The sequence below is a fragment of the Thermobia domestica genome, chromosome 4 (genome assembly GCF_964235325.1).
Source record: "Thermobia domestica chromosome 4, izTheDome1.hap1.1, whole genome shotgun sequence".
In the NCBI taxonomy this organism is placed as follows: domain Eukaryota; kingdom Metazoa; phylum Arthropoda; class Insecta; order Zygentoma; family Lepismatidae; genus Thermobia; species Thermobia domestica.
The window spans coordinates 320,976,918-321,444,606 of NC_137457.1; the positions used below are offsets into that span (position 1 = coordinate 320,976,918).

At 36.4% G+C, this 467,689-nt stretch overlaps 2 protein-coding genes across 4 annotated transcripts; one reads left to right on the top strand and one right to left on the bottom strand.

Annotated features, from left to right (window-relative positions):
• Positions 1-17,922: 17,922 nt before the first annotated feature.
• On the bottom strand, positions 17,923-393,571 carry LOC145684377 (transcriptional coactivator YAP1-like). Of its 3 annotated transcripts, none has more exons than XM_081756622.1 (9): positions 392,661-393,571; positions 134,552-134,724; positions 113,488-113,631; positions 72,669-72,782; positions 45,447-45,673; positions 34,566-34,613; positions 30,202-30,418; positions 25,676-25,779; positions 17,923-20,685 (listed from the first exon to the last, which is right to left on the bottom strand). In XM_081756622.1, exons 1-9 carry the CDS (start codon positions 393,164-393,166, stop codon positions 20,596-20,598), a joined length of 1,623 nt encoding a protein of 540 aa, XP_081612748.1. In that variant the 5' UTR covers positions 393,167-393,571; the 3' UTR covers positions 17,923-20,595. The 3 variants fall into 3 exon arrangements, with proteins under 3 accessions (XP_081612748.1, XP_081612749.1, XP_081612750.1); XM_081756623.1 differs by having other exon boundaries at positions 34,566-34,609; positions 45,446-45,673; positions 392,661-393,570; XM_081756624.1 differs by lacking the exon at positions 72,669-72,782 and having other exon boundaries at positions 392,661-393,569.
• Positions 393,572-426,086: 32,515 nt separating this feature from the next.
• On the top strand, positions 426,087-444,243 carry LOC145684378 (uncharacterized). Its single transcript, XM_081756625.1, has 3 exons — positions 426,087-426,287; positions 440,907-441,436; positions 442,662-444,243. Exons 2-3 carry the CDS (start codon positions 441,051-441,053, stop codon positions 443,980-443,982), a joined length of 1,707 nt encoding a protein of 568 aa, XP_081612751.1. The 5' UTR covers positions 426,087-426,287; positions 440,907-441,050; the 3' UTR covers positions 443,983-444,243.
• The last annotated feature ends 23,446 nt before the right edge of the window (positions 444,244-467,689 follow it).

Consider the following 467,689-nt stretch of genomic DNA (forward strand, 5'->3'; position numbering starts at 1 on the left):
ATTTATTGAGATAATTTACTTCTTTATTACATTTGTATTTTTTATGATACCTTGCTTTAGTTTTGATTTTTTTGATAATTTCATTTGTAAACCAGCATGGATAAGCTGTTCTTGAGTTGTTTTTAAGTGGCACGCACTTGTCAAATACACTATAAATAATATAATAGAGATTATCAACTAGGTCACTGGCGTTTTCATATTTCTTTAGGCAGTTCCAGTCAATAGATGAGAATTCAAGATACAACTCTAAGAAATTAGCTTTCCTAAAATTATATCCTGATATATTAGTTTTCTTTTTAATCTTCGCGATCCCCTGCTGCATCACGTTTATTACTAAGGATGGATGGTGTACATCTTCTGGAATTAGTGGACAATATTCCCTACTGACTTCTATATTCGTTATATTAGACAGAACCAGATCTAATGTACGATTATTTTCGTTCGTCACATTATTTAATGATTCCAAATTATAATAAGACATAAATTCATATAAATTCTTACATTTAGAAGAGCTTGTTTCAAAATTAAATTCCGTACCGTTTATTTCCGATAAATTGAAATCACCAATCAGGAGAACAGGACAACCTTGAGGACTATTAATTTCAAGGCGAGTAAATAAATCATTATACAATTCAATATTAGATCCCGGTGAGAAATACACAACACAAATATATATGGTTTTCCCCTCACTGTTTATTTTGGCAATCAAGCAGTCATAATTATCATCACACCTGTCCAATAAGAACATGCAATGTTTACTTAGGGCTGCAATAAGAACACCCCCACCCCTTGTTTTACAGGTTTTGACAGAGTTTCTGTCTTGTCTCAACACAGTATATCTGTTATCAAATAACTCAGCATCATAATGAGATTCGTTAATCCATGTCTCAGTGATTGCAATTAGATCGTAATTGTTAGTTAATACACTACAAAAGAAATCACATGTTCGACCACGTAAGCTACGAGCATTTTGATAGAATATTTTTAGAGAGTCTTTATTATTTGTAAGACCAGTTGCTATTTTTGAACTACACAAACACATTTCTTCGAGATCAGATGTAGATAACTTACCACATGTTTCATTGCATTCCTTTGTTAGTCACACTCTGCTTCTGTGAGGGGGTGGCAAGGTCGCCCGGGTGATCTTCCTTCCTCTTTTGTTATCGGACGATGGCATTTCTGCACAGGTGGATGCACTCACTGAAATCGGGGTTTGGTTAACCACTGGTAGTGTTGCAAATTCTGTATTTACGTTCTTCGGAATTTCCTCCTGCTTTGATGGCGTCGCACTATTTTGTTGCAGTTCTTCAAGAGTAAATGCCTTATTATTTATAATTAACCTATTATATTGAAGCTTTGCATGGTCACCTTTGGAACGGGCAAGAGATACTAAAATTTTACACACACACACACACACATATATATATATATATATATATATATATATATATATATATATATATATATATATGGTGGACCAAAAGTAGGTATACATCCCTGCATTGATCAAATATGACATTCTAGCTTTAGGTTTATTTGCTTCGGCTGTTCCGATAAAATATAAGTAAAAAGACCTTAAGAACAAATAATAAAGAAACTAAGTCTACGTGATGAATAACAATAAGAAATGATATAAAAAGCAATGAGTTGATCAGTACGGGATTGTATACCTACTTTTGGAACATATATATATATAGGGAGAGAGAGAGACAGGGAGAGGCAGCCGAACCGCTCGGACTACAGCCCGATCAATATTTAGGGAAGTGTCACTTAAAAGTTCACGAAGTATTAAAAATTAGAATAAAAATCATGTAATGAATAACCATTGTTAGTTTTCCGTGGAATCAATTATTGACAAAGATGTAATAATAAAAATAACGTTCTACTTCCAAAGATTATGTATGCTGCTTTCGTTTTTCATCCATTATCCCTACCTCTGTAGTTTTCCTTTTCCTTCTTTTTTCTAGTTTCAACTACAACAGAAACGATATATAGATAACATTCTGTTTACTACAGTAGAATAACAGAAGATTGACTATGTTGTTTCGCATTCGCTTTTTTGCTTCTCTGTTCCTTCCCCATCCCTCAGATCTCAATGCCCATAGGATGAGTGACCATCGAACAGATACATAAATAAACAAGAAAAAATCTTGATTGTTCGACACCAGGATGTTATAAAATAGAGAATCTGCCTATACGTATCTTCATCATATGAATTCAATGAAGCCAAAAAAACAACCGAGCATCGTCCGAGCCGGCACGTCTGATTGGCTACTCTCGTTTCCGCCATGATAAACATTGCGATATTAGTGGCGCAGTGTGGGCAGAATAGGTGTGGCTAAACTGTGACGTATGGCTTCATGATTTTGTTGCATGGGCAGATCCTCTATTTTATAACATCCTTGGTTCGACATCCGCGAATCAAGTATAGTTCAACAGGAGTTCCTGCTTATCCTACAACATTCTGCTCTTCTCTCCTGCACTTTTTTCTAGTTTGATTAGAGAACCTCCTGCTTTGGATTAAAAAAGGAAACTGGGAAACACTAACAACAATAGATCCCCCTTGCTGGTGAAATACTCTAACGTCACTCATGTTGCATATCCAACGAATGAATAACAAGCACGAGAAAAATTAATGAATGAATGTAATAACAAGTACGCGTATAATAGTATATATTTTCATATTTTCCTTAATAGAACATTATTGCAGAGAATTACAGACAAGTAATATCAGCACTGAAGTGATGAATAGACCAGCAGAAGTAACGAAGCATTCTTTTCAGTCGAAACTTAACGACTTCGCTGAGGTTTGCGATAAAGTCTTGGAGAAGGGAGAAAATTTAACTTTAAGCCCTACATTACTACGGCAGAAAAGAATCCCTTAAAAAAAAAAAACTTGATACGGCAAAACTTGATAGTCCGACACTAGTTATGTGTTCAAGCACCGAAAGAATATTACCATGAAAAATACTTTGAAGCTTATGATTTGGTTTTAAGCACCATGATAAGAAAATTTGAGGGTTATACTTTCTCTGTGCTGAAGGATTTGAACAGTTAATGATCAATAGTGCTATTGGAAAATCTGTTGACATATTTCCAGTTTTAAAAGAAATGTATTCAAAGAACATACATTTTGAGAATTTGATAGTACAGTTAAAGATGATTTTCTGGCTTCACCCAAGCAAAAATGATTCTTTAAATATCATTGAAAGTGTTCAACATCTGGTTGTCTTATTGAAATCTGAACCAAAAGAGATAACTCATGATTTGTTCTCGGAATAAGCTAACAATGTTTACCTTACTGCTCCTATGATATCAGTAACAGCAGAAAGATTATTTTCTTCTCTATGAACAATGAAATCTTATCTTCGGAGTATCATGATCTATCATAGACTAAAGTACTTGATGATTCTTCATTACCACAGATCATTGTTAATATTTTTGTGTTGAGTATTTTATTATTTCAACATAGCAATGTCACTTAGTGCTGAGCAGTGATAATTCCAGGGGTGGCCTGTAGGGAAAGAGTTCTTTCCAGAGGATTGGCGTAACTAACGGGTCCATGCTGGGAGGTCCATGCCAGAAAAGGGCCCATTTCAGTTTCGAAGATTAACATTATAATGTTAGGATGTTAAAATATATTTTTCAGGTTTTATATTATTTCAGATTCTTTCCTTATTATTGTTCTGTAATTTTTAAATATTTTCAGATTAGTGCTTAAAATCTATTTAATTTACCGCGAACACTATCTATTGAGACTGGAATAATAAGCAGAAAGGATTTGTCAATATTCAATAATTTGCAACTGAGAGTATAACAAATTTGACTTTCTTGTTTGGTAGCAAAGAGAAAAATATAAACTAGGATTTTACCGGCCTTAACACAGAAGGTTCCTTTTATGCGCCACTGTTCATTAGTGTAATATAGTCGTTTCTATTTCATTATTGCGTGTAACAGTTGAATAAAGTGTTTTAAATAATTCGCTCGTCAAATGCAACTTCGTTCGAGAAGAGGAACAAGCAACTCAGAAATTGTAAAACATTTAAGCATTTTTCAAAAGAAGTGAGCATGTTACAAGTTTAAGTAAAACATATACTGCGACGAAACTGCCCTGCATTCAAATAATAATAATAATAATAATAATAATAATAATAATAATAATAATAATAATAATAATAATAATAATAATAAATGGGTAAATGTGTATAATTTGAGCACGTAGTGACTGTCTAGATGGAACTCCCAAAATTCAAAGAATGATTTCCATGTTAAATAAGTTTTAAATGCCTTTATGAACATGGAAAGAAGGGGATGCTTTTTGACATTTTCAGGAGGAAGGGGGCACAAGTAGAGATGAGTCATCCAAATATTTGGGAAAAAAGACAGAGAGAATAATTTATTTCAGCAAGCATTGGTCTCCCTTGTTAAACCAGAGAACGCGATGTCTCTCCCGTAAGCATTTTCGCGCTGTAGTTCGTCTGCTTAACCAAGCCATAGCCTACACCTCTTTACCACTTGGCAACGTCACGTCAGAGTTTGCGTTTTACTCGTTTAGCTGAAATGCCAAGATGTTTGTCATAGGCTTTAGTTTCTGCTTAATATAATACCTTAACAATTGCCGACTTCCCTACGTAAGTGCCTCATTACGAAGATGCGTGAGTGTCTCTATTAAAAATAAGTGTTCTCTGTAATTACTAACACAGATACATCATCTACACCTCATGTAATTTTGCAAGTTCAGCTTTTGACAATATTATCCATTTCAATTTGAGCTGATTCAGCACTCGAAAAAGCTCCATGTAGACACACTCAAGACAGATACCATTTCAGACAATCTGTAGCATGACAAGTTAGTATTTTAGTATATATGTTGTAACGATAATCTGTATAAATATTTAAATGTTGTTACGGACAATAGTTTGGTACCGAAGATATCATTTTCTTTTATGGCCTGACCTGTGCGTTACGTTTTTAAGTTATGTGGCCAGTAAGATTTTTCTATGCAGTTAACATATAATACGTAAGGAGGGCATTATGAATGGATGTAAATTCAATTTATAGGGAAGAAATTTTGTGAAAATTTAAGGTAAATGTTGAAAAGTATTCGAAAATACATAAGTTTAAATTTATTTTATTCTGATCTGAAAAATATCATTGAACATTCACGGAGTAAACTACATCTTAAGCAGTTCAATAATCCTATTTTGACGAACTTGGGGCAAATATGTAACTGACTGTCCAGAGTAGTTGAAGTTAGTGGTATTCAAATTCAGTCTCCTCCTCCTCCACAAAAAATTCAGTCTCACAAGCTTGCGTAGCGGTAGTAGCATAAATCAGTTCCTTTGCTCTATTGTTTAGAAGGGAACATAACGAACTGCAAACCTAGAATCTAAGAGTGGAAAAACAGACTGAACTTGAAACAACTGATACGAAGTATACCAAAACTAATTAATATGGCTGCATTCCAGTGGTGTAATGCTAGAATTTTTGGTAGGCATATGTTTGATCGTTTTCAAAAGTATAGCATATATGCAAGATTACTTGGCGTATACGCACTCCAATATACGCACTCCATTCTTTCGTAAATTTAAGGTGAGTATACGCTGAACTATAAAAATTTTAGGTGGGTATACGCCGTATAATCCCGTATATGCCCCATTACATCTCTGCTGCATTCTATAGACTTTGTTTTAATGGTTAATGTTCAGATGATGGAGGCAATGCTACTTGAAAATACCAAACTTAACCTAACCTAAAATTATAGTTATTAACAAAAATTGGTTACTTATTAATATATCCTCTCGTAGGAAAATACTCTCCAAACGTATCAGAACTACAAACTAATTCCGTCTTCACTGGTAAGGTAACAAGAATAAAACTAGATGAGATAAATATGCTATAGAAAAAGGAATACATAGCACCAAATAAATATAACATGAAGATGGGTACTAAAACCACGAGCAGAGCGCAGTTTACAAAGGAAAGAGTTAAGTTAAGGAAGCGCGGTGTCTATCGTACGTCACTATTGGCAGATCTAAAATATATATCAAAGGTAAGTAACCACATTTTATCAATGTTGCCAAATCCAGGTTTAAAGTCGGTTTATATTTATGAATAAAGAATAATTCTTTAATCTCCCGTTGTTGTTTTTTTCTAAACCTATTACATTAATCTGTTTTATATTGTGCGTATAACTATGTTGTTTTAGTTGAAGTAACAATCTAACCTAACCTAATCTAATATTAGCTAAATTGTAACACGAAAAAAAAGCTGCCCCCTCAACTAAATATTAACCGTTTTAAGTAATATTCCTTCATTATGTATCAACTTTTAAGAATAGCGGTTTGCTACATCTTACGTATTTCTCGTAAGTTTCATGTTTTTCTGGCATGAGTTATGTTATACGTTTTATTTTCCTTGTAAAATGATTTTTTCAGTGTTTTTAATATATCAAATAAACTATAATCCTGAACACATTTTTTTTTTCTCTCTATCAACAAATCCATCCAACAATGCAATTTAGTATTCACTGAGAAAATACAACAGGTTACGTTCCTATCTCCTATCTAACCAGCATCCATTCTTGTCTATGATTAATTTGGTTTCAGTATCTTAGCCCTCGTTTATCATCATCGTACAGTGTAGCATTTCTGGTAAAATCCTGACCAAAAGTATGTTTGAGTGTTTTAAAGAAAGTACCATTGTCGTTCACTTTTTACTTAATTTATTTTACTGTATGTGCTAAATCAGGGATGGAAAACGGGGATAGGTCCTGGGGGTCCGGAACCCCCAAAATCGAAACTTTTCTCATTTGAATTTGATTCTCTCCAAAACTTTGGTCTCCCGAAATAAATTTGTGTGTTCGTGCCTGCAATTGAATTACTTTTACATGCACATAAACTTACATATGTATTTAAAAATAAATAAATGATACAAAGTTGACAACTGTTTACCGTTGGTAAAAGGAAAATAGGGTGTGTGTGAATAGGTTCGTTTTATGTGCAAGAAATGTCTAGTTAAATATACTCAATTGTACTAGATATAAAATTTTAATTATTTATATAAATCTATATATATATATTTGTTACATTTATAATTTACCAAACTTTAGTCACTGTAGTATAGAGATGTTGATTTTTCAGTGTCTTTAGTAGATAAATGGTTTCAGTCTGATTATTCAGGACTGATGTTTGTCGTCTTCATCACTCTTTTCTTGTTTTTTTATCAGAACAGGTCTGGAAGAAGTATTAGGGTCTTGCTACTATATGGCTTAGTGTTTCAATTCGCCTTCCGTTTGCTTCTTTCACTTGACTCATTGAATTCTTCTCAGAGCGGCCTCGGTAGTTAATGAAAAGACAAGTTTCTTAGTGCTTAGTAAAAATCGCCATCTTCATCAGAAACCTCTCCTTTGTTGTTTGCTGAACCTTTGTTGCAAACCACTTTTTTGAAAAAGCAAATCTAAAATTCCAGAATGTTACTTAAGATTTTAATGAACTGATCTGTCGGGAAATTCCTTAACCGATTCGTACAACGCCAGTCTAGTTAAATTCCTTTTGAATCTTCCGAAATTGATAAGCAAAAATACGCCACAAAAACACAGATTTTTATCTGTGCACTTTCGTGGCTCCAAAACACAACTGTTATTGAAAGTATTGCTAAAACCAACCTCAGCATTAAAGGAGTCCAATTTTCTGTTATGACGTAGAATATTTTAGTATATTGTGGGAATGTACTTTACTCAACAGTTGTTGTAAGGCAAAAACTTTTTATCCGTGAAAGTAATATTAATGAATGTATTAAATGAAAAAGTTTACCATGTACCTTATAGTCCAAAAAAGGAAACAACAAAGTTTTATATGTGAAGATGAATATACAGGTAAGGTCTTTATTAATAAATTTGCTTTCCAGTCAAAAACCTATCATAAAATTATCGAGGAAATAATAAAAAAGCAGTATTTTATTTTTAAAATCATATTTAAAAATGTCAAGTATATATATGTGCTATATATGTATTAGAACTGGTCCTCAATACTGTAACCATTATAATATAAAAATGTCAGACAAATCCCGACACATGTTTAAAAATCTTTCACAATACTTAAATTAAGAGCTAAAAGGCTTTTAAAATATAACCGTGATTACGTTTCTAATGTTGTTATTGTTATACATAAAACTATTTAAATTAATACACGATTTAAAACGAGATATAAACCTGACTAAAATGGATCAATCAATTCATGAAGCCATATTCATTTAGAATAATATCAAAGCTGTAATGTAATTTTTTAAAAAAAAAAATCCCCAACTAACAAAGAAACCTATTTTTCAAGCGAGGCTATGAGCCAATGGATGTGACTCATGCTCTTGAAATAAGACATCGATCGACGCCTAGTTAGTTAATCAGCTATTATAAAATACAACTTTTACAGTTTTTGAACAAATTTTAATTTTGGACTTTTGGCCAGGGTTTTGCCCAAAGTACTCCGTTGTGTGTAGTCTTAATGATTTTGCAGTTTCGATCACTTATGACATCCTGCTCTCTCGATAATAACATAACATATCGGAAGAATACGGATGATAGTGAGAATGTACTTCTTTCTTTCTTGTGAATTGTGGATAACGCTGAGTAGTTTTATTGTATCATATAATTAAGCATCTTCCCTTTTTAAAAACTGACTAAAAACTCCCGAAGTGTGCAACTCAGCAGATAACGTACATTAGTTCTGACAGTTTCCGAAAGTTTTTTAATGAGATTTTGTAAAGGGTTTAAATTCCTAAGTCAGACACCTGTTCCTTTTCCGACTCGAATAAGGTTAATTTGGATCATGCTAAATCTGTGCATAACGAAAACGAAGTCAAACAGTTAGAGGCAAATAAAACGCTATAACTTGCTAGAGCAGAAGCTACTAAGGAAAGGAAAAAAAAAAAAAAACTTACTTATCTCTCACGACTTGCTTCTTCAAATGCTACTAAATATGTCATCCGCGTGGATTTACGAAAGACCCTCCCAACTCCAAAATTAACGGTTGGATCATCCCGCTTTCTTCAAAAGAAAACTCTGGATTTATAATTTCGCAGTTCATTATTGCGGCTCAGATTTTGGTTTTATGTTTCTGTGCAATGAGAATACAGCAAAGCTCGGTTTCTCTGAAATTTTACGTACTGAAATACGTTATGGAAAATAATGTGGGCAGTGAATAACTTAATATTATTAGTGACAATTGCAATTCCAAAGGGCAAAATAAAAATTGAACCTTAATTGCATTAAACAGTGATCTAGTTCGGTAGTGGATGATTTAAAAAAAAAAAAAAAAAAAGTTTTCCACCATTTCCAAGTCACAGACCATACACAATTGCCATGCGATCCTGATAGAGCTGTACGCACGTAAGTATCCCATCGTATATACAACAGATGAATAGCCAGATGTAAGCAAAAGTGCAAAAACAGAAAGAAGAAATTTCATGTGACTTGCATGCAGCAAAGCGACTTCAAGGATCTCAAACCATTTATATCATCAATTACCATGAAAATTACCACAGAAAGCAAGAAATCTCTCAAATTTTCAGAGGCAGACATGTTTAAGATGGAATCAGCTACTCCCCATGTTTCGCACGTGAGCTATTCATACCAGAAGCACCACCTATACCAACTACGGACAATCTAAAGAAACGAGGCCGCCTATTGCCAGAAATAAACCTAAGTGATTTGCCATGCAATCACTAGGAAGAAATTCCCATCAATGTCAGGAAATGCTCTGATCTAATGCCCCTATTAGAATGGATCCTCCCAACATACCGTAACTTTTATCACGGCCTTGTTTCGACGGAAGTAGCTGGAGAGGAGAATGCATAAATGTTGGATACACTTGATGAGTGATGCATAAGATAATTTCGTTTAACTTAAGATAATTTGTGAACTGCACTATATGATGTCAGTGCTGAGAACATTGTGACTGAGACTATATATGCATTAAACTTGTAAACTATTTTGTATTCCTTACATACTTGTTTGATTTTATCATTGTTATGTGTTTTTGTTCACAATATAATGGTCATGCATTTCTGTTAGTTCTTATTCCACAGAACTGACACCATACATTCTGATACAATAAAGAGCTAACAAACAATGCAGAATAATTGCAATATGGAACTGTGAAAGGACAAATTTAACCCACTTTGCATTTTAATTACATACAATGTGTGTGTATATATAAACTAGAAACTTCAATGTTGCTTTTCTAATGAATTACACGACATTACAAAAAGAATTCAGAAACTTCAATGTTGCTTTTCTAATGAATTACACGACATTACAAAAAGAATTCAGAAACTTCAATGTTGCTTTTCTAATGAATTACACGACATTACAAAAAGAATTCAGAAACTTCAATGTTGCTTTTCTAATGAATTACACGACATTACAAAAAGAATTCAGAAACTTCAATGTTGCTTTTCTAATGAATTACACGACATTACAAAAAGAATTCCGATTTATAGATTTTTTTTCAAACTTTCAAATGCTAATATTACGGAAAAAACTTTCTGAGAGTTAGCTCCTTATTGCACCAAGCCCTTCATATCTTAATACGATAAATGTTTATATTTGCATAATATCTTGATCAAAGAGGGAGGGTTAAAACCCCGTTGTGTACGCCACTGTTGCGGATTCTTTAAGCACAACAGGAATTCTGATACAGCTCACGTGGCCTCAATGGCTCCGCACCACCCTGAAGAGTGAAAATGAGCGACTTGTCAGGATATGAAGTGGATAACGTAGTGGTTAGAACACCCACATTGTAACATGGCCACTCGGATTGGATTCAAGATTCAGTCGCTTATTTTTCACTCTTAGTATTTCATTGAATGAGGACTTATACAAGATATGGAGTGTAAGATAAAATCTTTTCCTTCCTCTGTTAGATGCTATATGGTACTACTTGAAATACGAATAGTCTTACGTTGTATATCGAATTTTTGTGCTTCAATCAGATGATTTCAATGTTCCCACGCTTTTGTCAATGATATGTAAAAGTTACTATTCTTAGTAACTTTATGACCTATAAAATCCGAAAACTAGCATTCGTAAAAGCTATCCATTAACTTCTGTCCTAACCTAAACTGTATTCAGTTTCTACTTTTTGCGAGATCAGTCTCTCCTCCTCTCTGCGTCTGGTCTTCCTTATGGTGTTTTTCCAATTAAAATTTTGAAAGCGTTAATACCTACTTCTGAAAGCGTTCTGGCTACCTGAGTTTCCTATACTTAATGGCCTTAACAGTGTTAGGTGAACGATATAAAGTTCCTCATTATGAAGTTTCCAACTTTTCTTATTTGCATCCCTTTTCAGTCCAAATATTCGCCTCAGGATTTCACTTTCAAGTACATTCAGTCTGCGTTATTTTCTCAAAGTAAGCGACTAATTGGAAACATATTAAAGTTCCTCTTTTGTGACAACTTTTACTTGTCATCGATAAAACTCATATTAAAGTTCCTCTTCCTGACAACTTCCACTTTGTCATCGATAAAAGTCATATTAAGATTCCGCTTGTGACAACTTACACGTGTCATCGGTAAAAGTCATGTTAACGTTCCTCTCTTGTGACACCTTTAACGTGTCATCGGTAAAAGTCATGTTAACGTTCCTCTCTTATAACACCTTTAACATGTCACCGATAAAAGCCATATGAAGGTTCCTCTCTTTCAGCGGAACTTTCTCTTGTCAGCGGAAAAATCATATTAAGATCTCTCTCTTGTGACAACTTTCACTTTTCATCGATAAGAGTATCAGTAAAAACTGAAACCATCTGAAAAAATAAAATCTTTTGAGATTTACGTCCCACGGTTATGCCGGTCAGGCTAAAGGAAACGATGGTAAGTAATGAATGAAATGGTGGAATGAAGAAAGTGGGAGGAAACGGGAGAACCCCAAGTAAACCTACGCACACGGTTTGTCTGCCACAAAGTTCACTTGGTGGGGGCTGGGATCGAACCCGGAACCCCAAACACCAAAGGTGAACGCTCTACCACTGTGCCACCGCGGCCCCTGAAACCATCTGAATGGAGCACAAAATTTCACGATACAAAGTAAAGATGTTTCGTATAGCATCAATCAGTATTAATGTTTTAGGAGGTATTATCATAAAACACGAAAGGAAGCAACCGATTTTTGTAACTCGAACAAGCAATTGTTAAATCAAAACAAAGTTATTCTTTTATAAGTATTTGTATTTACATATGAAAAAAAAAAAATCACCTATCATCGATAATACATTACTTTGTGATACTCCAGTACTATACCACTAGAATCAAAAAAAAAATAACATGTTCCCAAGTTAATCCATTTTGTTGGTTTCTGTTCTTTTACACACAGAAGAACCTATTTTATAGTAACTGTAGAATATTTACACATTATTGAAAAGGTTATTGCTTACATGGCTTTGCAAATTTTACATACGTATATATATATATAAAAAAAGAAGTGAAAATTTAACCTGGGTATATATATGTATATAGAAGTCAACATAAAAAAATTACTCGCATGTTAAAAGTATTTTTGTGTATAATATTTATTATTGTATTATTATTAATAGTAATAATGCTGCGTTGCATCAATACATACTGAACATTAGTGTCAAGACATAGGCACATAAAGGTTTTTCGTTCTTTTTTCTCTTTTTCTTTTTTTAAAAAGAAAAGAACTAACATTTGTTAAATCGTCAAGTTGTGATACGAAAAAAAGAACATTACAATTACAATGAACAGACTTTTTTTTATACTTTTAAAATATGTATATAAAATCTCAACGACAATAAACCCAACACCCTACATTAAAAAAAAAATCTATTCTGTAAACTTAACATAGAAGCATAATTACAACTACCATTAAAAAAAGTTATTAGTTTAAAAAAAGACAGCATAATACCAATCATACTCGTGCAAATATGTAATACTTTCTTTTTTTTTTTACAAAAAAATTACCATAACTAAATTATCACAATTATTTCTATTGTGATAAATCTCACACACAAGAACATGTCATATCTTTTGTTTTCTGCTTCATTTTTAACGTGAAGTTTATCCGCTCTTTTTAATTCAGTACATGTTTGTTTTTTCTTCTTTCTTTTGGTCGTGTCAAGTCGTCGTGTTCACAATACTTTTGACTGCAGACAGCAGTCCATTTAATAAAACTTTGTTAATTCAACACTATTCCACAGTTTATTTAATTCTTGCTGCTTCATTTGTGTCAAGTGGCTTCATTAATTCTTGAGTATTTAATGCACTAACTATTAAAATTGATAACATAATGTACTTTAATATATATATAACATATACATATGTATATATGTATGTATATACACAATGCAACTGTGGCATATAATCACTCTTTTAACATTATTATTACTCAACAGTTAATTTGTATTCTCATTTTTTTAAAAATCTAGTATTAAGGAACAGTTACTGTATATAAAAACTCGTTAAATATAAATATATTTGTATTTATATATAAGGAACATAGTGTACAAAACAGAATAAAAAGGCACTATATATAATAATAATAATAATGATATAGTATTGCTCTTCTCTTGCTAGTGGATGGAACAATGATATTTATTTTACATTACTAAAACTTCGGCTTTAGATCTACATAATTTCTACTCTCAGGTATCAGAATTGGCATTTACTTATTCTACTACTACGAAAGATGTTCTACCCGGATTCCTGAGAATCTGCGACAGGTTTTATTGCTGTACACTTTTCTTTAAGTCTTCGTACTTACATAAATGCAAGGATTGAGCTTCGATATGTAGCATCCTAAAAACAAAGTACGTGTTTCCAGCCATTCTGCTTGTGTAGTATAACGTAGAAACTAATTGCTGAAATCTCATATGCTGTTAAAATATATACATATGTGAAAATATTGAGGGACAGAAATCCTCAACAGAAAATGAAAGAAAAAGCTCAGCAGCCAATATCTAAATTTACATTAGATCAAATGTTATTTTTCTCAAAAATTAACCGGATCATAACAGCTTTGCTACTTTAAATAACTTGACCTACAAAAAGAAATCACTGAATAAAACAACGTTTATTTAAAACATAATAACCGTGTGACAGTTTGATCAACTAACTGAACATATTGGGCTTCATCAGACACTGTCTCAATTGTCTCACTGAAGACTGAGCATATTGGTTTCATCAGACACTGTCTCAGTTGTCTCAATGAAGACTGAACATATTGACTTCATCAGAAACTGTCTCAGTTGTCTCAATGAAGACTGAACATATTGGCTTCATCAGACACTGTCTCAGTTGTCTCCATGAAGACTGAACATATTGGCTTCATCTGATGATGCCTGATAAAGCCAATACGTGCAATTAATTGGCGAAACTGTTACAAAGTTATTATTTTTAAAACAAACATTTCTTTGTTCAGTGGTTTACTTTTCCAGTTCAAGTTATTTTTCTCGTTTCTCAAAAGAAGTAATTAACTTCGAAAGTAAAGTGCAATTTAGTGATGTTTCCCAAGTCTTTAATATTGGTACATTAAAGGCTGCTAGTTAAATGTTTAAGCATTAGTTGATGGTGTCTACAAGTTACTTCAACTAAGTAATATTTACTATTAAATGTAACTGTAGTAATGAAGATAAAGTTAGGTAACCTGATTGTAGCAATGTTTACTCAAAGTTTAACTTTAGGTAAACACTTGTAAGTGGAGGAAACCTTTCACATAACTCCTAATAAATTTGGTATTTGTACTTTGACTGAATTATATTTCACAAATATTCTTGCAAAAGCTACAAATACGTGTTCCCTTACGTTTGTGATTCTCACCCCTACTCATTAAATACATAAAATGACTCATTAAAATTTCAACGACTTGTGGTAAACATGATGATGTTGAAAAGTTATTAGTATTGAAAGTTTGGATGGGATTCATTAAATATAAATTAACAATTGAATTGTTCAGTTCCAAAACAGGTCTTGTCCATTTATATCAAATCCCAGAAAACCGAGAAAAACTATAAGATCGATGCGTTTTGTGGAAATGGAAACATTTCAAGTTTATCACATGAACACACTAAAGTATTTCCAGTTTTACGAAACATCCAGATCCTACATATTTTTTACGTTTTTTCAGGATTTGCTGTAAATGAACAAGAGCCGTTTTGGAACTAGACGACTCAATGTTGGTGAATTAAATCTGGAATCAATCCTATTAGCATAATTTTTACAATCTCAAAAAAAAAAAAAACTCATACTTTACACATGAATTAATTGTTAAATACTATGCAGAAAAATTTACCGTACGAACTAAATAAAATAGGAAAATATTACTTAATTTAAGAGTTAAGTAAGGTAGGAAAATATCACTTAATTTGTTTCTAACAGATTTACTAATACTAAAATACCAGCGACTGGTTAGAAACTACGCAGCTCTAAAGCCGAAATCTATTTTCTATTATTGATCTAATCTACAAAATGAAAAGTAAAGGCACAATATTGGATGGATTAAGTTTATGAATATCATTGTTACTAAAGATTTTTATAATCTTTTCGGCAATAATATCTAAAAGTGGACGTCGTAATAGTGTTTACAATAATATTTATAATTTTCCTTTATTATTTCACAAATATCAACAATAATAATTAATAACACCTCTATCGATAGCCATATTTATTACCTTCAACCAGATATTTCTATTATTTAAAAATACACATACAACTATTAATAGCGTCTTATTTTCGCATATTTTCAACACTTTCCATGCCGCTGCCTTACTATTGAGGCATCTACCTCAAATTTTTTCGTTCTTTTTGTTGTGGCTCTGATCCGTACTACTAGCATTTTTTTACAGCTCTTAATAGTGTTCACTGTAACTATGCTAATGCTATTTTAGAAATTGCAATTGCTTAATACGCTTGTTTTCTGTATGAAAAAATATTGACTATCATTTATTGATACAACATTCATATTTTAATGGATAATGCATCTTTTAATTACTCATTTAATGCTATAGGATTTTAATTATTGAATAACAGAAATAAAGAAAATCTTTCTTTGCACTAGTGGATTAAATACTAATTCGTACTGTTTCGGTATGTACTTAATGATTTCTGTATGGCGATAGATCGATCACAAGTGTCAGTAACGGTGTGAACCACATACAAGTCATTCTGAAACGTATCGACGAACAGCGCAACAGTATGAATTCATTCTGAAATGTATCGGGGAATACGAAAACAGTATGAATTCATTCTGAAAGGTATGGGATAATACGAAACAGAATGAGTTCATTCTGAAAGGTATCGGCGGATATGAAACAGTATGAATTCATTCTGACAAGTATCGGCGAATACGAAACAGTATGAATTAATTCTGAAAAGTGTCGGCAAAGACGAAACAGTGTGAATTCATTCTGAAAAGTAACGGCAGAGACGAAACAGTATGAATTCATTCTGAAAGGTATTGGCGAATACGAAACAGTATGAATTCATTCTGAAAAGTATCAGCGAATACGCAACAGTATGAATTCAGTCTGAAAGATATCGGCGAATAGCGAAACACTATGAATTAATCTCCAATTTAACAGCTGCAAGGTAAGAGTTTCTTTATTTTAGTTCACGCATCTATTAGCTTGTTTTGCAAAAGTTTGATCTATTACATTTTGAAGAGAAGTTATATCTAAAAATACTAAAGTTGCTTTCAGCCACTACTATTATTATTTAACAGAAATTGAGGTAAAACTATAATATTGTTACATACGGAACAGTTAACAAAACAATAAAAAGATCTTTAATTTCAAATACAGAAAAATTTTATTTCTATATTACGATAAGTTTGCCTTAGTGAATTTACCGCATTTTCCCTATTGTAAGCCGACCTGTTTCCGTTTTTCTCTTAGTACAGAAAACAGCTCTTGGCTTGGAATCAGTAACGTTAACACAAGCGGTAAAATAGACTACACTCTTTATCGACAAAATAGGAAACAATTTCGAAATCTATCGCCAGAAGCCGCCGCAAAAGTTTTTTTTTTTTTTTTTCATCGTGTAGCCTCAGGATTGCCAAGTCACTAGATTTTCTTCTAATTGTAGTGGTTTTTCGCTTTTATCAGTAAAAAAGTGCATATTTTATATTGTTCATGTTTGGATTTAGCAGATATTTTACATATTTGTCAGCAAGAAAAGTATATTTCTTTACATATAAAGCATATTAATTTAGCAAAATTCATAAGCCATTTCGCAAGAAAAAAATCCTTATGATTTCTGTGCTTTATTAATAAATTTTAATTTTTTTGTGATTTTCATTTGTGGTTTCCGAGGGATCGGCTTACAATCAGTGTCGGCTTATAATCAAATAAATACGGTAAGTAGAGATATCTTTTCACGATAATAAAATATTATACTTCTGTTCAAGAAAAGAATTGTTCTAAATTCGGCACGAAAAGTGTTAATTATACGAAGAGGTTAAAAAATATATTCTAGTACCAAAAATCAGGGGTCTTTCCATTAGGCTCTCATTTATCGATTAAAATAGGCTGCACAACAACAAAATATAGCTGCCATAGCAATATATGCTATTTTTTTCTTTCTAAACAAGTTATTGCACAGTCTTCTAAAAAGGCTTTCTTCATATAATAAAACTATATAAATATACTACACAAGACATATGTGCAATTTTCTGTATTAGGACGGATGCAACAGTTTCAAGATATGCTTATTCTTATATTTTGAACCCTTCAGTAAAATGTTTCATTTAAAATAATAATAATAATCTATTGGAAGGGCTCTAGATTTACCGGGAACAAAGCGCGTTAGACCGCTGCTCTTAATAGGCGAAGATATTGTGTATGATACACACTGAGAACATGAAGCGTTAACTTGAACGTTACTTCCCACAACAAGAACGTACATCATTAACAGGATTTTTTTAAAAAAAAGTAAGGTTTATTGCAACATGAATTAACCCGTATTGCACACACATGTGGTACTGTACAAGCTGAATACTGAATAACCGAGTAAAGAATAGTTAACCAACTAGGGACAAAATTTCGTTATTGCGTCTGGAAAAAACAAAATATTCAGATAAGCTCGTAATTTAGTAAATTATTTCATTGAGCAAATATATTGAATTATTCCCGTTCGTTTACCCTCGCGTAGCTACGCTATGGCTTTCCAGCAAGGAATCCTACCAGTAATTGGCCAACATGTACAGCCATGTTACTTTTCTAAGACGAGTGTTATTATAACTCCTCTGATTTTCCCTAATATGTTTTCTTTTCCTTCTAATTTTACTTCATTAATAAATAAATACATAGAAATACTATAAAAGGAGATTTGCCAAGGAATAAACGTTCATTTTTCTGAAAAAGTTGGCAGGGCAGGGTACACGTTAGCATTAACAGCTCACAGGAAGTTTTCTCTTCTTTTAGTAGCGTAGCAGAATAAATATTGGTGAATTATATCTATAATTTGCTAAATAACATAGCAATAACTGATACCCGGGAAGTAAAATTTGTGCTTTTATGCTGTAGATTAAGAAGAAATCATGATGCTCTTGTAGCAAATTATACAAATAATTAATTGTGACGTCACATCATCATGACAATAACTGAAAATCAAAATTAAAAAGTACATTCTGTTATTCCACAAGCACCATTAGATATTTCCGAAGCCTTATTTGTGCACACATTTTCACTCAAATTTAAAAGACAACTTTATAAAAACAATTGCAGGTATAGTTTTAAAAATTCTTAAAATTTTAACTTCAATCTCAAATGCAAATAACACATAAATTTAATATCTGCTGCCTCTTACAGTAATATATGCTTACAAGTTAGACCGAACAAGTATACTTATACAATCTATCAATTTTAAAATACATTTCACGATGCCAAAATATACTGAGGAAATATCAGTAATACCTTAAAGCTACAAGGCACAGATTTACCTTTAAAAATATATATCTATGTTAAAGAACAAACATGAGCGTGAATGCACAACTACAGAACTAATACTCCTCACTAAAATCAAGGAGTACAGTGTGCATCTAACAAATAGTGTACACTGCACAAGAAGACAAGACATTCATGAATCAAATGGCTTACTTCTTAATGTGCATAAAAAGTCAAGATCACTTGTGCAGTACTATAAAATACGGATGGAGAGTAGTGAATTTTCTACTTTGAAGTTATTAGTATTCACCTTCCTGCGGTCACCTCCCACTCACTACTTAACCCTTACTCAAGTATTCACTTCAGGAGTGCGTTGAGCAAATCTCAGTAATGTGTACGTGAATAAATATACGACTCTAGATACCGTCTTCCGTGTGACTATCTTGCCGTGTGAAACCGTAAGTCAAAATCATTCCCTACTGTTAACAATCTCAGTTTTTGTTTTTAGTAATACCATACAATTTAATATATACATTCACGATTGTATCGTGGTGAAACAGCTTCCCAAATCGTTACTTTTGGACATATATGAAATGTGTTCAAAAAGTTATATGGGTGGAAAAAACTGTCAATGGATGTTGGGTATAACTCGTCTGAAGCATGTAGGATTTAGGATTTACATTTCTGGGCTTTCGGCATCTAAGACCATTTAGCCTTTCACGTTTTTGAGGAATGACGTCCCTCGGCGAGCACACAATGGATGTTGGGTATAGTCGTGACACATATGATGTGAATATATCAAAATGCAGATCATGTTAGTTACTCTTACAACATCAAGAATAACTTTTCACCTGTATTATTCAATAAATCCGCATATAGGTCACTACTAAACGCTTTTTCAAGACCTGGTCTACGTCAACTCTCAAGTGTTATAGTTTCCAAGTGCATCAAATATTACTGGTGCACAACACAGTGAAATAAACCGAAATACTACATCATACTGACTAGAACTTACTTTAAAAAAGACTGTCTTTAATTGTTGGGAATTTCACGAGATTGTCTCAATTGCAAAAAGTATTAGAAGTTAAAAACTTTATGGTACTTTTATCACTGCCCTATGATGCTATACAAATCAAACCAAATCTACACTCGATTTAAAAAATATATTGGCATCACAGGAACTTGGTTGAAGGCGAAATATAATTGAATCGGACGGTTAAATGTTAAGGAAAATGACAAGCACACGGCAAGATTTGGAGACGCATATTCCCTTAGTTTGTGGACGAACTTTCATATTAATCTAGCTTTCCTAAGTTTCCGCCTTACACAAGCCCCGTTTCACTAAACTCTTCCTACATTTAAAACACTCTTATGTGCAGAAATGGCAAACAGTCAGAAACATACTAGCAGAATAACACATCTGTTTATACCATAGGAAATTTGTACCTGCTTCTCTTTCCCTGCTGAAAATCATTACTTAAATTCTTGTACACTACATATCTTTAAAACCTTACAAAAAAAAAAAAAAAAAGTTTACAACCTTTGTAAGAAGCCACAGAATGGCTTCTATCACAATCATCTTTTAAAATATTGTTTCGCACCGTGTTATCTACTATTAATGTTGATATTTGTGACGTATGTAAAGTCGAGGAACAATGTGAAAGGAACAAAACGTAATCTTCCTTGAGACGAATACAGAGTGAACTAAAGCCATGTTAAAACATTGTCTGGCTTATTTTGGCTGATCAAAGACTGCACGTCGTCCAGAATCTCACTCGAAAAGTCTTCATTCAACTGAAAAGAAATAAATAAAATTATCAACTCGCTGCTTAAACAGATACACAGACAACATATTTATACATTGTAAAGTTCTGATTATGCAAGGATAGGTAGAGCATAGGTACAGCAAATTATAAATAGGAACGTTTTTGTTTTATTATCATCATTGAATTTTATCATTTTTTTAATAAATGTTGTAATATAAAATTATTTTAATATAGTTCGTTAATATTAGGTAAAGAGGAGTATTTTAAGGCCTGACCTGCCTAGGAAAGGATTTTCACAGAGCTCCGAGGAAGCCAAGTGGAGTAGATTTAAGATTTTTAATATTTTATGCAAGCAGAAGGGAGTTAAAAGTCACAAGTTAGATGATTAAGCTTAGGAGTTTTAACAGAGCTCTGAGCAAGCTAAGTGAGTAGGAAAGGAGTCTTAGAGCTCCGAGCAAGCTAAAGGCTTTGGGTTAGGTTCCTCTCAATGTTCCAGGTAAACAGAGAATGGAGCTGACCAGCCAAAGACTGACAGAGGTTATTGAGGGTTTTTGTTTTATAGGTGCTTTAGTGTGGTAGCAGCGCTAGTGGTATTTCGTTGTCACATGACCAGTCGTGTTGTTGTTGTTTGCCACTGTAGTAATAATAAAATGCACATGACTGATGATTATAAATATAAGAAGGTATTGGTTGTTAAGCCATGATTAAAATACAGGGCTAGCATAAATGATTCACTCATTTTGAAAAGGCTGTATTTCGGAAAATATTACACGCACACACATGGAAGATATATGAAAAGACCCACAAACTCACCAAGTTGATACACCCTCTACAAATGTTAAATATGTGTCCCTTTCGTGACACGACACACGTCCAAATGATACTCGAGCTCATTCCATACACTGTGTAGCACAGTCCGATTTTGTAGCATAATCTCAATTGTCTCCACAGCAGCACTGACGCGTTGCGTTCGACTAAGGATTACGGTAGTGGGGGTACATAAACAAGGTACTTAACGTACCCCGACAGGAAAAAGTCGCAGGGCGTTAAATCAGGAGATCTTGAAGGCCAGGTGCTTTTCCTTTACACAAGGAACCAGTGTCCTTGAATTGCCGATATCATAAAATGTTTTGTTTACATGGAGGTTCTTTTCCATACTCTTTTCTGGAAGCGCGTTGCACATCTATAACAGACGAACATCTGGCATATTCAAGCACACAAAAATGTTTCTCTTGTTTTCCTTCCATTTTCGACACGTACTAACCTCGTACTGCCACACGCGATCGGAAAGATAATAGACTCGTGCTACCATACAGTACAAACTTGGTGTGTTTGTGGTTCATTTCATATACCTTTCATGTGTGTACATATAATACTTTTGAAAATATAGCCTTTTCAGAACGAATGATTCATTTATGCAATCCCTGTATTACAAAATACATATATATATATATATATAGATAGATAGATAGATAGATAGATAGATAGGGGAGAGGGGAAGAATAGAAAATGACTTAATATTTAAGAGAAAAATGTGAAAGGATAATTACACATATGAACTAGACTAAGTACATTGTAAGCACTTTCGCTAAATTGCCTTATCAGATAGGAAAAAAGAACAAAGAAAAAGTTTAAAAGTAATGGCTCTTATATGGATGCTTAAAAGTAATGGCTCTTTATGGATGCTTGTTAACTTTCCCTATGCGTGATTATATTTTCATTATTTTGTGGTTAAGTAATTCATATTTCACAAGCACCATAATAAAAGGTGATTATTCTCTTAATTTATGCGTGTTCTGATTAAAAGGAAAATCGAATGAGTTATACTTACGAAGAAGCATTACTTCAGATATATAATTTTAGTCGGAAAGTTCATTTTAATATGCAGCTATCATTATTAATATCGTAATTGGAAATTTACTTTACTGTTTATTACAAAATAAACTCAAATATTATTTAAAAAGTAGTTAACAAAGAACCAAGGCAACATGATAAGTCATCAATTACCATTGAGTTCATTTTTCTAGTCGCTGCCTGAACCTACATTTTTAGGTAATTCATATTCTGACCACACTGTAATTTCTATGGATGGCAACACTGAAAATTCTGATTCATATTTTTTTTATTGTAGAATAACATTATCTATTATTATGGTAAGTTAACATTTCATTATCTTTCTTTTCATTTTTAGCAGTCTGTCCCCTTAAGAAAGGGGGAGGGGAATAGAAATTGTAAGGACATGTGATACACGGTGTCTTAAAAGTATTGTATATATATAAATAAATTTCCGCCTTTACTTTGGACATCCTAGTCTGTTGTTATAAAATACACTGTAAATACCGAAGGTTTAATTACATCTCGCGTATCTTCGAAATGAAATGACATACACAAACCCAACACTTCTGGACTAAGTACGGCAAATCCCACCTATTATCTGCAAATGGCATCAGATATCTATAGGCAGGGCCCGTGCTGGATCAATATAGTGGTGACTGCCCAAGAATTGAATGTGTTACGGTAACCTTCATCTGAAGATTTTAAAATCATATTTCTTTTATATAAATATTATATATCTTAAGATATATATATATATCTTTCAATTTAAATTGATCTGCATAAACTGAAACAAGAGTATATTATATGCATTTAAAAGGTAATTGGATCACCAGATGGCAACATTTCCTAAACTTTCTCAACTTTAGATTTTGTCCCTAGCCTCGGCAACTAATGAAAACGCGTAAAATAATTTCTTCATGCTGAGTACCGATACTTATTTTAAAGAAGAAAAGCACTGGGGTCCGCAATACGATATAGATTAAACTAAGTAAGTAGGGCATATGGTATACGAAATTGATGGAAGATTTTCTAAGAAAAGAACACAGTGGCATTCATTTTTCTTATTCTTGATATTTCTCTTTTTTCTTTCTTTCTTGTTAATCCAATTTGGATAAAGACCGTAAATAAATATGAACTATACCCAAGAACAATCCGCCAATATCAAAAGTAACATTATTTCTACAGAAAGGAACAAACATCAGTAAAATATTAAGAACAACCAAAGCAAAACATAACTATTGTTTTGTGATGAAATTCTTCACCATTTTGACACTTTTTATAATACTTTGTGCATTAGCTGCATATTTTGGTTTAGTACCACAACGAACATTACAAGAACATTAATTCGGAGAACATTTAGAACTATTAAAAAATATTTAAAAGCTTGACTTAATGTACTAAACAAAAATGGGAACATCAATCAAACTTGCAATTCAGAACTTTTCTAAAAGTATACAAAGTTTCTAAAAGTATACAAAGTATACAAAAGTATACAAAGTAACTGTCAAAAATATATATGTATTGACTTGCATTCAAGTCAGTGACTAATTCTGCGAAAGAAATATTCTGTGTTACCTTATCTACAAAATAAATGCATGTTTCAGTCAGATTGCGTAGTCGAATTAATAAACATATTTAAAATTGTGTGTCAGCAAAACTAATTAATTTGTACTTTTCGCCAGAAGCAAACTTGTCACATACAAAATCGTTACGTATTAGGAATATTTGATTGACATTTGCCTGTTAAGAAGGGTCGATTTAGTTAAAATGACCTATTTTTGTCCATATGGCAGATAAAAATTTTAAATCTGTTGACTAACGAAATTGATGATTTTAATGTAAATGAAGCGGGTCGCATTTGTGTCCCCATAGATATACGGAAGATATGGAGTTGTCAGTACAATGTACACTTAGGCGAACACCAGCATCAAGCAAATACAAATTAGAAGTAGTACCGTAATAAAATTGGATACTATGAGAAGAATGGCAATTTATAAACCATGTGTCATTAATTCGAAATTGTCGTTTTGAATTCAACTAAATGTACTGCACTGATTTATGAGTACACAACATACTAAAATAGTGCGGTGAAACCTAAATCCAATGAAGATGATACAAAAAATAGGTGGAAAGGTTATTATATAGGTGGAAAGCCTATCATACAGGTGGAAGGCCATCACAGGTAAAATCTAAATCTAATAAAGATGATGATAATACAAAAATAGGTGGAAAGGATATTATATAGGTGGAAAGCTAATCACACAGGAGAAACCTGACTCAATGAGGAAAATGATCATAAAAACTAGGTGGAAAGCCTATCATACATGTGAAACCTAGACGTATGAAGATAATGATAAACATACGAGAAAGGCTAAGTTTGATAAAAGGAACGAGGATGAAACAATTGAAGACTAGAGTAAGCTAAACTTGAGTCGAGAATAGAATAGAATAGGAAAATTAGAAGATAAACAAATATTAGGTAGTTAGGAGTTTATATTAAAAAAAAAAAAAAAAAAATCTTTTTTTTCTTTTTTGTTGATTTTGTCTAAATTTATCTTTTGTTGTTTCTTAGTGTTGTAGTTTGGTCCATTTTTCCTATCCCTCGTCCCTGTCCACCCTTGTCCAAATAGAAAAACAAATGAATGATGAAAAAATAATAAAGCAAAGAAGATTGCAATGATGATAGCCCTGTTTCGGTTAAACTTTCAGGTGCCGAAACTGAAAGGCGCGATCTGAGCAAAAAAAGAAAGAAAAGAAAAAAAACTAAAATAGTACGAGAATTTCACCAGGGAACAATGTTTAATATATGCTTTGCCCATTTGTAACTTTTAACTGAGAAACTGGACATTAGGGACACTGGACCCTAATCTCTCAGTGACACAAAATGAATCACATTTTTTCCTAATCTTTTTAATTATCTAGCAAAATGAACAATAATGTGGAGATTTTCAAACATGGGTAACAAGGATATTAATAAAATGTAATTTCAGAAGTTCAATGCGTCCTGGGTTCAAGGTTGTTCTAAATATCTATCATTAACTATCGTTCAAACCAGAATTTCAACAATAAATAGCACACGAATAATGTAGCTTAATTCTACAGAACTTGATTGTGTGTATGTCTACTGTTTTACTGAAATTTAAAACAACAAGTTGTTAGTAGATTATATACTCATTACATACTTGTAAAGACGGGACCAAATCATCCGTCGAATCAATGTTATCGCTGCCAAGTGAAGAAATGTCAGGTGCATCTAAACCTCCCATGTCAGCAGGAGTGCCACCTTCTGAAATAACAAAAGACAAAACAGTTTTACAACTATGACTACTACTTATTTCAACGAAAGTAGATGAATGTGTTAAAAGAACAAGAAAGGTTAAATGTTTGATACATTTATACTATCTACTAATAAGCATTCTTAGGAGTTCTCACTAGGCTTACCCCACACTTCTTTGAATTCTAGTGAATAATTTGAATGAATGAAGAGTATCAAAACTGTAAAAAGTAAGCGTGACAGATATATCGATCAGTACTTTTCAATATCGATATTTGAAAATATCAATTGATTATTCGATATGTCGAATACCGCAACCCAATTTTTATTCATAATTTTCTGCCTGACAATAATTTGTGTATTTTCTTATTTCAAACAATAGTATTCTATTTCCTTTCTACCCTGCAATGAAGAAATTGTTGCTAACTATAGACTTCATACAATAATGAAACCTACTTGTTATTCGTACATGGAACGTCTGAATTTTTCCATATTGCGTTAACAACTCAAGAAAAATTCAACTGCTTTTCTGTTGTCTTAGTTTATTTGTAATATGTAAGTAATTCATTAAGTGAAGTGGACCTCACAGTTGTCTTATTTTGTCTGTAATATGTGAGTAATTCATTAAGTGAAGTGGACCTCACAGTTGTCTTATTTTGTCTGTAATATGTGAGTAATTCATTAAGTGAAGTGGACCTCACAGATGTCTTATTTTATTTGTAATATGTGAGTAATTCATTAAGTGAAGTGGACCTCACAGATGTCTTATTTTATTTGTAATATGTGAGTAATTCATTAAGTGAAGTGGACCTCACAGATGTCTTATTTTATTTGTAATATGTGAGTAATTCATTAAGTGAAGTGGACCTCACAGATGTCTTATTTTATTTGTAATATGTGAGTAATTCATTAAGTGAAGTGGACCTCACAGTTGTCTTACTTTATTCGATATATATGAGTAACTCATTCAGTAAAGTGGACCTCACAGAAAGATTAATAAAAATCTTACGATGTCGAAATGGCTTTATTGAACAGACGCAGTTTAATGTAAGTGCGACTTATGAGGAATTTCTAAGAACTTAGCAGAGATTTCCGATAAGTTTGTCTATTTAAAAGAAGTGGACTGAAGAGAAGTTTAGGGATCCTTATTCTGAATTCCATCCAAGTCGCAGAACACGAGAAAAGTTATCCAAAAAGCTCTTGAATACAAAATAGTATCTCAAGAGCATTGCTTGTCTGTCAAACGAAAGCCAGATTCATAATTTAAAAAGCGTCTTGAACTATTCTTCTATAATCACCTATTCTATGGCATAGAGGGATACCTTCAATGAAATATTTTTGAATAGGATCAAGATTAAAATTTACTTCTGTCAAGAAAATATATATTGTAAGCAGAAAGTACCAGTAATACTTATAAAATACGTTACTATTTTTATATTATTATATCTATTATATCTTTATTTGAACGTATAGTATGATATTTAAAATGATTTAAGATGATATTTTTAAACATGTGTATCTCCTGAAGAACCCAGAGTTTCTAAGGAGAAAGTGAAATAAACAAATAAATCGATGACCAAATTAACACCATTCCATATATAACAGTAAAAACAATAGATAGTGTTGTTTCGAGTAAGTCTTTTCAGTATCAACAACGAAGAATGTCGTGAAAGGTTTGTAAAGGTCATATGTTTAAAGAATGTAAATACTATCCCTAAAACAACTTTGGAACACAAGCAGTTATCAGTAAAATACATGCATTGCAGGAAATGTGAACACATAACTAAAAATGAGTCTTTTTCCCTATACAGCATTCACTACAATATAGAAATTTGATGATGTAAAGTATAAAATACTGACAACATGTACTTTATCAACCTAGAACCAGGTGATTACTCTCTCTTCCCAAATTAAAAGGAGTACGTAATTGCAAGATTTTTACTACTTCTAAAGAAAGGATAATGACTGCAGGAACGGTGTGCTACACCCATACAATTTTGAAAGGAATATACGTATGTTGAACAGCTGCTGAATTTATGACTTTATTATTTTAGCTTCTTAGAGAACTACCAATGAGAAAACTACAAAGATGGAACTTCGCCAGGATCGTAATACTGCAAATTATGGATGTGTTAAAATATCAAGTAATACTTTCGATAAAGTGTGTAATATATAATCCATGGATTTTATGTCACTGGTTATCAGATATCAATAGAAGTGTGTTTCAAGGAATAATTTATATTATTATATTATTTTGTATAGTCCGCAGCAAAAAACCTGCAACATGAACATGTAAGTTTATTGTGAAACTACGCCTAACAGCGCAGGGAATCAATATAACGTCTAAGTGGCATAAATCACGCCAGGAGAAACCTCGGCGTCCTTCCCTGCACATTTATTTTGGAACAACAGACTTCGTCGTTTCACAATAAACTTACATGCTCATGTTGCAGATTTTATGCTGCGGACTGTACCGAAAAAACTTTTTCGTTTTTGGCTATTCTTGTGTTTTTGTTGCTTATGCTCTCTGCTGGGACGTACTACCACGACGGATGTGCTTTATCTATAGGCGGCCAAAGTTGTGCTGGAACGTCAGAGGAAGGAAGTACAATGGTTGTGCTTTGCTATTACTATCTTATACAGCAGTAATTATAGTTTGTGATCGAATTATTATATCGAAGAATGGTTGTTCCATATACATAATCTGCGAGTGATATTCAAAGTTTAATTCTGTTGAAGTTTAAAATTTGAATATATTTACGAAATATAAAGTGGAGTGATGTAACCTCATTACTACTTGTTCTATTTGATACCACGAATTGGCTTAATAAGACAGTGAGGTACGTAAGTAACTTGCTTTCTTCTTCCTTTATCAAACCATTCTTACATTTAAAGTCCCGTTTTTCATTTTCTTAGCTTTGGGCACTTTGCCTATAACTTTTTCACGTTTGTTTTTTCAACAGAATTAGATTCCTGCATTATCATCAATCTGCGTGACTAATTAGAACAAGTTAGCTGCTACTGAGGCAGAATAGTTTATACTGTTAATTGGGTTATAGTTTAAGATTGAATCTGTTCAAATTCTCTTCCGGCTATTACTAATACTATAAAGTAATACCAGTTGTTGAATTTAAATATATAATTTTTGATTATTGCGTTTTTGAAAGTTTAAATATACTGCTTGGATTTTTAAAGGGGATCGGTTGTACGAATATTATTTTATAAGCTTACATCCTACTACCAGTATTCAGATATATGCTTATAGCATTGCTTGTTAGTGGTGATAATAGATTACGTATCCTTTCAATATTTCAGTGTGGTATTACGAAACCACTAAAATTAATATCGCGGGAGCCGATCGATGTGTTCTTTTCTCCCACCCATATGTATACGCTAGTTTTCAAATTTGAAATTTATAGAATAAAACTGAAATTTAAAAGATACCGAAAGTAGAGTAATATAAGTATGGTTACAAGTGGATATTTTCAAGTATCTAGGATGAATGTTAACAGACCTAAACCATATTCACAAAAGAAATTAAATGTCGAGTAAAAGCAGAGAATTCTTGTTATTATTCAGTTTAAAATCTTTTGTTGTTGCGAATTCTGTAGAGCAATTTGAAGCTTGAAATACATAAAATGATAATCATGCGTATTGTTCTTATTGTTGCGAAACATGGTCGCTTACTTTGTTGGAAGAACCCAGACTGAAAGTGTTTGAGAATAAAATCCTGAGACGAACATTTGTACGCAAGAGAAACGGGAATGGGGAATGGCGGAAACTTCATAACGAAAAACTACATAATTTATATAGTTTACCAAACATAGTTCACCAGTCTTGAAGGCTCAGGTGGTTACGTCATGTAGCCAGAATGGAAAAAATTAAAAATGCTTTCTAAATTTTAGCTGGAAATCCAATGAAAAACAACCATTAGCAAGATCTAGATGACTCTCTCAGAAATAGGAGTACAAAGTGGAAACTGGATTCAGTTGGCTAAGGAGAGCTTTTGTGAACCCAGAATTGAGCCCCCGGGTTCCATAAGCTATAAAGTTTTTCGAGACTATCAATTGCTTTGTGTCAAATGAGTTTTTATATTGTGGCTACTGGTAAAAATGTATACACGATTGGATAAATTTCTAACTGCGCTTCTACACTAACTTGAGGATGCTGAGTCCAAAGAACCTTCTTTTTAAACCATATCTATGCATGAAAATCACGAGAAAAATGACCTCAAATTTGGGATATTTATATTTCTGTACATCCCAAATTTGACACTTTTCTCGTTACTCCATGCACTTTGGATTCAGCACCTCCAAATTAGTGTAGTAGCGCAATTACAAACTTATCCAAGCGTGTACACTTTTTACCAGTGGTATTACCGTTAATTTTCTTTCGGGCTGTTAGGTGAAAATGCAATTAATTGTAGCTATTTACCATTTACTCCATCCATGTTGTCATCCATATTGGAGAGGAAGTCCTCTGGTGTGTGGGGGAGACTGTAGCTGTTACCCATTCCTAAGCCACTGTCTGCTGATTCCTGACGAGTGTGGAAATCGGTTGTACCACTTAAGAACGGATCCATTCCTGGTGACGGGATTTCGGTAGTGGGAGAGGAATGGTCCTCACCAATTGACTGCCTCAGTAACAATTCCTACAAAAAGAGAATGAATTTTCTTTCTAAAAAATAAGGTTTATTTATATTTGCATCATTGTTAGGGACATCTATCATCGTTAGATGTAGACAAACAACAACACACAAAACACTTACTTAACAGCGCTTTTTTTCATATACACTGCGTACATAAATAATATATTCCACCTGGATGAAAACTATTAATTACTATTGGAAACTTACGACATTATTTTTACCGCCATAAAATTGTTTTTTCTTTCTTCTTGATTTCTGGAAAATTACCCACGAGTACATTTATCCTCAAGTCTTTCATTCTGTTCAATTCAGTGTCATCTTTCGATTGACATATGATGCGTTAGGTGAACAAATACAGTCAAGTCCACTTTTAGTCATTTGGGACTTATTTAAATCTTTTAGATCTCTATCTTAAATGGACTTATTTCAATCTTTTAGATCTCTATCTCAAATGGATTTATTTAATCTTTTACATCTTTATCTCAAATGGACTTATTTAAGCATTTAGATCTCTATCCTAAATGGATTTATTTCATCTTTTAGATGTCTATCTCAAATAGATATATTTCAGCTTTTAGATCTCTATCTCAATTGGACTTATTTCATCTTTTAGATCTCTATCTCAAATGAACTTATTTCATCATTTAGATCTCTATCCTAAATGGATTTATTTAAGCTTTTAGATCTCTATCTCAAATGGACTTATTTCAATCTTTTAGATATCTATCTCAAGTGGACTTATTTCATCTTTTAGATCTCTATCTCAAATTGACTTATTTCAATCTTTTAGATATCTATGTCAAATTGATTTATTTCATCTATTAGATCTCTATATAAATGGAATAGATTTATTTCATCTTTAAAAAATCCATGTATTCACGGATGTCGTACAAACTTTGCCTTTTTTCTGACAATCCTGATTAATTGGACTTCATTTCATCGTGTTCTGGATACCCCTATCCCCCACCTTGGTATAGCATTATAGTTTAACAAAATTTAAAGTTTAAAAGTTAATCATAACTGTGGGTAATGTCTCCTTAACAATATTGTCGTTTTGCTCGTGTCGTAATGAAAAGGTCAATGAAAGTATTTTACAGTAACCGTTTCATTTTAACAGGTGACATGGTAGCCGTACTTCAACTTCTAGGTTTACGAAAGTAATTCCTTTTTCTCGCCCATATTATTCTGTTGGGATCTATCACAGCAAATCGGTGAGTAGAAAAAGAAGAACATTCCAAAAATAAAGGATAACATTCCACGATAACAATTTCTCCATAACTAAATATCCAATCCCATTACGTTTTTAGAATTTTGGGAAATGAAAGGTCTTAACATACGCTACAAATCTCCCATACAGATATGTTTACGTAAGCAATGGTTATTTCCGGTAAGCAGTTTTAGTTTTCGTTTTTCAAAAGTAACGTGTTGGGGAATGTTCTCCTTTTTCTACTCACTGATTCAATTGGTGTATTATCTCGCTTTGGATATGTTAGTTTTCACCACTGTATGCTAACAGTGCTATAGAATTAGTAGCAATTTATTTAGTCTAATTCCCTCAATCTCTCCTCTATGCACGGCATTTCCGTATGAAAACTGATGTCGGTAAAGGAGTTCAATCCTGTGATACTAAACTGATTAAAATTCGTTGCAGGTGAACATTATATTCAGAAAGATGTAAGAGGATTCAAGATTAAATACTCTGTATCTATTTTTGGATTGACAATGATAGCTTATCCACAGTCTCCCGTTCAAATAATAACTCAACGGAATGGGAAGTATCAGCTTTTAACTATAACGTTACGTAGAAACATTATTAATGATAAATTATTTTTACAAAAAGAGAAAGAAAATGTAGCAAGATGCGGTGCACATTACGAAACTAACCCTTTATCAATTATTTTTAATGTGAACATTCTGTTATATATGCGACTCTTTTAATGTGGGATATTCCTGACGTCTGTACTCAGTTTTGGAAACTAAACACAGTCTGCTGGTCACATCTGACCCTATGGAAGATTTTTTTTTTTTTTTTTTTTTTAATTTTCTGAAAACAAATGCCTAACAATGTTTCAATTCTTCGCATGGGACACATGTATCCCGTTGGTAGTCAAAGGATGGAAGCTATCCGAAACATTTCTTTTTTCACCTAACAATGATATTCATGGTTATCATCGATCCCGTTTCAAGTTTTTCATTTTTATCAAGATATTTCCAGAAATCAAAGTGAGTATATATGATCTCAAAGATATATGGTAACTCATTTTACATCTAGCCTTCCTTCAAAACGATACACTGGAAAGAGTATTTTCGATCGTCTATAACTCATCATCAGGCACAACTATTTTCGGACTTTATCGTCCCTCTTCAGCATCGAGGCCGCATAAGACGTGAACTGTTTTTTTATGGTAATAGTAAGTATATCGTTTGTTGACAATAATAATTTTTATATTCTTATCGAGGAATTCAATCTACAAGAACTCTCACTGCAAATGTAATCTGAATCACCGGCGCCAAAGACACGCATACTAACAATAAATGCACTTCATACACATAAATAACAGGATAAATTATTTTTTTTAAAAAAAGGATATTACAGCACATTAAGCCGTTCGTAATTTCTTCTCGTGATTATTATCTAAATACTATCAGCACAATCCTATGATTTTTTTTTTTTTTTTTTAAATACATTGACTTGTAAAACATTGGACATCCAAGAACATAAGAGTAATTAACTCATGCGTTATACTCATAACATGTATCAACTTGCACATGTTTCCTGTTTGCCTTATACCAATCTACAGATCTGACTGACTTGGAAATAAATGTGTGTCTGAGTGTAAATTTTCATGTATAGTTTCTTAGAAAATCGAGGAATTAAAAAAAAGAAGAAGAAGAAAGAAAGAAAAACACTAAAAACTGATGTACGATAACCATACCACATATTTAAGATAAAACTAGTAATGAAATATATTCTCATCAAGTTTTTCCATTACGACACTAGCAAGGTGACAATGAACTATCTTTTTGTTTACTTACAATAGTGTCTAATGATCAGACTCATCACTCGACAGATGACAGCGAGTTGAGGCTAAATTCTAATTAATAATTTTTTGAGAGAAAATCAAGAAAAAACTAATTTTATGGCGACAATAACTATATCATTTGTTAAGAATAACAACTTTTATTTTCTTATTCTTCTGAAACAGAAAAAATGAACTGTTAGGTAGCGCATTATATTCACTGCCACTTGCTTTTTCTAGCGTTAACACACATACACAGTTCTAAAAGTAATACCTATATACACAACACTGATGCATATACTGCCTGTAAATGCTGTACAAGCCCAAATACTGTTACCTGTTTTGGTGCGCCATGGAGTTATATTTTGCTGATATATTTTAAACTCGATTACACTGAGAAAATATACATGCAAAATGAAACACCACTACGCTGTGAAATATAGCTGCTAAATATACCTCAACTACGCTCTGAAATATAGTACAAAATATAACCCTACAATGCACGAAAAGTAACAATATTTGCTGTTCTATGTCTATAGTGTACAGTCACTACACGATAAGATATAGTGTACGGTCATTTTTATCGTTACAGTATGTGGTAACCACAACTTTAACAGAAGAAGTATTCACTAAACAGATGGAAACACTAAAACCTGTAACTACTTTTATTATTACAAAAGACTTATCACTGAACTTTTCTCGCGAAATTCTTATTTATATTATTTTACTTCTTTCTTTTTTCCGTCGTTTATGAATACCAAACCGATTAAAACGGCATACTACGAAACAATAAAGAATAATAAATTAATTCTTAAAAATCTCAACAGGTCGGGCAAGTCAATGGTAACCCAAATCACTTCCTAGAATCTCCTCCTGCACTAGAGCACTACATTAACATATTAACAAAATAGTGCACGAGGGAATTCTGAGAAATGAGATTGCCAGTAAGTTGCCCGATATGCTGAAGAAGGTGTCTGGGAACATCGAAACAGTACATGTAATACTACATTAACTATTAAGTAGTAAAGAAAAAGAGTACGTTCACAAATTATTACAAGCATGCATTAATTCACGTCCTTAAATAATTAACCTCAAAAATCTCATTTGAAGATCTGAACTTCGATACCCACCTGTCCGATTGGTCCTTGCTGCCTTATTCGTGCTTGTTCCTGTTCCATCTGAAAGAATAACGAAGGCGAGTAACAGTTTCATGTGTTCATACGAATTGGTAAATATACATGCATAAAATACAAATAAGTCACAAGGATGACACGTAACACAGCTATAATTCAGAAAACTACGAGATTTGTAGTTTCACTATCTTTGAGACTAAGTGAAATTATGAATACCATTATTGTTGTTCTTAATCTTTGTTCAAGTTCAGTGTCCCATTTTAGCACCGAGGCTATATGAAAGGTGGACCTGCACTTTAACATAGAATCCGAAGTCCGGGTTGCTCCCAGAATCCCGCGCACTAGCTATGAGACCAGGCAATAGGACAGAATAAAATTATTAGCAGAATGGAGTAGTTTTTGGATCAAAAGATTCAATATATTTATGGCAAAAGTTTTCTTGTAGGTCTTATATCTGGAGAACTATATATACTCACTGTAGCCAAACCCAAACTATCACATAACTCAGTATGATGTGCTTATTCTATAAAAAATACGAAAACTTGATTGAGGAACAGTTCAAAAATTTTGTGGTCCCTGAAGAAAAAATTTCCTTGTACGCCTTATACCTGGAGAACTACATATAGTAAAACGCAAAAAAAGAAAAAATGAAATAAAATAAAATAAATAAATAAAATATAAAAACAACTCCGTATGATGTGCTTATTCCGTAAAAAAAAATTGAGAACTCGATTTAGGGGCCGTTCAAAAGTTTTGTGGCTCCTGATCCAAGATCCAATATATTTCATTCAATCAAAAATTTTTCTGTATATCTGGAGAACTGCATATAGTGTAGCCAGGGGTGAAAGTGGATCTGAAAAGGTAGGGGGACAGTAGGTAGCGATATGACGTCACGCCGTCCCCCTGCCTATTTTTGCCCATTGTAACTTTTTAGGAAGTGGGGGACGGCGTCCTCCCGCGTTCCCCCACTTTTACAACTGAGTGTAGCCAAATCCAAACTATCATTTAACTCAATATATGCTTATTACGTAAAAAATAACGAAAACTCGATTTAGGGGCCGTTCAAAAATTTTGTGGCCTCTGATCCAAAAACTAATAATTCGCCAAGATCGCAATCTTTTGATGCATCCTTTTTGGATCATTCCTAAAATTCTTGTTTAAATTATTTCAAGAAGTTTTTTGAATTTCTCTTATTTCTTTTTTCTTTCTTAAATATTGCAGTAATCACTGGACAATACTTAGTACTTAGACCACATTGTTTAGTGAAACAGTCAGGTATTGAGATTTCTATCCTATCTCACGCTTTTAGGATAAAATGCTCAAGAATATAGTTTATTAATTTCATTTTTCTACTGTTCAACAAACTTTCAGATAGAAACTAAAATTCTATTTTAGTTTGGAATACTTTACAATAAATAACAATAGTAAAAAAGAAGTAGGCATGAGCTTTATGTGTGCCCCTGAGGATGATAGTCTGACAGTTACACCTGAACAATTGGAGGAAGGTTGACAAGGAATATTATTAGTAGGGGCCGAATGTTAGGCAAAATGCTTATTCCTTAATATTAAAGGTATGATCAAAAATAACTTTTTAAAGTTTATATGGAGGGCTATGGTTTCAATTTAAGCCAATTTTACTTTGTCTATTTTGCCTATTTTGCCCATTCCTGCCTAAATAACTGCTTTAGTGCCTAATGTTGCCTATTCTATGCATCTTCTTCAAAATAATTTAGTATTTCAAGAAAGATTCTGCCTCTTCCGAGAAATGTAAGTGTTGGTTGTGGTGACAAAATGTCGTAAAACTATGGACTATTATGTGCACTTACAAAGCACTCTAAACTTTGAATTGTTGTGTGTACTGATAAGTGTATAAAATTTGGACTGTTATGTGTAATGATAAAGTGCTCTAGAGAATGTATTACCAAATATACACGAAATACATGTCAAGCTATGTATAGTACAAGAAAATATTAACAAACAGTTGTGTTTCTATATTCTTTGAACATTATCTGTGACTTGAATTTATTTTTCTAATCGTATTGAGTATTTATATTCATTATTCCGAGTTCATTTTAGTGTCTACTTAACTGTCCATTTTTCATTTTAAATTTTAAGTGCCTACTTGCTGCCTGCCTATCTTTCAGGTTTTTAATGCCTAAGCATCCGGTCTCTACTTATTAGGCAAGTAATTTGAGGTATTACAATATGTTCTATACGCTCGAAAAGTAACAGTAATATGTGGCTAAACACAGAAGCAGCCATGTGTAAATTTGAGCATACAAGAGCTAAGATGAAAGTGACAACAGTGGACATCTCATTTTAAAAATTCAAAAAACATACCGAGGTTTATTGCCTACAAAGTTGCAGTAAAACTGGTAAAATTTACGTAATATTTGCGAATTCCTACTGCTGAATTACAAAAATATAATGTGAAGATCGTGTTGCGCAAAAGCAATTAAGCAATCGTGTGTCCCTGAAGATAGGTGTCCGACTGTAAACACTCGAAATACTTGACGGAAGATTAACGAGGAGCATCACCACGCGAGTAAATTGAGGCACATCATCTTAGACTTTGCCTGATATATTGTATGAGTCAAGCTCGAGGTATTTTCACCAATACTTCCTGTATCTTTTGTTTCCGGTGGATTGCAAAGACATGATCTAAACATAGACCTCAGAATGGCAATATTTTGTATTGACCGATAAATATTATAATGAAAGAGAATTGTAATTAGTGTAAATTTTGGAAAGAAGTAACTTAAGAAGTAACTAACTAACTCTGTGGCCTGTAGAACCCAAAGGTTTAATGCTGCGTTCACAAAACCTCTTCACTAACTTCTATTCTTAGTCAACTGGATCCAGTTTCTACTTTGTATTCCTATTTCTGCGAGATCCATCTTAATATTGTCCTTACATCTGCGCCTAGGTCTTCCTAATGGTCGTTTTCCGATTGGTCTTCCAGTTAAGACTTTGAAAGTGTTTCCACTTGCTTCCATTCTGGCTACATAGCCTGGCCACCTGAGCTTACTAGATTTGATGACCCTAACAACGTTTGGTAAACCGTATAAATTATATAGTTCCTCATTATGAAGTTTCCGCCATTCCCCATTCCCGTTCCTCTTGGGTCCGAATATTCGTCTCAGGATCTTGTTCTCAAATACTTTTAGTCTATGTTCTTCCCTCAGAGTAAGCGACCATGTTTCGCAACCACACAGAAGAACAGGCATGATTATCGTTTTATATATTTGAACCTTCAAATTTCTGGACAGAGTTTGCGACAACAACAAATTTTGAACTGGATAATAACACGAATTCCCTGCTTTCAGTCGACACTTAATTTCTTCGTGAATACAATTTTGTTCTGTTAATATTGATCCTAAACATTTGAATGTATCCACTTTATCAAAAGTATTATTTGATATTTTAACGCATCCATAATTTGCAGTATTACGATTCCGACGAACTTCCGTAATATTCTTTGAGTTAATAAACTTACTGAAGAGATAAAAAGAAGTACATTCACAAATTTATGAATTAAGTTGCGAATGGAAACTCACGTACATCGGGATCACACCGAGAAATATTGAAACAAGGCTAAAAGAGAACATTGGAGGACAATTATATGTATCAGGATTATCAAACTATTTCAGAGAAATAAAGCAGACGATAAAGAAGACAAAACTCCTACGTAACAATTCTACGTACATGATTCTATGGCTCTTATTTCTCTAAAACTACGGAACCAAAATTAAATCAGGATAGAACGGCTTTGAACAAGCAACGGGATTACATTATTAAGCACAGGACAAAGGGTTAACAAGATTTATCATAATCAAATATCCAGACAGTCTTAAGAGTTGGCAGAATTGGAGGATCAGAAAAAAAAAATATATATATATATACATTTTTGTGAATATCGGCAGTTCTCTTGACCTGTTCTCTCATCAAAGAACAATTATTGCACCCATGCGAAGTTCAATGTATATATTATGGAACCCATCTCATGAATGTTACCAAACCATATATAAGTAATTTTGTAATTTTTGTAATTTTCCATAAATGATCAAAACTTATGTTTACAACAGAAAATTCGGGAGTAATAAAGAATCGAATTGTAATTTCATAACGTGTTACTGTAGACTTCCCTTATTATATGTATTTAGAATAAAACTATATATTACAAGTAGAAACGCATGCAGGATTTTTTGTATGTGGAGATGAGACCGAGACACAAGCGCAGTCATTAACATATACCCCTTTATGCATATACTTCATAAAAAAAAAAAAACTATTATTACTGACGCTCATTGCAACTACGGTATATATATATTAAATACTGTGGTAGGCGAGTAATCAAATCTATATGTTTTGACATGTATTTCGAAAAAGCCAACTCTTTAAAAAAATTGAGGAGAGGGCAATTGCCACCTCTTGCTCCCCCTGCGGGCGACCATGGTTACAAGAATAAACTGCGAAGATCTGTTTATGAAATTAGTAATAATGTTATCCCAGTCTTTTCCTAAATTCCCTTTATCGCTGTTTAAATTTTTCGTCCTAATGAAATATGCCCCAAGAACGTTCCATTCAGTTAGTGATGTAGCAGTACAGCATAAACACTTGCTACCCTGCATAACATGTTTAGCTTTTTGTAAACATTTCAACAACCCAGATCAGAAATACCTTCTTTATCATCTTGAGACTCCTTAAAGCAGTGGTTCTCGAAGTTGTTGTTACTGCGACCCACATTAAATAATAAAAAGTATTTTGTGGCCCATCTACTTTTATTCAAATACACATTAGCATTCTACGTAATGGTGGTGTAGCTACTTCAAAGCAATTAAATATTGTGAATCATATCTCTAATTCCAGTTCGTTCAGTCCGTATGAGTAACATGGCATTTATTTGGGGATGTTATGAACACCCTGATCAACCACGAATGATACAAAGTAAAGATCGATGTTTAAATTTTAATAAGTCAAAATTTAGTGTGTTGCTTTTATATCTACCGCAAATATCTCACTTTCAAACTAAATTGTAATGTAAATTTATGAATATAGTGGTCCTGTCTGTACGAGAATATCAGTCGGTGAATATCGAGCAAGTGTAATGTAAATTTATTTCTCAATAACTGTATCATATGAATTACTGCGAATGCGTAAAAATCGTTACGCCATTTCCGTAGAAACGTAACACAGAGCTAACACTACTTCCGACGCAGTGCCCCACCCCGTGAGAGATTTTGCCTCACCTACTCTCTTTCCAACCTAACTCAGCATCTCGAGTGATTGTACTACAGGCCAGGGCTCTGAGTAACCACTTACTCTTCACCATTACGTATTCATTAATAAACGCTTCCAATTTTCATTTTCTGAATAGTACTTCGCAACATATGTTTCTGTACCAAAATAAATTTTTCATAATTAAAAGAAAAAACTTCTCGCAACTAAAAACAGCCCGCGACCCACCAATGGGTCGCGACCTACACTTTGAGAAACACTACCCTAAAGTACTCTTTCGATCTAGTAGTGATATCTCTTCTGGTCATACTAATATAAGTGTCTTAGGAGGAATATGAAATCTCATGAATGTTGCTTGAAGAACTTTTATCATTGAGATAGTTTTCGTATTGGTTCAAAGATCTTTCCTAATTCCCAAATGGTTTTAGGTTAACCTTGAAGTTAGGTTTCATTGCAATTTTTCGTAGTCTCAACACCAAGCTAGAAACTAACGGAAAATAAACTTTTGTAATATTTTCAGTAAATTGTGTTGCCATCCCTTTCTGAACAACTATCCCAGAAAATGAACAGTAAATAAAGAAATAAAGAAATAAAAATTACAGACGTTAAAATACCCAAGACACAAAATTTGCGATGTGAATGATTTTGAGACATTCCTCACAGAGATTCATCAGCGCATGTCTTTTATCATCTTTTAACTACAGGGTGACGCACGAAATGTCATACCATTTCTTTTGTTCATTACGCATGTAATATTATAGATAGAATGTTGCAAACTCGAATTTGTATTCTTTGGTTCATGGAAAATCCGGTAGATGTCACGAGAAGTTAGTATCGAATATTTTCTTGGTACCAAACAGCAGTTTTCAAAATGGCAAATAAGGGCAGATTGAGTGTTGAACAGGTGAAAGTTGTACTTTTTTTTTTTTTTTAACCGTGACGAGGAGTTTTGTAGCAACACAAAGATGTTTTTGTGCACACTTTCGTACAAAATAGGCTCCACGTAAACAGACTATTCAGAGATTGTATCGTCAATTTGAAACAACTAGCTCTGTGGTGAAGAAGAATCGGCGGCGCGAACCAAGTGTCCGAACCCTTGAAAACATTGAAGCAGTTCGCGTTGCTTTGACATGAAGTCCTAGCAAATCAATAAGGAGGACGGCTGTGGAGTTAGGAATATCTCGTCAGTCCATACAAAGGATAATGTCTTCGCAAGAAAGCCCGCAAGTGCAGCTCAACTCAGAGCTCTCATCACGCAGTTGTGCCATGTGGAAGAAGGTTGTGTCAAATGTAAAAGTTCGCTTGCAAAAGGTTGTGAAACAAAATGAAGTTCGTTTGCAAAAGGTTGTGAAACAAAACGGCGATCACATTGAACACATACTACATTGAAGTAAATTTCCATGCTCATAGAGCTAGTTTTGTAATATTTTGATGATAAATACATATGTAATAAACAAAACAAATGACACGACATTTCGTGTGCCATCCTGTTGCTACAAATTTTCGTCAGGTGCAATGAGGATGAAGTGAGGAATACCTCGAAACCGTTGGTGAAATTTGTTCCTTTTCACCTTTTAATGCATGAGAATTTGTGTATTTACGTTAATATGGATAGGCATTCCTTCGAATCAATTAGTAACAACCCTGAAAGAATGTTTAATATAAATGGCAACCCTGTAAATAGTACTTAATACAAGTACCTATCTTTTCGTCAACATACACATTATTTTTGTGCTCTCGTTCATAGTAAGCCAATTCTAGAGAACATGACCACAGACGACTTACAATTCCGAACACAGAGTAAATACTTTTATTTGAATAATGAGTCTCGTAAATTGAAAAGAAAAAAAAAAGAAAAGAAAGAAAAAAAACAAAAGAATAAAAGAAATGTAATTCATTTAAGATGACAACATTACATTAGCAAAATAACTACAGGGCAAAACGAGAGGAGCCAACAGCAATTATATATATATACAAAAAGTCAATGCAATAAAGCTAGCCAACAGGTAATTACCTGTATATTTTTAAACAGTAATCAGAGTCACACACGAAGAACAGAATGAAGCAATTCACCAAATGCTTCAGTACACGAAAGGAAAAATAAAATATACGAGGACCACACATTGCGACAGTTTAAACATACAGTTGCTATGTTAAGGTTATTTGGGTTGTTCATTAAATGATTTAACACTCACATTATATTAGCGATATACAATAGTACTACGGCTGGAAATTGTAATAATAATAATAATAATAATAATAATAATAATAATAATAATAATAATCTCTTTTGAGTGCCGCGATCAGCTTGTTGGCAAAAATACAGTACATTGTATGGTATCATAGCACTACATTACGATGGAATAATACTACTAATGATGATAATGGTAATAATAATAAATAAGGAAACAGTAAAAAGAGGAGCATTAATATAAAACACACTGTAGATAAAAGTTAATTAAGCAGAAAGACTCATTCTTAACGCTGTAAAAATTGTCAAGCTTTCTATCTAAAAAACGAAAAGACAAGAACAGCAGTCTTAAACTTACATTTTAGCTTAACGTTTCTAAACGTCATTGCTTAAAAACTATCAGTCAGATCTCATAATTTTTTCACTTGCTAAATTTATGTACTTAAAGAATTCGTCAATATTTTTAAATTTTCATACTTCCAGTTGAGAGGAACTAAAATCTTGCTGCTCCTTACGCTATGATTTGATACTTTAAAATCTATGATTTGGTATTCACTGATATAAATATTACCTAGTGCTTTTGCACGCATACTCGGTCGAAATTGTTTCTTCTATTCGTAAGACTCTCCAAACTCCAATAATAATTTCAATATTCACAGCTACGTAAATAGCAGCTCATTTGCATCCTAAACTATAACAGTTGAACAAATCATTTGCACATATCTTATCTTGTTTGTCAATGCTCTAGAAACTTATTAATATTATTACCTAAAAAGTTTATTTATAATGCTACGAATAGCTATCCGCCAAATACAGCACTTTGTTTACTACTTTCAGAAATTATATTCACAAACATAAATGTTTAAAATAAAGAAATGAATAAATACAATGATCGCTTATTTACTACACCTTAGAGGCTATCTTAACTTTAGAGCTTGATCTAAATCTTTGAACCAATCTTAAATTTAGAGCTTGGTCTAAATCTTTGAACCAATCTTAAATTTAGAGCTTGATCTAAATCTTGCATCAATGTTAAATTTAGAGCTTGATCTAAATCTTTGAATCAATGTTACATTTAGAGCTTGATCTAAATCTTTGAATCAATCTTAAATTTAAACCTTGATCTAAATCTTTGAACCAATCTTAAATTTAGAGCTTGATCTAAATCTTTGAATCAATCTTAAATTTAGAGCTTGATCTAAATCTTTGAAACAATCTTAAATTTAGAGGTTGATCTAAATCTTTAAATCAATGTTTAATTAACAGTTTTAGCACTCACATTAAATCACATGTACTGTTATTTTATTTAAATATCTCATAATACAATTATTGTACTTTTTTCTTGTTGATTTTTGTAATATTAATAATACGGAAAAGAAGAATAAGAATCTAATACCCCCTTACTCTTCAACCAACGAAGAGCTTGGGCCAGCCAAACGCAAACATTCAACTTGATGTGTGGTTGCACGTATTAGTTCTGACTTTCTAGACCATAGCTTACTATTTCTTATTATTCAATTAGCTGCAATTGGCTAGATTTTGTGTCAACAGAAATATTATCCTTACTGCAATCCAACCCGTAACCATTCAATCATGCACTAGTGCACATGAGATTAGCTAAACTGAATTCTTACTTAAATCTAGTAACAGTACAGGGTGGTTAATTTAGGATATCACTCTTTTTATTCAATTAAAAATTTCAATTCAATTTGGACAAGGACTAACTGAACGAAAATTCTGTATTGCAGAAGCTGGACCAAACACTTGGGAATATGACAGTACTACATAACAGCGTTTTCAAAATATTTTCAACTCGAGTCCACATTAATTGCAATGCTATACGGACCACCTATCCTTGTCCACTTTGAAAGCAAATATATCATTTTTTTTATTGTTTTACGCATATTATAATTGTACATAGTATTAATTAAAGGTATCTTAATTGTATATTAGTATTATAAGAAAATACATATTACTTTCTTAATAATCGAGTGTTATGAAGAATTATAATACATTTATATGAGCTATTAGAATTTGTATATCTTATTAAATAAATATAGTCTTTTTTTATGTGTGTAGATTATACCTGTTCAACTATAGTCTGTGATATCCAATTCACTTCAATTTTAGTTCTTCTGGCTCTTTTGGACTAATATTCAATCTAAGAGAGAGTAAATGTCCGACCTCTAGGACCAGATTCCAGAAACATCTACTTTAGTGAAATTACCTACGTGAGACGGATGCTTTTAATTACGATTTAATTTCTGTTAATCTTTCGCCATTATTCCTTAAAAATCATGGCAGATTCGGAACGTTTCTGATCGAACCTAGTACAGAATTATGAAGCACAAAGATAAAAGAGCCTAACCGGTTTGCCATAAGGACCAGACTATGTCACGTGATCAGGTCAAAAGTCACGTTGTGTGCTAAATCGAGTCTGGAGATTCCAAATTAAGATGTGAGATATTTCAATCACATAATCTCCCTGTCTAATTTGAAGAAGATGCATATACTTTATCATTATTATTGGTTTTACTCAAACAACTTGACTTTTCAAAGTGTTTTATCCATATTTACCGTACGTGCTATACATTGTTTTTAAGCTCTTCATTATATCTCTGCAATAAGCTTCCAACTAGCCATCTCCTTATTATAGTTTTTGCGATTTGTGGACGACTTTATTTTTCTCATTTATTTTCCATTGACTTTAGTGTTCATGTTTCGTGATGTTTTACTATGTTCCATTCACTTTAGGACCATTTGCTTTTGAAGTATATAATTTAAATAGTTTTTTCTATATTTAAGCTGAATTTCTGCCAACTCCTTTTGATTTTTGAGATAAGTGAAGGAATTATTTCGACGGTACAATGCAGTTACCTCGTATCCAAAAAAATAAATAAATAAATAAAAAATAAATAAATAAAAAATAAAACGTTTGAAAAAGTTGGAGATTAATTAAAAGACAGCGACTGCTTTTGATGGAGAGGTCAGTTTGTTATCATAATTGGCTTCTCCATCAGAAAAGTCGCTGACTTTCAACTAATCCCCAACTTTTTCAAACTTTTCTTTCTTCTGTAAAATAGTATTTTGTTTTTGAGATACGAGGTAGCTGCATTGTACCGTCGATTTGTTTTTCGTTGATTTTCCATTGATTTGAATGTTCATGTTTCGTGTTTTTCTGACTATGTTCCATCCATTTTAGAATAATTTCCTTTTGGAACATAGAAGCTACATAGTATCTTCTACATTTGAGCTGAATTTCAGCCATCTTCCTCAAACTCTGTTCACATCATTGCAACCGGATAGACTCTTTGAATATCATCGTACTTCTTGTGTATCGTAACCAAAATTTGGATCGCAGTCCGCAAAAACAATCAAAACAACTGCAGGAATGGAATGTAGTTATTTCTCATGGAAGCTCTATCTGTGGAAAAAGACCCTCTTCTTACCTGTCGCATAATTTCTTGCTGCCTCATTTTCAAGCGTTCTCGCTCCATCTGCAAACGCTGCAAACGAAGCTTCTGCTGCCGTGCTTGGTGGGACTGAAGGCTTGTGATTGAGGTGATGGGTTGAATACGGTTGGCCAGGGAGGTCACATTTTGGCTTTGGGCGATCGACGTCTGGCCCTGTTGCTGGGCTTGTTGCTGCAACACGGCCGGTCTTTGAAGATGAGTAGCTGTAACAAAAGAAACAGGCACAATAAATTTATAATTATTTTAATATTAGCACTCTTCATTTTTACTTTATTGTAATTACTATTATATTAATTTACAACTTTCTCTGACAGGGAAAAATGTAAATGCTTGGCACACACAATTTTTAAGAAAAAATATTTATTTCTATAATTTTTGAAATATCAATTACATGTTAGTTATAGAACACGACAGCAATTCTTTGATTGTATGTCCATCAACAAGTTACTATATATTTAAATGTGTTGCACTTTGCACAAACAAGTTACAAAACCGCTACTCAAAAGACTAGGAGTTCTAAAGAAACTAATTCTACAGGGTGGTAGGTAACTCTACTGACAAACTTTGGGAGGCGATTCCTTATACGAAATGAAAGAAAAAAGTTCTAATTAACATGGGCCGAAAAATGCTTCCTTTCAGAGCTTATTAACCATCCTCCGTTATCAGTGAAAGGAACTGTGAAAAGGAAGTTGAAGTATAGGTATACTCCGTCCTAGTATCCCTATAGAAAGTACTAGTGGTGCGTTCGTTTCGCTGGTACCAGTGAATTCTGAAACATGGATATTTAGATAGAGCGTATACCAGTTTCTGTGTAATTCCTTAAACCGCTTGGGATAGGCTCTATAGTTTCTAAGTTAGGGAGTTTTGAAAAAGGATTTTTCGAATTTTCAATGGATCATAACTCTGAAAGGAGGCATTTTTCGACCCATGTTTATTAGAACTTTTTTCTTTTATTTCGTATAAGGAATCGCCTCCCAAAGTTTGTCGGTGAAGTTACTTACCACCCTGTATAATATGGGCTAGTTGATTATGCGATTTCACATGGGTTGTAAAAGTTTCGTTTGGGAATTTGAACAAATAAATGAGTAGGTTAACTTGCTGACAAAAATTTATATATAACTGTTTGAATTACTTCTTTCTTATGTTATTATTCTGAATTTTTCCAACAAGTTTCCCTACCCACTTCAGAGAATTCCCAAGCAAAAAAGTATTCGATTAATGTGAAACGTTATGACTAAATTAACACATGTCCAGTCATTAATCAATTAGGTGTGGGTTAGAAATGTGAGAATGCCTGTGAAAAGACCAAAATTATTATTGGATCATTCTTTATCATTCTTCAATTTGTAAATTATTTTATCCCTGCGCAACCAAAAGAGGGATAAAATATTTATAATTTACAAATTGATTTGATTCCTGACCGAGGCACAAAATTTCGAGTGTTGAGAACACAGTAAGGCAGCTGGTGAGGTACTTGAACTTGAGCTAGTTACTAGATCAGCGGGAAGAGCTATTTAGAAGATGTGTATGTATGAGAGTAAATATTCATCCACAAAGGCAAGGTGTAGATGGATTACTTATCCAAGAAGACGAATGCATTTCTGTCGAAATTTAAAGACAACCGAATATCATTTTCAGCGATTTGAGTGTTCATCTAACCGTACGAACGAAATCGAATCTTGAAGAAAGTACATAAACGACTGCTCGAAGCAGCAGATCATTTACGTATGTGGAAACTCGAGTGAGATTCCCGATTGTAATACATTAAAAAGGCTCTTCCAGAGGGAGATTTTATATCGCACATTGCACTGCACAACTGATACACTCCAGTGAAATGAACGAATAACGGAGAAACGAAATACTCGGATCTTGTATTTGGACTCTTGAGTATGAAGAGGGTACGACATGGTTTATGTCGAGACACAGAGAATTCAGAAAAAGAAACATGTATTCTACGAAAGAGAATAGGGAGATTATTATTATTATACTTGCGACATACATCATCACTATCACTAGCCCGTTATTTATCGAATATTTCTGGCTAGCTTATGGTATTATTCACAAGGATCCTAAAGTAAAATGACATGTTTATTTTTAGTTTAACGTCCCACGGTTATTTCCTTTAGGCTACAGGAGACGGTTATTTGATGAATGTGAATGATTACTGGTTCTGACTATATATACAATCAATGAAAGAAGTAACCGTAATCACCAATTGAATATACAATCAATTGAAGAGGAATTACAAACTTTAATTTAATATATAACCAATAGAGGAGGAATTGTACTCCTTAAAATAATACAAAATCAATAACGGAGGAATTGTAATCAATGATTAAATATACAATAGAAGAGGAATTATTGTTTCTAAATTAAATATACAAACATGGAGGAAGTAACTGCCATTTCTATCCACCGGCATTCCGTCTATTATTTCATTAATTGTTGGAATGTGAATATGGAGGAAACGGAAGAGCCTCGAGAAAACTCATCCATCACAAAACTCACTTGACCTGGAGTCGAACCAGGAAAAGATTGTGAAATTCCTGAAGAAACAGTTAACATTACTTGTACCACAACTTTGTACGCGATAGTGATAAAAGATCAAGTGTGAATACTGCTCCATTATAGCAGCCGGCTACCTATATTTGTATGAGTGTGAAACAGATTTGGAAAGTACATAAATAGAACAGTCTGCTGGCGTCGCCCTTTAATTCTTTCCTGGCTGCTTTTCACATAAAAAAAGAAAAAATGAAATAAAAAGAATAAAGCGCGGGAAGCTTACTGCTGTAATGTCTGTCGTTGAACAAGTGTGGCTCTAGGGAAAACAAAAAGTAGCTACTGCTGACATCTACCGGGCGTTTTTAGTGTAATTTTTAAATTCGCCGTGATTCATCTGTCCTTCAACCTTGGAAGTACACAACAGGCAGCATGATGACCTCGACTCAAAAGTTCAGAAGTGCCTAAAAGATTACGATACAACAGACACACATTACGGGGAATTATGCTTGATCGATGTGGAACTCCCACAATTTGTCTTATTAAAATACATTGCTGATAAATACGTTATTGTTCTTATATGCAAAATAACGCACTTTGAGTGCCTATGATTTTAGTATATATTGCACTACTTCCTACATTATTCATTCTATGTTCGATTGACTCTAACAACGATATTGACTACTGAAACTGAATGTACGTTACGATGGAAGTTGCAATTCGCCTTCTGTTAATTGTACATTCAATTAGTAAGTACAACTCGTCTTGTATTCGTCGTATATTTATTTCGGGACAATTGATCGTCTATTGATTGTATATAGGATTGTAATTAGCCTTGTATTCATTGAATATTCAAAAACGGATTGCAATTCCTCCTCTATTGATTGTGCATTCAATTGGGGACCGCAATAATTCTTCCTTGATGTATATTGAATTACGGATTACAATTCGTATTTTATTGATTCAATTAATGATTGTAATTGATTTTCTATCGATTGTTTATTAAATTAGGATTGCAATTTATTCTTTCACCCATTAGAGACTGTAATTTCTTTTCTATTTATTATATATTCACGTATGGACAGGGGTGGCTTTAGAATTTTAATTTTGGGTAGGCCCGTTCCCTTGCTTACGGATACATATACACATTTGATTAATTAATGACAGTAGAAAATTATTTTTACAGTAGTGGTTGATGCTATTTGTTAAAATAATTATTTACCATTTTAATATAATTAGTGGAAAATATATTTAATCTTTATTGTATCTTTTAGCGTTTATAATTTTTTCAAAATTTTTGGGTAGGCCCGCTAAAACCGCACTGCTTATAGATTACAATTACTTGTATTGATTGAATATTTAATTAAGTTATATTTTGTCTCCTATCGATCATATATTTAATAAGGGATTGTAATTTATCTTTTACTAATATTATATACAATTAGGGATTGTAATTCCTCTTCTATTGATTACATATTCGATTAAGGATTGTAATTCGTTTTCTATTAATTGCACATTTAATGAGGAATTCTAATTACTATTCCATTGTTTGTGGGTATATTCAAACAATCGACGATGACTATTCTCTTTAATGACGATGACTATTATACATGTCTGTTACTAGAAATTGTAATTTCTTTTTCATTGATTGTATGTTCACTTTTCTTATGAAAATTACTTTGAATCATTATGGCCACTTGAATAGATTACTATCATGCTCAATGATAAACGTGATCATCTTAGGTTATAAATAGTTTTAATTGGTTAGAGGAGCAGATTAGGTTGGGCACTGCCTGTAGCATATTGAGTCACGACAATACCGTTTCTTCTAACAGCCCTACTAACGAATAATCAGCTACTTTTTCATTCAAGTAGTCCCGGAAATGACTCACAATGCTAAGTTAACATTAGAAATTCCATGCCCTGATGAAAAATCAAACCTCCAGAATCATTTGCACTAAATATCCAAATACACACAAACATTCGCAAGTTAAGGACCATTATAGTTACGTTAACTTTAACTTAAGCCACTGGAATTTTTATCCCCATTTCAATGATCTGGAAATTTGGGAAACCCGACAAACTAGGATTACCTGCATTAAACGAAGACCAGTTCACAATCTCTCTTTCGAATTCACGAGTACTCGCGTACTTCTCGAAGTAACATCGGCCTCTCTTGATCTTTCCATTCTACAGTATCTTTCTAAGTGGCTCACAAATATCAATGTTACGATATTTTTTTCTTAAAATGGATTTTAAAAGACAACTCACAAAATGGGAAATAATTCATATTGTTTAAAACTTTGTATTTAAGGTACTAGAGGTACAGGTTGTGGAAATTACGAGAGCATTAACAAAAAACATGCTTGATATACGTCAAATTTAGCAAATTTCACAAAGTTTAGGCGTTCATGGTTTCTTGAAGAAAAGAATTTGACCAAAAATTATAACTCTATCCATCACAACTCTGGAACTTACTAAAGGAATAATTAACACTTCTGACCAGAGTGTATACACATCTATTTATTAAAACTAAAATACAGTGTAACGGTTTTGACAACGTTCCTTCATCAGGTAACACATGAGTTAGTGTCAGATGAATATAACATTGAGTTGTTGATACCGTTACACTGTATTTTAGTTCTAATAAATAAGTGTATATACTCTGGTCAAAAGTGTTAATTATACCAAACATTGTGTTTTAGCCATTACTGCTAGTGCGTCCTACCGTATTAGCGGATATTTGAACGCCAAAATAATAGCTTCCATTTTTAAGATGAACGAGATTATATGGCAAATCCACAATGTTGCAAATGCGTTTTAAATTTGGAAACGTCACCATAAACTTCTCAGTTTTTCATATATTGGTAAACTAATTTCTTAAGTATTGTATTGTTACACACAGATATACACTTTCAGGTAAATAGAGCTATCTCTACTATTTTTATCTTTTTTTTATTTATTTTTTAAACTTCGAGTGTAACTATTATGCCCTTAAACTGTTAGCTTCAAGCAGGAAATCTATGATCTTAAAATTACAACAATACTTTCTCAAGAATCTTTCAATCAATCTAGTAGCCAATCATATCCGAATAACAAATAATTGTACTCTCGTAATGATAATTAGGATATTAATTGTTACATGTACTTCATTATACATATTAAAACTTTAAATCTGAGCACACTTTCCTTAACTTTGCAAATGAAAGACAGTGAGTGTGTCCATACAACATTGTTTAATGGATTTCTTTTCTTTTTCTTTTTCTTTAAATAAGAACATTGTTCACATAAGGATACGAAAATTCATGGTCTTGTTGACATCGAAATAAATGTATCGAAGAAAGTGCTTAACAGTAAACAGATAACTATGCAGTGGTCCCCCCCTCATGTCCATGATGCAGCCCCCCTCAATTGTATATCCGTAGGTGTTCTTCCATAAAAAAAAATCTTTTCGATTATTTTTTACACTCCTTCAAACATATTTATATAGATTTTTAATCACCCCCAAATATTTCAATGACGGAGTTTGCGTCATAGCCCCCCTTTGTGGGCACCCCTGACTACTGAACAGACAAGTAACGACACGCTTTGTTTGATTATGAATCGTTTCAACGACACCTAGTGGTATATGTATGAACCTTGGTCAGTAGTTGTCCTTTTACTTCATGAGCTTTACAATCATGATGTAATATGGGCAAAAATGAATACAAATCTCTGACATGTGATTTTATGTTTTCATTTCCACGAACCAGTCGAATAGTGTGAAGAAAATGCAAATACTACAAAATATGGAAGGAAACTGTTAACTAAGAATCGAACCACGTACTCACGTGGATATTTTGAAAGAACAAAATCATTCTCTGCGAAAAAAATCGCTCAGTGATCGGACGAAGCAGTGCGTCGTACTCATGAAAGAGTTACGAAGTGGTGTAAATATTACAAAAAACGCACTGATTGTCCAAAAATAAGAACTTCTCTAAAAAAGAACAAGTTCTCTGGAAAAAAGAAGCAAACATAACAGACGTTAATCACTCCGGAAGAACCAACACAACTACGGAGGGGCTATTTCCATTCAGTATTAAATAGGACGGTGGCCCAGCGCCTTCAGATCTACGGTTTTGCGGAGGTAGAATTGCGGTAAAGAACCTATTCCTTCAAGCGAGAAATATTACAAAAAGATACTTCTGGGCGGACCAAAAAATTAAAACAAAATAAACGACTGTGACGATGAACGATAGAAGAGAGTACTTTGAACTGACGAATCTAAATTTCAACTTTTCGCCTTCCAATGCTAGGAGTTTGTGCATCGTTATGCCGAAGAGCGCTTTCATCAAATGTAATATCTATAATAAGGCACAGAGAAGGTAACGTCACTGTTTGGGGATCCTTTACAGACTACCTAGTTGATAATTTAGTTCGGTATTTCACAAAGTTGATGTGAGGCATGGAGTTCCATCAGGAACGCGGGTTTGGGGCAATGCCTTCGTATTACAACAGGATTATCATCCCAAATATTCTTCCAAACTATGTATTAATTATCTGCTATACAAATACGGCGCTTCTATCACCAACAAATAGAATAGTCGCCGCATTTGTTACCCTCCGAGCTCTTATAACCTCCGAGACTTGACAGGGTAGTCCTTAAATAGATGCCAAACGAATATTGAGTCTTCGAAAGGCCCTTCAAAACTATTGCAGTCGAATAGCTTCGCAAAAGTTGGATAAATTAATCAAACGCCTAAAGCTTGTAAAGCTCTTATCAAGACTAAGGGTTGGCATTTCATTGAACGTAAACATAGTCAACCAATTCGTCTCAGTGGAAATAAGGCCATATGTTTTAATTTGTTTTATATGAGTAATGATGTTTATTTAAAGAACACGTCCAACAAAGTATGTTTTCTATCGATACATATCTTTTTTTTTTCTTATCTTTTGAAAATTCTGTAGTGTGCTCAAACTTTATTGAGTCTGGAACTATCACTTAAATAATTGATACATTTCTGAACAGAGTACGTAATTATTTATTAAAATTAAAGTAAGGCATAATAGTTTGATTAACTTAACGTTATCTTCATCAGATGTTCACAGGCAGAAATATCTTCATAACATTAAATTTTTCAAAATTATAATTGCTTCATTTTATATTTTAAATTTTTAGTATGTAACAATGAGGTATTGTTATAATTTACAGTTTCACTTTACATTTTTAGTATAACTTTTTTATAATCATTATTATTTTCACTTTTATTATTATTTTAATAAATTATTCCAAATATCAATTGATTTTGAAGTTTCTTTTCAATACTATGTTCTATCATATATTATTATTTTTATTGCTTCTCTGAATTTTTACGAATTGTAGTATATCCGTGATTTCTATCCTCCCATTCGTTCCAACAATCTATCCCATAATTCATTTATCCAGTTCATTAATCTTTCTTCTTTCAATCTTAATCCTTCGCGCTTCTTTTCATTTTCTTATTCTTCTTCTGTTCCCTTTTTCTAGACCTTGTATCCCTTCCTAATCAAAATCATGTCCTGTTTCTTTTACATGTTTGTGTATATAGCGTTATTCTCTTTTTTTAAATCTCACATCGTTCCAAGTTGTTTTACTCTTCCCTGTTTCTGCAATGTGTTTCATATTACAATTTTTATACTTCATACATTGCTCCTTCATCTTCATCATTTATGTCTTTCTTACTATTTATCATTTTCTTAAGCACTTCCAGAATTATCCGTCCTGATTTTCTGTGTGTTTATACCTTGTTTTCTTAACAAGGTCTTCAGCATCTCTTCTGATGAAGAAAACGTTAGGATATTGAAACTGTTACGATTAATTCTAATTTTAATAAATGAGTATATTCTCTGATCAGAAAAGTATTAATTATTTAACGGGTATTCTTTAAAAAAATGGCGCCCACAGACTATGGAGCACTATTCTACAAGTCAAAATAAAGCGAAAAATATATATAATTGTATAGCTCTCGGGTCGTCGTCAGAAGACGCGAACTGCACTACGTGGCCACGTCGCAGATAAAGAACCATAGAGAAGATATACCAATCTATCAAACAGTGACATCGATTCTTTTCAGATAGCACTTAAAATCGATACACATTGGCACAAGCATCACCCATTAGCGTAACAATCGATGTAACTGGTTCATGGATTTGTAGAGCAATGTTAATGATTTCACGTTAATCTGCGACATTGCCACGTAGTGAAATTTTGATATTGATGAAATTTTGAAGAAGGCCCTGGAAGGTATGCCCTCATGTAAGATTTTCGCTTTATTTTGACCTGAAGAATAGCACTCTGTTGTTCATGGGCGCCATTTTCAGAACACCCGATATATATATATATATATATATATATATATATATATATATATATATATAAGGGAGGTTCAATAATTATTGTCCCCGGCATATTTAAAATACTTTAGCTGGGATGGCTGATGGGGGATATTGTAGCCTAATGTTTTAGATGCCTATATGCTAAATTTCAGAACCATAGCTGCTATATAAATATTCTTTTTTGTCGTTTCAGGTGTGAGAGGTGGCACCTAGCTTGAAAAATGGAGAAAACCGAACAACGAGCTGTCATCAAGTACCTCCAGAAAAAAGGGGTTAAGCCCAAAGGAGATTCATGAGAACATGATCAGTGTGTTGGGTGATGGGGCTCCTTCGTACCAGGTGGTAAAGAACGGAAGTCGCGGCAGGGAAAGCTGTCAACAGGCCCCTGGTGCTGGTCCTCAAACAACAGCATGCACCCCCAGAAAACATTGATGCTGTGCATGATACGATTATAGCAGACAGGTTAATCACGGTGCCACAGTTAGCAGACGTCATGCACATCTCTGTAAGCTCAGTGCGAACCATTGTGCATGAACACTTGGGATGCAGAAAGGTGTCCGCGCGATGGGTACCCAAAATGTTATCTCGTGAACATCAGAAAGACAGAGTTCGATGTTCAAGGGCTGGTTTGGAGGTTATGGGGGCACGCCTGAAACAGTTCTGTGATGGATTTGTGACAGTGGATAAGACGTGGCTCCAACACTATGATCCCGAGTCCAAACGACAGAGCATGGAGTGGCGGCACAGTAGTTCGAAGGGTGTGCTCCTTATTGACTACCTGGAGGTTGGACACACTATCACGGGGGCCTATTATGCAGCCCTAATTCCCAAGTTACGCGAAGCAATCAAGGAAAAACGGCGCGGGATGTTGTAGCGAACAGTGCTGTTCCACCGAGATAATGCTCCGGCCCACAAAAGCCATCCTACTGATGCCGCAATCCATGCAGCTGGTTAGACAGTTATAGATATGCGACAATCATTTTGGACATGAGTGTACAGGATGTCATGTTGAAATATTGTGACGAACATTTGGCATCTCTTAATTTCTACGCTAGGAATGCCATCTGGATATTCGAAAAAGTGAAAGAAACTATTACTGGCTTCGATTAACATTTACACGCCGTCTCATATAGCCTTGCTGTTGAAAGGGAGTTAAACTCAAAATTGACTCAACATAACATTTACACGCTACAACCCCGCGTTGTCCCAAACTTCCAACACAAAGTACAGCAGACCTACAAATATTGCCGATTATTCTTATTTGTTGGTCGTTTGGACTAGTGATTAACATGTTTTTTCGACGTTTAGCTGTACAACCCTACACACTATTCAAATGAAACTGAAGCGGAGACAATGTTAATCACAAAATAGTAAACAACATAGGCTTATTTCGCTTCTAAATGAAGCCATTCGGCTGACACAGCTCTGCGTGCGACATGACAACCATTCACAACTGCCTATAGTAACAGCAAGAGTAATGGATAGGGTTGGGCACTGCGGGAAACTATATATTACCCACAATACGCCTACTAACTTATTTGACAGTTAATAACAAATCAATATTCTTTTATTAGGAGCTACCTAAGAATAACAAAGAGGGTTTACACAAGGTGACGTTTCGACAAACTAGCAAACGGAGTTCATTGGAAGAAGAACTGTATGGCCCCTCCGGATGTACAAATTTATTACCAAATAATAAGTTTTAAAACGTAAGAAAACAGTTGAAATGACTGAAATTACGCAAAAGAAAGGGAACTTCAAGATTCCTCCATCTTTCTGCTTTCCCGCACTCTTTCCCGAAATGAAATCTTTCAGTTTTACGTCTCACGCGTATGCCGGCTAGGCTAAAGAAGAACATAATGATAAGAAATGAATAGAATGGTGGAATGAATGAAGAACGAAACGGAAGAACCCCGAAAAACCCCAGGCACACGGTGTCTGTCCACCACAAAGTTCACTCGGTACGAGCTGGTATCGAACCAAGGATCCCACACACACCAGAGGTGAACGCTCTACCACTGAGCCACCACGGCCCATTCCTTGCCGAAAATTCTTCAACGTGAAAAGTGATATTAAATGGGATGCTACAATGCTGAGAAAATCATGATGTTCGAATGGAAATACTTTAGACAATAAAAAAAAAAAAACGCAATTCCAATTATAATGCACAAGACAGAATGATAAAGCAATGGGGCTGCAATCAATCGGCGAAATCATGAGTGGATTATGAGAATTTCCCCCACTAAATATTTCTGAAATAAAATTCGTTCATTAATAAATTACTGGAGGGTATAAAGGCCGGAAGTTTGCAATTAGCATATAATTTACAGGTAATTAACAGTACTTCGTTCCGTAGTTCAATAATTAGGCCTATAGATGTTCAAATATGTGAATTCTCTATGTCTAGGTATTCCACTGTTTTTTTGTTAACTCTTATCTCCTCCTTCCCCTACTCCAACTGTAATGATTCCGCTCGTACCCTGTATCTAACACCATCTTTGAGATCTTAATTCACTAACATACATTATATATTTTTTATCTTTTGTGTCATTCGAATGAATCATCATAATTTTTATAGATTCCTTCTACTGTATTATTTAACAGCTCTTAGCTTGTCGGAAATGCTTATCCAAACTAAATAACAGTGATACAATAGAGTATGGCTGGAAAGATCCACGATCAGTGAGATGTTTCGTCAACAACATTATTTATACTCGTAGCTTTCCGAGCCAGAGTTCATTATGACTTTACGTAGTGTTGTAAATAGAAAAAAAACGTTCGTATTTTTTCAGAAATGTACGTTTTTTTTAGAAAAAAAACATTGCCTCTCGTTTTTTTTCTAAATTTCGTTTTTTTTTCAAATAGTCATTTGTAATGCATCTTACGTCTATTTCAGTACTAAATATTTTTATGTAGGTATAATCACCATAAAATGCAACATAAATTAAACGCTAGATACTGATACGCTACAAATATTTTACAATTTACATGAATACCATACCTATTAACAATTCGGGTTTCAGCAGTTTTCATCAATATCAACTAAGAAATAAAAGTAGAAATGAAATTTTGTGTTTTCGTGAAAGCAGGCCTTTAATAACTACGAAAATAATGTCACGAACAGTATAAAATTCAAATAACTTGTCTAGTGGTAAAAACTAATACTAATTTGCCATAGTATTTTTCTAAATGTCATATGTAAATAATTTGTCGACTAGATATATATGATATGCAGAGCCGGCTCTAGCATACTTGCAACACGTGCATTTGCGTGGAGCGGCAAGTTTGGATGGTCCGGCAAAAATCTGTCATAAATATATTATTTAAATTAAATATTTCTTGTTGGAAACAGACTGATGATGGTAGTTACATTTACTAAGCTGACCTTCTATTTGAATACTACATTCATAAATTATGTTTAGGTTGCATTAGTTTAAGGCCACATGGACAATGCTAAAGCAAATGGTCGAATAAATCCGAGCACAAATTGCTTGATTGTTGCCAAATGCAAGAATTCAATTCTCGAACAGTAGTGACTATCTGTTCCATTTAGTAAGTTATCACAGTTTTGATATGACAACTAGTCTTGTTTTTGTCAGAAACAAGTTCCTTATCATTGAAGATAGAAACAACTTTTTTTTTAAAAAAAAATGATAACAAATATAGAAGAGAAATCAAGAAATAAAGATAAAAGAGCTAGTTGCACTGGAATTGCAAACTGATACATTGAGATTGAAGCTCGATAGTGAATTCTGTAAAAAGGATTACCATCTTTCCTCTGCAGGTGTGTTTGCTTTATCTTTCACTAACATAATACCGGTAGATTAATATTTAAAAAAAAAAAACAGACACAACGGGATTGCATTTTTAGTAAGTATTTAAGCATTTCTGAGTGCAACTGCACTTAACCTCATCTTTGTTGTTCAAGCTGGAGTAGCATAATTAAAATCATGACTTTTAAGATTTGTTCTTTCTGGAGAAAGAGGGAGGCGGCAAATTATGCTATTGCACGAGGCGACAAATTGACTAGGACCGGCCCTGATGATATGTATATAAAAGACATGAATATAGGATTACACAATTTGAAGTAATGCAGGGTGTTTCAAAATTAATATTAGGGTTTTGAAACTTTGTAGTATCTATTACAATTAACTTACAATTATAAATATTATATCAAATGAAAGAGCAACTCAAACAGTTTTGTACGCACGCATGTACATGCATTGTTTCTTCTGTCTGCCGTTAGAAAGAGCAAGCAGCAAAGATGTAGACTAGAGTGCAGAATGTTTTTTGTGTTTTAATAAAAACTGAATCTGTATAGTGCAACGGTCTGTGTGAAGAATATTAAGGAGACACTTGCAACTACGTCCTTATCGTTTGCAGTTGCTACAGGTCTAAAGCCTACAGACTACGGTTTACGTGCCAATTTCGCAAGTGAAATATTGCTGCATAACAATGAAGATTTTCTGGATCGTGTCGTCTTCAGTGATAAATCGACATTTCACCTAAGAGCTAATGTGTACTCATAATGTTTGTATCTGGCCGTCAGCAAATCCTCAGGAGATGGTACACTTGAAACGAGACTCCCCTAAATTGAATGTGTTTTGTACCATATGGCGGAAAGTTTATGGGCCTTTCTCGCCTATCGACTAGATGTGTGCCGTGTGACGAATGAATATCGCATTGAACATTTGTAGCAAAGAGGTGCTCTTTTACTTGATGCATTGCTTATAATTGTACGTAAAATGTAATAAGTACTACGAAGACTTAAAACCCCAAAATTCATTTTGAAACACCCTGCATTTCTCACCAACAGTGTTGGAACTCAGATGTAAAAAGGAGTGAAAATTTTCCTTATAAAGCTATTGTTTACAACAACGATATTATTATTAGTCGAGACTAACAACGATATTATTATTAGTCGAGACTATAACTACAACAACAACACGAGTTAGTAGTCAAAAAAAATGTAATCTAATGTATACTCGATGGCCCAGGTGGCCAAAGTGGCACACACGGGTGCGTCATTTGTTTAATCCGCTCCTGTGTGGACATTAATTAAGATATCGGGATATTATTCTTGCAAAATATGGTTGCAGTATAGTTTATCATATTAATTTTTTTCTTCTGGTGTCGAATTTCCTTCTCAAATTTCACCCCAGTCAAAAATTCAAGAATTTTCTAATTTCGAATTTCCTTTATTTCTTTTTTCCCTGTAGCTTCCTTCAGGCCCGTAGCCAGCCCAATAATTTAGAGGGGGCCCGGTAGAAGTTAGGGGGGGCCGACACAATAATATTATACTTCATCACCATATTATAGTTCATTTGCAAGCCTACCGTGAAATTTTATGGGGGCCAGCCAAAATTTAGGGGAGGCCCGGCCCACTCTTGCCCCCCCGTGGATACGGGCCAGGCTTCCTTCCTTGTAGAAAGACCTCCTTAAGACTTGCCAGGTAGATCGGATGGATACCTAACTGTTGACATTAATTGGACGGGCCTGCGCGCAGTGTTGCCAATTAGGGAAATTAAAATTTTCCTAAGTTTGGGCAAAAAATTAGAAATTTTTGTTTATAAATCCGTACCTATACGTCCGAGTGCAAGTCAACTTACGCCAATCGAACATTTGTTCTTACTTAACAAATGCAAATACAGATTGTTACAATGGGTTAATTAGGGAACGCACGAAAAATTCGTATTTAGGTTTTAACACTTAATTTTTCTAGTTTTTCCTTACTTTTCTGTTTACCGTAATATATTTTTGGTAATTAGAAGTTTTGTTCCTTAAATATCGTCATAATACTTGTAGGATATATTAGTGGTGCACCAATGTTTAATTTAAGATAGTTTGCATCTGTCTGGTCGCAGTGTTACCAGCTACAGAAAATTTTAATTCCAGATTTTAGGGGGAAATTTTGGAAAAATTATCTGTTTTTGTCTATTATTTCCCTCTTGTTGGCTATATCGGACCAAACGTACCAGTATCTGGAAGTCTCGTCTTTGCTCTACACAACGCACTTTGGAAAGTTTCAATAGGATAATTAGAGGAAGTACAGTTGAGGTTTACAGTACACCTTGTTCTCTAATTGGGAAGATGACTGTGATTTTTTAAAGGTAGAATGATATATTTTTTATTGACATGCTTACTTTATTAGATATCGTCACAATACTTTTAGGAGGGATATATTAGAGGGATACCAAAGCTTATTTTAAGATAGTTTGTGTGTGTCTGATAGTAAGTAGTGTTGCGAGCTACAGAAAATTTTAATTCCAGATTTTAGGGGCAAATTTTGGAAAAAAAAATCCCTTTTTTATTTCTATTATTTCCTTCTTGTTGGCTACATTCGAACAAATGTACCAGTATCTAACACAGCCCCATCCATAGCCTACATAGCGCACCATAAAAAGTTTCACTAGAATAAATAGAGAAAGTACAGTTGAGGTTTATAATAAACCATGTTCTGTAAATGGTAAGAAACTGGTGAATTTCTGAGGTAGAATGATATTTTTTTAAAATTTTCTTGCTTACTTTGTTAGATATCGCCATGATACTTGTAGGATATATTCTTGGAGTACTGAGGTTTATTTTTAGATAGTTTTCGTCTGTCTGATGGCAGGTTTCCAGGCAAAACAATTAATTCCCGCTTTTAGGTGAAAAATTTGGAAAATTTCCCTTTTCCCCTCTATTATTACCTTCTTACTGGCTACATTGAAACAAACGTACCACTACCTGAAAGCTTCCTCTTTGCCCTACAGAACGCACCATAAAAAGTTTCAATAGGATAATTAGAGAAGCTGTAACCCCGGCATATTTGATTTTTGCTTGTGAGGCGTAAAAAGTGTCAAAATTTTATGTGATGACAGAATTTTTTCTTTCCCTCTTTGGATGCAAGCAAGCGACTCCAGGGTTTCACTGTACCTTGTCAACACACCAAAGATTTTTTTAGGTGACTTAAACCCATATAGCAGCAGTGGTACTAGATACAAAAAATTTTGAAATTCGGTTAGGGAATTTTTTGTAAATTTTCACCCCTACATTTCCCTCAATAATTTCCCACCCATTGGCAACACTGCAATGCAACTTATACCAAAAAATAACCACATCCATTTTCTAAAAACCAAGGACTTAACCATATCAATCGAATGAATGGTTTTTGAGCAATAAGTCACTAACTGGAAATGTAGGAAAACGCCAAAAATGACCTGGGGCCGAAAGGAATAATCACACAATTTTGCTAGTATATATGTACAAAGAAACAAAAAAAAATCTAAGCTACGAGGGCTTCGACTCAAGTTCTGTTGATTATTTCAATAATCTGCAACGTAAATCAATAAATAATAGTTGCCAGAAAAAAAACAGAGATTTGAAAAAAAACATGAAAAAGAACGATGTTTTTTATTGAAAAAAAACTTCACAGAAAAAAAAACGTTTTTTTACAACACTAACTTTACGTCATTTCCTTTTAGATTGGCTCTCATGCTCTGTCAATGCCGTAGATTCTATGCAGCCCAACTGACGAAGTAGTAGAGACCTGCACGGGCCCGGCTTGGGCGGGCCGACTCTTATTATTTCTTTGGGCCGGGCCGACACTGATTTCTCTTCAGGTCGGGCCGGGCTGTGGCCGATTAATTGCAATTATTTAATAATTATTGACTTTCGTTAAACGACAATTAGAATAAAGGCAAACGTTGAAGAAGTGTGCCCGTGAAAAATGTTACAAAATGAAATTTCGAAAATTTATCGGGCCCGGGCCAAGAAATTTAAAAAACTTATCGGGCCGGGCCGGGCCGGGCTCGGGCCGAAAATCTCCAAAACTTTTCGGGCCCGGGCTGGGTCGGGCCGAAAATCCCCAAAACTTTTCGGGCCCGGGCTGGGTCGGGCCTACGTACATCCGGGCTGGATTGGGCTCGGGCCGAAAAATTCGGCCCGTGCAGGTCTCTACGAAGTAGTAGCAATGATGAGGCCTTGAAAACTCCAAAATGTGCATTCCAAAATTAGATCTATACGAGGATTGACCCAAAAACGCGAGGAATTTTAGAATTTTGTGGGCTGTATATGTTCATTAAACGTATCTTTGTTTTGGTAGCCATGTTGGATACTCATTTTGAGCGTACGGTGATTTTTTTTTATTAGAGGAAAATTGGAATAACGAATTTGCATTCAGTTTTGCTTCAAATATGGAACAACGTACAGAACTGTATGTTGCCTTGGATATCGTCCTCTATGAACAAAACAACCGTTTATAAGTGGCAAAACGTTTCCAAGATGACTGTGAAATACTGAATGTGACGAGCAACACCATATCGACAACTAAGGGCAACGTCGGAAAAGTAAACCAACTGATTATGATCATGGGCGGAGTTAGGAATTGTCTCCTGGGGGGCAGACCTTTTGTCTGCCGGGGGAGCACTGTAAATACATAAGAGAATTGAATGATCTTATAGGTGCCATTTTTATTTTTTGTCAAAAGGTTGGGGAAATGCACCCTATGCCCCCCCCCTTAGCTCCACTTATGATTATGATCGATCGCCGAATCACTATCAAAGAGGCTGATGATTTTCTTCACGCCGACCATTTTTCTTCGGATGTTTTGCAAAAGATATGTGCCTGCAAAATTTGTTCCGAAATTCTTCAATTTCGACCGCACTACTCCTCGTTCGTGATGTTTTCGCGAAAAGTAACACAGTTATGATGACTCGGCCTCCTTATTCGCTGGACACAGCCTCCTGAGACTTCTTCCTATACCCCAAAGTCAGTGGCGTATTTAGGGGGGGCTTCCGGGCTTAAGCACCCCCGAAAGTTAGCAAAGCCCCTCCCGAAACAAAATCGTAAATACGCTACTGCCCAAAGTAAAGAAAGCCATGAAAGGACAATGTTTTGCCAACATTCAAGAGATAAAGGTAAAATCATTGACGGAGCTAAACACAATGCCGAAAATTGCGTTTCAGAAGTGTTTCGTAGACTAGGATATTACACACTAGCTGGAAACCGATCTTTGATTTTACAGAAGAGCCAAGTAAAGCTACCTATTGGCGCAATTAAATTGAATCCGGGACAACGCAAAATATAAGCAAACATGTTATTCGTTCTGCTACTCAAAGGCACGAAGAAATCTACGATGATATGGATTCAAAATTTAGACAGGCCACAATAATACATTTATTCTTCATTTATTATCTCATCTGCTTCGTTAATTCCATTAAATTTATGGCATAATTTTGGGTTTGGAGGCCAGATTTTTTTTTTTTTTTTTGTTAAAATTTCTTACTTTATTGATATATTTTCTATATTTTTTGTTGGTTCAAGTTAGGTTAGCTTAGCTTGCGTTCGGTTGGTTAACTTAGTTCTGGTTCTCCAAATCCAAAACTATACCTTATGTACTTACTAACGTAAATAATAATAATAATAATAATAATAATAATAATAATAATAATAATAATAATAATAATAATAATAATATACCACTGCAATGAAACACAATTTATAAGTAGTATAAATAAAAAATAGTTTGAAAAATAAAATTATAAAAACTGACTTACTGAAATAAAACTGTGCACATACTGAAACTTTTAAGTAATTTGCATTAAGATTTATCTTATATACTAAGTAATGAAAATGTAAGGCAAAAGCAACAGAACAATCGTCTACTAAAAAAGCCACATTGCATGAAATAAAACCTTTTAACCCAAAATTACACCTTCTACTAAGCAAAACAACATTACCAGTGAACAAGCATACAGTAGTTAAAAAGTACCACATAGACATTCTAAAATAAAACATCTATAAAATATATATCAACACGGATAATAATAATAATAATAATAATAATAATAATAATAATAATAATAATAATAATAATAATAATAATAATAATAATCAAAACAGTGCATCGCTATTATTGCTAAAAATAAAACCAAGAGGCTTAATGTTGATTTGGGCACTGAAGTCAAAGAATTAGCCATTGTCCAAGTACTTGAACCAATCAACAACAGAATCGTTAAGGTGTTACATGCCGTGATATGTATCATACTAACGGCATCTATTGTTGCATTTGTTGAAGTTCCTAATTGACAGGTATTAATTTACGAGGCACATCAAGAAAGTAAGTTTCCCACGCGTCCCATAGCTAGGAAACCGTATGTTGCGCGAAGCGACTGCATGCACATGAGATAGTAAGGTCCTAGCAAGGCGCATGCGCAAGCGGAACTTTCCTAGTGCTCTCAATAGCGTCGTGGCAATGGTTACAGATGAATGTCCTCATTTCAGCTCTCACCGCGTGTGAAGTGCGAGCAGTGATAAAGTTTTTGAATGCACAGGGCACAGCGCCGATTGAAATCCATCGTCAGCTCTGTCAGGTCTATGAGCCTAACGTCATGAGCAAGCAGATGGTGCGTTGCTGGTGTAGACTATTTGCAGCAGGACACCAAAATATGCATGATGAGGGGCGCAGTGGGAGGCCAACCGTCAACACAGACGATTTTGTTTAACTTGTTCGGGAAAGGATCATGCAGAATAGTCGCTTCAAAATAAAGGAACTCAGCAGTCAGTTCCCGCAGATTTTCCACTCCTTATTGCACACCACTATCACGGAGCGCCTGTTCAAGAAGTTGTGTGCCGGGTGGGTGCCTAAGCAACTGACTCCAGTACACAAAGCAAGACGCATGGAGTCAGCATTGACATTTTTGCAACGATACAGCTGACGATGGATTTCAATCGGCGCTATGCCCTGTACATTAAAAAAAAAAAAAAAAAAAAAAACTTCGCACTTCACACGTGGCGGGAGCTGGAATACGAACGTCCATCTTCAATCACTGCCACGACGTTCCTGACAGTACTAGGGAAGTTACGCTGGTGCATGCAACATACTAGGACATTACTCTCTCACCTATACGAAGGCACATCGATCAACTTATGGTTTCCTAGCTAGGGAACAAGTGGAAAATTTACTTTCTGGATGCCTCTCATATTTACTTCAATACGGAATGTACTTGTCCCTTCGAGTTCTCTTTGTGCCGTTGTATGGTATCAACAAAAAGCAAAGAATATTTATAAAATGAACAAGAATTCTTGTAAGTATTTTTCGCTTACTTCACTGAACATTTTCTCAATTTCAAAGAGGCTTTAAATTAGCTTACCTTAAATGAAATACTTCTAACTCTGAACATGTTCTTAATCTAGTACATAATTATATATTGTTTTGCTTAATTTACTGCGCTTTCTCAAATGCAAACTAATTTCTTTCAACAAGTGCTAGTGCAGCTCGAAAAGCCCATCCAAGTTGGGCGAAACATTGCACATTACTCAAAATAAGTAAAAACTATTCCAAACTTTATTATAACCTAAACCACTTGAAGAGCAATCTTATCAATAAACTAAGAAAGCATCCACTGTGATCTTCTATATCATGTTATTGAGTTTAAGCAAGTATGTTAAGCGTCAAACTTTCACTGACATCTGTCAGAACTCATCAAGAAATAGATAACAAGAAGTTTTTTTTTTTTTTTTTTGTGGGAATACGACATACAGTAGTTGCATTTTTTACGCGCTACCCTAGCCAAGTGACTTTAAGTTGGTGACAAGGAAGTGAGTGAGGTTAGATTTACATCTAAGTTGCACCACCCGAGTGTGACGTAATGTCACGTGGTATTATTATGGGGGCAAGCGTGAAATGAAATGAACCCTGAGGGCCCTTTAACCACCTTCACTCGCTGACGCACGCTCAGCTATGCTTCCTAAGTAAATCACTTTTTCTTTACAAATAAAGACGGCATCTTCCCCTCTCTAACTCCCCCACTTCTTACAGACCTCGCTTCGCGAGGGTCCCACTTCTTACTCTCCTGTTGCTTTATAATATCATTTTGTTTATAAGGGCTATTAGAAATCTTTAGGTAAATGGTGGAAAAAGCACAATTTATGCATTATATATTACGTACAAGGCAAAATGAGTATTATTTTCATCTTATTTTTAATGATAAAGGTATTATGAATATTAAAAAAATCCCTCGGCCGAGTTTGAACCCACGTCAAAACCGATTTCCATTACTAACTTGCTCGCTAGGATGCTCGGTTACGAGGACTGACATCATCTGACGTTCGATTTGTGCTATATGTATGCTACGTGGCGAGAAACGAATAACTCCAACCAATCAGAACCGTGTATTTAGCTCCTATGGCTAGGGTTGAGCATGATCAAAATATATACATAGGAATTATGTAGTTATATATAACATTTTGGAAAAAATATATATATGAAAGTATTTTTTCGTAACCTTAACTCAAGCTTTAAATATTCAGATGCAGACCTAGGTCCCAGTGGCCTGTATCACTAAATAATATTAATATTTATTTTATATCATAGTTTATTCATGTAGAAGTCGGTGAAAATGATCGAATGTGATGAGAGATGGGCAAAGCTAGTTTTATGAAAGAATTTACCGTACAGATTTACTTTTGGCGGACCACTAGAAAGAATTGTTGAAAAAATATAATTCTTTTACTGATTTCGTTCTTATTGTGTCCTATAATGTTTCCACTATGCAACATGAAAATAACTCACTTGGCATAGATGTAATTTTTCAACAATTCTTATGACCCGTTGAATTATAATTGTTTTACGATTAGTGTATAAATACGGCTTCCAGATGTACAACACACAAACTACAAAGAAAAACACAAATCAGCCTGTTCTAGGTGGCCACTAAATAGCACAATACTATCTAAACGTGCCAGGGCAAAGCGAAGATGGTAGGCCCAATGAAGCAGGCGCGTCAGCAATGGTGGGTTTACGCCAAGCGAGGGTAGTGGAAAGAATTGGGTTTTGGCAATGATACGAGTTACTTGTTATGGTAACCGATTTTCATATATCGTATCTCCGAAAATCTTCTAGCTGTATTTTTTACGATACTGACAGCTATCAGCGAAGAGTTGACCTTTAATGCTCTTTGCTAAGCTTAAACCTACATTTAAAAATAGTGGAAGTTAAAGGCAGTGAAAAGTATTTTTTTAAAAATGTAGACAATAAGCCAGGTTAGTATCTACAAACCGCTATTAAATAAAGTATAACCTGTTTTTAACTTTCACTAAAATTCAAAAAAGTAGGGGTGGTAGCCCAGCGAGAAGTCTTAACATGTTTGCTTAAACTTAGCTAAGTGACACGGAAGAAAAAGCTGAGACCTTCCCAAAGTTTCTTTATATCTGAGAATGCTCAAAGAATGTAGGGAAAACTGTACATTTACAAATAATAATACGCAAAGGAGCTTCAGAAAAGCTTTGCTAATTTATCTTACATTTACATTTTTTAACAAATGTAATTCAATTTAGGCTATTTTAAAATTCAATTTTATTCGAGAAATCCCAGTGTAGTGGGCGAAATGGTCTGTCATTAAATAAGTCATTCTTACTTCTTCCAAAATATAAAACCACCAATATTTAACTTTTAATCCGATTAACTTCAGTAATCGTCTTGTTCGAAACTGGAGCCGAACTGGCTGAAAAAAAAATCTCTGGGAAAGTAGGACAAAACACCATTAATTGAGGAAAGTAAAGGAGTTTAATTTTGCACTTCTATAATCCTATCAACTGTTGAGCTTACATGCCTAGCTCGAGTGAAATCGAATTTTCATTTCAATGCATTAAATATGGTTATAGTACACAATAATTATTTCTAAATTCAATACTCCGAGTTTTGTTGACATAGGCTATATATATATATATATATATATATATATATATATATATATATATATATATCTTCCCGTTTACATTTTACTATATAAATATACTAAGAAGAGTATTTATAGTAAAAACTACGGTAAATTTCTCTTTCCGGTAAATTTTGTAAGTTTAATGTAACATTTTTTAAGAGTTAACATTAGTCCCCTCCATTTCCATGACACTTTTCACAGAAATGCAAAAGAAATATAAACAAATATAAGCACGATTGTTAAATGAAGTTATCGAGATTTCAAAATGTCTTTCTTTTTTTGTTAAAAAAAAATAGTTTTTTTCTATGATGATATCAGAGGCAAAATCAATTCTTCAACATTGCGGATGCCTTGCTGTACAATTAAAGCTAAGATACTGATTTTATTTCTATTTTGTTTTAAAAAATAAATAATAAAAAAAATTCTAGTATCTCCTCTTAGGTTTGTAGCAGTAAAGAAACCGCGTAGTCATTATATTATGTTGTTAAGAGGCCTTTACGAACTTGAAGCTTATTGAATTATCTCCAAATATGAACTATGAGAGCTCATTTTATTTGAAAATACCGGAATAATAAGAAATTACAGTAGTTTATCCTATAAAATTCACCGATTTTTTTTAAAAAAAAATACACTTATATAACGGTAAAATTGCAATTTTGAGGGAAACCCTTCAGTGAATCGAAGTCACACACACTACACACTAAATTGTTCTTATTTGGCTCTTACGAAGCAAATTCAATGGTGAATATTTTGTTACTGACAATTCACGGTTAACGAGCAATAATTTATTAATTATTTTTGCTTGTTTTGGAGTTTAATACGCGATCCGAATTGCAGCTACTTTTATTAGGAACTGAGCAACTCATTACTGACGTTTCCTATATAGGAATACGGTATATCGTTCGAAAATTCTTAGGAGTTATGGAAATTCATGGATACCATATCTGGATACTAGCATTCAGTTCTTTGATGTTCAAAAATAGTTAACGAACTAGAGGATAACGGTAAATCAAAGTTCATAGACGTATTTTACCTATTGAGACGTATATCAAAGTTCATAGACGTATTTGAAAGTTGTAATCTTTCAAATTTTCGAGGTCATATCTATGAGCATTATGAGAGGTTTAACTGTTTTGTATATTTACTAAATAAATAAAGGAAAACACACTCGTATCAGTTAGAAAAACAAAAAAGAAAAAACTAAATTGCTCTGATTGTGCATGAAAATGATAGATTAATTCACCATCTTCGTCAAGTTTACTATATTACACAACAATTACTTATATGAAAACTAACATAGGTGACTAGGGCCTAGGTCTCCCTGAAAATATAAAACCTCAACTGAGGATAAGAAAGAAAGAAAATGGTGAGAAACAAGTGTTAAGCCATAGCTCTCGTCTTATTTTTTATTTATTTTTTTTTTTCCATCTTCATCAGTTACTAGAGGGAGATCAAGATTGCGTCGGGTTTGTTCACAATTGGAGCGTCTTTCATTTTTTCAATTGTAGTTTTTAGAAAACAATTTTACTTTTAGATATAATTTAGTTCATCAGAATCTTTATATATAATTATACATTTTTTACATGTCCGACGCCTCTACCCCCCATTTATTATTACAAAATAGTGTTAGAACAAATAAGAACAGACAAATTCGTCCATGTTGGAACGCGCCGTTTTTTAATTTTTTAAACGAAACATTTAAAACAAACCTAGTGGAGCAGTCAACAGGGCTTTGAAGCCGTGGCTTCCTTTATAAATCACCCGTAAGGGAGGAACTTGGATCAATTACTATGATTAGACCAATTTCAAACAAACAAATAATAGCCGAGTACAAATAGAAGATCATTAGTCTTATGCTATAATTCTTATTGACATCTGGTCTTACATTATAATCAAATTTTTGTTATTTCTCACTGATATTAAAAGAAAAAATTCTGTATGATAATAGTAATATAATCGAAGAAATAATATTTTAAAAAAGTGCAAATTCTCCAACATAAATGTGGAAAAGAAATATTTTGATTAAAAATGAAATCATCGTCTGGTTTTAGTAAGTCCAAGTGATGAAGATTGGCTTCAAAATATTTCGCCACCCACTACTCTGATTGATTAAAATTATCATATTTCATATTAATAATGTCAATTTGTTTTCTTTTTCTCCACACATTTTTTAACTCTCAGAGACGATTTGTCAGGTGCTGTCAATTTAACAGTATTGATACTGAAAAGGAAGAAAGGAAGGAAGCTATCGTCTTCTTGTTTAACTTGAATTGTGGATTTATATTTTCAAGTGCAGATCAAGGGCCCAGTCATTTATATTACTAAGTTATTATTAACAATTATCCTATATCATAGTGTATTCAATGTAAAGACATGACAATAATGGTGGAAGAAGAAAGCTGGCGGATAAATCTCGAGCCCCATCTTGCTGTAAAATCTATTTAACTTCTTTGTATCTTTTAGAGATTTTGTACAGGCGCAAACTAGTCCACGTCACGTATATCTTTATAACAATGCAGTATGGATTTTAATGTTTGAATATATTTGTCATTATGCCGGAGAAAGTATTTCTTTGTATCTGTAGATCGGTCACTTTAGCTTTGGAACTAACTTAAGTAAAAAAAATCAACACCTGACCAAACCAAAAACTTATATCAATAACTTTGTAATAGTTTCGACAAGTACTGTTCTCTTCATCACACATTTTCTCTTTTTGATGAATGCAATGATAATTTGCTTGATAAAGGCAACTACACATTGACGAAACTGTAACACGTCATTAATGTTTTTTCTTCTTTTTTTATTTTTTCTAAAGTTTCTTGTGCCTAGATATTTTCTTCCATTTATTAATGTCTTAGGATTGTAGCTTAATTCAGCCTACATAGTTTCTATATTCACTCACTACCATACTGAAAGTAATATAGCTACCAGACGGCTTTTCGTTGATACAAAATGGAAAATTACTAATGTATATTTTTAAGTATCTGGCAACTGCTGTGATACATCACTTGATTTCCATCATTTTCATTTACAGTGTGTACGGAAGTTCAGTATTTCCATCTTTTATTAGCGTATATTCCTTTATGTCTAACTTCTTCACAGAAAAAGAAAAAAACTTAAATCTACTCTTAGAATTATGATGATGGATGTAGAAGAAATTCGAAAATTTGAAAGATCACAACTTCGACGGCACTCAATAGGCATGTTTATAAATATTGTATATGATATTCATTTTCGTTTTCTGAAGATGTAAAATTAACGTTACAAGTTGAGTTAAAGCATTATAAATGAATAATAATTTACTGGGATAAACATTAAAAATTTTTAGAGGTACTTACATCTGACATAGTTGAATTTGTGGCATACTAACACACAGTTCATTACACTATACATGCGGCTATATATGAGTTCAAAGTATACCAAAGTATCTAAAATGGGAACTTCCCACACAATTTATGCGAAATGCTTAGAACGTTATTGTGAGTTTTCTTAAATCCAACAAATGACAAAACGCTGCAATACCAATAAAATGTTGAAAAAATGGGATCTAAACGTAAGTTTCAAACATATATATGGGTTCCTTTCCAAGGAGTGCAATTCAACTGTGAATCTCAAAGTGCCATCGCAGATTTTTAGGTGCAAAAAACTGAATAACCATGGTTTCTATAACAATCTCATCATATTTGACTGCCACCTTTGCTACTTATACGGACCAGAAGTTCATATATTCGCCGCTATTGTTAGTATCCGAATTTTAATATAAAACGCAGTCACAGATTTGGATGAATAATTATTAGAAATGACATGCCTAAATCCTTGGAGATCTTATGTTCTGCTAGTTTCACCAAGCAATATACAGACAAGAAACGCCGTATTTTATAAGTGTGAGTTGCTTATTGTAGCATTGGAAACGCTATATTTTGTATGTGTAAGTCGCTCATTATAATTTTGGAAACGCCGTATTTTATATGTGTAAATTGCTATTGGAGCTTTGGAACTACGCATAACTTAAAATCCCGATAACAGCAATTATTACTACTGATTTGAGTTACAGGTTCGGCAAGTATCATTACCAGATAATGTTTAATGATATCTTGCCGAAATTGACACAAACTAGAAATAAGCGTTTGCTTTGCTCAGGTTGTATGTTTATTTGTTTCATGTGTGTATGAGTAGGCTACATTAAGGAACTAGTATGCTTATTCTTTCTACTAAATCATAGCCATAATGACCTACCGGAATTTCAGTTCATTTGTTCAAAAACATCGTTTATGTCCATTTTTGTTGGCAGGCTGCACGAACAACATTTAACTTCCGTTTATTTCACTCGAGCAAACATTTTGAGTTCTGTTTTAATAATATTAAACTATTTTCATTTCTCTAAACGTTATTACTATTACCTTACCTTTCATAAGCACATACAGTTTCCGTGAAAATGAAGGAAAAAAGTTGCAGAAGGCATCCATAATGCATAACATTGAATTTGCCTCATTGTGTCAAATCAACAACAGAAAAAAAAAAAAAAACTGTGCGTATGTGTGACATCATAATCATTGTACGTCCACAAAACTGCAATCGTACCGAAAACTAATTACAGTATTAATACTGCTTCTTTAATTTAACAGGAAAATATTTTAATTCTTACTTTGTCCTGTAGCAAACGAACCAGACTGGTTAGACGCATCGCGAGAAGAAAGTCTCATGAGATGAATGCGTTGGACGATTGATGGGAGGGCTGTCCTCGACCAGAGTGTTGTTGCTGAAAGAAAGGAAATAACACTTTTCTTTACGAAACTACATCTGCCGCGACATCTCCGCCATTTTTAGTATGTCCACTATATACAACGGACCATTCACTGTCCCCCAAAACACGTCAGTTTTAGCAGGTTAATTAACTAAGATCATCTGTACATTAATATACACGGTATACCACTATGAAGAGACCCAAGGTTTTGTTACTTGATTCAATAGGATGCATATTTAAATTTACTAAAACTGTACTTACCCCAAAACATCTTTCCATTTATTTAACTGTGTACGTTTCAGCGAAAGATTATTGTCATCCTCAGTACATGTTCTTTCAGAAAGCTACTATTGCTTGAACTACACCAATGATTGTGTTTCCTTGTATCCGTGACTCACGTATTTCCAGCAGCCTTTCATTTAAATTCTCCTTGCACCTTTATAACGTTTCTTTCTTTGCACTAATCTGTATCTTATAACGCTGGCGATTTGTAATTAAAAAAATAATGCTTTAAATTCTCACCGTGTTTTTATTTATTTCATGTCATTTCAGTGATAAGTATAAGAGATCGAAAAAAACCTGACGAAATTTAAATCTTATCTAGAGAACTTTGATATTTTTTGACCTGCACATAAGAAACTTGTCCTTATTTTACTGGACAGAACACTTAGGTTGGGAAAAAGAAAAATACATTAAAACTTGGTCCTGAGTTCGACTAGCAACAGTAGTCTTCTGAAAGGACCTGTGATGAAGATTCCAATAACAATTTACCGAATCGTACACACTTAAATAATTAAAAGGGTGTTCTTCTAAGAACAATATTAATAAATTTTGTTTGTTTTGTAATTCGACAACTAGTTAACACACACTTGAACAAATGAATACTCGCTGAGATAGGAATGCGTAATGGCTTAAATATATGCGTCTCCATGTATAGTGACTGCCTAAAAAGCCTTAGAAACATATTTGACTCCACTTAATTTTACTATATAAAATTTCTCAAACCATGAGAGTACGGACCACTGAATACCTACACTTTTCCCCTTCAGACTCTTTGACAGTTACCGAACTTTGGTATAAGTACTACTTTATGGAATAATAAAGAAAAGGGTTTCGTAGCAGATTTCTGAACATTTACACATCTGAAAAATTTTGAATGAGTTTGTGGATCAACCCATTGATACCAAGGTTCCAGCAAAACAAATAAAAATACCGCTTGTTTCACGCTATCATAAAGAAATTAGTTGTTTTGCTGATGACCTGAAATTTGGCAACAGATGGTCACAAGTTTACCGAATTTGATCTTTATATTTTACACGGATTAGCTGAAAGATATCTTATTAACTAAACAATTTTTGAAAAGAATAACCGAAGTTTTAGTTTTTTTTTGGGGGGGGGGGGGGGTCAGCATTTCGACATCCTATTGGCCATTCTGGCAGCATGCAACATGACGCTGACTGAATGCTGGCGGGATTACAACACATTTTTGAACTGCGCATTCCTCTCTCAAGAAGTCAGGTATGCCACATTTCTTTCTTAATTGTTAGGATATAAGAAAAATAACCTGGGTTCTTTAGTGAATGTAGTGGAACACCCTGTATATTCAAAGTAAATTTTCCGCATATTTTCCTATACATATATATATCTAGTTGTATATATACATGCAGTATTAGTTTTTAATTACGTTCGCCTTTCCAGATAAATTTTGGCTACAATGGCAGTGAATTAATTAGGAACCCGTAATGTAGGAACAGATTGTGCCAGGCTACGAATCGTTCGTAGGTGCTTAGATCTCCGTCTAGCTGACAAGGGAGAGCGCCAGTTGGCTCCAGTTCTAGAACAAACGACGAACAAAAAGGGTCGATACGGAGTCACGACGCGCTTGGCACTACTACACGTGGTCTGTATTCGCAGTACTCTTATCAATGTGATTCTGTAAAACGAAACATAACATATAATATGTATGGCATAGACACCACCTAATGGTTTATGTACAGAATAAAAATAACTATTAGCCTTAATATCTGTAACACAAACGATGATTTAAAACAATAACTAGCCTATTCCTTAAATGCTATGATTTCTTTTAGGTAGTAAGAATACCAGACACTAACAATTCCTTAAAGCATTTGTATCAGGTTTTGCCTACACTTGTTGAGTAATGTTTAACAACTCTTATGAGATGTTAGAGGTCAGTTAAACTTCTTTGCTAAGCGTCCTCCCCTTTTCGGAATTTTACTAAGTATCTTGACACTGAAGATACTGAAGAACATCAAAAATGTAAGAAGTGAGCCAGGTAGTATTTGCAAAATGGTATTAAATAACCTGATAATCGTTTTGAATATCTTTCGTATACTGTAAAAATTTGAGTATGCAACAATAACCCCATAAATTACGAACCCAAATTCCTGTCTATATGAGGTGCATTCAAATTACACCGCCTCTATTTTTTCGTCAGTACTGAACCGGTAGCAGATAGAGACGTGCGAGCACTTGTTGTCAATGCGTGAGGGACGAGAACACCGTACGGCACACAGAACTCTAGCGGCAGCGGTGAAAATGATTTTGATACGCTATTCGTAAAATGGCGACGTTTTCAGTGCAAGAACAGTGTGTAATCATTCGTTTTCTCCATTTGCGTGGTGTGACACCGCTTGAACCTCATTGCCAGTTGAGTGAGACATGTGATGATGATGTCATAGATGTATTTAATATGCGTTCGTGGGTACGGCAGTTCAAAGAAGGCAGAAGGTCGTGTGACGACAAACCAAGACAATCTCGGCTTCGCACAAGTCGGTCTGACGACATAATCGAACGAGAGGAGAAAGTCGTTTTGGAGGACCGCCGAATATGTGTGAAAAACATCGTCCCCGAGGGGAAAGTTGGCATTTCCGTGGTATCTGTGCACACTGTCCCCAAATCGGCTTGTGCAAGACCGAGATTATTTTGCTTTGTTGTCACACGATAATTCTGCCTTCTTTGAACTGTCGTACCCACGTACGCACATTAGACACATCCATGACACCATCATCACATGTCTCACTCAACTGGCGATGAATTTCAAGCGGCGTCACACCACGCAAATGAAGAAAACGAACGATTATTATACGCTGTTCTTGTAATGAAAACGTAACCGTTCGTATCAAAAACAGTCATCATTCTCACCGCTGCCGCTAGAGTCCTGCGTGCCGTGCGATGTTACCATCCCTGTCACGCATTGACGAGTGCTCGTGTGTTTTAAACGTTTCTATCTTTTTAAGAAACGACACGTTTCTACTTTTTACCAGTCCTGAGGGAAAAATGGAGGAGTTGTAACTTCAATGCACCTCGTATGAAAACGGTCGAACTATCTGGCTGATTTTCTACATTTTTAACTATATTTCGTTGTCAATAGAACTTTAAAAGGACTTAACACATAACCTACTAAATGAATAAACCCATAAAGATGTCCGTGAGTTTTCATTATTCCTATTTCTGTTGAATATTGGTGAATAACTACAAAAATAAAATGAAGAACAAGTGCACTAAAGATTTAGAAAATGAAGCAGACACTATCTACAATAATTCTATTTAAACTATTATTTCTTTGAAGGCTTTTCATAAGAATGCAGAAATTTGGAATTATTATGAAGCTATAAATTGTGCATTTCAAATTGCTAGCCTATAAGAAAAGGTCCTTAGTAACATTTACTAGTTTATTTAAGATTAAGTATAACGAGACTTGACTATTGGCAACAGATGACAGCACATATTACCTATACGAGGTGTGATTGGAAAGTTTTAAGATACTTGGCAACACTGCTCAGGAGGAATAGATATAATCGTCTGTTAGCATGGATGTGTCCTTGAGACATGCTGAAACCGAGATATCTTTATTCAGTACAGTGTAGGAACCAATTGAGTGCGGGCGTGTGTGTGTGTGTGTGTGTTGACGGATTTTTAAGTGCGCAAAATGAATGAAAACTTGGAACAACGTGTTTGTGTGAAATTTTGTTATAAAACTGGGAATCTATGCTTCAGAGACTTACAAACTCGTAAAAACAGCTTTTGGAGACAAATGTCTGAGCCGGTCAAACGTGTTTTATCTGGTTTCACATATTCAAAGATGGCCGCGAGTCAATAGAGGATGACTCCCGGTCTGGCCGGCCTTCAACATCAAAAACTAACGAAAACATTGCGAAAGTTGGCGATTTAATGTGCTCGAACCGTAGACTTACAACTAGGGAGATGGCTGAAGACCTGAATTTAAGTTTTTATGCGGTTCAGTCAATTTTAACTGATGATTTGAACATGCATCGAGTGTTAGCGAAATTCACTCCAAAAGTGTTGTCACACGAGCAGAAACAACACAGAGTTGAAGTATCCCAAGAACTGTTTAATCGAGCCGAAATGGACTGATTTCTTGAATAGGGTAATACCAGGTGATGAATCATGGGTTTATGGGTATGACCCAGAAACAAAGGCCCAATCTCAGTGGAAGAGCTCAGATTCACCAAGAACAAAGAAACCGAGACAAGCGCGAAAAAAAACGTGAAGACAATGGTTTTTTTTTTCGATTTTAAGGGTACCGGTATTGTGCATCATGAATTTGCCCCTAGGGGGCAGACAGTCAACCAGGAATACTACAAAAGTGTCCTTCAGCAAAAATGTCCGGCGGAAAAGGCTTATCCTCTAGAAAGAAAAGGATTGGATTCTCCACCACGACAATGCACCAGCGCATTGTGCGTTCTCGATCCAGGAATTTTTGGCCAAATTCAACATTCCTGTGCTTCTGCAACTCCCGTATTCCCCAGATTTGGCCCCGGTCGACTTCTACCTCTTTCCTAAATTAAAATTGTCATTGAAAGGGAAGAGATTTAACTCAATTGAGGACATTCAAGTAAATACGGAGAGAGTTTCACACCATCACGGAAAATAATTTTCAGGAATTCTTCCAGAAGTGGAAACACCGTTGGAATCAGTGTGTTCATTCAGCAGGGGACTACTTTGAAGGAGATCCATCACAATAGCCTGTAAGTACTGCCATTTTCAAATTACAAGTCCAGTCTTAAAACTTTCCGATCACACCTCATATTTCCAGTGTATTTTCTACGGAGTGATAATATTTGGACACTAATGAAATTAACTTTATTCAAACTTTGTGCAAATACAACCTGAAATCAATAATTAGATCATATTCCGTGCACTTTTTAATTATTTTGTTTTGCTCAAAGCACAGAGAATTTAATTTTTTAACTTAAACGAAATTGCGGTTTTAAAAAGAATGACGGAGCCTTGTTAGCCATGTCGACTATTGCACTAGAAACTGTTATAAGATAATGAAATTGTATTACACTCTTCAAAAATATGATTCCAACAACGAAAATCTCTAACCAATTAAAGAAACAACAATTACAGAAGTCCGCGTATTATTCTATAATTATTAATTCAACTTATCTCTGGACAAAGTTTGAACGAATATTTCTCTCTCGAAGTTGATTCAATTATTGTGAATATTATCATTCCCTACAAAATACATTACAAAGATAAGAGGATACATGCTGCCATCTGTTGTTCCTCTAAATTCGCCTTATATCATCTTGCACATACTAACTTACTCTCTCTCTCAATATTTTGATTTTTTATTATCTTTAAGTTACTACCTAAATAGAGTCCGCCAGAAAAATGTATACACTCTTTGTCATATCCTGTTCTGACATGATGTTCTGACAATGACAATTGTTCTGAAATTGAAGTGTGTTGTAGTATGGTTTTCGCCCAACAGATGTCGGCATTGTCAATTGTTTTCAATTTAAATTATGTTGTAGTACGGCCTTTCACTCAACGGATGTCAGTACTGTCAGCAGGTGCACGCTTGACGATCGAGCAGCGTAAATACGTTTTGAACTGTTTTATCAGGTTTGGGAATGCCATCGAAGTGCAGTGTGAGTGGAGAGGGGAGTTTGGTACTAAACCACCAACCCGCCTAACAATCTAAGGCATTGTTAACAAGTTTGAGGCGCATGGAACGACGGGCGGTCGCTGCATCAATGGAGACCGATGCATATGCCTCTGGAATCTTCTGGAGAAGGTTCTCCAGCGTTCCAAGCAACGGCCAACACTTTGAACATGTAATGTAAACATGCTTACTCGACAATAATTAAATGAAATTACGAAATATGATGTATAGCTTTTTTTCCTCTTAAACAGTATATACATTTTTCTGACAGACTCTGTATTAAAAAAAAAAACTGTGGGAAGCATACTGAAGTCCCTTGAGATCTATAAATAGTAGTTAATGATATGTTATTTTTGCAATACTGTTGATGTAACCGGTTAGTTCTAACGTACTATTGAGCATCAGCGCACACAGAACGCATTCTTTTACGTGACTGTTCGCATGAAGTTCGACTACACTGAAGAAGAGAAATTGTGACATCAGGCAACTTAAGTATACTATTTTCCAATAATAATAATAGTCTGACCGACTATAACAGACATATTCAACATGTTCACAATCTGTTACTGTTGGGCACAAAATTCATGCGTTTTAGAACCGTAAAAAATTGTTCTCTCTCGTCTTTGGTGCAAGTGGTTCCGGGTTCAATTCCCGGTGGGGACACTTGGTCGAAAAAAAGTGTAGCAGGTTTTTTCAGGACAGTCACCTTGAGTGAGGTTTTCCTGGGTTTCCCTCATTCACACCAGGCAAATGCCGGGATGGTGCCGAACATAAAGTCCCAGGCCCCTTCCTTCCCTTTCATCGGATAGTGTGATCGCCAGGGAACGTCACCCCTCATATACGTGACGGGCTAAATCGTCATAGATGCCGACAGCCCAAATATCTAATTCCTAAAACTTTGTTTTGTCGAGTTTTTGAAAATCTACGCATGAAAATTTGCCCTAATGTATGTCATTTTGTTCAGCACAACGAGATTTATCGATTAACATGTTCTATTTTTGGGCAGAGATACTGTTGTAGAATTTCTTAGAATATAAACATAACAAGGTCTTTTTCTTCTCACACTGATCAATAGACAAGAGATTGCAAAAGATTAGATATTGATTGTACAGCGTGGGATATAAGTAGCTCCAACTAGCAGCTATTGAGTTCTCAACTCAATAGAGTAACAGTAGCTGATTGATGGAAATACGTTAAGGCGTGGGTCGTAAATAATAAACAAAATACAGTCCCGAAAACTCGGCCTTATGTTGACCGAAGGGTGGCGGAGTTTGTAAAAAATGCCAGGTTATCGGGAATGGGGTTTAAGAATAATGAGTACAAGTGAGTGTTTCCTTAGAAAATACAGTACTGTACTTGTATGCATCGTTTGCTAAAGAAAACAACAGAGACTAAACTGTCCAAATACCTTTAAACAAAGGAAGAGTACGTATTTTATGAAGGCAAGATCCTTTACTATACATGAAAATTAATGAATACAGGCTGTACAGTACAGTAATTTACCTAATAAGACAGACCTCAGTAAAATACTTTATGAAGGTATAAACTGGTCTGTGCGTGGTTTTCTCTTCTTCCTGACACGGTGGGACCGAGTTATCCGGACTGCTCGGTTATTGAAAATGAAATGAAGTCTTTCGGTTTTACGTCCCACGGTTGTGCCAGTTAGGCTAAAGGAGACGGTGATGATGAGAAATGAATAAAAACGGTGGAATGAAGAAAGTGGGAGGAAACGGGAGGAGAACGAGAAAACCCACGAGCACGTGCTGGGTTATCGAGTGCCATGTTTTAGGAACTCTCCTGTAGATGGCTCTTAAATAATACATTGTGAGAAGTGATCTTGTAGACGATTTTAAGATTGTTATATCTGTAATTAAGAAAGTTTACAATGAATTCAAAGTTATCAAAGGATGAACAAGTCATACCTCAAAGGTGATGGTTACATGACTACAATCACCAAAGATGTGATTTAGTTGGTTTGAAAGAAAGAAAGAAAGCAGTGTAGCGCCCAGGGCTACACTAAGGAAGGAGTTATATTCGTATGACGTGACATTTTCTAAATTAATACGGAATCCGTGAGTGGTGGTAGATATCTACTACTTCCTAATTTAGCACAAAGATTAGAATGGAGATGGATTACACTCTTGAGACGCTTAATTGATAGCAGGAAACCACTTGTTGTTACCTATTACCCATCTTACTCTACAGCGATCAACGTTAAAACCGGAAATGGTTGATTTCTACTAGTGGTAAACACAAAAACCGGTTATCTGGTTTTTGATTTAGAAAAAAACGGTTCGTTTTTCACCGAAACCGATTTCGGTCTTCTCCAAAAACCGGTTCGGTTTTTACCGGATCCGGTTTTCTTCAAAAACCGGTTCCGTTTTGTTTGCAAAATTTGTTCTATTTCTGACCAGAATAGTATTTTGTTGTTCTCCGGAAACCGAATCCGTTTCCACAGAAACAGTTTTGTGTGTTTTTCAAAGGTTTTCACCGAAACCAGTTTCGGTGAAACCAAACCGTTTTTTTAAAAAATCGACACCGGTTTCGGCGAAAAACGAACCAGTTTTTGGAGAAAACTGCAACCGGTTTCGGTGGAAAAAACGAACTGGTTTTGGAGAGAACCGGTTTTGGGAAAACCGAAATCTCGGTTTTTTGGGTTTCGGATTTTCTAGAAACCGCTTTCCGGTTTTTATAAAAACCGGTTTTGCCCATCCCTAATTTCTACCACTTACAAAAGAAATTTTTCAATTTCACGTCTCACCATTATACCATTTACGCTAATGAAGACGATGATTAAAGCAAGTTAATGATAATGGAAGAATTGGTAAAATTAAGAAGTGGGAGGTAGCAAGAGTACTCCAAGAAAATCCATGAACGCGACATTGTCCACACACTTACTTGATCGGGAATCGAACCAGGGACCCCACGCACCAGAGGTAAGCGCTGTATCTACTTCTTCCACTTTGGATACCACTTCTAATAATGAACTCGACTTTTAACTGTTGATCCTGAATATCCTGGCCGAAATTGATAATGATCCATCAAGTTCTTGAGGGTTTTTTTTGTCACCGAACAGACAGAGAGAGACAAAAATTGGATCAACACATAAAGAAGTTTTGGGAAATCGAAAATCCAAAAAAAATACAGACGTAAAGCATTTAAAACGAGTGTATTATTACTTAGTTTTATAAATTATCATGTTATCAGCATTAGCGGTGAAGAGTGTTCTTCTATTGTTAAAATATGCAGTCTGAGAAGGAGGGCATTCCGAATATTTGATTTAGGTAACGTGACTTAAGACCCTGACTTACTAAAAATAATACAAAATTGACCGTATCTTTTGTTTGTTTTTCATAAGTGAAAGGAGGTAATGAAGTTACCACAATCATAGATAATGTTATTCTACAACAGAAAATATGAACCTGAAGAATTGTCAGTGTTACCATCCATAGAAATTACAATATTGCCAGAAAAAAACCTTTTCCTCAAACCCTTTTAAGTTAAAGCAGGGATTAGAGGAGCGAACTCAACTGCATTTGATTACGTATCACATTGTTTTGGTATCCTGTGAACTACTTTTTTAAATAATAGTTGTATTTTGTTTGTAATAAACAAAATAGTTTTAACATACAGTGATTAAAATTAAATAATAATGTTATTTAAAAAGTAGTTCATAGGGTATCAAGACAACATGATAGTAATCAAATGCAGTTGACTTCGTTCCTTTTGTCTCGGCCTTAACTTAGATTTTTCGGGAATTAGTATTATTGTCAACACTGTAATATCTATGGATACCAACATTGAAAATTCTTCAGATCCACATATTCTGTTGTAGAATAACATTATCTATGATTGTGGTAAGTTGCATTTCATTATCTCCTTTCATTTATGAAAAACAACCGAGAGAAAAATGGCAAATTTTGTTTTAGTTTTAGTAAGCCAAGGTCTTAATGTTGTCTTACAACTTGTAATAATTTCACAGCTGATAAATAAGTTATATTCATTTCGAATCCACTGTTATCATATGACTTTTGGCCCACCCTATATTAGTAAATGGCGAAATTGGGCATGAAGAACAAAGCCTGATCAACTTTTTATTTTCTTTGTTGTATGACATGTCAAGAGGATATTTAGCTCAACACTCACACTGGACCTGGAGAGATCTACACCTGCGAGAGCTAGTTTCTCAAATGATTAATGAATAGTCATAATCTTGTCTTAGGTTAATTTGGAAAGCGGAATAAATAAACCAGACTTAAAGTAGTACAATCAAAAGTCGCAACGCGATGCTCAGGCTCTTTTCATCAGGTACAAGAGTGTGGACAAGATATCTCTCTCTCTCTCGTCCCCAATTTACATTCATGTTGTCGGGGCCGGTGGCAGGAGGCGATCAGAACTTTTGCGGCCACTGGTGAGGGAGTCCCACCACAGGTCACGAACATAAAAAGAGATTATTAGCGACAATATCTCTACCAAAGGTAGCCGAAATCAAGCTAACAGAATAGTTAATAAAGGACCACGAAAGGTCTCAAGAATGTCTGACTTAGAGGGTTGCCTGACATTAAAATGTAATGGAGCTGAGCAGTCTATGGGGCTCGGCAATTTACTAGTACGGTAGGGAGGAGGTCCGTCCTGTTCAAACAATGTCCGACTAACCAGGCTGTCGGCAAGGTGAGTTGATAGAGAGAGAGAGAACAGGATGAGTGCCTATGTATGACAATAATTAATTACAAAGTTCAAGCACGAGTTTACGAGATTATAAGGGAGCCTTGATCCATGAATGTCCCGCAGGTAATTGCCAGCACTTTAGGGCAGTGGCGGCTCCAAAGGGGGGTCACTAGTTAACGTGAAGCCCACACAACAACGAGATTAATTAGCACTCCAAAATAATAGACAACTAGGACTCGTGCAAAGAAATAAATATTTGTAGCGGGACGACAACTTAATAATTAGGCACGTATTATACAACAATGAATTTGAAAATAAAGCTAATGCAATGGAGACAGGATTATTAACACACTTAATGGACCTCAAATACATAAAACTTCACAAGACAAGGTCAGGCTTGGCTATACTTAAATAATTCAGCCTAATAACAATTTAATCGATAAAACAATAAAATGGAAGAGATAGTTATCGCTAACAACCTTAGTTGTAGAATCACTTTACACAAACACTGAAATCGGATATTGGGTGCAAAGAAGTAGACGTGATTCTGAGTCGATGCGAGGAATCAAGATGCACAATTAAAATCACTAAAACAATTTAAATCACTCACCTCGCAATTCAACACCTACACAGATGAAAAAAGAGTTCCAAGTGGCCTCTGGAGATATCGTCGAGTCCTGTATAAGTCCAGTTGAGCTTAGCGTGGTAACAAGATGTTCGTTGCAACCAAGAATTCCCAGAAGATGTCTGTATTGGTTCGAGCGGTAAAACCAACAAGATGCTTCCACTTCCTACGGAGAGTGAAGTTCTTTCTCCAATCGGAATTCTCACGGCGAATGCAGGAATAGTACTGGAGTCGCAGAACACACACAGAAGGGTGATGGTTCACTCAACTACAGAAGATAAAGAGTTCGGTCCTCAACAGGCGTGACTGGTGTAGTGGTTCACGTAGGAACCAGAGAACGAAAGAGATGTGATAATAATGACTTCGACGAACGGCTTCTTCGGAGGTACTTTCTGAGAGAATATGAGTAGGTGAGGTCGTACTTTGAAAACTTTAGATAGGCGTTTTAAATAACTGGAACGCCGAGTTAGAATAGTATGAGTTTTATTGTAAGTTGCTTTTGTACAGCGCAGAAGAGTTGTTAAGCAATAAGTTGTTATACATCAGAGATAATTTTAGATGACGCACAAGTCTAGTGGCGTATGCGTGAAACTTGAGAGGGGTCAGAATATGACCAATGATAAAAGAGAAACAAGGGCAGTTCAATGAAGAGATTGAATTACGACTGCCTGCAAGTAGTAGTAGTAAACTTACTAGAAGCAACGTTCAGCACAGTAACAAAGTTCTTGCTGTATTGCACACACGAAATGAAAACAGAGATGGTCCTTGGTAGGAGAACGGAGATGACGGAGTTCTCCACTAACACAGTGTAATAACACACTCTGGTAATGCACTAAGTTCTTCTCTCTATGACTCTAACAAAGTCAGAGAAGAAACGCAAGTCCGGCGGGCGAAGGACAGAAGCCTGAGCCCGAAGAATGGGCCGGAGCCCCCGGCGACGAGCACGAAGCTCGTGCCTCGTAGACACACAATGATTTCCCCCTGAGAACAGCTTGTACAGCTATTTTGTATTCAGGGAGTTTATTCACACGTTACGTACGTGGGAGTATAGTAGGGTGGTATCTTCCCAAAAAGGGCGGATACTCGTGTGCAATGAAATTAGTCTTTACGTTTAGATTGGGTATTGATAATCTAAACGACTATTTAGGGTGTTAACTAGAATAGTCACGCATGCGCGTTATTACAAACAGTATAAGGCTTTAGCGTCATCTGGTACATAATATCCAAATTAAAAGTCAAAGGTTAATTTGATATTACAAAGAAAATCAAGCTTTATCCAGATTTTACAGGTTTCTTAATCGTTTCACAATGATACCAAAAATACAAGTGTTCCCAAGACACTTATTTTATACGGTGTCAAAATAGACATATTTAGTATTTTCGAAGTGTCAACTTCGGCGCCAAAATGTTAATTATACGTCTACCATGTTTTTGAGAGCATCTGGGCTTAAACAGAGGACAATGAGAGTATTCAGAAAATAACATCAGACTCTCAGATAAGACACAAGGGTTAGATATTCCCTTGCACGTGCAGCGAATCGAAGGTTATAGGTTACCAATTCAGATCTGTTTCTCAAGATGCAAAGAGGGGAGAAAAAGATATGAGTTTCCTCTTACGAGAAAACAGCTAACTTTAAGTATTCGTCTGGCTTAGTTATTCCACAGAAAGAACAAAATATAAAGAGAGAAATTTAACATTGACTAATACCTGCAATAATTACATGGCAATAAAGCAATTAAAAGGTTTTTAAATAGTAATTATGAATTTAATAACAGTAAGAAAAGCAAAAATTAGGTCGGCCCGAAGGCGCCTCAGGTCGGCCGCTACAGTCCTCCCGCGTAAAATAAAAAAAAATAGACGAGGGAACTGAGGAATATTTTTTTTTTTGACTACTTGGGCTTAATTTTTTTTTTTGAAAAAAAAAATATTAAGTGGCAATATTGTTTTTAAACTTTAGAGTTGGCAACACTTTTTAATCTTTAGGATTGGCAACACTGCTTAATACTCATACATAGATATATTCAATTAAAATTTCTTAGTCCTAGTTGGCAACACTTACTAATTCTTTAAGTAAAGTTCATAAAGGTAAAACATTTTTGTTGCTTATACCAGCGAATATTATTTTATACACAATTATAGCTAAATAATCGAAGTACTTAAATCCATAAAGTAAAAACCCATTGAAATAATTATATAGTATTAGGTAACACCATAATTAAATAATATGACACAAAAGTAATTATATCAGTAGTACCGAAGTATTCACTAGAATCCCAAAATAGCTTAAGTATATATATATATATATTTTTTTTTGTATATAAGAAGATATACAATTATCTAAAGGTCTAATACCTATGTCATACTCAAACAATTAAAAAGTTAAAGAAATGTTTATATATATACATCTATAACTAGAATTAAATATGAGAACCCCAAAATTATTATTAAACTACGTTAATAAACAAAGTTATCATTAGACTACCAATTATTTAGATATAAAATCTCGATTGTGAGTGAATCACAAATTTAAGAAATTACTACATGGCTCTACCAATGGTTATATACGTATAATACAAAGAGTTCCCTAGTTGGTACGATTTGTTCCTACATATTTACAAAACTAAGCTTTGTCTATAAAAATATACAAAGACTAACAAGGCCAATACAACATGATTTCATATAACTACTTTATACCTCAATTATGTACAGTACACATTTGAAATATTTTTTTTTTTTACTCAGTTTTTATAGTTATTATTATTATAATACGAGTTCCTATATATACAAAGGATATACCTATATGTAAAGGAGATGGATGACCCATACTAAATTAATATAGTTAGATATTAAACCCAAGTAACATGCAATTATGCTTTACAAATCAATTATAACTACAAAGGAAATATATATAGATAATAAATATTTACACGCATTTTTTTTTTTACTAATTTACAATCATTTACGGTAGTTGGATTCTTCATCTCTCTAGACATTCAAGGAACTGCACATGTCCTAAACGAAAGTTCCACTAGGTATATATATAGAATTACTAAATTTAACAAAGGATTTGAATGACTTCTATATTATTAAAAAGTACAAGAATCAACTACTTAAAATTCTAGGGATTATACACACTACATAGAATCGCAAGACTACCGTATACAGAGTATAACTACATTAGTTAATGAAGTATTTAATTCATGATTTTTTTTTTATTATTATTATTATTATTATTATTACTATATGTAAATTTTTCTTTTTCTCTACGTTTTGTTTTTGGATACATTAATTAAAAATTTACACTTTATCACTTACTCCAAAATTGTCAAAACAAACCATTAGTTACACGATAAGAAAGGGAGCCAGTTTGTTTTTTTTTTTTTTATTATTATTTTCTTTTAGTCTTTACCAAAATTGGGTTACTGGGACTCCCTGAGGTCGAAGGTTATCCACTACCGGAGGGTAGTTGGGAATTGACACTCAGATGTTTTCTCTTCTCTTTTTTTTTTTTACTACACTCCACGCTGAGGTCAGGGTGGTGTGAAGAAAAGAAATTATACTACAGCCCTGTCTGGTAAGGGTCTGGTTTTTCTTTTAAACAGAGAACGGCCAAAAGAAGAATTTCTATGTTTTCATACAAGCTTTCGAATGAAATGAAGGCTGATTTCTTTTAGCGCGAAAGGGATAACTAGAACATATATATATTCTTTAAACACTTTATAACATTCATCCCTTAAACAATTAGAATTCAGTACGGGACAGCGTATGAAGGTTTCAAAATGAACCCTTTTTAAATAGCATTTATATGGAACACGACTCAATACAAGGTGTTCATAAACTAGATGGCAATTTTATAGTTACGTCTAAAAATACCTGAATTATAATATGACGCAAACGACCAATATACAAATCAAGTATTGTCTAAACTTTCAACATTTTCATTTAACAATATGCCAATTAACGCGTGGTTCAATATTATTGTTTAGTGACTATTGTCACGCAGTTGAACAGACGCTTAACAAAATCAATCAAATAAATCATCTCAATTTATAGAATGATCTACCACAATTAATCAACGCAGTTGAACAGACGCTTAATAAACTTAATCAAATAAATCGTCTCAATTTATAAAATGAACTGCTACAAATAGTTAATCGATAAGAGAGGTAGAGTTACAATATAGAATTTTAAATCAACATATATTTAATTGTACTATTCGCACAAAGGTACTTCGATTTTACGTCATTTTATTAACAAAGGAACCAATATAACTGAAGTACTGACGTTTAGAAATTAACAATGAATTTAAATTATAACTTCAGGCAATTATCTTGTTGCCTTACTATAATAACAACTACCTTTTACAGTAAAATATTAATATCATTCAATTGGTAGATCTTAATTTTTGAACCTGGATATTCACCAAAATTCATATTAATTATAACATATAGAAGATATCAGAATACAATTATCATATGCATTATAACGCATAATATATCAAATACCATTATCATATTTATTATAATGTATATTCACGTTAGAATATTATTAGAATTACAGCTTAAAATGTCTATTCCTGGTAAATACAATAATCAATATATCCAAATGATAAAAATAGAATGTGCCGCAACCTTATAGAAATACAATCAAACGGGAATAGACTATAATTACTTAAATACATTTAAGAACAATTAATACAATTCAACGAGAATTCCTTACAGGAGACATGATGTCGACTCTTAGATACAAATTAAGTTGGCACTCGGACGGCAGGAGGCAAGAGAGGTATAATAAAGATTACTTTTAGCCTATTATCTAATATTAACTCATATGACCCTGGGACTTACATTTACTTCGCATTTATTAATAACTTTAACTTTGAGGAATTTAACCGCGTATTTACATTTTAGAGACCTTTTCGAATATCTATACGCACAAAAGAACGATTTATCATTTCAAATAGGAGACAAGAAAGAGTTTATATGCAATTACAAAGTGATCAATAATGCACTTATTTACTAAACAGGGCGGCTGTATTTGACATTTAGGCCCGATAAGAATTTTATTCTAGAAAATAACTCGATTCCTGGACTTGCAAAAGCATTTCTTTTACTCATGATATTATAACATCACTAATTTACGCGGAAGCTAGAAAACATAACAATACTTGATACATTGGACAAGCGAATTTAATTATCTCTTCGGACAACCTTAGATTTTCTTAAGGACTCGTGCTTGGACTCATTAGGGAGCAAGAGTGCTCAAAAGGATTAGGTCTACACAAACGCACCTTTGATTAGATTAGGCACTCGCGAGCAAGAATATTTATGACCATTTAAATACAACATTAGCTTCCATACATATCATTACCATCTCGAAAAGCACATAGTTAAAACTTTAACACCATAGGGTGTCTTTCGAACGAAACACTGGGCTTCCTTCCGAAAGAACCAAACATTCTCTGGTCGTTCGTTAGTAAACAGAACGATAATAAACAGCTGCGGGACCTAGGGGTCCATAGCGACCTGGGATGTAATAGGAGGGTCCCGTACCTTTAAGGGGGTAAGCCTTCTCAAAGATCCGGCTTAACTTCCTTACAATTACGCGGACACACCATTATACAATAAGGTCGATATAACAGAGGATCAACATTAGAGATTGCGCGATTCTCAGCTAATACAAGCGATAGAAACAAGCGGCAATTCTCTGAAACGACCAATTTACGCTTTGGGGCTGATAATTGTAGTTAATTATCACGTTTGATGGAATTGGTACAATAAGATCGATTCAACGGAGTATAAACATCAGAGATTGCACGATTCTCAGCTAATACAAGCGATAGAAACAGGTGGCAATTCTCTGAACGACCAATGTACGCTTTGGGGCTGATAATTATAGTTAATTATCACGTTTGATGGAATTGGTACTCTTTTTAGGAAAGGGAATTGACACATCCTAACCTAATCTAGACTCCATGAATTACTGCTGGAACAAGGGAGAGGTATGTTCACTGTCTCAATATTTTCCGACAGGGTGTCTCCCAACGATACGTTCCAAAATTAGATAGCTCGTTAAAATTTACAAGATAATTATACAACTCGAGGCATTAGCGCTCGACAAGGAATAGCAAAATTAACAACAATACTACAGAGCACGGTTTTACGTCCTGAACAAATGAAATTATTAACACAATGACTACGGTCGAATTTATCGTGACCGGAAAGTGATAAATTTATCGATAATTCAACTTCTAACATAATGAATAAGAAAAGATTCATTGATTAATAATGTCTACTAATAAATTATTTAAACGTCTCCTTAATTAATAACAATAGTAAGCACAAACGGAATTGTTAGGATTAGTCTTTCTACTACATTAAGTTCACGTATTTCTTCCTTAATAAAACAGCCTTACACTGGCAATTAAAATTTACAAGAGCTTTATTCAAATTACAAAACTTTGATGCCATGGACTTCAAAAGCAATAACGCATATCCTAATAATTTACGCTCTTATCATTCAATCAAAATACAAGGGACTTCGCGGTCTTAGAATACAGGGTACTATACTTCAGGGGTGTCCCACATTAGTGTTGTCTTTATTCAAACACGACTTAAAATAATAAAATAACGAGTTAGGCTTAATATTACAACAACTTATTAAGAATGGTCTCTACTTAAAACAAATTACTAAACTGAATTTATTGCCCTTTTAAACTTTCAATCTTGGTATACTTAATTCTCTCATAATTAACAAAAAGCACGTCCATTCATAAACAATAAAATTAAACTGGCCTCCAAGAAACTTTAAAATAATTTGAAAACTTCAAAATCACAGTAATGAATCTCATTATGAACTTTTACTGAGAAACGAAACATATTAAGGCTTTAGTTCGCATAGTTCGTGTAAGGAATCTCTTTAGCACCTAACATAATATTTAATTTACCACTAACGCTGAGAAGCCAGTCGGGGAAAGATCAAGAATTTACCCACAATCAAAGAACTAACAACGCGTGAGTATAAGGACTCACAGAATGAAAATTTCAAAATAAATTTCAAAATTTCAATGATGTTTGTTTTGACTGACTTGTTCATTAATCACACAAGCAGAATTTGAATACTTGGAGTTCCTACACCAGCCTTGCGACTGATGATTCTTGAAATGAATCTCGCGAAAATCCATTGCAAGAATCGAACTCAGAATACGTTGAGAAGCTTTGAATACAGAACGGAATAGCTTTCATCTCGATAGGTGAAGAAGAAAGTATCCGTCCCGCATTTGGCGCCATAAACCTTCTCAAGGTATTGTGTTGATATTTTTCCCTACAGTTTCTTTTTTTTTTTTTTTTATACTAACGCATTACACAACCGAGGAACACTAACCAACACACTTCCTTTTTCTCGCTTTCTTTTTCTTTTTCTTTTTGTTTTGTTTTGCCCAGCTGGGGAAACTAACAGAGAACAGATGTTTTCTCTCTGTGTTGAAGAAAAAGGAACGAACTATTCTTTTGATATATGGACTGTTTCTTTTTCCTTCCCTCATTGACTTCTCTTGAACAAGCAAAATGATAGTTAAGCTTTTCAGGGTAGAAGGGGGCATTTGCCCAACGCAACATATCAACACAAAATGTTTACTTTCAAGCAAATTAATAGGAAACCTGTCCTTTCAATTAACACAATTTAAACATTAAATTATACGAAACTCATTTAGAATATAAATGTGACCCTAAGAAAACTACTTAACACAAATGAAAGTAATAATATAAATAACTCCTGCTTTGTCATTTACAAAAGCAACATAGGATTCTATAATCAATATCAATTAACACATTATTAGATGACGAGCTAATGATCGAATTCCACTGCTGAACACCAAATTTATGTCGGGGCCGGTGGCAGGAGGCGATCAGAACTTTTGCGGCCACTGGTGAGGGAGTCCCACCACAGGTCACGAACATAAAAAGAGATTATTAGCGACAATATCTCTACCAAAGGTAGCCGAAATCAAGCTAACAGAATAGTTAATAAAGGACCACGAAAGGTCTCAAGAATGTCTGACTTAGAGGGTTGCCTGACATTAAAATGTAATGGAGCTGAGCAGTCTATGGGGCTCGGCAATTTACTAGTACGGTAGGGAGGAGGTCCGTCCTGTTCAAACAATGTCCGACTAACCAGGCTGTCGGCAAGGTGAGTTGATAGAGAGAGAGAGAACAGGATGAGTGCCTATGTATGACAATAATTAATTACAAAGTTCAAGCACGAGTTTACGAGATTATAAGGGAGCCTTGATCCATGAATGTCCCGCAGGTAATTGCCAGCACTTTAGGGCAGTGGCGGCTCCAAAGGGGGGTCACTAGTTAACGTGAAGCCCACACAACAACGAGATTAATTAGCACTCCAAAATAATAGACAACTAGGACTCGTGCAAAGAAATAAATATTTGTAGCGGGACGACAACTTAATAATTAGGCACGTATTATACAACAATGAATTTGAAAATAAAGCTAATGCAATGGAGACAGGATTATTAACACACTTAATGGACCTCAAATACATAAAACTTCACAAGACAAGGTCAGGCTTGGCTATACTTAAATAATTCAGCCTAATAACAATTTAATCGATAAAACAATAAAATGGAAGAGATAGTTATCGCTAACAACCTTAGTTGTAGAATCACTTTACACAAACACTGAAATCGGATATTGGGTGCAAAGAAGTAGACGTGATTCTGAGTCGATGCGAGGAATCAAGATGCACAATTAAAATCACTAAAACAATTTAAATCACTCACCTCGCAATTCAACACCTACACAGATGAAAGAGTTCCAAGTGGCCTCTGGAGATATCGTCGAGTCCTGTATAAGTCCAGTTGAGCTTAGCGTGGTAACAAGATGTTCGTTGCAACCAAGAATTCCCAGAAGATGTCTGTATTGGTTCGAGCGGTAAAACCAACAAGATGCTTCCACTTCCTACGGAGAGTGAAGTTCTTTCTCCAATCGGAATTCTCACGGCGAATGCAGGAATAGTACTGGAGTCGCAGAACACACACAGAAGGGTGATGGTTCACTCAACTACAGAAGATAAAGAGTTCGGTCCTCAACAGGCGTGACTGGTGTAGTGGTTCACGTAGGAACCAGAGAACGAAAGAGATGTGATAATAATGACTTCGACGAACGGCTTCTTCGGAGGTACTTTCTGAGAGAATATGAGTAGGTGAGGTCGTACTTTGAAAACTTTAGATAGGCGTTTTAAATAACTGGAACGCCGAGTTAGAATAGTATGAGTTTTATTGTAAGTTGCTTTTGTACAGCGCAGAAGAGTTGTTAAGCAATAAGTTGTTATACATCAGAGATAATTTTAGATGACGCACAAGTCTAGTGGCGTATGCGTGAAACTTGAGAGGGGTCAGAATATGACCAATGATAAAAGAGAAACAAGGGCAGTTCAATGAAGAGATTGAATTACGACTGCCTGCAAGTAGTAGTAGTAAACTTACTAGAAGCAACGTTCAGCACAGTAACAAAGTTCTTGCTGTATTGCACACACGAAATGAAAACAGAGATGGTCCTTGGTAGGAGAACGGAGATGACGGAGTTCTCCACTAACACAGTGTAATAACACACTCTGGTAATGCACTAAGTTCTTCTCTCTATGACTCTAACAAAGTCAGAGAAGAAACGCAAGTCCGGCGGGCGAAGGACAGAAGCCTGAGCCCGAAGAATGGGCCGGAGCCCCCGGCGACGAGCACGAAGCTCGTGCCTCGTAGACACACAATGATTTCCCCCTGAGAACAGCTTGTACAGCTATTTTGTATTCAGGGAGTTTATTCACACGTTACGTACGTGGGAGTATAGTAGGGTGGTATCTTCCCAAAAAGGGCGGATACTCGTGTGCAATGAAATTAGTCTTTACGTTTAGATTGGGTATTGATAATCTAAACGACTATTTAGGGTGTTAACTAGAATAGTCACGCATGCGCGTTATTACAAACAGTATAAGGCTTTAGCGTCATCTGGTACATAATATCCAAATTAAAAGTCAAAGGTTAATTTGATATTACAAAGAAAATCAAGCTTTATCCAGATTTTACAGGTTTCTTAATCGTTTCACAATGATACCAAAAATACAAGTGTTCCCAAGACACTTATTTTATACGGTGTCAAAATAGACATATTTAGTATTTTCGAAGTGTCAACTTCGGCGCCAAAATGTTAATTATACGTCTACCATGTTTTTGAGAGCATCTGGGCTTAAACAGAGGACAATGAGAGTATTCAGAAAATAACATCAGACTCTCAGATAAGACACAAGGGTTAGATATTCCCTTGCACGTGCAGCGAATCGAAGGTTATAGGTTACCAATTCAGATCTGTTTCTCAAGATGCAAAGAGGGGAGAAAAAGATATGAGTTTCCTCTTACGAGAAAACAGCTAACTTTAAGTATTCGTCTGGCTTAGTTATTCCACAGAAAGAACAAAATATAAAGAGAGAAATTTAACATTGACTAATACCTGCAATAATTACATGGCAATAAAGCAATTAAAAGGTTTTTAAATAGTAATTATGAATTTAATAACAGTAAGAAAAGCAAAAATTAGGTCGGCCCGAAGGCGCCTCAGGTCGGCCGCTACAATGTTAACTGATATTAAAATAATTTTTAAGTATTCTTCTTTGATTTCTTTTTTTCTTCAAATTTTCTGGTTGAGTTTCATACTTCTAAACTATGCTATGCCTAAGTATTGGAAATATAATAGAGAGTGTACCTCCGTTCGTTTTGTATATCTGTAGAAATCATGAATCTCCTTTGTTAACCTTCTATTCAAACCAGTAACGGCAAAAACTATTGAAACTGGAAATCGCAGAATTTCAACGTTTCCACTTCCGATGTTCAACTCCGTCGAAATAAAAGATAAACGGGTGTTGAAACTTGATTGAAAGTTCCTAAAATAGGTATTAAAGCTATGGACCTTTAAGATAAAGGGGTGTTGAAACTTGATTGAAGGTTCCTACAATAGCTATTAAAGCTATGGACCTTTAAAATTCATTTTTTCATGTTTTCGGCAGCCTATAACTCCGAAATGATGGGTTTCTGTACCCAGATCCGTCTATATTTTTGGTCTTATCTTGGTGTCAGCAACCTCCTAAACGTCTGTGTTGTTTCGAAATGGAATATATATACAGAGTGTCTCAAAAGTCCCCTGAAATAGAGTAACTTTGTTGTTATCATAATTACAACAAAATGTAAAAGGGGAAACCCGTCCCCAAATATAGTGTTTTCAATCTGAAGTGAAGGAATTATTTTTAAATCAGACGAACCGTTTGAGCAGTACACTGTTAAATGAACCCCGAATATTAAATGAAAATAGAACGTTGTCATTTACCTGGACCCACAACATAAGTAAATAAAGTTACTGTCTTTTAAGCTAACGTGTCGATGGCCAGCCCCATTTCACTTTAGGTTGTGGGTCCAGGTAAATGCCAATGTTGAATTTTCATTTTACATTGGGAGCATAAAGAGTGTACTACCCAAATGTCTCGTCCATTTTTTTTTTTTTAAATCCTTCACTTTAGTTTGAAAACATTATATTTGGAGAAGACTTCCGCTCTAACATTTTGTTGTAACTCTGGTAATAACAGTTACACCCTATGCCAGGGGACTTTTGAGACACCCTATATATGACCCTGTTTTATTTTAGGGGAAAAACAGCACACATGAGGATTCTACAGTCAACCACATCATTTGTTGACCTCAGTGATATTACCGATTGATGCATTTTTACTGTTCTGTTAAATGATAATAATATTGGAGAATTCAATTAAAGTAATTCCAATTCTTTGCCGGTAACGATAAGTATCAACCAAATGATCTACTGCAACAGAGTAAATGGCAACGTCTCGTTCCTTGCTCCGATGATTTAGGGAGATCTGTCACTCAAACGACGACGCTGGTCTTCGGCGTTTTCATCAGTTGAACCACCCGAAGAAGGCACATCTTCATTTGGCACACGCAAACGACTGCTGTCGCCAAGTTTTTGGCAAAGTATCCCACAGTAATAAAGTACTTGTTTTAACTTCACATCCTCGCCAGAAGCACAACATACTAGATCCCCAAACATATATACACACTCCTTTTCGATATCGTTTCCACCTCTTAGTCTTTAGGCAGTGCCATATAAGGATTCTCTATGCCGTGTCAGCGTCTGTTCGTATTTTAGATGGATAGCAAAATCGAAAACGTCGAATGTTTTCTTGTTTTTCAAGCCTTTCATCCTGAAGGGAAACACATTTTAATTCTTCATATACAGCATAGATGGCCATTTTCCACTGGGCTCGCTCGGGCTCGCACTCACCTGTCTCAACTGGGCTCGCGCTCATTTCTCTCAACTGAGCTTGCACTCACTTGGGCTCGCGATCACTTCCCTCAACTGGGCTCGCGCTCACTTGAGCTCGCGATCAGTTCTCCCAACTGGGCTCGCGATCACTTCTCTGAACTGGGCTCGCGCTCATTTCTCTTAACTGGGCTCGCGATCACTTCTGTTAACTGGGCTCGCGCTCACTCGGGCTCGCACTCATTTCTCTCGATTCGGTTCGCGCTCACTAATCTCAAGTGGGCTCGCGCTTACTCGGGCAAGCGCTCACTTATTTCATTGGAGCTCGGGCTCACTCGGGCTCGCGCTCAATTATTTTATTGGGGCTCGGGCTCACTCGGGCTCGCGCTCAATTATTTTATTGGGGCTCGGGCTCACTCGGGCTCGCGCTCAATTATTTTATTGGGGCTCGGGCTCACTCGGGCTCGCGCTCAATTATTGAGCCCGAGCCCGGTTGAGCGTGAGTGCCGAGCTCACGAGCGTGGGGCTCGCGAGTTTGAACACCTATGATATACAGTACGTGTGGTGTGTGGCTGTGCGCGTGCTTTGGTTCGGGAGGTTCTCACTGACCTTCTGACGAAAAGAATGACTGTTTATACAGTTTCACTCACAAAGCAACTATACATTAGCACCATTAATAATACGTAGTTATTAATGATATCCATGAGACGAAACCTGGAAATTCTCGTCTTCTTTTCGAGACGAGACTAACCAGTTGAGAATGCTCCAAAAGCATTGAAAGAACTAACTTAAAAAGAATTAATTTTTCTTAACTTCTACAGGCTTTATACCAATTGTTCTATGTACTTTATTATTATACTTATTAAACAATTCTTGTAATATATTTATCTATTTATAATTTCCTTTAGTACTAAATTTTTCCCATATGTTTTGTTTAAGAGCTCTGTTAAAACGTTCTTCTATATTTTGTTTTAGGAAGACACATACTCAAAATGAATGGCTCAAAATTGAAAAATTCACAAAATAGCATCTCTCTATGACTTACAGTTCATGAGATATGGCTCCTTAAATATCCCGAAATCGAAACTCTTTTGGCCAATATCTCGGGAACGGGAAGTTCACAGAGACATGATATTGGTATTGATCAATACTAAAAAGGATGGTAAAAATTTTGGCACCAAATAGTAACGAGTGGCCACTGATCAAATCAGTGACCTATTCGACAGCGGTCACCGGTTAGATACTATTTAGTACCAAAATGTTCAGCATCCTCTTACGTATTGATCAACACCAACATCATTTCTCTATGACTTACGGTTTCCGATATATATGGCTCCTTCAATCTCTCGAAGTCCTAACTTTTTTTGGCCAGTATCTCAGGAACGGTAAGACTGACGCGAAAAATTTCATAACTCATTTCAGATAGTTTTTGATGCGCTATCAAATTAGGGGCTCAAAATTGAAAAATTAGCACACACACACTCCTCTCTCTCTCTCTCTCTCTCTCTCTCTGTGTGTGTCTCTAATGAGAAAGAGAGGGAGAGAGAGAGAATTCAGTAACAAACTTTCTAAGTTCCTTGAAAATTTCTAGTCTTGTGGACAACACTAGCACACCCAAGTCCCGAATCTCTGACACTGTTTTACAGTTTTATGATCCATAATATAAAAACTATAACTTGATGAAAGTGATTGTAGGAACACAATGAGGAGCATTTAGCCTATCAACGTTTAAATATACACAAATCATTACAGAACACACTCCAATAATGAATACGGTTTAAATGTTATCTATTACGCTTCGTGGAAATCTTACGAAATTAAGAAGAAAATGAGGGCATATATTCCGTACAAAAATTTACAAAACGAGAAAAGAAAAGTTTCGAGCCGAGATGAGAAAGTGATTTCGAGAATCGAGACGAGACGAGAAAATCTTATATCTCATACCTCCCTCCCCCCCCCCAAGAAAAAAAAACAGTAATTGACATATACTCGTACACTTTCTCAATAAAACTATTTTTTTTTTTTTTAGCAGGAAAATTATCGATGTACCATAATGACTTGATCTTACACTTCACCCGCATTATTTCTCTTATAAAAACCATCTTGTTCTACACTTTTATCTGAGACTATTATAGGTGGCAGTGCCTATCAATTACTTATCGTCTTTTCGGGTGTAAAATAACACCGGTTCAATGTTACATAGATGTAGTGTATTGTAGTTTTGGATTTCCCAACTTTGGACCAGTCTTTCTTTCTGAAATAGAATAATATTCCGGGCGGGCACACTCAGTATTCCGGGGGGCACTGCTGATACTATTCTATTTATTATTATATTATAAACGTATTATTTTGGTCTGCTCCGGGGGACAGTGTCCCCTCAAAAACAGGTCTGGAAGAAACACTGCTTTCGACACCTCCAAATAAAAGATTCTGCGTGCGCTGCATGCTCCCCACTTCTTCAAAAGAAACAGTCTTATATATTATAGAAGAATTATAAAATCTTCTGGTCTTTGTATTTCCAATTATGTGGTAGTTTTATAATTACAAGTACCATAATTGACAGCTGTTACCATCATAAAAATGACTGCGACAGCAATACATTTTGTTGATCCAGGTATATTTTTAACCATATAATATTGTCCTCCCAGCTATAGACCTAAGTATTCTCCCAGGCATATTGTTGCATTCAATCATATTTCTGGTTGTTGCAACTACACTTTTTTTTTTTTTTTTTAAAGAGTATTCGTAGGAAGTCCAATTGGATTGGACACGTCTTGCGAAGAAATTGTCTTCTTCATACCGCCATAGAAGGAAAGATGGAAAGAAAGCGAGGAATAGGAAGAAGAACACTTGATTGATGATTTGAAGCGTAAATAAAGTATTGTAAGTTAAAAGAAGAACACCTGATTGATGATTTGAAGTATAAATAAAGTATTGTAAGTTAAAAGAAGAACACCTGATTGATGATTTGAAGTATAAATAAAGTATTGTAAGTTAAAAGAAGAACACCTGATTGATAATTTGAAGCATAAATAAAGTATTGTAAGTTAAAAGAAGAACACCTGATTGATGATTTGAAGCATAAATAAAGTATTGTAAGTTAAAAGAAGAACACCTGATTGATAATTTGAAGCATAAATAAAGTATTGTAAGTTAAAAGAAGAACACCTGATTGATGATTTGAAGCATAAATAAAGTATTGTAAGTTAAAAGAAGAACACCTGATTGATGATTTGAAGCATAAATAAAGTATTGTAAGTTAAAAGAAGAACACCTGATTGATGATTTGAAGCATAAATAAAGTATTGTAAGTTAAAAGAAGAACACCTGATTGATGATTTGAAGCATAAATAAAGTATTGTAAGTTAAAAGAAGAACACCTGATTGATAATTTGAAGCATAAATAAAGTATTGTAAGTTAAAAGAAGAACACCTGATTGATGATTTGAAGCATAAATAAAGTATTGTAAGTTAAAAGAAGAACACCTGATTGATGATTTGAAGCAAAAATAAAGTATTGGGAGTTAAAAGAGGAAGTTCTAGATCGAGAAACGTGAAAAACATTTCCAGGTATATATAACTCATAAGTCCCAGGACCTGCCAAAAGGCAGAGTACTTAATAATAATAATAATAATAATAATAATAATAATAATAATAATAATAATAATAATAATAACGGGTGAAGGGGATTGACATCCTCCCATCAAGGGCTTTGGCAAGATTATTGATGTGTAAGCTACATAAAATATTGTGCAACTGGAAATTACTCTACCAAATGCAACCCACGTATGAAGCGAATTATAATTATTAAAAGTGCAGGAAACTGGAGAAACTTTATTTTTTTCTCTCTCTCTTACTGAGAATCTTCCTTTGCGGAAACTAGCTGTATACATTGTGGTATATCATTAATGAACTGCAAGGTTAAGCGATTTCTCTTTATCATACGACCCATTATCAATGCTCCAATAAATCTTGTTCATTAATTTCTCTTCGCATTTTAGAAGCACACAATTTGAGCAGATATAGGTAATATATATATATATATATATATATATATATATATATATATATATATATATATATATATATATATATATATATATATATATATATATTCACCGTCTTGAAGTTTTGAGTTTCCTCTTCAGGCCAGGTCGATAATTGACTTTACGGGACTAACCAGTAATTTATGTGAAGATAATACGTCTACGAATAGTTATTATTATGAACAAATCCTTCGATATAATTTGAATTAAACCCAAATATGATATTTTCAACTCTGTACCTTCTCTATGGACGAAAAAGTTAAATTTCCTTAAGCATTAGACTCCGGGAGTTTTCGATTATTAATACATATATATCACGGGTTTAATCCGGGAACACGCAGAAAGATGCTGCAGCAGCCTAGGAGGTATTGGACAAGGCTTGCAAGAGCGAACTGTCCCAGGGGGGAGGGGGAGGGTAACCGTGAAGGAGATCCAGCGGGTTCGGATCACCTCAAATAAACAAATTCCATTAACATTCGTAGGCTTTTTTTTTTTTTTTTTAACAAACTAGGCTTTCGTAACAGAACAGACCTTAACAGAATAGAGAAATGTAAAATAAAATCTTGGGCAGAATATACTGATGTCAAGAACAGGAACTATTGTGAACTAAAAAAAAAGTAGAATATGCTGATATCAGGAACATAAGCCACTGGACACTAATAAAAGCAGAATATACTGATGTAAGCAATAAAAACTACTTTGAACTAATAAAAGCACAACTCCAAGATGTTTTGAATTTCGATATTCTTAGCTCTGAGTTACTTGAACGAACAAATATACAATTAAGAGGCCTCATCCCGGCGAAATTAAAATACCGCTAATGTTACAGTAATTATGTAATATCTTCAAACAGATAAAAGATAATTGAAATATGGAACAAGAGCGCCCTAGACAATATTATTTTGCGTAAGGTACCGTTATCACAAATCACCTAGTGGCTTTTCGTTTAAAGCCGTTTAGAAACGTGAAAATAAATGCCGATTTTCAAAATGGCTCGTCGTGATAACGGTATCTCATGTAAAGTGATATTATTTAGGGCAATCTTGTTCCACATTTCAATTATCTTTTATCTATTTGAAGATACTACATAATTACTGTTAAATTAGCGGTGTTTTAATTTCGCCGGGATGAGGCCTCTTAAAATATACAAGGCCTTATGCAAAGTCGTTCTGAAGCATTATTAGTGCTATACTAAAGAGTTCGACTAACTAATTTCCTGCAGTAGTCAGGTGTTTAGTATGACGCTAACCATACGTCAAAAGAACTCTGCATAACGCCCACAAAGATTTGTTTAATATACTTAGTTGCTCAGATTTGATTTTTAGCTTTAGCATTCCCTTCAGCAACAAAACGATATGAGACAAAGACCTACACCTTAAGTTAGAATCCGAACTACATGAGCTCCCACCGGGAATTGTAATATACTTTTTTTATATATATGTGTTACAATTATTTTTAGTGAAACTGTCCTAGTTTAACATTAAAATTGCCCTACGTTAGTATGTGAAACCACGTGTGTGTTTATTTGTAAACTTGAAATACGACATAAGTTCTTTCCCTAAAAATCGTAAAATCTTTTTTTTTTTCTTTGAAAAATATGGCAACTTTAATCTATGCTCATATTAAATTGAAGCATTTAGTCCACACTAACTGCCTGCTCCTCCCTCTCTTAAACGCGGTAAACTCTTGGTTAGAAAAGTAATTCCAAAAACTAATGTAAACAAATTGTCAATGTCCTGGCTACGTTGGAATACCGCTTTTTGTGAGATTAGCGAAGTCAAGCAGTACAGGGTGTGGCCAGAGGAAATATACGTCACCGCTCATATTCACTAGAGAGCATTGTGGCGTTCACCTAGTGTCGTGAGGACAATTGCGGAGCTAGCTAACTGTATGGTCTAGGAATCCGAAAGTTTAATGTTGCATTCACAAAAACTATTACATTCCTGTCCTTAGACAAAACTACGTCCAATTTTTACTTTCTATTCCTATTTCTACAATTCTGTTGGGAGAAGTAATAGTGAACTGTGTAGAAAGATAGCAATAACGGTCAGTGGGCATGATGTGCTGATCAACAACCATCCGAAAGGCATTACTGCCACAAGTTGATTGGTATATATATGAAAAATGAAACTACTGTGTGTATCCTCTATCACTTGACCATGGGCACTCGAAGAAAATTTTCTAGGGCGGCTCAAAAGAAAATCTTAATAAATTTAATACATTTTCGTGAGCCGGGGAGCTAGAGCCCCACCCTACCCTCCCCTTCGGGCGCCCATGCACTTGACAATACTATATCAGTTAATTATACGTAAATTTCTATCTTTTACGTTTATCAAATGCTAATGAAAACATGTCTACATTTCCTTCTGAAAACTTCGTATTTGCATTACACTTTTGAGACATCAACTTCTAATGAACTTAAAGAAACTATGTGAACTTTATTCTCTGCTCATTTCATGGGGAGAGCTCCTCCGTGGCTAAGCGGTTAGCGTACGCGCCTTTGTCGTGGGAGACCCGGGTTCGATTCCCGGCGGGAGCTCATGTGGTTCGGATTCCACGTAAATCAGTAGGTCCACGTCTCATATAGCCTCGCTGCTGAAAGGGACGCTAAACTAAAATCAACAACAACAACAACAACATTTCATGTGGAACGTTTTCCAAGTTAGTTGTTCCTCATTTCGTATTTTACACTTTTTCCCGTTAATTTATTCTTTTTTTTTTAAAAAAAAAAGTACTATTTCCATTTGTTGATTTTTTTTAAAAAAATCAGAAGTAACTTCTGCACTAGCATCCATGTATTTTCCAGTAATAAAATTTGACATTGATTTGAAGATTATTCGGGACTCGTTAGTCCATTTTCCCTCCATAAAGAATTTTGTTGCTGCTAATAAAGTATACATACGGATGAAAAATCTCATATATGGCGCTAATGGAAAAAACAAAAAAACTAAATTTTCCCATGTCTTAGCATCACTGATAGAACACACTGCCTCCTTACTAGCATTTTTCTTTCACGCGCTACCCTAGCGAACTGTTTCTAAGTTTTTACAAGGATGTGAGTGATGTTAGATTTACATCGAAGCTGCAGCACCCGAATGTGACGTCATGTCACATGGTATTATCATGGGGGCAAAGGTAAAATAAATCGAGCCGTGCGGGGCTTCTAACCCCCTTCGCTCGCTCAGCTATTTTTCGTGACGTAATAAATATTTTTTTTAATCAATAAAGTTGTGTGTGCAAAATGGTACTTTTCCCCTGCTGGGGCCTCCCGCACCTCCCCCTATCTAATTTCCCACTACTCCCTACAAACCCATCCTTCGTGAGGGTCCCACTTCTTACTCTTTTGTTGGTTTATAACGTCACTGTTCATAAGGGTTACCAGAAATCTCTAGGTAAATTGTGGAAAAACCACAATTTATGCATTAAATAAAGGGCAAATGAATATTATTTTCATCTTACTTTAATGAGAGAAGTGTTATTAAAATTTAAGAAAAGAAATTAAAAAGAATTTCCTTTAGGCCGGATTTGAACCCTGCCAAAAGAGATTTTTATTATTAACTTGCTCGCTAGCACGCTCGGCTACGAGGACCGACAGGAACTTGCGTTTGATTTGTGCTATATGTATGCTACGTGGCGAGAAACAGATAACTCCAACCAATGAGAACCGTGTATTTAGCTCCTATGGCTAGGGTCGATTAAAATATTTGCTGGCTCCCTAAGTGCTCCTATTTAATTCTTAGCTTCAATGTAAAGAAAGTAGGATAAGGATCACAAGTTATTCAGATAAAATAGTTTACTCAGAATTTTAGCCAATGCCTGTAATTCATTCGTAACTGTTCATGAAACTAATGTAGATGAATACATATATGCTGCCACACTTATGCACGCATGATATTTCACACATCTTTGATTTCTGTCTGCTTATTATTATTCAACAAAAATAACAATTTTATATTCCAATTAGCACGATGCGACAGACAACAAGTACATGAACATTATTCTAATGAAAATCCAGACAACAGTTTAAGAAAGAAAAAAAAAAGAATTTAAAAAGACTGTGTATTCAGATAACAACATTCAGACTATCAGTAAGTCATTTGCCATGGATGCACATTTCAATTAATGCACAAAAAAAGAATATAATGGAAAGGAAGACAGTTTATGCTTTTCCTTTAAAGTTGTTATAAAATATGACAGTAAGCTACGGTGGCTAATAATAATAACACTTAATAGCCTATAACATTGTACGTTCTACCCCGATGATTTCTTAAGAGCCGGCGGGAGTCAAGTGACCTTGACAAATCGAGGATAGAGTTTCTCCTTGCAGTTCAAAGTGTTTCCTTATTTTGGCAACAGATGGGGTTGTCGCTGAAATGCCGTCAAAGCAAATGCACCCGTCCTTTTCCTTCGTTTTCCCCTGCATGTGGTCAAAGTTGGACAGCGTAGGAGGGGGATGGTTACGGCTGTAAATGGGACAGAAGAGTGAAATTCTTTTCTTTTGGCTAAAAGAGAAACAGAACTGAAGAAACAAATAAATAAGAGGGACCAACATGATATCAGCCGTCAGCTCCCTGTCAGAGAGCCACTCAAATATCTACAACGGTCACAAACATACCATAGAGAACTAAAGCACTTGTCGCATGTCTCTTTCTCAAAGGATTCTACCTATGGTAAATAACAGAATAGTGCGGGAAGAATCTGATATAAAATGAAGAACCATGCCAATATTAAAAAAAAAAACACACACACACACGGGAGAGTCGATATTCTAATTTATTTAGGGCCTTCGTGGTTAAAAAAAAAAAAAACTTGGAATTGAAAGGCAGAAAACCCAGACAAAGATTTGAAATGTATTGACAATGTGAATCATTTTTTTAGTGGAATCCATTTCCTTATTTTCTTTTCAAAATATGACCACCAGATTTACCCTCTCTCTCGCCTTCACATTCGAATGGTCCTGGGTTCGATACCAGTTGCTGACCATCCTGAGTTTTTCCTATTATAACAGGAAAAAGCCGCAATGTTACATTCAGCCTTGGGGGCTGGCTTAGAAGGACAGGAGGGAGCACATGCCCTGCTTGATGTTGGTTTTTATTGGGGGAAATAGACCACTTCATTAACAATAGAATTAAAAAATGTGTCACTCATGTCCAAAATTATTGTCGCATGTCTATAAATATGTTGTTGTAGGAATATAATTTGATAACGAATTCACCCGGTATTTCTTATAATGTTAGTATGCGTACAATCGGCAAAGACATGTATGTGGCAAATTTCATGTCAAAAGAGCAGTAAATAAGAACAATAAAACGAAAACAAAACTTTCGTGTCCATTTAGCAACATTTTATTTTACTCATTCTAATCTTCGTATTTATAATTACTGTATTTTCCTATGAAATTTACCACATATATTTCCCGATTGTACACATAGTATCAGTATTAAAAGTCTCCTGCAAAATCATTATTACATGATATTTTTACAAGAAGACAGTTATAGAAATGCGACAATCATTTTGGACATGAGTGTACAAGGATGTAACAGGTGTTTGTTTCAAACATTAAATAAGTGTTCGTATAAATTGAACTTATTTCCTGACGTCATAGAACTAAGAACTGTTGCAGAGCGATGTAAGTCCGGTGACATTGCAATATATCTATTTATTTTAAAAGCAAATTTTAATATGTTTTTATTTTCAACTTCCTTATCCTAAAATAAATACTAGCCTTTAACCAGCCCTGGTATCCCTGGTTGCATATCACTTTAGGATTTGGAAAAGGTGTCCAACGAATTAAAAAAAATGATAAGACACCTTTTAAAGACATTCTTTTGTTAATAAATTCCCACTAAAAAGTTAAAAATAATTTTGTTTATGCAAGACTAAATAATAAGAATGGAGTGCGTTATTTTAAGAATTTATAAAGTAACTGTAAGCCTATATGAGAGCGCATCCCTTTTTTTAGTCACGCATAAACATTTTTTTTAAACTTTTAAGTGCGACTTGATTAATGAAAGAATATCTTTAAAATGTTTATTATTATCTTTTCTTATTATTGTTAATGTTTGCGTCCTTGGCATAGGGTGTTTATTTTGGTAAGGTACCGTATGGTACGTTTCTATACTACTAGGGTATATTAAAATTTAGTTTCCTATGTGTTACTACATACATTAAAAAACATTTTTTTTTAAGAATTACTACCGAATATTACTACCGCTCCGCTAATAAGAGGGAGACAGATTGAGGATACCAAACACCCCTACCGTTGATTGAGAAATATATAGGTGTCGACACTATGAGCAACATCTACATATGAATTTGAATGTTTTATGGGCTTTAGACAATTGATTCAGACCGGGAAACATGGGGGACAGAATGTTGGAAGCAAGTAGTCCAATCCCTAGTTTGAATGCCTGGAATGGGTAAGGACTCTTCCCCCCTTGGTAAAACCTGCCGAAATTGGAAGCAATATCAAAGAAGCACTGCTTCGAAAAAAGAGGGAGCAAACATGCATAAATAGTCAGAGTCGGATTTAGGTTTAGTGGGGCCCCAAGCTGTTGAAGGTAATGGGGTCCTTTATGTGTCCAGATGAACATACGCACCCTACATACAGATATGAAGAAACTAGAGATAATTTAGGAAGCAGACTGGTAGAAGGAGCCCTATTAATTACACGAACGTAGGCTACACAGCAGGAAGCACTGTTGCTACGTATATATAAATTTTACTTTATTTTTTAAAATTTTCTTATATTTTAGAAATCCAATTTTTCTTTAGATTTTGGGTCCCCCAAGAGAGCGGGGCCCTAAGCTATAGCTTGTTTCGCTTACACGTAACTCCGGCACTGTAAATAGTTTACATATACAGGCGCGGATCCAAGGGTGGCTATAGAGGCTATAGCCCCCCCCCCTTGACGCTCAGGTATACACTGGATAAAATGGGCTTCAATCCTGTTTACTCTGGATAAAGAGGCAAACTATGGTTTACCTCCTCCCTTGATCATATCCTGGATCCGCCACTATATATATATATATATATATATATATATATATATATATATATATATATATATATATATATATGTATGTATGTATGTATGTATGTATGTATATAAATGTGTGTGTCTAGTATGTTGTACGATGGAAGCTGATGAAAGAGCTTTATACCATATTATTCTTGATTTTTTGACAGGTAAACAAAGAATATTTCGGGAATTAATCTATCCTAAAGATTATAATAATGTATCTTATTTTTTTTCTTGCATGTATATTCTTAGTCCTGCAGGAAGTTTTCATTTCTTTCTTGGAATAGATAAACGAAGACTTTGGTTCGGCTTCTCCTTCACAAATTTTTGTCGAAAGGTTGACTTTATCGCTACAAACACAAATTACTTCTTCTCACAGAAACCATCTACAAACACACTGTACTGCTGAAACAGAAACCATCAACCAAAGAGGTCATAAATTTTGCCATTCCTCGTGTTTGAAGTTCCCGTCCTTCACAATGATTTCCTTCCTCCCGCCCCTGTTAAGAAGTTCAAAGTAGATTTTCAAAAGGACTGGCTCCCGCTGAGAAGAAAAGGGGGATGAGGAATGACTATAGTGCCATCTAGCAGTTATACGGCCAAGTACGTGAACACGAAAAAATCTGATTTCTGATTTCTGTAGATTCAATTATGAAGGATATAATTTCTCATCGATTGTGAAATGGATGTCTTTGGAAACAGCGAAAAAATAGTACAGTAGCGCACAAATACAAAGATTCTACTCCATTCTCAAAAAAGTCCGGAGTTTTTAGCTCTTTTCCTTACTGTAAAAAAACAGAAGACTTTTCCGTCTGATTTTGATCATTTTCTTATGGGAATTTGGATTATAATTATCTGTATTTATAAGAAGAAAATATCACGCACAGCGTTCAAATTGCACCTTTAAAATGAGGTGCATCATATTTAGTGCGCTACTGAGACATTTTTGCGAAAGAACGAAATGAAACCGTGATTTGCCTAAAAAATGGTTGAGATCCCATGTTAAATTGAACACCAATATTCCGGCCGCTGTGGCGCACTCCTTCTCCCTCTTAAGCTAGCAAAACGAGGAGGTAGGTTCGCTAATTGTTGGCTGAGAGGTAAACCTATTAAAGCAAGACACATTAGAACCAAAGGCGTCACCAACAATTCATTTTGAGGGCAATGAAGATTGACTAGAAGCGATTTCCTCAAAGTTTACCTATACTGAAGTGTAATTTAAACTAATGATATAAAGTTCAAATAATTCAACATTCAAGTAGTAAATTCTTTAAACTTAACCCACATAGCACAAGTACGTCCACGGGATGTCCGATACTGAGCCCGCAACGGACGACGGGACATCCCGGGATTATCCGAATGTGCTCCCGGGATATCCACAGGATTTCCGCGGGAGATCCAGATGTCCGCTAATATCCCGGGATACGGGATATTCAACGGGACCACGAAGGGATGTATATTGGTTTTCCCTCGGACCTCCTGTCCTATCTGGGACGTCCCGTGGACATCATACATGGGAATCCTTCAGGACGTCCCATGCAGGGCGTCCATGGTATGTCTTCTCATTGTCCCGATAATCCCGGGAACCGAATGGGATGATTGGGATCAAAATGGGACATCCCAGGGACGTAGTGTGCTATGTGGGAATGATTCCAACATTTGAATATTATGAGGATTATTTGCACTGAGCTCCCTCGTGCTTTATGTAGTTGACCAGGATCTAGGATTTAGATTTTTGGGCTTTCGGCATCTAAGGCCATTTAGCCCTTCACGTTTTTGAGGGATGACGTCCCTTGGCGAGCACACAATACGGGTAAAGGGAAGGAAGGAAGCGGCCTGGGACCTATAAGTTAGGTACCACCCCGGCATTTGCCTGGTGTGAATGAGGAAAACCTCATTTAGGGTGACTGACCTGAAAAAGCGTGTTACACTTTTTCGACTGACTGCCCCCACCTGGAATCGAACCCAGGACAGCTCGCACCGATGGCGAGAGCGTTAGCGACTACGCTACACGGGGTCACTATATGGTTGACGTAGGCATCTTCTGCGCGGGAGACCCGGGTTCGATTCCTGGCGGCAGCTAGTGTGGTTTCGATCCAATTGAAACGGCCTGTAGATCCGCGTCTCATATGACCTCGCTGCTGGAATAGATTTTAACACAAACCCGACTGCAACGCATTATTTAAACAGTTATTCGGACAATTAATAATTATTCGGGGAATTATTATAATAAAAATAATTACTCCAACAGTTATTCATTCTGATAACGATTATTTATTCCAACAATTGAATCGATGAAAACAAAACCGCTTTCCGGAAATATCCTTGCTTATACAAAATATATATTTATAGGATATTTGTAGCCTTCAGGTCTTTTATCTTCCAAAATGCTAAAAAATGTAATGAAATTAAGTTCTTCCTTATAAAAACATTGCTATCACAGAATGGTCTTTGTTTCTGAAGTATTCTCCTTTCTCCACTTACCCGTTCAATTATTCGGGTAACGTTTAATTACATCTAACGGTGTAATAACAATGACACCCAGTGGTGCTATTCAGCCGGTTCGCCAGCTGTGATACGGTTCTCCTGATCGTCTAGAGTTATTGGTAGATGTGGGACGTAAACAGCTTCCTTAACATAATCGAATTTTGTACGAAATGCTCGCTGCACCACAATTTGTGACTCACTTCTTGCGAACTCAAGAACGCAGAAAACCTTGTACTCCACGGTAGCCATCTCACTCATAACTGAGAGGGAAACGAATGGTGGCCTATTGCCGCGCGAACTCTACCGGCCGCTTCGGGAACCATCATTGCCCACCGAAACTTTCCTCTTTCCATTGATATAATTGTACTTTAATTACTACGAATTCTTAAAAATGGGCCCAACTCGTATGGTTTGTTTCCTAAAAGAGTTATATGCATCTATCTACCTATCTATCTAATATGTCTCATATATATATATATATATATATATATATATATATATATATATATATATATATATATATACAGGACGTTATCCAAGATTTTCTGACAGGGTGTGCACCAGTACATTTATAAATTAAATTTGAATTTTTCAATACCTTCAGACATCTGTGGTGTGAATGAGGAAATGCCCTCGAAATGGTAAGTGTTTAGTCTCAGTGAATCCTTTTCTCTTAAACCTTCAGAAAATTGGCTTAAACAATTGCTTTTGCAAAACTCCGCTTTCTTTTAAGTCCCAAACGGAAACGTGGCAGGAGTAATTTTCGGAAAGTATTGCTTTTTTTTTTCTCACTTTTTAGATAGTGCATATTTATCACGAAATTAGGGGGGAAATTTAGAATAGTACCACTGGTGAGACGTAACGCTTTCTGAGCAGTTTGGTTTACTAAAGTTGCTTTACATATTTATCGTAGGCCTATCTGTCCGTTCGGAAGACCAAAAAAAAAAAAAAAATCTCAAAAACTACTTAATGGATCATCATCAAATTTGGCCAGAATGTACAAGGATCAATCTTAGGAATTGAGTTTGTTGATGGAGGTGATTTATTCACCGGAAGTGATAGGAATTAGGTATTTTCCACTTTAACGTAGACAGTAATAGGGTGAAAACGGTAGTAGGTAGCGACAAACGGTTTTCTGTTATCAATTAAACGTAAGGATCTGGTGTTATCATTCCTGTTGCGTAGCCTAGATTCCAACATGACCCATTACATTAATAAACAACGAAGCATCACCTATAAATAAGTGAATTATTATGTTATGAATAATAATAAAATAAACTAAGTTTCTACGTTTGAACATGATTCATAAGTTGGTTTCAAAGTGATTGATAACTAGAATACTATTACGTTCTTTACAAAAATGGAAGGCTCAGAATTTTTTTTTTAAAAAGCATTCATTTACCACTGCCTCCTACCATTTTCCCACATCTACGAAGCTAATCCGTTTATATAAATTGCTCCTACATGCATTAGTAGTACATATATGTATACTGTACATATGTAGTGACATTACAACACCAACTGCATAAGCAACAAAGGTTCTCAAATTTCGACTTATTTTCAGCAAGGTGTTTCGTGACTAGTGACACTCATGAAACGCGAAATATCTCGTGTCGCCTTGAAAGCAGTATAAGAAGTACGGTTTGAAATTCCAGACGAGAAATTTTAGGAAATCTCGTGCGCAACACTGGTTTCGATTTTGAAACATACGCCAAGTCATTACATGATATACCCCAACAATAAATAAAATTATGTTTTGAATGTTGGTATATCATATACCCTTTTTGGACCTCTCCTGACGTGGAAGAATGCTTATAACTTATACGAGGGTAAATCAGAAATTAACCGCAATTTAGCTACAATTTTTGTTACATTGTTCATACTGAATTCTGTCCTCGCTTACTTAATTGTTATGGTGTTGTGGTTATGCTATGGAACTTTGATGTTAAGGTTGGTGTAAAGGGACAAGTTTTACCGATAGATGTCACTACAGTCTTCGTATCTTTCTCATGTATTTTTTACGTTTCACCAAAAATTTACAATTTCTCTTACAAATTTCAACCTAGAGATTTCAAATTTTTGGAGAAGGAAGTTCATAAAATATCGAAGGCAACAATCCGTGCCGATTTCCTTCATTGTTGAAAGAAGGAAAAGGTTATATTGTTAAAGGTTTGGATATCCCTTCAAACAATTAAGCCATTTCAACAACGAAGAAAATTCTAAATAAAAAAAATCGGCACGGTTTGTTGTCTTCGATAGGTTATCAAGTTCCTTTTCTAAGAATTTGAAATTTCTAGGTTGAAATTTGTAAGAGAAATCGTGAATTTTCGTAAAAGGTAAAAAATACATGAGATAGGCAGACTGTAGTGACATCTATCGGTAAAACTTGTCTCTTTAAACTAACCTTAATTCCTCAATTTGTCTTTTGCTTTGTTGCAGATAGATCCTGGCCGCTCCATTAGAAGTTTGCACCAAAAGAGGAACAAGACTTTCGGCACAACACGGGGGCGAACAGTGTCTACGAATGGACTGAAAAATTCAAAAATGGTCGCACAAGTGTTAACATACGAGGAAGGAGCCAGTCGACCATCTACGGCCACAAGTGATGAGAAGATTGAGCATGAATACATGGTTCTATTAGACAGACAAATGACTATTGATGAATTAGCACATCGTCTGGAAGTGGAATACACCTTCCGACCACAAAAATTCGGATTACTGCTTGTTGTTCCTCTTTGGTGCAAACTTCTAATGGAGCGGCCATGATCTATCTGCAACAAAAGGAAGACAAATGGAGAAATTATGATCAAACTTCCATAGCATGACTACAACAGCATAACTACACAATAAACGAGGACAGGGCTCAGTATGAACAATGTAATAAGATTTATACCTACATTGCGGACAAATTTTGACTCACCCTCGTACATAAAACTAAGAAAAATCAAAGCATCAACTTTGTACAAAAAAAAAATACACCTTATTTCTTTTATTCCATGATGTTACTGCCCGGTGTAAAATTTACTTCAACCGCAATATTTTTGGCTAATTTATTGCTTCCCCTCAAAATAAATGCATCTGCCTCACTGTTAATAGTGATACGTATCGTTTTACTGTTTGTACTGAAATAATTGAACAAAATAAAATTTGGTTAATTGTAAACACGATTTCGTGTATATGTAATGCAGGCCCGTAGTCAGGCCAAAAATGTGAGGGGGGAACAGTAAAAATTAGAAGGGCCCGATTCAAACCATATTATAATTCATTTCCAAGTCTACCATGAAAATTTAAGGGGAAGCAGCAAAAATTTATGGGGGTCAGGTCCCTAGATCCCCCTTGGATACGGGCCTGATCTAATTTGCTCTAAAAAAATTCCTAAGAAATTTGAAAACCTTGGTGCTATTACACAAATATCGTAACAATGCATAACACGTTATACAAACCCAACCAGACATTATGAGAATAACCCCCACATGCATTAAATACATTAAGAACAATTTTGCATTGAGCCCCAGCACAAAATACATACGCAACCAAAAAGCAAAAAATAAGAATTTAATGGTATACATGATTTTGATTGCAGATTAAGTTGAAAACTTACGTATTCGGGGGTCGAACCAACTGGTTGTTCGTGTTTGATGATTGATGAAATAAACCTCTCCCTCGGGCGTCACCGCTTGCTCCCATCCTTCAGGTAAAGGTCCCAGGGAATCTGGGTTGAGCTGAGCATTTCCGCTGCCTGTCCCTGATAAAAATAAACAAAATCAGTAAGTACACTGTATCGAGCAATATCGGGCGGCACACAGTGAATCAATTTCAAATAAATCAGTTCCACCCGAGCCTTCGGTCCTGTGCATTATAGCTTAAAACTGTGCTCAGTTAAAAGTTCTAATTTCTTACATTTAACAGTATTATTATTATTATTATTATTATTATTATTTTGTATTCCAAGCACATAAAGTTTCATACCATATTTATACAATTATTCAAGGGCCCCCCTAAGTGGTAGTGCATCTAGCAACATCTATCAGCGCGACAGAGATGACATGATTGGTGCTTGTGATTAGAATATTGCGGATTTATGCTGAAGCAATACAGTCACTCTTTAGCTCTTAATTTATTCTACAATGTTGAGTACCAAGGGTCGCGAGCATAAGCTAATCATAAAAATACAATCGTGTTATAAAATACTACGAGGAAGGATCAAATGAAAACCTTAAAAACGCAATTAAATGCTGTAAAAGTTGGACAATGCCTCGATACGTGGCAGTAATACGCCTTGAACTGCACTTAATGACCGACAGGTGGTAGAGTGTTATTGGAAGAACGACAACGCGGCAGCATCAGTATCAAGATGGCGTCCCCACTGTACACATGCACCGCGTTAGAACAGTTTTCGGTGATCCGTTTTTTGAGTAGTGAAGGTGTGAAACCAAATGAAATTCATCGCAGGATGGCAGCAAAGTATGGTGATTCGTGTTTGTAGTTATGCATTTCTGGACAGGATTGTTACTGGGTTTAAGATTTGGGTTCACTATCATCAACCAGAAACCAAAAAAAGCAAGCAAGGAATGGCGGCATAGCTCTTCGCCGAGACCAAAAAATTCGGACTCAACTATCAGCAGGAAAGGTCATGCTCACTCCCTTCTGGGATGCAAAGAGAGTAATTTTGGAAGAGTACATGGAGAAAGGCGTGACAGCCAGTGTTTCGTATTCAAACCTGCTGAAAAATTGACTTCGCGCTTCAATCAGGCGTAAACGACGAGGACTTGTCCTAAAGTGTACTCATACTGCATGACAACGTTCGACCGCATATTACCCATTTCACCGATTATCGATGACATCAAATTTGTCTCATTCATTCACCCTATTCACCAGACCTATCCCCCAGTGACCTTCATGTGTTTGGACTACTCAAAAGAAGCGATGGGAGGCAAGCATTTCAATAGTGATGACGAGGTGAAAAACGTAGTGCAAAGGAGGCTACAATCTCGACCAAAAGAATTCTTCCAACGTGTTATCCATGCACTTCCGAAGCGGTGAAATACTTTCGTTCAACGTCAAAGGGGCTACGTTGAAAAATAAGAGATAAGATTTCCTTTTCGTTTTTACATTCTAAAATGTATTGTACTTTTACGGTTTTCATTTGATTTTCCCTCGTAATTAATACCAACAACGCCATCCCATGGTTATGCCGGCTAGGATAAAGGAGACGGTGATGAGAAATTAATGAAGTGGTGGAATGAAGAAAGTGGGAGGAAACGGAAAAACACCGACGAAACCCACGGACACGGTGTTTGTCCACCACAAAGTTCACTTGGTGGGAGCAGGATTTGAACCCGGGATCCTATGCACCAGAGGTGAACGCTCTACCACTGAGCCACCGCGGCCCCTATGATATAAAGTGTTCAGTAGTATAATATAATATTGATTTCACTATTAAATAATCATCCTAGCACAGTTTGTTTTCATCTCTGTTTATAATTTCACTTATTATTTTTTCGAGTTTAGTTATATGTCCCTTGCTTAACTTTAATATTACTTGAAGTAAATTAAATTGTTCCATAATACATTACATGTAACAATTTTCCGACACCAAGAAACATTTAAATAGGTTCATAAAGAAACCAGTAAAATGAAACAAAATTTTACTTCATTTCAAAAACAGATCCATACTTTTCTATATAAATTAATGAGCTAAAAAATCAAAAGACCGCACAGGAATTCAATACCTTTAGGACATTTGATCATATTTAAAATACACAGTAAGACATACGAAAGTAACAGCGACGCAACTAGGCTAGTTCTCGCCCAGGTCAAGAACTCGTCTTACTCCCTCCCTCTGACCGAACAAACCAAAACGCTCCACAACTACATATTTTTAATGACGCTCAACGCTAGCCATAGGACCTAAATTAGGGATGGCCAGAACCGGTTCCTGGTGGAACCGGTTTTCGGGTCTGAACGGATCCTGTTCTAGAAGATCCGGTTCCGGAATCGGTTTTTCGGTTCCAGGTCTGGAACCGGTTCCCAAGATCAGGTTCTGGAACCGGTTCTTCAGATCCAGGTCTGGAACCGAAAATTTGTGACCATCCCTACGCTAAACCCGATCTGCTGGTAGGCTGTGAACAGTGTGCTAGATGAAATGGTGGAATCGACAGGCAGGCGACTTTGTGGTGGACAAACACCGTATGCGTGGTTTCCTTGGGGTTCTCCCGTTTCCTCCTACTTTCTTCATTCCACCATTTCATTCATTACTCATCATCACCGTCTCCTTTAGCCTAACCGCCATAACCGTGGGACGTAAAACACAAAGATTTCATTTCATTTTTTTCGACAGGCAGGCGCCCAGTTGGCGGCCGCTTGTTTTATTTAGCTAAATAAGCTGGGAAACTGGCAAACTCATTGGCTAAACAGGCAAACTGGCCAACTCATTTGGCTAAACACCCACTGATGGAACAACATTTTTTGTGGGGGCACAAGCGGGTCTGGGCGGGGAGGGCACAAGCGCATAGTCCTCTTTGCAGTGTTTTGAAGGCGAACTCTGTGCCTCCTTTACGAGTCTTTGGGGGCTTTCGGATCAAGGTCTGGAACCGGTTCTTAAGATCCGGTTCTGGAACTGGGTTTTCAGATCCAGGTCTGGAACCAGTTCTGAAAACCGGATCTTCGAGAACCGGTTCTGCCGGAACCGGAACTTTGTGGCCATCCCTAACCTAAATACGCGGTTCTGATTGGTTGAAGTTATCCGTTTCTCGCCACATAGCATACATATAGCAGAAATCAAATGATTGTTGCTGTCGGTCCTCGTGGCTGAGCATGGTAGCGCAACGGGCTAGTGATCAATATCGCTTTTGGCGTGGGTTCAAACCCGGCACAAGGAAAATTTTATAACACCTTTATCATTAAAATAAGATGAAGATAATACTCATTTATCCTTGTACGTAATATGTAATGCATAAAAAGTTATTTATTTAGCCTACGTTACGAAGCATAGTTCAGTGAGCGTCAGTAAGCGAAGGGGGTTAGAAGCCCAGCAGGACTCGTTTAGTTCCACCTTTACCCCATGATAATACCACGTGACATTACGTCACACACGAGTGGTCTAACTTTGAACCTCATCCGCTTACGTGTAACCAAAATGTATTTTTTTTTTTTTAAGGGTAGCGCTTGAAAAAAAATTCCTCATGTTCTTACAAAATATAACTCAAACATAATTATTTTTTTTATTTTTAACAACACACGAAGTGACAATTTTCTTCTATTAACATAATACATGCACTAGGTTTAGACATCGCAAACTGAAACCAATCAGAAACGTGTATTTAGTTCCTATGCCTAGAGTCGAGCGTGAAAAAAATATGAACCCCAACTACATATGATATACATTTTCTCTTCAAGTGGTAAAGCTTCATTTCAAAATTGCAGTATATAATTTATTTTTTAGTATAAGATAAAACACTAAACTACTTAAGTTAATATTTGATTGCCAAATCATCTTAGAGTAGCTTGTCATATTCTTATAGTCTTATCGTAATAACTGCACATCACAATGTTTTTTGAAATTATATCGGCATGTGCATATGTGTAGAATGAATCAACAGTCTGTTGCTTTAGAATAGAATACTTAATTATGACATTCAAGCTGTTTTATACTCGGACATTTTATAAATCTCTTAAATCGATGTAAGTTAAATGAAAACAAAAAGCTGGAACTCAAATTTAACTTTGCGACCTCTTTTGGCTGCAAAGCTTTTTACAATGTCCTCAAAAGATAGCTTTTAAGGTAACTTATGAGTTGAGTTGATTTTAGTTTAGCGTCCCGTTCAACAGCGAGGCTATATGAGACGTGGACCTACTGATTAACGTGGAATCCGAACCACATGAGCTCCCGCCGGGAATCGAACCCGGGTCTCCCACGCCAAAGGCGCGTACGCTAACCGCTTAGCCACGAAGGAGCTCTAAGGTAACTTATGATCTATGGATATGATCCTAAGGTTAGTGAGTCGTTGCTGTCCTGATTTTTTTTTTAAACCGTATGATCTTTAGTTTGCTATAACTTCTTTCTTTGCCTTATACTGAAAAATATTTGTCCAGTTTTGGGCCCCCAAGCCAGCGCCCGGGGCACAAGTCCCGTTTGCCTCCCCCTTTAGTTACGTCAGCACCACAGAAAATAAAATTACTTTTAGTACAAACCAAGTTTAAAAATAAGATGGTAACGGTACGTTAACACTTAGTCTACGCGCCTCCAAACCTGATATTTGCTCCTTACATTTTTCTTCCTTTTCTAATCAAGTTTACCTGTATAGTATGTAAACGCCTTACGATTTCCTGACATTTCTTCAGCTAATACACTTCGAAAATAATGTAGCAAATATTCACACAGGCTTATTTCACATCTGAACAAAATTCACTGCGCTCTTATCAGAATACTGACGCATAACTCGATCTCAGAGCCCTCTGGTGAGTCAACTTCGCACGTCATGACTCACTCATACTGCTAACGTAATAGGTCGACAACAATACCTCACCTCAGCCACAACATCGTACACGTTATTCCAAACACGCTAACGTATTTTTCATAATACAATAAAGTATGCCAATGAACGAAATCAAGGTTTTAAATACTACTGCTGCACAGCGATGTGTCGGGATGATACCTCTTTTAACTCAAATTTATTTATTTATTTATTTTTTTTATCAATTTTCCACCTTGATAATGCATAATGCAGGGTGTTTCAAAATGAACCTCAAGGTTTTAAGGCTTTGTAGTGTTTATTACAATTATACATAATACATCAAATGAAAAAGCAATTCAACAGTTTTGCGCATGCGCATCCACTCTTTCCTGTGTCTGCCGTTAGAAAGCGCTAGTAGCAAAGATGGCGACTAGTGAGAACAAAGCTTTTTGTGTATTACAGTATGCGGCAAAACAAACAGTACTGAAATCACATCCTTGGCAGTTATTTATTTAGTTGTGGTGTAACATAATGTAACATAGGAAATGTTGTCAAATTGGTGCGAACTGAATGGTATTCAACACATATTGTAAATTTAAAAGGAATCGCGTCTGTACATCATATGTTCAAAATATTGACGATCATGTCGCACACATTATTCATCGCGGTCCTGTGGATCGATGAACATATTAGTGAACAGGGGTTGCTGAAACGACAAAACAAATGACCGAATCTTGTCTCTTAAATCCGGTATGTAGTAAGGAGTTCTCTCTTCGGAAAATTGCTTCCTTCAGTTACCCCATATGTAGGCATCTGGAGGCGTGGGAAGGATATGGAAGATACATTCCACGGAAAATCAACTCATGTTTAATCTCGTGGGAGAAGAACAAGTGACTCATTTGCAATTTGGGCAGTAGCTCCATCTTGCTGCATCCATTCTTGTAGTAAAGACATATATTTGGTGCGAGAAAAACCGATCAAATCATGCAAGAATGGGTTAATAATCAACTGTCGATTGATTAGCGATCAATGTCCACATGGTTCTCATCACTGAACCATATATTGCTGATCGAATCTTCATCTTCATATGCCATAGGTCCAGAGCAATTCAGTAGATGTGCGCACTCATTTCCTGCAGTGAGATGCTGCCCCACACCGTATGAGCGGAAATAATGTTCCACAATAAACACCTTCTCCCCTGTTGTGGGTAACATTATCTTTGTCCCAACTGCATACTAAGCTAGTCCACACACAACTAAATACACAAATGGCGATCACAGCTCATACCACATTGCACCTCTGCGCCATCCGTACGCGAATTTCAGTACTATTTGTTTTGCCGCATACTGTACATTTTGTAAAGATTGAATCTGTAGTTACAGTGCAACATGCTTTCCGTATTAAATTCATTTGCAATCCACCAAGTGATACTAACATCAGTAGATGGTATCATCAGTTTGAAAACATCGGCTGCCTGTGCGAAGGAAAGACTGACGTGGAGTGGATTTTGAGTTTAACGTCTCTTTCAGCAGCGAGGCTATATCAGACGGGACTCACTGATTAACGTGGATTCCGAATCACGTGAGCTCCCTCCGAAAATCGAACCCGGGTCTCCCACGCCAAAAGCGCGTACGCTAACCGCGAAGGAAAGAGTATGGGACGACCAAGAGTGACTGAAGAACGTGTTGAAATAGTGTCTTTCATCACGCGAAGCCCCAAGAAATCAGTTCAGAAGGCTAGTCGTGAATTAGCAATTCCAGTGACGTATGTGTGGAGAATTTTAACGAGATTGAAGAATTTAAGAAAAAGGATTGAAGCAGTTGTTGCAACAGTGACTCCAAACACACTGATCAAGGTTTGGGAAGAACTCGTTTATCGACTCGATGTGTGCCATGTAACGAATAGTGCTCACATTGAACTCTTGTAGCAAAAACTGTTTGAGTTGCCCTTTCATTTGATGATTAGTTATACAAAGGTAATCAAAAAAGTTTTGTCGCTTTTTCACCCACAATCTTCGAACATCGATATGATACCTAAGACGTACCTGGAAGATCAAACATGGTCCCCATCAGCATCGACAATATTCGGCCAGCGTTCTGGAAAACCATGGATTCCATCGCGGTAGAACTTGGTGAGCCGGAAGGCGAAGAAAGTATCAAGTGCATTTTGCACCTCTACTACGAATTTGAACTGGTGTCCTCTAAGGTGATTGTCCAAGGAATGGAACAGGTGATAGATAATTGGACAAAACAATGTCTGGGGAGTATGGCGGATGCAATAGTGTTTCCTATCCAAGGCATAGAATGATGTCCCGGGTCATCCTAGCCACGTGCGGCTTAGAGCTGTCCTGTAACAGGAGACCCCTTTGCGATTCAGAAGTGCTGGCTCCAAAGTTTTGAGCTTTTTTTCTTGAACACGGCTCAACTGCTGACAGCACACAGTTGTACTGATGCTCTGACCAGCTGGTAGCGTTCCCGATGCACGATGCCACGAGCAGTTTACCAAGCACACAGGAGGGCCTTCTTTTGATGCAGTGCTGGTTTCGGCTGTTTTGGAACCGGTTCATGGGATGTTAAGAAATGCTGACGTGCAGCTTCGTACAGGAGCCACTAATCATATGTCAACACCCTCTCCAGAAATTGCTCCTTCCGCAGATTAGACAGTAAAAAAACATAGGTGTCTGCTCGCGTTGTCTTCTGGCCCGGAGTTAAATCATGTCCGACCCATCGATCCAACTTGTAGTGCTTCCCAAGTTGATAGAGATGAAGCCGAATGGTTTCTCCACTCACATTGAATTGTAGTTCTAGTTCCTCTTATGTTTGGCGGTGTAACTGAACTGCCACAACCACGTAGTATGTTGCACATATCCATACCAACAATTTATCTTCGCCTTAACTCCATTCGCCCTCAACTCATGGTGTGATGAGGGCCAATTGGACATCAAGACCTCCACAAAAAGCGACAGAACTTTCTTGGTTATTTTACGGTATTCCTCAATAATACTGTGTGTTTCAATATGAAGCCTTAAAACCCCGATATTCATTTTGGAACACTCAGAATTGTTCTTTTGCAGCAAACAGGCTCTCATTGTCACTAAAATAAGGAGTTAATGTGGATAAGAGTTCATGTAATAAATTTGAAATTTTACAAGGAAGTTTCTTGTTTTTCGTTCCATCTTCCACAAATTTTGTTCTCTTACTGTTTGTATCTTTAAGCTGATGACATCAATCTAACAGGAAATGATATGAGACAATAGAAAGACATGCATAGGTTTTATTAAATGCCTGCAAGAACATGGGTTTAAAAATATATGAACATAAAATAAAGATGTAGGTCTGTATCACTTCCGGTGATGCATCTTCTTAGAACAAAAACTATAATATATATAGCGATAAGCAGCTCTTTGATACGGATTCAGCGACTAAAAAATAAGCTCCATCTCGACCTTTATCCCTCTACGGAAAGCAAAAATAAGTTCCATCTCAACCTTTATCCCTCTACGGTAACAAGCAAAAATAAGCTCCATCTCAAACTTTATCCCTCTACGGAAAGCAAAAATAAGTTCCATCTCGACCTTTATCCCTCTACGGTAAAAAGCAAAAATAAGTTCCATCTCGACCTTTTTTCCCTCTACGGTAACAAGCAAAAATAAGTTCCATCTCGACTTTTATCCCTCTACGGTAACAAGCAAAAATAAGTTTCATCTCGACCTTTTTTCATCTCTACGGTAACAAGCAAAAATAAGTTCCATCTCGACCTTTTTTCCCTCTACGGTAACAAGCAAAAATAAGTTCCATCTCGACCTTTTTTCCCCTCTGCGGTAACAAGCAAAAATAAGTTCCATCTCGACTTTTATCCCTCTACGGTAGTAAGCAAAAATAAGTTCCATCTCGACTTTTATCCCTCTACGGTAACAAGCAAAAATAAGTTCCATCTCGACCTTTTTTCATCTCTACGGTAAAAAGCAAAAATAAGTTCCATCTCGACCTTTATCCCTCTATGGTAACAAGCAAGAATAAGTTCCATCTCGACTTTTATCCCTCTACGGTAACAAGCAAAAATAAGTTCCATCTCGACCTTTTTTCCCTCTACGGTAATAAGCAAAAATAAGTTCCATCTCGACCGTTTTCCCCTCTGCGGTAACAAGCAAAAATAAGTTCCATCTCGACTTTTATCCCTCTACGGTAATAAGCAAAAATAAGTTCCATCTCGATCTTTTTCCCCTCTACGGTAACAAGCAAAAATAAGTTCCATCTTGACTTTTATCCCTCTACGGTAACAAGCAAAAATAAGTTCCATCTCGACCTTTTTTCCCCTCTACGGTAACAAGCAAAAATAAGTTCCATCTCGACTTTTATCCCTCTACGGTAATAAGCAAATATAAGTTCTATCCGACCTTTATCTCTACGGTAACAAGCAAAAATATATTTCCCTCTACGATAACAAGCAAAAATAGGTTCGATCTCGACTTTTATCTCTACGGTAACAACCAAAAATATATTTCCCTCTAGGATAACAAGCAAAACTAAATTCAATCTCTACCTTTATGACAATGTGAAACTATATTAATTTGTTTCTTTATTATAGTGTACTCTGATTCCTCATTATTTGGCTGAACAACTCATCACTCTAATCTATTGACACGCACAGTCGATATTCAATAAACAAACTTTGATAATTTGTCCATCCTGGGTCAACGAACAAAATTTAATAATATAATGCTTACGTATTCGTTTAATTCAGCGGAAAATTGTTTTTCTTTTTTCTCCTTCCTTCTTCCTCCGTATTATTTTGGTTGAACTGCAGAAGATATTTAAGAAAACTCTGCGAACCAATATTCGTGTTCAATCAGTGAACTGGAACTTCAAACGAATGCGTTGGTATTTGCGTAAGACCACAGAAGCAATAAAATAAAAAAAAATAATACGAATAAACAAATTTAATCCATAGGCCTCGCATAAAACTCATTAAATTCTTCACATGTTTTTCTTCTAAGGCTTTTTTTTTTAAGTTACGCAGCGTCGGCTTTTTAGATTCCTGTGCTTTATATGCTCCTATCTTGTTTAATATCCGCTGTGACCACACTGCACCATATCCTTCTCTACACAATGTCTCCGTTTCTTCTTTGGCCAGTCTCAGGCTCATTTCTCACTCACTTCTATACCATCTACTCTGTGAGCTATGCATTTCAAAAATCTTCTTACATGCCCAAATCATTTCAGTCTACTTTCTTGTAGTTTTTCTACTAGTGGTCTCACCTTTACTGCTGTCCGGATCACTTCTTTCCTAACTTTGTCCTTCTGCGTCACTCCACACATTCACCGCAGCATCTTCCGTCTCCGCAACATGCAACTCCTGTTCCTCTCCAGAGTGTCTACTGAGTTTCATTTTCAAAATTCCAGTATATTTCCAGTACATTCAGTATAACTATCAGCAAAATTCCAGTACCTAATATGTTTTTTAAAAAAGTTCTTTACGAATAATCACACTCTTGATGATTTTAGGCTTGTAATTGTTTCACCATTAAAAGAATATTTTATTTTTAATAAATTCAGTTAGCCTTGATTTTTTTTAATACAATGATTTTTTTTACATTTTTTAAGGGCCTCCGAACTCCCCTCAAAGCTCTCCACTCCACCCACTGTTTTAAATGACTAAGTACAGTATGTATACAACTCTAGTTCTAGTTATCTCCCTTTCGAAAGATTTATAAAGAAAGTCCCAGCCTTATAGCCCAGTGGACTGCTTCACTAAATTTGTTTTAATTGTTTTTGGAAACGTAGGTTTGTATAAAATGGCGCGTTCCAACATGGACGAATTCGCCTGTTCTAAGTAAATTTGTTTTTACACTATTTGTAAAATTACTTGGGGGTTAGAGGCTCAGGACATATAAAAAAGATGTAATAATATATAAAAATTGTAAAGAAATTAAATTTTGTCCAAATTTAAAATTATGAACAAATTCACAATTGCATAATTGTAGGAGCATGACACTCCAGGTGTAAAGATGTCCGTCGCCATCTTGCTTCCCCCTATACAACTCTTGTAATGGAAAAATTTACAACCTCAATGTATACAAAATTGTTTCTAACACTATTAAAACAATTACAAAACAGTATTGTTGACAAATTACCAGTTCCATGATTTTTCCAGTATGTGGATCAAAATTCCAGTATTTCCACTATCAGTAGACACCCTGCTCTCTCTTTTTCGTCCTCTGCTCACATAACACTCCTGCCGCTCCATTCCATTTTATCCAACTGCTACTACTTCTATTTCTGCATCTTCCAGCAGTATTGATCTCAAGTATTTGAATTTTATTGTCATTATCACCTCTTCTTCGTCCAGACGTATTCTTGTATTCTCGATTACATTTTTTCTTAAAGGACAATGAATATATATTCTGTCTTAGTTCAACTAATTCTAAATCCTTTGCTCTCTAATGCTCCTCTACAGACATCTAATTTCTCTTGCGGTGCTGCCTTGGTCTCGCTCACTAAACAGCATGATGTCCGCAAATAATATATTCCGAAGTGCTAACTCTTGAATATCCTTTGTAAATTTGTCTATCACAATTGCGAAAAGCTAGGGGCTACAAGTAGATCCCTGATGAAGTCCCACGTTAACTGTGAACTCTTCTGTTATTCTACACACGCTTTATGAAACGATCCTTTTCTATTTAATAAAGTAAACTTAACTAGTGTAGGTACATCAATGTTAGGTGATGGTGTGGTGTCACTGTTAAGAGAAGTCGAACAAAAACAACCATGGGCGTCATTAGAGGCGGGACCGACGGAACATGTTCCACTCAATCATTTCCTGTTATGTCTAAAATTACCAAGTGCTCGATATTTTAACCGGCAGAGTCAGTGTTTTACCGTTCTTGATTGTACGTACTTACAAAGGAGAACCTAGGATTTTGAATGTCTTCGAATTCGGGAAAGTGGATACATTTCCTATTCGCTCCTCGTCCCTATTCGCTCTGTGTACTTATTTGCTTGTGAATTAGTTCCTTCGTTTTCGTACTATATAAGTTACGGTAAATCATTAAATATATTGTATCAAACTAAACCAAATCAAACCATTCAGTGCAGTTTAAAAAAATAAGGTGTCCACATGAAATTTAACAGGTCCGCCCCCCTACCCAGGTACCTGGGCGCAATTCTATAAAATCCATATTGCCCCTCCCCACAAAAAAAAAAAAAGTAGCAGAGCAGACCGAAGTTCGTTCTGACAAAGCCAAAGTAATTTACTTAGTCGACTGGTTCTTATTCAGTTTAAATGTTATCTATAGCAAGTTCTTCTTCACAGTTAGCTCCAATCAAAAGTTGTTCTTCTCCAAAACGTGGGCGCAACCTGTGCTCTTAACCGCCTGTCGGTACTAGTGCATATCGAAGGAAAATAAGCCTGGCTGTGACATTTCGAGGACTATAGCCTATCTACAGTTTATTATTATTATTATACTAACTATAGAGGAATCAGTGCCGTGCCGTGGAAAATCAGCGCCCGGGGAGAGAGTATACAACGGCGCCCCGTACATATCAGTCAGGCTGACAGACAGATCAACTACGAAATGCCACTATGATTCCGAAGCGGTAGAAAATTTTCAAATAAGCCTGCTTTTTTTCTTGATTTCGAGCATCTTTTATTACTTTTTTCCCTTCCATTATATGTATTATTTTTCCTTTTAGCGCTCCCTTACTTCGGCGCTCGGGGCCATTGTCCCGCTCGCCCTCCCCTCTTCTGACGGGATGGCACTGAGGGGAACTTTACATTGCGTAAATTGTGCGATAGATTTCTACTTATCTACTTGATACTGATCTTGGCAAATAAGGTGAAGAAAAAGGCGACAGTTGATTAGAAAAAAAAAAGAAAGAAAAACAGCGGAAAAACAATAATTACTACTGCTGGGACATCTTGGAAGATAAAGAAAACTATGGCTGTAGAACATGACAATTGTTGGTTTCTGACAAAGCGACGTGATTTATTGCTTACAGAGAGTTGATGTCTTCTTTTGCCCGCGCGTGTATCACCGGTAAGCAAAGAGGTAAAACTATATATTATATATATGTATATATAATTTGTCGAGCGCTTTTTTTTTATTTTCCTGTCTTTATCATGTGAAGAAGTCAATACTTGATACAAGTTTAAAGTTGATTGCCTGACCTGGCCAAGGCAAACCAGTTGCCCTAGAAACGTGAGCGTAATAAGCGAAGGTTACTCACCGCAGCCGGACACCGTGGACTCTTACCTTGCAGATGCTAATACATAAACTGTGGGATTCAAGGTTTTTCACTTGTGACAACAGTGCAAAGCATATAATTATGCTCTTTTAAACGGTGCCATCCTTGTGAATCTCTGATAAGATTACCTATTTAGCAACAATTAATTCTTTAAAAAAAAGAAAGAAAGAAAAGATAGGAGTGATTCACAGAACGGTAGTTGTTTTTTTTTTCTTGTATATACAAATAAATGCAGAATATAATACAGGGCTAGCATAAATGATTCATACATTTTGAAAAGACTATATTTTCAAAAAAAATATTAGAAGTACATGAAAGATATATGAAAAGAACCATAAACTCATCAAGTTTATACACTCTCTATAAATGTTCAATATGTGCCCCTTTGATGACACGACCACGTCCAGATGATACTCGAGCTCATTCCTGCATTTTCTAGCATAGTCCTGTCAGGGGCGGATCCAGGACCGACTTCTGGGAGGGGGGTTGTCATAATGCTACTTTTAAGGGCTCCAAACTTTGGGATGGATTTTATTTATATATAAAAAACAATAAAGTTTCTTCTTCTGGGGGGGGGCAATCGCCCCGATCGCCCCCCCCCCCGGATCCGCCCCTGAGTCCTGTCAATTGTCTGCACTGTAGCACTGATGCTTTCTTTGAGTTCGACTAAGGACTGTTGTATTTAGGGTACGTAAACAAGATTCTTAGCGTTCCCCCACAGCAAGAAGTCGCAGGGCGTTAAATCAGGAGATCTAGGAGACCAGGTGCTTTTTTTTTTCATTCCACAAGCAACCAGTGTCCTTAAATTCTCGATACCACCGCAAAATGCTTTGTTTACTTGACGGTTCTTTTCCATACTCTCTTCTGGAAGCGCGTTGCACAGCTATAACAGACGAACATCTCGCAAATCCATGCACACGAAAACGTTTTTCTTCCTTTCCCTAAATTTTCGACAGGTACTAACTTCGTACTGCCACACCCGATCAGAAAGACAATGGACTCGTGCTGACACACAGTACGAAGTTGGTGAGTTTGTGATTCTTTTCATGTATATTTCATGTGTACGTGTAACATTTTTGAAAATATATTGTTATCAAAACGAATGGATCATTTATGGTAATCTTGTATAATATTTCATGCATACAAGGTTTGTCAATGAAGTCCCAGTACTAATGAGAGAAAATTGTTTATCATGTGAGCAGGAATGTATTTAGGAACTCAGTATTTCTAAGCAGTTTTGTCGTCGGCGCCCCCAACAGTTCCACCCAGTGGCGTATTTTAGAGGGGTGGCTTCCGGGCTTAAGCCCCCCCCCGAAATCTTACTTACTATAGTAAAGTGTATGAAATATCTTGCAGAATTTTCACATTTTCAGGCAAAGCCCCCCCCCCGAAAGTTAGCAAAGCCCTTCCCGAAACAAAATCGTAAATACGCCACTGGTTCCACCCTATCCTCTTCCCTCCTTCTCGATCCCTTTGTCCCGAATATAGTGCACGATATTGGTTCATAGTTTCGAAGTGCACTGCTCCTCTATTAAACGTAAAGGATGCTTTATTTTCCTCTTTGTTTCTTTTTTAAGGTTTTTTTTTTTTAAAAAAAAAAAGCGCCTGTAAAAGATTTTGCGCACGATTCTAATACTGTAATAAAAACCGCGTTGATCTAAAACTCATACTAAATCGTTCCTGTCGTGTGGTTCGGATTCCACGTTAATCAGTAGATCCCGTCTCATATAGCCTCGATGCTGAAAGGAACGTTAAACTCAAAATCAACTCAACTCAACTAAATCATTCCTGTAATAAATGGCTCCACACAGCCACCATTTGCGATAATAATTTCACTGTAAGCTATTCATGCATGCCAAACATTGAACAAGTAACACCAAAGGTTCGTCCCATTCCATATTCCGTGTGTATTACATATTCGTTTCAATGCTTCATATGTCGATTTGATACAGAAAAAGGAATCGGTGTCGTTTTATATTCGTGTCTCATTGGACGCTACACTACTACGCCTTAAGTCACGAAAGCACCTATATAAAAATCGATGCCATTGATTTGTGGTGTATGCACAAAGACTTATTCACCAATTGTTAACGGTTTTCTCCCAATTTATTATTCCCACGAGACAAGATTAGACGAGGAATAAAGTTTTCTTGTTTCGTCTCCAATTTTTTTGTAAAATTTCCGATTCTCGAAGAATTCTTTCTTAGTTTCTTCCCATTCTGCAAAAGCTTTTCTCATCTAATTTTCTAAAATTATGTACAAAATTTATGCTTTGATTACTCCTTAATTTCATGTAAACGTTATCAGGATCATTCTATGTCACGAGAGTCCACGAAGGGTGTGATATAACAACACTTAAACCACGTAACGACTTTGATATTTTTAAACGTTGATAAATGGTTTTGCTGTGCTCATACAATCACTATACCAATTTAAAGCTTTTATTGGATGGAGTTCAGGAAAAGATGCATAAAATGCTTCGTGTGGAGTATTGTGCAAACAACATGGACACTACGTATAAATGATGAAAAACGATTGGAAGCCTTCGAAATGTGGGTGTGGAGAAGAATGGAAAGAATTAGTTGGATAGAGCGGAAAACGAATAAGGGGGTCTTAGAAATGGTGGGGAAGAAAAGAACAATTTTAGATATTATTACGAAGAGGAAGAGAAACTGGTTGGGACATTGGCTAAGAAGGAACCAATGATCTTATAAAATAGAGGATCTGACCTTACAACAAAATCTTGAGGCCATACGTCACAGTTTCGCCACCCCTATTCTGCCCACTCCGCCCTATAGGATCACAATGTTTTGAGCCAACAATCATGGCGGAAACGAAAGTAGCCAATCAGACGATTGCAGAAACGAGAGTAGCCAATGAGACGTGCTGATGCTTTTTTTTGGGGGGGGGGGCTTCATCGATTTAATAGGATGAAGATACACATGAGGAGATCCTCTATTTTATAACATCCTTGGAAGGAACTGTATAATGAATGCTGTTTTAGAGGGTATGGCGACAGGAAAGGGAGCGAGGTGGCGAAAGAGACTACAAATAATAGACGATAACAAAATAGAGAAATCGTACGTGAAGAAGAGGTTGGAGGAAGACCATGGAGCATGGAATCTTTCCAGTTGGGGCAAGTAACCTGCCAATGATAGCATAAGCCTATGATGATACTATGGATCATGCAACACTAAAGCAGTGTTAGAAATCTTCCCACGAAACTTGAGAAATTTTTTCGTCCCGTCTCGAATTTAAAAATATTCTCGTCTCGAGCACCATTGCTTCCAAGTCTGTTGTGATAGAGCGTTCCTTTTTGGTGCAAATAGTCCTTAGTTCGATATCAGACGAAGTAACTTTGGGTTGGTGTAATTACATCTTTCACATGTTCCCGTTTCTCCCATCTTCTCTGTTTACTAATTGAAAGTAGCGTGTGTATTACTGTTAGGTTTAAATATGCCTCTGTTACGACTGCGTGTGTCACTTGTAGGAGTCTGTATGAAATAAAACATTCAAGACACAAGATCTGCTACTTTGCAACGTATTTTTCATATATACAGAAATAATGTAACCTATTCCGCCAGAATAAAAATGCCAACTCACCAGATTAACAATGAATGTAGAGCGCTCACCATTGATGAGAGTGGTACCTAGTTTGATCCTAGCGCATGAGAGTTTACAGCGTTCGTGATTTTTCTTAGTGTTCTCTTGTTTTTTACCATACAGTTAAAAAAGAAAAGGCTCTGTCAATTCAACACAATGGTTCTGTGTTACCGAATTGTGTTAAACTTTGATACAAGTCCATATTGTTATTTTAATTTCCTCGTGCTCTGCAGTGAAGTACTACAATCATATTGAAATAAGCACCTGAATGGTGTGGGAACTGTTTTATATACACATCATAGGGCACTGTTTTATATACAGTTACAGAACACTATTTTCACAAATATATATTCCTCATTAAACGGCCATTACTTTCATTAGGGGTAATAAAAACATAAATTATTTACGTTACGAGAAACGAAATATAGTCCGCAGTGAAAAGAAACATAATGCACACAGGAACAACAAATGGCAGCACTTTTACTCACATGAATGCCCGAAAATTCATACGCTTCAAAACTATTTTCGTCAACGATTATATGAAATATAATACTTTACTTCTTACTTGGTATAAATGTCACACATACTGCGTTATTTTCCTCATAGCAAAAACTTAAACCAATACAAACTCTGTCAATTACTATATTTCTGATATGAATAGAAGACTGAAATTATAGTATCACTGTGCCTATCTGATGTCCAGGTTTTTGAAGCAGTTGTGATACCTTTGAAGAAACATTATTAGCAAATGAAATATATATATTTACTAATACCGTGTAATATAGTTATTAATGGCTCCTCTTTGTCATACTAACTGGAGTATTACTAACAAGGTGTGTATGTATAGATCACTGTCGTGCTGATCCTATGTTCGCTGTTACTGTTTCCGAGTCCCTTCGTTCATTTAACCTGGTTCTGTAATACCGCTCATCTGTGTGAAATCGGTATTACTAGGCCTGTGTTAACCGCAACAGCAGTACTGGCCTGTGTTAAACGAAACACCGGATCCTTGAAGTTGAAATAACACGCTAAAGTGGTAGTCATGTTAGGAACACTGGTCTGTGTTAAAACCAGGGTTGGCAAAAACCATGTTTTTTACTGAAAAAACAACAAAAATAAACATTTTTTGTTTAAACACCCTTTTTTGTTTAAACTAGTTTTTTTTAAATAATTTGCTCTATGTATTTATATTACATATGGATAAAAATAAGTTTCTTTCGCCTTGGTGTTATTATGCAACAACCAGGTTATGCTAGAAGGGAGTCACATAAGCTTAAAGCGGAATCCAAACCGCTTCTTGGCTTACACCCGAAATAAATCGTTCTCCATTTGGACTCGAAACCGGGACTAATTGGCCACAAATGCGATGAGTCTGCCGACTCACTCATGAAGGATTCTTGATAAAAATACGTTGTACTGATGTTTACACACTTGTTAATACAGCTAATTGTCAAGAGTCATTTCAGGACAAAAAGATAAACAGTTGCACAAGTGAGACCATTATACAGAATTACATATGGACAGTTTCAGAGTACTGCAGAGTACAGAAGAACTAATTTAGTCCAAGTTAGTTCACTACGACTTACATTAGTCCAAGTTAACGAAATACAACGACTTAATTTGCATATCAGTAAGAAAAGTGAATAAAGATACGAATTATTTGAGTCCACTTTGGCTCTGATCCATTTATACATAAATATATACCAAAGATAGTTCTGATTTCAATAAATGCCTCTTGTGGGGTTTGTACGATCCACCTCCCAAAAAAGTACAGCATTTCAATGTATTTATCAATAGTAAACATTATTAAAACGAAACAATATTTAGATTTTTTGATTGCAATTAAATAACAACAAACTATTTTTTAAAACAATCACAAAAGAAACATTCATAATCTTATAAAAAGAACAAAAGTTGCTTTTGTAGCATAATCTCTCTGAGTAGTGAATAGGAAATTTAGGTCTGAATATAATACGAATAATATACGGGAGTGAAACGTGATATGCCATAAATGTGTGTTCATCAAGATTTTACGAACAGTTACACTTTTACGAAAATTTTTCGTTTTTTGGTTTAAACCATTAAAAAAAAAAACTGGCTTAAACCAAGGTTCAGTCAACCCAGGTTAAAACTGAGTTAAATTAAGACTATAATCTTGTACTGTAGAGACTGCCAATCCATCCTTCTGAAATAATCATTCAGTTTTGTTAGCTATCAGTCTCCTTTAGCTTGCAGACCATAATCGTTGGATGTAAAACGGTGAATAATTTCATTCCATGTCAATTTCAGCGGAAGGAAATGAAATGAAATGAAATCTTCTATGTCCCATGCTTATGCCGGTTAGGCTAAAGAAGACGGTGATGATGAGGAATGAATGAAATGGTGGAATGAAGAAAGTGGGAGGAAACTGGAGAACCCCGAGGAAACCCATGCACACGGTGTTTGTCCACCACAAAGTTCACTTGGTGGGGGCTGGGATCGAACCCGGGACCCCAATCACCAAAGGTGAACGCTCTACCACTGGGCCACCGCGGCCCCAATTTCAGCGGAGAGCTCAACGTTGTGGCTAATGAGTCTTGGTACGGCTTAAGTTGGGAATGCATTTTCAGAAATACGACTTAGGTTAATACTTTTTCTGCACAACCTAATAATAATAATAATAATAATAATAATAATAATAATAATAATAATAAACTCTTTTCTGATGATTAATTTCTGACATAATATAAGAATTTTCTTTATACTTCCGATTCGGTCTCGCGAAATTTAATATCACTCGAGATGAGTCCAAGATTGAGAAAGGTTTAGAAACACTGTTCTAGCCAATTAACTTCCTTCAGAAGATGAGTGCAAGGGGTTCTTAACAATAAAGATAAAATTGGTAACAATTTCAATATTAAGACAAATATTTTTTTACGGTTTTGTTTTTCTCATTGGAAGAATTCTATGACTTGGTACATCACATACGAGCAGCTTTATATTTTCTGTTTTGTTTTTTTCGCTTTTTCAGTGGAAGCCGGATGTTTATATGTCACACTCTCTCATTATTTGTACAAAAGTTATTGTCGCTTTCAGGAGATGTTTATCATTTCTCGTACAATTGGCTACCATTGCACGCTTTGTACGACGCAATAAACATAACTCATACATATAGCTTATGAAGTCACACACTTACACGCGAAGTTAAGATGTTTCACAACTTAGCTGCGTTTTTACAACCTGCAACTGTCTCTCATCTAACGTTGAAGAAAAGGAGTTTCATACGAACAAGTGGGTTGGTGAAAATTCTTCAAATAAATAATACACTTGAATTTCTACAAGGCGAATGTATATAAAACAATTTTTTAAATATCTCGATACAACCTCGAATCCCCGATGGAAAAAATAGGCTTAATATTAAAATTACTCAATTTTTGAAGTTATCTCCCACTCCCAATTGGAAGGATAGGCTTAAATATTCATACTCAATTTTTAAATGGCGAAAATAATAGCTGATTTTAGGCATCGGAAATGGCAGAAATGAACTAGAAATTATGGTTCTAGTATTGCTTCCCATACAGCAAAGAACTTCGGTGACAATCGCTGTAGGACACTTACTTTTCACCTACCTTCCCCCATAACAGAAGTACTTCCGTAGAAAAGAACTCTCAAATCATTACTGTGCACCAGAGGAAAGAACTCTCAAATCATTATTGTGCACCAGAGGAAAGAACTCTCAAATCATTATTGTGCACCAGAGGAAAGAACTCTCAAATCATTACTGTGCACCAGAGGAAAGAACTCTCAAATCTTACTGTGCACCAGTAAAGTAAAGCTGAACAGATAGATATTTTTACCCTTTTTTAACATAGTGAAAAGTTTGGATGGTGGAAATGCATGCTGAATTACACCAGGTATACAGGTACATACGAGTGACCATCAAGGTTGCCAAATAACAGTTGTCAAAATAACGAATGGGTTGACGAGTTTTATTAAGTATTACGGGAATGGTTTGATAAACATGATCCAGTATTGAAAAATAAGCCAAATTCATAGGTGAGAATACTCTTTCCAGAAATGAATCTGACGATAGAATGCTTAGGAAATAAATTTGGCAACTCAAGAGTTTTTCTGAAGTAGCATTTTCCATTTACTGCCCACACTCATGACGACTCATTAAAAATATTAGGGTTTAAAGTCGTTGTCTGAGATAAATTTGTCATTGGTCAAAATAGGAGACTTCTGCCGTCCCGTATCGACGCTCTTCGGGACGCACGAGAAAATCATAAAAATTAGGGACTGTCCCTTGAAATCCTGGCCATTTGGGAACCTTGGTGACTATCATATGAATATTGTTGATATAATTTGTTGTTGTTGTACTTACCCTGCGGTTGTGGCGATGTGGACGGATGCGGAGGACTGGCAACATTTGTGATTAACGACGGAGCCTGTTGTTGTTGTTGTTGTTGCTGTTGCTGCTGCTGTTGTTGTTGGGATTGCACTTGAGCTGCCAAAGTTTTTCGGGGGTCTTCCCATGTTGTGGTCCTCGTTATATGACTAAAAATGAAAGAAAGGAACAAGATTACTACATGATTCAACTCATAAACCTGTATCAAGTGACAATTCAAGACTTACGTTATAAATATACTACTACTCAGGTATACAGGGTGGTAGGTAATTCCACCGACAAACTTTGGGAGGTGATTCCTTATATGAAATGAAAGAAAAACAGTTCTTATAAACATAGGTCGAAAAACATCTCATTTCAGAGAGATGAACTGCCGAAAATTCGAAAAATTATGCTTCGAAACGCCCTGCCTTAGAAACTATAGGACCTATAACAAGCCGTTTAAGGAATTACACAGGAACTAGTATGCGAACTATCTAAATATCCATGTTTTACCATCCTCCGTTATCGGCGAAACGAACGCGTTATTAGTACTCAAAGGAGTATCCCTATACCTGAATTTCCTTTTTACAGTTCGTTTCGCCGATAATGGAGGATGGTAAAACATGGATATTTAGATAGTTCTCATACTAGTTCCTGTGTAATTCCTTAAACCGCTTGGGATCGGTTCTGTAGTTTCTAAGGCAGAGCGTTTCGAAACGTGAATTTTCGGCGGTTCATAACTTTGAAAGGAGACTTTTTCGTCCAATGTTTATCAGAACTTTTTTCTTTCATTTCATATAAGGAATCACATCCCAAAGTTTGTCGGTGGAGTTACCTACCACCCTGTATAGGCACCGATAGTGCTAGACGAACCAAAAAAAAAAACAATCAGGGGATTGTCGAAGACGATAGTATTCAATCAATGCTATTATCAAGTGTATACAGGAACCGTACGTCACTATGGTGGGTTAGAAACATGAAGCTTAAGGAACGGACAACACGCTGCCGTGTCGCGACAAAACGCTGTAACTTGAGTTACATTGTTTTGTCGCTATAAACATTTTTGAATTTGCCGCCACCGATATTTATGTTCACCAGGCCCAGCATTGAGCTGAGTCAAATACTTTTGAAAATATACCAAAGAGAATTTCAATGTAAGTAGGAAATTAGCCGGTCTGTAGCGACTTTACGGCTCTTTTTCTCAAAATTGCTCCGCCAAAGTTACAGCGTTTTGTCGCGACAGGGCAGCACGGTCAACTGGCCTCAATCTTGTGAATACTCTGAACAGCCGGGTGCTTCGAAAGAGGATAACCTGTGCTGTAGTTCCAATGGACCTTCACATGTTAAAGACAATTCAAAGAAGTTTTATGAAGCCCGAGAATTAAATCTTTGAGTGTAACATGCCACGATTACGCTCTTTAGGCTAAGGAAGACGATGAAGAAAACATGTGAATGATGATGGAATGAGAAAGTGGGAGGAAACGGGAGTACCACCCAAAAAACCCACGTGCATAATGTGCTCCACCACAAACTTACTTGGCCACGGATACAACCAAGGACCCCACGCACCAGAGGTAGGCGCTCTTCCACAGCCACTGTACCCTCTATATTTTATTTAAAGACAAGCTCAATATATATCCAGGAAATAATTCGTGTAATTTTTATTTATTTATTCATTGTTGAGAACATTTAATTTTACTCTCCAGAACCATGTTCTCAATAATGAAACACTCTCTCTCAACAAATAGAAAAACCAACTGAACGGATGAATCTCTGCTTATTGATTCAATTTGTTCTGGGGCAAAATCTGGAAATTAATTTCATCCTTTCGACTGAATTGTGACAAATGTTATCGCTCCCTACCAAAATACATTTAAACGATAGGGGAAAGACGGTGACATCTATTACTGATTAGCGCTCCCTTAAAGCCAGGGGCGGATCCAGGGGGAGGCGATCGGGGCGATCACTACATCCAGATGAGGAAACTTTCTTGTTTTATATATAAATAGAATCCATCCCAGACATTGGAGCTTAAGAGTAGCTTTAAGTAGCAGTATTACAACCTCCCCCCCAGAAGTCCGTCCTGGATCCGCCCCTGCTTAAAGCTCACCTTAAGGAAGTTTGTTCAGAATTATGGTGGACACTGATTGACTGACGTGTACTTAAGTCACTGAGTTAACACAATATGGCCTCTTTTCTGGACTTATTCATGCAATTCCACAAGAGTTATGGCACAATTCATGTGGTCTAATTGTTGGATACCAAACTTTAAAGTAAGAATATACGGCTGGTCTGGGGAAGACTGGGTATCGTCGAAGATAACACACCAGGATGGTAAGACGAACACCTTGATGCTGTCGCCGTGATCCACCTATTAGATCGGTTCCTATGCCACACATTTTTGCTGGTTTTACTACAGTATACACAACAGACATGTACCACATAGTGATCATGATCGAGCAGTATATCGCGGGACAATTTTTTGTCGATTCTTAAACTCAGAAAAGGGCGTGAAAACGTGATAGGTATGTAAATTCATTCGTAATATAAAATGACTACTTTCAGGTTCTGAAGAGGAAATACTAATCTTTTTTTTTTTTTTTTTTTAACATTATCTAGCTTACATGAAAATTGTTTTAAAAGTTAAGTATGGGGGAAATTTCTACTCCATCCCTATATAAGTCAGCGCATCAGTCCCAACACCGTTATTAGCTCGCGGCGTACACCAGACCATTACTTTTTGTGTTCTGTATACCCACAGGTGCATCTGACATGCCTGGGACTAGGCATCAGCACATGCACATTGCCGTCCAGGTAGTACCTCCTGTGTTGTGCCAGTTCACACCTTGTGGTGTGGCCTGGTAACCTTCAGGGGGTAATAGGTGACAGGAGCTGTGTGGGAACACGCATGACTCTCGCATATCCTGTGCCAAGAGCTGGCAACGTTAATTAATTGTCAGTGCATATCAATAACAACCTACCAGCGGAGGTGAGACTTCGGCTATCTTTCAAAATGGGCAACTAGGCCGTGCCCTTAGGTCCGGGAGAAAAGGCTACGTGATACCTCAATACGTATGAAAGAGCAGGTAGTTAGTGTGTCCGGGCGGCCAATGCAACGCTCTACCAGGAGGATGATGTAGGTACTTCCCTCAAAGAGCGTGTCGTGCGTGCTCTTGGGTCCAGGATGGAATACCTAGTATCCTAACGCACACTCGTACCTCAGGAGCGCTGAGGTAGTGTTGCTGCAAACTGATTGTCACCAACTAGATGCAGTATTCACAGCCGCCGCTCTCAAATGCCCATCGTCTTTCAAGGGAGACAAGTCTACATCAGCAATTGGGTCTGGTATTGTACGACGTACCTCTACCGTAATTAGAGGAAGTCCCGTATTGTTTGGACGGGCTTACTAGGGGAGACACGGCACCCAAATGATAATGTCTGCCTTGAGTAGACGGTCTACATCAGTCATTGGCTCTGGTCATGTACGGTGTACCTATACTGTAATTAGGGGAAGTCGCGTATTGCTTGGACGATCCTACCGGAAGGGGAGTGTCGGATTCCTGCCTGCGGGGAGACTGGACGGAGGTGGGGAGATGCCTATCCCAGGAATCTGGGCAACGGTTCTGAACCCGCGGAAGTGAAGAAACTCTGTAGGATATGGGCCGGCACCAAACTCAAATGGTGACGGTGACTTAACACGTACCATTCGATCCGGGATGAGATACGAGAATATTTCGACGTGTGTGTGATACTCCTACACGCGAAGACGGTTGCCAGTTTAGATGTAGGCAGGGTCAGGATTGAACAAGCCCCCTCGGGCATGCCTGGGGCTTCCGGATTGGGTTGGATTCTGTTGGGCTTGGTCACACCGTGGGATTCGGTGCCTCATAGGAGAATACCCTAGGAATCTGGGTAACAGTAAGCATGGGGGGAGGTGAGCTTGGCTTTGAAACGCTCAGGCACCATACCTGCAGAGTGTGGGAGGACTGGCTTCCGTTCTGCCGCGCAGTGGGCGTATCCCACTCCCTTAGAGAATAGGGGTTACACACTAAAGCGTCAAGGTTAGGGAAATCTTGACGGTGAACTCCGTGCACGAGGACAAATGTCCAGATTGAGGAAATACGGGCCGAGTGCTTCAGTTAGCGGAACCAGTCCATCAAAGAGGCCGAGCGGCCGCAGCACGTCCTCCCAGCATGCGATTAAGCGTGGAGGTAGATTACTAGCTCTAAATCGTGTCGTCCAGGTGGTAAGAGATTGTTGACTAAGCATCTGCTCATTCATTCTTACTCCGGACGCAACATGGTTACTCAACAATGAAGGTGCCGCTACAGAAAAACAGACTGTGAGACGCTATCTTTACTTCGTCTTGATCAAAATTGTCTGCAACACTGGCTGCCACATCACGAATGCGATCTGTCGATTATCCTATCTGCTAATTGTCCTTCCACAAAAACGCGAACACCTGCTTTGTCCGATAGATATTTGTCACCTGCATTCTCCTTTAAATATCTGATGGATGGGTACCTTCGGCGTACCGTGGTCACACCCAATAACGGGGGCTCCATTATTGTCAGACAATATTATGATGCGTCCAAGAGAAGAAAGTCAAAGCGCTTAGTCAACAATCTCTCGCCACATGCACGATGATGCGCATGGGCTGATGCCCACGCCACAGGAATGTCACATATACATCTGAGTATACATAACTCACAAAGCAACTGTTTTATGTAACACTGGGATACTTTCAAATGTGCTTTTTCATTTCAACGCCCTTATATTTATATTAATTTCAATTAGATAATTTCTGTTCACGAAAAGCGTTACAGAAAGGATTAAGTTCGTTATCAGTGGGTCTGTATGTGGCGTTCATGCTTAAATAAGAGCGTGGTCTCATCAGGGGCGTCATTTGGGGGCAGGAGGAGGCAATTGCCCCCCCAATAGATTGAGGAATACATATACTTTAATCGATTCTCTACTAATATACTAGTGCAAAACGTGAAAGCCTTATGTCGGTAGTGCTCTTTCCCCTCCCCCCCCCCCTCAAGCGAAGTCTGAAATGACGCTCCTGGGTCTCAGGTTGGAAACTGGTGGATTAGACGTGTGGTTAATTGTGGTTCAAATGCCATTTTAAGAAGTATGTTCCCTCCTCTTCTTCGTATAGCCTCGAATAACAATTGTACTCTGATGCCAAGAAATAAAGAAAAAAACCTCTGGCGAAACTTTACACTCAGCTACCAACAATACTACTTCAAAGCAAGTAAAACGCTCTTCGAATGAGCAGATGGGTGTCTATCCTGCATCCGTCTGTTGAGAAGGATGAATGACGTATTCACTAATAGCACCACTAAATATGAAGCAGGTCATACATATAGAGATAGTTGTGTGAGTGAGAGTATCTCCCCCCTCCCCCCAAAAAAAAACTTCTCCACGTGATTTGGAACACGTGTCGTTGATTCTCGGATGAACAGAGGCGCGTGGAGCAAAGTGATGGCAGCACCCACGTTCATTACGAGAATCAAAACATGTCCTCAGAAAAAAGTTCCCCCATTCCCCATCTCCCCTTACTCTAGTAGTCATATAGTCGCAAACATTCTGATACATATGTATGCTGAAGTTTTTTTTTTTTTTCCTCCCTAAATTCAAGCATGGAACATTCAGAAATACTCGCCGAAAACGAGAAAATTTCTTTCATATTATAAATAACCTAACTAAACTAAGCTATTATTGTTAACAAGGGGCATGAGTGAATACAGCTACAAGGAAAAAATCGTCAATACTTCAATGTCAACGACATATTATTTTATGCAGCTCTGCAGATGAAAGCTTCATGGGGAGGGCCGGCCTTAGAAAATGCGGGGCTCAATTAAAAAAAAAATAGTCAGTCCTAGGTTCCCAGTCAACTTTCCCCACAGGCTGTAGAATCATGTACCTTAGGGGACCCCCCCCCAAAAAAAAACTGACTTTTGTTCTTTAAAAAGAAATAAGTTTTACAAAAGACTTGCAGTCTCCATGAGATACAACTCTCCAGTCTTGTTTCTCACTGTTTGAAGCATCTCTGGAACTCTTCAACTTTGATATCGTGCAGTGCCCTCTGCTAAGTTCTTTTTACACCCTCCCCATCATCAAACGCTCCCTTTTAGATTCTTTTTCATTCTTATGAATAGAAAAAGTCTCTCACGGGGCTAGGCCTGGCAAATACGGAGGGTAAGGAACAATAGCCTACTCGTGAGAGCCCAAATATCCAGATCCTATGAGAGAACGCAAGGAACAAATTTAGCGGTAACGTATATCTTTTGCAAATTCTCATTGAAAACCCGCTGGCACGGGCTCCAACTCACTCCTGTCTGTTCTGAAATTTCGTCGATCGTGAAACAATGATCGTCGTTGATTTTTTCAATGTTTTCGACGTTTTTAGATGATGAAGAGCGCCTAGAACAAGCATGATCTACAACATTGATTTAATCATGTTTAAACCGCTCAAACCACTCGAACACTTGTGTGCGGTCATAGCATCCTTCTTGAAAGCCTGTTAAGGCATTTAGTAAGCTTCCGTTACAAGCAAGAAGCAAAGTTTCTAACATAGTTTTTGTTCCTTTAAATATCTCACACCGATTTCGCAAACGTCAAACGAGAGCAGTTGAGGAAAACAACACTATAATCAAACATCAACCTCCTACGCAGACGCCGCTTGCGCAACGGATTTGAGAAGGTCTCTGCTAGACCTACCTAGCGGAAGAACTATCTACAACGCCAAGGAACGACCGTGCGCTTTCATTCCGGTTTTTTTGGTCCGCCCGCGTATATACACTGCATGGCACTATACTCTATAATTTCATTATAGACTGTATTAATACTGATATACATAAGCCTACAGCTAGTGAAATGTCCGTCATTTTCCTGATAGCAGGTGCGAATCCTTCGCACCAGATTGTTTCGTGGCATTCTTCATAGAACATCAGAGTTAATGGAATTCGTTTCTGCAGTAAATGCTCTCTGTAGGTCTTGTAAAGTACGAGGGTTTTCTAGATGTGCACGTCCTTTCAAAAAGTTCCCAGATAAAGAAATATGGCGAAGACAGGGAAACGAGGGGACCACAGACTTTTTGAGATCAAACAGGTCTTCCAAAAATGGCATGGTGTTGTTGGTACGTTGCTCCGTCTTGTTGTAGATAAGAGCTACGTTCATTAAACTGGAGAAGAGCTACTAATTGCATAATCCCTTTGATATCTTTTGTACACTGTTGTACGAAATTCGTGTCTCCGAAGATAACCTACGTAAACTTTTCCTAGTAGACTGTTCAAGTGATGCACGAACCCCGTCCTTTCTTTCTGATGTCAGCAACACTCTCGGAAGCGACTCATGATTCGTGTTATTGTTTTAGTTCTTTGGCACAGGTACACTCATGTCCAAAATTATTGTCGCATGTCTATAAATATGTTGTTCTAGGAACATAATTTGATAACGAATTTGCCCGGTGTTTCTTATAATGTTAGTATGTGTATAATCAGCAAAGACATGTATGTGGCAAATTTCATATGAAAAGAGCAGTAAATAAGAACAATAAAAAGAAAAGAAAATTTTCTTGTCCATTTGGCAACATTTTATTTTACTCATTATAATTTTCGTATTTATAATTCTTTTCCTATGAAATTTACCACAAATATACATTTCCTGATTATACACATAGTATCAGTATTAAAAGTACCCTGCAAAATCATTATCAAATTATATTCTTACAAGAAGACAGTTACAGATATGCGACAATACTTTTGGACATGACTGTACACCTGGAAATCTAACACGAAATTGTTCTTTAATCTAACCATATGGCTTGCTTCCGAGGTACACTTCGACAAAATAGAATCAAGCACGGAAAGAGGTGGTAGTCGATCGGCGCCAAATCGCGGCTGTATGGTGGGTGATCGAACACCTCCCATCCAAAACCATCCAAGAGCTCTCGGGTGTGGGCGTGCCTCACTCAGCCTTCATTCATTATTCCATGTCCGTCCATTTTACACAGTTGGCGATGGAGTTCAATTAGCATTTTTTTGTTTTTTGCCAACAAAAACCTAAGCACAGAACGCACCTCACAAGAGGCGGGATTTTCTATTGCAGCGCACGTTGTAACACGTCACAGAAAACAGAGTAAGAGCGTCACAGTCTTCTTGCTACCACAGCTGGATACGTACTGAGTGTGGCAACGTTCTGACATCAAGATAGCGACTCTAGCCGCAATAGGCCAAAATGTCGGATACATTCTGGACAGCCCTCGTATGTGCCTTTGTATGTATACCTCTAGTCATCGGTTTCTACGATATTATTTATGTGCCTGCGGGAAACTTCTGAGATTGAAACAATAGTGTTGTTAAAAATCGAATAAAGAATAATTCCTCGAATATCGAAAATGAACATTCGGGTATTCCAATGATTATAACAGCACTAATTCAGACTCCTTTATTACAATATTATTATAAAGTTGAAGTTCAGATTGCGTGAGGTCTATACAATATGGCCACCTCAATCCCAGAGTGATGTCTCAGCATTTATAATGAAATGACAGGAAGATGAAATTTGGAACAATGCCTCCTCACATGTGGCTATGTTTGTATATCCTGTATTCCACAGCATCTTGGGCCGTCTACTTTCTAGTGGCTACATACTTTGTGAACCACGAGCCAACTTTCTGTAGTCTTTCTATACTTTTTTTCTTCACTTCTCCCGCGTTACAATTTTAGCTCCACACATATTGCCTCCCCTCTAACCCATCTTATTTCTCTCTCGCACACACACACACACACACACACACACACTAACAAATACAAACAGTTCTCATTTCTTTCAATGTTAAGAACTCCCTCTCTCCAGCCCACTTTGCTTAACCCCTTAACATGTGGCGTCTGAGTTCCCAAAATATTGACACAACACTCATGCCAAACAAGAACGCGACAACAGTCTTGACTTGACTGGCTGCTTTCTTCACATCCAAAACCTTCTGCTTCTGGCTTCACGTTTATCTACTTTTATAGGATTATTCAGTCTCTTCATGGTACAGGGTGCTCAAAAAGTGACACCCTTCCTCATCTTTTAAGTTCGCGAAAAGGAGGTACAGTGAAACCTCTACTAACGGACACCTCTATAAAGCGGACACCTCCCTTAACGGACATATTTTGTATTCCCCAAACACTGGAATAGGAAAAAGCATACTGACAAACCTCTCTAAAGCGGACACTCTGTAGTACGGACACGGACAGTCTTTTCTGTCTTTTATAGGTATCATTTACCTCCATATTACGGACACTTTCTCTAGAAATAAGTTGAAAAGTAGTAAAAATACATTTTTAGTAATTCATACATGTATCACCAAGGAAGCATTGTGACAACATTTTCGCCCTCAACTGTCTGCTCAGCAACCTAGATGAGGCGTCTCTGTTTAACAACACTCTTATGTCCTTTGCTTGCATCCCACTCCCACCCAAGCTGTTTTAGACACAAAAGTGATTGACAGTTGCCCGCCGTTAGGGATGACACATTATGCTACTGTCCCGTTGGAGTCTCTAACCTACCAGAAGACAAGTTTAGTACTTTTTGCCCTCAGGTATGTATATTGTGTTAAAAAGAACACTTCAGGACTCCAATTACCCCACAAATTAAAGCGCCATACTGAAAAAGAAGGAAGTACTGATAAGTGTAAAGTGCAGAGAACTATAATATGTTATTTCCATGTTGTGCCTCGAACATAGAGTATTGGATGACAGAGAATAATGCATGTAATATTCGTAAATACGTGATTCATGCAAAAATATTTTTTTTAATTGTATATTATCTTGCTCACTAATTTACATAAAAAATACTGAAACCTCTTGAAGGCGGACACCTCTCTATAGCGGACAATTTTTGATTCCCCGCGGCTGTCCGCTTTAGAGAGGTTTCACTGTACATGAAACAGGGCTTTGTAATCTGAAGGTTCAACACTCGAAACATACCATCCTGAGTTTTCTGTCCACATAGAATGCTGAGTCATATCAATAAAAATAGATCCTGTCCAATTTGCTTCGAAATGGCCTATTCTACTTCCTTTCTTTCTTAAACACGACTAGTACCAGGGGGGTAAGAGGGGTCAGTTGCCCCCACTTTTTTGAAGCGACCCCTTAATGTATATTGTTTCATTTGGATTTTTTTTTTGTATGTATTACTGATTCATAGAAAAAACTGTGCCATATAATATTTGCCGTTGCTTGAGTACGTATTGGTTATTTGTCTTTCCGTAGTTAAGAAAGCTACAGGAATTGCTACATTTTAATTGCAATTCAATGCAATTGCGTATTTCTTTAAATGCCGCAGCATAAGCTTGTAGTATTTATAGTATTTATTGTCTTTCATTTTCTAAGAGTAATATGATACATTTAATAGCAGGTGTGGAATTAAAAACATAAGTTGTTCATTAATTCCCAGTTTCAATATAACTTCTACAAAACAAGTCTCATTATTCATTATTATGATTAATATTATCTTTTCTATTTATTTATTTTGCAAATATGTTATTAAATAATTTGATCACAATTTTCCTGACAAAATTTTAAGATGTTCATGAGTAAGGAATCAAATCTCTCCTTACACTTTCGTCGCTTAAGAGCACAAAGGGCTAGTACCTACTTGCGTTCCTCTTGTCAATTTACTTAATAAAATATCAAAAACCATATACGGTGTTTTAACTGAAAAAAAGTATCCTATTAATTATACAACCTTTCGCCAAACAAAATGTTAGAAACAACCAGGAAAATTAACACTGATATATAAATATTCAGAACATGTCTTGATCCCCTCCTCCACTTTTAACGTCCAATCGCCGCCACTGATTAGTACCATAGAAACTTTGGTCCTTTAGAAGCCCAGTTATTAGCTCAAATGTCGTGGCTAAAATTTCGACCAAACTTTTTGCGGTGTTTTTGCAAACACCCTGTACTCCACGACAAAGTTCTCCCTTGTATAACCTACGAGAATTTGTTTAAATCAATTGTTATGTGCATATCACCCAGATTTATTCTCAAACTTCTTCACTTACGAATCCAGTGGAACAACTTTATTTCTTAAAACTCTAGAGAAGACGATAGGTTTCAGAAATAGATGTCTGTCGCATTCTGCTCCAGACACCCTTCCCAACCAACTACGAGACGATAAGATTATTCTTTTTTTTCTCTCTCTCTTTTCCCCTTTAAAACAACTTCTCTGTTTCCCGGTGAACCATCAGTCTGATATTAATGTTACCAAACCCTCTTAGAGTCTTAGTTCTGATATGACTCCTTATTCTATATTTAGCGCTGACTTCATACTTTCGCAGCTGCTAGATTGACCCTTGAACCGATTATTAGTAAGGGACTTGTGTCACCCTTTCCTTGTATAATGTTGTGTAATTTTAACTGGTTTTAGTTGGAACCCATATCTGTATTTTTTTTTTCTTTTTTGTGAAGGTGTGTGCGTTCTGGAAACTCTATACGATATCAGAAATGTCGCGCGCCTATCATAAGTAGTATGATATCACCTCTAGCCAATCAGAATTCACCAAGTGTTCCGAACCATTACATCATTTACATCCAACCAGATTCTAAAGAATTTTTTCTAAACGATTGCACAATCTGTAGTAACATTGAGTCATCCTAGATTGACACATAAAACCTCGAGGATGATCTTTCGGTTGTTCAATTACCGCCGAACATCCGAAGAGCACATAGTCCGTGCTTCTCTCTCTCCCCTCATGGGGGGGGGCCGTCCTCTGCACTCTTTGTAGAGAGAAAGAGAGAGCCTCTCATTACTTTAGTGGTAACTTAATATATGTTACCTAGTGCCGTATAGTGAAGTTCATATCTAGGAAGTTATAAAAAGCCAAACTGTGCTGCGTCTATTATCAGGCGTGCTGACCGTTTCCACGCCAACCTCTTGGCATTGATATTGTGTATTGTGAGTAAGTACTGTTTCTTTCTTAGCTCTCCAGAGAGCCATTTACCCTTACTCAAGACTTAAATTCTTCCATAGACTAAATTAATTACTTCGCCCTAATTTCGTTGAACTGTTTCCTGGACGTCGTCACACCTGTGTGTACAAATTGTGGATATGTAGAAACCTGTAACTGAATCTTGCTTAGTAAATTATAGTGATCCCATTTAATGTTTGATATTATGGTCTGTAAATAAACTGAACTCTTTCATAATAAATAACTCGCAACATAATCATACTGCTTCCATATTATTATTACTATAACAGACCATATAAAATCCTCTATCTCTCTTATCTATTGAGAGACGCCTCCGCTAAGATCACGCACTGCGATTAAGTGGTAAGACACCTTACAGTGGATCGTCGTGAGAATAAATCTACTGATATTCTAGATCCTAGTTCTGTCTGTTCCTGGGGACCTCCGTACCCCTTTTAAGGGACTACCAATGAGCCTGGTAAGTCAAGATCCTGTCCCGATAGAGATGCCAGATGCCGACCTCCTCTCTGAACCATCCACAGGTAAGAGTAACACCTTTTCAGCCAATCCGCTCGGGCTATCAACTACCGCTACTAGTTTGCCAACTCCAAGAGATTAATGTGGTGAAGGAGTTAATTGCGTCATCTGTGATTAAAATGTGTAATTTGATTTGCAGTAGTGTTGTGTGTCGCCAGTGCATAGTGTAAGAGGGCTTTGGTAGGAAAGTGCCTCTTAGTGTAAATCATGTGTTCCTTACTCGTTTGTTCATCTCAACGAACCGACTTCCTATCCTTGCGGCTTTTCAATATGTTCTTTGTAATGTAGTAATTCATTTAACCAAGGGGAGTCGCTTCCTCAATCGGCTTAATATTTAGTATATAAATGGATATTCTTAAGCCCCAGTAAATCACTTGATAGAATTAAAACGATCCTTGGTTCTAATCGTTTGGTCGTTCAACTAACCTAACTGCTGTAACTGCCCATTTGCTTGAACCCTGTCAATACTAACGAGGCGCACTTTTACTTTGTTGTTTAGTCCGCCCCTCGTGATGTCATCATTTATAGCGGGATGTGTTTGACCTCCCTCTCTCTTTTGATTTATAGATTTAGAAGTGTTTCTATTAGTCACTTGCGTGGCCATACCTAAATTATAGATATTATTATGTATTTCTTTAACTAATAATGTATCTGAGTAGCCATCACGGCGGACAGTTTAACACTAAATATCTTTCTGTAAAATTGCAATATAACCCCTGCCGGGTTAAGGAGTTATTGCGCCTCCCTCTCTCTGTTTGATGTACTAATCTGTAAGTGATTCTTTTAGCCACTTGTGTGGCCAGACGATAATTATAGATATTCTTCTATGTATTTCATCAACTATTAAGATGTCTAAGTGAACATCCCGACGGACAGTTAAGTACTAAGTATCTCTCGGTGATATTGTAATATAACCTCTGTCGGGTTATTGAATTATTGTGCCACTCTTGGCTTGAACGACCCTTCTCGTACTGAGACCGTCGTCTCAGACTTAATATCATAAATCACACCACTCCCTGTCCAGACCACTGCTATCGGTGTGATCAGAGAATTATTATTTATTCGTATCAATTGAGTTTATTACTTTGATACTGTCTCAAGAACCTCGTAATATTTTGTAATATTGAGGAAGCGACTGTTTGACGAGCCTTTTGCCTTTCACGCAAGGACGGGTGTAACCTTATCAAGATCAGATTGTTATTAGAAAAATCCTACCGGTGGTTCCGCTTGAGCTCGAACCCCTGACGGGTTCTTGCGGCGCTACATAAATGGTTTAGCAGCAGTGAGATTCGATTATTAGCTCGTCATCTAAAAATGTGTTAATTGGTATTGTTTTATATCATCTTATGTTGCGTTTGTAAATGACAAAGCAGGAGTTATTTATATTATTAGTTTCATTGTGTTATATTGTTTGCTTAGGGTCACATCTATATTCTAGATGAGTAACGTATAATTTAATGTTTAAATTGTGTTAATTGAAATGTCAGGTTTCCTATTAAGTTGCTTGAAATTTAAAGCTAAAAGTAAACATTTTGTGTTAATGTGTTGCGTTGGGCAAGTGCCCCCTTCTACCCTGAAAGTTTAGCTATCATTTTGCTTGTTCTAGAGAAGTCAATGAGGGAAGGAAAAAGAAACAGTCCATATATCAAAAGAATAGTTCGTTCCTTTTTCTTCAACACAGAGAGAAAACATCTGTTCTCTGTTAGTTTCCCCAGCTGGGCAAAACAAAAATATATATATATTTTGTGAAAAGAAAAAGTGAGAAAAAGGAAATGTGTTGGTTAGCATTCCTCGGTTGTGTACTGCCTTAGTATTCAAAAAAAAACTGTAGGGAAAAATATCAACACAATACCTTGAGAAGGTTTATGGCGCCAAAATACGGAACAGATCCTTTCTTCTCCACCTATCGAGATGAAAGCTATTCCGTTCCGTATTCAAAGCTTCTCAACGTATTCTGAGTTCGATTCTTGCAATGGATTTTCGCGAGATTCATTTCAAGAATCATCAGTCGTAAGGCTGGTGTAGGAACTCCAAGTATTCAAATTCTGCTTGTGTAATTAATGAACAAGTCAGTAAAAACAAACATCATTGAAATTTTGAAATTTATTTTGAAATTTTCATTCTGTGAGTCCTTATACTCACGCGTTGTAGTTCTTTGATTGTGGGTAAATTCTTGATCTTTCCCCGGCTGGCTTCTCAGCGTTAATGGTAAATTAAATATTATGTTAGTTGCTAAAGAGATTCCTTACACGAACTATATGAACTAACGCCTTAATATGTTTCGTTACTCAGTAAAAAGTTCATTATTGTGATTTTGAAGTTTTCAAATTATCTTAAATTTTCTTGGAGGCCAATTTAATTTTATTGTTTATGAATGGACGTGCTTTTGTTAATTATGAGAGGATTAAGTATACCAAGATTGAAAGTTTAAAAGGGCAATAAATTCAGTCTAGTAATTTGTTTTAAGTAGAGACCATTCTTAATAAGTTGTTGTAATATTAAGCCTAACTCGTTATTTTATTATTTTAAGTCGTGTTTGAATAAAGACAACACTAATGTGGGACACCCCTGAAGTATAGTACCCTGTATTCTAAGACCGCGAAGTCCCTTGTATTTTGATTGAATGATAAGAGCGTAAAGTATTAGGATATGCGTTATTGCTTTTGAAGTCCATGGCATCAAAGTTTTGTAATTTTAATAAAGCTCTTGTAAATTTTAATTGCCAGTGTAAGGCTGTTTTATTAAGGAAGAAATACGTGAATTTAATGTAGTAGAAAGGCTAATCCTAACAATTCCGTTTGTGCTTAGCTATTGTTATTAATTAAGGAGACGTTTAAATAATTTATTAGTAGACATTTTTAGTCAATGAATCTTTTCTTATTCATTATGTCAGAAGTTGCATTATCTATAAATTTATTACTTTCCGGTCACGACAAATTCGACCGTAGTCATTGTGTTAATAATTTCATTTGTTCAGGACGTAAAACCGTGCTCTGTAGTATTGTTATTAATTTTGCTATTCCTTGCCGAGTGCTAATGCCTCGAGTTGTGTAATTATTTTGTAAATTTTAGCGAGCTATCTAATTTTGGAACGTGTCGTTGGGAGACACCCTGTCGGAAAATATTGAGACGGTGACCATACCTCTCCCTTGTTCCAGTAATAATTCATGGAGTATAGATTAGGTTAGGATGTGTCAATTCCCTTTCCTAAAAGGAGTACCAATTCCATCAAACGTGATAATTAACTATAATTATCAGCCCCAAAGCGTACATTGGTCGTCCAGAGAATTGCCGCCTGTTTCTATCGCTTGTATTAGCTGAGAACCGCGCAATCTCTGATGATTATACTCCGTTGAATCGATCTTATTGTACCAATTCCATCAAACGTGATAATTAACTATAATTATCAGCCCCAAAGCGTAAATTGGTCGTTTCAGAGAATTGCCGCTTGTTTCTATCGCTTGTATTAGCTGAGAATCGCGCAATCTCTGATGTGGATCCTCTGTTATATCGACCTTATTGTATAATGGTGCGTCCGCGTAATTGTAAGGATGTTAAGCCGGATCTTTGAGAAGGCTTACCCCCTTAAAGGTACGGGACCCTCCTATTACATCCCAGGTCGACATGGACCCCCTAGGTCCCGAAGCTGTTTATTATCGTTCTGTTTACTAACGAACGACCAGAGAATGTTTGGTTCTTTCGGAAGGAAGCCCAGTGTTTCGTTCGAAAGACACCCTATGGTGTTAAAGTTTTAACTATGTGCTTTTCGAGATGGTAATGATATGTTTGGAAGCTAATGTTGTATTTTAATGGTCATAAATGTTCTTGCTCGCGAGTGCCTAATCTAATCAAAGGTGCGTTTGTGTAAGACCTAATCCTTTTGAGCATTCTTGCTCCCTAATGAGTCCAGACACGAGTCCTTAAAAATCTAAGGTTGTCCGAAGAGATAATTAAATTCGCTTGTTCAATGTGTCAAGTATTGTTATGTTTTCTAGCTTCCGAGTAAATTAGTGATGTTATAATATCATGAGTAAAAGAAATGTTTTTGCAAGTCCAGGAATCGAGTTATTTTCTAGAATGAAATCCTTATCGGGCCTAAATGTCAGATACAGCCGCCCTGTTTAGAAAATAAGTGCATTGTTGATCATTTTGTAATTGTGTAATTGCATATAAACTCTTTCTTGTCTCCTATTTGAAATGATAAATCGTTCTTTTGTGCATCTAGATATCCCAAAAGGTCTCTAAAATGTAAATACGCGGTTAAATTCCTCAAAGTTAAAGTTATGAATAAATGCGAAGTAAATGTAAGTCCCAGGGTCATATGAGTTAATATTAGAAGATAGACTAAAAGTAATCCTTATTATACCTCTCTTGCCTCCTGCCGTCCGAGTGCCAACTTAATTTGTATCTAAGAGTCGACATCATGTCTCCTGTAAGGAATTCTCGTTGAATTGTATTAATTGTTCTTAAATGTATTTAAGTAATTATAGTCTATTCCCGTTCGATTGTAATTTCTATAAGGTTGTGGCACATTCTATTTTTATCATTTGGATATATTGACTATTGTATTTACTAGGAATAGACTTGTTAAGCTGTAATTGTAATAATATTCTAACGTGAATATACATTCTAATAATTATGATAATGGCATTTGATATATTATGCGTTATAATGTATATGATAATTGTATTTTGATATCTTCTATATGATATAATTAATATGAATTTTTGGTGAATATCCAGGTTGAAATTAAGATCTACCAATTGAATGGTATCAATATTTTACTGTAAAAGGTAGTTGTTATCATAGTAAGGCAACAAGATAGTTGCCTGAAGTTATATTTAAATTTATTCACTTCTAAACGTCAGTACTTCAGTTATATTGGTTCCTTTGTTAATAGAATGACGTAAAAGCGAAGTACCTCCGTGCGAATAGTACAATTAAATATATGTTGATTTAAAGTTCTATATTGTAACTCTACCTCTCTTATCGATTAATTATTTGTAGCAGTTCATTCTATAAATTGAGATGATTTACTTGATTGATTTAATTAAGCGTTCGTTCAACTGCGTGACAATAGTCACTAAACAATAATATTGAACCACGCATTAATTGGCATATTGCTAAATGAAAATGTTGAAAGTTTAGAGAATAATTGATCTTGTATATTGGTCGTTTGCGTCATATTGTAATTTAGGTATTTTTTAGACGTAACTGTAGAATTGCCATCTAGTTTATGAACACCCTGTATTGAGTCGTGTTCCATATAAATGTTATTTAAAAAGGGTTCATTTTGAAATATTCATACGCTGTCCCGTACTGAATCCTAATTGTTTAAGGGATGAATGTTATAAAGTATATATATGTTTTAGCTTATCCCTTTCGCGCTAAAAGAAATCCGCCTTTGTTTCATTCGAAAGCTTGCAGGAAAACATAGAAATTCTTCTTTTGGCCGTTCTCTGTTTAAAGAAAAAAACTAGACCCTTACCAGACAGGGCTGTAGTATACTTTCTTGTTCTTCACACCACCCTGACCTCAGCGTGGAGTGTAGTAGTAAAAAAAAAAGAAAACATCTGAGTGTCAATTCTCAACTACCCTTCGGTAGTGGATAACCTTCGACCTCAGGGAGTCCCAGTGACCTAATTTTGAGTAAAGACTAGAGGGACATAAAAAAAAAAAAACAAAACAAACTGGCTCCCTTTCTTATCGTATAATTAATGGTTTGTTTTGACAATCTTGGAGTCTGTGATAATGTGTAAATTTTAATTAAAGTATCCAAAAACAAAACGTAGAGAAAAGGAAAATTCACATATAATAATAATAATAACAAAAAAAAAATAATGAATTAAATCTTGAGATTCTGTGTAGTGTTTATAATCTCTAGACTTTTTAGGTAGTTGATTCTTGTACTTTTAATAATATAGAAGTCATTCAGATCTTTTGTTAAATTTAGTAATTCTATATATATATACGTAGTGTAATTTCGTTTAGGAAATGTTCAGTTCCTTGAATGTCTAGAGAGGTCAAGAATACAACTATCGTTAATGATTGTAAATTAGTAAAAAAAAAAAAAAAAAAGAAAATGCGTGTAAATATTTATTATCTATATATATAGTCCATATGTAGTTATAATTGATTTGTATAGCATAATTGCATGTTCCTTGGGTTTAATATCTTATTATATTAATTTAGTATGGGTCATCCATTTTCGTTACATACATGTATACCATTTGTATGTATAGGAACTCGTATCATAATAATAACAACTATAAAAACTGTGTAAAAAAAAAAACTATTTTTATATGTGTACTGTACATAATTGAGGTCATTTGTGTCATCCCTCGCCATAGTGTTTTAATAGGTATAATGTAGTTATATGAAATCGTGTTGTATTGGCCTTGTTATTCTTTGCATATCTTTATAGACAAAGGTTAGTTTGTAAATATGTAGGAAAAAAAAAATCGTACCAACTAGGGAATTCTTTGTATTATACGTATATAACCATTTGTAGAGTCATGTAGTAATTTCTCAAATTTGTGATTCACTCACAATCGAGATTTTATATCTAAATAATTGTTGTAGATAGTGAGTGTATATAATAATCGTACCCGATATTAATCTTGTAAAATTGCTATATTGATACTATATTATTGTAGCCATTTTAATATATATATATAATTGTCATTTGAGGTAGTTACTAATGATAAATTTTACTGTGTATGTGTTTTGTAATTAACTTCTTCACTTACGAATCCAGTGGAACAACTTTATTTCTTAAAACTCTAGAGAAGACGATAGGTTTCAGAAATAGATGTCTGTCGCATTCTGCTCCAGACACCCTTCCCAACCAACTACGAGACGATAAGATTATTCTTTTTTTTCTCTCTCTCTTTTCCCCTTTAAAACAACTTCTCTGTTTCCCGGTGAACCATCAGTCTGATATTAATGTTACCAAACCCTCTTAGAGTCTTAGTTCTGATATGACTCCTTATTCTATATTTAGCGCTGACTTCATACTTTCGCAGCTGCTAGATTGACCCTTGAACCGATTATTAGTAAGGGACTTGTGTCACCCTTTCCTTGTATAATGTTGTGTAATTTTAACTGGTTTTAGTTGGAACCCATATCTGTATTTTTTTTTTCTTTTTTGTGAAGGTGTGTGCGTTCTGGAAACTCTATACGATATCAGAAATGTCGCGCGCCTATCATAAGTAGTATGATATCACCTCTAGCCAATCAGAATTCACCAAGTGTTCCGAACCATTACATCATTTACATCCAACCAGATTCTAAAGAATTTTTTCTAAACGATTGCACAATCTGTAGTAACATTGAGTCATCCTAGATTGACACATAAAACCTCGAGGATGATCTTTCGGTTGTTCAATTACCGCCGAACATCCGAAGAGCACATAGTCCGTGCTTCTCTCTCTCCCCTCATGGGGGGGGGGGCCGTCCTCTGCACTCTTTGTAGAGAGAAAGAGAGAGCCTCTCATTACTTTAGTGGTAACTTAATATATGTTACCTAGTGCCGTATAGTGAAGTTCATATCTAGGAAGTTATAAAAAGCCAAACTGTGCTGCGTCTATTATCAGGCGTGCTGACCGTTTCCACGCCAACCTCTTGGCATTGATATTGTGTATTGTGAGTAAGTACTGTTTCTTTCTTAGCTCTCCAGAGAGCCATTTACCCTTACTCAAGACTTAAATTCTTCCATAGACTAAATTAATTACTTCGCCCTAATTTCGTTGAACTGTTTCCTGGACGTCGTCACACCTGTGTGTACAAATTGTGGATATGTAGAAACCTGTAACTGAATCTTGCTTAGTAAATTATAGTGATCCCATTTAATGTTTGATATTATGGTCTGTAAATAAACTGAACTCTTTCATAATAAATAACTCGCAACATAATCATACTGCTTCCATATTATTATTACTATAACAGACCATATAAAATCCTCTATCTCTCTTATCTATTGAGAGACGCCTCCGCTAAGATCACGCACTGCGATTAAGTGGTAAGACACCTTACAGTGGATCGTCGTGAGAATAAATCTACTGATATTCTAGATCCTAGTTCTGTCTGTTCCTGGGGACCTCCGTACCCCTTTTAAGGGACTACCAATGAGCCTGGTAAGTCAAGATCCTGTCCCGATAGAGATGCCAGATGCCGACCTCCTCTCTGAACCATCCACAGGTAAGAGTAACACCTTTTCAGCCAATCCGCTCGGGCTATCAACTACCGCTACTAGTTTGCCAACTCCAAGAGATTAATGTGGTGAAGGAGTTAATTGCGTCATCTGTGATTAAAATGTGTAATTTGATTTGCAGTAGTGTTGTGTGTCGCCAGTGCATAGTGTAAGAGGGCTTTGGTAGGAAAGTGCCTCTTAGTGTAAATCATGTGTTCCTTACTCGTTTGTTCATCTCAACGAACCGACTTCCTATCCTTGCGGCTTTTCAATATGTTCTTTGTAATGTAGTAATTCATTTAACCAAGGGGAGTCGCTTCCTCAATCGGCTTAATATTTAGTATATAAATGGATATTCTTAAGCCCCAGTAAATCACTTGATAGAATTAAAACGATCCTTGGTTCTAATCGTTTGGTCGTTCAACTAACCTAACTGCTGTAACTGCCCATTTGCTTGAACCCTGTCAATACTAACGAGGCGCACTTTTACTTTGTTGTTTAGTCCGCCCCTCGTGATGTCATCATTTATAGCGGGATGTGTTTGACCTCCCTCTCTCTTTTGATTTATAGATTTAGAAGTGTTTCTATTAGTCACTTGCGTGGCCATACCTAAATTATAGATATTATTATGTATTTCTTTAACTAATAATGTATCTGAGTAGCCATCACGGCGGACAGTTTAACACTAAATATCTTTCTGTAAAATTGCAATATAACCCCTGCCGGGTTAAGGAGTTATTGCGCCTCCCTCTCTCTGTTTGATGTACTAATCTGTAAGTGATTCTTTTAGCCACTTGTGTGGCCAGACGATAATTATAGATATTCTTCTATGTATTTCATCAACTATTAAGATGTCTAAGTGAACATCCCGACGGACAGTTAAGTACTAAGTATCTCTCGGTGATATTGTAATATAACCTCTGTCGGGTTATTGAATTATTGTGCCACTCTTGGCTTGAACGACCCTTCTCGTACTGAGACCGTCGTCTCAGACTTAATATCATAAATCACACCACTCCCTGTCCAGACCACTGCTATCGGTGTGATCAGAGAATTATTATTTATTCGTATCAATTGAGTTTATTACTTTGATACTGTCTCAAGAACCTCGTAATATTTTGTAATATTGAGGAAGCGACTGTTTGACGAGCCTTTTGCCTTTCACGCAAGGACGGGTGTAACCTTATCAAGATCAGATTGTTATTAGAAAAATCCTACCGGTGGTTCCGCTTGAGCTCGAACCCCTGACGGGTTCTTGCGGCGCTACACAAAATTATCATATTTGTTTCAATATTTAGTTCAGTAGGTGATATATTGCATGGCTGGCGAGCTGAAAATTTGTTGGGAGCAGCCTTCACATGTGTTTCTGCAGCTGTCTTCGTTCCTTCCGAACTTCTTTGCAGTTCTGCCTGACCAAGGTTAACCTCTAATCGTCGAGTTTAATTACTACTACAGCGTGCCCCACAAAAAAGCAGGAAATTAGGATTTTCTACAATAAGAGCAATTGTATGTGCAATAATGTGTGTTATGTGCAGTTGTATAGTTTTGTGCTGTCCCATTGTGTATATTACGTATGTGCACCCAGATGTTCCAAGACACAGTTATGGGTGATCACGAATGTACATGGTAACAAGACGGTGCGAAGACTCATACAGCAATCGATACTGTGACATGGATAAGTATTAATACTCCTGACTTCATCGAACCTAACGATTGGCCGTCTAAAAGTCCAGATCTCAACGTGATGGATTATTGCATTTGGGGTACACTGCTACAAAAGGTTCAATAACACAGGAGAGATATCACAAACATTGATGGCCTGAAAGCTGTACTGACAGATGCCTGGAACAACATTATACTTCAAACTATCCAGAATGCCAGCGGAAATTGGTTACAACGTCTACGTCACTGTGTGGAAGCAAAAGGGAATCATTTTGAGCACTTGCATTGATTATGTACAGTCAAGTGACAATGTCAGTAAAATATAAATGAAAATGTGTGTGTCCATCTCATATTACAGAATCTACAATAAATTTCCTGCTTTTTGTGGGGCACCCTGTATATATATATATATATATATATATATATATATATATATATATATATATATAAAAAGATAAACCATTTTGAAAACCTTTAAACTCAATTTTCTAGAGTTTGTTCCAAAGGTTATTTTCTATCTTTTAGACCTCTCTTGCTGGCCTCATTCGTAAAATACTGATTCTATGGTAGTAAGTAGAGAGCATTTTAGAAAGTGGTCTTTTTTTTTCTTTTTTAATGCATTGGCAAACAAACGATTATCTATATCAGTGATCGACAAACGTAAAGAGAGGCCTCATGTAAGTAGTTAGTAATTCTGTAAGTTTTTAAACTGCAAAATTAAACCTCTAATTGTTGTAAATAAAAATATAAATTTGCGTTAGTTATTTATTAAGTTTCTGTAACTCGGGCTTATTTGATTATCACACGGGCTCGGGCCGGAAGGCTAAAACATATTTTGGACTCGGATCAAATTTAACATTATAAATTCATGGGCCGGGCCGTGCAGACCTCTAAGCTATGTATTACAAGATGATTGCTTAGCCTGAACCAATCTGCACAATCGCAAATAGACGAAAATTATGTCTATTCTTAATCGGAACGTGCATGATACAGAAAATCATAATTATGCACTTTAATGAACACTATCTGGTTGAATACGGATACTACGCAATTTGATAAATCCCACCACAACTACAGATTTTCTAAGATTGCAGTTCTCCTATCGTGGCAAGAGCAGCGTCAGGAAATCCTTAACCCTTTTGGATTGATGGTAACGTTTGTTACCATAGCATAGTGTAGTCTTTGACCGCTTGTTTAGTTTATGTTTATTATTATTATTATTATTATTATTATTATTATTATTATTATTATTATTATTATTATTGGTCAAGTCAAGCATGTATCAGAGAACACGCTAGATGCATTTTGGTACAGGATGGTCAGTTTGGCGGCGCCAAATAGGAACGGAGGGGCGTGACAGGTTTTTCTTAAGGATAATTTCAAATACTTTTTTCGCCCTTAGTTTTCAAGACATCAGATACAGATTGTGTGCACCTTTGAGTATTTTCCAATTTTATGAGATCCCTACGTGAACCCGGGCCCGACGGGAACAAAATGTTACGAGAGGGTGATTTTTTTATTTAAAAAATTCGATTTATCCCGAATTTCCCGGTTCACGTTTATGATACGGACATGAGAGTGGTGCTGTTGGAAAGGGCGCATTATACTGAAGAAAGGTGTTTGAACCATGAATGTAAGCCAAATAGTAATGACGCTGGCCCTACGTGAACCCAGGCCAGGGTCAGAAAAGCACAATTTAAAAAAAAATAGAAAAAACTCCCGGCTCTATTCTGAAAAAAGAAAATCGGGGTATGAACAATGATCCTACGATAAATAGTAGGGAAGCATAGTAGCTGTTTGACTAAAAGTCTAAAATTTACCTTAAAAAGAGGAAATCCTAAAAAGGTTGAATGCGCTCGATTTTTCTCTCCGTGTAGGCTTATAAACCTGAAATGTTTCTCGATCACTGTTCATAAAACTTCTCATGGAAAAAGAAAAATAAGCCTATATTTATCATACTGTGAAGTTACCGTTTGTTCGAGGTAAACTCTATTATGGCTATGACAGTAAAATGTTAACACAATTGGCACTTTCTACAACATTAGTACTCATTTACAACTAAAAATGCATCTCACATTATCTTCAATGTCATTTGAAATACATTTCTTGGCTTTATACTCACTCACACACACTTTTTTTTTTTTTTTTTTTTTACATGATGTTAAGAAAATTAAATTCCTTTAACGAAATAGTATTGATGAAAGATAAGGGTCGTCAATCGCAATGAAATTTCTGATCGGACCTCACAATCAGAGGAAGATTTGGTTCGTTTTGGTGCTAAGTTACAGAGCTAAATTAAATATCTCCATGTCTTAAAATCACTCCAATATTTCCGCCTCCATTCGATAACATGTATTGGCACCCATAACGTACCTGAACAGTGAAAATGTCGGGAAAATTCCTTCCATCAACTTTGGAGCCCTGAAAGTGGCCCCGGGCAGGGTTGGCATTGAAAAAGAAACTTTTTTTTTTGTTTAAACCCGGTTTTTTGGGCTTAAACCAGGGTTTTTTTGGTTTAAATAAGTTGCACTATGTATTTATATTACATATGGACAGAAACAAGTTTGTTTTGCCTTGGTGTTATTATGCAACAACCGGGTTATGCTGAAAGGGGTCACATAAGCTTAAATCGGAATCCAAACCGCTTCTCGGCTTACATCCGAGAGAAATTGTCCTCCATTTGAACTCGAAACCGGGACTAATTGGCTACTAATGCGATACGTCTGCCGATTCACTCACGAAGGATTCCTGGTAAAAATACGTTGTACTAATCTTTACATAATTGTTAATATAATTGTCAAGAGTCATTTCACAAGAACAACAAGATAAACAGTTGCACAAATCAAACCATTACACAGAATTAAATATCGACAATTTCAAAATACTGCAGAGTACATAACTAATTAAGTCCAAGTTAGTTCACTATGACTTTTATTAGTCCAAATTAAAGAAATACAACGACTTTATTTTGCATATCAGTAAGAAAAGTGAATAAAGATAAGAATTATTTGAATCCATTTTGACTATGTCCCTTTTATACATAAATAGGTACAAAAGATTCTTCTGATTTCAATAAATACCTCTCGTGGGGTTTGTATGACCCCCTCCCCCAAAAAGTATGACATTTCGATGAATTTTATCAACAATAAACATTAAACGAAACAAAAAAAAATATTTAAAATTTTCCTTTGATTGCAATTGCATAACAATCTTACCTAACCATAAATAAATCACAAAAGAAACAATCATAAACTTATATAAAAAAAAACATACTATATTATTCGTATTATATTCAAGTTGCTTTTGTAGTATAATCTCTTTGAGTAATGAGTTGGGACCTCAGGTCTGAATATAATACGAATAATATACGGGAGTGAAACTGAAAACCCACAAATAAGTGTGTAACAAGATTTTACGAACATTTACACTTTTACCAACATTTTTCGTTTTTTGGTTTAAACCAGTTGGGTTTTTTGAAAAAAAAACAGCTGGTTTAAACCATGGTTTAAACCAGCCAACCCTGACCCCGGGTAAAAGCACACAGTCCAAATATATCTGGTATATTTATTTATACATCTGGTAAGTAGCACTTCTTTCAGAAGTCTCAATTATTTTGGTAACCATCTGTATATGAATATGATATACTGTTAGTCAAAGGCTTAAGACCTGGGAACTCATTTCATATTATTAATTGCAAAATTTTTTATCGTATTGGTAATCCAATGCAAGATGATTGTTGGTGATGAATCTGAGAAAAAGTAAATGCAGACCTACTGATCGAATACATAATATGCAATATGATCGCAAAACAAAAACAAACAAGGTGCGTTATTGATGTGATGACTTAAATTCATAAAATCTATACGTGATACCAATTATGCTGCAGTGACGCAAGTCGACATCGAATTAGGGGCCTTAATTTTTAGTACATTCCTTCCCAGACGTCACTGAATAATTTACTGTCTTGGAGTCACGAAGAATCAGTGGTAGAGCGCCTCTTATACTAGTTCGATCCCAGTTCGCGTCAAGTGCGCTTCATGGCGGACAAATACCGTGTCAGTGAGCTCTCCCGTTTCCTCCCAGTGTCTTCATTCCACCATTCCGTTTATGACCATCATCATCGTCTCTCTTAGCCCTGCAGCACAATCTAGAGAGACGAAACTGAGACACTGAAACACTATTTTGAAAATATGTAAGAAAACCTGGTATAAAGAAATATTGTCAATCCCAGATATATCCTTAGAAAGCGATAAGAGAAGGCTCCGTAGGACGGGATATCCCTTTATCCTTGAACGCAACGATCGTGTTGGAAGATGATATTTTATGTTTTTATTTACTGTTGATGATCTGAAGAAGATGAGGACACGGCGATGACCTTCGCTGGAAAACGCATCATCCTTTCCCAAGCCCAGAGCGAAACAAGGCTTGAGAGAGAGAGTTCCTTATCCTCATCTTACGTTTCCTGCAGCTATCATCACGTTATTTCTCAAAATGGCGTCACGCACAGTTTGACATTTTGCGACAAGGACATTGTGGCAACAAAGCGGATATAAGATCTATAGCAGAAGATTAAAAAAAGAAAATCTGCATATATTTCCGTATTTTCTCAAGGATGAACATAATTTTTGTCATACGAAAACCAACATAAATTATGTTTTTGTGCCAATTAACAGAAAATTATCAACTAAGTATTCATCCCCTTCAAACTAACGTTGACTTGTTATATAAGGGACATCTTACAATTTGTTTCGTCTCATTAGCAACATTAAATGGTTGGTTGGGTTTGTTAAAAAATTATTTTTTTTTTTTTTTAGTTTACGTCGCATGGTTATGCTAGAGATGGATGGTTGATAAAAATAAATGATTGTGAGCTTTTCTCGTTCTCCCACCGAGAATCAAACCTGGAACCACATGCACCAAAGGCACACGAGGGTTAGTTGAATTAGAATTTAGCATTCCTTTCAACACCGACGCTGCATAAAACGCGGACCTGCAGCCAGTGATGTACTGCTAGAATTTTCAGTAGATGTAGGGCGCCTACGTGATGCTGTGCGGCGCAAGAGACCGGACTTTGTGTTCAACAGGTGTTTGTCGCCTCCATCACGACAATGTTCGAGCACATTCCTCGCACCTGAGTCAGACTCTTTTGGCGAAACACCAGACACCTGTGCTTCGACAGGCTCCTTACTCTCCTGATACGGCCCCCTGTGACTTCTGATTGTTCCCCAAACTCAAGAGGCCATTGAAAGGAATGTGATTTCTGACCAGACAACTCCATTCCGAAAGGTGCCTATTCCGAATGCTTTCAACAGTAGCAGAACCGTTGGGAGAAGTGTATGGAAACCCAAGGGTTTACTTCGAGAGTGATTATTGTAAACTTATGTAAAAGATTTATTATCTTATTTGAATAAATAATCTAGGACTTGTCAGAATCATTTCGCGTTACAAGAGATTCATCACGGATGCGATACTAATTACTAACAGAATACCCGTTCTTCGACAGGACACGCGAGCTTTCTTATGTCGTCGGATACACTATATCCGATTTTAAATACACTACACTATATCCGAAAAAATAATATATCAGATTTTATGAGAATACAGATGGTAGTAATTAACAATTACTTCTTGTATTTTCGGGTGCAAAATAACCATATTTAATACTACATATACATTGAATTAAGTTCATTTTGAGTTTAACGTCCCTTTTCAGCAGCGAGGCTATATGAGATGGAACCTACTGATTAACGTGGCATCCGAACCATATGAGCTCCCACCGGGAATCGAACCCGGGTCTTCCACGCCAAAGTACTACATAGACGTACTGGACACCTCCCATAGAAAAAAAACTGTGGATCCCTCCCAAGGATAGTTCGAAAATTTAAAAACTGAGTAAGACTAGAAAGGAAAAAAATGTCTACTGAACTCCTGAATATACCAACAACAAGCAATATTATGTTTGTGACAGCACACAAAGAAGGGGGACGGAGCGTGCTTCGTGAAATGCTGAACAAACTCCCTTTCTTCTTCTTCTTCTTCATTGATTGCAATGACATTTTCCAATATTTTCAGTTGACGACTGCACAAATATCAACACACTTCCTCTTTCAAACAAGTCATTGACAAGGAGAGCCAGCAAGAAAATCAAGGACACAGATTTGTCGGCTCATTTCCTAAGGCACATGTCAAAACACAAGACTCAAATGAATACAAGGGCGTTTATTTCAAGTCCTTGTATTACTCTTTCCATTTCCGCAACTCATCCTTTAATTTTATGTAATTTTATAATACGTTTCCAAAAATTCAAAAATACAACCACTGTTTCTATGTGATAATGAATTCACAGACTTCTTGTTGGCCTTCTGAGTTCAAAAAAAAAAAAAAAAAAAAGTATATAAAAAGTGTTTAAAACTAAGTCTTTACACGTTGTGGTTCTTTTTTCATTTCTTTCTTGCCTTGGACAAATCGCGAAAATTGTGTAAGTTGTCTCGAATGTATGGCAGCTAACCCTTACCTCCTAGCCAACTCCGCATTACTTAACAGTAAAACTGGTTTCATACGATAAAAAAAAAAAAGCCCCTTTCTGCTCACCGCCCGTGCTGCTTTCTGTTTGCGCGGTCCTCGATTAGATTCTGGATGGGAGTAAATGCTTAGGACACACATTCGCGTCATCGTTCCAACTTGGGATGGCCAAAATTTTCCGAAATCGGAAATTTCACTTTCTGGACGAAATTTTCCAAAAAACATGCTATATTGCTCTAGGCCTATTTGTATTTCATATATTGTATAAATGTTTTACTAATAACTGGAGTCTAACGTAATTTAATTTCAGAAACTGAAGGGAGAAAATTTAGTGCGGTGACCCGTACTACTACTACTACTACTACTACTACTACTACTACTACTTATTATTATTATTATTATTATTATTATTATTATTATTATTATTATTATTATTATTATTATTATTATTATTATTATTATTATTATTATCTGATATCGATCTGGGTGAATATAGTTCGAATGATGGGCAAGACATGATCACTGTACAGCTTTTAGTCCTAAGAGTTGTAGCGAAATCAGCACACTTGGTGGAAAAAGCTCTCTCTTGGGATTGGCAAAGTTGTTCCGTCTTCTCAACGAGACAGAAGAGGGGAGCAAGGAACATACAGAACAGTGTTGCCAGTTGGCGGGAAATTCCATATAAACCGACAAATTCGGAACATTGGTGGGAAATGTGTTTTTTTTTTCTTTAAAATAGAATGAAGGCGAGAAATTCTGACATTCTTAACTTCTAAGCGCTTTCTAAAAAGTTTTCCTTTTCTTGTTTATCTAACTGCCTCTTTCACATTACACAACACTTAACTCGATAGTGACAGGGGGGCGCGGTGGCTCAGTGGTAGAGCGTTCACCTCCGGTGCTTGGGGTCCCTGGTTCGATCCTAGCTCGCGCCGTGTGGACTTTGTGGTGGACAAACACCGTGCTCCTGGGTTTTCTCGGGGTTCTCCCGTTTCCTCCCACTTTCTTCATTTCACCATTTCACTCATCTCTCATCATCACCGTCTCCTTTAGCCTAACCGGCATAACCGTGGGACGTAAAACTTAAGGATTTCATTTTTCGATAGTGGCAATATGGTTGAAGTGTTTCGGTGCGGGGAACTTGGATTACATTTCCAGTGGGAAACTCGTGTGCTCCGAATTTCACAGGTCCAAGTCTCATGTAGCCAATGTGCTCATATAGCTCTGAACTCTATATCAACCAATGAAAATATTCAAATTTGACACTTTGCATCCATCTAACCAGGCACAGCTAACAACTTCAGGGCTAGATTTAAGTGCGGAAATACGAAAAGAAGCAAGAATAACTATTACTATTAGCCTGCCTTCACACTAGGATCTTGTGAGCCGGTCATATAAGCCTGTAGTGTGAAGGCATCGAATACTTCTGAGGCGCTGTAAAAGATCGTAATATCAAAATGGTAGCCATGCTAGAGCCATACGAAGCTGCAGCTTTAATCTTCGCAATAAATTACAAAAAAAAAAAAAAAAAAAAAAAAATACAGAACATTGTGGATTCATTCCCTAAATCGATCAAGACTGTAAGAATGCTCTTTCTACAATCTGTTTTCTAGAATGGCAGAAAATGATAGAAAGTTTTTTTTAATTACTTCAAGATGCCTATATCTCCGTTTGATGAACTGCACAATAGTACAAAATGTGCATTTCATCAGAGTAACACCAAAATAAGAAACATTTCATCAAATATTTGTACACTTTTTCTATTCCAACTGAGTTCACGCTCACGTGTAAAGGGCTCTCATAAGACTGTGTGTTATTTTCTTACCCGCTGCAGCCAGCTAGTGGCGGGATGATCTTTATAGCAGCTAAGAGCCGCGGCTCACTTCCACCGAAGCGCATGTGTGAAGGCGTACATTTAAAACAAAATAAAGCTAGCAACTGCAGCTCATGTGAGCGGCTCACGGGATCCTAGTGTGAAGGCTACCTTAATGTTTTTGAAACAAGTAAAACAGTAGTCGTCTGGAGATTTTGCGTTTTGGAATGAACATTAGGCCTCGAAGAAATATATATTTTATAAAGATGAATCTTAAGTCTTGCAAAATTTTCACAACCCGGACAGTTGGCGCATGTATACGCCGTGATCGACCGTACGCAGAAGGAAAAATTGGCTGTGGTCAAGGGCGCTACCATAACACTGGCGCTACCATATTGTTGGTCGGCTTTGCGGCAGTAACGATGCATACTCAAAAACGTATGATACGTGTACGTGAATTCGGACTCCAGCATGACGCTACGGCTGCAACCCACAGCATTTGTCATTTCAAAAAAGGGAATGAGCACAGCACTCATTGGTTCCAGAAATTCCATACAAGTTGCAAATACATTGCAGATCATTGCTCCACGGTAACAGATTCTCAAGTCATATGACACGCCATCGAGGGAAATCCATCCACCACCATACAATTTTTGTCAAACTAACACGGTATGTTCCAGTTCACTGTAGCGCACCACTTTCACGAACTCAACAAAACCATCAAAAGCTGCCGCATTGTGTCACAAATGTTAATGCTAGTTCAAGCCCAGATGAGTTGAGTTTAACGTTCCTTTCAGTAGCGAAGCTATATGAGACGTGGACCTACTGATTAACGCGGAATCCGAACTATATGAGCTCCAGCCGGGAATCGAACCTGGGTTTCTACGCCAAAGGCGCGTGTGCTAACTGCTTAGCCATGAAGGAGCTCTCAGGCCCAGATGAAAATGAATGTGTGCCGACAACTGCTCCAAAATCCGCATGATGTAAGTTTCTTAAAACGGATTGCACATCCGACGGAAAGTGCTTTTCCGATATCAGAAGATTTAAGGACAGTGGTTCAGAAAGGGTCAGTCGTCAAACAGGACGGCTTCGAGCGTAAAGCCGTGTTCTGTGTGTGGTGGAAATACAGACGCGGAAGGGGAATTAATTCATTTCGAGTTCGTTCCTAACGGCCGTACCATCAATGCTGCACTACGAAAAAAAAAAAAAAAAAACTGCATTGGTGAACCCCAAGCGCGCCCTGCTGAAACAGGAAAGCGGGAAACCACACACAGCTCGAGAAACGCAACAAAATTCATGGACTTCATGACATCTAACTGATGGCATATCCGGCATATAGTCCTGACGTAGCCCCTTTGGGTTACTATCTGTTTCAGTCCATGGTGCACTTCCTGAAATAACGATGCTTTACTCCTTTAGTACCCAGTAGGAGAGGAAAACTTTAAGACGGTGTGGTATTGACTGGAATGAGGCTGCAGTCAAACACAAGGGTCTATACCTTGATTGTTAACCTGTTTTCATTGTAATATAACAAATATACCAGAATATTGCAAGACTTTAATTAGCGGGAAATTCTCCCTCAAATAGGGAAATTTCATAGCTTTGGGGTGGGAAATTCGCTGTTCCGAAACTGCCAACACTGCATACGAGATAAAAGGGAACACGAAAACCAGGCTACTTCTCTCCACTTTATCTTGTTGCTTCCATCCACGAGGGCCACAGAAGATCAGATCCGTCCTTGTACTCTCAAAAGAAATAGAAAAAAAAACTTGCAAGCGGAGAGAGAGAAGACGAAAAACCAGGTGAAATGAGTCAAATGAGTGAAGCCCCGCCCACTTCCGCTCTTATGGGCGAAGAGCCAAAAGTCCGCCGCATCGCGCCATTACTCCACGATAGACGATCCAGTCAAAATCCTAACAAGATACAGTATTACGAGCGAGCAATTGTTGCTTTCTGCTCATAAGAACCCTGGGGGCAAACAAAGCTCACCCTGCCTTCCATATTACAAAAGCACAGTTTCTCTGAATAATGATGTGCATTAAAAAAAAAAAAAAAAATAAAGCCTCAGAGCTTGATGTTCTTTCATAACGAATCAAAACACGTTTTCTTGGAAACACGTTAAGTAGCACAATTGCAACTCGACTACGTAACCAATGAATGGTCTCTCTCCTACGCAGTTGTATGATGATAAACGCATAGTGCTTCTCAAGTGATTCATTCTTATCAATACGAACACTGGGCATTCTTTCGGTGGTACTGCCTTCATTGGGCGTTTAATTTGCTCCAAATAAATCTCAAAATGAACTGAAATATTTTATACCCTACAAAGAATGAAGGATAGATGAAAGTAAAGTTCCCAGATCGAAGCAGGCATGTTTTTGGGGGTGCAGTGCCTCTCCAGAGCTCTGAGGGTGTCCCTCCCAATCCGAAGATAAGGTTAATACGTACTAGAATAGTACCTGCAGTGGGAGATATTTCACAACACAATAAATAAATAAACAGTTTAATATTGCTACTTTACAAGTGTTCTAAAACTCGTGCTGAATCTTTTTCTTTCTTTTTTTCATATTTAGAGATTGGGTGATACTTTGCAACTGCCAACCTTGAACAGATCGGTAACAATTGAACGTCTTGTTGTGCGCACTTCAGAAAAATATAAGACAAGCAGCTGTACGCTTTATTAATACGCCTACATGGTTTTTGATTGTACTCCGACACTAAAAGTACTCCCCCTCCGCCGGCACATGTTTTTTGAAACGCTGGATTGAAGTGAGGGCAAGTTCAGACACTCATGACACTTGTGTAATAGTGGGTACTACTAAATACTTCTCACGCAGCTACTACTAATACTACAAACGAAATGCATGTTTCTATTACAGATAAGGGAAATTTCAAAATTTGGGGTACTTGTACAATCCGCGGCAAAAAACCTGCAACATAAGCATATAAGTTTATTGTGAAATGACGAAGTCTTTTGCTTCAAAATAAGTGTTCACGGGAGGAGGCCGAGATTTATCCTGGCGTGATTCGTTCCACTTAGACGTTATGTTCATTCCCTGTGCTGTTAGGCGTAGTTTCACAATAAACTTACATCCTCATGTTGCAGGTTTTTTGCCGCGGATTGTACCTTACCTAATAGCAAAATCGGCTGACCCAACGTTGGGAAAATGGTGGCGTTGCGACAAGCCAACGGTGGCCCAACGTCAGGTTTGGCTACTGTGGCAACCATTTCCCACACCCAATTTCCAACCAAAACAGTGGTTACCCGACATTTAGCCAATGCTGAAGTAACGTATTTCTTGGCTGGGAAAACACGTCAATTCTAGTATGATTGCCTGAAGGTTGGGAAATAGTTTGTTGGCCAACCATAGATTCAACCAACGTTGGGCCAACGTAAGTTTTTTCCGCTATAGATTCGCACCGACCATCGCCCACCGTTTTGATAAAATCTCACTCAATCCCTAACGGTGGGCCAACCAACCTTCTTGCTAGAATTATCCTTGCTCCACTTCAACACCAACTAACACGGATAAACGGGATGTCGTAAATAAAAAGTACACTACATTTAATCAAAATCAAGTTATCTTTACGTGATTTATAACGGAAAATTCTTTAAAGGCATGTTCAAACTTGCATCATGAGGTGGATTTTACGTCTTTTTATCCTCTTTCATTCGTAATGAATTGCAATCGAGATAATAGCAAACTTTCGAAACAACAGAAGGAAGGCATATACCAAGTCGGGTTAATTTTTACTAACAAAACCATATTCACGAAGAAATTAAATGTCGATTAAAATACGAAAATTCGTGTTATTATTCAGTTCAAAATCTGTTGTCGCGAATTCTGTCGACGAATTTGAAGCTTAAAATATATAAAACGATAATCATGCCTGTGGTTCTATATGGTTGCGAAACGTGGTCAGTCTGAGGGAAGAACATAGAATGAAAGTATTTGAGAACAAGATCCTGAGACGAATATTCGGACCCAAAAGGATCAGGAATGGGAAATGGCGGAAACTTTATAACGAGGAACTACATAATTTATATCGTTCGCCAAATATTGTTAAGAGTCTTCATCTCGGCGAAATTAAAATACCGCTAATTTTACAGTAATTATGTGATATCTTCAAATAGATAAAAGATAATCGAAATGTGGAACAAGAGCGCCCTAGACAATATTATTTTACATGAAAAACCGTTATCACGACTCACATATCTGTTTTCGATTTCGAGCCATTTTGAAAATCGGCATTTATTTTCGCGTTTCTAAACAGCTGAAAGCGGAAAGCCACTAGGTGACTTGTGATAACGGTACCTCGCGCAAAATAATATTGTCTAGGGCGCTCTTGTTCCACATTTTGATTATATTTTATCTATTTGAAGATATCACATAATTACTGTAAAATTAGAGGTATTTTAATTTCGCCGGGATGAAAACTCTTAAGGTCATCAAGTCTAGGAGGCTCAGATGGGCAGGTCATGTATCCAGAATGGAAGAAAGTAGGAACGCATTAAAAATTTTAACCGGTAATCCAATCGGAAAACGACCATTAGGAAGACTAAGGCGCAGATGGGAGGACGATATTGAGATGAATCTCGCAGAAATAGGAATACAAATTAGACACTGGATCCAGTTGGCTAAAGATAGAAGTCAGCGGAGAGTTTTGGGAACTCGGCATTCAACCTCTGGGTTTCATGTATCATAGAGTAAGTTTGGTTAGTTAAGTTTTACGAAATTTATTGTGGAGCAGACATTATATGCCGATGCAGGGAAGGGGGCGATCGGGGCGATTGCCCTCCCCCCAGAAGAGCAAACTTTCTTATTTTATATATAAATAAAATCCATACCAGAGTTTGGAGCTCTTAAAAGTAGCAGTACTACAATCCATCGCCCCTTCCCCCAGAAGTCCGTCCTGGGTCTGCCCCTGCGTCGATCAAGTTGGGTGGATAAGCTCGGTAAACTCGCTTGAGTAACAGATAAAATTTGCATGTAATTGAGAAAAATAACATGTGGAAGGTAAGTAGTTTAAACGTCGATTATTAACACCTCTATTCATTTTTCATTTCAAGACAAAAAATATTAATCCTGCTACAGTCTTACTAGTCAATCAGTATACTAAAATGGATAAATTGGCAATACTGACTTTGCACTCATTTCGCACTCGAAGATGATTCATCTTGGAGCCGTCACTGCTTGGCTAACCCCTGGATTAATCACTGTTGTGACTCGGGAGGCGCCAGAGTGATTCTGAGGATGAGAAATCAGAAGGTACCGGACGCTGAGGATGAGGATGTTGATACTAGTCACTGGAGACAGAATCACGCTACGTGCTCGCTAAATCCGATTTAACGTTAGACGTGATTCTGATTAGGATTTTATACGCAAAAGGGAATGTTTTGTAAACAGACAGTAAACAAACCATTTCACTAGATACATTATACCACATCATTACACCTATAAGTTGTCTGGAGGTCAGGTTAGAGACCTCGAAGGTCATATTAAAACACCTTGGAAGAATAAAAACGTTTTATTTTCTTTATACCAAGGTCATACAGCTTCCTTCTCGCCGGCCGGTGACTACTATTGAAACGGGACGGAACGGAACGACAGTAAAATTAAGAAAAGAAAAGAAAAAAAAAAACATTCATTCAGTGACGCCTTGCAGACAATTTCCATCTGGTTATAACACAGTTGCTGCTCTTGAAATCGCCGCACGTGATTTCCGCTTTCGTGACGTCATCAAGCTATTTCAGAGTACAACAGAAACAACTTATTTCCCGTTGCATGCCCAACATGGAAGTTGTAGGTGTCCACCGATTCACAAGAGTTGATATATTGAATATATGCAGCGTGGGAACGTTAAGTGATTTGACAAAACAGCACTTAAAAGTAGTTTATTTATCAACTGCAGAACTATGGAATTCATTCATCATAGGTATTCTGCCATTATTCGCAGGTCACTTGCCGCAACTAAGAAGCTTCCATGCTCCACGGACTTCCGCTAACCTCTTCGTTATCACGTACAGTTTCTCTGTTTTGATATCGTCCATTAATTGTAGTATCCGTTGCCTCCACCCTCTCTTTCCTGCCACCACACTCTCTACCACGTTCCTCATGATACAGCTTCCTTTTAACCAATGCCCCAACCAGTTTCTCTTAATATCATCTAAAATTGTTCTTTTCTGCCCCACTATTTCTAAGATCCTCTTATTCGATTCCCACTCGACCCAGCTAATTTTTTCCATTCTTCTCCACATGCACATTTAGAGTGTTTCAAGTTTAGAAGCATTTTGAGTCTTTTTCTTCCCTCTAAAGACTTTTTTTTTGCCATTCCTATCCTCGCTTTTATTTCTCGTTCACACTTCATATAATCAGTAATAATACCAGCCAGGTATCGAAAACTAGTCCCCTGTTCTATTTTCTACCCACTTACTTCTATATTTGGCACCGATCTCTTCGTTCCAATCACCATGGTTTTTGTCTTTCTAACATTTATTTTTATCGCATGGTCTTCTCAGCCCTTATTTAACATCTTATTGATATTCTACTCAGTAGCGTACGCAGGAATTTATTTCGGGGGGTCCAAACTTAATATGAGGGTATTTTCTATTAAAATTCCTAAAATTGCCCCTGAAATTAGGATAAATTTACACAAAAGTCGAAATTTCGGGGGGGGGAGGTTCGGACCCCCAGGACCCACCCCCTGCGTACGTCCCTGATTCTACTGCAACTTATAGGCTATCATAACATTATGTTAGGTTTCCTAAATCAAGTATTTAGAGTTTTCTCACATTATTTTCAATGCACAAACTACGTGTTTTAAGCACAGAACATGTTACATCACTATTGATAATTTATTAAATTCAATTCGAAGTAATAAGTTGTTTTAATTGCTTTAAACACTTTTTTTTTTATAAATATAACGTAATCATATCTTGTTAATTGTGGTCATGTAATCATCTATTTCGAAATACGGGTACACGTTCTTTCTTTGATAACTTTCTATTTACAAACTTACTTCTATTTGTAAACTTAATTAACTATAGAAGTAGTCCTGTATAGGAATATATGAACTGCTAATATGATTTTATATATTGCTTTTCTTTTTGTGAGGGGTTTATCCATCTTTCTGGAGGATCTTTGTATGTCCATTTTACCTTTGTTTTCTAAGCAAAGACACACGTTTTTCAAGTTAGGAAAAACAAGCCAAAGATTTTGTTTTTAAAACTAATTGACAGATATGATATTGCCAGCTTTTGACAATTTTATCAGATATCTCGACTTGAAGGGATCTTACGTAAGTAGATATGTTTTCCATTAATTTCGTATTCCTGTTTAATTTTATTACATTTTATTTAGCGTAGTTGATTTAGAATGGGAAAATATAGTATTGAATGTTCTAGCTCTTTAGTTCTATTCATATTATATCATAGGTTACATGGAATTATAAAGGAACTATTTTCGAAATCGTAATTGTCCTAGAACAAGCAAGTTTATATATATATATCCAAAATCGCGAAAAAGACAAATTTTAACAGGTCCTATTTCGAATTCCAGAAACTGTGGATGGTGGTCCTTATGAGCGAAAAGGAAGCCATACATACACAATCCAAAAGTGCATATTTCATGAATTTCCAATAGGTATACAGGGTGTTCCCTACAGGGCGTAATTCTCAGATATGCTCTCAATAGTTTTCACATATACCCTGATTTCAAAAAGAGCCCAAAGTAGGCAGGAGATAAAACTTGACAACAATGGACATTCAATGCTTCGGAGGAAGGCGGAAGTGTTAGGAACCGGCAGCTTCATGTTTCTGTGTGTTCGGAATAACGTGAGATGATGATATGTATTTCGTCACGGTATATTTCACGTTTTCTTCACTTATAAGCGTGAAAGAAAACATCGCAGCAGCGTTTTCCCGAGTACAAGAGCCACCGTGCTGCTGAGGATCCTCAACACTTCCGACATCTCCCCAAAGGATCCCGTGTTCACCGCTGACAAGGCTTATCGTTTGCCTACTTTGGACTAATCATAAAGTCAGAGCATATCTCAAAATTCGGTTGATGGCATGTCTTAAGAATTTCACCTTGCACGGAATACTCTGTACATCCATTGAACATTAATGAAATATGCATTTTTGGATTGCGTATGCATGACTTTCTTTACGCTGATAAGGACCACCATCCACAGTCTCTCGAATTCAAAATAGGGTCTCTCGAAATTTGGCTTTTCCGCGATTTTGGACAGCCCTAGCTCTGAAACTATGCAGTTTTCGCCATGGGTCCATATGAACTTTTTCTCTCTTATTTTGATGTATGGAATCACCTATTACAGTTTGTCGGTATAGTTCATTAACACTCTTTATATATATATAAACTCTACAGTCTTCGTGAAAACATTTAATTGTTATGAATTACTTGAAACAGCTGAATTAAATTAATTGACATAAATCTTGAGCTTCGCTCCAGCTCAGACTTGATTTTTTAAAGGCTATCTATCACACAGAAATAGTGAAGTTCACTGCAGTTGCATGTAAGGTTTGAATCTGGCACGGAAGACGAAAGGCAGACTAAGCATTTTAAGATGAGTTTCCCCATTACTGTGTGGGAACCAGCCTTCACTTTGTCTGGTCTTCTTCATCTCTGAAAATAGAGGGAGTCTTTGTATGACTTTAGGCCTCCACGATTCACACAGACCATCATCTCCAGCTGAAAAAGAACGCTCTTGTGTCTTCTTCATCTTCTAGAGAGTTGCATCAACTAAAGCAGTAGTTCCACACGGGAAGATGTAGCATTCGAGTGATAGACAATCGTTATATCCTCAAACAACCTTATGACCTTTACGGTCCTCAATCTTACGTGGAAAAATTATTGTTTACTCAATATTGCCCTGGAAACAATCGGCTAGTGAAATGATGTCCACTACAACGAGACGACACATATCTCAGAGGAAGGGGGGTACCCTGAGACGAGAAATGTGACAATTCATGGACAAACATGACAATTCTTGAACAAAGATGACAATTCTTGAACAAACATGACAATTCTTGAACAAATATGACAATTCTTGAACAAATATGAAAATTTTTGGACAAACATGACAATTCTTGGACAAACATGACAATTCTTGAACAAATATGAAAATTTTTGGACAAACATGACAATTCTTGAACAAATATGACAATTCTTGGACAAACATGACAATTCTTGAACAAATATGACTATTCTTGAACAAATATGAAAATTTTTGGACAAACATGACAATTCTTGAACAAACATGACAATTCTTGGACAAACATGACAATTCTTGAACAAATATGACAATTTTTGGACAAACATGACAATTCTTGAACAAATATGACAATTCTTATCTCGTTTTCGATGGACAAGAGAAGAAATTTTACGGGTTTCGTGGGCGACACTCGTTCACCTGTCTTGAACTTTTAGTACTGCATGATTCACAGTATAAAAACCATAAATTGAGATTATACGAAGATAATACAGATTATTTATCGACTTTTTAAAGATACGCAAATCATTTCACAATATACTGCAATAACAAATATAGATACCCTTCGTGGACCTCTCGTGGCGCGGGAGAGTTATGACCACTTCTAGATATTTTTTTTTAAAAAAAGGGCATATATTTTCGACATAAATTTACAAAACGTGATGAGAAATAATCCTTCAAGAATCAACAGGAGAAGAGATTTACTTCTCTTCTCGTCTCGTCTCGTCTCTTCAGAGCACTAGCCATTATACCAGCGAAAAAAGACTGGTTGGTTCGAAGCTTAATGTTCCTTTCATTACCGAGTCTTTAAACAGCATAACGTGAGATCCGAACCACATGAAATCTCGCAGAGAATCAAGCCCGGGTCTGCCGCCCAGAAGACACATTATATAGTCATCAGAATGCTTTTGTAAAGGAATGTCCTGTTACAATACTGCGACATATGGCCACACAAGAAATGCTTCGGTCCCCCTGACTAAATGTATAGAAACAATACGCGGAACTCCTTGATGCAGTACATGACCGGAAATTTGAAAGTTAATACTTGGTGTAACTTTTTCTTTCATTCATTCCTATTTTGTATTTAGTGTGTTGTAAGACGAATAAATTTGTTTCACTTACATAATTTACTTACAAGCTTTGATTGAACAAAAGAAAAAAATCTAAAAGTCCTAATATGCAAACATAAACATTCTTTCCTTTTTGAATGCGTCTGGGAAAATTAATCCTACCTAACTAATTGAAAATTTGCATTCAATAGATGGCGGTGTACCACTTCTAATGGTGCTTCCACACATGACTAATTGCAATGCATTGTTTTTCATACATATTGTATATTACTATTGCGGAGTTTCAATGAAGAGGGAAGTCCAGCTAAACTATCTGTATTTACAAACAAGAAATTTAAACAGATTTAATTAATTTATTTTGTGTATGTGTGCTTGACTTGGATATTATGAAAGTTAGAAAAGAAATATTTGGAGAGCTTTGGAATGTGATGTTGGAAGGAGATGGAGAAGATAAAATGAACAAAAAGAATAACAAAGCAGATGTTTTAAAAGAGATAGGAGAGAAGAGGTTAATTCTAGCCATCATCATTAGGGATGGTATCGAGACGAGACGAGACGAGACTTTGTACAGTCTCGGTCTCGTCTCGGTTGATAAGTAACGGTCTCGATCTCGGTCTCGTCTCGAGTAAAAAATCACCGTCTCGGTCTCGGTCTCGTCTCGGTCAACAGATGCTTGTCTCGATCTCGGTCTCGGTCTCGAGTACCAAGTCTCGGTCTCGTCTCGAAAGTCTCGAAAGTCTCGAAATAAATAGTGTGAAATTAAAATAGTGAAAGTATTATTTTCGTATAGTCTGTCGTTTCCGCTTATTTTTTCCTTTCACTTTGACTTAGAATTATGATATGGTGTACCTCTTCATAGCTAATTTGCTATTGCTAATGCTTTCCATGTGTGTATTCCAGGTTCGATGATCAGTGGGTATATCATCCTAAAACCCTTAACCCATATTTCACTTTCAGCAATTAATTTTGTCTCATATAGCCTCAGAACTGCCTATACAATTAAACTCTATTAAATTACCTCCAGTACTATGGAGTAGTTCATTTCCTTCCTTTGAATCAGAATTGTTCCAATACCTCCTAACGGATAACGCAACACATAGCAGCACGAATGTAGGTCTATTAAATAGTACCAAAATTATTTTTTACAATTTCTCATTTATTATTTAATACATTCTGCATTGACTGTCATTTTAAAAACAGAATATAACGTTCATTATCTTAACAAATAGGGTAAATTATTACTACAATATACGTATTTTGTTTCAAATTGATGAAATGCTTTATTACCGTTTCACATCTCCGTGTTTAATTGACACTTTATAACACGAACATCCTGAACCTTTGGTGGGAGCTACTACACTCATCTTTGCTATGTGAGGTCTCGAGTTGGATCACAAAACAAGTTAGATTCAAAGTCCGATGTTTCGCATAGTTTGCGTCTCATTTTAAGTACATTCTGTTTCTTATACAAGTTCATAATGTCGCAATGCATTACCGGTACGTAAGCACATATCCAGTGCCGTAGCATAGATTAATCATATTCCTGAGCTCTCAACGGTGCATGTAATATTTATTCGAGAAAACTAATCGTGCGTTCATTACGTTGAAATTTTATATTGATTGAAAATTAATTGCGAAACTTGAACATACATATTATATATGTATATAGGTAATTCGAGTTATCTGTATCTTTTTTTCTCACTCGCCAAAACAAGTGATTCTTAACTTTCTAGTTTTCTTTTGTATTATTTTTTTTAGTTTTGCTGCAACATGATGGATTGAATAGTCAAATACAATGTATATAAAGTATATATATATATATATATATATATATATATATATATATATATATATATATATATATATATATATAATATAAAGTGTACAGAGGTAGACTATGCTAAGTCACTTTTTGGTCGAAATTGAGTTAACAATACTTTTTTAATAGACTATGTTCTTTCTAGTGGTGTAATAATGTAGGTCTGAAAGCATCTTACTACTTTGTAACTACTTAGTAAGTTTCAGAAACAGTACTATAGGTATTAGTTGAGAAACCGGTTTTTCGCTTCTCTAAAATTACGAAATTATGACTTGGTTTAATTTACCTCCGAGGTCCAGATATAATAAGATCATTACCATAATCCTAATCAACCATTATCAATCCATTGCTGGATGAAGGTCTTTCCAAGTCTTCTCCAACAACTATCTAACTTGGACAATTCTTTTCCAGGTTACTTTTCATTGGTGCTTGATTTCGTCACACCTTCTTGTATGCGGAGGTTTCCTAGACTGTTTTTGTCTCGTGGTATCCAGTCTAGAATTGTTTTTGTCCGTCGATCATATAATTTCCTCTTGCAATACGTGCAGCACATTTTAGAGTTCATATTAAATTATTTCATTAGCACCATCAGTATTCATTTCTATATATTTGGGCTACAAATAGTTCGAATTCGCTACTTTCGGAGTGCAGACACGCTACTTTTTAATCTTCGGATCTGGCAACACTGATCGGATGATTTAAATCAACACAATGTGAGGACCCCCATTTGGTCTAGCGGCTAGCACGCTTGATTTCGGTTCGCGTGGTCCCGAGTTCGATTTCCGGTAGGGGTAAAGTTGAACGACTGAAGTGGTTCGGATTCCACTATAATCATTAGCTCCACGTCTCCTTTAGCCGCCCTAGCATAAGTGTGGGACGTTAAACTAAAACAAAACAAAACAAAAATGAACACTATGTTTTACTAACTGTAAGTCCTTGAATAATTGCATATAGCTATATGGTATGGATCGAGTTTGAGGTGGTCGGTGGTCAAACTAAAACAAGTGAAATGTAATTAGGGTGTAATTAGAACTTTTAATTAAGCACGGTCTTAATATAAAGTGTACACCAGGCCTAAGGCTTAGGGGGAACAACTAGTGCAGGGGCGGATCCAGGGGGCGATTGCCCCCCAAGAGGAAACTTTCTTATTTTATATTTATACATAAAACCCACCCCAAAGTTTGTAACCCTTAAAAGTAGCAGTATGACAACCCACCGCCCCCCAGAAGTCGGTCCTGGATCCGCCCCTGAACTAGTGTTACTGAAAATGTATCAGTTACATCTAATTTCAGTTACAATTTGCATTTACATGTATTGCTGGAACGAAGAATTAAATATTAACATTATAAGTAGCCCAAAGACTATGAAAAACGTCGTCTCTTGAAAGCATTCTTGCACCATAAAACAAATTACGAGTAATTCTAAAATATTTTGCAGTTTATCTACGTTATTTGCACATATTTAGAATAATATTTAGCAATAGTACTATATTTAAGTGGGCAACGCTGCTTAAAATAATGTAACTGCGACTTGTAATTAAAACCACCAAAAACTATTGTTGTAATGTTACAGAAGCAAAGGAAAGCAACAATCATTATAAAAATTTAATACAAATACGTCATTTTAAGCAGTATGCAATCACTACCAATGTGTTTGGATCTCTGAAACGATTTGAAATAATTGTTGTAAATGGCGTTATAAGCATTTAAGTCTTTTGGAAGCATCTACATGATGAGACGTGATATGTCAGCGCGTTTTCGAAGTAAAGTCTTTAGAAACATTTAAATTTTCCGTTTCTTGTAACTTTGTTCCTTCATTCATTCGAAATATATTATACCATGATCATAGCATTTGACGCTAAGTTACAGTTGATGCGCATTGCACCGGCCATGCCATTTGAGTTATTAGAGATCTCCAAAATGCTGATGTTAGTGATACTGTGTTGTCCTTTGTTACACTAAATAATGTATGGGCTATTGTGGTTTTGTTAAATAACTAAATTAGAAATATGTAATACTTGGTACAAAATTTCAGCATTTTTAATATATATATATATATATATATATATATATATATATAATATCGCAGATCCTAGGGGAGGGCTATAGGGACTATATATAGCCACCCTTAACGCTCAGATATATTTGGTCTAGGAATTAATTCGTGCGGGTGGACAAGAGATGGCGCAACGAACGGAGCGTCCCACAGTTCCGTGTATCCACACATGTGTTGCAAACCCCTGTCATCGCGTATCGTTCGTAGTATAGGGCAGTGGATTAAAGCGTCAACAACACCAGTTTGTAGTTAAGTGAACATGGCGCAATTTGTGCCTGATAAAGTGTTTTTGCGGGGTGTCCTGCTGCATTACTTTAACATGCAGAAAAGTGCGACTGAAAGTCATCGTATTTTGGTGGAAGTGTATGGTGACCATGCTCTAGCTGAGCGAACGTGTCAGAAGTGGTTTGCACGGTTTAGAAGTGGTGATTTCGGCTTGGCAGACCAAGAGCGAACTGGACAGCCAAAAAAAATTCAAGACGAAGAATTGACAGCATTGCTCGAGCAGGATTCGTGTCAAACACAGGAACAACTTGCAGCAGCATTAGGCGTTGATCAAACAACAGTCTCCAAACGCTTGAAAGCCATGGGAATGATTCAAAAGATGTCACATTGGGTTCCACATGAATTGAAAGACAGAGACGTTGAAAGACGAAAAACCATTTGCGAATTGCTGCTTCAACGACAGAGCAGAAAGGGGTTTCTGCATCGAATTATTACGGGTGATGAGAAGTGGATCCATTACGAGAACCCTAAACGAAAAAAGGCCTGGGTGAAACCAGGTGAACCAGGTCCATCACAACCAAAACGAGATATTCACTGTGCAAAGGTTATGCTGTGCATATGGTGGGATATGAAAGGTGTGGTGTACTATGAGCTGCTGCAACCGGGTGAAACTATGAATGGAGAACGTTATCGACGACAATTAATGCGTTTGAAGCAAGTTCTGGGCAGAACACGACCAGAATGGGAGAACAGACATGATAAACTTATTGTTCAACATGATAACGCTCGCCCACATGTCGCAAAACCGGTCAAAACCTATTTAGAAAATGTCGGATGGGAAGTTTTACCCCACCCGCCGTATTCACCAGACGTTGCTCCTTCGGACTACTACTTGTTCGATTGCATGAACAACGATTTGATTGGACAGCGGTTTACTTCTTTAGAAGATATCGAAACATGGGTCTCTGACTGGATCGCTTCCAAGGATGAGGACTTCTTTCGCCACGGAATCCGTACATTGCCTGACAGATGGGCGAAAGTGCTGCCGTGTCGTGACAAAATGCTGTAACTTTGGCGGAGAAGTTTTGCGAAAATGAGCCGTAAAGTTTTCATTCGAAAATGTGATCTGTATCGTGTAGAACCAGTGTAACTAGGCAATAATGGTCAACCAATCAATTTTCAACAAATTTAATCACACAATATGCATTTACTTAACATTACATGTAAGCACGTGTTTCCAAAGTCAAGATACACTGGTTCTACACGATACAGATCACATTTTCGAATGAAAACTTTACGGCTCATTTTCGCAAAACTTCTCCGCCAAAGTTACAGCGTTTTGTCACGACACGGCAGAGTGGTGGCTAGCGATCGACAATATTTTTCTTAAGGTATTTATGTATTTTGTGTTTGTACTACAGCTTCAATATGTGCGTACCAACCGCACGAATTAATTCCTAGACCAAATACACTGGATAAAATGGGCTTCAATCCTACTTTCTTTACACTGGATAAAGCGGCAAACCATGGTTTACCCCCTCCCTTGATCATATACTGGGTCCGCGGCTATATATATATATATATATATATATATATATATATATATATATATATATATACAGGATGGCCCATTTTAATCTTTTTACGGAGATATCTCGAAAACAGTTGAACATAAATGAACCGAACAAAAACTCAAATAGGAAATGCCATTGGGCACACCGAATGGTGTTGTCGCGGCGCCTCTCGGGGCCGACCTTCATGGGGTCCCAGGGCCAAACTACTAAATTTTAAATGAAACATGGGGCGAGTGATACCTCGTTCCATAGATCTTTAAAAAGTAAAAAGCGTTGTGGCAAAAGATTTTTCATATCGGTCACCGTATTCAAGATGGCCGCCAAGATATGGTGCCTGTATCAGATAAAGCGTCCAGTACCACTAGAACCCTAATATGAAAATAGTTGGAGATAAATGAACAGAATAAAACTCGTATAGGAAAGCACAGAGGGTATTTATCATTTCACGGCTGGAGTATAATGCAACAGAGAAAAATATTATTAAAGTGTAATTGACATGATGCAAGAGGAAATGATAGAAAATTATCTTTCCGATCTCTATCCGTAAGTAGGTGAAGCGGGAATGAATGGTAAAATCTCAAATGAGAACCTCACTTTTATTTGCAATAGATATGGTTTGTCTAAAACATTTGTGTGTACAAATGACTGGTACTATAATGAATAAAAATAAAGTGAAATAAGGTGAATAAAAATAAGGTGAAATTCAAGTTTAACAACATTTTGCCCGCCCCTGATAATTTAACGCAATGCGTGCAAGATTTTGGGGACAATCTGCATCAGTATGTACCATTTCGTTACAAAGGATCACAACTGAAATTACCGTTGAAAGTTATCCGGAATGTAACTGTGGACATATCAGTATGCAAGAAGACATAGAAAGAAAAGAAGCGAACCAATATCATGCAGACGACTGTTGAACAAAACCATTTGTAAACATTGTTCTAAAATTGCGTTGTTCGACAAATTTGTTTCGCATTTCAGTTGATTCATTTCTGCATCAAACCATTGCCTGCAATCAAAATGGAAGATACCATTTAACAAGAATTTCACATACTTTATCCCATTAACTAACTAACTCTATGGCCTATGGAACCCGGAGGTTCAATGTCGCATTCACAAAAGCTCTCCATTGACTTCTATTCTTAGCTCTTCATTGATTTTATCCCATTACAGAGACATTTATCCTTTATAAAAACACATTTCAAATAACTTTGTTTCGTAGATACAATTTACAAAAACTAAGACTTTCATTTGCAGTTTCACCGACCCTTTCCGCTTTACTCACTTAACGGAGTGAGGTTAGGATAAATTTCTAGAAGTTAGATTTCTTCCTTTCCATTATGGCACTTTCACTCTAATCATCTTTTCGACTGTTGCAACATTCCCGAGTTATAGAATGGTAAATACCCTCTGTGATTTCCTATTCGAATATTTGTTCTGGTGTTTTCATATTAGTGATACTGGACGTTTTATCTGATGCTGGTACCATGTCTTGGTGGTAATTTTGAAAACGGTGACCCATATGAACATTGAACAATCTTTTGCAACAGCACTCTTTAGTTTTTAAAGATATATCGAACGAGATATCACTCACCCCATGTTTCCATTTACAATTTTAAATTGCGCCCTGGGCCCCCATGAAGGGTGGCCCTGGAAGCCTCCGCGACAATATCAATCGATGTGCCACATGACATTTTCTATTTGAGTTTTTGTTCGGTTCATTTATTTTCAACCCTTTTCATATTAGTGGTACTGCACGTTTTACTGTATCTGATAGAGGAAACATGTCTTGGCGGCCATTTTGAATACAGTGCCCGATATAAGAGATCTTTTGCCACAATTCTTTTTAGTTTTTAAAGATCTATCGAACGAGGTACCACTCACCCCTTGCTTCCATTTAGAATCAAAGTTGGGCCCCGGGAACGTATGCAGGGCCCTGGTGGCCACCGCGACCTTATATATATATGAGAGAGAGAGAGAGAGAGAGAGAGAGAGAGAGCGAGAATTCTATTTGCATCAGCAGTGGATTTTGTTTCGGGGGCGGCTTGAAAAACGAGTAAGAAACATTTGCGTTGTACATGCAATGCAAAAAATGATCATAAATTTCTTTTGGGAGGGGTTTGAGCCCAATAACCACCCCCTAAATACGCCACTGTACATCAGCCAACCGTTCTCATATTATCTAACACAGCAACGAAAGAAATTTTGAGTGAAGGCAATTTTAGTATCTGTTAATATTCGAGACGAGACCGAGACTTTCGAGACTGACCTAAGTCTCGTCTCGGTCTCGTCTCGATTTATAGAGGTCTGTCTCGGTCTCGGTCTCGTCTCGGTATTTCAAAGTCCGTCTCGGTCTCGGTCTCGTCTCGGTATATAAAAGTCCGTCTCGGTCTCGGTCTCGTCTCGATAATTCGAGACGAGACCGAGACTAGTCTCGGTCTCGGTACCATCCCTAATCATCATTCGTTACAAAGCAAATTGGATTGGACACCATCTTGCGAAGAAATTTTCTTCATACCGCCATAGAAGGAAAGATGGAAGGAATGCGAAAAATAGGAAGAAGAAGAACACAAGTGATCGGTGATTTGAAAAATAGAAGAAAATATTGGGAGTTAAAAGAGGAAGGTGAAGTTCAAGAAACACAGAAGAAACATTAACCGCCCCAAATCTAAAATAAAAAAAAGAACTCATTAGTCCCAAGACTCACTGAAAGGCAGAATACTTATAATAATAATAATAATAATAATAATAATAATAATAATAATAATAATAATAATAATAATAGAGTGTTTGGTGTATGTCAGAATGTTTATTTTTTTCCCTAAAGATTCAGAGTTTCTTTCAACTTTTGAGGCTATATGAGACCTGAACTTCACTCGCGATTCGACCACGAGATAGTCCATTGGGTATCGAACCCAGGTCTCCTCACTCAAAGGCTGAATGTCATTCAGTTAGCAGCGAATGACACAATGATTGCTTACTGTTCTTCAAATTACTGGAATATATTTCAGCTGTTTTCTTTTTTAATGTTCCAAATATTAGAGTAATTATTCATTTTTTTCTAATAATTATTCGAAATCTGAATAATAATTCGAATAATAAAGATATGACTTATTAATTTAGAAGTTAGAAGGGTATTTCAAGATAAACTGTCCAACCTGTATATATAAAATTTACATAGACTGAATAAAAATAGTGGCAACATTAACATGTGAGAGGGCTGTCTCACCACACTGCAGAAGTTCCATAGCTGATAAGAAAATGTAAGGCGATGAAGTGTGGTGAGTGACAAAATGTGGCGAGTGGAATGTGGCGAGTGTTATTCAGTCAAAAGCACCAGTGCCGTAAAGCTGAAGAAGAAGGTAGAAAGCGCCATAACATCAATATGTGTGTGCGTGTGGATGAAGATTGAAGTGACACGCAGGCTCAGTGCATAATGTTTTCAGGGACTTCATGACGATCTTTTTCGCCAAAGTGAAAGAAGAACTACGATACAAGAGAAGCCATTATGCATATGGAACAACGACAAAGATTGACGCGCTGACGTTGCACAACTGTTCTTCCACATGTATGACAGAAAGTTATACGGATGGGAGGCAATTACACTGAAGGAATGTAAGAGGAGTTCTTCTGTGCATAAAGCAAGGTACGAATTATAACAATGTTGTCACTACCTTTTTACCCACTCCGCACACAGGGTGTTAATGAACTATACCGACAAACTGAAGGAAGTAATTGCTTACATCAAAATAAGAGAAAAAGTTCATATGAACATGTGGGGAAAAGGGCATAGTTTCACAGCTACAGTGCTCCAAAATCCAAAGCTAAATTTCAACAGACCCTGTTTCGAATTCGAGAAGCTGTGGATGGTGGTCCTTATCAGTGTAAAGAAAGTCACACATACACAATTTAAACATGCATATTTCATTAATTTTCAATAGATGTGAGGGTATTCCCAACAGGGTGTAATTTGCAGACATACTCCCAACAGTGAAAACAGGAAAGGATGTGTGGCATTATTTTCAAAGTACAACGATTAAAGTGAAAACGTCTGTCCCAGGGTCCCCACATGGTTCCAGGTGGGGTCCAACTAAAAAGTTTCAAATGGCAAGAGAGGTAGGACATGGTTTGAAAGCTGTTGTTAAGTGAAAGAAGACGGAGCGCATTTCCACTTTCTACGGCAACCCTGTCCAAAATTGCGGTGAGTCAAAATGTAAACAAAAGCTTAATTGAAAATATATTGCCATCTTGAATCCAAGAGGGCCGCTTCAAACCTATATCGAAAGGATTAGCGTACCAAACTGCTGAAGCTACGAAAACAAATTTGGCATTAATGTTGATTAGTAAGTGACTAAAATATGCAAAATGTTCAAAAACGCAACATCCTGAGTTCAAAATGCCGCACTATGTATCAAACGCATATCCAGCTCACACCACTGGTGTTGGAGAAGCGAACGTTTATGGTTAATAGTAGATATCCACAAAATATCAAAGAGTATAGTCTGTAATCCAATGTGGCTGCCAGCGTGAAAAGTGAATTTGTATATAAATATGTTATTTCTTGGAATAATGTGACCAAACCAACAAAGTTTGGTGCAGCTCGATGTACTAAAATGACTTACACATGTTTGGTACTACTCGCCAATATTGCAAATGATTTTTTGTATATGTGGTATTGCTTGAAGTATTGCGATCAAACCAACGAATGACATACAACTGTAATCATCACGAATACGTTACAATAGAGCCCCCGACCTACTGGTGCACCAAGTTCTTTCTGTATGAACTACGTATGACAAAATTAGAAAAATACCCGAAGGTATTCAACTTTTGTTTAGTAGTATGAGTAGGAAATCAGAGTTGTGTGTTCACCGCATATTCGTTATACTCAAGTAAATAATGTCCAGAGAACCGTGACGAACGTGCATTAAGAACAAAATATATATGTGTTGTTACCGAATGAAATAATAGTTGAAGTGAATCGAAATTCAATTGTTCTTTAGTCTTCCTATTATTTCTAAATACATAATAGATAAAAATAGAGATTTAGATTTCTACTATGAATGACATAGGTTTTAAGCGGCCATCTTGAATTCAAGGTGGCCATAGTTTTTCAATTAAGCTTTTGTTTACATTTTGACCAGCCGCAATTTTGCACAGGGTTGTCGTAGAAAGTCAAGACTTGATCCATCTACTTTCATTTAACAAGATCTTGCAAACGATGAGCTTCTTAACCTCTCTTGCCATTTAAAACTTTTTAGTTGGACCCTACCTGTGACCCTGTTGGCATCCTGGGACAAGACGCTTTAACTCAAATTGTTGTACTTTGAAAATAATGCCACACTCCCTTTGCTATTTGCATATTTGTCTCACCGTTTCCGATTTATAGGGATAACCATAGACTTTTCAATTAAGTTTTTGTTTACATTTTGACCAGCCGCCATTTTGCACAGGGTTGTCGTAGAGACGAGAGTTGCTGCATTTTCTTTCATTTTACAACAGCTTTCAAATGATGTGGTACTTAACCCCCCTTGCCATTTGAAAATTTTGAGTTGGACCCCGTCTGGGACCCTGCGGGGGACCCTGGGACAAAGTTTTTACCCCAAAAATGTTTGTCGTTGAAAATGACGGGATACGTATTGTCCGAGTTTTCCATTTACCCAACTGTTTCCGAACAAATGACTCGGTTCAAACTATTCTGCCAGCTTTGTAGCTTTTATATTACAAAATATGTTGTAACTCACGACATTCCGCCCGGTGGCACGTATAACTTTGGGATTCGTCTAATTATAACATATCAAATGCAAACACTATTGTTTCGTTCGGATCTCAGCGTGCCCTGCGTGACCCTTCCTTGTGAGATGTTAAATTTTCAACCGCAGTAGAATAGTACAGGAATGACAAATATTCCTGTCGTAGTAATTCATTATTGGTTCAGTCGAAACTAAGCAGTCGTTGGAAGATTGTAATCGTGTTGTGCTGTTAACCAAACCAAACCAAAAATTGTAATTTTAACAACTTGGCGTAACAATTTTTTTTTCGTAGGCGCCTAGTGTTGCCACGAGACACTTCTCGTGCCTCGTCTCGTGAGACAAGACGAGACGAGACAATCTGAACTCTCGTGGCAACACTATGATATTGTTACTGACTTAAGAGAGAAATATTTTTTAATAGGTCTATGTTGTTCATTCCTTGTACTACATGTAATCCACATGCACACAAGAACCTCTTTCTCATAAAAAGAAGTAAAAGAAGTAACAGAGTTACAAGCGGAAGGCGGGGATTAAAGATATACACAAACAACGAGCGCCTTCATTGAAGACGGTCGGCGCGGTGTACGCATCGCTTACCAACACAACTTTCTTTTAAAGATTTCTTTATTTCCCTCTGTATATGTGCTCACATATACCCTTCCTTTACAATGTTGCTTTTTTTTTTTTTTTTTTTTAACTGACAAGCCTTTTATTCGACATAGCACACACTAGAAACTTTGTCCGGTAAAATGAGTCTTTCACAAATGGCAGAGGCATACGTACGCGCCACGACTTCATATCAATGAAAGAATATGTCAATATATGCATTAGTATGCTTTTTCACTCTTTAAGATTCAATTATTAAATACCAGGGTTGGATTACAGGGAAATTAATCTAATATATTAATATACAAAGGTATAGAAAATTATCTTGTGTCAAGTGGAAACACAGGAAAACGAATTAACCGTTTGAAATGAATTTTAGATTAAAGTCACAACTTACCTGTTAAAATGTTTTTATCATGTTGCTTTAATTGAAATTCGTATTCTAAGTTGAGCAGGGGATAGAGGATCAACACTGAGAAGCTTACGAGCCTGTCCAGTTAGGAAAATTAACCTCATGTCACATGAGACATACTCTGGGCCGTGCCGTGGAAAATCAGCGTCCGGGGCGAGAGTATACGACGGCGCCCCCATACATATATTCCAAACAATTTTTCATATATTTTTTCCCTTTTTCTCCCGAATTTTTCGCCCCTCTTACTTCGGCGCCCGGCATCTCGGCATCTTTTGGCTATGTCAGCCCGTCACGTATGAGAGATGGCGTCCCTTGACGATCACACTACCCAAACAATTGGGGTGTAAGAAAGGATCGGGAAAGGAAGGAAGCGCGGTCTGGAACCTGTATATAAGGAACTATCCCGGCATTCGCTTGGCGTGAATGAGCAAAACCAACAGAAACCTCACTCAGGATGACTGGCCTGAAAAAACCTTTACACTTTTTCGACCGAGTGTCCCCACCGGAAATCGAACCCGGGATTGCTTGCACCAAAGGCGAGAGCGTTATTGACTACGGTATGTGAGGCCACAACAGTTCCAAATGAATTTCGGAACATACGATAGTACGAGCGTTGAGCTAGTTTTCGTAATGTTTCTCTGATTAAAAGGCATATTCTAAGAAGGTACTATGGGATCAAAATTTATGCCAAGAACATTATTTTATTCGATTTTATCATCACTTTTAACGACACGTGTATTGTAAGGGACGAGGAAAGGGGCTCAAAGGTTCAAATATTTTCCTATTCTTCCCATGTGAAAAACGGGCTTTCAGCTACTGCATTCAGAGATGGCATGGGTCAATGCAAACGACTCATCACTCACCAAAACCTATCGTCATCAACTCTGACCTATGATCCACGCCCTCCTATCCACTGGCTAAAGAGTTTACACTTGTAATAAAACAAGGTTGTGCAACTATCACTAATCGGAGTTTGAATTTCTATCGTCAATCGCTCAAGCACCGCTCTGTTACAATACCGGTGGATCTAATCTTTATGATGTAAAATGGTGAAGTGTTTGTCATACGATATATTTCAATTTCATTATCATATGAAGACAGTTAAAAAAAAAACAAACTCGATAGAGCAAATTTTGAGAACCGGAGGTATGCTTTTTTCTAGTATGCTTTTCATGCTACGAATCGAGCTGTGAAATCAGAATTGACAAATTTTGAAATGTGTCATGTGTATAGAACACTAAATTATGAATGTTTTGTCAGAATTTGATAGAGGTTATGTACAATAAGAACGAAAATGAAATTCTTGTAAAAAAAAAAAAAAATGTTTTGTGCTCTATCGAGGTTTGAAAAACGCCCCTCATATACAGACGTAATTATTTCCTTGCTGAATTACAGATACCGTACTTTTCAGTGGAAAATAGGATGAAACTTGGAAGTCTCAAATCAAGGTAAAGAAGACCAACGTAAAGGAAGAAAGTGTAAAATTCGACTGTATCTCGAAAGCCAAGTACTAAGTTTTATTGCTATTTTTGCAATTATAAATATCAATATCCGAAAGTGCCTGAAGTTCTTTTTTCACTTAGATATGCTCATCTCAGGGAATAAATAGAGATTAATGAGAAAGGAAGAAAAATAGAGGCCTTGAAAGTAAAACGTAGACAAATTCATCTGTTCGCATGTTGTCTATAATGAACTGAGCACAGTAGATGGGTTGGGGGTGAGAGTGGATCACGGTGGGTGATGGGTTACCACGAACCACTAACCCACTTCATGTCAGAGTGCATTATACAGGAGTTTTCAAAGTATTACCGACAACGTTTGGGAGATGATTCCTGACACCAACATAAGACAAAAAGGATAGACCAACCTGGGTGCAACAAATGTTTCCTTTCGGAGTCATAGGCTGCCGAAAACGTGAAACAAATCAACTTCAAATGTCCATAACTCCAATATTATGGGATCTATCGTAGTCGGGTCAAGAACTAGCACGTACCCTATCCAAATATCAGAATTATGTGGTATTTTCGCAACAATTTATATATAGGTAGTTGGTGAGTACTTCAAATTACGTGGGCGTAGCCAAACTCCCTCTATAAAAATTGTTGCGTAAGTATTTTAGGATTCTGAGATATGTATTTTTGGATAGCGCACATATTAATTCCAAAGTGAAGTCTTGACCCGACTACAGTATGTTCCATAGTATTGGAGCTACGGACCTTTAAAGTTCTTTTTTTTTTTATGTTTTCGGGAGCCTATAACTCTGAAAGGAATAATTTGTGCACCCAGGTTGGTCTATACCTTTTGTCTTACCTTGGTGTCACGATTCACATCCCAAACCTTGTGGGTGTTGCTTTGAAACTCCCTGTACAGTGCATACACGAAACGGAGGCATGAAAAATCCTAAAACAAAAAGAAAAAAAAGAAAGAAAAGAAAAAAAGTAACAGTGTCACACTTTACACAATGCGACCTAAAGGAGTTGGATTTTTTTCTTTTTTCTTGGAGAGGGGGGTGAACGAAATTCCTTACGAAGCCTAGGCTTAAATATCGCATTTTATCTCAAATTAAATCAAGAATACTTGAATATGAAGGATTATTTAAAAACAGAAAATGCCTAAGTCTAAATTTGTCGAGCAGTAAATCATTCACTTCAGTGTAGGACTGTATTCCAAGAACAAGTCGGGAGTTCGCATCCTGAACATTATAGTAACCCGCTACTCTGAATAGTACTGAGGGTTGCATAATTATTCCAATAGAAATAGACGCAGAATCTTTTTTTCTTTTTTTCGATATCTTTCCTCAATGAATTATATTAGTAACCGTTAAGAGTCTTCATCCCGGCGAAATTAAAAATACCGCTAATTTTACAGTAATTATGTGATATCTTTAAATAGATAAAATATAATTGAAATATGAAACAAGAGCGCCCTAGACAATATTATTTTACATAAGAAACCGTTATCACGACTCACTTATCTGCTTTCCATTTCGAGCCATTTTGAAAATCGACATTTATTTTCGCGTTTCTAAACAGCTGAGAACAGAAAGCCACTAGGTGACTTGTGATAACGGCACCTCACGCAAAATAATATTGTCTAGGGTGCTCTTGTTCCATATTTCAATTATATTTTATCTATTTAAAGATATCACATAATTACTGTAAAATTAGCGGTATTTTAATTTCGCCCGGATGAAGACTCTTAACCCTCCACACCCTGGCCAAAAGTGATGGTGATGTACCAGTTAGTTTTTGAGATTTTCTGTCTCCCGAATAAATGAACAGACACGATGAATATATAATTTTTTTTTAACAAATCAGAATCTCCCGAAATATTGATATGAATAAAAAATACGGGAAAAAACATAAGAAAAAATACGGTAATTATATTGGATAATTTCACCGGACTTAAGAAAGAGGTTTCCTTCTGTGAAAGCTCTGGCTCTTTGACACCATACCAAGTCTCTCATTGTTTTGCACAGAAGAAATATTAATTGGTATGTGGAACTCTCAACCTGTCCTTCTGAACCCTTAAACTCTAGCTGAGGTACTGGTGTATTCCATTTATTTTATATTCTGGTCCTTTTATGTAAGTTGGCAGCACTGATTTGTCACTTACGCCAAAAATAAATAAATAAAATAAATAAATGTAAGATCAACTCTTTGATTAGCCACAACCAAGAAAACTAACTTCTTTTTTTTTCTTTAGTAATTGTAATTCTGACTTTTTTCATCTTCTCTTTCAAAGTTTGAAGTTTTAACACCTTCCGACACTCCTCAAGCTTCTTCTATTTCTAAAGATAATTTTCTTTCTTCAAGCTTTTTCATATCATCATCTTTCGAAATTCGTATTGATCTCAGTGATGTTCTAAAATATCATGCGTTCAGTGGTCAGCTAAAATAAATATATCCCTGACTTTTCTGTGAAATGACAGATTTCCCTGATTTCCGGTACATTTTGAAGAATTTCCTGGACTTTCACGGTCAGTGTCAACGCTGCTTTGACAATAAGACCTTGCACGGAAACATCGTAAAATGTAAGAAACATACTACAAAGAACATTGACCTATGCGTGAGTGGCCTTAGAAAATATTAATAAACTAAATTTTATTAAGGCTTACCTTACCGCTAATGTCTTTACAGTTACACACAGGAGTGGATAAACTCAAACACTTACCTGTAAAAGAAAGAAACGAAACACAAGATTAGGAAAAATGTACAACTTGTTATGTACGCATCTTATTAGTAGTATGAACTCGAATTGTCTCTATAATAGGATACCCATCACATGAGAAGGTATTGAAAAGATCATTTATAGATCACAAGGATTCCCTAATCCACACTACTTTCTCTGATTTTCTGTAAATTTATTCATTAAAAAGTAACATTTTTTAAAGTGAACTATTTAATACTTACGAGAATAGTTAATAAATGAACTAAAATATCTTGGATTATGCTTATTAAAAAATAACTTATCAAATGAACTAATTCCTGATTTAATGGTTATAAGAGCTTTTACTGAACCAGCTTTTAGTTTAAAACTTATCAAATGAATTAATTCCTGATTTAATGCTTATTAAGAGCTTTCAATAAACCGGTTTTTAGTTTACACTTAACGTTATCAAATGAACTAATTCTTGATACAATGTTTATAAAAAGCTTTTAATAAACCAGACTTTTGTTTATACTTATAAAAAAACTTATCAAATGAACTAATTCTTGATATAATGTTTGTTAAAAGCTTTCAATAAACCAGACTTTTGTTTATACTTATAAAAACTTATGAAATGAACTAATCCTTGATAATATGTTTATTAAAAGCTTTTAATAAATCAGACTTTTGTTTAAACTTATAAAAAAAACTTATGAAATGAACTAATTCTTGATATAATGTTTATCAAAAGCTTTTAATAAACCAAACTTTTGTTTATACTTTTAAAAAACTTATGAAATGAACTAATTCTTGATATAATGTTTAATAAACCATACTTTTGTTTATACTTTAAAAAAACTTACGAAATGAACTAATTCTTGATATAATGTTCATTAAAAGCTTTTAATAAACCAGACTTTTGTTTATACTTTAAAAAAAATATCAAATAAAGTAATTCTTGATATAATGTTTATTAAAAGCTTTTAATAAACCAGACTGTTGTTTATACTTTTAAAAAAACTTATGAAATGAACTAATTCTTTGATTATATTTGTAGAAAGCAATTCAATTAGCTAATTCTTGGTTTGTACTTAAACACAGCTATTAAATAAACCAATTCTTGATTTATATATATTAAGAAAGCTTTTTAATTAATTATTCCTTGAGGATGTCCCACGTAGCGTTGTCGCTAACGCCTTCGCCTTTGGTACGAACGGTCCCACATTCGATTTCCGGTGTGGATATTCGGTGGAAAGAGTAAAAGCATTTTTAGGTCATCCATTCTAAGTGAAACTATTCTTGCTTTCTCCCATCCTCACCAGGCTAATGCCGGAATCGTATTTAGCATAATGGCCCCCAAGCCACTTCCTTCTGTAAAGCAGTTGAAAAAAAAACTACTGGTGACCGCACGGGGGATTTCAGGCTTTTAACCCCTGCTCAGCAAAATATTATGGGAAAATAGAATTTTAACATATACAAAAATCGTGGATCCTGAAACAAGATCAACTTGATGATCTCCCCGTGATGAAGTTCTATGTACGCCACAAGTCACTTGAAAGTACAACAGCTGAATACCCTATTTTATACCCATTCAGGAGTAATAGTATGAGATACATATATAGACAAAATATATGTCAAACAAATTTCAGAATGATAAGTTGTCAAATCATAATATATTTATCATCACATACTTCAACACTACATATAAATAATACAAAAGACTCGGCACAGCAATATTTCGTATCACATATTTGCATATTAACTGTTCATTAAACACTTCCCGCCCATCCTGCCGTTAACGATAACAGTTAACTTTAGAGCTCAAGAATAAATAATATAAAGGAAACAATTCAAATATTCTTGACATTCAAACAACTGCGTGTAACTTCATAATGTCGTGTTTACACCAGACACATAACGAACTTAATGACCTACTCTGTTCGCAGAGTCTAACTTTTTTTTTTTTTTTTTTGAGTGATCAACGAAAGCCACAGAGGGTGGTGGGTTACTTAAGAATTATCCACTATCCTCTGACCCCAGCTGAAAATCTGGTCCATTTAATACACTGTTCACTTTAACTAGCTATACATAGTGTTGCCAACAGAATACAAAAATTTCAAAAATTTTCCTCGTGACTACATGGTTAGTGTTCGAGTCTTTGGCGTAGGAGAACCAGGTTCGATTCCCGGTATGAACTTATGTAGTTCGGATTGCACATTATGCTGTAGGCCCACGTTTCATGTAGCCTTACTACGAACAGGGATGCTAAACACTCATCAAGTAACCATTGAACATTTCTCTGTAGATCAGGGGGAAAATATGATTCCACTTGGTACAGAATACTTGCCCTACTCAGATTATCTAAATACAACTAAACAGGTTAATTCCTTTATAAATTGTAATTAGGTTCTACAACCTCTTGTATAAAGACACACACATATATAAAATAGTGTCTATAAGACGTTCTCTTGTGTAGGGATACGCACGAGACAAGATTTGTGGCTGTCTCGTCTCGAAAATGTGCTGTAAAAGTGATGTCTCGACTCGAAAAATGTATATTTTACTATTGGAAGAGCCGTGTCTCGACTCGTCTCGTGCGCATCCCTACTCTTATTAAAAAAAAAATACCCATATACAAGATACTCTTTTAAAATTTGACGGGGACAAAGGCAATATCCAAACACAAGAACCTCTCTTAAGGCTGCATGGGGGGGAAAGACAATATCGAATGCAAAACACTTCCTCCAAGTTCTAGGAAGAATAGACAATACCCAAATGCAAGGCTTTCCCTTAAAATTCCGGGGATAAATGAACAATCTGAGACACAAGACGCTCCATTAAAAATTTGACCGAGAAACGGACAATCCCAAGTACAAGATGTTCTATTAAAATTTGAGGAGAAACGAACAATCCCAAATACAAGACACTTCATTAAAATTCGAGGGAGAAATGGACAACCCTAAATACAAGACGCTCCATTAAAAAATTCGAAGGAGAAACGAACAATCTAAATACAAGACGCTCCATTAAAATTCAAGGGAGAAACGGACAATCCCAAATACAAGACATTCCCTAAAATTCAAGGGAGAAACTGACAGTCCCAAATACAATACGCTCCTCTAAATTTCAAGGGAGGAAAACAACCCTAAAAACACAAGACGTTTCCTTAAAATTCGAGGGAGGAAAAGTTAATTTACGCCACATCTGTACGCACTTGAAATGTTCACATATATAAGTGTTCTTAGTTTCGGACCAATAGGAACTGTAACCAATTAACACTGTGTAAGAACTTGCAATGTCTTTAAGGCACTGATTGTGGCTTATTATAAATTTTGGTAATAAAATCATTCATATCTGGCAACACTTTTAAGTGAAAGTCCAAAACAGGAAGAGGAATTCCCTTTTACGCCCTTCGTCACTTTGGATCTGCATTACACAAGATGACAATAGCAGTCTTTCCTCTTCTTTCCAGCGGAGTCTTCCTCGGATTTGTCTTTTACAAAATAATGATAATAACTTTTGTTTTATTGTTAAATAATGCTCTTCTTTATATAAAACACATAAAAAGTCTTCCTGCTCGTTTCCAGACGTTCAACAGGTGTCCCGGTCTCCACGCAACGAAAGATACTTACTGGGGCGCAACCAACAGACTAGTGGAGCACCCACTGCAACACTAAAACACGTGCTTTTTAAAAAAATACATAAGACGGTTCTTGCTTCAGACAACATATGAAATAGTAGGTTAGCACAATTTTTTGCGCCTATTCCAAGCACAATAACGAAGTTATTAAAATGTATGTCACCAATTTTGGATATTTACGCTAGTCTAAGTTATCGTATGGTAGTCTTTTTTAAAAGGAGGGTATGACTCGATTTCACACATACACACACACACAAGGAGTATTTGACAAATGTGTAAATTGCATAGCCAGGAAATTAAACTTCCGAACATCTATCGTATATATATCAATTATTTAAATACAGGTATAAAATACTTTCTCACCTTTCATTTAAATACAGGGGGATTAGGTAGGATTAGGAATTTCAGGTACGATTAGGGAATTAGGTAGGATTCTGGGATTTTAGCATCTATGGTCATATTCGCCTGTCACGTGTGAGAAATGATGTTCCTCGGGGATCATACTGTCTGAGGAAAGGGGAGGAAGAAAGGAAACGGTCTGGGATCAATGTTAGGTACCATCCCGCAATTTGCCTGATGTGAATGAGGAAAACCCAGGAAAACCTCACTCAGGACGGCTGGTCTAAAAAAATTGCTTTTACACTTTTTGCACCTTGTTTTCCCACCGGAAATCGAATCCAGGGCCGCTCGCAGCAGAGAATTTGATAATTCAGTTTATTTTGTTTAACGGCCCACGTTTAGTCCTATGCTTCGAGACGGTGATGATAAGGAATGAAATGAAAAAGTGAGAGGAAACGGAAGAATCTTTAGATCCATACAGTGCCTGTTCACAACAAATCACATTTGGCGAGATCTCAGATCTAACCAAGGGCCGCACGCACCATACCATTGAGTCACCAGAGTATTTCAATAATAAAAATAAAAACAAAGTAGAGCCTATGTATTTCAAATGTGCCTCTGCTGGCGCTGCTGCCGATGTGTGTTTTGTTTTATTGTTTTTCCCTGCTCCCCGCACGAAAGAGGAAGGACAAGTTGCCGTGGCCGATATCCTTCAATAGTTGAATGCGGACAGGATTGACACAATGAATTATTTCACAGGCTTCGCTGTGCAGTGTCTTGTTAGTCATTCTAAGTAGCCTAAAATCTTCACTCGCGAAGTCCACACGACTGGATAACAAATTGCAACTCGGCCGACGTCATTCACTCATTTTTTTTTTTTTCAGAAAAATTATGTTCCGGGGCCACACTTAGTATTCGGAGGGGCGGGGCACTACTGGCACTATTCTATTTATTATATTATAGACGTATTATTTTTGGTCTCCTTCGAGGGGCACTCTCAGAGCTCCGGTGGGAGAGTGCTCCCCCCCAAAAAAAAATCTGGAAGAAACACTGCATTCATTTCTTACCCCAAAGCAAAAGGAAAGTTTCCTCCATAAAAGGACGGTGGGGCCGAAGTATGTTTCACATATTTTCCGAGGGCATACTTGAAATAGAAAGACTTTAGTAATATCACAGTGTACACAACGAGAATAATTTTGGTTTGATTTTGGTAAGCGAAACTACTCAAGTTCAATTTTACCTGAAATTAAATTAACTATATTTTAAGATAGTTGGATATTAGGAAATAGAAAACATTTATGTTTTTAGATTTGTCGAATGGAAAGACATTTAGTTTCATTTTGGCATTGGACTAAATAGACTACTATTATGTTTGCTGGGTATTATACTAACTCCCTAATAGCATAAACACTACGGGTACTCTATCACGGAAGGATAATGTCAACAATTACACCCATAGAAATAAATGGGAAAGCAATTTTTGATTGTCCATACCTTATCAAATGGATGGATCACCTCTAAAGTAGTTCAGAATTTGTGTCTTGAACAAAGAGTAAATTTATAAGGAAGTTTTTGATACACCAAACTCCTAAATAAGATTTTTTTTTTTTTATTGACTCTTGAACGAAATCTTCAACATTTCATCCTCAAGTTAAAGGAAACGAGAAAGTAATATATGAAGGTACTAACTGGTATTAGCAGCATATTAAACTCTGTATCAGATTGCAGAAGAAGTAGCAGGATATCGGAAACAGACAACGGACAAGAAACCATAGGTGATGGAACAGATGTGGCAGAAGATAAGGAAGAAGTGAAAAGAGGTTAACGCAAATGAGGGCACAACAATGCACCGTAAGACTGCATTCCCACATTACATGTATTTTGTACGTCATTAAAAAAAAAAAAAAAATAATCTTGAGCCCTACCATATTTCACCATGTAGACATAGTCTTAAAAGGGACATACAATATTTTTCTTCCATCTTGCAAGGAGTTGAACCATGTGCAACTTTCTGGGACGTTTTGCTTGCTACCTGCTATCGCCCTCCCGCTCACATAAAGGAAAAACCAGTTTCGCCGCTTCCGAAACAACGGATTCTTTTGGACAGGGAGGGGAAGTGCGCCAAAATACACGTTTTAAATTAGGAGGTTCACTGTTTGTCCACCAGAGTGCAGTGCTGCATGGATGGAGATACCTTTCTTGCTTTCAAGAAGTTGTAACATGTAAACATAAATAGAGAAATTGGGTTGCAAGGTTTTTCCTTATGACAGCTACAAGATTCATGTAAAATGGAAAGTGGTCTTAGTTAGGAAGGAAAAGTGAGAGAAGAAGAGATTTACAGAAGAAAATATGGAAACAGAAGAATTATAAAGAGTTGAGAAACAGAAGATAGTGAAGAAGAGCCTGCACAGTAAAGACAGGACTTTCAGTAGGAGGTAGAAAGATTAAGGCTTGAGGATGATATAGCGTTATTGAGGAATCTGAACAAGAAAGTTTATTAGACGTTAGAGCACTTGAGAAATAGCTGCGAAGGACATGAGAAGAAAAACATTAGGAACAGAAGAGCAATGGTAATCAGAACGGAATACAGAAATAAAGGGACACAAAGTAGACTGGTTTTCAATACCTGAAAAGAGTTCTTAGTACGATCAGAAATGTGAATGTTAAGATAAAGTAAGGAATAGAATAGTAAAAGTAGCAGCATTTAAAAAGAGGAACTCTTATTTTACGGTCCTTGGATAAAGTGCCAAAGACAACCGTAATAAGTGAAATAATTTTACAAACACCCTGTACGTATATATGTACGTAAGAATATCACCGGCCTTTACCAAAAAAAAGGAAAAAAGAAAATCCTAAAAGTGTAATTTAAGGAAATCTCGTAGAGTCACAGACTGTGCGGCCACGGCTTTATGAGCATCACATCACACCACAATCCCCAATGACATAATTCTTTGTCACGCTGCTGTAAGCCCCGTCTACAAGATAAGCATTAATCCTGGTATGGGTGACTGAGAAAGATCTCTTCATGTGTATATATATATACTTTTTCTCCCTCTTTTTCTTACCCCTCTCTAATCATTTGGAAAAGATTAAATACAATCTTTCAGTTTAACGTCCCTGGACTCTGCCCTGTAGGCTAAGGGAGACGATTATTAAGGCAAGTGAATAATGATAGAAAAATTGGTGGAATGAGAAGGTAAGAGCAAACGGGAGTATCCCGAGAAAACCCACGAACACAATGTTGTCCATCACAAACTTGCTTCGCCGGAGATCAAAGCAGGGACCGCACGTACCAGAGGTAAGCATTTTATCGCTGACCACTCTGCCCTCCCTCTAGCCATTTGGAGGTTTATAATTAATTATGCTCGTAATCATAATTCCTTAAATTATAAAGTCTTTCATTATGGGCCTATTTACTAACTTGTAAAGGTAAGAAAGTTCATTCCCCTTTCACCATAGGACATGAGGCCCCCGCGTAGCGTAGTCGCTAACGCGGGTTCGATTCCCGGTGGGGGCACTCGGTCGAAAAAGTGTAAAACGCTTTTTCAGGCCAGCCACCCTGAATGAGGTTTTCCTGGGTTTTCCTCATTCACACCAGGCAAATGCCGGGGTGGTACCTAACTTATAGGTCCCAGGCCGCTTTCTTCCTACCCTTTCGCCGAGGAACGTCATCCCTCAAAAACGTGAAGGGCTAAATGGTCTTAGATACCGAAAGCCCAGAAATCTAAATCCTAAATCCCTCACCATAGGACATGAAAGCCCAAAAGACTGTGTGTAGACGTAAAAGGCTGCAAATTGTCTTAACTTCGGCATTATTTCTCGGGACTTACGGTGGTAAAAAAAAAAAAAAAAAAAAAAAAAAAAAAAATCATGCAAACGTTTAATGGCACCCAAAGCTTTTAGTTTTGGTCACATTTCTTTATTTGACTATTTTAAAAGAATGCATTTCATAAAAGACTATTCCCAATATTACAAGTGCAGAAATACTGCCTTTAAGGAGTCTGTGTGTCACTGTCAAGAAAACATATACAAGAGTTACAATCTGCTATGCTCGGATCAAAATTAGCAAGGAATTGACACTTTGTGTTCTGAACAGAAGCTACATAACAGGGTTATTAAGACTATTGACAGATGCCAGTCATAAACGTCGTGGTGATAGTTACTAAAGTAATCGCGAGTAGTCGTGAAGCTTGACCTAGATTTACCGATTTTCACCACCCAATAGAACGCGAGAGTGTGTCTCAGTCACCAATCCCACCCATGAAATTTTATCACTGTTGTCTCTAGCGTTATACGAAGAACATCTCCTGAAGGTACAGCGTTGTCGGATTGCCACTAAGTTTCGTTTTGTTGTGGCGGTTGTTTTATATGTTTGCTATTATTATTGTTCTAGTTTAATTCCAATAATTGTCTGTGTTTGTGTTATATAGTTCTTTAAGTGGTTTTCTTCCATGTCCTCTAATTTGGCAACATTATTGGTGTACTTCGGTTTCATTTTGTATTTTGTGCATTCGAAAGGCAGTTAGCTCCACGAATCGTCCCGAATTCTTCGAGTCCTCGCGATCACTATACAACTGGAGGCTTTCTGTAGAAAGGAACAACAACAAAACTGCAATGTTGCAGCCTTATAACACATGTTCAGAAGTGTTTGTCAGCCGAGGTGGAGGAAGCACTGTGTCAATTCGTTCCTTATTTTGAACGGAGTATACTTAGCAGTGTATTTTTCTCTATTTACAATACCAGTAACCCTTGAGGGATGTCACGTCGGTAAAGAACTAAACTTTTATTTATTCGAACTACGAAAAGGAAACGAAAATTTATTTATTGTTCTAATGATTCTGCAAAACAAATTCGTGCATTATATAAAATATCTTCCCTTAGCTTAACCATGTCGGTCCCGGCGTCCTTGACAGGGGACATAAAATATGACGACAATATTATTGGTTTACAACTTTAAAATGCGACTGGCAACATTGAAAACTCTTTACAATGGATGATTCATTTATGATTATATCCTGTAAAAATTTTTCAATATTGCCAGTCTGATTTTAATTTAAACTTGTAAAGCAATAATAATGTCATATTTTATGTCCCCTTTGGGGGACGCCAGGACCGACATGGTTAAAGACACAGAAGTTTAACCTTTTTACCGATATGACTTCCCTCAAGAGCTGCTACGGTAATGTGCATAAATGAACAGCAATTTGTCAGTAAAATAAAAACAATCGCAATTACTGACATACTATTTTAGCACAACAAATGTTCGTTTTCTTCGATTTTTTTTCAAAAACTACGCATGATAATTTACTAACAAACATATAATTTTGCTCTGTTCAATGTGTTCTATCAATCGATCTATTGACGACATTTCAGTTAATCGGAAATTAAAATTTAAGAATTGAAAAACATAATATCTTCAGTCTAACGTCCAGCGATTATGTTCTTTAGGCTAACGGAAACAGATGATGAAGACAAACGAATGATGATGGTAGAACTGGTGGAATGATAGTGTGGGAGGAAATACGAGTTCCCTCTAGGAAAAAAACACGGACATGATATTGTCCACCACAAACTTACTTGGTCGAGAATCGAAGCAGGGACTCAAGCCACCGTGTCCCCCTCCCCCATAGACACAAATTTAAGAGCTAATGCTATCTTCAGTCTATACGAGGGTATTTTTAACTTTCTGATTTGACAATGGAAGAGCACGCAGTGAAAGAATATTGCTGGCTTCGACGTGTTTCAACCCTCCTACCCTAGAGCCCAAACTAAGCACTGCAGTCTTGGTAACAACTATGTGAACTGGAGTATTGCCATGCTGTAGCGACTGATTCAAATCATTGCCTCCAACGAATTCGCATAGTTAGTTGAAACCTATGCATTATTTCTTCCCTAGATGGTACTATATGTGATGAACGGATTACCAATGTCACGATATTCCAATGTGAGGACGGAAACGTTTGGGAGATATCCTGGCCTACTGCTGTCTTGTTACTGACATGTTTAACCCTTAATTTTGCTGGTGGGGCATTTAAATACCCTAAGGCCTCTCTTCAGCAACGTACATTTTCTCGTTGTAGGTAACGTACATTTTTTGTTCAATGTAATTCCAAGGAAAGTATTTACAAGCAACATCATTTGTACGTTTGTCCTGATTATGTGTAACCATATCTCCAACTATTGCGCGCAATATAACTATTACTACAAGATTTATAGTGTAATTTGAATTTGGGGTTTTCAGATACCTCACCAGCAGACAAGCGTGACTTTCTTTTACCAGCACAGTTAAGGGTTAATATGTCAGTATCAGTTTCAACTCAGTAGGATGCATAGTGAAAACTAGAGATAGAGTGGATCAGTGGGTCAAGATTTGTGAGTGAGTCAGTGGGTTGTCAATCAACAGGACGTGACCAACTGCGACCCACCACCCACCGTGACTCACTCTGATCCAACGATCCACCATGGCCCACTCTGCTCAGTGCATTGTAGATAGCGTCTTCCGAACATTCTGAATTTGTCTGATTTACTTTCAAAATCTCGATTTTTCTTTCATTTGTTTCTATTTATTTACCTGAGTTCCATATATCTAAGTGAAAATAGAACTTCAGGCACTTTTGGATATTGATATTTGCATTTATAATTGTAATAATGGGAATAGGACTTACTATTTGGCTTTTTGTACACAGTCAAATTTTACACTTTTCTCCCCTTTACGTTGGTCTACTTTACCTTGATTTGAGACTTTCAAATTTCATCCTATTTTCCACTGAAAATATATGTAATTCAACAAGAAAATTATTATAGGCCTATATAATAATTACATTCAAATTCATCGTAATATGTGCCATGACAAACACTTTACCATTTTATATCGTAAAGGTCAAATTGACCGGTATTCTAACAGAGCGGTGCTTGAGAGCGACTGAACCGTAGAAATTCAAACTCCGATTAATGATAGTTTCACAGCATTGTTTAATTACAAGTGTAAACTCTCACAAGTGTAAGTCAGTAAAGAAGAGGGCGTGGATCATGGGTCAGAGTTGATGACGATGGATTTTGGTGGGTTGGAGTGGATCAGAGTGATTCATGGGTGAGTGGTGGGTCAGAGTGGTTGGTTCATGGTGGGTACTGTATCACAGTGGGTCACGGTGGGTGGTGGGTCAAGTTTTCATTGACTCATGTCATCTCTGGTGAAAGCCAGGCATGTCACTTTATTTATCTCAATGGCATGTACTGATTGTTACATGTGTCATCCTCCAGCTTTTGATGTTGTTAAACGCTTATACGGATTTTTCTCTGTTTGTCCTTTCTACAAGTTACCGATCAATCACTATCCGAAATACGTCCACAATGCATGGCATAAAAAAAAAAAAAAAAAAAAAAAAAAGACTTGATAAACATCCTGTAATTCTCGGAAATCCTTTGCAGCCGATTTATGTTGTGAGACGTAATTCTATTCTATTTTTCCTTTTAAGTAGAAAATTCCAGGAGAGTCATATAACGCGAAAACTGCGCAATAAAAGTCCTTTGGTTTTATCTTCGACAACATATATGTTTACTGCGTGCAAATGCTAAAAATGCAATTGCAAACTATATGCATACATAGGCCATAATAAAATGCGTTAGGTACACACACACACAAACACATGAAAGGCCAAAGATATCACGTAGTCCTATAACCCTTTTGGTGTTCTATTTGCATTCTGATCTCCCAACAGAGCATACAATTGCATTCTACACATTCTTCCCACTAATTCGTTTTCGCCCTTATCTCATCTATACACCTGTAACTTGTCCATACAATTTACAACTCATAAAATTTAAAGAAAAAAATATATTTATACAAATCTTAACAAAATTTTTCATATAAATCTAGTGGATCATTACAATTAAACAAAACAAAATAATTTTTATATATTTGTTTTAAAAAGGCAAAAGTCCAATTTATGTTCCGGGAGTGAATATGTCTACACATATGATGCCAGGTAAGTGTGTATTAATAAAATATTCACGGTCGGCCACTTGGAAATCGCAGTTAAAATCTGCATTCCAACCATACCTGTTGAAAAAAAAAAAAAAAATCAATTTTCATCGCTATTTGTCAACTCGTTGAATTTCCGCAACAATAGATTTATTCAAATTCTGAAGATTTTTCTTTTATTTCTTTCTTACAGAATTGTTTGAAACCTGCGCCATTCTTTCTTGTCGCTCATTATGGAAACTATCGTGCTATCTATAAACTCTCGGACTATCAACGGGAGGAGGGGGACTGGTGTACTTTGTGCCCACCACAGTATATTTTTTTTTTCGTAATTACTCTTCCAATAGTCTCTTTAAAATTGAAAGAAAATATGTTATTGCCCAACATGTTTAGCCGAAGCATATACCTTACAGTGGTTCAAATTGAATGTTATTGTGCTGCCAAAATGTCTTGAGCCGTGGCAAAAATGCGAACTATCACACACCCTCACACACCCACGCGTTGAGCCAATAAGGGTTCAGCTTTTGCTAAGCGAGGCAAAGCGAGTGGAATTCCTTCAGCAGATAGCAGCGCTTGCAACGGAAGACTAGGGATCAAGTCAATGTAGCATATCTATAGTGTGTCTCATGGTATTGTGCTACCAAAATGTCTTGAGCCGTGGCAAAAATGCGAACTAAAGCTCACACCCTCACACACCCTCGCGTTGAGCCAATAAGGGTTCAGCTGTTGCTAAGCGAGAGAAAGCGAGTGGAATTCCTTCAGACGATAGCAGCGCTTGCAATGGAAGTCTAGAGATCAAGTCAATATGGTATAATAATAGTATAATAAATACCAGTATCCCGACTTTTCTGAATTTGCGGTTAGTCTTATGGTGTACTGTTCATTTTGAGAGTTTCCCGTTCGTGTGTCTCACAAATTTGCTATTTTAAGTTGGTGGACACAAAGTAACCCCCGCTCCCGTTGGTAGGAGATGCGACTGACATTTAGAAGTACCACCACCAGATGGCAGTATACTAAATACCTGTTAGTTTTATCCTATTTGCTGTTCAGTTCTGTAGATTTTTGTGAAAGTTTCTAATTTATTTCTTTTGCGAGATATATTTAATCTTCTCAGGTGGGGTAGAAAATGACTCCTTCCTTCTTGAAGCCCCCGTTACAAAAAATACCTACGTAGTGCTAAGGTTAAGGAAGTTCTATGCAACTAGTGTAGAAAAATATACCAAATGACGTGGAATCTCTTAGAAGTGGATGAAAAGCACAAGTCCCTTAAGGTTAATGTAAAGGGACAAGTTTTGCCGATAGATGTCACTACAGTCTTTGTATCTCTCCCATGTATTTTTTTACCCTTCACGAAAATTTACAATTTATCTTACAAATTTCAATCTACAGACTTCAAATTTTTAGAGAAGAAGCTTCATAACCTATTAAAGGGAACAATCCGTGCCGATTTTTTTTATCGAGAATTTTCTTCATTCTTGAAGCAGTTCCATTGTTAAAAGTGTGGATATCCATTTCAACAATCAAGCCATTTCAACAAAACGAAGAAAATTCTAAATAAAAAAATCGGCACGGATTATTGCTTTCGATAGGTTATGAAGTTCCTTTTCTAAAAATTTGAAGTCTCTAGGTTGAAATTTGTAAGAGAAATCGTGAATTTTCATGAAAGGTAAAAAATACATGGGAGTGATACGAAGACTGTAGTGCCATCTATCGGAAAAACTTATCCCTTTAAACCAACCTTAAGAAATCTAAATGTCCTACACAATATAATAACTTGAAATTTATTTATTTATTTTTAATCTACGAGAGATGCTTTAAACAACTTTCACTTTCTATAAATCTGAATTATTACGATCGCAGACGCTCTGCGATTACTGAGAGGGGAGAGGGAGTGGACACAGCATAAATTGAAAAGGCTTCATATGTTCCTAAGATAGCCACACACAATAAATAAATAAATAAATAAATAAATAAATAAATAAATAAATCAGGTTCTATGTCGCGGACCAAAGAGTATGAATTCGGTGTATTTTGTTACGCCAAATCCAAATTGATGGATTTAAATAACATTATTATTTAATTTGAATAATACTATGTTGAAACTACTTTGTTTATTACAAACTAAATACGAAGAGCATTTAACAAGTAGTTCACAGGATTCTAAGAGAACACGATACGTAATCAAATGCACTTCCTTAACTTAGATTTTGGGGAAAATACTATTCTGGCAGCACTGCAATTTCTATGGATGGCACTACTGAAAATTCTTCAGGTTTATAGTGTATTTTCTATTGTAGAATAACATTATCTATGATTGTGCTAAGTTGTATTTCATTATCTCCTTTCACTTATGTAAAACAAGCAAAAGAAAAGTGGTAAATTTTGTATTATTTTTACTGTATCAGGCTCTTTAAGGGTCTTCTCTACGGCGAAATTAAACTACTGCTAATTTTACTGTTTTTCTGTAATATCTTCAAAACAAATAAAAATATTGGAAAAGCAGAAACGTAGTGAACTAGACAATACAATATTGCAGGTGATACCATTATCACAACTCATCTATCTGCTTTCGATTTGCAACTGTAGATAGATTTAGCTTTTTTTTCTTTCTTTGCGGGTTATGTAAATAGCAGCATGCAAAATCGTATTGTCTAGTTCACTACATTTCTGCTTTTTCAATATTTTTATTTGTTTTGAAGATATTAGAGAAAAACTAAAATTAGCGGTAATTTAATTTCGCTGTAGTGAAGACCCTCAAGAACTAGGATGCACTTCCAACCCCTCCCCTTCCTCCTCACTTTATAAACTAAGAAAGATTGTGTTCTTGTCTAAAATGCTTACAACATAGAAAAACGTCTCTTTGAAAATATAGGAAAGATAAGCTAAATTTTAAATTTCAAGATAAGAATTACAACTGTCGTTGATGCCCCAGGACCACCCTGTAACAATGTCTGCAGAATTCGCCGTTACTTTCTCACAGAATTGCATGAAATCCGATCCTCAGCTCCCAGCATCATAGTTACACTTTTTTTTTTTTTTTTTATAAGCAAATAGTAATGGCTTATTTAGGTAAAAAGAGATCTCTATCTTACGATAACGCGCAGACAAAAAGTTTACAAATGCCCAAGGTCCTAGCTTCATCATACAGCTCAAAACTTACGGGCTTAATTCTGCCGAAAAAGGTTACTTTCAAGAAACAAGAAAACAAAATGTTCATTTTGAAGCGATTTAAATTTCGCTCATTTACATGCTGACACAAACACTATATACTTTTTTTTCTTTCTTTCTTTCTTCATAGGAGAACACATCGAAAATATTCCATGTAACTTCACGGTTGTCTGAACTTTTGGCCAATGCAATAGCACCTGCTACGAGTTTTGCGTGTTTTCTCCTCTGTGAGTAGGGGTGCAGAGACACGAAAAGTAACCCCCACCCATTACACGCTGACGAATATAAAGCCCAGCAATCCTTGCAGTGTGCATGGCCTTGAGCTGTCTGATTTGGAATGCAAGGTGCAAGATGTATTGGGTAGGGAGAACAGAAGGAATGCAATACAGAAGGATATTGTACCCTTATCCTTCCCACCTTGCACCATGTCTTGGCTTCCATTTTGAAAACGGTGACCGATAAGAAAAATCTTTTGCAACAACACTTTTTACTTTTTAAAGATCTATAGAACGAGGTATTACTCGTCCCATGTTTCCATTTAAAATTTTAAAGTTTGGCCCTGGTACCCCATGAAAGGCGGCCCCGGGAGGCGCCGCGACAACACCATTCGGTGTGCCCCATGGTATTTACTATTTGAGTTTTTGTTCGGTTCATTATGTTCAACCGTTTTCGAGATATCCCCGTGGAAAGATTAAAATGGGCCATGCTATATATATATATATATATATATATATATATATATATATATATATATATATATATATATATATATATATATACTATATAGCCTACGTGTGTGTGTCTGTGTGTACGCGCTCAAGATTTGCCTTTTTTGTTATTGGCTGGCCACTTGCTTTCACAAGTCCAATCAAAATGCTCTAATCACACTTAAAACAGTAACACTTAACTAGAACTCACTCTTCTACAGATGATCAGCTACGTATCGGTAATGCTATTCAAAGAATATACGCGGACCGAATAGTTGGCACCGGGTTATACCCAAGGGCGCCGATTTCTCTGTAAATTTGGGACGAGCCATTTAGATGCATAAGGTGTATATATGAAAATTTTAAGACAAATTGCATTCAAATTATGCCAAATATTGTATATTCATACGTACAATAGGAGGTCCACATGAGCTTTGGGGGGCGTCGCCCCGTCCCCCCTCCGGATCGGCGCCCTTGGTTATTCCCAACTTGCACCAAGATCTGTAGAATGAAAAAGCTTATTGCACACTACCGCGGAGCCCAATTTCGGTTCTCAGCGGAAGCTCTGCAAACTGAAGGACAGTTAAAATTGAATTTCCGCCCCAGTGTGTCAGCCCCACTGAAGTCGCGTGGACAAACACGGTATGCATGGGTTTTCTCGGGGTTCTCCCGTTTCTTCCCACTTTCTTCATTTCACCATTTCATTCATTCTCATCAGCGTCTCCTTTTGTCTAGCCAGCATAACCGTGGAACAAAAAACTTAAAGAGATTTCATTTTAATACCAAATCAAGTAAGCGGAAGCTTCACTGAGCAGGCCCGCAATCAGATCAGGGCTGAGGGTCGGCCCTCCCTAAACTTTTCGTGGCCCCTCCAGACCTCAATACAAAATGCTATTATTAATACAAAAAACACAATTTAGATATGCCCCCCCCAATATATTCAGACCCCCTCTGTGGCTGATTTCGGGCCTGTCGCTGAGGAGAGAAAGGCCGTGCTTCAGCGAATGGAAGCCAGCCGTGGAAACGCGAAGCTCATTCGGAATTATAAGTTTGAGCCCACACGAGTCCCGATTACAAAATGGCGATTGCTGTTACATACAGAATTTAAAGTTAAAAACATGAAATTGACGAAGTTGCGTGGAATCAAGTTCTTTCACTCCACACATCATTTCACTTGGTAGAAACAGAGAGAGAAATAAAACTATCCTCCTGTATGTGCACGCAACTACAAAACGTGTTTTGTGAATACGTGAGGAGCAGAAGATAGTTGTAAACTAAATTTGCCTTTTCGTGTGAACCATCGTAGCGAAGTTCCCTTTCCTGCCCGGTTGAAAGGAGAAAAAAATATATGGTGGAATCGAGTTGAAAATCCCCAATGCCCACAGGGTTGGACGGCGCATAACCATTCCAGATTATTATTTCTTTAAAAATAAGCACTTTCATTTTGTGCTTTTCTCAGAATCCAGTTTAACTTTTGTGTATACTAGCCATGTAGTGTACTGTGTGTTACGTCAGAGTACACACACATACAAAAGAAATCAAAATCTGCAGCGGTCCATCGGTGATTAGTTTCGGTACTACAGCTTACAAAATTTTGGAAGCAGAATGAATCTTTTAAGCGGTTGTATGTATTAACATTGATTCAACAGCACAAACCATCAGAATCACCTGATATAGAAATAAAACTGAAGACGCAGTCGAAGTTACAAATAGCCTCATTTTTAGGCAGCCAGTATTCCCCTCCTTTATTCTTAAAAAAAAAAAAAAAAAAAACTTTAAATTCTGATGTACGATAGAAATATTACTTACTTTTCAAGATTCAAAGTAGGATTGCCAACCGTCCGGTATTTTACCGGACAGTTCGGTTTTGACCTCCTTGTTTATGGGTCCCCTTCCAACATAACCCGGTTGTTGCATAATGACACCTAGGCGAAACAAACTTATTTCTATCCATATGTGATATAAATACATAGGGCAAATTATTTAAACAAAAAAACTGGTTTAAACAACAACAACAAAAAAAAAAAAAAGATTTAAACCAAGAACAAAGGTTTAAACCAAACAACGTTTTTTTTTTTTTTTCAATGAAAACTATGGTTTTTACCAACCCTACTCACTTCACATCTCGTCTCGTGCGAAAACGCTAGTCAACAGAAAAAATTATACATAAAAGTATTACGTATACATGTATTACACAATGTAGCTATATCAATTAAGAACGAATCAAGTATATACAGTAGTCTTTTCATCTTTCACAAGAGCGCCGATTTCTCTGCATTTTTTTGGGGGGGGGGGCACTCAGATGCAGAAGGCATATATGAGGATTTTAAGAAAATTGCATTCAAATGATGCCAAATATTATATATCCATAAATAAAATAAAAGGGCCTGGCCCCCAGGCCCCCAAGATGGGCTCCCTTGATCTTTCACCCTGTCAGTAAGAAGACTTTTGAAATGAAAATGAAATAAAGTACTTCGTATGTATTTACACGGTGACTAATGATTAATGACAGTGGATAGTTATGAAATAAAACAGTTGAATGAGGATGAGAGAAAAAATGGGAGAACCAACAAAATTCACCTATTCGTATGATCCGAGATCGAAGCAGGGGCCCTCCAGCATCAGAAGTGAGCGTCCTACCACCGATTCATATTGTTCCCTTTCAGCAGACTTGCAACTGTAGCCAACTTATTAGTGCATCCTTTCATTGCTCCTGGTCTTGAGTTTGAAGCCCAGTTGGACTTCAAATAATATGGCTTTATGATTTATTTATTTATTTAATAATCATCAGATACAGCCCAGATGCCATTTTATATTTCATATCTAACAATAATAACAATGGAAAGGAATGTATCGGTCAGGGCTTGTTTAGTAAGTACCATCCCGGCATTTGACTGGTAGGACTGAAGGAAACCCTGGGAGACCCCAGTCAGAATGGTCGGCAGCAGGAATCGACCCCACGACCTCCCGAATGCGAAGTCAATGCTCTACCACTTGAGCTACTTCGCTCGGTTTGAATGTTAACATTAAGAAATAATCTATTGTATGAATGAAGATGAAGACCAGTATGACTACGTTTCCATCCCGTTTGTAACTTTGTCATTTTCCCCCGTAGCCTAGATGCATCATTTTCCTCCTTAGCATAGATACATCTTTTTCCTCCGTAGCCTATATACATTATTTTCGTCATAGCCTAAATGCATCATTTTCCCCCGTACCCTAGATGCATCATTTCTCCCCGTAGCCTAGATGCATCACTTTCCTCCGTAGCCTAGAAGCATCATTTCCCCCGTAGCCTATATCCATCATTTTCCCCCGTAGCCTAGATGCATCATTTTCCCCCGTAGCCTAGATGCATCATTTTCCCGCGTAGCTTAGAAGCATCATTTTCCTCCGTAGCCTAGATGCATCATTTTCCCCCATAGCCTAGATGCATCATTTTCCTCCGTAGCCTAGATGCATCATTTTCCTCCGTAGCCTAGATGCATCATTTTCCTCCGTAGCCTAGATGCATTATTTTCCTCCGTAGCCTAGATGCATCATTTTCCTATGTAGCCTAGATCCATTATTTTCCCCCGTAGCCTAGATCCACCATTTTCCCCCGTCGCTTAGATGCATTATTTTCCTCGTAGCTTAGATGCATTATTTTCCTCGTAGCCTAGATGCATCATTTTCCCCCGTAGCCTAGATGCATCATTTTCCCCCGTAGCATAGATGCATCATTTTCCCCCGTAGCCTAGATGCATCATTTCCCCCCGTAGCCTGGAAGCATCATTTTCCTCCGTAGCCTAGATGCATCATTTCCCCCCGTAGCCTAGATCCATCATTTCCCCCCGTAGCCTAGATGCATCATTTTCCTCCGTAGCCTAGATGCATCATTTTCGTCTGTAGCCTAGATGCATCATTTTCCTCCGTAGCCTAGATGCATCATTTTCTCCCGTAGCCTAGAGGCATCATTTTCCAGAATGAAATGCAACAAAATTTATCGTTTAACATTCCATGGTATTGCCCTTTAGGATTAAAGAAGACGGATTATTAATGTAAGTGAATTATCAAAGAACAGGTGGAATGAAAATGTCGGACGAAACGAAATAACTTTATAAAAGACCCACGGACACGATGCCATCCACCACAAACTTGCGTGGGCTGCAATAAAACTACAGACCTCTGTCAGCAGAGACGAGCGCTCTACCAATGACCTATCGTGCCTCTAACTTTTTCAGGAGTAAGTGGAAGCTAGATATATTAGTGGAAGCTTTTACATTAGAAATGATGTAAGTGGAAGCTTTTACATTAGAAATGATGTAAGTGGAAGCATTTACATTAGAAATGGTGTAAGTGGAAGCTTTTACATTAGAAATGATGTTAGTGGAAGCTTTTACATTAGAAATGATGTAAGTGGAAGCTTTTACATTAGAAATGATGTAAGTGGAAGCTTTTACATTAGAAATGATGTTAGTGGAAGCTTTTACAATAAAAATGATGTTAGTGGAAACTTTTACATTAGAAATGATGTAAGTGGAAGCTTTTACATTAGAAATGATGTAAGTGGAAGCTTTTACATTAGAAATGATGTAAGTGGAAACTTGTACATTAGAAATGATGTAAGTGGAAGCTTTTACATTAGAAATGATGTAAGTGGAAGCTTTTACATTAGAAATGATGTTAGTGGAAGCTTTTACATTAGAAATGATGTTAGTGGAAGCTTTTACATTAGAAATGATGTTAGTGGAAACTTTTACATTAGAAATGATATAAGTGGAAGCTTTTACATTAGAAATGATGTAAGTGGAAGCTTTTACATTAAAAATGATGTTAGTGGAAGCTTTTACATTAGAAATGATGTAAGTGGAAACTTTTACATTAGAAATTATGTAAGTGGAAACTTTTACATTAGAAATTATGTAAGTGGAAGCTTGTACATTAGAAATTATGTAAGTGGAAGCTTTTATATTAGAAATGATGTAAGTGGAGGCTTTTACATTAGAAATGCTATAAATGGAAGCTTTTGCATTAAAAATTATGTTAGTAGAAGCTTTTACATTAGAAATCATGTAAGTGGATGATTTTATATTAGAAATTATGTAAGTGGAAGCTTTTATATTAGAAATTATGTAAGTGGAAGCTTTTACATTAGAAATTATGTAAGTGGAAGCTCTTATATTACAAATGATGTAAATGGAAACTTTTATATGATACGTTCAGTGCACAAGGGAATCAAATCCACTTTTTTTTGTTATATTTCATCTTTGGGATCTGTGTTTGAAGCGCCTTTCATAGCTTAAAAAATTCATGTCCAGATACTGTAATATTTTCAATAAAAAAAGCAGTGTAATTTTTTTCATATACTCAAGCGTTTCGTACAAGCGTTATGCCTCTTTTTCTAATAACTTTGTTAATGTAAGCTGTTTCCCTTGTGGCCTAAATGCCCCATATTTCATTAGCTTTCAAGGGCTACTAATAACTTCATATTAGTAATTAGACTAGGGTCACTAGGCTTCAAATACGCGAATAAATGTCCAGTTGGAAAATAGTTCAGTAGATGGCAATCCTGTGTGGTGATTACTCCGGATGTTACGCTGTTGCACATCCCCCCGTCTCTCTCAACCCGCATCTCGAACGCCAGAAACCATCAAAAGTCCAAAGGGCGGGGCAAGGAGGCTATATTTAGATTTCAGATGGTTTTGGAGGGGACAAAGAGAGGGCAGAGGAGTTCTCGCCCCTCAAATATGAGTTACCAATCTTAGTCTTGGCTCTGGTCACACCAAAAAACCTCCTCTCGACACACACATACAAAACGCAATGCCAATTTTTCTCTCTCATACACACGTACACTCATTCAATATACGGGAAACACATACTTAATACAAATTATCAACTTAAGCTGTGCTGGGGGGAGGGGGGAAGAAATACGATTTATATTCAAGTGCGTTAATAGTTTTACTCATTTTGCACCTGTCACCAACGCATATTGCAAAGATATTTCCTTAACATTTCTCATACGCTATCTGAAGGAGAGAGAGAACTGTATGGTCAAGTGGAAATTTATAAAAAGAATTCCACAACTGTAAAATACGTATATACTATGACATCAGAGGCGGCTCGTAAGGGAAATCACATTGGCAAAAATTTCACTGCTTTAATTTAGCGGATGAAAATATTCATCTAATGTACTAATGATTCTATATTTTGAAAAGGGAGAGACGGGCATGATATAGCATTAAAACTAAGATAGAATAAATAATATGAACCAGATCTGGTTAATTTTCCCTACATAGGCCTATACAATAGAGAAATTTTACATATTAATAAAAAATTATAGTATTTTAACCTGTCACACAATATGTTCCAGCAAGTAACCCAAAATTGACACTTGCAATACACAAAAATGTTAGAAACCAATGCATGAGTGCCAGCCACAAGATCGCAAGCCAATAGATCCCCCCTTCCCCTAAAGGGCGATTGCGCCAGAATTTCAGTTTAAATTTAACTGTACGTAATTAAACTCCTAGCAGTAGCCATATACTAAAAATATATATAAACAATTTTTAAACACAAAAAGTTTCATTGCATAAAATAGAAAGTGCTCTTTTTGTGAAGATAAGAAAAGGCGCGACAGAAAATCGTGATGGGCGAGGCCTGATACACAGCGACGATTTTTTTTTCTTTAAAGATTCTTCTTTTATTTTGTGATAAGGTATAGTATGCAAATGTCCCGAGTCATTGTATTCACCTGTCACCGGCTTCACACCTACTCGTCCAACGCTCTCTCTCTCTCTCTCTCTCTCTCTCTCTCTCTCTCTCTCTCTCTCGTGTGCTATGACTATCGGCCTATTACAAGCACATTTCCTTCCCACGCACAAACGCACTGCAACGGTTCTCTTGATTCAGCTATACAATAAGATCTTCCAAGAAAGTCCCTTGAAAGAAACACTCCGCTAATTCAGTCTACAGAACAGACAGACTATTAGGGCAATCTTCCCTCATCATATCATATCCTCAGAAGAACGAAGCTTTTATACAATAATATATAAACAAATAAATAAACAGGTACAGTGAATCAATTAAATTTGATCCAGAAAATCACTTGTTAGATGCCAAGGCAGTGTTTATTGTGGACAGTGTCCGTGGGTTTTCCCGGGGTTATCCAGTCTCCTCCCACATTTTGATTCCATCAATTGTTTCGATCACTCAGATTTATTAATAATCCGTTTCTTTTTTTTTCTTTTTTTTTACAGGGCGTAAATATATGGACCTGGTTTACCTTACATTTCAGTTGTGAAGTTCTATATATATACGTATTTTAGCAAATTCGTCAAATTCTAAGCAAAGGTCTGCTAATTCCTCATACGAAGTCGGTTCTCTTGTTCATTGGTTAAAAGCGAGGTGCTAATATCGCGTTGCGAGAGTAACGGCGAGAGAGCACAAACAAACCACACGAGTCTCAACACCTCCACTCACTACTACTAATTAAAACTAATACACAGGGTGTCCCACAATCATACTGTATTCAGCGAAATTCCAACATGGATTCTATACACAGCACACAAGAACGCAGGCGTACCACGAGCCGTCCCCAAGTAATTAAGAACTTTATAAAATATTTTACTAATGTTAACACTAATATTAGTACAAATTAAGAATATAAAGAAGTATTACATAAATTTAAAAAGTAATTTCTCCTGATTTTTGTAATAAATAAAAGAACAACCATTTGAAACGGTGGTTCTAAATCTACTGACAGAAATAAACCATATTAGTAATTACAAATACAGTCGAGTCCCTAAAACGCGGCACTCAAAAACCTGGCAGCAAGGGCGCCTCCGAGGGGGCCCGGCCCCCCAAAAGCTCATGTGGGCCCCGTTATTGTATTTAAGAATATACAATACTAGGCATAATTTGAATGCAATTTGTCTTTAAATCCTCATATATGCCTTCTGCATCTGAATGCCCCCCCCCCCACAAATTTAGAGAAATCGACGCCCTTACCTGGCAGTCCGAATAACTTGGACACACCCTGGAACGGCGAAAAAAAAAAACAAAAAAAAAAAAAAAAAAAACGTGCACAGTCCCGTTCAAATATTTTTCTGAGGTCTGTATTATTAGGTAAATTATTATACAGTGTGTATTTATTAATTTTCATTTTCATGTATAGTAAAGGCTCTATGCCTTTATAAAGTACGTACTCTTCCTATGTTTAAGGGTAATAGGGTAAGAGTATTCTCTCTTGTATTCTGAAGCAACTAACACATACAAATACAGTACTGTATTCTCTGAGGAAACACTTGTACTTATTCTTTTTAAAACCCCACTAACCCCACAACGTGGCATTTTCACAAACTCGACCACCCTTCTGTTCACAATAGGACGAGTTTTCGGGACTCTATTGTATTACGAATGTGATAACAAAGAAGTCTTAAATGGCGTATAAACACAAAACAACAACTGAGTAACAGCCGTGGTTCCATTAAGAACAAAGCTGATGAAAAAATAATAATAATACTACACTATATGCAGAAGTTTTGCTGGAAATAAATGCAAATTGATTAGATTATTATTATTATTATTATTATTATTATTATTATTATTATTATTATTATTACGTATTATTATTATTATTGAAGAGATAAAGCTAGGTTGTCACTTTAGAAGAATCTTGCAGCTGTCATTTAAAAAATCTTGCACCCCGATCTTTTTATTTACTGTTTACATATTACAACTTTCTGAAAGCAAGAAACATGATAACTCCACCCATGCAGCACTGCACTCTAGTGGAGAAATAGTGAACCTCCTCATTAAAAATGTGTATTTTGGCACGCTTCTCCTCTCCGTCCCAAAGACCGTCGAAAGCAGCGAAACTGCTTTTTCCTTTACGTCAGCGGGACGGAGATAGCAGGTAGCAAGCAAGACGATCCAGAAAGTTTGACTCCTTGTAAGATGAAAAAAATGTTGTATGTGCCTTTCAAGACTACGAAAAACCAAAAACCAGTTCCCCACGTATTCCTATGGGAGTAATTATGCATGTTATCCTTGTTTCACAGACTACCTGCAGTGCTATTGAGAGTAGCGGGTATTATAATGCTAAGGTTACAAATAGTAATCTGTTCGTAGAGTATAACCCCAAAATGAAATTAACTACTTCCTTCTCAACAAATCTAAAGATTTAACAGGCAAACCAAATTCCTTCCCGTGGTGTACCCTGTAATATTATTCCTTTAGTAGAGGGGCCGCGGTGGCTCAGTGGTAGAGCGTTCACCTCCGGTGCTTGGGGTCCCTGGTTCGATCCCAGCTCGCGCCGTGTGGACTTTGTGGTTGACAAACACCGTGCTCGTGGGTTTTCTCGGGGTTCTCCCGTTTCCTCCCACTTTTTTCATTCCACCATTTCATTCATTACTCATCATCACTGTCTCCTTTAGCCTAACCGGCATAGCCGTGGGACGTAAAACTCAAAGATTTCATTTTTCTTTCTTTAGTATTCAGTGATCTGTTTTTTTGGGATAGCAAAATTGACTCTCGAGATACCGCGATTAATATAAAGAGAAAACGTTGGTAATACTGTTCCGTCATACGTTAAATTAGCAGCTAATATGACATATCCTAGTACTACGAAACACCCTTCATCTATGGTGGAATGGAAAAAAAAAAGATGATGCAATTGACGCTACTTTACAAGAATATAAACAAAAAAAAAAAATCCGTAGAAAACGCGTTATGAAATTGACATTTGAGGCTTGTTTTGGCGCCCCCTGACTGTGGCGCCCTGGGCAGTCGCCCGGGTTGCCCGGCCCTTAGTCCGCCCCTGTTGGTCGTGAGCACCATTACTCATAGGCATCCCTAGTTCACTGTTTGAGGTGGCCACACGATCCCTGAAAGCTCACGATACTCAATCAACATAAAAAAAAAAAAAAAATCCATCCTTGCAAGATTCGATCCCAAGGGCACGAGCATAGAACGCGCATCGATCATTATTTGTTTGTCTGTTGAAGCTCGAGTGTCCCCTTTTAAACACTGAGGCTATACGGCACTGAATCACAGTTTATAAACTAGAATCCGAACTGCGGTAATGGGTTTAAATTTTAATGTCGTTGTAGTGGGAACGGAAACCGGGTCCGAGTGTACCAAAGACGACTATCATTATATTGAATAGGAGTTGATAATAGTTTAAATACCAGATCCCATTTATGGATTGTAGAATTAAGTCGAATACTGTCTCAAGAGGAAATTTTTGTGAGTTTCTTATATTGGAAGTAACTTCCAATCTTATTTTTACACATGATTTAGATGGTCACGACTCTTTCTGTTGGACTTGGCGCCATCCCATGGGATTTCCTTTCCCCCTCCCCTCTTTCAAAAAACAGAATATGTATATATATATAAGCACAGCAATGCTTTACATTTCTTAATATTCTGCGAAGGAACACTGTGAACAGGCTGACACTCATACTTAACATATCTTCCAATCCAAGAAAAGGGCGTCGACCCCACCTGATGTTTTTCGAACACCTATAATGTCCTCCTGACGACGACGCGGCGTTGCCAAATGTTCGGTTCGTCACGTGTCATTGTCAGCAGAGAGTTGACGACAAACGAGAAGGGAATAACAAATGAGTGCAAAGGTGTGTGTTTTTCACGGCTCGAAGGACACTTCGGGAGATCTTTATGTGTTACAGATGCTGTTGGGATTCGGCCACCAGATACAACGTTACGCCAGAAACTGGGATCAACCGAGGATTTTTCAACGCACAAATATCCCATTTCTTTTCCTTTTTTTTCCGAAATGTCCCCTCTTTATCTCTCTCTCCTGAACAGCACAAGCAAAATTAATCCAATGGTTTAAGGTTAATTCACGACATTTCATTTTTCAAAATAATTCATCAACTTGTAAATCAATTTTGATGGACAAGAATTTCGGAATTAAACGACGTGTAGAAGAAAATGCTTCAGTGAGTGCTAGGCAAGTGAAGATGTTCCTCCGTTCCCAGTACATAAAGATAAGGGGTAGAGTTTTTTTTTTTTTCCTAGTTAACTACACTTCTCTTATCATTCTTGGGTGCTTATTTTTTGAACACAACTAGAGAAACAGCTGAAAGTTTCAAGGGGGTTGAGCCACCTATATGACCACTCCCTAGCTACGGACCTCACTAATGTAGATAGCAGTGGCGCACGCAAAGGCGGTTTTCAGATTTTGCTCTCTCCTTAAGAGTCTTTATCCCGGCGAAATTAAAATACCGCTAATTTTACAGTAATTATGTGATACCTTCAAATGGATAAAAGATAATCGAAACGTGGAACAAGGGTGCCCTAGACAACATTATTTTACATGAGAAACCGTTATCACGACTTACTTATCTGCTTTCGATTTCGAGCCATTTTGAAAATCGGCATTTATTTTCGCGTTTATAAACAGCTGAAAACGAAAAGCCACTAGGTGACTTGTGATAACGCTACCTCACGCAAAATAATATTGTCTAGGGCGCTCTTGTTCCGTACTTCAATTATCTTTTATCTATTTGAAGATATCACACAATTACTCTGAAATTAGCGGTATTTTAATTTCGCCGGGATGAACACCCTAAAAAAAAAAACATATGAACTTGGGAGCTTGGTCCTTTTTTGATCAAATTCTGCATACGCTACAGGCAGATAGAATGCGTTTACATCTAAACTTCAAACCTTTTGATGGTCAACATTTCGGAAGCCAAAGACCAGGAAAATATTCCACACGTGTATTACGTCAATCAGAGGTACACCCACGAAGGGATCCACCAAATCCAGGCCTCTCGTTACAACAAAAAAAAAAAAAGTTTTACTAGTTGTGATTTGTCTGCCCCTGGAGCGTACTAACAAGGGATGAACCCAGTCTGCACTCCGTTCATTGTTAGAAACTCGACACACATTTCACTTTTTCTTTAATAATATGTAAAGTTGTTGTTTTGTCCCTCACCATTTCTAACACACATTCGTTTCCCACTCCATCCAGACAATTTTCTTCATTCTTCTCCACACCTACATTTCGAAAGCTTTTAGTCTTTTTCATGATTTCACCGTAAAATCTATGTTTCTGTCCCATTCAGTACAACACTGCATACGAACCATTTTATGAGTCTTTTTCTCAACTCTTTATTCAAGGTCCCACAAAACAGTATTTTCTTACTCTTAAAGGTTTCTTTCGCTGTTCATATCTATCAAAATCCTGGAACTGTTTAGCAGAGCTCCCAGATGTTCCGGCATTGCATTATCTGTCCCAGCAAAGATTACTCGAAACTCCAAATGTCTCTGTATCATTCCAAAACGTGTGAACTTTGTGGTGGACAAACACCGTGTGCGTGGGTTTTCTCGGGATTCTTCCGTTTCCTCCCAGTTTCTTCATTCCACCATTTCTCTCATCTCTCATCATCACCGTCTCCTTTAGCCTAACCGGCATAACCGTGGGACGTAAAACAAAGATTTCATTTCATTTTTCATTCCAAGACGTAAATTAATTAATATCATTCATGCATTAAAAAAAAAAAGATTCTTTTTACGCTATCGATACTCAAGCGATAAAAATAATTTACTCTGTTACACGGGGAAACGGTTGCTCAGTGGTAGAGCGTTTACCTCTAGTGTGTGAGGTCCCTGATACAATCTCCGGCCAAAGTAAGTTTGTGGTGTGGACAATATCGTGTCCGTGGGTTTTCTCGGCCTACTCCCATCTCCTTCTACTTTCTCATTCCACCAATTCTTCCATAATAACCATTCTCTTACCTTAATCACCCGTCTCCCTTAGCCTAAAGGGCATAATTAGGGGACGTTAAAAGCAAAAAAAATATTTCGTTTATTTTACTCCTTGTCACTCATTTTTCGCGAGTGTTGATGTGTTATATTTAATTAATTGATTTCGGCAAGAAAAAAAGTGCATAACTGTCAATATTTTGTAAATTTACATAAATTGTCCTTTTCTTGTCTAGAAGTATAGGAGCATGTCCTTTAGGTAGAGTGAAGCAGCGTAACTACGTTACAATACAGGAAAATCTTAGAAAAGTCAACGACGATAAAATAATAATAATAATAATAATAATAATAATAATAATAATAATAATAATAATAATAATAATAATAATTCATCTGACATACTTAAGAATCAAACTCTAATAATTTTGGTTAGTTTCTTTGAAGTTCAGCGTCCAGACGCTACATGAAACACGGACCTACAGCTTAAAGTGAGAACAAACTACAAAGTTATCACAAAGTCCTGTTACTCCGAATGTATTACATAGATGTCAATGACTTGTTGTTTCTTATTGTTACAAATGATGATACACATCTAAACCCATTACCAGATGTTAATGACTTGTTGTTTCTTATTGTTACAAATGATGATACACATCTAATCCCATTACCAGATGTTAATGACTTGTTGTTTCTTATTGTTACAAATGATGATACACATCTAATCCGATTACCAGATGTTAATGAATTGTTGTTTCTTATTGTTACAAATGATGATACACATCTAATCGCATCACCAGATGTTAATGAATTGTTGTTTCTTATTGTTACAAATGATGATACACATCTAATCCCATTACCAGATGTTAATGACTTGTTGTTTCTTATTGTTACAAATGATGATACACATCTAATCCCATTACCAGATGTCAATGACTTGTTGTTTCTTATTGTTACAAATGATGATACACATCTAATCCCATTACCAGATGTTAATGAATTGTTGTTTCTTATTGTTACAAATGATGATACACATCTAATCCCATTACCAGATGTTAATGACTTGTTGTTTCTTATTGTTACAAATGATTATACACATCTAATCCCATTACCAGATGTCAATGACTTGTTGTTTCTTATTGTTACAAATGATGATACACATCTAATCCCATTACCAGATGTTAATGAATTGTTGTTTCTTATTGTTACAAATGATGATACACATCTAATCCCATTACCAGATGTTAATGAATTGTTGTTTCTTATTGTTACAAATGATGATACACATCTAATCCCATTACCAGATGTTAATGACTTGTTGTTTCTTATTGTTACAAATTATGATACACATCTAATCCCATTACCAGATGTCAATGACTTGTTGTTTCTTATTGTTACAAATGATTATACACATCTAATCCCATTACCAGATGTTAATGAATTGTTGTTTCTTATTGTTACAAATGATGATACACATCTAATCCCATTACCAGATGTTAATGACTTGTTGTTTCTTATTGTTACAAATGATGATACACATCTAATCCCATTACCAGATGTCAATGAATTGTTGTTTCTTATTGTTACAAATGATGATACACATCTAATCGCATTACCAGATGTCAATGACTTGTTGTTTCTTATTGTTACAAATGATGATACACATCTAATCCCATTACCAGATGTTAATGACTTGTTGTTTCTTATTGTTACAAATGATGATACACATCTAATCCCATTACCAGATGTCAATGACTTGTTGTTTCTTATTGTTACAAATGATGATACACATCTAATCCCATTACCAGATGTTAATGAATTGTTGTTTCTTATTGTTACAAATGATGATACACATCTAATCCCATTACCAGATGTTAATGAATTGTTATTGATTGTTGCAGGTGTTGATGAACATCTAAATCATGGCTGATGAGTTCACTTACACCATGGAGGAACGGATCTTACTGAGCACGTGGCATCACGAACGATCCCATACAGGAAAATCAATGAGATATTCAGCATGACTTTACTGTAAGGCTTCCGTAATCTTCCCTTCCAAAACAAACAATTTTACGATGAAAAAAAAAAAAGTTCTTTGCAATTGGTTTGCATAAAAGATAAGCCCTGCTCAAGATGACAGCAGCAACACGACTGGAAACGTGTATGTAGGCTGCAGCGTCTGTCGAATGTTCACCTAAAAAGTCCAATCGTAAGCGGTCAGATGAACTGCGTGTTCCATACTCGACATTACAATAACATACGAAAAAGGATTTGCAATTAAAGGCATTTAAAACCTTTGTTTGTACACGAATTCAATAATTCGAGCTGGGCGAATGCTCGAAATCTTTAAAACTCCTCCTTCAAGTGGGATAGACGTTTCTCACGGGCGAGTGTGCGATAGCGGGATAACGGGAGTTTGTGAACACCCTGTACATCAGCTATACTACCAAAATCGAATTCAGATCTCCCGTACCGAATCCATGAACGTTAACCATATACCCACAAGTGACTTCAATTATGATATTTTGTTGCTCAAGCAATATACATTATTATTATTATTATTATTATTATTATTATTATTATTATTATTATTATTATTATTATTATTATTATTATTATTATTATTATTATTATTACAAATCACACTGTTACTTATTTGTTAACGATGTATCAAGTACAAGAAGGAAGTAATATAAATTCCTGCACTACAACCAAAAGCAAAATAACAAATGGCAAATGGTGCTTGTGATATGTCCTTTCGAAAACTCGTTAAGCACACGTCAATCAACTTCCAAACGACTTATTTTGCACCTGTTGACAAACAGCGAACTCTGATGACGTCAAGAAGTTTTAAGTTAGGACAAAAACACATCATTTAGTGTCAAAACAACGGTTGCAGAAGAGTGCTAAAAATTGTTAACTGAAATACTTGTACCACAAAACCAAACATAAATAGCGTGGTAACAATTAACTTGAACCTCAAGACCAATATTAACAGAAAGTACTAGAATATTCAGTCAATGAACTTTCAATGATCTACAGGGTGTTGCAAAAATCCAGTTAAGATATACGTAATATTCATGTAACCAATAAAGCTGTAAGACAATTTATTATCAGAGCGCATATGGCACAGGAAAATTTGTTTCGACCTGGCAATTTACTAACCCACATCAGTAGCAATAAGACTTATATGCTTCTTTACGAAGCTGAGGATAGAGCAATATGATAGTTCTCGCAAGGCAGAATAAATAAATAAATAAAAAATAAAATAAATCATAAAGTCATATTGATTAACATTGATTCTCAATCGCATTTTATCAAACGAAAAGTAAGCTGTCTTATATCACCCGCAGTACACATACGCTGCGAAATAATTGAAATGGACGTTGTACCGTCAGCTAGTGATTGAACTGAAACCCCTTGACAGGAATTTCTAGTACGTAAGACGTGCTATGTAAATTTTCCACATATGTGAGTGCACAGAAGTTGTATCATGCTGTAAAGTGTCGACCAAGAAGTTGGTCGATAATGTATCGCCGGGTGGTAATAAAATAATTGGTCAAAAAGTTGGCCGATGTTTTATCATGAAGTAATAAAGCTGAACGTGAGACAAACTAAGAAATGAAATGAAATCTTTGAGTTTAACGTCCCTCGGTTATGCCCACTAGGCTAAGGAAGACGATGATTAAGGCAAGTGAATGATAATGGAATGAGAAAGTGGGAGGAAACGGGAGTACCCCGAGAAAATCCACGGACACGATATTGTCCATGAAAAACTTACTTGGTCGAGTATCGAACCAGGGACCCCATGCACCAGAGATAAGACTACCACTGAGCCACCATAAATGTATGTTATTGAATTCTGTTACTTCTAGGTGCTGATTCATGGCAAAGCAGACCCAATTCATAAGCGAGACTTGTGTGTGCGTATTCCTGGATTTGAATTTCGGTTGGAATATTTGCCAAAAATACAAACTGTAATAGTGGTTTAGATTTTAGTTTATGGTGTAGGTCCAACTATCACAGCGTTCATACTGAGACAGATGGGATGTTAAAACTCCAACTAATGAAACTCCTTTAAAAAAAAAAAAAAAGTTATTTGACAGTTTTAATTCATACTGTGCGTTTTAAAATGTATATCGTATCTTTAAAGAAAACAAAACCATGTGTGTATGTAGTTACGAGTCTACGAAAGGACCCCGCACAATCCTTGTGAAAACTGGATTTCCGTGGAATTGCTTGAAACTGTGATATGTTGTAGATATTTTATCCTGAGAATAAGTCTCAATGGGCACAGCCACCAATTACTGACCGTTTGGCCATTTTTCTTTGAACACAGAATGAGGTAACGATATTCTGGATTTCGGTGGAATTGCTTGAAACCATGATATGTTGTAGATATTGTGATCCTGAAAAAAGGTGTCAATGGGCACAATCACCAATCACAGACCATTGGCTACTATATGGCCACAATTTTAAAACAGTAGAAGGTAACCACAATCTCGGATTTTGGTGGAATTATGTGAAACCCTGAAAAGGTTTATATCTTAACAACCCGGAAAAGGGATTGGGAGAGCATAGATAACATCCCTGTGTTCATCTTGCGGGACAAACGATCCTCTCTGGAAATCCCTAGAGGGAATGACTTGTCCAAGCCGAACCTCCCGAATGCGAACAAATTCTCTACCAACTGACCTACCGTTGCTCGGCAGCCCAAATTAAAACTTTTTTCTCAAGATCACGATATCTACAACACCTTATCACAGTTTCGTTCATTTTCACCGAAATCCAAAATATCGTTATATCTGGCTGTTTTAAAAAAAATGGCCATACAGTGACCAAACGGTCACTGATTGGTGGTTGTGCCCATTAACACCTTTTCCCAGGATCACAATATCTACGACATATCACGGTTTCAAGCAATTCCATCGAAATACAATTTTCATAAGGATTGTGCGGAGTCCTTTTATTTTTTTCCAGGATTAAGTCAAGTTGAAGGAAGCGCTAATAATCAATACATAGCAGCACATACCTCGAATCAAATGTATTTAGTAGGGTGCGACAATATTCAAAATAACTTAAATTCAAATTATATTTAAATAGGAGTTAATATCCAACCAAAAAGAAAGTTCTAATTCAATCAATCAAAAAGGAAAGTTAAACTCCAATCAATCAAAAAGAAAAATTAAATTCCAATCAGAGAGAGAAGGAAAACTCCAATCAATCAAAGAGAGAAGGAAAACACCAATCAATCAAAGAGGGAAGATAAACTCCAATCAATCAAAGAGAGAAGGAAAACTCCAATCAATCAAAGAGAGAAGGAAAACTCCAATCAATCAAAGAGAGAAGATAAACTCCAATCAATCAAAGAGAGAAGATAAACTCCAATCAATCAAAGAGGGAAGATAAACTCCAATCAATCAAAGAGGGAAGGTGAACTTCAATCAATCAAAGAGGGAAGTTAAGCTGCAATCAATCAAAAAGAGAAATTAACTTCGTCCTAAAAGAAGATAAGTAAATAATCATTGAAAGATACGTGCATGTTTTTTTTCTTCTTTATTTTTTCTATACTTGTTGAGGAAGTTTCATTATTCGAAGCATGTTTCTGAAAACTAAAATTAAATGTTCTCAACAATGAAAGAAGCAAAGTATCAAGTGCTATGCTACAGACATTATTCTCTGATTATTTATTCAACTTATCTTTCGATAAAAATTGAACAACTAAATCTTGGATTTGACTGAATTATTTCAATAGGCTATCGTCACGGCTTACAAAATACACCGGAAAGATATTAGGCACGTGCTGCCATCTATTGCAACGTTTATATATTTATCGTTATATATCATTTTTTATATTTTAAGCTTCGTTATATATTAAACGGGTTATCGCTTTATATATTTTAAGCTTCAAATTCCTCGACCAAAAGATTTTAAACTGAATAATAACACGAATTCCCTGCTTTTAGTCGACATTTAATTTCTCCGAGGATATGACTTTGGTCTGTTAATATTGATCCTAGATATTTGAAAGTATTCACTTTATGGAAGGTATTATTTGATATTTTAATGCATTCATAATTTGCCATATTACGATCCCAACGAACTTCCATCTATTTAATTTTCATTGCATTTACTTCTAAACCTATGTCGTTGCAAGCGTTTATGCTTTACCGTATGCACATGTTGGAAAATAATATATTTTTTAATACATAATTTTAAAGAAACGACTAGAAAAAGTAATTACAAAAAAAACATACTGTGATGGGCACAAAGTACCTCCCCGCTGGTAGTGCGAGGGTTAAAGAAAAGCACGCATACTCAATATCTATTAAGGGGGAAAAAAATCTTTGGTTTTTATGGTTTATGTTTATGGCCAGGCCAAAGTCATGTGGGCGACCCAACATCAGAGTTATTTGCGTTCGTCACTGATTACTTTCCTTAAGACCCACTCTCTGCCTTTCTTTTCTTTTTGCAATACTTTTTCTAATTTTTTTTTTCATTCTAATCGCTTAATTTATCCTATGAGATCTATTAATAGATGCGGGGGTGAGAATTCTTCAGCTATTTTCTGCACCATACGTAACTCGATGACGTCCAAAAGATTTCCGTTGTCTGGTTGCAATAATACGGCGCCATTTTGTGAAGTGTTGTGGTGGTGCTAAAATAAGAATCAATGATTTATTTAATCACTTTTTAAAAGGAAAATTTAAAAAAGAAATATCCTATCGATCCATTTATATATGTAAGATACACAACAAGGGCGTAGAGCCGGCCGCAAAACGAATAAATCCTAATTTACGGTGGCTTGATAATACCGAAAGGTAGTGAGTGGTCTGTCCGCATAAAATATTACATCCATACCGCATTCGCCGCACTTTTTTAAACAGATAATAACAAATATATTACATATACACACAACTTGTTCTTGTAAATAATACCTAAGATTTCAAAAAATATTTTTTAACAATACTTGTAACACAATAATTGTTTAGTCGTGTGAATTGTGTATATCGTAAGTTAGTTACAAATCAATTCTATTTTATTTATTTCAAATTCTATTTTATTTATTTATACATAATTTCTGGGCATTGTCATACCTATGGCTTTAAGCCCATCACATATGAGGGATCTCGTCTCTCGGCGAGCACAGTACCCAGCTAGGGGGGGGGAGGACGGAGAAAGGAAGGAATAAAGTAGGAAGGAACCAGCTAAGGGGCCCTGTATGTTAAGCCGCATTGCCACGTTAGAAGGACTAGTAGCTCGCATAAAAAGATCTTGAAACCCTACCATATTTCACCATGTACACACAGTCTTGGGCATCTGGCTGGTGTAAATGAGGAAAACTCAAGAAAAACTTCACTCTGAGATGGCTGGCCTGAAAAAGCTGTTATAGCTTTTCGATCGAGTTTTCCCACCGGAAATCGAACCGCCCCATCAAAGATGAGAGCATTAGCGACTACGTTACGCGGTGTCAGCCAATCAAGTTCAAGCTAACCATCTAATACCGCGCCTTCCGCCAATAAGTCCCTAATCACACAAAATAAAATGGAACAAACTCTGCCAAAGACAGTAAACAACACCGTGTGAAGATTCAATTTCATCCGGTAGATGTCACGCACTGGAAAGATGTTTGGTAACATCTGACGTCGCGATGTCTAGCGTTCTACAATTATACACTTTTGTTCCAATAGCCCTTTCAAATTCCGACTTTTTAAGGTAAATTATAGACTTTCAATCAAGCGACTACAGCATCATCCTTATTTATCGTAGGATCGTGGTTCAAATAGAGCAACCTTTCAAACAGTACCATTCAAATTTCCCTATCATGACCCTGAGACGGAAAATTTTGAAAAAAATCTGGACTTTTTTTTAAAAAAATTTCAATTTTGAGTCCCTATGGACCCCCCCCCCCTGCATTAACGCAGAGGTCTGAAAAATCAACTAGAAAACATTAAGGACTGTACTAAATGTGTGTACAAAATTTCAAGTTTCCATCTTGAATGGTACGGACGGAAAAATATTTACCAATGATGCCCATAATGTCCAGATTAACGCAAAAGACCCTGATCTCAGATTTAAAAAAAAAATAAATCGTGAGACATCCCTATTTATCCTTGGGTTATGTTTTGTGTCTCATTCTCTAGAATAGAACAACCTTTAAAACGGTACCATTCATATGTCTCCATCATGTATCTGAGGCAGGAAAATCGCGAAAAAAAGGGATTTTCGATTTTAAAAAAAAATCTTTTTTTTTACACTTTTTGCCTCTCTGGACCCCCCTTGTGCTAACGCAGAGATATGAAAAAAATCTGATAAATACTACTCGGTGGACTGAATGTGTGTGCAAAATTTCAATCTTCTAGGTGCAAAAGTAAGCCCGCCAAAAAACAATAAAAACATACGCCTAACAAAAAATATTTTTTAAAAGTTGTGACGTAATCAGCCCTATGTCTCAACGCAAAAAGGCGTGAAACTATACGTAATGTCTTCTACGAAGTCTAGACTTGAAAAAACAAAACAAAACAAAACAAAACAAAAAAATAGATCCGAAGTAAAAAGCTTTATTGGTTCCTTTTTAGTCGAATAATGAAGATACTACACCCTGTACTTGAGGATCTCGACGTTACTCATAAGGATGTTAACGGATTTGATTACGTTAACGGCTGAGTTTTAATCACTCTAGCTACAAAATTATATATATATATATATATATATATATATATATATATATATATATATATATATATATATATATATATATAAATGAAATTCAAATATTTACTATCGCTCAAGAGTTATAGTCTGGAGTAAAGAAAGGAAGTAAGACAACAATTACCCGTGAGAATTTTAAAGGGCTGACTACAATAACCACTCTAGGTCAAAATTTGGTTTTCGTTCAGGAGTTATCGTCTGGAGTAGCGAAGAGCCAGCATATATACAGGGTGACCCTGTATTGATCAAATATAACATTCTAGCTTATAGGTCTATTTGCTTCGGCTCTTCGGAGCTTAAGATATAAGTAAAAAAGACATTAAGAATAAATATTAAAGAAACTAAGTCTACTTGATGGATAACAATAAGAAATGATATGAAAAGCAATGACTTGATCAGTACCGGACTGTATACCTACTTTTGGGCCACCCTGTACGAACTAACATTAGAATCTCATAAGACTGACTTGTACGATGCAAATAAAATCAAGTTATGAAACACTCGTATTCGGTAACATCCCTCCACTTACAGTGGTTTAGTAGTAGAGTTTTCATCACAGACATGAAGTACTCTGACTTAATCCTGACCACATGAATTTACACCACAATGTTCATTGGTTATTCCATTTTCAATCCCTCAATTCTTTGATAATAATTTACTTCCATTAAAATCATTTCTAACTTTTTAGCATAACAGGCATACCCGTAGTTTGAGAAATAAAAAAGATTTAGTTTCATTTTTGAATTTATATATCTGTATGGCCAAGCAGATAACGCGATTGTTTTTCTGTGCGGTAAACTTTTAGGTTTAATTACACTTTTTAGTAGTTTTTTTTTTTTTTACTTCAATACAAACTTTAGTACTGGTAGGAATGTAATTTAAAATAGGTCATGTCTCATACAACATTGGTGAAAAGCAGTGGCGTATTTTCGATTTTGTTTCGGAGGGGCTTTGCTAACTTTTGGGGGGGGGATTTGCCTGAAATTGTGAAAATTCTGCAAGATATTTCATATACTTTACTATAGTAAGTAAGATTTCGGGGGGGGGGAAGCCCGGAAGCCCCCTTCCCCTAAATACGCCACTGGTGAAAAGTAAACTTTCATCAATCAAAAAAGGAACGTACAACTCCAAATAATAATAATAAAAAGCTAAGCTCCAATTAATCAAAAAGAAAAAAAAAATAAACTGCAACCAAAAGAAACTTAAAATCCAATCAACCAGAAAAAAGTTAAACTCCAATCAATCAATATAAAGTTAAACTTCAATTAACCAAACGAAAGTCAAACTCCAATTAACAAAAAAAAGTTAAACTCCAATTAATCAAAAAAGAAAGTTAAACTCTAACTAACTAACTAACTCTATGGCCTATGGAACCCGGAGGTTCAGTGCCGCGTTCACAAAAGCTCTCCACTGACTTCTATCCTTAGCTAATTGGATCCAGTTTCTACTTTGTATTCCTATCTCTGCGAGATCCATCTTAATATTATCCTCCCATCTGCGCCTAGGTCTTCCTAATGGTCGTTTTCCTATGGGTCTACCAGTCAAGACTTTGAAAGCGTTTCTACTTTCTTCCATTCTAGCTACATGACCTGCCCACCTAAGCCTCCTAGACTTGACGATCCTAACAATGTTGGGTAAACCGTATAAACTATGTAGTTCCTCGTTATGAAGCTTCCGCCATTCCCCATTCTCGTTCCTCTTGGGTCCGAATATTCTTCTCAGGATCCTGTTCTCAAATACTTTCAGTCTATGTTCTTCCCTCAGAGTAAGCGACCATGTTTCGCAACCATACAGAACAACAGGCATGATTATCGTTTTATATATTTTAAGCTTCAAATTCCTCGACAGAATTCGCGACGACAAGAGATTTTGAACCGAATAGTAACACGAATTCCCTGCTTTTAGTCGACATTTAATTTCTTCGTGAATATGATTTCTCTAACTAATCAAAAACTGCAATCAAATATAAAGAAAAGATAAACTCCAATGTCGGCTAGAAGAACTAGTTACTATAGTAATAAAGTACGAGACAAAATAAACGGCCAATAACGCGATTAAAACTAATGACGATTTTGGTTACTTATTTTTGTTCCGTACTAAGAAGTGAGTATTACATTATTTAAGGTCTATTCCGAAAGTACAAGGCTAGGCAACTGCCTTCTTTGCTGCAAGAGGGTGTCCATGTTTGAGATTTGAAAAAAGAAGGAAAAAAGTATCCAGACGACACCACGTGCTATTAGTAAGCAATTTATAGAGTGTAGAGGCGTAACGTGACTGTTATGTTGTAGGAAAATATGTAAATGGAAGTTATAAGAGTAACGACACAGCAGGCATTTTGAGGTTATCTTAGTTTGAATATGCTGATCGACCAATCGTTTGCTTCAGCGTTCTTGAAGATGGCCAATTCATTCTTAGTTGGGCAATCGGTTAGGATTACTACTACCAATTTTCATTTACCCTGGAGAGAAATAACGTACGGCTCCTTGTACTTGAATTAAACGAACTAAAATTGCTCCATACACCAGCAATGTTTTTGAGAAAGAGAGCATGTGTAGAAAAGTACCCTGTTGTTACTGATTCTACAGAGTAAATATTTCTTATAGCGTCTGTCGTAACAGAAGAGATAAACTCGTGATACAGGATAAATGGGATCAAAGGTCAATAAGTCCGGAAGTACAGATTATTTATCATCGCTAGTCTGATATAGATACAAAAGACAAGTACCTTTATTACAACAAATGGTATAAATGTAAAACAACACTCGATAATAGAGAATTCCTCACATAGCGGTGTAGCTAGATAGTTTTTTCTAGGGGAGGGGAGAGGGTACATTACTTGAACAGGAAAGCCAGGTTGTTACATACTAGAAGTATTCTTTCAGAGTAATGAAGCATTAATAACTCACCGTATGTATTACATATATACATGCGTTAAAACTATGTTAAATTAATAAAACATGAGTCTTCGCAGTGTATGAAATTAGAATCACAGGTAGAAAGCTACTCACAAGAAAAAAAATACTTTATGAAGTCCATTAGTTTGACTTTGTGTTTATATGGATACTAGCTGATATATTCTTTGCATGGGTTAGATAAAATATCTATGTAAACAAAACTAAACAACGAAAGAAAAACAATATCGGTCATTCTCTACTCCTTTTACGTATCCCCGCAAACGCCTCCTGACACCCCTGGTTCGAACTTGAAAGGAAACGCCTCTGGCCCCCAGCTGACGGGGGCTGTATTTGGAAGGCGACGCCTGTGGGAGTGTCACCATTCATCTCAGCGACCACGAAAACTATGAATTTGACACAAATATCAGACATTTTCTACTACTTTTACATGTCCCAGTAAAGGCTCCTTCCCCTGAGACCTCCCTGGTTCGAATTATGAAAAGTAAAAAAAACGATTCGTCTTGGTCTGGGGCCTGAACCAAGGTACTCGTGACCAAGGTAACTCTCGGTCCACCCGTATGGTCCCCAGGCTGCACACAGACAGACAAGCAGACACACAAACTCTTTATTTTATTTATATTAGATTAGATGAATGAAAACAAGAGAATATCGTTTCACAGTATGAAACTACGACTTCTAAAATATGCGGATTCAATACTCAAACTTGAAGTAAGTACCAAGGGCTCCGATCCCAGGGGACCGTGGGCCCGGCCCCCTATTGTATTTATGAATATACAATATTTGGCATAATTTGAATGCAATTCGTCTTAAAATCCTCATATATATGCCTTCTGCATCTGAATGCCCCCCCCCCCCTTTAATTTACAGAGAAATCGGCGCCGTTGGTAAGTACTGGCTGCAATAGTAACACTCGAAAGTACCTAAATGATAAAGCAGCAGTCGTCAAACAAGGGGTTGTGCTTCGATTCTCTGCCAATTACGTGGAAACTTTTTTTTTTTTTTTTTTTTTTTTAATTTCTACTTTCTAATGTCCAACCAGATTACACTATTACAACTACGAATTTCCAGGTAAAAGTGCTTGTTTAACTCGTGAGTCGGTATTTGTAGGTTTCCTTAAGAAAATTTCCCTCGACTGACACAAAATTTTCCCTTTTCTTTTAAAATTTTCCCTAGTTTGTGGAGTTTTCAATCCCTATAACAGAAGTTAGGTGATAGGATTAGTTTAGCTATATTAAAGGAAATGCGAACCACATTTATTTTTATTCGTTTACTTTCTGCTTCTATTTTTTATTTTTATTTACTTAGTTTTGCAAAAGAATACACACAAACAATACAAACCGATGTTACTTTCTTAAAAAAAAAAGTCCCCCCCCCAAAAGAAAAACATGTCTAGAAGAAACACATACAGACAAAACAATACAGTCAACAATAAGTTCAAATTATGTTAAAGAGAGACACACACAGGGGCGCCCATGCTATGGTTTCCAAGGGGGAGGGGGCAAGTATAAGCGACGTTTCAAATATAGTTTCAAATTTTGCTGTAAGTAATGTAAAAATTCTATTGGGTTTTCAATATTCCCAAGTTCAATTTCCTCTTAGGGGGACGAGCGCCCCACCTTGCCCCCTCTGATGGGCGCCCTTGGACACACACTATTGCCACTATATTTGTTTGCTTCTGAAGAACAAAGAAAAATTTAAACATTTATGTTTGTCAATCTGTCATCGCGAGAATTTTCCTGGATTTTCGCGTTTATCCATTTTTTTATTTTTGCTAAAATTTGCCTATGAATTTCCCTAGATTAGGGAAATTTCCCTCAAATTACGAACAGTGCTTTGTGTTATGAAATATTTGGGTCATTTTTATGCTTAAACAAAAGGAAGTTGGTAAATATACATCTTTCACACATTACCAAATTATATTTTAATATCCAAGTTCGATTCCACTTCATTAAAAACTGTTTTTTTTCTTTGAAGTTGAAACTATGCTGTGTGTGTGGTTGGATAACTCATGAAAATAATACCGTTTGTTGCATGAGGGTGATATTGTGTAACGGATTTCTTTTTCTTTTTCTTTTCTTTTTTTTTTTTAATGGCATCCACACAAAATATGCCTTTTATACCTTAGTGGTTAAAAGTATCTCCTCGTAGTACTCCAACTTCCTCCATACAATTCGTTGCGCCTTTATCGGAGGATTCTAAAACACGAATATTTAAGTAGGGCATACACTAGTTCTTGTATAATTCCATGATTTGATTACGATAAACCCCACAGTTCGCGAGTTATGGAGCTCTTAAGTTAATTTTTTGTCGTTTTCGACATCTTTTATCTTTGGAAGGAGGCATTTCCCATCCTACGTTTACTAGACATGATTCCTTCTTTTGAGGTCTCCTAATACAATACGGCCCTCTCCGTTATTGCTTTTATTTCAGATCCCCGTATAGCTCTTTATATAAAAATAGGTGTCTCCACTGATTGATTGATCAACGCCCAAGTCTTAACTGCTTGCGCTAGAAACTTGAAATTTGGACACGGCATAGGATTTATGATGTAAAGTCCCACTATGGAAGGGTTTTTGGAAATTCGACGGGAAAGAGGAGGAGGAAAGAGGGGTAGCATTTATTACATTAACATCTGTTATATACACTTAAAAAATGTATACATACATACATGTTACATATGTAAGAAATCTGTTAGAGACATGAAATTCGGTATACGGAATTTAGATTTAAAATAATTAGACATGTCTTTTTTTTTTTTTAATATATATTTGACCTAGAAGGGAAGAAAATGGTGTGTGAAGGGAAAAAGAGTGAAGTTAAAATTGCTATATATTTGGGTGGCCATATCATGAAATTCGTTACGATTAGAGACATAAATTTAATATTAATATTTTTTCATACAAAATAAAGAAATTTCAGCTTTAATTATTTTGCATGAAAAATATGAATACCAGACCCCAGCCTGGATCCCCTTCAGGCGCCCAAGCCTAGATAGAAGACGCGTTTCAGCTTTCTCTCTCTCTCTCTCTCTATTTATATATCACTACAAACGTACAAAAATAACGAGAAGGAGAAAAGGAATGGGGGTTGCAATCGTTAAAATACGACGGCCGTATCTCATAATCCATTCAAGTTAGAGACATGACATTTGGTATTTAGACATTTCATTGAAAGCAATCACTCAAAAAAAAAAAAAAAAAAATGAAATCTTTCTGTTTAACGTACCACGATTATGCTCTTCAGGCTAGGGGAGACGGATGATTAAGCTAAGTGAATGATGATGGAAAAATTGGTGGAATGATCATGTGGGAAGAAATGGGAGTACCCCCCCAGAAAACCCACGGACCTCATGATGTGCACCACAAACTTATTTCGCCGGGCATCCAACTAGGGACCCAACGTACCAGAGGTAAGTGTTCTTCCACTGAGCCACCGTGCCCCGCAAAATCACTGAAGAGTCTTCATCCCGGCGAAATTAAAATACCGCTAATTTTACAGTAATTATGTGATATCTTCAAATAGATAAAAGATAATTGAAATACGGAACAAGACCGCCCTAGACAATATTATTTTGCGTGAGGTACCGTTATCACAAGTCACCTAGTGGCTTTCCGTTTTCAGCTATTTAGAAACGCGAAAATAAATGCCGATTTTCAAAATGGCTCGAAATCGAAAGCAGAAAAGTGAGTCGTGATAACGGTATCTCATGTAAAATAATATTGTCTAGGAAGCTCTTGTTCCACATGTCGATTATCTGTGTATCTATTTGAAGATATCACATAATTACTGTAAAATTAGCGGTATTTTAATTTCGCCGGGATGAAGACTCTTAACAGAACGTATTCCAGCGGTTTTTGGTGTTTCCCTTGGTGATGGGAAGAAATGCGAAAGAAAAAGGTTGAGGGCTGCAACTGTTATAATAAGATAGCAATATCTCGAAATCCCTTAAGATTTGAAATATTTATATGGAAAATTCATGACCAGAGGTCGAACAAATTCAGGAGACAGGGGGCCAAGTCCTCAGCTAGCCTAAGCCCAGTGTATATTATATATATATATATATATATATATATATATATATATATATATATATATATGCTATATAGTGTGCGTATATATGAGTATATATTGAAAGTCAGTCACTTGGTAACTCTATAGGTAGAGGCGTCTGAAGAAAATTTTCTAGGGGGGCATCTCCATGGCTGATATATTACGTCTGGTATTTAATATACGTGGTTTGCTATATTACATATACATTTCTGTGAGCCAGAAAGGGGCCTGGGCGTCCATGCGTATATAACACATTTAGGCATCTTTTTCGTTAAACCCTGGGGCCGCAGTGGCTCAGTGGTAGAGCGTTCACCTCTGGTGCTTGGGGTCCCGGGTTCGATCCCAGCCCCCGCCAAGTGAACTTTGTGGCGGACAAACACCGTGTGCGTGGGTTTTCTCGGGGTTCTCCCGTTTCCTCCCACTTTCTTCATTCCACCATTCCACCGTCTCCTTTAGCCTAACCGGCATAATCGTGGGACGTAAATCTCAAAGATTTCATTTCATTTCGTTAAACCCTAATAAAGAATCATCCTAAACTTCAACACACTGTAAATAGATCTCAACAACGTGTTTCTGCGGAGTTTTTGCTTTCTTTTTTTTAACTAACCGTGTTCAATGTATTCCAATATACAGTATATGGTAGAATGAATCCAAAATTGATCGTTAGAGAATTCCGTATACAACAAAGTTAGAACCAATCGCACGAACATACTGTTTGCAATCATATATGCCTGTTTGATCGTCTTTTGTTTCTGAGAATTTCAACTAATGCTTCAGGCTGGAAATGAAAAACAAAGAAAGAAAGAAAAAAAAAAAACATGAGAGCGCTTTTTATTTTCTATCTTTTCTCACGCTATCCATTCAAATGCCCGTCAGTTACATATAATTCCCGTCTCGGACGTTGATACAATGCGAAAAACGATCCCAGTACAACAGACCTTTATGTTGCTGTTTTTTCCCAAACACACCGCGTGAACATTTTTTCAAGGACACATTTTTCTACCGCTACATGAAAACTCCTCTTGACTGCGAGTCAACTGAACTTTACTTGCAGAGGTGTTCTTGGCTTGGCACTGCAGAATCCCGCGGGGATATTATTACAATCTATCTTATTCTTCTTTTTGTTTCTCAATATATACATACAATGAAATATCTTCTGGCGGAGTTCTATTAACTGTTTTGCTGCGAATGCTTCTAAAGTGATTGACAGACACGCTTATGTGCGTGCATTCGTTTTTACACTGCATTCAAGTATACCGCAGTGTTTCTCACATTATCTACTTATGATTCTAGCAATGGGCCTATCCAATTATTCCATACAGTTGTGCTATCGAACAAACTCAATAGTGCCATAAGGATGGGCCTACTCAATACTTTCTATCAAATAAACGAGATTCATAAGAATGAGCTATTCGATACCTTTGTGTTATCAAAGGAGCCCAATAGTCCCATCATAAGAATGAGCTTATTCGATACATTTGTGTTATCAAAGGAGCCTAATAGCATATGACAATGAATCTATTCGATACATTTGTGTTATCAAAGGCCAATATTTCAATAAGAATAAGACTATTTGATACCTTTGTGTTATCAAAAGGAGCCCAATAGTCCCATAAGAATGAGCCTATTCGATACCTTTGACTTATCAAAGGAGCCCAATAGTCCCATAAGAATAAACCTATTCGATATCTTTGTGTTATCAAAAGAGCCCAATATCCCAAAAGAATAAACGCATTCGATACCTTTGTGTTATCAAAGCCCAATAGTCCCATAAGAATAAACCTATTAGATACCTTTGTGTTATCAAAGGAGCACAATAGCCCCATAAGAATAAACCTATTGGATACCTTTGTGTTATCAAAGGCCAATAACCCCATAAGAATAAACCTATTGGATACCTTTGTGTTATCAAATGAGCCCAATAGCCCCATAAGAATTAACCTATTGGATACCTTTGTTATCAAAGGCCAATAGCCCCATAAGAATAAACCTATTGGATACCTTTGCGTTATCAAAGGCCAATAGTCCCATAAGAATAAACCTATTGGATACCTTTGTGTTATCAAAGGAGCCCAATAGCCCCATAAGAATGAGGCATCAAAGGAACTAGAAAGTATCGTTAAAAAGTGCCTATTCTTCACCTCTATGCTGTCGAAGGAATTAGTCACATGGGAATAAGTCTATTGAATAACACTGTACTATGGAAGGAGCTGTTTGTGACTTAATAACAATAACTCATGAATCATCCGACCGATCTCCATCAAATTTTCAACATAGATAAGGTTCGGGTCTGGAATGGCTTTTTCCCATTTCACTTTGGCGGTGTAACTTAAGGAAGAGGGAGGTGGCAGATCTATAAAAATGATTGAAAATAACCGATATCAATGTCGAATCTATAGTTTTTGCTGCTGCTGAAATGAACAGTGATCCTTCAGATGTCGTTTAAATCCAAATGCAGTCCAGCAACTTGGGGGACGGGGGATACATAAAAATGATCAAAAATGACTGATATCAGAAAGCGCTTTAGTAACTGTAAAAAGTGACTGACTAATGGAACACATTACTAATTTTTTTTTCTTATTTTAACTTAGCGAAGCGACTAATTGACGCCAATATTTTCTATAGAAGAACTAGTATGTTGTAAGAATAAGCCTACTCAATATCTTGTATTTAACGAATCCAATAGTTCTATAATGATGAGCCTATTCCAGGGGCGGATCCACGGAGGATCTCACCCTTCCCCCCTCCAAGAAGATATTTTTTTATTATTTTATATATAAATAAACCCGATCCCACAGTCTAGTGCCCTTAAAAGTAGCTCTAAGTAGCAGTATTACAACCCCCCACCCCCAGAAGTCCGTCCTGGATCCGCCCTGAACTATCTGATACCTGTGTGTTATAGAAGAAACTCAATAATTCAATACAGATTAGCCTCTTCGACTTTTCGAATGAACTAGAGAGTTCCATAAGGATGAGACTATGCAATACATTTATTGGCGCCGAATGAAATAGAAACTCATCTAGATAACCTTGTTCAATACTTTAGAGAATGTCCCGTTATTATTACTTGTAAGTACGTATGTTCCTGAAGAGCAAAATGAAGTGTTTTCAACAATGAAAAAGACAATATATATATACATATATGGATTCTACTTTGGTTATTTTTTTTATTGAACTTATTTTTGGACCAATTTCAAGTATTTGTGTCTTGAATTTGACTGAATTATTTTCAATGTTATTGTTTTTTCGCTACTACAAAATACACTGCAAAAATATGGGCGCGTGGTGCCATCTATTGATTCCTAGCGCTCCTTTAAACTCGCTGTAAACAGCAGGAGCTGTGTCCTACATTCCTGCGGAACTGAAATGGCACACTGAACTCCAACTTACGGTATAATTGTTATTGTTTTACTTTGGTAGCATTAAAAGGATGGGTAAAGTTCTTTTAATACACGAGCTAACGCTCTCGCCTTCGGTACGAGCGGTCCCGGGTTCGATTCCCGGCGGGACCAATCGGTCGAAAAAGTGTAAACGGTTTTTCAGGCCAGCAACCCTGAATGAGGTTTTCCTGGATTTCGTCATTCACACCAGGCAAATGCCGGGGTGGTACCTAAGTTATAGGTCCGAGGCCGTTTCCATCCTTCCCCAATCATTTCTTCCTTCCCTTTTCCCGGATTGTGTGCTCGCCGAGGGACGTCATCCCTCAAAACGTGACGGCCTAAATGACCATAGATGCCGAAGGCCCAGAAATCTAAATCCTCTTTTAATAAACAAACTATGACTTCAAAGCTTAAGAGGCCCCATCACGGCGAAATTAAAATACCTCTAATTTAACAGTAATTATGTGATATCTTCAAATAGATACAAGATAATCGAAAAGTGGAACAAGAGCTCGATAGACAATATTGTTTTACAAGTGATATCGTTAATCACGACTCACTTATCTGCTTTGGATTTCCAGTTATTTAGAAAATCAGCATTTATTTTCGCGTTTTTAAAATGGCTGCACACTGAAATCTACTAGGTAACTCGTGATAACGGTACTTCATGCAAAATAATATTCTCTAGCGCGCTCTTCTTCCACATTTCGATTATATTTAATCTATTTGAAGATATCACATAATTACTGTTAAATTAGCGGTATTTTAATTTAGCAGTGATTAGGCCTCTTAAAAAGAAAAACTTCGATATGATAAGTAAAATGAAATTTTCTAATTTAACGTCACACGAATATCCCCTTATTAAAAAATTAGTCGCATGATAATGTGGGACAAAACGGATAAACCCCCGAGAAGACACGATGATGTCAATCATAAACTTTCATGACCTGGGATCGAACAACGATCCCTTGCAGCAGGGGTGAGCGTTCTTATTTTTCCCGGCGAAATTAAAATACCGCTAATTTTACAGTAATTATGTGATATCTTCAAATAGATAAAAGATAATCGAAATATGGAACAAGAGTGCCCTAGACAATATTATTTTGCGTGAGGTACCGTTATCACAAGTCACCTAGTGGCTTTATGTTTTCAGCTGTTTAGAAACGCGAAAATAAATGCCGATTTTCAAAATGGCTCGAAATCGAAAGCAGATAAGTGAGTCGTGATAACGGTTTCTCATGTAAAATAATATTGTCTAGGGCGCTCTTGTTCCACATTTCGATTATCTTTTATCTATTTGAAGATATCACATAATTACTGTAAAATTAGCGGCATTTTAATTTCGCCGGAATGAAGACTCTTAAAACCTTCTTACTTGTTTCTCGCTTTTACATTCATCATTTGTAGTAAACTCGATCACCGAACCACCATGATTCCCTTTCTTCGACCCTGTACGGACAAGAATCTTTGGTATTAACTTGGGTAAAAGTTACCAGTATCTACACAGTCACCAATTTACATATCTACGCGATTTCACAAGACCGGCATCCAACTTATAGCAAATGTTAACGGTGTCCCGACAAAACGTACCAGCGACAAAACGTACCACTTGAATTTTCGCGACAAAACGTACCACTTTTGACGACCTGTCATAAATGACAACCTGTCATGGATTAATTAAAGCATTTCTGATATTTATTCCACGACAAAACGTACCACTTATATAAATTACAACCTGTCTTGGACTAATTAAAACATTTCGGGTATTTAATTCGCGACAAAAACGTACCACTTCAAGCATTTTTTTTTTCAGCGTGTTCACAGATTATTCTCCAGATCGAACAAACTTCCCTTAAAGGTTCTGTACGTGACAAACGTAACATTAAATACGTTTATCAGCGAGTAATAGAACAAGAATCTTCCAAAATACATTAGACCAATGTGGGTGCTTACATATCTAACAAAAGACAACATAATGTTAAGAAACTACTTCCTCATGAACAGGTAAAACAACGGCAGTATAAGGCTGAGAAGAACAGACAGGTAATATATCGAGTTGTCAAAGTTCAGAAACTCATTGGTAAAAGAGGGCTCATTTACAGAGGAAATGTAGCAGTCTACAAACTGAAAGACACAGCTATAGATCATGGAAACTTTTTGGATATTATTCCTTTCTTAAGCAAATTTGATCTTCCGCTTAAAAGTAATTTAGATAAGGTCACCTAGAAGAGTCATATACGAGGAAGTAAGCCGGATAGTGGTCGCATAACTTTTACTAAACACGGTGAATTATGTTTTGAATGCTATCAACACACTTACCAGAGAAGATATTACGAAAAAAGTCTCTCAAGCTTCAATATTTTCTGTTCTATTAGACCAGCGTTTCCCAACCAGTGTACCGCGAGGAAATCCGAATAAAATTATTAATTCATGGCAATCAAATTGCAAAACATAAGGGAAAATCTATATATTTCACATTACTATGAATCTACAATTTTAATTTTCATTCTCGGTTACTTTTCTGTACATTTTTAATGCTGAAAAAAGAATTTGTTATCATTGTTATGACCATTATTGCTTCTTTATTGTTGCAGACTGTTCCGTAATATCATTCAATCTTTTCGACAAATCAAACATGCATACAAATGTGTTTTAAAAGTAAAAGAGATTTATTTGTTTGTTCGTTATTTAGTGATCTTCCTTCTTACTGAAAGGTTGGATACAGTTTTCGAAAAAGAAAGTGTATTTCTAAAAACCTGAGTCTCATATATCTCATTGCAATTGTTTTCTATTTTTAAATTAGAATAAAAAATAAGCATAATAATTTACCGAAAACAAGTTATCGAGCTTTCTTCTCTGTGAGGAGATCAGTAATCACAGAAATAAATTACCACGGTATTTTATATTTACAAATAATAATAATAATATCTACATAAATGTGCCGCGAGAATTCAAGTTACACCTGTAGTGTGCCGCAAGTTGAAAAAGGTTGGGAAACGCTGTATTAGACACCACTCAAGATATAGTAATTTCAAGCCAGTGCTCTGTTGTTTTACGGGATGTTGTTAAAATGGTTGTTAAACAAAGTATTGTTGTCATTGTAAAATGCATATCTACCACAGGCCAGTGCTTTTGCGGTTTACTGCTGGAAATTCTGCAGAAGTTGAACCTTGATATTAAGAAGTGTATTGGAAATTCAACCGATGGCTCAAGTAACATGCAAGGACAATATTCGGATTTTTTCAATTCACCTATGATCAGTTACACGTGTGATTCAGTTGATTTTGAGTTTAACGGCCCTTTTAGCAGCGAGGCTATATGAGACGGGACATACTGATTTACGGGAAATCCGAAGCACATGAGCTCCCGCCAGGAATCGAACCCAGGTCTCCCACGACAAAGGCGCATACGCTAACCGCTTAACCACTAAGAAACTCAGTTACACGTGTGGTGTTACGCTCATATACTCAATCATGTCATATGTGATCTGACAAAAAATTGCATTGATTCTGTGTCATTGTTCTGCTGAATGACTGTGCGATATTTATGCGTGAGTCTTATCAGCGAATGTACATTTAGAAGGTCAAATGTTAACAAAGGCGTCTTACAGTTATTGCGGAAACAAGATGGTAGAAAACACACTGTTTTTCAGAAAAAGTTTGGTCATTTTTCGAACCCAGAAAGTGTTTTGTGTATAGAGTAGACCATAACAATTAAGAAAATTGCTTCTACAGAAAATATCAAACCAAAAGCTAGGTGTAAAGCAAAGGATATATAAAAGATCTTTTCAAGTTCAAAACAACTAGGACAGCACAAATGTTCCTTAAGGTATTTCAAGTGACGACCTCTCTGTCAAACTATCTCCAAATAGAGGGTGCTGCTAGTGTAGTCCTATCGGATGGTGCAGACTACTCTGTTCCAAGTGCAAAGTAGAGAGATGATTTTGAATCCGTTAAGAATGTAGCATTAAAGCTTTGCAGACCAGTAACAAATTTGAAGACTTAGAACGTGATTTCTTTCTTTTCTTCTTTTTTTCTTTTTTTATTGACCTGTCGACAATTCGCCTTCAGAGATGGACAAAGATTTTCCTGTGAATATGAAGATGAAGCTGCTTCTATCCAATGACCAGGTACTGCATCGGCTCATTCAACACAATATTGGACATGGTAGTCTCGAGTATTTCTTCAAGATTCAAGAAGCAATGTACTTTACGGATTATTTGGACCCTAGACACTTCAACCAAGTAACAGGACTTCCAGACGTGCCTTTCGATAAACATACATATTTTCTGAAAAACTTCAGTTAAGAAGTTTCCAAGGATACTATAAATGTATTCTCTTGGACTTTTGAAGGACGTGGATATCCTTGGAAGTCAGTCTTGATGATGAGCACAACCGAAAAAAAAAAAAAAAAAATACTGTGCTGATGGTGCAAGTGATTCAGAATTAGGAGAAAATACATTTGTTTACAAGGAAAGCGAATGCAAAACGTGTTGCAAAATTGTCCAATGTGCTGCTTTTTAATTTTGCAGAATTGTAAATTTTGCAGTAATACTTATCCAAGTTTCCAGCATACAAATTTTTATTGACTTTGCCCGTAACTCAGGTAACATGTGAAATAATTTTTTCAAAACTGAAATAAACTGAAATACATTAAAAATAGGCTAACGAGTACCATGTCTCAGGAACATTTGAAAACATTTATGTTGATGTCTATTGAAAAAGATTTATTAAAAAATATTTCGAATGCAAAAGTGATAGATACAGTAGCACCAAAAACTAGTACACTAAAACATCTGCTAATTTTGTAATATAGTATACGTTCTCCTTGAACTTCATATAATATTTTGAACAATTCAGAATAATATACTGATGAAAGAATATCAGGTTTTAATTGTCAATTGTTAATACTATTGACTTACTGTAGAAAGAAAACTGCAATTGATTTGTGACATTGAGATGCTGGTGGCCCTTGTGGGAGAAAGCGCCCGTGCCCCTCTAATAATGCCTATCCGTCCCTGGTCCAAAGCCTGGATAAGGTGTGATGGAAATCAGCAAATATTCAAATATTGCATATGCAAGATTCTTGCTGGTCTTGGTCTGGCAAGAATCTTGCAGGCATGGTCTTAGTGTTAGCCTTAGTCTTAGTCTTGGTCTTGCATCGGTACTTTTCTCACCACCAATCTGTTCAACTTTTAACCTTATTTTGGCCGATATATATACGTATATACCGTCCTATCAAGTGGTACGTTTTGTCGCCTGTCATTATTTGATGGCTGATTGGAAGACTCTTCGCAAGTAGCCCTCCAGGCAAGTGGTACGTTTTGTCGCTTGTCATTATTTAAAGTGTTTTTAGAAAACCCTTCACAAGCATCCCTCAGGGTAAGTGGTACGTTTTGTCGGTGGTACGTTTTGTCGCTAGTACGTTTTGTCGCGTATTCAATGTTAACATGCTGCATCCATTAAAAAATACCCATGAAAATAAATGTAAGAAAGACAAAAGTCATAGTGACTGGCACGAAGGGGTCGGTGTCAAATATAGGAGAAAAAAATAGAACAGGTGACCAGTTTTCGATACCTGGGTAGTATTATTTATTAGTAATGATGCGAAATGCGAATGTGTAATAAAAGCAAGGAAAGGAATAGCAAAAGAAGTCTTTAGGAGGAAGAAAACACTATTTTGTGGGACCTTGAATAAAAACTTGAAAGATATACTCATAAAATGCTTCTCGTGGAGTATTGCGCTGTATAAGATAGAAAAATGGACATTACGCAAAAATTATGGAAAACAACTGAAAGCCTTCGAAATGTGGGTGTGGAGAAGAATGGAGAGAATTAGCTTGGTCGAGCAGAAAACGAATGAGAAGGTGCTAGAAATGGTGGGAAGGACTAGAGGATATAGTGGAAGGAAAAAGAGGGAGGGGCCGAAGACTACAATTAACGGACGATATCAAAACAGAGAAATAGTAGGTGGAGACGTAGAAGTTGCGGAAGATCGTAGAGCATGGAAGATTCTCAGTTGCAGCAAGTGACCTGCCAACAGTGACAGAATATCTATTATGATGATGATATTCTGTATCGTAAACTTTAAAACCCTTTCTGCTGATTTAAATTCGCCACTTTTAAAACGTAACAAAAAGACAAATCTCGTGTTTGACTTCATAAAGCAGCAGAGGCTGTGAGTATCTCTCTATTTAACGATCGTGGCGTCAATCATTCTAATTGGGAAGAAAAACAACAAAACAAACACGACTAAGTGGAGTCAATGCGATGTCAGTGTCCGTCCATGCGTCCGTCCACCTGCTGCTTCGAGCAAAAGTATTCTCCCACGCCCTGAGAGCAGACCCTTCGTATCTTCCCTTCCCCCCGCCCTCTTGCAACACTTGGAGATGATGGCCAGAAGGGCGACCTTCTTTGATTCTGGGTACTTAGCATCCACACAGATGGACCAGACAGTGTTGCAAACGACCGCGACGAGAAAATGTACACAAACTACGAACTGAAAAGATTTGGTTATAGTTGACATAACACAGCTTTAGTGTTCTCTATAAGTATTGTGTTCCGTCAGTGTTCTGTTCTAGAACAGGTTCTAGACCATTTACCTATGTCAAATAAACGAGGCCATTAGGCCAGTTCCGGGATACCACATATAAATAGGCTACAAAGAGTAAAGAGGAACCATAGCTTCATTTCACGCAGGGTGGATTGATTTAAATCAGTCTAACTTAAACAGGCATCTGATTTCTAAATAAAAATCATTAATTTAAATCAAGTTCCGAAATAAATTAACTTGAAGTGAATATAAGTGAAATTCCGTTTCTATTCTGTTATTTCGAATGTGGAAGATGATAATCATAACAGGGGCCCCTTTAGAATTTTAATTTTGGGTAGGCCCGCTCCCTCGCTTATGGATACATAACTATACACATTTGATTGACCAATGACATTAAGAAATTACTTTTACAGTAGTGCTTGATGCTATTTGTTAAATAGTTATCTACCATTATATTTACTCTTTATTGTAATCTTTCAGCATTTGACCCCGGCCTACCCGCTAAAGCCGCCACTGAATCATAATACAATGAGACGCAAATGTACGTACAGCCCACTATGAAAACTAGTGTCGTGCGGAGGATGATTAGGGAAAATCCCGTTTTGATCAGGTAACGAGGGCTATCATGCTTTCTTCCCTTCGAACATAGGGTTTGTAAATCATTAACTATTCCATTATTCGACATTTAAGAGGCCTTATCGCGGCGAAATTAAAATACCGCTAATTTTACAATAATTATGTGATATCTTCAAATAGATAAAAGATAATCGAAATGTGGAACAAGAGCGCCCAAGACAATATAATTTTACATGAGATACCGTTATCATGACTCACTTGTCTGCTTTCGATTTCGAGCCATTTTGAAAATCGGCATTTATTTTCGCGTTTCTAAACAGCTGAAAACGGAAAGCCATTAGGTGACTTGTGATAACGGTACCTCAAGCAAAATAATATTGTCTAGAACGCTCTTGTTCCATATTTCAATTATCTTTTATCTATTTGAAGATATCACATAATTACTGTAAAATTAGCGGTATTTTAATTTCGCCGAGATGAGGCCTCTTTAAGACGAAAATTATTTTGTGTGCATGTCTGTTCGTTCCCAGGTAACAGGGGCGCATTTAGACGGGTTCGATACCCTCTCCGAAACTTTGAAAAAAATTGAGATTTTACGTAACTTTAGGCGAAATTTACATGTTTTTTATGTATTTCGTGCCGCAAGCTAGTTCCGATTTTTTTAAAAATATGTCCCTGCTGAATATCAGTAACTTTTATTTAAAAAAAAATGCCATGTTCATAGACGTTGCATTACTTTTTCCTCAATGCTTAAGAAACACTGTTTAGGATTGAAATAGGTTAACAATTGGGGATTGATTCAAAATTCAATTCCAATTCTTTTACTCAAATGGTATAATTAACATTTAATATTAATTTCTATTTTCTTTTTAATCAAAAGATCCAATATATTTTAATCGAAAATTTTCTTGTGGGCCTTAAATCTGGAGAACTACATATAGTGTAGCCAAACCAAACTATCAGTTAACTCAGTATGATGTTAACTCAGCTTATTCCGCAGAAAATACTTAAATTTGATTTAGGGTCTGTTCAAAAATTTTGTGGCCCCTGATCCAAAAACTAACTAAAATTCTTGTATCTTCAGTTCACGACTTCTATTATCCAAGGACAAATATGGAAGTTAAATTTTAAAAAATCGATTTAAATTTAAAAATCAAAAAGAATTACCGCATTTTTTTAAGTCATGATTGTTCTCTCACCCTGATATAAAGGTTTTTAGGTAAACCAAAGTTCCGAAAAAGTGGGGATTAGCCTTTGTTATTTGTTTGCAATATTGAGACTCCTCTGCAGTACTGAAGCTATAAGAAATATGGATTTACAGTTTGAGGCGAACACATACATCGTACAATTCATCAGGCAGGGATTGAAGCCAGGTCGGTTCCACGGAAAGTGACAACGCTAACTGTTTATTATCGAAGACAAGAGACACGCAAGCAATCGAGTTTAGAAACGACGGTTTTGAAATAGATGAAACTACTCCCCACCCCCACCCCGATTTCTCTTGATGAACTTTTAATGTTCCTATACGTGTATGAAAGCACAACGTGAAACTGAGCAAGTTCTGTTTTATGAATGGGTTATGTGCTATTAATCTTGAAGGAAAAGTTAAAATTCATTTCATCCGGATCACATGGCATGATTTATATAACCTAGCGAGTCAAGAGACTGTCGATCGCCCTTCCGCCTAGCTTAACCTATCACGTTGGAAGGGTTTCCTTCGCAGGAAGGTCGCGTCGCACTTTCTCGCAGAGACAAACAAGAAACAGAAAGGAAATTACATGAAATCTTTCGAATTCTACAATATTACCAATGTTTAAGGAGAAACTAATTCTAAAACTGGGAGCATCCTCAATTGATAGATGTTACTGATGTCAACAAACAAATAATATAGGTAAATGTAATGAATCCTCATGCGTAGTTTTTGAAAATTTCAAAATTTATTATTAGTTTGTAAAGCTAAGAACTGACGCTGTACAATAACCAAGCTTTTCATTAAAAGGCGATATTATATTATCTGAGTAATGAGATAACAGGCCAATATTGTGAGTCTTCAACCTACATTTTTAATACAATCACGCAAAAATGAAATATTTCAGTTTAACGCTTTGACTACCAATTTTTAAATGTGAATATTCTTTTATACGTACATGTACGACTCTTTTAATGTGGGACATCTGTACACAGTTTTGGAAACTAAACACAGTCTCTTAGTCACATCTGAACCAATGGGAGAACAACATGTATTTTTTTTAGAATTTTCTAAAAAAAAAAATCCAACTATGTTTGAATAATTTGCATGGGACACATATGTCCCGTTGGTAGTCACAGGGTTAAAGTCCAACGTCTATGCTCTTTAGGCTAAAGGAAACAACGATTAAGCAAAATAAATGATTGGAAAATTCGGTGGAATGAAAATGTTGGAGGAAACTGGAGTTCCTCGACAAAGTACACGGACACGGTATTGTCCACCACAAACTTACTTGGCTGGGGATCGAATACACCCGAGATAAGCACTCTACCAGGTACCACTGAGGCACTGTTCCCCTTATTACGATCACGTGTTTTTATTAGTATATTAGTATACAATTTATTTTAAATAATGCGTTTCTCAAATTCAAAGGGGTGGCAAATGCCTCTCTGTCCCCCCCCCCTTCCACATACAAATGATGCCTCCAAGAACAACAATATTCATGGTGTGCATATCTGACTGCAATTGGTGTTAGCGAACCGAAAAGATGGCACTAAAGCCACGTAATGTTCGTAAGCCGAGGTACTGTTCGCGAGTCAAGTCGAAATTTGTTCCCAAATTCTATTTCTGGACATCCGTTCGTGATTATAGGATAAGGTGACCAGATTCTAATAAGCGAAAAATAGGACGCAAATATAATATTATACGATAGTTTACTGCGTCGGCAATACGAATGTCCTTATTTCATTTAGCGTTAACTTAAGTTTATGATTCATTTTTGCGTTAAAAAAAAGGAGGAGGGGTACTAAACAAAAGTATTGAAGGAATTCAACACAACTCCAAATGCTTTCATGAATTACAAAGTGGTTTATTTTTACGAACGCACAGTGAAACTTCGTGTAGGGCTAAAGATTTTTTTTACATGTTTTTTTCGGAACGTGGTATTATTTTAATGAGGGAAAATTTAGACCAGCATGACAGAACTTCTACTAAACTTGGTTAGCATCACTGTCGTAACTTGAAACTGAAACTTTCCTACCTTACCAATATCTCAACAAGCCCTTCTCAGTAAAAAACAATTGGACAAAGAGCGTATGCGTGGGTTTTCTCGGGGTTCTCCCGTTTCGTCCTGTTTTCTTCATTCCACCATTTAATTCACTATTTCATCATCATCGTCTACTTTAGCCTAGCCGGCATAATCGTGGGACGTAAAACTCAAAGATTTCGGTTAAAAACAATGTATCGCGGAACAATGGTGTGTTGGTTGTTCTCCTTCCCTAATCTTTCGAGGAGTGTTATAAAACACAACGGTTCATCATTCAGCAAAAGAATGCCTGTGATTCAAACTGTTGTGAATAAGGAATGAAACATTACAATACTGCGAATGAGTTACTGTAACTCAAGATATTTCAGGATATTTTAAAAAGCACGTACATTTCTCGATTTTCTATGCGTCTTCGGAACACGCAGGACAGCTCTTTGAAAAACAGTACTGTACTGCGAAATTCAGTACGTCTGGTCACCCTAATATAGTACAGACATTCGTGACCCGAGGTATACTATACAGGGTGGCCCAAAAGTAGGTATACAGATTAGCATCGATGAAGTATGTATGACATTTTAACATATTAAGATAATGAATTTATTTGCTTTGGTTTGTTCCGAGCTTCAGGTATAAATGAATAGAAATTAAGAAGAAATAACGAAGAAACTAGTCAATATTTGTATCGATAACACTAAGTAAATGATATGAAATACTACGAGCCGATCAATATGGGGCTGTATACCTACTTTTGGGCCACTCTGTACCGTGTAACGTAATATCCTTTTCCCTTTTTATCCCTACCAGCCGCACCAGTGTAGTTCCGAGGGCGAATGCTTATGGTGTATGGGGTCCCAGGTTCAATTTCCGGTGGGAGTGCGTTCATAAATTGCTCGAAATCAAGAGCCGACCCTAAACTTACGTAAGCGCGAGTCTTTTAAATGGATATCGAATCATAGACCACGTCCGTGGGAAAAGAGGCCTCAATGAGGTTGGATTGTGCATGTACGAATGTCAGGGAGCCTTATTAAAGATGACGAGGCAAGCATTATAGAGCGTGTGCCTGAGATATACGGTAAATCTTACTGAATTTGGTGGGCTTTTCCGCCCGAGTCAGTCCTGACAAGGGGCGTCATTCCAGACTTCGCTTAAGGTGAACAAGAGCACCACCGACATAAGACTTTTACCTAGTAGACAATCTACTAAAGTAGGCCTATATGTATTTCTCAAACTTTTGAGGGGAGCATTGCCCCTCCTGCCCCTCCCTAAATGACGCCCCAGGTCCTGACTGCAGAATGACCATTCCCGTTGTACAGTAGCATACGGGATTAACCTTTGGATACATATAATTCTGAAAATAGTGTATTTTGTAATTCTGGCAACACTGTATATCTTTTTCTTTTAAGACCAGGGCGTTAGTTTGGCGGAATGCCGAAAGCGATGTATGCCCTGTCAAATCAAGGCTTAGTTTTGCACAGACGCTGCCCAGATAAAAGAGCCATTATTTCGCCAGTAACATTTTTTTTTTTCCTATTTCGTTTCGTTTTATATATTTTTAGAAGAAATTGGGATAACAGGCTTTTTCAGTTTATATATAGCCAAATGCCATGCCCGAATGATTATGACCTTGTAACGTGCAGAGAAAACCCTTCGTAACTTGGCACCCGTCACATCCACACAAAATGTCGAACGTACAGAAGTGGACAGTTACTAAAGGAGTAGCTCAATGGCTCAGTGATACGAGCGCTGCTCACTGCTAGAGCGATGGGTTCCTGGTTCAGTCCAAGGAAGTTTTAGTTTGTGGTAAACAATATCGTGTTTTCTCAGGATTCTCTCACATTCGTATTATACTGCGTAAGTCTTAGTGCACCTGTCAATGTATAAAAATTATTAACAAGTCTGCGATGAAAGAAAGTGTAAGATAGAAAAATGCAAACATAGTGACAAAAGCATTAGGGTAAAATTAGTAAGAGAGTGAGTCTACAGGCTGACCTACGGCCAGAGATGGCGTGGGTCAATGAAAATTTCACCCACCACCCACCGTGAGCCACTCTGACCCAGAGGCGGATCCAGGGCGAACTTCTAAGGGGCGGAGGGTTGTAATACTGCTACTTAGAGCTACTTTTAAGAGCTCTAAACTCTGGAATGGGTTTTATTTATATATAAAATAAAGTTTCCTCTTCTGGGGGGGGGGGACAATCGCCCTCTGAATCCGCCCCTGCTCTGACCTATCATCTGGGTTCTGGCTATCCCTTTTTAGTTTTTAGCTTCTACATCCCCCATTGTAGATGACCTCTATATTACTATATCACCTGCTCTGATAAGGATGAGAGAAAAATAATAATTTGTTAACTTACTTTACAGAATGGTAAACCAGATGGGCACTCGATTACTTACCTAAAAGAGAGAAAAAGAAAAAAAATGGTTAAAATAATAATTGCAAAGTAAGGAAGCAAAATTAAGACAAACTATAACTTACAGTAAAACACGTCAAATTGGTCATATCTTGGTTCCTCATTTGATTTCACGTTGTTTATGTAGATCAGTGACAAAGTAAAATATGTTAAAAATTAGCACCTTTATAACAAACTTGAGAAACTAGTTAATTTGGTCACACACCATGGAACAATGTACACTATCGCTTATATTACTCCATCCCTCTACCGAAAATGTCCAACTTTACAGAAGTGGCTAAATTACGGCTATTAGTAGTACATTGCTTTCTCTACATGTTTCAAGGGGTCGTGGTGGCTCAGTGGTAGGTCATTCGTCTCTGGTGCATTGGGTTCTCGGTTTGATCCCGGCTCGCGTCAAGTGAATTTCCTGGTGGACCCAATGCGGGTTCCCTGTGTATTTTCTAGAAGTTGTCCCGTATCCTCCCACTTTACTCATTCCACCATTTCATTCATTTCTCATTATCACTGTATCCTTTGGTCTAGCTGCCATAACCGTGGGTCGTAAAACTTTAAGATTTCATTTAATTTTTATTTGTTTCCAGAAAGACCCAGCAAACATCGACAGGCTTTACTAGAATATACACTTCACAGAAAATTGTGTCTTTATTCAGGGTGTCACTTTGCGGTATAATAACATCATACGTATCATGAATCTACAACAACAAGTTAAATTAATACGAGAGTGTGTTCTAATTTTCCATCCATACGATGGAGAAAGAGTAACAAACGATGCTTTAAAACGGATAGGAGAGAAGAGGACGCTTTTGGTCACTATCCTTTGTAGAAAGGCGAATTGGATTGAACACATCTTGCACAGAAATAATTGTCTTCTTCATACCGCCATAGAAGGAAAGATGGAAGGAAAGCCAGGAATAGGAAGAAGTTGAACACAAGTGATCGATTATTTGAAAAACAGAAAAAAAGTTTTAGGAGTCGAAAAAGGAAGCTGAAGATCGAGACACGCGAAAGAAACATTTCCAGGTCCAACTTAAAATTAACAAAAAAAAAAAAAAAAAAAAAATCCCAGGACCTGCCAAACGTCAGAATACTTAATGAAATGAAATACAATCTTTAAGTTTTACGTCCCACGATTATGCCGGCTAGGCTAAAGGAGATGGTAATGATTATAAATGAATGAAATGAAGGAAGTGGGAGGAAACGAAAAAAAACAAGAAAAGCCACGCATACGGTGTTTGTCCACCACAAAGTTCACTTGGCGCGGGCTGGGATCAAACCCAGGACCCCATGCGCCAGAGGTGAACGCTCTACCCCTGAGCCATCCTGCTGTTTGTTTGTAGATAATAGGGGCATATTGAGAGGGTTCCGGTCCCCTCTCCGAAACTTTGTTTTTTTTTTTTAAGATTTTATAACTGTAGGCGAAATTTATGTATTTTATATCTATTTCATGCCACAAGCTAGTTCCAATTTTTTTTTTTTTAATATGCCCCTGCCAAATATCAGTAACTTTCCTGAAAAAAAAAAAGTGTCATGTTGATAAACGTTGCTGTACTTTTTCCTTAATGCTTAAGAAACATTGTTTGGGATTGAAATAGGTTAACGATTGGGGATTAATTCAAAATTCAAGCGCAATACTTTTACATAAATGGAATAATTAGCATTTGATATTAGCTCCTAATGTTTTTTCTTCAGTTCGCGACTTGTATTATACGAGAAGAAAGATATAAAAATCATGATTTTTTCCACCACGGGTTCCACTGTGAATAAGGATAGGAGTACGGATAAGTGTCCAAGTTGAACGGAAGAGCCTACATGATCAAAATGGGACTCCTAATGCTGTGCGGGGCGGAAACTTGGAGAATCAAGGAGACCCACGAAAAGAAACTACCCGCGGCCGAAATGAAAATGTTCAGATGGATATGTTGTGTTACCAGCTTGGATAAAATCAGAAACGAAAAAATAAGATGCAGCGTTGAAGTGATTGATAAGTGAGATGTGGAAGACAGTACAAGAGAAAAGACTGTGCAGTAGTATTGTCATAGTGGGGAAGATTGAAGTAGAAGGAAAAAGAGGAAGAGGAACAAAAATGGATATAATGTGTGACTACGGACTTCAAAGGAAAGGGGTTAATAGAAAAACAATGAAATTGTAAGTTTTACGTCCCACAATTATGCCGGTTAAGCTAAAGGGGACGGTGATGGTTAGAGATGAGTGAAATGGTAGAATGAAGAAAGTGGGAGGAAACGGGAGAACCCCGAGAAAACACACGAGCACGGTGTTTATCCACTACAAAGTCCACACGGCGCGAGCTGGGATCGAACCAGGGACCCCAAGCACCGGAGGTAAACGCTCTACCACTAAGCCACCGCGCCCCCAAGGCAAGTTAATATAGGATAACGTTTGGGACCAAGTAACATAGAAGCGAATCAACATAAATTTTCACCTCTCATCAACGGGAAAAGACTGGTAAAAGAAGAAGCAGCGTATATAAAGAAAATCAAGATATTTATTTAGGGTGTAGTGACATATCAGGGTCCAATTCTCGTTGACTGAGTCATTGCCTCTAATATACCTTTTCAGAACAGAGGTTACATGAGACACGGACTTACATCTTAAACATGAAATATGAACACACGTGATGTTCCACTGAGAATCTTGTCTCCTGGGCAATAGTATCTAGGAATGGAACCCGTGCCTTCCATCGAATATGGGAGTACTAATCATAAGTCACGAGGATGGTCTATGACCAATTTGGAAGGCTTTACTTCAATTATTAGTCTCAAACTGATTACTTGAATAACTTACACAATTTTTTATTGAAATTAGGATTTATTTTGTATCTGAAGAACATAAAATTGTATATATATCCTATTCTTGGTAAATTCACCACCTGCAACATACCCACATGTAAAACCTTGGTATATTTCAAACTTTAGTATCCTAAGCTAACAGATGTGGCCAATTTAAGATATTTCTATTCAATAATACCTTCTAACTTGGCTATCTCAATGAACAGGAGGAATTTATATTCAAAAAAGAATAGTAACATAAGTTCCATTCTACGGCAGAATATGCTAAGTTGGACACATCTACATACTTAATTTCACGTTTGGAAATAACCGTTTCAATATATTTCCATGTTATAATTACTTTGTAAGTTTGCCACCTCCAACGTAGGAAGTTGGTATGCTATAGTGAAATTAATAAAGACCAACTTAAATTTTATAGCCTCTTAATTTGGTCACATCTATCATTTTAACTTGTTTCTAATAAACCATAACAATATATTAGTATGTTGTAATTATTCTGTATGTAGTCCACCTCCAACCTATGTAAGTTGGTCTAGTATAGTGGAATCGATAGAGGCCAACTTAAATTTCACTGCATACTAATTTGGTCACTTGAATGAACACGAGAAATTTCTATTGAATATGTAAAAGCCGACTTAAGTTTCACTGTACGGCAAAATACGTCAAGTTGGCCACATCTATTTAATGTTACTTTGTTTCTGAACAATTATCTACATATATCACATGAATGAAAGTAACTATGTCTGTGACCTCACACCTCTTGAACAACCCGACCAATTTCGATCCCATTTTCAACATATATGACGTTTGGGCCCGGAATGGTTTTTACCGTTTAATTTTGACAGTGCAACTGAGCAGAGGGGAATGGAGGGTATTTAAAAATGATCGATATTAGTGTCGAATTCACGGTTTTCGAATGCTCAGACGGACAATGACACTTCTCATACCGTTTAAATCTAAATTCAGCCCCGCAATTTTGGGGAGGGGCAGATACATAAAAATGATCAATATTAGTGTCGAACCCATAGTTTTCGAGGTCATTGAGACCAACAGTGACACTTCCGATGACGTTTAAATCCAAATGCAGCCCTTTATGTCTAAAATGAAACGTATTCTTCCCGTGCGAAGAACGGGTATTCCGCTAGTAGTCATATATTGGCAGGGTTGGCAAAAACCATGTTTTTATTGAAAAAAACATAAAGCAGGTTTTTTGGTTTAAACCAGGTTTTTTTTTGGGGGGGGTAAATAATTTGCTCTATGTATTTATATCACATATGGACAGAAATAAGTTTGTTTCGCCTTGGTGTTATTATACAACAATCGGGTTACGCTGGAAAGGGTTATATAAGCTTAAAGCGAAATCCAAACCGCTTCTCAGCTTACATCCGAGAGAAATTTTCCTCTATTTGAACTCAAAACCAGGATTAACTGGCGATACGTCTGCCGACTCACTCACGAAGGACTCCTGATAAAAAAAAAAAAAAAAAAAAAAAAAAAAAAAACATTGTACTGATCTTTACATACTTGTTAATATAATTGTCAAAAGCCATTTCACAAGGGCAAAAAGATAAACAGTTGCACAAGTGAAACCATTATACAGAATTACATATGGACAATTTCAAAGTACTGCAGAGTACAAAAGAATTAATTTAGTCCAAGTTAGTTTACTACAACTTCTTTAGTCCAAGTTGAAGAAATACAACAACTTAATTTGCATATCAGTAAGAAAAGTGAATAAAGATAGGAATTATTTGAATCCACTTTGGTTCTGACCCATTTATACATAAATAGATACCAAAGATACTTAAAATTTCAATAAATGCCTCTAGTGGGGTTTGTATAACCCCCCTCCCCCAACAAAAGTACAACATTTCTATGTATTTTATCAATAGTAAACATTATTAAAACTAAACAATATTTGGAATTTTTCTTTGATTGCAATTGCATAACAAACTATAAAAAAACACACACACACACACAAAAAAAAAACATTCATCAACTTATATAAAGTTGCTTTTATAGTATAATCTCTTTGAGTAATGAATGGGGAATTTAGGTCTGAACATAATATGAATAATATACGGGAGTGAAACGTGATTACCCACAAATGTGTGTTCATCAAGATTTTACGAACACTTACACTTCTACGAACATTTTCTTGTTTAAACCAGTTATTTTTTTTAACCAGCTGGTTTAAACCAGCCAACCCTGTATATTAATATGTTATTATTACCTTGTTAAGTTCGCCACATTTTATATAAATTGGTCAGTTCCAACGGAAACAGATGGCCAAATTTGACTAATTTCTCTGTATAGTGCTTTGTGTTATTGTAATGAGAAAAAACTTCGTTAAGAAACCAAAGTCCTTAATTAGAAACATCACGAGCTCTTTCCAAAGCTATTTTGAGTTCGTGGATCATAATAGCACTTTTTTTTTCTTCTTTCTTGTCATAATAACCACCTACTACAATATACGCCACCTACTTCCAGCAACACGTAGCAGGAGTCAAAAAATCACACAAAAATAGAATCCACAAACGTCTCCATCTTCCAGATGCGTTTTGAAATCGAGATATGAATAGCACGCAGTTCCAACAATGGAACTCCCATTCTGCGTCTCAACACACGGAGTATACAGAATTTCCACCACAAATATTAAGATACAGTAACGGATGGCGTCCGGAAACCCCACAAAACTCTCCGGTATTAATATATTCCGTCCGATTATTTATTTGCTCATTTTTGCGTTTCCCTTTTACCAACATTTTGTGAAAAATAATTCTCTCCGGTTCAGTGGCGTCCACAGAATTTGTTCAAGGAATAGTCTAGCAGAAAATCACACATCCTTTCATGACACGCGTGATTTTTATTATATATATATATATATATATATATATATATATATATATATATATATGGTTAGCATACGCATTTTCGGCGCGAATGAACCAGATGAGCTCATGTAATTTGGTTTTTGCGTAAACTGTAGGTCCACTTCACATATACCCTCGCTGCTGAAAGGGACACTAAACCGTAATACAACGAACATTAGGGACAAGTTTTGCCGATAGATGTCACTAGAATCTTCGTATCTTTCTCATGTACTTTTTACCTTTCACTAAAATTCACAATTTCTCTTACAAGTTTCAGCCTAGATACTTCAAAATTTTTAGAGAAAAAACTTCATAACCTGTCGAAGGCAACAATCCGTGCCGATTTTTTTTTTTTTAGAATTATCTTTATTGTTGAAACAGTTATATTGTTAAAGGTTTCCATATCCATTTCAACAATCAAGCCATTTCAATAATGAAGAAAATTTTAAATAAAAAATCGGCACGGATTGTTGATTTCGATAGGTTATGAAATTCCTTCTCTAAAAATTTGGTCTCTACGTTGAAATTTGTAAGAGAAATCGTGAATTTTCGAGAAAGGTAAAAAATAGATGAAAGATATACGAAGACTGTAGTGACATCTATCGGTAAAAATTGTCCCTTTACACCAACGTTAAGCTAATTATTCAACAGCTATCTCTGTATAACAAAATGAAATGAAATCTTAAAGTTTTGCGTCCCACGATTAGGCCGGTTATGCTAAAGGAGACGGTGATGATGAGAGACGAATGAAATGGTGGAATGAAGAAAGTGGGAGGAAACGGGAGAGCCCCGAGAAAACCCAAGAGCGCGGTGTTTGTCCACCACAAAGTCCATATGGCGCGAGCTGGGATGAAACCACGGACCCCAAGCACCGGAGGTGAACAGTTATCTCTGTATAGCATTTGAAGTTACTAGTATTAAGTGCAAAATCCTACAATACAACTTTTCGAATAGGGATGCGCACGAGACAAGATTTGTGGCTGTCTCGTCTCGAAAATATGCTGTAAAAGTGATGTCTCGACTCGAATTTTGTCAGGAAAATCCTGTCTCGACTCGTCTCGTGCGCATCCCTATTTTCGAAGTACATGTATTTAAAAATGAGAAGAGGAAGAACACCATCTTGAGAATCAAGAGCAGACGAGACTTCTACAAAATTTACAAGACGAGAAAACTCGTCTCGTCTCGTCTCGTCTTCTGAACACGTTGTAAAATGTATTTAGCAACGTTTAAAAAATACGCTAGTTATTACACAATATAAAGCAAACCACTTGGTGTAGCAGCCTTTTGTGGGCCTAAGCCACTCCAACGCCATCTGTTGGTCGAACTACGTGCACCCTAGCTACTAACTCGTGGTCAACGCGCTGCGTCGCCCTATTTCTAACAAGCGTGGTAGTAGCAGTCAGATCATTTATTCACGTGACTCCCCTGTTAGCCCTATGACGCTGAGTGAACAGCACCGGCGAGGATTCGAACCCGGGGCCACGCGGACGTCAGTCAAACGTTCTAAGCACTAGATTACGTGTCCTTATTATTACTCACTATAATCCACCAATAAATGTTGTCGTCTCGTCTCCCGGGCAACACTGATATTTATGTAGCAGGGTTTTTCGATGGTTTCCTAAAGGACATAGGCCTAGTTAACATATACATAAATATTAACATTATTATTAACTAGTTGGATATACCCATGCTTCGCACGGGAGCTGTATTTGGAAGTCAACGCCTGTGGGAGTATCACCATGGATCTCAGCGACCGCGAAAACTATGGATTCGATACTAATATCGGTCATTTTGGGCTATATTTACATACTGACCTCCGGCCGCATACAATTGTAATTAAATATGCAAGTAATTGCTAATGGAAGTGTCACGATTGATTTCAGCAACCACGAAAACTATGGATTTGACACTAATATCGGTCATTTTGGATTACTTTTGTCTCGGAATCTCCTTCCCCCCCCCTCCCGGTGACCCCCGGCCCGGAGCCTAATAGCGTGAATTTGGAAGTTAATGCGATCAGAGTTTCACCATTGATTTCAGCGACCGGGAAAAATATGAATTCGACACTAATATCGATCATTTTCTACTACTTTTACACGTTCCGGTAAAGGACCCGCTGAGAACCCCGTGGTTCGAATTTTGACAAAAACGCTTAACTCTGGTCTGGAGCCTGGACCTAGTTATTCGTGACTAAAATTGTTAACTCTCGGTCAATTTGTCTGGTTCCCAAGCCGGTTCCGGTAAACGCCCCCCTGACCAAAATTTGGTAACTCTCGGTCCACTCGTCTGGTCCCCAGGCCGCACACAGACAGACAGACAAACACACAAACCAACTCTTTATTTTATTTATATTAGATTCGCGGATAGCTTTGTATGTGAAGCCTTTGAAAATTGTTGATGTAAACCCAAAATCCAAACAATTGTCTTCACATTTAAAAACATTCTAAGGCTAAATCTCATCTTAGTAAACTTCACAAATATTTCGCGCAACCCCCTCTAACGTAGTTACGACGCACAATTTGGGTAACGGCTTTGGTGGGTTTGACCATGCCCACCAGCGAATAATAATAATATGTGTATTATTATGTATATATACTTTATATAATGTATCTTCACGTAACCATTTTTACGTAATAATAATTAATTTGCTTATTTGCGAAATACGCAATTACAAAAAAAAAAAAAAAAAAAAAAAACAATACTAACTAGTAATTACATAAATACAAATATTAAAATCACATAACACAAACTAGCCATGATGTCGATTTAACAAAATTAGGGATGCGCACGAGACAAGATTTGTGGCTGTCTCGTCTCGAAAATGTGCTGTAAAAGTGATGTCTCGACTCGAAAAATGTATATTTCTCTATTGCAAGAGCCTTGTCTCGACTCGAATTTATGTCAGGAAAATCCTGTCTCGACTCGTCTCGTGCGCATCCCTAAACAAAATATTCATTAATATATATATATATATATATATATATATATATATATATATATATATATATATATATATATATATATATATATATATATATATATATATATATGGCCGCATTTAGGGGCTGCAACGGTGCACGTGCACCCACCTTCGTTGTAAATATAGTAAAATGAGAAGCTAGCACTGAAATACCAACACTTTCAGAAACTTTTTTTCACATTATGTTTCCGTTTGTGGCTTAAAAGAAAGCAGATCTTTACAAAAGCAATAGTTCAAATCGATTTTCTGAAGACTGAAGGAAAATGAGTCACCAACCAAAACTATATTCCGCATTCACATCATAGATGCCTAAAGACATTTAAGAAACTCAAATTTAATTCAAATATAATAGTAGTTATTGATGCACTCCCCGTCTGAAAATCCTGGATCCGGCCATATTATATATACAGGGTGGTCCAAAAATAGGTATACACGACTGCATTGATAAAATATAACATTCTAGTTTATGGGTTTATTTGCTTCGGCTCTTCCGACCTTAAGATGTAAGTAAACACACATTAAGAACAAATAATAAAGAAACAGTCTATCTGATGGACAACAAGAAATGATATAAAATGTAGTACGGTACTGTATACCTATATTATATATATATATATATATATATATATATATATATACAGTGGCGGATCCAAGTGGGGCTATAGCCCCCTTTGACGCTTAGGTATACACTGGATAAAATGAGCTTTAATCCTGCTTTACACTGGATAAAACGGCAAAATATGGTTTTAGTCCCTCCCTTGATGATGATATCCTGGATCCGCCCATATATATATATATGTATATATATATTGCACGTCGCTAACTTTTACCCTATTTGCTATGATACCCGTTAAGAGACAGGTGGACGGACAGAGCCATTCTAAAAGACTTCCCACCAGCACTTATGCATATCACAATTTGAAAGTCTTAAAGTGGGAAAATAGTTTATGAATAATGTTAACTGTTTAGTTATCCCTCTAGTTACTAAATAAGAATGCTTAATAATAATAATAATAATAATAATAATAATAATAATAATAATAATAATAATAATAATAATAATAATAATAATAATAATAATAATGCTTATGAAAAATTTGTCTTAAAATTAATATTTATATTTGAGTACAGATTGGTCTAAAGAAAATCATAATTTCCGTAACTATTCATTATTAAACTGCAGTCATTAGCAGCTTTTTAATAGTATTTTCTTTTTTTAGAAATAAAAGCACATAAATTATAACACTTAAAAAGGTCGTGAGGTATCTGATGGTTTTATCAGACAGTAATTAAATACATTATTCTTTAATTATTCAATACTAAAAAGATAATAAATGTCATTCTGTATATTTCTATTTTTTCTTCCAGAGTAACACCAAAAAGTGGATCATGATATGCAAATTGGAGATAAGTCTTTTATTTTTTTTCATTTCAGTAACATGTATTACACGTGTATCTAAAAGGAACACACAACGAAGCGCGATGGAACAGCCGATAGTCATGGTGTCTCGTGCAGGTCAAGGAATTACAGTTCGTTTCCCCTACAAGACAACTCATAAAATAAATTAGAGTTCCGTTTTACACAGTCAAACTAGGAGACATTCCCAAACTAACGAGACCCAATATTCAAACCGGAAACAAGCACCGTGGTGGCTCAGTGGTAGAATGTTCACCGCTGGTATGCATGGAATGCTTGGTTCGATCGCAGCTCGCGCCGAATGAGCTTCTTGATGGACAAACACTGTGTGTATGGGCTTCTTCGGGGTTCCTCCGTTTCCTCTGACTTTCTTCATTCCACTAGTTGATTTACTTATCATCACCGTCTACTTTAGGCTCGCCAGCATACTCTTGGGACATAAAACTTAAAAATTTCATTTTATTTCAAATAGGAAACGGTATATTTACAACTTCCGGTTTCAATAATCAAAGCGAAAGTGGTTACTCCGCTCCTAGTTTCAAAAGAAAGATAAGGCAGGAGACTGAATATACTTTTGACAGACTTAATGCACACTGAAAGTAGTAGTTTTTTTTTTCAATTGTATTGCTGACGTTTTCTCTATTAGTATTGAAACCGGAAGTGGTAATATATTTGTAGTACTTCCGGTTCTAGAAGATATATTAAAGTATAGATGGAAGATATTCTTGGAACACTTAATTGATTGCAGAAAATCCTTTATCCGCTATCTATTACCGCCTTTATTCTGTAGCGATTAGCACTCAAAACCGGAAGTGGTTAATTTCTACCACTTCCAGTTTTTTTTTTAAATGAAATAAAATATTCCTACGATTATGTCCTTTAGGCTAAGGGAGACGATAATTAAAGCAGGTAACTGATAATGGGGAAATTGGTGGAATGAGAAAGTTGGAGGAGTACCTCGAGAAAACCTACAGACACGCTGTTATTCACCACAAACTTACTTGGCCAGGAATAGATGAGTAAGTGGGCATGTAAACTATTCTTGCGATGTTAAATCCGTATCAAATTCTCTCGTTTATTTTTACCGTTTTTGCTCCATAAGCAAAATACTTAAACCGGAAGTGAAACCTATTCTTAAGATACCGAATCTATGTATAAAAAACACGATCTCCCTGTATCTGACAGTTCTTGCTCTGATGCTTGTCTCCGGGTCGATCGCTTGTTTATTTGAATGGAGTCTTAACAACCCCTCCTCCCTGGAATATTACTGTTGCTTTATTGGGTACGAACACTACAAGGAAATTTATCATTCACGCTATTAGCTGCATAGTACTCGCTGTAACCACTCATTATTGCCAAATCTTAAATTGAGAGCATCGATTATCACGAATTTTAGGAATTATCCACAAAAATACATTAAAAAATTGCGATCTTGACCAATAGTTAGTTTTTGGATCAGGGGCCACAAAATTTTTGAACGGAGACTAAATCGATTTTTTTTTTTTTCGGAATAAGCACATCATACTAAGTTAAGTGATAGTTTGGGTTTGGCTACACTATATGTAGTTCTCTTAGTATAAGACCTACAAGAAAATTTTTGTCTGAAATATATTGGATCTTTTGATCCCCTAAAAAAGAAAAAATGTACTTACTGAGTTCCTCAGTATTTATCCTCTGATGTTATACAAACCCGCAGAAGCATGAAGTAATTGGGGTTGCATATATAGAAGGCGTTTATAAGAAAATGATGAACGTGCATACGTTTTCGCGTACATTTTCACCCTCGAGCGGAAAATCCATAAAAGGGTTTCATATAGGGTTAGATCTGGTAAAGATCTATCTGTGTACAAAATTTGGTGCGTTCTACGTCACTTATTTCTATGCGGAAACCTGATGACAGATAGACAGACACACACATTATTTTATTATATTAGTAGAGACGAAGCATAACTGAACGGTTTCACCACAAATATTTAAATCGAGATATCTCAAACTTAATCCTTAGTCGGGTCAGAGAATTTCGCGGTTTAACTCAGCATCGTAAAGCGATTAAAACTCCACGAAGCTTCGGTTTGAACAGACATAGTATAATTTTATTTCAAATCGATTCTCTTGAATGTGTGCTTTTAGAGGGACATAACGCAGAGCGCCATGCATAGGCTTAAATAGATGGTATCCAGACCAGGCTAGTCCCCACTGGAAGGTTTTATTGAATCTTAACAATGTACTAAGTTTATCGCAGTTTTCGCAATGTGGTTTCGTTTTAAGTTGGCATTTATTTTTTTTGATTTATTGGAACTTTGTCTTCCTTCGCTCTGCCCTTTTTCCTTGTTTATTTTGAAGTTTAGCGCCCCTTTTTAGCATCGAAGCTATATTAGGCGTAGACCTATGGTTTAAGTGGAATTTGAAATGTCTGTAATGCGCTAAAAAATTTTCAAGCCAGAATTCCGTGCACCAGAACCGTGCTACATAGCCTCTACTTGAAGGTCATTCCTTTTTTTCCTCCGTTATAGGCTTTGAAACCTGGATACGAAAGTCGCTCTGCTCTGACAGTGAGTGTGTACTCTCAAATTGCACCTTTGAAATCCCGCATGAAAGCTGTAATACGCTACTGTCATTAACTTACCAAGCATGTGCAAGGGCAATCAAGGGCGCCGATCCTGCCCTCCTCCCCGAATTTAATATATGATAAATTAATTGAAGGAAAACTTGAAATTTATATATGCCTTCTTGGACCCTTGTGTGCAATCTGACATACATCTGAATGCCCCCATCCCCAAAATTAGATAAATCAGCGCCCTTGAGGGCAATGCAACCCGAAGATTTCAGAATTAGTGTTGCTTATAAGATGAGACAATAGTTTCAAGGCACCTTTTCCATACGACACACCCTTAGATCACGTTTCATAGATAACAATATGAAGAAAGGGCCTAAAAACGAGAATTAAACATTATTTGATCAGAAAGGTACTTTCAACTGTCATACGTAAGGGGGCCATGACTCCCTTGCAAAAAAATTCTAATTACGCCAATGTGATTCAAATACTTTAATTTACGTTTATTTATTTACGCAGTACAGAGCCAACTTGGAATCGAACCCATATTCCATCTCCCAAAATCATTGTAGTCTCCATTACTCGCATTCCAGTGTTTAAATGGCTCGTATAGGGATCGCTACAAAGCTTTAACGACAATTGTTGGGTTAAAATAAGTACTCAAAACACCTTCTGTAACGGTTTAAAATTATTTATAGTAAAAATATTCGATAGAGACATTTTAAATAACACGAGAATAAACTATTTCTTTTGGTTTCCAGTGACGATATTGGTCCCAGTGTTGCCTATATGACGTCATTTGGCCTAGGCCCGTGTGTGTGTTGTAGTTCATGACTGCGAGGCAAGAGAGAGAGGAGGGGAGGTTACCAACAAACGCAATGTTGCCAATTGTTTCTCATGCAATGGTTCATCGACTGCGAGAATAGTTCTTCGGGTTGCCAGCAATACAGGAATTATACAACTGCATACGAAAAAGTTAAATTAAATGAAGAATTTCAGTTTTACTTGATTTTGATTTGATTTTATGTTTAGCGTTCCTTTCAGCAGCGAGGCTATATGAAACGTGGACTTAGAGCTTAACTTGGGATCCGAACCACATGAGCTCCCGCCGTGAATCGAACTTGGACTCCCACGCCAAAGGCGCGTACGTTAACCGCTTAGCCACAAAGGAACTTCCTCCCATGACTAGAGATGACGAGTGATGAAAGTGAATGATTATGGATAAATTCATACAACGAACATGTGGGCCAGCCTGAACAAAATTCACGAACACGATGTTGTCCTCCATAATTGTTTGATGTCGAACCATGGACTCCTCGTATCAAAGGTTATCGCTCGTACCACTTTTCTTCCTTTTTTTTCTTTTACTTTAGTTCGCCCCTTTTTTTCTTTTCGCGGTCGTCTATTAATGCTGTTTCAATATTCTAGTACATTCCAACATGACAGAGTAGAGACACCATAAGATAAAGTGTGGTGCCTCTGGTAGAGGTCTGCACGGGCTCAGACCAAGCCCGAGGGCCTAAGCCCGACCCGGCCCGCAGGCCGGGCTTGGGCCTACAAAGCATATATCAATTCGGGCCCTGGCCGGGCTCGGGAGGTAAATTTTTAAACATACAACCATTTTCGGGCCTAACTTTGTAAATATACTATACAACGATGTATATTGCACCGTTCTTTCTGGAGACCTTTTTAAAGCACAACTGCAAAATTAAACCTCTAATTGCTGCAAATGAAAATACAATTTTGCGTTAATTATTAAGTTTCTGTAATTCGGGTTTATTTTGGGCTCATTAAATTATCACACGAACTCGGGCCTAACTGCTAAAACATATTTCGGACTCGGGTCGGGCCTTACATTTTAAATTCACGGGCCGGGCCGGGCTAAAAATTCCGGTCCGTGCAGATCTCTAGCCTCTGGTACTAAAGGGTCCCCCTGGTTCGACTCCAGACCAAGTATGTTGTAGACAACACCATGTCCGTGGGTTTTCTCACGGATTTCCTGTTTCCTCCGACATTGTCATTCCACGAATTATATCATTACTCATACGTCTTCCTTAGGCTAGAATAAGGGTTCTCTACCTTTTACACTGGCGTACTACCAAAGCATTACCTCCTTAAATCGTACGTACCAACAACAGCGGCTCGCGTACCACTAGTGGTATTCGTATCATAGGTTGAGAAACTCTGGTCTGTTGGTCGTGGGAAGTAAAACTAGAAACGCCGTTTCACTTATCGAACACAAACTTCGGGGAGAGTTAAAAACGTACATGTCCTTCGGAAGGGCTCGACACTCCCTCCACCCCCGGTTTCGCCTCATAATCATCAGTCTAACGTTTCAGCAGTCCTTAGGGAGAATTGCAAAACATTGGGTAATAAGCAGTATTACAAAAATACTGGGAATCTATATTAAGCACGACGGGACGAATTACTTCCCTCCCCAGGCCACCCCTGTACCATCACTACGCCTCAGCCCTCTCACTAGAGCACGTTGGACACCACTGAACTACTATACTTCCTGTCCAAGGATAACAAGTTCTAGTGTTTAAGGTACGGAAAAATAATGAAAATTTTGCCAGCTCGCTACGAGAATTACCCACTGATGATCTGGCAATACTGCCACTAAAGCAGAAACGGCAACAAACGGGAAAAAATTTCTTCATTCTGTGCATGCACAACACAACAATCACAGTTACTATCCAATCCACGTTCTCTACCAACAACTCACTCCCAGAATACGGAATTCTCTTGGCTAACACGACGATCAAGCTCTTCGCTTCTCATATTTAGCTTCTATAGTCTATGAGACAAGGTTCCAATTCTACTCTCAGCTAAGTTGTTTGGATTTGATTTGTGTTTAGTTTCCTTTTTATTGGCAAAGCTACGTATATGAGATGTATCACATAAGCCACTGCTTAACGTGGAGTGTCCTAACCACATGAGCTGTTGGCAGGAATCGACCCTGGCTCTCCCTCGCCAAACGTGCTCGCCTTGTTCGCATAGCCACGCACACTGGCGCATATCCCGGGGGTATGTGGGGGACATATCCCCTCCAATCTTGGAACTGGGGAGGGACTATCCCCCCAATAATCTAATTTGAAATGTGTTTTCTCGGGAGAAATGTCTTGGTTTGTGTCCGACTGCCACAACAAAGGAAAGTGAGATGAAATTGACGTCTCCCCACAATAATCCCCATATCTGCCTGCCTCCAAATGTTGCAGAACCATCTGCTCGCCTGATCCTCCAGAACATTGTTTTTCAACTTCTAAATATTTCGAACATCGCTTGAAAAACGGGAGGATTTTACCCGTCCTCCAAATGTTGAAGGCAGATTTGCGCCGTTGGCCACGCAGAACCTCATTCATCACCTCAGTTGTGTCTGCAGATTGTTCTAGAAACAATTCAAGCTCTTTTTTGTAATTTAAAAACAAAATGTAATTATATATAATAATGTATAAGAAAACTTGAGAGCTACCAGTGCTGGTATAGGCTACTGGTTAGCATTCTTACATTAGGCTAAAATGAGAATGCCCAGACTCTAATTACGATTGCCAGTCGTTCTAATTTTGGAGAAAATATTCCGTGTTCCGACTTCTTTTATGTTCATTCATTTTTATTATTGTTGGAATTTAGGTTCCACTTTATTATACAGGGTTTCCAAAATAAAAGGAAACCTGACAACAGCGGCAGACAGATAGCAATGTGCCCAGCAACAGACAGCCTGTACACAGATTACATACTACTTCACTTAATCCATTTTTATTAGATTTAAATGATAACAGAACCTATTTGATTTAAATCGTCTCAATTTTATTTATAGATTTACGTACATATTTACGGAAAAAAAAGGACCTTTTAGTACAATCCCCCCTTTCCCACCTTCATTAGGTGCATACAGTATCCCTATATTTTGCTTTAGAAAGATGACAACCCTCGTCGCAATCAGCTAGTCAGTTGCTGTTAGGATTTCCCCAGAGTTATTCTTAAGTTTTACAAGGTGAATGTTGGAATGGTACGTTTCTTACCAACTTCTTTCTATGTCCTTTATCATTGTCGTTGTTGCTGATTATCAATTGTTCCATTCCTGGCTGAACTTTTTGCGCGAGGTGACATTTAAGAGGCCTTATCACTGCGAAATTAAAATACCGCTAATTTTACAGTAATTATGTGATATCTTCAAATAGATAAAATATAATCGAAAAGTAGAACAAGACCTCCCTAGACAATATTATTTTGCGTGAGATACCGCTATCATGACTCATTTATCTGCTTTCGATTTCCAGCCATATTGAAAATCGGCATTTATTTTCGCGTTTCTAAATAACTGCAAACGGAAAGCTAGTAGGTGACTCGTGATAACGGTACCTCATGCAAAATAACATCGTCTAGGGAGGTCTTGATCCACTTTTCGATCATCGTTTATTTATTTGAATATATCATATAATTAATGTAAAGTTAGCGGTATTTTAATTTCGCAGTGATAGGGACTCTTAATCACTGGACGTTTATTATTATACGATGTGTGACATCGAAAGAAAACTTTTCTCTCTTGAAGTAAAGACGCGGCAAAAATAGTTTACTTCGGTAATAAATTATAAATATACAATGAAGCGCATTTTGCAATACAACATTTCGTTTGCGTCGAAATTCTGAGATTTTTGTCTTTCAAACTGCGATGCGATATTGGTTGTAGGAGGAACGTCCAGAAAATAAGTGTACCAAATTTTGTAGCTTTCAAAAAATTTATTTAAAATAAAACTGGTTACATCAGTATACATGTGAACTATTTTTCCACATAGTCGCCATATCTCTCGATGCACTTAGTGAGACGATGGACCATTATTTTTTTCTTTTTATGGTTTGGTCAAATAACTTTTCCGCCACCTCTTTTGCCCAATTCTTAGGGATGCGCAAGAGAAAAGATTTGTGGCTGTCTCGTCTCGAAAATGTGTTGTAAAACTGACGTCACGACTCGAAAAATATATATTTTCTATTGGAAGAGTCGTGTCTCGAGTAGAATTTTGTCAGGAAAATCTAGTCTCGACTCGTCTCCTGCGCATCCCTACCAATTCATCATCTCCACTTTCATTTCCTTTTTTTTTTTTTTTTTACACGTGCATCTTTAGGGAGGTGAACCGATGATAGTCTGAATGCAGGCAATCCAAGTTTCATCCCCTGTCACAACAGAGTGCAGAAAATCACCTTGAAGTTTCATACCGCTCCAAGAACTCTTTGGATGTTGCAATTCGATCCAATTTGCGCTCTTCTGTCAACTGTTTTGGGACCCACCTTGCACATAGTTTATGACATCCGAGTATTTCTGTGATTGTTTCATGCAGCAGAGACTTGGAGATTTGTGGGAACATCACCGTAAGTTCATCCAAAAATCAATCTACAGTCGCCACAAATAGCTTCCTGAATTTTTTTCAACAAGCGTAACAGTCAAAATCGACGGTTTTTTTCACTCGTGCACATCAGTAGGACCGTTTTCAAATTCACGACACCATTTAAAACACACTCGTACGATTCATAATTCCTTTGCCATGAGCTGATTTGATATCGTTAAAAACTTCAGACGAACGAGATAACGAGATTCCTTCATAACGAGATAACGGCTGCGAATCTCGCACTTGACGGCAGCTTTTATCGACATCTTTCACGGGAGACGTTACTGTGATCACGGGAGATGTTACTGGATTGGTCGTACTGACTGGGTGATTATCTTGCTAGAGAGGGAATGAACTAAGCTACACGGCAGTGTAGCCAACATAGCAATAACAAATTTTCTCTGCCTGAGAGGAACCTCGTACATTTTGTGGATATGCCTCGTATATTAAAAATTTAAAGTGTTTTTGAATTAAAATGCTTTTCTGGTTCTTAAGGGTAATTCGTCCAAGCCTTACGTCCGCCCTCGTGCACAGATAAATTGAGCTAATATGACAGGGGACACTTAGGATAATCTCGGGTACTTAAAGGGGGACGCTACGCTCGAAAACGTTGAGAACCACTGGGTAACAGAATACAAAACTATTTACTGTGGAAACTCGGCTAAAACACGGAAATAATAATAGTAAGTTATTTTAAGGACAAAAATTCGCTTTATCCACATATAATATTATATTATTCTAATTTAATTTCCTCCTTTATAATTATAATGTTTGCACATAATAAAATGTAGCAATGTTTTTTTTTTTTTTTTTTTTCGTTGAAGAAAAGAGAACATACATTCTTTATATAGCTGTGCAAAACAACTACCGGCACAAAGTCTATCCACTGTCTGTTACATATTTGCATCAACAACGAGCCTTCTATTATATCTAAACTAGAGTTGTTAATGGTACCGGAACCTTAATTGTTTTGAGTTCCTTTCACCAGTGTTGGTCGTGAGATAAGGAATTTTACGTCTCGTCTCAAAAATGACAAGACAATCGTCACGAGAAAAAAAAAATCGAGAAGCATGACAATTCTCGTCTTATAATCGAGACGAGACGAACTATTTCACGACTTTCATGGAAAACAATAGTTCACAGAAGTCTTACGTCTCATACACAGTTCTAGTATTACATCATTCATAGTATAAAAATTATAAACGTATAAAGGTGATTGTACGAACAAACTGAAGAGTAATTTTTAAACGTGTGAAGATACGCAAGTTCATTTGGTTTGATTTTGAGTTTAGCGCCCTTTTCAGCAGCGAGACTATATGACGCGGAGAACTATACCTTAACATGATATTCAAACCACATGAGTTCCAATTGGGAATGAAACCCGAATTTTCCCCACGCCAAAGGCGCATATGCTAATTGCTTAGCCACGAGGAAACCCTAAACCTATGCAAATTATTAGACAATATATTCCAATAATAATATGGACTGAATGTTGTTCTATCACTTTATTCGTGGAAGAGTTCTAACTTTTAGATGAAATTAGTAGAGGAAATCAGGAAATAAATTTTGTATATAAATTTAGAAAATGAGACGAAACATCCTCGTCTCGTGAGTGACACCACCTGTCACAGAACCCAAATACGTGTTAAGCATTGGTGTCCATCACCCTCAAGTGTGTGGATGTAATTCTCTCAAATTTACTTTTCTCTTCTCTCCCTTCAGCCTCGCCAAAAAAGAAAATATTCGAACAGTTTTAAGTTGGTTGTGACAAAAGCAATACAGATTACTAACAAACTAACAAAACTACGATAACTCTATGGCCAACGGAACCTGAAGGTTCAATGCCGCATTCACAAAAGGTCACCATTGACTTCTATCCTTAGCCAACTGGATTCAGTTCCTACTTTCTATTCATATTTCTGTGAGATCCATCTTAATATTGTCCCCCCATCTGCACCTAGGTCTTCCTAATGGTCGTTTTCCGATTGAATTTCCAGTTAAAGCTTCCAAATCATTCCTACTTTCTTCCATTTTGGCTACATGACCTGCCCACCTGAGTCTTCTAAATTTGATAACCCTAACAATGTTTGATATAGAGTATAAATTATATGGTTCCTCGTTATGAAGTTTCCGCATTTCCCATTCCCTTCCTCTTGGGTCCGAATATTCGTTTCAGGATTTTATTCTCAAATACTTTCAGTCTGCATTCTTCCTCCAGAGTAAGTGACCATGTTTCACAACCAAACAGCACAACAGGCATGATTATCGTTTTATATATTTTAAGCTTCAAATTCCTCAACAGAATTCACGACGACAAGATATTTTTGAACTGAATAGTAGCATGAATTCCCACCTTTTAATCGATATTTAATTTCTTCGTGAATGTGGTTTAGGTCTGTTAATATTGATAGATTACTTTGTAGGCTAAGTTCATTCAATTTAGCACTCTTTGAAGCATCATTTTGGTATAATTAAAGTTCGATTCTCGCGGGAAAAAAAAAAAAAGAAAAAAGAAAAGGGTTCAATCTCCACTAAAACTCGCCTGTAGGCAGCCCTCTACTTATATGTGTGTAAATGCTTTTAGTTCGACGTGTTTCGGGTAGAGAACCGCAAAACATTTTTTAAATATTGGTTTCGCTCATGGTACAGGCGTAACTAGCTGGGGACAGCCATCCCTCCTAGAACACAATTGTTCTTCCTAACAGTATGTCCTAGTTGCGGCAATGGATCATAGAACTGAAATACATTTTTACTATTCGAGCATCGTTAGTTCAATATCGTAACAACCTACAAACGAGGTTGAACAACTGTGAAATGGTAAACCAAAAGACCACTTCCAGAGGATTTGTTAACAAGAATTTTAGGAATGATTAAAAAAAAAAAAAAAAAAAAAGGATCAACAATTGCGATCTTGGCCAATATTTTTGAATCAGGGAAAACAACATTTTTGAACGGCCCCTAAATCGAGTTTTCGTATTTTTCACGTAATAAGCACATTATACCGAGTTAAACAATAGTTTTAGTTTGGCTACATTATATGTAGTTCTCCACATATAAGGCCTACAACAAAATTTTTGCCTGAAATATGTTGGAACTTTTGGAATAATAATAATAATAAAACTTTCTTCTTTTTTTCTCTGTATGTTTGTTCCCACTTCAATATCACTTCTGGCTACAATAAAACATTTTTTTAGCTTTTCATACGTGATTTGTCACATATTTTGGTACGCGGTAAAGCTTGGACCACACTCACATACAGATATTCTACTTCTAAAGATGCTGAAATGGGTTTATCATTCCAATGGGAAGTCCTTTTTGTCTTGCTACAGAGCAAGCAGCAAACTCGGAACACGTTGTTCATTGAGTATAAGCAGGTCAAGAGACGCCTCGGGGGAGAAAGTCTTCCTAGGTGTTCACACTTCAGCCACCTACAAGAGCCAAAATAGCTAGAGACATTCCACAGACACAAAAATTACTTCATCCTCGTCTATGGTGACAGGTCTTGGAATGAAAGGTTCTAAATTTCCTCCTTGGATTGCTCAAATAAATGTCACCCAGTGCATTCATTCTTTTATACCTGACATTCTCCAAGACGCTATTTTTATCTCACTTTTTACTCTCAAGAAGCAGACAGGAATCTTATTCGCTCCGAGCTTCCACATAAAGTTAAGAGTCTTTTGAACCAATGATGGGTATTTTCTCTGATCCTCACAGTCACCCTCAAACAACAATTACGTTATCAATCTCAAATAATAATACTCTCGTGACTCAAACTCATGTATTCTTATTTTCTAATAATATTGGTACCCTCATATTAGCTTGTCCTCACTCACGTTGAAATAATATTCATGTCTTCACAGTCACCATCAGATACCATATATTGAATTGTTACTGGCAGGCGCTGGTTCTCAACCCAATTCCTATCACGACCCCCATTTTATCACAACCTCTTGCCAGCGACCCTCTTATAATTTCTGGTTTGTAATAAGCTTTTATGGGATTGTGAAGATCTCACGATATCCATCTATTTCTATAATAGTAGAATCCATTTCTTGTATATAGTGGATACAGTAACTTCTCTAAAAGCGAATGGATTAAAACCAAATTTGGTCAGTTCATTCATATTACAAATATCGAATCCGATCCGTCGTATTGTTCCAAAATGGAGTCGGTTTGAACATTTTAAGACTTCATACCTCCTGTCGTGGCTAAAATTTCGACCAAACTTTTTGCGGTGTTTTTGCAAACACCCTGTACTCCACGACAAAGTTCTCCCTTGTATAACCTACGAGAATTTGTTTAAATCAATTGTTATGTGCATATCACCCAGATTTATTCTCAAACTTCTTCACTTACGAATCCAGTGGAACAACTTTATTTCTTAAAACTCTAGAGAAGACGATAGGTTTCAGAAATAGATGTCTGTCGCATTCTGCTCCAGCCACCCTTCCCAACCAACTACGAGACGATAAGATTATTCTTTTTTTTCTCTCTCTCTTTTCCCCTTTAAAACAACTTCTCTGTTTCCCGGTGAACCATCAGTCTGATATTAATGTTACCAAACCCTCTTAGAGTCTTAGTTCTGATATGACTCCTTATTCTATATTTAGCGCTGACTTCATACTTTCGCAGCTGCTAGATTGACCCTTGAACCGATTATTAGTAAGGGACTTGTGTCACCCTTTCCTTGTATAATGTTGTGTAATTTTAACTGGTTTTAGTTGGAACCCATATCTGTATTTTTTTTTCTTTTTTGTGAAGGTGTGTGCGTTCTGGAAACTCTATACGATATCAGAAATGTCGCGCGCCTATCATAAGTAGTATGATATCACCTCTAGCCAATCAGAATTCACCAAGTGTTCCGAACCATTACATCATTTACATCCAACCAGATTCTAAAGAATTTTTTCTAAACGATTGCACAATCTGTAGTAACATTGAGTCATCCTAGATTGACACATAAAACCTCGAGGATGATCTTTCGGTTGTTCAATTACCGCCGAACATCCGAAGAGCACATAGTCCGTGCTTCTCTCTCTCCCCTCATGGGGGGGGCCGTCCTCTGCACTCTTTGTAGAGAGAAAGAGAGAGCCTCTCATTACTTTAGTGGTAACTTAATATATGTTACCTAGTGCCGTATAGTGAAGTTCATATCTAGGAAGTTATAAAAAGCCAAACTGTGCTGCGTCTATTATCAGGCGTGCTGACCGTTTCCACGCCAACCTCTTGGCATTGATATTGTGTATTGTGAGTAAGTACTGTTTCTTTCTTAGCTCTCCAGAGAGCCATTTACCCTTACTCAAGACTTAAATTCTTCCATAGACTAAATTAATTACTTCGCCCTAATTTCGTTGAACTGTTTCCTGGACGTCGTCACACCTGTGTGTACAAATTGTGGATATGTAGAAACCTGTAACTGAATCTTGCTTAGTAAATTATAGTGATCCCATTTAATGTTTGATATTATGGTCTGTAAATAAACTGAACTCTTTCATAATAAATAACTCGCAACATAATCATACTGCTTCCATATTATTATTACTATAACAGACCATATAAAATCCTCTATCTCTCTTATCTATTGAGAGACGCCTCCGCTAAGATCACGCACTGCGATTAAGTGGTAAGACACCTTACAGTGGATCGTCGTGAGAGTAAATCTACTGATATTCTAGATCCTAGTTCTGTCTGTTCCTGGGGACCTCCGTCCCCCTTTTAAGGGACTACCAATGAGCCTGGTAAGTCAAGATCCTGTCCCGATAGAGATGCCAGATGCCGACCTCCTCTCTGAACCATCCACAGGTAAGAGTAACACCTTTTCAGCCAATCCGCTCGGGCTATCAACTACCGCTACTAGTTTGCCAACTCCAAGAGATTAATGTGGTGAAGGAGTTAATTGCGTCATCTGTGATTAAAATGTGTAATTTGATTTGCAGTAGTGTTGTGTGTCGCCAGTGCATAGTGTAAGAGGGCTTTGGTAGGAAAGTGCCTCTTAGTGTAAATCATGTGTTCCTTACTCGTTTGTTCATCTCAACGAACCGACTTCCTATCCTTGCGGCTTTTCAATATGTTCTTTGTAATGTAGTAATTCATTTAACCAAGGGGAGTCGCTTCCTCAATCGGCTTAATATTTAGTATATAAATGGATATTCTTAAGCCCCAGTAAATCACTTGATAGAATTAAAACGATCCTTGGTTCTAATCGTTTGGTCGTTCAACTAACCTAACTGCTGTAACTGCCCATTTGCTTGAACCCTGTCAATACTAACGAGGCGCACTTTTACTTTGTTGTTTAGTCCGCCCCTCGTGATGTCATCATTTATAGCGGGATGTGTTTGACCTCCCTCTCTCTTTTGATTTATAGATTTAGAAGTGTTTCTATTAGTCACTTGCGTGGCCATACCTAAATTATAGATATTATTATGTATTTCTTTAACTAATAATGTATCTGAGTAGCCATCACGGCGGACAGTTTAACACTAAATATCTTTCTGTAAAATTGCAATATAACCCCTGCCGGGTTAAGGAGTTATTGCGCCTCCCTCTCTCTGTTTGATGTACTAATCTGTAAGTGATTCTTTTAGCCACTTGTGTGGCCAGACGATAATTATAGATACTCTTCTATGTATTTCATCAACTATTAAGATGTCTAAGTGAACATCCCGACGGACAGTTAAGTACTAAGTATCTCTCGGTGATATTGTAATATAACCTCTGTCGGGTTATTGAATTATTGTGCCACTCTTGGCTTGAACGACCCTTCTCGTACTGAGACCGTCGTCTCAGACTTAATATCAATAATCACACCACTCCCTGTCCAGACCACTGCTATCGGTGTGATCAGAGAATTATTATTTATTCGTATTAATTGAGTTTATTACTTTGATACTGTCTCAAGAACCTCGTAATATTTTGTAATATTGAGGAAGCGACTGTTTGACGAGCCTTTTGCCTTTCACGCAAGGACGGGTGTAACCTTATCAAGATCAGATTGTTATTAGAAAAATCCTACCGGTGGTTCCGCTTGAGCTCGAACCCCTGACGGGTTCTTGCGGCGCTACATAAATGGTTTAGCAGCGGTGAGATTCGATTATTAGCTCGTCATCTAAAAATGTGTTAATTGGTATTGTTTTATATCATCTTATGTTGCGTTTGTAAATGACAAAGCAGGAGTTATTTATATTATTAGTTTCATTGTGTTATATTGTTTGCTTAGGGTCACATCTATATTCTAGATGAGTAACGTATAATTTAATGTTTAAATTGTGTTAATTGAAATGACAGGTTTCCTATTAAGTTGCTTGAAATTTAAAGCTGAAAGTAAACATTTTGTGTTAATGTGTTGCGTTGGGCAAATGCCCCCTTCTACCCTGAAAGTTTAGCTATCATTTTGCTTGTTCTAGAGAAGTCAATGAGGGAAGGAAAAAGAAACAGTCCATATATCAAAAGAATAGTTCGTTCCTTTTTCTTCAACACAGAGAGAAAACATCTGTTCTCTGTTAGTTTCCCCAGCTGGGCAAAACAAAAATATATATCTATATATTTTGTGAAAAGAAAAAGTGAGAAAAAGGAAATGTGTTGGTTAGCATTCCTCGGTTGTGTACTGCCTTAGTATTCAAAAAAAAACTGTAGGGAAAAATATCAACACAATACCTTGAGAAGGTTTATGGCGCCAAAATACGGAACAGATACTTTCTTCTCCACCTATCGAGATGAAAGCTATTCCGTTCCGTATTCAAAGCTTCTCAACGTATTCTGAGTTCGATTCTTGCAATGGATTTTCGCGAGATTCATTTCAAGAATCATCAGTCGTAAGGCTGGTGTAGGAACTCCAAGTATTCAAATTCTGCTTGTGTAATTAATGAACAAGTCAGTCAAAACAAACATCATTGAAATTTTGAAATTTATTTTGAAATTTTCATTCTGTGAGTCCTTATACTCACGCGTTGTTAGTTCTTTGATTGTGGGTAAATTCTTGATCTTTCCCCGGCTGGCTTCTCAGCGTTAATGGTAAATTAAATATTATGTTAGTTGCTAAAGAGATTCCTTACACGAACTATATGAACTAACGCCTTAATATGTTTCGTTTCTCAGTAAAAGTTCATTATTGTGATTTTGAAGTTTTCAAATTATCTTAAATTTTCTTGGAGGCCAATTTAATTTTATTGTTTATGAATGGACGTGCTTTTGTTAATTATGAGAGGATTAAGTATACCAAGATTGAAAGTTTAAAAAGGGCAATAAATTCAGTCTAGTAATTTGTTTTAAGTAGAGACCATTCTTAATAAGTTGTTGTAATATTAAGCCTAACTCGTTATTTTATTATTTTAAGTCGTGTTTGAATAAAGACAACACTAATGTGGGACACCCCTGAAGTATAGTACCCTGTATTCTAAGACCGCGAAGTCCCTTGTATTTTGATTGAAGGATAAGAGCGTAAAGTATTAGGATATGTGTTATTGCTTTTGAAGTCCATGGCATCAAAGTTTTGTAATTTTAATAAAGCTCTTGTAAATTTTAATTGCCAGTGTAAGGCTGTTTTATTAAGGAAGAAATACGTGAATTTAATGTAGTAGAAAGGCTAATCCTAACAATTCCGTTTGTGCTTAGCTATTGTTATTAATTAAGGAGACGTTTAAATAATTTATTAGTAGACATTTTTAGTCAATGAATCTTTTCTTATTCATTATGTCAGAAGTTGCATTATCTATAAATTTATTACTTTCCGGTCACGACAAATTCGACCGTAGTCATTGTGTTAATAATTTCATTTGTTCAGGACGTAAAACCGTGCTCTGTAGTATTGTTATTAATTTTGCTATTCCTTGCCGAGTGCTAATGCCTCGAGTTGTGTAATTATTTTGTAAATTTTAGCGAGCTATCTAATTTTGAAACGTGTCGTTGGGAGACACCCTGTCGGAAAATATTGAGACGGTGATCATACCTCTCCCTTGTTCCAGTAATAATTCATGGAGTATAGATTAGGTTAGGATGTGTCAATTCCCTTTCCTAAAAGGAGTACCAATTCCATCAAACGTGATAATTAACTATAATTATCAGCCCCAAAGCGTACATTGGTCGTCCAGAGAATTGCCGCCTGTTTCTATCGCTTGTATTAGCTGAGAACCGCGCAATCTCTGATGATTATACTCCGTTGAATCGATCTTATTGTACCAATTCCATCAAACGTGATAATTAACTATAATTATCAGCCCCAAAGCGTAAATTGGTCGTTTCAGAGAATTGCCGCTTGTTTCTATCGCTTGTATTAGCTGAGAATCGCGCAATCTCTGATGTGGATCCTCTGTTATATCGACCTTATTGTATAATGGTGCGTCCGCGTAATTGTAAGGATGTTAAGCCGGATCTTTGAGAAGGCTTACCCCCTTAAAGGTACGGGACCCTCCTATTACATCCCAGGTCGACATGGACCCCCTAGGTCCCGAAGCTGTTTATTATCGTTCTGTTTACTAACGAACGACCAGAGAATGTTTGGTTCTTTCGGAAGGAAGCCCAGTGTTTCGTTCGAAAGACACCCTATGGTGTTAAAGTTTTAACTATGTGCTTTTCGAGATGGTAATGATATGTTTGGAAGCTAATGTTGTATTTTAATGGTCATAAATGTTCTTGCTCGCGAGTGCCTAATCTAATCAAAGGTGCGTTTGTGTAAGACCTAATCCTTTTGAGCATTCTTGCTCCCTAATGAGTCCAGACACGAGTCCTTAAAAATCTAAGGTTGTCCGAAGAGATAATTAAATTCGCTTGTTCAATGTGTCAAGTATTGTTATGTTTTCTAGCTTCCGAGTAAATTAGTGATGTTATAATATCATGAGTAAAAGAAATGTTTTTGCAAGTCCAGGAATCGAGTTATTTTCTAGAATGAAATCCTTATCGGGCCTAAATGTCAGATACAGCCGCCCTGTTTAGAAAATAAGTGCATTGTTGATCATTTTGTAATTGTGTAATTGCATATAAACTCTTTCTTGTCTCCTATTTGAAATGATAAATCGTTCTTTTGTGCATCTAGATATCCCAAAAGGTCTCTAAAATGTAAATACGCGGTTAAATTCCTCAAAGTTAAAGTTATGAATAAATGCGAAGTAAATGTAAGTCCCAGGGTCATATGAGTTAATATTAGAAGATAGACTAAAAGTAATCCTTATTATACCTCTCTTGCCTCCTGCCGTCCGAGTGCCAACTTAATTTGTATCTAAGAGTCGACATCATGTCTCCTGTAAGGAATTCTCGTTGAATTGTATTAATTGTTCTTAAATGTATTTAAGTAATTATAGTCTATTCCCGTTCGATTGTAATTTCTATAAGGTTGTGGCACATTCTATTTTTATCATTTGGATATATTGACTATTGTATTTACTAGGAATAGACTTGTTAAGCTGTAATTGTAATAATATTCTAACGTGAATATACATTCTAATAATTATGATAATGGCATTTGATATATTATGCGTTATAATGTATATGATAATTGTATTTTGATATCTTCTATATGATATAATTAATATGAATTTTTGGTGAATATCCAGGTTGAAATTAAGATCTACCAATTGAATGGTATCAATATTTTACTGTAAAAGGTAGTTGTTATCATAGTAAGGCAACAAGATAGTTGCCTGAAGTTATATTTAAATTTATTCACTTCTAAACGTCAGTACTTCAGTTATATTGGTTCCTTTGTTAATAGAATGACGTAAAAGCGAAGTACCTCCGTGCGAATAGTACAATTAAATATATGTTGATTTAAAGTTCTATATTGTAACTCTACCTCTCTTATCGATTAATTATTTGTAGCAGTTCATTCTATAAATTGAGATGATTTACTTGATTGATTTAATTAAGCGTTCGTTCAACTGCGTGACAATAGTCACTAAACAATAATATTGAACCACGCATTAATTGGCATATTGCTAAATGAAAATGTTGAAAGTTTAGAGAATAATTGATCTTGTATATTGGTCGTTTGCGTCATATTGTAATTTAGGTATTTTTTAGACGTAACTGTAGAATTGCCATCTAGTTTATGAACACCCTGTATTGAGTCGTGTTCCATATAAATGTTATTTAAAAAGGGTTCATTTTGAAATATTCATACGCTGTCCCGTACTGAATCCTAATTGTTTAAGGGATGAATGTTATAAAGTATATATATGTTTTAGCTTATCCCTTTCGCGCTAAAAGAAATCCGCCTTTGTTTCATTCGAAAGCTTGCAGGAAAACATAGAAATTCTTCTTTTGGCCGTTCTCTGTTTAAAGAAAAAAACTAGACCCTTACCAGACAGGGCTGTAGTATACTTTCTTGTTCTTCACACCACCCTGACTTCAGCGTGGAGTGTAGTAGTAAAAAAAAAAGAAAACATCTGAGTGTCAATTCTCAACTACCCTTCGGTAGTGGATAACCTTCGACCTCAGGGAGTCCCAGTGACCTAATTTTGAGTAAAGACTAGAGGGACATAAAAAAAAAAAACAAAACAAACTGGCTCCCTTTCTTATCGTATAATTAATGGTTTGTTTTGACAATCTTGGAGTCTGTGATAATGTGTAAATTTTAATTAAAGTATCCAAAAACAAAACGTAGAGAAAAGGAAAATTCACATATAATAATAATAATAACAAAAAAAAAAAATAATGAATTAAATCTTGAGATTCTGTGTAGTGTTTATAATCTCTAGACTTTTTAGGTAGTTGATTCTTGTACTTTTAATAATATAGAAGTCATTCAGATCTTTTGTTAAATTTAGTAATTCTATATATATATACGTAGTGTAATTTCGTTTAGGAAATGTTCAGTTCCTTGAATGTCTAGAGAGGTCAAGAATACAACTATCGTTAATGATTGTAAATTAGTAAAAAAAAAAAAAAGAAAATGCGTGTAAATATTTATTATCTATATATATAGTCCATATGTAGTTATAATTGATTTGTATAGCATAATTGCATGTTCCTTGGGTTTAATATCTTATTATATTAATTTAGTATGGGTCATCCATTTTCGTTACATACATGTATACCATTTGTATGTATAGGAACTCGTATCATAATAATAACAACTATAAAAACTGTGTAAAAAAAAAAAAAAACTATTTTTATATGTGTACTGTACATAATTGAGGTCATTTGTGTCATCCCTCGCCATAGTGTTTTAATAGGTATAATGTAGTTATATGAAATCGTGTTGTATTGGCCTTGTTATTCTTTGCATATCTTTATAGACAAAGGTTAGTTTGTAAATATGTAGGAAAAAAAAATCGTACCAACTAGGGAATTCTTTGTATTATACGTATATAACCATTTGTAGAGTCATGTAGTAATTTCTCAAATTTGTGATTCACTCACAATCGAGATTTTATATCTAAATAATTGTTGTAGATAGTGAGTGTATATAATAATCGTACCCGATATTAATCTTGTAAAATTGCTATATTGATACTATATTATTGTAGCCATTTTAATATATATATATAATTGTCATTTGAGGTAGTTACTAATGATAAATTTTACTGTGTATGTGTTTTGTAATTGATGGGTCCAACTACACACATACATATATATATACATATAGTTTAAATTTTAGTTGATATTGATAATATGTGTATCGTCAGTGTGATATTATGAGTTCACTCTGACCTTTTATACATCTTTTACCTAGTATAAATTTGTGTATATACTTTAGCTTAGATAAGTGTTTTAAAAGTTATTTCTATCATCATATCTATCTCTGTATTAGTTACGTAAGTGTTTTTCTCGAAGTTGTAATCATGATCCAAATTTATGTAATTTTGTATTTAGCAGTGTTGCAAACCCCTTTCAACAATTTCTTACTATTTTTACATTACTGATTATTTCAAGGTAGTGTTGCCAACCCTGCAGATAGTTTAATAGTAGTTAACAGTGTTTCCAACTCACTTAAATTTTTCTTCCATTCCAATCCAAATATGACTCTGTAACGAAATTTTGTTAACTTCACTCTAACATTAAGTACAAAATTTCTTTCCCAAGGGGCGTCGAATGTCGTGGCTAAAATTTCGACCAAACTTTTTGCGGTGTTTTTGCAAACACCCTGTACTCCACGACAAAGTTCTCCCTTGTATAACCTACGAGAATTTGTTTAAATCAATTGTTATGTGCATATCACCCAGATTTATTCTCAAACTTCTTCACTTACGAATCCAGTGGAACAACTTTATTTCTTAAAACTCTAGAGAAGACGATAGGTTTCAGAAATAGATGTCTGTCGCATTCTGCTCCAGACACCCTTCCCAACCAACTACGAGACGATAAGATTATTCTTTTTTTTCTCTCTCTCTTTTCCCCTTTAAAACAACTTCTCTGTTTCCCGGTGAACCATCAGTCTGATATTAATGTTACCAAACCCTCTTAGAGTCTTAGTTCTGATATGACTCCTTATTCTATATTTAGCGCTGACTTCATACTTTCGCAGCTGCTAGATTGACCCTTGAACCGATTATTAGTAAGGGACTTGTGTCACCCTTTCCTTGTATAATGTTGTGTAATTTTAACTGGTTTTAGTTGGAACCCATATCTGTATTTTTTTTCTTTTTTGTGAAGGTGTGTGCGTTCTGGAAACTCTATACGATATCAGAAATGTCGCGCGCCTATCATAAGTAGTATGATATCACCTCTAGCCAATCAGAATTCACCAAGTGTTCCGAACCATTACATCATTTACATCCAACCAGATTCTAAAGAATTTTTTCTAAACGATTGCACAATCTGTAGTAACATTGAGTCATCCTAGATTGACACATAAAACCTCGAGGATGATCTTTCGGTTGTTCAATTACCGCCGAACATCCGAAGAGCACATAGTCCGTGCTTCTCTCTCTCCCCTCATGGGGGGGGCCGTCCTCTGCACTCTTTGTAGAGAGAAAGAGAGAGCCTCTCATTACTTTAGTGGTAACTTAATATATGTTACCTAGTGCCGTATAGTGAAGTTCATATCTAGGAAGTTATAAAAAGCCAAACTGTGCTGCGTCTATTATCAGGCGTGCTGACCGTTTCCACGCCAACCTCTTGGCATTGATATTGTGTATTGTGAGTAAGTACTGTTTCTTTCTTAGCTCTCCAGAGAGCCATTTACCCTTACTCAAGACTTAAATTCTTCCATAGACTAAATTAATTACTTCGCCCTAATTTCGTTGAACTGTTTCCTGGACGTCGTCACACCTGTGTGTACAAATTGTGGATATGTAGAAACCTGTAACTGAATCTTGCTTAGTAAATTATAGTGATCCCATTTAATGTTTGATATTATGGTCTGTAAATAAACTGAACTCTTTCATAATAAATAACTCGCAACATAATCATACTGCTTCCATATTATTATTACTATAACAGACCATATAAAATCCTCTATCTCTCTTATCTATTGAGAGACGCCTCCGCTAAGATCACGCACTGCGATTAAGTGGTAAGACACCTTACAGTGGATCGTCGTGAGAGTAAATCTACTGATATTCTAGATCCTAGTTCTGTCTGTTCCTGGGGACCTCCGTCCCCCTTTTAAGGGACTACCAATGAGCCTGGTAAGTCAAGATCCTGTCCCGATAGAGATGCCAGATGCCGACCTCCTCTCTGAACCATCCACAGGTAAGAGTAACACCTTTTCAGCCAATCCGCTCGGGCTATCAACTACCGCTACTAGTTTGCCAACTCCAAGAGATTAATGTGGTGAAGGAGTTAATTGCGTCATCTGTGATTAAAATGTGTAATTTGATTTGCAGTAGTGTTGTGTGTCGCCAGTGCATAGTGTAAGAGGGCTTTGGTAGGAAAGTGCCTCTTAGTGTAAATCATGTGTTCCTTACTCGTTTGTTCATCTCAACGAACCGACTTCCTATCCTTGCGGCTTTTCAATATGTTCTTTGTAATGTAGTAATTCATTTAACCAAGGGGAGTCGCTTCCTCAATCGGCTTAATATTTAGTATATAAATGGATATTCTTAAGCCCCAGTAAATCACTTGATAGAATTAAAACGATCCTTGGTTCTAATCGTTTGGTCGTTCAACTAACCTAACTGCTGTAACTGCCCATTTGCTTGAACCCTGTCAATACTAACGAGGCGCACTTTTACTTTGTTGTTTAGTCCGCCCCTCGTGATGTCATCATTTATAGCGGGATGTGTTTGACCTCCCTCTCTCTTTTGATTTATAGATTTAGAAGTGTTTCTATTAGTCACTTGCGTGGCCATACCTAAATTATAGATATTATTATGTATTTCTTTAACTAATAATGTATCTGAGTAGCCATCACGGCGGACAGTTTAACACTAAATATCTTTCTGTAAAATTGCAATATAACCCCTGCCGGGTTAAGGAGTTATTGCGCCTCCCTCTCTCTGTTTGATGTACTAATCTGTAAGTGATTCTTTTAGCCACTTGTGTGGCCAGACGATAATTATAGATACTCTTCTATGTATTTCATCAACTATTAAGATGTCTAAGTGAACATCCCGACGGACAGTTAAGTACTAAGTATCTCTCGGTGATATTGTAATATAACCTCTGTCGGGTTATTGAATTATTGTGCCACTCTTGGCTTGAACGACCCTTCTCGTACTGAGACCGTCGTCTCAGACTTAATATCAATAATCACACCACTCCCTGTCCAGACCACTGCTATCGGTGTGATCAGAGAATTATTATTTATTCGTATTAATTGAGTTTATTACTTTGATACTGTCTCAAGAACCTCGTAATATTTTGTAATATTGAGGAAGCGACTGTTTGACGAGCCTTTTGCCTTTCACGCAAGGACGGGTGTAACCTTATCAAGATCAGATTGTTATTAGAAAAATCCTACCGGTGGTTCCGCTTGAGCTCGAACCCCTGACGGGTTCTTGCGGCGCTACACTCCCATAACTTTGGGTCATAAAGTGATTTGTAATTTTGCTTTTAAAAACACTTGGACAGCTGTTAAAAAAAAAAAAAAAAAGTTATTGAGTATTTTAAGGTGGATCACCATCCGGAAGCCAGTACATATTTTAGCTCATTCCTTTAACTACTGCGCAATAAATCGTTAAATATTATAAATATTGTATTATAAGATAAGAGTTATATTTCAGCTACAACACAAGGCACTGATTCATTTGATTGTGTCTTCTGATGTCGAAAAAGATAACAAATAAAAGAAAAAAAAACTTGATTCGTTTTACAATGATCACACAAGATGGCACTTACTGTTAGATCTTACTACAACCGCTTAATTTTATGAAATGTGGATTTGAACGTGTAAAGTATTTTCAAGCAACGATCTAATTACGAAATAGATATATTGTTTGACCGTTTCTCCCGTTATGTTTCACATTATCTTTAAATATTAAATTACATTTAAGGAAATAGATTTTGAGAAGAAACTTGCGCAGAACGCCATAATGCGTTGTTGCCAAATTTGTACGTTTGCTGTGTTACTCACAATAACAAAATTCCTGGATTCTAGCGTTGAACTTCGAGAAGCGGAACTTAGCTGTGAATTGCGATAAGTTCAAAAACTAATTTCTCCATTAAGTATCTAAGCAGAATTTCATGATTACTTCCTTTATTATCAGGCATCAGTAAACACTCGACACTACCTAACAACGCCGTACTATTCAAGCAACGTTTAGCATAGCACCTAGAACACCTAGAACACCTAGTGATACACCTTAATTGACTTGATAATATGCGTCACAAAGACTGAACCGGACATTGCTGCACTAGTGAAATCACACCATGCTCAGTTATCTCATTAGCTTTCAATTTTAATTGTATTTCAATATGCAGGTTTTGTTGCATTCGTACGGTATTTTTCTGGTATTTCCATATCCAGTTCTCATTAGTTCTATATGGTATCTCTTTCATTTAAATTGATTTTTAAACAAATCTGAACCTATTGAAAATATTTAATAGACCTATTTTTTATTGTTCTTAACAGTATGTATAAAAATAAAAATATGCCTATCAGAACAAAATTCAAAATAATGTTTAAAAATATTTCCCGTATTGGATTCTAATTATGTGTATCTCTTCCGCTTATCTTCGCAACCACAATGAAAGCCTCTCACGACCTCCAGGTTGAGAAACACCGGTGTAAGAGAACGTAACATATTTCCGATTTCTGTTACGGAAACGAAATAACTCTTCTAAATGCTTGGCGCATTCCTTCAAATTTTACAATAATCTTCCTGCACCTCCCTTAAAAGTAGTAGACGAGGCATAAATATTTTGTGGCAAAAACCATGATAGTAACTTCCTTATACGCTACATTTTACTTAATTTAGCATTCTTATACACATGATTATGGTATAATTGCAGTTCGACTGTGCTATTTTCAATACAAAATTTGTGTTCATCCCATAAAATCTCATGGGTGAAATGTCTTAAAACCCTAACTGTGGGCATTCCTGTGTGTAAACTTTTTTTTTTTTTTTTTTTTTTTTTAATGATACGCTTCGAGAAAAGAACTAAAATATATATTTCGACATATTGGTTTCGTTCACGGTACAGGCATAACCAGAAAGGGTCTAATGGGTGTGAGTACTGCCGTCGTGAAGGCAAAATGCAAAGTATGCTCATTCTCCTGAACTCCCAGTGTTAATCTCTAAATGCCCTAAGACGGCCAGCGGCCATTTTCAAGTGGGAGACCTGTGGTCAGCGCATCACTGCCATCTTTATTTATTTACAAGGGCGAGTCAAAAATTATCTACACTTTTGTCATAACTTTTCTCACATTGCGCACTTTGTCTTCTGTCCTCGCATATTTTATTGTTATACTGTTGTGATAATACTGTGAAAGTGTGATCTTAATTCCTCCATTTTTCCCCCTTCTGTTGCAGATATATCATGGCTGCTCCATTAGAAGTTTGCACCAAAGAGCAACAACGAGCAGTGATCCGATTCCTCTGGTCGGAGGGTGTCAAAAGGTCAGACATTCATCGCAGACTATCATCGCAATATGGGAGAAGTGCATTATCACGTAAAACTGTGTTTTTGTGGCTCGAAAAGTTGAAAAGTGGTCGAACAAGTGTAACGCGTGAAGAGGGAGCAGGACGGCCATCAACCTCCACTATAGATGACAACATTCAGCAAGCTCGAGAGATGGTTCTGCGAATCACTATCGATGAGGTAGCATCTGCTTTCAACATCAGTCATGGCTCTGCCCATCAAATCATCCACGACGAGCTCAGTTTTCATATAGTCTGTGCATAAAATGCGGTGCATTAATAAGGAGGGAGATTACGTAGAAAAATTATGTGCATAGTATAACCCTAGCTTCATGTACTAATCAAGTTAGGTATCCTTCTCTATCGTCGCTGATGGAACTGACAAGTGACTATAGTACTGCGGGAGAATTGGTTAAATATTCCTTTGTGAATCAATCAACTTATATGTCTCTATTTCCTGAAGAATTAGACCTGTTCTGCAGGCTAGGGTGGTCCCAGGCCGAATTAAGCAGTTAAGCTGCATTTTCTTGATCCATCTCCCGTGGACCGCTCGTGACAGCGATGGATTTTGATAACTTGTGGATGAAATTAAGAAACCAAACAGGGGATACAGTTTGTACACAAATTTACAAAACGAGGTGAGACTTCTACAAGATTTATGAGACGAGACAACCTTATTTATTGTCTCATCTTGTTTCGTGGGCAATACTAGTTGTATTTGAAATTAAATTTAAACGAAAATCTTTAAGTTTTACGTCCGACGATTATGTCGGCTAGACTAAAGGAGACGGTGATGATGAGATATGAATGAAATGGTGGAATGAAGAGAGTGAGAGGAAACTGGAGAGCCCCGAGAAAACCCACGCACATGATGTTTGTCCACCACAAAGTTCACTTGGCGCGAGCAGGGATCAAACCAAGGACTCCATACACCAGAGGTGAATGCTCTACCACTGAGCCACCGCGGTCCCAGTAACTGTATTCGATTCCCCTAAAATATGAAGTACATTTAAAATATATATATATCGTCAAATCAAATGCAATGCAAAGACTTCCTAACAAAATTTTCTGCTATGTTTGAGGTTCCAAACAGTGCTTAAGTAAAATGTTTGATGTACATAAACCCAACAAATCATTAGCTGCAACGACAGGAAAAAGGAAACTATTGTAGACATGGACGGATATTAAGTGACATGTTTTCAAAACTTCACGCCATATTAAGAACTTTATTGCGCTTGTTAGTACGTAACCTCTTTGACGTGAGGTCAATATGACGTTGATAACTCAGATTTATCTCAAATGTGTTATACTTCAATTCATATTATGGCTTCAAGAACCAGCTGAACGACTACATCCATTGACATTCAACTGAATTTTCGTATTAGAAAGCTAGTTAAAGCTAAAAAGAGTCGTTCTTCACGCAATGTTCGCATTTTCTTCTCAATGTTAGCACGTTTTTCCTATCTTCTCAGTGTGTTGTGCATGGATAAACAATATTCAAAATAATTCTATGAAATTCATGAGATGAATATTTGAAAGTTGTCCAAAAAAATTTGCATCATTAATTCAAGTAGTTTTTAATTATTTTGTTTTATTCATTGTTGAGAATACTTAATTTTAGTCTTCAGAAACATCCTTTCAATAATGAAATTATCTCAACAAAGAAATGAAACAATAAAAAAAAAACTGGACAAATTATTTCCTGGTTAATGATTCTATTTGTTTTTCAACAATGTTTTGTCGTAGTCTTGTGGTTACAGCGTTGGATTCATGTCCACGTGGTCGCGGGTTCGCTTCCGCAATTTTCGGCGTCCACCCAGCTTCGTGAGGCAAACTTGGAAGTTGGAAGTCCCGTGAATAAAAGATGTAACAGGCACTAGGTCTAGAAAGCTATTGTGCTGCCAAAATGTCTTGAGCCGTGGCAAAAATGCGAACTAAAGCTCACAACCTCAAATACCCATGCGCTGAGCCAATAAGGGTACAGCTGTTGCTAAGCGAGAGAAAGGGAGTGGAAAAAATAAATGAAATTTTTGAGTTTTACGTCCCACGCTTATGCCGGTTAGGCTAAAGGAGACGATGAGAGATGAATGAAATGGTGGAATGAAGAAAGTGGGAGGAAACGGGAGAACCCCGAGAAAACCCACGCACACGGTGCTTGTCCACCACAAGGTTCACTTGGCGGGAGCAGGGTTTGAACCCGAGACCCCTCGCACCAGAGGTGAACGCCGCGGCCCCAGAAAGGGAGTGGAATTCCGTCAGCCGATAGCAGCGCTTGCAACGGAAGACTAGGATCAAGTGAATGTGGTAGCAGCGCTTGCAACGGAAGACTAGGATCAAGTGAATGTGGTACCAGCGCTTACAACGGAAGACTAGGATCAAGTGAATGTGGTAGCAGCGCTTGCAACGAAAGACTAGCATCAAGTGAATGTGGTAGCAGCGCCTGCAACGGAAGACTAGGATCAAGTGAATGTGGTAACAGCGCTTGCAACGAAAGACTAGCATCAAGTGAATGTGGTAGCAGCGCCTGCAACGGAAGACTAGGATCAAGTGAATGTAGTAGCAGCGCTCGCAACGGAAGACTAGCATCAAGTGAATGTGGTAGCAGCGCCTGCAACGGAAGACTAGGATCAAGTGAATGTGGTAGCAGCACCTGCAACGGAAGACTAGGATCAAGTGAATGTAGTAGCAGCGCTTGCAATGGAAGACTAGGATCAAGTGAATGTAGTAGCAGCGCTTGCAACGAAAGACTAGCATCAAGTGAATGTGGTAGCAGCGCCTGCAACGGAAGACTAGGATCAAGTGAATGTAGTAGCAGCGCTTGCAACGGAAGACTAGGATCAAGTGAATGTGGTAGCAGCGCCTGCAACGGAAGACTAGGATCAAGTGAATGTGGTAACAGCGCTTGCAACGAAAGACTAGCATCAAGTGAATGTGGTAGCAGCGCCTGCAACGGAAGACTAGGATCAAGTGAATGTAGTAGCAGCGCTCGCAACGGAAGACTAGCATCAAGTGAATGTGGTAGCAGCGCCTGCAACGGAAGACTAGGATCAAGTGAATGTAGTAGCAGCGCTTGCAACGAAAGACTAGCATCAAGTGAATGTGGTAGCAGCGCCTGCAACGGAAGACTAGGATCAAGTGAATGTAGTAGCAGCGCTTGCAACGGAAGACTAGGATCAAGTGAATGTGGTAGCAGCGCCTGCAACGGAAGACTAGGATCAAGTGAATGTAGTAGCAGCGCTTGCAACGAAAGACTAGCATCAAGTGAATGTGGTAGCAGCGCTTGCAACGAAAGACTAGCATCAAGTGAATGTGGTAGCAGCGCCTGCAACGGAAGACTAGGATCAAGTGAATGTAGTAGCAGCGCTTGCAACGGAAGACAAGGATCAAGTGAATGTGGTAGCAGCGCTTGCAACGGAAGACTAGCATCAAGTGAATGTGGTAGCAGCACCTGCAACGGAAGACTAGGATCAAGTGAATGTAGTAGCAGCGCTTGCAATGGAAGACTAGGATCAAGTGAATGTAGTAGCAGCTCTTGCAACGAAAGACTAGCATCAAGTGAATGTGGTAGCAGCACCTGCAACGGAAGACTAGGATCAAGTGAATGTAGTAGCAGCGCTTGCAACGGAAGACAAGGATCAAGTGAATGTGGTAGCAGCGCCTGCAACGGAAGACTAGGATCAAGTGAATGTAGTAGCAGCGCTTGCAACGAAAGACTAGCATCAAGTGAATGTGGTAGCAGCACCTGCAACGGAAGACTAGGATCAAGTGAATGTAGTAGCAGCGCTTGCAACGGAAGACAAGGATCAAGTGAATGTGGTAGCAGCGCCTGCAACGGAAGACTAGGATCAAGTGAATGTGGTAGCAGCGCTTGCAACGAAATACTAGGATCAAGTGAATGTGGTAGCAGCGCTTGCAACGGAAGACTAGGATTAAGTGAATGTTGTATATCTTTTAGCGACAGGGCAACGCGGAGCGCTAACCACGCGTTCCTCGCTAGCCTGGACGTAGTTCCACCAATCGTTAACAGATGGCGTGGAGCGGCTCAGGCCAACAAATAGGGCCGTCACGCCAAGTGGTTTGGTTTGGTAATAAAATAATAGCATTGAATGGTCAGCGCAGTCACCACTAGGGATGGCCAGAACCGGTTCCTGTTGGAACCGGTTTTCGGGTCTGAAGATCCGGTTCCGGAACCGGTTTTCGGATCCAGGTCTGGAACCAGTTCCGGAACCGGTTCTGTAAACCGGCCGCTGGAATTGAAAATTTCTGACTATCCCTACCCTAAACCCGAGCTGCTGGCAGGCTGTGAACAGTGCGCTAGATGAAATCGTGGAATCGACAGGCAGACGCCCAGGCGGCAGCCGCTTGTCTCATTTGGCTAAATAAACTGGGTAACTGGCAAACTCATTGGCTAAATAGGCAAACTGGCCAACTCATTTGGTTAAACACCCACAGGTGGACCAAAATTTTTTCTGGAGGCACAAGCGGGTCTGGGCGCAGAGGGCACCAGCACATGGTCCTCTTTGCAGTGTTTTAAGGTGAACTTTGTGCCTCCTTTACGAGTCTTTCGGATCAAAGTCTGGAACCGGTTCCTAAGATCCGGTTCTGGAACCGGGTTTTCAGATATTGTGTTGTATGAACATATATTTACTGTTATTTTTTTTTCTTTTTCTTTTTCTTATTTTGTTTATCACCTTCGATGCACCTCCCCTCTTAGCAGTACTTACCTGGAATGTCACTGTATATAGTGTATATAAAGGATCGGGGTTCGATTATAAGTTAGTGTATTTTATAGTTGTTATATTATTTTTGAAGTCAATGTTAATATTGTATAAAAGACGAATCTTTATTCTTTAAGCTATTGATAATGTGCCAGCCAAGAACAGGATGTAGGGTCACTGAAGGGTCACACATATGTGATGATAGTGTATGTACTTTCAAAATGCTCTCTTTTGTAATGGTTTCTTTTTCAAGGAAGTATGATAATGTACGCGCGTGTACATCACGCAGTGAGAGCATGGATTACTAAGTCCAGTTTCAAAGTCTGTATGATAGGTCTCCACGTGCGTCCACGTGTCGACCTAAACTCATGTGATGATTCGATCTTTGTGCTTACGATAGTTTTATATACTAGTGACTATACAATGTTTGGCACATTCCAGGGATAGACTATCATATTATCATTTTTCGTTCTGCGGTCTGTATCTTAGGGACGAGAATTAAATAGTAAATAGTATCTTAGTTCTATATACATATGTCTTTACATGTAACTAGAATCTTGGAACAATATATATATACATCTTCGAATTCATATAGTTTTGTATTTCGTCGTATCTAGTGTTTCCAATCTTTATCTAAAGTGGAACTTTAATAATTTTACTGAAAGAACAGTCAGTGAGATTTTGTAGTTGTTTGTTGTGGAACTTGTAACTTCTATTTTTCTTATTAACTTCAATAAACTTCTCACGCTTACCAAAAGGAGATCCTATTTTATTTGAAGAAAAAGAAGAACCTGCGCGAAACGCAAACGTCAATCATACAACAGGAAAATAAAGTGGTGGCAGCTAGGCAGGATCTCAACCGAAGTACTCGAAGTTCGATTCCAGTGCACGTTCCACAGTTACCAAGTTGAACATTCATCATTGTAGTCAGAGTTCGTTCTTCGACACGAAGCTGATACGTTTTAAAATATCGTTACGTCCAGATACAGACCGCACTTCGTCGAGAATACCTTTTTTACTGTGAGTGCAAGAAGCTTGCCTGTTCAAGGTGTAGCGGATACCTCGGCGTACACACCGTTCCAGTGTTCCAGTTTTATTGCATCCAGTTCCAGAGATCCAGTAAGCAGTACCATTCTCAAGTGTGGCTGGTCCCAATTGAGCAACATTCCAAGCGGAGATCTTGTGGAAATCCAGAGGCCTCATCTTTAAACCAACATCAGGAAAGTACCAGGATCGACGCCAGCAGCACCCCCCATCACAGGAAATTCAAGGTGGGTTACAATTTTCATTGCTTGTTTGAACTTCCAAAATTTTGAAGTGTTACGCCTGGAGATAGAAAAGATTTGTTCTTTGGTCACCGCGGTTGTTGTTTACTTGTGAAGTGAATAACGTAAAATCAAGACAAGAACAGTCTAGGATAGAAGGCTTTAGTATTCACCGTTCCTCTAGGGAAGGATTAAAATATTTCATTCGTTTAATCTTGGGAATACTTGGCAAAACAGAAGGTGTAAGAAAGGTATTGTCGCTAACAAAATTTTTGTAAATTTAAATTGTATAGTTTAACGTAAGTACTAATTGCCAATGGCTACCAGTGGTAGTGCTGATTCTTCTGATACAGAAGTAGAGTATTGTAGTGTGTCAGAAGCACTAAAGTTAATTTCGGTACCATTTTCGGGAAAAAGAGAAGCATTAGAAGAATTTCTGTCTAATGTAGATGCTGCTTTTGAATTGGTTGACCCAGCTAAGCATAGTACACTTTTGAAATTTGTTAAAGCAAAAATAACTGGGGATGCTAGATCTAAGTTATTAGTTAGAAAAACCACTACTACGTGGGAAGCTGTTAAACAAATATTAATAGAAAATTATTCCATTAGACGAACTATTGATTTTTATGCATGCCAGCTTTTTAGTGCTAGACAAACCAAATCTGATTCAATCGCATCATGGGCAAGTAAAGTAGACACTCTTCAAAGTCAATTACGCGAAGCCGTTGCTCGTGTTATAGATGCATCTAAATTGCCAGGAGCTATAGCACTTGTTGAAATTTTAGCTAAAGCAAGTTTTATTCAGGGGCTAACAAATGACAGAATTCAGATGATTGTACGATCTAAAAGCGATGATGATACATCCTTAGGATATATTATCGAACTCGCTCTAGAAGAAGAAACCCAGATCACTTCCCACACTTCTCTCCCCTTTTCAAATGTAAATAGTAAGAAAGCTCAAAAGAAAGAATTAGTATGTTACCTATGCCATAAGCCTGGTCACACCAAAGCTCAATGCAAATTACAGAAAAGAAAGGAAAGAGGAAATTCTTCTAATCAGTTTATGAAAACGGTACACGTTTGTGAAATTTGTCCTGAGATCGCCGCGAGAGGCACAGGATGTGTTAATGGAAATTCTCCTGAGATCGCCGCGAGAGGCACAGGAGGGGTTAATTGTAATTTTTCCGAGAGCGCCGCGCGAGGCACGGAAGGTTATAGCAATTGTTTGCATGTTGCTAGTAAAGTAAATACTAGTGGAAATACTAGTAGGGTAAATACTAGTGGAAATGAGAGAATTTGTGATAAAGAACAAAGTTCTCTGCATTTTAATGAAGTAAAAGCCTGCAGTAGTCAGATGTGCTCAAGTTGTAATGGTCAGGGAAACCGCAAATGGATGTAAATGAGCAACCTGTTTGCATCTCAGATAACACGAAGGGTTGCATAGTAACAAATCAAGAAGAAGGTACTATTACGGCATTCATTAAAGAATTGCATGCTGATGCAACTTTTCTCTTAGATACAGGCAGTGACTTAAGTCTTTGGCAAATCCATGCACTTCCATGTAGTTTTAGAAAGAATATAGATACAACACAAACTGTGACATTGAAAGGATTAAACAATGTTAAAACTAGGTCACTAGGTACTATTTATCTAACGTTAGTGATAAAAGGAGTAGAATTCTCACATAAATTTCACGTTATTTCGGAAGGATGCTTATCAAAAGGCAGACACATTCTTGGTCGTGATTTTATGAAACAAAAAAATTGTTTGTTAGAATTCCATCCTCCCCCTCCTCCTCCCTTGTCAACACATGCTTGCCAGAAACTTGACCTTAAGGGCAGCGATAAGCTTATACTACCGTTGACATATACTATTCCAGCTCGATGCGAGAAGTTAGTTTTTGTTCCCACAAACAGCACAGGAATTGGAATTGTAGAAAAAGGAGAGATTAAACCGGGTGTTTTTCTTTCTTCTTGTTTGACAGTAGCGAAAGAAAATAAATGCATAGCTAGTGTGTTAAATGTGAATTCTTCAGTAGAGAATATAACTTTAAATCCGATAGACTTAGAGAAATTAGAAGAAAACCATGTTTTAAATATTCAATGTGAAAAAGACAGGGTCCCACAAAAGTCAAATTCAGAAAGTTTAACTGAACGTTTAAAATTACTTCATAAGCTTTTAAGGCTAGGTCATTTACCACCCAAAGAAAAAGAAAGTATACTTGAACTTTGTGATGAATTCAATGATGTTTTCTTTCTACCAGGAGACAAACTAACTGCTACAAATGTTCTTGAACATGAAATTGTTATTGATCCTAAACATGTAGGCAAAATTGTTAACAAAAAGAATTACCGAGTGCCAGAATGTCATAAGGAAGAATTAAATAGACAAATAGAAGAGTTGTTAAAACAAGATATTATAGAAGTTTCAACTTCTCCTTGGAACAGTTCTATTTTCCTTATTCCAAAGAAACTCGATGCATCAGGAAAACAGAAATATAGACTAATAGTCGATTATCGATCTGTCAATGATCTATGTGTCCATTCGTCCTTTCCGTTACCTAACATAGACGACATTTTGAGTAATTTAGCCAATGCGCGTTACTTTTCCAGTTTAGATCTCCATAGTGGGTACCATCAATGCTATATTAGGGAAAAGGATAGACCTATAACTGCATTCAGTACACCTGAAAATCATTATCAATTCAAGCGACTTGCTTTCGGTCTGGCGACAGCACCGGCCACTTTTCAAAGATTGATGAATACAGTGTTAGCAGGGCTGACAGGTACGAGTTGTTTCATCTACCTGGATGATTTAGTGGTCTTCTCTAGTTCTTTAGAAGAGCATAATAGTAGATTACGTGAGATTTTGCAAAGATTTCGCAAAAGCAACCTGCAGTTAAGTGTAGATAAGACTGAATTTTTGAAACCAGAATTAACATACTTAGGACATGTCATTACACCTAACGGAGTAAAACCAGATCCAAGATTAGTGGAGAAAGTTCAGAACTTTCCTGTTCCTCAGACTAAGAAACAAATTAAGGGATTTCTAGGACTTACTGGATATTATAGGAAATTTCTAAAAGACTACAGTAAAATTGCTTTACCCTTAACGTCCTTATTAAAAGAAGACGTCCAGTTTTCTTGGGGAGTCAAACAACAAGTTGCATTTGATTCTCTTAAAGAGAAATTGACAACTCCTCCAATTTTGCAGTATCCTGATTTTAAAAAGCCTTTTATAATCACATCGGATGCTTCGGCATTTGCCTGCGGAGCTATTCTCTCACAGGGTGAAATAAACAAAGATCTTCCAATTGCGTATGCTAGTAGAGTTTTCAATAAAGCAGAGAGATCGTACTCAGCGACTGAACGGGAACTGGCGGCTCTAGTGTGGGCTAGCAAAGTTTTTAGACCATACATTTACGGAACAAAAGTAACTTTTGTCACAGATTGCAAGCCACTAACGTGGGTTTTTAGAGTACAAAATCCGACATCTAGACTTTTAAAATGGAGAATACTTTTAGAGGAATATCAATACGAAATTGTGTATAAGAAAGGAAGCTTAAATACAAATTCTGACGCCTTGTCACGAATGTATTCTTTAGATGTTATTGAAGAAGAAGATAGGGTATCAAATTGTGATTCACAACAGAAAGAAAAAGCTGAAGCTTTAGACTTAGAAACGAAAAACAAAATTTTAGAAGAGTTTCATACTCAAATTCTAGGTGGACATATAGGAATGAATAGATGTTATGAAAAGATTAGGAAGTACCTTTCTTTAAATAATATTGACATTAAAGAATGGCCAAAACTGAAGGAAGATGTTGAAGATTACATAAAAGGGTGTGAAATATGTCAAAAGAATAGGAACACACAACAAAAGGTAAAAATGAAGATGGTAATAACTGACACGCCCAGTACAGTTTTTGAAAAGGTCTCTTTAGATTTAGTCGGGCCTCTCCCAGAAACTTTAGAACACAGAAACAAATATTTATTGACTGTACAAGACAACCTTTCAAAATTTGTTATTGCAATTCCCATCCCTTCTCAAGATGCTGATACAATCAGCAAAGCCTTTGTCGAGAATGTAGTGCTAAAATTTGGCATTCCACACAGTATATTGTCTGATTGCGGAAGTAATTTCTTAAGCGATGTCTTCACGCGTATTTGTAAATTGTTACAAATAGAAAAACTACATACAACCCCATACCATCCGGCATCGAATGGTGGTATAGAAAAATTCCATCAGTCTTTAAAATTTTTCTTGCGATGTTATGTGGCAGAAAATCAGAATAATTGGGATGAATTAGCATCATATGCTACTTTCTGTTATAATACCACTCCTCATAGTTCCACTCAATACACTCCCTTCGAACTGTTATTCGGGAAACCTGTAAATGTACCAGGTGTATTACAAAGAAAACCTTCTGAAGTTGTATACAATTACGATGACTATGTAAAACAGTTGAAACACAAATTGCAGAAGATGCACGGATTAGCTAGAGAAAACCTCATTGACAAAAAGGAGAAAAGTAAAGAATATTATGATAGAAACGAAAACGAATGCATTTTTCAGAAAGGAGATAAAGTGTTATTATATGATGAGTCAGTCCGCCGCGGCAGATCAAAGAAACTTGACAGTCTGTGGCGGGGACCGTACGATGTAATCCGAACAAAAGGTGTAAACTGTACCTTAAAGGTTGGCAAACAAGAGATGACTGTGCATGCCAATAGATTAAAGATGTATTATTAAGTAACTCAAATTCTTCATGTTATCTTGTAAAAAAAAAAAAAGTAAGGAAAGTAAAATAACGTTTCTATATTTACAGGCTGTTCAAAATGATAGGACTTAAAGCTATTCTACTGGTTTCTCTTATATGTAGTAGTCTAGAGCTTGGAGCACGCATAAAGAAATTTGAAAATACAGCAGGTATTTATTATGACTCTTTAGGAGAGGTTCAGTTATATAATACTTACTGGCAATTGGTCTCTTACGTTAACTTAACTAAGCTAGATATAAGCTTTCGTAATTTGGAAACTTACGTAGATAGGACACAAAACCTGTGTAGACACTCAGTGGTGAAATCAAATAAAACAAGTTGTGCTACAGTGTTCGTAAATCAAGTCTTGACTAAGGTATCTGATATCAAAGAGGTTAAGGAAATAATAAAAGAAGTAACAAAAATTTCTTCGCAAGAAAGTAGAAGAAAACGAGGGTTAATAGATGGTATTGGTCACCTTGCTAAATTTCTATTTGGCACCTTAGACGATGAAGATGCCAATTATTACACTCAAAAAATCAATAAATTAGAAAAAGAACAATTAGATTTCTTGAAATAGAGTAAAGAGCAGATGACTATTGTTAAATCTACCCTACAAGGTAGTAATAAAACTCTTCACACAGTAGAAACTAACGAAAATATTTTGAGTCAAGGTTTAGAGCATATAAGTAAAGAGATATCAAAAAGAGAGAGACATTTAAATGAAGCATTTTTGGATTTAAATTTAAAGTATACAATAAATGAACATATCGCAAAAGTTGAAAGGTATTTAAGAGATTTAAAGGATCAGTATGAAATTGTTTTACAAGCAATTTTAAATGCACAGAAAGGTGTATTACAGCCTCATATAATCACTCCCTATCAAATAATCCAACATTGGAAGGCTAGTCAAAGTGACCTCCATAGTGCGTTATCTTTACCAATTGGGACAAGTACTAGGAATAGTTACTTGTTATTAAAAATAATAAATTTAGATGTGTTTATCAATAATGGAATATTAGCCTATGTAATTCGTCTCCCTTTGACAGATTCCATTCGTTATCTAGTATATAAGTTAACTCCCTTCCCCACTAAAATAAAGAATACAACAAATAAATTTGTTTTTATTCAACCTGAAAAACCTTACCTTTTAGTTGATTCAATTAAGCAATATTACGCAAAAATGACTGAAATTGAGTTCAATAAATGTAAGATTCTTAAACAAGATTGGTTTTTGTGTAAACAAACGTTTCCTATCTTGTCTAGTCATATAAATCAAGAGTGTGAAATGAAATTATTACAATATGTTCATTATGTTCCCATGGATTGTAATAAACATGTGATACAAATTGATCATTGTATATTCGTAACCTTAAATAACAATGAGTGGATTTTTGCCGCTCCACAGGAAGAGAAAATGACAATATTATGTAATGGATTTGAACCTTATGATTTAATTCTAACAAATTCAGGTATTATTCATCTAGATAATAATTGTAAAGCTTATGGTTTGAAGGCGATCCTCCAAACACAAATGTGGTTCGAAACCAATGTTACAGGTAAAGACTTTACTCCGAAATTAAATCTTACTGATAATTGTTGTGAAATATTAAATTCTCATATATACCTGGAAGATATGCAAATTAACCTACCTATTCAACATGTAATTAATTCGGTTAGTGACTTAAAGGTAGCAAGCCATAAAATTCAAGAAGTAGAAAAGAAAATAGATGATGAACAATGGAAACTACTTCATTCTGAAAAGGTAACTCATCTCTCTTGGTTTTCATATTTTGGTACAGTTCTGATAGCTCTAATATTACTATTTTGTTGTTGTTACCGATGTAAATGTTTTCGCTTTTTCAAAAGGTATTTTGATGATGATAGTTGTTGTAAACAAATATGCATTAAACCTTTTATTATTACCAAAATAAATCAAAAACAAGATACCACTGAGCCTGTAGTCATGTCAAAAATTGCTGAGCAACTTACTGAGATTACAGATGAGTTACAGGTAGCTGTTCCCCCTAAGAAGAGTCCTAATCTACGTAAGGAAAGGTAAAAAAAAAAAAAAATCTTTTTAATGTTTCATATCAGACTGTGAATTTTCAGTATCCAAATTCGCAACCAAATTCGCAATTTGATATGAAAATTCAAAAAAGGAGGGAGGTGTTGTATGAACATATATTTACTGTTATTTTTTTTTCTTTTTCTTTTTCTTATTTTGTTTATCACCTTCGATGCACCTCCCCTCTTAGCAGTACTTACCTGGAATGTCACTGTATATAGTGTATATAAAGGATCGGGGTTCGATTATAAGTTAGTGTATTTTATAGTTGTTATATTATTTTTGAAGTCAATGTTAATATTGTATAAAAGACGAATCTTTATTCTTTAAGCTATTGATAATGTGCCAGCCAAGAACAGGATGTAGGGTCACTGAAGGGTCACACATATGTGATGATAGTGTATGTACTTTCAAAATGCTCTCTTTTGTAATGGTTTCTTTTTCAAGGAAGTATGATAATGTACGCGCGTGTACATCACGCAGTGAGAGCATGGATTACTAAGTCCAGTTTCAAAGTCTGTATGATAGGTCTCCACGTGCGTCCACGTGTCGACCTAAACTCATGTGATGATTCGATCTTTGTGCTTACGATAGTTTTATATACTAGTGACTATACAATGTTTGGCACATTCCAGGGATAGACTATCATATTATCATTTTTCGTTCTGCGGTCTGTATCTTAGGGACGAGAATTAAATAGTAAATAGTATCTTAGTTCTATATACATATGTCTTTACATGTAACTAGAATCTTGGAACAATATATATATACATCTTCGAATTCATATAGTTTTGTATTTCGTCGTATCTAGTGTTTCCAATCTTTATCTAAAGTGGAACTTTAATAATTTTACTGAAAGAACAGTCAGTGAGATTTTGTAGTTGTTTGTTGTGGAACTTGTAACTTCTATTTTTCTTATTAACTTCAATAAACTTCTCACGCTTACCAAAAGGAGATCCTATTTTATTTGAAGAAAAAGAAGAACCTGCGCGAAACGCAAACGTCAATCATACAACAATTGATCTGGAACCGGTTCCTAAGATCCGGTTCTGGAACCGGGTTTTCAGATCGATCTGGAACCAGTTCTGAAAACCGGATCTCCGAGAACCGGTTCCGCCGGAACCGGAACTTTGTGGCCATCCCTAGTCACCACATCTCTACCCTTGACTTAGGACGTACCTGAAAACTAACTAAATGCAATAATTTCCTGGCCACTGAGGCTTCAAGTCTGTATAATTCAATGGGAACAAGCATTTGGACGGTATTATCTGCAAAATAAAACACTGAGAAAATGGCAAATGCTGTTGTTCTTTACGACGGTAATGTAAAAATTATACTAGAATCTATTTTTTCCATTTTAATTTCTGCTTTTTTTTACGAATCAAGAACATTTTCCTGCCAGACCCTGTATTTCCACCTAACTTAACGAAATATCTTCAACTGTTTACTTTGCAGTCCATTTTTATAAGCAGCGTCGTTTCACGATGCTTTACGGCCAAACACGGCACAAGGAATGCGAATATGAAACGTTAAAAAGAGAGAAAACGAAAGAAGGAAAAAGGAATGAAGAACGAGTTAGTTGAATGCAGGCAAGTGTTTTTTGCCACAATTTTCACGCACTCCATTTCGACGATCCTGATTTGTAACTTCCTGCGTCGTTCTGATGGCTACTGCTTCCCGAAAGTCACTTGGAGTCATGCCACACACACACACATATTATATATATATATATATATATATATATATATATATATATATATATATATATATATATATATATAATACAAACACACGCACTCACTTCCTGCGGTCGTTTTCGCCGTGAGTTAACTGACATAATGTCGTTCGCCTGCACTCAAATCCCTACAAATCTTTCTTGTTATCTGGTCTTGTAGAAATACTTTACTTTGCTTAATAATTGCAATGGCCTAAAGCACTGTTCAGTGTACGCGATAATAGCTCGCTTGCTACGTCGTACAATGGGCTTCAGTAAGAATCGCAATTTTGAAGTTCGCGCTAAGTGGGGCTCGCGCGCGCCTATACTCACTATGCGCAATGAGGGTCGTGCTTCTTAAGTGTCGTCATCCCGGCGAATTTAAAATACCACTAATTTTACAGTCATTACGTGATATCTTCAAATAGATAAAAGATAATTGAAATATGGAACAAGAGCGCCCTAGACAATATTATTTTGCGTGACGTACCGTTATTACACATCACCTAGCGGCTTTCCGTTTTCAGCTGTTTAGAAACGCGAAAATAAATGCCGTTTTTCAAAATGGCTCGAAATCGAAAGCAGATAAGTGAGTCGTGATAACGGTATCTCATGTAAAATGATATTGTCTAGGGCGCTCTTGTTCCACATTTCGATTATCTTTTATCTATTTGAAGATATCACATAATTACTGTAAAATTAGCGGTATTTTTAATTTCGCCGGGATGAAGACTCTTAACTTCAATGACACTTATACTCGATTAGATTTGGGCTCTGTCTCACTATTCAATAAAGAAGCCCGGAAGTCCGGAAATATCTGAACTTTAATCCGCACTATTTTATGTCAATTAACGTCAAACATCCGCTTCGCTAGATTAAAATAAGATAAATTAGTAATATGTTTCGTTAGTCACGCACTTTTTTTATTATTACCGAAGAGCTCTCTGATATCGGTCATTTTCGATTACAGGTTCGCTCATAGTGGTCTGGTCTCTTCTAAATAGTTGAAAAGTGACAAAAAGCACATGAAAAGGTGACCAAAAAGTGACGAGAATTTCATCAAAAGTTAACTTTAAACCTTCATGCTAAACTTGGGTATAAATTGAATTTATTTTTTTTTTCTTTTTTCCCCAAGCTAAACAAGGCCAGTTGGATCTAGCTGAAATACATGTTTTAATATGTTAAGATTAAAAATTATTTTACTTAAGTTTGTCACCTAATTAAAAAAAATGGATTATCTGTGTTTAGAGGTTCATTATTTCATTACACACTTTACACGATTTTATATTTCAACTTTGATCTGGATGGGGTAAGGCCAAGGGCGCCGATTTATCTGTAAATTGGGGGGGGGGGGGGCATTCAGATGCCGAAGGTATATATGTGAGGATTTTAAGACACATTGCATTCAAATTATGCCAAATATTGTATATTCATAAATACAATAGGGGCCCACATGAGCTTTGGGGGGCGGGCCCCGCCCCCCAGGATCGGCGCCCTTGGATAAGGCCAAATTTCTATATTTTCATTATGTCCAATAATACTAAATTAAAGTAATTAATACACAGGATATGGATTACAATAATTGGTAAAAAAATTTTGTCTTGTACGATCAGGGGCGGATCCAGGACGTATTTCTGGGGGGAGGGTGGTGGGTTGTAATACCTTTACTTAAGGGAGCAGACTACTAAATATTTTTCAAACTCTAACAATTTTTCATTTGCCTGTTTTTCGTAAGTGAAAAGAGATAATGAAAGGTAACTTACCACAATTATAGATAATGTTATTCTATACCCCAAAAGTACGAATCGGAAGAATAATCAGTTAGACTTTCAAAGAAATACAAATAATACTTTCAATTACTTTTGACGCTCAACAAACTGGGGGGCGTAGAACCCCAGCACTGGGCTAGGGCCCTCACTGGCTGACGCCACAAAGGAGGAAACAAACTTGAATCAATATTGAAGCTAATAATATATTGTATTTATTTGTATTGTTCTGAATGTTACGTGAACAGGAACAGTTTACGAAACTCCAAGTTGTTATGTCACTTCCCGTCTTCCAGTCCTTGAACTATGTTTATGGTTTACGAGCATTCTATTTTAGAATTCTCTTTTTTAAAAGAAATTATCTGAAACTTCACGTCCAAATGTGTACAATCCGGGATGGGAAATGAACCGGTTCTTGTGAAAACGCTCCGTACAGGTTCTTTATCTTTAGTCTGCGTTCTTGGTGCATGAACCGGTTGAAAAGCGGGTCAGAACCGATTCTTTTTTTCATCCCTGGTAACAATAGAAAAGGAAAGCTATTACCAAAAATCTCTGTATGATTTTTAATCTGATTTAAATATTATAAAGTATGTTGATGGGAAAAAAAATAATGACTGAACATCGGAAGTTGTTTTCTTATACTAAGCGAAAGATAGCATTCTAATAAACCTGATTTTTTTAAAAGAAAAACCTACGTTTCGGATATAATAAGACCGAATTTGTAAAACTCCGCAGCTCGAAACCACAGATTCAAGCTCAGGTGGTAAGGAAATTACTTAGATAGGACGAAGAGCTACGCCTAGATACCCATGTTCCAGAATCCTGCAGTACCTGCGCAACAAATTTTATACTAAAAGTTGAGTGTATAGGGAGATACTTGCTAAAGTACTAAATATACATAATTTCTAATGTATCTAATCCGTAAGAAAAAAAATGTCATTTTCTTTCTCAGTTGATGTAAAAATGAAATGAAATCTTTGATTTATGTCCCACGGTTATGCCGGTTAGGCTAAAGGAGATGGTGACGATGAGAGATGAGTGAAATGGTGGAATGAAGAAAGTGGGAGGAAACCGGAGAACTGCGAGAAAACCCACGAGCACAGTGTTTGTCCACCACAAAGTCCACACGGCGCGAACTGGGATCGAACCCGGGACCCCAAGTACCGGAGGTGAACGCTCTACCACTGAGCTCCCGCACAGTTGTTGATGTGAAGCGAATAATACATCATTTTACTTTAATGGAATACCCACTTATTTTTGGGAGTTACGCAAGCACACAACAATGGTGGGAGCTAATTCCTTACATGAAATGTAACCCTCATGTTTTATAAGGGTGATTTCTAATCTTGCAATATTCTGGTTCAGGTTAACATTTAAAGTATAACCTGTCATATTGGGCTCTCTGCAACCACCTTCCAGCCATTTCCTGGGTTTCACGTCTACATTTATTTATCTATACACGTTCCTCGATATTATCGGCATCTATGCCCTTAGGCCCGTCACGCATGAGGGATGACGTCCCCCAGTAAGCACCACATCAAGAAAAGGGGTAATGAAAAAAAGCAGTCCGGAATCTTATGTTAGATACAATGCCTACAGTTGGCTGGTGTGAATGAGGCAAGCTCAAGATGGATGGTCTGAAAAATCTGTTACACATTTTCGACCAAGTGTCCCCACTGGGAATCGAGCCCGAGAGCGTTAACAACTACGCTATGCGGGACCACGTTACCAAGTCTCGTTCTTAGAAGCAAAGAAGTTAGTCACCGAACTTTCCTCCTGCTACTGGTTGGTAAAACATCCTAATTTCAAAAACTGCGCCACGGACAGAAAAAGGAAGTAATCCGAAGGGCAAGCTCAAGGCAATATGCCGTGTGTGTTAGGATCAAACTGTTCGTTACTTCACACGATAAATCTTGAACGAAAGCGGATTTCTGAGGTTTCCTTCTCGTAGAAAGTTAAAGCAATTATCTAAACCGAGTTCGTTAAGGAATCAATCCATTAACAGCTTCATGTGTGACGGTGACGTAAAAAGTGGCTATCCATATCCCATTGATTCATAAATTTACATTTGGCTAATATACAAACCTCAAAACATTTACGAGTTGTCAGTTGCATAAACATTTAGGCGAATCCTTATTATAAACGAAATAGCTATAGATCATTTCGCATTATGATGTTCAGTGCCGTGCCTTTGGTAGAGTGAACGTGTCGGAAACCCCTAATTGTTCAAATGTAAAAATTGATCTTTTAAAAAATGAAAAATAGTATCCGACTGAAGTAATTTTGTCGAACAACACTAACCCCAGACATAATGAAAACGTTTCCACATTATGTATTATTTATACAAGCTTACTATATATTATGGCTTCTATCGATCGTTTCAATAACAATGCTGTTAAGTAATTCCCAAAGGCCGGGCGGAATGGTCTGGTGTTTACTGTCCAACCAAGTTCTCCAAGATCGATGCTTCACCACCAGACTTAAACACAGACCCTTGTCACTTGATATATACGTTATCACCAAGGAAATATTTACAATTACACAACTCAACTTCGAGGTTATGTACTGACAATTATTAATTCTAGTGGTATATAAATGTATATAAATCCTGTGTGACACAAACCGACCGGCTCGTGACCTGAAGTAGGCCAATTCAAAAGCAGACACGGAACATGAACCGTGTGCACTGGCAACATCACGCAATCATTGACATTTAAAAAAAAGAAAAAAAGAAAGAAAAATCGAATTCATACGCACGTGTTTCATCCTTGCAAACCTTTTGTTTTAACCTTCAAGTAATAAACCATTAAAATATATATGATATATTATAAACCATAGAAACATAGTGCATGTGTTAAATAATAATAGGTCTAAACATAGTCAAATCAACCACTACAGTTTGTTTAGTTTGTTACGAAAAAGCAATCTGTGCCTGAACAACAAAAAAGTCTATTATTAGGTTTTATGGGTTTTTAAGATAAATTATAGACTTTCAGTCAAGAAGCTACAAGGTCATTCCCATTTAGCCTAGGATCATGATTCGTACCTCAATATTTTCAGAATAGAACACCCTTTCAATCGGTACCATTCATATTTCCTTATCATGTCCCTGAAGCGGGAAATTTTGAGACAAACTTTTTTTTTTTTTAATTTTTTTAAAATTTTGAAGCCTACTAGACCTCTGTTAACGCACAGATCTCAAAATTAACTACACAATACTAAGGGGTGTACTAAATGTGTGTGCAAAATTTCAATATTCTATCTTGAACAGTAAGGGGGGAATATATACCCATTAATCCCACAAAAGACCCGAATCTCACGTTAAAAAAAAAAAAAATCCTGAGACATCCTTGTTTATCTTAGGGTCGCGTTTTCTACCTCATTCTCTTCAGAATACAACAGCCTTTCAAACGGTACCATTCGCATGTCTCCATCGTGTATCTAAGGCGGAAAAATCTAGAAAAACGGGATTTTTTTTTGTTGCTAAAAGTCTCCCTTTTTACTAGTTTGCCCCTCTAGACGCCCCCTGTGTTAACGCAGAGATCTTGAAAAATACTAATGGGCGCAATGTGTTGTGCAATGCAACTGGTGAGTGAACACAGACTTACGAAATGCATGCTAATAATGGTCATTTTGAATAACTATTTGTGATTTTGGTTCATAATGCATCCATGTAACTTCATGTTATTAGGATATTAAAATATCTCTAACCATTTTGTGTCAATGTACTTAAAAGTTTGGAACAGTATTTACAGTAAGACTAAGTAAATAGGAAGGCACATTCATTCTAAAATCGAAAATTGCTGTGAAAGTTCAGACTAAATTGTTACAATATATTGCTGTAATATTTTCCATAAGTAGAAGCCTTGTTTTGTATATATTTAAACACAAACTATTTGCTGAGCAAAACACTATATTCAGATAAAAAAAAAACTAAACACGTGTTACAGTTTTGCCAACTAACATTTTGGCTTCATCAGACACTATCTGTCTGATGTAGCCAAAGTGTTAGTTGGCGAAACTGTAACACGTATGTAGTTTCTTATGTGAATATATTGTTTTGCTCAGCAAACAGTTTGTTTGTGTTTAAATATATTGCTGTAGAAATACACAAATCTACATGCATTGTCCTATTTTCAGTTAATTAAATCGAAACAATTCAGCTTCTATTAGCATCAGATAGGAAGTAGAGCAGGTGGCGATATCTATCAACTGTGTACTATTTGGAATTAACGTAATGAACTGGTGTTTATTAGGGATGGCCAGAACCGGTTCCTGGTGGAGCCGATTTTCGGGTCTGAACTATCCGGTTCTAGGAGACCCGGTTCCGGAACCCGTTTTTCGGATCCAGGTTTGCAACCGTATTTTCGGATCCAGGTCTAGAACCGGTTCTGAAAACCAGATCTCCAAGAACCGAAACTTTGTCATCATCCCTGCGCTAAACCCGAGCTGCTGGCAGGCTGTGAACAGTGTACTAGATGAAGCGACAGGCAGACGCCTAGGCGGCGGCCTCTTGTCTAATTTGGCTAAATAAACTGGGTAACTGGCAAACTCATTAGCTAAACAGGCAAACTGGCCAACTCACTTGGCTAAACACCCACTGAAGGACCAAATTTTTTTTCTGGTGGCACAAGCAGGTCAGGGCGGGGAACGCACAAGCGCATGGTCCTTTTTAAAGTGTTTTGAAGGTGAACTTTGTGCCTCCTTTATGGGTCTTTGGGGGCTATCGTATCCAGGTCTGGAACCGGTTCCTAAGATAGTTCTGGAACCGGGTTTTCAGATCCAGATCTGGAACCGGGTTTTCGGACCCAGGTCCGAAACCGGTTCTGAAAACCGGATCTTCATGAACCGGTTCCGCCGGAACCGTAACTTTGTGGCCATCCCTAGTATTTATATTATAAATAGGAAAAACGATCATTTTCTTCAAGGATGTAACGTAAGTACGAGTGTCAACGTCAAAAATTTGTGGCTACGCACTTTACGTTTTACGCAAAAATTCATATTGCTTGCTTCAAGTCTTAAAATGTATTTTATTAAAAGCTCTGTTGGTTGCTGCGTTACTTCGTAACTTTCCATCCACCTCCGAAGTAAATTTGGACGGCATCCACGGTGCATAACACGGAGCCAGGTACGAGTTAAAATATAATGTATCCTCAAACGTTCAATTTATTTTAGTCCTTGTTTACACGTAAAACAAACAAGTATTAAAGATTTCTTCGTATCGCATGATAGCCTAATAAAAATAGATAATCTTCCGTAAGCTTATCAGTATTCTGTCGCATCCTCAGATAAGGTACACAGTGCTTTTTCTTTGTAACAATAACTTGTCATCACAAGCTCTAACCGTTAAATGACGTCAAGGATCCAAAGCAAACATGTCTATCAATATGATTATTACATTGTTATTTACAGATTATTACAGTTATCTATCGGTTAGCAATAACAAATACGTCGATAACTATCGAATATCGTGAAAGATTTTTCATGGTAGTCATATTACAATTTACTAATCTAACTCCGCCACACACGCACTGGTATTCCCAATCGTAGGTGTAAACTATTTTGGCTGATTGATTGATTTAATTTTGACGTCACTTTGCAGCATCGAGGGTGTGCGAAACAGGACTCACTGTTACTTGGGTTTCTAGCCGAAGAGTCCACTTCCAGTAGAAATCGAACCAGCGACCACGATGTGGTAAGTAATTAGGCAAAAATCCAACTTACAGATGAACATCCCATGAAATCAACCAATTACATATAGAAACCTCATGATTTCCCCAAATCAAACAGACAGACACCAAATGAAATCCCCCAATCACACAGAAAAACACGTAATGAAATTCTCATCATCGATAGATATTCGATGAAATACCCCAGTCATATACAGACACCTAATGAAATCCTTCAATTACATATATACATTTTACGAAATTCCCAAATCACACAGACAAACACCTAACAAAACCCCCAATCACACAAATACCTAATGAAATTTGTCAATCACACAGAAAAAATACGTGGCGAAATCCTATAATTAAATACACATATACCTAATGAAATCCTCCAATTACATAATATATATATATATATACCCTTCATGAAATCCCCCGATCACACAGACACCCACCTAATGAAATCCGCCAATCACAGAGAGACATTTCATGAATTACCCCAATCATATAGAACGACACTTAATGAAATCCCTCAATTACAGATAGACACTTCATGAAATTCCTGAATCGCACAGACAGACACTTCACGAAAACCCCCAATGACAAACGGAATCTCATAAAATCTCCCACTTTCGAGATAAAAACGTCATCAATCTCGAAATCACAGATGAACAGCTCATGAAATCCTCACCCAACTCCAATCACAATGTGGACTTGAAGCTGAGAGAAATGAGATATCTGTTCGAAAATCGGAATGCAACACAATAGGTCTGATCTCAGTTACAGAGATTTAAAAAGTTGAGAAAGTTTGTTAACAAGATTGATGAAAACGCTCACTCCCACCTGCAATCGAGAAAGTGATAAAAAATACTGCAAACTACTAACAGATGGGAATTCAATTAATTAAACACCTCTGAATTACTAATTAGAGTATAACCCCCTCCCTCAATAACGCCTAAATTTTCTAACTTTTGATATGAAAGACTCGGTTAATGAATGAAGTCCGCTTTTATTTAAAACAAGCCATTATGAATGATACTGATACCGAGAACATGTCAACAGCAATAGGCCTAAGGAAGAAGTTAAAGTTTTCCATGAAAATAAGCTATGGTTAAATTTTTAAAAAATGCCCTTTAAAATCTAAAAGAAAAATGTGAGCATGGAAAAACAAAAATGTATTAATTAAAGAGGCAAAAGGCAAACCATTTAAGACATTAATAATAATAATAATAATAATAATAATAATAATAATAATAATAATAATAATAATAATAATAATAACGTTAGGTTACTGACTACTTTCACCACCTTATTTTCAGATCATTGATTTATAAGAAATAATTATTCATTTTACTTTGGAGTGAAGTTTACTTTAAAACCGTTCAATTTTATTGATTTCTGCTTCTTCTCGCTTTGCGAAAATGATGGATCCCACATCACACATTATAATCAATTATTCTGCCCAGTGATGGATCCAAAGTTCCACAAACGGGAAGTTATATTGGTAGTGGTGGCGAAACTGGATCACCTCTCCACAATCAGCTTTGGAGCCTCAGTGATTTTTCACTTTGAAAACTTTTTTCTTTCTTTTTTTTTTTTTAATTCTTGACTTGAGGTACAAATATTACATGAGGAATAACAACCCTTAATTCACTTAGTTTCAAGAGATAAATTTAATTTTTATCACTACGACCTCCCTACAAGCCGCCTCTGATCATTTTTCTTAAATAGGAACCCCATAATATTTTTATGATGCATTTGATATCGATCGTTCCTAAAAGCAAAAAGTAATTCATTCGAGCTTCATTTGCAGTACCTCGACGTAGACCTACTGTAATAACGTGGAGTCTGAGTCACACGTGTTCCTAACGGGAATAGAACGCTGCTAGACTCTGTCTATCTCATCTGTGCCCTCGGAAAATATGCGAACTATACTTCGGCCCCATCCCCCCCATTCTCTGGCAGACCAAACCCTCCCGTTAGACCAGCGTTTCCCAATCTTTTTCAACTTGCGGAACACTACGGGTGTTACTTGGATTCTCGCGACGCAATTATAGATATTATTATTTGTAAATATAAAATACCATGGTATCTTTTTCTGTGATTATTGATCTCCTTCTTACAGAGAAGAAAGCTCTATCACTGTTTTTTCCCCGTGGTAAATCATTATGCCTATTTTTCATTCTAATTTAAAAATAGAAAACAATTGCAATGAAATCTTGGACTCAGGTTTTTAAAAAATACGCTTTCTTTTTAAAACAGTATCCAACCGTTTACTAAGAAGAAAAATCACTAAATAACGAACGAACAAACAAATCTCTTTTACTTTTAAAACACAAATGTAAGTAATTTGTCGAAAGGATTGAATGATATTTTAAATTTTCAAGTTTCGAAATAGTCTGCAACAATAAAGAAGTAATAATGGTCATAAAAATGATAACAAAAACTTTTCTCAACATTAGAAATGTACAGAACATAACCCGCTATGGAACTTATAATTATAGATTCATAGTAGAGGTTCATAATAATGTGATCAACAAATATACATTTTTCCCTATGTTTTGCAATTTGATTGCTATAAAATTAATAATTTTGTTTCGATTCCTCGCGGTACACCAGCGGCCCATTCACGGCACACCAGTGTGCCGCGGCACGCCGGTTGGGAAACGATGCGTTAGACTAAAGGAGACCACGATTAAAGCAAGTGAGTGATGATGGAAGAACTGGCGGAATGGGCGTGGGAGGAAACGGGAGTACCCCGAGAAAACCCACAGACACGACGTTTTCCACGACAAACTTACTTGGACGAGGGTCGAACCAGAAACCCTACACACCAGAGGTACGCGTTCTAACACTGAGCCACGGTGCCCCCCCAACTTTCTTTAAAAATCTTCAAATTAGAACGGGGGTTTGTCAACTTGGGGATCGCGAAAGGAGGTTAAAAGATGGATGTAATTAGGGTCTAATCGGTTGGTTAGTTGATTTCAGGTTTAGAGCCCCGTTCAACAGCGAGGCTATATGTGACGTGGATCTAGAGCTGAATGTGGGATCAGAGCCATATAACCTCCAACCAGAAATTGGAATCTAGTAACGGAATATAATGTTATATATATGTTTAGGGATTATTTTGTATCTCTAATTTACTCGCAGGTTCTTGCGGGGTCTCGTTGGCTCAGTGGTAGAGCGCTCACCTGTCGTGCGTGGGGTCTCTGGTCAGCTCGAGCCAAGTGGGCTTTGTAGTGTACAAACACTGTTTGTGGGTTTTCTCGGGGTTCTCCCGTTTCCTCCCACTTTCTTTATTCCACAATTACATTCATTTCTCATCATCACCGTCTCCTTTAGCCTAGCCGGCATATGCGTGGGACGTAAAACAAAGATTTCATATCAATTCATGGAAAGGACCCCAAAACATTTTCGGTTTTGTTGCATTTACAATCGACAAGAAAAGCAAATTCGTATCAAAAGAGTAAACTGATATAAAGTGATAAAGTTCAATTATCAGTAGAGAATGTCAAATATTTCTATTTATGATATCTAGTACATGTAACAGGCGATGATAATATGAATTTCCTGCTATTGAAAAAAAATCCCCTCTCTCTATGTCTATAATCGGATGATGACGTAGTAGATAATACCTTACATACTATATGAGATAAGTGATAAAAATATAACAAAGGTGTTGATCATCCGAGATACTTCAGAACAAGTGCTTGAACACTTCCTGAGTTCATTTAATCTACCTGAGCCCACACAGGAAGGAAGCTCTCACCGCTGAGAGAGTTTACTAAGATGCATTGCGCAGAAGAAGAAAGAAAAAGCTTTCCATGCAGTGTTATGTTACATCACATCCTGCCTTTCATTGCATGTTCTTTTATGATAATGCCTATCTGCACGTACACCTTTATGGGTTATAGGTTTATGATGACAATTACGAAACTGAAGAATAAGAACTCCATATATCAGTAATTTTATGATGGAAGAAAAAACTGTTCGTGGACAGAGGTTGCCAAACCCCAATTAGGCCTGAGCGGTGATTGATTACCCGAAAGAATTAAGATTAACCCTTTCTGATTATTCCCTTACCTAATTCGATCTAAAGACTGTCACAAAAATGTGTCACATGAAAATAAGAAAGAAAAAAAAAAGTTTGGATCTGTGCTCAAAAGTGGATAGTTTCGGAGTTATAGGGTGCCGAAAACGTGAAACAAGTTGACGGACTGTATCACACAAACGCTGGTTCGTTCTGTAATAGTTCGGTTTAATAATATTATTAACATTTCTTACAATTCCCGAGTTAAAATAAAATGCACATTGAACACTACGATGATGCAGTTATAGGCTACGCGCTCACTCACACACTGCCAGTGTTGTCACAGTCCTAGCCCTGGAGTGGGCTGAAAAATAGTACCAAATTGAAACAAAAAGGGCTGAATCAATTGTAATACATGGCTCTAAAAGAGTCAAGTTCTAGAACACTCTCCCCCTCTTCCATGAGTCTAAATAAATAAAGTGCTCTTTTTAAAAATTACTTTAATAAAAACATCCAAATAGGAGGATCCCGAACAGCCATGGAAGTATATGAAACTTTTCTCATACGTAGGAAGTATAACAGAAGTCGCAAATTAAAAGGGAATTTAAAGGGAACGCTTTAACAGTTATCATCTTTAGTATGTATTGTAAGGAAATCAAATGTGCTTCTATTTCAAAATGGCCAATAAACATAAAGGGTATTATGACTATATATGAAAAAATACATAAAACGAGGAACAAATCAATCATAATCGAGTTCGCGTGTAAATAGTACGTTATAATAAAATATTAATTATCAGGATGCGCCCATCTAGCATCACTTATTTCCCGGTATAGTTCGAATTACGAATTTCGCACACAAAGTTCATGGCGTTATGCGATGCAACGTCACAGAATAAATGTTCAAAATCATTTTTTAAAGAGTCCAACACACAGTATGAGTAACGTAAAATGTAGGAAAAGTCTTACTGAAATTTTGAAAATGTGTATTTATATTTGTTAGTGCTGAATTGGGCAGAATTGTACCAACTTTTCCACAAAAGGGGCTGAAAATGCCAGGGTGGTACCAACGGGCCGATGAATGACAAAAAGGGCTGAATTTGGTACAATTGTACCAAGCGTGGCAACAGTGCACACTGCTGCTATACACAGTTTCAACAAGCACCTACACCTTGCTGCTTCTTCTTCTATAGCTAACAAGTTACATTGAACAAACATCTTTAAACAAAATTAAACAATTTAAATAAACAAGTTAGGACTAAACACAAGTGAACTTTAAAAGTTCAAAGCTCCACTAGCATGGGACCTATCCTAGTCGGGTCAAGACATCACTGAGGAACTGATATGTGAAACTATCCAAATGTCCATTTTTAAGAATGCTCCTGCACTTGCACACCAATTTTTAGAGAGGTAGGCGGAGAGTGATCAAGTATTCCCAAACAACCTATGTAAAAATGATTGTGCAAATACAGGAGATTCTTAAAGATGGATATTTGGATAGTTCACACACTAATTCTTCAGTGATATCTTGACCCGACTATGATCAGTCTTTTATACTAGTGGAACTATCTATCTATTAAAATCCTACAGTACCAAATAACAGCGACCGAGCTCTAACCTATAATCTTAGCTTTCAAACCTTTGATTTACGGTTATTTGTGATTTCACGTTTATAACAAAGACAAATATTTTTAAAAGAGTGTACTTTAAATAAATTACTTAAAGAAATATTTTTCAAAAAGTTTATCCTTTTAAATTATTGTTCAAAGGCCTTTGCCTTTAGTAAGCCTTCTCCGAAATAAATGCAAATGAATTGTGCTGCCATCTTTGGAGCTCTTTTAAACTACGTTTATATGTTTATGGCCAATCCTTTCGACAATAAGATCTCGGAAACTACAGGCTCTAGAAAGATGATGTTTTAACTGATCGATTGCAAATTTCATGTAGATTGTCCAGTTCTAATTGAATATTTAAAAAACATGGGCACCCCATAAGTACGAAACAATACACTTCCGACCACAGGTCCATATGAACTTTTTTTTTTTTTTTTTCTTATTTTGATGTGAGGAATAAATTTCGAAAATATTGTGATGAATTTTTGGAACACCCTGTATATAATGAAGCTCGAAATTCTGAAATTGATAATTGAGAAAGAGCAATGCAAACGAAGTTAGTTAAAGTACCTATTAATCAAAATGATCTAGTACGCACAAGTACTGCTAAATAAGTTAATATACGATAATTTTAAAAGCCAAAATAATAAATTTACGTATTTCATATATATTTATAAATCTGCTTTTATCCATTACAACGTGTGTCCTGTATTTACGGTAGAGAAATATGGCTACTCTCGACTGAAGCATTATGAACACTGTCACTGTTTACAAAATACATTTGACAGATAGGAAAAACGTACTGCCATCTCTGGCAATTACACTCACCTTATAACAATAATGGAATTCAATGAATCTGTTCTCCAGTTCACTACTTTCCTTGAACGACATTTTTTTTTTTTCATAGTTTTTCAGTGTTTCAAGGATTCACAAAATTTCAATCACATACTTCGAGTTATTGACACATTCGACTTCGAAGCAGAGCTGGATTTAATGCTTTGTTACTCCTAGGCCCGAAAGGTGTTTGTCGGCCATCCCCCGAACGTTCAAAATTTTAACACAATAGAATAGTGGTTCTCAACCTAATTCCTATCACGAGCTCCATTTTATCACATCCTCTTGCCAGTGACTCCCTTATAATTTCTGGTTTGTAATAAGCTTATGTGGAATTTTTAATATACCTATGAGGGAGATCTTACTATATCCATCTGTTTCTATAATAGTAGAATCCATTTCTTGTATATCGCGGATACAGTCACTCCCCTAAAAGCGAATGGATTAAATCCAAATTTAGTCTGTTCATTCATATTACAAATATCGAATCCGATCCGTTCTGTTCCAAAATGGAGGCCGTTTCAAAATTTAAAAACTTCATAACTCCCTTGATAAAGAAATAGAGTGATTTCTAATATTGGTTTTTAAAAACTTGCACAGTTGTTTAAAAAAAAAGTTATTGAGTATTTTAAATGACATGATAATGTGCGTCAAGAAGACCGAATAGAACATTGCTGCACTAGTGAAATCACAGCATGCTCAGGTATCTAATTACCTTTCAATTTTAATTGTATTTCAACATGCAGGTTTTGTTTCAAATTTATTTTTCTAGTATTTCAATCTGCAGTTCTCATTAATTTCATATCGTACCTCTTTCATTTAACCCTGGAATACACAGAGGGGGTGCTGGAGCACCCCAGACGTTATACTCATCTTCATTGTGGCTCTGTCCTCAGGCACATTGGTTGGTGCTTCCGTGTATTCTCATTTTGGAGCATGACATTCACGGTGGTGGGTGTGAAGCAAATTGTCTCGTTTTAAAAGAGAATATATTCAAGGGGTGGAGTTGTCCAGCACCCCACCTGTGTATTTACGTTATGTAAAATTTAAATTTTGACGAAATTCGTTTTAGATACTTTGCATGCATATTGGTTTAATTGCATGATGGCGAAAGTGTGTGTAGGTTCAAGCAAGTTTACAGACTTTGTACTGAACACATTAGAAGATTATGGTTCTGAAGGTAATTTCAGAGAGTCCGATGACAATATTGAAGTAAAATCGGAAGTCGATGATGAAATTAGTGGAAGTGACACGAGTGACACTGAGGGTAACATCGAAAATGATCCAGCTATAAGGGGAGCCTCTATATTAGGAAGAAACGGTCATAAATGGAATTCTCAACCATCCGTTCGGAGTTTCTAAAAAAAAAAAAAAAAAAAAAAAAAAAAAAAAAAAAAAAAAAACTTGGGTTGCAGTTAGCTAGACCCTCCATGCTGGAGCGCCTCAAGAAGAATCTTCCGACTAATTTGTCTATTGGTATCAGAAATATCCTTGGAATTCAAAAAGAACTGTCACCTGTAATTGATTCAACATCTAGTTTTCCAGAGTAAGCACGATGTCGAATGTGCCCTAGGAATAAGGACAGAAAAACTAAATCTTTTTGTTTCAGATGCAAAAAGGCTGTTTGTACTGAACACAAAAAGGAAGCCCGCATTTCGTGCAGTAAGGAATATCTGTGTCTGTTCAAAAATACATACAAACTCCTATTGTATATTCTTGTAACTGATAAAGTAAAATAAATATATTTAAGTTCGTTTATTATAATTTTAGTAGCGTTTAATTATATGGGGTGCGCTGGCACTCCACCTGTGTATTCACGTAAGCTTTTTTTTTTTTTTTTTTTTTGTCTGTGTATTCCAGGGTTAAATTGATTTTTAAACAACCCTGGAGTTGTTGAACATGTTTAGTAGACCCATTTTTTGTTATTATTCTTAACAGTATGTATAAAAATAAAAATATGTCTATCAAAACAAAATTCAAAATAACATTTAAAAATGTTTTCCAATATTAGACCGTAATAATATTTATCTCTTCCGCTTATCTTCGCGACCCCCAGGTTAAGATACCTTGCAATAGAATAATTAGCATGAGTTTGTTTCAACATTTTTGTATGAATTATAATGAATTCTAGTATGACCATAGGGGTGACGTCTGTGCGGACCAGCACAACAACGATCCGCGTCCGCCTCTACGCACTGTCGACTGCAAATACAACGTTAAAATTGCACTGAATTTGAACCACCAATAATTGAAGCGAAAACTTATTAAAAAAATTATTACTTGGAGAGCGGTTATTATGGCTTGAATCATGTTTATTATTATTACAAGGGTGATTTTGAAAGTAATGTCTTCAAGCCCACCACCTGGCCAATAGTACTGTAACTACTTATCATTAATACATTGATGTCTAAACTATAGAATGTCACTTGTCACGTCTTCTCGTTCCAGACTAATAGACCAATCCATGGCATCTAGTGGTAACGTCCGGTTTGAACGGTGGACTGTCATTGAATTTCTGACTGCGGAAGGTTGCGCGTCCAGGAACATTCATCGCCGGCGACGAGTCGTGGATACATTATTACGACCTGGAAATGAAGCGTCAGTAGATGGAGTACCTCCACACGTCCTCCCTTCCGCCAAAAAAATTCAAAGTTGCCCTATTTGCTGGCAAAGTGTTGTTGACATTCTGCCTCATCCTGCCTATAGCCCGGATCTTGTGTCTTGCGACTCTTGGCCCTTCCCTAAAGTTAAGAGGCTCTATCACTGCGAAATTAAAATACCGCTAATTTTACAGTAATTATGTGATATCTTCAAATAGATAAAAGATAATTGAAAAGTGGAACACGACCTCCCTAGACAATGTTATTTTGCATGAGTTGCCGTTATCACGAGTCACTTAGTAGCTTTCGGTTCGCAGTTATTTAGAAACACGAAAATAAATGCCGATTTTCTAAATGGTTGGAAATCGAAAGCAGATAAGTGAGTCGTGATCACGGTATCTCACATAACATAATATTGTCTAGGGAGGTCTTGTTCCACTTTTCAATTATTTTTTTATCTATTGGAAGATATCACACAATTACTGTAAAATTAGCGGTATTTTAATTTCGCAGCGATAGGGCCTCTTAAGGATCAACTTCAGGAGTAACGCTACAGTTCAGTAGTGACGCGGAGATGTAAGCAGCAATTTGGCAAGTGTCGCCAGCAACCACAACATTTTTTTCGCCCATGGCATGAAAAACCTTATTTGGCGTTGGCTCAAGTGTGTTGTCCGTAATACAGACTATGTTGAAAAATGATGCCACCATTTGTAGCTGACATTGCAAGCTTTTCACAACGGTGCTATCTGTCAAACACAAATAAAGGTATCACCTTAGATCAGTGGCGTAGCACACTTTTGCGGGGCCCCCCTGCAAAATATAGAGAAGGGGCCCTAGTTGTAAAGCAGATAGAAGTAAAGTTGAGGTTCTACTTCTTTAAATCTTTATTCATCGCAAGACTTCGGGGCCCCCTATACCTCGGCCCCCCCGCACTGCGGGGGTTGCGGGGGCAGCTGCTACGCCACTGCCTTAGATGCATTACTTTCTGAATAACCCTCGTATTATTACTCAAGTTTTGAAAAATCTTCCCTCTTATTAAGTTTTCGGCCTAGTGTAGAGGTAAGCACGGTCCTGCTTTGACGGGTCCCTATATTACAAATATTTAGTATTATTAACACATAACACTCCTAGAAGGGGAGGGGGAAGGGGAGACAGTTCCCATTCATCTGCTAAATGAAGTTTGAAGCAGTTTGGAACTTGAAGATTCCATTGTCCAGCTAATGAAACAAACTGCTACAGGAGTTGAACTGCTTGCTACTGTATCTGCTGGTCGACCTGTGTGTATCGTGAGAAAGGCCGTCCGTCACTCATTCAACATTCCACATCTATGTGACAATTGTTTTGTCTTGCTTGCTTTTTTTATTATTATTATTTCTTTTCTTCTGTGTATGAAGAAAGCGACAGCCACGGCATAATTTGAAATATAAATCAAACTAACAATAGACTCAGATGAAAATGTAATTACTGAATACCGTTCATTAGTTCATCTCAAACAACAAGCGTTCTGTTTTTTCATTCTCTTCTTTTTCTTTTTTTAAGTAGACAGACACGGTGAACAAAAGTTTTTTTTTTTTTTTTACATAACATTCACGCCTAGCAATTAGTATGCATAGTCACGAGCAAAAATTGTTAAACCACTAACTGATTCCCCTTTCGACAAACAAAATTCCATTCCCAATAAATTACATTAGTTTTAATATTCTATAGATACCGATACTTTTTTTTTTTAATGGACACTACAGATACACACAAAAAAGAGGAGAGATGGACATGGTATTGTCCAGTCAAATTCCCATACTATATCATTTGGGGCGTCATTTGAGGAGGGCACAGGAGGGGTAACTGCTCTCCCTCAGTGAGAAACATGTGATTCTGTATAATAACGTAGGCCTGAAACTTAATAATAACGTGGGCCTACAAATAAAAACTCCACTCTAATGTCGGTGGACTTTTGCAGTGTAATGTTTGAAATGGTTTGACTTTCATATTAATTAACATATAATCGTGGTAAGAGTTTTTAATTGCAAGCATGTTAGTTAACGATACAAAATTCTTCCGTCTGTACGGCCAAGCGGCGATTCTTTAAAAAGAAAAAAAAAGTGTCAGAAAGATTAACTAGAAGACTATGCATCTGAACAACACAGAATGTGAGGAAATATTGGACAGAAAACCCACTTTTTTTTCTGAGTGTTTTGAAAACATTAGCGAAATAAATTTATTACATAGAACTTACCGCTTCACATTGCATGAGGGTAGATGGATTGGATACTCTTAGACACTTACCTGTAAAAGAAAGAAAACAAAACATGAAACTAGGAAAGTTAAAATATTTTTTTTAATTCATATCTTAGCAGTATACAAGAGAGCTGTGCAACAATCGATATTTCAATTCTTATTTGATATTAATCTAATCCTGATCATGAGAGCTATTTTGGTACTTGCATTTTATTTAATTTATATGATTTAGTTTTTCCAGTATATTTGACTACAGTACTAATGTAAAATTCTTAAAGACTGAATTTTATACTTTGTACTGGTTGGATACAAATGTGCATTTCACAACCTTGTATACACCTATACTGTACATTACAGAGCTATATCTAGCTAAGATACGCAAGGGCTCGCAAGCAATAAATTGAGATTAAATATACGATCTTGCCCCAGTTGTTTAAACAGAGGAAACGAACTAATCCGTAGGACAAAATCCGTAATGTTAGGACAAAACGAATTAATCCGTAAGTAGGCAACTTGTCAAGAGACATACCGCCTTATACAGAGTCGTTTTGACGTATGATTAGCGTTATACTCAAGGCCTCAGTACAGCAGGATACATATGTTAGTCGGACTCTTTAGTATGGCACTAATCACTCGTCAGAGCGACTCTCCATAAGGCACATAATGTCTGCGCAAACGTCGCACAGACAGGTCTTAATAATTATAAAGCAAAATATTGCGCAAAGAAAAACAACAAAACAAGGTACCAGCGTTTATTAAAAAAATACCAGCTGAACCTGTGCTGTCTACTCAGCGCACCATTCTGATATGACACTGAATCTCCTTTCCACTGTGCATGTCTCCTTACTGACACAAGTAAAGGATAGAAAACTCACAAAGGAAGTGACTTTTTATGTATAGATGTCGGAGTGAGTTTCTATGAAATCCATTGAACTAAAAAATGGATTTTTTTCTAATAAATCCATATCCGTCCGAGTATGCTTCATTGCATCTCTTGAGGCCTATGAAGTTAGCAGCATGCAATAGGTTTTGCCATTTAGATTTAGCAAGCGCCTGCAATGTCCGTCAACCCGCCACACGTAACTTTTCTACAGGTTGCCTAACATCGTATTTCGGCCTAAAACAATGTTAACCTTATGGGCTCAAAACGGTCCCTAAAATGTTGAATAGAACAATTACGACACGCTTTTGAAAATTTGAATGAGAGCTGGACAATCTACACAAAATGTGCAATCGACCAGTGGAAACGGCATTTTTCTAGAGCTTGTGGTTTTGGAGATCTCATTGTCGAAAGGATTGGAGACAAATAAACCTAGCATTTTAATATATAGACTAGCTGAACCTTGCATGCAGTACGTAATAAGCAAATAGATTATACAAACAATTAATTATAATGTCAGTGATATACGATGTTCATTGAGTGAAACACTCCAAACAATAAAGATTCATCTTACAGTTATACTGGAGAAAGGGTTACCCTTTTTTTTCATTATAATTTGGCCATGAAAAAACGCCTGAGAGATATACAACCCCTATATACAACTATGCCGTGTTGGAATATATAACTCGTAGGATATGATGCTTTTGTTTTTTTAAAATTTCAACACTTCCCATGTACCCGTAAAAATGTAATAAAGAAATAACTGCCATGTTTTTTTTTTAATATTCAATTATAACTGGACAATCTACGCAAAATTTGCAATCTATCAGTGAAAACGTCATCTTTCTAGAGCCTGTAGTTCCCGAGATTTCATTGTCGAAAGGATTGGCCACAAACATAGTTTAAAGGAACTCCAAAGATGGTAGCACAATTCATTTACACTGATTTTGGAGAAGGCTTATTAAAATACAAACGCTTTGAACAATAATTTTTGGAAATAAACTTTATGAAAAAGATTTATTTAAATAATTTATCTAAAGTACACACACTTTAAAATATTTGTCTTTGTTAAACGTGAAATCAACAAATAACCGTAAATCAAAAAAGTTTGAAATTTTAAGTTAGAAGTTGGAGTTAAGGCGTTTATATTGCTTTTGCAGCATTTTAATAGATAGATTGGTCAAGCGAATTATTAATCTTTATGTAATTGCATGTATTCTGATAATAATTGTGCATATGACAACTATATCTTATATATGTGCAAGTATAGCTGATTGTGTATGTTTGAGGTTTTATATTAATATTGGATATGGTATTACTATTATTTTATATCTATATACATGTGTAGAGAATTTATTGATATAAGATAGGCATTTAAGGTTAAATCAGTGCACTGTTCGAACTAAAATTTTTACTATCTTTTCATCTTTGATTAATCTAAATAATAGTCATGACTTTCTAGCATCTGAAATCATTTAATTTTCCCCTTCGTCAATTATCAATTTTTGTAGTTTAGTTATTATTATTATTTTTTTTTTACTTTCTCCTTGTATTGTTGTTAAAATACTGTCTTGTGGACCAAATAATTTCCTTACTACAGGTTTATATAAAAAAAAGATGAAATGAAGATAACATCTACCTGGAAGAAAAGTGAAAAATAGGAAATATTGTTTGTGATTTGTGTAATCATTTTTTGTAGCAACTAAAGAAATTACACAAATTGTGAAATTTTCATCAAATTCACAACCATTGTTATTTAAAGATACTGTACAGACTAATATTTTCTTTTAGGAACAACATGAGAAATAGGAATCTTTCACATTCACCAGTCAACGTGTTTAATGCTTTCATTATTTAAATTGAGTGGCATGTGTCTAATCACTTATTTCAGCTTAAAATGATTACGTCCTTTTATTTATTTATTTATTTATTTATTGTTATTCAATTTAAGTCTTGCTGCACGTTTGGATAATTAAAAATTTATTACTGTTACCAAACATTTAAATTAACTTCTCATTATGAAAATGATTCAGGTTTTCCAATCTGTTCTAGGTCAATTACAGATTTTTGTTTCTTAATAAATGGGACCCTAACTGAGCTGGCCCTCATAGGTATAGCTAGTATTATTAGTAGTTAGCTTTCAGTTTTACATTCATTTACATTCTATTGCTCTGGTAATCATATTAATTTATGCAAAAATTTAATTTGTCTACCAGAGTGACGGTCAGCACAGTTATTTCCCCATCAAATATACAATAGTGGCTTTACTTCATATACATATCTCTTGGAATACCTACGTATTTTGTGTGAATACGTCGTAATTAAATATGTATGTATTTTCCTAGAGCCTTGGAGTACCGTGTGTGGAAAATAGGGTTCTGCGAATCTATACTGTGATTGCTATTTCAGTATTTACATTTTGTATGTGTGTCAATAGCAGCTAACTGGGCTTGAAGACCTGAGGTTCAAGCCTCGTGCGGTTCAACTCAGTTTCTCAAGGGCTGACGTATGTAAATACAGATCACAACTCATTAGACAGATTATAATTTCCCAGAGTGGAGAGCACATATACAAAATGAATTTGTATACTTCTAAATAGTGTTTGGTGAAACCGAGCACAATTTTAATGCAACTATTCAAATGACTTTCCAAAACCAGGACAAAGTAAAATTTATCTCGCCATCAATTTCACTCCTCCAGCCACTACAAGCAAAATAGTACAACCAAACACAGGGACCATTTACAACAGGACAATCCTGAATTTATATTACATCTGGCAACTGGTCATCTTTCCAGTGCTAAATTTCCAGCAATCTTGCATTCAAAGATCGCTCAATTAAAAACTGGAATTTTCTCTTGGCATATCTCTGTGTTCATTAGCCTGTAACAAAACTGTGGTCACCACAGAGCATAAATATTTAAAACCACTACGTATTCTTCATATTGCATTTATGAAGAAACAATAAGACGTGAATGAAACGATTATCGTAATACTTTTTTTTTTTTTTAAATCTCGTATCTTCGCTGACGGCCTAAACTTCGATAACCCTTTCACAGACCATTTCCCTCGGCAGATAGATAAAAACAACGAATCACACCACACAGGTAATATTTCGTCACTTTTATTAAGTATGACGTCATGGGTATTTCCGGGTCTAAACACGCTTGCCTGTTGGCTAAATTAGTGGTCAAGTGATCGCGGGCCGAAGAAAAACGAATGGTCGAATCTCCATGCCTCTTGTTTTCACTGCTTCCTTCTTTTGTGCCTCGTCAATTGCAGTTTCACTACCAAGCGAGCCAGGTTATGTCGCGAGCTAAAAAATCTGTTTCTCTCTCTTCTCTTTCGTTCGTACAATGCACTGTTGCCAGACTTAATGGCATCCATTTTTACCTGTGTTGGAAGGATTAGTTTCGAGACTGCCGTAGCCGCTGGTTGGTGGGAAAGGAGTGTTCGTTCGGTAGGCTAAGCAAATAAACTTGATTGACTTAGCTGTCCCGATGCGTATTTAGAGAACGCGAAGTCTGTGTCTATAGCACTATTAAAAAAAAGAAAAAAAAGCTACTGTAGCTAAATAAACTTCCTGACTTATCTAAGCATTCTTGACTTTTTTTCTCTCTGTTGCAAAATACCTGTCTGCTTGTGCTTCGTTAGTAATTTTCAAGTTAACCAACCCAGCGGCTTCATTAGTACAAGGTTACCTTACACACAGCGTCTAGAATCTACATACAGTAAATAAAAATGGATATAACCAGTTTCTTCCAGACATGTTTTTTTTTTTGGGGGGGGGGGGCACTACCCCTCAGAGCTCTGAGAGTGCCACCCGAAGGAAACCTAAATACGTCTATAATATAATAATAAATAGAATAGTACAATCAATGTTCCCTGGAATACTAAGTGTGCCCCCCGGAACATTTTTTTTTCTAAAAGAAGCATTGGATATAATGGTAAGAGGTGAATCTAAAAGGTAAAACCTGGGGGTAAAGCCAGACCCAAGACTATGCTGGGTATAGACCCTCCTATAATAAGTTAAATTATTTCTGTTAGTCAACAAACTGAGGGGTTAGCCCCCCCTGGCCCTGGGCTAGATCCGCCATTGGCTAACGATGTGTGCTCGCTAATTCATCCTAGATTTACTGCATTGATTTAAAATTTTTAGGACTTGAGTCGACCCTGGCAGTGGCGGATCTAGAAGGAAAAACTGGGACGGAGGCAGCCAGACCGCAGACTATGATACGTATATCGTGGGTGTACTATAACCTTTCAAAAATATATAAATAATAGCTTCATTTTATTTCTGTCATTTAAAAAACTAGGGACTAGGCCTCTCCCGGCTCCAGGCTCGATGCGCCACTGGATTCTGATCTAACTTCAGTATTTAGCACATTTTCGGAAAGGAGGAGAGAAATAGTGATATGTAAAAATAATAAAACGAAAACAACGAATATTAGTGTCCAATTCAAGGTTCTCGGGATTGCTGAGTTGAATAGTAACACTCCGGATATTGCTGAACCCCAACTTTAGCCCTCATCAGTATGGAGGTGAAAGTGAGATGCAAAAATAATCAAAAACGACCAATATTAGTTTATAATTCACTGTTATCGGGGTCGCTGAGAAAAACACTTCCGATCCAGTTAAGTCCAAATTTATCCGCCATGAGTATTCTAAGGAGGGGAGGAGAGGGACTATGTGTACTTTCCATTAAACATATTTTTCTCATGTGAAAAACGGGCGTTTCAGCTAATTGAAGAACACGTGTTATCAGTATTTAAAAATATTTATAAAAATAAACACGTAGGAAGCTTTTGATTGTGTAGGGACATAAAACTCTTTTACACTAACTCAAAACTTGAATAGGCTATTTCTCTTCACTCCACTCTTGATATGATTTCCCAGTTTTACTCGTTTATCAATGGAAAAGGATTTGATCTGAGTTTAGCATTTGTTTCAGCAGCGAGGTGATGTGAAATATGAACCTATAGCATCCAAACCATATTAGCTCCCGCCGGGAATCGAACCCGGGTCACCCACAATGGAAAAGGCTAACAAGAATATTTGAGGATCAAGAAGCTAATTGAGAGTGAGAGAATCAATGTTGTTGAGGGTGAGGGCGAACTGAGTGTCAGTGAGGATTAGCAACAATGCACATCTCTGCTACTGACACATACTAATCAAGAGAACAAAAAATAAACGTATAAAATATGTCCATTTTCGTAAACAGAGTTATTAGCATGGTCAAAACTGGGATGTAATGGGTCGTACCAGGGGCGGCGATTAAGAAGGAAAGAGGGACCAGAGTTGTCCCCAATCTTTTTTGAAGTGACCCCTTAGCTAATTGAGAGTGAGAGAATCAATGTTGTTGAGGGTGAGGGCGAACTGAGTGTCAGTTGAGGATTAGCAACAATGCACATCTCTGCTACTGACACATACTAATCAAGAGAACAAAAAATAAACGTATAAAATATGTCCATTTTCGTAAACAGAGTTATTAGCATGGTCAAAACTGTGATGTAATGGGTCGTACCAGGGGCGGCGATTAAGAAGGAAAGAGGGACCAGAGTTGTCCCCACTCTTTTTTGAAGTGACCCCTTAATGTATATAGTTTCATTTGGAAATGTAAAGTTTTCGTATATATTACTGGTTCATAGAAAAAAAATAGTGCAATATAATATTTGCGGTTGCGTGACTATATATTGGTTACGTGTCTTCCCGTGGAGTTAAGAAAGCTACAAGAATTGCGTTTTAATTGCAATTCAAGGCAATCAAGATTGCAATTGCATATTTCTTTAAATGTCGTGGCATTTGCTTGGAGTATTTACTATCTTTCATTTTGGGGTCACGGCGTCCACCTCTGGTGCATGGGGTCCCGGGTTCAAACTCTGTTCTCACCAAGTGAAATTTGTGTGGACAAATACCGTGTGCGTGGGTTTCCTCGTGGTTCTCCCGTTTCCTCCTACTTTCTTCATTCCACCATTTCATTCATTTCTCATCATCTCCTTAGGCTAGCCGGCATAATCGTGGGACGTAAAACTCATTTGATTTTTTTATCTTTCATTTTCTAAGAGTAATAACATACATTTAATGATATTGTGGAATTAAAAATGTAAGTTGTTCATTAATCCCCAGTTTCAATATAACTTCTACGAAACAAGCCTCATTATTTATTACATTAATATGATTAAGTTATCCTTTCTATTTATTTGTTTGCAAATTTGTTATTAAATAATCTGATTACACAATTTTCCAGACAGAATTTTAAGATGTTCATGAGCAAGGAATCAAATTTCTTCTTACACCTCCATTGTTTAAGAGTACAAAAGTCCAGTACCTACTTCCTTTGGTTTGTCAATTTACTTAATAAAATATGAAATACGATATACGGTGTTTTAACTGAAAAAGATAGTATCCTATTAGTTATACAATCTTTCGTCAAACAAAATGTTAGAAATAACCAGGAAAAATAACATTGATATACAAATATTCAGATCATGTATTACCCCCTCCCCCTATTTTTAAGGTTCAATCGCCTCCATTGGGTTGTACAACGGGAGTATGCGACGCATATCCCCCTAATATTTTCTATAGCGCTGCGTATACTAATCTTAAGTTTAGAAAACGAAGAACGTATTACGGGGTGGACACATGCTATATTGTTGAAAACGGTCCGGCGTCTACCTATCAAAAATGTTATGAAGATTGTAACACCTTACAACATGAATATTATTATCCAACTCTTTTTATAAACCTACTTCATAACTCCGAAATTATATCATTGTTTAATTATTGCTACATATTCGTAATCGGCGACTGATTACGCAGCGTTCCTATAGCCTACATCTTGCAATATGAATTACGTAAGTCGCGAATTGGAACTCACCTTTGTATAGAAAAAGTAATCATGCAACGCTCATTTATATAATCTAATTCTAATCAATAATTATTACAAGAACTTCTCTAGTTATGTAAATTGAACTATTAAATTTGTGCAGCGAATCTGCTGAATTCGGTAGCGGAAGGCTTGGAGATTTTTATTTTTCATCTCAATGATTCTACTCTACGGGACAGAAACATGAACACGAAAGCGACGAAAAGAGATGCAAGGCTTTTAAAATGTGTGTGTGGAGAAGAATACAAAAAAATAATGTGGGGGTGGGTGGAGATCGGACGGAAAATGAATAACAAATTATTAGAAACAGAAAGGAAGAAATCTACTTATATCATCACAGAAACGTGGACTACTTTTTTACTCTGTAAACCTCCTTTTTAATCTAGTGACAAGATGTCCTTGGTTGGATTCCCAGCGGGGAACAGTGGTTGGGATCCGACTTCATCTTATATATAGCCTCGCTAATGATGAAGAATACAAAATCCAATCAGTTAATAAATCGTTTACGGCGAAGTATTTTCTATTCACTTGAAAGTGTCACAGAGGAATTTTAGTTATTATTCATTGATTTATTATTAATATATATATATAGTAAAAGCTGATTCCTTGAGAAATAGCCGGATTGGCAAGCGTTAGTGTACATGAGGCGTTCTGAATGAGTGGTGAAGCTGCTTCGTTTTCTGTAAATGAATCCTGTACGGTCAAAATAATCGTTCATTTGCTTATATTAGAATCACTCTAGTAGGTATACGATTATAAGGTAAATACTAGGGATGGCCGGAACCGGTTCCTGGTGGAACCAGTTTTCGGTTATGAACGGATCCGGTTCCGGAACCGGGTTTTCGGATCCAGGTCTAGAACCGGTTCCACCAGAACTTTGTGGCCATCCCTAGTAAATACGTCCATGTACCAGTTACTCCCTTGGGGGCCACGGTGGCTCAGTGGTCGAGTGCTTACTTCTGGTGCATGCGATCCCTGGTTCGATCCCGGCCAAGTAAATTTGTGATGGACAACATCGTGTTTGTGAGTTTTCGCGGGATACTGCAGTTCCCTCCCACTTTTTGATTCCACCATCTTGTTCTATAATAATAATTCACTTGTTTTAATTATCCGTCTTCTTTAGCCTAAAGGGCATAAGCGTGGGACGTTAAACTGAAAGATTTCTTTGAAACGATAACTCCTGAACGAAAGCAAACTCCGGTGGCTATCCATAGCCCATTCATTCATAAATGAACGGTTCGCTTCACGCTAATATGTAAACCTTAAGGGTCTTCACTACAGCGAAATTAAACTACCGCTAATTTTAGAGTTTTCTGAAGTATCTTCAAAACAAATAATAATAATAAAAAATATTCGAAAAGCAGAAACGTACGGTAGTGAACTAGACTATAGATTTTGCATGTGATACTATCACAACTCATCTATCTGCTTTCGATTTCCAATTGTATATAGATTTAGCATTTTTTTTTTTTTTTTTTTTTTTTGCGGGTTCTTTAAATAGCGGCATACCAAAAGCAGATAGATGAATTGTGTTAAACGTATCACATGCAAAATCGTATTGTCTAGTTCACTACGTTTCTGCTTTTCGAATATTTTTATTTGTTTTGAAGATAATACAGAAAAATTCTAAAATTAGCGGTAGTTTAATTTCGCTGTAGTGAAGACCCTTAAAACATTTCAGACTTATGGGTTGCATAAATACTTGACTATTATTATTCCTGACAAGAAAAACAAGCCCTGTCATTCATAAATGTAATCCTCTTTACTGTTTTTAAAAGAGTTTGACACTGAAATCTTTACGTCCCACGGATATGCCAGCGAGGCTAAAAGAGACGGTGGCCAGCGAGGCTAAAAGAGACGGTGATGATGAGAAATGGATGAAATGATGGAATGGAGAAAGTGAGAGCAAACGGGAGAACCCCGCAAAAAAAAAAAAAAAAACTCACACGGTGTTTGTCACACCACAGAGTTCACTTGGCGCGAGCTGGGATCAAACCACGGACCCTATGTACCAGAAGTGAACGCTCTACCACTGACCCACCACGGCCCCTCTAACAGTTTATTTTGAAACTGTTTTCTAAGGGAAAGAGGATCGATTTTCAGGAACTATACGTACTCTAGGAACTATGACAGAAAACTATGCGCTACAGAGGAATTTGGTATTAGTACTTCAAAATCTGAGTGTAGTTTCTGAACGTTCAGATTGTACGCAACTTTCGTCGAGTCCTGCCTTTTAGCACCCGGAACGCCTGAACTGTCCCATTACATACGTAGAATATCATCTTTGATTCGTCATTTTATCAATGATAAGTAGCAGTTTGTTATGGTACTACTACTTCATTCGCAATTGGTGTGCTGAAGCGTGTTTCTAAAGCCTTGTCCATATGTGACAACACTGTTTGCGGTACAATGAAGAGTCTACGGGGAGGGCGAAGGAGAAAAGAATTCTGTTAACTACCTGGATTCCTCGTTTACCTGCTTTTGTTCACTGAAGAACCCCCATCCATTTTAGACATACCACAGTCTCCCACAGGGTCAACCAACCAACCTGTCACATGGGCTATTGTGGCTCAGGGGTTAGAACCAACAGGTAGGTCAAAACGAAACCTGTTTTTTTGTTGTTAGAAGTAGATGGAAGAATACACAGATTGGAGGAACAAGAAGCAGAAAAAGAATCTTGTTGGCAAGTTGCAGGTGTAAAGGAATGTCGACTATAATTTACAGGTAAATGCACACACAAGGCTAAAAATAGTGCAGGTGGACAGCCGTCCAATAAATAATACGCTTTAACATGTGTAATACAAAGTATAAAAGAGTGAGCTTTGCACTAAAGGTTTTGCTGCAAACATTACGGAACAAGTGTGTAACTTCCTTTTATGACAACACAAAAGATTACCGAACAAAAACGCAGCGGCGAAATATACAGCATGAAATAAAATAAAGTGAGCACCTATTCCCCCATAAAATCAAATGCGGCCTCGCTTCCAAGAAACACTTCTGGCAGTTTGAAAAATGGTACTATCCTAGTAGCCAGTACTGTTATTTATGATTTATTTTGCAGCCAATGGTGGTCATTTTGGTATCAGGAGAAACTCAGGCGTCGGGTTCATAGACTTAATACTCTCAATGAATCTCATGTTACCTTAGATTTATATTCCGCTCGAGTTCGGCATCGCTAGTGCTCGTACGTACTAAGGGCTCGGGATTGCTATTCTCAATATGGCCAAGAACTTGTGCTTAGTAGCCACATCGACGCTTGCTCGGAATCGCGCTTACTATCCATTTCATAAAGATAGGCCCCTGACTTCGCGGTGCTGCCGTGACGTCCAGTCAAAACTTATATTTCATTGTCATACCTCGTTGGAATTGTTGGAATGTTGTCTTTTCAGTACTTAAGATATAAAAATTTTCTTTGTACTATGTAGTGAGAAAAAAATAAAAATTAATGAAAAAGTGCGTATTTTTTCGTACTTTTTTGGTAGATCAATGTTTATAGAGCTATATCTCAGAAAAGAGATCACGTGAAATAATTTCCTGTGTACAGTATGTAGATGCATCCATTAACTGTAAGATGTGAAAAGTTCAGTTTTCATCACTTGATATTTTTTGTGTAATTAAAACAAATGTACGACGCTCTGATCTCCTTTACCATGGTAGGTAGAGAAACGTACAAAACACTGTTCGAAAATTTGGAAGTTTAGTGTTCCAAATATTTGGAACTATAAACAAAAAAGGGTTTAGTTGGTAGAGTATTTATTTTTTTAAAAAAAATGTTTACTTCAACATATTCTCTGCGTTAAGCGGTGAGCCATGTTGCAACCCAATCTTTAAATTCCCCGCGCTTATATGAAGAAACAGCATACAGTAAATGGAAGTGTGGCAACGCTGTCGTGCACTGTTGTCGCGTTCAGGAAGCTTGTAGCGTGAAGCCTACTTCATACGAATGTAATAGGAAAAGTATTTATTATAACCTTTCACATCATAAAAATATTAATGCATGCACACTTATGTCCAAAATTATTGTCGCATGTCTATAAATATGTTATTGTAGGAATATAATTTGATAACGAATTCGCCTGGTATTTCTTATAATGTTAGTATGTGTATAATCGGCAAAGACATGTATGTGGCAAATTTCATGTCAAAAGAGCAGTAAATAAGAACAATAAAACGAAACTAAAATTTTCTTATCCATTTAGGAACATTTTGTTTTACTCATGCTAATTTTCGTATTCTTTTCCTATGAAATTTATTACAAATATACATTTCCCGACTCTACATATAGTATCAGTATTAAAAGTACCCTGCAAAATCATTATCAAATTATATTCTTACAAGAAGACAGTTATAGATATGCGACAATAATTTTGGACATGAGTGTACACATCTCAATGTAATCGAAATGAAACGTTGAAGAAACACATCCAAAAACTCATCTCTTAATCTACTTACTTCATTCACTTTCGTCATGGCTTTGACTCATCGCTGCTCCTGCTATCTTCCCTAATATTTATAAACAATGGCTCCATTTCTACTTCAAGATTTATCAGCATACACACTCTACAGCTTACGAACATGTTAAAGGTTAAAAAGAAATGTTGGCAATCATGTGTTCACCCAAGTTCTGCGATCAATTCCCCTGCCGAATGTAACATAGAATGAGTCCTTTGTTTTCTTTCAACGAAAGTAAACAATGCAATGAGTAGGTGACGAGGGCTGTATTTGCGTCTAATCACGTCGCACTGATTAAATCTTAAACACTTCCCTTCGGTTCGTAGGCGTCAAAAACTTCCACACACACTCACATCATATGGGTTCATTGCAATGAAACGGACGAATGGGCATTTATATTTTTGTGAGTATATCTTGTGCTTTTTGATTGAAAAAAAAAAATGGATATTCCTTCACGAGCGGCGATGTTACAAAAAGAAGAGGCAAAATGTTTAGCGATAATGAAATTGCAGAACTGATGAATGACTCCGACTCAGACGGTTATGAGTTAGTAATTAATAGTAAGGACATTGATTATTCTGTGCTCAGTGGCGTATCCGGGAGTGAACAAGATAGTAACTCTGTTTCAAGTAAACCTGAAGCTGTGCCGAAAAAAAAAAAAACGCGTCATTCCTATTCAAAGGCAGATTCTAATGTAGCTTGGAGCTCTTAGATCTGAAAACAGATTTTCTGTGAAGTGTAAACTCAATATTACATATCAACTAAGGTTGTATCATATAATAAACTTTGTGCATGTTCTTGTTTCTGTGCAAGTGTATTTTGTACTGCGTGCAATAAGTGAAAAACTGACAAAAAGCAACAAATTTTCGAGGACCATCACATGCAAATCCAAACAAGGTAAGAGTTTGCTTTTCTAATTTTGAACACTTGGTACATTTACTGTATATCCTGTTAATTTCTAAGAAATTGGTTTAAAATCTGCGGAGACATTACATTTTAAAAATATATCTAAAAAGTGCCGGACAGTGTGCGTGACAAGTTTAAATACCCGTCCGGCTGAGAGTCTTTACGCGCCAGGAAAATGTGGCAACGTAGCACTCCGTATAAACTGCGATAGCGAAGGGCGCAAAGCAGAAATAATCATAATGTCATATTTGTGATTGTTTATCTTTTAAAACAAGTCAAAACAGTTTGGTTGAAAAAGCTATTTTAAGATCTTTCTAAAAGTTTTTTCAGATTGTTAATACACCGCAGCAATTCAGAGATAATGATGTCTCACTTTTTACTGAATAACAAGAAAATTACTACGTGTTGAGTAATGAAATTTTCAGAACTTACAGGTAATAGATGCAACTACATATCGTGTACAGGAAATTATTTTATGTTATCTCATTTCCGAGATATAGTCCTATAAACATTGATTTACTAAAAAAGTACGAAAAAATACGCACTTTTTCATTAATTTCTATTTTTTTCTCACTACACAGTACAAAGAAAATTTGTATGTCTTAAGTATTGAAAAGACAACATTCCAACAATTCCAACGAGGTACGACAATGCAGTATAAGTTTTGACTGGACGTCACGGCAGCACCGCGAAGTCAGTGGCCTATCTTTATGAAATGGATAGTAGGCTCGCTATGACCCTAGAACAGTGGTTCTCAACCTAATTCATATTACGACCCCGTTTTATCACATCCTCTTGAAAGCGACCCCCTTAAATTTCTGGTTTGTAATAAGCTTGCGTGGGATTTTTTAACATACCTGTTGCGGAGATTTCCCGATAGCCATCTATTTCTATATCATATATATATAGTGGCGGATCTAAGGGGAGGCTATAGGGGCTACAGCACCCCCCCCCCCTTGACGCTCAGATATACACTGGATAAAATGGGCTTCAATCCTGCTTTACACTAGATAAAACAGAAAAATATGGTTTAGCCCCTCCCTTGATCATATCCTGGATCCGCCCCTGTATATATATATATATATATATATATATATATATATATATATATATATATAATGGATATAATTCCTTTCCTAAAAGTGAATGGATTAAAAACAAATTTGCTCAATTCATTCATACTACAAATATCGAATCGAGTCCGTCAAACTGTTTCAAAATGGAGGCCATTTAAAAATTTTAAAACTTTATAACTCACTTAATCTTCTGTCATATGATAAAAAAAATAAATAATAAAGTGATTTCTAAGTTTGGTTAAAAAAAATTGACGGTTGTTAAAAAAAAATGTTATTGAGTGTTTTAAATGGCCTGATAATAATCGTCATGAAGATTGAACCGGACATTGCAGCACTAGTGAAATTACACAATGCTCAAGGGATGGTACCGAGACCGAGACTAGTCTCGGTCTCGTCTCGATAATTCGAGACGAGACCGAGACCGAGACGGACTTTTATATACCGAGACGAGACCGAGACCGAGACGGACTTTTACATACCGAGACGAGACCGAGACCGAGACAAACCTCTATAAATCGAGACGAGACCGAGACGAGACCATGGTCAGTCTCGAAAGTCTCGGTCTCGTCTCGAATATTGATAGTTATTTTGCCTTTACAAAAAATTTGTTTCGTTGCTGTATGAGATAATATGGGAACGGTTGACTGATGTATAATGGCGTATTTAGGGGTAGGTATCGGGCTCAAGCCCCTCCCGAAATAAATTTGTAATCATTGCACTTACAACACAAATGTTTGTTACCCGTTCCTTAGCCTCTCCCGAAACAAAATCCTCTGCTGTTGTATATAGTCTTCTCTCTCTCTCTCTCTCTCTCTCTCTATCTATCTATCTATCTATTTATCTATCTGCCTGTCTATCTATCTATCCATCTATAGGGTGGCCCATTTTAATCTTTCCACGGAAATATCTCGAAAACGATTGAACATAAATGATCTGAACAAAAACTAAAATAAGAAATACCATGGGGCAGATCGAATGGCGATGTAATGTTGCCCCCAGGGCCGCTCTTCAAGGGGGCCCGGGGCCCAACTTAAAAATTTTAAATGGAAACATGGGTCGGGTGACACCTCGTTCGATAGGTCTTTAAAAAGTAAAAAGCGATGTGGCAAAAGATTTTTCATATCTGTCACTGTTTTCAAAATAACCCGCAAAATATGTTACCTGCATCAGATGAACGTCCAGTAGCACTAATATGAAAACGGTTGAACATAAATGAACCAAACAAAAATTCAAATATTAAATCCACGGGGCAAATCGAATGATGTTGTCGCGGTGCCCCCAGGCCCGGCTTTCATGGGGCCCCAGGCCCAACTTAGAAATTTTGAGCGAAAATATGGGTCAAGTGATACCTAGTTCGATAGATCTTTATACACTAAACAGCGTTGTTGCAAAAGATTGTTCATATGTGTCACCGTTTTCAAAATGTCCGCCAAGACATGGTGCCTGCATCAGATAAAACGTCCAGTACCACTAATATGAAAACGGTTGAAGATAATAACGGATGAACAGAAAAAAACTCCTATAGGAAATCACAGAGGGTATTTATCATTCCACGACTCGAAAGTGTTGCAACAGAGAAGATGTTTAGAGTAAAAGTTCCATAATGCAAAGGAGGAAATCTAGTTCCTAGAAAATCATCGTTCCAACGTCCTCCGTAAGTGGGTGAAGCGGGAAAGGAAGAAACGGTGAAATTGCAAATGAGAACCTTAGTTTTTGCAAATTGTATCTAGACAACAAAATTATCTGAAATGTGATTTTATAACAGATATTTATCTGTAATAGAAAAAAAGTAGGTAAAATTCTTGCTAAATATTACTTTCCATTTTGATTGCAGGCAATGATTTGTGCAAAAATGAATCAGTTGAAATGCGAAACTAATTTGTCGAATAATGCAATTTTAGAACAACTTGTACAAAGTCGTCTGCACAGTATTGGTTCATTACAGCAGGGGTGCCCACAAGGGTGGTCTATGACGCAAACTGCGTCATTGAAATATTTTGGGGGGGTTAAAAATCTATATAGATATGTTTGAAGGGGGGTGTAAAAATTAATCGAAAAGAATATTTTATTTTCATGCAAGAACACCTACGGATAACACAATGCATAAATTTTTTCTTCTGTCCTTTATACCACGATACTGACCATTTTGGTTAATGGTTGAAACGGTTTAAGGTTTCGGGTTGCATTCCTTACCTGAAAATCATTTTGTCTACGCCACTTCAATCTGCACTTTTTCTGAACTTTATTACATTAGGGGATATTTACGAATTTTTTTAAAAATTAGCTGATAGTTTAATTTTGATGTCGAAAGCCCTGTTAATTAAGTAACTAATCATTCAACTTTAGCTTAAAGTTCACGTGTGTTTTGTCCAGAGTTTGGAATATGGAAAGTGGTATTTAGATAGCAGATCCATGACCAGTCATTACTCTTGTCCATGTTTAACCAGAGTCATTAATCCTCTTTGATTAAAGCGTTGTTTTGATTTATATTTTATATGCGTTAAAATTCGTTGCATCAGACCAGATTGATATTTGAATTAATCGGGTATAGTAGCTTTTTTATGTAACAGCAGTTTAAATGTTTTATAGTGACGACAACTTCCACCTATCAGTAGCCTCAGATAAGGTATTTGTTAGCCTGGGCCGCTATCTTGAAATGTTTCAGGATTTCCTTTTTACTTTTGGCATACTGTAGTTGAGCCTGAATTTTAGCCAGTGTTCTTTGGAGTTTGCTTGCTGGGAACAGTTTGTGGTTCGCAGGAAGAATTTTGTATTTGAACTTAAAATTATGGATAGTAGAACAGACGATTTGGCAAGAGAAAGTGTTTGTATATACATAACATTTGAATTTGAATTGTCATAATTATACAATCAGGCTGGGAGGGGGGTAAGTCAGTCAGTTGGGGGGGTGCGTCATGAATATAAGGGGGGATGGGCACCACTGATTATTACAGTACCAGTCACTTGCACATCCAAGTGTTCCAGACAAACCATGCCTATTGCAAGTAAAAGTGGGGTTCTCATTTGAGATTTTACCATTCATTTCCGCTTCACCCACTTACGGAGGGAAATCGGAAAGATAATTTTCTAAGAATTAGATTTCCTCTTTAGCATTATCTCACTTATACTTTAATAATCTTTTTCTCTGTTGGATTATTCTCGAGGCGTGGAATGATAAATACCTTCTGCAATTTCCTATATGGGTTTTATCCTGTTCATTTATCTCCAACCGTTTTCATATTAGTGGTACTGGACCTTTTATCTAATAGAGGCACCATGTCTTGGCGTCCATTTTGAATACGATAACCGATATGAAAAATCTTTTACCACTACTCTTTTTAGTTTTTAAAAATCTAACGAACGAGATATCACTTGACCTATGTTTTTCCCATTGACAGTTTTGAAGTTGGACCCTGGGCCCTCATGAAAGGCGGCCCTGGGGGTCACCACGACACCATCCGACGTGCTTTATGTCCTTTTCCTGTTTCACTTTTTGTTCTGTTGATTGTCACAACTTTGTTTAGTGTTTGAAGGTCTATCGAACGAGGTATCACTTGCCCCAAGTTTGCATCTAAAATTTTAAAGTTGGGCCCTGGGCTCCATGAAGGGGACACCCCGACAACACCATTCGATGTGCCCACAAGGCTTTCCTATTTGAGGTTTTGTTTGGTTCATTTATGTTCAACCGTTTTCATATTAGTGCTACTGAACAATTAACTGATACAGGTAACATAATTATCTTGACTGCCATTTTGAAAACGGTGACCGATGTAAAAATCTTTTGAAACATTCCTTTTCAGTTTTTAAAGATCTACCGAAGGAGGTGTCACTCGCCCCATGTTTCCATTTAAAATTTTAAAGTTGGGCCCCGGGCACCCTTGAAGAGCGGCCCTGGAGGACACCATGACATCACCATTCGATTTGCCCCATAGTATTTCCTATTTGAGTTTTTGTTCAGTTCATTTTTGTTCAACCGTTTTCGAGATATTTCCGTAGAAAGATTAAAATGAGCCACCCTGTATATATATATATACATACAGGCGCGAATTCAGGATATGATCAAGGGAGGGGCTAAACCGTACTTTGCCTCTTTAGCCAGTGTAAAGCTGATTTTATTCTGTGTATACCTGAGCATTAAGGGGGGATATAGCCCCTATAGCCCTTCCCTTGGATCCGTGCATATATATAAACAAGCAGTGTTATCAACGCAAAATAAAGTTATATTTTCTCAAATTGGACTATGTAAGGTATTACCTATTTCTAATTTAGATATTAAATAAAACCACAATACCACATACATTATTCAGTGTAATAAAGGACAATACAGTATCACTAACATCAACATTTTGGAAATCTCTAATCTCTAATCTAATGCGCATCATTTGTATCTTAGCGTCAAATACTATGACATGGTATAATGTATTTCGAATGAAGGAAGGAACAAAGTTACAACTAATGAAAAATTTAACTTTTTCTAAAGACTTTACTTCGAAAACGTGCTGGTATATCACGTCTCATTCTTCCAAAAGGCTTAAGTGATCATAATGTCATTTACAAGAATTGTTATTTCAAACCGTTTCAGATACCAAACACATGGATAGTGATTGTTTTATTGCTTAAAATAACGCATTTGTGTGAAGTTTTTATAATGATTGTTGTTTTAGTTTGCTTCTATATCATTACAGCAATAGTTTTTGGTTGTTTTAATTCCAACAAGTTGCAGTTCCATTATTTTACGCAGTGTTTCCAACTTAAATAAATTGCTAAATATTATTCTAAATATAGTGCAAACAACATAACTAAGCTGCAAAATATTTTAATAACTCGTAATTTGCTTTATGGTGCAAGAATGTTTTCAAAAGACGACGTTTTTTCATTGTCTTTGGCTATTTGTAATGTTAATGTTAAAGTTTTCGTTCCAGTAATACATGTAAATGCAAATTGTAACTGAAATTAAATGTAACTGATAACTTTTCAGTAACACTAGTTGTTCCCCTAAGCCTTAGGCCTGATGTACACAAAACCATGCTTAATTAAAAGTTCTAAATACACCTTAGTTACATTTCACTTGTTTTAGTTTGACCAGCGACCACCTCAAACTCGATCCATAGCATATAGCTATATGCAATTATTCAAGGACTTACAGTTAGTAATACAAATTGTGTTGATTTTTGGTTTGGTTTGTTTTAGTTTAACGTCCCACGCATATGCTAGGATGGCTAAAGGAGACGTGGAGCTAATGATTATAATGGAATCCGAACCACTTCGGTCCTTCAACTTTACCCCCACCGGAAATCGAATTCGGGACCACGCGAACCGAAGTCAAGCGTGCTAGCCGCTAGACCAAATGGAGGTCCTCAAATTGCGTTGATTTAAATCATTGAGTCAGTATTGCCAGATTCGAAGATCAAAAAATATCGCGTCTGTGCTCCAAAAGTAACGAATTTGAACTATTTGTAGGAGAAATATATACAGTAGAAATGAATTATTTGACAACTAATGACCGGTACTAATGAAATGATTTTTAATATGGACTGGAAAATGTGCTGGACATATTGCAAGAAATTATGATCGATGAACAAAAACAATTCTAGACAGGATACCACTAGATAAAAACAGCCTAGGAAACGTCCTTATACAAGAAGGTTTGACGAAATCAAGAACATGTGGGGAGTAACCTGAAAAAGAATTGCTCAAGATAGATAATTGTAGAGAAGACTTGAAAAGACCTTCATCCAGCAGTGTATTGACAATGGTTAATCATGATTATGGCTATGCTTTTATTATATCTGGACCTTAGAGATAAACTAAACCAAGTCATAATTTCGTAATTTTACAAGAGAAGCGAAAAACAAGTTCCTTAAGTAAGACCTATAGTACTCTTTTCAAGCTATACTAAGTAGTTACAAAGTAATAGGATGCTTTAGACTTACATTGTTACACCACTAGAAAGAACATAGTCTATTAAAAAGTATTCTTAACTCAATTTCGACCAAAAAAATGACTTAGCATAGTCTACCTCTGAAGTTCATGTATATATATATCTTTTAGTAGGTAAGGTAGGGTAAAACCAGATCCAAAAGTTAACGAAATTCGTACAGCGAAAAACAAATTTGATCCTTCATATTGCGGCAAAACTACGAAAATGAATACAAAAGAAAACTAGAAAGTTAAGAATCACTTGTTTTGCCGGGACAGAGAAAATACATACATATGGCTCGAATTACCTATATACTTACATAATATGTATGTCCATGTTTCGCAAGTAATTTTTAAGCAATATAAAATTTCAGCGTAATGAATGCATGATTAGTTTCCTCGAATAAAGATCACATGCACCACCGAGAAAAATGAAATGAAATCTTTGAGATTTACGTCCCACGATTATGCCGGTTACGCTAAAGGAGAAGGTGATGATGAGTAATGAATGAAATGGTGGAATGAAGAAAGTGGGAGGAAACGGGAGAACCCCCAGGGAAACCCACGCACACGGTGTTTGTCCACCACAAAGTTCACTTAGCGGGGATTGGGATCGAACCAGGGACCCCAAGCACCAGAGGTGAACGCTCTACCACTGAGCCACCGCGGCCCCATGCACCGCTGAGAACTTAGGAATAAGCTTAATCTATGTTACGGCACTGGATATATGCTTATACAATACATTACGACCTTATAAACTTGTATAAGAAACGGAATGTACTTAAAGTGAGACGCGAACTATACGAAATATAAGACTTCGAATCTAACTTGTTTGGTGATCCAACCCGAGAACACAGATAGCAAAGATGAGTGCCGTAGCTCCCACCATAAGGTTAAGGAAGTGCCTGTTTTAAAGTGTCAATTAAATATTGAGATGTGAAACGGTAATAAAACAATTGATCAGTTTGAAACAAAATATATGGTAGTAATAATTTACTCTATTTGTTAAGATAATGAACGTTATATTCTATTTGTAAAATGACAATCAAAGCAGAGTGTTTTGGATAATAACTGAGAAATTGTAAAATTTCAATTTCGGTACGATTAAATACATTTGTGCTGCTATGTGTTGCGTTATCTGTTAGGAGGTATTGAACAATTCTGATTCAAATGAAGTAAATAAACTACTGTATAGTACTGGAGTTAATTTAATAGAGTTTAATTGTATAGGCAGTACTGAGGCTATTTGAAACAAAGTCTATTGCTGAAAGTTAAATATGGGTTACTATTAGGGTTTTATTCCAGGTATGTTATACCCACTGATGATTGAACCCGGAACACACGCATGGAAAGCATTAGCGCTAGCAAATTAGCTACGAAGAAGTACATCATGCCATAATCTAAGAATGAAGGCAAAAAGTAAGAACCGGAAACGACAGACTGTACGATAATAATACTTTTACAATTTTAATTTCATACTATTTATTTCGAGACTTTCGAGACGAGACCCGAGACGAGACCGAGACTTGGCCTTCGAGACCGAGACCGAGATCGAGACAAGCATCTGTTGACCGAGACGAGACCGAGACGGCGATTTTTGACACGAGACGAGATCGAGACCGAGACCACTACTTATCAACCGAGACGAGACCGAGACTGTACCAAGTCTCGTCTCGTCTCGTCTCGATACCATCCCTATGCTCAAATATCTGATCAGCTTTCAATTTTAATCGGATTTCAATATGCAGGTTCCGCTGTATTTGTATTTTTCTGATATTTCAATACGCAGTTCTCATTACTTTCATATCGTATCATGTTTCTAAACAACTCTACACGTGTTGAAAATGTTTAGTAGAACTATTTTTTGTTGTTGTTATTAACAGTAAAAATAATTAAAAATGTGCCTATCAGAACAAAATTCAAAATAATATTTAAAAAATATTAGATTCTAATTATATTTCTGTTTTCAGCTTATCTTCGCGATCCCCAGGTTAAGAAACCGTACTCTAGAAGAATTCTTTCTTGTTTCTATTTGCGTACAGCTTTTCTCATAATCTTGAACCTCAGTAGATTCGTAAATAAAAGTAAACAATCATGAATATTCATGAGTGTGTACTTTTCTGACATGGTAGCACTTGGTAATACACGTTTGAAAAAATGGATACACCCTTTTTCCCCGCATACTAATGACACATAATGTATGCAGGTGCATCCGGAGGTAACATGACACATAATAAATGTTTCCGGTCAAAAGAAATGTTAATTGGACAAACAGAATATAGAAAAAACCTTTTTGGAAATAAAATATGCAGATCACACACGTAGAACAAGGTAATTCATTAATATGCAGCACAAGTAACGCGACAGCTGCTGCTGGAGAACATTCTAGAAAATTTTGATCGTCGGAATGAGTGAAAGAAAGCACTAGAAGCTTCCAGATCTTTTTTCTAAGCTTATTATTATTGGAATAGGGGAAAGAACACACTCGAACCTTCTGGAAAGATTGAAGGGCATATAAATACTGATGCATTTGCATGATGTGTACATTTAGAAAGAAGAGGGCACCAAGAACATCAAGTGTTAACTTTGCGAAGAAGATATTTTACTACTAGGAGAGATTGGAAGATTGGTAAGTAATAACGTTGTAGTTTTCTTGTATTATACTTGTTCATTTTTATATGGGAAAGGGACATATTGTAATTGTTTGGAGTATAAGGGGACGGAACTGTTTGGTTTTATCGGGAATTGATTGCGGATTTTCCGGCATTGAAAAAATGATATGACTCGGTGTACTTTTATGGAATTATAACTTGACTAAGATATAGTATAATGTTATATGTAGGGAATCATTATTAATGATTGCACCGGGACTCGAATGAGTATTTTCCCACGTGGAGAACCGTACGCTAAATTGTATGCTTGCAGTGCGAACTTGTTACTTATATGTAGCTATGAATTGTGTAAGACATAACAGGTATATATAAATTATATCGTACAGAAAGTTAGCAGAATGCGCCCCCGGGACTCGAATTAGTATTTTCCCACGTGGAGAACCGTACGCTAAATATTTTGCTTAGCAGATATTGTTACTTATACATAGCTATGAATTGTGTAAGACGTATAACTGGTATTTAGAAAGTATATGGGAAGTTTTATTGAGCAGGGAACCATGATACTGCCGGAACTCGAACCAGGGCTATCCCACGTGGAGAACCGTACGCTAATTTTTATGCTTGCAGTGTGAACTTGTTATTTATATATAGCTATGAATTGTGTAAGATATAACAGGTATATATAAATTATATTGTACAGAAAGTTAGCAGAATGCGCCCCCGGGAATCGAACCAGAGCTTTTCCACGTGAAAAGCCGTACGACAAACATTTTGCTTAGCAGATGTTGTTACTTATATGTAGCTATGAATTGTGTGAGATAAATAGGTATATATTAATTATATTGTACAGAAAGTTAGCAGAATGCGCCCCCGGGAATCGAACCAGGGCTATTCCACGTGGAGAACCGCACGCTTGCTTGCGCTGTAGACTTTTTTCAGTTATAAATGGTATATTTTACAAACTTATATTGGATAGATAGTTAACAGAATCTGCACCGCGAATCGAACCATGGCTCTCTTACATGCAAAGCCAATATGGTTGAGAAGGTTAATGCTACGTTGAATATCATATTTTTGTAATTTGAAAAGTCGTAATAGGGTAACTAAGTACACTTTTTTTCTTTTCTGTTTTAGGTGCTGAAGCAAATAAGTGATAGGAGCGAGAAAAGCAGAGAGCACGAAAGGCGTGGATTTGAATTGGATTATCACTTAAACAGAGATAAATTAATATTCGGTAAGTATTATTATTATTATTATTATTATTATTATTATTATTATTATTATTATTATTATTATTATTATTATTATTGTAAACTGTTGTGTTTTGTTTCATAAACGCTAGTGTAACAATGAGGATATACGGCGACAGAACGTTTAACGTTATCGCAGATTGAACTTAAGGTTTTTTCATGTTGAAAGCTATTGCAATATAAAGAGACCCGAGATTGTTTGAACATATTACCCAGGACGAAATGTAGTAGTGAAGTTGAAAGGGAAACTTTATACGTATATTTTGTAATTGGAAGTTGTAATACATCAAATAACTAATTCTTAATTTCTTTTATTGTTTTAGGTGGTGAAGGAAATAAAAAATTTTAATAGAAATACTGGAGAACAAACCTTATTTTCCTGAATTGTTCGCTGTTGAAATATAGCGGTGTTTTTAGTGAAAAGGAGTTATAGATTGGTTTTAAAATATGGATTCAATGAAACCGTTGGATCTTAGTACAAGAGGTGAAAGTGATCTCGCAGAATCATCATCTTTGCCGGGAACAGAGGTTTTATCCCAACCGGTGGTGATTTCGCACTTTCCACCACTGGAAACAGAAGTTACCCCGGCCAACTTGGATGTATTACCGGGAACAGAATTTTCATCCCAACCGGTGGTGAGTCCGCAACCTCCGCCACTGGAAACAGAAGTTACCCCGGCCAACTCCGATGTATTGACGTCTTTATCTGGGACATCCCAACCGGTGGTGAGCCCACAACCTCCGCCATTGGAAACAGAAGTTTTCCCGTTACTTGATGTTGAAAACGAAATAGAAGAATATCCCCCTACACCTTCACCAACAGTGAGTAATTTCCCGGTGGAGAATTGGGAGTTGGAAGAATTTTTGAAGTTACCATGTGACTGTACTGTGGAACATACATCATTGGATTGTATAAAAGAGTGTATAATATATTGGAAACCAGACGATATTTGTATTTGTATTGCATGCGGTTTTTTGGAAGGTGGACAATTAAAGCATGATTGTTTGATGTTGGATACGGAATGTCTTGAACGGAAAGCTATAGAAACCATAACAAAAGTTGAAGTTCGTAAAGAATTATTATCAATTTACAGAAAAAAGCATGGACATTTGTTTTTGATTACATGGAACTTTATTGAACGTTTCCGAGATCTTGTGTGTGACTTTGAATACAGGCCCACTCTATTAAAGATTTTACTAGAAAAAGATTTTGGGAAATATACTGATATGGTGTAAAAAATGTACAAGAAGAATGTACGAAAGTACGTTAAAAGTAACCTTAGTGTGAGTAAAAGATTTTTATATTGAATTAGAGTGTAGAATATATTACCAATAACAATAAGACAAATATATATTTTTGCATTTATGTATTTTATTATAATAGAACATACATCGTGATGTTATATTAACGAATTGCTTCTTGTAAAAGATTTATTTTGTATTGCCCTGAAACATATTATTAAACAGACAATTCGAATAAAATATTATTGATTGTAATATAAGACGGAGAATGCATAGAACACTTTATTAAATGTAAGGAAAAAAATGTGTCTTACACATGCGCAGAAGCTTTTATTGTAGGTATATAAATAGATATATCACACTTGAAAAATTATTGTATTTGATTTGTTTTGCTGAAGAGCAGAAAAATGACTACCATGGAGACTGTTTATGTTTCACCTAGAGAAAAAGAAATTCAGCGTGAAAACGAAAAACCTATACTGTTAATTCACCCGTCTGACCCCGATTTGCCAGATGAATTACGTGATAAAGTGAGAATCATATATCCATCACAAGAAATAGAAGAAGTGTATTATTTTAGACGCTATAATAGATATAATGATGAAATACTCCCGGAAAGTGATGATAACAATGTTTCATATATTAACTGTTTTGAAGTGGAAGCTAATGACTGTGAGTGTACTAGTGAAACTATTAGTGATACATGTGTTATACAATTATTTAATGAGTACACACCAAATTCAGCACTATTATGTGAAGCATGTGTTGAACACAATGAAAATGAAAAAGATCACAACTGTTTGCTGCAGTATGATTACGAATTATTACAAAAGGTGTGGACGATCTTAATTAAACGTGAAATGAGAGAGAAAATCTATAAACTTTTTTTAAAGAAGCATTTTAAAGGTTGTAACATTAAGAACACTTATACTTTGAAGAAAAAATTTAATTTGGTATATGAATACATTACAGAGTGTGATTGTTATATCAAAGAAATAGTAGAAATATTTTTAGAGAAAGATAAACAATTATTTAATTTTGTAAATGAACACTGAAACACTGTAGCATATGCATTTGATTGTGTATGAATAGAAGAACATATTTATCCTCATATATATATTAGGGCTAAATACTTTGATGTAAGTTGAGAAATTACAAAGGGTTACAGAGAATTGAACTGTTAACTATATTATTTTATAAATGGATAAATTTGTAGTATTGTAATATTAAGAATTTAATAGATTACAAACATTGGACTGACACATGTAAATAATAGTTAGAGCTAAAATACTGAATTACTGGCAACTGAATTGTCAGTGAGAGTAATGTATTGTTTTCTTTAAAAGAAATAAATAAACTGATACTAGAAAAAATAATCTTAGTTGTTTTGTATACAATATGAAGAAACTAGTGTTTAAGAAGCAGTGCATTAGAAGAAAAAATAATGGTTTTCGAAGAATATGGTAGGAAACTGAAAGTATTTAATACTTTATTTTAGATTTTTTACAGACATTACCAACGTAAGTGAATGATGACCTGTTGTTCATTGAATAGGAGGCACTGACTTTGATACCTTGTGTTTATGAAGACTTCAAAACCTTTCTTTAAGCATTTACTTTAAATGAAAACAACATATAATTTTGTATACAAAACGGATTGAATTAAGGGTGTACCCACGCGAGGGATTTTTTGGACGCGGACCACATTTTAAAACGCTATATAACCCAACAAACATTTTAATACTTTTTAAGAGAAATATGACTGCAGTAGGAGAGAAATGCGTGATATACTGTAGAAAAGTCGATGTTATAGTACACATGTACTCTTTATGTCTTATAAAAAAGAAGTTAGCATACTCTTTTGCTGAGAATATAGATGACAATATTGTAAAATTACGTGTCGTTTTATTGCAACTAGAATAATGTTACTTCAATAATGCTTAAACGCAGTGACTATTAGTGCAGAATCCACCCTCCAACAAAAATTAGGATGTGCAGACCCTTACTTGGTATATGATTTTAAAAAGAATAAACATTGTACGGTAACCTCTTGAAACTTGTAGACCCACAGTGAAGTATAGTCGGATATGGGGGGAGGGCACCGTGACTCAGTGGTAGAAGAGATTTTGATGTTTGTGATTTAAAACCGACCAAATGAACTTTGTGGCGGACAACATCTTTTTTTTTTTTCCTGATACTTCCATTTCCTATATTTATTTATTGGCTTAATTAGCTTATTCGATCTTTCTCTCTTGCAATAGAATCATTACAAGGCTATGATCATACCTTATAATTATTATTAAATAATCCTTATTGAAGGTTTAATTTACTTCACGATTTCTTTGGAAACAATAAAAAAAAAATTACTTGAGATGGATTGTTTCTCAGGGAGGAAATGTCAGAATCATGAGAAAAATTGCTTACATGCTGTGTGCCAAACATAATAAACCTTTGGCGGGCTAAGATCGAGCCATGGACCCATCACGCGCCAGAGGTGAACGATTTGAAGGCGATGAAGAATATTTTATAATACCACAGTAGTATCAATAATTGTTTGAGATTTTAATATACTATGTGATACAGGTTACACGAATTTTATTTGTTCTTTTGAACTAATGCTTAATAGGACCAGAAGGATAGATTTCAAGAACTACCTATGGTTCACGGATTATAGTTTTAATTTTACAGCTTTATACACATGCATTCAAAAATTTAGTGCCATTAGATGGTTGAATAAGACTCTTCTTGGAATAAGGGGGCGCGGTGACTCAGTGGTAGAGCGTTTACCTCTGATGCTTGGGAGTTCCGGGTTCGATCCCAGCTTCCGCCAAGTGAACTTTGTTGGGGACAAACACCGTGCTCGTGGGTTTTTCGGGGTTTTCCCCTTTCCTCACACTTTCTTCATTCCACCATTTCACTAATCTCTCATTATCACCGTCTCCTTTACCCTAACCGGCATAACCGTGGGACGTAAAACTTAAAGTTTTCATTTCATTTCATTTTCTTCTTGGAATAAATGTTTTCGCTGGAACCTTTTTTAAATTTAATGTGAAACTATAAACATAATGAAGAAAATAAGAACATGCTAAGGTGAAATAAACTTGAAAACTCCCACCGTGCAAAAGAATTACGGAAAACAGCTTCTGTTTTCAAGCTGAAACTATCCGTGGTTGAGATTGACCACCAAATATATCGATTATTTTTCTCAGATGATGAGTTTGTATGCTTATGCCAGTAGCTAAAACTGGAAAAGTGAACCAGGTAGTGTTTGTAAAATAGTATTGCATGGTTCAATCTCAGAACATGTGCAATTGTGATGGACAAAAATTCCATGGGTAGTGGTGCTGGTGGACAACAACAACTTCACGAAACATCTGTTGGTATTAAAATTAACGATACATGAACTTTCAAAAGACGAAATGTTTCTTTATCTGGACTCTTAATACGTATTTGAAATTTCATCAGAACATGCATTCAACTTAAACTATAATAAACGAACGAACTATCTAGTTTCATTATAGGAGGACGATACAGGTGTGGATGAAAAGTTTATGTATTGATTTTTGAACACGAGTTGTGTGCGAGTAATTCAATTTTATTTAACTTTTAATATTAGAGATTATTTTATACGACCATTTAATATTTTATTATTTCTTATACATATTCGCTTTCATCATTTGTCCATTGTAATGTTAGTAGAAAAAATGTTTTATTTAACAACATACGCACGAAAACCTACAAGAAAAATATTAGACAACATTCATAATTATCACTGTACGGAATACTTCTTTGAACGGAAACAGTTTTTTTTTTTGTCCATTAGTAGAGTGTATCCATTTGGCACGAGGATCCATTAGTTCAATCCCAGACCATGACAATTTGTGATGGACAACACCCTGTGGATTTTCTTGGGGTTCTCCCTTTCCTAACACTTTCTTCATATCCAACATTTTTACAATCATTAGCCATTCAACGTTGCCTACTTGTAAAATGTCTCAAGTAGATGAGTATATAAGACTCATGCCAGAATAAGTGTTTTCTCCTTGCTCTCAAGCCAGAAAAGAAGAAACTCGTATCCACGAAGTGAAATTTCTCGAGTTGCTACTCGCCAAATTTCACAAATTTCGTGGATACGAGTTTCTTCTTTTCTGGCTTGAGAGCAAGGAGAAAACACTTATTCTGGCATGAGTCTTATATACTCATCTACTTGAGACATTTTACAAGTAGGCAACGTTGAATGGCTAATGATTGTAAAAATGTTGGATATGAAGAAAGTGTTAGGAAAGGGAGAACCCCAAGAAAATCCACAGGGTGTTGTCCATCACAAATTGTCATGGTCTGGGATTGAACTAATGGATCCTCGTGCCAAATGGATACACTCTACTAATGGACAAAAAAAAAAACTGTTTCCGTTCAAAGAAGTATTCCGTACAGTGATAATTATGAATGTTGTCTAATATTTTTCTTGTAGGTTTTCGTGCGTATGTTGTTAAATAAAACATTTTTTCTACTAACATTACAATGGACAAATGATGAAAGCGAATATGTATAAGAAATAATAAAATATTAAATGGTCGTATAAAATAATCTCTAATATTAAAAGTTAAATAAAATTGAATTACTCGCACACAACTCGTGTTCAAAAATCAATACATAAACTTTTCATCCACACCTGTATCGTCCTCCTATAATGAAACTAGATAGTTCGTTCGTTTATTATAGTTTAAGTTGAATGCATGTTCTGATGAAATTTCAAATACGTATTAAGAGTCCAGATAAAGAAACATTTCGTCTTTTGAAAGTTCATGTATCGTTAATTTTAATACCAACAGATGTTTCGTGAAGTTGTTGTTGTCCACCAGCACCACTACCCATGGAATTTTTGTCCATCACAATTGCACATGTTCTGAGATTGAACCATGCAATACTATTTTACAAACACTACCTGGTTCACTTTTCCAGTTTTAGCTACTGGCATAAGCATACAAACTCATCATCTGAGAAAAATAATCGATATATTTGGTGGTCAATCTCAACCACGGATAGTTTCAGCTTGAAAACAGAAGCTGTTTTCCGTAATTCTTTTGCACGGTGGGAGTTTTCAAGTTTATTTCACCTTAGCATGTTCTTATTTTCTTCATTATGTTTATAGTTTCACATTAAATTTAAAAAAGGTTCCAGCGAAAACATTTATTCCAAGAAGAAAATGAAATGAAATGAAAACTTTAAGTTTTACGTCCCACGGTTATGCCGGTTAGGGTAAAGGAGACGGTGATAATGAGAGATTAGTGAAATGGTGGAATGAAGAAAGTGTGAGGAAAGGGGAAAACCCCGAAAAACCCACGAGCACGGTGTTTGTCCCCAACAAAGTTCACTTGGCGGAAGCTGGGATCGAACCCGGAACTCCCAAGCATCAGAGGTAAACGCTCTACCACTGAGTCACCGCGCCCCCTTATTCCAAGAAGAGTCTTATTCAACCATCTAATGGCACTAAATTTTTGAATGCATGTGTATAAAGCTGTAAAATTAAAACTATAATCCGTGAACCATAGGTAGTTCTTGAAATCTATCCTTCTGGTCCTATTAAGCATTAGTTCAAAAGAACAAATAAAATTCGTGTAACCTGTATCACATAGTATATTAAAATCTCAAACAATTATTGATACTACTGTGGTATTATAAAATATTCTTCATCGCCTTCAAATCGTTCACCTCTGGCGCGTGATGGGTCCATGGCTCGATCTTAGCCCGCCAAAGGTTTATTATGTTTGGCACACAGCATGTAAGCAATTTTTCTCATGATTCTGACATTTCCTCCCTGAGAAACAATCCATCTCAAGTAATTTTTTTTTTATTGTTTCCAAAGAAATCGTGAAGTAAATTAAACCTTCAATAAGGATTATTTAATAATAATTATAAGGTATGATCATAGCCTTGTAATGATTCTATTGCAAGAGAGAAAGATCGAATAAGCTAATTAAGCCAATAAATAAATATAGGAAATGGAAGTATCAGAAAAAAAAAAGATGTTGTCCGCCACAAAGTTCATTTGGTCGGTTTTAAATCACAAACATCAAAATCTCTTCTACCACTGAGTCACGGTGCCCTCCCCCCATATCCGACTATACTTCACTGTGGGTCTACAAGTTTCAAGAGGTTACCGTACAATGTTTATTCTTTTTAAAATCATATACCAAGTAAGGGTCTGCACATCCTAATTTTTGTTGGAGGGTGGATTCTGCACTAATAGTCACTGCGTTTAAGCATTATTGAAGTAACATTATTCTAGTTGCAATAAAACGACACGTAATTTTACAATATTGTCATCTATATTCTCAGCAAAAGAGTATGCTAACTTCTTTTTTATAAGACATAAAGAGTACATGTGTACTATAACATCGACTTTTCTACAGTATATCACGCATTTCTCTCCTACTGCAGTCATATTTCTCTTAAAAAGTATTAAAATGTTTGTTGGGTTATATAGCGTTTTAAAATGTGGTCCGCGTCCAAAAAATCCCTCGCGTGGGTACACCCTTAATTCAATCCGTTTTGTATACAAAATTATATGTTGTTTTCATTTAAAGTAAATGCTTAAAGAAAGGTTTTGAAGTCTTCATAAACACAAGGTATCAAAGTCAGTGCCTCCTATTCAATGAACAACAGGTCATCATTCACTTACGTTGGTAATGTCTGTAAAAAATCTAAAATAAAGTATTAAATACTTTCAGTTTCCTACCATATTCTTCGAAAACCATTATTTTTTCTTCTAATGCACTGCTTCTTAAACACTAGTTTCTTCATATTGTATACAAAACAACTAAGATTATTTTTTCTAGTATCAGTTTATTTATTTCTTTTAAAGAAAACAATACATTACTCTCACTGACAATTCAGTTGCCAGTAATTCAGTATTTTAGCTCTAACTATTATTTACATGTGTCAGTCCAATGTTTGTAATCTATTAAATTCTTAATATTACAATACTACAAATTTATCCATTTATAAAATAATATAGTTAACAGTTCAATTCTCTGTAACCCTTTGTAATTTCTCAACTTACATCAAAGTATTTAGCCCTAATATATATATGAGGATAAATATGTTCTTCTATTCATACACAATCAAATGCATATGCTACAGTGTTTCAGTGTTCATTTACAAAATTAAATAATTGTTTATCTTTCTCTAAAAATATTTCTACTATTTCTTTGATATAACAATCACACTCTGTAATGTATTCATATACCAAATTAAATTTTTTCTTCAAAGTATAAGTGTTCTTAATGTTACAACCTTTAAAATGCTTCTTTAAAAAAAGTTTATAGATTTTCTCTCTCATTTCACGTTTAATTAAGATCGTCCACACCTTTTGTAATAATTCGTAATCATACTGCAGCAAACAGTTGTGATCTTTTTCATTTTCATTGTGTTCAACACATGCTTCACATAATAGTGCTGAATTTGGTGTGTACTCATTAAATAATTGTATAACACATGTATCACTAATAGTTTCACTAGTACACTCACAGTCATTAGCTTCCACTTCAAAACAGTTAATATATGAAACATTGTTATCATCACTTTCCGGGAGTATTTCATCATTATATCTATTATAGCGTCTAAAATAATACACTTCTTCTATTTCTTGTGATGGATATATGATTCTCACTTTATCACGTAATTCATCTGGCAAATCGGGGTCAGACGGGTGAATTAACAGTATAGGTTTTTCGTTTTCACGCTGAATTTCTTTTTCTCTAGGTGAAACATAAACAGTCTCCATGGTAGTCATTTTTCTGCTCTTCAGCAAAACAAATCAAATACAATAATTTTTCAAGTGTGATATATCTATTTATATACCTACAATAAAAGCTTCTGCGCATGTGTAAGACACATTTTTTTCCTTACATTTAATAAAGTGTTCTATGCATTCTCCGTCTTATATTACAATCAATAATATTTTATTCGAATTGTCTGTTTAATAATATGTTTCAGGGCAATACAAAATAAATCTTTTACAAGAAGCAATTCGTTAATATAACATCACGATGTATGTTCTATTATAATAAAATACATAAATGCAAAAATATATATTTGTCTTATTGTTATTGGTAATATATTCTACACTCTAATTCAATATAAAAATCTTTTACTCACACTAAGGTTACTTTTAACGTACTTTCGTACATTCTTCTTGTACATTTTTTACACCATATCAGTATATTTCCCAAAATCTTTTTCTAGTAAAATCTTTAATAGAGTGGGCCTGTATTCAAAGTCACACACAAGATCTCGGAAACGTTCAATAAAGTTCCATGTAATCAAAAACAAATGTCCATGCTTTTTTCTGTAAATTGATAATAATTCTTTACGAACTTCAACTTTTGTTATGGTTTCTATAGCTTTCCGTTCAAGACATTCCGTATCCAACATCAAACAATCATGCTTTAATTGTCCACCTTCCAAAAAACCGCATGCAATACAAATACAAATATCGTCTGGTTTCCAATATATTATACACTCTTTTATACAATCCAATGATGTATGTTCCACAGTACAGTCACATGGTAACTTCAAAAATTCTTCCAACTCCCAATTCTCCACCGGGAAATTACTCACTGTTGGTGAAGGTGTAGGGGGATATTCTTCTATTTCGTTTTCAACATCAAGTAACGGGAATACTTCTGTTTCCAATGGCGGAGGTTGTGGGCTCACCACCGGTTGGGATGTCCCAGATAAAGACGTCAATACATCGGAGTTGGCCGGGGTAACTTCTGTTTCCAGTGGCGGAGGTTGCGGACTCACCACCGGTTGGGATGAAAATTCTGTTCCCGGTAATACATCCAAGTTGGCCGGGGTAACTTCTGTTTCCAGTGGTGGAAAGTGCGAAATCACCACCGGTTGGGATAAAACCTCTGTTCCCGGCAAAGATGATGATTCTGCGAGATCACTTTCACCTCTTGTACTAAGATCCAACGGTTTCATTGAATCCATATTTTAAAACCAATCTATAACTCCTTTTCACTAAAAACACCGCTATATTTCAACAGCGAACAATTCAGGAAAATAAGGTTTGTTCTCCAGTATTTCTATTAAAATTTTTTATTTCCTTCACCACCTAAAACAATAAAAGAAATTAAGAATTAGTTATTTGATGTATTACAACTTCCAATTACAAAATATACGTATAAAGTTTCCCTTTCAACTTCACTACTACATTTCGTCCTGGGTAATATGTTCAAACAATCTCGGGTCTCTTTATATTGCAATAGCTTTCAACATGAAAAAACCTTAAGTTCAATCTGCGATAACGTTAAACGTTCTGTCGCCGTATATCCTCATTGTTACACTAGCGTTTATGAAACAAAACACAACAGTTTACAATAATAATAATAATAATAATAATAATAATAATAATAATAATAATAATAATAATAATAATAATAATACTTACCGAATATTAATTTATCTCTGTTTAAGTGATAATCCAATTCAAATCCACGCCTTTCGTGCTCTCTGCTTTTCTCGCTCCTATCACTTATTTGCTTCAGCACCTAAAACAGAAAAGAAAAAAAGTGTACTTAGTTACCCTATTACGACTTTTCAAATTACAAAAATATGATATTCAACGTAGCATTAACCTTCTCAACCATATTGGCTTTGCATGTAAGAGAGCCATGGTTCGATTCGCGGTGCAGATTCTGTTAACTATCTATCCAATATAAGTTTGTAAAATATACCATTTATAACTGAAAAAAGTCTACAGCGCAAGCAAGCGTGCGGTTCTCCACGTGGAATAGCCCTGGTTCGATTCCCGGGGGCGCATTCTGCTAACTTTCTGTACAATATAATTAATATATACCTATTTATCTCACACAATTCATAGCTACATATAAGTAACAACATCTGCTAAGCAAAATGTTTGTCGTACGGCTTTTCACGTGGAAAAGCTCTGGTTCGATTCCCGGGGGCGCATTCTGCTAACTTTCTGTACAATATAATTTATATATACCTGTTATATCTTACACAATTCATAGCTATATATAAATAACAAGTTCACACTGCAAGCATAAAAATTAGCGTACGGTTCTCCACGTGGGATAGCCCTGGTTCGAGTTCCGGCAGTATCATGGTTCCCTGCTCAATAAAACTTCCCATATACTTTCTAAATACCAGTTATACGTCTTACACAATTCATAGCTATGTATAAGTAACAATATCTGCTAAGCAAAATATTTAGCGTACGGTTCTCCACGTGGGAAAATACTAATTCGAGTCCCGGGGGCGCATTCTGCTAACTTTCTGTACGATATAATTTATATATACCTGTTATGTCTTACACAATTCATAGCTACATATAAGTAACAAGTTCGCACTGCAAGCATACAATTTAGCGTACGGTTCTCCACGTGGGAAAATACTCATTCGAGTCCCGGTGCAATCATTAATAATGATTCCCTACATATAACATTATACTATATCTTAGTCAAGTTATAATTCCATAAAAGTACACCGAGTCATATCATTTTTTCAATGCCGGAAAATCCGCAATCAATTCCCGATAAAACCAAACAGTTCCGTCCCCTTATACTCCAAACAATTACAATATGTCCCTTTCCCATATAAAAATGAACAAGTATAATACAAGAAAACTACAACGTTATTACTTACCAATCTTCCAATCTCTCCTAGTAGTAAAATATCTTCTTCGCAAAGTTAACACTTGATGTTCTTGGTGCCCTCTTCTTTCTAAATGTACACATCATGCAAATGCATCAGTATTTATATGCCCTTCAATCTTTCCAGAAGGTTCGAGTGTGTTCTTTCCCCTATTCCAATAATAATAAGCTTAGAAAAAAGATCTGGAAGCTTCTAGTGCTTTCTTTCACTCATTCCGACGATCAAAATTTTCTAGAATGTTCTCCAGCAGCAGCTGTCGCGTTACTTGTGCTGCATATTAATGAATTACCTTGTTCTACGTGTGTGATCTGCATATTTTATTTCCAAAAAGGTTTTTTCTATATTCTGTTTGTCCAATTAACATTTCTTTTGACCGGAAACATTTATTATGTGTCATGTTACCTCCGGATGCACCTGCATACATTATGTGTCATTAGTATGCGGGGAAAAAGGGTGTATCCATTTTTTCAAACGTGTATTACCAAGTGCTACCATGTCAGAAAAGTACACACTCATGAATATTCATGATTGTTTACTTTTATTTACGAATCTACTAACCTCTTCTTCCTTCGTTTTGTAAATGTGTCTAGTACTTCAGTTTTGCATTGGAAATGATCCTCGTTAGTTGTGTACGCAAAATTTTATCAAGGGGAGTTCAAACACATTTTATATATCCTTTCAGGACAGGTATGATTTTTTGTAGATACATCGTAAATGTTCTAAATGTTTAAGTTTTCCATAATATCTTGCTCAAGAAAGAGAGGGAGTTAACTCGCGATACCGCCTTGCGTACACCACTGGTCTCTGTATTCTGTTTTTAGCGGACAGGCTTTCCGTACAATCAATTACGGCCATTCTCTGTTCGATATAACCAGATTCATCTTGAGAATGCCACAGTTGAAACATCTGAATTGCCCATCCCTGCTATAAACGAACTTGTAGCAGCATGCCAGCCATATTGGAATTTCGCAGAAACGATTAGCTTCGTCAACCAGAAAGCTACAGTCTTAAAGTTGTTACCTAACAACATGAACACACCTTAAAATAAAATTATTCGTGTACCAAATTATAGGTGAACGAAGTAAAAATGCACCTTGTAAATCATAAAGGTATTTAGTTTTCACTGCAGACAACATGTACGTAATAAATTAACTGTATGTGATAAAATAAAGAAAAAAAAAAGTATAAAATTGTACAACTTCATTAATATTTATTTATTTATTTTCTAAAATGAAGAAATAATGTAAATTATATATTTCTGTGAAAGCCATATATCTTTCTTTCTGAGCAGCAAAATGGTGTTATGTTCGTCAGAAAGGTAGATTTATTTGTCTGATTGTGTGATTTACTTCAGTATGCAAGCGACACAGAGAGATTATCTTTTATATAAACATGTAACAAGATAACCTGAAGACGAGATATTTTTCCATAATTTAAGAAGAAAAAAAAAATACATTGTAGGAAAGTTGGTTTATTTCATTGATTGGTGTTTACGGTGGTTTGTCATCAATAAGGCTATATAGGTTAGGTCTATCAGGCACAGTTTAAACTGAGTTTTTGCTAGAGTGAGGTCTACCGTTTTTAAGCTGAGTCTTTGCTATTTGAGGCTATATAGGGCGAGATCTATAGTTTTTAAGCTGAGTCTTTGTTATTTGAGGCTATATAGGACGAGGTCTATAGTTTTCAAGCTGTCTTTGCTATTTGAGGCTATATAGGGCGAGGTCTACAGTTTTTAAGCTGAGTCTTTGCTATTTGAGGCTATATATGGGGCGAAGTTTATAGTTTTTAAGCTGTCTTTGCTATTTGAGGCCATATAGGGCGAGGTCTATAGTTTTTAAGCTGTCTTTGCTATTTGAGGCTATATAGGGCGAGGTCTACAGTTTTTAAGCTGAGTCTTTGCCATTTGTGGCTATATAGAGCAAGGCCTATAGTTTAAACTAAGCAACTGCTATTTGAAGCTACATTGCCAGAGGCCTACCGTTTAAACTGAGCAATTGCTACTTGAGGCTACACTGGCAGAGGCTTACAGTTTAGACTGAACTATTGCTATTTGCGGCTATATTATGCGAGCACTATAGTTTAAACTGAGCCATTGATAATTATGACCTTTGTCACCTGCGCGCCCGTATAAGACAAGACCTACAATTTAAAGCGGAATCCGAACCACTGACGTCCGTTCGAAGTTCTCCCACCGGAAATCAAATATAGGATCTCGCGCAACGTTAGTCACTCTATGCTTATTGTTTATTAAGTACGAATTTGGCACCATTTTGAATGTAAAGCATACAGAAGAAGTTTATTTATAGGTTGGAGCTCAGCACCGAGGATATATGAACTTACAGTTTAAAGAAAACTCCGAACCATTGCAATGCGTTCAATGTTATCCCATCGAGAATCGAAGTCGGGATTCCCATTGATGTTTTGCCATGTCTTCTGTCTGATGGTGACCTACCTTACATATAGGGAAAGAACGTTTTCCGTAAATTTTTGAAGTAAATCAAATGTCTAAACACAAAACATGGTAAAACTTGTTCGAAGGGATACGGAGCTAAGCGAACATGAATTAGGATGCACTTAAATGCTGTATTATATATATTGACGCAGTGCAGTATTATATATATTGACGCAGTGCAGTATAATGGAAAATATGATAGTACTATAGATGAAACCAGGGGTAAAAGTGTGGGGAAATGCCGTTCCCCCACCTCGAAAAATATGTACGGTGTAGCGTCATGCCCAGTGGCGTAGCACACTTTTGCGGGCTCCCCCGCAAAGTATAGAGAAGGGGCCCTAGTTGTAAAGCCGACAGAAGTAAGGTTGAAGTTTTACTTCTTTAAATCTTTATCATCGCAAGACTTCGGGGCCCTCTATACCTCGGGGCCCCCCCGCACTGCGGGGGTTGCGGGGGCAGCTGCTACGCCACTGGTCATGCCACTACATACATGCGTCATGCCAGCGTCATGGGACTCATATCAGTTTAACTGAAGGAAAACCTAATCGTGACGTCAGAACTGAAGGGATCTCTGTGCGATCTGAAGGAATTCATTCAGTTCAGTCAGTTCTTCATGCGGTTATTTGGACTAAAGAACGGTTGTTTTGGACTGAATAAACGAACCATCGTTTCCTACGATAACTATGCAATTAACTGAAGGAAACACACAGTTCTCTCAGTTCAGGTCCTCTCATCATGGTATCTAGTAAAAGGAGGTATTGTTGGAATTTATTGAAGGTTACCGTATTCATCCCGAACTTTAAGACATGCAACATGTGCATTATGTGAATACTAAAAGAAGAGAGGCGTATGATGTGTTACTTACGAAATTAAAAGAATTGGAACCTCAGATGACACGCTATACTATTTAAAATAAATGAACAACCTACGGTAGGCATTTAGGAAGTAACTGTGGAAAGTGAACAAATCCAAAAAATTGGGGAACTGCAGGTGAGTAAGTGCACGTTCCGAAGTTTTGGTAATTCAAGGAAGTTAGAAGTGCACTCCACAGAATATCTGATGAAACTGAAGCAACTGAACTGAAGGACTAAACTCAACTAAAACAACTGAAGGATTGAACTCGATTAACTAACGGTACTCCACCCACTATCAGTTAAAACCAGTGGCGTAGGGAAGGGGGGCCCAGAGCCCCCCCCTAAAGAGGTCCGACAATGTACTTTGGTACTTTAACGTTTGTAATATTTTATATATTTTTATGTTTATATATTTTTTGCTTCCATTGTTTCTATATGTACCTATAACAGGACTTGTCCCCCCTCCCAAACACACATCCTAGCTACGCTACTGGTTAAAACTGATAATGTATGAGCCCTATACCGTGGGAAGATCTTAATGACTTCTAGATGAAATAAAGAAATGTGAACCCGACTTGTACAAAATTTCAGAAACGAGACATCCTTATTTCTCGTCCCATCCAAAACACCCTAGTTTTATTTAATTTTATCCTACGATGAGACAAAAGCATTATGGAAATAATTTCAATCTGACAAGAGGATTTGTTTCTAGGCTGAATATCAAAATCTTCAATTTCATTTACAAATTTTTCTGAAAATGACATTTCAACTGTTAATTTTGTTTAGAAACTAGATCTCAAATCTCAAGAACAGTTTCGAAGTCCAATACTAATTTTCTATACTTTTCGGCGCTAAAAATAATTAAAAAAAAAAAAACGTTTAAGATACTACAAACTGACTAAAATATCTACTGTAAAAATATTTTCGTTTTCTTGTTTTTATCAGTTGGGAAAATCAATCGCTGTACAAGTACAGGTCACTCACTCTTGTTAAAGAGTTGAAGTTCAGGAATTATCGATTACCTAGAGATAGCACTAAGAAACTTCTCTCATCCATTAATCCATTCCTCGAACTAAAACAATAGCAAGGAAAAAATAACTAATTCTCACTTGAAGGAAACAAGAAAATCTATTATTATTATTATTATTACTAGCAGCGTTCACCCCGCTTCGCTGCGGTCACCCCGGAACGCAATAAACTTTGTTACTTAGATAATTTTTACTTTTTCGCTTTCAAGTGATTTATAGCGCCTGTTAGTTATGTTAACCCGCCGAGTCACAGGGTCATGCGGGTTGCATATAAATACGTTTATTTTTATACCTATGATGAACTAATAACAAAGGATTTCTACGTATGGACACCTGAATGGTCAATTATCTCAAGACACTGGTAATTGAAAATTAAAGTGATATGATAAAAACCATCTAGGGTCCACATCCTAACAACCCCCCAAAAATGAAAGAAATCGGTTCAGCCGTATTAGCGTGATGAGCGGACAAAGGATTTTTTGTACGTATTTACACCTGATTGGTCAATTATCTCAAGACACTGGTAATTGAAAATTAAAGTGATATGATAAAAACCATCTAGGGTCCAAATCCTAACAACCCCCCAAAAATGAAAGAAATCGGTTCAGCCGTATTAGCGTGATGAGCGGACAAAGGATTTTGTGCGTTCTCTTTTATATATATAGATTACAATATTCACCTTTTGCTACATGTGAATTTCATATTATATAACATCGCATCTCACATGATAATAACATTATCTTTTGACAAATGAATACTTGCCGCTCCCACAACTTCGACCCGGTGTACACTGTACGTTGTAGGTTAAAATCATGAATAAAAGCTATAGTTCATACTTAACACATTGTGTTTATGTATTTTCCAGTCTACTCGCTAACCACCCCAACTTCATATTATATTTTTATGCGTCTATTGAACAACTTCGTTAGCGACATCTATCAACGTGATTGTTCCCTATTAGGGATTAGCGTCATGCACTAACATCTAAAATGTTTGCTGCTTACAATGAATTATTCTTGTCACTCCTATTTTTCCACAACCAGCATTACATATCTCTAGATCAGGGTTGTATAACATTTCAGGATATCAGCTTCGGCACACTTATTATATATATATTAATATTATAAACTAGCTAAACCTGCGCTCTCTACACAGCGCATCATTCACATATGAGCATGAATCTCCTTGTCATTCTCACGACATCTTTACAGACAGAAGTGAAAGACATCTTGATAAAAATCAGCAAGGGGTACCATAAAGGGGAGATTTTTAAAATTATTTTTTCAGCATCTCACACCGTTTGTGAGATTTCAGCTTACTTGTGGTTGGCGTTTCTAACTCAAGTATGATCAGTGTTTTCCTTTTTCTTGCATGCAGTATGTAACAAGCAAATACATTACACACACAATTAATTATAATGTCAGTGATATATGGTGTTCATTGAGCAAAACACTCCAAACAATAAAGATTCATCTTAGAATGAAGAAATAGTCATCCTTCGTTTTTCATTATCATTTAGCCAGAAACAAACGCCTGAAAGATATACAACCCCTGTATACAACTATGTGGTGTTGGAATGTAAAACTCGTAGGATATGATGCTTTACTTTTCTAAAATTTCCACACTTCCAGTGTTTCCCTAAAAATGTAATGAAGAAATGCCATTTAAAAAATATTCAATTAGAAGTGGACAATCTACACAAAATTTGGAATCGACCAGTGTAATCGGCACGTTTTTAGCACTTGTGGTTTTCGAGATATTATTGTCAAAAGGATTGGAGACAAACATATAAACTTTTCTTTGGAGACTAATATATTATAAACCTACATTTTAATATAGAGATAGGAGTAATATTAAAACATAAGTAACTAACTGTTTATTAGTCGCTGTAGAAACACTCTCCTCACACACAAATGTCATGTCACACTCTTCGTGGACCTCCCGGGTCCGCGGTGGCTCAGTGGTAGAGCGTTCACCTCTGGCGCGTGGGGTCCCGGGTTCGATCCCAGCTCCCGCCAAGTGAGCTTTGTGGTGGACAAACACCGTGGGCGTGGGTTTTCTCGGTCCTCCCGTTTCCTCCCACTTTATTCACTCATTTCTCATCATCACCGTCTCCTATAGCCTAACCGGCATAACCGTGGGACGTAAAACTTAAATATTTCGTTTCGTTTCTCCCCTGATGGAAAATAAAAGTTTCTGTAACTTTTACACGAAATCAAGAAAAAAAATTGTACCTAAGTTTACAAAATGAGACGAGACGACCTTTTTTCTTATCTCGTCTCACGGTCAACATCGGACGTGCTTGACTACAGCAGAACCACTTGCTGTCTACGCCACTGCCTTTCGTGTTTCTAGCAAACTCGTAATCCTAACGACACTTTTAGTAATAATAATAATTCCCTTACATTAACAAACAGCTTCCTTCAGTCTACGGGACATTTAAGCATTAAGATTTGATCTCAAATATTCATTGAAGCAATATGACATGCAGTTAACTTGACTGGATCTAAATGAAAACGGGTCGTTGGTTCACGAAAGCATAACTTCCAGTGGCAGGCAGTATCATGGAATCATTTAACACTGAACGATATTAGAAAGAGAGAGAAACTGCAGCAGAATTGTTAGTTAGCTTTTTTTTTTTCAATAAAGTTTCACTTTATCATTGCACGAAAGATCTTCGTCCTCCACACAACTAGTTTAAGTCACGAAACCAAAGTAATGCTCAATGAAATAAACGAATAATAATCATCAATAATAGCATTTTTTATTTTCAATAATCGTCATCAATCATTTTCGACAGTTAACATTTCTACGGAAACGAAGTTTTATATATAGATAATATTTTATACCGGTACTTTTCGTTTTTAAAGTTTGCGGTACAAAGCTGAAGAACACTTTTTAAACCCACTACACCTTGATATAACACTAAATATACAACAGAGGTGCTCACAAATTAAAGCCTGTGACAAACATCTTGGCATTTCAGCTTTTCAGCTAAACGAATAAAACGCAAGATGTGACGCGACGTTGCCAAATACTAAGGGGTGTGGCTATGGCTAAGCACACAAACTACAGCGCGATTAGTTGGCAAAGGACAGACGTGGATGTGTACAAAATAAACATGGCAATACCGCTGGTCTCTCATTTGCTAGCAGAATTTAAAGGAAACTTTATATATATATATATATATATATATATATATATATATATATATATATATATATATATATATATATATATATATATATATATATTTCTGGAGGATCGCAATGTTTCACTGAAAAAGGCACAATCGATCTTTAATTATACAGGGTGGCACAGAGCCGACTGACACATTTCAAAGTTGAATATTGCGCAGGCGCGACAGCTTGGAGCGGCTTGCGGCTGGGAGATGGAAAGCGGATAAGATGTTAATTCATAAGAACACTGCAACAGATACAATGGACCTTTAGTGGAATATCAGGTAACAATAAAATGTCTGAAGAATTGCTGCACTTTAATGACTGACTTTCTTTTATAATAAGTACGAACATAGAAAACGTATTATTCAACGCTGCAACGAAGTCCATGGTAACTGTTATGGTATTCCTATAAAATGGCATCCTATTCTCTTGCAATCATCCACCCGCAACCCACTCCAAGGTACCGCGCCTGCGCAATATTCAAGATTGCAATGTGTCATTTCCGCTCGGAATCACCCTGTATCATAACGATCCTTTTCAGAACGCTAAATTGAATAAGAGTTAGTCTAAAGAGCAAGTAATCTTGGTTTTGTCAGAAATAAATCCGGTCTCATCTCTATTTTTTTATTTTTAGAAGAGGGGAGGAAGGAATTGTAAATTTAGGAGGACAGCGCCTATGTCTTTGGAGGGAATGGGCACTGCTTATATACACACTATTATCCTCACTCCGGTATCCTTAGATTAGTAAATGTCCTGATCGAAATCATAATTCTCCTACTTGTAGGTTACTTGCCGCATATGAGAAACTTCCATTCACCAGAATCTTCAACTAACCTCCTTGTATTTATGTACACTCATGTCCAAAATGATTTTGCAAGGTACTTTTAATACTGATACTATATGTATAATCGGGAAATGTACGAGGAAGGACCCAAAAGATACCAGACTTTCGTTCTAGGAACATAATTTATTACATTTTTTACAAAATTCTTTCAGTATCCTTCAAAGTACTCTCCATTAAATGCGATTCATTTCTCCCATCTTCTTTCCCACTGTTTGAAGCACCTCTGGAGCTCTGGAACTTTTATATCGTCCAATGCGCTCTGCGAAGTTCTTTTTACAGCCTCTACACCATCAAAACATTTTCCTTTTAGATTTTGTTTAATTCTCGGAAAATGTCATCATGTTGGTCAAAAGATTTGGAACACTTTCAATCTAATTTTTCACGCCCTGGCTCAAATTCAGACGAATGATTTGATCCTGTGTGAGCAGGCGAAAAACAAACTTAGCGGCAACATGTCTCATTTGCAAAACCTCACGCTGGCACGAGCTCCAACTCACTCCTGCCTGTTTTAAAATATCATCGATCATGAAACGACGATCCTCGCTGATTTTAGGGCAGATTTGTTCGATGTTTTCGTCGTTTCGAAATGATGAAGAGCACCCAGAACGAGCATGATTTTCAACACTCATCTCACCACACTTATAGCGCCCAAACCACTCAAAAAATTGTGTGCGGTTCATAGTATCCTTCTTGAAAGTCTGTTGAAACATTTGGTAAGTTTTCGTTTCCGATTTTCCAAGTAGGAAGCAAACACACTCCTTGTTCCTTTGAATCTGCTATAGCGATTTCGCAGGCGGTAAACGAGAACAGTTGAGAAAAACAATAATACCATCAAACGTTAACCTCCTGCGCAGACGCCGCTTGGCCAACTGATCTGGGAAGGTCTCTACTAGATCCACCTAGCAGGAGAACTCTCTACTACGCCTAGGAACGGCAGCGCTCTTTCAATCCGGTTTCTTTTGGGTCCCCCCTCGTATATTTGTGGTAAATTTCATAGGAAAAGGATTATAAATACGAAAATTAGAATGAGTAAAACAAAATGTTACTAAATGGACAAAAAAGTTTTATTTTAGTTTTATTGTTCTTATTTACTGCTCTTTTTACAGGAAATTTTCTACATACTTGTCTTTGCCGATTATACACATACGAACATTATAAGAAATATCGGGTGAATTCGTTATCAAATATTTATAGACATATGACAATAATTTTGGACATAAGTGTACTACTTTTATTTTGATATCGTCCATCAACCCTTCTTCTTCCTGCTACCATACTGCCTAGCACCTCCCTGATCATACAATTTCGTCTCTAAAGCTAAATCTGTAGGCTTGTCCAAGCTTGCATTTACACAGCTGCAGACCTGACCGAGCCCATGGCAAACTATGCTACTTCCTCGATTACAAGCTTGCTTCCGATTTGACAATATTACCTAATATAAACCTAGCTTTAAAATTTATCATCTTCTTCCCGTGCGAAACAAATAAGAAGCTACAGCTTTGTGACGGATGTCTTGAAAAAGAATTGTTTTGAGGTATTCCTTTGAGGTCTTTGTCACTGCACTCTCAGTATCACTCCATTCCCTAAGAAATAGAGCTGACGGTACCACAATATTGTGCTTCAACAGACCAGCATCTATATATTACAGAACAATAACTAGGAATTTGTTTGATATCATAACCGATTTACCATTGATAAGAAACTGAATGTTGATAAATACAGTCAATTGCTATTACATATATGTATACGTAAATACATTGAATGTCAGTGCATAATAATTATCTCCTTCTTGCTTTACGAAAAACAATCCTTCTAAGTTCACAATCAATGGAGAAAGCGGGGGGAGGGGGAGGTAAGCGATACTCCTCTGCGCATTGCAACATACAAATATTGATTCTCTTTTACGTATACAACAAACTAACATGAGTCATGTTTTTGAGTCACCGTCCATAACATTAAATTCTTACATACACATCCAGATACAGTGCAAACCAAAAATGTCTTTTTTTTTTTTTTTTCATTATAATTATAAAAAGACATTATACACACTAGGGAAGGCTTGCAGGACCGTGAAATCCAGAAGTACAGTAGTAATAATAATAGTAATGTATGGAGAGAACTAAGTATGTGTAACACATGCAAAATACCATAGTGTGACGACAGCGTATGAAACACAAGTAGCAGTTACTGAAGTAAATTACCACTTGTACCACTTAAAATGGGTTTTGCGTTAAAATTAATAAAATACACAGCTTTACGCTACTTTTAACAGCAGTTGGGAGACAATAAAAGCTAAGAACACGTGAAGAATGACCCGTCTTCAATCTACCAAAAAGAAGCTGTTCTTAATATTTCAGTTTAGGCACTGGTGTTATAGATTCAATGCCGAATAAATGCATATCTGCTAAATTTAGGTGCGGCAATTCTGGGAGTAGTGACAGACGCAGAATTTCGGTAACGTGCGCGCAGATTGGGGGACGGATTAGACAACAATTTGTTAAACAAAATTCCTAAACATGTACGTAATAAATATATTTTACGCACACATTAAAAAACACTGCATACATGTAACCCAAGGGATATATCCCAAGAAAATATCTGAGAAACGGTACACGTTTCACAACGTAAACTATTCTAGTATAAGGGTTTTTATAAGGACACTCTTCTGTTGAATGGACCATGACCTTACATTCTTCAACGACATCTTCAAATTTTATGTTCATATACAATGTACTTTTCGACAAACAACATGAGACAAACACCGAAAAGAATTGAGATTCAGAACTAAATGAATTGCTATAGGAAATATGAAGACCGGAGTTATGTGACTCCAGGCTTGTAGCCAGCCCAAAAATTTAGGGGGGGCGGTAGAAGTTAGGGGGGCGACCCAATCATATTATACTTCATCACCATATTATAGTTCATTTGCAAGCCTACCGTGAAATTTTATGGGGACCAGCCAAAGTTTAGGGGGGCGGCCTCCTTGCCCCCCCCCCCGTGGATACAGGCCTGGTAGTAATCATAACTTCAGTAGCGATAATGAACATATACAATTCACTTAATAATCGCATTAGAACTAATAATAAGAATTGTAGCTTGAGTCGGAACGTACGGATTATTGTATGTTTCTAAGCTTCTACCTTCATCAATTAACATGCTGTTTTAAACTTAAATGTTGGGTGAAGTCACGTTAACAATGGAATTGGAAATGCAGTTACCCACGTCTATAACTGAACTGCTTTGTGACGTTACGTTGTAAATAAGACCTACTGTCACTGCAATCATAAACAATCATAACGCAAATGTGATTTAGGAATGTCATATGGAAATGCACGGGTAAGATTAGCAAATTTAACCAACATATCAACATGAAGTCAATCTCCAGCAAAAGAAAAAATAAAAAATACTTTTCAATTTTGTACACCGTATGCAACATTTTTGCTGCCTCCAAAACCTGCCAATAATGGCAGAACACCTATGATGATGATAATTATGATTTTAAAAACATAATTGTCCCGGATCATAACATGTTAACAAGTTATGATGACGATTAGTCTAAATAATAATAATAATAAAAATCTCCTTGCATACAATTCTTATGGTCCTACATGGGTTAAACCAGATTCAGTGATCCATTCCATTGAAAGCATTTAATTGCTGTTTCGTAAGTTACTATCTAAAAATTCAACCATCAAAATCAACCATTCTTCATTTTCCACTTCCATCCTTGCTTTTAACTTCAGTATCTTACAATCAGAATTTGAGTCGAACTATTGCATAAACCGTGCAAGACATGATACAGAACAGAGTTGCAATGGATTTGTCAAAGAACACTAACTCTTGCTACCGGTTTTGGAAATGTAATTTATTGCAAAGTCCAGGGCATTGAACGTGTTATATACATACAAGCACTCTAATGCTAACACCTGTGTAGCGGACGTCTTCACTCATTATTCGCCGTCTGGCCCGTCTCTTCATGCATTGGTGCAACTAGCCTCGGGATATGGGCACCGGAAGATATGAACCGAAACGACTTAATATACACGCTATTCGTATGCTCATCCAGTGTAGTATACGACATGTGAATTTTCCCCTCCCTCCCTGAGACTCAACAACAACCACTAATGAATGTCAAGTGACTATCGTAGGGTTACGTACGCAAATGTTCGAATGTCGAACTTTCTTTTTAAGAAAATGCGTAATTTTTAAATAATTTCGAAAACAGCTTATCTGATGCGTTATCGATGTTGCAGCTATATTGGTTACGGGAGACATCCCGAATTTAAGAAAAACTTGCAGCGTCCCTTAAGAGCGACGCATTATATGGAGAGATGCATGGACAAAAGTGAGGGGGGACGCGGGCGGATGTCGTCCCAACTTCCAAAAAATATCTACGGCGTCCCTCAACTTCCTAAAAAAAATTACAATGGACAAAGATAAGCACGGAGGACGGGTGTGACGTCATGCGCGCCCCTACCTTTTCAGATCCACTTTTACCCCTGGCGAGATGCTAATTTACTCAGAACCCTTTCAAAATATGCAAGTTACATTTGCAAATTTCGATTCACGATGTGTACCAATTACCATCTAGATATCGATACTATTGTATTGCTATTTTTTTTTCTTGTAGACAATACTCAAATCACCGATGATACTCTTTGTACAGGTGCAATGATTCGTATCTTCGGTTTAACTAACCGCAAAGAAGCCGACGTTATGAGTTTGCTCTTTCATGTGATTGTAACTGAAGTTTTCATTCGTAGAATATACGAATTTTCCCTTTTGCTAAATTTAGGTACGAAATTTTCCTCAAACTAAGAACACTGCTAGACTCACGAGTACGGCCTCTAAAAGTAGTTAGCGAGCCAGAATCCGAGTCCACTCTGGAGCTCGAATTCCTTTGAAAGTATAATGAATCTGCAGTGGCCCATCTAGCCCGGGGGAACCTAGGCCCCCCAGTTTTTTGAGCGACATAAGTTATTATTTATATATTTCTGAAAGTTTATTATAAACTCAAACATATGTGTTATCATAGTCTAGCTTTTCGTTGATCCCCTAGTTTTTACGCTCCAGATCCGCCTCTGTGAACCTAAGCCCGCGCTAGCCAAGGAGAACAAGATGGCCAACTCTTAATCACAAGTAGGGATGGCTACATTTTTTCCAAAAATAACTTTTCCAAAACAAAATAGTGAAAATAAAACGTTTTTCTTTCCAAAAAACATTTTTTTTTTTAAAAAAAAGAGAACTAAAAATTTTTTTTGAAAAAAAAAAAGAAATATCTAGGCATCTTTAATCATAAATTTGTATAATAGATACATCCCTGCTAATCAGGGATAAAAGTGGATCTGAAAAGGTAGAAGGACGCATGACGTTATACGTCCCACCGAGTCCATCTTTGTCCATTGTAACTTTTTTTAGGAAATGCAGAACGCAAAATAGATTTTTGGAAATGGAGGAACGACATTTCCCCGCGTTCCCTCTCACATTGACGTCTGCTGCTAATTGAATTTTGTAGTGCTGAGGCACAGGTAGGAAATGAAATGAAGAAACAAGAGAAATAAGTGTCAAATCAATTACGTGTGTTTTCTTCTGTGCATATCCAGTTTCCCCGTAATGAAATGCTTGAATAATTCCCCATCTCACTTGGTATTACGTATAATAGAGGTAGTTAACAATTTTATGTCCGTCCATTCTATTACACGAAAAATAACCATTATCCTACGTCATTGCGCGTGGGTCAGATTAACGTCCTATTTATACATTTAGACCATTTAGCGAAAAGGAATGTCACTATATCTAACAGTATACTGAGAGACGACAACTGTCCTTGTAAAAGCGAGAAATGCCGTTATTGTTCAAAGTCTCTGCATGTTACATACACTGTACTTTCGTATTTCAATTACTGTGTTAGTCCCTTCGTTATTTTCCTATAAAAATCTTCGATTTCTTTAATGGTTCATGATGCGTCCTGCGACTATGCATTGTCTATCAGCGGACGTCTGTACTTCAAAAGCGACTATCAATATTTCCACCAGTGACAGTACTGTATACGCGTACTACCTTAAATTTGGCGATTAAAATCTTGGCGGCCATAATGCATAACTTATCGTAATGCGGCACCATCCGCGAAGTATAGATACTGCTCCATTGTATGTTTTTTTTTTTCCTTTTCTGTTGTATTGTTTGCCTTTTCAGCATGAAATACCAGGTATCTTTACTTGGCTTTTGTTGATTCCTCTGATAAGACAAAATGAGGCTGCAAACAAACCAATAACAACAGGGTAAGAACACTTTTGAAAAATAGGCTTTGTGCTTCACGTTCATTACTACGAAGAACAAAGCTCTGTAGTATATATCGGCGGCTTGGATGTGACCCCAACCGTTGACCACAATCTGCCACGCAAACAATGACAGAAAAAATCAATATTTTCCATTTTTTTTCTTTTTAATCATGCAGCCGAATGCTTTAGGTTAATGACGGCAAAATCGTACTACTATTACGCTGTACAGAAACTCTCGCTGTCGCGAATTATATCCAAGAAATCAGTTTCTTTTCTTCCTTTACAGTACATAAAATTTTCTTGTTACACGCTTGGCATAAAATATGTGAAGTGCCCGCCGTCCAAGTTATTTTCTCCAAACACAAGCATTAGTGACTCTTAAATTAGGCTAATTAAATGTACAGAAAGTCGGGATTTCGGAAGAGGGTTCGGATCCCCCAGGACCCACCACGTGCTCAAGTTACAGGAATAATCAACTCCCCGTACTCCATTTATTTTTGCTAAGTGTTCCCCTATTACTTAATTTTGATGTTTCAGCACGGACAAAATGTTAATTTTCATGGAATGTCCTTAAAAAAAAAAAAAAAAAAAAAAAAAATCGACAAATAGTGGTGCCGCGACCCTTTAAAGATTTATAATTTTTGTTACCGTAGAGTAGTGTTGTCTTTGGCCGCTTATTTAGATCCTGTAACAGGCATTTAAGCAGTTATTTTTTATTATTAGCCGAGTCAAGCATGGATCAAAGACCACCACAGTTGCGTTTTGGAAGAGGATGGTCAACTTGGCGGTGCCAAATGGGGGTACAGGGGCGTGACTTTTTTTCTCCACGCAAATTTAAAAAAAAAAATCACGCCTTTACTTTTCACGATACCAGATTGAAATTTTGCATCCGAATTGTGTGCACCTTGAGTATTTCTGTTTTTTTTTTTCTTTTAGATCTCTACGTGAATCCGGGTCCGGGCTCGAGGGGCGCAAATATTCGGAGTGATTTTCTTTTTCAAAAAAAAAAAAAAAAAAGTTTTTTCCCGGATTTCAAGGTTCAAGTGTATGATACGGACATGTGAGTGGTACCATTGGAAAGGGCGCACAGCCCTTTGTTTTCAAGATACAAGATTGAAATTTTGCACATGCATTGTATACATAACTACGTAATTTTCAATAAAGTTTCAGATTCTTACGTGAAACAAAGCTTGGGCCAGAGGGGCGCAAAAAAATTTGTTTTTTTTTTCGGAAAAAACTCCCGCTTTTCAAGTTTCTGGTGTATAATACGGACAAGCGTGGTACAGTTGGAAACGAGGCTCTATTCTTAAAAAAAGAAAAAAAAGTATGAACCATGATCCTACGATAAATAGTAAGGAAGCAGTAGGTGTTTGACTGACAATTTAGCCCTTTTAGGATTTCCACCTCAGAAAGTGGAAATCCTAAAAGGGCTAAACCGTATAGTGTGTACACGAACGATCATCACCCAATTTTAAGCACGTTGAAACAAGGAATCAGTTATCAACGTTCATCCAATTCACGGAGTTTGAAGCTAAAACTAATAAAGCGATTCAGCTTCACACTGCAGTGGCTTTCTTTGCTATATTAATTGGATAATAAAAAAAAAAAAAAAAAAAAAAAAAAAAAGGAGGGCATGGTTAACACTATGTACTAGGTACTTGTATTTTTTATATACTTTTTAAAAAAAATAATTCTTCATTCTGCAGTAATTAATTGCATCCAGACAACTCTTATTCTTTTTCTTCTTCCACAAACCCAGACTGACGGAACATGCGAATCAAAAACCTCTTTACACACACACACACATTCACACTGTTGAGAACAATTGCTCTCGTTCCGCCGTCTGCCTCAGAATAAGAATGAACCACAATAACAAATCTCTCCTCGTTTATAAAAGAAGACCTCAAGCAGTCATTACACCCTTCCTTTACAAAAAGGAAAGCACATACAGGAAACATTTTAGTTGTTATCTGGTGTGCTGTGCTGTGCTCCAGACGGTCGACGTTTCCGAATATTTCACTGTCTGCATCATACGTGGACGAGAGTCCTGTTAAAATTCGAATTTATTATTCGGATAAAGTATTCTTATTCGAACAATTATCTGGTTAACGAATAATTACTCGGATAACTTTTAACCGTTTTCAGATTTCCATTTTTTTTTTAAGGTAAAATTTAGACTCTTACTATTTATCCTAGGATCATGGTGCATACCTCGTTTTTTCCCCCTCTCTCTCAGAATAGAGTATCCTTTCCAACGGTACCACTCGTTTGTCCGCACTATACACCAGAAACGGCAAAATCGGGTGTTTTTCGAAAACAAATCAATTTTTTTGCGACCCTCTGGCTCGGGCCTAGGTTCACGTAGAGGTTTGAAAATTATTTCAAAAATATACCCCAATGTGTGTGAATGCGAAATTTTAATCTTATATCTTGAAAACACAGGGCGGATATTTTTTTTAAATCTAAAGGAGGTCCATATATATATATATATATATATATATATATATATATATATATATATATATATATATATATATATATATATATATATATGGACCTCCTTATAGTCCTCCTTAGATCCGCCCCTGTATATATATATTTTTTTTTCTAAAAATTTCCTACATTACTATTTATCTTAGGACAATGGTTCATACCTCATTCTCTTCACAATAAAGAAACCTTTCAACGGATACCATTCGGATGTCCATATCATATACCTAAACTGGGAAATTCGAGAAACACCGGATTTTTTTTTCTAAAAAAAAATCGCCCCCTCGGAACATTCGCGTCCCTCAGGCCCGGGCCCGGGTTCACACAGAGATCTAAAAAAGAAAAAAAAACTGGGAAATACTCAAAGATGCCGACAATCCGTATGCAAAATTTTAATCTGATATCTTTAAAGCTATCTAAATCCTATACGAGTCAATAAATGTAAAGTATTTGTTGGAATTCTCCTCCTCTTTCCGGGTTGGCCATAATGGGCAAAATGCTATGCACAAAGGACTTCATAGTTATTTACTTCGGCAGTCACAGAGATAATGTAGAGGTGATTCCATATTGCTATATTTTCCTATGTTAAAAGACTCTAGGTAAACCTAATATCCTCATTGGAAAGTGTGTGGAATGAAAATGAGCTCATGAATGCATATTATCAGCTACGCTATCTAGATATATGGACGCTAATCCTCGTGGGGGCCCAAAGCCCAGGCCCCCCTGTGTTTGCTTAAGCTTACTTATTTATGTTACAACTCTCATCAATGCCTTGTTATATACCATTAAAATTAACCTGGAATCAACGATATGAATGCCATACTCTGTAACTGTTCTCCACAATCTCTTCATGTTGAACAATTCTTTCCCACGTTCCCATATATGAAATAGGTATATTAATTAGCCTTTCGTATGGGCGTCAATCTCACCGGAGACGTGTACCCCAATATTTGTAAAACGGGTTTCGCCCCTTCCCGCAATATTTCAAGTACCTTAGATAAACTATGGCCCAAAAAAGGCTCAAGCATGTAGCAGTTTGCTACGCTCTCAAAACACTGTTAAACAAAGTATATATATATATATATATATATATATATATATATATATATATATATATATATATATATATATATATAGTGGCGTATTTAGGGGGCTTCCGGGCTTAAGCCACCCCCCGAAATCTTACTTACTATACTAAAGTATATGAAATATCTTGCAGAATTTTCACATTTTCAGGCAAAGCCCCCCCGAAAGTTAGCAAAGCCCTCCCCGAAACAAAATCGTAAATACGCCACTGTATATATATATATAATAGTACAAGTTTCCTGGCAATTGTGAAAAAAGGCAGTCAGTTTCTTGGCTCTATGAAGTTGAAGGTGGAGTAAACTGTAAAGTAACAAACTGTTTTTGTTTTCATTGCGAGCAGAAAAGCGAGTTTAAGTTAGCAAAACATTGCAATCCTATTGGGCGGAGTGGGCAGAGTAGGGGTGGCGAAACTGTGATGTATGGCTTCAAGATTTTGTTATAAAGGCAGATCCTTTATTTTATAATACCCTTGTAATAAACAATTTTCAACTATCTTTTTTTAAACTATAGGCATTGCTGAGACTCTTTTACGTTAGTTGAAGGCTTATAGGCCTAAAACCCAAGGACGTTATAAAATATATTTCATAACATCCTTCCTAAAACCTGTTTTCATCTGAGTATTCACTTCATACTGCCTTTATCATTTTTGACTTACAGTTGGTATCATTTTCAGTTTAACTAAAATTGTAAAACAAGGTTGAATTTTAATGTTTCAATAAATAAACTGTAAAGTGTGTGCGTTTTTTTCCCCTTAGCACCACATTAAAAAAAAACTATCCAAAGTAAAAATAAAACGAAATTTTAAAATTATTTTGTTAGCTTTTTAAGTAAAAAAAAAAAGAAAATGCTTTAAAATTCAATGCACGAAGACTATTTGTAAAATTTATTTTTTAAATTTTAATCTTATTTTAATTTATTTGTAAAAATTATATTTTTTCGTGGGAGGACTCTCCGCTTTTCTGCGGGGTATTCCATATACTCCATCACCCTGGTACTCTGTCCCCCCAAAGCTTATGTGCTGTTGACGCCAATTGCCTTTCGTTCAAATGAACTCAAACACCACTATAAGTTGTCAGGAGAAACCCTGAAAATCGACTGCTAAATCTGAAAGTAGTGCGATTAGGCAGTATGGGCCTTATGCAGAGTCGTTTTGACGTGTGATTAGTGTCATACTAAAGAGTTCGACTAACATATTGTCGCATGAGAACTAGATGAACGTAACTCCACGAATCTTGTTTTCGTTTTCTTCATGTCTGGACACAATTTTGAAAGCCACACTTGATGTAAATGGAACGTAACGCCATCTGTTCTTCCTGTCGATCATCTGTTGTAATGTAGCTCAATTACTATCTCATTAAAAACATCTTTCTAAGAAAATAATATTTTTGTCCTCTCGCCTGTGAACGTACGAAAATGGAGTTATGTTTCTCTTGTGCTCATGCGACGATATGTTTCCTGCAGTAGTCAGGCCTTTAGTATGACGTTAATCATACGTCAAAACGACTCTGCATAAGGCGGTATACCTCTTAAACTGGTATCTACATAATCCATCAATAGGAAATCGCCCACCACTACGTAATAAGTTAAAACGTGATCATTTACCCGTCTGAAGTCACGCTGCTAGGGGTTACGTCACTACGATTTCAGACAAGCAAGGGTGTAGGAAAAGGAAAAAAAGAAAAAAAAATCGAAGGTGTTGGAAGATTAAGCACTAACTAACAAAACAACAACAAAAGACCTAAATATTCACAAACAACTACACCGATTTGCACTTACAAACACGAAACACACGGATCCTATACAAGACTCCTTTTTGTCTTTTACGTAATTAACAATCTGCGCTCTCTTGTGAGTGCGTATGTCACAACCTTTCTTCACGTTATGATAAACACCTTGTGATATTTTGCAAAAACCGTAACTGCACGAATTATCATTATGACTTTTGTTGCACAGAGACGTCACGCACTTTTACTTCACTTCAGTGAGTAAATATTGCAAAACCATCTTCCTTTGCTTGGATTTGCCAACGTTTTACTATATTCTATTAAAGTGAGTGTGCAACAGACCGCAAATCGTCAGCAGATTGAAGCGCGTATTCTTAATTGGTCTGATTTTTTTGTTTTAATGCTAAATGTGGTAATCATCATGAATTCGAACAAACTCAAAAGATAGACTCTGAAACTTCAATATTTTTAAAACGAGTAGCAATATTACAGAGCTAGGCCTATACACCACGTGAAGGAATTTGTTTGGTAAATTAAACGATATGAAATCTTTTGAGTTTTATGTCCCACCCTTATGCCGTCTCGGCTAAAGAACACTATGCTGATGAGAAATGAGCAAAATGAAGAAATGTGGGAGGAAACGGGAGAACCCACGAACACGGTGTTTGTCCACCACAAAGTTCACTTAGTGCTAGCTGAGATCGAACCAGGGACCTCATATACCGGAGGTGCGGCCCGAGTTTGTTTTTATGGTGTGATATTTTATCAATATTAAAAGCAGAAGTAGACGATTTCTACCAGCCATTCATTAAAAAAAAAGGCTTTCGCTACCTGTTACAGTTTTTACTCTACGATGATGAACAAAACCGAAGTAGTTAATTTCTTCCACTTCCGGTTTGAATAGGTTAAGAAAGAAAGCGGCCATATTCCAAGAATGGTTAATCAATTCCAAAAACCCTCTTTTGGGCATGTCTTATCGTTTTATTTCTACGTAGATCAATACTGAAACCGGAAGTTGTAGTGGATCTGTACCACTTCCGGTTTTACCAGAGAATTAAGGATAGACATGAAATGTATTCTTGAGATTCTTTGGCAATTGCAGGAAGAATCTTGTCGTGACTATGTAGATAACATACGCGCCTTTGGCGCGGGAGTTGTGTGTTCGATTCCCGGCGGAAGTTCATATGGTCTGGATTTCACATTACGCTGTAATGTGAAATCCACGTCTCCTTCAGCCTGTACGCGAGGCTAAACTCAAACCTAAAACTCGACTGCAAGAAACCACTTTTCGCTATTTATTACTGTCTTTGCTTTACAATAATCAACGTTAAAACCGGAAGTGGCTGATTTCTAGCAGTTCTAGTTTGAATCTCACCTCCACCAGCGAAGTTGATTTCTACCTTTTGACTCTGTACATCCTGGAGAAATCTGATGGTGATCCATCGAATAGCTCCTCAGATATTTTTTTGTCTCTCGGACATACGGACAGAGGGTTGTCAACTGGACAGTTTTTGACCGGCCTGGCCGGAAATATTGCTGTTATTTTGATTAAAGCCGGTAACCGGACAAACTTCTTACCAGTCCCTTTAAGCAATTTCATCTAGTTCGAAGTATAGATTTAAAAAATAACTTTCATTGTGTAAATCCAAACTATCATCTTTCAGCATCATCTGTTTAGATAATTTTAAAGAGAGGACAGGGCTGTATCAGGGAAAATTTGAAATTAACTTGTAAGGAATTCTACACATTTATTGAGTGTGAAAAAGGATTTCTTAAAGCAATTTCCTGTAGTTGAAGTACAAGTTTAAAGAACAAATTTCATTTTCCAAATCCAAAATTGTTACGTAAGGATTAATATACTTTTCTTAATCTGTTTCGATAATTTTAAAGAAATGGCGGTTACTGGTAAATACAATAAAATGATCAATGCCAATTTCAGTTTCTCATTTATAGAACAATGTAGGGCTATCTATTACGCTTATTAGTGAATGTATTAAGGAAATGCAGAGTACAGATGCTAATGCACTTTTGTTCACGATGGTATATTTTCTTTCCATGGTTGGATCCGAACAGAGATATTTCAATAAGACCTATATCATAGCGGATTTTGAGGTTCCAAAGTTGGCAACCCTAGGACAGACACTCCTTAAAACTGTTTTTTTTTGGGGGGGGGGATTGTTTTAGCATTTTCATACATTTATTACAATACACAAGGAACGTCCGAACTCGCGACTCTCATTCTAAATCGGCCTCGAGCCTAAAATTGAGCGCAAAGGGTGTCTGAATATGAGCCTAAGTCTGAGGGAACACGATCTGATCCAAGGAGGCTAGTGACCGAGCCATGTCACACGTTAAAGGGTAATGAGCCCAAGAGAAAATCACTTCCAGACCCAGAAATGGTGATTTTGTAACTCGGAACCGAAACATGTACTTCGCGGACAACCGATATTGAAGTGGAAGCGTAACTGCAGAGAAATGAACAGGTTTCGTAGCAGAACCGTCCTATCTGGTAGTCCTAGACAAGGGCGCCGATTTCTCTGTAACTTTGGGGGAGCCCATATGACAAATATGAGGATTTTAAGGCAAATTGAATTCAAATTATGCCAAATATTGTATTCATAAATACAATGCGGGGCCCACATGAGCTTTGGGGGGCCCGGAACCCCTCGGCCCCCCAGGATCGGCGCCCTTGCTCCTAGAATGGTCATTTGACAGCTGCTCAGCATCATTTGCAGCATGAAACATTCTTCAGCTAACGAAGTTTCCAAATGCTTATGTCAATTTATTATTTTATTGATAAATCACATTGGCCAACATGTGCGAGAATGGGTTACATCTCTGGTTTTATTTCTGCTGGAACATTGTTGCCAGAATGCGCTATTTTATTTTTTAATTCTTTTTCTGAATATGTAAAAAATGGCAATTACACCTTTGAACACTGCAAAATAACATGCAGTTTCTGTCCCTTCCAATAAATACTGATACGTACTAAACATTCACATTAAGAATTTCCGCAAATAAATCTTTTCTGTTACTCGGGATTCATCATACGCAATTTTCATATATATATATTTTTTAAATTACACTTCTGACCTTTTAAACAATTACCAAAATTCAACGTTAAGATTTGTCTCATTGGTTGGGTCGCATTTTTTTTTGGGGGGGGGGGATACAGTGTATTTCAGTTTTCATTTCCGACGATGTATACCGAATCAAAACGTCCAGTTAGGTCACAAGAGGAGACTCCTCCGCCCACACTAAATGTTTTGAAAAAAAAAAAAAAAAAAAAAGTAGAACGAGACCTACAGTTTCAAGATGCCTCTAACCACTTGCTGCGTTCGATGCTCTCTCACCGAGAATCCAACTCCAGACCTCATTTATGTACAAATATTAAATCAAATATTGTAACTCTGATACTGCAGAACAGTGGCGTATTTACGATTTTGTTTCGGGAGGGGCTTTGCTAACTTTCGGGAGGGGGCTTTGCCTGGAAATGTGAAAATTCTGCAAGATATTTCATTTACTTTACTATACTAAGTAAGATTTCGGGGGGGGGGGTTAAGCCCGGAAGCCATCCCCCTAAATACGCCACTGCTGCAGAGGAAGCAGACAAGAGATGTCAACCTCGTCGGTTATTTGTGATCATACAATGGTAATGACAAAAATACGTTGCAACAAGGGCGCTGGATTTTTAGAATTAATTGGGGTTTTCTAATTCACGGTACACAACCGAGGGATGTTGAGGTATGGAATAGCACCCAGGCTTAGTGGAGGGGCCGTATGTCCTTCTACAGAAAGTTTTGAAAAGTGACCCTTCTGAAAAATTGAGTTTAAAATATCTTTGAGTGAAACTATCCTTTTTGTATTTTTTTTTCTTTACAGTAGAAAATATGTATTCAAGAATGAAATTTGGGACTTAGGATTTAGATTTCTGGGCTTTCGACATTCATGTCCATGTTAGCCAGTCAGCTAGGATTAGGAATTAGATTTCTGAGCTTTCGGCATCTATGGCCATGTTAGCCCGTCACTAGGATTAGGAATTAGATTTCTGGGCTTTCGGCATCTATGGCCATGTTAGCCAGTCAGCTAGGATTAGGAATTAGATTTCTGGGCTTTCGGCATCTATGGCCATGTTAGCCAGTCAGCTAGGATTAGGAATTAGATTTCTGGGCTTTCGGCATCTATGGCCATGTTAGCCAGTCAGCTAGGATTAGAATTTAGATTTCTGGGCTTTCGGCATCTATGGCCATGTTAGCCCGTCACTAGGATTAGGAATTAGATTTCTGGGTTTTCGGCATCTATGGTCATGTTAGCCCGTCACTAGGATTAGGAATTAGATTTCTGGGCTTTCGGCATCTATGGCCATGTTAGCCCGTCACTAGGATTAGGAATTAAGATTTCTGGGCTTTCGGCATCTATGGCCATGTTAGCCCGTCACTAGGATTAGGAATTAGATTTCTGGGCTTTCGGCATCTATGGCCATGTTAGCCCGTCACTAGGATTAGGAATTAGATTTCTGAGCTTTCGACGTACTTCTCAACCAAATCCAATATCACTGATTTGAAGGCTGCTGATTCAAGATGGGGCGAAACTACAAATTTGGTTCAGTATCTTTCTACACCATTCCAATGTGATTTGGGCATTTCTGCAGATTTTGAAACATCCTGTAGATTGACAACGATACGACCGCTGGATTTTAATTATCTCCGGAAGGATGGTTGAATTGTTACAGATGATTAGACCTCAAAAATAAATTTTGGCGTACAAAAGTGTCATTAAAAAAACTTTCTCCGAAGAAATGCAACTGGATGCAAGGTTTGCTTCTTGCATCATTAGTTTGAACAGTAACAAACGAATTATGACTACGCTAATCCAACGGAGCCGACATTAAAGAAACAAACTTGCTACTCGTCCCAAGGTGCTGCGAACACAGGGAAACCAAACAATGAAAGTGGAGCAAGGCCACTTTCAGTACGATACGAACGCTACCCTAACAGAGATTTCGTCTTAAATATAGGTGATAACTAAGCATTAGGGTTACCGCCAGAATTTTAAAACGGAAGCTCGTGTTCTTGGGCAGGGTGAGAATAGAGTAATATTCTATTTCGGTATTCATTACACATTTTGAACGAATTTAAAAGTTCGTTACTGAATTTTGTATTATATTCACTCTCACCGTTTCCGAGATATTAAAAAAAAAAAAAAAAAAAAAAAAAAAAAAAAAAAAAAAAAGAGATTTAAGGAGCCATATCTCGGGACCGTAAGTCATAGAGAGATGATATTGGTGTTGATCAATACCTAAGAGGATAGTGAACATTTTGGTACCAAGTAGTAATCGGTGGCCACTCTTCCCCGGATATTGGCCAAAAAAAGTTCGGAATTCGGGAGATTTAAGGAGCCATGTCTCGGGAACCAAGTCATAGAGAGAAGATATTTTGCGAATTTCTCAATTTTGAGCATGTCTCTTCTTAAAACGACATAACATAGAACGTTTTGACAGAACTCTTAAACAAAACATGTGGGAAAAATTTACTCAAGGAAATTATAAATGGATACATATATTACAAGAATTGTTACAGGGTGTTTCAAAACAACATCGACAACGTTTGGGAGGTGATTCCAGACACGAAGATAAGGCGAAAAGTACAGACCAATCTGCGTGCAAAAATGCTTCCTTTCGGAGTTATAGGCTGCCGAAAACATGAAAAAAACTTTAAAGATCCATAGGTCTAAAACCAAGGGATCTACAGTAGTCGGGCCAAGACTTCACTTGAAGACTAGTATGTGCCCTATTCATATACAGTACAACCCCTCAAATACGAACCCCGAAAATCCGAAAACCCGGCAAATCCGAACACGTCCTCAGGGGGAAAAAATAACTACAGCTGGAAAATGAAAAAAAAAAAAAAAAAATCACACAAATTTAGTTTTTTTTTAAAGGTTTTAACATATTTAGACTTAATGCTTATTCAAAACGTTATAACATACAGTTAAGTTTAGATAAAATAGGAAATAGTTTACGTCTACTTACGTATTTCAAAAAATCCAAAACAATGAAATCATTTTAGGTTAACTGGATTACGATTCACACGAAAAATAACAACACAAGATTAAACAAACACAGATTTTTCACTTGAAGTCAGTTATCTTTAACTGTCGAAGATTAGAAAATCTTCCCGCGGAGGCAATTCCAAGCCAGCGTCGCATGAACATCACGTCGTTTGGAGTGGATGACGGGTGTAGTTCCAATCATTTTGGACATGAGTGTACACCCGCCAGTCAAGGTCACTGCCCTTTCGACCACTGGGCCACCCTGTCTAACCTCAGTCGTTGTTTTACCGCCAATTCAGTGACGAAATAAGTACGTAATATTATTTCCCGGGTAATCCGAACTCCCCGGAATCCGAACAGGCTTCAGCCCCAATTAGTTCGGATTTGAGGGGTTGTACTGTATCTATGTTTCAGAATCCTGCAGTACTTCCGCAATAATTTTTATGCAGATAGTTGGTGAGTACTTCAAATTATATGCCCACAGCCAAACTCCTTCTATAAAAATTGTTGCGTGAGTACTTTAGGATTCTGAAAGATGTGTTTTTGGATAGCACACATATTGAAGTGAATGAAGTCTTAATGCGACTACAGTAAGTCCCATAGCATTGGAGCTATGAATCTTAAAAGTTTATTTTTTCATGTTTTCGGCAGCCTAGAACTACGAAATGACGGATCTCTGTATCCAGATTGGCCTGTACTTTTAGTCTTATATTTGTGTCGGGAATCACGTGTCAAACGCTGTCGGTGTTGTTTTGAAACACCCTGTACGTTTAATTGCTCCTAACAGAAACACACACTACTTGAGATACTGATATAAAAAAAAAAAATATATCAAGAATTTGTAAACCAACAAACAGGTGGTGCTGTTAAGTAACGAAAGCGAATAATCGAAGCCTAGCGGCTCACTTCTCTCCACAAGACGAATGATTAGATATAATCTTCCAACTGACAGTAAATTACTTCCGCTTCCTCCTGTTCATTCGATACATAAGTGGGAGGAAAAGAAGAAAAAAAAACAAGAAAAACATTTTAATCGGATGTGCAAGACTACAGGTCATTCAGCCAGTAGAAATAGTTGGATCCACTTTCTTTTCGTAGCTGGGACTGTTAGAAATTATTATTATTATTATTTTGAATACTCTTTGCTCTCATATGCTTGAATATTCTTTCACTAGACGTTGAGATTCCGTTCCTCGTCTTCAGAATTTCTTGATCGTTTTCTGAACGTACTGTCTCAATTTTGCTGATAAAATAGCACTTGGAACTGCAATAGTCTGTCTTTTTCTTTTTAATATTAGTATTGCCTTGGGCAGGGACGTACGCAGGGGGTGGGTCCTGGGGATCGGAGCCCCACCCCCCGAAATCCTGACTTTTTTTTGCAAATGTAGTCTACTTTTAGGGACAATTTTAGAAATTTTCATATAATTTAGACTTAAATTGTATTTGGATTCTCCTCCTCGAAATAAATTCCTGCGTACGTCCCTGGCCTTGAGATAATAGAGTTGCTTTCTTAAAAGGAGATGGTATATCAAGTTTTGGGCTGAATTCGTAGTAAAATTTCTTGAAAGTTTCGCTTACTGTATGTAATTAGTTAAGATTGTTGGGTGGAGCTGACGAGACACTGTTAGAAGCTGATGGAGTGGCGAAGATCTTTTGATCTAATGCTAAGATACTCGCTGTCAGTCGATAAAATTGTTTCACATGTCAATGTAATGGTTGTACTAGAAATTGCGCTGCTGCAAGGAATACAAGTATGAGCAGAATCTGCAAGTGTAGCATGCTGGATATCTGTGAACGCTGCATGTTAATTAATTAGAATTTAGATAGCGTCTGATGAAGCCAAATGGATAGATGGCGAAACGTTATTTAGTTTTACAATAAAGTTGTTATTTTGCTCAGCGATTATTATTTTGCAGTTTAAATCGGATTTAAGTCTACTAAAGTAAAGTTTATACAATGGAAAATAAAGAAAGTATGAACAAACATATTACAAACCGGAAATTACTTACAGAAAGGGGAGCTGACTAGAGGATATGTTATAAAGAGGAGTTCGTGATATGAAATAGGTCGACAAAATCTCCGTCTATGTAATATAGATTGTTACTTTTCTTTTTCTTCCAGGTGAATAATTCTAAGTAGCAAACTCTTGTCCATTTTCTTTCCTTATAAAAAAAATCAGTGAAAAACTTTGTTCTTTGATCTTGGTCAAATAAATAAATAAATAAATAAATAAATAAGGATCTTCAGTGAAAAGTAGTGGCTGCTACACGAACAAATTAATGACAGAAACTCTACATAAATAGTTGGGACAGCCAAATTCGGAATGTTTACTTTCCGGATCGGAAAAAATCCGGAATGTTTCCTAGATCCAGGAAGTGAAATTTCCGATTCCGCTGGTTTCCGGAAAATTTTGGCCATTCCTTAATAAACACGTTATCAACAAAGACTTATTAAAATCCAATTCTTGTCAGCAATCATCTCATTCGCTGTAAAAATTAACCCTAGGAATCCCAAGAAAGGAGTACATCGAACCACCAAAGTAGTTTTTGTTAGAAATTTACAACAAAATGTTATAAGTCAGTTATTGTTTCTTAATGTTATTCGTTAGTTACCGTACGGTTACTTAAACCATTTGCCATAATGACAATAATAATAATAATAATAATAATAAATTATACATAAATCAGAATATCGGATAGTGGGTGTGAAAAGACCCCGTTGGGAGTACAACTTCAATTGAAGATCACCACGAATGTAATTTAGCTATCGGCAGTAGCGTACGCAGGAATTTATTTCTGGAGGGGTCCAAACTCAATATGAGCTATTTTATATTATAATTCCTAAAACTGCTCCTAAAATTAGCCTAAATTTACACAAAAGTCGAAATTCCGGGGGGAAGTTACGGACCTCCAGGACCCACCCCCAGCGTACGTCTCTGGCTATCAGACTATTATTTGGCCAGAATATGAAAGGTAATTTAGTCTCCTATGCCTTCGAATTAAATAAAGTACCTATCTCCCCACACTACCCAACCAGGTAACAATTTTGTACTACTATCTCTTTTTATACACTTTCTTTTCATTTCGACATCAATAAAGATTACGTCGGATTAAGTCCGAAGTATTTTATTCTTGTCCAACAACAGTACATGCATACTTACGGGCTAACAAAATTTAATATAACTTTTTTACGTTTAATTAATTGAATAAACAATTACTAAGTGGGTTAGTCGAGCGTCTTATTAAACGCTTACAGGAACATGGGTTTAGAAGTAAATGCAAAGAAAACTAAATAGGCATATATGGAAGTTCGTCGGAATCTTAATACTGCAAATTATGGATGCATTAAACTATCAAATAATACTTTCGACAAAGTGAACACTTTGAAATATCTAGAACCAATATTAACAGACGAAAAAAACATATTCACGAAGAAATTAAATGTCGACTAAAAGCAGGGAATTCGTTGTTATTATTCAGTTCAAAATCTCTTGTCGTTGTGAATTCTGTCGAGGAATTTGAAGCTTAAAATATATAAAACGCATGTTGTACTGCATGTTGCGAAACATGGTCGCTTACTCTGAGGGAAGAGCTTCAACTGAAAGTATTGAGAACAAGATCCTACGACGAATATTCGGACTCAAGAACAACGGAAATATCGGAAACTTCATAACAAAGAACTACCAAACATTGTTAGGGTCATAAAGTCTAGGAGGCTTGCGTGGGCAGGTTACGTAGAGAGAATCGAAGAAAGTAGAAACATTGTCAGTCTTAACTGGAAGACCAATCAGAAAACGACCATTACGAAGATCTAGGAGCAGATATAAAAAAGACAATATTAAGATGGATCTCGCAGAAGTAAAAATACAACGTAGAAACTGAATCTAGTTGGTTAAGGATAGAAGCTCTCGACTGACTTCTATCCTTAGCCAACTGGACCCAATTTCTACTTTGTATTCCTATCTCTGCGAGATCCATCTTAATATTGTCCTCCCATCTGCGCCTAGGTCTTCCTAATGGTCGTTTTCCGATGGGTCTTCCAGTAAAGATTTTGAAAGCGTTTGTACTTTTTTTTATTTTTTTATTCTAGCTACATGACCTGCCCACCTAAGCCTCCTAGACTTGACGACCCTAACAATGTTGGGAAAACCGTATAAATTATGTAGTTCCTCGTTATGAAGTTTCCGCCATTCCCCATTCCCGTTCCTCTTGGGTCCGAATATTCTTCTCAGGATCTTGTTCTCAAATACTTTCAGTCTATGTTTATCCCTCAGAGTAAGCGACCATGTTTCACAACCATACAGAACAACAGGCATGATTATCGTTTTATATATTTTAAGATTCAAATTCTTCGACAGAATTCGCGACGACAAGAGATTTTGAACCGAATAGTAAGTAACACGAATTCCCTGCTTTTAGTCGACATTTAATCTCTTCGTGAATAAGATTTTCGTCTGCTAATATTGATCCTAGATATTTGAAACTGTCCACTTTATCAAAAGTATTATTTAATATTTTAATGCATCCATAATTTGTCGTATTACGGTCCCGACGCATTTCATGTATTTAGTTTCTCTGCATTAACTTCTAAACCCATGTCCCTGCAAGCATTTAATAAGATCTCTGCATTTTTTCTATTGTTCTCCTATCATCCCCTATTAAATTTACATCATCAGCATATGCCATAACCTGGTGAATACCGTTCAACTCTAGGCTCTGGTTGCTATCTTTGATTTTCCTTATAGCGTATTCCACCACAAAGTTAAATAGTCGGGCCCCCCTTTTCGGAATGACCAGTTACTTAAAATAAGTTGCAGAATTGCAGCAATAAATGAAATCACGACTAAAGCAATTCAAACTATTATTACATCAGCTGTAATAAATATTAATAAACCTCATTTATCCCAGCTGTACTGCGAAATAAATTAATGAAAAAATATTATTCTGTCTTCTTGCAGATTTACGAAATAAATACCAAATATATTTAATAATAATAATAATAATAATAATAATAATAATAATAATAATAATAATAATATCAGAAGTAGATTATTTGCCTTCAAACTACGAACTAAACTTTCCTGTACTAAAATTCGATTTCCGGTCGCCGTATGATATCAATTCAAATTTTAAATATATGACCTGACAAATAAAAAGAATACATTGTTTGAAGCAGATAAAAATTACAACCTTTATTTAATAAAACTCTATAGGCCTAGGTATTAGCAGTTTCGTGTTAGAGGTTTGCACGGGGTGGAATTTTTAGCCTGGGTCCGGCTCGACCTGTGAACTAATAATGTGAGGGCCAACCCCGAGTCCGAAATATGTTTAAGCATTTAGGCCCGACCTCGTGTGATAATCAAATGAGCCCGAATTACTTTCAGAAACTTAATAATTAACGCAAAATTGTGTTTTTATTTACAGCATTTAGGTGTTTAATTTTTGCAGTTCGGGTTTTAAAAGTTTAGAAAGAACGGTGTTATATCGTTGTACTGTGTATTAACAAAGTTAGATCCGAGAAATATGGTTTTATATTTAAAAATTTACGGCCTGAGCCCGGCCTGGGCTCGAAGTGATATATGCTTTGTGGGCTCGAGCCCGTGCAGACCTCAATTCCGTGTAGCCGGCTGACATTCACATACATGTCTTACGAATCCAGGAGAACTGGGCGTGTGTTTTTCTTTTAAACTCTATTTAAAGGAGACTTAAAAAAAAAAAAGGATTCCTTCGGTCGAGTCTCCGCGCCTGTGATTCCGGGTTGGAATCCCGACGGCCACACACCATTTTCAATCTGTAGTGTTACTTCAGGTTTTGATTTGTGTGGGAAATATAGCCTATTGGTCTCCACCCACATGGCTGAGTCTCAGTGGCGGATCTAGTCTGGGTCCGGGGTGGCTTTGGTCCCCCAGTTCTTTGAGTGAGAAAAATAATTGTAGCTATTATTTCCATATTTTTGAAAGTTTATAGTAAACTCATAATATATCTATCATAGTTTGGGTTCTGGCTTCGTCCCCCCCCCCCCAGTTATTACCTTCTGCATCCGCCACTATTGAGTATCATATTCTTCATTAGTATATTCTTGTACTGTTCATCAAAATATGCATATCTCCAGCTCAGGGAGAGAGGCAAAAGGCACAGGCCCGCTACACCACTAGATGACGCCTCAGTTTTCAATTTGACCCCAAAATTCGAAATAAGTGGAAAGCCAGTCAATTTAAAAGTAGGGTACTCCTTAGAGCTAAGGAAGTTATAAACAACTGTATCATTAGCCACAATTTTCAAAAATAAATATCATATAATTGCCATTCATGTGATTAAATCATGACGTTGAGTTAAGTTGATTTTGAGTTTATCGTCCCGTTCAGCAGCCAGGCTATATGAGACGTGGACCTACTGATTAACGTGGAATCCGAACCACATGAGCTCCCGCCGGGAATCGAACCCGGGTCTCCCGCGCCAAAGGCGCGTGCGCTAACCGCTTAGCCACGGAGGAGCTCCATTTTTAAACGTTATTGAAGATCAGAAAGAAGGTTATTATACAGGTCTATATAGCTTCAACCGTCAGTGTAATTAATATTTATTTTCGAAAAATATTCCTTTAAATCTCGTGCGAAAATTGCATGTATGAACATGACTGAACAATATGTATATTTTATATTACTAAATGGAGTGTAGCATCTTTCCCGTACCCAGGCTAAATGACAAGTGTACCTACAATTTAAGGCCGAATCCGAACTACCGCAAATCAAGCTCTTCCCCCCTCCCCAAAAAATCTTTCAGTTTAAGATCTCATGATTATACTTGTTAGGCTACGGAACACGATGAGAAAGTGGGAGAACCCCGAGAAAATCCACGAGCACGATGTTGTCCATTACAACCTTACTTGCTGGAGATCGAACTAGGGACCCCAAATACACGCGCCCCCTCTCTTCCAAATAAGTTTGTATCTATGGGAGAGGGACAAAATTAGAGGGGGATACATACACTGCAACACTATTTTGGTAAGCAACTTAACTTGTCTTATGTTCGTAAAAACAGGAAAAAGCTCTGGGCCTGGAAGAAGCACTGACTACAATGTATTCCTATCGGCAGGGATGTTGGCAAGGGGTAGATCCAGGGATGGAAATCAAGGAGAAACGAAGAAAATGGGGCTTTACAAGAACTTAAAAGATAACAACGTCGCCCCCCCTCCAAATGACATTTCGGGTAACATTTACAATACACGCTCCAGTTAGCTTTTTTCAGGCCAGCCACCTTGAATGAGGTTTTCCTGAGTTATCCTCATTCACACCAGGCAGATACCGGGGTGGTACCTAACTTATAGGTCCCAGGATGCTTAATTCCTTCCCTTTCCCCGGATAGTGTGCTCGCCGAGGGACGTTGAGTTGATTTTAGTTTAGCGTCCCTTTCAGCAGCGAGGTTATATGAGACGTGGACCTACTGATTAACGTGGAATCCGAACCACATAAGCTCCCGCCGGGAATTGAACCCGGGTCTCCCACGCCATCGCCGAGGGACGTCATCCCTCAAACGTGACGAGCTAAATGGCCATGCCGAGAGCCCAGAAATCTAAATCCTAAATCCCTGCGCATCGATAAGTAGGGCCGCTTTAAAAGGGTAGAGTAGAGTAAGATAGGGGTAGCTTAAGGTTAAAGAGGTTTTAATCCTTTAGAGTATGGGGCCACGGTGGCTCTGTGGCGTTCACCTCTGGTGCTTGGGGTCCCGGGTTCGATCCCAGCCCCCGCCAAGTGAACTTTGTGGTGGACAAACACCGTGTGCGTGGGTTTCCTCGGGGTTCTCCCGTTTCCTCCCACTTTCTTCATTCCACCATTTCATTCATTACTGATCATCACCGTCTCCATTAGCCTCGCCAGCATAAGCGTGGGACGTAAAACTCAAAGATTTCATTTCATTTTTTTCCTTTAGAGTATGTAATTTCTTGTTTCTGAGTGAGTATATCAGCTGAAGCGGGCATCGTAAAGTTAATCCGAGATTTCTAGGTACGGGCCTGGCTACATAGGACCCTGCGCGTAAGAGCCTTGTTCGCTAGCCGCTAGACTACTAGAGACAGATGACATTCAAGTTTTTTTTCTTTTCTTTTCGATTCCAAACACGCTAAGTTTCTTGCAGAACATTCAAACAAATTCAACACAACAAATAGATAATTTTGTAAATCTACGTTATTATTTTAACACCAAAATTCTGTTTAACTTCAAAAGTTCTAATTTTTTTAGCGTAGAAATTCAAATTCAGCGTTGTTTTCCGATCAAGAATTCTATTATTTGCCCTGGAGGCACATTTTTTAAACACTGCAAATGAATGAAAAAGAAAATGCTTGACAGGTAAGTTCCTCTAACAGATTTTTGTTTCGTTAACTTGGAGAGGCACACGGGGATTGGTGCTTCTTTTTCGGCGCGGACTAATCTCGATCATCCATAGCTAACAAATAGCCTTGAGAAAAACCTGTCGCACTGTTCGTTGTACCTGCTAGCTTTATCGTATCGCCTTCGCATCCAAGTCACTTTTTTCTTTTCTTTCTTTCTTTTTTAAAGCTGTGTTGCGTAGAGGCAAAACCACCAGCTGCTACAATAGTCTGTATACCACTTATACCCAACATAATATATACTTATATAAACACAACAAACAGAATAAGTTAAGGACGTATTTTATTCTACCCAGTATTCTATCCTACATCCCTTCTTTCTTTCTTTAAGTAATATTAATGAAAAAGAACGAATTATGACACGAAATTCTTCTTCCTCTTTCAGAACAGTGACAAGTTTCTTACCCTATTTTTACGTTGGAGCAAATGAAAACAAGAAATCCTTATCAATTGTCAACGAGCCTATCATCGTTATTGTTTACTTTCTGATAGCCTGATGAGATCAACAATCTCAACGACTAATTGTACTTTGCGACTGCCACAAGAAAGACATAATTATTAATTTTTTTTTTATTATTTTCAGTGGCGGCTCTTCAGGGCTCATATCGTAAAGAAATTACACTTTTATTGTTTCAAACTAGGCAAGAAAACTTAACCTAATGTTTTTAATCTGTTACGTAAGTATTAGAACATTAGATAAGATTACTTTTCTTAATTTGAGGCGATAAAAATAGTTTTTATCAATGTGACTTCCCTAGAAACCCGCCACTGCCTACTATTTAAAAACTAAACTAGTGTATTCTAAAAGCAAAGAATAATTATAGAAGATATTTCACACTTACTTTAGATAGTACACCTGTCCCTCTGGCGTCCGGGCCTGTTCCCAACCAGGAGGCAGAGGTCCTAAATCATCCGTGATATCGTAACTTTGTTGTTTTAAGTGCTGGTGCTGCTGCTGTTGTTGAGCCGATGCGTACGTCTGTTGCAGAGATGCAGGTGAGCTGTGCGCCCTTGGGTGATGCACCTGCAACCCTTGATGCGCCGCAGTTGCATGACTTGTTGTGACTGTAAATGCAGAGTCTTTGCTGTTTTCACGACTGTGAGATATTGACGACACTGATGGCGATTTGGAACCTGTTGATGGTGGATTAAAAAACGAGTTCGGGAGATTTCGCATTCGCAACGGAATTGACAATGGTCGCTTTGAATCCGGTTTGAGAACACTGTCAAAAAGTGCTTGCAATTCCGAATCGGAATCTCCACGAATATGCACCACTAAGTTGCCTTTATGTTCCACCACATCTTGTTGTTGTTGTTGTTGTTGTTGCTGTTGTTGATTTAGAGCCATTTTCGAAAATATTTATATTCCCTGCCGTTTCTTGTACGAAAAGCAATCTTTTTTTAAAAAATAAAAATTCAGAGAGAGGAAGAGAGAGAGACTGCAACTTAAAAAAAAAATACCACTAACAAACTGTATAAAATATATATATAATTAACCGCTAATCAACAAACTGACCGTAACAGCACACCATTCCCGTCACCAAAATCCACCCACACTCTGTCAACACTTCACAAAGTATCAGCATCAATCCCCCCGAACGTAAAGTTCCACACAATACCCCCCGCACAACAGCGCTCCGCTTTGCGTTATGAATCTTGCACTCTTGCAGAGGAATTTCACCTTTAGAACTTGGGCCACTGTTTCACAATGTTCTTCCGCACTTACAATGTAGTCCCAGTCTCTTTAACAACAACACAGAACTTGTTGTTTGAACATTTTACCGCATGGATCCGGGTAGCAGCACCGTTTGGTAGCAGACAGTGTATATGAAGTGGGTGTACTTGCCCTGCCATCTATCGGTAGAAAATTGTATTTTTATAAGATTGTTCTGCAGAAAATAAAACAACCATGAGACATTAAAAGACTCCTGATTCATGTAAGAATTTTCTGTTTAATATATGAATTGCTCTTATTCCCTTTCTCTCTTAGATTCTACCAGGACGAATCCAGAACAATGGCGTAGCCAGAAGGGGCTGATCCGGCTCAAAGTCCCTTTGATGTTGAATCTGCCTGCATGAAGCCTGCCTGCCTGTGTTTCTTTCAGAAGCAATGTTCCGGGAGAACACCTTTAGTTTACAGAGGGGGGCAATGTTGATACTATTCTACTTATTATTATATTATAGACTTTTTATTTTGGTTTCCTGCAGATGGGGACACTCTCAGAGGTCCAGGGGGTCAGTGCCCGCCAAAACCACGTCTGGAAAAAACAGTGGTGCCCACCCACCCTTTATGTACATGACGCACCCCCGCAATTGTCTATCCGTACGTGTTCTTCCATGAAAAAAATCTTTTCAATTAATTTTTATACCCTCTCAAACATATTTATATAGATTTTTAACCCCCCCCAAATATTTCAATGACGTAGTTTGCGTCATAGTCCCCCTTTGTGGGCACCCCTGGGAAGAAGCACTCATGAAGTATGCCACCTATTTTTTTTTTCAGTGTACAAGGAGAGTCTGACCGATATATATATATATCTGTGTGTGTGTGTAATGTTGTAACATCAGGATCATACAAACAGACTCAGCATCAATCAATATATATCTATATATCTATATCTATCTATCTATCTATCTATCTATCTATCTATCTATCTATCTATCTATCTATCTATATATATATATATATATATATATATATATATATATATATATATATATATATGTATATATATCAGTCAGCAGGGCCGGCCTTAGTTGGTGCGGGGCCCGATTGGGAACATTTTGCGGGGCCCCAGGTTTACAACTAACTTACCTCAAGGTCTGTAGAACCAATATAGTATATATAGCATAAGACGGGGTTACTTTGCACAAGATTTAAGCAATTTTAAAGAAAGTCGCATGTAACTTACAAACTTAATGATTAAGAACACTGTATTTTAAACATATAAAGCTAGATGTATATATATATATATATATATATATATATATATATATATATATATATATATATATATATATATATATATATATATATATATATATATATATATATATATATAAGGAAAACATTAGTGCAAGTTCATTAGTAAACATTTAGTATGACCATAATCATTGAAATATGAACTTTTGTCAAAGTCCCAAAAATTATGTTAAACATACGAACATAATGTTTCTGTGCAATCTTTTCCCTTCAGTATTTATACATTTCACTTTCTACACAAAACTGCATGCAATCTACAAATATTAATATTAGAATGATAGTACCGGTATTAGTACTTAGTTTGAATTATCTGTATTTGTAAAGAAAATTATGTATTTTTTGGTAAAGGCACAGGAACAACATTCTGATAGTTTAGCATATGTCCCACAAAAATGCCAATTCACGTAAGGAACAGAAAAAAAATCCAAGTGAACTGATTTCCCTTGGTTATTCCTTATGTCCGAGAATATCATCCCAACCGTAATCAGTGGAAGATTTACGGGGTTTGGGACTTTCAGGCTGAAACCCACCCAAATAGCATTATTTTTTTAAAATCTAATGTTAGTCATTCCTATGCGTATAAGCTGCAAGCCTTCCCTAAAGTCTAGTGATTTCTAAAAAAAAAAAAAAAAAAAAAAAAAAAAGCTTTTGTGAGTGATGCCCCTGTCAAACTACTTTTCTGGATCCGCCATTATAATTTATTTTCCAACAAGAAAATCATTCCAGCGTCTACCTAAATAGGAAATTTACTAAATTTAGAATGCAGGAGGTTCCAGTAGTAAGAATTTCCTACCTAAGTGGCAGGCCCGTATCCAGGGGGGTCTATGGAGGGCCGGGCCCCCCCTAAATTTTTGCGGCCCCCCTCTAAAATTTTCACGGTAGGCTTGCAAACCAACTATAATATAGTGATGAACTATAATATGGTTGGATCGGGCCCCCCCTAACTTCAGCCGGGTCCCCCCTACATTTTTGGGCTGGCTACCGGCCTGCTAAGTGGTATTTTGGATTGGTGCAAAGTAACCCCTGATGTGCAAAGTGACCCAGTCTTACGGTATATATATCATATTGAGCTCTCCCTGCTGGTCTAGTGCTTAGCGCGTACGCCTATGTGGTGTACACAGTCTCGTGCCCGATTCCCGGTGGGAGAGCACAAAAAATTTAATTTCATAATCACTCCATTTCATTAATCATCCATCTCCTAAGAACAAATCCTGGGACATCAAATTAAAAAAAAAAAAAAAAAAAAAAACTTTTCATTTCATTTCAAAAGTTTTTGCAATCAGAATGGATGGTAATCAAAATTTGCGCTTAAATATAATGAGTGAAAGTTAACGGTACATTTCAATATAAATTTATATATATGTAAACCTACAACTAGCAATATTAGTATGTCATATCTGAAAAGGACAGGGATCTTCACAAAGGTGTTTGTTGAGATAAATTCTAAGTTTTAATGAAAGAAATACATGTATATGATACTAAACATTGCAAATATGTAATTTACAAACTTAGTGTGTATCGTTATTACGTATTCAACTACAGAGTGTTCCGGGTAAGGTCGACAAACTTCGCATATGTGTGAAGAACATCAATACCAGAAAAAAATCTGCAACTTTGATCGAAAATGCTTAAGTAGAAGCAAGAATAATAAAAGAGTAAAAGGGATTACCAATCCCAGTATTTACTTTTAATTTGCTCTCTTTCCGTAATTAAGCGTTTCCAACCAAAGTCGCAGGAAAACTTTTTTTTTTCTTGTATTGAAATCCTAAACACACATGATAAGTCTGCCAGTTTATCCCCGGAACACCATATAGGCCTACAGGTATGTTTACTTATAAGCTTGAATAAGAAAAATGATTAACGGCAAAGACAGTTATGAAACATTTTACCGTTTCTATGTTGTGGAGTCCTCTTTTAGTAATCTCTCATCATGGACGGGTCCGTTCCCCTTTATAACGTTTTTCCATCTGCAAAATGTTCTGGTGAAAACGCTCACCCTGTTCATTGCTTATAGCAGCTAATCTTTCAGACAAATAACTCAAATGGAAGTGCAGACATTAAATGAATCTTCAAATACATATTTCACTGTTGACCTCACAATTTTTCAAGAAGGTTCTGTACCAGTATTTCATAGTTTTTTAAATCTTACAAGTAAACCTATCGATGTCGAAATCTAGTTTCTTGACCAAATTTGACAGAGAAGTGTGGAATATCAAGAAACGAGCGTAAGCAAAATTTAAAGTGCTTCTGTCCATAAACTTGATTGATCAGAATAAGCCATAACAATGTTTCAAGTTTGAAAATTTCATTTTATTTACAAAACGGGTAAAGAGATGAAAAACAAAAACGCATTAACCGACTCCGACAGGAAGTAGACATTTATTTGTGGGTATGTTTATCATGGCCGCAATCTTGAAGTCGGCCACGTTGCATCACGCTTGACTTTTTTTCTAAATAGGAAGAGGGTCGTGTAATATATCAGATTGGGCTAGAATTTTACAAGAAATGCAATAGCGAAGTCTATGTTTCCATAAGTTTATATTTGCAAGACATAATGAAATGAACATTGAAATGAATTCGTTGGTTCAAAGATTTCTTAACAGCTGTATCATTTTGAAAATAACTCAAGTCAGGGAAACTTTATGTACGGTAGTCAGTACATCGTAGGTAGCTACTTATGAAAGGTGTAATCAGTTTGAAATCGTTATCAGCTGCAGACAAAATGAAATGCTGATGAAACTATCGCGAACCTTAAGAGTCTTCATCCCGGCGAAATTAAAAAACCGCTAATTTTACGGTAATTATATGATATCTTGAAATAGATAAAAGATAATTGAAATATGGAACAAGAGCGCCCTAGACAATATTATTTTGCGTGAGGTACCGTTATCACAAGTCACCTAGTAGCTTTCCGTTTTCAGCTGTTTAGAAACGCGAAAATAAATCCAGATTTTCAAAATGACTCGAAATCGAAAGCAGATAAGTGAGTCGTGATAACGGTTCCTTATGTAAAATGATATTATCTAGGGCGCTCTTGTTTCATATTTCGATTATCTTTTATCTATTCTAAGATATCACATAATTACTGTAAAATTAGCGGTATTTTAATTTCGACGGGATGAAGACTCTTAAGCAACTGATGGAAGATGGATGACACATTTTCCATTGGATTATTCGAATTAGAAGACAACTTTCAAAAGCAGCCACCTATTCAGTATGCACTAGTATACATTTGGTTTTCCTGACTCGATTAAAAAAAATACATAAATGGGATTTTTCACAGGAGAGGACAAAGTTTGTCCTCTGGTTTTGTGTTTTTAATATAGCTATAATAAGAGAAAGGGTATGCAAAGAAGTTGCACTAAGGCTCATTTATTTGATACCATCTTGGTATTCACGGTAGCATCACACGACATTATCAGTAAGAAAGCCAGGAAACTTTTACTTAGTGGGGTGTTCAAAGTAAATGTGTGCACCCAGAATAATGACATACATTTTTACACAAATTCAAAGTAAACAATATTTTTACGGCGAGGGGTGTGTGTAAGGAATTTTGGGAGAGTGTTAGTGCTGATGGGAGTGTGCAGAATACTCCCTGGACATAATCAGCTTTATGCAGAGTCGTTTTGACGTATGACTAGCGTCATACTAAAGGGCTGACTACTGCAGGAAACATATGTTAGTCGAGCTCTTTAGTATGACACTAGTCACGTGTCAAAATGACTGCATAAGGCCCAATATATATTTTTATAACAGAACTTGTAAACGAAAAAGAAACTACTGCAGTATTAAATTCAGAAAATATTTGCTTCTACCTGGAAACCTAATACAAACTATTCATTTACTGGTTTGAGAGAGGCTGCACGCTCCCTTGTGGAGTCCATGGATGAACCTGTATTGCAATATGTTGTTATGTGTACCTGACAAACGAGAGTAGCAGAGACATAGCCACTTGGCCGAGGGCCCCGCGAGCAGAATGGCATGTATTAATTACATATACTGTATTAGCAAAATTTAATCATAGTGATTACAACACACTAGTTTGCTCTTGGGCCTAATATGCTGTTAAAACCCACTGGAGAGTAGAGTAGACGGCAATAGCGCGGGGCCCCCCTCAGGCGCGGGGCCCGATTCACAGCAATCGGCCCAATAGGCTTAAAACCGGCCCTGTCGGTCAGACTCTCCTTGTACACTGAGAAAAAATGTAAGTGACCTACTTAAAACGGTAGGTTACATGCGTAATTTCTGTAATTTTCGGACTTAACATACACCAGACGTATAACTGAAAAAGCATGTTTCATAATACTTTCCGTATAAGTGTTCCACTTATACGTAGGGGCCGCGGTGGCTCAGTGGTAGAGCGTTCATCTCTGGTGTATGGAGTCCCGGATTCGATTCCGGCTCCTGCCAAATGAACTTTGTAGTGGACAAACATGGTGTGCATGGGTTTTCTAGGGATTCTTCCGTTTTCTCCATTTCATTCATTTCTCATCGTCTCCTTTACATTTCTCACCACATCATCACCGTCTCTTTTGGCCTAGCCGGCATAAGCGTGGGACGTAAAACACAAAGATTTAATTTCATTCTATTTCATTTTTTCCATTTATACGTACTTTCCGTATGAAACAATATAGGTGGTCAAGTTCTCACATAAAAACGGACGTATATAACATATAGCTGACGAAGGTAACTAAGTATATGCATGTGATATGCGGAAAACTGTTAGATGTCAGACCTCCTGCAACGGCATGATGTAAGATCTGAGGGCAGTGCGTATGTAGCATATGGATAACGTATGCTCCGTACTGATTTCTAAAGTAAGCAAGAGGATTCCGTACATTTGTACAATATACCGCTGTCCGGAGAACGGATTTTTCTCAGTGTATGTAGTATTTTATTTCTTGGTAATTTCTGGACCGAGTTCGGTCAGGTACAGGGTCGGTTCGCCTTGTAAGTTGTTCGTTGTTTCTCAGTAACTACTGGCCGGATCGGAATTAAATTTGGTGGAAAAGTATCCTATTACCTAAGGCAGTGGTTTCCAACGTAATTCCTATCACGATTCCCCATTTTATCACATCCTCTTGCCAAAGACTCCTTATAATTTATGGTTTGTAATAAGCTTATGTGGAATTTTTAATATACCTATTGCGGAGATCTCACGATATCCATCTATTTCTATAATAGTAGAATCCATTCCTTGTGTATAGTGGATACAGTAACTTCCCTGAAAGCGAACGGATTAAAACCAAATTCAGTCAGTTCATTCATATTACAAATATTAAATCCGATCTTCATATTGCTTCAAAATGGAGACCGTTTCAAAATTTTAAAACTTCATAATTCCCTTAATTTTCGGTCATATGATAAAAAAGAACTTGAACACTTGTTAAAAAAAATCTTGAGTATTCTAAATGACTTGATAACATGCATAATGAAGATTGAACCAGACATTGCCGCACTAGTGAAATCACACCACACTCAGCTAGTTAATTAGCTTTCAATTTTAATTGTATTTCAATATGCATGTTTTTTTTTGCATTTGTATTTTTCTGGTATTTCAATACACAGTTCTCATTAGTTTCATATGGTACCTCTTTCATTTAAATTGATTAGAATATTATTCTTAATGTAATCAGTGGAATATTTACAAGGTTTGGGACTTTCAGGCTGAAGCCCATCCAAATTGCATGATTTCTTTTTCTTCTTTTTTTAAAAAAATCTAATGTTAGTAATCCTATGCGTATAAGCTTCAAATCTCCCCGCCTCCTCCGCGAAAAAAAGAGTCTAGTGATTTCTAAAACCAATATATATTCGTAATTTATTTTCAAACAAGAAATTCATTCCGGCATCTACTTAAATAGGGAATTTACCTAAAAATAGAAGAAGGAGGAACTAGCAGTAGTAATTTCCTATCTAAGGGGAGTTACTTTGGACTGGTACAAAGAAACCCCGATTAGAGGCTGAAACCGCCTTCTCCCAGTTTTATCTTTTTCATACGTTTCACACTTCAATTTCAAGTATTGTTTCAAATTTCCATTATACACAGTAGTATTCTACGAAACTGACTTAATTTTGACAATAATTCTTGTAGGTGACATCTTTCAAATGTTGTCGGCCTTAACAATGACTCCTTTCCAATCTCTACAACAACAAATCCTCCCGGTAATTAGAACTGAAGTAAACCGCCAATGTTATAGCCAAAATACAGTTAGATGTTCTATCTTACGGTGGCAGCTGAAACTTTCTCTTTAGAGTTCATGGTTTTATCGACAAAGGACTGTGTAACTCTTTTCATATTTTGTGCAATGTAACAGGACTAGTTCAGGAGAGTAATGCTCCCGGAAGTAGGAACGGAAAACACAGTCCTGATTGGTTGGCGTTATCTATGTCTTGCCACGTTGCATTCAAACAGCAAAATTCAGATGATTGTTGTTGTCGGTCCTCGTGGCCGAGTGGCAATTAAAAAAAAAAAAAAAAAAAAAAAAAAAGTGGGCTAGCGCTATATGCTAGTAACGTAAATCTCTTTTGGCGTGAGTTCAAACCCGGCCCAAGGAAAGATTTTTTAACATTTTCTTTTACATTTTTATAACACTTTTTAAATTAAAATAATACGAAAATAATACTCAAAAATGTGATTTATTTACTTTTGTGCAGATAAGTAGTAGTAGGAACGGGTTAGAAGCCCCACAGGGCTCATTTTGTTGCCCTTGTACTCCATGATATAAGGCTCGTTTTGTTCTCCTTGTACTAAATGATATAGATTTTATGACCAATTTAAAACGACTGACTAGGATAGCGCATAAAACAGCTGGCTAGAGTAGCGCGCGGAAAAACGTACTTCCGGGAGTATTAAGGCGGATTTTCATGTGTCCTTTACCTCCGTGAGTTGCGAGCGATTGTGCTAAACAGCCAATGAAATCACGCATCGGAGATGGCGCGCTACACTCGCGTCAGAGTAGAAATGTGTTCAATTCTGACGGAAGTAGCGCGCGTACACTATTGTATTCACTGACTAACATGGCGGAAATCGCAAACTTTCTATTTTACGCATGCGCATTAGCTAGGGAGTAGTAATTTGGCGCAATACACGCACGGATGTATGAAAACGAAAATAATTTACGGTGAATACGCTACATGTGATGCTTCCGTTCTAACGCGGGCATGAAAATCCGCCTTTACTCTCCCGAGCGGGTCGTAAAGTAACCCCGTCCGAGCTCGGCGATGGACAAGCTCGAATGTTGTTCTGCATTTCGACAAGAGACGTTAGGTGACAATTTCGTGAGTTTTTCTCTTATCGCTGCAAGTACATTAAATTAAAAAAAAAAAAAAACTTCGCACTCAATGGGGGGCCTCGAGCTTGGTAAGCTCCCTAAATATGCCACTGGTCACAAACATAGTCACTTTCAATTTTATAATACAGATTTATTGTTGTAGTATAATGTTAAATCGCTCAATCCTCGATGTGTAATATAACTAAGGAGGCTAAAAGTTATATCGATAAACGATTACTCAACGTATAAGCATCCGCCCATGAAATCAAACTTGCGCTCACATACACTAAGTTTCTGTCAATGTCATGAAATGGTTATTTTGATATTAATTTTATGAGCACATATTAACAATTTCCAACAGATGCTTCAACTTTGGAGCCAAGCAGGGGCGTAAATAAGGGCCCCGCAGACCCCGCATTGCAGGGGGGCCTCAAGCCATCAGTAGCCCGAAATCGTGAAGTGGGAAGTAGGGAAGGGGCCCCACTCCACGCTGTGTGCGGGAGGGCCTTCAAGCCTTTAGTTCCGCCACTGGAGCCAAGGCCATACCCATGTAGTCGACACCTATGATGTACCGATGTTCAATACAACATTTCTCTTTAGTTTTGGAAGAAGAACACAGAAGAATAAGCTTTGAAATGAAATGAAGTACAGTAAAAACTCGTCAATTCGCATGCACGGTACTCCGAACGGCCTTCAGTCGTCGTCTGTACATACGTACTGTATTTTTAGATCAAAAAGCAGGTCAGAAAACGATTAAAGACTTTTTCAAATATTTTTTTAAAACATAAATCTACTGTATTGTAGTATTTAAAGAACAGTAACATACGAAGTTTCATTTTTAGTAGGTCTTTATTGTGCAATTTTTCAATTTATTGATACGTATGTATATACTGTCAGTAAATTTATGTACGTATTTTAATCTTGTTTCGGGCGTTTTTTTTAGCATTCCTTAGTAATCCGAACTTTTTGATAATCCGAACAGCTCGAGTAAACAAACATTCGGATTAACGAGGTTAAACTGTATCTAGTTTATCGTCCCATGATTATGCATCAAGGCTAAGGTTGAAGATGATGAGATCACTGAAGTGGTGGAGTGAATAAAGTAGGAGGAAACGGAAAGAAACCGAGAAAACCCAAGCACACATTGTTTGTCCACCAAAAAAAGCCCACATTTCGCAAGATGACACTTGTGTGGCTTGAAAATGAGCAATATCTACAGAAAACGCGAACAACCAATTCAGAAAACGACACACTGAAGCTATATGTATCACACATGGATCGACTCACATGGATTACATAAACTACTGGAAACACACTGACTTCATCGGCATTTTTACTGAAGCCAAGAAATTCAAGTAAAAGATGTAATGATTTTTTCCCATTCTTTTTTACACTCTATAAAGAAAAAAATCGGGTTAAGTTCCAAAGTTGGGCGTCCGTTTCCAGCAAAATTTTAAAAATTTACAGGGAAGATATGGATAATTTGATCGTTTGTGTGCTTGATAATATATAAGGATCTGGAATAATATCTTTATTTGTTATATATAAACGGTTAGAAACATGGGACTATTTGGTGAGCGGAGAGAACTACTTGGTGCCAGTGATGTTAAAAATTTAGCCTCTTTTTCTTTTTTTGGCTAAATCTAGCCTATTTGGAGAAGTATTTACCCATAGAAATTCACGAAATGCTTATAACCTCAAATATAACTTGTTTTATGAAGCTCTTTTGCCATTTTTGCTTTTTTTATTAGCCGTTAAATTAATTGTAAAAATACTTTTTGTTTCAAATATATAAGTAAAATTTGAAAAAAATAGCTTATTTTCATTATATATCATCGTATTAATTGATTTCTCTAGACAGAGGGTATTTTATTTACTTATTTATTTATTTCATAAGGACAACACAACAGGCTTAATGCCCAGTTATAGTGTCGTATACAGAATTATTTAACATACGTTATCTAATTATACTTAAGTTATTGCATGATAATTCTTTTGAACTTGTTCTCTGACATACTAAACACATCTATTACATGAAATCTAATCATTTCATTATATGAAGCACACATTCTCCACAGAGGAGACTTATATAATATGTTAGTTCTTGCTTTTCTACAATAGAATGTCCCAGCGTTTGCTGTTCTAGTCTTACCTGTTGGGACACGTAATAATACTTCTGAAACTAATTCTGGACAATCAATTTTACCATTTAATAACTTATGTAAGAACAACAAATCAAAAACACATCTCCTTTTTTCTAATGTTTGAAAATTAAAATTCCTTACCAAGTCTTCATAGGAGACATACTTTAGATTGAAACCGGTTTTCTTGTATGCAAGCATTTTTAAGAATTTAAATTGTATATTTTCTATTGCATCAGTGTATTTAGTGACATTTGGTGTCCAAACAGTACAACAGTATTCTAATTTTGACCTCACGTATGAAAAATATAACCTTATAAATGTTGATTGTTTACAGAAATCCTGTCCTATCCTATAAATTAAACCTAGGTTTCTATATGCACTACTCGTTATCGCGTCAATGTGTTGGGTAAAGGTTAATTTGCTATCAAATATAACTCCTAGATCTTTGATAGTATTTGGGGTAGACAAGGAAGTGCCACTTATTGTATACGTAAAGTTAATTTGATTTTCTTTCCTCGTGAAAGATACAGATTTACATTTGGAAACATTCAGGACTAATTTATTCTTATCACACCACATTTGAATACTCTCTAAATCTTCTTGAAGTTTCATGCAGTCATCAATTGAACTTACTTTGGAGTATAATTTGAGATCGTCGGCAAAAAGAACTTGAGAAGTTTTAATACATAGAGGAATATCATTAATAACAAGAAGAAACAACAGAGGACCTAGATTAGTTCCTTGAGGGACTCCTGATAGAGTATTAAATTTTTCAGTAACAAATCCTTTGTATGAAACATATTGTTTTCGGTTATGCAAGTATGATACAAGATACTCCATTGCTTGTTTCGAAAAAGTTCAGAGATGCTACTTTCAGTAGCAAGACATCATGATCAACGACGTCAAATGCCTTGCTAAAATCAAAAAACATCTACTTGACCGCCTCTATCTAATTCTGTTATTATAAAATTTGTTAAAGTTGATAAGTTTGTCGAAGTAGACCTATTACGTAAGAAGCCGTGTTGATAAGTTGAAAGAACAGGATTTACATGATTTAAAATTCGCGCATATAATATACTTTCAAGAATTTTTGCAAAAGGCGACAGAATAGCAATTGGCCTGAAATTTTCTATTTCTCTCTTGTTTCCAGATTTTGGTAATGGACAGACTAAACTTTCTTTCCATTTATCTGGGAAAGTGTTTGTTCTGATAGAAATATTAAATATAGTGCGAAGTGGATATTTAAATATATCACTGCAACCTTTCACAACATAAGGGGGAATGTTATCAGGACCACAACATGCTTTTGGTTTCAACGCTCGTATAGCATTTTCTATTTCTTCGAGTTTTATTTCATCTAATTGAAAGTTGTCTAATATATTACCTTCGGTTTGATTAGCGAGAAAAGAGTCAACGTTGTATGTGGCGGGTACATTGTTGTACACTGAATGGAAATAATGTGCAAATGCCTGTGCTATTTCACTGACATGTTGGATATCATGACCATTGTATGTAAGGGAGTTTGATGACAAATGCTGTGTTTTGCGTTTAATAAAGCTCCAGATCTGGCTTGGGTCTTTCTCGATAGAGTATTCTGAGTTTAAAGTACAAGTTTTGTAGGCTAATTTTATGTCAGATTTTATTTCTTTACGCAGTCTCTCAAATTGATCGCGATGATAAAGTATATTTGTTGATCCATTTTTCCGCTAGTTATGGTGGTATGTATTGGATTTTATTTTCTTAATTATATTATAAGTAAACCAACATGGATAACTTCTGCTGATACGTCTTTTAAGTGGAACACACATCGAAAATATGTTGTTAATCATTTGATAAACGTTTGTTAATGCTATATTTACATCATCCGATTGCGAAAGGCAATCCCAGTTTACTTTAGAGAGTTCTATGTACATCGTTTGGAAATCTGCTTTTCTAAAATTAAAACCGGGTTCCTTAATTTCTTTCTTAGATTTCTGCAGGTGTTGAAATGGGAAAGAGATAAGTAAAGCTGGGTGATGCCTGTCTTCATTATAGTAACAAGAGAACACTCTTTTATTACGGAAACGTCATTAAGATTTGAGAGTACTAAGTCTAAGGTTCGGCCATTACTATTTTGCATGTCATTATGGGAAATTAAGTCATACAGGGACATGAAGTTATTTAAGTCTTTACATTTATTTGTTGAAAGTAGGAGGTCAAAATTAGAACAGGTTATTTGACTTATATTAAAGTCCCCTATGCAAAGAACGGTGCTTCCTATTGGAACATTACTCTCAATAAATTCATATATCGTTACAGTTGAATCCGGAGGAATGTATACTGCACAAATAAACACCTTTAGTGAGTGACTGGAGAGTTTGACAATTACACATTCAAAATTTAGATCACAAGAGTTTATATAGGAGACATTGTAATTTTGATGTACTGCTATTATTACACCCCCTCCCTTACAATTTTTTGATAGTTCAAGGTTCCTGTCTTGACGAAAAACTTGGTATCTTTTATTGAAAAATTCTCCATCAGTATGACATTCTGTTAAAAAAAACTTTCGGTGATTGTGATTACATCATAATTATTTGATAAGACATTTGTATAGAATTCTAGAGCTTTGGACCGTAAGCCAAAAGTATTTTGATAAAACACTGAAAACCATTTACAAGTATGGTTTTGAAGCGTATTTTCGGATACACAGCTATTATCTACAGAGCATGACAATGAATGAGCCTCGGGGCTTGGCAATACAATAAAACTTGAAGGTGAAATTCTGCTTTTAATACACTTGGTATTTACTAATTTTGGTGTACTTACTAATTGATGCAGTTCCTGAGCACAAAATTCTCATCGGTTGCAGGTCGATTTCCGCTTCACTGACTCAGGGCTGGGTAGTTGGTTTCTTAACAATGGGGATGGAACAGAGGGAGGGTTAACATTCTTCAGAGCACTAAAACTTTCACTTTGAACTGCCTTAGGCTGATTTGGTGACAGGGGTTCAGAGGCTGTAAGCTGGAATGTGGAGTCTCTTGTTCTGCTTGGATGCTGTCTGTTTCTATTTTCAAATGCACTTAAAGTGATTTTTTCCCATTAATATACAGATAACGAAACTACAGATAAACATAACTACCGCGTTGCCTTGTCTCTTTCATGAAAACTTGTAAATTTTTGCGTTCATTTCTCACTTTGTTAGAATAATCCTGTTCAATGTAAATGTTACTACCACGAAGTTTGCGTCTGCTTTTAAGAACATCTTCTTTGGTTTTGTCTCTTTAAAACTTGCACACGATAGGTCGATTTTTATTCGCAGTTATCTTTCCTACTCTGTGAGCTCGCATTATTTCGTCGTCTCTTAACTGAATTTTTAATCTGTCTTGAATTACTTTGCACACTTTTTCTTCAATTTCTGCCCATGTCTCTCTTTCGCCCTCTTCAACGCCATACAACACAATGTTTTCCCTTCTACTCCTATTTTCGAGGTCGTAAAGCCGTTCTTCCAGGAATTCAGTGTGTTTTGTAGTTCACTGACTTCGTTTGTTATGCTCTCGAGTTTCTTGTCAATCAAATCAAGTCTACCCATAATTTTTGTCACGGTTTCTGTCAACCCACGCACTTCACTGACAATAGCTTCATTTGAACTTTTCACTCCGTTTAATATTGCCTTGATTTCAGCAATATCCGATTTGTTTGAACTAGTGGGGCCCGGATTGGTTTCAACACATCCTATAACAAGCATTACGAGAATCACTATTCCATATACATAATATGGTTTCTGGGTTTCGTTTCGTGCACCAACAATTTCTACAGAAAATTCATTTCTTGATTTACTAGAATTGAATAGACCGATAGCGGCCCTCCAAACACTGAGCGAGACACCCATCTTTCGCTTTACGCTCTGCTGCACTTCGGAGCTAGACACACACACGTCTTTTCACCACGACGGTAGGACATTACGCAACATTTTTCATTCTTCTCTCTCCCCACCCATAGATTTACAACTATTTAACAATATTTGGTCTAGGAATTAATTCGTGCGGTTTCTAATAAAAAATTGAAGCTTTATTTCAAAAAACAAAATAAATGAATACGTTAACAAAAATATTGTCCATCGCTATCCACTACTTTCTCCCATCTTTCAGACAATTTACGGATTCGAAAGAATTCCTAATTTTTTGAAGCAATCCAATCAGAGATCCATTTTTCGACATTTTCTGAAGTGAACTGCTGTCCAATCAAATCGTTATTCATGCAATCGAACAAGTAGTAGTCAGACGGAACAATGTCTGGTGAATACAGCAGGTGGGGTAACACTTTCCACCCGACATTTTCCAAATAGGTTTTGACTGGTTTTGCGACATGTGGTCGAGCGTTATCATGTTGAAAAATAAGTTTATTATGTTTGTTATTCCATTCTGGTCATTTTCGGGCCAGAGCTTGCTTCAGACGCATTAATCGTTGTCGATAACGTTGTCCATTAATAGTTTCACCAGGTTTCAGAAGTTCATAGTACACCGCACCTTTCATATCCCACCATATACACAGCATAACCTTTGCACAGTGAATATCTCGTTTCGGTTGCGATGGACCTGGTTCACCTGGCTTCACCCAGGCCTTTTTTCGTTTAGGATTATCGTAATGAATCCACTTCTGATCACCAGCAACAATTCAATGCAAAAATCCCTTTCTTTTCTGTCTTTGAAGCAGCAATTCGCAAACTGTTTTTGTTTTTTCAACGTCTCTTTCTTTCAATTCATGTGGAACCCAATGTGACGTTTTTTGAATCATTCCCATGGCTTTGAGGAGTTTGGAAACTGTTGTTTGCTCAACTTTTTCTAATGCTTCTACAAGTTTGTCCTGCGTTTGACACGAATCCTGATCGAGCAACGCTCTCAATTTTTCATCTTCAAATTTTTTTGGCTGTCCAGGTCGCTCTTAGTCTTCCAAGCCGAAATCATCACTTTTAAGTCGTGCAAACCACTTCTGACACGTTCATTCAGCTAGCGTATGGTCACCATACACTTCCACCAAAATACCAAAATACACTTCCAATTGTCAGGCACAAAATGCGCCATTTTCAGTTAAATAAAAAATGTTGTTTCCGCTTCAACCAACTGACATATACTAAACAAGATGCGCAATGACAGTAGTTTTCAACGCATGTTTGGATCAACGAAACTATGGGACAATAAGCTAGTTACGCCATCTCTTGTAAACCACACGAACTACTTCCCAGACCAAATATTTATCGGCTCAGAATTTCAATGTCGCTCCCGTAATGGTCCCATTATTTGCTACTTTTTAATTATTTTAATTTTCACATTTCATTACAAGAATGAAAGTTTTCTAATACAAATTTAGTAAGCTCTTCGTTTCTTCAAGCTACAAAGATTATTTTTGTTTATTAAGGAAACAAATAGGATATCTAATTAGCTTCAAAACTCTCAATGCAGTGTAGAAGTACGGGGAAATAAGAAGTGTTTATAAGAACTATGACCGGCCGGAAGAAATACTACTGAAAATTCGGACAATGGCAGGCCACATAAACACAACCAATCCACAATCCAATGATTGTGCATCCAGTTCCAACGCCTCGGCTAGCTGCGATGTCATCGATGATGACATATTTCAATTAAACTGATAATATGGCTGTTGATTTTCAGAAATCAGATGAGTTGTTGATGCATTTTATTGTAATTTACAGTCATGTATGTTGCTCGTTAGTGTTCAGCGAATAATGTTCAACATTTCAAATTTTACTATAACTCACTTATAATCCTACACACGAAAAGGGGGTTTAAAATCTATAATGTGGGTTATAGGTTAGCAGTGCAAAGTCTAACGAGCATTTATATTATCAACATGGCGGCAAATATACCGAAACGATGCACAGGATGTGAACTGAATGTGTTAAATTTCGTGAAGCAATACATTGATAACGAGCAAAATCTAAAACTATTTGAAGAGCATGAATTAAAGAACTTAAGAACAAATTGTGGGAAGCGTGGAAAGGAGGTGACAGCGAAGATACATGGAGAAAGCTATTTGTTTCAGTACAAACCGAAGTACTAAGGTAAGTGTAAAATAAAAAGGTATATTAATTAGAGTTTAATGACGACTGAAAACGACGGGCCCTGCGGGGCTCTAACCCGCCTTCACTCGCTAACGCTCGCTCGGTACTACTGTGTGAATTAAATATAAACTTTGTTCGGACGTCCAAGGGCACCTCTGTTGACCTCTGTTGTATATGCAAACCAAACCTAACCTCACCTAATCTAACTTAACCTAACCTCTCCCCTACCTCACGATGAAACGAAAGGAACTCTGGAGTCAGTTAAAAACATAGGAATTGAAAAATTATGAATTTTAATAGCTTTTATGACGATTTTGCTCGAAAAGTATCGGACGGCCAAATTCGGAATAAATGCCAAAAAATCAAGTACTACCGGTATCTGTGCAAGACTCTTGGTCTTGGTTTTGCAGGTATGGTCTTGGTTCTTACATCGGGATTCCTGGTCTTGGTCTTGATCTTGCATGCAAGACCGTTGCAAAAACTGCAACCTCAAGACTCTTGCGCTCATTACTAGTCATGGCAAAAAATAAGTGAAAAATAAATAAAAAATAAAATAAAAATACTAAAAAAAAACTGGTGTAACTATATTGGGTCTTACGCGGAGTCGTTCTGAAGTGTGATTAGAGCCATTCTAAAGAGTTCGACTAACATATTTCCTGCCTTTAGTATGCCTCTAATAACACTAGTTAACAAATTTAAACTTTTTGTTTGTTACATGAGAAAAATCGCCTGATCTTAAAGAAACTTTTTGCGCTGAATTCGAATATGCACTCGGTTTCTCTCCATCACGTACAGTTTTCCCGTAACAGAGGGATTTTCGGGAAATTCCCTCGAAAATTTCCCTTTTTCAGATATTTTATTCCCCTAGCTCCTGTCCCCTTACATATAGTAACATAGAAATTATACCTAAATATACATTGATTTATATTTAATAAACCCTAAAAGTTTCGTAAAAATCGCTTTGTTCTTTCTAGAGAAATAAATATATTTGTATGTATACTGTGTGCACTGTTTATTGCACCTGATAGTAATGCTTTCAGATCTCCTGAGTTGGGGTAAAAACGATTTGCTTAATTACTACAAACACAGACATAAAAATGAATATTTACAATAGTCAACAACACACTTGTATTGCTCTCTGTAAATTAGAAACGTGTATAAAAATAGAATGTACTTCCAACGTATATTTTTTTAAACGTACAGTATATGTATATCTTAATACATATATATATAATTCTCCAAGTTTTTTCGTTTTGTTCATGAAATGGTTATCAATATTTGTTATCAAATGTAACAGAATGCAAAAGAAAGAAAGAATGGAATACAGACTCATTGTTGACAACAATGAACTAATGCAGTCTGAATTTTCCACTACGGTATCGTTTCCCCCCTCCCCCCGCGCATTTCTTTCTTTCTTGTGTTCTTGACACCTGGTGAGGGAGTTTTGTACATTTTTATATTGACGTGTGGTTTAACACTACTTCACTTTCAAAGTTGTCTTTGCTGCTAAGAGTGCTTTCATGTTTGATCTTAACGGCATTATACCCAACTAAGACCAGAAGTTTAGTTTGTGATCAGTACAATGGCGTCAAGAGGACGGCGTTCGTGTGTTAACTCACCAAATAGTTTTTGCTATGTGTGTGGCCAGTTTGTAGTTAAAGGACAGTGTAGATCCATTACGCCATCGGTGAAACTAGCATATTATATATATTTCGGATGTCGTGTGGGAGATCAGGACAAAACTTGGGCACCCAACATAATTTGTGCGTCGTGCTACGTCACTTTACTTGCATGGGCCAAAGGGAAACGGAGGTTCATGAAATTTGCTGTACCAATGGTGTGGAGAGAACCCACCAACCATCTGGATGATTGTTATTTTTGTCTCACAGTAGTTAAGGGACATTCTAAAAAAAGCAAATACACAATAAGTTATCCCAACGTTAAATCCGCAATTAGACCTATTCCGCACGGGGATGAACTTCCACTTCCCGAGCCCCCTACCAACTGGGAAGAGATATGGCCAAAAGACTCTGATGATGATTATGACCTTGATGAACCATCGACATCAACATGTACATCCAAGGATCCAACGTTCATCCCTGACTGTGTTCGCGAGCCACATTTCATCCGGCAATGTGAACTTAATGACCTAGTCCGTGATTTGCACCTGACAAAACAAGAGGCGGAACTTCTGGGATCAAGGCTCCAGCAGTGGAACTTATTGGATGCAGAAACGAACATATCAGTGTATAGGAAAAGGCATGTTCAATTTTCAAGCCATTTCTCAATGCAAGATGTGTGCGTATGTACGGATATAAATGGGTTGATGGCGGAGCTAGGAATTCCTTACGTTTCAGAAGAATGGAGGTTATTTATCGACGCGTCAAAAGTCAGCCTTAAAGCTGTCCTTTTACATAATGGAAATAAAAAACCTTCTATACCACTTGCGCACTCAGTGAAGATTAAGGAATCCTATGACACCATGTCAACTTTGCTAAATCTTATAAATTACAAGGACCATTGTTGGCAAATATGTTGTGATCTCAAGGTAGTTGGTATTTTATTAGGACTGCAGTGCGGTTACACGAAGTACCAATATTTTTTATGTTTATGGGATAGCCGAGCTGATGACAAACATTATGAAGTGAAGGAATGGGAACCTAGAGTGAATTACGTACCTGGAGAATGCAACGTCTAATATGCTCCTTTGGTAGAAGTAGTAGGGGCCCGCGTATATGCAGCCGAGTCAGCAAAAATTTTCTCGATTCTGATTGGCTGAGAGAGGTCACGTGACGTTAGGCCCCGCCCACGCGGGAAATTCAAATTTTCAGGTCACGTGGTATGACGTCATGAGTCACCCTGCGGGGAAATCCCTCATTCTCTTTTATGACCGGGATTTTTGAAATTTGTTCCCTTTTACGGGTAAGATGAGTGTTTATGATTGGTTGACAAATGTCACGTGATTTTAGACCCTGCGATATTTGAAATTCGTTCCCTTTTACGGGTAAGATGAATCCTTTTGGTACCACAATGCTGATTGGTTGATAGAGGTCACGTGATCTTAAGCCCTGTGACTTTTGAAATTCGTTCCCTTTTTACGAGTAAGATGAGTGTTTTGGTACCTCGATTCTGATTGGCCGACAGAGGTCACATGATCTTAGACCCGCCACACACCCCATGAGTGAAATATAGAGCGATATGTCGGTGATCACCCTAGACCTGTATTTTAGAATTTTGTTCCCTTTTATGGTTATCCTTAAAGTTCCCATGGAGGGTTCAACCTTCTCCTTAAATAACCCTTTTTTGGTATCATGATATTGTACTGAAGTTTACATTAAATATTATCGTTCTCTTTGACAGATAAGATGATTACCAGCTTTCTTACCTTGATGGAGATCCTGTCCTTGAATTAGTAGCCTATGTCTCTGGAAGTAACAATGGTGAAAGAGGGGTGTCGCTTGTAGATTTCTTATAACACATTGTTGTGAGTTTAAGCGATTTTTTAAACGCTCAGTAAGCGCTTCATTAATGGAAACAGTGTTGCCAGATTTTTTCTTACCGAAACTGCTCCGATTCTTTTCGAAACGGTTCCGCAGAGTGCAAGAAATTTTAAACTAAAATTTTTTCGAACTAAAAAAATTTCAAAACTAAAAAATTTTAAACAAAAATTTTCAAACAAAAAATTTTCGAACTAAAAATTTTGAAAGAAAAAAGTTTCAAACAAAAAATTTTCGAACCCCAAAAAAAATTTCGAACTAAAAAAAATTGAAACAAAATTTTGTCGAACTAAAACATTTTTTAAAAACAAAAGTTTCGAACTAAAGATGTAAATCACATCTAAAAATTTTCAAATCAAACTTTTTATCGAACTAAACTTTTAAAATTTTCGAACTAGAAATTTAAACCAAGTTTTAGAAAAATCCTAAGAAATGTTTCTCCAGGAATCGAACTCAGGTCTTTCAAACCAAAGATGTGTATGCTAACCGTTTAGCTATGAATGAATTCGGTTTTAATCGTGCTTGGTGGGTTTCGAACCATGGTTCTTGAAAAGGATACACATATACTTTAAGAAAATAAATCTGACAGTGTAACGCTTCCGTTCGTGGATTAAAATAAAATGCTGATAGACTTTTTTGTGTGTAGACATAGAAGTACATATGATTGAAAATGCAAACGTCAGCGGATCGCATTACTTTTGTTTTACTACGAACGTGTCAGCATGATTCATGAAAAAAGCAAACATTGACATTCTCGTATGGAATATGAGGAAAAAAATGAAATGTCGTCACAGTTACGACAAGTAGTGACATGATCCTGGCAGAAGGGAATTGGCATCGGAATTGCGATACTAGATGTTGTAACTATTGAGAAACGTGAAGGACGTCACGATCGATTGTTACACATCGTTTTGGTTCGTGATTCATGACAAAAGCAGCGAGCGTTTTGATTGGTTCGTTGTGATGTCATTTTATAAATTTCCTCGTTTCTGATTGGCTGACGGTGACATCGTTTTCACAGCGACCTAAATAAAAATCTAAATTTCATTTTTCAAATCCTACACCGCTCTCAACTATCGAGTGAGAAGGTTTGTTTTTTAAAAGTGTCTTCATTTAAGAAGTTTTACTGCACCGACTTTTTGTTCATTGAATTTGAGGTAAGTTCAATGAGATTTTATTTTTCACACAAGATTCGAAAATTATTTTTATTTTATATTTGTGGGCGGATCACGAATACACTGTTTTACTTTTAGTACGAAATATTTAGACTATGAAGGAATTAGTGGAATGGGAAAGTGGGAGTACGAATCAGGAACCCCACACATTAGAAGTAAGCACGATAAATGATATGGTTTAGCGTCCCTTCAGCTTAATGTTGAATGTAAACTCCCGTCGGGAATTGAGCCATGGCCAGAAAATGTGTGCGCTTAGTTTTGAAAAGAATACATTACAAAATTTCAGAAACTATGCCTGAGAATAATATGGTTCGATTCCCTTTGAAACCATTAGCGTCCCCTTCAGCTTAACGTGATATTCGAGCAATCGCCCGGGATTGAACCAAGGCCAGAGGTGTGTACGTCAACCATTTAGCTTAGTTTTGAAAAGAATGTATGATAACGCATGAGAATATTAAATTTCAAAAAAGGCTTGACAGCGACCCGATGTGGGAAAGCAAACCCCCACCGAGGATTGAACCAGGACCTTCCACATCCGAACTATGTACGCTAACCGCTTAAATAAAAAAGAGTGCATGAATATTTGGTTAAAAGATTTACGCTATACAGATTTTGTTTTGACAATTACGTATGTGTTACGTTAATGGTTGGTGAATCTCTTCAACTTGCAAACGCATCATTTAAAGGTCGTTGTGAGTGGAAAAAAATGCTTACGCGTGCTTTATCACATCTCAGTACTGTTGAAACATTCATTCATTCATGCATTCTTTTTATCACTATAGAATGGTAGGTCAGTTACATGCTGATGTAATGGTTTCGAGTTTGACAGCAATAAAACACACATTTCAGTAACATAATTATTTAAAAAAAACTTTGATTTCTAATACACGTGCTTTAATAATGAGATTCTGAACGCCACCGCCAGGGGAATCAAACTCAGGACCTTTACATGAATTGCTTAGTTAAGAATTTATCATGAATGTTATGATTTCCTGTTTATCAGGTGATTAAGATTTTTCTTTCTTCTTTTCTTTTGTAGTAAATTCACGCTGCACAATTCCTTTTTTCCCATTACATATTTGTTTTACCGTAATTGTACCTGTTTGTTTGTTTTCATTTTTGACCATGGCCGAATCGGGTTTTACTGTTTGTAATGAAATCACTCGTCATTATAGACGATTTATGTACGTTTATGTATTATAAGGTGTGTACGTCAACCATTTAGCTTAGTTTTGAAAAGAATGTATGATAACGCGTGAGAATATTAAATTACAGAAAAGACTTGACATGCCCCCGACGTAGAAAGCAAACCCACCGAGGATTGAACCAGGGACTTCCACGTCCGAACCATGTACGCTAACCGCTTAGTCACAATAATAATAAAAAAAATACACTATACAGATTTTGTTTCGACAATTACGTATGCGTAACGTTAATGCTTGGTGAATCTCTTCAACTTGCAAACGCATCATTTTAAAGGTCGTTGTGAGTGGAAAAAAATGCTTACGCGTACTTTGTCACATCTCAGTACTGTTAAAACATTCATTCATTTCATGCATTCTTTTTATCACTATAGAATGATAGGTCAGTTACATGCTGATGTAAAGGTCTCGAGTTTGACGACAATAAAACACTCATTTCAGTAACATAATTATTTTTTAAAAAACTTTGATTTCTAGTACACGTGCTTTGATAAGGAGATTCTGAACGCCACCGCTAGGGATCAAACTCAGGACCTTTACATGAATTACTTAGTTAAGAATTTATCATGAATGTTATGATTTCCTGTTTATCTGGTGATTAAGATTTTTCTTTCTTCTTTTCTTTTGTAGTAAATTCACACTGCTCAATTCCTTTTTCCCATTACATATTTGTTTACCGTAATTGTACCTGTTTGTTTGTTATCTCCTTTTATTAACCATGGCCGAATCGGGTTTTACTGTTCGCAATGAAATCACTCGTCATTATAGACGATTTAACATTGAGGGCAGAATGCTCGAAATTCAATTCAACGCACCGCCCGTAGGAACCGATATCATACAGTATGTACATAACAGTTTCCAAGCGATGCTGGACCATTTATTAGCCAATGTCGACGATGAGGCGATGGTTGGTTTATCGGTAATATCGCCACGCAATACCAATAAACCATTTTGGGTGAGTTTTCGCCAAGCACGAAACTTGACACTGGAAACGATGTGGGCCTCGTTCGAAAGAGTTTTACAAAGTAACAATGCATTTCTCCTGCACGAACCATTCACGGTTCATTTCCATCGTGTGGATATTCCACGTGGCTATGGCGGTGGTTTGCGGCAAGGAGTACTACAAAATGAAGAATTGTTACGTTGCAAGCGAGGGATTGTACGAGTAAAAAATCAAGATTCAAGGTGCCTGGCGTACGCCCTTGTTATTGCTATTGGCCTGAAAAAATACAAGAATGTAGATGTAAAACGACATACACAGTATCAACATCAATCGAAATGTATTGTGGACCAAGAAGTCGATGCGTTATGTGCAAATGCAGGAGTCAATTTGGATCATGGTGCCGGTGTAAATGAAATACGACAATTCCAGTCATACCTCAAAGAATATAAAATTACTGTGTACACCAGTTTCACAGGCCATGATATCATGTACGAGGGGCCCAATGATGAAAATCGCACTCCCATAAATTTGATTTGTTTGGCTGGCCATTTTGATATCATCCAATCTTTAACTGCTTGTTTTGCAACCAAGTTCTACTGTGAGGCGTGCCATAAAAAGTATGATCATCGTAACAGGCATGTGAAAAATTGTCCTGTAACGTGCTCCAAATGTTTACAGAGACCTCTATGCGATAAGAATCAAACGCTAGTGCTGTGCAACGAGTGCAATCGTCAATTTTACGGCGAAGAATGTTTTAACAATCATCGTAATATTGTATATCATCATGGGGAACCTGTATGCAAAATGGTGAAGCAATGTACTAAATGCTACAGAGTATATTCTTTTGTACGAAGTGGACAACGCATTCATGATTGTAATGAGATCTTTTGCAATGTTTGTAAGAAGATTGTTCCAGGATCACATCAATGTTTTATGCTTCCCGATCGACAGTGTTTGAAACCTGGTGTTCCTTCGCTCATGCACGCAAAGAAAGCCTTGTTGATATTCTATGATATAGAATCTATGCAGGACACGAATATTGGCGATAATACGTATGTACACATTCCAAATTTATTGGTTGCACAACAAGTATGTTACGCATGTGTTGAAAACAATAATATCCAGCAGTCTTGCAGTACGTGTGGTCAGCGCCAGCATATTTTCCAAGGAGAGGATCCAATTTATGATTTTCTCCAGTACTTGCGGGAACGTCGTCCCAATATAAATAGGATTTTCTGTCTCGCTCACAACTCGAAGGGTTACGATGGACATTTCATTCTAAAGACCATGGTCGAACAATGCCAATGGAGACCTGACGTCATATTAAATGGGACCAAGATACTGAGTTTAACCTTGAATAATCTGACGTTCATTGACTCTTTGAACTTCCTACCTATGGCATTAAGCAAATTGTCAAAAGCGTTCAATTTACCCGCAACCAAAGGCTACTTCCCGCATTTCTTCAACACCAAAGAAAATCAATCGTATATTGGACCACTTCCAGAAACAAAGTATTATGGTGCAGATGAAATGGCCGTCGAAGACAGGAACAAGTTCATGCATTGGTACAACGATCATCGTAATGACACGTTTGATTTCCAGAAAGAAAGAAATTATCAAGTATTGTATTCAAGATGTCAATGTACTGCGACAAGCATGCGTTTCGTTTATGACGTCATTTGAAGCAGAAACCAAAGTGAATCCCTTCTTGGAGACGATCACGATTGCCAGTGCTTCCAATTTAGTATTCCGCCGGAATTTCCTCAAACCCAACACCATTGGAATTCTACCGGCACATGGCTATCGATGGAGAAGTACCCAATCAATCGCTGCAATGCAATGGCTGGCCTACATTGAAAAAAGCGAAGGAAAACAAATCTTACATGCGGCCCGACAAAAAGAAGTGTTTATTGCGGGATTCCATGTTGAAGGTTACTACCAAGATCCTGAGACGTTAGAGGAGCACGTCTACGAGCATGCCGGCTGCTTTTATCACGGATGTAAAGTATGTATTACTACAGGCCGTAATCAGCCCATCTACAGCAATCCAGAAGACACCATGGAATTCCGTTATGAACGAACGCAACGCAAAAATGCAAAACTGCGTGAATTGGGGTACATTGTACATGAAATGTGGGAGTGCGAATTTAATCAGTTCTTGAAACAAAATCCTGCAATGGCGACGTATCTGAAGAATCACCCGTACATGAACCGCAGACCATTAAATCCAAGAGATAGCTTTTTTGGAGGAAGGACCAATTGCGTGAAATTGTACCACCAAGTCGACGAAAAAGCAGGAGAAGTAATAAAATATTTCGATATTGTCTCGCTTTATCCTTACATAAATAAGTGTGCTAAATACCCTGTAGGCCATCCTAGAATTTATCTACAGGGTGATGATAATATACCACCAATAAATAAAGTCAATGGTCTGATCAAAATGACGATATTACCAAGTCAACATCTTTATCATGGTCTCCTGCCTTACCGATGCAACAAGAAACTATTGTTTCCACTGTGTGCTGCGTGTGCCGAAGAAATGAACCCAGACCCTACAGCAACGTGTACGCACAACGACCAGGAGCGGTGCCTCACTGGAACATGGGTATCATATGAGATACAAAAAGCAATAGAATTAGGATATCAACCGGTGGAAATTTTTGAAATTTGGGATTATGACATTGAACAATATGATCCCATCACGAAAACAGGTGGCTTGTTCACGGAATACATCAATACATTTTTGAAATCAAAAATGGAAGCGTCTGGCTGGCCCAGTTCCTGTGTCACCGAAGAAGACAAATCAAAATTCATACAAACCGTCCTGGAGCGTGAAGGTATTGCATTAGATCCGTCCAAAATTGAAAATAATCCTGCACGAAGAAGTTTATCTAAGCTTTGTGTGAACGCTCTTTGGGGAAAACTTTCGCAACGTTCAAACTTTAGCCAGACCACAATTATTGATCGGCCGGAAGAATTTTATGAAAAACTCACTTCCCCCGACATTAAACTCCATCAAATTGTACCCATCAATGATACGATGTTGTATGCGTTCTGGGAGTACAATGAACATGTGCCTGTTCAAAACCGAAACACCAATGTCGTGTTAGATGTATTTACAACATGTCAGGCACGTCTGGAACTGTACAAGTACCTGGAAATGTTGCAGGAACGTGTTTTATATTTCGACACGGATTCTGTGATATTTACAGAAAAGCCCGGGGAGCCAACCATTGAACCTTCAACGTACTTGGGATGCTTATCGGATGAGATGGAGTCTTACGGCCAACGAGCATACATCAAGACATTTGTCAGTGGATGACCAAAAAATTACAGCCTAGAAATATACAATCCGGACACCAACGTCACCAGCTACATATGTAAAATTAGAGGATTTACATTAAACTACAATGCAGGACAACAATTAAATTTCAATACGCTAAAAGAAATGATTACAAATCAATGCCGTGGACAAGTCACCATCACTATCCCCCATAAAATATGCAGGACCAAAGACCATACCATCGTCACACGCAAAGAAGAAAAAATGTACAGTATCCAGTACACAAAACGTCGATTTAAAGAACTCAATTCCTATGATACGGTTCCGTACGGGTACGTTAAAAAACAGAAGATGGAACTGGAAAAAGAAGAAGATGAAGAAAAAACTGTAAACACCCAATAAGGCCGCCATTTCTTTTTTCTTTTCCTTTTTTTCCACTCCTTGACCATAAAGCAGCAACACCAAGAAGAAAAAAATGAAGTACCCAGAAGAGTTCATAAACCACCACCAACACTATCAGTGGAAGAAATGCAGAATCTCATATTCAACGGGGAAATCTTGACCATAAAGGAGCAACACCAAGAAAAATGCAGTACCCAGAAGAGTTCGTAAACCAACATCAGTGGTTGAAATGGTGTCATCTCGTACCCGAGGAGGAAGATGAGCCTAAACACCTCCATCTTTTACGAGTAAGTTTTATTTCTCTCTTATCAATATTGACTCGTTTTTATTGTTTCAAAAAAAAAAAAAAAAAAAATTCAAAAAGTAATCCATTGTTTCTTCTTTTTCTTTACAGGATACGTCTACAAGATTCGAAGATGATGACACGTCCAACATATTCATTAAACTAGATCCTGTATTTATTATGTTAATAAAATTGTATGAGAAGAGCACATACCTTTCGTTAAAATACAACAAGTTGAAAAAAAATATGTTTTATTATTTCTTGAAACCCTGAACACTTATTTTCAAATCATGGTAATCTTGAAAATTTAAGGTGAAAAATATATCCAAGATTTGGTTTAAATGATTTTGTTCGAAAAATTAATTAAAGAATTTTTATTGTCCAAAATTTGGTTTTTAATTTAGTTCAAAAAATTGATTTGAAAACTTTCAAATGCGGTTTACATCTTTAGTTCGAAACTTATTTTTAAAATTGGTTTGGTTCGAAATTTTTTTTTTAAAATTTTTAGTTCGAAAAATTTTGATTTGAAAATTTAGTTCGAAAGTTTTTAGTTAAAAAATATTTTTTCGAAAAATTTTTAATTTTTTAGTTCGAATTTTTTTTGGGGTTCGAAAATTTTAAAAGTTTAGTTCGATAAAAAGTTTGATTTGAAAATTTTAGATGAGATTTACATCTTTAGTTCGAAACTTTTGTTTTTAAAAATGTTTTAGTTCGACAGAATTTTGTTTCAATTTTTTTAGTTCGAAAATTTTTTGTTTGAAACTTTTTTTGTTTCAAAATTTTTAGTTCGAAAATTTTTTGTTTGAAAATTTTTGTTTAAATTTTTTAGTTTTGAAATTTTTTTAGTTCGAAAAAATTTTAGTTTAAAATTTCTTGCACTCTGCGGAACCGTTTCGAAAAGAATCGGAGCAGTTTAGGTAAGAAAAATCTGGCAACACTGTTTCCATTAATGAAGCGCTTACTGAGCGTTTAAAAAAAAATCGCTTAAACTCACAACAATGTGTTATAAGAAATCTACAAGCGACACCCCTCTTTCATCATTGTTACTTCCAGAGACATAGGCTACTAATTCAAGGACAGGATCTCCATCAAGGTAAGAAAGCTGGTAATCATCTTATCTGTCAAAGAGAACGATAATATTTAATGTAAACTTCAGTACAATATCATGATACCAAAAAAGGGTTATTTAAGGAGGAGGTTGAACCCTTCATGGGAACTTTACGCATAACCATAAAAAGGGAACTAAATTCTAAAATCCAGGATCGCCGTCATAGCACTCTGAATTTCTAGCATTGGGGTGGGGTGTAAGATCACGTGACTTCTATCAACCAATCAAAATTGATGTACCAAAACATTCATCTTACCTGTAAAAGGAAACAAATGAGTGAGGGGTATTCCCATGTAATCTGTTCACCGTGTGACGGGTCTAAAATCATGTGACCTCTATCAACCAATCAGAATCGAGATACCAAAGTATACATCAGAAAGGACACCCTAATTTCAAAAATCCTAGGATCTAAATCACGTGATCTCTATCATCCAATCAGAATCAAGGTACCAAAGCACTTATCTTACCCGTAAAAGGAAACGAATTAGTGATGGATTTCCCCGCAAGGGTAAAACATAACGTCATACCATGTAACCTGTTCACCGTGTAGCGGGTCTAAGATCATGTAACCTCTATCAGCCAATCAGTATCGTAGTACCAAAGTACTCATCAAAGAGGATACCCAAATTTCAAAATCCCATGGTCTAAGATCATGTGACCGCTATCAATCAATCAAATTCAAGGTACCAAACCACTCATTTTACCCATAAAAGGAAACGAATTTTAAAAAATCCCTGAGCCTAAGATCACGTGACCTCTATCAGCCAATCAGCATCGTGGTACCAAAGGATTCATCTTACCCGTAAAAGGGAACGAATTTCAAATATCGCAGGGTCTAAAATCACGTGACAGCTATCAACCAATCAGAATCACTCATCTTACCCTAAAAGGGAACAAATTTCAAAAAATCTTGGTCATAAAAGAGAATGAGGGATTTCCCCGCAGGGTGACTCATGACGTCATACCACGTGACCTGAAAATTTGAATTTCCCGCGTGGGCGGGGCCTAACGTCACGTGACCTCTCTCAGCCAATCAGAATCGAGAAAATTTTTGCTGACTCGGCTGGCCATACGTCGGGGCCTACTACTGTAGATCCTAATAAGATATTACTACCGCCACTTCATATCAAGTTAGGACTTATGAAAAACTTTGTCCAAGCCATGGACACATCTGGTGAAGGTTTCAAGTATTTGCGAGATAAGTTCCCTAACCTGAGTGATGCTAAGATTTCAGCGGGAGTGTTTATTGGTCCCCAAATTAGGAAATTAATGCTTGATGATAGCTTTGACAGCAAGTTAAACAGTGCTGAGCTAGCTGCCTGGACAGCATTTAAGTGTGTTGTGCGCAACTTTCTGGGCAATAACAAAGCTGGGGGTTACACAGAAATCGTACAGGACATGATACAGAAATACAAAGAGTTGGGTTGTAGGATGTCTTTAAAAATCCACTTTTTGCACTCCCACCTCAGCTTCTTTCCTGCTAACCTAGGTGCTCTCAGCGACGAACAGGGGGAAAGATTCCACCAAGATATAATGGCAATGGAGAAAAGGTACCAGGGACGATGGGATCCTTCAATGATGGGGGACTATTGTTGGGGTCTTGTTAGAGAATGCAACATTTCTTACAAAAGAAGGAAGTAGTGTACGTTTTTGTAACCCAATGGAAGTTTCATATATTGTGATAGTTTTGATTGTCTTTTCATGACCTTTTGGTACATTTGTATTATTGTTTATTGTAAATTGTCACACTTGTAAATTATATTGTATTATATCTTATATATGTGTTTTTGTGGTAATAAAGCAAAACGTTTTACCTCAACTTAAGAGATCTGAAAGCATTACTATAAGGTGCAATAAACAGTACACACAGTATACATACAAACATATTTATTTCTCTAGAAAGAATAAAGAGATTATTACGAAACTTGGAGGGTTTGTTAAATATGAATCAAAGTATACTTAGGTATAATTTCTATATTAGTATATGCAAGGGGACAAGATCTTGGGGTGTAAAATAAACGAAAAGGGAAATTTTTGAGGGATTTTCCCGAAAATCCCTGTTACGGGAAAATCGTACGTGATGGAGAAAAACCGAGTGCATATTCGAATTCAGCGCAAAAAGTTCCTTTAAGAACAAGTATTTCCTTTTATGTAAGAAAACCTTTGTTAACAAGTGTAATACACCAACACGACTCTGCATAAGGCCTGCACCTTGTAAGAGGTATACCTCGAAGATGCTCGAATTTTCCTGTCTACAAACATGAATTAATTCAACGAAGTTGTATATCACAGATCCTCTAAAGTGGTGAGCATTTTTCAAAATTATTAAATTTTATCAATTTTTGTTGGCACGAAATTTTATATTTAACTGGGAAACTTCAAGCCTTCGGGCGGGAAAAACGCTATTACGAATCTGGCAATACTGGGTGTGGTGGCGACAAGGATTGTTATAAAATAGAGGATCTGCCCATACGTATCTTCATCATATGAACTCTAAGAAGCCAAAAAACAACTGAGCATCATCTGAGCCGAAACGTCTGATTGGCTACTCTCGTTTCCGCCATGATCGTTGGCTCGAAACATTGCGATCTTATTGGCGCGGAGTGGCCAGAGTACGGTAGGTGTTGCAAAGCAGTGACGTATGGCTTCACGATTTTGTTGTATGGGCAGATCCTCTATTTTATAACATCCTTGGGTGGCGAGCGGTATTTTAAAACGCATAATTCTATCAGTGTTGTCAGATGGCGGGAAATTTCCCGCAAAACGGGAAATTCTTAGCATTGGCGGGAATGTGGGAACTTCTACTTGAAAATGAGAAATTTCGTCAACTTTTCTTCCCTGTAATGTCGACTCTTTCACACTCCTTGTTTTGATCTCTTTGTACATGTAATAATATACGGATTGGAAGCCTCTTTGAAGGTCAAAAGAACCAGAACAGCAAGAGAGGTTTACAAACCGAACCAAATGCAACTGATTGTTAATCGTGCCAATATCCATTTTTTGCGAGACGAAATAAGGAAGGGAGACTTTGTGGTCCTTTGCTTACTATATTTATTATGGCCAGTCATTCATGAAATGTTAGGGTGAGGATAGTAGTAGAAAGCGATTAGACACTCGCTTTTACTTATGTGTCGAATGTTTTGTTTATACATTTAACCACACAGAACGTTAATAAAATCATTTTACTCATAGGTAAAAGTGGATCTGAAAAAGTAAGGGGACGGTAGGCAGCGGAATGACGTCACGCTGTCCCCCTGCCTATCTTTGCCCACTGATTTTTTTTAGAAACTAGGAGGACGTCATACATATTTTTCGGAGGTGAGGAGACGGCGTTCCCCGCAGTTTTACCCCTGATTTTACTACGAACACGAATAAAAGTATATTAGAAAATGCATGCTCTCGACCGCTATTGAAGATCTGGATTCTAGTCTCCCTATAGCAGTTGACATTTCTGTCGTTTCTGACCAACTTGTACATTTTTTTTGTGCCAGCAGAAATAATGGTTTTGATGTTTTTTATTTGTTTTTCTTTTAATAATCATGAGACATGTCCTATAAAAAAGTTCTTTCTTTCTTGGCGGGAAATTTTGCAAACGATCGGAAAATTTCAGGGCTTTGGGCAGGAAGTCTATTATTCTGAATCTGACAACACTGGCCCAAAGCCCAGAAACTTTCCGATCGTACATGTACAAAGACAAGGTTGCTTGAAATGACCATTTCATTTCAAGCAACCTTGGTACAAAGAGATGAAAACAAGGGGTGTGAAAAAGTCGACATTAAAGGGAAGAAAATTGACGGAATTTCCCATTTTCAACTAGAAATTCCCGCATTCCCGCCAATGCTAAGAATTTCCCGTTTTGAGAGAAATTTCCCGCCATCTGACAACACTGCTTTGGGCGGGGAATCTATTATTCTGAATCTGACAACACTGAATTCTATTACTATTTGTATTCCATTTACAACCTGTTCGTAAATTGATATTTCCACAATATACTTTTAATACTTCGTATGAAACACGATCTTATTGCTTTGTTGTACGCTTAATCTACTTAATAGTTGCCCAACGGGTTTTCGTAGGGCATTAAACTGGTGAAGAAGAATAAGAATGTTTCTTCAAGGTAATAAAATTTCTAAATTTCTTATAACCTGGTACAGTTAATAATATGAGAAACAATGATGTCGCTCATAATAATAATTGTCTATTATTTTACAGTAGGGCCCAAACATTAATTGCATGGACTGTAAAATTTACGATTTTCCATCAAAGTACAGGCGGGTTAGGTTAGCTATTGTATAAAATGTAGCGCTTAAACGATTTGGTAGTATCCATACTTAAATTCCAGAATCATGACTTCATTCTTGAGGAAATTGAGCGTAAAAGGGGGTAGTGGAAACAGACGAATACATTTTATTAATGGTGATAATTCCAGTTTTATGCTTCCGTACTTTACACGAACAAGTTTACCTCATGATTAATTATCTCCGATCCAGGAATTATGAAATTGTGAACTGCACTTCTATTGAATACCATCAACATTGTACTTTAAAATACTGAATAAGTTAGAAAAGAAAGGGCGTTCACAGGAGCAAAGTGTAATTCCGTGCAGATTTATTGTACAGATCCACACAGAAATTCATGAGACATCTTTCTCTGTGCATTCATGTTCTATACTTTGAGGAATAACTTTTGAGATGTGTAGTTGCATTCTTCTGTGCAGATTCACTTTAATAGATGTTCTATAAAAGCACCAATTAACTTCTGCTAGGTTTCCACTAAATGCACCAACGCCATGTTAACAAAACAGCAGAGCGAGCAACAGCGATCGAAGGAGATAAGAAGCCCAGCAGGGCTCGTTGTTTCCTATCTGTAAAACAATTTATGCAAAAGCAAGGTTGCATAAATGTTATCACTAAAAGGCACTAATGTTATCTTGAGAAAACAGCTGATCAAGGGAACGGAGTCAGAAGCACCACGAGATTCTGTTGTTTTCTACCTTTGTCACAGTTTAGAGAAGCATTTATTTCTTCCACTATCAGGAAGTTCTAATTCTCTCCCCAATTTGCACTGATACTTCTGTACTACATCGCTTATTATCGCCACTACTCAGAATTCCGGAATGGACACAATTAATGATTTTTCAGTGAATACACACTACATCAAGATTTCAATAGTTCCGTTTCGTAACCCTTGCCTCTCGTATACCCTGATTCACTTTCAATCAGTTTATACACTGTGCATAAGAAACCCTAAAAATCAGGGAAAAATGGAAATGAAACGATGAAATGAAAAAGGAAGGAAATTTGGTTAAATTAGCTTGGAGGCTAGGTTTTAATGTAAATGGAAGGGAACTAAGTGAGAAAGAAATTGAAAAAAAAAAACAAAGAACTTCTTGAGTTTTGTTGAAAAAAGACAATGGAAAACGATAAATGAAAAAAGAGCAGTACTTTCTTTTATTATTTTTTTTTTTCAGGAACCCAACTTCCGAAGAGAAGGAAGGAAACAACCTTGAACCTGAACTTGAACGTGCATTTTTTTCTGTAAAATGTTATAGGGGAGAGGGGGGTACATTTGAACATCTGTTTTCGAATATTCGTTTTTGCTTCCAAACACTCAGTAAATTTCCTCCTAGAACTGTAGCAAAAACTAAATATAATATACATTATATTTGCCATAAAATAGAGTACTTTGTTTAATCTTGTCATTCTGTGCAAGGGCGCAGGGGGTGTCGTTCAAATGTACCCCCTTGGGGGGTAGATTTAAACAAGCATGGGGTAGATTTGAACATACGTGGGGCAGTTTTGAACAAACCATTATTTTACTAGAATAATCGTTATTTTCAGGATGAATTCGTTTACGAACAACAAGACTAATGTAACAAAGCACCATTAACGGTTTAAGGCACAAGAATTAACCAATCGCGTATGACAAGGAAATAATGATAATAGTAATAATTGCTGAAACATATATATCAGGCCCGTATTTGTATATTGTGCGCCTCTGTGCTCTAAATAATTTGCCTCCCCTTTGAAAACACATCTGAATTGAGTTGAATTCATGGTTTTTAGGGTCACTGAGATGAATAGTGACAGTTTTAATCCAATTCAACTTCAAGGTCATACTCAACTTCCGAGTGAGGCGGGCGAGAGTTTAAAAGTAATCGAAAACGACAGATATTAGTGTTGAATTCATTGTTTTCGAGGTCGCTGAGTTTAAGGGTATCAGTTTTCATGATGTTCAAGTTCATCCTCACCCCTTGGGGTGGGAGTAGGAGAGAATGGCTTTTTAAAAAATAATCAGATAAGCTAGCTAATTAATAACTACTGTAATTAGAACGAATTAAACATTTTCTCGCTCTTGCGCGGGACTCTGAGTGTGATAGTATTAAATATAACTTTATGTAAATCTTTTTTTTTTTTTTTTTTTTAAATCGAAAATTTTGCCGCCCCTTAAATTGTGACGTCCTGTGTTGGAGCACAGAATAGTAGTTACCTAAATACGGGCCTGCATATATGATGTACGTTATACGTTACACACACACACACAAAGGATATGTGGACAACATATCTATAGGCGTAGGTGTGATCTGAAGAAAAATTTAAAAGAATACGATCATCGTAGCATATCTGTGAAAATATGATTATGATTCACTTTTTAATTTTGCTCGTTATACCTGATAGGCTTAATGGAAAACCTGTTACTACTAACAATCTAAGAGATCTAAGAAATTACATTTTTTCACCACTAACCGGGTACTGGACACAAAATTTATTCTACCCTAAAATTCTGCAAATCAACATGAAATGTCATAATTTTTGCAGTACGCTTTGTCTCTCCAGAAGTTGTGGGATTAGAAAGTCTACACACAATATCAGCAGTTGTTACTGAACATTTGTCTTTCTTGTCTGAGAACACAAACATGTTGGTGGTACTTATAAGTTTCAGAAAAGTAGAGGTAGAACAATGTTCAAATGTGCCCCCTAATTTTTGTTCAAAACTGCCCCAACCGGCATGACCAAGCGGAATTTGGTAATACCCAGATAGTACAAACTATTGTGAAATACAAAGGGCAACATTAGATAAGTAAATTAATGTACTTGCTTCTGCAATGAATGGCAGATAATATCAAAACACAGGCTTCTGTCAAAAATCTTACAAAACTTCACAAAAATTCCAACTTTCCACCCCACAAATGTAACAAAATACTGCTGTACATCAACAGTTACACTAAAATGGCAGATAACAGTTGACCGTCACGCAACGCAGTTTTGTCAAACTAAAAATTTTGAAACCACCAGATATGCTATTATTTCTAGCCTGTTATCTTAAATGTTCAAAGGTACCCCCTGTTCAAATGTCCCCCCCTCTCCCCTACATCATTTTTTTTTCCGTACCAATCTGTGTTGGACGTAAAAGCAGAAACCACTTCGATTGCTTAATAACTCTAATACAATATTAGTTGTAATTTATCATTCACATTTCACAAACTGCATATCCAGCTATAATGACCTTATGAGAGAATACGTGAATACTACCTTCGACATTCATTTCTATATTTCCACGTAAATATATATCTCAAAGGTAGATGTACTCTATGTTTACATTATTTACATAGTACTCAATTAAAATATTCTTACAAATTTCTTCTGTGTATTTTATAAATATATGAATACGTATAGTAAATCTGCACTTGATATTCTTGTAAATTTTTACGTTTTTCTTGTAAATATAATCTATTTCTCGCTTCCCTCTGTAATATCTATCCTCTAAAGCTCATTGCTTCACAATGCAATATGAACTATGTTGTTAATAGAAACAAAATTAAATTTGTTACAAACTAATATTTCCTTCCAGTTGAACAGACTGACTTGCTGTTTAGTAGAAATGTGTTAATATTATAGGTAAGATTTATTGATATTAAAAAATAATTTCCTGCTAATTCAGTTGCACATTAGGGAACCATCGGCAGCTTAGGAACATTGTAACTATCTGTTAACTATGTTTATAGTTTTGTACGTAAACAATAATTATTGACTTTTATACACATTCTCAATAGTGAGGTTATATATAACTTAATTGGATTGATATTTCTTCTTTTATATATACTAAATTCACTCTTCGTAAACATATTTTTTTTTCTTTTCTTGATGGAGTTGCATTTTTAGGTGCATATTTACTGTAGGAAGTTTTAATTGTTATAGGTTTAGCAGCACTTTATCACTTAAAATTTTGTTCGCGACTATCTACAAGATAGCTTTTTACGTGGTTTAGGCTCACTCAGTAGGATTAGTATCTGCCAGGGTTATAGGTTGTGCGACAGCGCGGTTTGGTGACATCATGCGCCGAAGGCGTTTTTCGATGTCACACGAAGTCTCCTTTTGGTTGAAGTAACGACAAGGACATTGCTCCTTGTACTATTTAGATTGACACCTGTTCGGAACTTTGTATATTTGATGTACACAATGCACGTAAATGTAAGGAAATGGTTAATGCACAATTTACCTTGTAATATAATATTTTATCGTGAATATATTTTTGCCCTGATACTCATAGACAATATATGTATGTTTCACAATTACTCGCTCCTGCAACACGTACATAATTCAAACATCCCGCAGTTATTTGTTGCTCGGAGACTTCTGTAGTTAAGCATCATGAGTTACCTCACTGCATTCGCGCACTCTGTTCCACTTCACATGCAGTGTTTAATGGCTTCTGTATAAAGGAGCTCGTGGTTTAGGTCACCCACTTTCACTCATCAATTTGTACGTAGTATGTATTATATTCACATATATATTTACTCACATATATTTACATATATATATATTACTGATAGAGTGGTCTACAGGGTTGGCAAAGACCATGGTTTTTATTGAGAAAACCTGTTTTTTTGGGATTTAAACCAGGATTTTTGGTTTAAATAATTTGCTCTGTGTGTTTATATCACAAATGGACAGAAATAAGTTTGTTTCGCCTTAGTATTATTATGCAACAACCGGGTTATGCTTGAAGGAGTCACATAAGCTTAAAGCGGAATCCAAACCGCTTCTCGGCTTACACCCGAGATGAGTTGTCCTTCATTTGAACTCGAAACCGGAACTAAGTTGCAAAAAATTCGATACGTCTGCCAACTCACGAAGGGTTCCTGATAAGAATACGTTGTACTGATCTTCACATACTTGTTAATATAATTTACAAGAGTCATTTCATGACAAAAAGATACACAGTTGCACAAATGAAACCATTTTACAGAATTACTTATGGATAATTTGAGAATACTGCAGAATACTGAAGAACTAATTTAGTCTAAGTTAGTTCACTACGCCTTTTATTAATCCAGGTTAAAGAAATACAACGACTTGATTTGCGTATCGGTAAGAAAAGTGAATAAAGATACGAATTATTTAAGTCCACTTTGGCTCTAATCTATTTAGACATAAATAGACATTAAAGATACTTCTGATTTCTACAAATGCCTCTCGTGTGGTTTGTATGACCCTTCCCCCAAAATACGGAATTTCGATGTATTTTATCAACAGTAAATATTATTAAATGCAACAATATTCAGAATTTTTCTTTCATTGCAATTGCGTAACAATAATAACAAGCTATAAAAATATCGCATACAAAAGAAACATACCTAAAATTTATTAAAAAAAACAAAAGTTGCTTTTGTAGTATAATCTCTTTGAGTAATGAATGGGGAATTTAGATCTGAATATAATACGAATGATATTCGGGAGTAAAACGCGATAACTCACAAATATGTTGTTATCGCTGGTGTGGGAGGTCGCTTCTATTTATCCTTGTACTCAATAACCAATATACATTATAAGTCTCCCAATCATCTTCCTCCACCGAGATACATAACATGCTTTGCCAACTGTCACTCAAACTTGGGAGGATTTGTGTGAAAGCTGGAACGCAACGTGGTCGGTCGTGTTCGAGCTGTCTGTGTGATGATTAACACTCTAAGTCCTCTTTTTACCTTTTGGAATTGTTGCGAGGAATTGCTCACTGCTCCTGCAAATTATCAGCAAATTACTCGCTCCCGTTGCTCCTAACATGTTGACCTACATCTGACCTGACGGCTAACCTAACAGCTGATCACGATAGAATGTCATACATCTGTATAGCACCCTGAACAAATTGCACTGTGTGATTTTCTAACATAACTTCTGTTGTTGACTGAGAAACGTTGGTAGTGTTTTCTAAAGCTACATTTTCAATTTCAAGACAATTCTGAGTATCCTTTACTTCACAACCCTGCTCTCGTGAATATGACGTGTGGTCTTGTGTTTGCGCATCCTGTACATCAACTGTCGCTTCAAAATCTAAAATTTGTTTTTCGACCTGTTCTTGATGTTCATTCACTTCTTGTTGTGACGCGGTTTGCTTACTTTCTAATTTTTCGAACGTAGCCAGACTTTCGTCGAGGTTATGCGTGTCTTCGGCTCTACAACTTTTATCCACTATCTATTGTTCTGCCTAATTGTTCAATTTTACTACCTATGTCTTCCTTTAAACTGGTAATAATATAATTTAATTTATCATTATTTTTCGAAGACTGTTACTCAAGCAATGCAGTAAGCATTTGCTTTAACTCTGCGAGGTCTAGCATTTTGTTTACTTATATTTCTATTGACTGTCTCTAAAATCGGCTAATGGTATCTCTAAAGTATCTAAAGGTTCTCTAAATTGCAACTAATATCTCTAATGCACATGCAAAAACGCAGTAATAAACATACACTTCACTCTTGTAATGCACAAATCACCATACGCGTTGACCTACATTTTCTTTCTTTCTTTCTTTCTTTCAATACCGGTATTTAAATGGAGTTAATTTGTTTGTTTGCGCGGCTAGTAGATAGTCTATAAAAAATGAAGAATTATGCTAGAACTATTTAAATGTTAACTAGTTACTGTACTCGCGGCTTCTACTAAATCAATTAAGTAAATTATTTTACTATGATCTCGGGTTTCGTGCACCAATTATTTATGTTATCGCTGGTGTGGAAGGTCGCTTCTATTTATCCTTGTACTCAATAACCAATATACATTGTAAGTCTCCCAATCATCTTCCTCCACCGAGATACATAACATGCTTACCAACTGTCACTCAAAGTTGGGGGGATTTGAGTGAAAGCTGGTACGCAACGTGGTCGGTCGTGTTCGAGCTATCTTGTATGATGATTAACACTCTAAGTCCTCTTTTTACCTTTTGGACTTGTTGCGAGGGATAGCTCACTGCTCCTGCAAATTATCAGAAAGCACTTCAGGGTTTCAATGTTTGTCGCCCCAATCGCTTCACGCGAATTTCTTCCGTGACGCAAGTTTCGATGTTCGTCGCCCAACTAACTTGTGCTTCTCCTGATCACCGAGGGTCACGTGACTAGCAACCACTCACTCAATATAACATTGTCCACTATTGGTTGATGACCAATTGCTCTACTCACATATACATATAGAAACAAATTTAATTTTGTCTTCAAGTCGGGTTTGGATATACGACGTAGTTCACTGTTGCCAACTAGAGTACTTTTCACTAAAATTAGTTGAAAAACTTAATAAAATAAACGTTTTAATTTTCTTACTTCGATGAGCGTCCCGCTGTCGATAGCAGTGTGTTCATGAAGATTTTACGAACAGTTTTTCATTTTTTCTTTTGGTTTAAACCAGTTGGTTTTCGTCAAGAAACCGTCTGGTTTGAACCTGCCAAACCTGGTGGTCTATCATATTAATATTTGATATTTCTTCCGTAAATATAAATATGTGGAGCCGTAGTGTAATTCTTGCTTCTTACGTTTAAAGGAACAACTGAAGGAAAAAAGAAACGATTAAAATGATTTTACTACATACCTTTATGTTTCCGCAAACGATTTGCAGGGAATTACATAGTAATATACGCACTAAGTACACGTTAAGTAGGGAAGGAAATAAACAAATTTGGAGCGAATTTTTGTATGTTTATTTATGTTCTTTTCTTTTGTACAAGTTAAACTACGGGACAATTGATCAAACATATTTTTTAGATATCATCCGGGATTTGACGTTACTAGTATACATATATATAGTAATTACTTTTTTACTCCTTTCTTGCTTCTAGTACGCACAGCTGCGCAATATAGGTGGATACTAATACGACATGAAAACAGTTATTCCACTTTAACACAGTTTTTTTATATACTGTGCACTTGTGGCTTTTCTTTATGAGCCTTTTCTACTTATTTAATTGTTAGTGTTTTTTCATTTTTTAAAATTAACTTTGAGTTCGATTCTCTTTGGAGGGCATTGAAGGCCTTATGGTGCTTTTATTCCACCTTGTACTCTAGATGTATGTTTTACATCGTATCACTGTTGAAAAGTAACAGTTATAGCAATTAGTAACAGTAAAAGTAAATTTGAAACACCAATAACAATTAGTCGGCATGTGTGTATGAGAGGAAACTGATAAGTAGAGACAGGCGGAGGGAGGTTCGATATTGACAATCACTGTTTTGATGCAAGCTTGTATAAATTAAAACCGAGTTTCAATGGTGCGGCTGTTACTTAACTAGGTTTTTGGGCATCAAAGTTGATTTGTAACATAGTAAGTATTGGGTTCAGAGCGTTGACTTAGATATGTAACACTGAGATACAGGATGCTAAGCGTACAGGCTCACACAGCCACTGTGTTAATAAAAATTTATATACTACATGGCATCCCCCGTTCAGTTCTTCGGTCATTTTCATTTTTGTCTTTACGTACAATAGCATTGTATTAAGCACATGTCTTAATGTTTTTTCTCTGTTAATTGAGGGGCCAAATTTTCCGCTTCTGTGTGAATAATTACCTCGAAGTCTACGTATCTCTCAAAAAAGTTTTCCAAGTATCTTCATTTCCATCATTTTTGTTCTGCTCCTTGCAATTTCCACCTAATTCTTTAAAAGGTTGCACTTCGGTTTCGCCCTTCTGTTTTACTGAGTGTGGATACGCAGGTGGTTTCCTTTGTGAACTCTGAAAGTCGAAGGGTTCGGAAGAAGGCGAAAACTAAGTTCAGGTAACATACTGACTTATAACACCCAATTGAAGTTGAGGGGGAACCGTAAGTTGAGTAGTGTTTTTTCTGTCTCGCAGTAATTAGGCCTGCTTAATACCTATTATTTTTTTTCTTACCATCATCCGCTTTTACTACATATAGAAGCGGAGTTAGTAGTGAGCGCACTCAAACCAGTATAAACAGAAACAGCGAGAATTGGAAGTAGCAGTAGGTAGGTGCTTGAATATTAGGCCACCGAAGGCGATTGTGTTTCTATTGTTCACACTCTCTTGCTTTTTCTGTTTGTAATGTTGCATTTATTCTTAGGAACTACACCTAATTTGTATTTTTTCTGTTTTTGTTGTGCTACTGCATCGTGTCTAAACATAAAATGTGATAATAGTAGAGAATCCGTGTAACGTGGGTTCCTGTCACCACGGCATGGCGCGTCCTTAGGTTGCGGATCGAGGAGAAGGTTTCTAGATATAGAGGTTAGCTGCGAATATACTGAATAAGCAGTTGCGGACAGAGGACTAGGAGTGGCCCTCCAGCTTGGGGGTTTAGGTAAGGCTAACAACCACATCCTGTAAAAAAAGGTACTTGTTCAGAAACCTTCACAAAAGCCTCGGACAAGGACTAATAACTTGGCATAGCTCAGCAAAAGAAAATGGACATGAGATTTGGAACATGGAATATTAGAAGTCTTTAAAGGGCAGGCGCGTTAAAATCCGTAACGAGTGAGCTAGAGAAATACAGGATGAACCTAGTAAGAGTTCAGGAAGTTAAGTGGGAAGGAAATGGATCTGTGAATTCCGGAAATTTTACGTTCTTTTACGGGAAGGAAATAAAAATCACAGTTAGGAACAGGGTTTTTCGTTCGCAAACGAATATTACCAGTAATTAAACGGGTTGAATTTGTTACTGACAGACTTTCTTTTAGGACACTTAAGGAATGGTAATGTGATATTATTGTTCTAAATGTACATGTTCCAATTGAAGATAAGGGTAACGATATAAAAGATAGTTTTCGCGAAGAAGTGGAACAGATATATGACCAACTCCCGCGATACCATATGAAAATTCTATTAGGTTATTTCAATGCGAAGGTAGGACGAAAGGATATTTTCAAACCGATTATAGGGAACGAAAGTCTGCATAAGGAAAGTAATCACAACGGTGTTAGACTCGTGAACTTTGCAACATCCAAAAACCTAATCGTGAAGAGTACAAAATTCCCACATCGCGACATTCATAAATACACTTGGACATCACCAGACGGAAAAACACATAATCAAGTTGATCACGTTTTAGTAGATAGACGAAGGCAATCTAGCATAATTGATGTCCGGTCGTTTAGAGGGGCTGATTGTGATACTGATTACTACCTGGTAGTAGCGATAACACGAGAGATTATCGCTCAATAAAGGTAATTTTCAATGTCCAAAAACGAGGAGATTTAATTTAAAGAAATTAGAAGTGAGCCAGGTAAGAGATGAATATCAGATTGAAGTTTCGAATAGTTTCTCGCTTTTAGAAGACGGAGTGCACTAGTGTTGAGTATACTTGGATTGAAATTAGAGATAGCATTAAAAGTTCAGCAATAGAAACATTGGGACATGCGGAAATACGTAGGAACAAACCATGGTTCGACCAGGAATACCTTAATCTAGCAGAGAAGAGAAAACAGGCAAAATTACGGTGGCTACAAAATCCGAATGAAATAACTACACAAAATTTCGCAGATAGGCGGGAAACTTCCAAAATTTTTAGAAAAAAGAAACGCGATTTTTTGAAAGCTAAAATTAAGGAACTCGAAGATAATAGTAAAAATAAAAATATTCGGGACATGTATATGGGGATCAGGGAATTTAAGAAATGCTATCAACCTCGTGCTTATATATTAAAGAAAGCTGACGGAACAGTTCTCACTGATGCGGATAGCCTCTTAAATAGATGGAAAGATTTCTTTGCCGATTTGCTAAACACGCAGACGAACACTAATGTGCGTGGAGAAAAGGAGATACACACCGCAGAACCGTATATTCCAGAACCCAACCGAATAGAAGTAGAAACCGCTATAAAGAAATTAAAGAAACACAAATCTTTGGGTGTAGATGAAATTCCGGCTGAGTTAATTTTAGCTGGAGGCGAAAAATTATGGAACAAGATACAAAAACTCATTCTCCTTGTGTGGAACAAGGAAGAATTGCTACAAGAGTGGAAAGAATCAATCATTGTTCCAATTCACAAGAAAGGCGACAAAACTGACTGTAATAATTATCGAGGCATTTCTCTTCGTCAACATCCTATATAATCCTTTCAAATATTCTATTAGCAAGATTGACCCCATATGCAGATGAAATTATTGGAGATTATCAGTGCGGATTTAGACGAAATCGATCAAATATTTACTGTTCACCAAATACTCGAAAAAAAAGTGAGAATACTATACCCCGGTACATGAACTATTTATTGATTTTACAAAGGCGTACGACTTGGTTAAGAGAGAAACCTTATACAACGTTTTTACAGAACTTGGAATACCGAGAAAGCTAATTAGATTAAGATATGTTTAAATGAGTCTCAAAGTAGAGTCCGGGTAGAAAAATTTTTGTCCACGAGCTTTCACTTCGAAAATGGCCTGAAACAAGGAGATGCGTTGTCGGCATTATTATTTAACTTCATGCTGGAATACGCCATAAGGAAAATCTAAGATAGCAACCAGGGCCTAGAGTTGAACGGTATTCACCAGGTTATGGCATATGCTGATGATGTGAATTTAATAGGGGATGAGAGGAGAACAATAGAAAGAAATGCAGAGTTCTTATTAAACGCTTGCAGGGACATAGGTTTAGAAGAAAATGCAGAGAAAACTAAATACATGGAAGTGCGTCGGGATCGTAATACGGCAAATTGTGGATGCGTTAAAATATTAAATAATACTTCTTTTAAAGTGGATACTTTCAATTATTTAGGATTGATATTAACAGACGAAAATCATATTCACAAAGAAATTAAATGTTGACTAAAAGCAGGGAATTCGTGTTACTATTCGGTTCAAAATCTCTTGATGTGGCGAATTCTGTCGAAGAATTTGAATCTTGAAGTATATAAAACGATAATTATGCCTGTTCTGTATGGTTGCGAAACATGGTCGCTTACTCTGAGGGAAGAACATAGACTGAAAGTATTTTAGAACAAGATCCTGAGAATATTCGGACCCAAGAGGAATGGGGAATGTTGGAAACTTCATAACGAGGAACTACATAATTTATACGGTTTACCCAACATTGTTAGGGTCTTCAAGTCGAGGAGGCTTAGATGCGCAGGTCATGTAGCTGGAATGGAAGAAAGTGGAAACGCTTTCAAAGTCTTGACTGGAAGACCCATCGGAAAACGACCAGTAGGAAGACCTAGGCGCAGATGGGAGGACAATACTAAGTTGGATGTCGCAGAGATAGGAATACAAAGTAGAAACTGGATCCTATTAGCTAATGCAAGAAGTCAGTGGAGAGGTTTTGTGAACGCGGCATTAAACCTCCGGGTTCCATAGGCCATAGAGTTAGTTAGTTAATAGTAGAGAATATTCTTTGTTATGTCTTACTAATCCGCGTTTCATTATCTAAGACTCATAAACGCACTTTTGTATTTTTGTGTTTGAAATTAGGAACCTTTTCTAATCAGTTCCACGTTTTTCTTTTTTCACTGTTTTTGTTCTTCACTTCTCATATGAAAAGCACTGCAATACATTTCGTTCCACATCGTTGCATTTTTGGTGAACGTATGTGTCGAACTGCGTTTTGCAAGTAAGGCTACATGTGTTTTAGTAAGTTATTTACAGTCCATTTATAGTATGTGGTCTATATTTGAAGGGTAAGGGGAAAAAGGAATGTCACAAAAATTGATTTTTGAGAAGACAGCGTTTTAATATTGAAAACCTCATAAAAGGAATAGGGTTAGTCAAATCTTTTGCCCCTTTTTGCATGGACATTTCGACATCTACGCATGCATGGTATATACAGTCAAATAGTACCAAGAGTCACCAACAGATAGGACAAAGCACCCGATAAAGCACACACATGGACATTCCTTGTTTTTTCCCCTTACCCTTCATTTGTTGTATGTGGTCTTTCAACTTATAGGAGCCAGTTTTCAGCGCAGCCTTTACTTCAGTAGTACATACATGTATCCTCTATTACTCTTAAAAAAAGAAGAAAAGAAAATGGACTTTGTAACGCTCTAGGATCGTAAGTATTGTTATCGAGTTTATACGCCAGCAATATGTATAGGCGTACATCTCAATAGCTTATGACTACTACGTAACGACTGTAAAAGGAATATTGGTAAATCTACTGATAGAAGTTCGGGAAGTTTTTACTTCATATTTGATATCATAAATCCAAGAGGAAAGTGAACAATAACTACTGTTAATCAGTGAATATTATCCACTATTTCTACAATTTTTTTTATATATGGTACTTGTATACCTGATTGTTATGACCGAGTTATTACTGTCAGGTGGGTGTGTTAGTCTAAATGCCAATTAACCCGTAAGTTTGGTTAGATTTACATAAAGCTTTCGTCGGCAAGAAGGAAATTATTTTAAATAGAGTTTACTTATCGTATGTTACCGATGATCTAAGCAGCCATGTGTAATAGGTAGCCCCCCAGACCTGCTCTGGCGAATTCCCTCTTTCATAGCACCCGATAAACTGTTATTGAAAAGTTACTGTTCATGTAATGTACAGTACATTATTATAAATTATAAATTTTTCCAACCGTCGATCGTGTAGTATAAAAGGTACTCAAACTTGTTCAGAAGATGAGGGGTAAAGTTTGCCACTATAATGTTAGATAAATAGATTTTTCTGATTTTCTTTGGTATGTAAACATTTGGTTACTGTTATAGCCGTTTTTTTTTGCTCGCATTTTAATGAAGAACGAACAAGTTCCTTTATTGAATGTGAGTATACAATTGTTATGAAAATGTTAGGTAGCATTTCTTATGGTTTTCTGTGATTGGCCCACTCCTTTCCTAACTTACACATGACTGATTTGAGATAACCCAAAGTAAGCCAAAGCGAACTTTCTTCACCGTTGTGTCTCTAATGTAACTTTTCCCAAACCTCAACTCAGCTTAAGAAATCGAAATTGTAACTAATCTAAACATACTGATCGAAAGCATTACAACTTTGCTAACTTAAAACCTTCTACATTACTGAAGGTGGTGATTGTAATTGCAAATAGCCACTTAGGTTCTTGCTTTGTAACTGTTAACACCTTATTACTCTATTACCTTTTGTCCAAATTTTGATTTCTACTTGTTTACGAAGCGAGTTATCTGGTATTTCTGGCTTTAAGCACCCGTATCAGCGTTGCGCGTTTAGATACCACAAAACGTACTCGGGAAAGAATGCAATTCATTGGATTTCTGTCTACCAAGCTGGATTAAACACTTGGTAATAAAGATGAATATATAAACTCAGTTTTTTTTATATAACACCATTTCATACGTGATATGATTTCATGAAACATCAAATTTCATGTGTGATATAATCTATCACTTATTTATATTTTGCAGAAATTTATGAACAGATTGTCTTTCTGTACTGATATTTCAGTTCATCGTTTCTTATTGGGACGTTTTTATTGTGGTTAATTTGAATGTACTTAGTATTTTGATAATTGATTAAAACAAATTGTACTTTTATTTTTTCTAGGTTCATTTCAATGAAAATAAGTTCCGTAAAGGAAATGAAAGCTGCTTATATGGGATTTTGATTTATGGTGATTTCAAAGTTACTAATAGAAAAATATTCTTTTTGAGGTCTTCGGAAACTATTACTTTCTAGATACAGAATTTGATGATGGAAGATAAAGCTATAACACAAAGTAAATCCCCTCCTGTTATAGCTGAACTACTATGTAAATCTAAATACAGAAATTGTTTTGTCAAGTTGGAACCATTGGAAGATCAGGAAATAGTAATTCCTGTATTAGTGGAAGAGAAAAAAAGGGGATTATGCACGTTCACAGAACATCTGAAGCAGTGTGACATTACGATTTGCCCATCACTTTCGAATTTGGAACCACGCTATATAAAAACAGAAACAGAATTCATATCCAATGGAACGTCTATGTGTGAAACTAACTTAAAAATAGAGAAGTGCAAAGGTGATGCAAGTGGATTATTCTCAAATGGCATATTAGTAAAGGAATCACGTGAGACGGTTGAGTGGAAGGATGAAAGGTATTTAAAAAAAATATTTGATAAATATGCATTTGATGAAGTTTGAGGGATAAATTGAAAGAGTTTATTTTGTTGCGAAAATAGAAATATTTCTGTGCATTTCCTTAATTTTGTATATGGTTAGCTCGATACAGGCGAAACGTACGATTGCAATGTAACAAGTTCGATGCTCTCAGACACCGCCAGATTTTGTTGGTGTGTAGGAAAATAGAGGACAAATTTTTGGACGTGAACAAGGTTTTATCTCGTATTGTGTGCTTTTTTCGGATAAATTGTAACAAATTTACGTCGTTTCTTGAATCGTAACATTTATGTACAGTTCTTATATTTAAAAGTTTCGAGAAGACGCTTCGATTACGGTACTTTTTTTTAGTTAACATTAAAATAGCTAAAAATATAAGATTTCATAAAGCAGGAACAAGTTTCTGATGTCACTCATAAAAACACAATATAACGGAAAATTTGTAGTAGCTTTTCGTGATATGCTCTGTGAATTCAGAAAGGTAAATCGCATCATAGAGAAAGTACTTATGTCGTTAAGATCTTAGTGTTAAAAATTTATTGTATTTTCATAGTTCACTGTAATACATTCCGAGTTTTGTAGACTTGCCGGTGGAAGAGTGTTTTGAAAGAATTCCTAAGCACTCTCTATAATAGGCTTTTCTAAAAAAAAGTTGATGATCTATTTCACTAGCATGATTAGAACGCGTATGAAAGCCTTGTACATGGCTCTCTTTTCTTTTTATGCTTTTTTTGAAATAAACTGTAAAAATAGTCTAATTTTTAATTTCTTAGTTTTTGCTATTCGAATGCATTTTATGAACGCGGTCTTCGACACTAGAATACTTTGAATGTACATTGCCCAATTCTTCTCGCTTGCAATATTACTGTTGCAGAGGTCTCAATTAATGTTTGTTACACCATAGCATTTTAAGTGTGTAAAAATACACTGTATTATAGATATGGTATAGGAATCTGTATTTTAATGTGTACAGCAGAGGGTGTAATAACCTAACGTACTGTCCTTTGATGAAATATAGCTTTCTTTAGCTAGAAACATAATTAAGCTAGTGGAACGTAGAGTAAGTTAAACGATTTCCTGCTGTTGATATTTGCATCGTACAAAAAATTCTGCCTCTTTTCTACATATTGGTTTTATATTTATAAGGGTGTTTCAAAGGAATATATGAGACATGTTAAGTTTTTTCTTGCTTCTTTCTTCTAGGAAATACTTTGAACGGAAAGGACATACGCAGTTAAGTACAATTGGAGAAGTTGATGATAGGGAAAATGAGTCGTCAGTTGGGAGTGCTACAGTAAAAAAATTAACGATTGGAAATACTAAATCAATTTCGTCAATGAGGTATGACGAATCGTTTGACAATACGATGCTAGTAAAACATTTTCCAACTTACGTAGTTTCACCGTCGCTCTCATGTGGTTCATCATTTGGAGCGAAATTAAAATCAGCAGGGCATTTCTCGGCTGACAAAGACAACAAATATTTAAGATCAAGTAAATCCAAATTTGCCCGAAAAAATGATTTAGCAACAAATTCACTTCAGAGCCCATATTCTTGTGACACATGTGGATTCTCATTTAAATCAATAGCTGGCTTAAATAAACATTTAACAACTCACGCAGTTGAAAAAATGCATTGCTGTGAAGAATGTGGAAAATCATTTACGCACAATAGATACTTACAGAGACATAAATCAAGGCATGGAATTGGTAAAAACTACGCTTGTGAGGAATGTGGCTATTCTGCTGGCTCGTTGTCGAACATCAGAATGCATCTGTTAACTCACTTGAATATAAAACCATATTCCTGTGAAATATGTGGAAAACAGTTTTCAAGAAAGCTTTACTATGAGTGGCATTTGTTAACACATTCAGCGGACCTTAGAGCAGATATGTTAACTCAGTCGAAAGTAAATTCTTATTCATGTGATGTATGTGGATATTCGTTTCCAGAGAAGAGTAAGTTGAAAAACCATTTATCAACACATTCACAATTGTTAATAAGCGAGCAATTATCCAGATTTACTTGCAGTGATTGTGGTAAAAAATTTTCTGAGAAAGGCTCGTTGAAAAAGCATCTCTTGTTTGGTAGAAATCATGGAAATAAGAAACAATATAATTGTGATAAATGTGGTAAATTGTTTTTCAGAAAGAATTCATTAAATAGGCATTTAGTTTCACATTTGAATGCTAAACCGTATTCTTGTGCTGAGTGCGGTAAATCGTATAGTAGAAAATATAATTTGGAAGATCACTTACTAATTCATTCAGGTAAAGGGTATTTTCTCTGTGAGAAATGCGGTATGATCTTATCAGGAAAAAGTACATTGAAAGTGCATTTACTAATGCATACAGATTTGAAATCGTATTCTTGTAAATTATGTAGTAAGTCATTCTCCGTAAAAGGAAATTTAAATAATCATTTATTAAGTCATACGGATGAAAGGCCCCATGGTTGTGAGAAGTGTTATAGATCTTTCAAAACTAAATACGCATTAAAGTATCATACTAGGTTATGCAGATAAGGATAATGATGTTTAGAGCGTAGAAAATAATTTGCTGAACACCACAGTTTGAAACATATCTTCTGATCTGTAAGTAAATAAAATTTATGAGAAATGTTAGAGGTCGTTCAAATGTAAATCGACATTAAAGAGTCATGTTGGTTCATGCAGATAAGGAAGATGTTTGAAGTGTGCAAAATAATTTGCTGAATACCACAATTTCAACATTATTTTTTCGTGTGTATGTAAATAGAATTTTAATAAATTGATAATCTTAACTTATTCACACAGAATTTTGTTGAAAGATACCTAGCCACCCACCTCTTCTGTTCTATCATTTATACAGCGAGTCATTTTTTTCCCTTGATGAGTCTCAGCAATTATTTTTGGCCAAATATGAGTGGGTTTAATGCCTTATGCACGTACAACTAGTTTTGAATATCTTACGTTTTAGAGAGAAAGTTAAGACTCACACACTATTCACATGTTGACCCCACAGAGATTAAAACGTTTTGTGAGCTGGTTACATCATTAGTTAATCTTACTTGCTTCGTGTATTCTATTTGTGGATATGTTTTAAATGGTATTTTCAAAACGTTTATAGTATTGATTGAATCGGATTTCATTCAATCCGAGGTGATTTTGAGTTTAACGTCCCGTTCAGCAGCGAAACTATGGGACGCCTACTGATTAACGTGGGATTCGAACCACATGAGCTCCCGCTGGGAACCGAAACTGGGCCTTCCACGCCAAAGGTGAGACGCTATCCACTTAGCCACGAGGGAGCTCTTATTAAATCCAATTCTAGTTGTCTAGCTTAAGTACACTTTTGCGAAACAATGTTACATATGTAAATGTTCCCAAGTCTCTAAAATTGTTAATTGAAAACAACGAATACGAACTAATAGGGGAAATAGAATAATATAAGAAAATTTCCGAGCAGGGCTCATTGTTTCAAATATCGAGCTTCTCTTTTGTTACTTAACATGATGATACTTTTAAATCAAGATAGTATTTTGCTGAATACAGTATACTTTGTTGAATACGCGCGCTTTGCTAAAAAAAAGTAGTAAAGAACAGGGAGGGTTTTAAGAAAAAGGTTGTTTGTATCAATAAAGCTGAAGGAAAATGTTACACCTCTTTTAATAGGTGTGCGTGTTGCACCTTCTTGGATTTACTCAGTACCTTCTTGTTTCTAACATTCCTGCTACTCTTGCCGTACAGTTTTTAAAATTGTATGTATTACACGTAAGTGATCAACAATTTTCTAACCTAATCAAAACTCGAGAGGCAAAGCCGGGAAAGCTTTTCTGCGTTTGCCGATGTAATCCCTTCTTAACGCAGTTCAATTCTGACAACGATCTATAAGATTTTCTTATACTTGAATGAGTAATAGTGAATCCTAGTATTCAGGAAAGCACTATCACCCATAATAACTACTTCATTACTACTAGATCATGCTATTAAGCTAAGGAGAATAAAAAAAAAAAAGAGATCATTTTTTCCCCTTCGTAATGTGCTGTTATACCAATGAAATTTATATTGCCTTGGTGCTTTAAAATGATTTTGGAAAGCTCTCCACGGTGATTTCATGTTTTCGTTTGCACCTAAACGTTGTAATAGTTCGCAACTGTATATTTCAGTCATCGTATCTCCATTTGGTAGAGACTCCTTCAGAAGAATGTCCTCAGAAATCACTGGACATCACTGGGGCCGTGGTGGCTCAGTGGTAGAGCGTTCACCTCTGTTGCTTAGGATCCCGGATTCGATCCCAGCCCTGCCAAGTAAACTTTGTGATGGATAAACACCGTGTGCTTGGGTTTTTGGTTTTCCTGGGACTTTACCATGTTCCATTTTCTGCAACGTATTATCAAATTCGCACTGTACATTTGATGGTCCTAATTCATTTTCATCGACCTCTTCTTCCAGGTCTATGTCTTCGTTCAATCTGTCTCCTTTGTAGAGTTCTTCGGTGTACTCCTTCCACCTTCTTCTTATCTGCTCCTCTTCTATTAGCGTTGTCCCGTACTTCTCTATGATAATTTCTGTGCGTTTTTTCTCACCGAACTGTTTTCTAACCTTTCTATATGCTGTCTCTGGGTTGTCTTTGACGATATTTTCCTCAATTTCCTTGCACAACTTGTTTACCCAATTTTCTCTGGCGTTCTTTACTTCTCTGTTGATGTGATTTCTGCACCTTCTATATTCATCTTCTTTGTTTGTTATCTTGAACTGTCTTTCTTCTCCGTCATTTCCAATATTTTTCTGTTATCCAGGGCTTATATGGAGTTCTTGATTCTCTTCCTATGTGCTCGTCAGCTACTTTTAAAATACCTGCTTTCATAGCCTTCTATTTCAAGTTGATGTCATCATCTGCTGAAGCTACCTTAGACGCCTCTTTGTCTGTTAACGTTGCAAATTCCTTTTTCGAGTTTTTATCTCTTCTTAGCTTGGTTGTGTTCCATTTTTCGTTTAGTGTTATCACTCTTTTCTTCTTTAGTCGGAATTCGCTTTTCATCGAAACTAAATTAAGATCTGAGCTAACGTCCGCTCCTGGATAACTCTTACTGGACTTCACTTGATTTCTAAATGCTTGTCGGACCAGTATATAGTCTATTTAGTATCTTTCTTTGTCTGCTGGTGTTGTCCATGCGTATTTTCTTCTTGGTGGTTGTTCGAAGAGAGTATTTGTTACAGTCAGATTATGGCTTTTGTAGAACTCAACTAGTTGTGCACCTCTCGCATTCCTTTCTCCTAGGCCGAAATTCCCAGTTACATTCTCTTCTTTTCCTTCGCCGACTACTGCGTTCCAGTCATCTATGATGATTAAATTGTCCTGGTCTTGAACTTTTACCAATACTTCTATTTGCTCATAGGTCTCTTCTACTTCCTGATGTGTGCAGGTTGATGTAGGCTTATATACTTGAATGAGCGCCATATTCCTCGGGTTTGTTGCTATATTCATCACTACTATCATTGTATCTCCAGTGTCTATAACATTCTGTCCTATCTTTTTTCAAGACAATACCGACTCTTGCTGTACCGTTTACAGCTCCTGAAAAAATCATTTTGAAGTCCCCGCTCCACCTGTCTCCTCCATCAGGCCACCTAACTTCGCTGGTTTTCAAGACATCTATCTTCATGCGTTCCATTTCTTTCTTCAGGTTTTCTAGTTTTCCACATTGTAACAGCGATCACACATTTCAGGTTCTTATCCTACAGGTGTTTAATTTGATGACGACCTGCTGTGTTTCCCTCCACTGCCGAGGACGACCCTATGTGAAACAGTAGTGTCGTATCCCCTAATATTACATTCTCTTTTTTCTCTTTCCATGTTGTTTTCTAGGGACTGAGTAAAGTGGTGGTGTCCCAGGTCCTTGAGTATCTTCCTGGCGATTATGCACTTTGTAATTTCGAATTTCTATTAACGTAATTTCTGCCCTCTGTAAATCGATTTTGTTTAAAAATATGATTATTGTTCCTATTGAAGTTCCGATTACTACTTCTAAAATTCCTGTTTCCATTTCTGCGATTAGGTTCTGTCTGATTACTGGTGACATTGTGATCATTTATTCTGCTATTAAAACAATACGCATTGAAAGTATTTTCTGGTTGTATATTCAAGTTGCGAACTGGAGCATATTGTATATGATTACGACCAGAATTACATTGGCCACTGTCCTGCCCTCTATTACCATTTTGCATCACAGATTGACTTCCATAATTTTGGACAAACATAATCAAATGGTTAAAATTGATACATTGCGCAGACATTAATAGCAGTTGTAACCTAAAAGGTAATAAAATCAGGATAGAAGCAATGATTTGTGAATCTGGATGACTCGGATTTAATGATCTTAACTCGTTAAGTGTAGAAACCACAAATTCAGTAACGCTTCTATGTACCTTGGGATTGAATGGTTTCGTTCTTAGCAATGCATCCTATTTGCTATCATGAATTGTTCTCATAGTTAGATAGCAATGCGTTCTTAAAGTCGGAATAAGTACGGAGACTACTCCTAATGGCCTTGAACCAAGTTAGACACGGTGGCAATAATATATGTGGTAGTAATTTTAAAAATTGAGATTCGTCTACGCCCAATAGTTCACATTTGTTCTCAAATTTTTCGAGGAACCCCGTCGCTGGTATATCTTCCGGAATGCCACTAAGTTTGTAAGTGATTTTACATCACAAAACCGTAACGATATACCTGTGTTGGTCCTCAAATACCTGTATTGGCTTCGTTTCTGATGAGATGATTGCCTCACTCTTCTTTCTCCTTCGGTGCTATCTTCATTACAGCTCGAGGATTCATTACGTTCATAAGTTATTCGAGGATGACGTGTAGATTCCCAAGCGGTAGATGTGGTATGTACAGTATTTGAATGGCCACCAGTCGGCACTGCAATTTCGTGGATACGCCTTTCTTTAATGAAGTTTACTTCATCTTGTAAGTGCTTGATTTGGTTAGCGTGCTCATTTACTGTTGTCTCTATAATATCTACAGTCTTGAACTTCGTTGAATCTCTGTACTATCTAGCCCATTTCTTCATCATAGCGCTCGAACCTAACTGTAATTTGCTGATTCATTTGATTTAATTGTTGTTGTATCTGGTCCCATCTGCCATCGTTACATTGTTGCAATTGCTCTAACTTTTTATCAAAATGTTGAGCTTGATCCTTAATCTGTTGATTCATCTTTTGGTCTAATTTCTCAAACTGTTCATCACTTCGTCGAGCTTGTTCCTTAATTTGTTCCGATATTCCCTTTAAAATATCTATCATGTTTTCTGGAAAACTCATATCAGTATGTATATTTTGGTTATCCGTATCACTCATGATATTTATATTTCTATATATTATCTTGCCACTTCTAAAGATAGTACAATTAATATCTGACTCAATGTTTCTCGTTTTTACTTTACTTCTAAACGAGACAACCCAGTTCCGTCGTTTTGGCACCAATTTATAACGGTTCTTTTTATAATAATTAATTATTGAGCCATTAAAACGTAAACTCCGTTGAATAATTTCATTTATTTATCTCTGTTGTCCTGACAACCAACATCCCAAAATCCTATTATTTAAAACATATAAAACATATGAATATCTTTTTATATCGATATTATAACTAACATATTTCTTTTTCTTTTCCTTCTTCGAATTACATAATCAGCCTAGTACATATTTTAAAATATCTTACGCCCCAAAATTACAATAAAATAAGGATTTACAAGTAGTAAAAATAATAGAACGTACTGTTGTAATATCATGCGCTTGTCGCAGTACGTTTACACCCGTAGGTGAGGACAATACTCAGTCGGTAACAAGAGAATAAAAACTAACCGAGTAGAAAGGAGAAGAAGGAGAAGGAGAGAGGAATGGTAGGTTTTTCGGCCGACTGATGTGCAAAAAGGCAAATTGAAAGTATTAAGTTCTCCGGGCTATAACGAAGACTGTGTTATTGTGGAAAGTAAATATAGACAACGTAGATTGTGTCAGATATATGGTCTGTCAAATATATAGTAGTGTAAAGATTGTGAGTAAAACTTTTGTGACAGTGGGAACAGTGTGCAAGTAGTTCATGGCACATGCACTTGTGTAAGCTAACTGTGTAATTCCAATAAATCAAATGTGTAGAGGAATGTACATAGTTTATTACAACAAACACAGTCAGTAATTTATAACAAGGTAAGTGGTGTTTCTACACTGAACTACCATAACAGATTATCACACGCTAATCACGCGCAAAAGGTGAGTATAACAGCGTGTACCTGCTGCAGTCTATTCATACGTTGATTTACTCATGTTGTAGCACGTGACCTTCACGGGCTGTAACTTTCATCTACCGACGGCGACATAAAGATTATGTTCGACTCAAAACTTACACATATCCGCGTGTGAATTAGTGCTATAAGTGTGTTTACATCTGAACGGTATTAGTGTAACAGTGCATCGAAGTTACTAAAGCCAACATTAGGCTTAGAAGTGGTAAATTATACAGTGTAAGTATGGAGGCGAGTGCAGACAACCAAACAACGACAGAAAACATGGACATTCTTCAAGTGTTGCTGAAAGATATGGCCGAACAGTTACACTCATTTCAACAAGACACAACAGTAAAGTTGGAATCATTACAACAAGGTTATGAAAACATTCGCAAAGAAATTGGTGACCAGTTCAAGTCATTCCAAGAAGACACAGCAGTGAAGTTACAGTCATTACAACAGGATTTGAGTACCGACATTATGTTAGTGCAGTCTGAATTAAATAGTAATCAAGAAGAGGTGAAAAACCAATTACAGACACTCCGTGAAGAGATATCTGATTGCCGTGACACTACAGAAGTGCAGATAGCAGACTTACGCTCCGGATTAAACGAAGTAACTCACATCATGCAAACAGTGCAAGAAGGTGTCAGTCGATTGTATATTGAAGTGGAAACACTGAAGACTACTAGCAACGAGCTGCAGGATCAGCAGCAGACAATGAGGAAGGACATGGAAGAGATGCAAGTAAATCAGGTGGAAATTCAGAAACGTCAAGGTGAACAGGAACTACAAATCCAAAATTTGAAACAGAAATTTGACTATATGGTTAGTCACCAATTTGAACTACCTAAAACATCGAAAGTGACAGAGGGACCAATGAACCAAATCGTTGATCCAAGCCCAGACAGTGACTCAGATGGTTCTTCGAATCAAGATGAGTTAGTTTCACGATGTTGTAGAAATAGAAAACACCGAAGACAGGAATCATCACACCATAATATATCAGAAGAAAATTCAATAACCCAAGATGGACGACCGAGTATTTCTGTGTGGTCTAATGACGAATCGCCAAACATGCCCAATTGGAACAAGGACCGACTATTTAATGGTACACCCAATAAAAAGAAAAGAGTATATCCAGGAAAAGTAGAAAATATTAACCATGAGGAACTACCGTGTTCAAAGGTTTCCAGTGGAAGTGTAACGCTATTGAGAATGAGTGATATCAAGCATCTTTCACGCTTCTCAGGTGAATTTAACGGTCCCTTGGTATCGTCATTTTTAAGCAAGATTGAAGAAGAAGCTAAAGTTATGAATATGTCCCATGCCCAGTTACTAAGTATCATCCCATTAGTACTTGACGAACCGGCACAGTCGTGGTTCAAACTACAACCCAAGCCATTTAAGACTTACCAAGAATTCAAGATATCTCTTTTAGATACGTTTCAATCAACTCAGGTTATATCTAGCAAGTTAGCAGCTTATAAGAACACTAAGTTTGACCCAAGGGTGAACCAGTCTGTGAAGCAGTTTGCAATCGAACAGTTTCAGAAGTTGCGTGAATTGTGTCCTACGTTATCGGAAACGTATCTGTTATCAGACGTCACTGCGTTACTACCATGGAAATACCGTGAGGTGTTTGTGATTAAACCGGCGCAGTCTTTCCCCGAATTTTTGTCTACTATCGAGCGTGTAGAGTCTTTACGAAATTGTGAGATGAAGAACCGTCAAGATAAGAGTTACCATAAAGCGAGTCCTAAACCTAGTGTGCACCAAGTTGTGAAGAGCAAGTCTAGCAAGCGGACTGCACAAAGTGACGAGGAAGGAGGCTACCAACAGCAGGAGAAATCGACGCGGGGCAACAAACGCAAGGGGAAACGATTTCAGCGGAGAAGATACAAAAGTGACGGATCGGCATCCGAAGAAGGGATGAACGAAGAGATCAGGAACCAATTTGAAGTAAGGTCCAGACAAAGTGATCCACCTGCGGTTAATAGCCTGTTGAGGGACAATAGTAATTTAACCCATCATGCACAATGGAATCAGACGGAACACATCAGAGGAAAAAACGGCAACCAACCGGGAAATGCATCGACCGTGGGTTGGTAGGCCCGCAACCCACGTCCACAGAAAGGCTTAGGGCCCCTCAGCAGAGATATCTAGTGTGCTTTTCACATGCTAGGAGTAACCCTGAAGAACGAAGTGATGTTGAAGATGATTATAATAAAGGACTGGTAGAAGAGGTGGTACACTCAAGTTCAAAGATTAATGTTAAGGTAAACGGAGTGACCTTAGTCTCTCTCTTGGATACCGGAAGTGAAGTGTCATTGATGACTCAAGAAGCGTGGCAAAAGGTGAGTTATGATGTGTCTCATCCTCGGTTATTTCCTGCATCGGATATCACTTTAGTAGATTACTCGGGTAAAGGTAGAAAAGTTCTTGGTCAAATTGAAATCTTGGCAAACATCGAAGATATTGAAATGAATATACGAGTGTTTGTTGTTAAAAAGATGAGCCAGAACTTGCTATTAGGATTAGATACCCTGGAGAAGTTAGGAGCCATTATAAATTTCCGAGATAAGACTGTAATGTTGAAGTCGTTGACAAATGATAGTATATGCAAGATGATACCTATATTACCAGATGAAGAGAACGCTGAAGAAGTCTATCTGTGTCATAATCAGAAGAAGGACAAGTCATGCCAGCCATTGTATGATATGCCCAATGAAGAAGAGCTGAAAGAAGTGGTTCGGAATGCAGACGCCTCAGACGAAGACCAAAAAGGAAGATTACTTAATTTACTTAGTGAATATCGTGATATATTTAAGGCTCATCCAGACGAAACAGAAGTTGCAGCCAGTAGCAGTATTGGGCAGCCAGACGTAAAGAATGACGTAAGGAATGTTACTGTCAAATCAGAAATCGTTAATAACGTCAACGAAGTAGCGTACTCTCTTCGTGTCAATATTGATATTTGCAAGTTGCGAGATGATTCTGATGATGCTGTGATCGAAGTTTATGTCCATAATATTTGCGAAAGAATGTTGCAAAATGATCCTGATGATCATCTGATCGAGATTTGTAGGAAGAATATGTTTGTTCCTCAACAAAACAGCAAAGAATGGAAGTGAAGGAAGAGCAAGTTGATAATGAAAAAATAATATCTAATGATCCAGTAAATTCTTCAAGGCTGCTCGTCCTGACAGTAGAGAATGAAACCTTACCGAGTGAGTTTGAAGATACCGATGGTCATCCGGAATGTATAGAGCTAGTTGATCCACTAGCTGTGCCTGAAGTGAAACCCGAACCTTCAGTGTCTTGTGAAGCAATTGAAGCAACGAATGAAGATTTGTCCAAAGAGCACGTTGAGAGTTTCTTACAGTCATTACCTGCAGATGGTATTGGTAATAATCAACAAAACTGCAAGTCAGAAAATTTGCCGGTTGATGCTTATATCACTAATACCAGTAAACCTAATCGTAGATCAAGAAGGAAAAGTTCGAAATATGGTAAACGGAAGTCAAGAAAGAGGAAATCTAATGAGCAAACACACATCGAAATGGAGAACTGTTTGAATCGAACCAAAAATGTAAATACCTTGGAAATTACTGAAAATCTGTGGAGAAACAGAGACAAGTTAATAATGGGAAATTACAAACTTAAATATTGTAAATGGTCTGACAGTTCAGAAAATAAGTTGTATATAGAGTGGGTTATTACTGATTTTTCCGTGTACCTTGCTTGTTTTTTCTTTGTTTTTTGTTCGTATAAGTTAGTATGTTCATGTCTTAGTTTAGCCGTATGTCATTATGTTTCATACAGGGTGTCACTAAAGTAGATATTGAAAGGTATTTATCCACGGGAAGGAGTATGGGTTCGAATCCACGAGGATTTATTGATCATCGTGGAATAGCCCCGCTGGGCACCATTTGTCGCAGTACGTTTACACCCGTAGGTGAGGACAATACTCAGTCGGTAACAAGAGAATAAAAACTAACCGAGTAGAAAGGAGAAGAAGGAGAAGGAGAGAGGAATGGTAGGTTTTTCGGCCGACTGATGTGCAAAAAGGCAAATTGAAAGTATTAAGTTCTCCGGGCTATAACGAAGACTGTGTTATTGTGGAAAGTAAATATAGACAACGTAGATTGTGTCAGATATATGGTCTGTCAAATATATAGTAGTGTAAAGATTGTGAGTAAAACTTTTGTGACAGTGGGAACAGTGTGCAAGTAGTTCATGGCACATGCACTTTTGTAAGCTAACTGTGTAATTCCAATAAATCAAATGTGTAGAGGAATGTACATAGTTTATTACAACAAACACAGTCAGTAATTTATAACAAGGTAAGTGGTGTTTCTACACTGAACTACCATAACAGATTATCACACGCTAATCACGCGCAAAAGGTGAGTATAACAGCGTGTACCTGCTGCAGTCTATTCATACGTTGATTTACTCATGTTGTAGCACGTGACCTTCACGGGCTGTAACTTTCATCTACCGACGGCGACACGCTGTTTGTTGCTCCTTAAGATATTTAATAATATTTTAGAATATTATTATATTGTTTCGTTTCTACCCTTCGCTTGCTTTAGTCCTTGTCTATATGCATTCCATAATCACACCACGTTCACAACAGAGCAGCGAGCCTGATAGACTGCTCTGTGTGTAGTACAGAAGGGAAACGCGGGCAGCTGAGGGGAAGAACAGCGGTCTCCTGACGTTCAAATCAAAATTTGAACGAGCAGCGTTGACAGCTGTTGTTGACTTATTTCCAGTAATGCGGCGCTTTAAACAGAATCAAAGAATGAACTGCAATTTAAAATAGAAGTACATAGTAATAGTATGTAACTCATTGTTTCAATCAGTTATCTACATTTGTTTTTATCTCAATTTGTTGTAATGAAAATACATTAATGGAGCAAACAAAATTACGGCTTTCCGAGGTCGTACCAAGAGAAATAGGACGTTTAAAACCCTTCCCCAGAGATTCTTAAGTTAACGGAGAACAAAATTAAATTTTAATTTATTTTCCAGACTTTTTAAATACGTATAATCTCTGATTTTTCTGTAGACTGCGGTTTTCCTGCCTAAATAAACTAAATGTTTGTAAGAAAAGCGAATAGTTATCAAAACATTCTTCTTGGTAACATTGCTACAATGGTAAAATCTTACCTTCTGTAGTGTGGGAACCTGAAGGAAATTTGGAACTGATTTTTTTGAATATTAATCTTCAACACATTCAAAATAGAAAAGGACGAGAATTGGTATTTGCAGTAACTTATGTTCATCTGTAATACTTCTAAAAAAATGCGGAAAGGTTTTTCTTTGGGAAGAAGGGGGGAGGAATTTACTTCGGAGATCGTATTTTATGGGCAGAAACATTATTCTTTCAGTGTGTTTTAAAGTGGTAAAATTGAAAACGTGTTGTGTTGTGATATAACTAACTAACTAACTAACTCTATGGCTTATGGAACCCGGAGGTTCAGTGCCGCGTTCACAAAAGCTCTCCACTGACTTCTATCCTTAGCTAATTGCATCCTTAGCTAGTTGTGATATACTGACTAATTTTAAATGTGTTTGGTAATTTATTATTCCATAATTTTCATCAGGTATGTACTGCTAGAATTTTTGGTAGACATGCGATCGACAGTTCTCAAAACTACAGCTTACATCCATCCTTATATCTCCATTACATTTCTCAATTAAAACAACTATATGCTGAACTATAAAGAAATTAGGTGGATATATTGCGTATACTCTCGTATAACCTCCTCGATATGTTTGTAGTGTTAGGTTTTCCTAAAGTATTTCTCAATACTAGTGAGTCTAAGGCCTGTTCGATACTGAAGCACTTTTCGAAAGATTTCTTTTAAGAAAAATCTTATCATTATCCTATTTTGTAGAGGATTCTGTTGAGTGATAGCAAACTACTGTATATCGTTTAGTGCTCTGACGAACTGTGAAAGTTTAGAAAGAAGTTATACCAAAGTTAACGCCTTTCACTACGATTTATTTTCTGAATTTTCTGCCCCTCCTTCCATTGCACCAAATTTCTTGAAGTATAAGGTATAAAAGTGTATTATAGATGGTTTATCATTATATAACTTTGGAAACGTCAATATAGTAACCCTACATGATGCTACATAGTTTAAATTTTATGACAACTGTAGCTCGTCTTTGTGCGATTTGGCACCGGATATCCATGACGAACTAGACTCGTCATTTCAGTTCAAGAAGTTTTAACTCTCATCTGGAGGTGAAAACTAAACTATGTGGAAATTTCAAAGTTGATTTAAAGCAATACTGATAGATCATGAAATGAAAATATGATTGTTTTGCTTTTCTCGCGTCTTGTATGAAGGGAATTAGCAGTGGACATGAATTGTGTATTATATTTGGGACATCACATTAAAAGTACGCTGAATTTAACTAGTGTGAGCACCAGGAGCGCACCCACACCAAGAATCTACCAGGTTCGGATTAGGGCTGTGCGATATCGAAATTTCGATATCGACAATATTGAATATCGATGTCGACAATCAAATATGGATATTGACAATATTAAATAGTGATATTCAACATATTGATTGGTCTTGAATATTCATGTTGATTAGACAATCTGGTTTCAAAACGTTTTGAATGGGGGTTACAGAAAACAGACTTGTGTTCCTTGTAATTCACCAGCCTTTCCTCCAAAAAAGTTAATAAAAAATAGTCATTTAATTGTCTATCCCAGCTATCATATTAGTCATCATTGCGGAAACAATGAGAGTGAAACAGCGTGACATAGAACGATTGAACTACCAAATCGTATGTGTAGAATGCAATAAAAATAGTAGCGACACAAGTGGCGTATCGTGAATATCTCCAACGGGGATCATCTGCAAAATTTGACATGGAAACAGGAGTTGGTTGAGCCTCCATTGAAGGAAGCGCGCAATGGGAGAAACGTCGAGAGGAAACACCCTCGCACCATTTGACTTTCACCTAGTAATGCGACCGTGTTGCTGCCAACGAGGAAGAAATATGCCAAGGTGTTTCCTCTCGAAGTTTCTCCCATTATGCGCTTGTTTCAATGGAGGCACAACCAACTCCTGTTTCCATGTCAAATTTTGCAGAGGACCCTCGTTGGAGATATTCACGATACGCCTCTGGTGTCGCTACTATTTTTATTGCATTCTACTCATACGATTTGGTAGTTCAATTGTTTGTTTGACGGCTCTATGTGCATTATTAGCTGAGATAAAGGCCTGCTACGGGTAGTTAGATACAAGTATGCAACAACGCCTCTAGCGGCTAAATGGGAAAGGATATGACAAAGTTTGTCCTCTAAAAGTTGAATGACATTTAATGTCCTATCGAACGATTCCAACAGTTATACCACTTTCCATTGCAAATTTTGAAGTTGCCCCCGTTGGAGGTATTTACGAGACGCCACTGGTCTCGTTACTACTTTTATTGCATTCTGCACATACGATTTGGTAATGCAATTTTTTGTTTGAATACTCTACGTGCAGCATTAGCTGCGATAAGGCCTGGTACGTTCTTATTTAATCACCCGGTGTATATATATACAGTGGCGGATTCAGGATGAGATCAAGGGAGGGGTTAAACCATGGTTTGCCGCTTTATCCAGTGTAAAGCAAGATTGAAGTCCATTTTATCCAGTGTATACCTGAGCGTCAAGGGGGGGCTATAGCCCCTATAGACCCCTTGGATCCGTGTATATATATATATATATATATATATATATATATATAACGGGTTGTTAAAAAAATGTAGAATAACACCACTGCTTACAGATATGGAAGGAAACTTCCTTCACTGGTGGAAATCTCATGACAGTGACTTTCCAAAATTAGCTCTTCTGGCTCGTAAGTACTTTGTATATTCCGGATACCAGCGTTCCATCGGAAAGACTATTTAGTTGTGGATACAATATCGTAAACTGATGCTCATACTTCACTTAGTTCAGAACATGGGAAACAACTGCTTTTTCTTTCCATGAATAAAAAGCTCGTTCCTAAATAGCGGTGTCATGAACTTTGATGCAAAATTTCTAGTTAACAATTCAGTGCTAACTGGCATATTTCTAAACAAGACGGTTATTGTTCATTTTTCTCTCTCTCAGTGTGATGTATGTGTTTGTGTTCCTCTAAGTTAATCCGTTGGCTTTACAAATTTAACACTTGGACTTAATATTCTTTTGTAGTATTCTATTTTATTATTCAATACTAAAACACGCGATCTATCGAGATCTCTTTCATGTTGTTAAATTGATAATCTTTTGTATTAAAGGGCTTTACGCAAAGACGTGACATCTCCCACATAAACTGGAGAGGTTTCTTGTTATTAGTTCTGTGAAAACACATATCTAAAAGTGTTGATGTACTCATTAAATTTAAAGCTTACGTCTTATACCATTATTCAGTTTTAATTATGAAATCAATTTAGAAAGGTTCTAAGTCACTTCTAATAATAGTGCACCTAATAATGTATTTTCTAATACTTAAGCAAGTTCAAAGAAATAGTGAACTGTTGATATTATCTAGACAGAATACATAGGTTTGTTTAGTGAAATACTATAATAGAGGTTTTGTTTGTTTTAATGGGCTGAGTTATGTGGCTCAACTTAATCTAGTAACCACATACAAATAAACGGAAAATTACTACTTTGCTCAAAAACGAGTAAATTCTTGTTTCCCCGTCTGTTGAAATTTAAGCAAATATTAGCACTGGCATTTGATTCTTCATTCGCAGTGGCAATACAGCACAAAGGTTAACTGTAGTGAGGATATCAAGTTGACTCGGTTAGGGAATGCAGCCATGTTAAGGATGAGAAATATTTTGGAGGGCATAACTTCCGGCTCTGCACTGCTTTAGCTCTATCTTCGAAAGATATAGAATTTCTGTTCCATACAATTTTTGCACAAAGTTTGGTTTGATTCGGTGAAGAAGTGCAGCCGATAATATAAGTTAAATATGCAATATTTAGGTTTTTGAGGTAGACGTAAAACATCCCTATTCCACCACTCATTTAGCCTATCTTCAAAAGGAAACGAAATTTTAACCCATACTAATCCTGTTTAAATGTGGTTTCATTCGGTTAAGAAATGCAGTCAACAGCTAAAATTAAATATTAACATAGAAAGTTGGGGAGGGGGCATAGTCCCCAAGCCCTACATTAATTTGACCCATGGAACGGGACATTTTTCTGCCTCATACGAGTATCGTGCAGTTTAGTTTAAGTCGGTTCAGAAATGCAAATGCAGCTGCATTCGCGAGCCAAAAAGCGTTATATATATATATATATATATATATATATATATATATATATATATATATAAAGCAAAACACGATGCAATTTTTCGAGACATCGAATATCGACAATTTCAATATCGATATCAATGTCGATATTTTTGCGAAATCGATTATCGATATATCGACATATCGCACAGCCCTAGTTCGGATCTCCCCTTTAAACTTGACATTCGCTTGTACACTTTCATAATAAACTATAATTCTTTAGTAGAGAAATTACTGATGTAGTCTAAAGATTTGATGTTATATTTCATGTGCTCTCTTTGGTTTCTTTTGAAAAATCTAATTCCAGATTTTTTCTTAGAATATAGATGGCAGAACTTAACAATTAGGCGGCTATACACTACGAGATCAATCCTAGGAAATATCTTAGGATTTATCTTCGGAAAAATGTTATGACGTATCTTGTAGGAAATCCTACCCTTTTTTGCCATACACGTGAAGAGTTTTCCTGTCTGACCGAATGACGTTTATCAACATTGTGAAATAGTTCTATTAAATAAAAGCACAAAGTTGAAGAATTACAATGCCAACCATACTGCACATCCCACTGATATTAATAACAGGCGCTATATTGTTATATGGGATACCTCTAAAAAAATGTCAGAAGGGTGCTGGTATACTTTTGGCGCACCACATTTACAAATAAAATTTAGAAGATTTACAAATAAAATTTAATACTTTGCATGAAAAGACATATTTATAAGGATCAAATTTCTGCAAACAACAGAATTAAATACAAAGTAATACACCTGTATTTTATGTTTACAATTGTAGGGTTACTAGTGTAAAATCAAGGTTTTAACGACGGATAAAATAGGTGAGAGACAATGTTTAGCAGAAAGGGCCCAGCTAATTTTTCTACGAAAAGTTACAATTTCGGTAGTTTCTATTTACATTAGTTCAGTTTAGGCTGGTTCAGGTTAGTTACGGTTATGTTACGTTAGATTATATTAGTGTATGGCCCCAGCTAATTTTCAAAATGTAATAGAATTTCGCTTACTTCTATTAATATTAGGTTAGTTTAAGTTAGTTAATTTCATTAGGTTAGATTTGGTTAGGTTGTGTTAGGTCTAAGTACTTGCATCTTCCATTTCTTTTGTAAATTTTGTATATTTTGCCTACTTCTGGACACCTTCTGCGAAACATTTACCTAAGTGAGTGCATATGAAAGATGACCGGTGATACTATTTTCCACCACCGGTTTATTTCTGTATAGTTTACAGAAGCTATAGTTTATGTTTACAAATGGAGCGCTACTACCACGATTCCTTGACAATTGCTATCCAAACTCGTATCATTGCCGAAACCCACTCGTTTTCATTACATACACTGACGCGTCTGCTTCCTTCGCTCGCATCCCTTGACTGACGCTCGGGCCCCGGCCTCGCCATGCCCTGACTCGGGTTAGATAGCATTCGTACTTTCCAGAGGCCATCTAGCACAACTTGGTTTGCGTTTTTAGCACTAGAGTTTTTATACTATATATCCGGACCCCGTATTTGTATGCAAATCGTAAAAGAATTGTAGTTTATCAACAATTGCTTTTGATGGTCCCCTAGAGGGATTGTATCTATGCTATGTGAATAATTTTTATGTCGGTCAACGCAAATCATTTAGGAAACAGTGATAAATTATAATTTAATATAATTTTTCAACAATTATTTCGAGTGGTACACCTAAAGTAAACCTGCACGATCAGAAGATACTTCATCAGTTGTGTTTTCACTTTCTCTCACCTGATGTCGCTTAAATCGAAATCTTACGAATTTTCTTTCCGAAATAGAGCGTGCTCTAAACAAGAGAAATCTCATAGGATCGTTCAGAACACAGGAAATGACATGCGATCTGATGCCATACACGTTGAGATTTTGACTCTAGGACAAATCGTACGAGATTTCCTAAGATCTATCCTATAGTGTATGGCCCGCCTTAGATACCATTTATTGGCTGTAGAATTGCATCGGTTCAATCATGTATACAGGGTTATTATAAATGATTGGAGCGATTCTACAGCTCTATAATAACTGTATTAGTGTACATATTGTGATATTTTTTTCACACACACATAAAAAGAAAAACCCACAACGTTTTCGCTAATAGTTACAAATGTTTGTTATGTGCCCACTTAATGATTCGGCAGACATCAAACCGAAAATCAAGTACTTTTTACACTCGGCGCAGCATGGCTCTATCAATATGTTCAAAAGAATTGTTGATCCGGGCTTGCAGTTCTGGCAGGTTTGTTGGTAGAGTATGTGTGAAAACTGAATCTTTCACATAACCCCACAGAAGAAACAAAGGTCTACGCATGGGGTTAGGTTAGGAGAGCGTGTAGGCCATGACATGAAATGCTTTCTCGGCGCCTGTCGCCATCTTACCTTACTGCTCACTGGTGCGCTTTCGTGGGAAAAATCTGAAGTACACCTGTAACAAACAAATCTTTTTTAATTTTTGTATGTTACTGTTGAGTTTTGTTACAATATCGCAATTACTAGAGCTACAGTGAATTTATGAAATCGCTTCAATCATTTATAATACGCCTTAGATGTAATATCTTATAGTATTGGACCCTTAAACTTTGGACTCATCCAACAAAATTTTTGAGTGCGTGCCTGGTAAGTGCGTCAGATATTCTATCATGATTCGTTCGCATGATCAGTTCTATTAACTCTCATAATAATTTTGTAGAGAAGGAAGTCAGATTCGCTCACTTTTGATTGATTGCATCAGATTCTGGGGTGTTTGAATATGCTGTATGTCTCCATTAAGAGTCCGAAGATTCAGCTCTGGTGTTTTCCATCTTTTGGTTGACTTCATGAAGAGTCGTGTCATCCTCATTTGTATAGTGACTATTATATGTCTGATGGACTGGCCCCGAGTTCAATTCCAGGTGGGAAGTATCAAACATATTACAGTAATCTCCTTTTTAAACCGTAAATCTCATCTTGTATAGTCTAACCTCTAACAGAGAACATAAACACAAAATAAACAGTCATGAAGTGTCTTGAGACAACAATGCAAAAAAAGTACATGGACAAAGCGCTCGTAATTAAATGTGCCTTCTGTAACAATCATAATAATTTAATACATTGCATGTTTCGTGTATATTGTTAACATTTCACAAAACAGCACACATGGCATTTCAAGTATACGAGATAGCAGACTTTGCAGTCTAATGGAGATTCCATTTAGTACATTGTAAAATTGATGTTGAGTCTGTAAGAAGAAAATGGCATAGAACAAAATTCGCGAAAATCATAGTAAATAACCCGACGTTGACTTCAGAAACTAAAGGTTCTTTTTACCATATTAAAGAATATAGAACCATTTAAAGGAGTACTGTACTTCAAAATGATCTCAGTATATTAGCTACAGTATCAACAGAGAAAAGATTAAAAAAAAAAAACTAAATTTCAGAGGAGTTATTGAAAAGTTGATTGCGCAGAACATCAGAAATGATTTCGTATACGAATGAAATGATGTATTTGTTAATGAATAGGTACTTCTCACATATATGTATGGTTGCTTTCATTGATTTTAAGTTCTTTTTCTTATTTAGAATACTGAAAGAATTGTAGAATAGAATTTTCTGAGGACTGTGAACTACCGAATCATTATGTCACGTGACGCCATGGTTCTCGGTGTCGGAGCTCGGTTTCGGTTCCGTTTCCTCTCATATGATTTGAATTCCACGTTAACTTAATCTGCATGTAATATAGCTTCAGTGATGCTAAGAAAAGTTAAACTGAAACAAATAATCAAAGAACAGAATTTAAGAGTTTTACTTCACAAAAATATCACGATTGTCCACAGAGACGGTTTCACTATACAGTATGTTGACCTATTCCACTGTGTTCATACACTCTCCTAAAGCTTACGCAGTATACACTTAATTCGTTGCACGAGAATATATTTCTATTACTGATACTAGTTCAGGTTAGTTGGCAATTTGCCATAATCTCAAAAAAATGGCTAGAGCAACTGCTATTTATTGTATAACGGGGATGGTAGTTCCACTAAATTGAAAAAGAAATGTTTCATTCACCAAACTATCAAGAATGTACTTTACCATTTCAATTGAGGCGGTATATGGAAAAAGGGCATATATTGCTATATGCCCTTTTTCCGGAGATCATTTTATCAAATTCTCCAGTCTTTCAAGAATATGTGGTGAAATTTTCATCAAGATATTTAAAAAATTGAGGTTGGTACTTCTGTTTTTGTGTCATGTGCAGAGCTGTATTTTGGCGGTAATAGATTCGTACTGCTGTCCATTGTGTTTCGTGGTGAATATATCTTAAACATAACGCCAGTAACAGCAATTATTCCAGTATTGCGGAAAGCAAAAAGAAGGGTAAGAAAATATACATTCAGCGAAGAAACAAGAAGAAAGAAGATATTAAGCGTAAGCATCTTCGAGGCGAAGAGTATGTCAATGCTGGAGGGAAACGTATCAGGAGCAAAAATTTCAGGTACTGTTCTAACTGTTGTCTTAAATCATGTTGGGAACAGCTTTCTGTGGATACACAAAACGAAATATTTGCAGGATTTTACAATCAACAGGAGAAATCATGCCAGGACTCATTTTTAGCTAGCTGTATGGAACGAAGCAAAACGTCGTCTGGAAAGAGGACTGTGAATCCCAAGAAGGAACGTTTGCAAACTTAGTCGTATTCGTTGTGTGTTAACGGAAGAAAAATTGCCGGTATGTCAGCAGTTCATCCTAAAATTGTTACTAGTGTCCGTGAAGCGGCTGCGTGTTATTCAAAGTAAACTACTGGCAAATGCAGAATTCAGGGAAGTAAGAGTGTCTCACGCGAATAGGCCTTACAAACTGCATAACAATGTGTTAGAGCTAATGGCAGAACATTTAAATACTATACCTAGTGACTGCAGTCATTATTGCTCGCTTAAGACTAATCTAAAATAGTTTGAGAATCCTAATCTATCGATAAAGAAACTTTATGAGCTTTTCCGCGAGTATTACAAAGAGAAATCTGGCATTAATCTGCGTATGAACTACAAAACATATTTCCGCTACTTTTCCACTGAATTTTCATATGCCTTTGTTAGACCCAAAACCGACACTTGTGATTACTGTGGTGCATGTGAACTGACGTTGAAAGACAACTCCGGTGCTGAATGTGCATTATCATATGCACTTCATAAACGCAATGCAGCAAGACGAAAAGAAATAAGGAATCACTATGTGCAGAAGGCAAAACAGGATATGTCTTATTTACTGATGGAATTTGATTATGATCAAAATTTTCTTGTCTCACGCCTAAACGTAAACACACAGTTTTACAAACGACTACTGTAGCTCTATTGTTTCAATGTGCATGTTTTCAATGATGATATATCGTACTGTTATTGTTTCATGAAACTAATGGTAAGAAGAGTGCTTCTTTTTTGTATGACTGTTTAGTGAAGAAACTTCAAGAATACTCCAATGTCAAGACGATTGTATTGTTTTGTGATGCAGCTGGAGGTCAAAATCGGAACCTCACCTTTCTCAAATTTTTAGCGTGTTTTGCCAAGACCAATGATCTTGAAATAATACAAGTATTTCCAGTACGTGGACACTCATTTTCACAATGCGATCGCAATTTTGGACTTATTAGGAAGCACATCAGCAAAACGGAAGTCAATAGGAACAGCGAAACCATATCTTACTGCGATGGTCTGCAGCAGACGCAATCCCAGTCCGTTTCAAGTTCTAATGGATAGAGATCTATTGAAAGAATGGGAGAACGGATCCAACCATTTGTTCCTATCCAAACCTGTCTCCAACCGCCAGACATTTACGATTATGAAATATGTCATGATAAAGGTGAACCAATCTGGCTCTCTGCTTTGTTCCGAAAATTACCTCCCTGTATATAAGCCATTCATCGGCGGAGCGCCAAATGGTGAAGTAAGATGTAATGTTGCCATTTACCGCACACTATGCCAGAGGTTTTGACACAGAATTCCGCCATTATTAATTTCTGTGGTAGTACTAAATTTACATTTCACAGAAGTTGGAAGTGGTAATCCAAAACCATTAAACTTTAGGTCATGTAATTACGACTCCCATTTATTCACGACCGTACCAGCGGGCACACTGATCACCTTCGGACCCGGCGCATCACCCCATTTGCCTTAGCCTACTTACGCGCCTGGACCGAGAATTCATATGCAACACCAAAACCAAGACTAAATGAGCAAGAATACCAAGACTGCCAAGACTCCAGCGAAAAACATGACCCACCTGCCTTGATGTTTTTATAAATACTCGAAAAATAGAGAGAAGCTTTATGCTTCAAATTCATAATATTGTATTTCGGTTTGTTTTGTCAGTTTAGGCCATGGGTGTAACAAGGGTGGGCAGAGGTATTCAAGTACTTCCCCAGAAACATGAAGAAGAGCTCATCGTAGTATTTTGAAATAACCGAAGAGAGAAACATAAAAGATTGCTCTCTTATTGCTTCCATTATATACAATATAGTGCAGATGGGTATTCGGCTTAAAAATTACAAAGATTGTGTGCTCCTTTAGACTCTATTGTGAATCAAACCTGGAGCTTTCTGCATCAAGCACAGGTGTATATATTATCCACGTATTCACAAAAGGCTTACACAGGGGTGCCCACAAGGAGGGGGGCTATGACGCAAACTGCGTCATTGAAATATTTGGGGGGTAAAAATCTATATAAATATGTTTGAGGGAGTGTAAAAATTAATAGAATTTTTTTTCATGGAAGAACACCTACGGATAGACAATTGAGGGGGGTGCGTCATGGACATGAGGGGGGTGGGCACCACTGGCTTATATAACAAGTAAGGAATGGATAAATATAAAAATTATTTGGACATAAGTCTTCAATGTTCGACGCAATTCAGTTATGTTTGTAGTATATATAATTTTAACCAGTGTCTTATTTATGGGCTATTCTTCCATATGTAACCATTGCAATTGTAAAGTTAATGCTTTATACAGTTTATTACGGTAGTAAATGATTTCTAGTAAAACGAATTTAGAGGATTAGAGCTAATAACTACTTAGACAAAATTAGTGCTGTCAAAAACTGACATTCACAAAATCCGGATTTAGAATTTGAACTGAAACCGAAATCCGGATTTCCGATAACGAAATGTCAAAAACCGAAATTAGAATTTCGGATAATGAAATGTCAAGAACCGAAAACGGGTTTCGGATAATAAAATATCGAAAGCTGAAATCGGCATTTCGTATAATGAAATACTAAAATCTTGATATCTGGATATTGGAAAGCATCAGACGAAATGCTATGATAAAAGAATTCCAAACTGAATTACATGAAGACGAAGAAGACATCGTATATTTGGGTTTGGATTGTTAGTAACTAGTATGCCAATCAATCTCGTAAATTAGTGGGTACAAGTTTCATCTCCATTATAAATAACATTCAAAGAACTATAAAGAAAAGAAAAAATAGTACAAATTAATAAAAGTATTTTTCAGAAATATCGTATTAGTAAAGTAAGCCCAGACAAAAGAAGTAGGGAAATCACTTTTGAATAAGTTTAGTAGCCCATATTTCGGAAACAATGATAGCCCAAACGCTAAAAGTTGCTCACCCAATCATCCCAAACGAAGCAGTGGCGGCTGGTGGATTGTGGTTTCGGGTGTTGCAGTACGAACAATCGGAGAGAGAAGATATAAACTGCACTCATTGACTAATCACCGTAACTTTGGATGCAAATGCTGTGACGTGAAATTAAATAAAAGTCTGATTTTAAAAAAATAAAAAAATAATGCAGAAAATTCTATTCGATTAGTTACCTTATTTAATTAGTAAGTCCATTCTCCTCTCTTTAATTGGAGTAAATTTGTTTAATACATGGTGGTTGAATTCTGGTATTCCCATTATCAGGTCTTTTTCGATGGAAAGTATAACCAATGGTGATAACCATTCTTGGAACATTCAATTCCTTAAAAGTGGCAATTGTTTTCGATGTGGAAAAACGCCTGTCTCCTTTTGCTGACGTCACAGGTACAGTTAATATTAATTTCAGAAGCGTTGTACATTTACTAAATATTTTTCGTAGATTATTGAAAACAATTCATTGTAGCAAACCCAGTCCCTGTCAGTGATCTAAATTCCGCTGTAGCGTAGACTGAAGATAGTTCGTGGCAGAAATTAGTGTTATAAAAATATGTAAATTGAACACACTTTATTCACGGTTTATCTAGGAAAATGTAAAACAAATTGTAGAAATATATCTAAGCAAACAACATTGTTGCCGTAAGATGTCCTGTGAATTTAAATCGTTTTTTAAAAATACTCTTCTGAATTCACTTTTGCTTGTTTTGTTCAAGCCTTAATTACGAGTTTTCCCACAGTGGAGAGCTGGACAAATTGCTTTTTTTTTTCCTGTAAGTTATTTATAGAAATCATGGTATGGAATTCATTCAGAATTTGTAGGTTATTTACAGAATTAGAGCATACACAACTGAAGTAAATCTAATATCTAAACCCAAAACAGCAAATTCAGAAAAGACAGCTGATACAAAAGAGGTATATGAATCGCGATTGTCACTTATAAACCAACCCACACACATGCATGAAAGAAAAACTACATTCTAAATCATAAATCTTGGTTGT

Excerpts from the sequence above, each read along its gene's own strand:
- LOC145684378 (XM_081756625.1), top strand. The coding sequence starts at position 441,051 with ATGATGGAAGATAAAGCTATAACACAAAGTAAATCCCCTCCTGTTATA. Across the intron at positions 441,437-442,661 it reads GTTGAGTGGAAGGATGAAAG|GAAATACTTTGAACGGAAAG; the intron begins GTATTTAAAAAA and ends TCTTTCTTCTAG.
- LOC145684377 (XM_081756622.1), bottom strand. The coding sequence starts at position 393,166 with ATGGCTCTAAATCAACAACAGCAACAACAACAACAACAACAACAAGAT. Across the intron at positions 34,614-45,446 it reads AGCAAGAAATTATGCGACAG|ATGGAACAGGAACAAGCACG; the intron begins GTAAGAAGAGGG and ends TTATTCTTTCAG. Across the intron at positions 30,419-34,565 it reads AGCAAGGACCAATCGGACAG|GAATTGTTACTGAGGCAGTC; the intron begins GTGGGTATCGAA and ends CTCTTTTTGTAG.